General features: G+C 43.5%; 1 protein-coding gene across 1 annotated transcript; it reads left to right on the plus strand.

The window, feature by feature from the left end:
• Positions 1-123,719: 123,719 nt before the first annotated feature.
• On the plus strand, positions 123,720-362,879 carry MMP16 (matrix metallopeptidase 16). Its single transcript, XM_088471395.1, has 10 exons — positions 123,720-124,117; positions 242,860-243,008; positions 257,803-257,922; positions 279,938-280,242; positions 310,551-310,712; positions 321,160-321,377; positions 342,556-342,694; positions 349,534-349,684; positions 357,136-357,251; positions 357,513-362,879. The coding sequence occupies exons 1-10, from the start codon at positions 123,992-123,994 to the stop codon at positions 357,845-357,847; spliced, it is 1,821 nt and encodes a 606-aa protein (XP_088327521.1). The 5' UTR covers positions 123,720-123,991; the 3' UTR covers positions 357,848-362,879.
• Positions 362,880-576,716: the final 213,837 nt, after the last annotated feature.

Consider the following 576,716-nt stretch of genomic DNA (forward strand, 5'->3'; position numbering starts at 1 on the left):
TTGCAAAATGAGGTAAGTAGAGGGTAGACACCAAACACATCATAAAAAGCTTCAGAAGTCAAGGGACATATGTATCCAAAGCTTTTACCCACTAATGTTCTTCAGGACCAAAGCTATTTCAATCAATGTGGAAATAGAGTATTAATTAAAAAAAAACTGAATACAGAATTTTGTTAGGAGAAGGAGAACGTGGGATGAAGAGAAACAGTAGTATACCAGAGATTTCAAAAACAACATACTGTACTGTATGGAAGACATTTGGAATTTGTAAATTGGAAGGTCATGGAATTAACTACTTTTGACATCTATAAACCAAGCAGCAAATTTTCATGCTTGGTTCCTTCAACCATAGAGAGCAAGTAGATAACTATGAAATTGAATATGTGTCCAAGCACTCCAGAGTGGTGGAAATGACAATAATTAATCTCAGTATTTGTTTGCCAATATGACTGTGTTATAACGTTAGATGTGTGATTATTGTGTAATATATCAGAAATTGTTCAAATCATGCCGTAGCCCATTGAATGTCTTAAAAAAAAGTTCAGTCCCAAAGTCTGTAGGATGGGTATTCTTAATTACATATAAATACTGGATGCAATAACTGTAGGATGGATATTCATCCTAATAAGGATTATCTTTATGGTATATCCAAATAATATGTCCACTTATGTGCAAAAGTTTCTTGTTTCCAACCATTAGATGGTGCTGTATATGTCTGCTCCTCCTCTCCACCTTAAAATTACAGATAGCACAGCATCAGGGACACTAGGACACTATGAGCCATATTCAATTTGAGCCGAGCCGCGATACTTTTTCGCGGCCCGGACTCTTCGCCTACTTCACCTGTTTTGTAGGCGGAAAAGTATCACGCGCGTGCCCACTTTACCCCGTATTCAATTTGAAAGTGCGCAAAAACGGGACCCGGCGAAACTTGAACAGGCGAAAAGTCCTGTCAGATTTGGGGAAATCAGCCTGACACCCCCCAAAAGATGCTCTGACATGGGGGTTAGCTATGGTACCCCCGGATTTGGCTTGCTGAAGGTATTTGGTGTTTTTAAACGGGCTCAATAGCTGCTAAATAGCGTTTTTCTATATGTGATGCAGAATAGTATCCAGGAGTTTATTTTGTCCAGAAAATAAGTTATCCCAGCAAATTTGGGGTACTTGTAAATGGGGGTCAGCATATTTAAAAGTTGCTAAAGTGAATTTGAAAAAATTGTGAAAAATCCACTTTCCGCAAGCACCTGCAATAAAAAAAACACTTGGGGCATACTTGGGGACCCCCCCAGAGTCAAGTTCGCTAGTTTTTAACTTTGTACCCAAACTTTATTATTTTTCGCCCCCTTTTTCAAAGTAATTTTTTGGGTGTCCTTAAGTGTTTTTTTTTTTTTTAACACAGTTTACCTTTGGGGGACTGTCTGAAGGCTGCAGGGGGGTTCCTGCAACGTTGCACCCCAAAACCTCAATTCTGCACTTTTTTCTGCCTGACATTCATAGGCGAAACTTTTTCGCCTAGTAGATTGCATTGAGCGGAAAGTCTTTCAAATTGAATACGGGGTAAAAGCAAAACATGCGAAAATGATGTAAAAAAAGTGTTGCGGATCCGGACTTTTCGCCTCAAATTGAATACGGGCCAATGGTGCAATATGCAGTGTAAGTTCTGTGTAAGTTCTGTGTACGCACCAAATCTTGCTGCTGTATTGCTGATCCACCGGTATCCTGTGTTGCATTCAATCTGCTGGATGCATGTGTGTGAGGGGAGTTGGGTTAGTAAGTAGAATAGGATATTTGTATAAATGCAGATAAACTTGCTTATTAGTCTTACAGTCTGCCCATACAAAACAGCATTTGTGTATGATGCAGGATAAAAATGCCCAATTAGTATAATCAGCAAATGGCAGTAAATCAGTTACAGAGTATAATACAGGTAAAGGTAAAAAATCTCAGTATAGGCATCTTGGTCTGTGTGTGCCCACCAATGCGTTTCATCCCTTAAGGGGACTTTTCAAGGGTGTGTAATCCATTTGTTGCTTTAAGGGCTTAAATACCTTCTGTTAGCACCCTTTGTGTCCTTTACTCCAGGCATTTCTGGGATTCGCGGTCCACGCATGCACGCTTCGGTCGCCGCTAGAGGTCCAAACTGCTCCCGGTTGTACAAGTAATTCTACGCATGTTCCGTGTAGTGAGTGCAGACTAATGTCTTGTGCCACCTTATGGCTGTTCTCAGATTGCGTGTATGATCGGCTTATGTCAGTAAGTCAGTCTGTTGTTGTTATTATGTCTCTATCATGGTGGCAGCCATTTTGTGGGGGATCTTTTTAATGGGTAATGATCATTGTAATGTCCCTTGTATAGGTTTCATTTGTAACTTTACAGTAATTATCCCTAAATTCAATAAATGTTTTGAATATGCTTCAGCTTGGTGCCTCGTGATTCTAATATATAGTTGGTTCTTATGTACAATTTTTATTATGCCTGTATGTGATGGTGTGGATATTTTATATATATTGGCTATTTTCTTCATCTGAGTGTGTAAATGGGTTCAACGGTATTGCTTATGCTATCTTCTCGCTACTGGATAGGAAACATAGTCCATTCTTCCATATAATGAATTATGGAACTATCTCAGTCATGGCTCTAAAGCATATGACCCAGTATCTGTGCATATGTGTATTGTACTTACTGTATATCAGGGCAGAAAGCAACCACCACCGTAATTGGATCAAAAGCATCCCATTAAATCAGTTTACACGTGTGAGGAGAAACTGCTCAAATATGAAGGAATACATCAAGCAGGGTACTAACTTAAAAGAACAATTTAAAGAGAAAAAATATGATATGAGTATAGTTGAGGAAGCATATATAATAAGACCATGAACAGACCTATAGAGAGCCTGCTTAAATACAAAGAGAAAGTTCCCACAGTGAACAATAAAGTCTATTTTAAAACAAACTACACAGGGTCAGCATATAAAATCAAAAACATATTAATAAAACACTGGGCCCTGCTACTCATGGATAGTAAACTCAACACCATTCTTCCAAAACAACCTCATATAGTCTTCCGCAAAGCACCAGACCAAGGGAGAAAATGAGTCAAAAATCACAAAAATAAAATACTGTCCAATCAACAAACCTTAGATGGACAACCCGTAAATAAAGTTTTCTACCATTGCGGGTGCTGTCAGACTTCTCAACTACAAGAGCACCAGACCCACTAATGAAATAATCTCATCAAGAACAAATAAACAGTACACCATCAAGAACATCATTACGTGTGACAGCAAAAATGTGATATATGTCCTTGAATATCCATGTGGGACACAGTACATGCACAGAACGGTGAGGAGTTTGAGAGTAAGGATTGGCAAGCATACTAGGAACATTAAAAGGGGTTATGATCAACACAGTGTGTTGGACCACTTTAGGGTCATACACAACTGCAACCAAAACGGTCTAAAGTTCTTGGGGATAGAAAAAGTTGAACCTAACTGGAGGGGAGGGAACCACTCACATTACCTAAACAAAATAGAGAGTAGATAGAGCCATAACCTAAAACCCCTGAACCCAGATGGCCTAAACATTGAACCATAGCCAAAAAATGTATCCATAAATCATGTCATCAAACCATCAAATCAAGCATGATGATTTAGCTACCTCCATAAAAAATTGGGATTATCGGTAATGGGATCTCCTACTGGCTACCCAGATGAGACATATAATTTAAACTAATAACACACCATTTAATCACCTCAACATACCCCCCATAGTGACAGCTATGAGGTTGTAGTGAAATCTATGTCAACCTAAACATGTACCCACATGCCATCTGAGGACAACATAGAGTACCCTATACTAGACATAGATACTGTAAACTATACCAACACAGGCCAATAACAATAATATATTGGCATTTAATTAAAGGGAGGGTTTAAGAGAGACATGAGGCTGCGGCACTACAAGGAATGGGATTGGGACACATACAGTAGCTGTTTACATCAACTTTTTTATAGCATGTCCTTGTGTGTATTTCCTGGATGTTTATGTAAATGTATAGGTCAAGAAATTGTACTTGCTCTTTGCTGTATTGGGTTGTGAAAACAAAATTCTGATTATTGCTATTGATGTGTATCAAGAATGCCTGTAGGGAAACTTTGCTACCCTGCCAGATGAAAAGTACATCATCAATGTACCTCCTGCTTAGAACCAAGTTTGCCCCAAGTTCACTGGGTGACCAGATGTTATAGTCTTCCCAGTGACTCATAAAGAGATTTGCGTAGCTTGGGGCAAACTTGGTCCCCATTGCAGTGCTGCATCACTGCACATAGAAGTACTCCTCAAACCACATGTAGTTGTGGCTGAGGATGAATTCTATACCTTTCAAGATAATGTCTGTCTGGTTTAAGTTCCATGTCTTGGTCCAGAAAGTACTTGATACTTTCCAGTCCTTGGGTGTTGTTAATCATGGTATAGTAAGATTTTACATCACACGTGGCTAACCAAAAATATTTATTTCACTCTAAATTTTGCAGGACATTCAGAATTTGTGTGGTGTCTCTCAAAACTTGATTTTTGTTGCTTCACATAAACCTGAAAAAAATAATTGATGTAGTTGGATAAGGGTGATGTGAGTGAATTGAATCCTGATGTAATGGGTCTTCCTGGTGGGTGGTGTTTTTATGAATTTTGGGGAGGTAGTAAAATACCGGGATGACTGGATGGAATGTATTGAGGAAATCTTGCTTGTTTAAAATGCCTTGCTCATGTCCTTCCCTGAGTACTATCTCAAGTTCATTTTGGCATTGTTTCATGGGGTCCTCTTTAAGTTTCAGGTATGTGGTGTTGTCTCCTAAAATCCAACCAGCTTCTTTAATGTAATTGTTCTTGTTCAAAACCACAATCCCCCCCCCTTTATCTGCTGGTTTTATGACTAAATATTATCAGTTTTTAACTCATGTCATTAAGTACTGATTGTATCGAATGTCTGTACAAAGGGCATGATTCAGAGGCGCTCGAAAAAAGCGCTCGCTCTGAATCAGGGCGGGCGCTGGGTTTTTAAGTTGCGGCCTCTTGCATAGCTGTGGGTCACCACCCACAGCTTATGCGAGTGGCCATGACGATGGTCAAGACCATCACGACCATCAGACTTGCGACGAGACCCTTGTGGTAGGGTTTCGTGGCCGCAAGCCCCAGAGAGCTTTTGGCTGAAACAGAGCCAGAATCTCTCTCACTGACATCACTGGTGATGTCAGTGAGGCCGCCAACAAACGGCAGGTGTTCGCTTGGGAACACCTCCGTTTGTGAAGCCACCCCCCGGCCACGCCTACAAAAGGGGTTGAGCTGTCGATCAACATCAACAGCCGCCCCTTTTGCAGTGAGTCCCGGAACAAGCGCTTTTTGCTTTCGCTCCAGGGCTCGCGCACGCGCAGTGCGCACGACGCATGTGCGCACTGGCCCACCATCAACCCGGTTGCGAGTGCACAGCACTTGCGACCGGGTCTGAATCAGGCCCAAAGTTCCCTTTGAGGTGACTGAATTGGGATTGTGGTCTGAATTGATCTGTATGCTGGCCTTTGATTACAGATAACTTCTTCTTCTTTTGAACTAATCACCTCTTCTTATCAGGAGAACATTTGTAACAGCAAAATGACTTGACAAGGTCATGTTTTACTTGGCTCCAAGTAGCAGAAAAGTCTTAAAAAGAGAATTGTCAGTATGGACTTCCCAAAAAAATTAAATAAAGAGGAAATATGTTGTGGCTGAGTGGAATAAAAAATGAATACGGTGTGTGTGTCTTTGTGGGGGGGGGGAGTCATTAGAGAAAGAATGTGACAATTAATTTTACAAGTGCATTCCATCTAAGATAAGAAATGGACACAATCATATTGACACAGTATACTTTTCCAATTCTTAGTTGACCCTCTCAGTCTGTCCTTTGATCTGAGGGTGACATGCTGTGGAATAATTGAGTTTGATAACAATTTTTTTCTCAGGGCTCTCCAGTATTTAGAAGTGAACTAAGTGGCCTGATCAGACACAATATTTTAAGGACAACCATGAAGGTGGAAAATATCTATGATAAACAGTGAGACCGATGTAGTGGTAGATAGCAACCCTTTGAGGTGTATGAAGTGAGCAACTTTAGAGAAGCGATCAACCACAACTAGTCCACTGTTGAGGAGAGATCAATAATAAAATCTATGTATAATTCTGTTCATGGTTTATCTGGTATAGGAATTTATTAGAAACGGGCCAATGGGTCTTTGAGGAGCAGTCTTATGTTTGGCACAGGCCGTGTAGTCCAAAACAAAATCTTTAAAGTTATGAGAGTTATAAGCCTTTCTTATACTATCTAGGCTTGTAAGTTTTCTTACATTTTTGGGACACTGAACTACTATGTGACCTGGTTCCTCAAGGGATGCTGCTGAATAAGGGAGGATGGCAAAAATGAGTCTGGAAATGAGGTTCCAGCTTGCATCCAGAATATTGTTCTGAATCCATTTCCTGAGCACTCTCATAGGAGGAGTTCAATGTGTAGTGAGCTCAGCTTTAGGAGCCTGCTACACTACTTAAAATCCCCATCAAACATGGTGGGGTTTGGGATATGTAGGTGAGATACCACTGGCATTTCAGGAATTGGTGAGGATTGGCTCAAGATCTTGTCCCTTCAGAAGTCTGGAAAAAGCCTAGACTTAGTTCAGAATCCATTACTTTCCGGCTAGAGTATACTGTCACATGATGAAAAGACTGGAAAGCTTCTCTTTGTGTAGGGTTGGCTTAGACAGTGTCAAGGCTTGGAATTTAGCAAATGCCCCAATCTTTACCAGAACCCACAGAGAGCCAGCAGGTTGTGGCACTATAACTGCCAATTAACATTACTAGCTAGGAGGGTAGTTGGTAAAATGAGTGGTACATAATCAGATACTAGAGAATGGTCAAACAAAGCATAGGTCAGTGTCACAAGCTCAGACTCGCAAATGGAACACAGGTAGATGTCAGGGTCATTGGCTCAGATTTGTAAGTCATTAACAGATTGAGCACAGGATCAGAGGCTTGGTTTTGTAAATGGTCTGGTAGATAAAAAAGAGCAAGGCAGAACTTTGAGCAATGTATGGCACCTACTTAAATAGGCAGGGTAGTTTGAAAAAAATTACCAAATTGGCTTTAGTGGTCAAATTACAGTCACTTTTAGACCTCAGCCAAATGAAGCTGACAGGCTTTGATGGATCCTTTCAGACTGCAGAGAAGATGACACACGATGGCCAGGAGAAGAGAGGTAGGGAGGCACTGGCGCAAACAAGTAAATAGGCACACGGCGCCAGTTGGCCCTGAATCTCCAACATCCAGATTAGTCCTATTTAGCCACATATGTGTGTTGCCACTCTAGACTTAGATCCACAAGTGACTGCTATGATTTGTAATAAGATCTAAAATGTGTCTACCTAGTGTCATACTAGTTCTGTGAGCTTAGTAGAGGGACATAGGAGAAGGAGCCTTAATTTAAACTTAAATTAGGTGTGTCAAGCTTGCCAGAAAGTAACTATGAGTGTAGTACCAAGGAAATCATATATAAAGTGTAACCAAATATGACGAATATGATCCCTGATAGGGTGCCCAGGTTCAGACTGGAGTCCCCCACACAAACTGGATGCTTTAGAGACTATACAGATCCCGGAAATAAGCCCCCAATTTCTGGAAATAAGTGACTGAATGAATTAAAAATGTTATAGGAAAAGTGAAATCAGCTCTTTCATACCTTCAAAAATATGTACATTTGTTCTACATGCTTTATCAGCAATGAAATGGACCATAGCCTCTTCCTGGCTTAAGCAGACATTGCCGGTCTCTACAGTCCACAATAACTTGGACAGTATAATGATTAATGAAAAGCTGAATGACTTCTTGGCAGACACTCTGTCCAGGGTTCTTTTGATGAAGAATCCTTAGCTTTCCGCTGGGGGGAGGGGCATAAGTCTGAACATTGCACTCAGTTTATATTATGTTTCTGGTGAATGCGTTTTCCTTTTGTGAAAAAGACAGCTATAACATTTATTGTTTAGAGAGTAGGATTTCCCAGCAAATTAGCTTTTTGTGTTCATATTTTTCATTGTTCATTTCCCGTACATTGTTATTTAAATCATTATATTCTGTATTTCCTCATGTACAGCATTTCTTTCTTTTTAGGAATAAGATTATATTGGCTAATTCCACCTATGTGCATAGTAATCTATGCATGTAGTTATAAAATACAATATATCATACCAGAAGAGCACCATACATGTTACAATTATCACAGCATTCCTTGAAAACTTGAATAAAATAGAAAAATAATCTAATTGTAAAAAGTTTGTATTTTCTAAAGAACAGCAGTAAAATGAATCACTTTTTTTTTGTTAGAAATTGTCGGTGTGGGAAGAGGGGAATTGGTGTAAATATTTAGGACATTTCTCGGGCACTGTCCCATCATCCCAGCTGTGGGCAGCAGTTTCTCACAGGTGGGAAAGGTTGGGAGTGCACGCTGGGTGAATAGATGCCATGCGAATGCGCACAACGTCTACACAGTGCTGGAGAGAGCCTGGGAAATCCCCACATCTCACCCCCCCAGTGTGATGGATATGGGGGTACACCTTGAGGCCATGTCCCTTTTCGAGGATTGTCCCTCTTTTCAGCCCCCATAGGTTGCAAGGTATGCTCATGGCATGTTCCTGCCCCTTAGCCTGATCACTATGCAACACAATCCATTTCCGCCATGACCCTACATGTATGATATTGGACAGATACATCAATTCAGCACTTGGTTCAATGTTCTTGGTTATGTAATCCCCAGATTACTTGTAGAGATCATAGAGATCATACCCAGTGAAGTGGGATAGAACGCAGTGGTGATGGAACATGTGACTGGGACTTCATTAAGAAAAACAGTTCAGCCAATGACATAGTTGACAATTGAAATTCAGGTATCTTTAATTTGCTGATTGAATACACTGAGAAAACACAGGAAGTGTTGCCATTGGCTCTTCCTTAATGAAGTCCTGCAGCCGGAAATTAGTCCTTTACAAGTCCACACATTTGTTTCCTGAACATACTTAGGAATAGACCCGTAGTAAAGAGGTGTCTTTACATGAATACATTCAGTCTAATTCATCTCAAGATGAATTCAACTCAAAACAGTTGCATTTAGCTTATGACAGGTGTGAGTATATTTACATACGCCCAACGAAAGCATAGAGAAAGCCTAATATTTGCTAATACCCTATCGGGACATATTATAATAAGGTAATGAAGTGTCATATATAAGAGAAGATTGTCTGTACAGTTTTTAACAAATGTGAAAGTCACAATTTCAATTAAAAAAACAAACAAATACAAATTAATTAAATACAAATTCCAAATATTTTTTTCCTTTAACAAAGTAAAATGTGAATTTCGCAATGCAAAAAATTGCCTTTGACTCGATATACTAAAACCACACTGCTTGTGATTTAAGTATTATCAGCTGGAGAGGTCAATATGCAAACAGTAAGAAGCGACTGACAGTCATCATCATCATTTGCAGCATCAGTCCCAGTGGCGACACATGGGGGTGTGCGGGCCGCACTCGGGTGTCACCCGCCGAGGGGTGACACCAAGTTGCTGGCTCCCCCTCAGTGACAGGAGCCGGGTGCTGCACTCCGCACCTCTGGCACCCCCCTTCCACCCCACCCCAGTGATGATAATGATAACAGTGAGGCCACGCCCCCTGCCTATGAGGCCACGGCCCATTTTGGCAGCGCCACGCGCATGGCATCCCTCACCGCACCTGGTGCCACCGCAGGGAGGGACGCTACTGATCAGCCCTCAATCCTGCAAGGAGTCAGAATCCTTACAACCATATCTGTTATTGTGTGCAGGTCTAAGCGTGTTGCAGTTTTACGAAAATACCCTTTTTGTGCCAACTACATTTGCATGGCCCCTGTCCACTCCCACTTCCCCATTTCCCACCTCTCTGTACAATTCCTGTTGTCTCTGGTTCTTCTTCGCTGTGTGGATATCACAGTTGTAAATCGTATAATGTCATGCCTGAGGGTTGGTTTGGTTCGGAACAGGCGTGGGAGGCTGAAGGATAGATCAGAGATGCATGAAGTAACTTTGGTGGCTTGAGCCAGGACCTCCTCGTGTAATGATGTGAGGAGATAGAGATACGGCAGTGGATGATGGGCCCGAAGGCTAGGACAGATATAGAAAGTCTTTATTAAACAGCTGGTTAGGATGAGAACTGGAGGTGATAATGCTGAATGAATGAGCAGCATTAGATTGGGATTGATGATGCTGGATTTAGATGTTGATGATTTGAAGAACTTAATTGATAAGAGTCCGATGTTGATGAATTGATGAACTTGATCGGTTGGAACTGATGTTGATGAATTGAGAAACTTGACTGATAAGAGTCCAATGTTGGAAGCATCGGTGATATTGATGGTTGGAGTTATTGTCTGGAACCGATGGTGGCTGTAAAAACAAGTCTCACTGGTGAAAACCAGACTGGTGTGCAAGAAGGGATAGAATACTTGTTTCCCAGATCTAGGAACTGGATATAATGGACTGGGGGCCTGACTCAGAAAGGATCGCAGTGGCTTATACGCATGCAATCGGCCAATTGTTGCATACTGTGCAGAGGAGAATGGCCAGACTGTTCAAGCTGACAGTTAACTGACAGTAACTGAAATAACCATGTGTTACAACTACAAAGAGAATATAATATATGAATGCACAGCACATCTAACCTTGAAATGGATGGACTCCAGCAGCAGAAGACCATACCGAGTTCCACCTCTGGGCCTGATTCAGACCCGGTCGCAAGCGCTGAGCGCTCGCAACCGGGTCAATGGTGGCCCAGAGCGCATGCGCATGACGGAGCCGGCTCCGTCGTGCGCATGCGCGAGACTTGGATAGCGGTGGGCAAACCGTCGCTCTGGGTCTCGCACCAAAGGGGGCGTGCTGTCGATGTTGAGTGACGGGTGGGCGGGCCGGGGGGGGTGGCTGCCCAGACGGAGGCGTTCCAATGAGAATGCCTACCGTTTGGGGGCGGCCCCACTGACATCACAAGTGATGGTGGTGGGAGAGCTTTCGACTCTGTTTGAGCCGAAAGCTCTCTGGGGCTTGCGGCCACGAGATTGTACGACAAGGGTCTCGTCGCAAGCCTGATGGTCGCGATGGACTTGACCATCGCGACCATCATCCTGGCCGCTCGCATTAGCTGTGGGTGGCCGCTCCATTAAAAAAAAAAGACGCCCTGATTCAGAGCGAGCGCTCTGTCAGAGCGTCCGGCTCTGAATCAGGGCCTCTGGGCCTGATTCAGAGCCGCTCGTAAGCAGCCGCTCGTTCGCTCCGAGCGATGTTTGCCCAACTGCGCATGCGTACGGATCGTAATACGCATGCGCGAACCAGTCAGTGCGGCCGAAAATCGTTTGTTCGCTAAATAGCGAATGCCTGCTATTTTGAGTGACAGAATGAGGCGTATGTGGGTGGTAACAGGGGAAAGTGCTTGAAAACGGGGAGTCGAGATCAGGCGTGCTTAAAGGTCAAAACGGGCGTTTTATGGGTGTGCATAATTAATACAGCAGCGTCATTGACCACGTCACTGGGTTATTTTATAGTCAGAACTGCTCGCAAATTTGTGGTAGGAAAAACCAACCACAAGAATAGCGAGCAGTTCATACGCTGGTCGATGTACTCGATTAATCTAATAAATAGCGGACATGACGTAGGATGCGAGCGGCCAGGGGGTGTATTTTTCCAAAAAACGACTGCAAGTTTTGTTCGCTCGTTCAGACCTAGAGGCGTGAACAGACCGCAAAGAGCGAACGGTTCATTTGAATAAACACCCCTATTTTCTGGACGAGCGAGCGCTAATTGCGTCCGGCTCTGAATCAGGCCCTCTGTCCACTAAGAATGGGAAACTGAGGAGAACCACAACACATCTGATCTGATGAACTTCCATTTCTGCTGCAACATGCAAATGCTAAGGGAAGATTTTATTCTAAACAGCATAAACTCATCCTGCTTTCAGGGCCAGGATGATGGTGGTGGCGTAATGGTGTGGCTAATGTTTCTTGGCACATATTAGGCCTCTTAGTAACAATTATGTGTAAATTTGTATTTCATTTCTGTTCATTTCATTTAATTAAATATTTGTGGCAGAGCTCAATATTATATTGTTTCATTTGGTAATTACGGGTTTTATATAGTACTGTATATACTATATAGTATAGCAATGATTATGTTCAGATTGAATGCATGTATTCATTTACAGTAGTGTATGAAAGGGAAGATTTGGGCATAAATTTGTCAGCTTAATATATATGGCAATGTGTGGAGCATTCTCTGTGTTTAATAGTGTTATAGAGTATACTGTACATCTTGCAATACAGAACACAGCTTGAATTACTGTAGCTATGATGGCATTAATAATGTATTTGGTGATAGTAGAGTAATAGTCTTTAATAGTGGCAGCTCCTACCTGGGAGGTCTGGGCTCTCTGCAGGTCTGTGCAGCTGGCTTGTGTGCATGCGCAGGATTTCAGGGCCTGATTCAGGATCTCAATCCCGCACAAATTTTCAAGCAGCCCAGGCTTCTAGGGACTGCATGGGCTGCAGTTCCTAGAAGCCAAATAGGTCTGCCATTTTAGCAGGGGAGTGACTTTCCATTGGAAGCTCTCTCTCTCTGCTAATTGCAGTCTAGACTGGCAGTCCCAGGGGGAGAAAACACCTCCTTATGGGACTGCCTGTCCAGCTGTGATTAGCAAGGAGTGCTTCCAATGGGAAACCACTGCCACTCCCTGCAGGTGGTGGATTATACTGGGGAGGGGCTGCAACTAACTTAACTGAGGGCCTGATTCACATCAATCGCAACTGCGAATGCAATAGTGATTATGTAATACACACGCAGAGGCTGTGTATTCAGTACAGTTAGTGAAGAGGGGGTGGCTGTGTACTGATCTTGACCTGGGCAACACTGGGCATTACATGCTATTTTACTAAATTTAGGCATGGTGCTCAAAGAAAGTAAACCACAAAGGCCAGACTGCTCAGATAGAATACATATGCAGCTAAAATGCACTAATCGTGTCACAGAACAACAACCACCATTTAGCTTTGTGTACAGACCACACACCTGCAGAGTAGTAAGAGATGGCTGACACTGGGGGTGCAGGACTGGTGCAAGGTTTTTTGCAATTTTTACCATGGGATTAAAAGTGTAATTTTTTGCCCTGTCTCAGTAAGTAACTGGGCACTAGCGGCCTGATCAGATTAGTACGTTAATGCATACTGTACGCAGCGGAGATTTTTAAGCCTATGGACTTGCTAAGCATTGTAAGTGAAGCAGATGCCCAGAGTAAAACAGAGACGCCCAACCGAACCATCACAAAGTCAACAGTAACTACGTACACATACGCAGCACCTACGCAGAAACCAGGTACAGCGACTCCCCAAGTGAGCCTATGGTCACACAGTCTGGTCGCGACTGTAGCAACGCTGACTCCTTGCTTCTCTAAGTACATGATCTCAGCTGAAGGCAGATACACGCCCCGAAAACGGCCATTACACACATCCCTACCCTAATCTTGACCGCAACTCAACCCTAACCCCAAACCTCACCCAAACTATAACCTCTAACCCAAATCCCCTATCCCAAACCGCTAAACCAATGCTAATACCCTATCCCTAATACCCTAACCCCTAAACTAACCCTAATACCCTAACCCAAATCGTAGTGGTTCCCAATTACTGTCCTCTAGGCACCCTAACAGGTTTTAAGGATATTCATGGCCGAGAACATACGATTAAATCAAAATAACCAAGGTTCTAATTAATTCAACTGTGCTAAATCATGTATTTTATTAATACCTGGACCATTAGGATGCTTTGAGGACCAAGTTTGGGAACTACTGCCCTAACCCTTAAACTGTACTAATGTCATTACGGTACTAATGTCAGTTTATCAGAGCCGTGGCTCGCCGGTGGCTTTGATCGTTAGATTTACAGCAGAGACAGAAATATATGATAAAGCAGACAATGACTGGATAGTAAATATACCCCATGGTCTCCTATTTTATGACTAAATATAGGTACGCTCACTGTTTAAGGTTAGGACCATCGTATTAGAAACTTCAAGCTTGTGTAACTAATATAGGTATTTTATATGGATATGTATAGTTTAGAAACATACTGTATCTCTGTGTTTGTGAAATGGAAAGAAAATTTTTTTGAAGGCCATTTAGCTTTTTCTCTGCATGCAATAATAAAATAACATCATATCAGTTCTATTACATTACTCTTAGAAATGAAACAGGCTTCCCAGTAAGTAAGAATTTCTTTATCACGCTGTAAACACGTCGTCATTTCCACCTTATTTTCTGTGTCACTTAACCTTCATGCTTGTAATTCCTGGTACTGTGAGAGCTATTGTATACAGCAATAATTGTAGCACATGATTCCATCACTTATCTAAGTTGTCATGCTGTATTGATGTTGTATGATGTTCTTACTAGTATGCGTCGTAACCCAATCAATACTCCAATATAATGAGCTCATAAAATTGTGCTGCTAGAAAGGGTTTTGATGTCATGGTATCACATTTTCACAGTTTCTGTTTAAGTCTAGATGACTGACACTTATTAACTTATGACACTTCGAAAAAAATCTATAATGTGTAAATTCTACTTCTGTTTTCTTGCATGTATTTATGTCTTGTGAGAAATGATCATGACAACTGGGTTGAAAATTAGGGATAATGCTTCCAAAATATTAGAATCTGGGAAGTATGTTTGTGTTACTGTAAATGTCAATATTAATTAAAATTATCCCAGAAGATATCAACAAACTGACATACAAAACACACACAGACACACACATGGGTGTCAGAATGATTTAATGTTGGGGGGAAGGGGGCGCCCCTCCCCCCCTCCTCCCTCTAACTTACCTGTTGCTGGGCGCGCAGGGACTGGAGCGGTGGTAGCGGATGATCTGGGGCTGTGCTTTATAGTAATAGGCTGCACAGACCCTGCACTGCATGGAGGAGGAGGTGTAATGTGTGGTCTTTTAACTTAAAGACCACACATTACTCCTCCTCCGTGCAGTGTAAGGGCTGTGCAGCCTATTGCTATAAAGCACAGCTGCTGACCGTCTTCGGCCGCCTCTCCACAGTGGCGCCTTTAAAATGTTTGGGGTTGCGAGCCGCCCCCTTTTCTCCCCCCCATTCCAACGCCTATGCACACACACACACACATCTATATACTGTACACAGTGCATTTTTTACTGTGAATAAAGGTGTCGGTACTTAGGAAAAGGATATTCACCTAAAGTAACAAGTTGGGGTAAAGATACAAGATTTAGGGGTAAATTTCCCAAAGGTCGAGTTTGTTTCTTTGGTAGTTTTTCTGTCGATTTTGCAATCCGGCCATTTACTAAAAGCAAAATCAAAGCAAAAATGACCAATTGACCGACTATAGAACATCACACTATCGATTATTTTACATAGACAAGTATATAAACTGCAGATTTACTAAGAATAATTTTGTGTGGGTAAAAGCCGGAAACATAGTAAAGGTATTGAAAAAGCCAGAAACCATGTAAAGTGTATTGAAAAATCCAGAAACCATACAGCAGTAAAGGTATTGAAAAAGCCGGAAACTATGTAAAGCGTATTGAAAAATCCGGAAACCATAGTAATTGTATTGAAAAAGCCGGAAATCATATTGAATGCATTGACAACGCCGGAAACACATTTTAATACATTTACTATGATTTCCAGCTTTTTCAATTCACTTTACATGGTTTCCGGCTTTTACCCTCTTCCCCAAAAACAACCAGACTAAACAATAGACCTCCCTGTGGCAGGCGAGTTTATGTGAAGCACTGCACAGATCACTATGATATGTGCAGATTTTGTTAGGTTAAAAATATTTGAAAAAATGCTTGGGGTCCCTCTCAATTACATAACCAGCCCCGGGCTAATGAGTCTAGATTGGTGTTAGAAAATAGGGGGAAATGGTGTGGGGTCCCCCCTGTTTTTCAATAACCAGCACCAGGCTGAACACTATAGTTAAGGGACACACATCGTCAGCAACCTGCCCCAAATTGGTCGGCCCAGGGCTGAAATATCTAGGAAAGTGCCCCCCAATCAAAAAATAAAATGGGGTCCACCTCCTCAGGGAAATCTTCTCTGCATCCCCTGGGCTTTGGGTATGAAGGTAATAGTAATAAGTTAAATAATGTTGTTTTTTACAGGTGTAAAACCACAAGTGCCAGCATGCCTGGACAATAAGAGGCTGCTGGCACTTGTAAAAAATTTTTACCAAAACACAGGACACGGACACGGCCCTTGTTCACCAATTTGATACCGACAATATGAAGGGGCCTCATCCTCTTTGTTCCATGTAGCATCCTTATCAGATTCTGTATTGGTTGTGAGCACAGAACTGGGACCTCTGGGGCAAGTTGGTGAAAACTGTAGTGGGTAACACTAGGTGCATGGATGTGGTCAGTATTATTATTAATACCGACTGCGGGGATTCCAGAATGTCGGCGCCGGATACCCGACACCTGTCAGAATCCCGGCGCCAGCATCCTGACCCCTGGCATCTCAAAGGTAATTAGTGGGGTTAGGGGGAGGGTTAGCATTAGGGTTAGGCACTAGGGGGAGGATTAGGGTTGGGCACTAGGGAGGTGGGTTAGGTTTAGGCACTAGGGGGGGGAGGTTAGGTTTAGGCACTAGGAGGGGAGGTTAGGTTTAGGCATCGGGCAGGGAGGGTTAGGAGTAGGGAGAGGGGGAGAGTTAGGGTAACGACCGACAATTGTCGGTATCCTAACCCTAAATGGATGCCGGTATCGGGATTGTGACCACCGGGATCCCGAGCGATGGCATCCCGTACCCAACCATGAATGGATGATGCCTTTATTCATTGGTTGGAGCTCACAGGAATAATGGCAGGACAGATTAAACATAGGTAGAAACACTGATGGACAGACTGACTGTGGCTGAACACTGCCCAGACCTTCAACACTTGAGGGTGAGTGGTGCTTTAAGAACTGTATGATGGTTCAGGAAAAACAGGCTACTACACACTATTACATGCGCCCTCTGCAGGTAGGATCTGTAATGAAAGCTGGCTGTAGGTATATAGCACAGTTGCTGAGATGACTCAGCCAGGTGGAATTTAGCTGAAGTAATCAATATGCTGAAATTATATTTGGAAGTTGCACTGGATAGCAGATGAAGGTAAATATTTGCAGGAATATACTTAGGAGACATCGCACAGAGAACCAATAAATCTGCAAGTAAGATAGGTGCAAGATGTTTCCAAGATGTAGATATAGGCTGTAATGAATATGGCTTCCAGCATGTCTTTAAAAGAATTCAGGCAGGAGCACACTGGTGTATAGAAGGCTGCGCACCACAGGAGAGCACAGTGCAGTGACATATAAGGAACGCTGGTTGCACTCAGCGAATGACAGGCAGAATTAAGTCAGCAGGCGGAACTGCCGACCCAGAACCATACTTGCCAACTTTTGAAAATGCATTTCAGGGACATTGTGGAAACAACACCTACAGTATGGGTCATTCCGTGTCAAATTAACCCACTGATTTTACGTCACCAGCTCAGATTTTGTTAAAATGTGGTATATGGAGAGCATATATGTAGTCTAAGAAAAATACAAAATATTATTTAAATATATCATGCGGTTTCCAAAATGTAAAGTTTTCAAAAATCTGTCGAAAACTCACAACCAGCATATTTTCAAATCGCCATAGCAGCTCTCCAAATTAAGCTAGAGAGGTGGAGTGGTGTCATTTTACTGTGTTTTTCATGCCCTTTGACATACAACACAATAGGCTTTGTGAGGAAAAACTGTTTCCAAATTCAAACTGAAATTTTTGATCATGATTATCTCAAAAAGTGCGTTGACAAAATAGTTCAAAAAAGTTCTGGAAATAGTCTATACCAGAGGTTCCCAAACCTTTTTGAATCGCGGCGCCCTAGAGTATCAGCATTGTTTTCAAGGCACCCCTAAAGTTTGTTATTAAGAAATTCAGAAAAAAATTAAGTAAAATAGTAAAGTGAAGTAAATTGTGCTGACCTGTCATCCTTAGGATCAGTTATGTGATGGTGGACAGGTCTGCACTTCTGTTTGCCCTCATATTTACATTACATTGACCATAAATAATTTGATTTGGTGCTATACCACCAACCTGAGGCGTCCCTACAAGTGTCCCAAGGCACCCCAGGGTGCCACGGCACACAGTTTGGGAAACACTGGTCTATACTAATGTTAAATGTTTTCCAAAATGTAAAAGTGGGAGGATAATGGGTTCATAGTTTAAAAATAATTTGAAACAGGAGTAGGCACTAATAATTCTAAACAGGAGTAGGCACTACGTTTGAAAAAATCAGGGCCTACTTTTGCATCCAATTACATGATGGAACAACTAAAATTAGCCCAAAACTCAATATTTGATTTAAATGTAAATTATCTTAATTACTTTTGGTCAATATCTACATTTGAGAATATATAATATAGATAGAGCATAACACTGTCGCTGTTTACACCTTCCAAAAGAAACTCATTGACTTCTTAAAAGCAAAATTCAAAAAGGATTTTTTTAATTCTCTGATGGGTCTGCTGCATACATATTTTGGAAACGGCAAGAGATATTTAAATAAAATGTTGTATTTTTCTTAGACTACATATATACTCTCCATATACCAAATTTGAACAAAATCTGAGCTGGTGAGGTAATATTTTAATAAAAAGTGTGCTGATTTGACACGGAATGGCCCCTATGAGCGTGCGTTAAAGTGGACGTGTACTTCTACATCTGAGGGGTGTCATAAAATTGACTTACATTCAAATGCAAACGAGCCCAAAAGCAGTAAGTAAGATCTATTTGTTGATGAAAACACACTGATACTTTCCAAAAAATGCATGTAGCCAAAGGGATTATTGGGCCCGATTCAGACCCACTCGCTAGACGCATTCACACGCAGCCAAAGTATGCAAATCCCACGATCGCACGGCTAGACATTAGCACCCCCCACTATGTCTTGGCGTGTGATCGCAGTGTGCATTTGGGCGCCCACCAGTCTGCCTTAGAACCCCTTTCCCTTAGTGATGCAGGTCATCTCCAGGAAGTGTATGCAACAATCAGTAACATCGAGTATCGTACGCAGCACTTGTGGGTGAGCTTACCCTACCGCAAGCACTGTGAGTGCTTCAGTGTGTAATTCAGCCATGTGACGTGTATAATGACGCTGTGTCTTAATTATGCACGCCTCTGAAATGGCGTTAAGACGCTCAGACATGCCTGCATTCGCACCACCACTCCCCCGTTTCCATCAACCAACCTGTCACCACCCACAAACGGCTCATCCTGTCACTCAATCTAGCAAGGCGCCTGTGCTTAAGGGGGGATTGCTTCGCAATCGCATGGACTGGTTTGCGCGCGCACTGCGATGCATACGCATGTGCATATTGCAAGCATTGGCAGTATACATGCGAACCTAGCCTAGCGAACGAGTCTGAATCAGGCCCATTGTGCCTTATAACCAATGCAGGGAAATTATACTAATGATCCCATTTGAATGTAGATATCTCTGGGTTTTTTTATATAACAGCTTCATAATGGGAGTAAGGTGCAATCAGGGACATTACTAGACTCTTCAGGGAGACAGGGAGATTGCTATTATTTTAGGTAGTCTCCCTAACAATGAGGGGTCGGGATGTACTAAATGGAAAATGCGATGAAAACCCCTTTTTCAGGTTTTTACCACATTTTCCATATGTACCATTGTGTGGCCGCCTGGTCTCCGATGAATAGGGTAACGCCAACTTTTGTTGGCGTTACCCTATAGAAGACTATGCATATATTCGGACCCTGATTTGCCAAAAAATTACTTTCTTCTCTGTGTTTGTTACCCTCAATTTAATGTGTAGTAGTATGTTTTTTAAATGGGTAAACTAGCATTGATACCTTTTTTTTGTATGGAAATGTGTGTACATATATATATGTTTAACCCAGGTTTGTTTTTTGTTTGAAAATTGAAGCCATAATTTTTTAGGGACATTTTTTACTAAGCCATAACTACATTGTGCAGCAAACCCTGCCACACTTTACAACATTTAATGTGGCCAAACTTTTGCTATGCATGTACGGATGTGTACTTATCTTTCAGCTAGAGGTCAGCTTAGTGCCCACCCCTGTTGTTTTTTTATTTTATTTAGAATACTTTTGTTTAAAGCCCAAATTTTTGGATACAAAAGAATAATTTGTAACATTACCAACAGTTCCCTGGATGTTGTCCCAATGGATGATAGAGGAGCTTGAAGAGGCCCGCTATCATTTAGCCCAGCTGGATGGCTGCTTCCTCAACATACTTTCATTGTTGCGGATGGATTGACGGGCAAATTTTATTTTGTTTTTAGTAAATGTCCCTTGGTTTGTAATAAAAATTTGTTTAAGTTAAACCACAGACTCCTTACTCACTGATAATCACATTCTGAACCAAGACAAGGTGTACAAATGATTTAGTATGTTTTGCAGGGTAATCAATATGTTTCTTTTATATTAAAGTTATGGACCTCCATTGTCATTTCAATGGGTAACTGTAACACCACATTTCTATTGGCCTGGTTTTAATAATTAAAATTTTGTTTAGAATTGTGCAGATTTTTTAGGCAAAACTATAACAAACACAAAAGCACTAAAAAAGCAGGTTAGCCCTACTACCCATATCTAGCATATGTTCTCAATGCATTTTGTAAACATTTGGGCTAAGAGTAAATTTAAAAAATCCAAACAATAAAAGATGTATACGTTTTGATGCAGAATTCTAAAAGTGCAATCCTGATTACCTCAAACACACATTCACTCACACAATAATGAAATGGATCTATATGTTGTTTTGGTTTTAAAAATATGTGATCTAGGAATGTGCACTGGCTTAAATGTTTTAACAAAATTCTACAAAAAAAATTACAGATATAAAAATTACAAATATAATTTATTTCCAACAACGGAAAATACAAAACAAATGTTTTTTAAAAAAAACATCAAGAACTGGGAGAAGAAGGAGCAACATGTTGGCCAAATCCTTCTAAAGTGTGGTATTTCCAAATGCAACATACAATGTTATCGATAATGTGGCAATGTTGGTTTTTGGTTGGGAATAAAGGTGTTTGAGACAAAACAAAGAAAAAACAATTAGCATACATGGCATCTGTTATGTTCTGGGTTATTTGTGGACCCGGGGTGGTAGCAGGAGCGATCACATAAGCAGGTTTGAATAAAAAACTAGGGGCCTGATTCAGACCCACTCGCGACCGGCTGTCCGCTCGCAAGTGGGTCGATGTTCTGGACTGAGCATGGCAGTAAATAAAAGTCCAGGAATATATAAATGTGCACAAGAGTTCTGTGGTGGGAGTAATGGGTTAATGTCCAAGTAGAAACAATTAGAGCTGTCCAGGTGTGCAGGTAGTGAGACTGAAAATAATCAAGCAGGTCTGCAGGTAGTGATGCAGGAAATAATAAGCCAGGTATGCAGGTAGTGAACTAAGGCAAATGAGCAGGATGTCAGCAGGCTCAGGCACTCAGGTATGGGCAAGGGTGATGGAGGAAGCGGGGTAGTCCAGCGGAAGCTAGGAGCTGACAGGCAGACAGCAAACAGGATAAGCACAGAGAACTCCCTCTCAGCTAGGCTGAGATACACGTTGCACTGGCAAAGAAGGAAGGCACTGACCCTTCCTAAATACCCCATGCTGTGCTGTTACTGGCCAGAGGAAACATGTGACTCACCAGGATTGGCCAGCCGCATCACATGGCCAGAAGGCAAGATGGCAGCACCCATGCCAAATGGAATGGAGATGCCACCAGGCCTTACCAGCGCAGAGTGACAACAGGCCCGCACAACAACGCACGCAGCCAAAGCCCCTCGCCAGACACCAGCTCCGCCACCAGACAGCCCGCGCCACAACGACCTCACAGGTAACACTCGCCTAGCGCCATGCTGAAATACCCTGGCCGTGACAGCATCATTTCAAAAGTTGGCCAAATCCATCCAAAGTGTGATATTTCCAAATGCAACATACAATGTTATCGATAATGTGGCGATGTTGCTTTTTGGGTTGGGAATAAAGGTATTTGTTTGAGACAAAACAAAGAAAAAAAATTAGCATACATGGCATCATTTCAAAAGTAAAAAATTGGTAAACATCTAAACCTAAATGGCCTGAATATGTCCCACAAAACAGAACAGATATGCCAAAAATAAATACAAATTACCTGAAAAATCTAGCAACCACAGCATTGTGGATGGCCCCACTAGACACTCCCACACCACCTACTGTACCCCAGGGAGGCCATCCTCCAGCAAGGCATCCTCTAGCTGCATTGGGACTTGACTCCTTATGGCGATGTTATGAAATATCCCACACAGGACCACAATCTTAGAAACAATAAACCGGCGAATACATTTGTTCGCCACCAAACCGGTGGAGGCATCTTAATCGGCCCTTTAACAGGCCGATACAGTGCTCCACCATCTGCATGGTGGCAGTAAACGTGGCATTATATTATGTTCCTTGGTGTGGGGGCCAAATAAGGAGTCAGCAGCCAGGGCATGCAAGGATATCCACTGTCTCCTGCACAAAATTAGAAAAATACATATCAGAAAAAAGTGACATCAAGGTCATTTGAGCAACACATCAGCATATTTTACTTACACAGAAGACATGCGTCACCAGCTTGCAGGGTGGATAATTTGTGCCAAAGCCCTGATTGCTGAATGACGAATGCATCATGAGCACTCCCTGGAAACTTTGCATTCAGGGACAGGATCTGGATTGAGGCATCACATACCACCGTTACATTAAATGAATGAAAGTGCTTATGGTTCCTATATATTGCCTCCTGCAATGCAGGAGGCTGAAGTGGTATGTGAGTGCCATCCACTAACTCTATGATGTGTGGAAAGCCAGCAATTTCTAGAAACTACTGCTTTACCACACCAGGGGCTACCATATCCAATGGCATACTAATAAAATTATGAATGTGCTTAAAATAAGCATCCATGATGCACCTCGGGATCCTTGAAAAAGATGGCTGGGATATTCCACCTACCACACCCACTGTGGTCTGGAAGGACCCTGAGGCACAGAAATGTAAGAACTGCGTTAGTGGTGGGATTGCTGTAGGAATGTGAATTTTACTTTCAAGATCACTCTCTATTAATGAGAGAGTGTCTACAATAATGCTGGGTGGGAGCCAGTACGTTTTTAACACAACATCATCTGGCATTCCAAAAAGGGTGACACGTGTTCTATATATCTGGGGCCGAGCACACCTCCTCTGCCTATGCCTAGGAGGATGATCAGGTAGGTAGGGGTGTGAGAGCATCACCACTATCAAATCTTCAACCGCTCTCTGAAATTTTAATAAACATTTTTAATGTTGGATATGTTTATAAAATGTTGATAAAAACTTAACTACTACAGAATGTAGAATCATCTTACAGAGTTGGGAAGGGACATCTTGGCTTGCTCCTACATGTGTTTTAAAAAAGTAAAAAAAAAAACATTTAGGGCGGGATGTACTAACTTTGCGAAGTACATCCCGCCATGCTTCGCATTCCTACTGATCGCATATGCACTATGCACTAACATATGCGATCAGTGACGCAAAGGACAGCTCTTCCGATAAGAGCTGTCCTTTGCGATGTGCTCTGTGCCGTGGACTTCAGGGTTTGTGACCCGGGAGTCCATTTGCGCATGCGCAGAGTGACGAGGCGGCCGTGGAGCATGCTGGGAGGGATCCTATCAGATCCCTCATAGCAGCGCAATGCGGTAGAAGCCCATAGACTTCTGTAGGGTAACGCCAGCAAAAGCTGGCATTACCCTCCACATCGAAGCCATGGTGGCCAGGCATTGATACATATGGAAAATGCGGTAAAACTCAGAAAACTAGGGTTTTACCGCATTTTCCTTTTAGTACATCCCGCCCTTAGAATCAAAAACCGGGAAAAGCAAAGTAAACCATGCCCTCCTAACAACTAAGAATACTAGACATGTTAGTTGTATAAAACATGGCCTGTGAATAAAGGCGATTCACCCAAATTACAATAGTGTCAAACATGGCCTGCTATGGCAACCTCAACACAAGAGCAACATGCAGTACTCATCTGTACTTACCTAGCTAAAAGGAAAATCAAAAACAAAATAAGGGGAAGTCCTCAGAAGTTTAAAAGTAAACAAAGGCACTCCTATAATTTTTACAAAAAAAAATCAAAACAAAAAAATACACTGGAAAACATGGCCTGCTAATAAAGAAGATTAATAGACAGTTCAATATTGACAAACATGGCCTGCTAATAGAGAAGAATACTAGACATTTTTGACATCCAAAACATGGCCTACTAATAGAGAAGAATACTAGACATTGGAATAGTGTCAAACATGGCCTGCTAAGGCAACATCAACTCAACAGCAGCATGCAGTACTCATATGTACTTACCTGGCCCAAACTAAAAAACTTTATGAAAGGGAAACTCCAGCCTAGGCAAAAACAAAGAAAATGCACTACTAGAATATAAAAAAAATTAAAAAGTACATAAAATCACTGGTAAACATGGCCTGCTAATAAAGAAGAATACTAGACATTGGAATAGTGACAAACATGGCCTGCTAAGGCAACATCAACTCAACAGGAGCATGCAGTACTCATATGTACTTACCTGGCCCAAACTACAAAACTTTATGAAAGGGAAACTCCAGCCTAGGCAAAAACAAAGAAAAGGCACTACTAGAATATAAAAAAATACATAAAATCACTGGTAAACATGGCCTGCAAATAAAGAATACTAGACATTGGAATAGTGACAAACATGGCCTGCTAAGGCAACATCAACTCAACAGCAGCATGCAGTACTCATATGTACTTACCTGGCCCAAACTAAAAAACTTTATGAAAGGGAAACTCCAGCCTAGGCAAAAACAAAGAAAATGCACTACTAGAATATAAAAAAAATACATAAAATCACTAGTAAACATGGCCTGCTAATAAAGAAGAATACTAGACATTGGAATAGTGACAAACATGGCCTGCTAAGGTAACATCAACTCAACAGCAGCATGCAGTACTCATATGTACTTACCTGGCCCAAACTAAAAAACTTTATGAAAGGGAAACTCCAGCCTAGGCAAAAAACAAAGAAAAGGCACTACTAGAATATAAAAAAAATAAAAAAATACATAAAATCACTGGTAAACATGGCCTGCTAATAAAGAAGAATACTAGACATTGGAATAGTGACAAACATGGCCTGCTAAGGCAACATCAACTCAACAGCAGCATGCAGTACTCATATGTACTTACCTGGGAAAAATACCAATGAGATATTGTGCAGACACTCAACCTAACAACCACCAGCCACTAACCAACAATAAAGCACATCTAATGGCTGAAACACCTCAACCTTAAATAGGGTGTAAACTCCCCCCCCATAAAAAAGATATGCGTATGCACAATGCACAGCGCACAACCTATGATGCGTAGGCATCTATAAATACTGTGCAAACACCACTATTACTCATGCTTGGATCAGTAGTGAGACCATGGACTCTGAGGAGCATTCAAACCAAAGAACAGCCCAATTAAGTAAGTTTAAATGTTGTTTGCATTTGCCCCAAAAATCAATGACAGTATGAATTATGCATGCTTCACAAAGTAATCACAAATTTTAAATTTCAATGTGTAGACCCTCAAGATGCAGAAGCGACTGATGAGGAGGCTGGGCCAAGCTAAGAGAGGCGCAGGCTGAGGCAGCCAGCATTCATGAGGAAGGAGATGGAGGTTTTGGTTGCCATGTGCATGGACAATATTGTCCATGCACTCAGAAATATGGGGGCTGCCCAGAAGGCCAGGATTTGGGACGAGATAGCCAGTGCTGTGAATGTGGAGTGAGACATCCTCAGAACCCGTAATGATGTTAAAAGACGGTACGTTATTGAGAATCCAATTTTTTTACTTTTTAGTTTAAAAAAAGAAAGAAATTTAAGTAAATAAACTAAAGAAAACAATTCCATGACAGATGGACCGACTTCAAGTACCGGCTGAAGAAGCTCGCAAATAGGGCTTGCCATGCCATGGGGATAGGTGATGGCTCAGAGTGTGTACTGGAAGAGGAGGTGGTCGGCGTGTCGAATATGGACACAGACATGCCTGACTTTGCAGCTCCACATGGTGTAGTAGAAGGTAAGTTACCAAATTTAAGTAAAAAAAAACAAAACACACCCAACTTGCCATACACAATATGATTATTTGTTATTTGCTTCTTTACAGAACCAGAGGAGGAAGAGCCTACTCCTGAGGTGAGGTCTGGGCCCAGCAGATCTGGAGGGTCTGCAGGGAATGAACCAATTAATACATCTGGAGACCCTGTGGAGCCCACTCCTGGGGCACCACCCTCGCACCCCGTGGCCCTCCTCGCCGAGTGGGTCGATCAGACTCAGCAGGATACAAATGTTCTGCTGAGGATGGAGGCCACTCTGGTGAGCATGGATGTCACTCTGCTGAGGGTGGCAGAGGCCCTAGAGACATCTGCTGTGGCCCATAATCAGATGGCTGCTGCCCAGGAACAGGCCAACTGACTTGCCATGTTGGAGCCAGCCTCCCTTCCTGCTATTCCATTGAGGACCACCACCTCTGGCAGCCCAGCAGCCAGCCCCCAACCTATGGCGAGCCCTATGCCTAGCCCAGAGCCAATACCATCCAGCTCTGGCCAGGCCAGTCAGCATGTTACACGCCAGTCGACTGTTGCGGAGCTTCAGCTGAGGCTGAGGCGTGAAAAACACAAAAAATAGAACTGGCTATCTCGTCCTTCATCCATTCCTGTGCAGTCCCCATATTTCTTGCAACCCAAACCTCCATCTCCTCATGAATTTTGAGTTTGTTTGTATTTTAATTATCTTGCATTTTCTTAGAATGTTTGCTTTATTTTTTAAACCATGAATTTAAATGGTCCAAAAAAAAAAAAAATAATAACATTCAACAGCATACGTGTTTGTCTACATTTCATTTTTTACATTTTATTTATCCTCAAAAAATAGGCAGGGTTAATCATCCTAGGGAAAAGGTAATTGCTTCCCCAACAAATTTGCTCCAAAATAAAAAAAACTAGTTTCTGTATAAAAAAAAAATTACATTTAGAAATCCAGCAGCAGTAAATTGGTTAATTAAGCCAATTCGCACATGCAAACGCACCTGAGAAATTGGCTAGACAAAGATCCCTGTTATTACCAACAAGTTTACCGATTATTAGGTGTTTGCATTGTGGACTTTGAAATAGCAGCATCACTAGTAACATCGGTTACCTTAGGTAGTAACGAAAATACTGTCAGGCTTGTGGGAGCCCATACCCTACCACAAGGTGGACAAGCATCCCGACCTGAAACCTGCTCGCAGAGTGACATATTACTACTTCCGCTCTTCAATCTCTCTCGCAGCAGATAATTTATGTACGCTCCTAAAACACCGTGCCAATGCTGTGGCACGCCTGCGTTTTTACACCACCCTCCTGTAAACACCCACAAACGGCCCTTCCTGTCAATCAACTATCGGGAGTCACTTCCTGCTCGCAGTCCATACAAGCGAAGGAATATGTGATTGCAAGGACTCTTCCGCATGGGCGCAAAACTAAGCATGTGCATGCACGGTCGAAGAACATCAGCCGCGTACGAGCAAGCGGCCGCTTGCGAGAGGGTCTGAATCAAGTTCAGAGTTTGGAAACTGCCATAGTGAATGCTTAGAACCCACCATCACTTTGCAGCAGGTCCCATCAGTTTCTAAACCCCAGCAATCCAGCCGCTTAACAAATCTTGCCCAATATTACAGACATAACATATAGGGCCTGAGGTGGACGCTGTTGCATCCGCTCTTGCGTCTGTTGCTGGAGTCATGGCTGCGATAATGCGCAAATGCTAGTTTCAGCATAACCCTGTGTAGTAGCCTGTGTCTGAGTGTGTAAGCACTGGGACGCCCACTTTCGGCATCTTTCCATGTTATAATTCCACCAGTGAATATTTGAAACATCACAATCTGCACACCATCGCCACTTGCACCAGGCCTATGGCAGGTGCAGTTTCTCCATCCATCTCCGCCTTCATTGATACACCCGCAGCAGTCCCATAAAATGCCCATGAGACAGCCTTTTTTTGCGTTAATTTCAGGACACCTCCCAGTCGAGCAATCTCCCGCTGCATCCCAGCACACGCTGTGAGCTAGGCTGCTGCGAAGGAGGAAGGGAGGAGGGGGCGGTGCCGGGCCCCTCTGGAAGCCCGGGCCTGGGTAAGTTGTACCCACTCCCCCCCTTCTTGGCGCCCCTAACAGGGAAGCCCGCACTGCACACCCTGCACCCATATTATTTAATCTTACCTCTCCAAAGTCCCGTGCTGGGTGTCAGCGTTGTACAAAAAGCCAGAAAAATGGCCACCGCGGCCATTTTTCTGGCATTTTGCACATGTGCAGTAGACTCCGGGTACACACTAGTGCCCAGAGTCTACTAATGCTCCGGTGGCCGGCCAGCCGCGTCAGTCGGCTGCCGGTCACCGGGAAGAAGAGGTGGCCCCGGACAGGTAATGCACACGGGCCCCTTCCTCTCTAAAGATGCCCCTGCTCTTAGACCTTTATCAAGACTGAGCCATATGCTTTAGAGATATGCCCTGTTGATTTATACTTCTGGTAGGCACAATAGAACAACTAGAAGCTATTTGTAATATGCCTCATTTTATTGTTTGTTTGTAAGTGCAACTATATGAAAGCAATTAACTATGCAATACAATGCCGCACTAGATTTTCTATATGTTCTCTTTTTATGATATCCATCGGCTTTACTGTTGCTATTCTGGGAAATTTATGAAAAGATCTTTTTGAAAAAAAAGTATATTTAAATTGGCTGCATAAGCACGGAAGGGGTCACTTCAATATTAATCAGAAAAATTTTGTGGTGAAGGATCCTTGGACTCACTGTAATTCCCTCTTCACATAGGGTGTGTGAACATTTGCTGTATTACTCTATTGTCATTTTCTAATTTAGTGATTTTAGGTAAAGACATACAAGCGAGCCGCACCGGGTGTCACCTTCCAAAGGGGTGACACCAAAAGCCACACACTCCTGCCTGCACTCCTGCCCGCATGCTGGATTACCAATGGAGCGGGTCTGCAGCCCACGGGGCCACTAATTGCTGTACTGCTGTAGACAGGAATTTTCTTTTCCTGCTACAGCAGCTTGCCAATGTTCATATTTATTCTTTAACCTTCACTTTTAGTCTCACACTAGTGTGATGCCATGGGGCGGTTCTGCTGGGTTGGCCTGGGGGGTCCCGTGCCCTGTATTTGTTCCGTAGGAGTGTTAGGGACCTGCCTGATAGAGGTCACCTGGACGCGGTGGGCAGGCCCATAATTATGGCCATTATTATGCTAAGAACCTCTTGGATGCAATTTAGTAATATTATTATTAGGTTCAGCATAGTTAGAGTGTGCACTTGCATCTGTCCTTTTTTTTGCTTCCAGCACTACAAGTCTCAGCAAGTAGCACCTCACATTGTGCTTTGGGTGTGCAATCTAGGCCCCCCCCCCTATGTACAATGTTCATATGAAGCCATGCCCCCTAGTAGCAGGCTCCGCCCCCCGTGAACGCTGGCCGCGACCCCACCCCCCTCCGGATCTTGGATCATCGGCACCTGCCCCATGAGGAAGTTTGAAGAATTGGACCCCCTCTCACATGCAGTTCCCCCCTAGTTTACTTTGTCTGCCGCCCTGTACAGCTTCCCCGCCCTCAGCTCTCCTCTCCTGCTCCCATTGGCTGGGCATAGTGTGCATGCAGTGCACTGCACAAAAGAAGATACTTATGTGAGAGAAAGTGACAGTGCTGTCGTGCACACAGTGCAGAGGTACCTCAGCTCTTCTCTCCTGTAAAGTCTGTCCCACTGTCCTCCTCTTTGCCATTCCAGCCTCTGCCACCTCCCCATATATGTGCCTCTGCCCCCTTCCTATATGTTGCTCTGCTCTTTACTCTGCCCCTTCCCCATATATGTGCTTTTTGCTCCTCCCCCATATCTGTGCCTCTGCCCATCCCCATATCTGTGCCTCTGCCCATCCCCATATCTGTGCCTCTGCCCCTCCTCCCCATCTATGCCTCTGCCGCCTACCTATCTATGTCCCTGTCCCTTTTTTCCTCTGTGTGCTGCCTATCTACGTTGTGCCTCTGCCCACATTATCTACATTGTGCCTATGTAGCCTCACCCATTGGCTGCTGACTGGCGAGCAAAAGAGGCACGACTGAACAGAGGATCAAGTTCATTCAACACCACATAAATGAACGTAAGGATGCCAAGTAAGCACAATTTTCAATTATTAAGGGCCCATATATATTATTAACACTGATGCGGTCTCTTTACTCCTTGCACATCAGGGATGTCTCCATTCAAATCCCGTCCCTGCGGGTGCTATTTCATACATCACCGGAGCTATCATTGCATACTGCAATGCGATCATGGGCACTAATATTGCGCCTACAGTAGATCTCATTGAGTATGCTATTATTGATACATTGGCCCTCAAGACTTTACAGGGTTTTCTCCAGTTTCAAAAATGCTTTTTTGTGTGTGTGTGTGTGTGTTAGCATATATACTGTGTGTGTATGTATGTATATATATATATATATATATATATATAGTGTGTGTGTATCTTGGTCCGTATATTTTTTTTTTGTGGAGGGGGGGGTGACACCGTGGATTACAGCACCGGGTGACACTAACCCTAGTGACGCCTCTGCACACAAGTCATGTACAGAGCACTGTAAAGCCGGCTACACATCAGAATAATGTGTATCCGGTCGATTCGATGGGCGACGGGACGCTGCATCAGCAAGTTCGTACACACTTGCACGATGCACGGCGCGATGTAGGATGCCTGACTGAATTCGGCAGCATGGCATTGTACACAATGGACCTCATTCAAAGGCGGTCGCAAGAAGCGATCGCTCTCTCTGAATGAGGGCGGGTGTGACCTGCTCCTCCTGTAGCTGCTGTGTTCCCTGGTGCGCTGATATTTTTTTCACTTGTTCACCTGTTATTATTGAAAAGCTTCAGGTGTGTGTTAAGAGTGGGACCCAAGTGTTTAAAAAGCTGGGTACACACTGAGAAGATGTCGGCACAATATGTCATTTCCGGCCGAATCAAAACAACATATCGGCCACATCACTCAGTGCGTATGGCCAATAGGCGCAGTCCCGCGGCCGCTTGCAACATCGTCCGGTCAATGCTACACGTCCAACCGGGCGTTATCGCAAGCGGCCCCATTGCAGGTAATGAAGGACAGAACGAGGTATCGTTGCGTCGTTCATTATCTCGTTCTGATGTGTACCCAGGATCCACATCGCTTAGTGTGTACCCAACTTTAGGATTTCAAGTCTTCTTGACCTATTGAGGAGAAGTTACGGAGTGTAATTGGACTTAACATTAAAAATGCCAGTTAGAGTCTAAGCTCTTACCTAAAAAGTGATGGCAACCATTGCTGAGTTTGGGCTGTGGTGAGGCTCCGTGCTTGAGTAAATACTGCTGATACTCAGGAGTGTCTAAGGGCCTGATTCAGGGATGGGCGCAAGTAGTGTCGGTGCTGCATCTTCGGTAGCAGCGGATCTGAGAAGTTATGTTAATGCAGAAGGAGGCATCTTTTGTCAAAAGACGCCAACCACCGGCTTCTGCGATCCACTGCATGCATTCGAAGACACAGCATCAGAACACCATTGCGGCAAACATCAACCCTAAGGTTGCTCAGAATAGCCACTTCAACTAAGCTGCAAAGGCCAATGAATCTGCATCTCAAGATGCAGTCGCTGGCTTCGGCATGTCCCAGAACACGCCTATGTTTTCTGAAACATGCCCCATTGCCACCCCCAAATGCCTGCAGTCTGTCAATCAGGCTGCAGCTTCCGCCACACTGTGGGCCTGATTCAGACCCGCTCGTGAGCGCTCGCAAGCGAGTCGATGTTGGCCCAGTGCACATGTGTCCGATGGAGGCAGCTCCATCGTGCGCATGCGCGAGACCCGGATAGCGATGGGAAAGCCATCGCTCCGGGTCTCGCTACAAAGGGGGCATGCTGTCGATGTTGAGTGGGCGGGCCGGGGGCGTGGCTGCCCAGACGGAGGCGTTCCCATGGGAACGCCTACCGTCTAGGGCCGGCCCCACTGACATCACAAGTGATGTCAGTGAATGGACTTCTTGCTCTTGCTCTGGACTTCTTGTGCTGGGACTCGTGGCAACGAGACCCTACCACAAGGGTCTCGTCACAAGTCACCCACAGCTACGTGAGCGGCCAGGAGGCCGCTCTAAAAATACAATAGGCGGGCACTGATTCAGAGCGAGCAATCTGAAAGAGCGTCCGGCTCTGAATCAGGCCCTGTGTCCGGAGCCATGGCACATGTGCACTGGGGCTCCAGCACATCGGACAGCTGTGATCGAATCTATCAAGCATCTGAGTATGAATCAGGCCCTAAGTTCCAAGTGGGAAGAATGCAGAGACATAATCTAGATGCTGCAGAGAGCTGGGAAAGATCATTTATTCATCCAGTGTGTTGCTGTTCCATGTGAGTCAAGCAGTGTGAGCGAGTGTGCTCACGCTGGGCCTGATTCTGATTTGTATATGGCCATGAGTAGTGATTTTTAGCAAACTGCCCATGCGTAAAACTGAATTTATGCATTTTTGTGTATCTCCGGGCGATTCTGAGTTGTACGGATGTTGGCTGGATCTCTCCTTGAGGGAAACGGGTGTTTCTGAGTGGTAACATTGTGATTGAACACAAGAGTTCTGCCTCCTGGGAGTGTCATACGAGTGCAATCCTGAGTCATGCGTACAGCGAAGGGAAGTCTGGGCCTGATTCAGACCCGCTTACGAGCGCTGAGCGCTCGCAAGCGGGTCGATGTTGCCCAAGCGCGAATGTGTACGACGGAGGCGGCTCCGTCGTGCGCATGCGCGAGACCCGAATAACGACGGCCAAGCCGTCATTATGGGTCTTGCACCAAAGGTGACGTGCTGTCGATGGTGATTGACAGCACGCCCCCTTTGGAGGACGTGCCGGGGGCGTGGCTGCCCAGACGGAGGCGCTACCATGGGAACGCCTACTGTCTGGGGTCGGCCCCACTGACATCACTAGTGATGTCAGTGGGAGTGTTTTTGGCTCTGAAAAAGCCAAAAGCACTCCAGGGCTTGCGCAGCGAGACCCTACCGCAGGGTCTCGTCGCAAGCCCAATGGTCACGATGGTCTTGACCATCATGACCATCATTTTGGCCACTCGATATAGCTGTGGGTGGGTACCAACAGCTATGCGAGCGGCCAGGAGGCCGCTCCAAAAAGGTGGAGGGACGGCCCTGATTCAGAGCGAGCGCACTGAATCAGGGCCTCTGTTTCTGGCTGGTCCTCTTGCACCCAGCATGGGTCATGTTCAAGTACTGATACTAATGATGACGGTAGTGGCTATAATAACGGTGGGGGTGTGGCTTTCCGCTTGAAGCTGCACGGATATTCGCATTAACATAAGGTAGCAAATCTGGTTTACGCTGCTTCCCGTAATTACAGCCACTTTGCGGCAGACTCAGAATCAGACCCTCTGTGATGCCATCGGAAGGTTTGAGAACGCACTTGCTAATATCTCAAACATGGACAAGGATATTACAAACCCAACAATGGGAAGGCCACCAAGTGCTGTCCTTAAATGTACTGTAGATTTCTTGTATGCAGTATATGCAAAAGAAAAATAATCCAAACACAGTTTAATATTGTGTGACTATAGACTGTATCCTATGTGATGACTGATGTGCTCACCTTAAACAGGTGAGTAAAGGGCCTTAAAAGGTTTCTTCTGTTCTCTTTTCACCCTAGGAACAGCCTCAAAAAGATCATAGAAAACGGCTCCTCATAATGTGAAAATGTTTCATAATTTATTCATCATACATGAATCCCCACTGGATAGGGTTACTGCGTACCACATAGGGCCTTAGAGAAGACATAGGTTAAAGCATGAAGGGATAGATGAAAATCAGGGCTGGCTCTAGGGGTGTTCGACCAGTGCGGTCGAACAGGTGTGCCACCCATAGAGGGCGCACCCCTCCCCAACATCCTGATTTCAGCGGGAAATGTTTCAGTTCATTTCGCTATCTCCAGATGGCGAAATTAAATTGTGAAGCAAATTAGAAACATGAAGTTTCCATTCTTCTCTGAATCGCTCTCTCCATACTTTAGAAACCTTAGATTTCTCCACACCGGTATACCCCTACTTAAATATAGGGAGCAGTGAAAAGCCCTGTTAGCTGAAGTGCTTCATGAAACAGGGTTTTTCACTGCTACGTGAATAGACCCCTAAATGCATTGCTGCAATGAGGGGGACATGCTTTGCCTTGCACAGCTGACCTGGGAACCTGCTGGGCTCCTTAAATAAGCCCAGACCCAAAGCATTGGTAGCCACGCCTCCTCTCTGTGCCCCTGCCCTTAGGCTAAGGAAGCAATGTGGTCCAAGCTAAAATTACTTACCTCACAAGGAGGGAGATATATAAAAACCTTCTAATAATTCAGGTGAAAAAGTTTCCCAAAGCAACCAATCAGCTTATAGCTTTCATTTTATAGAATGTACTAGATAAATGGTTGCTATGGGCAATTTTTCTGCTTTCCAATGTTTGATACACCCCCTCCAAAATGTTACATTCCGTAGATATAATGTTCTGTTATAGGGTAGAAAATATTTCACATATATTTATAATTGCTGCAAAGAGCATATTTATATAAGACAACATTGTATAAAGTCTAATCTATAAAAGGGGATACGGTCAGAATGCCAACTGCTGGGATTCCGGTGGCCAGAATGCTGATGCCAGAATCCCGACATTTGTCAGAATACTGGCGCCAGCATTCTGACTGCCGGAATACCGAAGGTAAGTACTGGGTTTAGGTGGAGGGTTAGGGAAAGGGGTTAGGGTTAGGCCGTGGAGGGGGAGGGTTAAGTTTAAGCTGTGGGGAGGGAGAGTTAGGTTTAGGCACCAGGGAGGGAGGGTTAGAAGTAGGGTTAAGGGTTATGTGACAAGGTCACTGGGCTCATAGTGGAAGGCAGGTATATTTGCCCTAGATTGAGCTATGTCTTTTGAAACCTCAGGAAGGAGTTTGTGTTAGGAGCTTTTGGGGTTATTAGCTTCATAGGAAGCTAATTAAGGTTTTCAGCTGTGTGACTGTTTTCAGTGCTATGAGGCTGAGCATTAGAGAGAGACACTGCCTGGGGAAAGGACAGACTTTCGTGTCTCTGTGTGAGAATCAGGTTGATGAAGCAGGTAAATTAAATCTCAAAAACCCTTGTAATACTTTGTTTATTAGTGAACTAGGATCACTTCTGTATAGTTAGTACCAGACAACAAGGTGTTTATTTCTGTTTGTTTTGTTAGTTTGCCTAATAAAACTGGAGGAGACCAGTTGCATCAGACCAGTGGACTTTGTGTGTTTTTTTATTTTTTTTATTTACTATTATTTTTTTATTTATATGAAAGGGACTGCTTTCTCCCCTTCAGTTTTTTTATTGTTGACATTTTCTGGACATTGTAACCCTCATTGGATCCTTAGTGATCTTTTTTTGTGTGTGGATATCCCGTATTGTTTGGGATTTTTGTAATAATTATTGTGAGTGCGGTATGTTACACCTACCTTTGGGGTACTTGATACACAGATCACTTGTGGCAGGTATTTCCTTGGTGATAAAGATACCTTGATACGCAGTGCACTATATTAGAAAGTGTGAGTTATGGTACGCTGATTATCACTCACAGATATACAGGGTGGTTAAAGAGGATCTCTTTGAACTCTCTTTCTATAGAAGATAAAATGGTGTACACATGTATATACATACTTAACTTAAGCACGGCGGATGCTTTGAACTATGAAAAGCTAAAAGCAGAAATTCTGACTCGTCTGCGAGTTACCTTGTCGGTCCGAGTGCATCGCTGGGTGTACTACTTGGATAAACCTCCCCGCTCACAAATGCACAACCGAAATCACCCGACCAAAGAATGGTTACAACCGGAGACATTAACTGGACCTCAGATGATTGAAAGAGTGATCATGGACCGTTATTTGAGGTCCCTGCCCACGGCTTTACCCAAGTGGGTGAGCCACGGGGATCCTAAGAGAGCTGACCAGATAGTGGAGATGGTGGAAAGGTATCTGGTGGCAGAGGAATTGTTGGCTACACCTCAGCAGCCCAGAGATCTACGACAGCGCACTTCAGTAAAACCTGGTAAGACTGTTCTGTGGGAAAAGGGTCCTGGGTGGTTAAGAGAACTTAAAACTGAAGACACTGTGAGTGCTCAGTTTAAAGATGGGTCAGTGGGGCCAGAAAGGTCTCACATTACTAAAAGACTTGACAGTTATGTGATTAAATGTTTTAGGTGTGGTATGCCAGGACATGTTGTTGCTAATTTTCCAGTTGTTCAAGAACCTATGCAATGTGATGCTGTCTTTGAACATCGCAGAATGTCTTTCTTTGCCAGGTAGCCTGTACTGTTACACCTTCAACTGAGTCAGAAAAACAAATGTGTGAGGTTGTTATAGGAGGTAACCGGGTAAAGGCATTGTTGGACTCATGAAGTGTAAACACCCTTGTGAAAGATGGGTTGGTAAATGCTTTAAAGGGCCAGCGAACAACTGTTGGTGTATCATATACACCAAAAAATTGATCTTACAGGTCCGCGCTATGAGATGTTCCAAATAGTAAATATTTTCACAGACTCCAATCGTTTTTCTATTAGTCCATATGAAAAAAACACATTTAAAGAGAAACTCTTTGTCATAAAGTTCACACTGTAGAATTTCCACACCCCAGGTGTCAGGAATGGATGGAAGAGTGATGACAGTCCCAATCCAAAGTAAGGGGAATCTTGAAAGAATATCCAAAGTTTCCGTTAAGGTACACCCACAATGTGATATTTACAAAATGGTGCTTACATGTTTGCTTACATGAGTAAAGTGTGGTAAAGGTACATAGCAGTTTCTTTTATGGTCTCTCTTCACAAAAAAGATCCACAAATTCTCAGATGGATAAGGTCCACAGCACCCCAAAAATGAAGGGATCACAAGGAATCACAAAAAAATGGCTAATTCTTCATAAGTTTATTAAAAACACATATAAAAAAAACATGCATACCCTATGTGTATACCAGTAAATCCTACTGCGGAAGATGGATCCCGGGAGTACCGCTAGGTAGGTAACGTGGATCACACAGGGTAAGTGAACTTCACAACAAGACACTAGGACGCGTTTCAACGCTCTGCGACGTCTTTATCAACATAAGTGTCTTCAGAAAAACAAGGAAACGTGGACACATATCAAGATCCATAAAAGTATTACATGAAAAACCGTTTACATTAAGGAGAATATAGTGTTACTCACCACAAAAACGGAGCATACAATATCACTAATTAAGGAGCAAACTATCTTGCTCCTTGTAAGGGCACGGAAATCACCCATAAGGAATAAATACAAGCAGTGCCTTATGGGATTTGTAGTCCTGAAAAACAAGATGGCGGCTGCATGATACTGTATGCTCCGTCTTTGTGGTGAGTAACACTATATTCTCCTTAATGTAAACGGTTTTTCATGTAATACTTTTATGGATCTTGATATGTGTCCACATTTCCTTGTTTTTATGAAGACACTTATGTTGATAAAGACACCGCAGAACGTTGAAACACGTCCTGGTGTCTTGTTGTGAACTTCACTTACCCTGTGTGATCCACGTTACCTACCTAGCGGTATTCCCGGGATCCATCTTCCGCAGTAGGATTTACTGGTATACACATAGGGTATGCATATGTTTTTTTATATGTGTTTTTAATAAACTTATGAAGAATTAGCCATTTTTTGTAATTCCTTGTGATCCCTTCATTTTTGGGGTGCTGTGGACCTTATCCATCTGAGAATTTGTGGATCTTTTTTGTGAAGGGAGACCATAAAAGAAACTGCTATGTACCTTTACCACACTTTACTCATGTAAGCAAACATGTAAGCACCATTTTGTGAATATCACGTTGTGGGTGTACCTTTACGGAAACTTTGGATATTCTTTCAAGATTTCCCCTTACTTTGGATTGGGACTGTCATCACTCTTCCATCCATTCCTGACACCTGGAGTGTGGAAATTCTACAGCGTGAACTTTATGACAAAAGAGTTTCTCTTTAAATGTGCTTTTTTTCATATGGACTAATTGAAAAAACGATTGGAGTCTGTGAAAAGATTTACAATTGGGAACATCCCATAGCGCGGACCTGTATATGATTGTATCTATAATTTGGTGACTTATATTTTGATCTGTTTCTGTAGCTATATGAGGCAGCGCCAAAGGTTGTGAAAACGTTTTGTTTATAACTGTTGGTGTAACTTGCATACATGGTGACACTCGTATTTATAATACTGCTGAAGTGAATATTAAGACCCCTTGTGGTTCAGCTGTGGTTAATGTGGGAATAGTCCCTTCCTTGGTACATGATGTTATAATAGGGAGAGACTTTCCCCATTTTTGGAAATTGTGGAAGTCCCGTGTGGTCACAGAGGTGAACAGTAAAGAGCCAGTAGACCATCCTGGTGATATGCTGGCCGCAGGTGGGACCCCGGAACCCTCAGACCCTTGCCCTGTTGCTAGTATGGCTGGGGAAGTGGGAGATGATGTGGAACAGAGTGAGGTACCTCCTCAAGAGGAGGCAGAGGTGATAGACAGGGCGGAAAGCATACCTCCCCTTGAAGTGAGAAAAGATTTGTTTGCTTCTGAACAGTTAAAGAACTCCACCTTGATAAGAGCCAGAGAAAATGTGAAAGTTGTTAATGGGAACCCATTAGACCCAGATAGCAGGCTTACGTTTCCACACATGGCCCTTAACAATGAGCTCTTGTATCAAGTGACAAAGAGGTGTGAGGTTAACTATAAAGTATACCAACCAGGCAAGAGGAAGCCTGAACAAATTTGCCATGTTAACCATATCAAACCCTGGAAAGATAGGTTAGCTCTGTTAGCTGAACCAAGCCCACCAGTAGCGTCAGTCCCTTTGGTTCCAGAAGTAAAAGTGTCCGAAACCCTGTCCGTCGCTCAAAAGAATGAGGCAAATGAGTTGCTTATTAAGAACAGAGATTTGTTTTTAGCGCTGCCCGGCAACACGGCCATAATACAGCATGATATCATTACAGAGCCAGGGGTTAAGGTCAATCTAAAGTCCTATAGAATTCCTGAAGCACAGCGTGATGCTTTCTCTAAAGAGGTTAAGAATATGACAGAACTTGGTGTCATCGAAGAGTCTAATAGTGAGTGGTCCAGTCACACAGTTCTGATTCTGAAGACTGATGGCAGCCTACACTTCTGTAACGATTTTCGTAAGTTAAATGCAGTTTCCAAATTTGATGCGTATCCCATGACACGTGTGGATGAGTTGATAGAGAGGCTAGGGACAGCCAGATATCTCACCACACTGGACCTGACAAAGGGTTATTGGCAAATAGTATTAACTGATGGGCGAAAGAAAAAACAGCTTTTTCTGTTCCAGAAGGGCTAATACAGTATAGGATGTTGCCTTTTGGGTTGCATGGGGCCCCAGCAACCTTTCAACGTACAATGGATAGAATTTTGAAACCCCACAGACAGTATGCAGCGGCCTATCTGGATGATGTGGTAATCCACAGTACAGACTGGGAATCTCACCTAGTCAGAGTACAGGAGGTACTGGATTCAAGTAGGAAGGCCGGCCTGACAGCCAGCCCTAAGAAATGTTGCCTTGCAATGGAAGAGGTTCAATACTTGTGGTACACCATAGGGAGATGCTTGATTTAAGCCCCAGTCAAACAAAATTGAAGCCATACAAAACTGGCCCCGTCCCGCAAACAAAAAACAAGTTAGAGCTTTTTTTAGGGATTGCTGGGTACTACAGACGGTTTATCCCAAATTTTGCCACCACAGCAGTGCCACTAACAGACCTTACAAAAGGGAAACAGTCTAACTTGGTGAAATGGGGCCCTGAGGCTGAAGAAGCATTTCAGGCATTGAAAGTGTCTTTGTATTCACAACCGGTGTTGATAACATCAGACTTTTCTCAAGAGTTTGTGATTCAGATGGATGCCTCAGAGGTAGGCGTAGGAGCAGTGTTGTCCCAAAGTAGGGATGGGGAGGAGCACCCTATTGTTTATTTGAGCAGAAAACTTAATGACCATGAAAAAAGGTACGCTGTTGTTGAAAAAGAGGCGTTGGCCATCAAGGACACTTTGAGGTATTACCTGTTGCGCAGATGGTTTAAGCTCGTAACGGATTATGCCCCATTAAAATGGATGTCAGTAAAGCGAGGCCAAAATGCCAGGGTAACAAGATGGTTTTTAGCTTTGCAGGAATTTACATTTACTGTGGAACATAGGTATTGATTCCTACCTATATGTACACTCTAAAATGACGCTATTTAGCATAATAAGTCGCACAAGAAATAATTACTCTTCAGACTTTGATTGTGTTTCCAAAGCACAAAAAGATAATATTCACCAAAAGCAGATAGTTACATGCTGTGATCTAAATACAATTAGCGCAAACAAATTATACAATCACAAGGTACAGTCAATATATTACCCAGGCGCTCTGGATCCAGATTTCCGGCATCAAAGATGAAGCCTCCGTCAACAGAGAGAATATGATGACTGGCATCTAGTTTCAGAGAGTCTGCATATATACCCTTACAGAGATAGGCAATACAATAGAACAGGTTGGCATGATTCCATTGGTTTGACTTCCTGGTTCTTCTGTTACAGTACAGATCATAGGTCAGTTCGTATGGTCACAGTCCAGCTTCCAACTGCTCTTTGTGTCCATTTTCCTGCTGAATAACAAATCTAAACTGGCTGCATTACATAGTACATTTTAATGCCTAACTCTCTATGATCCATAATTCCCAGACACATGTTGCGATTTCTTGCCGATGGAACCGGAAGCCTGCAAATACACAGTAGTTTAGAATGACACCAAACACTGTCTGCTTATCATGTACTAAACCTCAGATATCAAATAACATGTATTCCACAACATTGCTAATAATTAATAAAACCCTAAATATAAACCTTTATGCTAGGGAACCTTTTTATGTAAATGTGCAAGTGTAAGGATATTGCGTATAATCGCTAATCAACGTTGTGCGTTTATGTGTTTTGTGCTTTGATATATTTATGTTTTAGTTAATGTGTGTATGCATGTAAGTCTATGAGGGGTATTCAATATGAAACGTTAACTTCACTGTCGAAGTTAACGTTTCATATCGGAGTTTTTACCTGCGTTAAATTATCAGGCACGCTCCCGCTTATTTCCCTGTATTCAATATAAAATTAACTAAAACGGGAAACTCCGAAGTTGGATTTGCGTAAAGTTACGAATTTTTCCTTAAAAAAATTGTAAGACCCCCTAAAGTAGTAAAAACATGGGGGATCACTATGGGTACCCCCGTTTTAGCCTTTAATTGAAAGACGGGGATTTAAATAGCCGCAGCAGGTGGTTTTTTTCCGACATTGAAGAAGTGATACAGAAGAGCACTTAGGTTATTTTTTTCGTTTTTTTTAAGTGGTCCCATCAAATTTGGGGTACATGAAAATGGGTACTAGCATATTTTTATGTCCCTAAAGTAAGTTTTTAAAAATTCTGCATTTGTGCACCTGCCGCTATAATTCTATTCTAGAAAACATCTGCCGCATACTTGCAGAATAGCCCTGAACCTATTTCCCTATCGTTAAACAATTTTTTCCCATTTTTTTGTTTTCACCCCAATTTTTTTATAAATTTTTTGGGGTGTCAATATTTTTTAAAAAAAACTTTTTTTGACACAGTTCTTTTTTAAATGTCAGTCCCAGGGGTGCAGGCTATTTTTTTTAAGCCTGCACCCCTAAACTCCAATTCTGCACTTTTTTTCGACACCTATTCAATGTTGAAAACTTATCCCCGTTTTTTATCAAAGACTTTTCAAAACTGCGGTAAGTCTTTGAAATTGAATACGGTGTAAAACTAAAACCAGCGATAATGACGTCATACCTCCGATATTAACGCAAAAACGATGTTATCGCACCCATATTGAATACCCCTGTACGTGTGTTATGCTTGTAAGGCTATGTGTGTGTGTTATGCAATTCAGTCTATTTATGATGGATTTAATATCTATCTATCTATCTATCTATCTATCTATCTATATATATATATATATATATATATATACATACAGTCAGGTCCATAAATATTGGGACATTGACAGAATTTTCGGATTTTGGCCTCTATTCACCACCACAACGGTTTTGAAATGAAACAAATAAGATGTGCTTTAACTGCAGACTTTCAGATTTAATTTGAGGGTAATTACATCCAAATCGGGTGAACGGTGTAGGAATTACAACAGTTTCAATATGTGCCTCCCACTTTTTAAGGGACCAAAAGTAATGGGACTATCAACTCAAAAGCTATTTCATGGACAGGTGTGAGCTATTCCCTCATTATTTCATTATCAATTAAGCAGGTAAAAGGTCTGGAGTTGATTCTAGGTGTGACATTTGCATTTGGAATCAGTTGCTATCAACTATCAATATGAGATCCAAAGAGCTGTCACTATCAGTGAAGCAAGCCATCATTAGGCTGAAAAATCAAAACAAACCCATCAGAGAGATAGCAAAAACATTAGGTGTGGCCAAATCAACTGCTTGGAACATTCTTAAAAAGAAAGAACGCACCGGAGAGCTCAGCAACACCAAAAGACCCGGAAGACCACGGAAAACAACTGTGGTGGATGACAAAAGAATTATTTCCCTGGTGAAGAAAAACCCCTTCACAACAGTTGGCCAAATCAAGAACACTCTCCAGGAGGTAGATGTATATGTGTCAAAGTCAACAATCAAGAGAAGACTTCACAAGAGTGAATATAGAGGGTTCACCACAAGATGCAAACCATTGGTGAGCCACAAAAACAGGAAGACCAGATTAGAGTTTGCCAAACAACATCTAAAAAAGCCATTACAGTTCTGGAACAACATCCTATGGACAGATGAGACAAAGATCAACTTGTACCAGAGTGATGGGAAGAGAAGAGAAGGAAAGGAACTGCTCATGATCCAAAACATACCACCTCATCAGTGAAGCATGGTGGTGGTAGTGTCATGGCGTGGGCATGTATGGCTGCCAATGGAACTGGTTCCCTTGTATTTATTGATGATGTGACTGCTGACAAAAGCAGCAGAATTAATTCTGAAGTGTTTCGGGCAATATTATATGCTCATATTCAGTCAAATACTTCAGAACTCATTGAACGGCGCTTCACAGTGCAGATGGACAATGACCCGAAGCATACTGCATAAGCAACCAAGGAGTTTTTTAAGGTTAAAAAGTGGAATGTTATGCAATGGCCAAGTCAATCCCCTGACCTGAATCCGATTGAGCATGCATTTCACTTAATGAAGACAAAACTGAAGGGAAAATGCCCCAAGAACAAGCAGGAACTGAAGACATTTGCAGTAGAGGCCTGGCAGAGCATCACCAGGGATAAAACCCAACTTCTGGTGATGTCTATGCGTTCCAGACTTCAGGCTGTAATTGCCTGCAAAGGATTTGCAACAAAGTATTAAAAAGTGAAAGTTAGATTTAGGATTGTTTAGTTTGTCCCATTACTTTTGACCCCTTAAAAAGTGGGAGGCACATATAGAAACCGTTGTAATTTCTACACCGTTCACCTGATTTGGATGTAATTACCCTCAAATTAAATCTGAAAGTCTGCAGTTAAATCACATCTTGTTTGTTTCATTTCAAAGTCATTGTAGTGGTGAATAGAGGCCAAAATATGAAAATTCTGTCAATGTCCCAATATTTATGGACCTGACTGTGTGTGTATATATATATATATATATATATATATATTAGGGATGTGCAGGCTCGGATAGGTTCGAGTTTGCACGTGGAGTTCGGATTTTTCCCTCCAAAAAAACGGAACTCACAACGAGGCAAAACGTCATCTTACATGGACGAACATCATCATTCCTGGTCTTTTGTCCAGGAATGATGATGTTCGTCCATGCAAGATGACGTTTTGTCCAGGAATGATGATGTTCGTCCATGTAAGATGACGTTTTGCCTCGTTCTGAGTTCCGTTTTTTTGGAGGGAAAAATCCGAACTCCACGTGCAAACTCGAACCTATCCGAGCCTGCACATCCCTAATATATATATATATATATCCCTCGCTTTATCTATTTACATTGCTTGAACCAAATTCTAAGTTGCTTGAAGAGCAGGTTTATTTCTAAGTGGGGGGAGAGAGAGACCCACAGCTGCTTGTAGGTGCCACATCGTCTGATAGCTAATTTGAGAAGTTTTCCTCTGCCTATTTAGCATACACTTGTCAGTACTTCTTAAGCAAACCTCCGACCACTGTTCCTAACTTCTCATTCAGACAAATTCAATTGTGCATATCAATGTCTGGGTTATATTTCAATTGCCACAGCCATACTTGTCTGTATGCGGGGCTTCTCAGTTTATATGTAAAACACTCACAGTATCCTGGTGTATATATTTCTTTTCTCAGACATGTATACAGAAGCTGTTTCTCATTACTAGCTAAACCCTGCATGAATATTGTGTTTGTCATTGTGAGAGTGTAGTATATTATTTGCTATTTATTGTTGTACGAATGTGTGGGTGCGTGCGCACGCAATGGTGCGACATGGATTGTACCAACATAAATCGGACAGCGGACGACCAAATCGTCCGATAACAGTTGAATTGCGGTCGCATGCAATTATTCGACTTCGACATAAGCCTGGGTCCGAACTGGCTAATGCAGATACATTGTCCCGCATCTTTTGTTTGGGGGCTGCAAGTGTTCCACCCCCTGGGTCGAAACAGGGCAGGGGGATATGTGACAAGGTCACTGGCATCCTAGTGGAAGGCAGGTACGGTATATTTGCCCTAGATTCCTGACCTATGTTTCTTGAAACCTCAGGAAGGTGTTTGTGTTAGGAGATTTGGGTTAATAGATTCAGAGGAGGCTAATTAGGGTTTTCAGCTGTATGGCTGTTTTTAGTGCTATGAGGCTGAGCATTAGAGAGAGACACTGCCTGGGGAAAGGACAGACTTTTGTGTCTCTGTGTGAGAATCAGGTTGATGAAAGCAGGTAAATTAAACCTGAAAAACCCTTCTAATACTTTGTTTATTATACCCCTTTTACACCGGAGCTAAAACCCGGGTTTTTGAAGGGTTAACCCGGGCAGCTCCCTGGTGTAAAAGGGCAGAGGGTTGGATCGCCGGGTCGAGTGACCCGGCAATCCAACCCAGATAACTAGCAGGGTTTAACACGGGCGTAGCCCGTGAAACCCTGCTATGGGAACAGCGCACTCCGGGTCACGAACACCTGGAGTGCACTGCTAGCCGGCCGATTGGTCCGGCTTCACTCTATGCAGGTCTATGCGGGTCTATGCAGACCCGACTGCGGTGTGAGCGGCGCTGACTCGGGAGTTTGTTCCAACTCCGGGTCAGACCCGGAATTTAGGTGGAAAAGGGGTATTAGTGAGCTAGGATCACTTCTGTATAGTTAGTGCCAGACGGCAAGGTGTTGATTTCTGTTTGTTTGCCTAATAAAACAGGCAGAGACCAGTTGCACCAGACGAGTGTGCTTTGTGTGATTTCTCTGCTGCTGCGCAGTGCCATCTACCCCGGGAGATGGTACCAGTTCCCCGACCTTGCTACAGTTAGTTTAGGCTTACATACCTGGGGGCATTGGCATTTTAACCTGGTCGGGATGCCGGCGTCAGGATTCTGAAAAACTGAGGTTAATTACAAAAACCATAAACTTATATGTACTTGTAAAAATTGTATTCTACCTTTCACTGTTGCCTGAAGCAATGCAGTTTGATGAGGGAGTGAATAGCCACCAAGGAGGAAATGTCATTTCTAGTAAAGACATGAGAGATGAGGCTGTTTCTTATTTAGTTCTCACACATAACTTTCTAAGCAATGCTGCACACAACAGTGTTTATCTTATGCCTGTACAGATTAGAATTACTGATTCCTTCAATAAGTCATCAATCAATGTCTGTGGGCAAAAACTGGAAAATCAATGAAATAAGAGAAACTACCTTAGTTTATGTGATGCGTAAGCTTGTACCGTGTCATCATATTGTTATGTATAAGTATTGTATTAGGAATGTGTCATCCTGCATCATATTCAAATGACATCACTGACAGGATTTCTGCTTTGAACTGTGTGTATCTGGCAGGAAACTAATCTCACTGGGTGAAGTTTTTATACTGTATTTATTGGAGGATGAAAACAGCCCTATTTCTTGTAAAAAAAGAATATTTTACTTTGGAGTAAAGTGCACGAAAAGAGTGTTTCAGCGAAACTTTCAGAATAATAAAACATCTAACCCTGGTGTGTCAGTGTAATGTACAGTGGGCCTGATTCAGACCCGCTCGCGAGCACATATAACGCTCGCAAGCGGGTCGATGGTGGGGTACTGCGCATGCTCCGGGGCTCACTCGCTCCGGGGCTCACTACAGAAGGGGCGGTTGTCGATGTTGATCGACAGCTCGCCCCGTTTTGTAGGCAGGGAGGGGGGGTTGCTACACAAACGGAGGCGTTCCCGAAGGTGATGGCAGTGGAGAGCTTCCTGCTCTGCTCACCAGTGATGGCAGTGGAGAGCTTCCTGCTCTGTTAGAGCAGGAAGCTCTCTGGGGCTTGTGACGGACGAGACCCTACCACAAGGGTCTCGTTGCAAGCCCTGATGGTCGCGATAGTCGCGACCATCACCTGGCCGCTCGCAAAAGCTGTGGATGGTCACCCACAGCTTAGCGAACAGCCAGGAGGCCGCAACAAAAAAAATAAATGCCCTGATTCAGAGCGAGCGCTCATCAAGAGCTTCCGGCTCTGAATCAGGTCGAGCAGGGTATGTGTCATGGGCACCATCGGACAGTTAGCGCGAGGGGGGCATCGCCGACCTCGGTCCAGAACACTTGTTTCAAGCCAGTGTAGTGTGGACTGCACGGACTGCGGTCTGCACTACACAGTAACAAACACCACCGCCAGTGCTGGGTACTACACTCGTACTACCCGGCGGTGGTGTGCTTGTTTTGGCAGCCAATGAGAGTCAGACAGACTCTCATTGGCTGCTGCTCCCACTGCTGGAGACAGGCTGGAGCTCACTTATGAGCTCCACCTTCCAGCTCCTGCAGTGGGTGATGGGAGAGACGTCATGATGTCACTCCCATAGTGCAGAGTGCAGAGCGGGCCAGGAGGAGAGGGGATTCAGGTAAGTGTTGTGGGGTTTTTTGTGTGTGTCTTTGTCCAATATATGTAAGGGGTACTGGCACTGCATAGGGGGTGCCAATACGGGGGGCACTGCATAGGGGGGACTACTACTGGGGGCACTATATAAGGAGCACTAAAGGGGGCACTGCATAGTGGGAACTACTACTGGGGGTACTATATAAGGGGCGCTACTGGGGGCACTGCATAGGGGGACTCACTCGCGCACGCAGGGGGGGTTTCCGAGTACCCAGAAACCCCCCCCCGACCAATCAAATTCTTTTTTCAGAGGCCGTAACCAGGGTGGCCACACTGAGCGGAGAATGCTCTTGGGCGGACACGGCCTCTGGAGCAATTTCTATTTGCCGGGTGCCCGCTGCTATGTATATCAGCGGCGCACCCGGCTGTCCTGGCTGCTGTGAGGGTTTTGTATAGATCCCCTTCTGTTGATACATCTACAGAAGGGGATCTATCCATGACCCTGCTTTGAGCCTTTGAGCTCCGCCTCCTCCGGCTCCCGCATGGTGCGCTGGCTCTATGGAGAGACGACATGTCTTCTCTCCAGTGACAACTGCCACAGCGCATACAAGGGAGGGATCGAGGAGCTGGTCGGCGCAGTGCGACGAGGGAGGGCGGCACGGCACTGAGAGGCTAACTGCAGAATCATGTCAGGTCAGTTTCTTTGTTTTAGTGTTGGCTGGGTAGGTGGTGTGTGTGTGATGTACAGTATGTGTGATATATGTATGTGTTGCTCTGTGTGTGTGAGTGTGATGAATGTGTGTGACATTGATGTCCCAGGGAAGAAGGGGGGTGGGGGGAGGGTGTTTGTGATGTGTGTGTGTGTGTGTGTGTGATATATAGGAGTCCCAGGGAAGGTGGGTGGGGGGGCTGTTTGGTGCCACCAAGCTATATCTACACAGACATTGCTGGTGCCAGTGTGGTCCAATTGACCAGGTGGGTGCTGTGCATCTAAAGTCCCAGGAGGGGAGGAGGAGGGGAATATAGTAGCATGAAATACTAACAGCTCTGGAGTCTTTTTTTTCTCCTTTGTAAATAAACTGTATAACTATTCCATTTTCCTTTTTATTTGTTCAATGTGAATATTTAATTGGTATAAATGACAAGGGAACATGTATGTACACTGTGTGTGTGTTTGTAAGTATGTTGTGTGTGTATGTATACTGTGTGTATGTCTCACACACACACACACACACACACACACACAACAATCTCTCTATATAAAATAATCTCTCTCTCTCTAAAATATGGAAACCCCCCCTTAAAAATCCTGCGTTTGCCCCTGGGACTACTACTGAGGGCACTAGATAAGGGCACTACTGGGGGCACTGCATAGGGGGGCAACTACTGGAGGCACTGTATAAGGGGGATCACTACTGGGAGCACTGTATAAGGGGCACTGCATAGGTAGGACCACTACCAGGGGCAATGTATAAGGGACACTACTGTGAGCACTGCATAGGGGGGACCACTACTGGGGGCACTGTATAAGGGGCACTACTACTAAAGTCACTGTATAAGGGGCATTACTGGAGGTACTGTATAAGGGGCACTGCTACTGGGGACATTGCATAAGGGATACTACAACAGTGGGCATTGTAAGAGGGGCATTACTACAAGGGGCATAAAGGTGCATATGGAATGGAAAGGAATGTTCCCAAAGTGACGAGAAATGGTGAAGTGTCATGTAACACGTCCCATTTTTCAGTGACCATGCCCCTTGTGGTAGAATCGGATGTAGACCTCATGGGGCCCTAGGCAAGATGCCAGTTGGGGGACCCATTCCCACAAACAATCCAACACACTATATTTTTGTACCTGATTCATGCCAGTAACATTATTTGTAAATTTTCCTTCTTATATTCAAAGCTTTACATTATGTAATGGTTAGCATTACTGACTCACTGCTCATTACACTGCCAGCACCCCAGGCTTGCCTACCCTCCCGATTTGGCCGGGAGCCCCCCGATTTTCGGGTGCCACTCCCGGCCCCCCGGAAAGGCAGGCAAGCCTGCCGGCAACCCTCCCGACCACCCCCAAGAATAAACGAAAAACACTGCAGCGGGGGGGGCGGTGACGCGATTCGCGTTGAATCGCGTCATCGTGGCCCCGCCCCCTGGTTCACAATGCCAAAAATAACGGCATTGTGAAGAGGGGGCGGGGCTACGATGACACTGACATTATACTGCCAGCACCCACTGCATTACACTGCCAGCACCCACTGCACCACCACATTACACTGCCAGCACCTACTGCACCACCACATTACACTGCCAGCACCCACTGCACCACCAGCACTGACATTATACTGCCAGCACCCACTGCACCACCAGCACTGACATTATACTGCCAGCACCCACTGCACCACCAGCACTGACATTATACTGTCAGCACCCACTGCATCACCACATTATACTGCCAGCACCCACTGCACCACCACATTACACTGCCAGCACCTACTGCACCACCACATTAGACTGCCAGTACCCACTGCACCACCAGCACTGACATTATACTGCCAGCACCCACTGCATTACACTGCCAGCACCCACTGCACCACCAAATTACACTGCCAGCACCTACTGCACCACCACATTACACTGCCAGTACCCACTGCACCACCAGCACTGACATTATACTGCCAGCACCCACTGCACCACCACATTATACTGCCAGCACCCACTGCACCACCACATTACACTGCCAGCACCTACTGCACCACCACATTACACTGCCAGCACCCACTGCACCACCAGCACTGACATTACACTGCCAACGAAAAAAAGGGAGAGAGAGTCCGCACAAGTGATACAAATTTTGAAAGAAATTTTTTGTTTTTTTATAATAAGATAATATGTACCAACATTTTGGTCTATCACATAGAATAATTTCTGGATGACACTAGGTTGGTGGTGCACCCACAAAAATTTGTGCAATACACATATGACAAAGTTTAGGTAAAGAACAAAAACTAAGGAAAGACAAATATGTCTATGTGGGCGCACTCTTGTAACAAAATATATGAAAATAAATAGGAATTAATTAAAACCTAACTTTTAATGAAATTAATTAATTAGTCAGAACAAAAGAAAAGAAGATCTCTTCACTACAAAGTATCACACTTATTTATAAATCGACGTATAGATACAATGGTCAGAAATTTAAACAAACAAATATTAAGTCGAGGTGATACACAATAATTATTATGTTTCCTGCAAAAGAGGCCTAAGATATGGAGAGCAAAGACTGGTATACAATATATAGGATATACCTATTATAATTAGCCCATGCTTGAAGGCATAATGCAGGATATTCATAAATCGACGTATAGATTCAATGGTTAGAAGGACTAATCTCACTTAAAAAATTTTTACAAAAACAAACACGAATCAACTGGGACATTATCAGTTTAGAGAACTACTGCAAACAAAAAATAACTCCAAGAGGACTACGCTCCAAACTGTTTTCTACATTTGAATTATGTACTGAGAATCTGCGCAAAGAATGGGAAAACAGCCTACTTAAGTGTTCCCATGAGCTAATGGGAATTTTGATCAAACATGATCATCTGATCCTTGATGAGTGTACAAGGGAGATAGACAAACTTGGTCAAACCTTAGAACAGTGGGAACAAAATTCGACATTTCAAGACTCCTTCAATAAAATTAAGAAAGAACTGGAAGAATACGATAAGACCATAATTGAACGGAAATGCACTAAGTTCTCTAGAGATAAGCGTGACTTTACCACGGGCAACATCTTCCGCTGGAATATATCTCAAAGGAAAAGGAACTTTGGTCCTCTAGATCATACACTTTCTTCATCTGAAACTGATATTTCTGATACTGAGGACCGCTGTGACCTCAGTTTACACATTATAAATTCATTTAACTCACAGAGGTGATAACACTTCTCATTTCCCCAGTTTTTTAGAAGAAACCAGGGGTATCCGTGGACGCCCCGTAAATCCAAAACGAGGCGGGGGGCCAAGAGGAAAAACAAGATGGGAGCCCCATTCACCAAGCAGATACTCAACAAGGACCAGCAAGAGATAGAAATTCCATCTTCTTCATTTAAAATTATTAATTTATCTGATCACATCCTCAACGATTCTCAAACCCAGGTCCTAAGTAAAGGTTTGTCTTTTTCCCCCACTAATCAGTTTAATCGATTTCAATGGGAAACTAATCTCAGATTATTTGGTAGGAAACTTCTCCTAACCAAATTCTTTAATTCTAAATGTATCGATTCAGCAGAGACCAACACGAGTTCAATAAATGACAATATTTCTCAATTAGAACAAGAGGCCCTTGCAGCCTCTTGTTTTTGTTCTTTACCTAAACTTTGTCATAATTATACTGCCAGCACCCACTGCATTACACTGCCAGCACCCACTGCACAACCACATTACACTGCCAGCACCCACTGCATCACCAGCACTGACATTAAACTGCCAGCACCCACTGCATCACCACATTCCACTGCCAGCACCCACTGCACCACCACATTATACTGCCAGCACCCACTGCATCACCACATTACACTGCCAGCACCCATTGCACCACCACATTATACTGCCAGCACCCACTGCATCACCAGCTCTGACATTCCACTGCCAGCACCCACTGCACCACCACATTACACTGCCAGCACACACTGTACCTCCAGCACTGACATTACACTGCCAGCACCCACTACACCACCACATATCACTCATACCTCCCAACTTTTCAACAGCTGAAGGAGTCCGAAAAGGGGTGTGGCTTCTAAAAAAAGGGGGTGGAGCCAACTGAAAACTGGGCGGAGCCTTGCGGCTTCCCCCCATTTTCGTCACTATAGGGGGCGTGCCCAGCACTCTCCGAGATGCTGGGCAGCCCCCCAGGCTCTCCCTACGCTAGTGAACAGATGCCGTGCGATGCACACCTGTTCTGCACACCAGCTGCTCTGTTAGGCAGAGCAGCGGGTGTGCTCTCCCCAACTTCCCCCCCACCGCGGGACACTGCGGCCCGCGGGCGGGACAGCGGGACAGTCCCAGGAAAACGGGACTGTCCCGCTGGAAGCGGGACAGTTGGGAGGTATGTTACACTGCCAGCACCCACTGCTCCACCACATTACACTGCCAGCACCCACTGCACCACCAGCACTGACATTACACTGCCAGCACCCACTACACCACCACATTATACTGCCAGCACCCACTGCATTATACTGCCAGCACCCACTGCACCACCACATTACACTGCCAGCACCCACTGCACCACCACATTACACTGCCAGCACACACTGTACCTCCAGCACTGATATCACTCACTCAGCAGAGCTCATCTCTTGGCAGTTTGCACAGTAACCCTCCTCCCCTCCATACAAAACTCATGTGACTCACCTATCTCCATGTCACAGGTCAATGAGGCAGAGAGACACACAGTATGCCCCCTCGCTGCCTGTATTATTAGAGCTGCCCAGTAGTCACGATTACACTAATAAGGAAGCTGGTAATCCTTTCAGCAGCTCCCCCTGCTGGCACCTGAAGGCAAATGCTTCACAGTGAGAAGTAAAGGAAGACGCTGGTCTTCCTGCTTCACATCGGGAACTTGATGTTGTGACTGCAGCTGCTTCACAGGGCCAGATTTTGGGGGGCCCCGACCACGGGCTCCTTGGGGCCCGCTGGGCCCTAGGCGGGTGCCTAGGTTACAGAGCAGTAAATCAGGCCTTGCCTTATGGTCACACATGGGCTTGTTACCCCTGAGGCGTCACTAGAGTTGGTTTCACCCGATGTGGTGGCTCATGGTGTCACCACCCCCCTCTCACTTTCCATAGATGTTAGATTACTGTGACCATGGTATCCAGGGGTGACACAGATGGGCTGGATACAAGGGTCACAGTAATCTAACATCTATGGAAGATGAGATATCGAGTGGTTTCCAGAATCTAAAACTTGAGGACTCCCTTGGTTGTTCATACTGATCTATAAGTGGTGTATTCCACTTAATAAGGTACACCCCCATTCACACAGAGGGTGACCACATCTGGTGAAGGTTACCGATACGTAATGCACTAGGAGGCGCTCTTTCTCCACCTTTTGTTTTGTAATATGTATATGCAGCTACAAAAGAACGTTTCGAGACCACCAAGTGTTACCTTGACAAAGGGACATTGTGGTCCTGAAATGTTGGTGTCTTACATGCTTATTTGAATACATACATTTTTGTGGAAGCCTCTGAGTGCCTTCGTCTTTTGTAGCTGCTTGTGGATTGTATTTATGTGGAGGGCACCGGAGCTGCTGAATGCTGCTTAGAGTGAGTGCCGATCCAAACAGGTTACACAATGCCCACAGTAGTGCCCATTATACAATTAAGACTGTAGTAGTGCCCCTTATGCAATGCCCACTGTAATAGTGCCCCTTATACACAATGCCCACAGTAGTGCCCCTTATACAATGACGACTGTAGTAGTGCCCCTTATTCAATGCCCCCTGTAGTAGTGCCCCTTATGCAATGCCTCCAGTAGTAGTGCCCATTATGCAGTTCCCCCTGTAGTAGTGCTCTTTTATGCAATATCCCCTGTAGATGTGCCCATTATGCAATGCCCCTGAATTAGAGCCACTTATGCTGAACCCCCAGTAGTGCCCCTTACAGTACCCTCATTAGCACCCCTTATACTGTACCACCAGTAGCTCCCCTTATGCAGTGCACCCAGTAAAGTCCCCTTATGCAGTGCCCCCAGTAATGCCCCTTATTCAGTGGCCACAGTAATGCCCCTTATTCAGTGGCCCCAGTAATGCCCCTTATTCAGTGGCCCCAGTAATGCCCCTTATTCAGTGGCCCAGTAATGCCCCTTATTCAGTGGCCAGTAATGCCCCTTATTCAGTGGTCCCAGTAAAGCCCCTTATGCTGTCCCTGTGCACTGTGCATTACTTTCCCTCTCTTCTCGACTTGGCCTGCACTCGGGGTGTCTGGGTGGTGGGGTGCACACTTGCAAAATAAATGGTCCTCTCTCTGGCAGCACTCACAGTCGTAGTCCCTCTGGCTCCTTCTTCTTCTCCCTCAGGCTCCCAGATGCACAAGTGGAGCCAGCGTGCAGCGCGCAATGACGTCATCGCGGCCAGCGGCCAGCACCACACACAAACACAGAGATTCTCTGTGCCTGTGTGTGTATCTGGATGCCGGGCGCGATGACAGAATTAGCTGAGCCCTGGTGGCGGCGTGAAGGACCAGCGGCATCCAGCTCATGGAGTCAGCGGGGACCATGCGCGGTGGGGGGGGAGAGGGAGGTGTGCGGTGGGGATGTGTCTGAGAAGGGTGCAGCCCGCGGGTGTGAGTGCTGCTCTTCTTGGTGTCACCCCTTTGAAGGATGACACCCGGTGCAGGCCGCACCCCCCGCACCTACCTAGTGACGCCACTGCCGCTGGGTCACTTACCGCTTCTGTAGCCATCCAACTTGCTCTCTAAACACAGTACATGCATCCACTATTATCATTAAGGGATGCCGGCTTCATTGTTACCGGCCTACTAGGCCGCAGTTCAGAGCCAGTCAGACTCGGAGTACTGCTGTCCCGATCACCTGACCGCGATGTGGCCAATCACTAGCCAGCCTGACACTGCTCAACCAATCCCGGCTAACCCTGGGGTATATATTCTAGTTTCTGGTTCTCAGACATCGCCAGTACAATGTCTAGCTCAGTCCCTACTGAGTGAAACTAACTGTGCTCTTGCTACATTTGTTTGTTACCCTGCTGGTGCAGTCCTGATTATTATTGCTGCACAAACTCCTTATGCCGTTCTACATCTGTGCATACTTCAGCTCTAGTTGCACAGGTAATTTCAGCCTGCTCCTGTTTGCTGATCCAGCTCCACACCTGTGCAAAGCTTTCCTCTGACTGCTCAGGTAAAACTATCCGTTCCTGCTTTCCTGGTTCCGTTCCTGTTTATCCACCTCTCACACATCCATTCCAATGTCTGTATCCAGTCCTGTCGGCATCTGAGTGCTCCCAGATCCTGGGCTGCAGCGATAACCTAGTTCAAGCCTGGTTAATACATCTGCCAAGTTCTGCAACTCAAGCGTCCTGGATTTCAGTTACCAAGTAAGAAGAGTGCTAATTTATTTCATCAAGTAATAACCCAGTATCAGCCTGGTTAATATACTGCTACACTCTTTACTGCTACATACATCATTCCGTCACCCACACCGAAGTCCCTGGTGGTCTAGTGGGTACTATCCGGCATCTCTCTGCCGAGTTCCAGGTTTAATTCCCAGTCAGGGAAGCATCTGATTACATGCCAGGAAGTCTCCCCTGCCTGCCAGCTTCACCTCCACATCTCCAATTAGTAATTCAGACTTTACCCTAGGGGTGTGCACCGGCCACTTTTCGTGTTTTGTGTTTTGGATCTGGATCTTTCTTCGTGTTTTGGATCTGGATTGGTTTTGCCAAAACCACCCTTCCGTGTTTTGGGTTCTGGGTTTTGTGTTTTGGATCTGTATTTTTTTTTAAAAAAAGCATAAAAACAGCTAAAATCACAGAATTTGTGTGTTTTTCTGCTCCTATGCTATTATTAACCTCAATAACCTTATTTTCCACTCATTTCCAGTCTATTCTGAACACCTCACACCTCACAATAGTGTTTTTATGTCCAAAAGGTTGCACCGAGGTAGCTGGATGACTATGCTAAGCGACACGAGTGGGCGGCACAAACACGTGGCCCATCTAGGAGTGACACTGCAGTGGCAGACAGGATGGTAGTTTGAAAAACTAGGCCCCAAACAGTACATAATGCAAAGAAAAAAAAGAGGTGCAAGATGGAATTGTCCTCCCACCCACCCTTATGTTGTATAAACAGGACATGCACACTTTAACAAACCAAACATTTCAGCGCCAGGGTCTGCCACACGACTGTGGCTGAAATGATTGGTTCGTTGGAGCCCCCACAAAACAAGCTGGCAATTAATCTGTCCCTGCACAAACTGGCTTTACGGAGGCAAGATGTCGTCCTCATCCTCCGATTCCTCACCCTCTTCAGTGTTGTGTACATCCTCATCCTCAGAGTATTAATTCGTCCCCGTTGGAATCCACAACCACAGGTCCCTCTGTACGTTCTGGAGGCTGGTCTCCCTGGAAGAGTTGATAATTCATTTTATGAACATCATCTTCTCCACATTTTGTGGAAGCAACCTCCTACGCCTTTTGCTGACAAGGTTCCCGGCTGCACTAAACACTCTTTCGGAGTACACACTGGAGAGGGGGCAACTCAGGTAAAATAGAGCCAGTTTGTACAGGGACCTCCAAATTGCTTCTTTTGCCTGCCAGTACAGTTACGGACTGTCTGACATGCCTACTTGGATGCTGTCACCGATGTAATCCTTTAACAGACAGACGCACACTTGTCGCTGCTGCTTTAAGGATGCAGGTGCGGCTACAGCCCATACATTTCACAAAGACAGAAAAAAAAAGAAGAATATTTTTATTGTTTGTGGAGCGCACTTTGAGGGTGTCACCACCCTTTAACAGACAGACGCACGCTTGTCGCTGCTGCTTTAAGGATGCAGGTGTGGCTACAGCCCACACATTTCATAAAGACAGAAAAAAAAATAAGAATTTTTTAATTGTTTGTGGAGCGCACTTTGAGGGTTACACCACCCTTTAACAGACAGACGCACGCTTGTCGCTGCTGCTTTGAGGACAGTATCATATGCAGTGACAGTAGACTTGTCAGAAATTGTTGGCATGTCCTTCAGTCCGGACCAGATGTCCAAACCGGCCCTTGACTTATGACACAGGCGCACGCTTGGCACTGTTACTGTGTTGCTGCACGTGCGGCTACATCGCACACAAGTCACAAACACATAAAAAAAATATTTTTTATTTTTTGGAGCACTTTGAGGGTTACACCACCCTTTAACAGACAGACGCACGCTTGTCGCTGCTGCTTTGAGGATGCAAGTGCGGCTACAGCCCACACAATTCACAAAGACAGAAAAAAAAGAATTGTTTTATTGTTTGTGGAGCGCACTTTGAGGGTTACACCACCCTTTAACAGACAGACGCACGCTTGTCGCTGCTGCTTTGAGGATGCAGGTGGAATCTAGACGGGATTTGGAACCGGGGACACACTACCTCCATCAATTGTCTAAATCCCACTGCACTAATGGCGGATACAGGACCCACGTCTAACACCAACATAGCAGTCAAGGCCTCAGTTATAGGTTTTGCTTCAGGATGACTGCTGTCGTACTTCATCCTCATCGCTAGGGACTGTTGGAGGGTCAATTGTTTAGTGAAAGTGGTGGTGTTCCTACTTCCTCTCTGGGATGATGAACAACTCCCAGCAGCAGCAACAGCACTAGGAGGAAGTGGTTCTTGATCTTTCCCTATTTTATTTTTATCGGAGAAAGTTTGGTTCTCCATTTATGTTATATTGATATATACGTGCGGCTAAAGCGCACACAAACACAGAAAATATTTTTTTATTTTTGCTGGAGAGTAGTGCACTTTGTGGGTTACACCACCCTTTAAGAAATGAGCCAGCCGGCTCTTTACTTATGGGACACAGGCGCACGCTTGGCGCTGCTCCTTTGTTGATGCACGTGCAGCCACAGTGCACACAATTCACAAACACAGAAAATATTTTTTTTTTTGGTTTGGACTGGAGTGTACTTTGGGGGTTACAGCACCCTTTAACGGTCAAGCCAGCCGGCCCTTTACTTATGACACAGGCGCACGCTTGGCACTACTTTGTTGATGCACGTGCGGCTACTGCGCACACAATTCACAAACACAGAAAATATTTTTTTTTTTGGCTTGTACTGGAGTGTACTTTGGGGGTTACAGCACCCTTTAACGGTCAAGCCAGCCGGCCCTTTACTTATGACACAGGCGCACGCTTGGCACTACTTTGTTGATGCACGTTCGGCTACTGCGCATACAATTCACAAACACAGAATATATTTTTTTTTTTGGTTTGGACTGGAGTGTACTTTGGGGGTTACAGCACCCTTTAATGGTCAAGCCAGCCGGCCCTTTACTTATGACACAGGCGCACGCTTGGCACTACTTTGTTGATGCACGTGCGGCTACTGCGCACACAATTCACAAACACAGAAAAAATATTTTGTTATTTGGTTTGGACTGGAGTGTACTTTGGGGGTTACAGCACCCTTTAATGGTCAAGCCAGCCGGCCCTTTACTTATGACACAGGCGCACGCTTGGCACTACTTTGTTGATGCACGTTCGGCTACTGCGCACACAATTCACAAACACAGAAAATATATTTTTTTTGGTTTGGACTGGAGTGTACTTTGGGGGTTACAGCACTCTTTAACGGTCAAGCCAGCTGGCCCTTTACTTATGACACAGGCGCACTGTTGATGCACGTTCGGCTACTGCGCATACAATTCACAAACACAGAAAATATATATTTTTTTGGTTTGGACTGGAGTGTACTTTGGGGGTTACAGCACCCTTTAATGGTCAAGCCAGCCGGCCCTTTACTTATGACACAGGCGCACGCTTGGCACTACTTTGTTGATGCACGTGCGGCTACTGCGCACACAATTCACAAACACAGAAAAAATATTTTGTTATTTGGTTTGGACTGGAGTGTACTTTGGGGGTTACAGCACCCTTTAACGGTCAAGCCAGCCGGCCCTTTACTTATGACACAGGCGCACGCTTGGCACTACTTTTTTGATGCACGTGCGGCTACTGCGCATACAATTCACAAACACAGAAAAAATATTTTGTTATTTGGTTTGGAGTGTACTTTGGGGGTTACAGCACCCTTTAACGGTCAAGCCAGCTGGCCCTTTACTTATGACACAGGCGCACGCTTGGCACTACTTTGTTGATGCACGTTCGGCTACTGCGCACACAATTCACAAACACAGAAAATATATATTTTTTTGGTTTGGACTGGAGTGTACTTTGGGGGTTACAGCACACTTTAACGGTCAAGCCAGCCGGCCCTTTACTTATGACACAGGCGCATGCTTGGCACTGCTTTGTTGATGCACGTGCGGCTACTGCGCACACAATTCACAAACACAGAAAAAATATTTTGTTATTTGGTTTGGAGTGTACTTTGGGGGTTACAGCACCCTTTAACGGTCAAGCCAGCCGGCCCTTTACTTATGACACAGGCGCACGCTTGGCACTACTTTGTTGATGCACGTGCGGCTACTGCGCACACAATTCACAAACACAGAAAAAATATTATTTTTTTAGCACTTGGGGGAAGCACCCCTGATGGACAGAGCACCCCCTGGACAACACTACAGCACCCCTTTAGGACTGGGACACTGCACAGGACTTTGGAATGGACACAGCCCCTATGGAGAACTGACTGCACAACACAGTCCAGCCAGCCCCTATGGACTTTGAAGTAGTGGACACAGCCCCTATTAACAACAGCAGCACAGCACAACACAGCCAGCCCCTATGGACTTTGAAGTAGTGGACACAGCCCCTATGGACAACAGCAGCACAGCGCAGCACAGCACAGCACAGCACAACACTACTCTGCACTACACTACATTACACTACACAGCCCAGCCAGCCCTAACTCCCACCCTCCCTCTTCACTGTCCACAGCCGAGTGAGAAAATGGCGCTGACGCGGGTACCTTATATAGGATCCAAAACCCGCGAGACCCGGAAGGCGGGATGATGACGTTTTGCCTCAATTTCAGATCCGAGTCAGGCGGGAAAAGTCGATCCTGACTCGGATCTGCCTCGGATCGGGGTGGCTCGGGGGGGTTCGGATTTCAGAAATCCGAACCCGCTCACCCCTACTTTACCCTGAGATTGGTTCCACAAATAAACACAAGCGTGACAACCGAGAGGTGGTGAGATCTCCGATGGTGACACCCAGGTGCGGCTCGCACCCTCAGCACCCCCTTCATGATGCCACTGGGTAAGTGTAAGAGATAGTGATGACTGCCGCATTTGCAGATGGAGCAGCGTTGTGTTCACAAAGATGAGCGTATGAAATTGAGGGGTCTATTTACTAAGCAGTGTTAGGAGACAAAGTAAAATGAGATAAGGTAACAGCCAATCAGCTCCTAACTGCCATCTCACAGGCTGTGTTTGAAAAATTACAGTTGGGAGCTGATTGGCTGGTACATTATCTCCTTTCACTTTGTCTCCTAACACTGCTTAGTAAATAGACCCCTTAGTCGCATTAGCAAACAGTTTGCAATCCATTTACAGCGGACATCGGGAGTTGCATACGCATAATATATAACTCAGTTCCAAAGTATGCAGACATAGTTTTAGTTACATCTACAATCTTGGGACATCAGTATATACAACGATAAGGGCAGGGGTGTAGCGAGGGTGGTTCCAGTGGAGCACTAGCGCCAGGCGCCAGAATGGACAGGGCGCACTATGACGGTACTGGAATTCATTAGGCGCTGCGCAGTTTAATCTCAGTTGTTTGCTCTATATCCTACATAACTTAAGGATCTGAGATCCGTTTCTACATTTCATGTTCCCTCAAACTGCCCAGATTACCTCCCCTCTGTAAACATCTTCTGTCACCTCTTTACTGTCAGATTGATTACATTCACTTGTTTAATTCATTCCCCCTGTCTAACCTGTACCCTGTAATCAGCTCTTTATTGGCTTCTGTCACCTCTCCTCTCCTCTATTATCTTATTGGCTTCTGTCACCACCCCTCTCCTCTCCTTTTCCTATTGGCTTCTGTCACCACCCCTCTCCTCTCCTTTTCTTATTGGCTTCTGTCACCACCCCCTCTCCTCTCCTTTTCTTATTGGCTTCTGTCACCTCTCCTCTCCTTTTCTTATTGGCTTCTGTCACCACCCCTCTCCTCTCCTTTTCTTATTGGCTTCTGTCACCTCTCCTCTCTAATGGCACTTTCCTCTCGGTTAGGTTTAGAATGAAGTGTTATACTGGACCTCTGATGTAACACCACGTGCTCGCCATGCTTTGGGCCCGGTGGCTCGCTTTACTCGCCACAGGTTTATATTCCCCCTCTATGCCCATGTGTATAGTAACACTGGTAGCGGTCCAGCCCTTTTGCAGCAGTCACATGGTTGTGACATCAGAGATCCTTTCTCCAGCTTGAATCTAGCAACAGCCATGACCACAAAGTGTTATTTGAAAGGTCTTTTAAAAAATATTAGGAGACCTAAAATAATAATAATGGTGGTAGAAAGAACATGACATGGTTAGTAGTACTCACTTTAATATACTTTAGGTGCAATGTATATTTCCTAAGTAGGAGCATAGCTGAGAGGGGAGCTTCCCATAGGTGTCCTCACTCCAGGGAAAGGTGATTGGGGCAGTAATCGCAGTCATAAGCTGTGCACCCTGAGGAATTTCACTCTTGCACATTTATTCTGTTAATTTAAGTAAAATGATCAGACTATATATAATACAATCTCTTCTATTGACTAATAGTTGATTGAAATGATTCAAAGGAGCTAAAGTCAGATCCTAGGTGCTATACATAAATAAGGCAGTGCCAAAGGAGATACCCCTTAATGTCAGTGCATCACCGAAGCATTATATTCCCCCAATGGGAACTCCATACCCCAGTGTGATACTGCCACTGTTTGCTGTTTTCTTTTCCCTTCAATATTCCCCTAGCAGTCTGGCCATACCCCACTGGCACAGTTCAGTACAGGGAGAGGGGGAGGGGGAGAGCTATGACATGCAGTTTCTCCGGGGCGCCATGGTTCCACACTACTCCCCTGGATAAGGGCAAAATGTATTAATGAACACATTTATAATGAGATCATTATTGGTTATCATCACCTACTGCGGGAATGTCCACCAGATTGCACAATCTTATTCTTGCCGGGACAGCTACACGATACTCAGCTGTCCCTGCGCTGTTATCACATCCGGGTTAATCACTTGGGTTGATATAATGCACATTTGCTGCCATTGGCCAGCACATGCGCTAGTGACCACTATAGGGGAGGGATCTCTGGGATCCCTCTCTGGGCCAATTTGCATATTTGTAGCTAATAGCTACAATGATAGCTATCGGGCACAAGCTCTGGGAAGTTACATTTTTCATAGCTTGATGTATGCAGCCCCATAGAAACCTGTGTGGAGACCCTTGTCATACGCATAGAGAAAGAAGTGTCATAAAATTGATTTACATCCAAATGTAAATGAGCCCCAAAGCAGTTACTAAGATCTACTTATTGATGAAAACACACTGATACTCAGCGATATTTTTCTACAAACATTGGTTTAGGAACACCTGGATGGTGGGGGGGCAGTGTGTGTGTGCGGGGGTAGGGGTGCAAGGTGGGCAGAGCTGTGGCCTGAGCCTATGGGTACTGTGGAGCATGCAATAACACTCTCTTGCTACCCCTTGTAGCGTTGGTCCCCTGTGCCGCCATAGCAATAATGCTAAGCTTTACCCCGCGGTGGCTGAGGAGACAGGGAGGATGAAGCCTGTGTATTTGACCGCAAGTGCCGAAGCTGGTTAGTTCATTTTGACTAGTGGAGCGGGGGCAGCAGAACGGTCAGCTGCGGATTTTTGGACTCTCTGAAGCCGCAGGGAAGGTGGAGCTGAACGTCTGAGAAGAGAGCAACTTCTCAGACGTTCAGCTCAGACTCTTGTGCCCTTATATGATTAGATCACTTACATTATTTAAAGTAGGGTGTCCATAATCATATATGTATATTATACGTAGGTGTAATTGCTTTTGTCAGAATTTTTTAGTTTTGTTTAAACTTTTTTATTCTTTTTTTTAAATCTGTTAAGTCAGACATTTGTGGAATCAAAGTTGAAGTTTTAAGGCATAAATTTATTATACTTACAGCCAGTGCTCAAAGTGGGCATTTAGAGGTGGGGGGCATTTTCAGTTCTTTTGTCACAATATGCTGAACCGGTTTGATGCCAAGTGAAGCTGAAAGTTCATGTAAAGTTACCCTTCTGTCATTCTGCAACAACTTTGCACCTTTGGCAATGGTGACATCTGTAACTGCGGCGGATGATCTCCCTGAACGCGCTTCATCAGTTACTCGCGTATTGCCCTCTTTGAAGTGCTTCCAGCACCGAAATACTGCAGCACGGCTAATTGTTCCTCCACCGTGTGCTTGCCGTAACATTTCATGAGTTTCATTTCCGCTTTTTTTAAGTTTAACTCAAAATTCAATCACACATCTCTGACATAATCTCGCAGACAGGTCTTCCTCAACCGCCATGACGAAATGTACGAAATCTTCCACTCGCTGTGACCAAACCAAAAAGACTAAAGCAGTCCAACCGCAGTTTCAGACGCTACAATGTATGAACTTCACAATGACAAACCAGCATAGCGTTACCACGTCTACTATAAAATATAAACTTATATTTCAAATAAATTCTATTTTGTCCTCTTCTGTACTACATTACCACTAATAGCTATTTAGAGTGTGAGAGAACAACATTTACCCTAGATATACTATTACTCTTTTGGTGACTATCGTGATGTAGCAATGTTTTGTAATTCCCTTGAACTGATGTCAAGGCAGACCAGTGTGAATAATGAATCCCTCAGATTGTACACTCGTTTAATGATAAAAATCTTCATTGTTTAAATATATTGGGGGAATACTATAGCAACAAAACACCTGAGTATGGAAGCTGGATCTTTGCAAAGGGGAAAAAGAGCCGGAAACAGACTTTTGGGATAAAATTGCTCGTTACATCCTGTTCCCTTGCAAGTCCTAAATAAACATGCAAAGTTACACATTCTTACCGTGAAATCAGACTGTTTCAATTTGGATTCATCACAATTCTTGAGAAGTATGTGGAATGTAGTTCCATCTAGTAGAAAAATATATTTAGCTTACTTACCCCACATTAATTGGTCATCATTAAATTATCATTAGTCTGTCATTAATCACTTATAAACAAACTGTCAAAGGCAGGAAACAGCAAAGTATCTTATTAGCGTTTTTATAATCTAGCTGATATTTCCCAAATGTGCACTTTCTTCACTGAGGCTGATATACTACTCTTTGGGGTAAACCGAATTCTAAGTGATGGCCGCAAAGTGCCCGAGTAAAGGTCAGGTGAAGGCACTTCGTGGTCAGTAACATTGCCAATTCTCCCTTACACCACTCAGAGAAAAATTGGCAATGCTAGCATACCGTACTCTACCATAGTGTGCACAGTCAAACACCGTGCCGGCAGATGGTGGAGAATCTAATCTACTCCTTTGTGTGAAATATTACTTACAAACATTACAATAGGACTTTTAAATTTTGGTAAGGTTCTCTGAGGCTTGAGGGAAGGGACTCCCTCTACTCCAGAGAGGTCTCCTCGTCACCACTATGCTGTGCAGTATTTAAATTTGGAGTCCTAGAATTTCAACTTGTATGGCTGGTGGTGTGGCAGTCACACAGCAGAATGGCTATTCTCCTCTTAGATGGCAGAGAGGAGCAGGCCCCAGAGCAGCAGAGACCCTGGTACACCAATACTCCCACCAATATATATATACGAGTAAATGCCCTTCTCTTCTATTTTAACAAACAAGTGTTATTGGTAATACTATAAGAATACTCTAAAATTACAATATCAATTGGCTACATTATTTACGATTAGCAAGTGTACACAACAGGCCAAACTACTACACCAAAGGGACCAAATATTTCTAAAAATACCAGAGGGATCTATATTAATCAGTAGAACTTTTGCAGCCTAGATGGTATGCATCATAATGTCGGCATTCAGAATATTGGCAGTCAATTCTAGGGTCAGCATTACATTTGAGTTAGGAATAAGTTTACATTCAAAGGAAATGTAAAATCCCACATTCGACATTCACAATGTCAACATTCTGTCATTGTCAACAACACAGTAACAGGGTGCCACTGTGGCCTGTGCTGCCCCTGTCCCATGAGCAGCGTTTAAGCCATCATAACTGAGTGCCCCAAGGGCTGGATGGGCGGGAGCGCCTATGCTGGAGCACTACTCTGCTGCTCGGAGTGTCTTACACAGTGCAGTGCAGTCACAGTGCAGCCAGAGCAGGGCACTGGTTGCAGCATGGGTTGAATACATCTGGTCCTGTCCCAAAGGCCTCCCGCCTTGCGCGGCGGCACGGCCTTGATTGTCAACATTTTGAATGTCGACATTCAGCCCATATCACAATTCACATCTGTGCCTGCCCCAGTGGAGCTTACAATCCTATCATGCACACATACTGTATACACTAGGGTTACTTTTTGTAAGAAACCAATTAACCTACAGTACCAGTGTTTTGTTTGGGGGGGGGTGTGGATTTCAATCCAAGACCTCAGACCTGTGAGAGAGTAATGCTAACCATTACACCATCCGTGCTGCCCAATGTCTAGTTGATATTAGTTTACTACAGTTTAGTAGATTCATTTGCTACATTTGCCATTTTCCACCTACTCCTTTAGAATTTTTGAAATACCAAATTCACTTAAGCTTCAATGTTATTCAGTAGTTCCAGGAGCCAGGCTAGATGTCTTGAAATTTCCTCCTCACAGCGTAAAATTTATTGAAGCTATAATAACAATGTAAAGGTTAAAAAAGCATACATGTAACTAAAAAATGGCTGTGAGGCTTATCAGGATAGACATAGTGAAATAATAATAATAATAATAATAATAATAATAACAAGAAGAAGAACTAATTTAATATATTTATTTATATCCCAATGAGGTAGTATACAATCACTTAATACTAAATAGCCATCTAAAAGAGTAACAGAATACAGAAAAGAGAGCATAGCATTGGGTATTATGTATAATTGGAACAGGATGGGTAGACTGTTATATAGTGGAGTTTATATATGCTCCACATTTCAATGTGTATGCTCTAACTTACTATCACTTAATGCTTCTTTTAGAATTAATTTGATTTAATCTAGTCTGAGGTAAATTATATATCTAACAAATTTACAGTATCTGACTACTGTTGGCGAAAATGGGCAAAATATAATAGATCCCGATTTGATCCACTAGATTTAAAGCAGCAATTAGTTTTAAGGCAAAAACCACCTTGATTTTACCTTAAAACTAATTGCTAGATTTAGGGGTCTATTTACTAAGCCTTGTTAGGAGATAAAGTGAACGGTGATAAGGTACCAGCCAATCAGCTCCTAACTACCATGTCACAGGCTGTGTTTGAAAAATGGCAGTTAGTAGCTGATTGTCTGGTACCTTATGAACGTTCACTTTATCTACTAACAAAGCTTAGTAAATAGACCCCTCAATCTAGCAGCTATATTGCTAGACTCTAACCAGGACCAGAAAATCGGAGCCTATTACAATATCCAGCTTTGATAAAGATTCTGCTTTGGATGAAACGCATTAAAGGTATAACTGTATGGAGAGACGCTGTGACCTGGACAAATGAGGAAATGTGAACAGCAGAGGCTCCATCACCACTTACGTCTGCAGCCATTTTGTCCACAGCTATGGGCCTGATTCAGAGTAGTTCGCTAATGCCGCCACTGCTGTGTCTTTGTATGCAGGTACGACGTGAAAATATGCAAATCTCGCAGTCGTAGGGAGATGTATTGAGATGCCCACCTGCGACTTTTCATATCCAAGCATCTGTGTAACTTGTCACAGAATCTGCGTACAAAAACGGTTGCAAATCATTAGATTATCGCAGTCCTGAGTGAATCTATGGTCTCCCAGAATGGGGGGGGGGGGGACTGAGACTCTGCAGCAATTTTGCAATTGTGACATGTCCCTGAAATGGGCGCGACATGCCTTCGTTCTTTGACTCCATTACTTATTACCTCCCCCAAACACCCCCTGACTGTCAATCACACTGTGAGTAAATGGTCGCTGCAAGCAACTATGGTAATGTACCTTGACACAAGCGCTGTGCGGCTTAGTAGAATGCGCGGTTTACAGATAATCACTCAACTCCATAAACATCGGAATGGCGTAGAGCTCTAAATCAGGCCCTGTGTCCGGATGAGCACTGATGGTAGATCACTATGGGTGGCCTCCTATTCACCATCTTTACAGAAATACTTACCAGGAACACAATTTACCAAGCATCACTGTTTGCAGCTTGGCCCCAATAGCTCATGCCATCTTTACAGCCAATGACTACAGTGTTGCAAATGTTTCAGTTGAATGTCAATGTCCATTGGGAAGCTGTGTCCGAACCCAGCAGTAAAGTGATAGTGTAAACTATTGCTAAACTTTTTTATACTGCGCAGGGACAATCTCTTATGATGCATGATAAATCGGCCATAAGTGTGGCTGCTCTAGGTCAGATAGGTACAATGTGTAAGGGGAACACTGTGGTATAATGTGTTATAAGAGACATTACTGTGTGGCATAATATGGTATAAGGGGCATTACTGTGTTGCATAATGTATAAGGAGCATTACTGTCTGGCGTTAAATTACTGCCTTGCCCTGGGTGACAAAAATCCTAGTTTCGGCCCTGTGTTAGGAAGGTGTTTTGTTTTATCATAAAAAATAAAGTCATACCATGGTGAATGTATAGTCTCTTATAAGGCTGTTTATACACTGTAGGCTATGAGGGTGAGCAGCTGGCCAGACTTGTTGAAGATTAACGATAGTGTGGGATATAAAACAAGAACTCACAGCTGTTATTGATTGATGGATTCTCCAATGCAGGTAAATATCCAGTATAAGAAATAGAGCTAAACCACGTCAAATGATAAAGTTATTCAGGTATACTGTATCTTTCGGGCTCTTGGATTCATACGTGGGCGTCCTTTCCATATTCATCGGTATCTGTGGTACGCCACAAACATTAGGGACTAGGGGGATGTATCAAACCTTCTAAAGAGGACTAGTGATGGTGTTACCCATAGCAACCAACCATATTGTAGTAATCAGTTTATAGACTGTACAAGATAAATGATAGTTCTGTCATGTATTGCCCCAATTCCCTAATCTACCGATGCCAGGGTTGTGGAATCAGGGAAATTCAACAATTTGTTAATCCTCGATTCACCGATCCTGACCAAAAAAAAAAACATCCGGATCGGCGAGTCAGGGATTTATTTAACATGCAATTTTTCCCATATCCACTGATCGCCGATCATCGATTTCTGCGGATCTGCATTTTTGATCAACAAAATCGGGCTCGCAGATGTATGGCGCACATTAGAAGCTGATTGATTGCTATGGACAACTTGTCCTGATTAGAAGGTTTGATAAATCTTTCACTAGGTCTCTATCCGCATCACCCTGAACAGTAAAAGTATTAGCAGACAGAACTGCGTATTATACTTCTGGTTAACTATGCAGACTGTAGATTAATCATTAAAGTTTGTGGCACTAGCGTCGACTGGTTATCACATTGCTTTTTTCATATTTCTGCTGGGTTACTGTTGGGTGTGACCTTTTATAACTGATCAGCTGCTGTTATAGTGTCCAGGCGCCCAAGGTCACACTATATTATATATAATACCTAACTATGCAGACTGTATGTTAATCATTAATGCTTTTGGATATTTATTTCTAATAAAAATCAGGATGCCACACAACTATGTCTCCCTTTTTTTAAACTGGTGCACCAGGAGAGAACCCATGGAAACACAGGGAGAGTATACCGACCCCACACAGAAATAGCCATGGTAGGAATCAAACCCATGAACCCCAACACTGTGAGGCAGCAATGCTAATCACTGTGCTGCCCATGATGACTCCAAATCTTCTGTGCTTCACTAAGCAGGTGCATTGCGTCCACACCATATTCCTGGAGACATGTCTATTGTGCGTGTGCAAGCTCACAGGAATATTACCACCACCATTTTCCCTGTGATTCTTACTGCTCTGCATACTGAAGAGCAGCACTCTGGAGACTGCGGAGAGGTAAGTATGACTATATATGGGTGCAGGGTGTGCGTTGTGGGCCCCCCTGGACACAGGGGCCCGCGTGCACCACACACTCTGCACCATACTTGCCGATATCCTGGCTACCTTTTCCGGGAGGGAGGCAGCCAGGTAGGCTTAGCAGAGGGGCGGGACCGGCAAAAGGGGGCATGACTGGGACGGCACATGCAGTTTGTGGGCGGGGCTACGGGCGGAGCCACATACTTGCATCATTTTGGAACCGCCACCGCTACACAATGCCGAGATTTCCGGCATTGTGGAGCAGGGGGCAGCAGTTTCATGATGACGCAATTCAGCAACAATCGTGTCATCAGCCCCCCCGCTGTGGGTGTTTGGGGTGGTATTGCAGGGGGGACTGGAGAGGCCGGGAGGCATGCTCACTTTTCTGGGAGGTCGGGAGCGGCACCCCGATTTTCGTGAGGCTCTAGATCAAATCGGGAGAGTAGACATGTACTGTATTCTCTGCACCCATTGTAAATACACCATTGGCCGAACACTATCATCTCCCAAATCTTCATGCGATTTATATGTAACTGTAAGTTCATTATTTTACCTTTCAAAATGTTTGAGTTCATGTAAAAATATAGGAGTACTTTAATTTTTATTGAATAAGAAATATTGCTGACTTTAATGTTAAATTTAATGCTTTTCATTTTCACATCCTACCAAACCCAAAAAATTCATGGGCAGATGGAAGATGTCTTTCAATGCCAGCTGTAGCTTAGAGAACATATTGCCAACTGCCAAGCTCCTCTAATGCTAGTCCTGAAATATGAATTACTAATGTGCATTACATTATAATCTAATAATAAATGTAGGATATTAACATTTCTCCATCCATATCACTGCCTTCAATTTCAGGATACAGGTTTTCATCTTTTATCTCCTGAAATCCTCAGTTTCGTCAGTGACTGACCAGGAATAAGGGCTCATACACATGGAAAGAGAAGAGAAGCTGTTCGCATTAGTACATACTCTAAGATTAATGTAATAATTACACACAGTATTGCGCAGACTCTGTTTAATATTTCCCATTTCAGGGCTTTTGAATGACTTTTCTATAAAATTCTATGAAAAAAATCCAAAATAATAAAATGAATGAATTAAAAATACAGTAAAACTATTTGACCAATATCGCAATAATTTGGTGAATGTACGGTAATCTAATAGGTCTTTGCTTCCAGTGTCGCATTTGCTTTGGATCGATTGATTCCTGAGCTCCAATGGGTTCTTCTGCATATATGGTTGTTTATGAACAATGGGCCTGATTTAGAGTTGTACGCTAATGCTGCCATTGCTGCGTCTTTGTACATAGCTGCTGTGCGAAAATATATATACAGATGTCCTAGACGCCGGTAGATGTAATGAGACGTCCACCTGCGGCTTTGAAAATCCAAGCATCTGCGTAGAGAGCGGTGGCGGTTCCAGGGGGGAGGGCAATTGGAGCCATCACCCCCCCCCCAGCATCCTTGCCTGTCTGCTTTGGCTCGGGGACTCGGGAGTAACTGAAAACTCCCCCAGACACGGCGCATCGTCATCCAGGTACGACCAGAACTATGGCAGTGCTGAGGACTGATGGGCTCCACTCCTCCCCCTCCTGCTCCTGTGTCCTGGCACAATACACAGCACTCCTAATGCCAGAGGAGCAGCAATGTCAGAGGAGCAGCGGCATGACAGAAGCTCCTCCTTCCGCCCTGCCCCTTGTATCAGTACCCCAGGTGCCGCTAGTAGCACACCCGCGAGTACTCAGGATTCCCCTCTGAGAAACCAAATGTTGTTTTTTTTTTAACCCACATCGTAGCCATGCCCCCCCTTGGAGCATTATGCAGCGATTTGCGGGTCTATGGAGATGCAAACTGCTTGGCCCCGCCCCATCAACAACCTGTTGCAGCATGTCAGGATGACAATGTAAGTGAAAGTGTGTATGTGCATGCGTGTTTGTTCCTAACTAATATATGTGTGTGCTATATAACATGTATATGTGTGTGTATCTGCATGTGTGTTAGTTCCTATGTAATATGTCTGTGATATATAATATTTATATTTGTGTGTATACAGTATGTGGTTTGTTCCTATGCAATATATGTGTGTGCTATATAATATTCATATATAAATATATATGTATGTGCATGTGTGTGTGTCCTATGTAATATGTGTGTATAAAATATATATATATATATATTAGTGGCAGTATCACCAGAGGTGGCACTGGTGAGCAGCAGATTATGTGTGGGGCAGGGGAGATCCGCCCAGACTAAAAAAGCATTGTGGGAAGATGCCTAATTGCTCCCTTGTGGATAGAGCTCACATGTGGGCTGATGAGGCAGACCAGTCAGAGAGCCCAGTGAAGCTAAGCGAGCCATTGGGGGCCAGGAGGCCTGTGTCTAGACCTTGCAGGAGGCAAGGGGGACCACAAACTCTCAGACTGTGTAACATTAAAGCAATGAAGCTGCAGGCTGAGGAAGCCAGGGCCTATATCTGTATGATACAGGGAAGGCCACCAGGACTGACTGTATTTGTGTATCTGTGGCAGCCAAGCCAAGCCAGGCTGGTGCCAGTGATAGACCTGCAAGCAGCAGGCAGAGACTATGTTGGCAGACTAGCCGCACCACGATAGAGAGGGCTCAAGAAGTGAGTTAGATGCCCTAGGTTGTTTATTGTTTTCTGTTCCTTTGTGTTGTACCTGTTTTCCGTGCTGGAAGGAAAGCACCATCTCATTTATTTTACTTGAAAGCTGGGTGTGGACCCTCATTAAGCCCCTAAACACTGCACCAATCCACCCTCTGCTGAGCTAATTACCCCCAAGATATCACAATATATATATATATATATATATATATATGGCTGGACAAATTTTTCTAAAACCTAGGAGCCAGGTTGAAAGTGTAGGAGCCAGACCACCGTTCCCCCCAAAAATTACAGGAGTGAGTGAGTAGCACAGCTCTGTGTGTTATGCACACTACACTAGTCCACAAAATGGTCACAGTTGAGTGGCTACAGTAAAATGGAGACCTCCTCATTGGTCTGCACAGCTCCCTTGCTCCACCCACCACCCTCCAGTAATAAAGGACCACATTTCACATTAAACAATGTTGCCAGAAAGTACAACAAAACCCCCCTCCCCTCATGGTCACACCACTATCCCTCCGATGCTGCTCCGCAATCCCTGGCAATGCATAGACCCTACTACCTAGAGAGAGAGAGAGCTCTATGCAGCCAGAGACAGGAGACAGTAGACAGCCGGGATGTACAGGAGGATCAGCGTAGACTGGGACAGACAGCAGGGATCAGAGCAGGCCAGGATGGAGAGGAGTCATCAGCACAGGCTGGGATGGACACAGGCACAGCAGTCACCGCAGGCGACACTCGGCACATGCACTCCTGTGCATGATATGAACACCGCAATACTATGGGCACGAATCTCCGCCAGAGCTGATGAGGATCTGCTTCCTCCCTCACTGCAAAATCTGGTAGCCAGGCACCAAAATCTGGTAGCCATGGCGACCTGGCCCCCTGGATTTGTCGAGCCCTGTATATATTATGTATGTATGTATATATAAAGTATATAATATACACTTCCGCCCTGGTCTATGGGATACCCAGAGCTCCATACGTGTGGTTGTTATGCGTGACCCCTGCTGTTTGACTTAAATGTTTGTGTTTATGTCTAAGTTTAGGCTCTGATGTTATCAACGGTCTGTGACTTTTACTATATATGTCATCTGCATATTGGGCATATCTATGGAGCTTGAAACTGAATTGCATCGAGCTGTTTTATACAACATATAGATATCCTATTTTGCTATTGTTTAATTTTTTATATTTTGGCTACCAGTCTTGAGAATGGTCTATGAACAGAAACATTGACTAAATCACGTGTAATCTAATATATGCTATGTACTATCTTCTCTAAATAAATTTATGATATTGTTCATGAAGAGTGCCTTCATCTGGAAATCAAAGTATACTACTATGTGTGTGTGTGTATATATAATATATTATATATATATGTATATATATATATATATATATATATGTCCTATGTAATATATGAATGTGCTATACTATAACAGTATATGTGTGTGTGTGTGTGTGTGTGTATGCCGGCACTCGGTCACACGATCAGCAACTTCCTCTGGTGCCCGTCCTAGGCATGTCATACATCTCAGCAAAAACGAGACGGCACTCAGAGATTGATATATAAACAAAAGTGCATGTATTCAAAAAGACATCAAGGTGACGTTTCAAGGTGTAACCCTCTTTCTCAAGCCACCAGAATTACAATACAAACTAAACAACACATAGACATCACTTACCCCCATAGGTAGCTGTGTCCACTCTCCATCAAGTCCACACTGCTCCCGCAGGGTCCATTCGCCGGAAGCTCCACCTGGCACACTTCCGGATCCTTCCTTCCGGAAGTTGACGAGGAGGATTCTGATGGTGATGTGGTTTGTTTAAATCAGGCACCGGAGGAGACAGTTGTTGTCCGTGGGATGAAAAAGCCCATCACAGTCATGCCTGGGCAGAAGACCAAACATTCCACCTCTTTGGTCTGGAAATATTTCTATCAAAATCATTATCTGCCTATTGTCGCCACAGATAAAGATCTACCGGTGTTTAAAACCAGCAGACCCATAGCGGCATTCAGACATGGCCGCAATTTACGGGATCTTTTAGTTCACATGGATATCACTGGGAGAAATATACTGCGGGAGCCTAATATCTTTGTGAAATCACCTGGTTGTTAAAGATGTGCCAATTGCACAACGTGTAAATACCTGATCAACGGTAACCAATTTCAACATCCCCATAGGGAGAAGAGTTATAAGATCATTAAACAGCCCCCCCCAAATGAAATGTCTAGGTCCGCCACAGGTAGAGAGACGCAGCATCGGTGGCAGATACTTTGAAAATCAGCATCCTATGGTCCCACAGAATGCCCACGTGTACTGAGAAGGTGGATCGATTTTTCTTGGGTACGGGATCGCAGATGCAGGATGTGATATGCCCCCCAAAAGTTTGCGACATGGCTGCGTTCATTTCCACCACACCCCGTTACCTCTCCCAAATGCCCCTTGACTGACAATGACACTGAGAGTAAATAGTCACTGCTAGTGACTACAGCAAACTTGCTACCCTCCCGATTCGGCCGGAAGCCTCCCGAAAATTGGGTGCAGCACCCGGCCCCCTGCAAAGGCAGGCAATCCTCCTGGCAGCTGCCGACCCCTCCGGCCCCCACCCCTCCCCGCGATTATAAGAGAATCCCCTACAGCAGGGGAGATTGTCGCCTGCTGTAGGGGATACTGGCATTGTGTAGCAGGGGGTTATACTGGCATTGTGTAGCAGGGGTTGGGCCAAAATGACGCTATCACATGGTCACACCCCTTGCTCCGCCCACAAATTTCAGTCACACCCCCTTGATTTGCCGATCTGGCTGCTTCCTCCCAGAAAGTCGGCAACCCTGGACTACAGAGATGTACTGTGGCCCTGATTCAGAGCCGGACGCTCTGACAGAGCGCTCGCTCTGAATCAGGGCCGGCCTTCTTGTTTTTTAGAGCGGCCTCCTGGCCGCTTGCATAGCTGTGGGTGACCACCCACAGCTATAGCGAGCGGCCATGATGATGGTCGCGATGGTCAAGTCCATCGCGACCATCAGGCTTGCGACGGTCAAGTCCATCGTGACCATCGGGCTTGCGACGAGACCCTTGTGGTGAGGGCTCGTTGCCGCAGGCCCCAGAGAGCTTTCGGCTCAAACAGAGCCGAAAGCTCTCCCACTGACATCAGCCCCACCAAAGCCCGCCCACCAAAGGTGGCGTGCCGTCACTCAACATCGTAGTGGGCATGGCCTAATCATTTTGACATGGACACATCACACGACCCCTACAAATATATGGAACAAAAACCAGTATTGGTGCTGCATGGGTAGGGGAAGTGGGGGGGAGCCATGTGCTCCTCAGCTAGGGGCTGATCTGGGAGGTGAGGTTGGGGTAATCATTGCGTTCGATTCCCCTGCCCCCCCCCTGCACATCATGCAGCAGCATCCCTGGGCCCACCACAGCTGGGGAGAGAAGCTGATTCCACTCACAAGTAATAAGGATGGGGATGGATCCAGGGCCCGCTACCCCCAACTCTGCCCCTCTTGGCACCCTTGAGCTCCACTGACTTAGCTCTTGTTCTAGCTCTTGTTCTAGGCAGATTGACAGTTCTTTCATATTTTCTCCATTTTATTATGAAGAACACAACTGCGCTTTGGGGTAAATTCAATGCCTTGGAAATATTTTACCCTTTTCTTGTGTGGTACACAGTGACCTTATCCTAGATATGCCTGCAGTGTTCCATTACAGAGGTTCCAAAATGCCATCCTCAAAGCACACCAACAGTTCAGGTTTTAGAGATATCCATGGGTAAGCACAGGTGGTTAAATCATATTGACCAAAGTACTAATTAACTCACCTGTGGTCAAACATGGATACTCTTATAATCTGGACTGTGCTAGGGTGCCTTGAGTACTGTGTTTGGGAACCTCTATTCTATTGTCTTAATTTTATAGTCTTTGCTTAGAAATGCTCTAACTCAGTGTTTCTCAAACTCAGAGCCGGTCGCTATTAGCGCTCGCTCGTTCAGAAAAAGGGGGTGGCTATTCAAATGAACCGTTCACTCTTTGCGGTCTGTTGCCGCCTTTATGTCTGAACGAGCGAACAAAACATGCTGTCGTTTTTTTGATAAAAACGCCCCCTGGCCGCTCGCATCATACGTCATGTCCGCTATTTATTAGATTAATCGAGTACATCGACCAGCGTATGAACTGCTCACTATTCTTGTGGTTGGTTTTTCCTACCACAAATTTGCGAGCAGTTCTGACTATAAAATAACCCAGTGACGTGGTCAATGACGCTGCTGTATTAATTATGCACACCCATAAAATGCCCGTTTTGACCTTTAAGCACTCCTGCATTCTGATCTCCACTCCCCGTTTTCAAGCACCTTCCCCTGTTACCACCCACATACGCCTCCTCCTGTCACTCATATTAGCAGGCATTCGCTATTTAGCGAACAAACGATTTTCGGCCGCACTGACTGGTTCGCGCATGCGTATTATGATCCGTACGCATGCGCAGTTGGGCAAACAATCGCTCAGAACGAACGAGCGGCCGCTTACGAGTGGCTCTGAATCAGGCCCTCAGTCCTCATAAAACACTGTGCATGTTTTCAAGGCATATACTCAGGAATAATTACTACCACCTGTAAATTTGTTGTTCGTTAATTAACACACCAGTGCTCCAGCTAGATGATCTGAAATACATGTATTGTAAATGGGCCCATAAATCAGCAATCACAAAAGAACAATTCACAGATCCTGTGATTTTTTTCCCACCAATCTAAAGATTCCCCATTTCACCTATATGTACCCATATATTCTAGACAATATTGAAGGCTCATAATTTTTCCTTGTAACGGTCGGCAAATCGGCTGATCGTTATCATACACTAGCAATCTACAGCCCCCATTTGGTCGGTGAAATCCAGCATGCTGGACAACCTGATTTACAGATTCCAATCACTCTTTTTGTGGTAATCAGCGATTGGTGTATTCCAATCATCTGCAAAACAGAACATTGTCTCAGTCCATCGAGGACTGGGTTTGAGAAACACAGCACTAACTAGCTGGGGGAGCTCGCAAAGCATATTTACCTATTCTCCTGGAAGTTCCTCAATTTTCGGGTAGCCCCCCGCACTCCAAGAAGAGTGTCCGTGTTCTAGTGAAGTGGGGGGGTGGTACTAAATGATGCAAAACCTGTTTGCAGCAGTTTGCCGTGATGGGTGGGGCTTAATGACATAGGAGCCCGGCCCCACCCCATGATGTGGCCGGCTTCTCCCAGAGAGGAGATTAAAGAAGTCGGCAAGTATGTCATAGAGACAGGTTTATTCATGCTGCAGTCATGTGACCATACTTGCCTACCCTCCCAATTTGGCCAGGAGCCTTCCAAAAATCGTGTGCCACTCCCGGCCCCCCGGAAAGGCAGGCAAGCCTCCCGGTGGCTGCAAGACCCCTCCAGCCCCCCCTTCCCCTTGCAGTTATAAGACAACCCCCCGCAGTGGGGTTGGCCACAATTCACATCACTTTGCCCCGCCCCCTGCTTCACAATGCCGGTAATCTCGGAATTGTGTGGTGGGGCGATGCCAAAATGATGTGAATGCATGGTCACGCCTCCCGCTCCACCCGCAAAGCTATCCGGCCTCGTCCCCTGCAATGCCAATCTGGCTGCTCCCTCCTGGATAAGGCAGCCAGAATGTCGGCAACCCTTCATGTGACACACCTTACCTGCATACAGGTGGCCGCCAATAAACTATTTCTGAGACGTGAGAATATGTGGTTACTATGGAGGAAATCTAGTATGCATATAACAAGGTGTTACATACTAATACAATCACTTATTTTCAGTTTTTTGTTCCTAATTCATTTTGAAATTCGGTAGGATTACATTTTGTTTTGGCACATTAGAGTGTACTTTGTGTAGATTAGTGAAAATAAATTTCAATTAAATCCATCATGGTTCCATATTGTAATACGGCAAAATGTGAAAGAGCAAATATTATACATAGTAAGAGGTGCTCTTATGCTGAGACTTGTAGTGCCATGCAGAAAAAGGATATGCAGGTGCACACTCTAAGCACTAAGGGGTCTATTTACTAACAGGAGTTAAGGGTGCAAAAAGCTCATTAGACCTGAACATCCAAGTACATAACGCTTCTCGATATGTACTAATTGATGTTCTGGTCTAATCTGCTGCTAGCGTTAAATCTGTTAAATCTTATCGCGCTGCCATAGCCTCCTACGGCAGCGCTAAGTGCCTCAGAAGTTGTCCTGCTTACCGTGTCCTGTCATCTTCCGTGCGCATCGTGTCCCCTGGCTGCTAGTAACTCCTGTCTTGTCTATACTTAAGCATCCCAGAAGTCTCTGATGTATGTATTGTTTATGTGTGAATAAAGTTTACTTTAAAAAAAAACTGTTGCTGAGCTCCACAGACCACTCGCAGGATGCCGGAGTTCACGCGCCAGCACCACAGTCAACACGTCAGCCGCCGGGGTACACACACCCACATGATAACATGGACGCACATGTGCAGAAACTATGCTGCAGGCAATAAGGAGGGGGGCAGAAACCGCTGAGGGGTGAACTTAACGTTCACCCTTTTCGTCAGCTGGCTTCTTAGTAAAAGGTGCGGTAGCCGACTCCTGCTTCACAGCGCTAGCAGGCGAAGCAGGAGCGGCATTTACTCCACGTTATGTGGAATGTTAGTAAATTGACCACTAAGAACTGATAGTCAAAACAGATAAACTCTATAATTTACATGAAGTACAAATGAGGCTGTTAGCGCATATTTGTCCATCCATTACGTCAAGGTGAACCCCATTAAATGGGTCCCTAACATTGCTAATACTGGGCCTGATTCAGAGATGGATGCCAATGCATCTTTTACGATAATGCCGCAGCCAAGGGAATTCATAAAGATATACTCACCGGCTGCATCGCTAGTCAGCCGCATTGCGTATTACGAGATACCATGAGTCACACATTAGTCGCATCATCAAACATTGCACCAGCCCTATGGAGGCGCAGAATGTCAATATGAACAAGGCCGCCAAAATCAGCGCAACTGCAGAAAAAGGCGCAGTCACCGACTGCGACACTCCAGCAAAACGCCCATATCTGGCTAACCAATCCCCCTGTTACCACTAGGAACGCCCACTGATATTGCCTCACTCTGCATCCAAATTCGTTCTGCATCCCCCGACGCTAACCATCGAGATACACGCACAGTGCTGCTCGGACTACACTGCGTCCAACGTAAATATATTTTATAGTCACCTCAAATTGTTTTTCTCCTTGAAGTTACCATTAAGATTTGTGATTCATTTTTAACATAGAATGTGAATTCAAATAGAATCGGACAGTGCAAAGCTTTTACCAGACATAACACTATTGTATTGCTTTGTTTTGTTTTTATACTGATACCTCTATAATAATGTGACTAACGACTTTATAAAATTACTTTTACGAAGAAGTTTAGACTGAAGTAAGGTTTCTATTTCCCATCTTCATTGTTATTGTGACAATGGAAAAAAAATGATGGCTGTCGTTTTCCTAAATTTCATTGACGTGGTAATATGTAAAGCTTATAAGACTACTTTACGACTTGTATATATTCTCAAAATGGTAACTCACAATGCTTGCTTTTTAGAGGAAATGGAATAAATAAGATGACCTCTTATATAAATGTTTCCAATGTCAAAAGCCAGTAGTGAAGAACTATTACAATGAACAGCTTTTCTGTCTGGCATCAATGTTGTCCTAAAGTTTCTCAAAAGCTAAGGAAAGTGGGTGGAAGAAATCACAGACATTTTCTTCAACAAGATGTACAAAAAAAAGTTGCTTGTCATTTTTTCACTCCTATATTTGTTGGGATGGCCATCAATGAGTTAACTATTGATGGTTCAGGTCTGCACATGTGGAAATGAACAGGGTCTGTGGCTGTGCAAGTACCAAAAATGTTTATATATTTCCATCGGAACTCCCCCATCAAAAGTAAAACTATTTACCATTGTGAGGAATGGTGAGGGATGGTTTAGAGGTATAATATAAATGGATTTATTATTTCACAGTGTGTGACCAACAAAGACATAGGCGTCTATTCACTAAGCAGTGTTAGGAGAAGTGAAAAGTGAAGAGTGAAAAGTGACAAGGTGCCAGCCTATCAGCTTCTAACTGGCATCTCACAGGCTGTGTTTGAAAAATGACAGTTGGGAGCTGATTGGCTGGCACCTTATCACTTTTCACTCTTCACTTCTCCTAACACTGCTTAGTAAATAGACCCCATAATTACATCAGCATGGATAAAAATTCACTCGTATGTGGAGCTGTACACTTCTATGTGACCTCATAGCCCCTAACCATAAGCTTGGTTTCAAATACATCATCATCAGCGCGCACTTGTATAATTGGTGCGTTTCTGGGCACAACCTTGAAATAAATCATCAGCCATGATTTTAATACTTAGGGGACCAATTGACCAACGATCCTTAATACCAACGCATATTTTGTTTGGTATCGTAGTAATACCAATGAATATGCCTTTGGTAGTCAACATTACTTACCCCTGCGGCGAGGTCCAGCAACGTCTCCCTCCTTTGGCGGCATCCTTCATCCTGTTCACTGCCAGCAAGGGGCTGCTGTATTATGCGCATATGCAATGGCCAGTGTCGAAGCTGGATTATTGGCTGAGACAAGATCAGTTTAAAATTGAATCGCAGCGACACCATCTTGCAACTGGCCGCAAGACGCCATTTTGCGAAGTGGCCGCCTAGGCGCCATTTTGGATGGACTCACATTTTAGTACATTTGGCGATGGTGCCATTAGCGTCATGCGAATGCATCTGTGACCATCATCATATGTTGCGGCGATTCACTAAAAGCCTATTTCATTACTTTACGTATTATAAGGGATATATTCCAGAAATGGCTTTACAGTATTGCATTAAGCAAGTGGCCACAACTGGCTTGTGTAGATAAGCTTCCTGCATAGTGTTTGCCCACTACGGGTGGTCTGGCTAGAATAAATAAGCAGGCTTCCTGCAATGACATGATTTCGGGGGCTGGAGTGTCACCTTGGGTCTGTCTCTTGTAGTTGGGATATTTTGCATTTTCACACGAGACCGACAGAGGTATCTTTCCTTTGAACACAGGAAAGGTGGGAGGGCCTGTTGACAGGACATGTCGAACTATCTAGAAAATGTTAGAGACAAATGCACTCATCTTCATACACACATTAAATATGTCTTTATATCAAACCCTGAATACCCACACATTTCATATTCACTCATAAGGTTCAATAAGCATCAAAATGTATGATTTAAGTTGGTTTAGGTAGTTTAAATGCTGATAAATAAAGGTATTTGATAATTAAGGTATTATACATGATAAGCAAGTTGTGTTTGGTTTTGTTCTGATGCGTATGCTTTTTACAGCATCCCGGTGTTATTGGTGGAGAGATCGCATCATGCAAACTCAAGTTATGGATCGCAGAACTTACAAGCAACAAAAATGTTTAAATGTTAGAATGTTACAGAGGGCGTTACTAGAAAGATTCCCCTGCTGTTAGAGGCAGGGAGAGTCTATTTGAACCAGCCTGTTAAATGTGCTGTAACATATGCTTCTCCTCTGGGAACCAATGACATCAACAAGAAACTTCCCCATTGTCCTGTTTTAGTCTGTGGGGGATAAATATGTGTGCCCGGATACTGGTTTTTTAGTCCATGCTGAATGCTGTATGAACTGAAGGTCTCTTACTGATGCCTATCTCCGTACCAGAGGCACAGCGTATGAATACTGTACTTGGGGTCTGTATAATTTCCTTTTGTGCTCTGTGCGTGTGCCTCTCTCTCTGTGCGTGTGCCTCTCTCTCTCTGTGTGTGCCTCTCTCTCTGTGTGAGTGCCTCTCTCTCTGTGCATGTGCCTCTCTCTCTGTGCGTGTGCCTCTCTCTCTGTGCGTGTGCCTCTCTCTCTCTGTGTGAGTGCCTCTCTCTCTCTCTGTGTGCCTCTCTCTCTCTGTGTGTGTGCCTCTCTCTCTCTGTGTGTGCCTCTCTCTGCGTGTGTGTCTCTCTCTCTGTGTGTGTGCCTCTCTCTCTCTCTGTGTGCCTCTCTCTCTGTGCGTGTGCCTCTCTCTGTGCATGTGCCTCTCTCTGTGCGTGTGCCTCTCTCTCTCTGTGTGTGCCTCTCTCTCTCTCTCTGTGTGAGTGCCTCTCTCTCTGTGTGTGTGCCTCTCTCTCTCTCTGTGCCTCTCTCTCTGTGTGTGTGCCTCTCTCTCTGTGTGTGTGCCTCTCTCTCTCTCTGTGCCTCTCTCTCTGTGTGTGTGCCTCTCTCTGTGTGTGTGCCTCTCTCTCTGTGTGTGTGCCTCTCTCTCTCTCTGTGTGCCTCTCTCTGTGTGCGTGTGCCTCTCTCTGTGCATGTGCCTCTCTCTCTGTGCGTGTGCCTCTCTCTCTCTGTGTGTGCCTCTCTCTCTGTGTGCCTCTCTCTCTCTGTGTGTGTGCCTCTCTCTCTCTCTGTGTGCCTCTCTCTCTCTCTGTGTGCCTCTCTCTCTGTGTGTGTGCCTCTCTCTCTCTGCGTGTGTCTCTCTCTCTGTGCGTGTGCGTCTCTCTCTGTGCGTGTGCCTCTCTCCCTGTGCGTGTGCCTCTCTCTGTGCGTGTGCATCTCTCTCTGTGCGTGTGCCTCTCTCTCTCTGTGTGAGTGCCTCTCTCTCTGTGTGAGTGCCTCTCTCTCTGTGTGAGTGCCTCTCTCTCTGTGTGCCTCTCTCTCTCTCTGTGTGCCTCTCTCTCTCTGCGTGTGTGCCTCTCTCTCTCTGCGTGTGTGTCTCTCTCTCTCTGTGTGTGCCTCTCTCTCTCATTGTATTTATTTGCGCTTATTATACGCAGATCATAGCGTGTAACTGACTGTACTTTTACTTGAATAATACTTTGTGCTTCGGAACCACATGTTCTGAGTCTGGAGTCTCTATTTATTGTATGACTGCGTACGCAAATTAGCGTCATCCTTAGAGGTTTATAGGAAGGATATTAGAAGGTATAGGCAGGGGTATATAGAGGTTCAAAGGCAGTATCATTAATACTGTGGGCATTGCATAATGGACACGAATACTGTGGACATTGCATAAGGGACAATACTACTGTGGGCATTGTATAAGGGTCAGTACTTTGGGCATTGCATAAGGGGCACGAATACTGTGGACATTGCATAAGGGGCACTACTACTGTGGGCATTCTATAAAGGGCACTACTACTGTGGGCATTATGGACCTCATTCAGAGTTATATATTTTGAGTGGAAAAAACATAAATAATAGCTAATGATAGACAAGTATGGCTAAGGCCTCAATGATGTCACAAGTTCCAAGAGAGCTTCTTTGCCACGTGTATCACAATTTATAATCATACTTGTCTACTGTCCTGGAACGGCCTGGAGGCTCCCAAATCTCAGATGCTGCTCCCGTCCGCCAAAAAGAGCATCCAAGTTTTTCATAGTTGCACTTTTTCAGCTCAGTGCCGCCCATTTCCCAAGTAATGTGTCCGGTCTTGGCGACCGATGATGTATTCACACCGAATCGTGTCATCAAAGCCATGCCCCCGCTTTACAATGCCGGTAAACTCGTCATTGTATAGTGGGGGGTTGGACCACCATGATGCGATCATGCGGTAACACCCACCGCACCGCCTACCTATTCTGCACCACAGCCCCCGGGCGGGGCTTCAAGTAAGTACAGTGTTGTGTGTTAATATGTGTAAGGGACACTACTAATGTGGGAATTGTGTAAGGGGCACTGCTACTACTACTGTGGGCATTGCATAAGGGGCACTAATATTGTGGGCATGGCATAAGGGGCACGAATACTGTGGACATTGCATAAGGTGCACTACTACTGTGGGCATTGTATAAGTAGAACTATTTCTGTGGGCATAGCATATGGGGCACTAATACTGTCGAAGCTGGATTATTGGCAAGATCAGTTTAAATTAAATTGAATCGCAGCGACACCATCTTGCGACTGGCCGCCTAAGCGCCATTTTAGATGAACTCACACTTTAGTACATGTGGCAATATTACTATTAGCATCATGCGATTGCATCTGTGACCATCGCCATAAGTTACGGCGATTCACCAAAAGCCCATTTCATGACTTTACGTAGTTTGGATGCTCTGGATAAAGTGTATATTATTATAATTCCCCTAAAGAATATATTTCAGAAATGGCTGTACAGTATGTCAAAATTGGATTGCATTAGCTAAACAGAGCAAATGGCCACGTGACAACTAGCCTGTGTAGACAAGCTTCATGGACATAACGTCTGCTCTCACTCCAGGTGGCCCTGCTCGAATACAGCAAGAGGGTCGTTTGTAGCACCTTACATTAGCAGGCTTCCTACAATAAAATACCTTCAAAGCCAAGAGTGTTATCTGAGGTTTGGGTCTTGTAACTGTGCTAATTTGCATTTACACAAGAACCTGGGAGAACAAAGGACTGTACTTTTGAGCCTGGGAAGGGTGGGGGCTGCTGAGAGAGGGGGGCGTGTGGAACTATAAGGCTCAGCATTCCACACTGCTAGGTGTTCACTTAGTTTAAGTGAGATTTAAGTGCACCATTTCTCATACACACATTAATATGCACAATTGCGCTGTTAACTAATCGCATATTAGTGAATGAATAAGATCCTGTATGAAAACGCTGTTTATTAGCTTCATGCACATGCATCTGCCCCAAGTTAACTAGCGTCTTTACATCACACCCTGCATACTTACACATTACATATTCACATAAAAGGTTTAATAAGCTTTAAAGTATAAGATTTAAGTTTGTTCATTTAGCATAAATGCTGTGAAATAAAGATTATTTGGTAACTAAGGTTTTATACATGATATTAAAAACTAAGGTTTTATACAAGATAGCCGTGATTGGTATTGTAATGATGCGTACTCTTTCAACAGTATTCCGGTACCATCGGTGTGGAAATCGCATCATGCATTCTCAACTTATGGACCGCAGAGACTTCAAGCAACAAAATGTACATAATATGAACAACTGTTAGGATGTTGCATGAGGCAGGAAACCAGAGACCCCCAGTTGTTAGAGGCTGGGTTGTGTCTATTTGAATCAACCTGTTAAATGCCTTGTAACATATGACCTCTCCTTTAGGACCAATGGTATTAGCAACAAATGTCTCTATTGTGTTGTTTATTTCTGGGGGGTATAAATATGTGTGCTCTGACCCTGGGTTCCTAGTCTTTGTGCTGAATGCTGATTGACGAGGGGTTTCTTGCTGATGCCTAACATCTGGACCAGAGAGCGCTGCGTATGTATAATTGTACTTGGGTCTGTATAATCTCTTTGCGCTAAGATTATATGAGGATCATAGCATGTAACTGCTGTACTTTTACTTGAATAATACTTTGTGCTTTGGAACCACATGTTCTAGGTCTGGAGTCTTTATTTACTGGATGACTGCGTACACAAATTAGCGTCATCCTTAGAGGTTTATAGGAAGGATATTAGAAGGTATAGGCAGGGGTATATAGAGGTTCAAAGGCAGTATCATTAATACTGTGGGCATTGCATAATGGACACGAATACTGTGGACATTGCATAAGGGACAATACTACTGTGGGCATTGTATAAGGGTCAGTACTTTGGGCATTGCATAAGGGGCACGAATACTGTGGACATTGCATAAGGGGCACTACTACTGTGGGCATTGTATAAAGGGCACTACTACTGTGGGCATTATGGACCTCATTCAGAGGCGGTCGTTAGTTGCAAGCAGTCGCACTGAATCAGGGTGGCCGCTTGCATCCTGAATGGCCGCCTCCTTGTTGATCGCTAAGCTGTGGGTTACCACCCACAGCTTAATGACCGACCAGGTTGATGGTCGCGATGGTGATCACCATCGCGGCTTACGACCAGACCCTAAGGTTGGGTCTGGGCACTCGTAAGCCCCAGGGAGCTTTCTGCTCTGATGGAGAAGGAAGCTCCCCACTGACATCACTGATGATGTCAGTGCGGCCACCCACAAAATGGTAGGCGTTCGTTAAGGAATGCCTCCGTTTTGGAAAACACCCCCCGGCCCGCCTACCAAATGGGGCGAGCTGTCGATCAACATCGACAGCCGCCCCTTTGGTAGGAGCTCCGGAGCGACAGAGTTTGCGCTGGACTAACCATCGAGTCGGTTAGGAGCACATCGGCGCTTGCGACCGACTCTGAATAAGGTCCTATGTGTATAAGGGATAGTACTGTGGGCATTGTGTATAAGGGGCAGTACTGTGGCCATTATGTGTATTAGGGGCGCTACTGTCAACATTGTGTATAAGGGGCACTTCTGTGTGTCGTAACGTGAATAAGGGACACTACTATGTGGTGTAATGTGAATCAGGGGCACTATGTGCGGTGTAATATTAATAAGATTGTGCTACTGTGTGGTGTAAATTGAATTGGGCGTACTATTGTGTAGCTATGCCCCTTGCTTGTGAGACCACGTTCCTTTTTTGCGGCACACACTGAATAAAATTGGGAAAGAGGGCGCAAATTTATAGTTTTTAAGGGGACGCAGAACACCCTAACACTGGCCCTGATTTATACCTTATCATATTGACTGTTGTTTATCTTCTATCACCTGTATTCTGTTATCTTCAATATAACCTACTCTGGTTTGGTATCAACATGTGGGCTAACCTCCTTATGCACCTACCAACTTGTAGGCAACTGCCAATATGATAATAGATCAGACCACATAATGGCTGCCTCCTCTCAGGGTGCACGTGACAGGTACAGTGATGCCTCAATGATGTCTCTAGTTCCTAGTAAATTGATGGGCTGCATTCGCATATATACAATTTCATCCCACAAGATGTCTGCTTGCACCTTGGCAAAGGCATGTTGCACTGCAGACAGGGCCTGATTATCGTCTGTGGGGGCCCCTGGGCAACAAACATGTGGGGCCCCTATTAAATGTGACGAACTGGGGGTATGCGCATGGGGACCCCAGTATTGTCAGTGCCCACAGTGGTAGTGCCCTGTATGCAGAGCCCACAGTAGTGGTGCCCTTTATGCACTGCACCCAGTAGTAGTGCACCCAGGAGTGGTGCCCCCTACAGGGTTGTCTTAACAGCAGTGTGGGCCCTGGGCAAAGCAATGTACTGGGGCCCCTACCCCCCCATTCAAGGGAAAAAATTTACAATAAATTGTCACTAAAATTAAACCCTCCTGAATGCCCATCAGACCTCCCACACATGCAGAGAGACTCTGACTGGTCTGAAGCTGGTGGATAAAGAGAAACAGGGACTGTGGTGAGTACTCATCACCGGGGGAGGGATGTGGTGGGGGAGGTGAGGTCAGAATACAGTGCACCGGCGGCCGGCTTATAAAAATATCACAAATTTACCAACTGGCCGCAGCTGCAGGGGGGCGGGTTGGCGGGCCTCTACAAGCTTCGGGCCCTTGGGCAGCTGCCCAACAAGCCCAATGGAAGAGATGGCCCTGGCCCCCTATGCAATACTCCCATTAGTAGTGCCCCCAGTAGCCATGCCCCCTGTAGTTGTGCCCCCAGTAGTAATGCCCCCAGTAGTAGTGTCCCCAAAAGTAATGCCCCTGTATAAATACCCCCAGTAGTAATACACCTGTAGTTGTGACCCCAATAGTATTGACCTCCAGTAGTCATGCCCCCTGTGTGTGCCCAATAGTAATGCCCTAGTAGTAATGCCCCCTGTATAAATGCCCTCAGTAGTAATACCCCTGTAGTTGTGCCCTCAGTAGTCATACCCCCTGTGGTAGTGGTCACAGTAGTAATGCCCCCTGTAGTAGTACCCTCTGTATAAATGCCCACAGTAGTAATACCCCTGTAGTTGTGCCCCCAGTAGTCCTGCCCCCTGTGGTAGTGGCCCCAATAGTAATGCCCTCTGTATAAATGCCCCCAGTAGTAATGCTCCTGTATTAGTGCCCCTAATAGTAATGCTCCCTCTGCAGTAGTGCCCAAGTAATGTCCCACCTTCAAGTAGTAGAGCCCCCAATAGTAATTCCCCCAGTAGTGGTGCCCCCCCCTGAGCAATGCCCCCAGTAGAAAAGCCGCTTGCGCTAATAAGAAAAAAAAGCTAATACTTACCTTAAGCCCCACTCCCACGTCCGCTGCGGTCCACGTCCAGTCCGCTCTGCTGCTCCTCTGCACCATGGGAGAGACAAGTGCACTGCGTGAGCCGGAAGCCGGAGCTCACGAATGAGCTCCAGTCTCCGGCTCCAGCTGCCGCTGCGGGGAGGGAGCCTGGCAAATGGAGCCTCCCTGCGGCGCCGGGGTTAGGTTGGACGGAGGAGGCGGAACTGGTTCCGTCTCTTCCGGTTCACTTTAACCCCGATGGCTGTGGGGGCCCTTCAGGTGTGGAGGCCCAGGGACGACCACCCCTGTCGCCCCCCTGTTAATCCTGACGTGACTGCAGTAGGGACAGATTTCAAATGTGCAGAGATTTATAGTTAGGAAGGGCGTTTCCTAGTTTAATTCTACATTTCAGTCTAAAATGAAAGCTGCAGAGTATTTGTTTGCTACATGCAAAATCATGCTACATGCAAAATCATGTCAGATTCACACAGGATATTCAAGTGTCCTTCTTATGTCCTTAGAAGATAGGAAGTACTGTACTACCCAAATAAGTTAAAGAAACCAACTATGTGGAATTGTAGCCACTAATGGGAAATTGTGTGTGTTGGAGGTGGTGCGCCCCTGAGTCCCCCCCAAACAAGAGTCTTGTTTTTCTTTAATTTCTACTACATGCAATAGCAGCCAGTACAGTTTGAGTCTCCCATATCCAAAATGCTCGGGACCAGGGGTATTTTGGATAACGGAATATTCCGTATTTTGGAATATTTGCATATCATAATGAAATATCTTGGGAATGGGACCCCAATATACACACAGAATGTATGTATGGGTTTATATACACCTTATACACACAGGCTGCAGGTCATTTTATACAGTATTTTCAATAATTTTGTGGCTCAAGCAAAGTTTGTGTACATACATGAAATTCATTTATATTTCATATACACCTTATACACACTGCCTGTAGGTAATTTTATACAATATTTTTAATAATTTGTTCCTTAGACAAAGTTTGTGTACATTGAACCATCAAAAATCAAAGGTTTCATTATCTCAGTCACGCCAAAATAATTCTGTATTTCGGAATATTCCGTATTTCGGAATATTTGGATATGGGAGACTCAACCTGTATTTTCCCTGCATGCAAAAAAAAAAACACATTTGCACCCCTTGCATTGCAACATTGTTTGCTCCAGGTGCAAATTGCTTCTTGTTTGCTGCTTTTTTTTAAAATATTTGCTCATAACTCTGAATCAGGCCCTGTGTGTACATGCCAGGCACACTTGAAGATATAACCTGAGCCTTGCATTTGTATTAGCATCACTAGCATTAGAGTTGCATTATAAGTCGAGTACAAGTAAGGAGGTGATTTATAAAAATGGTAGAGCTATAAAAGTCTGCATTTCGGGAACAAAAATTCGTTACGGGTAGTTTTTACTATTCTATTGAATCATAAAAATGCTAGTCGGTGTTGACAGATTCACTTTTAATGTCTCAAGACGTTAAATTGATCCTGGCATATGTGGATAGTCTAAAAGCAAAGTGGTAAAAAACAGAGAGACTACACAGATCTTTAATGGGATCTCTGGATAAATTGTGCAAAGCAAACAGTTAAAAAATGACTCAGAGAAGCAGAGCAATGTCCCCATTTGTCATTTATACAATCTCACTGAGAGAGGGGACATAGGAAACAGTGAGACTGAGTAATGGTTCCACACTGCTGACAAACAATGGCAAGCGAGATACTGTACAGTATGTGGTGAAGTTGTTACAAAAAGTTTGCCACTGAACAAACAGCAGATGTTGGCAATAGAACAGACAGCAGGTCGCCTGCGATAAACAATTCACACAAAGTTTGACAGAGAGGTTACCTACAAATCCCCTCACACTTCATAGACATGTACTTTTCTCAAAACATTTCCCACAAAGTGCACCTGTTGCCCACATGCTGGAGCCACTTAATGGATGAGGTCTATCGATATGTTAGGAACAAGGGACATCTAAGAGGAATACGTTTTAATTGGCTCACAGTGAATTACTAGGATGCACTCTGATATATATTGGCTTGTCCCACAAAATGGCAGCCCCCAGGCTATGTAGGAGACTAGTGCAGTGTAAGAAAATTGTCATCATCAACAGGGAAAAGTTTACCATGTCTATGGGAATTGTAATTATATGTATCCTAAAAGCCTTATCTTAAGGATATGAGTGATTTAAAATTATACACCTCCCTAAGGAGTATGAGTGAAATGTTTGACTCGTGTCTCCATACCTTTACTATTACTCAACTTACATATAATTACACCCAGTACTCCACTCTAAATATACGTGATCTAAGATGTTCTCAACTAAATGTACGGCTGCATATTTGTATGCATGCACAGTATGGAAATGCATATTGTTATTCACCGCAAATGGACATTCGTAGATGCACCCCCTAATGTGCACACAGTGGTCTTTGTGAAATTACCCTGGATAGGGCAAGATACAAATAGTTGTGGTTTAACAAAGAGAAAAAGAAATAGAGAAGAAAATGGAAAAATAGTATAAGCTCATAAAGATAGGGGTCTATTTACTAAGCCTTAGATAGAGATAAAGTGAACAGAGATAATGTACCAGCCAATCAGCTCCTGTCATGCATACGTGCCGACTATCTGGCTGCCCCTTCCGGGAGGGAGCAGCCAGATCGGCATACCTGGGGGGCGAGGCCAGCAAACGGGGGTGGGGCCGGCCAGATGGCAAGGGTTTGTGGGCGGGGAGGGGCAGGGGCGGAGCCATTCAGAATCACATCATTTTGGTCCCGCCCCCACTACACTGATATTACAGGCAGTGTGAAGGAGGGGGCAGGGCCAAAATGACGCGATTCCGCATGAATCATGTCACCGCCCCCCCTCGCTGTGGGGGTTTTACATGGAATTGCGGGGGGACACGAGGGGTGTGCCGCAGCCGGGAGGATTGCCTGCCTTCCCGGGAGGTCGGGAGCGGTACCCGATTTTCGTTAGGAGCTGGTTAGTTGGCACTTTATCTCCATTTCACTTTCAAGGCTTAGTAAGTTGACCCCTAAGTTCATTTGCTGTGAATAGGTCCCAGTTCAAGCAGCACAAATGCACTAGGTGAGATTTAATTTACAGACCTGACAGTATATCCAGGAAATTAGTTCATATGAAAAGTTTTGATGAGTAAACTATGTCTGGAACAAGGTTTTCTTGGAAAAAAAGAAAAAAAAAAGTAAAAGCTTAGTGAAATGTACAATGTCTGTGCTGTAGGAAAGATGTGGGCCGTGAGTAGTCTCAAATCACAAGTGTTTTTATCTTAGTTTCCTACAGTACGTTCTGAAAGCTTCATTACCATGTACAGCTAACTTATGTGCCAGAGGCAGCGGTAAAATCAGAGTACTCTCAGCGGTGATTTCACCTTTGCCTTTCAGCAAAAGAATATAAATATTCTATGTACTTGACATATATAAAATGTACAAGTGTTCTGCTCTGGAAGTTGTTATAGAATAATACTAGTGAAAGATCTTGTGCAATGCCAGAAATAAGAGAGGAACTTTTTTTTTTTTTTTTTAAAGTATGTACTTATTAAATGCTGGAAATACAATTTTGTGATGATTATATTAGAATGTTGATGAGATAATTATGAAAACACAACTACTGTACATGGGAACATGATCATTATCGGTGATAGCGTTACGTCAGTGGGTGCACTATTTGGAGTCTCTCAAGTGTGCGCAGCCCAAAGCATGCTGTGATTCACTTGCGTGCAAGCTAAGAGCCCATGAAAACATCCAGGGACAGTTTGCCGGGGATCGGTATGAACGGTTGAAATCCCGACGCCGAAAGACCGGCAGCAGTGAAGATCCCGACAGCTAAAAAAGGTAAGTATTACTAACCCTCTCCCCCCCTAACCCTCACTTAGGGGTGCCTAACCCTAACCTCCCCTCTAGTGCCTAACTCTAGCCCTCCCCGTAAGTGCCTAAACCTAACCCCCCTGTCCCCGCAGCTTAAACCGGAGAGGGGAGTGCCTAACCCTAACATCCCCCCAGGGGTGCCTTACCCTAACCCCCCCTTTCCCTAGCCTAACCTTAACCTTCCCAGGGGAGTGCCTAACCCTAAGTCCCCCTCGGGAGCCCCTAAGCTAACCCTCCCCCCCCACAGCTGCCTGCGCCCGCCGCCTGGCTTACCTTCGTTCGGTATGCCAGGCGTCGGGCTCCCGGTAGTAGGGATAATGATAGGCGTCGGGATGTCGACGCCTATTATTAGACCCTTGCCGGGATTTGATACTCAGGAAGCCGTCATTCAGCATTTAGACCGTCGGCTTCCTGACTGCATCCCATTTGCCGGTAGCAAGCGAATCTGTATGCGGTTCGGCTTTATTTCTCAAACTGAACTAACGTAGATATAAGTGTAGCATCTTTTAATTGTCATTTTTCTCTGGGCCTTATTTTGAGGTGGATGCTAAGGTTTGAGCGGCTGCGATTTGTTTCAGATTCGCAGCTGCCATAAAATGCAAAAGCTAGTTTCAGCCTGCCCCATCAGCAATTGCGAGCACTGGAGATTGCAAGCCATGTGACGCCCCATGTCCGTGGACAGTGGAAATGTGCCACTGTACTCAAGCACTCCACCATCGGTACACCGTTACAATGACCATGGACACTTACGAGGCCCTATGGCTGGTGAAGGGTCTAATCATGGCCTCTTAAACTGCGGCTCTGCGTTTGAGAACACAGTAACGTTCACTGACACGTCCTGGACGCTCCCATAACACGCCCATGAGACTGTATTTTTTTGCATTCACTACAGGCCAGCTCGCAGTCACCTCCCAGGAATGACCCTGCCTTTTGCGTATGTAACAGCGATCTCTGTGGACACTCAGTGGTACGCACGCGCCATAGTGGTTGCCATAGTTTTTGCGCATGCACAGTAGCAAGAAAATCTCTCGGGTCGATGGTGGCCCAGTGCGCACGCGCAAAAAGTGCTCGCTCCGGGACAGCTCGGCATGGCGGGGGTGGTGGCTGAGCAAACAGAGGCGTTCCTGCAGGAACGCCAGCCGTTTGTGGGTGGCCCTACTGACATCACTATTGATGTCAGTAGGTGGACTTCCTGCTCTAATAGTGCAGGAAGTCCACTGGGGCTTGCAGCAACGAGACCCTTGCGGTCTCGTCGCAAGGGTCTCGTTGCAAACCCGATGGTCGCGATGGTCTTGACCATCGCAACCATCATCATGGCCGCTCGCATAAGCTGTGGGTGGTAACCCACAGCTATGCGAGCGGCCAAGAGGCCGCAACAAATAAAAACGCACATGCCTTGATTCAGAGCGAGCGCACGTTTTTTGCGAGCGGCTCTGAATCAGGCCCAGAGGCTGCTACAATTACCCAACACAACTAGATCATTGGAAAAAAAGATCATGATAATATTCTATTTACACTCCAGACAGTGATAATACACCTATGCAATATGCCCTAACTACTAGATATCACATCATATCACCACTAGAGATCCTAATACACTTCTGTTGTCTGCTATTCAGAAACACAACACTACAGTAGACTTACCCATCATGACTTACATAATTGAAGTTACTATATAAAACAGTTCAATTCTACTGTATACAGACATGGCATGATTACTGCAAATTGTAAAAATATAATCCTTTTAAGTCTCTACAGACAGAGAAAAATACACATATACAACATGAGATGGAAGGCAGATTGCAGCCAGGTTCTGGGTAGGGGTGTGCACCGGCCACTTTTCGTGTTTTGTGTTTTGGTATTGGATCTGGATCTTTCTTCGTGTTTTGGATCTGGATTGGTTTTGCCAAAACCACCCTTCCGTGTTTTGGGATCTGGGTTTTGTGTTTTGGATCTGTATTTTTTTGAAAAAAAGCATAAAAACAGCTTAAATCACAGAATTTGTAGGTTTTTCTGCTCCTATGCTATTATTAACCTCAATAACCTTAATTTCCACTCATTTCCAGTCTATTCTGAACACCTCACAATAGTGTTTTTATGTCCAAAAGGTTGCACCGAGGTAGCTGGATGACTATGCTAAGCGACACGAGTGGGCGGCACAAACACGTGACCCATCTAGGCGTGAAACTGCAGTGGCAGACAGGATGGCAGTTTGAAAAACTAGGCCCCAAACTGTACATAATGCAAAGAAAAAAAAGAGGTGCAAGATGGAATTGTCCTTGGGCCCTCCCACCCACCCTTATGTTGTATAAACAGGACATGCACACTTTAACAAACCAATCATTTCAGCGCCAGGGTCTGCCACACAACTGTGGCTGAAATGATTGGTTCGTTTGGGCCCCCACAAAACAAGCTGGCAATTAATCTGTCCCTGCACAAACTGGCTCTACGGAGGCAAGATGTCATCCTCATCCTCCTCATCCACCGATTCCTCACCCTCTTCAGTGTGTACATCCTCATCCTCACAGAGTATTAATTCATCCCTGCTGGAACCACAGGTCCCTCTGTACGTTCTGGAGGCTGGTCTCCCTGGAAGAGTTGATAATTCATTTTATGAACATCATCTTCTCCACATTTTGTGGAAGCAACCTCCTACGCCTTTCGCTGACAAGGTTCCCGGCTGCACTAAACACTCTTTCGGAGTACACACTGGAGGGGGGGCAACTCAGGTAAAATAGAGCCAGTTTGTACAGGGACCTCCAAATTGCTTCTTTTTCCTGCCAGTACAGGTACGGACTGTCTGACATGCCTACTTGGATGCTGTCACCGATGTAATCCTTTAACAGACAGACGCACGCTTGTCGCTGCTGCTTTGAGGATGCAAGTGCGGCTACAGCCCACACAATTCACAAAGACAGAAAAAAAAAGAACAATATTTTAATTGTTTGTGTAGCACACTTTGAGGGTGTCACCACCCTTTAACAGACAGACGCACGCTTGTCGCTGCTGCTTTAAGGATGCAGGTGGAATCTAGATGGGATTTGGAAACGAGGACACACTACCTCCATCAATTGTCTAAATCCCACTGCACTAATGGCGGATACCGGATGCACGTCTAACACCAACATAGCAGTCAAGGCCTCAGTTATACGTTTTGCTTCAGGATGACTGCTGTCGTACTTCATCCTCATCGCTAGGGACTGTTGGAGGGTCAATTGTTTAGTAAAAGTAGTGATGTTCCTACTTCCACTCTGGGATGATGAACAACTCCCAGCAGCAGCAACAGCACTAGGAGGAAGTGGTTCTTGATCTTTCCCTATTTTATTTTTATCGGAGAAAGTTTGGTCCTCCATTTATGTTATATTGATATATACGTGCGGCTAAAGCGCACACAAACACAGAAAATATTTTTTTATTTTTGCTGGAGAGTAGTGCACTTTGTGGGTTACACCACCCTTTAAGAAATGAGCCAGCCGGCTCTTTACTTATGGGACACAGGCGCACGCTTGGCGCTGCTCCTTTGTTGATGCACGTGCAGCCACAGTGCACACAAGTCACAAACACAGAAAATATATATTTTTATGGTTTGGAGTGTACTTTGGGGGTTACAGAACCCTTTAACGGTCAAGCCAGCCGGCCCTTTACTTATGACACAGGCGCACGCTTGGCACTACTTTGTTGATGCACGTGCGGCTACTGCGCACACAATTCACAAACACAGAAAAAATATTTTGTTATTTGGTTTGGAGTGTACTTTGGGGGTTACAGCACCCTTTAACGGTCAAGCCAGCTGGCCCTTTACTTATGACACAGGCACACGCTTTGCAGTACTTTGTTGATGCACGTGCGGCTACTGCACACACAATTCACAAACACAGAAAATAATTTTTTTTTTGGTTTGGACTGGAGTGTACTTTCGGGGGTTACAGCACCCTTTAACGGTCAAGCCAGCCGGCTCTTTACTTATGACACAGGCGCACGCTTGGCAGTACTTTGTTGATGCACGTGCGGCTACTGCGCACACAATTCACAAACACAGAAAATTATTTTTTTTTGGGTTTGGACTGGAGTGTACTTTCGGGGGTTACAGCACCCTTTAACGGTCAAGCCAGCCGGCCCTTTACTTATGACACAGGCGCACGCTTGGCACTACTTTGTTGATGCACGTGCGGCTACTGCGCACACAATTCACAAACACAGAAAATAAATATTTTTTTGGTTTGGACTGGAGTGTACTTTCGGGGTTACAGCACCCTTTAACGGTCAAGCCAGCCGGCTCTTTACTTATGACACAGGCGCACGCTTGGCAGTACTTTGTTGATGCACGTGCGGCTACTGCGCACACAATTCACAAACACAGAAAATAATTTTTTTTTTGGTTTGGACTGGAGTGTACTTTCGGGGGTTACAGCACCCTTTAACGGTCAAGCCAGCCGGCCCTTTACTTATGACACAGGCGCACGCTTGGCACTACTTTGTTGATGCACGTGCGGCTACTGCGCACACAATTCACAAACACAGAAAATATTTTTTTTTTTGGTTTGGACTTTGGGGGTTACAGCACCCTTTAACGGTCAAGCCAGCCGGCCCTTTACTTATGACACAGGCGCACGCTTGGCAGTACTTTGTTGATGCACGTGCAGCTACTGCGCACACAATTCACAAACACAGAAAATAATTTTTTTTTTGGTTTGGACTGGAGTGTACTTTCGGGGGTTACAGCACCCTTTAACGGTCAAGCCAGCCGGCCCTTTACTTATGACACAGGCGCACGCTTGGCACTACTTTGTTGATGCACGTGCGGCTACTGCGCACACAATTCACAAACACAGAAAATAAATATTTTTTTGGTTTGGACTGGAGTGCACTTTCGGGGTTACAGCACCCTTTAACGGTCAAGCCAGCCGCCTCTTTACTTATGACACAGGCGCACGCTTGGCAGTACTTTGTTGATGCACGTGCGGCTACTGCGCACACAATTCACAAACACAGAAAATAATTTTTTTTTTGGTTTGGACTGGAGTGTACTTTGGGGGTTACAGCACCCTTTAATGGTCAAGCTAGCCGGCCCTTTACTTATGACACAGGCGCACGCTTGGCAGTACTTTGTTGATGCACGTGCGGCTACTGCGCACACAATTCACAAACACAGAAAATAATTTTTTTTTTGGTTTGGACTGGAGTGTACTTTCGGGGGTTACAGCACCCTTTAACGGTCAAGCCAGCTGGCCCTTTACTTATGACACAGGCGCACGCTTGGCACTACTTTGTTGATGCACGTGCGGCTACTGCGCACACAATTCACAAACACAGAAAATATTTTTTTTTTTGGTTTGGACTTTGGGGGTTACAGCACCCTTTAACGGTCAAGCCAGCCGGCCCTTTACTTATGACACAGGCGCACGCTTGGCAGTACTTTGTTGATGCACGTGCAGCTACTGCGCACACAATTCACAAACACAGAAAATAATTTTTTTTTTGGTTTGGACTGGAGTGTACTTTCGGGGGTTACAGCACTCTTTAACGGTCAAGCCAGCCGGCCCTTTACTTATGACACAGGCGCACGCTTGGCACTACTTTGTTGATGCACGTGCGGCTACTGCGCACACAATTCACTAACACAGAAAATATATAATTTTTTAGCACTTGGGGGGAGCACCCCTGATGGACAGAGCACCCCCTGGACAACACTACAGCACCCCTTTAGGACTGGGACACTGCACAGGACTTTGGAGTGGACACAGCCCCTATGGAGAACTGACTGCACAACACAGTCCAGCCAGCCCCTATGGACTTTGAAGTAGTGGACACAGCCCCTATTAACAACAGCAGCACAGCACAACACAGCCAGCCCCTATGGACTTTGAAGTAGTGGACAACAGCAGCACTACACTACACTACACTACACAGCCCTAACTCCCACCCTCCCTCTTCACTGTCCACAGCCGAGTGAGAAAATGGCGCCGATGCGGGTACCTTATATAGGATCCAAAACCTGCGAGACTCGGAAGGCGGGATGATGACGTTTTGCCTCGATTTCAGATCCGAGTCAGGCGGGAAAAGTCGAGCCTGATTCGGATCGGACTCGGATCGGGGGGGCTCGGGGGGGTTCGGATTTCACCTCTAGTTCTGGGTTTATACTTTATAGAACCGTCCTATGAAATGCACAACAAAACTCTACCGTGATGGACAGGAAAAGTACCAACAAGGGTAACAAAGGAGGTGCAGAAAAGAGACAGCTGGCAGAGAGTTTCCTGCTTGCGAGAACATAAAGTGTAATACAGTACTGTATGCAGTCACACTAGAGCAGTGGTTCCCAAACTGTGCACCGTGGCACCCAGGGGTGCCTCTGGACACTTGCGGGAGGGCCTCAGGTTGATGGTCCAGCACCAAATCAAATTATTTATGGTCAATGTAATGTAAATATGTGCACAAACAGAAGCGCAAACCTGTCCAAAACTATATAACTGATCCAAAGGATGACATTACTTTACTACATTTTTTGGGGATTTTCTCAATAACAAACATTTGGATTAGGGCTGCCGTGAAAACAATGCTGTTACTTTAGGGCGCTGTGATTCAAAAAAGTTTGGGAACCTCTGCACTAGAGACTTAGGACCAGTGGCGACACTAGGGTATTTGGAGCCCAGGGCAAGTTGAAAAATGGAGCCCACCCCCCCTGTATGTGCGTACCCCGAAAAATGAGTGTGGTCACATGCCACAAGGGGCGTAGTCACTGAAAAATGGGGCTTGTCAACATGACACACACCCCTTTCTTGTCACTCTCTGAACATTCCTTTGCATTCCATATGCACCTTAATGCCCCCAGTAATAGTGCCCCTCTTAATATGCCACTGTAGTAATGCCCCTTATGCAATGTCCCCAGTAGCAGTGCCCCATGTAGTAGTGCCCATGCAGTGCCACCAGTAGTGCCCTTTATACAGTGCCTCCTGTTGTGCATCCTATTACAGTGCCCCCAGTAGTGCACCCTTATACTGTGCCCCCCTATGCAGTGCCCACAGTAGGGTCCCACCTTATGCAGGCCCCCAGTAGTGCCCCTTATACAGTGCTCCCAGTATGCAATGCCCCCAGTAGTAGTCCCCCTTATGCAGGTCCCCAGTAATGTCCCTTACACAGTACCCCCAGTAGTGATCCCCCATATGCAGTGCCCTTTATACAGTGCCCCCAGTAGTGGTCCACCTTATGCAGGCCCCCAGTAGTGCCCCTTATACAGTGCCCCCTGTAGTGGGCCCCCTTATGAAGGCCCCCAGTAGTGATCCCCCCTATGCAGTGCCCTTATACAGTCCCTCCCCCCATTGTGGTCCTCCCTATTCAGTGCCCCCAGTAGTGATACAGTGCCAGTAGTACCCATAACATAACACACACAGACATACATTCAAACACAAAACACTGACTTACCTTACCTGAATCCCCGCTCCTGCCGCTGTCTGCTCCTCCATCCTCCCACTCGGTACTATGGGAGAGACGTCATGACGTCTTTCCCATTACCCACTGCAGGAGCAGGAAGGCGGAGCTCATGAGTGAGCTCCAGCCCGGCTCTGGCGGTGGGCGCAGCAGTCAATGAGAGTCTGTCTGACTCTCATTGGCGGCTGAAACATACACAAGTGTACTACCCAGCACCAGCGGCGATGTGTGTGTTACTGTGTAGTGTGGACCGCACTCACTGTGGTCTGCACTACACTGACTGACCTGTAACGTGGCCCGGCGGCACACACCCCCCACACACACACACACACCAGCCGGTCCCAAGGCGCCCAGGGCACAAGCCCCGGTGGACCCTGCCCTAGTTACGTAACTGCTTAGGACAAAGGACATGTGTTGGTTTTGTTGACTTTGTGGTGGGGCCGTGGTTACTCATGACAAGACTGTGGGGAGCAGCCAATTATTTACACTGTAGCAGCCATTCTAGGCACCCTGCTATCCAGATGAGGCTAGCAGAAAAAAGCTTTGAGGGCCAGACCGAATGATTCCGAGGGCCTTATATGGTGTCACGGCCAGGGTATTTCAGCATGGCGCTAGGCGAGTGTTACCAGTGAGGTCATTGTGGCGCGGGCTGTCTGGTGGCGGAGCTGGTGTCTGGCGGGGGGCTTTGGCTGCGCGCGTTGTTGTGCGGGCCTGTTGTCACTCTGCGCTGGTAAGGCCTGGCGGCGTCTCCATTCCGTTTGGCATGGGCGCCGCCATCTTGCCTTCTGGCCATGTGATGCGGCTGGCCAATCCTGGTGAGTCACATGTTCCCTCCGGCCAGTACAGCACGGCATGGGGTATTTAGGAAGGGTCAGTGCCTTCCTTCTTTGCCAGTGCAACGTGTATCTCAGCCTAGCTGAGAGGGAGTTCTCTGTGCTTACCTGTTCCTGTGAATTCGCTGTCTGCCAGTCTGCCTGTCAGCTCCTAGCTCCCACTGGACTACCCCGCTTCCTCCATCACCCTTGCCCATACCTGAGTGCCTGAGCCTGCTGACATCCTGCGCTTCAGTTCACTACTTGTATACCTGGCTTGTTTATTTTCAGCTCACTACAAACCTGGCTTGATTATTTTCAGTTTCACTACCTGCACACCTGGACAGCTTTAATTGTATCTACTTGGACATTAACCCTTTTACTCCCACCACAGAACTCTTGTGCACATTATATATTCCTGGACTTTTATTTATTGCCATTATCTGTCTACTCAAGCACTTATTAAAAATTCTAGTTTTATTTTTAAATCTGCTTCTGTGATCACTCCTGCTACCACCCCGGGTCCACAAACAACCCAGAACATCACAGTTTGCACTGGCCCCATGGAGCCGGCCATGGATCAGGAGTCAGGAGTGGATTTGTTCAGGTGCATTTCTGGTCGTTTAGAAAATCTGGAAAACATGCAGCATCAGATGGCTCAATTTCTGCAAGAGATGTCCAAGCGACAGGATAGTTTGCAAACTTCCTTTTCTACCCCTGGAGTACCAGCATCTACATCCGCTTTAGCGTCTGGGAATACAGGAGGCAGATCATCTCCCCGCTTACATCTTCCTTTACCAAGTAAATTTGATGGCAACCCTAAACTCTGCCGAGGATTCCTAAATCAGTGTGACATACATTTTACTCTGCAGCCTGACAACTTTCTAACTGCAAGAACTAAAGTGGCTTATATAGTCTCTCTGTTATCCGGCCAGGCCTTGGAATGGGCTTCCCCACTCTGGGAGCGCTCAGATCCGCTGCTGGATAATTACGCAGGCTTTGTCTCATCCTTCAGGAGGATTTTCGATGAACCTGGGCGTACTGTATCAGCATCATCAAACATCATGACACTGAGACAAGGGGTCCATCCTGTCAGTCAATATGCCGTGCAATTCCAAATTTTAGCATCAGAGCTCAAATGGAATGAGGAAGCCCTCACCTCGACCTTCTGGCATGGGTTGTCAGACCGACTAAAGGATGATCTAGTAACTCGAGAGCTTCCTACTAATCTGAACGACATGATTTCTTTGTGTATCAAAGTTGACCTACGCTTCAGGGAACGTCAGGCTGAAAAAAACAGAACTGACCGGCAAAGGTCATTTACCCCCTCCATTTCTACCCGTCCCATTCCTTCCCCTACTGAAGAGGAGCCTATGCAGGTGAATCATACACACCTCTCTAAAGAAGAACGTCAGAGAAGAATGCAAAAGAACCTCTGTCTGTACTGCGGAGAGTCCGGTCACCTGCTGATCTCCTGCCCCCGTAAACCTGGAAATGCCAAATCCTAACTGACCCTGGAGACATCAAGTTAGGAGTTATGAACCCGTCTCCAAAAATTAAAGATTTCACAATTACCCTAGCCTTGGATCTTAAACCCAAACCTGTCTTTGCTACTGCTCTAATCGACTCAGGAGCAGCCGGAAATTTCATAACGTCTAGTTTCATTGATAAATTTCAGATACCTTGTTTGTCTCTCAACCATGCTATCTCTCTGACCTCGATAGACGGACGCCCTCTGACTAACGGGATAGTCACCAAAGAGACTCAACCTGTATTGGTCCGAATTGGGGCACTTCATTCTGAGTCCTTAAAATTCCTGGTGATATCAGAGGCCTCTCAAGAAATTGTTCTTGGTCTACCCTGGTTACGTAAACATAATCCCAGGATTGATTGGAGTTCTATGCAGATTCTGTCATGGGGTATGGACTGTCAGAAATCCTGTCTTCCAAAAATTCGACCTGTGAGAAAGACAGTTTCATTACTTTCTTCTGCCATTCTCAAGGAATATCAGATGTTTGCCGACGTTTTCTCTGAACAACAAGCAAATATCTTACCCCCTCATAGGGAATGGGACTGTCCAATTGAATTGATACCTGATAAAATGCCACCTCGTGGTCGTACCTATCCGCTGTCCTTGCCTGAGACTCAAGCCATGACCGAGTACATCCGGGACAACCTGGCAAAGGGGTTCATCCGCCCCTCTACTTCACCTGTCGGAGCTGGGTTTTTCTTCGTTGGCAAGAAGGACGGTGGTCTAAGACCATGTATCGATTATCGAGGCCTTAATGACATTACTGTAAAAAATCAATACCCTCTTCCCCTGATTACTGAGTTTTTTGATAGGGTCAAGGGCTCTGTCATTTTTTCTAAATTAGATCTAAGAGGGGCTTACAACCTCATTCGTATCCGAGCTGGCGATGAATGGAAGACCGCTTTTAATACCAGAGATGGACATTTATAGTATTTAGTAATGCCTTTTGGATTGTGTAACGCCCCTGCTGTCTTTCAAAGTTTCGTTAATGAGATTTTCCGGGAACTGTTATATGTTTCGGTTGTTGTCTATCTGGATGACATACTGATTTTTTCACCCTCTGTGGCTAAACATCAAGAACATGTTAAGGAAGTCCTGACCCATTTGAGAGAAAACCACCTTTACTGCAAACTGGAGAAGTGCGTCTTTGGAGTGCCCAGTGTACCTTTTCTCGGCTATGTAATATCTGGCTCCAGTTTAGAAATGGACCCCAAGAAGGTACAAGCAATTCTGGATTGGACCCGACCTCAGACACTGAAGGCCATCCAGAGATTGTTGGGCTTCGCCAATTATTATAGACGCTTCATTAAGGGATTTTCTACACTGCTGGCTCCCATTACAGCCTTGACCCGCAAAGGTGCTAATCCTGCCCAATGGTCACCTGAGGCAGAGTCTGCCTTTCATCTTCTAAAACAGGCCTTCATCTCAGCACCAGTTCTTCGACAACCAGATCTGGACAGGCCTTTTTTGTTGGAAGTAGATGCATCATCTGAAGCTGTGGGGGCAGTCTTGTCTCAACGTTATGAGGACAACCGAGTCCATCCGTGTGGGTTCTTTTCTAAAAAATTCTCACCTGCTGAAAGGAACTACGCCATAGGTGAGCAAGAACTACTAGCTGCAAAGTTGGCGTTGAAAGAATGGAGATATTTGCTAGAAGGCGCCAAGTTTCCATTTACTGTATTTATGGACCATAGAAATCTCCTATTTCTCAAAAATCTCCAATGTGTGAGTCCTCGTTTGACCCGCTGGGCAATATTTTTTGCCAGGTTTCAGTTCACCCTGACCTTTCGGTCTGGAGCACTTAATCAGAAGGCTGATGCCCTATCGAGATCTCTCCTCTGTGATGATCAATCTGAAAATCAAAGCAATACCCCTGTCTTGGAATCAAGAGTTTTCGCCGCATTACAACTTCAGCCTCCTACGGGAGAATCATTTGTGGCCCCGGAATTAAGGAAGCAGCTTCTCACTTGGGCACACTCCTCTCGCTTCGCAGGGCACTCAGAAGACCTTGGAGTTCCTGAAAAGACACTATTGGTGGCCTTCTATGAAGGCAGACATAATGGAGTTTATCTCTTCCTGCTCCTCCTGTGCCCAGCATAAATCATCACGACAAGCTCCAGCTGGGGAATTGTTTCCATTACCTACTCCATCACGTCCATGGACGCATCTCTCCATGGATTTCGTCACAGACCTGCCAGTCTCTCAAGGTTTCAACACTATCTGGGTTGTAATAGACCGATTTTCTAAGATGGTCCACTATATACCATTGAAGAAGTTACCTTCTGCCCCTGACCTGGCACAGTTGTTTGTCCAACACATATTTCGTCTACACGGCCTTCCTACTGAAATTGTCTCTGACCGTGGTGTGCAGTTTACTGCAAAATTCTGGAGGGCTTTGTGTTCTGTTCTTCAAGTGAAGTTAAACTTTTCCACGGCCTACCATCCGCAAAGCAACGGCTCCACCGAGAGAGTTAATCAAGATCTAGAGACTTTCTTAAGAATTTTTATGTCATCTTCCCAGAATAATTGGGCTGCCTTGCTGCCGTGGGCTGAGTTTGCACATAATGCTTCCTACCACTCGTCAACTAACCAAACGCCAGTTCAGGTTGTATATGGCCTTCATCCTCGTGTTCCCGAATTCCGAAGCCTGCCTGTTTTCGATGTTCCGGCCGTGGAGGACACGGTGCGAAATTTTGCTGCCATCTGGACTCAAGTACGGTCTGATTTGTTGAAGGCATCCTCTCGCTATAAGACCCAGGCCGATAAGAAGCGTAGAATAGTTCCACGCATGCAAGTTGGAAGCCAGGTCTGGTTATCCACCCGGAATCTTCGTCTGAGGGTTCCTTCTATGAAATTTGCACCACGCTTCATCGGTCCCTTCTCCATAACAGAAGTCATTAATCCAGTGGCCTATCGTCTACAGTTACCCCCATACCTAAAAATCCCTAATTCCTTCCATATTTCCTTATTGAAGCCCCTTGTCCTGAATAAATTCCATAGTGCTCTACCTGCTTCTCCTCGAGTCCAGACGGAGAGAGTTGAGTTTGAGGTCGCCCAGATCTTGGACTCTCGTCTATGCAGAGGTCATCTACAGTATTTGCTGGACTGGAAAGGTTTCGGTCCAGGGGAACGTTGCTGGACCGATGCTCGTGATGTCCACGCTCCCACGCTCATCAGGAGATTCCATTCTGCCCATCCGGAGAAGCCTGGTGAGTGTCCTGAGGCCACCCCAAAAGGGGGGGTACTGTCACGGCCAGGGTATTTCAGCATGGCGTTAGGCGAGTGTTACCTGTGAGGTCATTGTGGCGCGGGCTGTCTGGTGGCGGAGCTGGTGTCTGGCGGGGGGCTTTGGCTGCGCGCGTTGTTGTGCGGGCCTGTTGTCACTCTGCGCTGGTAAGGCCTGGCGGCGTCTCCATTCCGTTTGGCATGGGCGCCGCCATCTTGCCTTCTGGCCATGTGATGCGGCTGGCCAATCCTGGTGAGTCACATGTTCCCTCCGGCCAGTACAGCACGGCATGGGGTATTTAGGAAGGGTCAGTGCCTTCCTTCTTTGCCAGTGCAACGTGTATCTCAGCCTAGCTGAGAGGGAGTTCTCTGTGCTTTCCTGTTCCTGTGAATTCGCTGTCTGCCAGTCTGCCTGTCAGCTCCTAGCTCCCACTGGACTACCCCGCTTCCTCCATCACCCTTGCCCATACCTGAGTGCCTGAGCCTGCTGACATCATGCGCTTCAGTTCACTACTTGTATACCTGGCTTGTTTATTTTCAGCTCACTACAAACCTGGCTTGATTATTTTCAGTTTCACTACCTGCACACCTGGACAGCTTTAATTGTATCTACTTGGACATTAACCCTTTTACTCCCACCACAGAACTCTTGTGCACATTATATATTCCTGGACTTTTATTTATTGCCATTATCTGTCTACTCAAGCACTTATTAAAAATTCTAGTTTTATTTTTAAATCTGCTTCTGTGATCGCTCCTGCTACCACCCCGGGTCCACAAACAACCCAGAACATCACATATGGCCCCCTGGCCTGAGGTTCCCCATCCCTTTGTACTGCTGAGGAGCTCATTGTACATGTGGCCAAGGGAGTAGGAACTGGGGGGCAGAGGGAGCTATTGCCCCCCTATGATTTCTGTTCGGTGGGCAAAGACTCTGTTTTGACCTTCTACACAAAAGTGAAAGGGGATGAATGAAATAAAAAATGGGGGTGAAGCGATAATAGCTTTTTTTGAACTCACCAACTGTTGTCATTTCTGTTTACCAAAAATTAAGTGATCTTAATGTTTGCTCTGCGTACATTTTCGTCTTGCAAACACCTCTTTTTTTTCTTTCTTGGAAGCCCCTCTCATTTTGCTATCACAATTTGAAGTAAGCATAAGCAGATACACGGGACCGGGAAGCTGCACTTCCCATTGACTGTTCTTGTAAGTTGTACGACAATGGAACAGAGAGAGCGAATTATTGCGGATGGTTTAAAATGTTAGCAGCAGTCTCACTGTCACCAGATCGTAGCACATGCCAGATATTATAGCACATACTATAGGGCAGTGACTATAGATTTAAAAATACTCCCAATCAAAAGAGATTAGGCTGTCAACAAAGTCTGCATAAAAAGTAGGTTAATGACTATGAAAAATGTAAATTTTTAAGACGAACAATTGAATTTATCTATATTTCAAACAGCTATTGTACTAATTAGTCGTTTATATTAATAATATTTATTTAATAATATATACATTTTTATAGTAAAATAAACAATGAAACTAGGGTTAACCAACCCCAGAAACACTGCCGAAAATTAACATAGGATCGGGAGTCTTTGTATATCTACAGTCACTGTTACAACTGTCATAAAACGAGATACTAAATGTATTATTACTGTGTTGGCCTGGTCTATCCCAACCTCAAAGGTACAGGTTCTCTCACATAGTTTGGTCTACCACTTACACATAAATTAATATTTTTTAACCAAATAGACTTGTATACACACCTCTGTCCAGCTCTGTGCATAGGTGCTGCTTATTAAAGTTTATCAGCAGATGGAAGAGTCGCTCCCTCTAACCCTCCACTGGCTACACCACTGCTTTCAGACAACCGAAGATTTGAAACAGGCTATCTGACAATGGTTTGGATATCGGGGCAAATAGCACACATCTCTTTTGTTGCTCCTGTGCTAACCATGTACTTACACACTTGCTGAGGCATTCAAAGTATGCGGCCAATGTTAATATTTAAATTGGCACCACCCAGAACTAATAAACCTGAACCAGTGTCTACCTGCTGCTTACTCCAGACCCTGGAGAAGTTCAGTTGGAAAAGCAGCAGTGAAAACCACTCAACAGTGATGGTCAGTGGTTGTAGAGAAAAGAGGTATAAACAGGAGAATAAAACAGCAGTAAACACTCTGGTCATGGACGTCCAACATATTATAATCGCTGTTCAACCTCAGGTTGAGCGTGAGCACTGAGTTGTGTCCTGCATGTTCAGTAGTGTGTTCTTCTCCCACTTCCTTTCATAATAGAGACAACAGGGATCTGATGCTATATCCCATCGCACTAGAAATGGACTGGAACACACAATGTGGCTGATAATTTGCCCTTCCCTACACTTGTATGCTGCTGGCCAGGTGTTAGTTAAACCTGCAACAGGTAACAGGTAGATGGTTAGTAGGTGTTAGAGACTCCCCTCTGGGATGAAGGACTGGGCTTAGACCACTCCATGGTGGTTGTACTCGTCCTATCCGATCATGAAGAGGCCCTTATCTCACATCCCTTATCTCTTGCTTGTATTAGGTTACTGACATCACACACATAACGACTCCTCCACCCAGCACGTCACCTTTTTGTCTGCAGTGCTGTGACATTCTCCTAGTTCAGGTGAACCCTCATTGCTGTAACTCCCCCTCCTCTCACCGACTCTAGGGTACACCCCCACTCTATATATTCTATGTGACCCCTCATTGCTGTGACACCTCCACTCTACCTAAACTAGTTGTAAGTATAAAATTACCCAAAAAGAAGCTGTAAATAACACAGTGCGAAAATTAGCAATTGAGGGGCTGCTAGATGTCCCAATCACCAATGAACGTATTCCAGACCCCTCCACCAACAGTTAAACCTAAAAGATGCACAAATTTTAGCTTACCTTGAGAAAGACCCCGGGAGGGTCGGAACGCGTGGGTGCCGAGATAACCCCTAGACGGAGGTGACAGAACGGTGCTGTACTTTGGTGGAGCTGGAAGGTTGTTTCCATCTGGAAGGGATTTCCTGAACTGCAGCAGGTCTCACCTTTATTACTTACATGCTCTGAAAGAACTGTCCGTTGTCAGTTCTGGCACACAGCCGGTAATTACCCTGTCATTGACTACATTGGGATATCCAAGTGTGAATGGCGAGTTATGTACTTATGCTTTACTTTATGATTGTGTAATAGATGTGTTTATGTGTTATTACAAGCTGTCGTATATGCTGCTTAGTAAAAGGGCGTTATGCTATATATATCCTTTTTTTCCCCTCTTATCATTGAGTGATCTAAAGGATTACACACCTGATTTGCAGCTAAAGGATTAGTCATCATACATAAAAACCATCAAGGACTTTATATGTATTTGCAAAGGAGCGCTGGTAATATCAATTCCTTTTTTTTGCCAATCTAGTTGTTCCTGTAGTGCTTTGACACTCCCGCTCTACACCCTTTAGGTGCACCCATAGTGCTGTGACCCATCCATTCATGGTGTAGCAGTGACATCATCTACCCATCATAAGTGCACTAGTACTGATGTTATACCCCACTCTAGGTGTACCATAATTTTGTGACATTATGATAGGTGTACCCATAGTGCTTTGGCACTCCTACGCTAAGTGTACCTTCAGGGAAGTGACACCCCCATACCAGGTGTACCCTCAGCAAGACCTCCCCCAACAAGGCTGATTTCACTCTGTGAGCTCTTCTTCACGGCTCTCCTCAGGGACTATCTCTCTGCCACCTCCCCTCAGACCTTACATACCAATTCGATCCCGTACAGTGTCCCCCGCGGCTCGCGCATGCACTTTCCGATGTCTGCGCATGCGCAAAAGGACGCCCGGGTCATAAACCTGAAAGTCTGTATTTCCCAAAAGACAGCTTTTATTGGAAGAGCTGTCCTTTGTGATTTCAGCCACAACTGTACAAGATATGATGTTCCTAAACGTCGCTATGCTTGTGCTCAGTGGTGGGATGCATCACGTGTAAAATGCTTGATACATCCCGCCCTTTGTGATCAATATGAGTGAAGTACGGCAGTGTGGGAATGCTTCAATTAATCCATTATAAAAATTAAGGAAACCAATGGTCAGCGGGATCACAATGATGATGGAGAAGAACCTCTTGCTTGTAATTTTTTGGACTCTATCATTCCTGTATCCCTTTAGGAACCCTTATTTCTAGCCTGTAAGCTGTAAGAAATAACTGAATATCGTAATTCAATCATCTCCTATTAAGCAAAAATGTACTTTATATCCATAGTGACAACATAACATTTGATAGGCCTGGATTGACCTGCCATTTATGCTATGTTCCTTAATATTTTATCATGTATTTATCATTTTGATATTATGATCCTTATATTTTCTGTGTCACCTTGTATGTATTGTATTATTGTAATAAAGTTCTTTAACCACAAAAGAAGACCCATGGGCAAAAGAAAAAAAAAAGGAAAAACAAAATGGAAATCCCAGATGACGTCTCATTGATCGGCATTCTGAAAAATAGGTACAATTGTACACTGAGAAATATGCTGGCTGCAGCAGCTCAAAAAATTGCTCTGTACCTGCCAAAAATGTACCATCAGAGAGTTTGTTATATGGTGGTTTTATGCTATTGTCATACAGTATTTACAATGTCATAAGTTACAACATTTAATTTTATTTAGGTTGATTTCAACTCCTTATTCTTTAGGAGTAAATCAAATTTGTCCATTGTTCCATATGACCAACACATTTTTTGCCCTACAAAGGCTAAGGGGGTTTCTTGCTAACCTTATAACATAGCTGCAATTTGTACACACATTAATCTACAATTATTTTCATAAGTATTCCTTATTCCCGATCATTATTAAATATGTCATTCATAACTATACATGTTATAAAAGCAACAATCCCATCTAGAAGATGTATTTGGTTTGAATTTAAATAGCAAGTAAAGTACAAGTAGTGTTTTTTTATTTGTGTGCTTCTACAAACCATTATTTCCCTTTTGAAATCTCTATAGAACAGTGGATCCCAAACTTTCTTGAATCACGGTGCCCTCGAGTATCACCATTTTTTTCAAGGCACTCCTGGACCTAAAGTTTCTAATTAAGAAATTCTGCAAAAAATATTAAATTAAGTAAATTGTGTTATATACAATCCTTAGGTTCAGTTATGTGGCCATAAATTCATTTGTCATGTGGTGGTGGACAGGTTTGCAATTCTGTTTGTGCACATATTTTATGATTAGCAGCTTTGGTTTTCCTTTTCACATGGACCATAAATAATTTGATCTGGTCCTGGACCCCCCCAACCCGTGGCACCCCTGCATGTGCCCCGAGGCACCCCAGGGTACCACGGCACACAATTTGGAAACCACTGCTCTAGAGGGAAGTCAAGTATGATGAATGCCAGACAAAGGGGCCTATTTATCAATAGATTGATTACACATATGGAAACAGGAGTTTATGCATGTTTTAGTATTCAGTATTGCTGCAGTGCAGGAGATATCACTGATATCTTCTGTGCATGGCATAGTCCAGTTGTGCCTTGCGCCATTTGTGTCTTGCATTCTGTACAATAGTATGGGGACATACATTTATCAAGCTCCAAAAGCAGCAGGAACCTACACCATCTTCAGGTGGCATTTTACTAAAATATTGTTATATTATATAAAGTGGGGTAAAAAACAGAGGTGGGGCCACTTTTGAGTATATGCGTAGTGTCATGTACAATGGCCCTGATTCAGGGCCGTTCCTCTGAATTTTAGAGCGGCCTTCTGGCCGCTGGCATAGCTGTGGGTGACCACCCACAGCTATAGCAAGCGACCAAAATGATGGTCACGATGGTCAAGACCATCGGGCTTGCGACGAGACCCTCATCTGCCACAAGCCCTGGAGTGCTTTTGGCTCTATCAGAACCAAAAGCACTCCCACTGACATCACTAGTGATGTCAGTGGGGCTGGCCCCAGACGTTAGGTGTTCCCATGGGAACGCCTCCGTCTGGGCAGCCACGCCCCCGGCACGCCCACCAAAGGGGGTGTGCTGTCAATCACCATCGACAGCACGCCCCCTTTGGTGCGAGACCCATAATGATGGCTTGGCCGTCGTTATTCGGGTCTCGCGCATGTGCACGACGGAGCCGCATGCGCACTTGGCCAACACCGCTCACCGATCGCGAGCGGGTCTGAATCAGGCCCAGTATTCCAACTTTGTAGTATCTTTAGTGAGATTTTAGTTTATTTGTCATTTTTAGAGGTGTTCTTTACTCAATTTTGTGTGGGTTTGGATACTTGGACCAAAGAAAAGAGAACTAAAAGTTATTCCACAGTTAGTACAGTTTTTGGTGGTGGTGTATTTTTTAGATCAATGCTATTCGAGGGTACTGCTTTAAATCAATGAAATATATGTATACAAGTAAATAAAAGATAAATAACCAAGTCTAGCTATAGCTATATTGAGCACAAAATCTCCTTCTTATGTATATGTTGACATTGTCACGACCAGGGTTTCCCGATATAGGGAACAACGGTTATTACCTGTGAGAGTGCTGTGGAGTGGTCCTTCTGGCGGAGGGGCTGGTGTCTGGTGGCGGGCATTGGCTGTGCAAAGTGTTCTGCGGGCACTGTGTCATTCTGGCCGGGGTAGGCCTGGTGGTGTTTCCATTCAATTCTGGAATGGGCGCCGCCATCTTTCCTCTGGTCATGTGACTTAGCTACTCCAGTCCTGTCGTGTCACTTGCTCTCTCTGACCTATCACAATTCTGCACTGGGTACTTAAGGGAGTTCAGAGCTTCCCATAGTTGCCAGTGCAATGTGTTTCACAGCGTATGCTGTGAGAGAATTCCTGTGCTCCAGTAAACCTGTCTGTTTGAATACTCACCTGTGCTCCTGCTGGATCCCAGCTTCCAAGTAGCCTGCACCACTCTGCCTGCTCCCAGTCTCCTGCTGGGACCATCCTGCACCTTCTACTTACCCTTTCCCTGCCAAAGGACCTGTGTGTACAATTAAACCTGAACCTACACTGCCTCCATTTACCTTGCTCTCTGTTTTCTACACTGAGGCATCTCAGGGCCTGATTCAGAGCCGGACGCTATTTGCGGTCGTTCGTTCTGAAAAAAGGGGTGGCTATTCAAATGAACCGTTCGCTCTTTGCGGTCTGTTCACGCCTCTAGGTCTGAACGAGCGAACAAAACTTGCGGTCGTTTTTTTGAAAACTACGCCCCCTGGCCGCTCGCATCCTACGTCATGTCCGCTATTTATTAGATTAATCGAGTACATCGACCAGCGTATGAACTGCTCGCTATTCTTGTGGTTGGTTTTTCCTACCGCAATCATGCGAGCAGTTCTGACTATAAAATAACCCAGGGACGTGGTCAATGACGCTGCTGTATTAATTATGCACACCCATAAAACGCCCGTTTTGACCTTTAAGCACGCCTGTTTTCGGATCTCCACTCCCCGTTTTCAAGCACCTTCCCCTGTTACCACCCACATACGCCTCCTCCTGTCACTCAAAATAGCAGGCATTCGCTATTTAGCGAACCAACGATTTTTGGCCGCACTAACTGGTTCGCACATGCGTATTACGATCCATACGCATGCGCAGTTGGGCAAACATTGCTCGGAACGAACGAGCGGCCGCTTACGAGCGGCTCTGAATCAGGCCCTCAGTTCAATTCATCAGATGCTGCTAAGCCAATTACTCTATACCTCTCTGGATATCACCTCACCAGTATCAATCAAGTAACTGTTTACCTGTCTGCAGCCTTGCAGTGAACCTTTTGGGTTACAAAGACTTTTTATTAGCTCTGCCACTAACCGGACATTGTTTATTATTACTTCACTACAGTTTCTAATCATCACCATCTTCTTAATATTCTGGACATTATTTTACCCATGTACATTTCTGCAAATTCACCCATTTAAAAACCCACTTTTCAATTTAAATCTGTTCAGGTGTCTGCTCCTATTACCACCCCGGGTCCACAACAAACTCAGGGCCTGATTCAGAGCCGCTCGTAAGCGGCCGCTCGTTCGCTCCGAGCGATGTTCGCACAACTGCGCATGCGTATGGGTTGTAATTAGGCATGTGCAGGCTCGGATAGGTTCGAGTTTGCACGTGGAGTTCGGATTTTTCCCTCCAAAAAAACGGAACTCAGAAAGAGGCAAAACGTCATCTTACATGGACGAACATCATCATTCCTGGACTTTTAATGATGATGTTCGTCCATGTAAGATGACGTTTTGCCTCTTTCTGAGTTCCGTTTTTTTGGAGGGAAAAATCCGAACTCCACGTGCAAACTCGAGCCTATCCGAGCCTGCACATCCCTAGTTGTAATACGCATGCGCGAACCAGTCATTGCGGTCGGAAATTGTGTGCTCGCAAAATAGCGAATGCCTGCTAATTTGAGTGACAGGATGAGGCATTTGTGGGTGGTAACAGGGGAAGGTGCTTGAAAATGGGGAGTGGAGAACCGAACGCAGGCGTGCCAAACGGTCAAAACGGGCGTTTTAAGGGTGTGCATAATTAACAAAGCAGCGTCATCAACCACGTCACTTGGTTGTCTTTTAGCCTGAACTGCTCGCATGATTGCGGTAGGAAAATCCAACCACAAGCACTGCGAGCAGTTCATACGCCTTTCGATGTACCTGATTAATCTAATAAATAGGGGAGATGACGTAGGATGCGAGCAGCCAGGGGGCGTTTAACAAAAAATAGCGAGCACATGTTTCGTTCGCTCGTTCAGACATAGAGGCGTCAACAGACCGCAAAGAGCGAGCGCTCTATTTAAATATCCGGCCCCTTTTTCTGAACGAGCGAGCGCAAATAGCGTCCGGCTCTGAATCAGGCCCTTAGATCCTAACAGACACATAGTTATTTATTGGGGTGTGGTATAAGATCCACAAAGTAAAGGTCGACAGTCAATGGGTCAACTCGACACCAAATGGTCGACATACAATATGCTGACAGTGAGAAAAGGTCGACAGACAAAATGTAGACAGTGAAGGTCAACAGGCTTAAAAGGTCACCACGTTCAAATGGTCAACACATTTTTTTTGTAATTTAACCCTAATCCTAACCCTCGCTCAAAGGGCTTTACCCTAACACTTCCCCTGGTGCCTAACTCTAACCTTCCTCCTAGTGCAGTGGCGTAAATTCATCCCAGACGCCTGGAGGCAAGTTATAATTTGGTGCCCCCCATCACAGCCGCTGACACTGTAATGTAGCATTTTGCAAGCAGATACACCCACAGTTGCACACAGAATATAAGCATGCCATGGAGGAGTGAGACAGAGAGTTGTGGGTGAGGGGGCGCCGGATGCGCCACACTGATAAAAGAAGCTGCTGAGGAGCAGCAACACCAATTAGTATAGATTTAGGCTATAGATATTCGGAGGCGGCAGCTGATGGTCTGACACAGAGCTCTCCACTAGTGTATGGTGGCTTCTCAGGTGCCAGGAAGAGGTTCCATGTATTAGGCAGCCATAACGGTACACTTCCAGTACATAGTTGAAGCCCTAAGTGGGGTGAATATATTGGGGGTAATGGAGGAGGTGCCCCTTCAGTGCTGGTGCCCGGCGGTAGGCACCTCCCTTGTCTCCCATAGTTCTGCTACTGTCCTAGTGCCTAATCCTAACCATCCCCTCTGGCAGTCTAACCCTAACCCTCCCCCAAGTGCCTAACCCTCCTCCTAGTGCCTAATCCTAACCATTCCCTCCAGCAGCCTAATCCTAGCCTCCCCCAAGTGCCTAACTCTAACCCTCCTCCTAGTGCCTAATATTAACTATCCCTTCCGACAGCCTAACCCTAACCCTCCCAAGTGCCTAACTTTAACCATCCCCTCCAACAGCCTAACCCTAACCCTCCCCCAAGTGCCTAACCCTAACCCTCCTCCTAGAGCCTAATCCTAACCCTCCTTCCGGCATCTTAACCCTCCCCCAAGTGAATAACCCTAACCCTCCTCCTAGTGCCTAACCCTAACATCCCCTCTGGCAGCCTAACCCTAACCCTCCCCCAAGTGCCTAACCCTCATGCTAATCCTAACCTTAAAAATTTTGAAAAGTGTCGACCATTTCAACCTGTCAACCCTTGAACCCTGTCAACCTTTTGCATGGACGACATCTTGTACCAGTCAACATTTTGTCCCCATTGACCTATTGCATGTCGGCCATTTGGTGACGACCCACTGACTGTCAACCTTTACATTGTTGATCTTCTATCTGGATAGCATTTATTTGTTTTTTATTTGTTTCAGAGCACTGGACTTTCTGTTGTTTTCAGATATACAGTTGTATTTGTAAGAGTTTAAGGATATGATTAGTAAAAATTAGTATTCTCAGACAACACAGACTTTGTTAGTGCCACAGAGGCTCCTTTTCAGCAGCCACACATACCCACGGTGGATTGTCCCGGTGGAGATTAACAAAGCCTTGCCAGATTTATAGGTTCTTATTGCTGGGTATAAGGTATAACACTATCCCAAGTTAAATAAGTGAGTACCAGGTGTTAACATTTTGATAAATTGAGACAGTTGAGAAACATCCTTTCTCTGGTTATGCTGGATGCACTGGAGAAAGGGCGTTTCTGAACTTAATAAATAGATTCCTTGACGCTTTACAGTAAGTATTATGAGATACTATACTGTAAATGTTATCGGTATTAGGAGTCATAATGGAGTTATGTGATCATATAAAAGCAGCAGGCTGAAGGTCACAGAAATCTTCTAATGTGCATGTCATTTACAACAATGATTGCTGCTGCGGGGACATCAGAACTCCACAATTATAAGTGATGATGTCATAACTCCTTGTTTAAATATAAATTAGTTATAGGAGTTTCTAATCCCTATCACTTGTACATTATTGTTGTATATACTGTTGTAGAGGTACCTGACTGCTTCCCTTAAAAGAAATTAACTCAAGCTGTATGTACGTGTTCAGGCACTGATGTCATTTTGAAGAGTTTGGAATGTTGGGTGTTGAGTTTGGATCACATATGAAACACAAAATATATGGGTGAGCAAGACACCCATATATTGTCTGACTTGCACATAGGATGAATCAGGACCAGATGGAAATACATATGGGGAAACAGCAACAATGACATAAAAGGCACCTACTGATAAACCACTCCTTCATTCATTTCAACTATTCCATTTTTTCCCGAAATTATTATTAGTATCATTTTCTGAAGGTTAAATAGACCCATCACTAATCTGAGGACAGTCTCCTGATAGTTCCATAATTTCATATCAGCAGACACACATAGATCAACAGACATTACACAACTGTACGTGCAAGTCACAGATGTCAACATAAGACTCAGTTGCGTAACTATAAATGTTGCTCCCCCCTGCCAAAGGGTTGTTTCTAGGCAATCTGGCTCCCAGTGCGAACAGTTAAAAATGCGCCACACCCCTCATAGAAAGTTTACATTATTTGTAACTTTTCCTCCTTATAGTAATGCCCCTAACACATTATGCCACACACCATAATGCCCATTACAAATTATGCCACACACCATAATGCCCATTACACATTATGCCACACACCGTAATGCCCATTACACAGTATGCCACACACTGTAATGCCCATTACACATTATGCCACACTGTAAAGCCCATTACACAATATGCCACACACTGTAATGCCCATTACACAATATTCCACACACTGTAATGCCCACTACACACTATGCCACACACCATAATGTCCATTACAGATTATGCTACACACCGTAATGCCCATTACACAATATGCCACACTGTAATGCCCATTACATAATATGCCACACACTATAATGCCCATTACACATTATGCCACTCAACATAATTCCAATTACACAATATTCCACACACCATAATGCCCATTACACAATATGCCACACACTGTAATGCCCACTACACATTAGGCCACACACTGTAATGTCATTACAGATTATGCCACACACCGTAATGCCCCTTACACAATATGCCACACACCATAATGCCCATTACGCCACACAATGTAATGCCCATTACCCAATAATACACACTGTAATGCCCATTACACAATATGCCATACACCGTAATGCCATTACACATTATGCCACACATTGTAATGCCCATTACACTATGCCAAACACTGTAATGCCCATTACACATTATTCCACATACAGTTATGCCCCGACACCATTTTATGCCCCACAGCAAGGCTTCTAATTACTTTTAAATTACCTGCTCATTGTCAGGGGTTTTATGCTCTGGGTTCCATGCTCATTGCCAGGGATTTCATGCTATGGGTTTCCATGCTAGTTGTCAGGGATTCCATGCTATGGATTTCCCCTGCTCGTTGCCAGGGGTTCCATGCTCATTGCCTGGGGTTTCATGCTCGTTGTTAGGGGTCTCATGCTTGTTGTCAGTGGTTTCATGACAGAAGATGCAGCTTTCTGCATCTTCTCCCAGCGGCGCCGGAGTTCTCGCCACTTTCGGGTAACGCTATGCGTGCTGTGCTTCCCTGACAGATGCTAGAGGTCAAGTAGGACCTCAAGCATCTGTCTCCTTCTGGGCGGCGGCCATTTTTGGAGGGACATTTTTAGCAGATTCCATACAGATTGCTAGACCACATGGAATCTGCATAAACACTGCCCCTCAAGCCACTGCACCCCCAAGCCACCTCTGGGTCTGTGGGGGGCTATTGTTACGACCCTGATAAGACCTAATTCTACATCGCACGCAACTTCGTATGTGGCCGTATCTAGCCACTTCTTGTATACAGTGCATGTGTGACACCCTTCCCCGCTATAGGGTGACACTCACCAACGATATCCGGTGGATTGGGTATGTTCTGAGAATCAGGTACACTGCAACAGGGATGTTTTCTCTTTCTTCCTTGGCAGAGAGGTGAAGACAAACCAACCCCAGACCCAAGAATCATACAGGGTTAGAAAATCTCAGTTTATTTAACAGCCCACGGTTCTGACTTTAGATGATAGAAAAGTTAGTCCATTTTAAACAGTAAAATGAGTAACATCCATGGGGGTAGATGTACGAAGCCCAGAAGCGATATCAGCGCACGTTATGTGCGCTGATACCGCTTCTCCCCGATGTATGAACGGGGGTCTGGGCATTAAATGACAGGGGCGCTATGCGCCCCTGTCATTATCGGCGCTGCTATCTACAAGATAGCAGCGCCGATAGCTATGAGCTATGTACGCCGATAGCTATGGGCTATGTACGAACGGTCAGATCGTCTGACCGTTCGGCCGGCTGTAGCTGTCGTTATCGACAGCTACAGCCTGGCGCTAGCCTATCCCCACAGCAGGGACAACGCTGTCCCTGCTGCGGCGGCTACCGGCTCCAGGGCTCCACGCGGGGATGTCGCAATACTTGCGAGATCCCGCGCATGCTCAGTGGAGCCGGCCGGGAGAGAGACACAGCGCATCAGCACTAGGCTGATGCGCTGCTGTCTCTAGCGGGTAGCGCCGGAGGGGGGAGTTAACGCTCTCCCTCTCCGGCCGATGAGATGTTTATACATCTCATCGGTAGTGCTTCCTGCTTCGCCTCGGTAAAGAGGCGAAGCGGGAAGCGTTATAGCGGCACGGTAAGTGCCGCTATAATACATCTACCCCATGGTACTATAGCATTTCCATAGGTAGTTAAGATAATTTACATATAACACAACCATGTAATTGCGAATCCTTAAATAAGCATTCCTTTTATACTAATTACACTTAAGCAAATCAATATATATTAATTTCACTCTGCCTTAGATACTGTAGGACTCACATGTCCTGACATAAACCTAGTTGTTTCAATATTGGTGGCACTCATGAATTGTTCCTGTGAATCTGCCCCCGGATCCATAACAGATTATGGGCCTGATTCAGACCCACTCGCGAGCGGCAGTCCGCTCGCAAGTGGGTCGATGTTCTGGACTGAGCATGCGCACGACGGAGGGAGCTCCGTCGTGCGCATGCGCCAGACGCGACGAGCGAAGGAAAGTCCTTCGCTCGTTGTGTCTGATCAAAGGGGGCGTGCTGTCGATGTTGATTGACAGCACGCCCCCTTTGGTGGGCGTTCTGCGGGCGTGCCTCCCTGACGGGGGCGTTCCCACGGGAACGCCTCCCGTCAGAAGCCGGCCCACTGACATCACTAGTGATGTCAGTGGGAGTGATTTTGGCTCTGATAGAGCCAAAATCACTCCGGAGCTTGCGGTTGAAAACCTCAACCGCAGGCTCCAGCTCGCAATTTCGATGGTCGCGATGGTCACGACCATCGCGGCCATCAAAATGCACGCTCGTATAGCCTGTGGGTGGTGACCCACAGGCTATACGAGCGTCCAGGAGGACGCTCCATTTTCATGGAGCCCGGCCCTCATTCAGAGCGTGCGCTCTGCTCAGAGCGTACGGCTCTGAATGAGGGCCTATACTCCTGTTTTGAGCTCACTTGTAAATAACAGTCTTAAAAGGTAGTCCTTGGTGCATTGCAAATTTACAAATATATATGCATATATATATAGACATTTCCATGCAGATAATAACTTTCTGGGCCAGATGTAATCCTCAACTATAGCTGCTAATTAGGTTTGTAGCTGTAATACTGTATTTGGTATCATCCCCACAGAATACTAATCTGTTGGCAAAGCTGGCACTGTAGTTTATGCAGGCAGAGTTCTCTGCTAAGTTTAGGGTGCAGGTGCCATTTACAGTCAGTGGAGCAGAACGCAATTACCTCTCCTGAGGTAAATTACTAAGACATAGTCACCATACTCCCAAAGATACTGAGGGGGATTATTAGTTGGTAGTCAGTATTGGCTGTAGCAGTGGTAAAATTCTATTTTTCCTGTCTGATTTGTGTCTGACTATTCACTGTTACACGTACAGACCTCTCTAGATGGCTTCACAGCAGCATCAGATCAAAGTGGAGAGTCTCAGGTGCTCTTGTTTGTCTCTTCTCTTTGTGCTGTCACATCCCAGTCTCTCAGCACTGGTTTCCCTGCACAGCCTACTACCCCTAGCTGCTGCACTGCACTCTCCTCAGAGGCATGGCTCTCCCACTCAGACACTGCTCTCCTTCACACAGCAAGGACAGTCACAGCACCCCTTCTTCATGTGTCTCACCCTGCTCCTCTTTTTTTGACTGGGCATATCACCCAGATCTGTATCACTCCGCCTCCACATTGGAAATCACAAGAGTTATCCAAAATAGTTTCACAATATATATTCCCATGTTATATAGCGACATGTGCTCCTTCTGAGCCTCCTTGGGTCAAGTGATGCCCCTCTTTGGGGGTGTCACACATGAGCTGTGGGCTGGATACGCATCTCTGCGGATGCTAAGTGGGCGTTTCTGGGTGGAAACTGGGCTACAATGTGAACACATGCAAGAGAAGTGTTTTGTGGCTGTGTCGTGGTTGTGAAGCCAGAGATAAATCCTGTGCATGCATTGTGACCCCCAAATTCAAACGGATCTTCTGCACCTAGTATTGGGCAGCGGTAAGTGCCGATGACAGTGATGACGGCTGCTGTTGCGGGCAGAGCAGTGGGTTGGTACAACAACAAAGGTGGCGTGTGACTCAGAATACGGGCGTATGATCACATTAGCATTACATTCACAGTGCCAGAGTTGCATTTGCATTATGTGTGTCTCAGAATGAGGCTCGTAGTCAGTATTTTTCTTTATTATGATCATTGCAGTTGCAAATCTGGCCATTCTCTCAGACTAAGTTAAAGCATAATTAAAGTATATTTTACATAGATAACTTCTTCCTCCTTCCATTTCCCTTTTAGAATGTAATCTCCCGCGATTAGGGCAGTCTCTCCTAATGTTTCTTCCCTCCCTCCAGGTCCGCTCTCTCAATAATTGGCATGTGTCAGTATCATTTACTATGTAGAGGTATTTTCCCCACATTTGTCATGTGTCAGCAGTATGCCCAGATTTGTGACATAAATGCTAGCTGGACGCCGATTGGTTGCTTCTCTTCTCTACTACTTAGGTGGAGTATAAGTAAGGAGAAGCCGAGGAGGGTAGAGGGGCCTGCTTATGATAGATTACATTCTAATGGGGAGTGGCAGACAAACATGTGTGACACAGATGGGGTAGACAGAGATGGAGGAGCATGTAGTTAGGATGACAGCTAGAAGGCTTTGATGAAGTAGCGGGTCTTGAGAGCTTGTTTGAAGAGTTGTAGAAAGGTAGAGAGTTTGATGGAGAGAGGGAGAGAGTTCCAGAGGTAAGGAGCAGTATGGGCAAAATCTTGGAGATGGGAGTGGGAGGATGTAATCAGTTGGCAGAAGAGGGATCGTTTCAGATCCCTTCACCGGCTCTGTCCTCCCCTGTCCACTTCCCCTGCTCTCCCCAGTTGTCTGCAATATAACAGCTACTTACCTCTCCACACATTCCACCGCTGTACACAGAGCTCTGGATTTTCTGCAGTATACACTGTGCGTGCCCAAACTGTAATCGCCACATGCACTGTGACCCCCCTGACGAGGAGGGCTACTTTCACAGTTGCGGTCAGGGGCATATCTACCCATTGGCCAGGATGGCACTCGCCAGGGGCGCTGGCCGAGGGGGGGCGCCATCCGGTGGTGCCACCCGTGGACAAGGGGTAGATGTTTAGGGCCCCTTCTTCTCCCCCCTACCACCCTGCCCACGCAGCCCACACAGATACTTACCATGTGGCTGCGGCAGGCTCAGTAAGAGCAACAATGCGGCGCTCGTGACGTCATGACGTCATGCTCGCCTTGTGTAAAAAAAACAACCTATGAATTATTTGCTCATACCACTGGCAGCCGCCGGCAATCACCAGCAGCTGCCAGTGGTACGAGCAAATGATTCATAAAGTTTTTTTTTACACAAGGCACGCGCGACATCCTGATATCACATGCGCCGCATTGCTGCTCTTTCTGAGGAGCCTGCCACAGCTTCACAACAGCTGGAAGATACAGCGGCACAGCGGGAGCCAGCCAGAGAGGGAGCCAGCATGGTGATGGGGTAAGTACTGGGCGCGGGGGGGCACTGCATAACGGGCACTACATTAAGGGGCCATGCGTATGAGGCACAGCGTGAGGGGCACTACTACTTTAGGGGACCTGCATATGGGTCAAAACGACAGGGGGCGCTGTATATTGGGCAAAACTACTGGGGGCACTACTTTAGGGGCACTGTATAAGGGGCACTACTTTAGGGGACCTACATATGGGTCAAAACGACAGGGGGCACTGCATAAGGGGTGCTGTATATGGGGCAAAACTACTGGAGGAACTACTTTAGGGGCACTGTGTAAGGGGCACTACTTTAGAGGGACCTGCTTATGGGTCAAAACTACAGGGGGCACTGCATAAGGGGCGCTGCATATGGGGCAAAACTACTGGGGGCACTACTTCAGGGGCCCTGCATATGGGGCACTGCATAAGGAGCACTACTTTAGGGGGACCTGCATATGGGGCAAAAAACTACTGGGAGCACTGCAGGAGAGGCACTATTTTAGGGACACTGCATATGGGGCACAAATATAGGGGGCACTGCATAAGGGTCACAATACAGATACGCATAACTAAAAATGGGGGTGTATCTCACATATATATATATATATATATATATATATATATATACACACACACACACATATATATATGTGTATATAGAGGGGGAGAGAGATATTTGGAACCCCCCCTAAAAATCCTGCGTTTGCCCCGCCTTGGGACAAAGAAGGGGGATGGCAGGGGACACAGGAAAAAGTTGGCTGGGGACACAGAAAGGGAAAGGCTAATGACTGGGGATGCAGAAGGGGGATGGCTGGGGAGACAGAATGTAATTATTCAGAAAATATGGAGGGAGGGGGGCGCCAGTCCATTACTTTGCCAGGGGCGCACAGACCCCTAGATACACCCCTGGTTGCGGTAAAGCATAAATACATACTGCTGATAACTAATTTCTTATCGTCACGCTTTCCGTTGATATGAAATGTTACTGTACGGACTAAAAGCCCAATAAATTGGCCCCTTTACCTGGTTTGGTATCTTTGCTCTGTGCGCCGCTAAGGAAATATTTGGAGCCTTATAAATAAAAGCAGAGGTGTACAGTTCAGTTTTCCTGAAATAGGAACACACGAACTTAGGGGTTATGACTCGAATTGAGTCCTAGTTCGAAATCACTTAGTGGTTCTGAGTCGAAGCGATTACCAGTTCGGTTCTGCAGTTAGTTTGGAACTCGGATATAAAAACCGGACTCGGGTTTTGGATTGCATGTAAACAGGTCAAAAATAGCTGTTTTAGCCATTGTTTTGTATCAAATTTTATAGTTTTTTTTTTTTAAATTTCATAGATTTTTAAGGGATCCAAAACTGAATAAAAACGAATCTGAACCAAAACACTTAAAGGGTGGTGTTGCCCAAACCAAAACACAATGATGAAATAGAACCAAAACCAAAACACAGGGTCTGCGCACATCTCTAAATGAATGACGATAATAATAATAATAATAATAATTATTATTATTATTATTATTATTATAGTAATAATAATAACAATAATAATAATAGTAGATGATTTTTATTGTGTATTTATTTTTTTCCTTAAAATAAAAAGATTTTAATATAATAATTGTGAATCAATTGTAAATCTGCATTACCTTTTAGGCATTTCCACCACATGAGTGGTACTAAGATAACTCCGTGCATATGAATGATAAATGAAGTGCTTCCAGCAGTTATTAAGGAGGATGTGCCAACACCCAGATACACATAAGCTGAGATAAATGCATTTTCAATAGGGGAAGAGGTCTGATTTCCTTCCTTGCTGGATGGTTACGGTCTGTCTCCTTTAAGAAAGACGAGGCTGCTTGCAAGGAGGAGTTATGTTGATGAAGGATGGACATTCCAGCAGGGGAGACTGAGCACAGAGGGAAGGGAGGAGAGGCAGGCTGGGCACACAGGCCTCTCTCCACACTGGGAGAAGGGGACAGGATCCTAGGGGCTCTTTAAACTTGTGCACTGGGACGCCTGGCCACTGGTTATGCATAAGATCCAATCCCTCTGGGCGCTTCTGGAGCGAAATATTGTGCACCCATCGCAGCAGAGCATCCCTTATGCTTGGTTAATTCTGCCAGGGACACTGGGGACTTTCTGAAGGAACAGAATAAAGACTCCTGTACCAGAAAGCACAGCTCACCATGGTCTTGATCACATCAGGCAATAGGAGACCGCTAGATTTCTTGCATTCATTGGTGCTTTTTTGGCAAACCTTCCTTTGGATTGTATGTGCTGTCTGTGCAGAGGAGCAGTATTTCAATGTAGAGGTAAGGCAATATAGGTATATAATGTATAATTATATACTCTTGATTTCTGCATCAGCACTAGCCAGTGTGAGAACCCTGCTGAATATAACATTACAATGCTGAAAGCATCCCCTGTGTGATGGGTGGGTGCTGTTAACCTCTTTTGCGCCGTGCGCAATGGTTTACGCATCTGGTGCGCCATGTAGGTTACATGGGGCGCAGAGCTCACGCTACAACAGCTGCTGACTTGTGAATGACTGAGCCCTATTCCTGCCTCTGTGTAACATCTGGCGGAGGTGACTTTTTTTTTTTTTTTCTATTTAATTAAAATGGCCAAAAGCCATTTGTGCATCCGATCCTCCATGTAATTCTACCCGGGCATCCCTCATATTAGGGAATTCATTATCCCCCTCCTCCAGTCACTCTTGTTCCTCCAGCTCGCTTTGTTCTGAGCGGGTGTTTAGTTTTAGCAGCACAAACAAGGAAACTTGAGCTATTTGGATGGTTTTTCTGCAGGCTACACACACGGTTGCAAGGGATGTCTACAGCCCATGTCTCCCTAAGGTTGCACTGAAGGGATATGCTCTGTATAGTGTATCTCCTACAGCTCCTGTCTCCCTAAGGTTGCACTGAAGGGATATGCTCTGTATAGTGTATCTCCTATAGCTCCTGTCTCCCTAAGGTTGCACTGAAGGGATATGCTCTGTATAGTGTATCTCCTGCAGCTCCTGTCTCCCTAAGGTTGCACTGAAGGGATATGCTCTGTATAGTGTATCTCCTGCAGCTCCTGTCTCCCTAAGGTTGCACTGAAGGGATATGCTCTGTATAGTGTATCTCTTACCAAAATATCCTGTTATGCTTTCATTTTAATTCAGTGTAACTACAGTAAAGTACAGTAGCCTCTATTTAATTCAGATACTTTAGAGGGCAGTCTACCACAATGGTTATAGAGAGCTGTGCCACATGGCTCTTTGTGTCTTGCAAACTAGTGTTGTGGCTTCAGGTTTTCATTTATTGCCAGCACATTGTGATCTTCTGGCAATGTGGCAATTATGGTAAAGTGTGGTATTGTGGAGGTAACCATTTTATATTATTCACATAATGGATTACCGGTACTGCCTATCCTATATATAACTGTGATCTGTTGCTGCCTTTCTTGAACTTGGCTAGTGTGATTGCTGCATAATCTCTATAAATGATGCTATGCAAGAACTGGGTTATACAGCGGTCTTGTATCTTTTCAGCACTGAGGTACTTACCGTATGAGAGACTGTTTTGCAATGGGATCTGGGATACAGTAAAGTAAAACATCTGCTTGTGTCACTTAATATATTGCTGCCTGAAGTTATATCACTACTTATGTATCATCACTGGGGATGGCTAGTTTTGTAAAAAAGGGAAAACTATGACAGGAAACAGACACAATATAACTTTTTTTTCTCATGAAAGCTTCAATCCACAAGGTGCTTCTGTCATCCACATAACACAACGGTAATGTCTTTAAAATATCAAATAATGATAATTGTTTAATTGTCAGATCTTAAAACAGAAGGACACTTAGGGGCCCATTTATCATTAAATATGTGCGGTGTATTCCCCGAAAACACCAGTTTTCAGGGAGATACCCGCAAATATTAAGTGTCCCCCAAATATATTGTGGAAGGATCGGAGAAAATATCTCTGATATCTGCTGCTGCCTCTCCGTTCCGCCAGCACCACAACCTCCATAGATTTCTATGGGGGATGTGATGCTGTCAGATTTATACCAAGGGGTCTATTCACTAAGGGGCCCATTTATCAAAGTATATTTCAGGTATAATCCCCGAAACACCAGTTTTCGGGGGTTTACTTCAAATATTAAGTATCCCCCGTATGTATTAAGGAGGGACCGCAGCAGGTATCTCCAATACCTGCTGTGATCCCTCCATTACCGCTGGCAGGTCCATAGGTTTCTATGTGGTATGCAATGTTGCCAAATTTACCAATATCCGGAAAGCACTGAATTCTCGAAATTGGCCGCCGAGGTTAATGCCATCTGAAGATGGCATGAGCCGCTGTAGCCTATGGGCTACACCGCACATAATTAGCCGGTGGAGGGATCCGCCTGAACACTCCCCGGCTATGGCGGCTGTGCATGCGCAGCAGCCCCTGCACTGGCCGGCAGCTCTCTGGGCACATCGCTGGGACGGAGCCCGTGTCCCTGCATGTCCCGGATGATAGATCCGGCCGCTTTGATTGCATTTTGCAATGCGATCATGGGCGGTACTGTCACGACCTGATCGCGTTGCAAAAGCAATCATTAATAAATGGGGACCTAAGCCTTGGAGAGAGATAAAGTGGAGAAACGATAAGTACCAACCAATCAGCTCCTTACTGTCATGTTACAGGCTGTGTTTGAAAAATGACAGGAGCTGATTCGTTGGTATTTATCTTTCTTCACTTTGGGGGCTATTCAGTTATCGGGGATTACCCTGTGCGCGAGTCCCCGCAGTCAGACTGAACCTCGCAGCCCATGGTAAAATTGGGCTCGCGCACAGGGAAAAAACTAATCGATTCTGCAGTTTACGCGGAATCAGTGTGTTTCCGCGTGTGAATACCGATTTTGGCCGCCAATTAGTCGTGGGGTAAACCCCGGCACATGAGTGAAGAGACCTCTGACGCGGTCACTTGAGTCCCAGCACATTTCGGAGCCCATGTCCCTGTGGGTGCTTTTTGTTGCACCCGGACGGTATGATTGCATCCTGCCATGCGATCATGGGTGCAAATATCGCGCCCAGATCACATTGTAAATGCAATCATTAATGAATTCTCCTAAAAGCCTATTGGTAAGTGTTTACTCGGTTGGCCGGGTTCTGGGTCGTCAAGTGTGTACCCAGCATAAGCCTGTTATGGTTTGATGTTAATTAACAACCATAATGGCATAAACCTACTCAACAATACAAGATTGACTATGAAATAAATAAATATATTGACAACAGGATTGGCGTGAAATGGAGACAGCCTAAGCCACACCCTCAGTTCATCCATTGGCTCAACCACCATTAGGCCTCCTTTCAATTATCTAACAAAAAAAACCTCCCTATCCACAAAACCAGGAGCTTAAAGGCACTTGCTCCTAACTGGTCCTAGCTATCTCAAAACATAATTTTCACTTATAACTTTGCAGTGTGTATTCACTATAGTCGTTGGTTAAACCTTTCCTGTTACGTTTAATTTTACTGTTTGATGACCCAGCACTGTCTCCATTGAGAAGTAATGTGGGATAGGAGACACTTTATTTTAATCCATTAACTAGAATTATGATGTTCGACATCTGGGATAAACTTAGTAACTTAGTCGTCAAAACAGTTTTACTCACGTGTCTCAGAAATGAGAATTAGTGACAAATAACAATAAATATTTAGCGTACATATGTCCCGTATTAATAATAAGAATAATAATTATTATTATTAATATTATTATCCTTTATTTATATGGCTCCACAGTAGTTCCGCAGAGCCTTACAAAGTACATAAACAAATGAGCAAACAAGAAAACAATGACTTACAGTACAAAATAATGCAGGACAAGGACATAGGCCCTCATTCAGACCCGGTCGCATGCGCTGAGCGCTCGCAACCGGGTCGATGTTTAGGCCCTGCGCATGAGCAGCGGCCGCACTGCGTGTGCGCAAGCCCCGGAGCGAGAGAGAAATTCTCTCGCTCCGGAGCTCACTACAGAAGGGCCGGCTGTCGATGTTGCTCAACAGCTCGGCCCGTTTTATAGGCATGGCGGTGGGGGTGGTTTCACAAATGGAGGCGTTCCTTAAGGAACGCCTGCCGTTTTGTGGGCGGCCGCACTGACATCAGCAGTGATGTCAGTGGGGAGCTTCCTGCTCGATCAGAGCAGGAAGCTCCCTGGGGCTTGCGGGTGCCGAGACCCAACCTTAGGGTTTCGTTGCAAGTTCCGATGGTCGCGATGGTCTTGACCAGGGGTCTTCAAACTTGGCCCTCCAGATGCTGTGGAACTACACATCCCAGCATGCACTGCACATAGTTTTAGCATGCTGTTATATCAAAAAGGTGGCAGTGCATGCTGGGATGTGTAGTTCCACAGCAGCTGGAGGGCCAAGTTTGAAGACCCCTGGTCTTGACCATCGCGACCATCAACCTGGTCGGTCGCTTAAGCTGTGGGTGGTAACCCACAGCTTAGTTTGCAACCAGGTGGCTGCACTAGAAAATTCAAGCGGCCGCCCTCATTCAGAGCGAGCGCTCGCTTCTTGCGACCGCCCCTGAATGAGGGCCATAGTTTATAGACATTACTGCTATAGCAATAATAACACTCAAATAAGCAGCATGGAGTCAGCAACCACATGTTTGGTGTCCTTGTGGGGAGTTAGGAGTAGATGATCATCTAAGTGAGGGAAGGAGAATCACATGAGGGAAGTGGGCCATGCTCGTGAGAGCTTACATTCTAAAGGAGAGGGGCAGACAGACAGGGGTGACACAGATGGGGTAGACAGTGAAGGAGCATGGAGCAGCGGGTAAGGATGAGAGCTGGAAGGCTTTGACGAAGTAATGGGTCTTGAGAGCTCGTTTGAAGATTTGTAGAGAGATGGAGAGTCTGATGGGGAGAGGGAAAGAGTTCCAGAGGTAGGGAGCAGCACAGGCAAAATCTTGGAGGCGGGAGTGGGAGGAAGTTGGCAAGGGTGGCATGCATTTATTGTGTGAAGTGGGCGGGCAGGAATGTGAAGCGAGATGAGATCCGAAATGTAAATGGGAGAGGATTGGGTGAGGGAAGTTTTGTAAGTGAGTTTAAGAATCTTGAATTGGGTTCTGAAGGGGAAGGGGAGCCAGTGGAGGGCATGTAGTGGAGGGGAGGCAGATGTAGAATGTTTGGAGAGGAAGACGAGCCGAGCAGCAGCATTGAGGACAGAATTGCCAAATTTTAAGTAAAAAAGCATGTTGAAAGCTATATGTCATGTGATCCACATGTTTCTATCTATTGGTCTGTTTCCATTCCCTCCCAATTGTGAGGGTACTCAAGTCCAATTTTAGATTGTATACTCTCCAAGGCCCTGTATAGTGTGTAACCCCCTCCTCAAGTATTCCTTGGCCCAACTCCAATACAAAACAGAGGTCATTTGAATAAACAAAGAAATACATTCTATACTAATTTACATTTTTGGCCATTTTCCAGTGATACATTGCCATGAAGTTCCTTTACAACGGTTTCAGACACATCACCGAAAATTGAATTGCCCCCTAATAATGTAAAATGGAAAATCTCTGTTGCCACTGTAGTTTAGTTTAGTTAGGCGACGGTAAAAGTAAATACAGAAGTTTTTTGCCCATCAAACACATGCTTATTTGAAAATGCAAAGCTACCAATATGATCTAAGAAAATGTGTTCATTTTGAAGGAGTTGTCTGCTAAGATGTACATGTTTTATTTTTAATTAACTGTGCACCACCTCTCTGATGCATGTTGGCACACATGTATCTCAACGACTAACAACCTGGAGGCGTTTGAAAATAATCAGTGAGTATTGAGGGGTTGTTAATGCATCGGATTGGAGACATTGTTAACCAATGGTAGCAACAACTTACTACTGCTCATCGTTTATATGCAAGCTTCTCCAGGGGTTGGTCCAAGAGAAGCATCAGATGCAGGCGCTGGCACCAGGACCCCCTGCACAATTTCTAGTTGTGTTGAAGTAGGGATGGTAAAAAATACATGTGACTACAGATTTCCTTTAAATATTTTATTTAATGTTCTGGCGTGTACAGACAAGCCATGCAATTCTAAGATGTATATTTTTTGTTGCTAAGGGCCTATTTCAGTATGCATCGCAATTGCATTCGCAGCTGCGTAATCGCACACAATGAAGCTGCGAAAATATGTTAATGCCTGCCGCAGCTCAGCCAGCATAGAGACGCCCACTGTTGCTTTCTCACATCCGTAATACCTCGCAGTCCTGCGTATACATCTGTAACATCAGCCGCAGCTCAGCCAGCATAGAGACGCCCACTGTTGCTTTCTCACATCCGTAATACCTCGCAGTCCTGCGTATACATCTGTAACATCAGCCACAGCTCAGCCAGCATAGAGACGCCCACTGCTGCTTTCTCACATCCGTAATACCTCGCAGTCCTGTGTATACATCTGTAACATCAGCCACAGCTCAGCCAGCATAGAGACGCCCACTACTGCTTTCTCACATCCTGTAATACCCCACAGTCCTGTGTATACATCTGTAACATCAGCCACAGCTCAGCCAGCATAGACACCCACTGTTGCTATCTCACATCCGTAATACCTCACAGTCCTGTGTATACATCAGTAACATCAGCCACAGCTCAGCCAGCATAGAGACGCCCACTGCTGCTTTCTCACATCCGTAATACCTTGCAGTTTTGCATATACATCTGTGACATCAGCCACAGCTCAGCCAGCACAGAGACGCCCACTGCTGCTTTCTCACATCCGTAATACCTCGCAGTCCTGCGTATACATCGGTAACATCAGCCACAGCTCAGCCAGCATAGAGACGCCCACTGCTGCTTTCTCACATCCGTAATACCTCGCAGTCCTGTGTATACATCTGTAACATCAGCCACAGCTCAGCCAGCCTAGAGACGCCCACTGCTGCCTTCTCACTTCCTGTAATAACCCACAGTCCTGTGTATACATCTGTAACATCAGCCACAGCTCAGCCAGCATAGAGACGCCCACTGCTGCTTTCTCATATCCGTAATACCTCGCAGTCCTGCGTATACATCGGTAACATCAGCCACAGCTCAGCCAGCATAGAGACGCCCACTGCTGCTTTCTCACATCCGTAATACCTCGTAGTCCTGCGTATACATCAGTAACATCGAAGCACATCGGCCCGTCACGCACAATTACAGCAGGTCCGACCCGTTGCAGAAATTGCAAGTCTCGTTGCACGCAGTGAGCTCTCAAGCTGCGTAGGCAATCGCAGTAGCTAATTTATGCATGCCAGTGCAACGGCGTTCAAACGGACAGACACCTGCGTTTCTGCAACAGCTCTCCCGTCACCACCCCCAAACGCTCACGGCCTGTCACTCACTCTGCGATGGATCCCCATCTGCGTGTGTAATCGCAGTGCCATCGCAGAGCACGATGCATACGCATCCGCAGTACTGAACAATTGACGATCTGCGGACGTAGTTGCAATTGTGTACGCTGCTGAGTCAGGCCCTAAATTCCCCACAAACAGACATACATTATTTTTACGCGGCAGTAACGCTTAATACTCTTTAAAACGACTGCCCATTCATCAGACACATAAAGTGCAGCCGGCTAATGCGGTAAATGAAAATTAGGCTTTTGAGTAATGCGCTATGGTAGCAGTAACTCATTAAAAAACTAAGAGATTGCTATACGCCTGAATGCCTTTACATTCTTACATTCCCAATATAGGCTGTCATTCTATATGGACCTATTCTCTGCTTGTTCAATGTTTTCTCTGCTGTAAATTTTCCTCTTGTCATGCTTCAGCCTACTCGGTGCAATAATTATATTTTTTGATGTATTGCAAATGTCATTGCATTTAACACTTTGGCTACTAAATGAATCTGAAGCTATTTGTACGTCATTGTGCCAACAACTTTTTCTCAGACTCATCTGAAAGCAGTTCACGTCTTTTCTGATTTTCAGCCTCCATTATAGTCTATTTAAGATGCAATCATGGAAAAGTGTCAAAAAACGTGCGCTCTAGAAAGACCGAAATGACACCATCGGAGTACGGCGTTTAGCGGATTGAAAGTGCAGTGATTTTTTTTTTTTCTATTTTAAGGTGTCATAAGGATTATAATAGACTACCCTGCGGTAACTGCTTATCCCATGCCTGGCCAGTTCATGGCCACAGGAATATGGAAACCTGTATGCCATCCATTATTTAACAGATGTCAGAAAGCACGAGCAGGAGAATTGTGATAGCTGTCCATTGGCTTCAAGGATATTCTTAGTTTTTCACAGCTGTCAATCATACGCTTAGTTATTTGGATAGAGACCCAGGTGCAAGATCTGTGGTGTCATTAGAAACTACACGGGCGCTGTCTGACACACCTGCAGTATAACAGCTAGCTAAGGACTTTGTAGAATTAAATACAAGAATCATGTATATAATATTCATAGTTCATGGGAACTTAAATCAGAAGTCATCTGTCGACCCTGTTAAATAATGTGGATCTTTTCCTGAACATGAATACATCTCTGATATTGTGCAGCATACAGAAGCTTGTTAGCTGCTAGAGGGTACATAATCAATGCTGTCTGGAGCATGTGTTGTACATGTATTTTTGCTGCATATAAATGGATCTGACACTAGAAACCAGTGTCCCTGTAGATACCGTATTTATTATCATTATTACTTTGTTGCATTTTTCAAGCACAAGTTGTTTTCTGTTTGTGCACTTGTCGCATATGAATGCACTGTAAAACATACAGTAATGTCTGAGACACCATTTGAAATGCAAGGCAAAGTTGTTTTTAATTAATCTCAAATGCCTGTATGTACCCTTAAATTGGCGGCTCACAAATTGTTAATGACCCTGTTAATAATAATGTAAGGGGTGGAGTGTTACCCAAGTGTGGGCATTTCCTGGTGGATTGGGGTGGGGCTTGGCAAATGAGGGCAGGGCTTATTTTGGCCTAGTTTTGCATGTCTATCTGTTGGGAGGTATAAATTATGGTGGTAAAATGTAGAGGCAGTGACATAACAGTTATACATATTTAACATATACAAAATGTATGGAGCAGCATTATGCAATCTATAAGTTAAATTGCAATATGTAATCTTTATTCTACCTTTTCCTATAGTTAATTACTATTACTGTGATTAGAGATGGATGTTATCTATTATATGTTGTAGATAGGAGCGTTTTATAGACTAGCGGGGAGCAGCCCCCTGCTCCCCGCTGTGTAGTGACTGTGTACTCTCAGTGCCGGTATATGGTAGGACTCGACTGTCAATGACATTGAGATCAGAAAATCCCAGATCATCCAGGATAAGACAGGAGTCAGCTGTAGCATGGATAGAGGGGAGGAGGAGCCAAAAGCCTTTCTGACGCGGTAACGGTAGACACTCATTCAACTTTAACTGTCACAGTCTCCCCTCCATTTTATATTACTCCTCCTGGCCAGTGTCAAATGATAGGTGCAGGGTGGGCAGCACAGGGCTCCTCCCCTGGCTCAAGGGCTCATTTGCACTGTAAACATTGTTAATATGCCACTGATTACAGGTAAAGGGGTATAATGCAATGTCGGCGATCATGAATGTAGATCGAAAGCCACAATAATTTAAAAGGCAAAACCTGGTTTTATTGCAGCTACAGTATATTAATATCAATATTTTAGATAATTTGCACTTATTTCCAATTTATTTAATGACAGCAGTAATATCATTGGAGGAAAATCTTACTTATACCCAATGAGGCGTAGTTTCTTTATTTTTTTACAGAAATCACTATGCAAGAAATCTTGGTAATTCCCATTTTCCTTTGTTTCTTTAGGCTGCTGTTAATGAGATGCGTTCTGAAAAGGAACTTCACGTTCTACTTAAAGGGAATAAGTGTATATGAGATGGATGCATTAAATGGGTGGTCAGTGAAAAAGAGCTTGGTCTGACCTTTACTTGCATTGACCTGGTGTTTCTTTTCCCTTTGCCTATATAACAGTACTGTATGTATTTCTGCAGCTGGGGGATGGCACTGGACGCATATGCAACATGTACTGCAGGAGCAGCAGCCCAGCCATATACTGTAGGCAGTAAAATGTCAGCTTCCAATAACAATATACAGTAGATCTTATAGACTGTACTTAATGAATGCTACCTCGCAGCTGATTGGTTGCTGTGGGCACTTTATCTCTCTCAAAGGTTTGATGCATGTCCACTGTAGAATGGGAAACCCCCTTTCAAGTCTTTTATTAAGGTGCTGTCATTTTGTTAATATACAGTAACTTTGATATTGTATGAGATTCTAAAGGACTCAATGCAGATTTGGTAAGGCTCCGTATCTCATTTATTATTTTGGCAACTACACCATCCTGCACATTACCTGATTCCTTAGCCTTGCAGTTCTCCCTGCCTGCAGTGTGTGGCTGGCCGTCAGCCAGCGCAGAGGTGAAACAGTTGCCGTTTCCTGACAGCGAAACAACAGGAAAGAAACATATTTCATGGGATGTATATTTTTGTATTTCCGAAGGAGAATTTGGAGAAAGCGGAAAACACATTTTATGTCATGGTTTGTGACCTTTTGCACATTTGAGGAAAAATACTAATGTTCCTGGATTGCAGTGATTTAAGCAATTTGCTCTATCAGTCTCTGATGAGAATGGGACTTTCATAGCTAGCTTGCAGTAATAGGGAGAAATGTCTCAATAATTTAGCAATATCCCTGAAGTGATTTATCATAGAAGTTTGGACAGTGATACTGACACGGTAACTTATGTATTTGTCACTAGTGAATCCTCCACTGACCAAAAATGGATTTATACTCTGATAAATGGAACTGAGGAACTCATTCAGACCCGCTCGCTAGATGCGTTCACTCGCACCCTGCGTATGCAAATCCAGCGTACGCCGAGCAAGGCAGGCGATCGCACAGCAAGGCCTTAGCACGCCCACTATGTCTTGGCGTGCGATCACTATGTGTATGCAGACGCCCACCAGCCATGCCTAAGACGCCCACTTGTGCACGTCATCTCCTGGAAATGCATGAAAACATTGGTACATCGAGCACCATCGAATGCGATCGCAGTGCTTGAGGTTGACTATACCCTGCCGCAAGCACTGCGATCACTTCAGTGTGAAATCCCACCAAGTGACGTGTACTATTACGCTGCCTTTTAATTATGCACGCCTCTAAAACGGTGTTGAAACACTCAGGCACGCCTGCGTTCGCAACTCCACTCCCCCGTTTCTAGTGGCCTGCCCCTGTAACCACCCACAACGGCCTCTCCTGTCAATCATTCAGCCGGGCTGGCTATACTTGGCGAGCGTATGCTTCCCGATCTCTTGCACTGGTTCACGCACACACTCTGCAATGCATGCGCACAATGCGAACCATCAGCAGCTACGAGCGAACGCATCCTAGCGAGAGGGTCTCAATCAGCTCCTGAGTGTACGGAGTTACAGGTGCTGCAGAATTCTTCGCATTTACGACGCACTTCCACTTGCAGCTAAAGGGGCGTAACTGGGATTCAGTTAGTTATGTTAACCATAGCCCCAGGAGTATATTTACTAAGGACCGATTTTAATCGATGTTGTGTTTCTGGGGCAGTATCACACATTTGCTTACAATTTTTTTTATTAGTATTAGTAAATGTGTGATTTAGCCCCAAAAATACAACATCGATGTCGATCAATTTTGATCGATTTTAAATAGATGAAAATAGATTAAAATCGACCTTTAATAAATATGCCACCTAGCATTTTCAAAATGTTAAGTTGGCTGTTGTATGATTCTCTGCTGTTTATATGACACTTACTTATTGATATGCCTTCCCTCCATGGTCCACGTGGTAAGTTTATGGTGAGTGTTAACGCAGTTCGCACTATTAAGCCCTACCCCCACCCCCAAGTGCAATGCCATGGATTGTCAATTAGTGCAGTGCAAGGGTTCTCTGCCCTCCTGGGAGTCTGGGAGAAGTCCACAACATTTAGGAGAGTAGCAAGTTTGGCTATATCCCAGGAGCCCGAATGATCCCTACACTCCATTCACCTCTGTCTCCCAAAGTAATCTCTACTCCACGCTATAGCAACCCTGACAATCTCATTCACATTTCTCCTATCAACTCTGTCAATCTATCCTGTGCCCTCTGGAATGCCAGATCAGTCTGTAACAAACTGGCCCCCACCCATGACCTTTTCATCACCAACTTCCTGAATCTCCATGCCATTACTGAAACCTGGATTTTACCCTCTGACACCACTTCTCCTGCAGCTCTCTGCTATGGGGGCCTCACTTTCTTCCAGACGCCCAGGCCTGGGGGTCGCCATGGGGGTGGTGTTGGGTCCTTATATCCCCTGGTTACTCATACCAACTTATACCCTCAGAAAAATCCCTTACATTCTCCACATTTGAAGTTCATGCTTTACGCCTCTTCCAACCAGTACACCTCAGAGTAGCTGTCATCTACCATCCCCTCGGCCCTCCCTCCAAGTTCCTTGACAACTTTGCTTCCTGGCTGACTCACTTTCTCTTCTCAGACCTTCCCTCTATTATCCTAGGTGACTTCAATATTCCAATTGATATCCCCACAGAATCCGCTGCCTCCAAACTAATCACCCTCACTTCCTCATTTGGCCTCTCCCAATGGACCTCCTCACCCTCCCATGCAAGTGGGCATTTGCTCGATCTGGTATTCATTCACCGTTGTGATATTTCTGTCTACTCCAATTCCCCATTCCCCCTCTCTGACCATCACCTTCTCTCTTTTAACCTATCCCTCTCTCCTTCCCCTCCTCTACCTCCCAGAGCCACCATCACTAAGCGTAACATTGAAGCTATCGACACTGCTTTCTTATCTTCCCTACTTGACTCACTTCTCTCCCCTATCCTCTCTTTCTCCTGCTCCTATACAATGCCTCCCTTACTTCTGCTCTTGACTCTGTTGCTCCGGCGATCACTACTCACCCTCGCAAATCCACACCTCAACCCTGGCATTACAAATGCACCAGGTACCTGCAAAAATGTTCACGAACCGCCGAGCGACAGTGGAGAAGATCACGCTCTCAGGCAGATTTTCTCCATTTTAAATTCATGCTGTCATTCTACAGTGCTGCCCTTTCCCTCTCTAAACAGTCATATTTCAAGAATCTCATCTCCTCCCAGTCCTCAAATCCCCAGGGTCTCTTTTCCACCTTCAACTCCCTCCTCTGCCCACCCCCTCCTCGTCTCCCCTCCTTGCTCTCTGCCACTGACTTTGCTACCTATTTTGCATCTAAACTTGATTCCATACGTCAGGACATCATATCCAACCAGCCCCGAGCTCTCCACATCCTCCTTTCCTGGATCTCCCCTCTCCATCCATTTTACTGACTCTGACATCCTTCTCCCCTGTGACTGGAGAGGAAGTTAAGGCCCTTATCCAGTCCTTCCCCCCTTCCACCTCTCCCCTCGACCCCCTCCCCTCCTGCCTCTGCTACCTCTCTTCTTCTGCCTGCTCCCATCTTGCCTACCTAGTTAATCTCTCCCTCTCTTCTGGCACTGTTCCTTCTGCATTCAAGCATGCCCTTGTCTCCCCCATTCTTAAAAAACCTAACTTTGATCCTAACATTCTCTCTAGCTACCGACCAATCTCTCTCCTCCCTTTTGCCTCCAAACTCCTTGAACGTATTGTTTACAAACGCCTCACCACATTTCATTCTTCCCACTCCCTCCTTGACCCTTTTCAGTCCGGCTTCCGTTCGCTCCACTCCACTGAAACTGCCCTCACAAAAGTCAGCAACGACCTCCTTGCTGCCATATCCAAGGGCCACTACTCCCTGCTCATTCTCCTTGACCTCTCTGCTGCTTTTGAAACTGTGGACCACCCTCTGCTGCTGCATATCCTTCACTCCCTTGGTCTATGTGACACTGCTCTCTCCTCTCTGACCACTCCTTCTGTTTTCTCTCATGACAACTCATCCCCACCACAGCCTCTTACATTAGGTGTTCCCCAAGGTACTGTTCTTGGACCTCTCCAATTCTCTATACGTCTTCTCTAGGTAAACTCACCCGCTCTTTTGACCTCCATTATCATCTCTATGCTGATGATACTCAGATCTACCTTTCCTCACCTGATCTTTCCCCCTCTCTACTGACTCATATCTCTAACTGTCTCTCTGCTATCTTTTCCTGGATGTCCCAGTGATTTCTCAAATTTAATATGTCTAAGACTGAGCTGATCGTTTTCCCACCCTCCCACATAACATCATGTCCCACTATTTCTTTATCAGTATATGGCATAACTATCTCATCTAGTCCCAAAGTGCGTTGTCTTGGAGTCATCCTGGATTCTTCCCTCTCCTTCAAACCACATATTCAGAACCTCTCGCAGTCCTGTAATTTCCATCTCAAGAATATTTCTAATATCAGACCCTTTCTCACCCAGGATGGCACTAAAACCCTCATACATTCACTGGTCATCTCCAGATTGGACTACTGTAACCTGCTCCAATCTGGCCTCCCCAAATCCCATCTCTCTCCTCTCCAGTCTGTGCTCAACGCTGCTTCTCGGCTCATATTCCTCTCCAAGCGCTCTATATCTGCCTCCCCTCTCTTACAAGCCCTGCACTGGCTCCCCTTCCCTTTCAGATCCCAATTCAAGGTTCTCATACTCACTTACAAAGCCCTCACCCATTCCTCTCCCACTTACATCTCTGATCTCCTCTCCCTTCACTCTTCTGTCCGCCCTCTTTGTTCACTTAATACACGCCGCCTTTCATGCCAGTTGATTACTTCCTCCCACTCCCCACCAATCCTCCAAGATTTTGCCCGCGCTGCTTCCCACCTTTGGAACTCCCTCCCTCTCCCCATCAGACTCTGCACCTCTCTACAGTCTTACAAACAAGCTCTTAAGACCCACTACTTTATTAAAGTCTTCCAGCTCTCATCCTAACTTGCTGCTGCATCTTCCTTCCTCCCCGCCTACCCCATCTGTGTCACTCCTGTTCTTCTTTCTCCCCACTAGGGCAACCAACACTCGGCTGCTTATATGGGCGTAAAGGTCGCTAATATAGCAATGTTTATTATACATGTCCATGTCCTGCTTTGTATTGTAAGTCACTGGTTACTTATTTGTTCATGTACTTTGTAAGGCGCTGTGGAACACTTGTGGCGCAATATAAATAAATAATAATAATAATGATAGTGGCATAGCTCCCAGGCTACTGTTGTAGTCAGGATACAGGTACTGTCATTGTCGGACTGGGGCATAAAGGGCCCACCAGGAAATGCAGTGGTAGAGCTCAAGCTTAAGGGGTGTGGGCAGCCACCTGAGGGGGTGTGGTCAGCCAAAACAGATGGACTTGGCCAACTATTAAGCACCACCCACTTTGATTGGCAGGAGGGCTAATGGTGGTGTAGTTTTCGTGGAAACAAATAAAGCAACCAAGTTCATCCATGATCCTGCTCCACTCCTAGAGGAGGAGGTGGGGCTGTCATTCAGTGGGGCCCCCCAGGAATTTCAGCTGTACCCCTGCGGGCCAGTCCAACCCTGGGTACTTTTTTTTCTTTGTTGGTCATATCACAAGGAAGCTGAGAGCTAATTAATTTAGCTGTTTAGTGTGGTTGTGGTAGGACTGTGAAAACGTATGGGCAAATTCCGTAGGCGGAAAGTGCTATAGTTTATGGAGAATTAGGGTATATATTGCAGGACAGTTTTTTACAAATGTGATGAGAGAGATGGCCGGCTGCAGAGGAGGAGAGAACTCTATGGAGACTCAGCGCCTAATTCAGAGCCGGACGCTATTTGCGCTCGCTCGTTCAGAAAAAGGGGTTGGCTATTTAAATTGAGCGCTCGCTCTTTGCGGTCTGTTGACGCCTCTATGTCTGAGCGAGCGAACGAAACATGCGCTCGCTATTTTGTAAAGACGCCCCCTGGCCGCTCGCATCATACGTCATCTCCGCTATTTATTTGATTAATCGAGTACATCGAAAGGCATCTGAACTGCTCGCGGCGCTTGTGGTAGGTTTGTCCTACCGCAATCATGCGAACAGTTCAGGCTAAGAGACAGCCAAGTGACGTGGTCGATGACGCTGCGTTGTTAATTATGCACACCCTTAAAATGCCCGTTTTTGACCGTTTGGCACGCCTGCGTTCGGATCTCCACTCCCTGTTTTCAAGCACCTTACCCTGTTACCACCCACAAAACCCTCATTCTGTCACTCAAATTAGCAGGCACTCGCTATTTTGCGAGTGCTCGATTTCCGACCGCAATGACTGGTTGGCGCATGCGCATTACAACCCATACGCATGCGCAGTTGTGCGAACATCGCTCGGAGCGAACGAGCGGCCGCTTACGAGCGGCTCTGTATCAGGCCCTCAATTCCCAGCAGCAGCTGCAAGATATGCAATGCCCCTTCTCTATTATGGGGGCTTTCCCATCTAACATGAGACACCTGCATTCATACATTCATACATAACAAAGCATAGATAAGAGAAACTGCAATGTTATAAGAATTCAGTGGCAATTAAAGTATAGGGTCTAAGGGGGCTGTTCCTGCATCCCTCTGTGTCACATCTTCTATGAGCAATGATTGTGCAATGTAAAGTTGTGACAATTCCACTCACGTGGCCTATTATATATGATCACTAAACTTATACCTATGTTATATTATATATCAGTGACTGTTCACAAGAGTTATGGACAGTAGTAGTGTTAGATCAGATCAGACCAGGGTAAAGACTTTGTACATTTTTAGCTTTTAGGTCAAGAATTGCATTTTATTTTGAGTAACACTGATCTTGAAATATGTTTGCCCTGAGCCGTGTTTTCTGTTGATCACATCTATAGGCTAGATTTAATGTTACATACATCTCATGAGGCGTACAGCTGAAAATGCAGACTTGGAAATACAAGTTGCTCAGATGCAAACAGGGATTCCCAGAAGTGACTACTTCTGTAATGGATTATTTGCATATTCGCAGCAGAAAGTTACATAACGATTTCCCTAAATCCTGAAACATTGTGTCATTGACACTTTCTGTCATTTCAAATGTGTAGGGCAGAGGTTCCCAAACGCGATCCTCAAGGCACCCCAACAGGTCAGGTTTTAGAGATATCCATGGTTGAGCACAGGTGGTTAAAGCAAATTGACTGTCAACATGGATATCCTTGAAACCTGGACTGTTTGGGAGCCTTGAGGACAGAGCTTGGGAACCTCTGGCTTAGTGGTGTAGAGAAATTAGAAAAATGGATTAGAGCGTACTTACATTTAATACATTAAAATGCTAAATAAACCATGGGGGACTATCTGAAACCAGAAATCAGAATGATGTGATATGAAAACAACAGAGGAGCGGAACTTTGGAGTTCCAATAGAGTTTCAGATGCTTTGAAGGTAGTCGGTGTAATGCGTCACATGCTAAACAGAGCCCTCTTATCCTATACTGATGGGCTCAGACGGAGCGCACAGCTTGTCTGTAGGTGGGATTCTGTCAGCACTCACCTTTGTTGTGATCGGAATACCCATTTGGTAAAACACTGAGTCAGGGGACAGCCGTGTAGATCTCGTGTTCTCAGACGTGACTGCTTATCACATAAACTCAGACAAACAATATGGTAGCACTAAGTCATGTCTATAACTGATGCAAATGTGCAGGGAAATACAGTTTTATGTGCAAAATGGCATATTCCTACAAGCTTCACTGAACAATGTGAGTACATCTTTCTTTTGTAGATTGTTTTCTCAATTCTTCACAGAATTTTTACACCATTTATTGTTTTGCAATGTGAGGCCAACTTTCTAACTTTTCCTTGCTGATGTGTCCTAAGGTGGCACTATTGTATTGTTGCTATTTTATAGCTGTAACACAACATGAAAATTAGCATGCCCTATAACACAGCACTGAGGTCATGAGTTAAATTAAATTCCTGGCAATATGTGTGGAGTTTGCATGTTCTCCCCGTGTTTGCGCATATTTGTTCGGGGTGCTCTGTAAATGATAATAGATAAATGTAAACTAATGAAGGCAATGTCATTTCGTCCCCATTGTCGGACTGGGGCATGAAGGGCCCACTGCGGGACGGCAGTGGTATACGTCCGGGCTTAAAGGGTATGGCCAGTCATAGAAGGGGTGTGGTCAGCCAACACAGAGGCTTGGCTAACCATCCGAGAAGACATAAATAGCCTGCAGAGAACATGGCTACTACAGAGCATCACCTGGTTCGTTCTCTCTCTCTCTCTCTCTCTCTCTCTCTCTCTCTCTCTCTCTCTATATATATATATACATACACACTACAGTGCATTGCTGTCATCAATCTGGTCCATAATACTGCAGTATATATAATTTAGCGGACCTGTATTTTCTCAACAACATCACCAACTATGTAACATTTTATTGCAGTATGGGTATTTTACAGATTAAAGCTACACATTGACTACTGTTCTCCTTGCTCCTAAGTAGCTGACAGTCTGGCTATTTAATGGAGATGTAAATGCTCTTTTGTTAGAGATTACAGGCCCTTAGTGGTTTCTAGCTGACGTCTGAATGAGGCTGATTCTCTCTCCATCCTGCTGTTATCCCCAAGGGGTGTTCATGATACGTTGGCTTGGAGACATCGGAGTTCGGACTCTCTCAGACTATATTTATTTTTGATTGGATGTTTATTTAAGCAGGAAAACATACGAAAGATGTTGGTTGGAGAGTGGCCAAAAATTTGTGACAGTTTTTCTAGTCAGAAATGATAAGGTTACTTGTGTATGGTAAGGAATCCTTGTTGTTTACAGTAATAAAGAGGACTACGCAGTTAAAATTGATTACAAAACTGCAATTTCATGACAGGGTTATGTACTAATTATTTACTAATACAGGTTGAGTCTCCTATATCCAAATATTCCGAAATACGGAATATTCAGAATTACGGAATATTTTTTGTATGACTGATAATGTGAAACCTTTGCTTTCTGATGGTTCAATGTACACAAGCTTTTTTTAAAGCACAAAATCATTAAAATACAGTATACAATAACCTTCAGGCTATGTGTATAAGGTGTATATGAAACATAAATGAATTTCATGTATGTACACAAACTTTTTTTGATGCTCAAAATTATTAAAAATATTGTATAAAATGACCTGCAGGCTGTGTGTATAAGGTGTATATAGAACATAAATGCATTCTGTGTTTAGTTTTGGGTCCTATATCCAAGAAATGTCTTTATAGTGTGCAAATATTCCAAAATACGGAATATTCCATTATCCAAAATAACCCTGGTCCCAAGCATTTTGGATATGGGAGACTCAACCTGTAGGTGCAAATCTGAACTAAAACCACAGTAAATAATCAATTAGCTTGCATCTCTCATCTGCGAGTTACAGGATAAAAGCAAGTGTCTTATTGGTTGGTATGGTTATAGATTAGCACCTATGAACATTGTTGATAAATAAGCCTCAATAACACAATAACCTTCACATTCATAGATTGCTCAGTGAGCATGGCAGATGCTGATGTAATTGTAGGTGTTGGGTACAGAAGGTCTACAGTGATGATGTCACTAATCATTTTGTTGACCTCACTTTGCCAATGCTGGTGAAATGCTACTTAGAGCATTTGACGTCTAGGGCCTACATTCATTTTGGAGCGAAAAGCCGTATTCACGTGTTTTTGGCTAAACTTTTTTGCGGGTGACGTCATTTTCGCCTGTTTTGGTTTTACCCCGTATTCAATTTGAAGGACTTTCCACCTAGGCGGAAAGTCAGTGCAATGTACCAGGCGAAAAAGTTTCGCCTATGAATAGCAGGTGGAAAAAAGTGCAGAATTGGGGTTTTGGGGTGCAACGTTGCGGGTACTCCCGTGCAGCCTTCATACAGTCCCCCAAAGGTAACTGTGAAAATTTAAAAGAAAAAAACACTTAAGGTTGACAATCTGTCTAAGCCTAGGTTGTAGGAGCAGGGTGCCTGAGAGTTACTCAGCCTGGTCAAAGGGAACTGGACAGCCAGGTCCATGAAGTCTGCGTCCGACGACGCAGACCCTGGGCTCTGCATGCCTCCAAAAAGGCTGCCACTGCTCCCCCCCAATCATGCTGCAACTGGGGGTCTGCAAGCAGTCCCAGAACCATTGGGGATGTACGCAAGCAGGCGTGCCTTTTCAGGAAAGTTGAACACCGAGTGTCTGTTGTATGCATGTCATTGTTGTAGTAGTTCTTTGTTGTCCGCCACCATACTAATTAAATATATTGTATTAATTTATGTGATCATTCAGTGAATATGAATTAAATTGGTTAATGTCAAAATAAAGTTGAACAAAAATAATTCCAAATCCTGTTGTCCATGTATTTATTTTCTGATAGGATTTTAGAGTTGTGATAAGTCTTAGAGGTCAACTGTAGATATCAACCGCTAGGTAGTTAAAGGGATGTATTATTTCTTCAAGTAGCGCCTGTATGACCTCACACTTACCTGCTTTTATTGCAGGCTTGCCTACCCTTCCGATTTGGTCGGGTGCCGCTCTCGCCCCCCCGGAAAGGCAGGCAAACCTCTCGGCTTCCGCCTACCCCCCGGACTACTACTAAAAACCCCCGCATCGTGGCTCCGCCCCCTGCTTCACAATGCCTTTTTTCTGGCATTGTGAAGAGGGGGCGGGGCCATGATCACGCCCCTGGCCCCGCCCCTAAAACGGCATCATAGCCTGGCCACGCCCCCCGCAAAATGCAGGCATTCAGCTCCCTCCCGGAAGGAGGGAGCTGAATGTCGGCAAGTATGTTTTATTGTTACTGTTGGTTTCAGGTTACAGCATTCAGCGGGTCGGTGTGGAGGTTGCGGAGCTAAACGATGTGATTCACATAATTTTAGCCCCACCCCCTGCATACGAACCTGCGGAATCCCCGCATACTCTCCCCATCCTGTCACTTCACTAGGAAGTGGGCGGTATGCGGGAGATCTGCCGACTCTTCCTTGGCTGCAGGGGCTACCCGAAAATTCAGGAGCCTCCCACAACTTCTAAGAGAGTAGATAAGTATGACTTACAGTAGATATGATTGCTAAAACATGGTTTGAGTGTTGCTTGTGTCACATATGTGACAGTGGGGTCTATGTACTAAGCCTTGGAGAGAGAAGTGGACAGAAATAAAGTGCCAACCATTCAGCACCTAAATGTCAGTTTCCAAACAGCCTGTAAAGTGACAGAAGATGAGTGGTTGGTACTTCATCTCCGTTCATTTTATCTCATTCCAAGGTTTAGTATATAGACCTAAGTGTCCCTGTAGCAGCCCTGCTCCTATTACAGTAATGTGCTTGTCTTCATTGTGGTTTGGGTTGTGTGGATAGAATAAAGAATATTATTATTACTATCGTTATTTATATGGCGCCACAAGTGTTCCGCAGCACCTTACAAAGTAATATATTTGTTTTCAAAGGTTTGCGGCACCTTAGAAGTGAAATAAGGAAAATAAAATAAACTGAATAGTAATTACTCATTAGGAAATGAAAGTGATGGCAATTTCACATTATTGACAATTATATTTCGCCAATTTGAACCCAGAACATACGTACGGAAAATGGAAGAGCTCACATGTTGTGCCGCCCGCGCACCCTCCCTCCCTTATGTAATAGCTACGTCACGCAGCCAGACAGCCAATCAGGAACCGAACTGGGCAGAACATAAACAGTGTCCGCTCATGGCTAGGGCACCAGGTCCATGTGAGAGAACAGACCACCAGTAGTGCTTGAAAAAAGCAGCCGGCAGCGGTCACCCCTATCCGGCTTCCACTGGGTCTCTGGGCCTGATTCAGAGCCGATCGTAAGCGGCCGCTCGATGTTCGCACATCTGCGCATGCGTATGGGTCGTAATGCGCATGCACCAACAAATCAGTGCGGTCGGAAATCGAGCGCTCACAAAATTGCGAGTGCCTGCTAATTTGAGTGACAGGATGAGGCGTTTGTGGGTGGTAACAGGGGAAGGTGCTTGAAAACGGGGAGTGGAGATCCGAACGCAGGCGTGCCAAAAGGTCAAAACGGGCGTTTTAAGGGTGTGCATAATTAACAAAGCAGCGTCATCGACCACGTCACTTGGTTGTTTCTTAGCCTGAACTGTTCGCATGATTGCGGTAGGAAAATCCAACCACAAGCACTGCGAGCAGTTCAGACGCCTTTCGATGTACTCGATTAATCAAATAAATAGCGGAGATGACGTATGATGCGAGCGGCCAGGGGGCGTCTTTACAAAATAGCGAGCGCATGTTTCGTTCGCTTGCTCAGACATAGAGGCGTCAACAGACCGCAAAGAGCGAGCGCTCTATTTAAATAGCCGGACCCTTTTTCTGAACGAGCGAGCGCAAATAGCGTCCGGCTCTGAATCAGGCCCTCTGTGTTCTGGTAGTTTTCTTGACATTTTAAGGTTATCTATATTTATTATGGTTTTTGATGATTTTTTTTTTCCATCAAATTTTATACAGTTTTATTCCAAATTCAGTAATTTACTCTGATTGAAATCCGTCGCAAAAGAATCACATTAATATCTTAATTAGTCTTTGAGATATTCAAATTCAAAGAGCGTTCTGGACAAAGGGACTAAGCAAATCAGAGGCGTTGCTTTCGTGGTTCAAACCTGGTGCTGATTGGCTGGGAGTTGCAACCCTGAAATCGATGTGTTGGAGAAAGTAGGTGAGGGAAGAGCGCCCCTTGCTGCAGCAGCCTCACGTGTTGTGCCACCCGCGCGCCTCCCTTCATTATGTAATAGCTACGTCACGCAGCCAGGCGGCCAATCAGGAGCCGAACTGGGCAGAACGTAAACAGTGTCCGCTCATGGCTAGGGCGCCGGGTCCATGTAAGAGCACAGAGCACCAGTAGTGCTTGAAAAAAGCAGCTGGCGGCGGTCACCCCTATCCTGCTTCCACTGGGTCGCTGTGCCGGCTCTGTGTTCTGGTAGTTTACTTGACATTTTAAGGTTAGCTATACCAAAGCTTTTATTATGGTTTTTGTCTAATTTTTTTTTTCCATCAAATTTTATAGAGTTTTATTCCAAATTGAAATCAGTTGAAAGAGAAACACATTAATATCTTAATTAGTCTTTGAGATACTCAAATGATATATATATAAGATGTAAGAAAGAAAGGAAAATTTGGGGCTTAAATGATGCAATTTCCAATCTGCCGTATTGTAGCTTTGAAGAACACAGCCCAGTGATTTTATATCTGCAGCACATTTTAAAAGAATATCTTGACAGGATCAGTGCTGCCAAGGTGCCAGTCTAATTTTCCTCGCACCTTGCTGTGCCTGGCACTCCATTGGCTCTCACAGTATGCTGTTTCTCAGATACACTGGCAGCACGCAGGTGACAGAGCAGTGAAGCACGGTGAATGTGGTCTAAAATGAGTTTGTATTCATCCTGAATGTAGATAACAGGAGAGATCGGGGTGAAGGTTAGGATGAGTTGCACAAGTCTTTGGGGCCTATTCATCATCAGGGGCTGTCTGGCCACCGATAATTAAGTATCCAACTCGTAGCAAGTTGCGGCAGTGGATACGTAATTACCGGAGCAATTCAGTATTGATCCGGTGTGTGGACACCTGCGAAAATGCGTCATTTAGTCCCACCCTCTCCTTGCAGTCCTACAATTCGCAGCAGTTTCACTCGCAATTGATTGACAGGAAGAGACTGTTTTTAGGGTGGTTACGGGGAATTCCGGCCAAAATGCGGGCGTGTTGGGGCCATTTCCTGGACGTGCACTAGCCAACGACTGTGATCGCGCACGCAGAGAACAAAGCTCCAGCGTCTCAGTAACCGCGGCCATTATAATTAACCATAGACTCACTTGAGGAGACAATGTTTTCAGGATCTGCGTCCTATGCTGCGTTTGTATACGCAGTTGCGGGCAGCTACGAGGGCTCCGGTGGGCGCTTCCATACATATTCCGCTGGCTGATGCCTTAGCATATTTTAGCAATTGCTAAGCGGAAAAATTCACAAATGCATTTGCATTAGCGTACAACTCTAAGTCAGGTCCATTGCCAGTCTGTGGAAAGTACAGAGGCCCTGATTCAGAGCCGCTCGCAAAAAGCGAGCGCTCGCTCTGAATCAGGGCGGCCGCTTTTTAAAAAAAAAAACAGCCTCCTGGCTGCTCGCTAAGTTGTGGGTGACCACCCGCAGCTTTTGCGAGAGGCCAGGTGGGCATGTGACGAGACCCTTGTGGTAGGGTCTCGTCTGACGCAAGTCCCAGTGAGCTTCCGGCTCTCATAGAGCCGGAAGCTCACTACTGACATCACTCGTCATGTCAGTAGGGCCGCCCTCAAACGGCAGGCCTTCGTTCGGTCAGCCACCCCCCTCCCCGCCTACAAAACGGGGCGAGTGAATTTTGTCTCTCGCTCCAGGGCTTGCGCACGCGCAGTGCGCACTGCCCGGCCATCGACCTGCTTGTGACCACATAGCGCTTGCGAGCGGGTCTGAATCAGGCCCACTGTACAATTTTCTGCAGGTAAGCTTGGAGTCTCCGTAATGAATGTGCTTCTAACGCTCTGTTGAACCGAAGAACAAGTACAAAGTTTTGTCTACAATGTTAGCTACCGTTGTTTATCAACTCTCTTTTGTACAAGCCCTGATAGTTTATTACAAAGGTGAATTGTTTGCTGCGATGATTCCAAGCCTTTAAGCATTTAATCTTTACTGGATACCTGATGAGATTAATATTTTGCTGCTCAGAATCTGTTTCAAAAGGATCCCTGTCTGCCATATGGCTAAAATCAATACTTTTAATAAATTTTCAGGTTCTTATTCCTAACAGGAAATGTAGCAGTTCTTGTGACTGAATACTAAGGATGCACAGCCTTCTGCTCTTGTACATTATTATAATTATGCTTATTGTTACTATCATAATAATTGTGTTTGTTGTATATTCAGAATGTGTTACCACATGTTAGAAAGTTAAGACAATGTATCTGTATAATAGTCGATGGTGGCATGTCCGGAGATCGGCATGTGCAGCAGGAGCGGCATACAGGCTACAGGTGTCACCCCCTCTAGCAGCCCCAACTCTTTTGACGATTGTATCGCGGACATGTTCAGGGCCTTCCAATCAAATTTGTAACTGATTCTATATTTTAAAGCAGGGATGGGGAACCTCAGGCTCCGGGCATTGCTGTAATCACCTGCGATTATGGCCCCACCCCTGTGTGATGGGGCGTGGCCTGCACCATGCCCGGGAATAATGTTATATTTATCAAAATGGCCCTCGTCAGAAGAAAGGTTCCCCGCCCCTGTTCTACAGCATCTTTCATGCTGGGTCTTCTTTTCCATTAAAACCACTTGATGAATTAGTAGTTTATATTGCGTCAGCCTCATGTAAAGTTGGCCAGTTTTGCATTTTTCCGTATGTAATCTATCATGTAAAACTTCTAACGAGCGATGTCAATAAACAGGTGTTCAGAAGTTTCTGACTTAAACAAAGGATTTAGGGATCTGTGTACTAAGCCTTGGAAGGAGATAAAGTGGATGGAGACAAAGTACCAATTAATCGGCTCCTAACTTTCAGTTTACAGGCTGTTGGGTCGATGTACTAAGCCTTGGAGGAGGATAAAGTCGATGGAGATAAAGGGGTCTTTGTACTAAGCCTTGAATAGAGACAGTGAGCAGACATAAAGTACCAGCCAACCAGCTCCTGTCATTTTTCAAACACAGCCTGTGACATGGCATTTAGGAGCTGATTGGTTGGTACTTTATCTTCATCCACCTTATTATCTCTATCCAAGGCTTAGTGCATAGACCCCTAAATTAGCTAAGGGACATCTCCTTGTGTATCAGCATCTCTTATGGTATATGATATAGCCATGATTTCCCATTAAACTGAGTACTGTAGTTTTAGCTCCAGACTAGATAAGGAGGTTCATTATGTCACATTCCTTCACCCTTCCAGATTCACAAAATGACTTAGAGGGAGTTGGCGACATACAGATGTATCCATATAATCGATGCTCCGTGCGCTACAAATCACGTTACACATAACATATGAGTGCCGCGTGACTCGTTAGCGGCGAGCGTCTGTTAGTGCATTTTTTACCTCCAGATGTGTCTTATTTGCACAGCAGTGCAAACAGAACGCACAAGCAGCTCCTGCTGATTAAAATGATATGCGGCAAGCCTATGTTCTGTGTGCGACTGCACAGCGGCTGTGACACTGTAACATAGCGCTTTGCATGCAGATATAACCACAGGCGCACACAGAACTTAGCCATGCCGCATATAATTTTAAACAGCAGACACTGCCTGTATGTTCTATTCACAACATTGTGCAAATAAGACGCATCTGAAGGCAAAAAGTTGCACGTAAAGATGTCCGGCGCTACTAAGTCAAGCCACGGCATGGTGCGACCAGAAGTGCTGTTTAACGTGTTAAGAGGCTAGATCAGTGATTCACAACCACAGTCCTCAAGGCACACTAACAGTCCTGGTTTTAGTGATAGCCATGGTTGAGTACAGATGGTTAAATCAAAATAACAGAGGTACTAATTAAGTCACCTGTGCTCAAGTATGGCTAAACCTGGACTGTTAGTGTGCCTTGAGGACCGTGGTTGGGAACCCCTGGGCTAGATGTTTGTGGTCTTCAGTCTTCATCTGTAAATTCATGCTTTCAAATCCCAGGATGTGAGTTCTGGAGGATGGTGAGGCTGCCCGAGCCGAAGGCTTGTGTTTGTCCCAAAATGCAGAGATGAGGCACTGCTTCTAGTCGGAGGGATGGGGCTCACATCCAAATGCAAATCTTTTCATTGGATTTTTCTTTAATTGCTGCTGGCGGAATTGTTGACATAGTCAATATATTAGTGCCGCCTGGTATTATCTACAATGTCCTGCTTCATTCCAGAACACGTATGTATATGCACGCACATAGAGCTGTTTAAATGTGTAAACTGATTTATAAACTAATGGAAATCGTGCTTGTTAATCAGGCCGTCAATTATCCCTCCGAGCAGATGACTTGAGGAATGTATTTATGTTTAGCGCGTTTTTCAGAAATTAAATTTCAGATAATCTACACTTATGTAATAAACGTGGATAGAGATGATGGAAAAATACAGAATATATATTATTCCTCAGAACATTATAATTATTAGAAATAATTAGAAGGATTTTTCAAAGTAATAAAAGTTTACGTATTCTGTGTGTGCATATTAATTGGATAGTAAGTAATGTGCACCAAAAAACAGTTATACGTCTATCAAGAGCAATACAATCACCTGAGTCAAGTTATCAGAGAATACCTGATAGTACCTGCTACCTGCGTGGTTGGTGCACTGTCTACATTCCAGGCTAATGTTAGATAGTAACACATCAAAGTTACTGGTTCCTGTAGCAATTACAGAAATTAACGGTATATGGTCACATTGTTGACAATCAGAATGTCAACATTACAATAATTACACTAGAATGTCAATATGGTTCAACATGTCGACAGGTACCATGACGACATCCTCAGAATTTTGACATGTTCACAATGTTGACATATGAAATCCCACCACGTCAAACGTCAACATTCTCAGGATGCCGATGGTTAGGTTTAGGCTCCATCGGGAGGGTTTGAGTTAGGCAGCAGGGGGGAGGATAGGGTTAGGCTGCAGGGGGGAGGTTAGGGTTAAGCTGGCCACACACTAGACCAACTTACATCCAACCAGCCAACTTGTTGATTGGTTGGAATGAAAATCTGGTAACGTATGGGAGTAAATGATGATCAGCAATTTGCTCCTAAATGCCAGAAAACAGATGAAAATGGTCGTCAGACAAGTTTGTTAAATGTTTGATCTAAACTATTTGTTCAAAAAACAGTTTTGGTCCATTTTCCAACGTTTGGGAGCAAATTGCTGATTGTATACCTTATCAGATTTTCATTCCAACCAATCAACTGGCTGGTTGGACAGATAATCTTTAGATGTGTGGCCAGCTTTAGGCTGCAGGGGGGAGGTTAGGGTTAGGCTGTTGGGGGAAGATAGGGTTAGGCTGCAGGGGGGAGGTTAGGGTTAGGCTGCAGGGCGGAGGTTAGGGTTAGGCTGCATGGGGAAGATAGGGTTAGACTGCAGGGGGGAGGTTAGGGTTAGGCTGCTGGGGGAGGATAGCATTAGGCTGCAGGGGGGAGGTTAGGGTTAGTCTGCATGGGGGAAGATAGAGTTAGGCTGCGGGAGGGGAGTTTAGGGTTAGGCTGCAGGGGGAGGATAGCGTTAGGCTGCAGGGGGGAGGTTAGGGTTAGGCTGCATGGGGGAAGATAGAGTTAGGCTACGGGAGGGGAGTTTAGTGTTAGGCTGCAGGGGGAGGATAGGGTTAGGCTGCAGGGGGGAAGTTAGGGTTAGGCTGCAGGGGGGAGGATAGGGCTAGGCTGCAGGGGGAGGTTAGAATTAGGCTACGGGAGGGGAGTTTAGGGTTAGGCTGCAGGGGGGAGGATAGCGTTAGGCTGCAGGGGGGAGGTTACAGTTAGGTTGCTGGGGGAGGATAGGGTTAGGCTGCAAGGGGAGGTTAGGGTTAGGCTATGGAAGGGGGGTTTAGGGTTATATTAGACAGGAACTGCGCTATATTCATTACCATTTTCCATTAAGGAATGATATGTTCTCATAGGTTGTTTTATCACATTAATTCTGTTTTTATTATTCTTTTATGCAACATATTATTGTTATTGTGATTATGCATATACAGATTGAATAAATATTTTTATTTGTGATTTAGCGCAGTTGCTGTCTAATATATTTTTGGTTGTTATTTTTCTATTGCGAAACTACAGAGTTCCTCTGAAACAACTGCTTAATCAAACCCAATATATTCATTCTGCAACTCCCTCTGGGTATACTAGTGCCGACTGACTGGTTCTCTATTGGGTTTAGGGTTAGGCTGCAGGGCAGAGGTTAAGGTTAGGCTGCTGGGAGAGGACAGGGTTAGGCTGCAGGGGGGAGGTTAGGGTTAGGCTGCTGGGGGAAGATAGGGTTAGGCTGCATGGGGGAGGTTAGGGTTAGGCTGCAGGTGGAGGATAGGGTTAGGCTGCAGGGGGGGAGGTTAGGGTTAGGCTGCCGGGGGAGGATAGCGTTAGGCTGCAGGGGTGAGGATAGCGTTAGGCTGCAGAGGGGAGGTTAGGGTTAGACTGCTGGAGGATAGGGTTAGACTGCAGGGAGGAGGCTAGGGTTAGGCTGTTGGGGGAGCATAGGGTTAGGCTGCAGGGGGGAGGTTAGGGTTAGGCTGCGGGAGGGGGCTGTAGGGTTAGGCTGCTGTTAGAGGATAGGGTTAGACTGCAGGGGAGAGATTAGGGTTAGGCTGCGGGAGGGAGTTTAGGGTTAGGCTGCAGGAGGGAGGTTAGGTTTAGGCTGCTGAGGGAGGATAGGGTTAGGCTGCTGGGGGAGGATAGGATTAGGCTGCAGGTGGAGGAGTTTAGGCTTAGGTTGCAGGGGGAGAGGCTTAGGTTGCCTGGTGGGGGAATTAGGGTTAGACACTAGGGGGAGGGTTAGGAGTAGGGATTAGAATTAGGGATAGGGAAGCTGTACTCACCAAAATGACTGCTGGGACCTGGAAGACTACGCTGGACATGTTGCTGCCACCAGGGATGTTATGTCGACATTCTATCATGTCGACATGTCATCTGTGTAGACATGATGAATGTCAATATGGTCACTGTCGACATGCTAAGTATGTCGACAAGCTGCATGTCAACATTTCAATCATGTCAGCATTCTCATGTTGACCTAATGCATGTAAACATGATAACTGTCGACATTACATGTTGAAATAAAGGATATTAAAGATCCTGTCACTGGAAAAGTGGTTATGGTGAGAATATGATTCACTGTGAGGACATGATTTGCCAAGCCATATCCCCGCCCTCTCCATTGAAAAGTAGGTAAATATGGATCACACAAATGGAATTATTAAGAATTTGACGGAAGGCAAACTGTTTGTGTGCAACTAGAGAAATGTGGCTGTGACGAGGAATTGTATCCCTATGACAAGACTCTTCCAAACATAACCACGGCTAAAATAGATAGCTTATAATACAGATATGTCCTCATACATCTAGCCACAATACGCCACGCAGCGTGAATTGCCTGGCATGAGTGAGCCGCCAAGTCGCAATGCGATGCGACTTAGACACATAAACTACCAACCAATCATCTCCTAACTATCATTTTTCAAACACAGCCTGTAACATGAGGAGCTGGTTGGCTGGTAGTTTATCACTCTCTAGTTTATCACTATTCAGAGCTTAGTACATAAGGAGAGCAGTCTGCAGACTGTGTACACCGCTCAATTCATGCTGGCCAGAGGCATATCAGTATTTTTTGTATTTTTGTTTTAATACACAGTTGTATTTCTGTACAATCATATCAATATAAAAGTATTGTTAGGGATCACATGGGGGCTTATTCTAAGCAGAAGCAAATGTACACATTTTAGCGTATCTCCGTCTGACGGATTCTTATCACGTCTCACTTCGTGTGAAATGGGTGTTTCAGGGCGGTCACAGGGCGGTGACAATGCAGTGTTTTGTTTTATGGGAGTGTCCTGGTAGTGACCATTAAGAATCGTGCGCATGGAGAAGAGAAGCCAGCTTGAGACGGATCTCAAACACCTAGCATTGGGCTGGTGCAGGTGCTGATACTGATGATGTTTGCAGCTGTAGACAGAAAATCAGTGGGTGTAGCGGTGTCCAGCTAGCGGCACTGATCCATGCAGTAGCCCTATGGTAACTTGTATTAATATTAGGTAGCATGCAAACACTCTGCGCCTGAAACAGGATCAGCCCATGCTGTGATAGGGTTGGGTATGAAATCCCGGCTGTCGGGACCCCGCTGGTCAGAATATCGACAGCGGCACCCCGACAGCCAGAACCCCGACACCCATAGGAACATAAGTATTTTCCTAATCCCTAACCCTCCCTCCCCGGTGCCTAACCCTAACCCCCCCCCCCACTAGTGCCTAAGCCTAACCTCCCCCTCCCAGTACCCTAAACCTAAGACCCTCTCCCTGATGCCTAAACCTAACCTCCCCCCTAGTGCCTAAACCTAACCTCCCCCTCCCTGCACCCTAATCCTAACACTCCCTCCCCGGTGCCTAACCCTAACCCTTCCCCTAACGCCTAACCCTGCTACTTAACTCTAACCTCCCCCTAACACCCCGATACTTACCTTCAGGATGCCATTGGTCGGGATACTGATGCCGGGATCCCAACCTGTCGGGATTTCGGCGCCGGTATACAGACCGTACATCCCGCTGTGATCACCTTGCAGCATACCAATGGTTTCTTATTAGAAAATGCATTGTGTACCAGGACAGTAGTGCATGCAGGAATACAATACACACACTGCAAACTGTTCCACCCCATTCATTGTGGGAAAGAGACTTCCGTGAAAACGAGTCTCATTTTATTCTGACCATCTCTATAATGGATCATATTGACTCATTTATTTATGTATTTTTTTTTTTCCAATTATAGTATAAAATGCGGAATACAGTGATGGGGTTGGTTCATGACCAATATATGAATTATCTCCATTCATAGCACTGAAATTACCCTTTTTAATCTCCCAGCACCATGCAGAAGTCTGCACTGGAGATTTTAACTACGTACAGTATTACATTACTAAAAAAAAAAAAAATAGTCCATGTTTTGGGTATTCCACAGTCGCTGTGCCAGGAAAATCCTCATAATGGGCAGGATTGTGGTGGCAAGATGGTGGTATGTACAGTAATTGAACAGGTGCTGAAACAACCAATCAAGTGCTTCCTTATATAACTGTCTAGGACCTTCTGTAAATGCTCCAGTCTATGTGAGTTTCATATAGAATAAGGTTGTCAAGGGGAGAACCCCTGCTGTTCTGCCAGCTGTTAATAAATACAGCTCTGAGAATGTCTACCTGAGCATTCCTTCTATCATTTTGTATTACTTTGAGTTACAATAGATTCTAAGCATGAAGCAGAAATAAATAATTTACCAACAGAAACTCAATCCCGTAGGTTTACTTTTAAAGCCCTTTGTGTTACAGCTATCAGTTACAGCTGGCTTGCAGTATCAGGATGGGTGTTGACTCAGGTAAAATGGCAGCAGACAGGAGTGCATGAAATATAGTGCTGATAAGCTCTGTGGCTGCTGTATAGGATGGATGTGCATAGGTGATGTGTCAGCTGCAGCTGTTTGTCTTGTGTTCTAGGCAAACTAGATTAAAGAACTAACAAATCTAAAATACAAATTGTTATCTGTGAAACTAGCCAATGTCTCCAGTGTTCTATGACACAGCGGCTACTATCGCATTGCACAGCACTGGGGCCATGACTGAGGGTCTGCCCAGGGCCAAATACGTTCCCTTGTGTTTGTGTGGGTTTAATCCTGGTGCTTTGATTTCCTCCCACACTCCAAACACAACGCCTGATTCACTACGGATCCCTATTGCGATCGCAGCTGCGATTACGCAAGCAGTTCTGCTAGGAAAATATGCAAATGTTTGCAACTGCTCACCCGGCATAGCGACGCCCACTACCGCTATCTCACATCCGTAAGACCTCGCAGTCCTGCGTATACATCGGTAACATCGAGTAACATGGGACCCTCCTGCACAATTACTGCAGAGAAAGAAAAACTAGTGCGCTGTTCACGCAGGTGTTGTCTAATATAGAGACTTGCTGCTGACACCAGAGCGATACCTGCAAATCACCCTCAAAAGGAAAAAGGAACAAGAATACAAATAAGGTGTCTGCGCTAATCACTATTTATAAAACACATAAGCTGTGAAAATTATAAATATATTGTTTTATTAAACATATGAAAAAATGAACTGCAGTTCAACTCTAAAAACATATACGGACATTGCACATTAAATGAAGAAAGAAATTAAGTGTTGCATTAATAATCTAAACACATACTGTTTCCAATATATCATAGGAAAAAAAATATTTCAAACTCTATATAGAGCCTTGATGGTGATCAGCATATATTGCTATCAGCAACTAAAATTATATCAATCTGTATAGGTATAGTCACTCTGTTAGAGCCTGATATGGAGTGCAATGACTCCCTGGAATATGGAGCCGTGGAGCTAACAAAAATCTTGATAAGTTGAATATAGTAGCGGAGGGTCTCCAGACCAAACCCGCAGTCCAGCATTGAGTCACCTGTCCCGGTGGACTCAATGCTCTAGAGACTCCCTGGGAACCAGCCGCTCCTGCGACTCCCAGACCAATTAAACAAGTGAGTAGGATGTTTGTCCCTGTGACCAGCGCCGCTCCGGTGGCTAACTGTGGGACTATGGGCCTCATTCAGAGGCGGTCGGAGGATGCAAGCGGTCGCTCAGAAACTGGGCGGCCACTTGCATCCTGACCGCCCGCCTCTGTTGCGGTCGTTAGGCTGTGGGTTAACACCCACAGCTCTAACGACCGCTCGGGTGATGGTCGCAATGGTCAGACCATCGCGACCATCGGGGCTTACGACGAGACCCTAGGGTAGGGTCTCACTTGTTGTATGCCCCGGAGAGATTCTGGCTCTGTCAGAGCCGGAAGCTCTCCACTGACATTACTAGTGATGTCAGTGGGGCCTCGCCCAAACGGCAGGCGTTCCCATGGGAACGCCTCCGTTTGGGCTGCCACCCCCCTGGCCCGCCTTCCAAACGGGGCGAGCTGTCAATCAACATCGACAGCTCGCCCCCTTTGGAAAGAGACCCGCTACGACCAGCGCTGTCGGTCGTAGCGGGTCTCACGCATGCGCACGAGGGAGCCGGCTCCCTCGTGCGCATGCGCACTGGCAAAACATTGAGGTGGCCGTGCGGTCGTAGACCGTACGGCCGCCTCTGAATAAGTTCCTATGTGTGGCTCCAATGACTCACAAGCAGGGGAGTCGTGCAGGATGGTGAGCCGTTCATCAGCAACTCCTGAGACCCTCCGCTACTATATTCACCTTATCAAGATTTTTGTTAGCTCCACGGCTCCATATTCCAGGGAGTCATTGCACTCCATATCAGGCTCTAACAGAGTGACTATACCTATACAGATTGATATTATTTTAGTTGCTGATAGCAATATATGCTGATCACCATCAAGGCTCTATATAGAGTTTTAAATATTTACCTTTCTTCCTATGATATATTGGAAACAGTATGTGTTTAGATTATTAATGTAACACTTAATTTCTTTCTTCATTTAATGTGCAATGTCCATATATGTTTTTAGAGTTGAACTGCAGTTCATTTTTTCATATGTTTAATTAAACAGTATACAGTATTTACAATTTTCACAGCGTATGTTTTTTATATATAGTGATTAGTGCAGACACCTTATTTTATTCACAATTACAGCAGCCCTGACCTGTTGTAGAAATTGCAACTGTTGTCGCATGCAGTGAGTACTCAAGCTGCGTATGCCGGCGCAGTGGCTAATTCATGCACGCCCAGGAAACGCTGTTCAAACGGACAGGCACGCCTTCGTTTCTCCGACCACTCCCTTGTCACCACTCCCAAACGCTGACGTCCCGTCACTCCATCTGCGATGGCTTTGTTTCTGCGTACGTGATCACAGTGCGATTGCAATCTTGGCCGGCGCACTGCGATGCATACGCATGCGCAGTACTCACCATCGGCTATTCTGCATACGTTGTTGCAGTTGCGATTCGTGATGAATCAGGCCTAACAGACTAGTAAGTTAATTGGCTTCTAACAAAATGAACCCCAGTGTGTGGGTGTATACTGTGGTAGGGAATATAGATTGTAAGCTCCAATGGGGCAGGGACTGATGAATAAATAAACATTCTCTGTAAAGTGCTGCATAATATACAGGCGCTGTAAAAAAAACTATTTGATATTACGTGGGGCTGTAAAAATATGAAAAAGTATAAATGTCACACCAGTTCCTCACATATATTTCTGTGTTTTTCCTAAATTACTACTTCTTTTGGCCTCGATTATGGCTTAAATGAATGAGCAGGAGGGAACATTGGCACTGTCTATGTAACATGAGTCACATTGTGCTACAGATGTTCTACTTCGCAGGAGAGCAACAGTGGATGAAACCCACAGTCTATTCGCTCAGAGCTGGCGCAGAAATGGAGTTAGGCGTGCTCCCCTCGCACGCAACCAACACCTTTTAGATATACACCCCTTTTAATATTCCAATAATTTATCACCACAAAACACCTTGCTACGCAAACATATGCGCTGAGACTGAACTAGTACACATCGAGGCGAACAGCACCACCAGAGAATATACTGCTCCACACCCCGCTTCACCTAAAAAATGAACCCTTGTTTTTCAGCTCAGCTGTTTTGCTATGACATTGGTCCAAATCTGTGAAGTTATCCTCCTATAATCCATATTTGCCTACTCTCCCAGGAAGTCTGGGAGACTCACAAATTTAATAATGAAGTATGGCATGACCCCTGTGAAACACTCTGTAGCATAATAGCTGTGTCATCACTGCAAAGTCATGCAAATCATGGCATTGCATAGCAGACACGGAGGGAGGGGGGCTTGTGTGTCTGTATATGAGACTGAAGGTTTGCCATCGAACATGAAGGAGAATAAACTACGAGGTGTTTTCGGTGCATTGCCCTTTTTAATGTGCTGGTGTTGTTTCCCCTTTAAGATTTCATACTTTAGTTATAGATGTTGCTGTCCTATAGGATTGGTTAGGGGGAGGAGTTTCTTGAATTTAGTTGCTGCTAGGCAGTTCAACTGCCTCTTTGTTCCGGTTCCTCTCCCACCCACCCTATTTTGTTGATTGCTTTGTGTGTGTGGCGGTAAAGAACGGTTTGTGGCTGGTTAAAGTTTAGTTTAGGTTAGTGGGTGCACTCTCATTCTCCGGATGGGAAAGATAGTAGGCCAATTGTCCTGACCGGGAAGTAGCTAAACCCCGGGTGAGGTTCTATTATTGTTGAACACCAATGGTTGATTGTGTTTGTCATGTCCGTTCTTTAATGCTGCCACCAATTTCATTATGAATTGGTCAATCAATTGGACATTATTTTAAAATGCCAGCACTGTTGTCTGTGTCGTTATTTATTATTGTTATGGTATTTTGGTTAATATGTTTAGTATAAGGAAAATGGGGGACAATGCACAGAATACACTGCTAGTGAGTTTAGTGTTTGGAGGGTGGCATAATGGCAAACATTGCTCCATCACGACCCCCACACTTGATTCTTGAACCACCGGGAGGGGAGGTCCAAAATATTGTCATTTATACTTTTACCTATTGGACATTAGTTCCATTGAGTGTTTGGGGTGGTGGGGGCAGTACATTGTGATATGGAATTTGCAGAGGCCAAAAAAGTCACCCCATACTTCCTTTTGGATGCCAGGAATAATACCATGTTAATTCTACAGCACCAGGCATTTCATTTCTGGTACAGCAGGTACTGCAGGTTAAAGATCTGTGGCCACGTGGAGGGAGATATTAAGATATTTTAGATGGAGGAGGTGTAAAATCAAGAAGTGGGACAGAAGGGTTTGTACCCAGAGACGGTCCAAAATGTGGGAATATTGAATGGATGTACAGTAGCCAGGGGACATTATTATATATTGTTTTACTTGATATGTTTCTAATTTGTTTTAATGTAAAAAGGTTTATGTTGATATTTTGTGATAGTTTGATTGGCATCGGTAACTATGATGGTATGAAGCCCTCCTCCTCTTTCAGGCTTGCCAGGCATGGCAAAGCACTGCATAAGCAATAAAGCTGAAAGTGGCGCTGAATTAATATTTGCTGGAAGGAAATTGCCTCTCTGCAATGTCCCTGTGCTACTCTAAATGTGCGAGCCGGCATCACTGCGTTAATGTGAGTACGCACGTATTTTTAAAGCAGCAATCATGTTATAGGCTAAACCAGCCTGGTTTAGGCTTTAACTTGCTTGCTGCTTACAAATATGGGCATACTCGCATGTTTTCCCGCAGCTGCAGCGGCTTGCAGTCTATTACATTTAGCCCATGGCATCATTTTGTCATGCCCTATAGTCATCAGTTTACATTCCTTACTCAATGGGGCAGATTCAATTAGCCATGGGTTGAGTAACACAGTCTGTTCTCCTGGGTCAAGTGCCCGAATTTAGTGAAATACAGACGTGCGAGCAGAGCGTGGTAACAGGGCTGACATGCGGAAGGAGCAGGACCGCCAGCACCAGTATTAACAGCATTGCCCGTAGCATCCTTAGGATGCTCTGGGAGGCTGTGAATGCTGCAGTCTCCATAGGACGTTCCGTGTGGCACTGCAGCAGCGATTATGGCTGCAGGGTAACGTTTCTGGCACCCTGCTAGCCAGATGCAGGTGTCCTGGGAACGCAACGGTGCCGCCCACAGGGCTCTGCGCTTTGTGCAGCGGCACCGCTCACACATCTTTAGTTATGGCCCTGTGCCAGCAGCCCGGAGGCAGAAGCAGAAGCTTCGGAGGTTTAAGTAGAAATAAGCATTTGCTGCAACCTCAGGGCTGCTCATTGGTCGATCACGGCCACTTTGCCCAGGAGTACAGACCACGCCACTCAACCTGCAGCTAATTGATCCTGACCCACTGACTCTCATGTAGGAGTCAGGATATATTCACTGCAGCAGTTGAAAGGGCCAAAATAATGTTTCAAGAGTTGCCAGCTGTTCTGGGTAGTGCCCTAAAGAGCTGACACTCTGGGCCTAATTTTGAGTCGCATGCAATCCCAATGATTACGGAGTTGAGTGATTTTTTGCTACTACACATGCTTCTAGGATGCTAAAGAGTCGCACGGCGCATGTGTCCCATGGTGTGTGCGCTCAAAGACGCGGTTGTGATTGAGATGCACTGGGCCTGATTTAGAGGCGTGCGCTAATGTCGCGGTTGCGTCTTTTTCTGCAGCACGACTGCCTCTTTATGCTGATGCCGCAGCCTTTGAGATTCGTACAGAGAAGTCTACTGGCTGCGGCACCTATCTGCACTTTGACGCATCATTGGCCGCACCATCAAACATTTCACCAGCGACTATGGATGTGCAGAATGTCAATGCAGAAGCGTCTGACTAGTCTCCCCCCTGTTACCACTCAGGAGCGCCCACTGAAATTGCCTCTGTACAAAGTCCTTCTGCAGCCTTCGGGTGTCACCATATGCGCAGTGCGGCTCGGACGTATGCACAGACTGAAAACATTGACCGCTTGCATCTAACATTGACACATATGAATCAGTCCCACTGTATCAGAAATGTATCGGAAATGTGCCGGGCATTCCTGGGCAGTGACTGGGAGGCGGCTATTCAGGCGCACGAAGATGGTCCGTTTTATGGGCGTATGATGGGAGTGTCAGGGTGGCGTTGCTGAAGTGGTGGCGAACTCAGGCGCTCAATCACTCACGTTGGAGGCCATGCTCTGACTGATAATCTGCACCTGGCATGGGGCTGATGCAAGTTGCAATGGTTGGTTCTAAAGACGCACAAGTGATATTTGGGCATCTGAAGACGCTAACAGTGGGTGTCTCACTCAATTCAAATCTAGTTATTTAAAAAGCCCAGCTGATGATACTGTAATTGAAGCAGTTGGGAGGTCAACATGGAAACCTCTTTCTCCAGTTAGTAAGAAAGCACATCTGATAGCTCTTTCTTTAGGTAGAAGACAAAGATAGCCAGTGATGAGTGAGAACGGTGGAAGTGAGAGGTGCTGAGAGAATAAGAATGCAACACAGTTTCTTTAAAAGCAAATAAAACAACAACGTATTTACATTCATTTTCCAAATATTTTCTGCTTTATTTTTCAAGTGGAAGATTCTAGTTGAATTACAGACTGCCTGCTGCTTGATAGATTCTGCAATTCTGGAAACTCAGCAAACTCCCACCGAAAAATCCCCTATCACTCAAAATTACAAAGGCAGGAGGAATACCCAGATTTGCAATGTTTGCAGAATGCAAATTTGGTCTAAAATGTCTCTTCTGGGACCATAACATATTTCTAATCATTCCTAGTAACAGTTATTTCTGCAGTTCGTCATTTATGGAAGGAATGACTATTCCTCTAGATCGGAGGGGGTGCCAAATTACTGTCTTGCCCCGGGTGCCAAAAATCCTAGTTTTGGCCCCGACAGGTGTATTCATTACTCACTGATAAGCCGCCCATACACAGTGTTATGCGACAAGGGATCCGACGGCTGACATATCGGGCGGTCCCCACACACGGTGCGATCAGCTGGCCGACCGCCCGATATGCCAGCACCCCTCTCCCTAACCAGCATAGCGATGTATGGGATCGTCCATCGCATCTCCAGATCAAATGAACCTGCAGTAAAATCTGGAGGTGCGATGTATGACCCCACAGGAGCGCGCACTGTCCAATATCATGCCCATACACGGTACGATATAGCAGCGATATCGTACCAATCCATCGGATCGGCTGTTCTATCGCACCATGTATAGGCACCTATACTGTAAATTTAAAAAAATCCACAGGTGGAACTAATTATTTCACTTGTGATTCTGTGAGGAGACCTGGAAAACATGCACTGTTGGTAGCTCTCGAGGCTACCCCTGCTCTAGATTGCAGGGTCCTGTCTACCCTATGGGCCTGATTGTGAGTCAGACACACTGCCGATGTCGGACGCAGTTGAGTGTTTATTCTATTGCACATGCCTCAAAGTCGCACCACAAATACATCCCGGGTCCGTGCTCACAGACGCAGTTGTGATTTAGACACTCAGGGGTATATTTACTAAAGTGAGACTTTTTAGAAATGGAAATGTTCCCCATAGTAACAAATCAGATTCTACTTAACATTTAACTAGCACCTTCTAGAAGATAATAGCTAGAATCTGATTGGTTGCTATTGGCAACATCTCCACTTTTAAAATCTCACTTTAGTAAATATACCCCATGGTCTCAGAAATAGCTGTAAAATGTATTTGTTGGTGACTGGGAGGTGGATTTGGAGACGCAGTGAGATGTTGCATCTTATGGGAGCATTACGGGAGTGTCGCAGACATGTCACTGAAGTTGTTGCGCACTTTGATACGTAATAGTTTACTTTTATAGGCCATACTGTTACGGACAATCTGCTCCTAGCATGGTGCTGGTGCATCCTTCCGTGGTGCTACCGATGGTTGCATGTAAACACGCGCCAAGCATGATTTCAGCTTCTGAAGATGCTCAAAGTGGGTGACGCATAAATAGACGCCGTTGCGTATGACTCAGAATCTATGTCTCATGTCTCATGTCTATGTCTCATGTCTGTCCACCTTGTAAAAAGAAGAAAAAGTTGAAAGAAAAAACAATGTTCTTAGCTAAAGCCGCAGGGTTTCAAGTGCATGAAAAGTTTGTTAATCATACAATATGCGAAAACCTTTTAAAGGCTTAAACAAATTTAATTTGGCGACACTTAGCAAAAGGGAAATTTTTTATAATATCACTTTATAAAAAAATAAAACTTTATTTGCCAATGGGACCTATTCTCCAGGGTCGGTAATACAGTAGGTTTTAAAGCAGTACCACCATTAATAATATTAATCACTTTGGTAGGCTTAGTAATTAGTTTTTTCCTTTTTATGTTTTATCGGACTGCTTTTAATGATTGATAATTCTGCAGACTTTCTTCAGAGTTATTTGATTGCCATGGCAGCCACAGTCACATGACACATGATGTGGGGAGCAGAGAGGCTTTGGAACCCCTCTTCCCCCCATGAAATCTGTTTTTAACAATTACATTCTCCTCCTCATTCTCCCTTTTTCTTTACTTTTTTTTTTCTTTTTATTTTGGAGCTGTGAGACTGTCTGGCATCCATACTTGTTTTTCTTCTAGAGAGAATTTGTAAAGGCAATAATGATTTCTAGGAGGATAATAACCAGCAGGTGCATGCTTAAACAGTAAGTAAATAGCTATTTAATTAGAAATAAAAAAAAATATTGTGGGACTTCTATTTTAAGAATGTGCATGGAAAGGTTCCTATTTTTTAAAACTGCCCAACTGCACAATACAATTCCTCATTTTCTGCATGTTAATTCGTATCACCTGTATTTATATTCTTGACTCTACAAGCTTATTTTAAAATGCGACAGTGATTCTGTAAATATGTTGTAGTTCTCCAAGATCCTGCTATACAAGTCCTTATACAGTATATACCTGCTCAGCAAAGTTACTGACACTATTTTAAATAATTATGCAAACTAAATATAAAACTTCAAGATGTAAGATTACAATAACATACAATAACAATATAATTACAATAACATCAATGTTTTTGTTTTGTTTTGTTTAGTTACTAAAATAAACTTGAGAACTATTATGTAAGTGTTTATTAAACATCCATGTCCGTGGTGGATCCTTCCTCTTGTACAGTGTTTATATAATATTTTAGTTTGGTTATATTTATATTTCAGCTTTTGCAAACACAATGAGTGACTTAATTTGTTTTGCACTCTGCCATTGTACACAAGATCATCACGTAGCCCCTTTTACAGACAAAGGTCACAGATACAGGTTGTAACATTAGAAGGTGAGATTTCCATATGTATACAGAAGCTCGGAACATCTGAAGAGTTTTTGTAATACAGTATCCAGAACCCCCTCCTCCCCCCAAAGAGACAATTTATTTATAATGGCCGTGAGAGCCATTAGGACCCGCCCCCTTGACACGATTCACAGGTTAACTGGGAGGGGGTGAATTCAATATGACACAATTCCATTAGAATCAGAACATTTTGTCCTCGACCCCTGCCAATATACCTGCGAATCACAGCATTTTACCATGAGAGGGAGGGGCCTAATGATGTGTATGCTCTGTGAATGAGTGTCTGTGTATCATATACATGTGTTCTCTCTATCTATCTATGTATCTATGTATCTATCTATCTATCTATCTATCTATCTATCTATCTATCTATATGCATTTACCCCTGTAATATTAATTAGATTGAAGGCTGATTAAGACTTGACTGCACATTTATTAGAGGGATTGATACTTGGGGGAAGATTTATTAATATGCGGTTTGCTAAAGCCTCTGAGTGGTTGTGACCGAGTTTTAAAACGGCAATAGGAATAAATGGTTAACAAGCCTGCACAAAAATATATCAGGTGTCCCACCTTAGCGCCTGCTCCAAAGAATGATCAATTGATACTTAACTTATATGTATCACGAATGTCTTTGGACTTCTTATCTCCAAATCAATATATGTCGTAATATGTGAAGAAAGACAAAAGAAGAAAAAAATCTAGTGCAGATTGTCTCACCATAAATTCATAAACTACAAATAGAATATTTTCAAAAATGATCCCGATGCTATATGCAGAATAAATGCTTGTGTGAAAAAAATCCTTAATGTATAACACACATTTATTCAAAGCACAAATTAATATAGGCACATACAATACAATATACAAAAGGAGCTTCTAGATGAATAATGAGCCTCCTTTGAAACATCAATTCACCAAAGTTACAGGTGAAGTTGGCCTCCTACCAGAATCCAGGTAAGTAGATGCATATAATAACTGGGAAGATGTAAAAAACCCGGGTTCAGCCTCAGCTATTTGTCCTCATCTATCCCACACCGGTTCTGGATGGATCCTATGGTCCCTCTTTGCTGCCAACGCGTTTCTACCATTAAGGTCTTTGTCAAGGCAATGAGGGTCTAGTAATGTGGGCCACCTTAAATACCCTTATCAATCAGGAACTGGATTACTGGGAGGAGCCACCTTCTTTACAATATATAATTCGAAACATCAATTCATATATCACAATATATATAATCATTAAAATCCCCTATACTTATATATTTAAGATTCATAAATTATCCATATTGCACCAACCCCGAATTTTTCTTTTTATTACTTAAAAAACGGCATCCATATCACTTCCGGTAAGCGGGTCCACGTGTGTCCCCACGCGTCTCCTTCCGGTGTTTCACGTAAGACACAGCACTTTGGGATAACTAATTCCTTCCCCAGGTGTCCAATACCAATACAGGTGATGTCCTAACGTTATGTCCTTACGACGGACACAAAGTTCCGTTGCTCTGAGCGTAATGGCCGGAAGTACGCGTCACGCGGCCTTAAGGATTCTGGGATTTGTAGTCAAAAAGTCCCGCCGATCCCGGAAGTCCACGTAACACTGTGTGAGGATGCTTGGGGCTTGTAGTAGAGATGCCTCACTAGTTCTTAGAGTGACATATCGATAACCATGCCTTCCATGTAAATCGATACATTGTCAGTGCTTTAATAACAGCTGAAGTTTATGGTTTAGAAAGTCCATTTATCCCATATTAGCCTATCGGTAAAATATATCTGTGAAATGACACGTACAAAATATATTATATAAAGCAGCCTTATATTATTAAAATGACCACATGTACATAATAAATAGATAATAAAAACTACATATAAATAATGAACTTATAAATAAAACAATTTAATTTAAGAACCATTTAATTTCAAAATCCTTATTGATCCCTCCCGGATGTAGAGTCTTAAGGGAATAGATATAATACATCTCTGCTTTAGCCAACTCATAAGGTAGATTATTGTTTCTCCAATTTACTTTTACTTGTTTTAAAACCCCAAATTCTTTGATATCCCTGATATTCTTGTTATGGATATCTTTAAAATGGGATGATAATGCATGGGTCTCTAGACCCTTTTTAATGTTACGGATATGTTCCGCAAGTCTTATCTTTAGGGGTCTGGATGTTCTACCAATGTAATATTTATTGCAATTACATCCTATATAATATACAACATTTTTTGAGTTGCATGTAGAGAAATCTTCTATTTTTTTCTCTATGCCATTAATCTTTATATTCAAACACTTCCTAACCCCCTTAACTATTTGACACATTATACATGTACCACATCTCTGAAAGCCCTTAGTGGTAATTCTACCACTAGTCCTAGGGGGTGAAAGTGCACTTTTGGTAACCTTATCCTTAATATTTTTTGCTCTTCTATAAATGAATCTTGGTTTATCCGGAAGTAAAGGTTTAAGAACTTGATCTGCTTTCAGGATAGGCCAATGAGTTTTCACGATTCGTTCGATTTGCTTATATTGTGAATTGTAATCTGTGATAAACGCCAACTTAAAACCCTCATTAGAATTTTGGATTTGTGTCCTTTTCTCAGTTAGTAATGTATCTCTTTCGAGATTTATGCATTTTGCCATAGCTGCCCGTACCTTCTCTTTTTTGTACCCACTATGTTCAAATTTTATTATCATATTGTTCGCTTGTTCTTCAAAAATATTATTCTCTGAACAATTCCTCTTTAATCTTCGTAATTGGCTATTAGGAATTGAATCCAGCCAATTTTCATGGTGGCAGCTCTGAGCATCTAAAAAAGTTCCTGAGTCCGTGGGTTTTGTATAGTTGCGTGTCAAGATTTTGCCCTCCTGTATATAAATTGTCAAATCTAAAAAATTAATTGTACAATCACTAATGTTAAAAGTTAATTTTATGTTAAAAGTATTCTCATTTAGATAATTACAAAATTCCTCTAATTTTTCTCGACCTCCACTCCAGATAAAAATAATATCATCTATATACCTCGCCCATGACACCAGATTCGCCCCATATTTACAATTATTCCACACATATTGTGATTCCCACATGCCCATAAAAATATTGGCGTAACTTGGGGCGAATCTGGTGCCCATGGCTGTCCCAACTTTTTGTAGGTAAAAACTATCCTTAAAGTGAAAGTAGTTATTTTCCAAAATAAAAGCTATCCCTTTTAATAAAAATTCTTTTAAAACTATAGCATATTCACTTTCTTCTAAATATAAGGATACTGCTTCTAAGCCCAATTGATGTTGAATAATGGTGTAAAGTGAACATACATCAGCGGTAATAAGTAAAAAATGTTCCTCCCATTTAATCGTTTTCAATAACTTCAAAATGTCCAGGGTATCTTTAAGATGAGACCTATTTTTTAAAACAAGACTTTGTAAAAAATAATCAATATACTCTGATAGGTTAGCTGTGACCGAATTAACTCCTGACACGATGGGGCGGCCAGGTGGATTATTTAGGTCCTTGTGGATTTTTGGTAGAATGTACAATACCGGTATTACTGGTTCCTCATTAATTATAAACTTTGATTCTATATCTGTTATGGCCAATTTTTCCACATATTCCTTAATTAAATTGGTCAGGTTCGTTAGAATCTTATTTGTAGGGTTTCCTTTTAGTTTTTTATAAGTAGTATTATCCGATAATTGTCTCAACACTTCATTTTCATACTTTATTCGGTCCATCAATACCACCCCTCCCCCCTTATCTGCCGGTTTTACAATTATATTTTTATTTTCCTTCAATTGTTTCAATGCTTCGTTTTCTTTTCTAGTCAGATTATATTTTATTTTGCTTCTAGGTAGTTCTTCTAAATCCTTTTGAACTAATTGGTTAAAAGTTTCAACAAAATTGCCCCTCATATATGTAGGGCAAAATACCGAACGTGGTCTAAACGTAGTGGAACTCGTAGGTTCCTCAACTATAGTGGGATCCTCATCGGTTTTAAGAGCGAAGAACCTTTTTAATGAAAGTTTACGTATATATTTTTGTAAGTCAACATATACATTAAATTTATTCATATGGCACGTGGGGGCAAATTTTAATCCTTTCTCCAAAAGTGAAACTTCATAAGGATTTAGTACATGTTGGCTGAGATTAAAAATCTTTACTTTACTAATTTTTTCTTCTACCTGTGTGTTACTATTCGAAACGTTATCATCACGTTTTCTTTTTTTCTTTGGATTATGTTTTCTATTGAGGTTAATACCTGCCCTTTTACCTCTATGTGTTTTATTAGTTATCTTTTTCTGAAGTCTTGCCTCTCTCTCTCTAAAAAATGATCACTTCTCATTTTTTTTAAAGGTTGAAATCTGTTTGATATCTGAGGGAAGAGCCTTTGATCTAATCTATCAGTTTCCCATCTTTTTCCAGTCCTATAATTGTCTCCTCTGTGTGTTGGTGGACTGTCGTATTTCAATTTTCTATCATCATAATCCCAATGTTCTATTACTGGTTCATTATTATATTGGTTAAAAGTATACTGTCTCTGATTACTACTATAAGTTTTTTTAAATTGGGAGCTTCTATTACTAAGATTTTTTCTCCTTCTTACATCTCTCCATCTGTCCAAATCTCCTGTCTCCTCTGATTGGCTTACTGACAGATTACCTCTTATCTTTCTTGTTCCTCCCTCCATTTCCTCTGGGGTATTGATTTCTAAAACTTCCTGTTTATCTCTATTAAATTTTTTTATCTTTCTATTAATCAATTCTCTTTCATTTTTCCTTAATCTAAACTCTATATCTTTTTCCATCTCTTTAAAATTTGTTGATTTGGAAAAAGGTGCAATCAGAGTTTTTAATACACAAATTTCTTCCTCTAGAGTTAATAATTCCAAACGACGTTCCTTAATTATTAAATTCATTAATTGGAATGAACACCCTTCTATAATTCCGGTCCATTCTTTTTTAAAGGACTCTGATGCTGTATGGAATGAGGAAACTTTATTAATTTGAAGTCCGCTAGGAATTAATTGATGGGCCACATATCTCTCCAGGGTGCTCACTTCCCACCAGATGCGACTTTCTTTCATTAATTTATATTCTAATTTTTTCATTATTCCCTCTACGTCATCATCTTCCAGGATGATCTTTTCCTGGTTTTCATTAAATGCATTCTCAAAAACCACTTTTCTATTTTCTCTTATAGAGAACATGTTTTGGCTGCAAACAAATCAACACCTAGATACTGCACAACAAAATACACAAATAGAATGGTATTTGTATGTTTGCGCCAAGCTGGCTGCTTAGGTGAGATCTCCTAAGGGGGAGGTATCTAACTCCTCCAATAATAAAGCTTACACAAAAATATATCAGGTGTCCCACCTTACGCCTGCTCCAAAGAATGATCAATTGATACTTAACTTATATGTATCACGAATGTCTTTGGACTTCTTATCTCCAAATCAAAATGAGGTGTAACCAATATATGTCGTAATATGTGAAGAAAGACAAAAGAAGAAAAAAATCTAGTGCAGATTGTCTCACCATAAATTCATAAACTACAAATAAACTATGGGCATGTGGGAATCACAATATGTGTGGAATAATTGTAAATATGGGGCGAATCTGGTGTCATGGGCGAGGTATATAGATGATATTATTTTTATCTGGAGTGGAGGTCGAGAAAAATTAGAGGAATTTTGTAATTATCTAAATGAGAATACTTTTAACATAAAATTAACTTTTAACATTAGTGATTGTACAATTAATTTTTTAGATTTGACAATTTATATACAGGAGGGCAAAATCTTGACACGCAACTATACAAAACCCACGGACTCAGGAACTTTTTTAGATGCTCAGAGCTGCCACCATGAAAATTGGCTGGATTCAATTCCTAATAGCCAATTACGAAGATTAAAGAGGAATTGTTCAGAGAATAATATTTTTGAAGAACAAGCGAACAATATGATAATAAAATTTGAACATAGTGGGTACAAAAAAGAGAAGGTACGGGCAGCTATGGCAAAATGCATAAATCTCGAAAGAGATACATTACTAACTGAGAAAAGGACACAAATCCAAAATTCTAATGAGGGTTTTAAGTTGGCGTTTATCACAGATTACAATTCACAATATAAGCAAATCGAACGAATCGTGAAAACTCATTGGCCTATCCTGAAAGCAGATCAAGTTCTTAAACCTTTACTTCCGGATAAACCAAGATTCATTTATAGAAGAGCAAAAAATATTAAGGATAAGGTTACCAAAAGTGCACTTTCACCCCCTAGGACTAGTGGTAGAATTACCACTAAGGGCTTTCAGAGATGTGGTACATGTATAATGTGTCAAATAGTTAAGGGGGTTAGGAAGTGTTTGAATATAAAGATTAATGGCATAGAGAAAAAAATAGAAGATTTCTCTACATGCAACTCAAAAAATGTTGTATATTATATAGGATGTAATTGCAATAAATATTACATTGGTAGAACATCCAGACCCCTAAAGATAAGACTTGCGGAACATATCCGTAACATTAAAAAGGGTCTAGAGACCCATGCATTATCATCCCATTTTAAAGATATCCATAACAAGAATATCAGGGATATCAAAGAATTTGGGGTTTTAAAACAAGTAAAAGTAAATTGGAGAAACAATAATCTACCTTATGAGTTGGCTAAAGCAGAGATGTATTATATCTATTCCCTTAAGACTCTACATCCGGGAGGGATCAATAAGGATTTTGAAATTAAATGGTTCTTAAATTAAATTGTTTTATTTATAAGTTCATTATTTATATGTAGTTTTTATTATCTATTTATTATGTACATGTGGTCATTTTAATAATATAAGGCTGCTTTATATAATATATTTTGTACGTGTCATTTCACAGATATATTTTACCGATAGGCTAATATGGGATAAATGGACTTTCTAAACCATAAACTTCAGCTGTTATTAAAGCACTGACAATGTATCGATTTACATGGAAGGCATGGTTATCGATATGTCACTCTAAGAACTAGTGAGGCATCTCTACTACAAGCCCCAAGCATCCTCACACAGTGTTACGTGGACTTCCGGGATCGGCGGGACTTTTTGACTACAAATCCCAGAATCCTTAAGGCCGCGTGACGCGTACTTCCGGCCATTACGCTCAGAGCAACGGAACTTTGTGTCCGTCGTAAGGACATAACGTTAGGACATCACCTGTATTGGTATTGGACACCTGGGGAAGGAATTAGTTATCCCAAAGTGCTGTGTGTCTTACGTGAAACACCGGAAGGAGACGCGTGGGGACACACGTGGACCCGCTTACCGGAAGTGATATGGATGCCATTTTTTAAGTAATAAAAAGAAAAATTCGGGGTTGGTGCAATATGGATAATTTATGAATCTTAAATATATAAGTATAGGGGATTTTAATGATTATATATATTGTGATATATGAATTGATGTTTCGAATTATATATTGTAAAGAAGGTGGCTCCTCCCAGTAATCCAGTTCCTGATTGATAAGGGTATTTAAGGTGGCCCACATTACTAGACCCTCATTGCCTTGACAAAGACCTTAATGGTAGAAACGCGTTGGCAGCAAAGAGGGACCATAGGATCCATCCAGAACCGGTGTGGGATAGATGAGGACAAATAGCTGAGGCTGAACCCGGGTTTTTTACATCTTCCCAGTTATTATATGCATCTACTTACCTGGATTCTGGTAGGAGGCCAACTTCACCTGTAACTTTGGTGAATTGATGTTTCAAAGGAGGCTCATTATTCATCTAGAAGCTCCTTTTGTATATTGTATTGTATGTGCCTATATTAATTTGTGCTTTGAATAAATGTGTGTTATACATTAAGGATTTTTTTCACACAAGCATTTATTCTGCATATAGCATCGGGATCATTTTTGAAAATATTCTATTTGTAGTTTATGAATTTATGGTGAGACAATCTGCACTAGATTTTTTTCTTCTTTTGTCTTTCTTCACATATTACGACATATATTGGTTACACCTCATTTTGATTTGGAGATAAGAAGTCCAAAGACATTCGTGATACATATAAGTTAAGTATCAATTGATCATTCTTTGGAGCAGGCGCTAAGGTGGGACACCTGATATATTTTTGTGTAAGCTTTATTATTGGAGGAGTTAGATACCTCCCCCTTAGGAGATCTCACCTAAGCAGCCAGCTTGGCGCAAACATACAAATACCATTCTATTTGTGTATTTTGTTGTGCAGTATCTAGGTGTTGATTTGTTTGCAGCCAAAACATGTTCTCTATAAGAGAAAATAGAAAAGTGGTTTTTGAGAATGCATTTAATGAAAACCAGGAAAAGATCATCCTGGAAGATGATGACGTAGAGGGAATAATGAAAAAATTAGAATATAAATTAATGAAAGAAAGTCGCATCTGGTGGGAAGTGAGCACCCTGGAGAGATATGTGGCCCATCAATTAATTCCTAGAGGACTTCAAATTAATAAAGTTTCCTCATTCCATACAGCATCAGAGTCCTTTAAAAAAGAATGGACCGGAATTATAGAAGGGTGTTCATTCCAATTAATGAATTTAATAATTAAGGAACGTCGTTTGGAATTATTAACTCTAGAGGAAGAAATTTGTGTATTAAAAACTCTGATTGCACCTTTTTCCAAATCAACAAATTTTAAAGAGATGGAAAAAGATATAGAGTTTAGATTAAGAAAAAATGAAAGAGAATTGATTAATAGAAAGATAAAAAAATTTAATAGAGATAAACAGGAAGTTTTAGAAATCAATACCCCAGAGGAAATGGAGGGAGGAACAAGAAAGATAAGAGGTAATCTGTCAGTAAGCCAATCAGAGGAGACAGGAGATTTGGACAGATGGAGAGATGTAAGAAGGAGAAAAAATCTTAGTAATAGAAGCTCCCAATTTAAAAAAACTTATAGTAGTAATCAGAGACAGTATACTTTTAACCAATATAATAATGAACCAGTAATAGAACATTGGGATTATGATGATAGAAAATTGAAATACGACAGTCCACCAACACACAGAGGAGACAATTATAGGACTGGAAAAAGATGGGAAACTGATAGATTAGATCAAAGGCTCTTCCCTCAGATATCAAACAGATTTCAACCTTTAAAAAAAATGAGAAGTGATCATTTTTTAGAGAGAGAGAGGCAAGACTTCAGAAAAAGATAACTAATAAAACACATAGAGGTAAAAGGGCAGGTATTAACCTCAATAGAAAACATAATCCAAAGAAAAAAAGAAAACGTGATGATAACGTTTCGAATAGTAACACACAGGTAGAAGAAAAAATTAGTAAAGTAAAGATTTTTAATCTCAGCCAACATGTACTAAATCCTTATGAAGTTTCACTTTTGGAGAAAGGATTAAAATTTGCCCCCACGTGCCATATGAATAAATTTAATGTATATGTTGACTTACAAAAATATATACGTAAACTTTCATTAAAAAGGTTCTTCGCTCTTAAAACCGATGAGGATCCCACTATAGTTGAGGAACCTACGAGTTCCACTACGTTTAGACCACGTTCGGTATTTTGCCCTACATATATGAGGGGCAATTTTGTTGAAACTTTTAACCAATTAGTTCAAAAGGATTTCGAAGAACTACCTAGAAGCAAAATAAAATATAATCTGACTAGAAAAGAAAACGAAGCATTGAAACAATTGAAGGAAAATAAAAATATAATTGTAAAACCGGCAGATAAGGGGGGAGGGGTGGTATTGATGGACCGAATAAAGTATGAAAATGAAGTGTTGAGACAATTATCGGATAATACTACTTATAAAAAACTAAAAGGAAACCCTACAAATAAGATTCTAACGAACCTGACCAATTTAATTAAGGAATATGTGGAAAAATTGGCCATAACAGATATAGAATCAAAGTTTATAATTAATGAGGAACCAGTAATACCGGTATTGTACATTCTACCAAAAATCCACAAGGACCTAAATAATCCACCTGGCCGCCCCATCGTGTCAGGAGTTAATTCGGTCACAGCTAACCTATCAGAGTATATTGATTATTTTTTACAAAGTCTTGTTTTAAAAAATAGGTCTCATCTTAAAGATACCCTGGACATTTTGAAGTTATTGAAAACGATTAAATGGGAGGAACATTTTTTACTTATTACCGCTGATGTATGTTCACTTTACACCATTATTCAACATCAATTGGGCTTAGAAGCAGTATCCTTATATTTAGAAGAAAGTGAATATGCTATAGTTTTAAAAGAATTTTTATTAAAAGGGATAGCTTTTATTTTGGAAAATAACTACTTTCACTTTAAGGATAGTTTTTACCTACAAAAAGTTGGGACAGCCATGGGCACCAGATTCGCCCCAAGTTACGCCAATATTTTTATGGGCATGTGGGAATCACAATATGTGTGGAATAATTGTAAATATGGGGCGAATCTGGTGTCATGGGCGAGGTATATAGATGATATTATTTTTATCTGGAGTGGAGGTCGAGAAAAATTAGAGGAATTTTGTAATTATCTAAATGAGAATACTTTTAACATAAAATTAACTTTTAACATTAGTGATTGTACAATTAATTTTTTAGATTTGACAATTTATATACAGGAGGGCAAAATCTTGACACGCAACTATACAAAACCCACGGACTCAGGAACTTTTTTAGATGCTCAGAGCTGCCACCATGAAAATTGGCTGGATTCAATTCCTAATAGCCAATTACGAAGATTAAAGAGGAATTGTTCAGAGAATAATATTTTTGAAGAACAAGCGAACAATATGATAATAAAATTTGAACATAGTGGGTACAAAAAAGAGAAGGTACGGGCAGCTATGGCAAAATGCATAAATCTCGAAAGAGATACATTACTAACTGAGAAAAGGACACAAATCCAAAATTCTAATGAGGGTTTTAAGTTGGCGTTTATCACAGATTACAATTCACAATATAAGCAAATCGAACGAATCGTGAAAACTCATTGGCCTATCCTGAAAGCAGATCAAGTTCTTAAACCTTTACTTCCGGATAAACCAAGATTCATTTATAGAAGAGCAAAAAATATTAAGGATAAGGTTACCAAAAGTGCACTTTCACCCCCTAGGACTAGTGGTAGAATTACCACTAAGGGCTTTCAGAGATGTGGTACATGTATAATGTGTCAAATAGTTAAGGGGGTTAGGAAGTGTTTGAATATAAAGATTAATGGCATAGAGAAAAAAATAGAAGATTTCTCTACATGCAACTCAAAAAATGTTGTATATTATATAGGATGTAATTGCAATAAATATTACATTGGTAGAACTTCCAGACCCCTAAAGATAAGACTTGCGGAACATATCCGTAACATTAAAAAGGGTCTAGAGACCCATGCATTATCATCCCATTTTAAAGATATCCATAACAAGAATATCAGGGATATCAAAGAATTTGGGGTTTTAAAACAAGTAAAAGTAAATTGGAGAAACAATAATCTACCTTATGAGTTGGCTAAAGCAGAGATGTATTATATCTATTCCCTTAAGACTCTACATCCGGGAGGGATCAATAAGGATTTTGAAATTAAATGGTTCTTAAATTAAATTGTTTTATTTATAAGTTCATTATTTATATGTAGTTTTTATTATCTATTTATTATGTACATGTGGTCATTTTAATAATATAAGGCTGCTTTATATAATATATTTTGTACGTGTCATTTCACAGATATATTTTACCGATAGGCTAATATGGGATAAATGGACTTTCTAAACCATAAACTTCAGCTGTTATTAAAGCACTGACAATGTATCGATTTACATGGAAGGCATGGTTATCGATATGTCACTCTAAGAACTAGTGAGGCATCTCTACTACAAGCCCCAAGCATCCTCACACAGTGTTACGTGGACTTCCGGGATCGGCGGGACTTTTTGACTACAAATCCCAGAATCCTTAAGGCCGCGTGACGCGTACTTCCGGCCATTACGCTCAGAGCAACGGAACTTTGTGTCCGTCGTAAGGACATAACGTTAGGACATCACCTGTATTGGTATTGGACACCTGGGGAAGGAATTAGTTATCCCAAAGTGCTGTGTGTCTTACGTGAAACACCGGAAGGAGACGCGTGGGGACACACGTGGACCCGCTTACCGGAAGTGATATGGATGCCGTTTTTTAAGTAATAAAAAGAAAAATTCGGGGTTGGTGCAATATGGATAATTTATGAATCTTAAATATATAAGTATAGGGGATTTTAATGATTATATATATTGTGATATATGAATTGATGTTTCGAATTATATATTGTAAAGAAGGTGGCTCCTCCCAGTAATCCAGTTCCTGATTGATAAGGGTATTTAAGGTGGCCCACATTACTAGACCCTCATTGCCTTGACAAAGACCTTAATGGTAGAAACGCGTTGGCAGCAAAGAGGGACCATAGGATCCATCCAGAACCGGTGTGGGATAGATGAGGACAAATAGCTGAGGCTGAACCCGGGTTTTTTACATCTTCCCAGTTATTATATGCATCTACTTACCTGGATTCTGGTAGGAGGCCAACTTCACCTGTAACTTTGGTGAATTGATGTTTCAAAGGAGGCTCATTATTCATCTAGAAGCTCCTTTTGTATATTGTATTGTATGTGCCTATATTAATTTGTGCTTTGAATAAATGTGTGTTATACATTAAGGATTTTTTTCACACAAGCATTTATTCTGCATATAGCATCGGGATCATTTTTGAAAATATTCTATTTGTAGTTTATGAATTTATGGTGAGACAATCTGCACTAGATTTTTTTCTTCTTTTGTCTTTCTTCACATATTACGACATATATTGGTTACACCTCATTTTGATTTGGAGATAAGAAGTCCAAAGACATTCGTGATACATATAAGTTAAGTATCAATTGATCATTCTTTGGAGCAGGCGCTAAGGTGGGACACCTGATATATTTTTGTGTAAGCTTTATTATTGGAGGAGTTAGATACCTCCCCCTTAGGAGATCTCACCTAAGCAGCCAGCTTGGCGCAAACATACAAATACCATTCTATTTGTGTATTTGGTTAACAAGCCTGGTTTAGCATTTATTCCAGTTAGCGTTTTAAAACCGATGGTTCTTGTCTTTGATGTAAACCCAGGTGCGCTGAGATGGGGAAAGGAGGCTTTCTACTAATTACTTGGACTTGTTGGGGTGCCTGGGGGATGGCCCAGGTCCACTGCCACCCCCACTCCCTCCCTCTTACCTGAGCAGCAGCAGCAGTCTCCTCCCGCCCCCCGCCCTTAGCCCACACCGCTAAAAAATTACCTGGGCCCAGAACGGCTCTTTACGGGCCTGCGTAAACCAACCCCTTGGCTTCTTACTGGGCGAAAAGGGACTTACCAGCTCATATAACAAATTATGGATTTAGCAGAAGACACCATAGAACCTATGTGTGCAACAAGTCTTTTTTACTCCATCTCTCTAATTACAATGTGTCATTGTAAAGCGGCCAAAAATCAGAAAACAGCACTTTGGCGACATCTTCCTTGCTATGCGGAGTTTTGTTTCATTACTGATATGTGTAACAAGCTTGCCTTGTTAGTGGTTTGCTTGGTCTGTTGAGGAGTAGTGTTGATGGGACAACTGGGGCCTGAAGATCTTGATAAATGAAACTGACGAAACTGAACCAGTACTGAGCCCCATCAGGTGTGTAGAAGGGTCCCAGTGTTCCTGCAGTTTCTCCAGCAAAAGTCAGAAGTATTATGTAATCTACAGGAGATGGTGCTAGTCACCATATGGAATATACATATATATATATGCTTTTTAATTTAATGGCACATTGATTAAGACTTTAGTTGCGCTTTGTCTAATCTGTACACAGTCCCTGGTCATCTAACGTGATATTTAAACCTCAGTCCCTGAGGGGTTCATGTGGCTCAGATGACAGATGAACAGGGCATAATACTGTGTTGTAGATTATGGAGATATATAATATAAATGTCCTGTAGGGTCTTTATCATATTAAACCTTCTACCTATCTGCAATCATTCCTGGAATACTGGGGTAGTCAATCGGTCGACAGTAACAATGTCGACAATTATGACATCGACATTGCTAAACTGTCGACATGCAACTGATCCGACATGGTTAGAATGTCGACATGTGAAATGTCGACATTGGCGGAATGTCAACATTAAGGTTAGGGAGAGTTAGGCTGTGGGGTGGAGGATAGGGTTAGGTTGTGGGGGGGGGAATAGGGTTAGGCAGTAGAGTAGTTTACGAGAAGGCCAAGACGCAATGATACAAATAGCCTCATCGTACATATTTGTTACTTGACAACATGTATTGGCACCATTGAGTCACGGCCACCTCTTGTATGCCTGCCCTCTCCACGTCACCCTGGGGAAGTATGAAACGTGGCCATTCACAATATAAGGTGGCGGGAAATCGATTTTTAACACAACTTTTTAGAAAATAGAATTAGGGCCTCATTTATCAAAGAGTTTTATCATTCACAACGAGTGATAAACCTCATTGTGTATGATAATGGTGCTCCAGCCAATCAGCTCCCAACTGTCATCTGTTTGAAAAATGACAGTTGGGAGCTGATTGGCTGGAGCACCATTTATCATGCGCAACAAGTTTTATCACTTGTTGTGAATGATACAACTCGTTGATAAATGAGGCAGTTAGGGCCCCATTTATTAACGAAGCTTAACTCCTTTAGTGCTCGCTAAAGGGCTTATGCCATTCTTTCTGGTTTTAACAAACAGCGGTAATCTAAGATTATCGCTGTTTGTTGCAGCATCGTTCTTGCCATCTTTACATGGCAAGAGCGATGTGGTGTCCATTGATGGCAATGGAGACCCGGCGCTGCCTTTCCAGCTTCAGCGAAGCCTTCCAGGTACTGCCAGGTAATGCACATGCGCAGACAGACCGCCGTGCATACGCTTTACACAGGATCCCGTCGCTGGCAGCGTTAGGCTGTCAGCAGCCGAGCGGATGACCTCACAGATGAGGAGAACTTCGCTGGACCTCGTAGGAGGGGTAAGTATTGGTAAATACCAGTGGCTTTCTCATTTGTATCACAGTAATACTAAACGAAAAATGCGGCTGGTGTTTACCTTTGATAATGATGGAGCCCTTTACTGACGAGTGTTATCAGTTATCACTCATTTTGACTGAGTGCTATTTAGCTGAAAACTATTTATCAATGGGGCTTTGATACCTTTTCAGAGTAGCACCGAGAGCACTATGCAGTTACCGTTACTACTGCAAATCAATGGACTGTTGTATGTAACAACAAGCGCTGTTTTACAGTTAGCGTTCGTTATGATACATTGTTACCTATACATTCTTGCCGCCGTTGTTTAGCATAGATGAGCCTCCACGGGTTTTCCTGTGTTCTCGGCAGGCTGTATAATATCCCATAACCCCCACAGCTGTCCCGTCACCTAGGCAACTAGCTATGAGCCGGAAATAGCCTGTGTGATGAGATTTATGAGCGGAATCTCATACCTCACAGTGTTTCCTAAACACACCCCCTTCTCTCAGCCACACCTTCCATGAAGCCGCCCCGGCTTCCCTTGTCGGCGCTGTAGTCAGCGCTGCAGGCTTCTTTTTCATTACCACTCGCCGACAGTAGGGAGCTTGATGAATCAAGGTGAAATAATGGAAAACACCACTGCGATCATTAGTTTTATCATTCGCAACGAATGATAAAACTCGTTGCATTTGATAAATGGTGCTAAAGCCAATCAGCTCCCAACTGTCATTTTTCAAACAGATGACAGTTAGGAGCTGATTGGCTGGAGCGTATGATAAAACTTGATGATAAATAAGGCCAGTTTTTGTTTTTTTTTGATCCACAGTAACTAAGACAAAATCGCCCTGTTTCACCAATGTGTGAATTGCATTTATTTTTGCAATTTAAAATAAAGAGAATCTGTGAAATTTTTCCCACTGAGAGATTTCACCTCCACAGCTAATAATGACGAAAGAGACGCATCTGTTCTGCTATATGATTTCCACTTGATAGCTGAGTGACGAGAGGGAGACGATGGAAGTTCAGCAACTATGATCCCAGCAGTTAGGATAAAGAAACAGCCATTTGGCCTCAAGTCAGTGTGATGTTCCTTTCAAGAGAGATCTGAGTCTCAGATGCCAAGCTAGGAGAAGGGTCAGTAGCTTGTCAATGCTATTACTCACCACACAGTACTACACCAGTGATGTTATATTTTCTGCGTTACATTGGCTGCACACAAAGAGAACTAAAAGACGCCTCTTAAGTTATTATGTTATACTATTAATATACTACTTATTATATAAGTGATAAAAACATTGCACTATGGGTTGGACGTGGCATGAGTATTTTGTCGCAGTTGCGATGGCATCTTTATGGTAATGCTGCGGCCGATTTTAATCATAGTGAGCCGTCCACTTGCATCGGTGCAAATGCATCTGCGTGCATCCAGCTGCCCGGTGCTGCAGGGGAAGTGCCGGCAGCAATGTTGGGCGGTGCAGGGATCTGGTGGCACAATCGCGTCATCGTGGCCCAGACTCCCCCTGTACAATGCAGAGATTACCGGCATTGCAAAGCAGGAGTGGGGCTACGATGATGCAAGTCAGTGCGATTTGCTTCATCAACCCTCCTCCACTCGGACCTCCCACTTTCACGACGGCTGCGAGTAGGGTGAGACTTTTTTTCGCGAGTGGCGGCAGACCAGGAGACTTGCCATCTCTTGCTGCTGGCCGGGAGCACCACCTGATTTTCAGGAGCCTCCCAGCCATTGTGGGAGGGTCGGCAAGTATGACTTCAGACCACTATCGGACGCACCATCGACACTAGCACCAGCCCTATGGCAGGAGCAATTTCTCCGTCACGCCCGTATTCGTCATGCGAAACGCCCGCATCTACCTAGTCCCTCCCCTATTACCTCACAGGAATGCCCACTAAAATCCACAACCCCTGCGTCCAAATTTGTTCTGCATCTCCATGCAATCGCATCTGACTCGGGCCCTTAGTGTTTGTTTTCTTAGAAAAAAAGTTCCCCAGCTTTACCTACTAATAATGTGTGAATAATAACAACGCTCTCCTGTTCATTTATTTTTATTTAATCATACAAAAAAAACTTATGACGCTTATCGAGGAGCATTAAACCCAAAGTAACCTAAAATAAATGTTGGTTTATGTAAAAGATCTACTAATAGGAGAAATATATAAGTGAAAGTGGGAATTGCCTATCAGGACTGAAGATTTTTGCATTGATGTTGTGGTTGGGAGGGGCAGCATTTTGCTGCACACAACAGACTTCCTGTCGTTAATGTCACTGAAGGACAATGCATGCTGGTTCCTTCACCTTCTTGATAAGAGTGAATAATATCCTGCACTTTCCTGTGATGCAGCTACAAGTAAAATTTTAAATATCTCAAGTTCTGGGAAGGTGAGTGCCTATGAATGTGATAGGTAGGGGTTTTATTTATTTAAGGCAACTATAAATGTATATAATAATTCTGCCTGTGATATTGCAGATAATATTGGGCTGCACGTTTGGCCTGAAAACAACCACAATGAATTTCATGCTGTTATATGCTGTTATAAATGTGTCAGTATGAAATGCTCTTTCAATGGGATGCGGTTAAGATGCCTCCCGACGGAATCCCGAAGCTGGAAACTCGACGAGGGACTAAAGAAAGGCGTCTAAATCCCGACTACTTTCTTTAGCCCGACGCCGAAATCACGACGTCCGGCATCCCGAAGAAAGGTAAACCGGCGCTTTGTAGCTGTTAGCCGCGGGAGGGAGGGTTAGGTTTAGGCACCCCCGGGGGGTCTTAGGTTTAGGCACCCCCCGAAGAGGGTTAAGGTTAGGCTAGGGGAAAGGGGGGTTAGGCACCCCCTAGGAGGATTAGGTTTAGGGTGTGTGTAGGGGGGTTAGGTTTAGGCACAATCGGGGGGGACGGGGACTTAGGGTTAGGCGCCACTAGGTGGAGGTTAGGGTTAGGCACCCGTAAAGGAGGGTTAGGGTTAGTATGGCGAAAGGTGAGGGTTGGGGTACTTAGGAGCCCTAGTCGGGATCTTCATTGTTCGGCCTTCCACTGTCGGTATTTTAGTCCACCGGCATTAGATCCGACTGCATTACATATCGATTCCCTTTCAATAAATATGTATACAACTGTCAGTAAAAAAAAAAAAATTATAACAATATTATGTACAAAGGCTGTAAACTCTTGTGTTTGCTTTGTATGCCAGGCACCCCCAATTAGATTGCAAACCCAAATTGACAGTGTGTCTGAGATAAAAAATCTGTGTATAGCATTGAGCAGAACCATATACACTAAAGTATCATGTTTTATTGCTATTCATAAAAAAAAAAAGAAATCATTATGTATGGTATGCCTGCCAACACAAATGGCTAGCAAGTCAGTACAATTTAGACCATCATGGGCCAAATGTAATAGGGTGAGAGTTTACGTTTAGCAGTAAACTCTCACATTGGTTGAGTTTTATCTTCAAAATGGGAAAACATCTGGATGAGAGTTTAAATCGTGAGAGTTTATTGAGTCTAAAAACATTGAGTTTGCTTGTTCTCTGACTCTATTACGTTGGCCGAGTTTAAAAAGTGTGAGAGTCTACAGCTAAACTCTCCCATTTTCTAACCTCTCACCCTGTTACATTCGGCCTCATGTCTCCAATTAAACCATACCTGGATCAAAGTCTAGTACACTCATCTAAAACGATGGACTTCAAAAATTAGGACTTTGCACAGGAATTGGGACTTGTGGACAGGGACGTGAATGTGATGGAACACGTACTTTTCCTCTTTTGAAATCTAAGAACATTTCATGATGCACCTGTTCAGTTTTAACATTAAAAGGGAAAAAAATGGTCTTTAAGGTTTGGACGTTCATGCATCATCCATTCAGTATTCTGTCCAAGTACCTCTGGGCAGTAAAGTGTGTTGTGAAATAGACCCGGTTGTCACCAAGCTATAATAAAATTGACATATACACCCTTTCTCCACTCTAGTGAATCAACACAATGGGATAAATATTGGCTCCAGTGAATGAAAATTAAACATACCCTTCAAAAGAGTAGAGGTCATTCTAGAAAATATTCCATTTCATAAAGTGGATTACATTGTTTTCAGGGAGACGGCTAAGCATTTATTTTATGTACTTAAGGTTTACTCGTGTATTTTGGAGTCCGACGTTTAACAACAATGCATTAGAAAAATATATTATATTTATATATATATATATATGTATATATATATATATATATATATATATATATACGGTGTGTTTTTAAATCTTCTTTGTGCTATTCAGTGCAGTAATGTTTTACATTGTACAACATGGTTATGGAAAGAAATACAAACAAGTACATTGGCTATTTACATTTTAATGCTGCTAGTATCTTATTTAGTCAACACAGTTAAAGTTTTTTGTTTTTTTTCGTACAAGAACCTTGTACCCTTTGTCACTGGCCAGTTGCTATACAGTACATTATGACAGAAATAGGTTGTTTTAGATACTAGGGGGTATATTTACTAAAGTGCAGGTTTTTAGAAGTGGAGATGTGACGATTTTGCCCATAGTGAAAGATTCTACTTAACTTTTATCTAGCACCTTCTAGAAAATAATAGCTAGAATCTGATTGGTTGCTATGGGCAACATCTCCACTTCTAAAAATCTGCACTTTAGTAAATATACCCCTAGGTAATCGGATATCTTGTTCTCACTTTCTAGCACACCAGCTAAGTTGGTTTCATATATAGTAGCAACTGCTGTCAACAATGTGTCCTTCACCTATTTCTTTATGTCTCATTCCTATTGGAAAATACCTACAAGTTGGTAGGTGCGTAGCGGATGTGAGCAAGGAGATTAGTCCACACGTTGATTCCAAACCAGAATAGGTTTTATTGAAGATAACAGGATACAGGTGATAGAAGAAAAACAGCAGTCAGTATGATAAGGTATAAATCCTCTCGGGCTATGTACTGTACAGCCGTACAGCACTGTGATGCTTCAATAAAACATTGATAGGCTTGGTCACATGCAGACCCTTTTATAGAGCCAGGTAAACAAGTCTTGGACCTGCAGTCTAGACAGCCTGACCTTTAAGTCTAGCGTATAACATTTATTCAGACATGTGAAGTTTATTCAGACTGATGAGTCATGCACACACAGTTAACAGAGAGCCATACCTGCCTGTGGCTAATAACCTTATCCTTTGACGGAGTTCATAATTTCTTTTTTTACATACGGTAGGTTTCATTGCATTTTGGTCTGCAGGAAAATGGCTGCCATTGATATGACTCAGTCAGCACTAGGGACACATTGTAAGGTGGAAGTTAATTCACTTGAAACTGATGTTCTGGCAAACCTTTATTCAGCAACTTCAGCAGAGTGAACCTGGCAATCTACTAGTATACCACAGTCAGAGCAGATGGATCTCATCGATTTCCAAATTGGAAAGTGATCTGGTCACTCCCTTGAGATGCAAAATTGTGTTGCCAGTTTAATCCTCTAGTTTCTTAGGCTGCCCTTTTCATTTATTAATTAGGTAAAAAAATAACTCTCAGTACGCTTATGTTCCTTCCTCCTAATGGAGACCCATCAAACAACGGTGCAGGCAATACTATCATCAAAGTTGTATCATTTAAATATTTAATTACATATTCCCTTTAGATCTCATTAACAGGTTGGTTGAGGCTGAATTCTTATTGCTTGAGTTCCTCAGTATCAGCTGGTTGTCACTTTTCACTATGATACAAACAATAATTATTTAGTACATACTTACCGACATTCTGGCAGCCCTCTCTGGGAATGGGCCGCCAGGTCCGTGCAGCAGGGGGTTATGGGGGCGGCTTAAGTGGCGGTGCGGGGGCATGCCATCGCGATTACATCATGGCGGCCCCGCCCCCCGATCTATAATGCCCATATTACCTGCATTGTAAAGCAGGGGGCAGGGCTACGATAGCGCAACTCTTTGCGAATCGCGTCATCACCCTCCTGAACCGCCTACTTTTGCTTGCGGGTGCAGGGAGGCAAGGGGGATGGCGGCCATTCCAGGAGACTTGCCGACTCTTGCGGGGGTCTGGAAGCGGCACACGATTTTTTGAGTGAATGGAGCTAAAGATATTATGTTACTGTCTCTTAGCAGCCAAGATTGATATACATTAAGCACAAAACATCTGCTGGACAGTGCAAAAGCACAAATGCAACTAAATTCTTGCTGACGTTACTTGTTCTGCCGAGCAATTTAGGGGCATTTGCGGAGGAGCAGAATTTTTGCACAGGATACAGGAGGAGTTAGGCTAGGTTGTTTTAGAAGGTGCCCCGCTAAAACAGCCTGCAGGTGCCATTCCCACCCCTGGGCCGCAGTGTCCCGCAGGTGGGGAAAACTGCGGTGTAGTGATCACTGCCGATCCGTCCGGCATCTATTCACAGAGAAAGGAGAGTTAGGGGGCAGCCCGGCATGTCTGTAAGTGCCAGCCAAGCCCCCAAGAGTGATGAAAAGGGGGCGTGTCTTAAAGACATGCCCCCTTTTCTCGTGGCCATGCCCCCTTTGGCGCGCTCCTGAGTGCCCTTTCTCTAGGTACCTAGAGTGAACACTGGAACATGTCACAAACCACTGGTGTGATAGAATGACCACACTCCATGTCACTAGGACTCCCCTCCTTTGTCTCATTCTCCCCTTGTCCCTGTTATCTGTCTTACCCAGTGGGGTGTGATATTAATGTTTGGTTCTTAATGCTCATAGTTGCCAACAACTGTCAGCAGCCAGGTCAGCAGGGCGGGGGGCCGTGGCGAGGGACGTGATGTAAATTTTGGGGCGGAGCGGGAGCATGACTGTGTGATCGCGACCCTGTCCCCGTTACAGAATGCCAAGATTACCTGAATTGTGCGTCAAAGGATGGGGCCACGATGATGCAATTCAGTGTAATTGGCTCCAAAGTGGGCGGCTGCAGGGGGAAAGGGAACGCTAGCGGGGTGCCAGGAGGTGGTGGCCGGCCGGGGGAGACTTGTCCATCTTTTCGGGTGACTGGGAGTGCTACCCGATTTTTGGGAGCCTCCCGGCCGTTCGGGGATGGCAGGCAAGTATGCTTCTGCTGTTAGTGAGATACTGTATATTTTCTGCCTTCCGCTAGCACCATGGCAGCGAGGTTTCCAGGCACACTTCCATATAATTGAAATAAAAAGAGGGTTTCTATAGGAGATTAGACTTTTGATGTAGTGTTTATACTTTCGCACAATGGGTAAAGTTTTTCAACTGTACCGCACACTGAGGTGCACTTTGCGTGTGCACACTGGTCTGCCAATGACACCTTACATACAGAATGCTGATGGGTGATTCACTGGTGATCATTGGCGGCTCCAGAGGTGGGGCAGCAGCATAGCCAAAAATTCAAATAGGGGAGCTACTCCAACTGCCACTCCAAATGCTGCCAAACATCACTGGCTGGGACTCACTGGCAGTTGGTGTGGCTCCCCTATTTGAATTCTGCACTGCGCTGCAGACCCACCTCTGGAGCCGCCACTGCTGGTGATCAGATTTTACATCCTGCCCTATTGACCTGGAACCAGGAGATTGATTAGACAGTATACAGTTGTCAAACTAATTTAGCTGTTACCGGCCATACAGCCTGCTAACCTCTGTGTTTATATGCCCAGTTATATATATTTATAATCTGCGCTAAAATGTAGATTCTGCACTTTCTGTGTAATCAATGGGTTAGCGCACATTAACCTCTGGTTACCCCTGGACTGAGTTTATGGACTGAGAACCTGATTCACTATAGATTGCTATTGCGATCACAGCTGCAATTTACGCACACAGTTCTTCTGTAAAAATATAGTCATGACTACAATTGCAAAGTCATCGCACTGCCGCTATCTCACATCCGTAATACCCTGCAGTTCGAGTAACATCGGCCCCTCAAGCACAATTACAGCAGCCCTGACCATACTCAGAAATTGCTAATCTCGTTGCTGTAAGTACTTAATCTGCGTATGCCGCTGCAGTGGCTAATTTATGCACACCCAAGTAACGGCGTTCACACGGACAGGCACGCCTGCGTTTCTCCTACCACTCTCCCGTCCCCACCCCCAAACGCTGACGTCCCGTCTCTTGATCTGTGATGGCTTTGTATCTGCGTAGATGATTGCAGCGAGATCGCAATGCCAACTCACACACGCTCACTGCAGTTGCGATCCGTGATGAATCAGGCCCTGAATCCTTTTGGAAGTGCAATTAGTAAGCCGTTCACCTGTCATTAACGTCCCATGTCTCTATATTTATAAGATGCTCTACAGTAAGCCCATTGTTTCCCTCTGTGCCTCTCTCTTCTGGCTTTGTCACAGGTTAGGAAAAGGTAAGAGCCATTATACGTAACATTAAATGTTCAGTAAATGAGTCTGTCTAACAGCTCTTTAACCTTTCACATTTTGTAATTGTCTTTTATGGAAATACAGTAACATTTATGGCCTGATTCAGTCAATTCATGTTCCCTCTGCAGTGGAATATAATAATCCCCACAAGCTGGGTACACACTAGGTCGACAGGACCCACGACCTATCTGGTGATCCACAATTACCAATCGTCTGCCCGATGTGCCGGGCTTGACAGGTCAATTGGGCTGCCATTTAATCGCCCGTCCTGTTTAGCTGTCAATCACCGCTGGGTCCCCGCAGCATGTGTACGGGCTTTCGGCAGGTCGTCCATACGCACCAGCAGATGAACGATATATCTGTCAGACATGTCGGCCATCTGCTTTGCTGCACACCAGATCGGATGTGTCTGTGAACGACGCCATATCTGCTGTACCATAGATATATTGCGCTTTCAATGGATATATATATAATACTGAAAGAAATGGGCACAATTTAACCCTGCATCAGGCGCACCTCTGGGACTCCCAGGTTCAGGCGCAGTGCGCCTGACAGGCGCCTGTTGTAAAATCGTCATTAGCACCTAATTATCTCAACTATAACGCTCTTAAAGTGATCAGTGACCTTCATTAGGATGTACGAAGAGAGAATATATGGAAATCTGATTCACAAAACCACATTTATTAACCTTAAAGCAAGTAAAACAAAAAATACTCCATTTTAAGAGGCGCAGTGTGCCTAAGAGGCCACCCTGGACAAACCTACATATTTCCACAAAATACCCACAACCTTTGTAATTTTCATTCATAAAATGAGCAATATACACAAAATTGTGAGAAAATAAAAAGTCGGACGAGTTTGGGCGCAATGAGCCTGAGAGGCCAGGAAGGTCACTACTGCACTCCACGCAGGCGGCGGGAAAACTGACTAGGGGGGTATCAAACAGCACCTAGAGATAAGAAGGTACTAGGAGGTGCAGGCCCCTGCGCCCCCTTGTGGCGGAGAGGTGAGCGAGAACAGCTTTGTGGCGCGTGTCAGGCTAGCTGCGCCGGACACAGGGTTTAATTAGGGTGCCAGGATACAAAAATATATATGCAGAAAAACGTCACTCCTGAATAGATTCAAACACCAGCGTACAGCGACGTTTTGGGCAGCTGTGCGCCCTTTCTCAAGCTTTCTGCGTATATATATATATATATATATATATAATTATATATATATATATATAATTCCAAATAAAGTGGCACTCTCAGTCCGTTTTTAATGAAAACAGTTCATACTTTACTGTATCAGTGCATCAACGTTTCGGGGTCCTGAAGACGGGGGTTGGACCCCCGAAACGTTGATGCACTGATACAGTAAAGTGTGAACTTTTTTCACTAAAAACGGACTGAGAGTGCCACTTTGTTATTTGGAATTATGTGCTCATAGCCCCAGGGTGAGCACCTCAGCAGGATATATTTAGCTCGTCTATTTATGAGTGCCAGTATTTTTGAAAGATATATATATATATGTGTGTGTGTACCTAGCTTTAGACTTTTTTTTGTGGATAATGACCCACCGACCGATCTAACGATTAGGCAAGGTTATAGTATGTATAAACTGCCTCGTGCTTACACACTTACTATTTGGCCGCCCGATGTGTCTGTCCAGAAGAACCAGCTGCGGTCATTATTGCTGGCTCCTGTGGCCAGCAGGTGGTCAGTCAGTCGGTCGTGTGTACACACAAGCTGATGTGAAAGATATATCTCTCAGATATATCAAATCTACTGTGCAGCATGGCCAATGGAATATATCTGTGAAAGACGTCCTCATTGATGTATTGTGTGTACACACTGCCAGATGGACTGAATGATATATAGTTTGTCGGCTATAGGAACGATATATCCACCCAGCAAAAGTATGGGAAACAACAGAAGCATTTGGAGACTAGATGAGTGTTATGCTGCAAATCTCTGGGAGTAACATGAATGATTATATATATATATATATATAATATATATATATATATATATATATATATATAGTGTGTATATACAGCGCCATGGCCAAAAGTTTTGAGAATGACACAAGTATTGGTTTTCACAAAGTTTGCTGCTTCAGTGCTTTTAGACCTTTTTGTCAGATGTTACTATGGACAAGCATTTAATAAGTGTCACAGGCTTTTATTGACAATTACATTAAGTTTATGCAAAGAGTCAATATTTGCAGTGTTGACTCTTCTTTTTCAAGACCTCTGCAATTTGCCCTGGTTAAAAGCCTTTGACACTTGTAATTTTACTTCAGTATACCATAGTAACATCTGACAGTATACCATAGTAACATCTGACAGTATACCATAGTAACATCCGACAGTATACCATAGTAACATCCGACAGTATACCATAGTAACATCCGACAGTATACCATAGTAACATCTGACAGTATACCATAGTAACATCTGACAGTATACCATAGTAACATCTGACAGTATACCATAGTAACATCCGACAGTATACCATAGTAACATCTGACAGTATACCATAGTAACATCTGACAGTATACCATAGTAACATCCGACAGTATACCATAGTAACATCTGACAGTATACCATAGTAACATCTGACAGTATACCATAGTAACATCCGACAGTATACCATAGTAACATCTGACAGTATACCATAGTAACATCTGACAGTATACCATAGTAACATCTGACAGTATACCATAGTAACATCTGACAGTATACCATAGTAACATCTGACAGTATACCATAGTAACATCTGACAGTATACCATAGTAACATCTGACAGTATACCATAGTAACATCCGACAGTATACCATAGTAACATCTGACAGTATACCATAGTAACATCTGACAGTATACCATAGTAACATCCGACAGTATACCATAGTAACATCTGACAGTATACCATAGTAACATCTGACAGTATACCATAGTAACATCTGACAGTATACCATAGTAACATCCGACAGTATACCATAGTAACATCTGACAGTATACCATAGTAACATCTGACAAAAAGGTCTAAAAACACTGAAGCAGCAAACTTTGTGAAAACCAATACTTGTGTCATTCTCAAAACTTTTAGCCATGGCTGTAAGTATATGAGTGTGTGCATATATATATATATATATATATATATATATATATATATATATATATATATATATTACACCTATTAGGTTAGGTGTAATTTATATTTATGTACCACATTAATGACACTTTTTCTTAACATCAGTGTAACTCGTATGCTGCTAAATCGTTATTCACAGAGCAACTAGAATATCTGAAAGACTCAATAATTAGCTACTGAATTGTTTGCCAGGGCTCATTATTTCTGTTTGTCTCTCTACAAAGATAGTGTTGTTCAACTTTATAGGGCTTATACGGCTTTGTCTATAACGTTTGTCATTGTCACAATGAACTTTTTTTTAGATCCATGCCCAAATATATCTGTTTTTATGTCATCTCAGACCAATTGCTTCATTTTGTTTACCCAAGACAGGAGGATGGAGTCTCAAGGTGCACGTAAATCTCCATAGCGACCTTGGCTTTGGACCATTGCCTGCTGCTTGGGCTGTTCACTAAACACGGTGCCCTCATGAATTATTTAAGTGCAGTTAAGAGGAATATAGCAACAGGCTCCAGGAGGGGAACTGAGCAGAGCGCAGGATGACGTCCGTGACCTGGCACTCGTTTTTTCATTTGCAAAAAACCCGTCATTAAGTTCTTCTCTGTGTTTTTTTTTAATTGCTGATTTCTAGTTAGAAATGATATCTCTGTTATAGCTTAATATAACTATACACCTCTGTGGAGCTTTCATATAAATCTTACAGATAACTTTATTACCCGTACACGCCTTATAATACAAGAGTTCTTTGCTCTAGATGAATAATTAATTAAACAGGATTATTATAAATGAGCATTCTAAATTGTGTTCAGATCGAGAGTGGAATACATAAAATTATTTCTTATTAAATGGAACAAGGGTAGAAGTCTAAGAACTCTACTTATAGAGAGAATAGACGTTCTTATAAAATGACACATTAAAAAACAAGTAGGGACCCGTGGTGCCTGAACATTATAAATTGTCATCTTCATCTAATAGCTAGACAATGCTGTTTTCATATTTTAAACATGATATTCACAGCCCCAAGATTAGATTTTTAACGTTCTTTATGTCAGTGAATATGTTAAGTGATGAATGAAATGAGTTGCAATGAATAATATTTGTACTCTGCAGAAGTCTGTGCCTGATTACCTTTCTGTAAGTGCAAAAGATTACAAAGTGCCCCCTAGTGGCTGGAATATCAATTTCTTTGCTCTGTAATTGTTTGATAAATATCACATTTCTTTTTATATCCAGTGGCAAATGCAGGATTTCCAGAGGAGGGTTTCTAAATGCTTGATTTTAGAACAATTGTGGCCTGTCTATGAAGAGGACTTTTTGTAGCACTTAACCAGCCATAATATATGTCATACGAAGTACAGTATAGTGTATCTAATAATTCTGACATGAACAGGGTCAGCGATCACAGTATGCAATTATATGTAGGGCCATCCTGCCTGAGCTGAATGTTTGTATTTTAGATGTGGGCTCCATTCCAGATCATTTGAGAATGTTCAGGAGTCTGGGGGAGCAGCAAAAGAACCTAGCAGTGCTCTGGAAATATATGTACACATTGGTCTCCTTATGCACAGCAAAGTGTATTATTATACAGATTAATAATTGACCCTATAGATGGTCTATATCAGTGCACCCCTAACAGTGCATGTTTTGCAGATCTCCTAGTCAGTGCACAAGTGTATTCATTACACGCTCACACATTTTAAAAGATCGACAGGTGGTACTAATTATTTTATTTGTGTGGTGTGGGCTGGGGAGGGGGGTTCCAGGCAACCGGACCCCCCCCGCGCGTTTGCCTATGATATCTGCGTTTTTTATATTTATTGATGCGCTATATTGTTATCTTCAGTTAAGAGAAACGTTTAAGATCCCTGTTGTCAGTCAGATGGCACTGCTGTAGTCAGTCAGATGGCACTGCTGTAGTCAGTCAGATGGCACTGCTGTAGGCACTCGATGGCACTGCTGTAGTCAGTCAGATGGCACTGCTGTAGGGACTCGTGAGGATCACACCATAAAGGGAGCAACTTGTAACTTTTGTAATAATTAAGTCATACCAGAGCGTAGTTGTCAATTCACCAAATTTCCAAGAACAGTCCTAGGTTTAATGTTGTATCCATGGATGTCTCTTAATCTTCTTATATTGATCAACTTTGCAATAAACTCCCTCTTATCTTGCATCCTAGTTAAAATTCGTAACACCTATTCGTATTCATTAGCCTTTATAAGCTAATAAGTATTGACGAGTACTTAAAATGCAAAAGCATACATTATCAGTTAGACTCCCAGGTCTGCTGAGAGAGAGTAGTGCATGTTCTGCTTAGATACACCTGCTCAGAAGCAAATTGGAAAATATTTAAACATGTTGGCAACCACACTATACAGTATGGGGAGTGGCTCTAGACTGCACTCCCTAATAGCAATGAAAGGTGTTATCATGGTGTTATCATGGTGTTATCATGGTGTTATCATGCTGAGATTTATGCACAGGAAAAGAAATTGCAGATGCACTATGCGATCATTACTGTTCAAATTTAAATGTACATTGTAATTATATATCATATCAGAGGTAGTTAGCATATCATTGGCCAATGTTACGGGCCTGCCCACCAATGTCAAGGTCACCTCATCGAGCAGTGAACCCCTAATGGGGTTCACATCTGGGGAACAGGGCACTCCAAAAAACAGCCCAGCCGAAGACTGGGCTGTTTTTTGGAGTGTCCCCAGGGCTTGTTTTTTGGAGTGCCCCCAGGGCTTCACACAAAAGAAAGGTTACAGTGAGGTGTTATAAATTATCAGGTGTGTGAAGGCAGCTAATGAGTGTTGAAATACTTACAAAAGTATAGAATGTGTGAAAAAATACATGAATAATAAACAAACGTAATGAGTGATATAAAATGTGAAGTGACTATGGCCTCCATTTACTAACGAGTTTTATCACCAAAACGAGTGATAAATGTCACTGTGGGGTCTATTTCCTAACTAGCGAGGCACCTTATCACTTTTCACTCTGTCACAGCTTAGTAAATAGATCCCTGTGTATGATAAATGGTGCTCCAGCCAATCAGCTCCCAACTGTCATTTTTCTAACAGTTGACAGTTGGGAGCTGATTGGCTGGAGCACCATTTATCATACACAGTGACATTTATCACTCGTTTTGGTGATAAAACTCGTTAGTAAATGAGGCCCTATTAGGGGAATTCAATATGGAGCGAAAACTCAGTTTTGCGTTAATATCGCACCTATGACGTCATTATCGCAGGTTTTAGTTTTACACTGTATTCAATTTCAAAGACTTTTCGCAGGTTCGAAAACTCTTTGAAAATAAACGGGGATAACTTTTCACCACTGAAAAGGTGGCAAAAAAAAGTGCAGAATTGGGGTTTAGGGGTGCAGGCTTAAAAAAAAATAGCATGCACCCCTGGGAATGACATTTTAAAAAGAACTGTGTCAAAAAAAAAAAAAAAAATAGGGACACCCCAAAAAATGAATTTAAAAATTGGGGTGAAAAAGTGTTTAAAAATAGGGAAATAGGTTCAGGGCTATTCTGCAAGTATGCGGCAGGTGTATTCTAGAATAGGCTATTAGCGGCAGGTGCATAGTTGCAGAATTTTTAAAAACTTATTTTAGGGACATAAAAATATGCTAGTACCCATTTTCATGTACCCCAAATTTGATGGGACCACTTAAAAAAACGAAAAAAAATAACCTAAGTGCTCTTCTGCAACACTTCTTCAATGTCGGGAAAAAAACACCTGCTGCGGCTATTTAAATCCCCGACTTTCATTTGCAGGCTAAAACGGGGGTACCCATAGTGATCCCCCATGTGTTTACAACTTTAGGGGGGTCCTCCAATTTTTTCAAGGAAAATTTCGTAGTTTATTGCAAATCCCACTTCGCCAGGTCCAGTTTTCGTAGACTTTATATTGAATACGGGGATAAAGCGGGCACGCGCCCGATACTTTATCCCTGAAAAATCTCCGATGTGGAGCGAAAAGTCCACCACGGACTTTTCGCTCCCATATTGAATACCCCTCTATGTGTATTAAGTGTCGATGCCCAGAAGAGGCCCAGCCAGAACAGCTCAGGGGCACCCACCTTGGGATACAAAGCATTAGTGTTTTTTTTGCAGCTAATTTTATTGTCTACCTTTCTTTTTCTGTCTATGTAGAATGGCAAAACACTCAGGTAAGAGCAGAGAATCTGCATCATGCTTACCTATTCTCCCAGGAGTGTGGGAGACATCAGCTTTTGCCAGTGATTCCCCTGCACCCCCTGAAGAGTGGGGGGACCTCCTGCATCCCACCCACTTCCTAGTGAAATAGGCTGGATGCGGAGATAATAACCGAATCACCGTCCAATAGAGAGGGTACGGGGCTAAAATAATGCAAATTCAGTCATTTTAACCCTGTGCTGGCCCCGCTTGACATCATGACATCACGCGCATGATGTCATTAGGTCATACAGAAGGGGGTGTGACCGGCAGCTCCGGTAAGTGCAGAACTGCCTGATCGGCAGGGTGCCTGTCTGGAGCGTCCACAATCTTGAAGCAGTGTGCCAATCTAGGCACCTTGCTAGCAAGGAGCAATGTCCGTGACGCTGCGACAGTGCCGCCCACAGAGCACAGCACTCTGTGTGATAGCACCAGTCGCCCATAACTAGTTACGGCCCTGGTTATAGGGAGTTCTCATGAAGTTCTAGGTACACATTAAAACATTAAAAGGCAGTTTGGACTGCTGACTGCAAAGTAAATTGATAACTGTCCATCTGATAATGAACAAAAAGCTTGGGTTTGTCATTTTATTAAAATTATTTTTATTTCTTTTTTAGTTACTAGTATGTCAGCAAGGCTGTAACTAGGGGCGTGCGAGCAGTTCACCGCACAGAGCACAGGGCCCTGTGGGAGTCACCATCACTGTCCCATGGCACCTGCATGGGGCTTGCAGGGTGCCCAGAATGCCACATAGGGCCACTAGCGCTACTGCAGAGCCTCCAGGAAGCATCCAAAGGATGCTTTGGACAGGCACCCTGCAGCCTGTGGTGCTGCCCGGATAAACCTAGTGCTCTACTTACCGGAGCCCGCCATGGTGTGGCTTTATGACGTTACGTGTTTAGAGGGGGGACACAGTATGGCAGAATGCTCTGTTATGGCGCTGCATGTTATGTCAAACAGTAAAACAAAGTAGCGATTTAGGAAAATAAGTAGAATAATAACAGTAATAGACAAGAACACATTTGTGGTTAGAGTTCATCACTAGTTATGCACATGAAACTGACTGGTAAATATACTATTACATAGTTTCTATGATAAAGCTGTGGATGGGAAGGAGGGTGGACAGCGGGATGTGGCGGGTGTAGGGGGTATGAAACTGGGACCTCTGGTGGTTGAAGTAAAGCTAGAGTAGATAAAGATTATTTTCAATTACATTGACTCAGACATGATACAAGTTTGCATAAGGCATCATCCTGTGAAGCTGGTCTGTTGTGAATACACCACAGAATGTTATTCTTCAAGGTGAACTGTACAAACCATTTGTGCAACTGAACCACTGTGGACCTGGGCACCTGGTCTGGCATAATCTGCAGTAGGTAGGGAGGCTTGGCAGTTTTATGAAGTATACAAAAAGAATTTGGTTAAGATTTTAAACGTCAAAGATAAGCTATGTCCTGGAATTTAGCCCTAGTAGGACATCCATATTTGGCATCAGTCATCCATTTTTGCAGGACAATCCCATTTTTCAAAGAACATTAGCAATACAGAGCTTGCCAACATTGCACTATGTTTGTTTCAGGGGTGTGGCTTAATTTGTACTGGTTTTACATATAAGTGCTCAATTCTGATGAATAACCAGAAACAGGTACGTGACCATGGGTTATAAGTTTTGAGGGTCTTCTTTCACATTCCCCCCCTCATATTGGCTCTGATGGTGCTATAGCACACTGATACACACCAGTGTTTATTGGCTCTTATGAATGCTCTTGTAGAATGCTTGACAGCTATACAGTTTGACGGCTGTAGTATAGAAGATGTATTACTAAAGCAGCTGGAAAAGTGTAATTATTCTCTACTCATGGATTTGTGGTTAGCCGATGGAGACTTTATGATGTAGTCAATATCTGATTACAGTATGCCATACATTTATTTCGATTGACCGTTCCAATTTCTTCTTAAATATTTATCTATAATAAAGCTAATATGAGTCCAGATGTGTTTGTATTTTGGTTTATTAATGTGGCCCCAGAAAAGCCTTTAGTTCTGGCCTCTGTATAATCTCAGCATTACAGCACTGTGCAGTGTGCATTAAACTACAGTTTATATAGTTCTTTCCAAATAGTCATCCAGAAGCAGCTCTATACATTATGGACCATATTGACGGGGTGCATCATAGTGCATACTTTTTTCATCATTGGAAACTCAGCCTCTTGATATGCAAAATGCATTAGGTTTTCACTGGTGTGCCTACATAACCTATTGTACATTTAAAGGTGCAGGTCTACCCCTAGCTCTCGGGAGACACCTCCGCAAACTGTAAGTGTGGAAGCATATAAACGTCACACCAAAGTCTTACCTATTCCATTATATCAAACATTTGTTTTCTAAAATACGAAAATACCACTGGGTTTAGTCTCATGTCTGTCTTAAAGTAATCATAGTAGTGAGTTAATAGCATTGCTGCATATTCTATGTAAATACCTCCTAATGCCAGCCATATAATTTTATACATTAATGCTGTCAATCATGTGTTTTCCAGATACCTACATACTTTATAGCTCACCCCTACCTTTCTCCTGACCTATTCATGCCCTAGCACATGAATTAGGCAACTACTTACTGCTGTGTAACTGCACATCCCAGCAACTACTGTCACAAATTTTCTGTTATGGCATACTGAAACTGTGGCTGGGCATGCTGGGATGTGTAGTTCCCCAGCAGCTGCAGCAGTGCCACAAGTTGCCTTCCCCTGCCCTAGCAAAGTAACAGTTAGTAGGTCTTCGGATTCTCTTATCTCTTCAACATTCTGTTGATGTTCTTCTGGTTGGTAAATGATCCTAGAAGCGATGTGAAGGTGCTGGGTGGAAGTGCTACTGTTGTGGTCATAATGGCCAATATTTGGGGGCCCTAATCCTTTAAGAGGTTGCCTAAACGGTGTCCACTTCTTTTATGCATTGTAGCTGTAGATCAATGTTTCCAAAGTTCATTCCTTAGGGACCTCTAACAGTGCAATGTTTACAGACCTCCTCAGTATCACAAGTGAAATAATTAGAATCATGGGTGGATCCATTAGATAGTGTTAACCACTAATGAACACACCCCTGCACCAACTAGGAGACTGAAAACATGCACTGGTAGGGGGTCCCTTAGGACTGGAGTTGGGACACACTCCTGTCAATGACCTAGGGTTGACCATTGATGGCTCCGCCATCGATGGTCAATGGTTTATTATTGCACATGAGCAGTCAGCAGTTGGGCATGCGCAAAATGCAGCTGTGATTCACCATCGGGTTCAGCCATCAATATTATACCATTGGTGACTGGCCATCTATGGTGAAAACGCTTACCATCGGCATCTGATCGTCAGTTGTTGTTAAAACATCAATGGTTGATGGCCAGGCGCCCTAAGTTGATCTATTCTAGTAGTTCATCTGTTGTTATTTTTGTCATATATCCACAGAAAGAGTAATTTTATACTTTTTTAATGTTCCATCTTAGCACTGTTCTCTGTTGTTTTTAGCTCAATTTGCACATCCCTGGTGGAGAAAATAGGAGGTATAACACACCTCCATACAGCCGCTGGTTTAGCTAATATTTTTAGTGCCTGTGAGGTTATCTTTGTTTATTGTTATTCATAATGTGACTGGTTTATCTGTAGAAAACATGTTGCCATCTTCCTATCTCCTCTCTTGGCTGATAGTCTGATTTAACGAAGTTAAAATCTTGCTCTGTTTCTTTTCCTTCGGATAGTATAATGCTCTTTTTATTATAGATGTCTATGTGCTACATCGTATAATTTAGTACAAAATATTCATTCCTGCATAAGCAATCTTTAACGACAAATAGCATTTGTGTCCCTGCTGAAGACTTTATACTTCCTCAATTAAACTTGGCTCTTTATATATGAACACTCCTTGGTCAATATTTCTCATTGAGGTCTTAAATCATTCAGTTGGGTAAACTATAGTATAGTATTTGCACTGTCAAGTTGACTTTTGCTCTAGTTAAATATAATGATTTTATCTTTTATAAACCTTGTCTCTTTCCAGGGTATCATTACTGAACGTTGCACAATGATTTTTTATCGTAGGGGGGGGTCAATCCAATTAACCGCGAGTAAGTGTGGCTGTATGCCGCGTTTACGGTCCCTCTGAATTCGTGGATTTTTGTTTGCAGTTCCATAGCGCTGCATACATAAATGTGTGAATCCGGGGTGGGAACTGGCCGTGATGGGGGGCATGTTGCGGTGCTGTTGCCAGTGTTCCTACACTGTTGCGGCAACTCGACCCCTTTACGTCTAATTGGATTAATCCCTTAGTCTGATCAAGAAAACTTTCTTACTGGAGCAATTTTTTTTAAAAATAACCTATATCGGAACAGTATAGAAATAGACATTGCAATGTAAAATTACAAAAATTGTCAGAAATATGGAAAAACATAGTAACATGCATAACAATATATTTCTGACAAAAAAAACATATATACAATACTAAAAATAAAAAGAATAAACTTAATAACTAACAGCGAGAATAGTGGAGCATTTATAGAGGAGCAGCCGTATAATCTTTCAGTGTTAACATTTATATATAACGGTGATCAGTGACTTCACTCTCCATCTCCCTTTGACCCTTTAAGCCCCCACAGTGGTCATTGCATCTTCAGTAACTATGGAAAAGCTTAACAAACTTGATCACTCACCTGTCTCAAAACACAATGTATGGAACTTCAAACATAATAATGATGTACAAACATTGGATGATTATGGTCTTATGGGTCCTCCAGTAAAGATGACAGATGGCATTTCATATGCCTGGAGAAATTGAAACTATTTGCCTATGTCAGAATCCATTTAGTAGTAAGGGTTTAAAAGTATAAGGTGTGCCCACTTTTTATGTCCTGATTTGTGTAATCCTACATTTAAAGGGTGGAGTTTTGGGAGCTTGGTTGCTGGTTTAGAAAAATTATTTCCTGGTTGGGAGGTCTCTTACCTCTTTGGAAGTCCCCATTGTACCTTGTTATTGAGATTGTTAGCTTTATTGTTCTGCGAGCACAAACAGTAACAGCAACTGTCTTCTGTAGGTCTTGAAGTACTCTCCCCGACAGTACACGGGTTTAGGTTGATTCTATCATACTGGGGTCAGCGACAACATGGTATGGCTTTTTGCGTGTCATTAGCAGGGGATTTCGGATACCTTCAGCTGTTGCTTAGTATTGAGTTGTTGGAAATGGGCTGGCAGTTGGACCCATCAAAGCCTTGAGTTGTTGGTGATGACTTGACAGTTGGCCCTTTCATGAAACTATTTAGACAAGATGGCGAGACTATGTATAGGGCCTTTCTTTCTTCGCCACCCTCCTTTCAATAAATAATTAAATATAGCTGACCCTTTCCCCCCCAATATGTCTCTGTATTCTTATTGTAGATATGTTTTTTCCTCTATTTACCTGGTGTAGAAATGTAGGCTGACGTCAGCCGATCAGAAGTCTATATCTCTCTGCTGGGTTTGATTGAGGAGCCTCCATCTTCACAAGGTCATTCTGTATTTGTGGCTGTAAAATCGATATATCCCACAGAGCTACAGCCACTAGGTCAAACACCTATGCATGCTCTGGAACTGCCATCTTGATGGACTGAATATAAGCATCGGCATTCAGGTTTCCAATAGTAACCTGGGGAGACACACCAACAGCTAAATTAGCTATTTACGTTGTATCATGTATGCGTACTAGAAAACAAGAGCTGATGGCTAATAAATAAATCATACTTAGAAGAAATGTATTTGCAGGAAGTAATTTTCAATGAAATTACAGCAGGACACAGAATTTTCAGTATAGTAGGGGCTTAGGCTGGAGTTATTTGAGGGCCCCATAGCAAAATTTGTAAGGACCCCTATGTACTACCCAATAGTGACAAATGTATATAACACATGTAACTTTGACAAAAAAGACCTAAGCTCTGGGCTCCATAGCAGCTGCAACCCTTGCACCTATGGTAGTTATGCCTATGCAGTTAACGATAGTTTGGTTAATCAATTGGTTCAGATAATTGTATATGTATTAAACTATATATATATATATATATATATATATATATATATATATTTATTTATTTTTATTTTTTTGTTTTTGTTTTTTTTGCAATACAATTTTGTTTTTTGGACTAATATACCATCAAATATTATTTTTTGTGTCTTTAGATCGTGTATGGATAATTGTCACTTTGGATACTACCTTTTGGATAGATAATCAGTGTTGTACTTAAAGTTGATTAGCTATTCCTTTTACATGAATGTAAAACAGCCTCAATGTATATGCCATCCAAAAATATTTGCCCAATGGCGAAAACTGGGATAAGTTCCACTAGTAATAGGGATAGGAAAATGTGAGTTTGTATAATTTCTTCCTCTGTCTCTCACAATATCGGGCTCGTCCTTTCCATCCTTGCTAAATCCCGTCTGTGTATTAACTCTTGCCAAATGCAATATTGTTTATATTGAAAGTAGTATATCATTTTATATACACTATAATATTCCCATGACTGAGTTTCTTATATTGCTTTGTTTAATATTGCAATAAATAGAGTCCTTGTTCACTCGGGTACTTTGTGACCTCTGCTCCTTTGTGCTTGGAATTGAGGTCATGCATAACCCGCATGTACACTAATAATCTGTTATCTATTCATCAGCGCTGGTTCTCTGCCTTTTCTGTTATGAGCAAGTAAGTATTTCTGCACATATAAGTGAGGATTTGAGTGTACTGTAAAAGACAAGCTCTACTTGTTCCTAGTCAAGTGGTTTGAAGTGCTTTATCCAAACCTCCTGAACCCTCCTTTGAAACCAAAATTGCTTAGTTTTTTTTTTATTCAGTTGCCAAATACATAATAAATCACTTTGTTAGACCTCTTTAATAAAAACGCAGCAAATGAAATTGTTCTCATTGCAAATATAAAATTTACAGCAGGAATATATTTATACTTAATAAAGTATATCTTTGAAGCTTTCAGTATGTTCTGAAGACTGTAACAATATCTGAAAGGATCAAGTTAAAAGAATAAATCCACTATTTGGAAAGTACATTTTAGATTATAAATCTTAGATCCTTATGGATATTCCTGTAAAACAGAACCACTCTTGCCCCTTTTCTAGATATACTGTCCGGTATAGTGTGTATCATGTCTCTTCTTTCTTCACTGTCTACACAGTTTCCATATTAAGAACAGGTGTATGTGACCGTTCCCCCCATCGCCCCACCAATGACTTTGGATTTCTTACAGCCAGCGCTAGTAGCTTTTCAATCGGATGCTTTTAGCATCTAGGGTCAAATGTAATATTGTGCGATTTGCGGGAGATAATCACTAGATTTAAATCTGCAATTAGTTTAAAGACAAAACCAATCCGATTTTGCCTTTAAAGTAATTGGCGCTTTTAAATCTAGTGACTATCTAGCCGGAATCTCGCGAGCTCGCCCAAAAAACACCGGCTGTTACATTTGATTCCTAAATTATTTTTTTTTAAATGACGTATAGCCGTAACCAAATGGGTTCTTACTGGAACCGTTTGTAAACACTGGAGGAAGGGAAGCCACGAGTTATGTTACATTACAGATTATGTAGCATTGGATGCATTTTGTACCAAAAACACAGGCATAAGTTATGTCCCCATTTTTTGAACCTTCTAGAGCAGACGGATCCAGCTTGGCAGCAGTAGTATATGTGCCAGTTTTATGCCATGAAATGTGGCTTAGCAGTGGTATTAGTTAATGGTAAAATTATCATATACAATATAGGTCCAGATTTACCAACGAGTGATATTCTTGTTATCACTCGTTACTAATCTTAAATGGTGCTCCAACCAATCAGCTCCTAACTGTCATTTTTGCAAACACATGGAACTTAGGAGCTGATTGGTTGGAGCACTATTGAAAGCCGCACATCCACATGCTGACTAGGAAAATACAATACAATTACAACATTGTAATTACACCGTCGTTCCCCATCTCCTGCAGTGCCTACACTGAAAGATTAGTCGTTCAGTGTAGGCACCCTCCATCATCCCCGAACATGGCCAATCTGTCGTTATCGGCAAATTGCCCGGCTTGTTCAGGCGATAATTGATGTCGAAAACGACCAGCGGGAGCGCGCATCGATGGTCGTTTCCAACATTATAGTGCACTACGGGCCTAATTCAGACTCGCGAGCGAGCGCTGAGCGCTCGCAAGCGGGTCGATGGTGCCCTAATGCGCATGTGCACGACGGAGGGAGCTCCATCGTGCGCATGCGCGAGACCCGCATAGCGACAGCCAAGCTGTCGCTATGGGTCTCGTACTAAAGGGGGCGTTCTGTCGATGGTGAGGACATCACGAACCCCTTTGGTGGGCGTGCCGGGGGCGTGGTTGCCCAGACGGATGGGAACGCCTACCATCTGGGTCCAGCCCCACTGACATCACTAGTGATGTCAGTGGGAGTGCTTTTGGCTCTGATAGAGCCAAAAGCACTCCTGAGCTTGCGGCAGCGAGACCCTACCGCAGAGTCTCGTCGTAAGCCCGATGGTCGCGATGGTCATGACCATCGCGACCATCTTTTGGCCGCTCGCATAAGCTGTGGGTGGTCACCCACAGCTATGCGAACGGCCAGAAGGCCGCTCCATTTTTAGGTAGGAGGGCCCTGATTCAGAGCGAGCGCTCTGGTCAGAGTGTCCGGCTTTGAATCAGGCCCTATTTCCGTTCAATTAAAAACAGATAATCAATCTCCCAAATGGGTATAGGCTTACCTGTTTCAATTTTCACACAAAAAAAAGAGTGTGCTCACACCCAACTGTGTCAAGCAACTACACATAGTTTAATGATCCCTTGCTGGCAAAATGCCGACCGCTGGGATTCCGGTGGTCAGAATGCTGACGCCAGGAATCCGACACTTGTCAGAATCCCGGCGCCGGCAAGAATTTTATCCAAATTCACTACCATACAATTTTTAGCATGCAAAACATGAAATACTAACTTATTTAGGGGTTTGTCTGTCATGTGGATGTTGTTATTCATACTAATTTCAAACACTGAACTTTAATTTAGGTTCTTAAGAAAATGTATGGGGGTCAATCCAATTAGGTGCGAGTTTACAACTGTGAGTGTGTTTCATGAAACTTGCACACTTCGCACAAATGATCACTCCCGAGATACACTCAATCCAATAGAAATGCCAACTCGCGCTACTCACGGGGACGGTGTGCTAATTTTCTATATCATGTGACATGGGAGAAGGGTATACGAAAGTGGGGAAACCATCCTGGACCCCCAAAAAGTGACAATTTTGTTAGCAGAATCATACAGAAGGCTGTTAGTGGGCATAAGGAAAATACTGGAGGTTTTTAAATTGTGTTAAATTACTGATTTGTGCTTTTTAAAAAAAAATGCTAAACACCAAACATTTTTTGTTTAATTTCAAATGAATTAAACCAAAAATGCCAAAAAAGTAGAAAAAAAGGGTAGTTTTTTTTTTGTTTTGTAATTTGAGGCCACTAAATTTAAAAAAATGAAATAAAAAAGAATGATAAAAAGTAAATATTTTTAACTTTAAAAAAAAATTGGGAGTAATTTGAGGCCATTTTTTTAAAAACCCAAATATGACATGTAATTATTGGGCCAATTAAGATCATTGAAAACTTCTAAATGTCTAATTAGTTATTAGGGGGGCTGTCTAACAGGTTCTGCATTGTGTCCCGACATTTTTAGATAGAAATCAAGATTTCCCTATGATCTTACGCCCTCAGGGAGGTGCGCACAAAAAAAGCAGTGAGTTTCCTCTGAAGAACAAAATGCAAGTTTGGAATTAGATTGCAGCTGCACTTCGCAATGCGAGTCTGCCGTGAAAACTGAATTGACCCTTTATTCATTATATCACTGCATATAGGGCCTGATTCAGAAATGGACGCTGATGCTGACGCAGCTGTGAGTTTGTACGCAGCGGCTGTTTGAAAATATACACATATTGTAGCCACCTAGATTTGCATTGAGTTCCCCCGGCGACTTCACAATTCAAAGCGACTGCGTACAAAGACACAACATTGGTCACAGATCAGTCGATCAACGGCCTTCTGAGTAACCCTATGGTCCTGCAGAATTACCGCGGTAACTGAGACACTGGAGCAATTTTTACAGCGTACGGGATCGCAGTTGCAGGCGGTGACACACATCGAAAATGGTCGTCAGACTTGGGTGCCCCCACAAATGGTCTCTGCCTGTCAATCACTTTGCGAACTGATCCTTACTGCGAGTGACAACTAAAATTAAACTTGGCCGCATGCGCAGTGCGACTCAAACTCAAGCACAGGTTACCGATAATCGCTCAACAGTATAAACATCTGCAGTACGTCCATCTCTGAATCAGGTCTATAGTTGTTTTCTTTTATTTTGTTTTTGTTTGCATTACTGGACATTCCAGCAAGGATTGGGATTAGACTGGGGCAGACATTTGTAATGACATGGCTCATCCTAGATGGGACACACATTCATTATTTGCTTTCACATTAGCGTGTTTTAAAGCAGGTTAGACAGCATCAATAACCTTTGCAGTATACTAGCAACTCTCAAAAACGTACTAAAGTGTTTATCTCAAGCAAATGTGGAAGACTATAGGCAAAATTGGCTATGTGGCGAGTTCTAAACCCCTGCAGTTTGGTGGTGAGTTCTAAACCCCGGTGGTTTGATGGTGGTTTCTAAATGACAGTAAAATCTCCGCCTAGTAATTCTACCCCTAGCCCTGTTCTATTCTATTCTAAAATTTGCTTTGACAGCGGTTTTCGCCTTAGAATATCTGCGGATTGCAAAACCGCTGCCAAACCGGACGCAAACAGCCTCTAAACCGACAGGTTTTTCAAGTTAAAGAATAACATATTGATTAATACATTGAAGTTAATCTAAGTAGAATTTGTTCTAGCCAGAAATGCAAGAAAAATATTTAATCAACTATATGTAACATGTATACAGTGGTATATTTATCTGAAGCTGTTGAGAGGGCCATAACTAGAGTTGTGCAAGCCATGCTGCCGCCCAGTGTGCAGGGTATAAGGCATACTTACTGACATTCTGGCTGCCCCCTCCTGGAGTGGGCGTAGCGGGGGCATGTCGTAGCGGTCCTGTCATCGCGGTCCCACTCCCGCTTTATAATACCCTTATTACCAGCATTATAAAGCAGGGGGCGGGGTTGTAATGACGCGATTCAGCGCGAATCGCGTCATCACACCCCCGGTCCGCCCACTTTCATAAGCGGGCGCGGGGGCTGGGCGGCTATTCCGGAGGACTTTGTCTACTCTTGTGGGGTGCTGGGAGCGGCACACGATTTTCAGGAGGCTCCTGGCAGTCCCAAGAGAGTAGACAAGTGTGGTATAAGGGGCAGCACCACCGCTGCAACATGGCACCTGCATTTGGTTTGTAGGGTGCGCAGCCTGTAGAAACGCTGCACAGAGCATTCTTAGGACGGGTGTAGCAGGTATTATTGCATGGCCGGCGGTTCAAATTCCGACAGCGGCAGCCCGGCAAGGGTGAAGATCCCCATCATCCCTAACCTAATTCTACCCACTAACCCTCCCTTAGGGATGCCTAACCCTAACCTCCCCCTAAGTGCCTAACCCTAATCCCCCCTCTAAGTGACTGAACCTAACCCCCCCTTCCCCTGTGCCTAACCCTAACCACCCCTCGGGTGTGCCTAACCCTAGCCCCCCCCTTCCCCTAGCCTAAACTTAACCCTTCGGGGGTGCCTACCCCTATATCCCCCCGGGAGCCCTAAACCTAATCCCCCCCCCTAGCGGCTGTCCGCGCCCGGCTTGCCTTCATTCGGTATGCCGGGCGTCGGTCTTCCAGCGTATGGTTAATGACAGGCGTCAAGTTTTCGACGCCTGTCATTAGTACCACGCTGGGATTAGAAAGTCTGGAAGCCGGCGGCCGGCATTTAGACCGTCGGCTTCCAGACCACATCCGCTTAGGACACCCGAGCATTCCTCTTCTTCCGGGTCCCGGTGGCCCCTCCCCCCTCAATGTGACATGATGACATCACATATTTAGGTGGCAGCGCTGGTACATCCCTGGGTGTTGTGCATGGATATCAGTGGATTTGTAAGGCAAAAATTTGTCACGATAAGCTCTATATATGAGATGCTGTTAATTACCATGGGGCCTGATTCAGAGGTGGGCGCAGTGTCGATGTCGAATGCAGCGGAGTGATATTTGGCTACTGCGCCAAAGCCGGGTGGTGGCTCCAAAAACGCAGGAGTGTAGGGACCGTTTTCTGGACTTGCCCTAGTGAGCCTCTGCGAATTCCTACACTACTGCAGAAACCTCATCATCTTGCGAGATGAACATTCTGAGACAGAATAGGATTGGTCATATATTCAATGTGTGACCTATGCTCCTGATGTTTCACCTTTTGTGCATGAGCGGGGGAGGTGAGCCGGTGGAGGTGGGCGTCTTTGTGCACAAGACATCAGCTAAGTCCTTAGCATATTTTTGCAGAACCGCTGCGTACGAAATCGCAATTGCAAAGGGATCTCCGTATCAGGCCCTGATACTGTTCGGCAAGTGCTACACACTGCCTAATAGTCATTTCCACCTACAGTATGAGCATCAATGCATAGCATACCTCCCAATATGACCCTCTCCAGGAGGGCCACAATGCTCTGGTCCTGGACTTCCCTGGTAATGTATGATTGGTGGCGGCTCCAGAGGTGGGGCTGCAGCACAGTCCAAAATTCAAATAGGGGAGTCACACCAACTGCCAGTGAGTCCCAGCCAGTGATGTTTGGCAGCGTGTGAAATGACAGTTGGTGTGACTCCCCTATTGGAGAGGGTCATGTTGGGAGGTATGGCATAGTGAATTCTAATATACCATGGGGGAGACGTATCAAGCCTCCCAACGGGTGGAGAAGTTGCCAATAGCAACCAGCTACAAGCTATCATTCATCTTGTACATCCTATAAAATGATAGGTAGAAGCTGATTGGTTGCTATGGTCACCCTTTCCATTTATCCATTCTTTAGAAGGTTTAACACATCTCATACTGTACCATGGGCCTGATTCAGATCTGGAAGCAATGCCGATATTTACGCAGAACAAGGGATTCTTTAGCCAATGGGCACGTGTGTAAGCCGCACTGTGCACGCGCAGCGATGGAATCACACAGAGGATTCACTTGCAAAGTGAGAGACAGGTAGCCATGTTTTGGGGAGGTAACAGGGGGGGGGTGGCAAGAGAAACGCAGGCTTCTATGCTGTATATTAGCCACTGCGTTCTTGCTGGCAGCAGGAGAGCCCCCTCTGTGCCTGGAGACCCGCTATGTCTGCGAAAGCTTAGACTTCCTCAGAAGGCTGATGGCCGACCAATCTGCGTTCAATGTTTGCGGCATTGTGCGTGAGCGGCAGATGTGAGATGCTGTCAGTGTGCGTCTCTAAGCACTGGGCGGAGAATGAGTCATTAGCATATTCTCGCAATTGCGATCCGTGAGAGATGGCAGCTGCGATGGCATTTGCGCCTACATCTGTATAAGGACCCATGTCAGAAGTGACTTCTGTTAATTTCCACCACTACATTAATGGATTACTAAACTTAATATAATACAAACAGACAGTCTTCTTTGCATAAACTTTGTACATTGACTGACTTTATAAAATGCCTTTTTTTCCCCTCCATTTTCCGATAACCAATTCACTCCGATAGAATTCTAACCAGTAATAATAGAGATCATTTTGTAACTAAATTGAGTAGGCAGCAAATCAATATTTGTATTGTGATCAATGGACAACTGACTGCCATTAAGCTGTTAAGATGTTCAGACAGCGTTCAAAATATGTGCGTGCCTTGTTGGACCAGATCTTCCTAGTTTAGCCAGCCCTCATGTACAAAACACCATGTTGTGTGGTTCAGTTGACAAGTAGAGAGCAGGAGACACCGATATGGGATGGTGAGTACCCAAAATAATAAAAGGATTTATTTTTGCTCTTTACTTAGACTTCTCCCATTTTGAAATGTGAATGATTAAAGTTTATTGTTAAAAATTATTAAGTTTAATTATATATTTGTGCCTGTGATTAAGTAGTACCTGTCCGAGTTCTCCATAGAGGCTGCCATGTCGCCCCATTGTATGGTTAACACTCTGGTAAAGGTTTATGTTACAAAAGAGCTGGAGACTTCTGTGCAGGATTCACATTCCAAACATGATCTATCTTTCACATAACGCTGTCGTGTTTCAGTGTTTATAAATTCTGCCGCCTACACTCAATAGAAATGAAAATCTGCTTAGTTAGAAAAATCTACTTATATATCTCATGACGACAAGACCTCCATTATTGAATGTCTGAAAAAATACTTAGCAATAATAATTCAGATCATTGCATATGATCGATTTCATTCGCACCTTGTACTTGGGTGTGGTACAAAATGTCGACATTTACAATGACGACATGGCCTGGATCTCATCCGTCTCTTCTCCAGCGTCGCAGACAGCTTCCATGGATTGGCCGGGCACAGGACGGGTGCTACTCCTCCAGAGCAGGTCTAATTTTTCCTAAAAATCCATATTTTAAGGAAAAGTTGTCTACAACTGCTCTGGACTCCTTTGGACAGTCCCCCTAATGACTAATTATGCAATTAGAAGTTTCTAATTACTGTATCTTAATTAGTCTTTAACTACTCACCTAATGTAGCACTGTCCTCCTCATCTGCCTCTTCTCTAGAGTTACAGACAGCTTCCATGGAACAGCCGGCCATAGTACAGGTATTACCTAATACCCTGCACCTTCTCCCTGCACACTCCATCTACACTACACTAACCCCTTACCCTGCACCCTCTCCCTGCACACACAGGCCCTGATTCAGAGCCGGACGCTCTGACAGAGCGCTCGTTCTGAATCAGGGCCGGCCTTCTTGTTTTTTAGAGCGGCCTCCTGGCCGCTCGCATAGCTGTGGGTGACCACCCACAGCTATACCGAGCGGCCAGGAAGATGGTCGCAATGGTCAAGACCATCGTGACCATCGGGCTTGCGACGAGACTCTTGTGGTAGGGTCTCGTTGCCGCAAGCCCCAGAGAGATTTCGGCTCTGACAAAGACGAAATCTCTCCCACTGACATCACTCGTGATGTCAGTGGGGTCGTCCCCAAACGGAGGCGTTCACATGGGAACGCCTCCGTTTGGGCAGCCACTCCCCCGGCCCGCCCACAAAAGGGGGCGTGCTGTCACTCAACATCGACAGCACGCCCCCTTTGGTACGAGACCCGGAGCGATGGTTTGCCCGTCGCTATCCGGGGCTTGCGCATGCGCACGACGGAGCCAGCTCCGTCGTGTGCATGCGCACTGGGCCACCATCGACCCGCTTGCGAGCACATAGCGCTCGTGAGCGGGTCTGAATCAGGTTCACTACCTACACTACTCAACCCCTAACCCAGGCAGGAACTACTGTACATCTCCCGTAAGCCCCTTCCTCCTCCCAGCATCCTCCTCTGCAACTTGACCGACAAGAGGTGGGCTGACAGGGAGGGTGAGCGACCAGGGAGCAGCCGGAACACATCGGTGAGTGCCTGGAGGTCCGCGGCGCATCTTTTTTTTCTCCTCTGTGTGATTTTGCATCCCAAAAGATTTGCGACCGTTTTTTTATTGGATACTGTGGATATCAGGAGCGTGCATACCTGCGGTAATCCACACTGGAGCACGGGGTGCGCAAAGTTTTTTTGGACATAAAAAGTGTACCTCATGCAACAAAAGTAACACAATCAGACATTAAAATGGACTGTCAACATGTCCATGTTGACATTCTGTAAGCCGACATTCAGACCAGGTTAACATTCTGGTGTTGGCATTCTGAATGACTGTAGTCCTTGTATTTGTTAGGTGTGCTATAGTATTTATCCTTTCTAATTACCCAGTACGCAATAAATAATACCTGAAGCATCTTATCTACGCAGCTGGTACAAAACGTAACATTGATTATATGTCACCCCCATCCAACAAAAGTAAAATACTATAATGTACTGTATATGTTTGAATGCATTGACTATAGTAATAATATAATATATACAGTTTGTTTGATAAAGCTCAATATTGATCCTCTTTCTGTGCAGTGTTTTAAGCTTCTCTATCTTTGCCAACATCTTGAAAAACAATAACCTGCAGCCTCCTCCATTCTACGCAGTGACTGGTTAAACCTTTTGTGTATGTCTTTTTTTTACAGTAATATTTGCAATTAAATTCAGATGCTGGGTTGTATTATTAGGAGGGTAGTAGAAGAAATAGAACGTGCAGGGCGCCAACACCAATCTCCACCACACCATGTTATGTTTTTGCAGAGACACTTTTGGTCTGTTATACAGTGACATCTGCAAGATACCAGAACACTGCAGCCTGAACCCATATTACATACTCTGGGAGATTTATTATATAACCCTTGTATGATCTAACATCTAAAAAGAACATGTGAAGAATTCGCCCATAGTAACCAGTCAGCTTCTAGCAGGCCCAGACACATGCAATTGTACATAGGTCCAGGCCTGCACATTTTTTCCTTCTGTTCCATCAAGTAACCCACCCTAACATTTCAGGCTTGCCTACCCTCCCGATGTGGCCGGGAGCCTCCCGAATATCAGGTGCCGCTCCAGGCCCCCCGGAAAGGCAGGCAAGCCTCCTGACATTCCCGAACCCTCCCGACCTCCCCCCAGAATACACTAGAAATCTCCGCAGCAGGGGGGTCCTGCGTCATCATGGCCCCGCCCCCTCGTGGCCCCACCATTGTGAAGAGGGGGCGGGGCCACGATGAAATGATCATGCAGCTCCACCCCCAATGTGTCACAGCTGTCCGGACACGCCCCCCCCTGTTAGCCGACAATCAGCTCCCTCCCGGAAGGAGGGAGCTGATTGTCGGCAAGTATGGTTCAATGACATTCACTCATGTGAAATCCAAATAAAATAGACCCCACCCACAACCCATCCAACCCCTCACCCAAATGACCATTTTTTAGAAGAACTTCACGTAGTTAACATTTTTACCACCCATTTTAAAGTCCACAATTCATGACTGTCCTGCCAAAAATGGGACAGTTGGGGGGTAAGCAGTGACATGCTTTATTTTCTGATACCTGATTGAAACTGCAAAATGCTACAAACCTGCAACCAGGCACAAACAATTTAGCGTAATAAAACATTGATGTGATTTACTGGCATTGTTTGCATGAGATATTAGAATACTGCAATAGTTCTTTTCTTTTTGTACGGGCAGTAGAGGATGTACTGCTGCTGCAAAGGGTTCTGCCATAACAACATCCAAAAATGAGGGGTTGCTTGGACCAGCTTATTCTCAGGGAGGGCAGAGTAGAATCGCTGGTCACACCCCACCCCTAGTACCGTTCTGATCTTTATAAATAGTCGCTGCAGTCTGCCTGGATATAGTGCCCTCATAGAGCACAGCTGATGAATTTTGACCAGTCAGAGCCTGGTTCAGTTATGAATTAAAGGAATCAAAGACTGATTTCATGAAGTTTCTCTTCCTTTTTTTTTATATATAATATTTTGTTTGTTTTGCATTAAAAATGTGGCACTGCATCTATTAAGCACTGTAGGTGATATTAAAAGCATTTCTCAATTAAGAATTGCTTTTAGCAGTACCAGAGTGCACTTTAAATGAAATATTGATTTCTTTCATTGACCACGGTCACTACAAATTAATGATCTAGCTTTAATTACTCTACTGCTTAGTAAAACAACATTGCATTCAGACAGGAATTTCATGATCACAGTGAAATGTCTCAAACAAGTTACATCAAATCAACAAAACATTTCCGCAAACAATGGCTAATAAAAGACAAACAAACACAGACAGACAGACAGGGGGCGATTCAAATGTTCTGCCGGCTGCTTTTTTTTTTAAAACGCCCGACAGAGCAATTCATTTGTTGCTCTGTCAGGGCGCGATAGCCGCCGGCGTCGGCATTTCTGCACGCACTCAGGAGGGTACAACCAGAAATGTGTCTGAAACACCCTGGCTAGGGCGCGCTAACCGCAGATAGCGTGCCCTAACCAGAGATGAAGACGGGTTTAGGCATTTTACATGGCTAAACCTCGTCTCATAGTCGACGAAGAGGGCGATAATTAATGAGCGCCCAGAACAATTGAATAGCAAACCGGGCGCTCATTAATTATCACGGCCAAAAAAACATTTGAACCGCCCACACAGAGCGGGAGTACGGAAGATTGGGGAGTGACGGGGGAGGGGAAAAGGGTGGAGTACAACCATAGCAGACAGTAGGTGGACAATAAGAAAAATGGGACCATGACTGTGGGAGCCACCATGTGGAGACTCAAACACCCAAATTAACCCAGTACAGCATCCACAGTGATCTATAGTTATTTGAGTCTTTAAACTCCAACCACTAGAACCAAATGAAACAGTTTTCCTGAAACCCATCATCCATTAGGAGATCAGCAATGGACATATAATGGTCCAGTCTCGAACACCACTCAGAAATAGAGGGGGGCTGTGTGAACTGCCAATGAACAGGATTATTACTGCATTAGAAGCCTTTGGTGAAGTTATATTATTTGGGTGCACTCACCTACATGTTTATGAACCACCCTACTGTGGGGAGCAACAACATTCTATAAAGGGGGGAGGGGGTTCTTTATGATTGATGGGGTCATTGGATGCCCTATGCTACTGATAAAGACAACTATGGGGTGTATTTACTAAAGTGAGAGTTTTTAGAAATGGAGATGTTGCCCATAGCAACCAATCAGATTCTACTTAACATTTAACTAGCACCTTTTACAAGATAAAAGCTAGAATCTGATTGGTTTCTATGGGCAACATCTCCACTTCTAAAACCCCTCTCTTTAGTAAATATACCCCCTACGGCAGTCCACTATCCTCAATGCTTTTGGTGGTAGTCAAGGATTGCATTGTTTAGGCTTACTCTGATATATGCCCCTCCTTTCTTTGCCACCGTACAGGGTCACTATTGAATATGAATAAATGACCTGCAGACTTTTACAGTCAATATAAGCCTACGTGTCATTATCTATTCATTTGTGGTTTAGGTGACACACATACACACACACGGCAGTCATCAGCCATTAGGGGGTTTAAGACTAAAAAATTGGGTAAGGAGAAAAACAGAAATTGGGAAAGAGGGGGGTAGGGACAGAGAACACTTTCCAAACAGAGAAAATAAAACTAAGGGGTCTATTTACTAAGCCTTGTTAGGAGATAAAGTGAACGGAGGTAATGTGCCAGCCAATCAGCTCCCAACTGTCATTTTTCAAACACAGCCTGTGAGATGACAGTTGGGAGCTGATTGGTTGGCACCTTATCACTTTCTTAACATTTTTCATTCTGTCTCCTAGCACTGCTTAGTAAATAGACCCATTTGTCTTCATTAGAGCATTCTCTGTTTCAGCACCTCTCCTGCTGCACCGGCTCACAGGAGGTGAACCAATCAGCTTCTAACTGTTATTTATCTAGCACAGTCTTTGAAAGGACAGGTTGCATTGGGCAACTACTCAATTTTATTTCTCTCCAAGAGCGGGATGTACTAAGCATCGCATCCGCGATGCCGTACATACCACCCATTATCTGGTACATACCGGCGATAATAGCCCCGGTATGTACCCAGAAAATCACACGGTGCCGCGGGGGGAGCTGAGAAGGATCTGATTGGATCCCTTTCAGGGGGTGTCCCGAAAAGAAACCCATAGGCTTCTAAGCGGGACGAAGCTGCTTAGTACATATGAGAAATGCAGTAAGACCCTGAAAACAGCATTTTTGGGGGGTTTACCGCATTTCTGCCCTTAGTACATCCCACCTCAAGACTTGATAAATATCCCCCATGGTGTCACTTGGAGTAAGGAAAGAGCTGGGTAACAAGGTATTATTGTGGATTATCCTCATTTTAAAACAAATACAATAATTGTCTTCAACATGTATTTAGGAACATAGAGCTCCATTTATCAACGAGTTTATAGAGAATTTTCATTTGTTTCATGTGTATATGAAGCTCCTGCTATCTCACATGCCTTACAGCGCCGCTTTTCTGCTGCGTGGAGGCGATGCTGTTTCATTTACTGTCTCCCATTAGAGATCTATTGGATACCGTATTTAACAACACACAGTATTCTGAACTTACCGCTCGTTGTCTTATTTGTATTTCTCCCTGGTGCAGCTTCTTTTATATAGCGCTGACTGGCGCTAAGGTCCCTGCTGGAGTATGCGGCATCCGGCCCTTTTCCCAGATTGCACCTCGGCAACTGCCTCTCCTGGCGACTGTCTTTAGCCAGCGCATGCGCAGGAATACTGAACCCTCTGCTTGTGCGCCAGAATACTGGCCTCTCTGCTCGTGTGCCGGTAAATGGGTCCGCCGTCCAGCCGCCTTCATTCCTCCGCACAGACAGGTGCTGACAAACACAGCCAGAAGGTTCAATATCAGTAACGGCTCGCCGGCGAGCAGGTGGCTGGTAAAGAGCCCTAAGATGGAGATTTATTAAATTTTGGAGGGATATAAAGTGGAGAAGTTGCTCATAGCAACCGATGAACTTCTAACTGTGATTTATCTAGCACAGTCTGTAAAAAGACAGAAGCTGATTGGTTGGCAATTTATCTCTCTCCATTTTATCTGTCTCCAATATTTGATAACTCTCCTCCTAAGCATTGCGAGATAATTCATCACTCTGACGTAGTTAGTAATTACATCAAGCAGAAACATTTCAGTTTAGAGGAATGGGAGAGGAGGTGTGGCCGCATTGTGATGGGAGCATATCCGAATTAATGTGGGTTTATGGCCACTCCCCGTACAGTTCAAGTCTGCTGTTTATACCCCTCCACCTCCCCCCCCTACAACCACATATTCATCACTGGTATGCATAGACAAAATACCATCCAGAGGTCCTGCAGGGGGAGATGTATCAAACCTTAGAGAGAGATACAATGGAGAAGTTGCCCATAGCAACCAATAAGCTTCGTCATTTTATAGACTGTGCTAGATGAATGATAGCTAGAAGGTGGTTGGTTGCTATGGGCAACTTTACCATTTTACCTCCCTCCCCTAAGGTTTGATACATCTCCTCCACAGTATTGTTTCTCCCCACATATTCTCATAACAAATCAGGACAAATATGATTCCAGCACGCTGGACAAATCCAACTATCCCACTTCCTTCCCTTTTAATGCTGCACACACCATGCAAGGCATGCACAGCTCCCACTTACTGCTGCTACACTATGCAGAGCACTGGTGAATGAGACGCCCCACCCAACTGTTGCCCCATGGAAATGTCCTGCTGGGGCAGTTAGGAGCTATGAACACATTGAGGATCCGGGTAATGGCCCCCACACATCTGTGACTGATTGACAAAATTCCCTGATCCCCAGACGCCTGGGTTTGGGCATCGGGGAAATCCAACATGTTGTATTTTCCTGATTTATCGATCCCAACTACAAAATTATGGGGATCCGCAAATCTGTAATTTTTAACATGCAGCATTTCATTGAATCAGTGACGGATCGCCGATCATCGATGCCCGTCCGATCGGCATCGGGCGACTGAAGAATTGCGCTGCTGACGTTTGTCTGCCATTAGTCCAATAAGTAAGATGAGCATACGAATCGTACATCAGACATCAAGAACAATCCTCAGACTTAAGAGACTCTTTCATAAGCACTATAATTTATTAGACCCATTGGAAAATGCGCACCTGACTGTTCCATTTGTCCCTCCACATCATTAAAATGTGCAAGTGCTGTATTAATTCTGCTGCTTAATTAGCTTAAGCAACACATGCTTTGCTGGGGCTGCCTAGGCTTGCCGGAGATAGATGGCCTTTGTGAGCTGTAATCAGGGGAAATGCTTCACGTATAATCTTCATTAAATTAGACCATTCGAAAGCTTCAGCAGTTCATGTTTTTGCCCTATAATCAACTGTTAGTTCATGTCAACTAGCAACTTGGCGTGTCATCAGTGAGTTATAACAGACAATTTTTACACTACTCACTGGTAATAACTGTTAAAAATAATTAAAATGAAAGCCACTATAAGTATTGCTATTGCAGTATTAAAGACATGATTTATTTAATAGTCTGGAAACGTGTACGCCATTTGTCTACTTCCAGCCATAGAGGTAGTAGTGAGGTATATTAGTTGTATATTAGGAAACTTGTTGCATTGTTGGAATTTTGTTTCCATGAGTTTCTGAATATGTTTTTTTTCTGCTTGCTTCACTAAACATGTATTTTTCTTCATTGTGTTATGTTTTTGCTTAATGCCTGTAAAGTGGTCATTCTTCACAATAATGCTCCGCCTGCTTTTGGGAGCAATACAATACAATTCAGATACACCCGCACTCGCTCAGAAAACATAGGCATGCTGCTTATCATTTTAATCAGCAGAAGCTGCTATCTCTATGCATTGTTGTGTGAATAAGACGCACGAAAAGACGGTCGGTGCTGCCGAGTCACACTGAGCTCCCGCGTTATGCGTGGCGCGACTTGTAGCGCGCATGGGATAGATGTATGTGGGCACATCTGTACTTTCTTTTTCACATAGCTGTGTATGCTGCAAATAAGGTGTAACAAGGGTGATTACTGCTAGCTAATGTTTGCGTTCTGCTTGGTGTGCCACTAATGTAGGAACATGCCCAATGAGCTGTAGCCACTTCACTGCAGAGTTTGCTGAAGACATAATAGGATATTCATTAATTAGTGACAAAATCAACTAATGCACTACTTGCTCAAATAGACTATGGGACTTTCTGTTTGATTAATATATTAAATATTGTAGAACTTTTAATGTGCAATAAAATATCTTCAGTGGCATATAATAAGTGTGAAAATTCTTTTTTTTTTGCTGTTGTTTGTATGGGTGCAGATCATGTGGTCATGTAGTGTTGATACATAACGTTTTCATTTTTTTAAAAATATTAATTTGTGTTCAAAAACACGTTTTAAAGTATTGTTTGAAGGTTTTTTGTCATTGCATTTTAATAACCTAAACAAATAAACAAACACAAAAAAAGCACTTGAGGATGAAAGTGAAAAGCTGATTCTCAAATTCTCAAAGTTACATGAAATATAGAGAGACAATTTTGTAATCCTGAAATGACAAAAGAATACCCCTACTTAATGTAATCAATGGTTGCCAATAGAGATTCTCGAACCAGTCGTGTTTCGATTCTCAAACCTGTTCAATTAGTTCTAAATGTCTAAAATTCACTGGACTTTTTAAATTGTTAGAACCATCAAAATATTTTTATCAATTCGACCATGCTCTAGCCTCTTTTATAGTGTTCAAGTAATTTTTCCCAGATGCAAGCCGACTTGAATGGGTTTGTTTTTCGAACTTCAAACACAGATATGTTTACACTTTTAAAAAAGTAACTGTTTTTATCAATTAAAAATATTGTCTAGCAAATTTTATAAATATATTTAAAATATTACTTTATAATGTGACTGAACATTGATTGAAAAAATCAAGACTGTTTGTGAATTTTGAACAGCGGTCTCATTTAAATAAAAGTTGAAATACTATTTTATTAATAAAAAATATAGTTTCAAAAGTTTATTTTATTTTATGAAATACTACATTTTAATGTGATGAGCAAGCCTCAAATCCAAATGGCGAACCACGATGGTGAACTGTGAATGGCTGATGTTATTGCAAAATGGGAAGGGCAGCTATGGTAAACAGATGTAAATATATAAATGTATGTTTAGAGACACAAGCACACATATTGGCAGACATATTTTGTCAGACTTCTGGTGACAGATTAATATTACACATTATTTTCTGAGGTATATCGTACATCTCGTAGGCTTGTGCAAGTTTGCAGGCTGATGATGTTAATGACAGCTGCATTTTTGTGATGAACATAAATACAACCGAGCTTTCTATTTGTGCCTATCATCAGAAATGCATATTTGGGGTAAATTTACTAAAGTGAGAGTTTTTTGAAGTGAGTTTTAGAAGAGATGTTGCCCACAGCAACCAATCAGATTCTAGCTATTATCTTCTAGAACATTGTTGGCTAACCTTGACACTCCAGCTGTTGTGGAACTATATATCCCAGCATGCCCTGCCACAGTTTTAGCATGCCCTAATGGCAAAACTGTAGCAGTGCATGCTGGGTTATGTAGTTCCATAACAGCTGGAGTGTCAAGGTTAGCCAACACTGTTCTAGAAGATGCTAGTTAAATGTTAAGTAGAATCTGATTTGTTTCTATGGGAAACATCTCTTCTAAAACTTACTTCTAAAAACTCTCACTTTAGTAAATTTACCCCTTAGCTTATATACACTCATAGGTATATATACAAGCATAAATATATATATACTGAAAACTAAGTAAGGTAGAGATTGCTTCAAAAGTAAAGAAGGGTACAATGTAACCAGAAATTTAGGAGCCACTAAAATTACGACATCCATCCCCAACTATATCCCACATTAAAAATGTTTGGATGCAGTTGATAGGGACATATTCATGTTAGGTTAGTCAGGTGTTTCCATATAGTGTTTAGACCACACAGAAAGATACATCATTGACCAATGAACAGTGCTGATGCTAGCAATAGGTGGTCATCAAGGGTACCAGGGAGCACCGAAACTACTGAATGAGTAATATAATGTCATCATTCTGGGTCTTCATTTCCCGTCGGCAACCCCACAGAGAACGCCAGCTGCCATGAAGAAGAGGTGAGTTTCTTACCTGCAAAGCTGCTGTGTGCTGTTCTGCCATGTTAGTAGTGGTCTGGTGTGTGGCAGCACTCTCCTAAGAACAGAAGCTGGCACTCCACTCTAGGTAAAGAGTGGATGGTTGGGGCAGTGCGGCTATACTGGGGAAGATTACTGGACATACTTTTTAATTTTTTTATTTATTATTAAGCTGTGAAGTACTGCCATACTGCAGTTTAGTCATTTACGTTTTAAAAATTATTAGCATCTAATTAACATTACACTGTAGCTGCAAGATGTAATCAGCCAGTAGATTCCACTGTATGTCAATCAGCATACACCGTGTTTTATTTAATATATACTAATTATAGTAGCAAGTCTTTCAATTTGAGTTGGTTAGAAGCTAATATATTACCTATTTAACATCCTGTAAATGCCACTTTTAATTATTTACATTTCATTTGTCCCTTATTACCAAACACATTTATTTTTTTCAAGATAACAGTAGTTAATTATTCATACTTAGTGCAGATTACTGTTAGGTTGCCAGGGTTGTGACCTATCTCTACATCAACAAGTTTCTTAAGTCTGGTAATTACTGTATATGATGCAAAATCCAGACATTTTATAATTAGGCTCACAAGTCCTGTCTGTTGGCTCTGGGAATCATCATCAATACTGGTGTTGTCTGATTATGTAGAGGGTCAGACTGGGCAAAATGGATGTTATAACCACTAAGCACTCATTGGCTGAACCGGTTTAGGAAGAGTGTGTAATACAACAGAATCTATGGGACACATAAGTATTGACTACTACCTGAAGTACCCAGCGTTGCCCAGGTTTAAATCTTCAAGTTATTACGTTTTATTTTGTGATGTTGTCCAACTCCATCCTGTGGAAGGCCCAGGACAGGCTCACTGGGTCAAAGCTCTGTCCGGCGCACTCGGCCGTGAGGTCTGACCGGGACCCCAACTATTCCATTAGGCATCCCAGACCAATTGCTGCCCCTCTGTGAAGTTTTCATGCAAATCCAACCAGTGGAAGGCCCAGAACAGGCTCCCCAGGTCAAAGTTCAGCCCAGTGTACACCAACGGGAGGTCCGACCAGGACCTCAACCCCCTAGTACAGTGGTTCCCAAACTCTCTGCCGGGGCACCCTGGGGTACCTCGGGACATTTGCAGGGGTGCCTCAGGTTGGATGTCCAGCACAAAATCAAATTATTTATGGTCAATGCTGTGTGCTGCTCTGCCATGTTAGTAGTGGTCTGGAAGTGTGTAAATGTAATGTAGATATGTGGACAAACAGAAGTGCAAATCTGTCCAAGACCACATAGCTGATCTAAGGATAACAGGTAAGAACAATTTACTTAATAATTTTTTTCTCAATAACAAACTTTTGGCTTAGGGGTGCAATGAAAACAATGCTTAAACTCTAGGGCGCCGTGATTCAAAAAAGTTTGGGAACCACTGCCCTAGTATGTCTTCTGGGATCCAATGTTACCACTCTGTGAAGTTTCTGTTTCAGTGAAGTCGTCCAAATCCATCCTGTGGAAGGCCCTGAACAGGCTCCCTGGGTCAAAGTTCTGCCCGGTGCACTCCTCTATGAGATCCAATCGGGACCCCAACCACTCCATTATGCATCCCAGACCAATTTCCACCCCTCTGTGATATTTTCATCCAAATCCATCCAGTGGAAGGCCCAGAACAGGCTCCCCATTTCAAAGTTCTGCCCTGCGTCCTCGGGTCAAAGTTTTGCCCAGTGTACACCAACAGGAGGTCCGACCAGGACCTCAACCCCCTAGTATGTCTTATGGGATCCAAGGTTACCACTCCGTGAAGTTTCCATCCAAATTATGTGATGACTGAATCCATCCTGTGGAAGACCCAGAACAAGCTTCCTGGGTCAAAGTTCTTCCCAATGTACTCTGCAGTGAGGTGCGACCTAGACCACAACCACTCCATTAGGCATCCCAGACCAATTGCCACCCCTCTGTGAAATTTTCATCAAAATCCATCCAGTGGAATGCCCAGAACAGGCTCCCCGGGTAAAAGTTCTGCCCAGCGTACACCAATGGGAGGTCTGACTGGGACCCTAACCCCCCTAAAACATGGCCAGGATCCAACTGGACCACCTTGCATTGGTTTCATTCCAACTGGTGCAGGGTTGTCCTAATGCATAAACAGACAGGAAGACAAATAAACAAACAAACAGACCAATGAATTTTATATATAAGATACTTTGGTGCATTCAATTATATATTATGGATGGATGATGTCAAAGTTGCTTTTCCTGCTCAAATATTTTGAATAAACCTAGGACATAGTAAGGCCGTACAGTATTTCTGGGTTGATTGTGACATTTCATTGTGAGGTGCTGTGGACCAGGGCAGTAGAACTGGGATTCTTTCAGGTTGCAAATATGTCCCTCCAAGTCTTTTTGCTATTTTGCAGGTTACCTAAAAATTTTAATAGATAATGTTGGCTGACAGAAGGGCATTTGCCTTGGTTAAACCCATAGAAATGTAGGGCTGTGTATAAGTCAGACAGTGGGCACTACTAGATTATGTTAGCCAATGGTGTAGCAGGGTGTGCGTTTGTGTGTGTGGGGGGGTTAATTCGAGTTAGATATTCTAAATTAAAGACTGTCCCTGTCACTTCAGCCTCTTCTTCAAGACATCCCCTCCTTCTCTCCCTATTTCTCTTTTGTTTGTGCTGTTGTTGGCGGGAGAGAGCATCACATCAAAAATGATGCCATGCTAACAGTTATATAGTCTCCTTTGCAGACTGACTTAGGCCATACACGGAGGTCAGCATCACCATTTTGCTGAATGGGTCATCCCATACTTGCCTACTCTTTGTTGCTCCTCTCCAGAATAAGCCAGGAGAGGAGATGCAGCTAGCCACTTCGGGGGACAGGCCCGGCTCTCATGTCTTTATGCCACACCCCCCTTGCGAATTGCGGATAAATGAGGAAGGAGCTAGTCTCATCCCATGCATACGCACACAGGATTCCTGGTATTATCTACCCATTCGGCTAGAGAGTGGACGTGATGCAGGAGATCCACCCACTCTTCCGGGGGTGCAGGGGACTATCCCAAAAATTGTGAGTCTCCCGCTCCTAATTATAGAATAGGTCATTTTAGGTCATCCATTAGGCATAATAATAGGGAGTAGGCGGAAACCATTTGTCGGCACTGTTTCGGCGTATGGGTGGTCCCTGCTGGATTACATGGCCTCAGAGTGGTAGTCTGATCTGCTCGCTTTCTCCTTGCCACCATACTAGTTATAGTTACATTATTATCAATAAATTGATTACCAAATTTAACGCGGACTCCCCTTGTCCACGTATTTGTTTATTTATTAGACTTTAAGTTTGTATTACACTGTCTATCAGTGCATAGCCAGCATATGCCAATGTAATATTACACTAGCTATCAGGTGACCATTAGAACGAAAGCCACAGAATTGTATCACCTTGTAGCCAATCTGAGCATTTGGACAATTACAGGGCTTGCAAAAGGAAAATTAATGAATAGAGGAATATTAACAGCTCACTTGCTTGGTTATGTTTAAACTTCATTTGTATAATATCATATGTGTGTACATTATGTAGCACGCAGAAGTGACAGCAACTAAATCAATGAAATCCTCGCTAAAACCAGAAGCCATAGTATTTATTTTTCGGCTCTTGTTCTGGTGTCAGGCATTTGTAGACAAGATCTGGTAGTTCAGTGCAGCATTCTGATTGCATGACGTGTGTGTTACTCATTGTTTATGTTATGTCTTCACATTTTTCCAACCCGCGCCGAGGAACTCTCGCTTTGTCTTGACATTTGCCAGACCCCATTGGCTATTGTCTTATTTCGTTAACTCCACAGGGATTCATCGGGGGACTTTGTTGCCCGGCATGGGTTTTCGTAGGAACGGAAAGCGTTAACAGCCCTGTGTATAAATTGTCCACTATCAGATCGATTTCTTAAAAAATAAAATAAAAAATGATGAATTTAATAAAGACAGTTACTAATATAATATTGCTTACTAATATTAATGCTAATTTAGTTGTTCTTTCAATTCTACATATATATGTAACCTAAGCACACTAAACCATACATATCCATATATTGTGTGCATTTTTTCTTATCCTACAAATATTAACATATATCTAAGTATATTTTCCATAACAATCTACAAAAAAGAGAATCATTAATTTATCCACCTGTTCTCAATTGAAGAGGATCTTCACCACCTGCGGCAGGTTTGCACTTCACTGCTCCAGCACAGCTAAAGCTGATTATTATTTTCCCATCTCAGAATTGTTGACTAGTTGGCCACACAGGCAGAGGTTCCCAAACTCGGCCATCAAGGCACCCCAACAGTTCAGGTTCTAGAGATATCCATGCTTAACTACAGACCCTTAATTAGTACTTCAGTCAATTTGATGTAACCACCTGTTCTCAACCATGGATATCTCTGTCTAAGCAGAATTTGTTGGGGGAGCCTTGAGGACCACATTTGGGAACCTCTGCACACAAGGATCTGAGGACTGAGTTAAAGGTTTGATGGCCATTCCGACAACACACACATGAATCGTGGCTGTGTGCTCATTGGGCCACGTGTCTTGGTTACTTCCTGGTACACAGGGGAAGATGTATCATTTAGTGTAAAGAGTGGAAAAGTGGACAAATGGGGAAGTTGTCTATAGCAACCAATCAGCTTCTACTTACCATTTTATAGAATGTACTTGTCACAAGCGTGGAATTTAGGAGCTGTGTTCCCGGACTGGGCCTTGGATCTGTATTACTTGGCACAGACGCTCGCTGGAGGAGACTTGGCTTAATGAAGTTTCTCCGCATGAGAGGGTGCAGCGAACTGACAGGAGTTTGAGGAATGCGGCAGTAACGAGGTAGCTAGGAAGCTACGTAGAGCGGCTGGATAGCCGAGGGTAGACGTTGGTAGCTGAGTGGCTACGTGGAGCGGCTGGATAGCCGAGGGTAGACGTTGGTAGCTGAGTGGCTACGTGGAGCGGCTGGATAGCCGTGGTAGACGTTGGTAGCTGAGCGGCTACGTGGAGCGGCTGGTTTAGCCGTGGGTAGACGTTGGTAGCTGAGAGGCTACGTGGAGCGGCTGGTTAGCCGTGGGCAGACGTTGGTAGCTGAGTGGCTACGTGGAGCGGCTGGATAGCCGTGGGTAGACGTTGGTAGCTGAGTGGCTACGTGGAGCGGCTGGATAGCCGTGGGTAGACGTTGGTAGCTGAGCGGCTACGTGGAGCGGCTGGTTAGCCGTGGGTAGACGTTGGTAGCTGAGTGGCTACATGGAGCGGCTGGAGTGCAGTGGGAAGGCTTGCTTAGCTAAACTAAGAAACTAGTTGCACTGGCAACTTGTGTGAGCATTGGGGATCCTTTTATAGTGGACACTGGGAGCTGACAGGCTGAGAGAGAAGGAGAAGGCTCCTCATTGGTGGTAGTGGGGTCACATGGGCAATCCAAGATGGCCGCGCCCATGGACCGGAGGACAGCGCTTCCTGGAGGTAGTCAGCGGGGACCAGCGGTCAGCAGGAGCCGGCGTGGGAGCAGCACAGCAGCGGGACCCTCCAGAGGACAACAGCGGAGACTGCCTTGGGAGAAGAGGAAGGAGCGTACAGCGCGGGAGCCGGAAGACAGCGTGGGTCAGCGCCCGCACAGGTAAACGACGGGGTCTGATTCTGGGGTCTCCAGGCCGGCGTGTGACAGTACCCCCTTCTTCAAGAGTGGCCACCGGACACTTCCTTGGTTTATGAGGAAATTTCACATGGAACGCTTTGACCAGACGGGGTGCATGGACATCGGAGGCATTTATCCAGATTCGTTCCTCCGGACCATAATTCTTCCAGTCGATGAGGTATTGAAGACGGTTGTATCGACAACGGGAATCTAAGATTCTGTCAACTTCGAACTCCTCTCCCTGCTGTGTTTGAACACTAGAAGCTTTAGGCAGGACCTTCTGAAATCGGTTTAAGACTAGTGGTTTTAAAAGAGAAATATGGAAAGAACTTGGAATGCGAAGAAATGGAGGAAGCTTTAACTTGTAAGCCACAGGATTCAAGACTTTGATGATTGGGAATGGACCAATGAATCGCGGAGCAAATTTCATCGAGGGTACTCGGAGTCTTCGGTTTCGGGTAGAGAGCCAGACCATATCCCCAGGTCGGAAATTTGGAACCGCTCGTCTTTGGCGGTCAGCAAATCTCTTGTACCGGGCTGACGTTTTAGTCAGAGAGGAACGAACCTTTTCCCAGATGTTGGAGAACCGTTGAAGGACATTTTGGCCGCAGGCACATCTAATGTGGAAGAAGAGGGAAATCTGGCACTCGAGGATGTTGACCAAAAACTGTAAAAAAAGGAGTTGAGCTGGTGGACGTGTGATAATGATTATTGTGGGCAAATTCGGCCCAAGGAAGAAGTTCAATCCAGTCATCTTGGGAGGAGGAGACAAAAGTGCGCAGGAACTGTTCCAGGTCTTGATTGACCCTTTCGGTCTGACCGTTGGTCTGGGGATGATAAGCGGTAGAAAATTTGAGTTTTACCTGAAGGGCTGAGCAGAGTGACCTCCAGAACTTCGCTACGAACTGTACTCCCCTGTCGGAGATGATCTCTTGAGGAAGGCCGTGGAGCTTGAAGATCTCTTTTATAAAGCTCTGGGCGAGTAGAGGTGCAGACGGAAGCCCAGTAAGTGGTACGAAATGAGCCATTTTAGAAAAACGATCCACGATAACCCAAATTGTGTTGTGGCCCCGAGATGGAGGAAGATCAGAGATGAAATCCATAGATAGGTGAGTCCATGGCTTAGATGGAATTGCAAGAGGTTGGAGTTGACCGTGTGGAACCCGCCGAGGTATCTTGTGTTGGGCACATTTGATGCATAAAGACACATAAGACCTGACGTCCTTTTTCATCGAAGACCACCAATAGGACCGCTGGATAAATTCTAGGGTTTTATCCATACCCAGGTGACCAGAGAACCGGGAAGCATGAGCCCAATGCAGTAACCTCTTGCGGAGTTCCGGAGCGACGAAAGTCTTCCCAACCGGGGGTATAGAAGATAATTGGGTAGAGGCGAAGAAAGCTGAATTCAAGATTGGTTGGGGCTGTTCCATGGGTAGATCAGGGTTGCTCGTCATGGAACGGGAGAGTGCGTCGGCTTAGAGGTTTTGTGAACCGGGGCGATAGGAGACTTTGAAGTTAAATCTGGAGAAAAACATTGCCCACCGGGCTTGACGAGGGTTCAAGCAATTTGCAGATTTAAGATAAAGGAGGTTCTTATGGTCAGTAAAAATGGTAATGGGGTAATGAGCTCCTTCTAGAAGATATCGCCATTCTTCGAGGGCTAGTTTCATAGCGAGTAACTCTTGATCTCCAATGGTGTAGTTCTTCTCTGCGGGCAAAAACTTCTGGGAAAAGAAACCACAGGGATGAAGTTTTTCATCTTTAAATCGCTGGGAGAGCACTGCACCGACACCTTCAGAGGATGCGTCCACCTCCAGGATAAAGGGCCAGGTGGAGTCTGGTTGCTTTACGATGGGAGCGGAGATGAAGGCTTGCTTAAGAAGTTGAAATGCAGAGGTAGCTTCGACGGGCCATATAGTTGGATCTGCTCCCTTGCGGGTGAGGGCTGTAATCGGAGCTACCAGAGTCGAGAAACCTTTTACAAACTTGCGATAGTAGTTGGCAAATCCTAGGAATCTTTGTATGGATTTTAAGGAAGAAGGAAGAGACCAATCAAGAATGGCTTGTAGTTTTGACGAATCCATTTGAAGGCCTGTTCCGGAGATAATGTATCCCAGGAATGGTACACTTGAGACCTCAAACAGACACTTCTCTAATTTGCAAAACAGTTGATTGGACCGCAACCTCAGAAGGACTTGTTTGACCTGGTCTCGATGAGTTTGGAGGTCTTGAGAAAAAATCAAAATGTCGTCTAAGTAAGCGACCACACACTTGTACAAGAGGTCCCGGAAGATTTAATTGACGAAAAACTGGAAGACGGCTGGAGCATTACAGAGGCCGAAGGGCATAACGAGATACTCGTAGTGCCCATCCCTGGTGTTGAAGGCCGTTTTCCATTCATCGCCTGGACGGATACGAATTAAATTATAGGCTCCTCTTAGGTCGAGTTTAGAAAAAACTGTGGCTCCCTTGACTCTATCAAATAACTCTGTAATGAGAGGAAGAGGGTAGCGATTCTTAATAGTTATTTCATTAAGACCCCGGTAGTCAATACACGGGCGCAAGCCACTATCTTTCTTTTTTACGAAGAAAAATCCAGCCCCTGCTGGAGACGTGGAAGGTCGAATGAAGCCTTTATTTAAGTTTTCTGTAATGTATTCCGACATGGCCTGAGTCTCAGGGAGAGATAAAGGGTAGGTTCGGCCTCTAGGAGGATTCTTCCCGGGAATCAGATCTATGGGACAGTCCCAATCACGATGGGGAGGTAACAGGTCTGCGCTCTGTTTGCTAAAGACGTCCTGAAACCCATCGTAGGCTTTGGGCAGGTCTGTAGAATCCCGTACAACGGAAGATCTGATAGGTATTACCCGCTGAAGGCAACCTTTGAAGCAATTGGAACCCCAGGAGATTATTTGCATGGTGGTCCAATCGATTTGAGGTGAATGTCTCTGTAGCCAGGGTAATCCGAGGACTAAAGAATGACAGGCTTTGGGAATCACTAGGAAGGATAGCTGTTCGGAGTGGAGCACCCCAATGGTAAGTTTAAGTGGTGTTGTACGATGGGTGATGGTTCCACTAGAAATGTGACTACCATCGATGGCGGTTAAAGTGATGACTCGAGGCAACGCTTCCATGGGGATTTGATGCTTCTGGACAAATTCAGTAGTGACAAAGTTCTCTGCCGCTCCGGAATCCAGGAGAGCTAATACAGCTTTGGAACCTCGAGGACACTTTAAATGAGCCTGGATGGTGGAATCAGACTTCCTTTGTGATTCAATGGCAACTCCTAACTTAACCTCTCTTTCATAAGTTAGGAGGAGGCGTTTCCCGGACGAATGGGACAAGTTTTAACTAAATGTTGAGGAGATCCGCAGTACATACAGAGGTTCTGCCTCTGCCTTTTCTGCCGCTCCTCAGCCGATAAATGAGAGCGGTTGACCTGCATGGGTTCTTCGCCCAGAGGAGGAGAGGGTAAGCGGGAAACTGGACGTGGCCTTCCACGATCAAATCTGCCTCTTTCCAAGGCACGCTCCCTGTGACGGAGATCCACCTTGTTGCAGAGAGAGATTAACCCATCCAAACTGGTTGGAAGGTCACGGGAAGCTAGGTCGTCTTTGAGCCTTTCAGAAAGGCCACTCCAGAAGGCAGCGATGAGGGCATCCTCGTTCCAATTGAGTTCTGAAGCCAGAGTCTGGAACTGGACTACGTATTGGCCAACGGTCCTGCTGCCCTGACGGAGGCGTAGAATATCAGCTGATGTGGAAGTGGTTCTTCCGGGTTCATCAAAGATTTTGCGAAATGTAGCAACAAATTCGGGGTAGTTGGAGAGCAGGGGATCCGACTTCTCCCAAAGGGGCGAGACCCAATCGAGTGCTTGGCCAGAGAGTAGAGAGATGATATATGCCACCCTGGTTCTGGCCGTCGGAAAGTTGGCGGATTGTAGCTCGAATTGGATTTCGCATTGGTTTAAAAAACCCCTGCATAATTTGGGGTTGCCATCGAACTTGCTCGGAGGGGAAAGCTGAAGACGAGCAGGAGGTAGAACCGGAGGAGCAGGTGACACCACAGGAGGAGAGACGGCTTGGGAGCCAGCGGGAGCGGGATGAGCCAGTAAGGACTGAATGTTGTCCAGGCGTGACGACATATCTTGGATAAATTGGATCAGCTGAGCCTGAGAGGTCTCCTGTCTTTCCAGACGGGATAGTACAACCTGCGAGGCTTCTATCCCAGATCCTTGACCACTTGCCGAGTCCATCTGGCCAGTGCAAACTGTCACAAGCGTGGAATTTAGGAGCTGTGTTCCCGGACTGGGCCTTGGATCTGTATTACTTGGCGCAGACGCTCGCTGGAGGAGACTTGGCTTAATGAAGTTTCTCCGCATGAGAGGGTGCAGCGAACTGACAGGAGTTTGAGGAATGCGGCAGTAACAAGGTAGCTAGGAAGCTACGTGGAGCGGCTGGATAGCCGAGGGTAGACGTTGGTAGCTGAGTGGCTACGTGGAGCGGCTGGATAGCCGAGGGTAGATGTTGGTAGCTGAGTGGCTATGTGGAGCGGCTGGATAGCCGTGGGTAGACGTTGGTAGCTGAGCGGCTACGTGGAGCGGCTGGTTTAGCCGTGGGTAGACATTGGTAGCTGAGCGGCTACGTGGAGCGGCTGGTTAGCCGTGGGTAGACGTTGGTAGCTGAGTGGCTACGTGGAGCGGCTGGATAGCCGTGGGTAGACGTTGGTAGCTGAGTGGCTACGTGGAGCGGCTGGATAGCCGTGGGTAGACGTTGGTAGCTGAGCGGCTACGTGGAGCGGCTGGTTAGCCGTGGGTAGACGTTGGTAGCTGAGTGGCTACGTGGAGTGGCTGGAGCGCAGTGGGAAGGCTTGCTTAGCTAAACTAAGAAACTAGTTGCACTGGCAACTTGTGTGAGCATTGGGGATCCTTTTATAGTGGACACTGGGAGCTGACAGGCTGAGAGAGAAGGAGAAGGCTCCTCATTGGTGGTAGTGGGGTCACATGGACAATCCAAGATGGCCACGCCCATGGACCGGAGGACAGCGCTTCCTGGAGGTAGTCAGCGGGGACCAGCGGTCAGCAGGAGCCGGCGTGGGAGCAGCACAGCAGCGGGACCCTCCAGAGGACAACAGCGGAGACTGCCTTGGGAGAAGAGGAAGGAGCGTACAGCGCGGGAGCCGGAAGACAGCGCGGGTCAGCGCCCACACAGGTAAACGACGGGGTCTGATTCTGGGGTCTCCAGGCCGGCGTGTGACAGTACTTGACAAATGCGAGAGAGAAGCTGTTTGACTGTTTGACCCACCTCCCCCACACTGTGGTTTGTTAGTGTGGGTGGAAAATGAACATGCCCACGGGGTGATAGTCTTCATTTCCCAACCGGGCATGTCAGCGACCTCCATTATTCATACTGAAACACCCTAGTGACTGATTGCAACTATGGTTTAAAGGCCATCAGCTTGTCCACATGCAACTTGGTTTTGAGTACTTATTAATACTCATAAGTGTTACTATATCATTTAGCTTTGTCTACGTATAAACATCAACATTTTACATACACTGTACTCTAAAGGGGGAATTCAATTATTCAAATGATCGTTCTGCGCAGAGAATGGATATTAAATTAATTAACCTTTTTCCCCATGCAGTCAACCACAGGGGTAACATGCGCTAACCCATTGATTCTGCATAAATTGGAAACCAGAAGGGCTGTTTAACGCGCAAGGAGGCTAAATGAATGTGGACACATCTGTATGTTATTTATTTTACAGGATCCGGCAATTATTATCAGAAATTTGTATACATTTTCTTTCAGAAAATGTAATTAGTTAGTAAGACTTGTTTTTGGTTATGTAGGAAGGGTCTGTTTTTCCATTTTGGAAATGGAATCTGATTTCTACTTATAGCTTTTCCACTGGTTTTGCAGAGACACCTCTTTGCCTAGACAACTTTGACATAGATTACACTAAGTAGTGGGATTCGTAACCAGTGCTGACCCTGGTGACATCACAGTTATTACAGCTGCCACCAGTAATCAGAGTTTACTATGAACACAGCTGTTAGATTACAGAAACATTGCTGACAGCTGACAAGTCCTAGTATGCAGGATACATTTCAACAGGGCAATGTGTAATAGAAAAAATAATGTAAAATTGTTATTGTGCAGAAGACCAGCAGGGCTGTGATTCTAAAGAAGTAGATCAGCATCCAATACTTTGTTTATGGATTTGTATAACTTATTGAAGAAGTCTGTTATAGGTGGCAAAGTGGAGAGCATTGCTGTCTCACAGCAGCGGGTCATGACTTCTATTCTGTGCGAGGTACTATCTGTATTGAGTTTTCATGTTCTTAAAATCAAAACAAGGCAGAGATTGGCGTGTATGGTTTAATATTCTATGAACATAGCTCTGTAATATAATTGGTGCTATAAGCGATAATAATGTCATCACAAACTGCGTGTGATAACGCTGGACCTGTTCTGCCCATGCCCACTGCCGCCTCGGCGCATGCCCAGCCCACCCACCATCGGACTTGTACAGTGATGTTTCTCCAACTTTTTTAAGCTTGATTGGACAGGATAAGCCAGACTTTCTGATGATTGTCATTTTATGTTATTTGTTTGTCATCAATACCCGGAAAGTGATAAGTAATATGTTGGCGTTTTATAAGTAGTAAAACTATTGTACACCCTAAATTAGTTTTCTATAAACAAATTCATTTGATCAAAAACTGTGAACGATGATCTGTAAAAGGCGATGAACATGGAAATTAAAAAGTTTGCAATTAATTTAAAGTGATGCAAAGGAAAAAAAAGTCATAGCTCAGTAAATTCATGGCAGGTGTGATGCTGAGGAATAATTGTTGTGATGCAGATTACATTATACATATACTTTTTTTTATGGAGAGAGAGAGAGCAACCTATCAGGTTCTAGGTATTATCTTCTAGAAGGTGCTAGATAAATGTTAAATAGAATCTGATTGGTTGCAATATGGGCAATATCTCCACTTAGTAAATCATACTTGCCGACATTCAGCTCCCTCCTTCCGGGAGGGGGCTGAATGTCAGCTTACAGCGGGGGGCGTGGCCGCACGTTAATGTTGTTGCGGGGGCGTGGCCGCAAGATCGCGTCATCGCGGCTCCGCCCCCTCTTCACAATGCCATAGAAAACGGCATTGTAAAGTGGGGGGCGGGTCCACGATGATGCGATTCAGCGCGAATCGCGTCACCGGGCCCCCCTCTGCAGGGGTTTTGCTAGTAACTCTGCGGGGGGGTAGGGAGAGATGGCGGCTTGTGGGAGGCTTGCCTGCCTTCCCGGGTGGCCGGGAGCGGCACCCGATAATCGGGAGGCTCCCAGCCAAATCGGGAGGGTAGGCAAGCTTGTAGTAAATACACCCACACTATAGTAAATACACCCATACTGTATGTCTCTCTCTCTCTCTCTCTCTCTCTCTCTCCGTTCTACTGTCTCATTCTTCCTCTTTCTATAACGCTCCCTCCTCCCTCAGGAGTGTCTGCATTAGTATGTGATGGGAAAGTATGGGAAGGGGACCAGGGGAGGTGTCATTCGGGATGCTGTCTGTGACAGCTGTCAGGTGTTTGGAGACTGTAGATGTGTGTTATTCCATACTCAGGGATGTAGAAAGCCTTGCTGGACCCTGAACATTTTGGGGGCGTGACCCAACGTAAGTAGGTGTGACCACGCCTCCTTTAAAAAAAATATTTGGTGTGCCAAGGGGGGGCACAATTAGTATCAGAGGAGACTGTTGCTGATCTGCGGCAGTAGCGTGTGCTGGGCTGAGGAGATACAGGCTGTTTCTAGTGACAGGTAAGGGAGGAGGAGGGGGCAGACAGACCCGGGCCTCTACCAGGCCCCTCCATCAAGCATGGGCCCAGGTAATTAATTCCCCTCCCCTGGCAGTGGCCATACTGTAACTCTCATTGACAGCGGTGGGGGTGGTCAGTCCAGTTCTACTTACATATAGTCCCCGAGTGCCATCCTTTTTATATCTTTTCTTTTTTCTTTGTGTTTCTCTAATGTTACAGTGCTAATGCTTAGTTCAGTAAAACAGCAGGCTTGATCTTGTCTACAACTCTTTACAGAATTGAATAAAGTGTCTTCCAGGCTGGGTAGACTGTCTCTGAGGATGTTATGCTTTTACCAACTGTGTTTTGTCTGTGTTGCTTCTCGCTGAGTTAGCATTTACTGTCGGTTCACAATTTATTTTTGTAAAGGTTTTAAACCGAGCTGGTCTAGGAAGAGGAAAAGTCAGTAATATATCCATATATTCTATCTTATTAAAATATAATAATTATATATATTTATACAAATGTGTCCTCATACATCTAGCCTAAATACGCCGTGCACCAGATTGTCCAGTGTGTATGGATCGCCCAATATGTCGGCCCGTCGGCGCTGGGGCCGTGGGTCGCATCGATTTGTACCCAGATTAAATGCACACAGATATACAAGTGTCATATATCAAATTAATCAGCACATCCTGCTGGTGATCATAGTCACATTGCATTGTGTTCTAGTCTCATTGCAGGCTGATTTCACACACTCCTCACAAATAGCACAACATGAAGGTAACAGCAGATGCCCAAAAGTTTTAGTTACTTATTATTATGTATTAGTTACATACACTTGCAAATATATGGCAGTATGTGTATGGTAGTGTTTATCCAAGACTTCTACTTGTTGACAGCAGTTGGTATTTATCTGTTTATTTTTATTTTTTTAGATAATGCATCTCTTCTGGCACCTGTTGTTACTTATATAAGTAATTTTTTTGTATAATTATATCTTGTCAGTGGCATAACCATCAATCATGTGCAGAGGCGTAACTAGGGTTTTTGGAGCCAAGGGCAAATTGAAAAATGGGTAATGTGCCTGGGATTCATATATCATTTTTATATACTACCGTTATGTGCTTTTGTGGGTATGCCCGGAGGCCAGCCAGCTTTGCTCACTATCCCAGGAATGTCTGAGAGACTCAAAAATTTCAGGGAGTTCTACTTGACTTCCAGGAACCCTGCTGGATTATACCCACTGGAGCTTGATGATGGGAATCACACTGTATCATGTAATCATGGCCCGTCCCCACTGAATCACCACATAATGCCATTGGGGTGGAGCCCAGAGGGAAGATTCCCCAAAAAATCGTCAAGTATGGAGCCTGTACATGCACAGCGATGCACTTTTTAGGATTTTAGTTCCACTGTGATAATTGTTTTAATTCTTAACAGTTATCACAGGGAAATTGAAAGTCTAAATACCGATGTGTCTCCTTACACAGTGGCTCAAGTCACGCCGAACAGAGGCGGAAGTTCCAGAGGCAGTAGAGTTACTGGCCTCCAGACGCCTGCTGTCTGAGGGGCACCAGGAGCACACAGATAAATCCATCTATTACCGTTGCCAGTTATGGTAGGATCTATTTGTGGGTTCCGGCAAGCTGCTGTTTCCTCTTAAGGCAACACCGGTGCCAGTGGTTATTTATTTAATTTTTTTTGCAAGTATTAATACACAAAAAAATCTGTTGCACCAATCACCAGCGGTGCCTGAAGATATGCGACGTGGCAGTCAGAGGACCGCATCATATAGAGGAGCAGGCAGGCGCAGCCAGAAGACCCAGAAGAAGGTAAGTGGATCTGGAGGGATGCAGAGGCAGGAGCTGGAGAGACACTGCAAGGCTGGCAGAAGAAACAGTGGTTGCTGACTGGAGAGACAGCGGGGCTGGCTGGGGAGACACTGGGGGCTGACTGGAGGGACATAGGGGGCTGGCTGAAGAGACAGTGGGGGCTGACTGGAAAGACAGAAGTGCTGGCTGGAGAGACCAAAGGGGGCTGGCTGGAGAGACAGAAGGAGACTGGCTGGAGAGACAGTGGAGTGCTGGCTGGATATACAGTGGGGTTGTGGCTGGAAAGATAGAGGGAAGCTGGCTGGAGAGACGTGGGGCTGTCTAGAGAGGCAGAAGGAGCCTGACTGGAGGGTCATTCCATGGTAGCTCACATTACAAAGTGACATAGCAAGTTATTTGCATGGATATCAACAGCAAAAGGAATTTATGTGAAATTAATTTCATTTACTGAGAAAATAATAAGACAGATCATGCTTTAAAAAACTGTATACAGGAATTTCTAATTGTTTGCTAACGACAAAACTACAAGCTACACAGACCACTAGGGCTTGTGGCACTTGTACATCTGTGTGCAACTGACTCTGAATCTGCGTAAATAGATTTTCGATGCAAGCAACCGCGCCTTTTCATCACACCACTTTCTGTTGTATTTTATCTACTTTTTTGTATGTGTGTTGTACCAATTCCTGTGCAATTAAAGTAGCAGCCTAGCGTCTCCAGTACACTGTGAGAGGCTTTTCACTGCTCCTGCGATGCGACTAAGATGTAAAATTTAGAGAAAAGTATAGCACGCTGCTTGTCTTGGCTGTCTCGCTCCATATATTGTAAAGATGCTCAGTTTATAAGGACACCTCTGTAGGCTTCACTGCGCATATAGGAGAACGGGCACTTTAGGAGTAGATGGGCCGTACATAACCGAGTAAAACCAAACCGCTCATCTCTACAGTTTATTGCAGTAAGGCCCCCATTTACTAACGAGTTTTATCACCAAAATGAGTATGATAAATGGTGCTCCAGCCAATCAGCTCCCATCTGTCATTTTTCTAACAGTTGACAGTTGGGAGCTGATTGGCTGGAGCACCATTTATCATACACAGTGACATTTACCACTCGTTTTGTTGATAAAACTCGTTAGTAAATGAGGCCCTAAATCTTTATTGGAGAACGCATAAGGGCTCTAATAAAAATTACAGGACAACCAACAGCAAAATACCTTAAACAAAGAGAATAATAATATATTATTGGTAAAATTGTCTGTAACTTATGTCCTGCTATGAAAGCCAAGCTATTTACAGTATAAATGGGCTGCCGGGCTGGTAATTACACCCCTATATTTTATTCTCTGCTAGAAAATAGATTTCATTCCCTTTCTACTGTATAATGAGATTTTTTGGAGACAAAAAGAGTCTGAGCAGCAATGCCGCCTGTAATTAGCTTACTGTATGCTTTCGAGCACTGAATGAGTTGTTAATACTCTTGTACTGAACCTATTTCCTATGATGCTGGTATTTCCATAAATAAACAGACAAAACACGCCAGGACTGCAAATGAGGCGCTTCATTAAAGTAATAAAAAGGATGACCTTTGTGATTTTATTTTACCAGCGTGCACTGTGAGATGCGTTTTCTAAGGATGTCAACGTGTAAACCTGTCTATTGTAGATTCTCATACTAACTTGTCCATTATGAACCTGGTCACAGATTGACGCACCGGCTTTACATTTAAATCTGCAATTTTCGGATGTGTCCCATGATCAGGATGATTCGCTGGGGGTTGGGAGTTGTTTTCACAGTGTGCACTACAAACCCATTTCACAATGGCCAGGCCCCTTTCCCAACGATAAGACCTCCGTTGTTGAGATTTACGGCACATGGCCACAAAGACAGTAGCACACTTTTGCACATACGGAGATTCCAATGCACTTGCATGTGCTTGTTAGTGCATAAGCGGGGGAGGGAGGGAATGGGCATGCTTAGCGACATTCTAAATCCCCTGTTGAGAAATAAAGGATTGTACACTTAGGCGCTGAGGCTGATAGAGACATGCATAAAAAACCAGGATGGTGGATCAAAGGTTTACATAAAGTGATATCCCACTTCCTTAGCGTATTGAGCTCAGATTCTTACTCAAAAATAATAATGTCCCATAGAGTTCCACATTAGGGAAAACACGATATCCTTCCGTTTTCCAAATATCTGAAGCTGTCCAGGTGGTCAATAACTTTCAAAGGAGTAACTGCATGGGCTCACAAACAGAAAGAAAAGACCATAGTGCAGACAAACCTCCAGATAAAAAAGGTTTAATTATAACATTGCACTCACATTTAATAAAAACAAATACTATAGGTATATCACCATATGATGGTCTCTCTGGTAGATCAATGGATGGGCTTGAACATGTCCTTAATCCTCCTTTGGAAAGGGAGATTAATCATAGGTACGAAGTGGTTCCGGTTACCATAAGTCCTATGAAAAGGCTTCAACAAGTTCCAGCTGGTTCCAAAACGACTACCATGTCCAAAAAGGTGTAATAGACTAAGTCCAGTAACTTGCTTAATGCATTTCGAACCTCCTGGGTTCTTCATTGGAAAAAGGCCACAATTCGCAGGTCCAAGAGCAGGGGGCGGAGCTAAATGACGCAATTCACGTCATTTTAGCTCCTCCCACTACTCGCGGACCCGAAAATTCCCCTTAAAATCTCCCCATCTTGCCCATTTCACTAGGAAGTGGGCAGAATGCGGGAGATATGCCTACTCTTACGGGGATGCAGGGGGTTACCCGAAAAATCGTGAGCCTCCCGTGGCTTATTTTTTTGCATAACTATTTTTATTCCTATGTCAGAAGTTTTATATCTACTGTAGAAGTTTTGTTTTTATTCAAGTCAAACTGAATAGTGAATACATTTCTCGCTGTCAAAGCAAATGGTAACAAATGTTTCTTGTGTTTATGACCCAGTTGGTTGTTAATGTATCTTGGTATACAGGACCGGCCTGGCCATCTGGCATTACTGGCAAATGCCAGAAAGGTTGATGGCCCGGTCCAGCCCCAGCTTGGTCTCATTCGTGCTTTGTTTATTATTAAAACTCTTATATTATAAAAAGTAATGTTTTTATTAGAAATTTCCTGTCTACCTTTATGAAGGCATTCAGCCTTTTGACTCCTCAATGACTTCAGTTATCCTTATGTTTTGCAGTAGGGACACATTGTGCAGGATGCACTCTTGTGTTTTTTGCTGTCAAACCTCTGAAAATTAAGTTTTCGGAGGTTTGGCCACTCACTGCATACACACCAATCCCCGGAATGCGATACATGGTGTTGCCCAATAGATGTCTATGGATCCCTCCCAGCACCCCCTGTGTGGCGTACGTCACTCAAAGCATGCACAGAAGGATTTCTGTTTCATAGACACGGAAGTCTTTCTATTGCAAAGAACAGCTCTTACCAGGAGAGCTGTCCTTTATGATATTATTCATGCATACTGCCATTCAGGGGCATTTTAAGAGAGGAGGGGGCCCGTGTGCAGCCTCCGTTTGGGCCCCCTCCTCTCTGTCGGCGGATCAGCGCGGCACTGAGCACTGTAGATTCTGGCTTCATGCCCGAATCTACAACGCATGCGCGGGTCTCCGGGAAAATGGCGCCCGTTCATTCTTTCCCGGGGGACATCTTTTCTACGCATGCGCAGATCACTGGGAAAATGGTCGCTGCCATTTTCCCAGTGAGTGTGCGGCCATTTTCCCAGTGAGTGTTTGCTGCTCTGCAGCGCCGGTCTGGCTCTGCGGAGCAGCACTTCGGGAATCGGCGGAGAGGTAAGTATGATTACCTGTGGGTGCAGTGGGTGCGGTGTGAGCCCTCCAGGACCCAGGGGCCCGTGTGCACCACACACCTTGCACCCATTGTAAAGACGCCTATGCTGCCATTATTTGCGCCGGTATGTATGCAATGAGTGGTGGAATACATCACATGCAAATTGTGATGCTTGATTCCCATTATCCCTTGTGGAATACAGAATTGATGGTAGAATATGTTGCTGTAAACTCCTGTCATTATGTAATATCTTAAATCCGTGCGTTCTGAGGTCATCACTTCAGTGTTCATTAGAAAAACGTGTGTATTACTTTATAGTGAAAAATGCTCCCTCTATTCTAACGTGTCCTAGTTTTCCTAGGACAGTCCCCAAAAATCTTTAAACCATAATAATAATAATTTGTAATTAAATAAATCTCCCAATGCTCCAAATTTGCAGGACATGTGGAGTTACGCTATTATGGCTTTACATTTTTGTCTTCATTTTTTCATTAGAATGATCTAGCTCTGTCCTTATAATGTTACTGCCTCACAGCACTGAGGTCATGGGTTCGATTCCCACCATGGCCCTACCTGTGTGGAGTTTGTATATTCTCCCTGTGCTTGCGTGGGTTTCCTCCGGGTACTCCGGTTTCCTCCCACACTCCAAAAATATACTGGTAGGTTAATTGGCTCCCAACACAAATTACCCCTAGTGTGTATGTGTGTGCGTGTACATTTGGTAGGGAATATAGATTGTAAGCTCCACTGGGGCACTGATGTGAATGTCCAGATCTTCTCTGTAAAGCGCTGCGGAATATGTGTGCGCTATATAAATAACTGGTAATAAAAAAAATAATAATAAATATTACAGAGTTTACAAGTAAGCTCAGATTTCTGTGACCTGAGAGTAGCAATCTGCCCGCAGACTTGTGCCTTTATATGGTCACTGATCCCCCTAGTGACTTCTAATGTTCTTATAATTTATAACAGTGAGAACATTATTCCATATATAATTGCTGCTGTTATAAATCTGTATTTGAACCTGCTTTGGCACTGGCTTCTATATCATTAGCCAACATCAGTTCAATCTCTGACACTCACTGGGTTTCCCATATGAATTTCATCACTTTTTTTCTACCAAACATTGTCCTGGAATAACCCATGAAAATAGTCTATCTGGCATAAATAAAGAACAGGCAAAAGTTATTCATCTTTATAAATATGTTGTGCACTTGATTGTATAAATTTGATATCTTCATGAGATAGTTTATCATTATACACCTAAGAATGTACTGCAAGAAAAATGTGCATAGTATTATTTTAAAGTTGAACTAACTGTGTGTTGAGTCAGGGAATAATTTACATTGGCACACAATGCATTTCCTAGTTGGATATAAATCGCGGTGCGCACGTCAAAGCGCTGGAGTTTTATTTTTAACTGTGACATCTGGCGGCTCTTTTTGTTTTCTTTTGTGTGTGTGTTATTTTTTTGTTAGTTCTGATGTTTGTAGTAAAGTTTGGTCATATTTCACCTAATGACTTGTCTGTGTTTTCCATCTACACTTGGTTTTGTGGCGTTTCAGCTTGATTTCATTCTATCGGAGGTACTAAACCGGCAGCAGAGGATACATTTAATGGGAATACTAGAGGACCTATTTATCATCGGCCCCTGATGATTAAGTATCCACCTCTCCGCAGGGGATTCTTATCACCAGAGCAATTCAGCATTGCTACGGTGCTCCGAAAAGCAGCTGACCCCGTGATAAGTAACAGTGCTACTTCAAACCCTAGCGAGGCAGTGAGGACACGGCAGAGGGATCCAAGACCTTTTCGAAAACCTGGACTTCCTTCCCATAAGAAGGAGCGGAACTCTCGAGAACCAGCGCCATATTCTCCCAAGCAAACTCCGCAAACTTTACATTTTCGACGTTTGCTGAATATTAGGCAAATTTGCAGAAACTAGCATTTCCGCATGGGCAACGGGCCAATAAGTAATGATGAATAGGTCTCTAAGCCAGTTGAATTTGTGGGGGCCAGGTTCTTTATTGAAAAGTACAAACATAATGCAGCAGAATAAATACAGAAATGAATGCACTGGTTTGTTGAGGTGAGGGATGTTCCCTGTAAATGAAGGTATTGCAGACTGGACTCTTGTATGGTCATTATGTTTGCTTAGTTCCGATTTTTACAGTATATTTCAGATTTTTGTCACTCTAAAGCAGGGTAAGCTGCCTCCAGATGCTGTGAAACTGCTGTAGCTGGAGGGCCATTTATTGCCCACCACTGTTCTAATGGATAATTGTATTAGTAAGTGGAGAAGAAACACACTGGAGAAGGAACCATTGGTCCCTATGAAAAACAATAATTCTATCCACATACATCTATCCTCTGTGCACTACAAGTCGTGCTACACATAATGCGGGAGCGCCAAGCATATTTTCATGCGACTTTTTACCTTCAAATGGGTTTTATTCACACATGGATATTTAGCACAAGCAGCTTCTGCTGATTAAAATGATATGCGGCATGCCTGTGTTCTGTGTGCGACTGCGGGTGTATCTGCATACGAAACTCTACGTTATAGTGTTACAGCCGCCGACAAAGTATTTATTGTGAAGTATTTTAAACTTCGCACGCGGTCGGAGCAGGCGGGTTTTTATGGAATTTAAAATTGTGTTTGTACGACACGAATTTACGTGTCCTGGAAAAAAAATTGCTTCCTATCATTTTCAACGGTTTTTATTTTTTTTCACCAAAAATTGTGCATTTGTTTTTTGCCAAAGTGTGCAACTTACAGTTTTTTTGGGGGGTAATTTATCATTAGGGGAGGGGTGTCCAAATGGTTCTGAAAGAAATCCCCAAATTTTTAGCAAAAAATAGGGATTTTGCCAATTTTTTTCACCTGGTCTGGGATGGAGATAACTTATCTCCAGTTTTTTTTCGCCAATTGCGTTTTCGCCTGTTTTTTTGCGAAAATATTGCCCTTTTTTTGCGAAAAATGGCCGTTTTCGCCACTGATTGAATACGGCCCTTTGAGCGAGAAAACAATGATGCTAGTGGGGATTATGTACTGGCTATAAATGTATTTTTATACAGTTTTTTTGTTTTTTTTGATGTGCCTGTTTTTTTTACTGCAAATCTCGCTAACTCTAAATTAATATCCTTGTTTTATACATTTGCAGGTGTGGTTGCAAAAATACGGCTACCTTCCACCAACAGACCCCAGAATGTCAGTTCTGCGCACTGCAGAAACCATGCAATCAGCTATAGCTGCTATGCAGCAATTTTACGGCATTAACATTACAAGAAAAGTGGATGAATACACAATTGAGTAAGTAAACTTTATTAAATGCTTTTAGTATATCTAATAATAAGCGAGAAAGTGTGTGCGTGTGTCTCCTTTAAGCACGGCCAGAGTTTTGTACCTAGCTCCACCAAATATGGCATGTTGGTGTAGTTTGACCAGGATTAGGGTTTTGGTTATGTTTGAAGTTTGTCAGGGCCATGGAGGTCTATATGGTGCCCACCAAGTAGACCGTGGAATTTCTGATTTGAAATTTTTGTTTAAGCAAGTTTGCTCAGAATGTCTTCCAGTGCCTAAAACTACACTGATCTGAAGGCACAGGCTGATATGGGTTCAAGTGAATAGATAGTAAAAAGGTTGACAATGTCTAGATAGACAACAGATCTTAGAGACAATTGGTTGACAAGAACAAGAGGTCGACAGGGAGACAAGGTCGACATGTATGAAGGTTGACAGGTAGAAAAGGTCGAAACAAACATGGTCGACACCTTTTTTTTTTTTTAAGGTTAGGCACAGTTAGGGTTAGACACCAGGAGGGAGCGTTCGGGTTAGGCACCAAGGGGAGGCTTAGGGTGAAGGTTAGGGTTAGAAAAATAAAACAAAAATGTGTCGACCATTTTTGTATCGACCATTTTTGTTTGTTCTTTTGACCATGTCGACATTTTGTACCAGCAACCTTCATACATGTAGACCTTTACTGTGTCGACCTTTGTCCCCATCGACCTTTTGCCTGTCTAACAATTGTTATCTATCTAAAAATTGTCTATCTAATTCCTGGCTATCTTTTATACCAAACCCGACTGATATGTACCAGTGGGGGGCAGGCAGAGCTCCAACAGAAGAGCAGTGAGTCAGTGGATCAACTGTCACACTGCACCAGCACTGACAGTTTGTAATTTCATATACCATGATCTCCAATGTTGGTTTGCAATCTAAAAATTAAGGCTGCAGATGTACTTCAAGGTCCATTCTTCAACCCGAGCAATGCCGGGTTTCCCAGCTACTGTAGTTGTAAAATAGACATTTGCTAATTTTCATTAGTATTATGCTGGGCTGCTGGAGGCAGTTAGAGATAGCTGCACATTAGCTTAGATCTATGCCCAACCACCCACATTTTCCTATTCTCACAAATATAAAGCATTGATAATCTGTGAAGACCGTTGGTAGATTACTATTAGTGCCAACTGCCATCTCTAATCAGCTACTCAACCCACTGAATCACCTTCCCTTCAGTGTCACCATATCTTATGCTCTCCCCTGCACCAAAACCCATACTCACACAATGACACCTGAATACTATCGACCAGGTTTACCCTTCCTCTTTACCATACCTACTCTCTCTTATAAATACGCTATCCCAGCCTGATCTGGCTGTCTCTTTCTACAGATGTGACCTATCTTACTGTTGCATCAGTGGCGCCAAATATCACGTCTCGGCACGCCAGGTTTGGTGCTTATTGGCAGCGTCGAGCGTCTTTCTTGCTCAAAATGTGCATCTTACTCGCATAAATAAAACAACTGTGAGCGACAAAACTACTGTGCTAGCATACACTGATCAATGTGATGTGCGACTTTTGTAGATCTGTGTGCGACAGTCTGAATCTGTGTAAATAGGGTTTTAAAGCAATGCCTGCAGGTATTCTCCACATGTACCAACCAAATCCTTTCCCATTACATTTTGAAGGCCTAGCATGTCTAGTACATTGTAAGTAGCTTTTCACTCTATCTGCATTGTGACTATGATGCAAATTTAAAGACAGATGTAGTACGTTGCTCATCTCGGAGCGTCTTACACCATTTGGCGTGTGGACTACCAGTAAATGAGGACACATCTGTACTATACTTGACAAACTTTTCACTGCCTCCTCCGGGTGGTGGCAACCAGGTTGGCACTTTTGCGGGACGGGGCTCGGTGGGCGTGCCTGGGGGCATAGCGGTGTGATCATCTCTTCGTAGCCCCGCTTTCAGCTATGCAATGCCATGATTATCTGGATTGTGGAGCTGTAGAGGAGCCACGATGACGCGATTCAACGTGAACTGCGTCATCGACTGTCTGTGCCATACACTTCACTGGGGAAGTGGGCGGCCGGGTGGCCCAGGTCTCCGGGAGACTTGTCCACCTTTCCTGGTGGTCAGGAGTGCCACCAGATTTTAGAGACCTTCCCTGCCATTCTGGGTGGGTAGACAAGTATGATCTAAACAACACACTCACATCAGCCCTAGACAATGGAACTCTATCCTCACATACAGTCTCCTGTTATCCAATTCAAAACCATAGCACACCAAATAGACAACCTGTCTCCTTTTTCCTTGCCTGTTCAACCTTTCTCTCTCTCTACTAACACATCCTATTTTAAATATGTGCTCATCTCGCTAATTCTAAATAATTAATCTGTTGACCTAGATTCTGTCTCCAACTGCCACCCTATTCCTTTCCTTCCCTTTGACTCTAAATTACTTGAGCGATGAATGATTCGTCTACAGTCAACTATCTCACTTTCCCTCTTCTTATTTCTCAACATTCCATTGAGAATGCCCTCAAAAAGTTATCAGTGATCTACTCACAACAAATTCTAAGGCTCACATCTCTATACTCAACCTCCATTAGCACCTTACGATGACAACATTCAAATCGTCCTCTCGTCCTCTGACCTCTCACCTTCTGTATAATAAGCATGTAAAATACGAGTACTAATATAATAAAAGTGCCACCTGCTTCCAGATCCTATGTAATCCGTCCTCCCTGAGATTTGTCCGTGCACACACAACTTGCTGTCCAGCTTCTCAGCCATGCGCAGCACATGACGGGCTACTCTGTCAGGTGCATACACGACAGTCAGTCTGAGCATGTGCATGACTGATTAACATGGCAGGGACCTGGCTGTGTCTGGTAGGCTTCGGCAAAGCCGGAAAGGCTACTGCTGGGTCTCCATTGTCGGCAAAGATGGTAAGAGAGATGCACTGACAAACAGCGGTAATCCTAGATTACCGCTGTTTATTAAATACAGAAAGGATGACTTAACCCCTTTAGGGAGTGCTAATGAGGTTATGCATTGTTGTTAAATGGGTCCTTAAATACAAAATGCACCAAATCATTCAATCCACAGTAAGATAGAGTGAGAGATGACCACAAGTCAGGAAGAGGATGTTACCCAACAGAGTGTGGGAGCACTGGAGAAGCTCATAAATAAGTGGCTGGAGAGTAAAGTTAAGTTATTTGAATATTATAATTTATTGGCCCATCCCACCAAAGTAAGGCAGTTCGGACTACACAAGCTCACGATAGTTGCTTACTATCCTAGAATGCAGGGCCGCCATCAGGAGGTGATTGCCGGCACAATAGTCCCGGGCCCGGACACTTGGCATAAAGGAGGGGGCCCATCCGCTCCTACAGCCCGCTACTATCCCCTTAAGTGAAAGGGGGACCCGCTTTGACCGCACACCGTGTTGTTTACCTGCGCAACACCTGATTGATTTACAGGGGACAAGGAAGCCCACCGCTCCTTCCGCCCACTCACTTGTCCAATAAAGTTTTTTTATTTTTTGAGTCACCGTGTGTGATGTCATACGCACCAGCCAGCCAACCAGCCCGGGAGAATAAGGAGCCTCCTTCAATGAGGTAAGTCATAAGACTTGCAGCAGCAGCCAGCATGTCATGCGGATGCGGGGAGTGGGGTCTGCCTGGCTAGGCCTGGAGAAGGAGAGTGTACAGGTAGGAGAGTAAGATAGTGAGCTGGGCCATCTGTGAGAGAAAGTGGGTACATAGTAGAAAAAGGAAGAGAAAGTGTGGTGGTGCTTGGGTGGCCCTGCCTATTTGGGGCCCCAAAATTTCTGATGGCAGCCCTGCCAGAATGCCTGGGAGACTCCTAGATTATTGGAGACCTAACACTCATGTGGGTACAGATATCTTCCTCTGCATGTGGAGTTGGTGGAGATGTGTCTTAATGACGTTAACTACATCAGCCAAACCCACCCACCCCAGTGATCACTGAGGACCTAATTCAGAGATGTACACAAGAGATGTGTACGACTCTGAATCGCATGTAGCTGCTCATATTTACGTATGCTGGGACGCATTCTCAGTGTGAAACATTTGCAAGATCTGTTCGCAAAACGGACGTGTGTGCGCATGTTTACTTAAATATAAAAGTTCAGTTATTTCAATATATTATTCAGCTCAGTAATAAAACAGCATTTGATATATAGTAATTCCAAATACTGTAGTGGCCTTTATTAAACCCAGTTTCTTACCTCTTCTATTTTGACAGGAGGTTCAGCCTCATTTATCAAATCTGACAAGTTTCTTAAAATTGGCAAAATGTTATTTGTCAACGGTAAAACCCAACATGTGAATTTAACACCAAGCAGTGCAATTCTACGGAAGCAAGGAGATCAGCCACCAAATGAACATATTATAGAAACATGATTTACAAACAGTCCAGGAAGCCAGAGATAATAAGGCAATTCCTAGTCAGGTGATAAACTATCTAATTATGGGTTTTTAAATCATCAGCACAAGTTATTGTATATAATACAATGTGGGTATCAGATACTTGATAAATACTTTTGTTTATTTTATATTGAAAAGATTTTTCTACTTGTGATCTAATTATCCGCATCCCTCTTTCCTTCAATATGTCACTAATTAGCATTTTGTTATCATTAACCCTTTACTGCTTGGGACATGTCTGTCTAATTCCAAAATGAATATGTACTGGTTGCCATTTCTTTATTAGACCATCTATTAATACTGTTATATTTGTTTGCCCATCTTGCGGGCTTGGTTCTAAATTGCACGCCAAGCGGCTGCAAGGGGGCGGCCGCGCCAGCCAGATTTAATTCCTTTGCTAATGCTGGCATCTATACAGCTATGTGCATACTGTATATTCGCACTGCTCACTATTTATCTGTCTGCCACCACAACCTCATCATTAGGACCAGCACTTACACCTACCCCATGCTTGGTGCCAAGGTTCCATCATACACAGGTGTCCCTACGTAATAAGCACACCTCATAATAGCACGGAAATCTGTCTATATGTCCACAACATTCCCGTGGCACTCCCACAAGACTAATGTCATGATGAGTTCGCAAGGTAGCCATCCAGTTATCACCCCGAATCGCTGATTTCATGGACAGGGAGAACCGATGACGTGTGTGCGCGTGTGGTGCAGTGCATGCGTAGTTTGTTAATAAACGCTAGATGTCTCTGCTTTTGTACTCGCCTGTGTGAATATACTTCCTTTTTTTCCTGGTTCAGTGGAATTATTCCTATATTTAGGTCTTTAGGATAGTGCTGGCTAGATCCTCCCCATCAAACACACACAGTGGGGCATCCATTTTGTGCGCTAGGCCAGTACGCAGCCTTATCAGTTCATTGAGAACCAGAAACATCAGTGACCATGAGACCTGACTTCAACTGACAGGCTACATTCTTGTGGAAATTAGCTCGGCACATACAGTAAATGGATGTCTCCACAGACATGACAGGTCCACTTTCACAGATTCCGTTCTAGCTTTAATCTGTTAACCTTTATCACTTATGCCTGTATATATGGCAATCCCAGTGTAAAGTGCTACTTACAAACATTTCCACAGGGGATTCAGCCTTTGCTCTCTATCCTCAGATCCAGACTGCGGTCTAGCACCTCTCTCACATTTTCACTTTCATTTTACCTTAATATATCCACTCTGCCATAAAGTCTTCTGAATCCCTTAATGTTTGAAAATCCACTTCTAAGCCTTAATCTATTCAATTCAGCATACATACAAGTGCAATATTATGCATTTATTCTAGGAAATGTTCTAATAGCATATAATAATAATTTCCAGATCCACAGTATTCATTTGTGCAATCAACTTATAATTACACTCTAACGTCCTGTACTGTAGTCATGAGCATATTGTTGTATTTGGAGTGCTCTGCGCTGCCTTATATCCATATAGCAGCAGAGCCGATGGTCTCTAGGACCCGCCACGGCTCAGCAGGAGGCCTGACCTCCAACATGCTTAGACTGGACCTGTGCTCCAAGACTCCCAGCCATAAGAGCCACATACAGCTCCACGAGTACCGCATGTTCCCTATACCACCACCGCTACTAAGAAACATAGCGCCACTAACCACCGGGGCATACACCATCCTGCCACACGGCGCACTACAGCGCCCAGCAAATACCCTTACGCTTCAGGCTGCTCCAGCATTGTTCATATACCTGTTCAGCCCTATGTCTCAATGCCACTCTCTGTTTCTACCTGGATAAATAAACCTGAATCCTGGTTTAAGTGTACCATGTGTGGACTAACCACCACCAATACCTCTGCTGCGCAACTCACTTAAAATCCTATAGACCCAGGGCCCAGTGTACTCCCAGTGTACTGTCTGTGGTTGTATTATATGTTATATTTAAATCACACCATCTATCAAGTTATGGACCCCAGTGTCCTTCCCTGGTCATTGTGTCAGTGGGTAGCGTGCCCGGGCACACTCCGTTATCCATCCTCTGCTAATAAATATAATTAAGCTTGAATATAACACAGGCTCCCTGAGTTTTTGTATCTTAATATAAGGGGCAGACCAGATGGGCCAAGTGGATCTTATCTGCCGTCAAAATCTATTTTTCTGTGTTAATATGGACAATGACCTGACCACATGTGATGTAATATCCAAATTTAAATATTTTGCATTCATTAGATTAATATTATGTTGACTTATATTTTAGCTGTGACTCCCTCTCTGCACCTATAGTCTACAACTCCTTGCTAAATTCAAAATTGAATTTATCAGTTTAAGGGTTTGATGTATTAAGCAATGAAACGAGTATAGAAGTGGACCAGTGCAGAAGTTTCCCACAGCAACCAATCAGCTTCAAGTTAGCATTTATCAAGAACATGCTATAAAATAGGTAGAAGCTGGTTGCTGTGGGAAACTTCTCCACTGGTCCATTCGTCAATATTTTCAATTCTTGATACATCGACTCCTAAATGTTTATTATTTTTAAACAACCCTAGTGCCAGTATGATGAGGATATGCAGCAAGAACATATTCATTGCAATGTGCCAGTATCCCATCAACCCAAAGTCACTTTATATTGTCCCTGTCTAACGTTCCTACGAATGTATACTAGTAAGAAGGGGTGGCTCTAGACTTCTCCATCCTTGATCAGGAGTGTCCAACCGTAAACTCTATTATAATCCACTCAAGGTGAAATACCGTGCATTGGTGCTTTTCTTACCGGTTACTACGTCATAAACTCTCTATCGTCAGATGACAGATGTAATCATAAACTTCTTAACTAATACTTAACTAAAATAAAGACATGAGACCAAGATATGCCGTTCAGTTTTATTTATTACAGTAGAAGTATGCTGGCAGAAGATAGAACCGCAAGCAATCCGCGACCAGTTTTCTTAGGCAAAAGGACGTCACAACCTACAAGGCTCAGCTACCCCAATATCAGGGGCAAATGTGATATTAAAACTTGTAAGGGCTATCTATCCCTTTCTAAGCAAGTGAGACGGTATAAAACACCCATACAAATGCACTATTCAGGCCCGCTTGTTTAAGAGATGCCTCTGATCCCAGTAGGGTTAAATCAGCCTAACCAGTGCATTGAAGGGGAGTGCACCGCCCATACTGCTTCAAGATGGACGCCATATTGCTGGTCTGAAATAAAGCTGACACAAGAGGGAACGGAGGGTAGGAGATCAGCAGCAAAGGGACAGAATCCTACAACCAGCATCCACACACCCCCTTAACCACTTGCCTGGCATGGTCGCATCATTTTCGACCACACCAGGCTGGGCTTTCCCTACATGTTCGCATCTGGTGCGACCAGTCAGAAAAGCTCAGTGGGTGGCTGCTGGAAGATGATCTTCTAGCAGCCGCCTATATCAGAGAGACCTCTGCACTCTTCATTAATTCCCATGTGCCCACTCGATCAGGCAAACCAATAGCGTGCTGGTGGCGCTGTCATCCTCTCCCACCCCCCGCCCCTGTAAGCGGCAGCCCGGTGACGGCCCACCTTTGGCTGCAAAGTGGAAGGAGCAGCCGCCAGGCACACAAGCAAACAGGATGGTCCTCCTCTCCCTCCTCCAACCCTGCAAGAGTCAGTCTGGGAAAATGGGAGCAAGCTCCACCCCTCAATGTATACCCTGCCATCAGCAGGACCTATAAGCAGTAGAGCCCTGGCCTCATTATAAATATACTGTATATATTTATGCTTATGTGTATATGTCTGTGCATATATATACATGTATATATATATGCATATATAGATGGCAGCCCCCCAACTTATGTTAAGGAAACATCGGCAGCTGTGGTCTCAACCAATCAATGTTTCTTTCAATGGTTGAACCCATCGGCCATTGATGGTACAGTCAATTGCCACCACTACAATATACCATAAAAATTTATATTTTTATGGTATACAGTATCTAAAAAATCGTTTTAGATAAGTTTTATAAAAATGTTCTTGACCCTATCTAAGCATTTTTTTAAACAAATATTAGCCAGTTAAGTGGTTAAAACACGCCCTTCAAACTAAGCAAACTTATCCCCTCCATCCCTAAACCCCCTGTCACTCAAGAACAAACACACCCATAACTTTAAAAACCCCATCTATCCCTGACTAGAGATTTATATGCCCTTGATTCTATGTAAACCTCCATTATCTTTGCTACACCAGGTCAGTGGCTATTTCAGTGCTAGCCCCAAACAAAGCAGTCTAGATATATGGACAACTATGTGATATAACCAGGATGAACTATCACAAAGGCAGCCGCAGCATTTACTATTTATCTACCTAGCTATGGCTTGTCCTACTTGCTTCACCATTCGTCCATGTTTCTCTGAGACTGGAAATCAGAGTCAGTATGCTTCAAGGCTGGAGATTTCCAGAATTTTGCTTCTATTCCTAACATAAAGCAGAGAGGGCTCCCTCTGTACTGCAAATGTAGGACTCCAGGATCAACAGGACGAGGATGCTGAATAGTATTGTTTGCTTTATTTCCTTCATTAGCAAGCCCAGATTTTCACACAGGGGTTTAAACAGCATTTAATACAGATACAGATGACAGAGGACTATCCCTATCAATCATACCTGCCTGCGCATAAATAAGTCCTGTGGGTGGAGTCATCATTATTAACCCATTACAAACCTCTTTTATGGAGACATTGGGTCGATGCGGAGTTGGACTCAAATTGGTTTTGCGGATGTATATTTTCACACTGCACATGCTCCAGAACTAAAGCGTATACAAGCTACAGTAGGGAGGTGCAGAGTTCTCCGCAGCTCAGACGCCCTTCCCTAAGCAACTGAAGGGGCGTAACTGGGTGGTAATTGAGCATTTGCACATAGCCTAAGTACAAGTGTGGGCTACGCTGTGCATATGCTTAACTATGCGGTCATGTTCCCCCACCACCACACTTCTGTGGACTTATATCGATCCGCCCAGTGGTGTAACTATAAATTTTGCTCCTCCCTGCCAAAATGTTTCTGTCGCGCCCCCTCCCCCACGGCATTTTGGTAAAATAATTACAGGGTCATTATACGCAATTTGGCTCCCAAGTGCAGAAGTTAAAAATTTTCTCCCACCTTCCCTAGACAGTTTACAATATTTTTCCTACTTGTAGTAATGCCCCTTACACATTATGCCACACACCGTAATGCCCCTTACACATTATTCCACACACCGTAATGCCCATTACACATTATGCCACACACTGTAATGCTTATTACCAAAGTGCCACTTACATATTTGCCCCCTGACACCATTTTATGCCCCACAGTAAGGCTTCTAATTACTTTTATATTACCTGCTCGTCAGAGGTCTCATGCTCGTTGTCAGGGGTTTTATGCTCATTACCAGGGGTTTCATGCTAGATGCCCGGGGTCTCTGGGTGTCATGCTGGTTGCCAGGGGTTTCATGCTTGTTGTCAGGTGTTTCATACCAGTTGCCAGGGGCTCCATGCTCATTGCCAGGGGTTTTACGTTCGTTGCCAGGGGTATAATATATATATATATATATATATATATATATATATTTGGGAGTGTATGTAAATGGGGGCGCCAGTGCTACTTTGAAATCACAGAGCGTCCCTGCTAGTCACAGAGCACCGCTCCTAGTCACAGGGTATCCCTTCTAATTCACAGCACATCCCTGCTAGCCACAGGGCATCCCTCCCAGTCTATAAAGCATCCTATACCGCCAGCATCCCTCACACTGCATTTATATGTATAGTACACCATGTATCACAGAGCACCAATCATCATCACCATAACGGGCATCCTGCACAGATCATCCCTCCCGTACACAGACAGAGCACAAAAGCAGAGCATTGCTCCAGTACACAGAGATAGAATATTGCAGCCTGCACACAGCAGCATCTGGTACACAGCCAGTATCCTGAGTGGCCTGGGAGAGAGAGAGAACCAGTATGAGTACCTGTCAGACAGCAGGAAGTGGCTGTACTTCTCCATCTCCTCGGCACAGTGCAGCACACGCCGGGGCCCCTGGGTGCAGGGCCGGTGCAAGGTTTCTTGGTACTCTAGACATTTCTTCAACCTTGCACCCCCCTTCCTCTTGGATAGCTACACAAGCCCTTATGCAGTGCCCCTTATACAGTGCCCCCAGTATTGGTCCCCCTATGCAGTGCCCCAGGTAGTGGTCCCCCTATGCAGTGCCCCTTATATAATGCCCCCAGTAGTAGTCCCCCTTATATAGTGACCCCAGTACTAACCCCCCAGCAGTGCCTCCAGTAGTATTCCTCCCCCAGCAAAGCCCTCAGTAGTAGTCTCCTCCCAGCAATGCCCCCAGTAGTACTCCCCCACATATGCAGTTCCCCCAGCAGTAATCCCCACCTATGCAATGCCCTCAGTAGTGGTCCCACCAGTGCCTCCAGTAGTAGTCCGCCCAGCAGTGCCCTCAGTAGTAGTCCGCCCAGCAGTGCGCTCAGTAGTCCCCTCAGCAGTGCCCCCAGTAGTAGTCCCCCCCCAAAGGTGCCTCCATTAGTAGTCCTCCCCCAGCAATGCCCGCAGTAGTCCCCCACCTATGCAGTGCCCCCAGCAGTAATCTCCACCTATGCAGTGCCCCCAGCAGTAAGCCCCACCTATGCAGTGCCCTCAGTAGTGGTCCCACCAGTGTAGTGCCTCCAGTAGTTGACCCACCAGTGCAGTGCCTCCAGTAGTAGTCCCCCCAGCAGTGCCCCCAGTAGTAGTCCCCCCTAGCAATCCCCCTTGTAGTAGTCCCCCCCCAGCAATGCCCCCAGTAGTAGTCCCCGCAGCAGTGGTAGTCCCACCCCAGCAGTGCCCCCAGTAGTAATCCCCCTCTATACAGTCCCTGTAGTAGTAGTAGTAAACGCCCCGCCCCCCCCCACCCACCAGACAGACACACAAAAAAATCCACTTACCTTGATCCACGCTCCGGCATCTGCTACTCTGTCCGGCCCGCTCTGCATGATAGGAGCGACGTCTCTCCCATCACCCACTGTGGAAACCGGAGGAGCCCGGCTCTGGCAGTGGGCGCAAGGCACTCTGTGTGACTCTCTTCAGCTGCTAAAACAAACACACAGCTGCCGGCGCCGGCGACTGTGTGTTTGTTATACCAGCGGTGTAGTGCGGACTGCAGTATGACCTCTAGCATATGTCTCCTCCTAGGCGGCGGCCATTTTTGGAGGGCCGTTTTCAGCAGATTTCTTGCGGACGGCTAGTCCGCATGGAATCTGCAGCCACCACGCCCCACAAGCCTCCGCACCCCCAAGCCACTGCGGGGTTTGTGGGGGCGGTAGTTACGCCACTGGATCCGCCCCATCTGGATTCTCTCAATATTCTGAGCTATGCCAGACCCTCCAACATGACCCCTCCCATCAGGTACAAAATGCTCTGCTCCTGGATTTCCCACCTAATTTATTATTGCAGACACCTGTGCTGAAACACCTTTCTCATCAGTTAATTAGTTCAACACAGGTGTCTGCAATCATAAATAGGTGGGAAATCCAGGAGCAGAGCATTTTGTACCTGATGGGAGGGGTGTAATGTTGGAGGGTAGGCTATGCTACTGTTTCTAGTGTCAGGTAATACAGACCTTATTCATTTGACTAGCGAACATTTTCATGCTCCATATATATATATATATATATATATATATTTACTGCAATTTACATAATTATACTAAGCTTACTCAGTAATTTAAATTTTAACAATTCCTAACAATTAATCTGCGTGTGATTAAAGTGTCATCTGTCTAAAATATTCTAATTTATTGTAATGAGCTATTGTAATGAAATGTAATAGTGCTTTGTTTTATTTTTTCCTTCTGCTTCCATCGTTTGATGTAGTAAAATCACAATGAGGTGAGGACTCCTCTATATTGTATCTTCATCATGCATGTCAGTAGCTTGGATTGTTGTCTTGTTACAATCGGACTACTTTTAAGATCATCCCACCAGACAGTAGAGCTCATTTAGTTGCACATTGCGCCTGGGTACAAAATTTGCAGGAAATCGGAACAACCAATCAGACACTAGCTTACATTCTTGAACTTGCACCAGACATGTGAAAGCTAATTGCTGATTTCCTTAAATTTAGTTGGAAGATATGCACAGTATTACTTCTGTATATGAGTATATTTTATATTTTATCCAAACGTCCGCAGAAATTCTACACCCATCTGTGAAACAGAAAGAACAATGGGCCTGATTCAGACCCGTTCGCGAGCGCTGAGCGCTAGCAAGCGGGTCGATGTTGCCCAAGTGCGCATGCGCACGACGGAGGAGGCTCCGTCGTGCGCATGCGCGAGTCCCGAATAACGACGGCCAAGCCGTCGTTATGGGTCTCGCACCAAAGGGGGCGTGCTGTCGATGGTGATTGACAGCACGGCCCCTTTGGTGGGCGTGCCGGGGGCGTGGCTGCCCTGACGGAGGCCTTCACATGGGAACGCCTACCGTCTGGGGCCGGCCCCACTGACATCTCTAGTGATGTCAGTGGGAGTGCTTTTGGCTCTGATAGAGCCAAAAGCACTCCAGGGCTTGCGACAGTGAGACATTACCGCAGGGTCTCATCGCAAGCCCGATGGTCTTGACCATCGCGACCATCATTTTGGCTGCTCGCTATAGCTGTGGGTGGTCACCCACAGCTATGCGAGCGGCCAGGAGGCCGCTCCAAAAAGGAGGAGGGACGGCCCTGATTCTGGCTCTGAATCAGGGCCAATGTTCCTTATTTACAGATGTGTTCTTGCTCATCTATCCCTAATATGCCATGCAGCACGATATGCCTGGCGTGAGTGAGCCTTCATGTCCTATTCAGCTCTGCTAGCGTTGGCCGTTTTTTTGTGCCGAAAATGCGTGAGCACACATCTGTATTGTCAAAATTAACTCCCCTGATCTTTGCTATACAATATAAATGTAAAATGATGCATTAATACACAAATAGTAAGTGATGAATTATAATGACATACTGTAACAGACAATTCTGAACATTCACGATTGGAAAATCTAGATAAAATAATCCAGATCCCTGCTCCACCTATGCCCATTTCCAGTGACATTGGTAGATCAGGGCAGATGCGCATCTTTTGACATCATGAAAAATCAAAACTATTGTAGATACTGTAATATGCAAGCAACATTAATATATAAAGTCTATGTATTATATGCCATATAGGATTATTTAACTTTTTGTAAATTCTAATATCATCAAACTTATTAGACTTTGCAGTATGGATAGTTTTTTCACTAGGTTTTGTCTTTATGAAATGTTTTATTTACAAGCAAGATTCCACCCTATATCTCAGTCTACTTTTTTGTTCTACTCTGTCTCAAATTTTACTTAATAGTCAAAGGTATTAAATATACAAAAAAAATAAAAAAAATCAGGACAATGGGCCTGTTTCATTGTTGATCACGATTCTGCTTATACGCACGTACCGCAGTTGCTAATATCCAGGGCCGGCTCTAGGGGTGTTCAACCAGTGCGGTCGAACAGGGGCGCCACCCATAGAGGGCGCACCGCTCACCAACATCCCGATTTCGAAGTGCCCACGGTTGGTCAAATCGGGAGGTTGGGGACCCCCACCGCCGTAGCTGTGCGGCGGTACCGGAGTTTGAATGGATGCTGCACACATGTGCGCAGCATCCATTCAGTAACGGGAGAGGGCTGGGGGAAGCCCAGCTAGTGAGGCTCCCCCCAGCCTGACATTATTTGGAGGCGTGCCATGCGGGCACGCCTCAAAATAAAGTCATGTAGGGGGCGTGGCCTATGGTAATTAGATCACGCCCCCATTTTCAGTCGCACGCGGGTTCGCCACGAGCGCGATGTTTGAGCGCACTGTAAAGAGCCGACACAGGGTGCTCCAACCCCTGGAGCCGGCCCTGCAAATATCATCAGACCCATATGCACACTTGCACAAGCCCTGACCTTACGTTATCACTGCTTTGGCTGCTTATAGACCCTGCAACGGCATTGAAATGCATTGGCACACCTGTGTTCGCCCAACCACTTCCTGTCAATCACTCTGCTCTGGGTCTGCGTAGCCTCTGCAATCGCAATTCCGAACGCAATTGCTAGTTCGCGCACTGCTATGCATACGCATGCGCAAGACGCAAAAAATCATACCGATTGCGTGCGTATTTGCATCTGTGTTCCTGGCTGAATCAGGCCCAATGTACAATGTTAAGCCACAGTCTACTTGTATTATTTAAGGTCTCACCCTAAAAATGATTTTTAAGAACAATTTTGCCCCCTAAATGTCCCTGACCACCTCCTATGAGGCCTACCTATGCCGCCCCATGATTGCACAGTTAACTGTTGTATTTATATTTTTCAGCTGGATGAAGAAGCCACGATGTGGTGTGCCTGACCAAGCCGGTAGATCCAGATTTAACATTCGCCGAAAACGTTACGCCTTAACAGGGCAGAGGTGGCATCACAAGCATATCACATATAGGTAAAAAGAATGTTTGGTTTTTTTTACAATATGTTATTTCTTCTTGAGTACAAAAGGCTTTAATTGAACAATGAAATGTACGTTCTACTCTATATTTTATGCTGCACTTCACGTTTTTTATGTTGAAGCAAAAGTGATTCAATCCAGATTACTGAGCTGCAAACTGACTTGTTTGTTTGTGCTCAAATAGAAAACTAAATAAAAAATGTGAACATAGACACATGCGCTCAAGCAGCCAAGAGATCCTCAAAGGTGTCGAAGTGTCACCTCACACTCCCCAACTTATGAACACAGAAAAAATATCACCAAAAAAATCCGGCGGCGCTAAATATTAAACAGATGACAATGGTCTCTTCTTTCTCTGGATATTTTTCAACCTTCTCCTTTTACCCAAGTCTCTCCATAAAGAAAAAAGAAACAGAAAACAATAGTGTAATATTGTCTGATGATTTTAAATAAAAACTTGGATTAAGGATCTCCTACCAGAGAGAGTGGTCTACATTCAAGTAGTCATTCGGGCATATAAGGTTTGGGCAGCTTATGTCATATCCTGTCCCGTTTATGCAACTTTTTATCCTTTTCACCGTCACTCAAAAGGTCATCCATCCAGAAAATATGTAAATAAATATAATAATCGATAGTATAATACCGTTTTATTTACATAAGACAACACTAAAAAACATATAAAATGAAGAGGTGGACACTCACCAGATAGTGTTGGCTACCAGATGGAGTAGTAGACAAAGAACGTAAGTATTATCAAGCACCAGGCGTCCCTAGGCAACAAAACTGGTCCCACCTTTGGATAGAGTCCTAAGGTCACCTTCACCTCCATCCTCCTTTTCTGCCAATGCGTTTCGATATATATGAATGTATATCTTCCTCAAGGCATGTTAGGAGGTGAACTGCATACTGTTTATTTATACCCCTATCAATCAAGTACAAATCATCCCTAATACCAGACATAGATAAACTAATCTTTCCTATCTCTATACAAAAAACAAATGTCCAGTCCCTTTGTGCCGTTTCATTGTTTATCGTTCACCACGTCTTCCCGCTTTCTTCCTCCTTTCCGTCAGACATACGCACGTGACTTGGAAGGAGGTTCCTCCTTCCGAGTGTCCAATCATCAGATGGTCACGTGCTACTTCCGTCGGAAGTGGCGTATGTGTCTCACAAGGTTTTTCCGAGCGTGTCATGGTCCGTACCGGAAGTAGGTAAACACGTGTGTCCGGCGGAATGGAGAGGTCCGACCTTTAAACAGTCCCTCCGTGTATCATCTTAGTGAATACGCCTAGCACATCCACTCTCAGATAACTTCCCAGCACTAGTGTCATATTCTTTTTTTCTGAAAGCGGGGATATTCCATTTCACCATTTAAAAGATCTTTCATGACAAACGGCAGCCATTTTGTTGTAGACTGCACTGTGTAGTAGCACTAGCAAATGGATATAAAAATACAAATCAATATTCATAATAGAAATACAATTAAAAACTCATAACAAATCAACAATAAATAATGTATAAGGTGAAAGAGAGATAAAACCATAAAAGATCATCATAAAAAAGAATATAAAATCATAAAAACCACTTCACCTCAAAATCTTTATTGAGGCCCGACAGTATAAGTGTCTTAAAACTATATATAAAATGTATTTCTTTTCTGGCCAGTGTTTTAAATGGTGAAATTGAATATCCCCATGCTATGGGCAACATCTCCACTTAACCCATTAACCTTATATCGGATGAGGTGTGTCAGATGAGGTGTGTCATGTGTGCAAACCACTTACCCTAAACTAAAAGTAAATAAAGACACTGAGACTTAGATTTGGCAGAAACTGATGGCTATTTAGTAAAGCAATAATTATTTATTTAATTATTATTATTTATTTAATTTAAGGAGAGGCTTTGGCCCACACTTCTACCCCTTTATATAAACATCCCTATAAAACACGCCCCCGCCCAGCTATAGGCTACCTAACCAAGTGATCTGCATACAGTACATGCCATCTCCCATCCTAGAGGTTTAAACCACCTCTTCTCTTATACTAATCATTAAGTTTCTCTACAAATAACCTCCACACAGCAAGTGCCCTGGTCTGGGTTCAGTATTTTTTGGTTCACATTCTCATACAAAGTTTGTTGCTCATATTCAACATGTGCATTAGAGGTTTGTGTACGTGGTTCGTTATTTGTGTTAAATTTGCGTGTAAAAAAAATGAACCGTTAGAAACACTATTTAAAGTGTATGTTTCATTTATATTAGAAAAGTATTTCAGCAGTTTCCTAACTGTGTTCATAGTTCACAGGTCATGGTTTCCAGGCAGGTTCGAAGTATTAAAGTGCGCAATGACACTTAATTTGGCTTGAATGTGCGCCAACTGGTTTCCTCCATGTGCAAGCCGCCTTGACTCTGTTAAACTCAAACTGGAACATGGTTGAACCACATTTTTTAATACGGTCAAATCTGTTCAACTTTAAAAAAAAATAAATTTAAAATTCAATACATTTCAGCATATTTCAAAATTTTAGAACCAAGCATAGCTCCCAGCATAGGGTAACAGTGATCAAGAGTATCCCAGGGCAGCAGTCACAGGGATGGGCAGACAGAAATTGGCAGGACAAAGTGGATAATAATATATGTAAAATATGATTATGATATAACGTCGATAACAGAAGACATACTAGTTTTAGTGTTCAAAAGTCTTTGCTATGAACAAGCTTCTATCTCCTGTCTCTTTACTACATCAACCCCGCAGCTTAATGTCAGCAAATTGGCTAATAAATATGCTGTGATGATAAAACTTTAAGCAGAATGGCTGAAAGACTGTCTGTTCTTATATAAATCTTTATACAGTGAACTCTAAACTGTGTAATAATCATGTGTATGGATGTAGAGATAATTTTTTTCATCTGAATTTAATGATTTGAAACCTCAATAACAGAATTCAAACTGTTACTTAAATATTTTTTAAGCAACAGTTCCGATCCATTTGTCAATTTCTATTGAAATATGCCCGAAGCCCCAATAAAAATGTTTGTAAATTTGTCCGTTTTTGAAGGAATGATTATATCTCGGTGGTGAAGACTCCGGGGTGTGTGGTGGGACGACAAGTCAACCAATCAGCTTCTACCATTCATTTCATAGACAGTACTTGATAAATACTATCTAGAAGTTGATCAGCTGCTATAAGTTCCAGTTCATATGATGATACCCTAATACTCTAACTGTGCCCAAGATCTAATTACTGATTGGCTAGTGACTGTACATTGCTATGGGGACATTCTTATAATGCTGGAATAATTGTATTTTTCTGCTGCATAAATAATCTTTTGAAACAGCAACATTTGGACAAGTACAAATTATGTAAATGTAACTGTAATGGAGCATACACACGGTCAGATCTGTCAGATGAACGATTTGAACGATATTTACCAAAGATTAGAACGATTGAACGATTTTTGACTGCATTAAAATGAATGGAAATCATCCAAGTCTGACTGCAAACACATCAGATGTCAGATATCGTTATCTGACCATCGGGAATGCGCATCTTTCAGATCGTTCATCTGACAGATCTTTTAAATCTTTTAAACAACGATTTTTTAAATCGTTATCGTTCAGATCTGAAGGAAAAATCTGACCATGTGTATGCACCTTAACAGTCCCTACTTATCTCTACAGGCTTAAAGGAAATATATTTTTTTTTGGGGGGGAGGGGGGAATAATCTGTATAACAGGTTGTCAAAAGGAAATTACAAATTCCATTATTGTCTCAATGGAAAGTCTCAAAACATATTGGGTGTGAATTACTATTTTGGTGTTTGCCTTCAAGGCCAAAACGGGTGCTTTTACTGTAATGAGATTTTTATAGCTTGGATGTGGATTTTAAGACAGTGCCTTTAAAAAAAATTGATTGACGCTTTTAAGGTAATTGCATTGAATAAAAGTTAGGCATTTCAAGGGAAGTGTTACTGTACTGGCAATTTATATTGCTGTTCTTAAATGATCAGATTGTGGTTCGGAAGCTTGATTACTTGATCTTTGTGGAAAATCCGGGACGGGGTGAATATTTAGGAGAAAAATACCCAAATTGTACTTGTAAATGACCTACCGTATTAAAGATAATTGGTAATGGCTTAATGGACAATTTTGTAGAAAGGTGACCATGATGAGTCAGCAACTCTAAAGACTTTCAGGATAATTAGGGATCCGCCCTATTATCTGTCTTAAAGCCTTGCCCAAAAGATCTAGTTGGTTGCAGCTTATAAAGGCTGAGTGAGTATGTTAATGAACACATAGAAATGTTAGATAGTGATGGTAGACTAACAGGAATAATCCCATGTCTAGACGTTCTTCCAAAATAAAAGGGGCCATCGACTATTTCTACCAAACCTTTAGCCTCTGTTTATTGACCACAAGACCTCTCAGAACTTGCTATTCTACAGCTGCGGCCATTGCTGTTCATTGTGACACAGCTAAATAAACTTTTACTTTTATTAAAGCGCTTACTTTCGGGTTGGGTATGATATGCCCCCCCCGGTGGTGCCTAACTTTAAACCCCCTTCCCGCACCCTAAACCTAACCCTCCCCGGGGCGGGTGCCGAACCCTAACCTCCCCCCGATGGTGCCTAACCCTAACCTCCCCCCTCACCGTAGCCTATACTTACCCGTCTTCTTACCTTCAGGATGGTGGGTGTCGGGTTGCCAACATTGGTATCCTGATCCCCTTCATGATATCGTCGGCGGCATTATTCCAGGCGGATCCCATCCAGTGGGATATTCAACGTATCCCCTTCCCCTTTCATCTCTTCATATTTCTATGTCATTTTCAGATATTTTGTGTTAAGGCTCTCAATTTGTGGGTTGGCCCAATACTAATGATCCTGCTTTGCCAAAAGAGACTCCAGAAAATCTGCATTTTCTCTTGGATTCCCAGGAGTGTAAACCAACCTCCAGGATCCCCTCCAAGGATCTCCTGGTGGCAAGTATGAGCCAGTGACATCACTGACTTGTCAGCTAGTATCAGCTAGTGACATCACTGAGTTGTCAGCAAGTAACAACTAGTGACTTTGTCTTGAGAATTCTATAATTGTGAATTGTGAAGAGTAGATAAAATCAGTTTTAAATTGTACTGTTTATATTCTGTATGCCTGTGACCCTCCTGAAAATATGTAGCATGTTTTCCAAGGAGATTCTATATAAACAAATAACCTTCACTCCTAAAAAATATATATATATATATATATATATATATCTATCTATCTATATATATATATATATATATATATATATATATATATGACGCATTTCTCCGGAAGGATTCAAGGTGCTTTACAGAAATCATAAACATAAAAAACAGGGGTAGATTTGCAGAAAATGCTAAGTAATAACACATTATACAGAGGTTTAGATTTGCAAGAAACACCGAAAACAGTGAACATACAGGATTGAAGCAGCCATTTTGGATCAAAGATTATTTATCCTACCCACGAAAGTACAAGGTGAGGCAGCCATCTTGGGTGCACTACATAGGTTACACTGGGCAGAATAGGCAATGTATGGAAGAGATGACACGTAATGGATAAGCTACAGAGTACTAAAGTATGATACAGTAATTTAAAAAAAAATTACCAGATCCATGCATTGTTTATTCTACCCACGAGTGTAACAGGTGAGGCAGCCATCTTGGGCGCTCTATGTAGGTTACTATGTTTGAGATATGCAATAAATAGAAGTAAGAAATATACGGGTACATAAAAATGTCTAACATGTCACGCACAGCATGAACATGTGTTACAGCTGATGCAGTGATTACAATTGTATCTGCAACATCATCCCACAGAGGAATAAGCACATTTAGTAAATCTAGTAATAACGCTTGCTGTGTGTGGCATTTTACTAAACAGAAGACTAAATTCTTTGACTTGCAATTTACCACACTGATTCATATCTACATATTTATGATATTGGATCATTTCATTTAAAAAAAAAAGTTGCCAAACTTTGTAGATCAGCATCTGTAATAATATTTAAAATCCACCACTAGGGCTTGTTCACACCTATCAGCATTTATTGCACTTTTCACATGTTAATAAAAGCATGAGAATAAAGAAGAGTCAATTTGCCATTGCTATGATGGCGTTCTCATGTGTTAACCAGTGCGGCAAGTACAATGAAATGTATTGGAAAAAGTGCAACACATCAAAAGATCATAGAGGACATGTTACCAAATCCATCACTAAAATCTATCTAAAGTGCACGTTAGTTTACACATGTGTTTATTTTCTCAGTGCATATGTGTAAATAAGACCTAGCATCTGTATGCACTGTCAAAGGCCTGGCTGTCGTATACAACACTTTGACTCGATGTCTACACAAATTGTTAACATAAATGACTATTGTATACAGGGTGGCATCTTTGTATAATTTCCAAAAACTATGGACCTCATTCAGACCCGGTCGCAAGCGCTGAGCGCTCGCACCCGGGTCGACGTTTAGGCCCTGCGCACGCACGCTCCGGAGCTCACTACAAAAGGGCCGGCTGTCGATGTTGATCGACAGCTCGGCCCGTTTTCTAGGCGTGGCGGGGGGTTGGTTTCACAAACGGAGGCGATCCTTAAGGAACGCCTGCCTTTTGTGGGCGGCTGCACTGACATCAGCAGTGATGTCAGTGGGGAGCTTCCTGCTCGATCAGAGCAGGAAGCTCCCTGGGGCTTGCGGTTGCCGAGACCCAACCTTAGGGTCTCGTCGCAAGCCCCGTTGGTCGCGATGGTCTATGTGTCATATTAAGTACATCCAGGTGGCATACAGTCAGCAGACATAAATGGTGGATTTATTGTTTCTGTGTACAAACATTTGTATTTTATGGTGCTGTCCATTTGGTGTTCTTGATACTCACTGATTGCTGTATCCTTTCAAAGTTCTCCAAAGTGTCTCTGTCGAAAAGTTGATTAATGGCAAGATTACTTGCTATAGTCCTGTAGATAGACATTAAAGTGGTAAAAGTGACTTCAGGAACCTTCAATTGGATTATTGATGGGACGGCTACTGGGGAATATCTCCCTTCCTCCACAATTACAATTTAAAACTGTTAGGTGCCTGTTAACAATATACAGTATAGACACCACTCAATCGGTGAACCTTCTGACCGATGCTGCTGAAGGGGGAGAAGAGAGCAATGACCCTGATTCCGATTTGTACGCAAACCCGATGGTTGTGGGTCTGCGCAGGCGCAGGACCTGTTCTGCACATGTGCAGAATGGGTCCTTCATGATCGCTTGCAGTCCCCCCTTAGCCACAGCGTGACTGATATGCTGCAGCGTTTGGGGAGCAGATAGTTGGTGGCGACCAAGACTATTCTACAAAACGAGGGCGAGTAGCTCCCATTTTGTAGGCGTGCTGAGCCCAGGGTCTGCGCCGGCGGAGGATTTCCGATGGCCAGGCTGAGTAAGCTTCAGCTTATGCAGAATGGCTGATGGCATCAACGGTCACAAGGGTAATCCAAAGCAGTCTCTACGGACGCTGCACTTGGATCACACAAGCATGCAAGCTTTGCATTTTACTGGTACCGTATTGTACAGTATAGCGGTTTCCCTGCAGATGTGCAATACCGTAGAAATCGGAATCAGGCCCAATATGTGGTGGGGGCCAGTAGGGTTTTACAAATGTAAGGGTTTCAGAGAGGAGGATCAACAAGTACGGCATACTGAGAAATGGGGGGCACCAGCCATTTTAGGATTTCAGTTATCTCTCAAAGGGGTCTATTTACTTAGCAGTGTTAGGAGACAGAGTGAAAAGTGATAAGAAAGTGATAAGGTGCCAGCCAATCAGCTCCCAACTGTCATCTCACAGGCTGTGTTTCAAAAATGACTGTTGGGAGCTGATTGGTATCACTTTTCACTCTGTCTCCTAATACTGCTTAGTAAATAGACCCCAAAATCTCTGTGCTCGCTCAGATTAAAATCCCTGGATTAACTATTGCATGGAATCTAATCTTTTCATTTACATGCCGCCTATATCAGTATCAAGTACCCAATATCATCTGATATATTATCAGTTTCATGAGTAATGTTAGTCTCTTTTTTCTAGTAATAAACATATTTGAGATATACAGCACTGGTCACTTATGAATGTGTTCAGTCACTTATGTAAACCACAACAATATATTATGAGCATTTAATATGAACGCCGGTAAGTGGCCTGATGCACTTGTTCGCAGTTTGGCAGAAGTTGCTCCCAAATTGTGTGACGCATCAAAATGCTTATATTTGCCCTTGTACGCTTCTTGCAGTGTACCTGCCCCCTGTGCATATGCTTGGTCTGATGCTCATCAACACCATAATCCCTATAAAAGGTATACATTTGCATGCAAACATATTTACGCTTCCGGACAATTGCGGCCTCTCGTAACTATGCCTACATGAGAACCTCCCGTTATAGTCCACTAGCTACGTCTCTGCAATCCCAAGTGGTGATATGACTGAACATAAAACTCTGCGTCGCACGTGCTTATGTACACTTGGTTCTGAAGGATGTGCAGTGTGAAAACACCTAAATTATGCTCCGCAAACAGGTGTGAGTTTAGCTCTGCATTTCCTAAATGTGTAGGAAATATAAGAAATGACTGAGTGGGGGTTCAGTCAATAGAAGCGTCATACTGTCAGTGCCTTCTAGTTTATGCACAGTCAGTACTGAGGTATCTACAATTCACAGACTCAGGCGGTGATTCTTTCTGTGGTTACAAATGAACAAACCACGTCTAGAAAGCAGACAAACTGCAAAGAGATTAATGAAATAACCCAAAGGGAAACTTCTGGGGAAAAAGAGAAGCAGACAATGAAATCTATATTTGACTAGAAGCGATTCATTTATTTCAATAAGCCATACTGTGAGCTGCAGAAAGACCTTATTTCAGCGAAGCTTTGATTGATGCCAGCTGGAATGAAAAGATTCAGGTGTAACAAATCATAGAGGATTGTAAGCTTTCTATTTTTATGAGACCCTGACAAATTATGTAGTATACCTTAATTAACTGATTAGGATGGCTTGTGTGTTTGGGAACCCGCATCTCTCTGAATGGATTTTGGAATGCAGTCTTTTGTTCTGTATCATCTGTGTGGCCTTTAATCTCTTGTTTGCGTTCCTTTCCGCTGGGAAAGCATTGCATGTACATTTTGTTACAGACTTACAGACCTCTTTATTAAAATTATTTCCTATAGTGACAATGGTATGCGGTCAGGAAGCCGGTGGTCGAAATGCTGACCGCCGGCTTCCCGACTGTCAAATCCCGGCATGTGGCTAATGATAGGCCTACCATTATCCACCTGCCGAAATCCTGACGCCCGGCATACCGAACGAAGGTAAGCCGGATGTCGGGGGAGGGTTAGGGTTAAGCACCCCCGGGGGGAGGTAAGAATCAGTCCCCCCTCCTCCCGGGACGGTTAGGTTTAGGGTGCGGGGAGGGGGAGGTTAGGGTTAGGCCCCCCTAAGGGAGGGTTAGGGTTAGGTGGGGGGAGGTTAGGGATATTATAGTTACTTACCTTCTCGGGATCTTCACACTTCTGCTTTCCGATGTCGGTATTACATCCGCCGGGCTCACGTCTGGCGCTATGTCATACCGATTCCAGTGACAATAACTGATACAATGGGCCTGATTCAGAGACACTAATGTGTCTTTTTCCGCAGTGTCTTTATGCTAATCCGCCGCTGTGTGCATTGAGACTTACCATCAGCTGCACATTGGTCGCACCATGGAACATTGCACCGGTCCTGTGGAGGAGAGGATTATAGGTCTAAACATGGATGCTGAAATCACTGCAACTGCGGCAAAAGTCGCAGTCGTTGGCCACGACATGCCCGCGCTGTTACCACCTAGAAACGCCCACTGAAATTGTCTCTCTCTTTATCTGAATTCGTTCTGATGCTTTCTGCTGTAACCATCTGGATGCATGCGCAGTGCGGCATAGATTTAGTGCGTACCGTTGAATCCGGCCCAATGTCTTATGACGCTGTAGTAAAAATTAAAACTGTCATCCATGTTTCTTTGGAAAAAAATTAATTGTTATTGCAATATGACTGATGCATTATTTTAAGGAAGTTCAGTAGATATTTATATCCCATAGATTAGAGCAGAGTTTTCCTAACCCCGTCTTTACAGTCCAGGTTTTAAGGATATACATGCTTGAGTCCATATGGTTAAATCAGGGGTGGCCAAACTCGGTCCTCGAGATCTACCAACAGTTCACGGTTTCCAGGTCTCCTCACAGAATCGCAAGTGAAATAATTAGTTCCCATCTGTGGATCTTTCAAAATGTGTCAGTGAGTAATGACTACACCTGTGCTCCTGCTGGGTGACCTGCAAAAACGTGAGCTGTTGGTAGATCTCGAGGACCGAGTTTGGCCACCCCTGGGTTAAATCAAATTGACTGAAATAATAATTAAGTCACCTGTGCTTAAACAAAGATATCTTTAAGATGTGGGCTGTAATGGCGGAGTTTGGGTACCTCTGGATTAGAGAGTTTAATTGGTGTATACAGCTCTAACCACAAGATGGGATTTCCAATTGCCTAGCAACCCCCTTCCCCTTACACAGGATTTACATATTACATTGTTGCACTCCCATTGCTAGTACAGTACCAGCGCTTCCATTGCTTCCTTTTTGGAGGGCAGTGTAGTTTGTAGGCTGTTACAGGTTAGGATGTATATATAATGTTTGTTATATATACTGTATAAAGACTATAAATATTTTAATTAAATGTAAAGTTGTAATCCTCCATATCAGAAACCAACACTTGCCTTTTAAATACCATTGGAGCTCACTGGTAAAGAAATCAAGGGGTTTAACCCCACCAAAAAAATATCTTTACAGGTACCTTAGGGTGAAACACTTAAGCCGGCCATACACGGTTCGATATGCACTAGTCGACGCGATGGGGGATCCGACACTGGTCGACGGTGCAATCGGTTGGTTGACTGCACGATATGCCGGCTCCCCACTCCCCCACCCGCATAGCGCTGCATGGGATCACACATCGCATCCCTAGATCGACTGAACCTGCAGTAAGATCTGGGGGTGCGGTGTACGACCCCACAGGTGTGCTCTCTGGACCTGATTCAGACCCGCTCGCTAGATGTGGCTGCTCGCTCCCAGCGTATGGTAATTCAGTGACGTCAAGGCAGCTGCTCGCACACAAGGCATAAGCACTCCCACTATGTCTTGGAGAGCGATCACTTTGTGTTTATAGATGCCCACCAGCCTGCCTTTAGCCGCCCACTAGCGTACGTCATCTCCAGGAAGTTATACAACCATCGGTACATCGGGAACCATCGGAACAGACCGCAGCGCTTGCGGTTGACTGTACCCTACCGCAAGCACTGCGAGCAGTTCAGTGGAAAAAATCAACCAAGTGACATGTACTATGACGCTGCCTACTAATTAGGCACGCCTCTGAAACGGCGTTGAAACACTGGCACGCCTGCGTCTGCAACTCCACTCCCCCGTTACTACTGCCCTGCCCCTGTAACCACCCACAAACGGCCTCTCCTGTCACTCATTCCACTGAGCTGTCATGGTAGGGTGAGCAAGCACATTCCGATAGCTTGTACTAGTTTGCATACGCGCACTGCGAACTACACGCATGCGTACATTAGCGAACATTATCTGCAACGAGCGGCCGCTTGCTTGCGTGCCGGTCTGAATCAGGTCCTCTGTCTGATATCATGCCCATACACGGTGCGATATAGCAGCCAAATCGTACCAATCCACCAGATCGGCTGATTTATCGCACCGTGTATGGGCCGCTATAGAGAGAGAAAAATTCTAAACAACACAATTTAACTATGCAAATTGGCAATACAAAAAGACACAAGCCATGATGGAAAAAACACTGGCACATAAGGATTCTATTTATCAAATTGGCCTGGAAAGACGAATTTTCTATCATCACATTTGCAGCAATAGAAAATATTTTTTAAACGATTTATAAAAAACCTTTGCCGTCGCAGCTAAGTGATGTGCAAATCCTTAGCGGGGAATCGGTATGTAATTATGCCAAATCTATGCCCGGCGGATGAAATACCGATACCGGAAGGCCAAAGCATGAAGACCCGACTGGGGCAGCTATGTGCCCTAACGCTCCCCTCTCCTCCTCCTAACCCTCCCTTAGTGGTGCCTAACCCTAAAACTCCTGGGGTGGTGTTTAACCCTAAGACCCTCCGGGGGTGCCTAAACCTAACCCCTCCTCCCCGCACCCTAAACCTAACCCTTCCAGGGTGGTGCCTAACCCTAACCTACCCCCGGTATTGCCTAACCCCCCTCCCCCTAGTCTAACCCTTCCTGGAGGGTGTCTAACCCTAAGTCCCCATGGGGGTGCCTAAACCTAACCCCCCCACCTCCCGCGGCTACATGCTACGATTCCCCGCCTACCTTCGTTCGGAATGCCGGCCGACGGGATTTTCGGCGTCTAGCTAAAGATAGGATTTAGACACCTACTGTACCAGGTTGGGCTTCCAGTATCGGGATTCCGTCAGCCGGCATTCCGGACACCGGTAATTGAACTGCATCCCCTTAGGGGCACTAGCTGGCCATGGTAAGCAGTTACTTACAGTATCGTTGGGCAGTCGGGGTCCATTCTATGCATGTGTGACCCAACATTACTGCATAACACATGCGCACTGCATTGACACTTGGGCTTTGTTCACTCCTTACTATAAGAGGGGTATTTGTTCATCTGCCAATAATGGGATTTTGGTACCTACCGGTAAATCCTTTTCTCTGATTCCACAGGAGACACTGGAGGTGCTTATGCTGGGGTATAGAGGCGTGGATAACTGGAGCCGGCACTTTAAATAATTTAGAAGTGTGAAGCTCCTCCCCCTCTATGCCCCATCAGCCCTTTAGAAAATGAAGACCGAGAGGAGATGGAGAACAAGCGGAGTAAGAAAAGGAGAGAAGAACACACAATAACTGTATCATACAACATACGGAATAAGCCGAACAGGCAGGCAAAGAGCGCAGAGGTGGGCGCCCAGTGTCCCCTGTGGAATCAGAGAAAAGGATTTACCGGTACGTACCAAAATCCCATTTTCTCTTTCATCCACTAGGGGACACTGGAGGTGCTTACACTGGGGACGTCCCAAAGTTTTCCCCCACGGGCGGGAGCGCTCTGAGGCACCTGCAGAACTAGGCGGCCAAACCGGGATGCCGAAGAAAAACATATCAAATTTGTAAAACTTGACAAACGTGTGAACTGAAGACCAAATGGCCGCACAGCACAATTGTGACGTGGAGGCTCCTCTACCGGCCGCCCATGACGCACCCACAGGACGAAGGAGGCAGACGATCGGCACTAACATAAGCCAGATGAATAGTCAGCTGAATCCCACGTGCCAAAGTCTGCTTATACGACGGACAACCCCTCCAAACAGCATCATAGAGGACAAAAAGCGACTCAAACTTAAGGAGGGACGCTGTCCTGGCAACATAGGTGCAGAGAGCCGTAACCACATCCAAGGCAGAAGAACCACCAGAGTCCTCCACCAACGACGGTACCAGGAAGGAAAGCGGCTACAGTCCGGAGTTCCGTCCTATCAGCATGAAACACAAGGTAAGGTGCTTATCAGACATAGCCCCCATTCTGAAACTCTACAAGTCGAAGCAAAAGCCAGAAGGAGGACCGTCTTTCAAGACAGGTACTTAAGATCAACATCCTCCAAAGGTTCAAACATGGGCGACTTAAGAAACAGAAGCACTAAGTTTAGATCCCAGGGAGCTATTGGAGGTACGAAAGGGTGCTGCGCGCACAAGACCCCTTAAAGAATGTCAGCATCTCAGGAAAGAAGGCCAATTTCCTTTGAAAGGAAAATGGAAAGGTCAGAGACTTGCACCTTTAAGGTTCCTAGACGAAGGTCAGAATCCAGACCTGTCTAAAGGAAAAGCAGAAACCGTGGATAAACGAAAAGTCCTAGACAGAAGACCCCGACTGGAACACCATGATATAAGCACGCCAGAAGCGATGATCATGCGCAGCCGAAACTGGCTTCCTGGCACGTATCATGGTGGGAATAACCGCGTCTGGGATGCCACTGCGTCTTAGGATATCGGTTTAAAGAGCCACCCCGTTAAACGCAGTTGCGCTAAGTTGGGGTGTATGAAAAAACCCCGCTGTAGAAGATCCGGGCGCATAGGAAAGGACCACGGATCTTCTGTCAATAGAGACCGAAGGTCCGAGAACCAAATTTTTCGAGGCCAGTTCTGAGCCACGAGAATTACAGAGGCTGTCTCTTGTTTATCCCTTTTTAGAAGACAAGGAAGACGCGGAATCGGAGAAAAAAGTAAACAAAGTCGTAGATCCACTGACTTGTAAGAGCGGCTACTGCTTCCGCCTGCGGATCTCGAGTTCTTGACACGTATACTGGGAACAATTCAGTCGTGACACCATGAGGTTCACCTGAGGACATCCCCATCGACGTATCAGCGCGCTGAACACGTCTGGATGAAGCTTCCATTCTGGATATCCTGTCGACTTAGGTAATCTGCTTCCCAGTTGTCCACACCCGGGATGAATACCGCCGACAGGATTACTTACTGGTTCTCGGCCCACCGGAGGATCTGAGTTACTTCTCGCATAGCCATGCGACTCCGAGTTCCTCGTTGGCCGTTGATGAAAACGACTGCCGTCGCGCTGTCAGACTGAACTCTTCCCGGATGAGCCCTTTAGAAACTCTGTTGCCTCTATCAGAGCATTGTTCGCTCTGAGTTCCAACGCATTTATGGCCCACTTCTGTTCTAGAGGGGACCCTTGAACCTGAAAGTGGTAATCGAGGACTACTGCTCTCCATCCTCGGAGGCTGGCATCCGTAGTTACGGTGATCCAGTTCCACACTCCGAATCTCCGGCCCGCTAAAAGATTGGTGAATTGCGTCCACCAGAGAAGGCCACTCTGGTAACTGGCTCAGACGGATCTGTCGCTGTAGAAGCAGATGAGACCCTGACCCCTGGAGTGAAACCAGCCGAACTGTAGTGCTTCGAAAGCAGCTACCATCTTTCCTAAGAGACGCAGACAAAGAAGCATTGACACCTTCTTTGGTCTGAGGACCAGCTGGACTAACCACCGGATATCCCTGGCCTTGTCTGTTGGAAGAAAATAAATAAATAAAAATCCTCTGTGACTGATCTGATAGAAGAGATACTGATGGAGCCTTGAGCAACAGATCGTCCAAATAATGGATTATGTTCCCTCCTGATGACCGAAGGAGAGCGATCATGACTGCTATGAGTTTGGTGAATATGCGGGGAGCCGAGGATAATCCGAACGGCAATGCCCGAAACTGGTAATGATCTTTCAATATGGCAAAATGCAGAAAAGCTTGGTGTGGTTCCCATGGGAACATGGCGATAAGCATCCTTGATATCCAGGGATAATAGGAACTCCCCTGGTTCCAAGCTCGCAACAACGGACTGCAGAAATTCCATTTTGAAACGATGCATCTTTAGATACAGGTTGAAGAACTTCAGGTTCAAGATGGGCATGACCGCACCCTCCGGTCTGGGCACTGCAAAACAGGCTTGAGTAAAACCCCATACCTCGCTGATGCTCCGGAACCGGAACTTTGCGTCCGCCTGCAACCACAGAGCTCTGCATCCTGAAATAGCAGATGCAGATATGCAATCACTAATCTGACTAATATCCTTTGAAGCTTCTCCCAAGTAAACTACAGACTCACGGATGTGTTCTACTAATAGACGTAATTCTGGTCTGGAATTACCCGAGTCCAAACCTGAAATCAGCTGGTCAGCCCAGCAAACCACAGCCTTGTTAACACCGGCGGTAACAAGGGTAGGACTAAGTTGAGCTCCCGTTGCAGTATATATATAGATCTTAGTGTTGTCTCCAACTTACGATCCGAAGTGTCCTTTAAAACAGTAGCTCCCGCCACCGGAAGTGCTGTTTTCTTAGTGAGACGGGAAACAGACGCAGCTACAGGGGGAGGTGTTTCCCACTTCTCCATCATGGATGATGGAAAAGGGAAGCTAGACGGAAAACTACGCCTAGATGCAGAACAGGTGCTTTACCCTCTGCACCATCTCTGGATACACATTAAATAGTCAGTGGATGTGGGATCTGAACCCAGGTCTTGAAATTTTGAATTGTTTCCAGGCCACTGATAATTTCTTGTAAAACTTCCTCCAATTCACCCTCTACGGTATCCTCTGTGGCGAGGAATTCTTCGTCCGACTTCTCTGACTGGAAAACAGTCATTAGAATACGCTTTTGAGACGGGCTTTGGTAGGAAGTGGAGTGTGTAGGCACCGCTGTACCCATCACCTGAACCAGGGTGTCTAGAGACTTGGTAAAGTCAGCTACCCAGGGAGGTTGAGACCTGCGCGCCTCAGCCAACTCCGATGTTAAATTTGACATAACTCCTACCATGTCAGTGGCCCATGGCGGAGCAGGATAGCTAGTAATTGCCATCTGTGAATCCGTTGTTATATAAGCATCACATAACGTGGACCCAGTGGCATGTGGCTTGGTCTGTTTGTTGTTACACTTGGAACAGACAAACAGCCTTTGAGAAGCCTTGGTTCTGTTGGACATGGTACACACAGTCACCCAGAGAAAACACAGCATAACACAGAAAAGACACAGACATATAAAAACAAGAAGGATGTGGGACACAGAGGAGGAGAAACCCCCCTCCCACAGATCAGATTCCCCTGCACCTACACCCCAGTTACTTACAGCCTTTTTATCATGGATGTAATCAGGGGGTGTACTTGTCCTGCAGCACAGGAATGGCAGCAGAGGAATCCAGCCTTCTGTGTCTCTTACACTGCAATCTCCTGTTAGAGATGCAGTATGAGCTGTTGTGTAATGAAGAACGGCAGCCCCGCTGTTATACAGCCGCTTGCCGTGTAGGGGAGAGAGACCCGCGCTGCCTTTAAGCTCCGCCCCCCTTCTTTATGCCCTAAAGGGCGAACAACCTCCTTACAATATGGCTTCTGAGGCCATTAACCTTCCCCCCCCCGTGCGCACAGCGGGCCGCTTACCGCCTCTCTGCCCCGCGTGTAACAGCGGGGAGAGGGAGAGCCAGGCGGGAGGAGGGAGAGCAGGCGCCTGGCTGCACTTGTAGAGCACTAAACAGTGGGGAGAGGATGAGCTCGCAGAGAGGAAGGAGAGCAGGTGGCCGCGCTTGTAGCGCACTTATCACCTGCCCCGCGCTACTGTTACAGCAGGGAGAGGGTGAGCCCGGCGGGAGGAAGGAGAGCAGGTGGCCGCGCTTGTAGCGCATTTATCACCTGCCCCGCGCTACTGTTAATGTCCTCCCCCTCATAATGAGCTGCCCCGCACCAGGGTGAGCCAGGTGCCGCGCTTACCAGCGGGAGGAGGGAGAGCAGTGGAGCCGCGTGTAGCGCTCTGCATTAGCTGCCCAGCATACTATGTAAAACCGCTGGGCAACGGTGGGGCTGGGAGCCGGGGGATGCGCAGGTGGTTACTCACTGCGTTGTCCCCGATAGAAGTCTCTCTGCAGCTTCAGCACTTCTCTCTTCCTTGTTGAGAATGTGCTGTGGCGGTAAGGAGCTGTCAGTGCTTTTCATATAAGCGCTGTGCACTCCTTCCTGCCTCCTATAAGGCAGGGCACCAGGTACCCGGACCCCACCTTTAAAGAGGTGGCAAAGGGTACCTAAAAGTGTCAAAAGATGTAAAAATAAAGAAACCTAAATAAATAAAATATATGTATTGCTGGAGCACAGCAGATTGTGACCAGCTCCATAGGCACATTTTCTAAACTGGGGGCTGATGGGGCATAGAGGGGGAGGAGCTTCACACTTCTAAATTATTTAAAGTGCCGGCTCCAGTTATCCACGCCTCTATACCCCAGCGTAAGCACCTCCAGTGTCCCCTAGTGGATGAAAGAGAAATCTAGTTTTGACCCCAATGCTATACTTGACAAACGCAGCCACCTCTGGTTGCCCATAATAAATAGTGAAAAGATGTTTTCTCCAGAGGTTTTTTGCACAGTTTAATAAATAGACTCCTTAGTCCTTGTAAAATATAGCAATATAGCGATGGAAAGAGATTGACAGACTTCAGAGCCGCACACTAGCCGCTTTGCAAATCCATCTATCTAAAATGCTAATGCAGCAGGACGTGCCTGTAGGAAACACACACCTCCTTGCTGCATCTGCGAGCCCAGCGCTGCAACCAACGTCACAGCCTGGGATCACCATTGCTTCTTTGGCCAGGCTGCATAAGCTGAAGTTTACCAAAGCCTGGTCACCGACGCAGACCCTGGCCTCATCCCTCCTGGAAACCGGGGAACGGTGGCCAGCTGCAATCATGTCAGTCACGCGAGCGAGGTCTCATGACCCATTCTGCACACGCCCAGATCCCAAAATATAGGGTTAGAGAACATCTCTGAATCAGGCCCCGACTCTGATGAGCCCCAATAAAGGCTTCTTTACTTTTAGAAGAACTTTTGTTCTAGTGCTATTCTTTGCTCTTTCTAGCTAATTTGTGTCATGCATCAGTGTGGTGGATATTATGGGCCTGATTCAGTAAGGATCACTATTGCGATCGCAGCTGCGTAATCGCACGCAGATCCCCTGCGAAAATATGCCAATGATTGCAATCACAATGCCATCGCAGCCTAACATAAGGATGCCCAACATCCCCTTACGCACATCTGTAATACTTAGCTAAATAGCTAAACCATCTGTATCATCGGTCCCTCTTGCAGAATTACAGGAGCCCTGACCTTACTTAGAGTTGCTAACTTCATTGCATGCAGTGAGAGCACAGGCTGCGGATGGCATCGCAATGGCTAATTTATGCGCGCCCATGCAACCACATGCACTGACAAACATGTGTTTCTCCGACCACCCCGTCACCACCCCAAGCGGTGCTTCCTGTCAATCACTGTGCGATGGGTCTGCGTAGTCACTGCGATTGCTGTCCAGATCGCAGTGGAGTCTTTGTGCACTGCGATGCATACGCATGTGCCGACTGCTTGCATATTCGCAATAGCGATCCTTACTGAATTAGGCCCTATATCAGTAATTGTAGATGGGATATCATGATTTAATTCTTCTAACTAAAATGTTCAACTGGCTTTCCGCACGTTCTTTTAGTCCCTATTCTCAGATTAACTCTCTGCTGTCTAACTTCGATTTTAGGGCCGGACACTAAGATGCGAACGCACGCTATGGCCGATAATCGCACGTTTCTGCATGCGTATGCGGCAATATGCACTTACACGAGTCACTCATTGCGCACGGGAATTGTGCGCTCGTAGTACACAGACTGGACGCTAATTTGAGTGACAGATAGCGCCGTTTGTGGGTGGTAACAGGGGAAGGTGCTTGTGAATGGGGGAGTGGATGTGCGAACGCAGGCGTGTCTGGGCATCTACACAGCATTTAAGGGGTGTGCATAGTTAGCAAAGAAGCGTCATTGTACACATCACTTGGTTGTATTTTAGACAGCACTGATAGCAGTGCTTGCGGTGGAGTAGGGTCTACCTCAAGCGCTGCATGCAGCTCCGATGGCTCTCGATGTTACCGATTAATCACACACTTCCTAGAGATGACGTGTGTTAAGAAAGAAAGGTGGGCGTCTTTATACCGACGTGCGTTTGCTCTACCGTCGCTCTCTAAGACATAGAGGGCATCCTTCCACCAGACAGTGCGATCGCGGCATTTGCATACCCGGCCCCTTTTAGCTGCGTGAGAGCGCAGCTTAGCGTCCGGGTCTGAATGAGCTCCTTAGATTATAAACTCAATTGGAGTATTTCCAATACTGTAATACTTAGGAATGCTTTCATTTACTTTTTCTCTATGTCCCTGAGTGGAAAAATACTCTGTTCGGCTCTCTCTTTGGGCTTTAGAATATCTTCCACAACTCGCCGACATAAAAAAAAAAGTGTTTGAAAGATTTAGGTAGAACATTACGCTGGGGATAGATCCTCATCACCCTCATTGGGACTGACAGACAAAGGATATGAGATATGCTGAGATCAATAAGCTGAATAAACCACAGATAGACAGACTATCCATTGATTCTGGTAGCCTGATGAGATTGATCATGCCGGCTAACTAGATATTTTTATTTTTGTGTGTGTGTAGAATAATAAAAACACCAGGACTGTCCACCTAGAAATTAAAGTATTACTATATTTTTTATTTAACCATTGGGTTTGAATAATGGAGTCGTTTTCTGGCAGTTGTGTGTGATTTACTATGACAAACTGCTAAAAATAAAAAATACTGACCTAAAGTACTATATGAATCTCAAACTCAAGGACACATGACAGTTTTGCCTTATGGAAAGGACAGGGGAGTATCAATGTACAGTTTGTCAACTATTTGTAGTAGAGATGAGTGGTTTGGTTTTGGATCGGATCTTCCTGCCATGTTCGGACCTCAGAACTAGGCAAAACGACATATTTCATGGACAAAGTCATTTTGCCTTGTTCTGACCTCCGAACTTGGCTGAAAGATCGAGCCAAAACAGAACCGCTCATCTCTACTTTTTTGGCTAGAGACACGTGGACCAGCCTAGAAAAGTGTTGGCATTGGAGGCAAGAACACCACTTGAACATACTAATTTTTTATACCCAGGAGAAAATATAAACTGTTTCTTTGATTGAGCCTTACTTAGGGTGTGCTGTATAAATCTTATTGCCCTTTTCTTCTGGAATTTCGAGTAGATTACGCCACCCTCCTGGATCCTGCCTGTCAGTCTAGTAAAGAGGACAAGATGGGTTATTGATGACATAATAAGTGTCATCAGGTCCCACCGGTGTGTGGGACCTGATGATGGTGATGGTGTGATTTGAGACATTGCGCCCGCATGTTGCCCTTTTGTACACAAAATAGTGCCTTAATGAAGTGTCTGGCCAGTGTTATTGACAATACTTTAAATACAGAAGGAAATACAACGTTAAAGGTCTACTTAATTTAATTAAATAAAAACATCTGTTGTCTTCCCCCTTTACCTGCACTGATAATAGTAATAGCATTTGTGGGAGGGGTGGGAGGGGTCAAGATGCACTCAGCCAATCAGAAGCGGCAGCCGAGTGTCGTCATCATGAGTGTATATTTTGTACCAGGGGTTACCACTTGCAAGAAATAAGCTTCCTGTATATGTATATTTCTTGTGGTCTACATGGGACACATTATATACGCCCCTTACTGTACTTGGCTGATTGCTCGCCCACTCCATTGTGTGTTCTGCCTCCCGAGGAGGCATATGCACAGAATGCATCTAGAATCTACACACTGTTGGCACAGAAGCAGAAGCTTGTATAACATGTATTACTGTAGTGTATGCAACATTTCCAGTAGTATGCTGCAATGGAAAAACCCAATGTATTTACTATGCCAGTATACAATATAGTATATAGGTACAAGTTTGTGCAGGAAATTGTAATCTAGGTTCAGGAAAATTGGCCCATTTAAATTCATTAGTTATTGAGTGGTTGAAAAATTCCATGAGAGTTTAAAAATAGTGAATGTAAAATAGAGCTTTTACTATATAAATATGAGATAAGGCTCTCCAGACTTTCTTGGGGGGATGTATCAAACCTTTCACAGAGATAAAGTGGAGAAGTTGCCCATAGCAACCAATCAGCTTCTAACTGTCATTTCATAGACTGTGCTCTTTATCTCTCTCCAAAGCTTGATACATCTCACCTTCTGTGTGAAATGCTATTGAGAAGAACTGTAGCGAAACACATGGTTTATTCCTCATCTTTTTATATATTGTACTTTATAAATCATAGTTAGAATCTAATTGGTTTCTATGGCAACACCACTTGTTCTCTTTAGAAGTTTTGATACATCTCCATCTCAATAAAATAGCGTCAATCTACATTATGCGATTGCCTACAATTATAAATATCTTCAAGGTATGACATCCTGTACCCAGGTCTGTAATTACTATAAAATTATTTTATCACAGTTCCATGGTTTAACTATAATGCAACAATGTGGTCATGTGTTTTGTTTCCTAGTATAAAGAACGTCACTCCAAAAGTGGGAGAAACGGAAACACGTAAAGCCATTCGCCGTGCCTTTGATGTTTGGCAGAATGTAACGCCATTGACATTCGAAGAAGTCCCCTACAATGAATTAGAAAATGGCAAACGGGAAGTGGACATTACCATTATCTTTGCATCTGGTTTCCATGGAGATAGCTCACCGTTTGATGGTGAGGGTGGTTTTCTGGCACATGCCTATTTCCCAGGACCTGGAATTGGAGGAGATACACATTTTGATTCTGATGAACCATGGACCTTAGGAAATCCCAACCATGATGGTAAGTTCTACCTGTTGCCCATAATTTCAGGTGGTTAAAATGTTAAAAGTTTAACAGCTTCACAATCTATAGAATTAAACTCAACCAAAAGGTCCTTATGTATGTCCAGGAGAGGATAATTCAACTGAGAAAATACCCTGTGGGGGTCACCAGGAATTTGTGGTCACATCTCTTGTACCCCAAGGCACTATACAATCTGAGATTGTTTTAATCTTGTCTTCAAATTTAACGAGGATCAAGGCGTTGTTTATTTTTCAACTTCTCCTTGCTACAATGCATACTTGCTGACTTTCTGGTTGCCCCCTCCGAGTTGGGCAACCACGCCTGGGCGTCGTGGCGCAGCATAGTTGTTGGTATGGAGAGCGTGCAAAAGGATGATCGCAGTTTTTTTGGTGGGGCCCTGACCCCCACTATACAATGCCAAGATTACCGGCATTGTAAAGCTGTGGGGGCGGGGCTATGATGATGTGATTTAGCGTGAATCTCATCATTGTCCACTCGGACCGCTTACATGGGAAGTGGACAGCGCCGGCCGACACGGATCAGCTTCTGGGAGACTTGAATGCTCTTCCGGCGGCCTGGAGCAGTACCCGAGATTCGGGAGCCTCCCGACCATTCTGGGAGAGTAGAGTAGGCAAGTACTCTATGCTATAATGCCTGGATAATAATGTGAATTTGCTACAGTTGGTCTTACTGTATCTCTCATTGCAACAATCGTCTCTAAGGCATGAAACCTAAAAGGAAGGAAAAAAAACAAAACAAAAAAGTTGCCACAAATTAAAATTTTTGCTAATGGTGGACCAAAATGTGTATACAAATTAAGCTAGATGTATGTAAAAATAATGCTGGCTATTTTTATTGGATTTTTATTCTATACCATAAGCCTTTCTCTTATTGAACCTGTAGGTTATCATTATTCACACTTACATATATTAGATAAGTAGAAGTCATTAATGTCTGTGGGCCTAATTCAGCAGCAAACGCAATAGCGATTACGCATGCAGTCGATCGATTGTTTGCCATCGCGCATGCGTACAAGCCACACTGCACCTGCGCAGCGATCACATTGCGATTACGGACACACAAAGGAATCCATCACAATTTAAGTGACAGGCTGTCAATGTTTGGGTGTGGTGACAGGGTAGTGGTTGGAGAAACACAGGCGTGCCTGTCCGTTTGAACGCCATTTCATGGGCGTGTATAAATTAGCCACTGCGATTGCAGCCTGAGAGTCCTCTGCTTGCGAGGAGACTTGCAGTTCCTGCGGCTGGTCAGAACTGCTGTAATTGTGCGTGGCGGGCCGATGTGCGTTGTATACACAGAAGTGCGAGGTTGAACGTATATGAGAAAGCAGCAGTGGGCGGCTCTATGCTGGCTGAGCTGTGGCAGGCATTAGCATATTTTTTTTCGCAGCTACGTTGCGTGTGCTTTCGCAGCTGCGATCGCAATTGCGATCTGTACTGAATGAGGCCCTGTGTATGTTAATTCTGTTACACTGTCCTGAGTACACAAACATGAAGAGGTCTATCTGTAATGGTAAAGTTTGTATTGCTAGATAAATACATAAATACACTATGTCACTGCATATGTAAGTATTGGATTGTAAACTGGTTACAAAAATGTATCAAGAATGTCAGATAAGACTGACATTTAATTTTCTGAATTGTAAGGAGTAAAAAAAGGAACACTTCATAATATCGTTTTACATTTTTCCCAAGCATCTGTCATGCAGCATATTAAAATTAAATTACATGTTTGATAGTTCCTGTTCAATAAATCATCCACCAACTGAATAATTTGAGATAATATAAAGAGTATAACCATTAGTAGATGTAACTTTATACTATTTTGTATTCTTTTGTGTTGTTGTTATTCAAATCTATGTTGCAGGATTCAGTGATGGAGCTTTCAGCAGGAATCCCATTAAAAATGTATTTTGGAGTTTGTTTGTTCTTTAAGATAAATCAGTGTTGCAGGCTGTAAGAAGGTTGTTGGTGTTTACCATTTTTTTCTTTTATCTTGCTATTTTCGTTATCTTGCTATTCAGTATTTATTTTGTACAGTGTCATGGATTACTAGGTAATCAGTCACATGGCACATTGTGCAGTGAGCAGAGAGGCTTTGGAATAGATTTATGATATATGACCTCCGTCTGCACTGTAACATTCTTTGCAACCTTCCCCCCGGCGCTGATAATGCTGGCGGTTAAAATGCCAACGGTGGAAATCCCGATGCACGCAGGTAAGTATTCTAGCCCTACACCTAACCCACCTTTCCAGCAGCCTATCTCTAACTCTCCTTTCCTGCAGCCGTACCCAATCCGTCCTCTCCCCCCCCGCCGCAGCCTAACCCTCCCCTCCCGCAGCTTAACCCTCCCCATAGTGCCTAACCCTAATACTCACCGTCAGGATCGCGGTCATCAGAATTCTGACTGCTGTCGGAATTCCGTCGCCGGGATTTTGTTTGCTGACATTGTCTGCGCCGGGATGGTGACTACATCCCGTCTGATCCTACAGTAGTTATTACTGGTCAGGAGCAGACCCGCCGAGAGCCGCGGCGGGCTCGGGTAAAGGGGGCGTGGCCTAATCGAGGGAGGCGTGACCACGCCCCCTTTGAGGAAAGTGCCCCAAAGCGGCGCTGCGCACTGGCGAGGGCGGAGCTCTGAGCCCCACTCAGCCCAGCGCATAACCAGTGGGGAGCGCGATCAGCTTGATCGCTCCCCCACCCCACAGGCATAGGAGACTGCTGTGGCTGCTTCTTAGGAGCCGCGAGCTGTCTCCTAGTGCAGCCCAGCACACAGCAGCGTGTGCTGGGCTGCTGTGATGAAAGAGGGGGGGAGCGGTACCGGACCGCTCCTCCAGCAAGCCCGGGCCCGGGTAATTTGTACCCACTCCCCCCCTCTCGGCACCCCTGGTCGGGAGAGGAGGGCAGATAGCGCTGGCCAGATAGGCTACTTAGTTACTGGAAGGAAAAATGAGGGAACCTATTTAGTTTTAGAAAATTCGCAAAAAATAAGTGTTAACAATAATGTAATAACACCATGGGCCAAATGTAATAGGGTGAGAATTTAGAAAATATGAGAGAAAACTCTCACATTTTTAAACACAGCCAATGATATAAAGTCACAGAACATGGAAACTTGCATGTTTTTCAGACTCAAAAAACTCTCATGATTTAAACTCTCATCCAGGTGTTTCCTGTTTTGAAAATAAAACTTGATCAATGTATTAGTGTGAGAGTTTTACTGCTAAACATTTTCTAAACTCTCACCATAGGCGAAACTAGAGATCTGGTAATGGGTGGTCCCAGTTTTAGCACCATGTCAGATATTGGGAAAAAACCACCAGTGGCGCCCTTACCCATGGTGTGACCTGGAGTAAGAAGGTATGTTGTGTGCGCGGCGTAGCCGCGCGCCACAAAAAAAATGGGCGTGGCCTCTTGATCAGGGGGCATGGTCACTTGAGAAGGGGGAATGGCCTCGCAGCCCGAACCCCAGTGGTCTGGTGTGTGTCTAAGAAGTACGGGTGAGCACTATGCAGTGACGGCTCCCTCACACTGTCAGGAGCCGAGTGCTGCATTTGATGCTACAGTGCAGCACCCGGCTCCTGTCACCTTGTTGTCACCCCTAGGCGGGTTTTTGGGACCCCAGTAATTTTGAAAGTCTTTTCTTACCTATATGGTGGTTTCTCTGCAACGGGGAACCTCTGAGGAATTTGAGCCTCACTGGGCAGCGTCTTCACCCGGTATTCACTATTCATGTAGGAAATAACATTGACTGGAAGATGCCTGTTTATGTAGAAATATAACCCATGTCATCATCATAACCAGATAATGTATACTGTAGTAACAGAAGCTTTTGTGCATGAAAAATGTGAATTTCCCTGATCAAACTTCTGTGTCTCTCCAGGCTCTCCTTAGTTACTCCAGACCTCCCAATGTCTCCATCCCTAGGCCCCCCTGTGGTTCTCCAGGCTCTCTGTGTCTCTTTATCTCCAGGCCTCCATGTCTGTCTATCTCCTGGCCCCCTGGTCTCTTTCCATCCCCGGGACCCCCTGCGTCTCTCCATCCTCAGGCCCACCTGTGGCTCTCAGCCTTATTCCACCAGCCCCAGTGTGCATCTCTCAGCCCCATTCCCCCAGGCCCAGTGTGCGCCTCTCAGCCCCAGTGTGCATCTCTCTGCCCCAGTGTGTCTCTAAGCCCCATTTCCCCGACCCCAGTGTGCGTCTCTCTGCCCCAGTGTGTCTCTCAGCCCCATTCCCCTGGCCCCAGTGTGTCTCTAAGCCCCATTTCTATGGCCCCAGTGTGCATCTCTCAGCCCCATTCCCCTGGCCCCAGTGTGCATCTCTCAGCCCCATTGACCCAACCCCAGTGTGCGTCTCTCAGCCCCATTTCCCCGACCCCAGTGTGCGTCTCTCAGCCCCATTTCCCCGACCCCAGTGTGCGTCTCTCAGCCCCAGTGTGCGTCTCTCAGCCCCAGTGTGTGTATCTCTGCCCCATTCCCCCAGCCACAGTGTGCGTCAGCGTCATTACCCAGCCCGTATCACCCCAGCCCTGTGTTAACTCCAACCCCCCCAGCCCTTTGCAGTTCAGCTCCAAACCCCCACAGCCCTGTGCAGTCAGCTCCAACCATACCCCCCAGCCCACTGTGCAGTCAGCTCCAATCCCCCACTCCCACTCAGACCTGTGCAGTCAGCTCCAATCCCCCCAGCCCTGTGCAGTCAGCTCCAATCCCCCCCAGCCCTGTGCAGTTAACTCCAACCTTCCTCCCCAGCTCCCCTGTGCAGTCAGCTCCAATCCCCCATCAGCACTGTGCACAGCTCCAATCCCCCCTCCCCCCTCAGCACTGTGCACAGCTCAAAACCCCCTTTCCCCCCTCAGCACTGTCCACAGGTACAATCCCCCCCCCTTCCTCCCTGCAGTCGCCGCCAGCACTTACCCCCTGTTCCTCTGTTTTGCTGCTTGTTGCGGGAAGAGCTGTTGCCGAGCATGTGCAGCAGCTCCCCCGGTGCCCATCTTTTTTTTTTTTTTAAGTGAACTGGACTAATGGGTGGTCCTGTGCACCCCCGGACCACCCCCCAGTTTCGCCTATGACTCTCACCCTTTTACATTTGGCCCCATATGTTTTTAACAGTGACAGGTCCACTTTAAAGCTACATTATAATTAAACATTATTGAAAATTATGGCAGAATATCTTGGTGCATCAATACAAAACTAACACGTTTTGCACTGCAGATTCAGTTCTACCTCTTTACAGACGACCATCCCGTTTGGAGTCTTATTTATCTGTGTATACTAACTATTAACTTGTAACTTGTTTATAGCAACTGTCACACTTAGGGCTTTATTTATCAGAATCTGTATCTAATGGTGCATTCACAAGGTCAGATTTGTCAGTTCAACGATGAACGATTAAACGATTTTTACAACGATTTGAACAATTTCTTCAGCGATGAACAATTGAACGATTTCTGACAGTATTAAAATGAATTAAATCGTCCAAACCTGTCTGCAAACACAGTCGATGTCAGATATCGTTATCTGACATGCGGGCATGCGTATCGTTGGTCGATGCATGCCCTACATGTCAAAGATATGAACGTTTGAACGATTTTTACAATCGTTATCGTTCATATCTGATAAGAAATCTGACCGTGTGTGTGCACCATAAGATGCGGATGTGATCTGAAAAAATAACCAGGATTCGCAATACGATATTTGAATGCAGTGCAAGAATGTATCAAATATTTCATAAAGGATCACAGCTTGCGAGAAAGCTTTGTCCATGAGAATCCACTTTTCAGGGTGTTATTTGCAAAAAAATACCCTGACAGTGTGACCACACATGCCAGGGCATGGAAGGCTGAGTTAGTGTAGGTTAGACGCCATACCAGGTGGCGTTGTTATTGCAGGGCTCCCTTCCGGTATTTTGTAACAGTTTCAAGTATGGGAAATGCAATTTGCTTACTAAATAAATGCGATAATTAGGGCTTGGAGTAGAATTTAGCGAATTCTCCTCCAATTGCCCTTTTGTACATTTAGGTGATACTACTAATAATAATGTTCACATTATTTTAGTAAAAAAAAAAAAAGATTGATAAATAAGGCCCTTAATATTCACTCTGAGCAGTGCCCAGGCGTTATTCTTTTCCATTTGTGGTCACCACGACCCTAGCAGCCCGTGGCCGTCCTGTTACCTTGTTTGGGTTTTTGGTCTCCACCTATAAGCTACCTCTCACAGTACAATATAAGCTATCTTCCTTTAGTAAGACACTGGTGTTCTCACTGGTAACTCAGCAGCTCAGTAAATAATTGGTGGAAAGCAAACGCTGGCAACTTATGTACCAGCTTGGTGTTTCCTAGCTGTACATTCTCAATGTTAACCTAAGTGGGTAGTGTGTCAGGTCCAAGTGGCTATTATATTACAGAATACGGTAAGGACTGTTTCCTTGCATTACCAAACAAGAACTGCTGAACAAGAAATCTCTCCGACCTACCATCATCACCATATTTTGCACCGTGTTTTGCTTTGGAAGTTCAGGAAATCTGACCCTTCCCTTCTTTCCCTTTAACGCAATATATTCTAAACATTGTATCTGACTGATGTAATATATAGGGACAACAATCCTGCGTAAATATAAGCTGCAATAAAGGTTTCAAAATATTTATTTTCTGCTTCTATTTTTAAGTCTTGATGGCTGAAAAGTGACATTCTATTTTGCACATGGATAAATGGTTCTTTGTCTACTTTCTAAATGCAAAACTACTTGGCATTGTTTTTCAGATGTTTACTTCAATGAACCTTTTGATAGATAGTAACAAATGTGCAGGAAATGATACCACAATTAGCGCTTTGTGCTAGAAACTCTTCTCAGCTTGTTTTTGCAATAACAAATACAAGTGGTTGTTCTATATGCTGAAAATAGAAGTGCTGTAGGGTGAATGCAATTTTGTACTCTTCAGGCTAATACTTTAATGTGGGTCTCTGAACTGGAGCATTCACAGAGGGGTAACCATCCTAAGTACTCTATATGTATAAGTAATGTTCTAGAACAGGGGTGGGGAACCTTTTTCTTTCCGAGGGCCATTTTGATATATATAACATTATTTGCAGGCCCGGTGCAGGCCACGCCCCTCCATGTGATGTCACACAGGGGCGGGGAAACAATCGCCGGTGATTACAGCAATGCCTGGAGCATCCTGAGGATGCTTCGGGGAGCTGTAAGGGCAGCGGTGTGACCGTCTGAAGCATCCTAAGGATGCTCCAGGCGGCATTGCTGCATAGATTCTGGCCGCAGGGTACCATTCTAGGCACCCTGCTATCCAGATGAGACTACCATAAAAAAAGCTCAGTGGGCCAGACCAAATGATTCCGCGGGCCTTCCGCGGTTCCCCATCCCTGTTCTAGAATAAGGACAGGATGGCTGTGACATGGGCAATGTAGAGGTTGGGATCTGCATGGAATGTTGTGTGTTCTGTGCTATGCAGCTCTCATAGGGTTGGTTTACGGGATCCCGGCGGTCGGAATGGCGACGGCCAGTATATCAACAGCGGCATCCCGATAGAATCCCCTATCACTCCCCCCCACTCTCACAGCCTAACCCTAACACTCACCTAGTGCCTAATCCTAACCCTAATACTTACCGTTGGGATTCCGACCACTGTCAGGATTTCAGTGCCGGTATTATGAGCTCCAGCAACCCGACCGCCAGCATCCCGACCGCCGGGATGTCAACTACATTCCCCAGTGCATATTACAGCCTCACACTGGCTGATGAAGAGTTACCCTGGTAACACACTACACCGTCGGACTCATCGATCAACGGACCCACAGACAGAGTGGCCGATTTTGGTAAGCACCAATTGGTACACACAGGCAGATGTACCAGAATATCTGCTTTAAGCTGGGTACACACTATGTGAAATATCGTTCGTACAGCCAACGAACGATATATCACTAAGGGCATCTGTCCGTGTGTACAGCCGATATGTCTGTGAACGATGTCCTTCACAGACATCTCGCATCGGCCCTGCACGATGGCAGATGCCAATATATCTTGTAGATATATCAGTAAATCTGCCTGTATGTACGGCCGACCCACCAACCGGCCCACACCCTGGCCGGCCACAGTACCTGCCGACACTGACATCACAACTGTCTGCGTATAAGTCCCTGTCTGGATGTATGGCCTGTCGTTACACCTATACAGGCATTGGCTGACATAAGTATCAGATGCATGCAAATCTGCATAAGTACATACTGCAGTAGGACTCTTCATTAGGCCCTAAGATTGCATTATATACTGGGCAAATGAGCTGGTGCTGGTAGGTTTGAGAAGCCCCATTGCAGCTATTGTCCCGAAGCCAAGGAATCTGTATGACTACACACTGGTGCAGAGTAAGCACTATGGGTCTGATTCACTACGGAACGCAACTGCGAATGCAATAGCGATTAGATCAACTGCGATAGTATTCTAATCCATTGTGATCGCAATGCCGCTGCAGCACTACACAAGGACACCCACTTTACCTTACACACATCCGTAATGTTTAACAAGACTGCGAGACCATCGGTACAATCGAGTACCAACACAGCCTCACGCACACTGGCACAAGCCCTGACCTTACTCAGAAATTGCTAACTACTACGCATGCTATCGGGCCTCAGGGATAATTTATGCATGCCCCTGCAATGGCGTTTTAAACACACTGGCACGCTTGCGTTCGGCCGACCACCCCCCGTCACCACCCACAAGCGGCACTTCCAGTCAATCACTCTGTGATGAGTCTGCGTAGCTGCTGCGATCGCAGTCCCGATCGCAGTGGCTGGTTCGCGTTATGTGCTATAATGTAGGCCTAGTACAGTAAAGGCGTGCTTATGTAAATGCAGACCTGCAGAAACACGCATGTACGCCTGCTAGGTGGCTCTTCTTGTGCTGCAAGGAAGGTGCAAATACACATTACCGATGCCATCATAAACTAGGCACATATGCCGCTGATGTGGGGCGTGCGCCTCTTGACCCATGTTCATCTTGTGAAAATAACAGTGGCCAAGCTAATGTCACACTCTCTTGACTGGTTACAGTCTAATGCATTTTAATTGCTTTACTTCCATTATGTGCTATTTTGCTCCCAGTAGAATGAAGACTCAAAATCATTTTTCCCTTAACAACGAACACATTTTATGTTGATGAAACATAGCAAGTACAGTTTAATTACTTGATTGCCAATCATCTGAAAACTTGTAATTACCCTGAGGTTTTAAGGACCGTTTTCTTTCTATTACAAGCACTCCAGTTCATTCACCTGGGCATATGTGTCTATCTCTGTACTTCAACTGCCAATTTCATCTTCAGCTTATTTTCCCAGTACGTTAAAGTTCATTTTCATATTGAGGACAATAAAAAAAAATATATATATACTCACAGCATTTTAAATGGCCAGTGAAGACGTAAAGGGACATAGCGCCTGATTCAGCAGCGCATGCAATTGCAATTACGTATGCAGATCGATCGATAGTACTGCGGTTATGGATGGACTGAGGAATCCATTGCAAAATGAGTGACCGGCTGTGAGCGTTTGGGGGTGGTTACGGGGGAGTGGTTGGAAAAACGCAGGCGTGCCTGTCTACTTGAACACTGTTTCATGGGCGTGCATAAATTAGCCACAGCGATTGCATACACAGCTTGAAAGCCCACTGCGAGCGGAGACTTGCAGTGTATGCGGCAGGTTGGACCTGCTGTAAATATTGCGTGACTTGCCGATGTGCCTCGATGGTACCGATGTTGACGCAGGTAAGCGACTTTGTACGCATGTGAGAAGGCAGCAAGGAGCGTCTTCATGCCGGATGTGCTTTGGCAGGCATTAGCATATTTTTTCCTTCATCCACAGGGGACTCTGGAGTCAAGACTGTGGAGTATAGATGGGCGCAGAGTGGAGCCGGCTGGTTCTCTAAAATACGTGGCTGTAGGTTGAGCAGAGGTCCCGTCGCGGCTGGCTCCGGGTCCCCCACAGTGTCCCCGCTACAAGTCGAAGAGTACAGGCACTGCATCTAATACCTGTCATTGGAATACAGCGGGACAGATATGGTAGGAGCTGCCTCCGTAACGGTCATCTCAGTAGAGGCGGCCATTTGATTAGGGGGCTGAGCTACTACCTGACATTGAGAATAGAGCGCGTTACAGCTCCTGTGTTTTCACAGCTACTGGCCGCCATTATAGGACAGCTACAGACACCCTGCAGCAGCTCCTTCTGAAACATCTATATCAACCTCTCCTGCCTATTCAGGGGACAGTGAGTTGTTGGGGGTATTGCCTGGGTGCCATTATTGAGGGTTGGTGACACTCCTCCCTCTCTATTGCTGTGCATTTTCCTCTCTATATATCTTCCCTCTCTCTTTCACTGTGTGTCTGAGTGTAAGGAAATACTGCTATCTGTATGTGTACAAGTATGACAGGCAGAAGTAATGCTTCTAAGGCTTCTCAGAAGTTGTTCGCCTGTAGAAAGTGTAATTTTAAATTCACACAGGCTCAGGAAGGGGCTCTTTTATATGAGTCATGCAACTCTGGGGAACCCACTCCAAGGGGTCTATCTAGGTCCAGGTACCCTCCCCTCCTTGGTCCATGCTAGCATGGGTCATCTGAAATCTAACTGCAGAACTAGCTGAGTCCCGCACTGAACGGGAGGCTTCTTGAGAAATTGCTGAGCCGTACTGGGCTCAGGCCTTAGCGTGTTCTATGGAAAGTTTAGTTCAGGTGGTGGGTTCTGGTTCACAGGTCCAGGCGGCGCTACTACAACCTCCGACCAGGAAGAGAGCTGTACTGGTGATACTGCAGTCTGATGAGTCGGAGGACGACCGAGTTTCTGATAGAGGAAGGTGATCTCCTTCAGGATTCAGAGGAAGAGATGCTTCCAGAGGAGGATCCTCAGGAGTTGGAGTGTCCTCAGGGGCTAGATGCTGTCATTCTGGCTGTACTTAAAATTTTGGATGAAGAGTCTCCGTCTCTGACATCTCTTTTTGCTAAACAGCAAAGATCTGCTTTAACATTTCCTATCTCAAAGGAACTTGATGATCAGTTGGCTGTGGCGTGGAAACATCCAGACAAGAAGTTCCAGATGTCTAAGCGTCTTCTTTCATCCTACCCTTTTCCTATAGATAATAGGACTCGATGGGAATCTTCTCCTTCAGTGGACTCCTCTGTGTCCCGTCTCTCCAAAAAGACTACCCTTCCAGTAGTCATATCATTAAAAGAGCCTGCTGACCGTAAGTTGGAACCAACTTTAAAATCCATTTACACCGTAGCTGAGATTCTCCTTTGTCCAACCTTGGTAGGATCCTGGGTCAATAAGGCCATTGAACGATGGGCTGAAGAGTTAGCTAGAGGTTTGCATTCCGGAACGTCAAGATCAGAACTCCTTACTCTAGCGGAACATATTAGAGAATCATCCATCTATCTTGGTGAGGCTTCCAGGGATGTCGCCTTACTTGGGTCCGGATTTCAAGAGGGCGGTGGAAGCATTACCTTTCGCCAGGGATATTCTTTTCGGATCCGAGTTGGATAAGTGGATCTCTCAGGCCACAAGAGACAAATCCACTTTTCTACCGTCCTTTTCCTCGGCAGCCCCATTGCCACGAAGGACTTATTCTGCAACTTCCTTTCACTCCTTTCAGGTTCCCACTAAGTTCCGAGGTCGTGCAAGAGGCTCCTCTGTAGCTTCACAAGGAACAAGAGGTAGTGGAGGTGCAGCTGTCCCCCCTCGCCATCAGAACACAAAACCGGTTGACAAGCCAGTGGCATGACAGGCTACCAGCCCACCTGGGGGCTCCCATGGTGGGAGATCATCTTTCTCTCTTCAAGGAAATGTGGCTTCAAACTTGTTTCGATGCCTGGGTGTCACAAGGTTACTGTATAGATTTCTCGATCCATCCTCCTCATCGTTTCTTCACTACCGGACTTCCAACCTCGGAAATGAAGAGAAGGGTGTTACAGCAGGCTATCACAAGGCTCCTAGAGTCAGAAGTGGTGATTCCGGTTCCAAGACACCAGAGGAATCACGGCTTCTATTCAAATCTTTTTGTGGTCCCGAAGACGGATGGCTCGGTTCACCCTATTCTGAATTTGAAGTCGTTAAAACCTCACTTGACGTTCTTCAGGTTCAAGATGGAATCTCTGCACTCGGTAATAGCAAGTCTGGAGCCAGGGGAATACCTGGTGTCTTTGGATATCAAAGACGCTTATTTACACATTCCCATCTGGGAGCCACATCAAGCGTTTCTCAGATTTGCCATTCAGGATGCACACTGTCAGTTTCAGGCTCTACCGTTCGGACTATCCTCGGCCCCCAGAGTATTCACAAAGGTCATGGCCACCATGGCGGCTCTTCTTCGTCTTCAAGGGGTAACTTTAATCCCGTATCTGGGTGATCTTCTGCTCAAGGCTCCGTCACCAGACCACCTTCTTCTGGATGTATCTACCACTTATCACCTTCTGCTTCAGCACGGCTGGATTATAAACTTTCCAAAGTTGCAGTTGGTTCCTTCATAGTGTCTCTTATTCCTGGGGATGATTCTAGACACCGCCCTTTGGAAGGTGTTTCTTCCAAAAGATAAAGCTGTGGCAATCAAGGAATTAGTCACACTTGTCCTTCAACCCCGGAGAGTCTCTGTGCATTTTTGTATCAGACTACTTGGCAAGATGGTAGCAGCCTTCGAGGCCTTAGATTTCGGTCGTTTTTACTCTAGGACCTTCCGACTAGACCTACTGTACTAATGGTTGGGATCTCATGTCCACATGCACCACTTGGTGTGCATGTCTACAGAGATGCGAATTTCCCTGCTTTGGTGGCTACACTCAAACCACCTCCTAGCCGGAAGGTGTTTCAGTCTGTGGGACTGGGTTATTCTGACGATGGACGCCAGTCTCAAAGGCTGGAGAGCAGTGGTTTTGGACCATCATTACCAGGGCCTTTGGACGGTTCAGGAGGCTCTCCTTCCGATAAATGTTCTGGATCTCAGGGCAGTTTATAACACCCTTCGAGACTCCTTTCCTCTTCTACGAGGGCTGGCAATTCGAGTACAATCAGACAACGCAACCGTGGTGGCTTACATCAATCGACAGAGAGGAACTCGCAGCCGGGGAGCCATGAGAGAAGTATCCCGCATTCTCTGTTGGGCAGAAAGGCACGCCGCGGCGCTGTCAGCCATATTCATTCCGGGTGTTGACAACAGGGAAGTGGATTACCTAAGTCGCCTGGTTCTTCATCCAGGAGAATGGGCTCTTCATCCTCAGGTTTTCCAGGAACTGATTCAGCGATGGGGCAGGCCCCAGATCGATCTCATGGCGTACAGACAGAACCATCATCTTCCTTTTTATTGCTCCCATACTCGGGATCCACAGGCGTTGGTGGTGGACGCGCTGACGGCTCCGTGGCCATTCCAGTTTGTTTATCTGTTTGCACCTTTTCCTCTTCTGCCTCGAGTTCTCAAGCGCATCAAGCGGGAGAAGGTCAGGGTCATTCTAGTCACCCCAAATTGGCTCACAGGGCCTGGTTCTCAGACATACAAATGCTTCTCGCAGCAGATCCTTGGCCGCTGCCTCTTCATCCGGACCTTCTTAAAACAGGGTCCTTTTATCTATCCCACCTTGCACAGACTGCATTTGACGGCGTGACTTTTGAAACCACAATCTTGAAACGGAAGGGTATTCCACGAGCGGTTATCCCTACTATGATCCGGGCTCGGAAACCTGTGACTGTCCCATTATTACCAAATTTGGAAGGTCTATGTGGCATGGTGTGAAAGTCAGGGGTTTCATACCCCTTCTTTTCGTTCGGACCGTCTTTTGGGTTTCCTGCAGACAGGTCTGGATGCGGACCTTCGCTTGGGATCATTGAAAGTTCAGGTTTCGGCTCTTTCTGTTTTCTTCCAATGCAAATCTGCATTGTTTTCCCGAGGTTCAGACCTTTTTACAAGGAGTCCTTTGCATTCAACCACCCTTTGTTCCTCCGATGGCCCCTTGGGATCTTAACTTAGTTCTTTCTTTCCTTCAGTCTATTGAACCTTTGGAGACTGTTGATTTAAAATTTCTTTCTTGGAAGCAGGTTCTGTTGCTTGCCTTGACATCAGCTAGGGGAGTCTCAAAGCTTGGAGTGCTGTCATGCTGCTCTCATTATTTTCCATGAGGATCGGGCAGTCCTTCGTACTCGCCCTGCCTTCTTGCCTAAGGTGGTTTCTTCTTTTCATATGAACCAGCCTATTGTGGTCCCTGTGTTGCACGAGGACCTTCCATCCTCTCGTTCCTTGGATGTAGTGCGTGCCTTACGTATCTGTGTAGACCGAACTGCTTCATTGCGCAAGTCTGATTCCTTGTTTGTTCTGTATGAGGCGGCTAAACGAGGATGGCCTTTTTCTAAGCTTCTAAACAGGTTCTGGCACGTTGGATAAGATTGACTATTTTTCAAGCTTATTTAGCAGCATCCCGGTCCCCTCCTGCTCCTATTTCAGCGCATTCTACGCGTTCTGTTGGGCCTTCTTGGGCGGCTGCCCGAGGAGTTTCTGTCTCTCAGCTCTGCCGAGTGGCCACTTGGTCAGGGACTCATACCTTTCTTCGGTTCTACCGGCTTGACCTCAGTTTGGCCGTTCAGTTTTGCAGGTGTCACAGCGCTCTCCCTCATGTCTGGGTGGCTTTGGGACGTCCCAACAGTCTTGACTCCAGTGTCCCCTGTGGATGAAGGAGAAAACAGGATTTTAGTACTCTCCGTTAAATCTGTTTCTCTGATTTCACAGGGGACACTGGACCCCCCCCCCTGCGCTGCTGTTCTGTTATTTTTGTTGTAGATGTGACTGCTGTGTTCTTGCAGATTGTTACTGTTACTATCTTTTCTTCTGCTTGTTATGTTCTTCCTCCTTCTCTAGAGGTTCTTCCTCTCCGTCTCCTCTCGGCTCTTCTATACTAAGGAGATGAGGGGCATAGAGGGGGAGGAGCCAGTCACATTTATAAATTCTTAAAGTGCCGGCTCCACTCTGCACCCGTCTAAACCCCACAGCCTTGACTCCAGTGTCCCTTGTGGAATCAGATAAACAGATTTAACGGTGAGTACCAAAATCCTGTTTTAGCAGCTGCGTTCCTTGCGACATCGCATTAGCGATCCTTACTGAATCAGGCCCATAGTATTGAAAACATAGTATTGTTTATTCTAAAAACATGTTTGGGATAACTTTACATACTGAGGTCCAGTGCACCAAAGAACAAGAACTGTTTTTTTTTTGTTTTTTTTCAAATTTAACTCTTTTAATCTATCCTATTGTGGAATCAGAGATACTGTAGCCTGTACATTGGTGTTGGTAATGTAAATACACATAGCGGGAGATTTACTGAGAATCGTGTTGGGCTGCGATTACAAATTGGAGCTTATCACCGGAACGTTTCCTGCAGCAAATCTCAAATTAACACTTGGTCGTGTTGTAGCGTGCCAGAGTTCACTCGTATTGGCCCTAAACCGCACATGAATTCCCAAATACCTGTAGCATTTTGAGCAGAAGCATGCACAGATCAGTGACATCCGTGTATGCTTCTGCTTTTAAATAAGAAGCCATTTAACAGTTAATTTTAAATTAAAATTGACGTGGGGTCCCCCCCTCCCAAGCATAACCAGCCATGGACTCTTTGAGCCGGTGTTGGTTCAAGAAATACAGGAAAAAAACTTGGTATGTAATAAACCAGCATCGGACTCTTATAATGAATGGCCCTGATACTTAATTTCCACAAAAGTAGCTGCAAATCTTCATTTTTTTCACCTACTTTTGTAGATAATGAATAGACCCTCACACCTTTGTATTTTACTAAATGATGGTAAAAATCTAAATGTGAACTTAGGGCTTTGTTTCACCCCATCTTTCCCATGTCACAAAGGTAGATGGGGCAGACATACAAACAATTGGTACATAAGACTGGTAGATACATACAGACACAAACTTGAGACACACAGACAGACATGCATGCGACAGGATGTAGTCCCAGCGGTTGGGATGCCGACGCTCAAAATGCCAACGTCGGAATCCCGACCGCTGACATCCTGACGGCAAGTATTGGGGTTTGAGTTAGGCACTATGGGGAGGATACTGTGGGGAGGGCTAGGCTGCAGGGGAGGAGGGAGCTAGGTTTAGGGGTAGAGTTAGGGTACTTACCGGCAGGTGCCAGTATCCTAACCCTGTCGGAATGCCGGCGTTGGGATTCGCACCACTGGGATCCTGAGCGCTGGCATCCCGTACCCAACCCCATGGGACACATGGGCCTAAAGACACATTGCTCACACAGACACATGGAACATAGTATAGTAGAAGATCTTTTTCCGTCAAAGATCTTCCACTCTGATAAAAAGATAATCTACTCCTTAAGAACTCCTCTGTTTCTACTCCTCTCTCAGGTAAGTTTATACCGAAAAAAGAAAAGACCAAAACAAAAGCTCATGGTCCAATATCAAAATTTGAAGCATAAATTCAATTCAATTTTCATTCACAACGTCTATGGGATCTCACGAGATGGCGTACCAAAACTCACAAAAATCGTTTTTTTGCTGTATACATAAAGGTATCTTTTCCCAACAATCCTCCACCACGTGGGATAGTGAACCCTTCACCTCCACCGTACGTAATTGAATTGAATTTATGCTTCAAATGTTGATATTGGACCATGAGCTTTTGTTTTGGTCTTTTCTTTTTTCGGTATAAACTTACCTGAGAGAGGAGTAGAAACAGAGGAGTTCTTAAGGAGAAGATTATCTTTTTATCAGAGTGGAAGATCTTTGACAGAAAAATCTCCATTGTATCTGGATATATGAACAATAAGTATATGTGATATTTTCAGAGAAGATTCCGTGATCATTAGGTTTATGAAGTGATCTTTATTTATATGTCTAGCTCCTTGTCTTCTGCTATATCCAATTGTATATATATTATTGTGACCTTAAGAACTGGGTGGGTCCTGTGTGATACTGTGGGGAAGGGCTGCTTGTGTGCGCACTGTGGGTTTCCGTACAATATTTTTTTAAATTGAGAAGCCAGGTCACATAAATTAACTACCCCCATCCCCCCATCCCGGCATTCCCATACTTACCCCATTTCAGTTGGACGCCTATGTGCTCCCTATAGGGTAGGTCTGTCCAGTCTCCCTAGCAGTGGGAGCCATTGGGGCATGTGTTCCTGCTCCCACTGTGCATACATGTTGGAGACGGGACAGACCTTACAGAATTATTCTGACTTTCAAATTTGTGGCCGCTTCAAATCTATGTGCTAGCTCGCCGATATTTCTACTTCAGGGTCCATAGGGTATCCACAGGATACCTTGGGGTATAGGTGTGACGTCAGTCGCAGGGCACCAAAGAGTTAAGCTTTCAGCCTCCCAGGATGCACTAGGTCCCCCTCCTATACCCCGGGCCAAGGCACCTCAGTTTAGTTTGGTGCCCGGCCGGAGTCGGGTGCACCTGTTGGAGTGGGGGCTAGAAGAGCCCCTGAAGCTTTTTCTTCATGCAGCTGTGGCTGCACATCTGGATGAACAGCATGGACAGTCAGTCCTGACGTCCATGCTGTCTTCCCTACACCCCGCCGGTACCAGAACGCCGGTACTGATCCGGGGATGCTGGTGGGCGTCTGGGGTCACAGCTAGCGGTGACCCCAGATGCTCCGGACCATGGCCGGATTCAAGGGGGACAGAGGTAAGCAGCGGGGTCCCGCGGTGGGTCCCCGCTGATCACATGGTCCTAAGTCCCCAGGCAGGGGGCTCCCTGGGGACTGGCTGCAGCGTGGAGCCAGGCGACCAACCTGCGCTTCCACCACCCCCTGGGACAGCGGACCTCAGCAGAGCGGTAGCGCTGCGGCGTCCCAGGGGTTAAATGCATGCCAGGGGAGCGCGCCTTCCCTGTCTCACAGCCGGCGCCTCCCCCGCTGCACACAGCCCTCTCTGCACTGTGCTGACTGGTCCTGTGTCAGCGCTCCTCCCCCAGGCCAGCTTCTCTCTGCTCCTCGGCGGCCATCTTCTCTGCAACGCATGGTGAACGCTGCTGGAAGTCTGGAAGGAAGCATCGTGGTCTGGGTCCCCCCGCATACCTCTCCTCCGCTGTGGCTCAGGTCTGTGTATGCAGCGCTGTGTCCTACCAGGCCCTGTGTCTGTGTAGTTGAGTGATCAGCGCTGTTAGTGCAGGAATTGTTATTTCTCTGCATTGTATGTGACTGTGCTAGCGCTGCCTGTAACTTTTCTTCTCTAAACTGTCAGCTTTATTACTGTCCCTGATCTTTCTGCTAAAGCTCTTGCGGTGCGGTGCTGCAGGGTGGTCTCTCGCCTATTTAATACTTAATTGGTGAGAGAGGTCACATACGTGGTGCCATCATGTCTGAAAGTGATTTTCCCCTCCGGCTACAGTGTACCACGTGCAAAGTACCGTTAGCGGAGGGGGAGGGTAGCGCGGAGGGCCTTTGCCGGCAGTGTTTGTCCATGGCGCGGCCTATTACGGTTACAGCACCGGTACAGGAGCCGCCCTGGGCTTGTTTCGCTCAGGCGTTAACAGCTTTAGTGGGCCAGTTAGCTCCGCAGCCCGCGTTTACTCCGATGGGTTTGTCCCAGCAGTCTGTGGTGTCGTCACCCATGCAGGGGTTCCCACGACAATTGGTGGTACCCCACAGTCTCCCTATTTCCCCACTCCCGGGTTCTCAGGAGCCAGCGTGGGTTAACTCCCTGACGAGTTCTGTACAGCACTTGTCGGATGTGTTGCAAGGGGAGTCTGTGATGCGGCCTCATAAAAGGCCGGTGGTGTCTCTGTCCGCTCCTTATGAGGATGACGAAGGGACGTCTGATGATGGGGAGATTCTGGATCCTTACGATCAGGAACCTCTCCATACTAAGGACGCTGATGCTAAGTCCAAAGTATATATTCCTGGACTTATTCGGGCGGTCCGCACAGCCTTGGTGATTGAGGACGAAGTTCCCCCAGCGGCTAAATCTAAGTATGCCTTTTTCAAAGATGTGAAGGGCGATGCCACAGTCTTTCCTCTTTCGGGTCAGTTGGTGGACCATTTAGAGGAGGCGTGGAAACAACCTGGCAAAAGATACCAGCCGCAGAGACGCCTGGTGGTGGCTTATCCGTTCGCGGATAATTATTTTGCTAAGTGGGAATCCCCTCCACAGGTGGATTCTCACGTGACCCGTCTTGTCCGTAGTGCCACATTGCCGATGCCATCCATGTCCTCCCTTAAGGATGCTACGGACCGCAAGGTAGAAATCTGCCTGAAGTCCGCTTATTCCCTTGCAGGGGGGGCAGCACGGCCGGCTATGGCAATTTGCTGGGTTGCCAGAGCGATGGAGCGCTGGGCGGATTCATTAGAGGCTTCTTTTGAATCCGACTGTCCGGCCGAACAGGCGGAGTTGATTGGCAATCTCCGTGATTCGGCCACCTACATCAACGAGGCGGCTCTAGACATTAGTACTCTGGTGTCTAGAATTTCTTCAGCAGCGGTAGCTGCTCATCGCACCTTGTGGCTGCGATCCTGGAAGGCGGATGCAGATTCCAAGAAAGGTCTGGAAGCGTTGCCGTTTACCGGAGAAGTTCTCTTCGGTCCGGATCTGGATAAGATTGTGGCCACGCTGGCGGCAGCCAAATCTGCTTGTCTCCCGTCGGCCGCTGCTCCTTCTGGTTCTGGACCATCGTCCTTTCGGTCATCTAGGGCCCAGGGCAGGCCCAAACCACAGTCGTTTCCTCGACAGGCTGGCCCTAAGAAATCGGTCAAGCCCCGGAAACAGGCATGGAGTACCAGACGTCCGGCCCCCAAGCCAGATGACAAGCCTGCGGCCTGACGGTCCGGGTCTCCCCTTGGGGGATCCCAGGGTGGGAGGCCGCCTGCTGCAGTTCTCCCGGTGTTGGTCGTTCACTACGACAGACACTTGGGTTCTGGAGGTGGTCTCCCACGGGTATGCCCTCTCCTTCCGGCACAGACCCCCGGCTCTCTTCTTCACCACGGGTCTACCATCAGACCGGAACAAGGCTACGGAGCTGCGGAAGGTATTGCACACTATGCTCCAGGCTGGAGTTGTAGTGCCTGTTCCATTCTCCCAGAGGGGCCAGGGTTTCTATTCAAATCTATTTTTGGTACAGAAACCCAATGGGTCATATCGTCCGATTCTCAACCTCAAAGCACTCAACAAGTCTTTGCGGGTCCCGAAGTTTCGGATGGAGACCCTACGGTCCATCATTCTGGCGCTGGAACCTGGGGACTACATGGTGTCTTTGGACATACAGGACGCTTACCTGCATGTCCCTATTCTTTTGCGCCATCAAGAGTTCCTTCGGTTTGCAATCCGCAGCGACCACTTCCAGTTTCGGGCGTTACCTTTTTGCCTGGCGACAGCACCACGTGTTTTCACCAAGGTGATGGCGGTCATGGCGGCTTCTCTGCGACTGCAAGGAGTCCGCATGTTGCCGTACTTGGACGACCTGTTATTGGTGGCAGGATCTCCAGAGCTCCTGTTACACCACTTGGACCTGACCATTGCACTGCTGCAACGGCACGGCTGGCTAATCAACTGGCAGAAGTCCACTCTAATCCCGTCTCGGAGGATTCTGCATCTTGGAGCCTTATTGGACTCGGGACAGCAAAGGATCTTCGTGACGGAGGACAAGATCTCTGCTTTACAGTCAAGGGTGCGCAGTTGTCTGCACAGCCGCCGGGTGTCCTTACACTCGGCGATGAGGTTACTGGGCTCCATGGTGTCGGTGTTCGACATGGTGGAATACGCCCAGTTTCACTCCAGACCTCTGCAGCACCTGATCCTGTCCAAGTGGAACGGGCTGCCTCAGTCTCTGAAGTTCCAGACGATTGTGCTCACCCCGGAGGTTCACCTGTCCCTTGCGTGGTGGTTAAAGACGACCCACCTCAACAAGGGACGTCCGTTCTGGGTTCCAAATTGGGTCCTGTTGACAACGGACGCCAGTCTTCGGGGCTGGGGAGCAGTTTCGGGTCCACACTTGTTCCAGGGCAGGTGGACGCCGACAGAAGCGGAGCTTCCAATAAATATCTTGGAACTCCGTGCGGTCTTCAATGCTCTCCTGCAGGCACAGCGGTTTCTCCAGGGTCACCCGGTGCAGGTCCAGTCGGACAATGCTACCACCGTGGCCTACATAAACAGGCAAGGAGGAACTCGCAGTCGGGCGGCTCTCGTAGAGGTCTCTCGGATCCTGGTTTGGGCGGAGCGCAATCTTCCGGCCATATCAGCGGTCTTCATCCCGGGAGTGCTAAATTGGGAGGCGGACTTTCTAAGTCGCCAGGACGTTCATCCAGGGGAATGGTCCCTGCACCCGGACGTTTTTCAACTACTGGTGGACAGGTGGGGTCTTCCAGAAATCGACCTCATGGCGTCCCGGCACAACAACAAGTTGCCGGTGTACGGGTCTCGCACAAGAGACGAAGGGGCGTCTCTGGTGGATGCTCTGTCCGTCCGGTGGACGTTCAGGTTCGCATACCTGTTCCCTCCGGTCTCCCTTCTTCCACGGGTAATCCGGAAATTCAAACAGGAAGGAGGGACGCTCCTGTTGATAGCTCCCGCGTGGCCCAGACGGCACTGGTTCTCAGACCTTCAGGGTCTGTCCGTGGACAGTCCTCTGCGGTTGCCGCTACGACCGGACCTTCTGTCTCAGGGTCCTTGTCTTCACCCGGACCTGACTCGGCTGTCTTTGGCGGCGTGGCTGTTGAGACGGCCATGCTGAGGTCCCGGGGGTTTTCCAGCTCTGTGGTGCGTACCATGTTACGAGCTCAGAAACCGTCTTCCGCGAGGATATACCATCGCGTGTGGCATACGTTCTTCCAGTGGTGTCGACCGAGAGGTTATGCACCGCGGGAGTTTCGTCTGTCTCGGATTCTCGCCTTCCTGCAAGCGGGACTAGATTATGGGCTTCGCCTTGCTTCTTTGAAGGTACAGGTTTCGGCCCTATCTGTCTGGTTTCACCGTAGGATTGCTACAATCCCGGATGTGAGCACCTTTATGCAAGGTGTTCTCCGTATTCAGTCGCCCTTTGTTCCACCTGTGGCGCCTTGGGATTTGGCTGTGGTCCTGAGGGCTCTCCAAGGACCGCCGTTTGAACCACTGGGCTCAGTGGATATTAAATGGCTAACAGCTAAGACTGTTTTCCTTCTGGCCGTTGCTTCGGCCAGACGTGTTTCTGAGTTAGGGGCTCTTTCTTGTAGACCCCCTTTCTTGGTTTTTCATGGGAACAGGGCAGTGCTCCGCACTCGGCCCGAGTTTCTTCCCAAAGTTGTTTCCCAGTTTCATGTTAACGAGGAAATAGTTGTTCCGGCCTTTAACTCACCGGGTCTTTCCGTGGGTGAGGCCTCTTTGGATGTTGTGCGGGCCTTAAGGACTTATGTTGACCGCACTTCTTCGTTTAGGAAGTCGGACGCTTTGTTGTCCTCTATGGCTTCTGTAAAAAGGGTTGGCCTGCTTCAAAGCAAACTTTGGCAGCCTGGATCCGTATGGCTATTTCTGAAGCTTATCTTCATGAAGGCCTACCGGTCCCTCCTTCTCTGAAGGCTCATTCCACTAGGTCTGTGGGTCCTTCGTGGGCAGCTCGACGTGGTGCCTCGGCAGTTCAGATCTGCAAGGCTGCTACGTGGTCTTCTGTCCATACCTTCGTGAGGTATTACAGGTTTGACACCTTCGCCTCTCAGGATGCTTCCTTCGGGCGGCGGATTCTCCTTTCTGCACAGGAGCGTCCCCACCCTTAAAGGATACTGCTTTGGGACATCCCCAAGGTATCCTGTGGATACCCTATGGACCCTGAAGTAGAAAATATGAGATATGGTAAGAACTTACCCTTGTTATCTCTATTTCTACGAAGTCCATAGGGTTCCACAGGACTCCCGCCCTGTCGCACCTGTGCTGCAGATGGGCTTTGCTCTGGTCACGGGTTTTCCGTCTCCCTCTGGTGAGAATGTGATTCTTGTATGTGTCCAGATCTTTGTTCTCTCTCTTCCTTCTCCTCCTCCGGCCTATGGCTTGGTAACTAACTGAGGTGCCTTGGCCCGGGGGCGGGGTATAGGAGGGGGACCTAGTGCATCCTGGGAGGCTGAAAGCTTAACTCTTTGGTGCCCTGCGACTGACGTCACACCTATACCCCAAGGTATCCTGTGGAACCCTATGGACTTCGTAGAAATAGAGATAACAAGGGTAAGTTCTTACCATATCTCATATTTTTACGGCTTGCAGACTATTGTATATATCATATTGTATTAAAAACTATATAATAATGTGAAAAATGCCAAGATTAAGATATCTGCCTACCACAAAATTGTGAAAACAGTACTCAGTGACCATGGTTTCTCAGTGATACCGTACTTGAAGAACTATTCCTTAGAAAAAATTAGAGCATGTATGTAGTGCAGTATTTTTATGCAATCATTATATTAGCAATGGTAACATAAGAGTACATAACAAGCGCTTTTGATTGTGTTCGCAGAGGTAACTCCATTAATCTCATCATCTTCAATTAATGGAGCACAAAAATAGCAGACAATTCAAAAAAATCCACACTGAGATCACGACGCTCCTGAACGCAAGTACGAATGCGAGAGGGTACTGTGACACTGGAATCGAGTTCCAATATCACCCTGTTTACTGGCCGCGTAATGCCACTAGTAAACACGCGTATTTTGATTCTAGTAGATGTCTAACCATTTATTTTCTACATTACAAGGTACAGAATTAAATGCTATAGTTTACAAGTTACTATTCTGAACCAGTTATATTTGAAAGTGTTAGTAGCTTTGTACAAAAATTCCCTGTGTATACGTTTTCTTGTATTTGACAACAGAGCCCATTGAAATTCATATAAAAACTAAAGTTGCACGTTTTTGGGGACATAGCAGTGAGACAAGCCCAGCATCTGCCTGGTAAGCAGTGGTTTCCCACTGACATGATACAGCTACGGGATAATAACCAGCAGCTGCACTGAAGTCTCAGAAATAATAATAACACACTTGCATCGCCTGGCCTTGAAATAGCTTTTGTTATGATTTGTTTAAAACAATGCCAAGCACTATAACTCTGAGGAGTCTGGGCAAGAACTTCCTTTTTTCCACAATCTTTGTTTGCAAGATGCACAGTACATGCACGACATCACCTGGAGGAAACGACGGCCATTCCCATAATTACTGACGGTAGTATACAGGCTGAATGCAATTAACTTTGTTGCCAATTTGTTATCTGAGAAGTGGACATAGGGCAATGCACCTGGCTGTATTTAAGTAACATAATAGCTGCTTTCTTCTGAATATTGACTTAACTCATACAGTAGACAATTTTACTTTGCGCTTTGCTTTTAACCGACAACAGGAATCCTTGCTAAGTCAGTCTTGTTTAGCATCGACTCCTATTGCCGTTTTAAAATTTTAAACTAACAGTCAAAGCCGCAGATGATCAGCAGCTTTGGCAATCCACCCATATTTGCTGCATTATGCAGACATTAGCAGCAGAAATATCTTATTTTATAGCGTGCAACTTCAGAGGTAGTTAATGATACAGTACTGCGTCTGTTTTTGAAGCAGAAAACCTGAATGACTTGATCAATTTTTCATCTTTAAGAAATATAGGGGTCTATTTACTAAGCAGTGTTAGGAGATAGAGTGAAAAGTGATAAGGTGCCAGCCAAACAGCTCCTAACTGTCATTTTTCAAACACAGCATGTGAGATTACAGTTGGGAGATGATTGGCTGGCACCTTATCACTTTCTTATCACTTTTCACTCTGTCCTAACACTGCTTAGTAAATAGACCCCATTGAGAGAGTTTTTTTCATGGCTGAAGGCGGGATGTACTAAGCATGCGGTGCATCCCGCCGGTCTTCGGGTACATACCGCAGTTGATTACCGTGGTATGTAGGACGGAGTACATTTCATATGCAAGGAGTTAATTAAACACCCAAGCCCTGTCGGTGTCGGCCTCTGGACAAGAAGGGGCTAGTTGGTTAGTGAGTTAGTGTTGTGGGGCGGGGTTAGGTTTGGTTAGCCTATAGGATTGACAGAGGGTGGGTCAGTGCTATTTCAGAGTTGCTGCTTGGCAGCCATTTTATAGAAATTTCTCTGGTCGGCTGTTTCCCGCCCTCCCTCCCTTATTCATTGAGTTGTTTGGTGTCGACTTTTCTTGTGGCGGGAAAGAACGGTAGCAGTCGCCATCTGTCTTTGGAGCTTGAGGTGCTCTCCCTTCCAATACATGGCTTAGGCTGATTTTACCCTACTGGGGTCAGCGGCAACCACCTAACCAGGTGGGCCTCACGTCGTGTCATTTGGGTGGGAGGTGGATACCTTGGGCATGGTAATGGGCTGGCTGCTCGCCTTCCATTTAGAAGATCGGTGTGAGTATGCAGTTGGTGATCTTGCATTTTGGGGCCGTTCTTTCTGTGCCACCATACTTTGTCTGTCTTTCTTTCTTATTCTATTAGTTAGTTCAGTTATACATTAAATAGTTTAATTAGTTTAAAATTAAATAAAGCTGACCTTCCTTTCCCCTTATACAAGTCTCTGTGTTGTTATTTCATTATGATTGATGATTTACCCTGCACTGTTAGGAGAGAACACTCATCAGGCGATGGGGAGTTTAGTACCTAGAATATCGCAAAGGACAGCTCTCCCGATAAGAGCTGTCCTTTGCGATGGCTCCGGAGAGAGGGACTTCCGGGTTTAACACCCAGAAGTCCTTCTTGCCTCCTTCTGTGCATGGGGGTGATGGTAGGGGAGCATCCTGATAAGAAGCCCATAGGTTTCTACTGGGTAATGCCGCCAGAAGGTGGCGTTATCCACCGGGACAAAGCTGCTTGTACTTATGGGGAATGCGGTAACCCCCCTGAAAACAGCAAAAGTCTCAGCTTCAAAGACGGTTTAAGAGAGGAGAGGGCCCATGTGGAGGCTCTGGAGCTCATTCAGAGCCGCTCGCAAAATGCGAGCGCTCGATCTGACTGAGGGCGGCCGTTTCTAAGTTTAGAGCCGGCCTCCTGGCCGCTCGCTAGGCTGTGGGTGACCACCCACAGCTTTAGCAAGCGGCCAGGTTGATGGTCGCGATGGTCTTGACCATCGCGACCATCGGGGCTTGCGACTAGACCCTTGTGGTAGGGTCTCATCTGCCGCAAGACCTAGTGAGCTTTCAGCTATATTACAGCCGGAAGCTCACCACTGACATCACGAGTGATGTCAGTGGGGCCGTCCCCAAATGGCAGGAGTTCCATCAGGAAGCCTCTTTGTGTAGCCACCCCCGCCCCGCCTACAAAACGGGGCGAGCTGTCGATCACCATCGACAGCCGCCCCTATTGTAGTGAGTCCCAGAGTGAGAGAATTTCTCTCTCGCTCCGGGGCTTGTGCACGCGTAGTGCGGCCGCTGCGCATGCGCAGGGCCTCAATATCGACAAGCTTGTGAGCGCATAGGCACTTGCGAGCGGGTCTGAATGAGACCCTCTGTGTAGGCCCCATCTTGTGCCAGAGTCTACTTGCGCATGCGCGGGTCTCTGGAAACATGGTGTCCATTCCACATTCCTGGAGACATTTCTTTTGAGCATGCACAAAACAACGCCAATGCTCATCTTACACTTGCATCTGACTCTAAATAAGGGCCACAGATTAAATATGGGCCTGATCCAGGAAGGATCGCTATTGCACAGCTGCACGCAGGCAATGGCGATCCTTGCTATTATGCAAATGCAGCAGGAGTTGTATGACACCCCGTGCTTCATTTGCGATCTTAGCACTGCGACGGAGGTCGTAGGCTGTGGTCACCATTGCGACCTCAGCTTACTCAGGCTGGCCAGCTTGCGTGCCCAGGACACTCCGTTGATCAACGCAGATCCTGGGTTGGACACTCCCGGAAAATGGGACGGACACGCCCCCATTTCCAGGAACGCCAGCCGCCCCCCCACACCTTCCCATAAATGCCTCTCCCTGTCAATCAGGCAAAGGCATTCAAGGATCTGCGTGCGACTACGCAGGACCCATTCTGCACACTCGCAGAATGGGTCCTGTGCACGCGCAGATTCCCGATAGTCGAGAATCTGCGATTACTTGCGTGCACTGCTGAATCAAGCCCTATGTTTACAGTCTTAAAATATATTATAAATTATTAATCGCGTTCCCTATTTGTCCATTAGCCTTTAGCCACAATTATGGTCACTACATGCAGTAATAGGCTACTAAATGGTAGTAAAAACAAAAGAACAAATTGCTTGTATAATATAACTATTTTATGTTTTATCACCATTGATTACTAGACATTCCATCATGGGACATTTTGACCATGTGACACAAGTGGGTGGGTCTTTTATAGTAAGTAGAGACATACAGAATAGGAAGAGCAAAAAAACATAGGCCCTCATTCAGAGCCACTCGCTAGCGGCAGTACGCTCGTTCCGAGCGATGTTCGCACATCTGCGCATGCGTACGGTTTTTAGTACGCATGCGCGAACCAGTCAGTGCGGCCGAAAATCGTTGGTACTCAATATAGCGAGGGCCTGCTATTTTGAGTGACAGAATGAGGCGTATGTGGGTGTTAACAGGGGAAGGTGCTTGAAAACGGGGAGTGGAGATCCGAATGCAGGCGTGCTTAAAGGTCAAAACGGGCGTTTTAAGGGAGTGCATAATTAATACAGCAGCGTCATTGACCACGTCACTTGGTTTTTTTTAACTCAGAACTGCTCGCAAAATAGCGGTTGAAAACACCAACCACAAGAATAGCGAGCAGTTCATACGCTGTACGATGTACTCGATTAATCTAATAAATAGCGGACATGACGTATGGTGCGTGCGGCCAGGGGGCGTTTTTATCAAAAAAACGAGCGTATGTTTTGCTCGCTCGTTCAGACTTAGAGGTGGGGACAGACTGCAATTTGCGAACGGATCATTTGAATTGCCACCCCTTGTTTTTGAACGAACGACCACAAATAGCGAACGGCTCTGAATCAGGCCCATAATGCCTCTACAGTCAGGAAAAATGCACCTCATAATAAATTCATTTAAATTAACATAATTTATCTTCTGCCACGAATGGCAGCAATACTGCATCAGGTATGGGTGGCAGACCTTACAGATGTAGTTACAAAGATGGAAAGCCTATGTTTTTTAGCTTAATTAATACTCTTCCAGAACGGTCCGCTTTTGCAAATTGTGGCATTTTAGTTCAGGGGAAGCAAGGCCATCATAACATGATTCACAGTGTCATGAATCCCCCTCTACGTATTTGCCTCTGGTACCTTCCCTCCAAGATCTCAGAGAAGGGATTCCTATGACCTATTTACTTAATTATTGTTTAGATTATGGGCTACAAAAGACTTATAATCTATATAATAAAGCTGTGGAGAGTGCCTGCACAATGCTCTGAGTGCACTCGCCAATATTACTGAATAGCAGCCCAGAGACTGACTGACGGATGATTCCAAATATAGCAACCTCTGCAGCAGGGGTGGGCAATAAGAGGCCCTCCAGCTGCTGTTGAACTACACATCCCAGCATGCCCTGTAAAAGTTTTTGCATGGCCAAACTGCAAAACTCTGCCAGAGCATGCTGGGATGTGTGGTTCTACAGCAGCTTAAGTGCCTCTTTTTGCCTACACGAGACATACGGGGAGGGGGAATGAGAGACAGAAAGAGCTGGAGAGAAAGGGGGAAGAAAGAGACATTGAGACAGGGGAGAAGAAAAAGAGACTCCAGCAAGTGGGAAAAATAAAGTGAAGACAAAAAAACCATAAAAAACCCCAGTCAACATCTGTGCCCAAAACTAGTCATTAACATAATGTCTAAAGTCACTATTACAGCTCTCTAAACCTCTGTCAGAGATGGGAGACGTAGTGCATTTAATATGCACGGAGGTAAATTAAACATCCGAACCTGGGTGACCTCTTTTCCTGATAGAAAAGGGTTTATTGTGGTGAGCTGAGATTGTGGGTGGGGTCAGGGGGCAGCCTTAGTATAGGGGGTGGTGTTTAGGAGCCATTTTAGTTTGTGTGGGTAGAAGGCATTTTAGACAGCTTTCCTGGAGTTGTTCCCACCCTTCCCTCCCTAATTTCACTGTGATGTCAGCTTTCCAGTGGCGGGAAAGAACGGTGGCAGTCGCCATCTTCCTAAGCAGCCTAGGTGCTCTCCCGTCCAATACATGATTTAGGCTGATTATACCCTAATGGGGTCAGCGGCTTCACCGATCTCGGTGGGTTTCACGTGGTGTCATTGGGCGGGAGGTGGATACCTTAGGCAGGATTATGGGCTGGTGGATAAGCGCCCCCCCCAATTGTAAGATTGTCGTGGTGTAGATGGTGATATTGCATTTTGGGGCCGTTCTCTCTGAGCCACCATACTGTGTCTGTCTCTTTACTTTCTCTAATTAGCTAGTTCATTTACAATTATTATAGTTCAGTTACAGTTAAGTTACTTATTAGCTTAAGAAATTTTGAATACAATTTTAAATACATTAAAATAAATTTAATATAAAATATAAATAAAGCTGACCTTTCCCCTATACAAGTCTCAGTGTCGTTATTTCAGGTTTTACATTGTGGTTTACCCCTTTGCTGTATCGGGAAAGGTACCCATCAGGTGATGGGAAGTTTAAGAACTTGAATTGATTGATTGTCAACTACATACAGTATATCGACCTGCTCATTTTATAAACATGTGCTACCGGTCTGTTTATGCTTGCAAACTTCATAAGGAAGACATTTTAGTTTACACTGGAAAACTTAATTTTTGTATTTGAGGCCTGTGAAAATCAATGTAATCTAAATTGTTCATTGTGTATTCATTCTTCTTCTCACTTTGTTGGCCTCTCTGAGGGTAAATTGCCAGGTACATAAACGGAACTGTAAATGTGCGCTGACCTTTGCTCTCATGAACTGCAGGTTCCTCTAAATATTTGAATATCAGTTTAATTGGTATAACTTGCAGCCATATTGTATTGAACTTTACACTGAGAAATTAATGAAGTGTTATGGTATTTCTACTTGTGTTGTGTTAACAGCAATGTATGCATGAGTTGTAGTTACTATACAAAATCAAATAACGTCATAAATTAAAGAGTATAAGGATGGCTTCTTGTTAGCTGATCCCGATAATGTAAACAATTAGTGACAATAAAATGAAATGATTTTACACACCTGCTACCCTTTTAGGCAATTACAAGATAAATCGTTTCTTTCTCTTCCAACTATTTCCTGAATTAATTAAGTAGTATTTGAATTGCTTGTGTGTGTAATTACATTATTGATTATATTCTTTGACAAAGTGTTCCAATTAATTTTGTTCTGCAGGAAATGACCTATTTCTGGTGGCAGTACATGAATTGGGTCATGCGTTAGGACTAGAACACTCCAATGACCCAACGGCAATCATGGCGCCATTTTACCAGTACATGGAAACTGAAAACTTCAAGCTACCTACCGATGACTTACAGGGAATTCAGAAAATATATGGTAAGATCATATTTAGTGTTTTTTCATATGTTAGGTGTGACTATTAAATAACAAGTGTGATGTTATAAGTTATGTTTAAATATATTAAGTACATTTTAACTCTGTTCCCCCTCTATGTACACCCCTTCAGCATCCACACACCGCTGCATTCTTATTTTCCGTTGGTGAAAACCGTGCTGTATTATCTGTCAGGTGTTTCAACAGCTCCATTGTTTTCTTCTTTACCTCAGTAACTGCTGCAAAACGGGTTCCCTTGAGTACAGATTTGACTTTAGGGAAAAGAAAGAAGTCACACGGTGCTAGGTCTGGCGAGTATGGAGGGTGTTCTAGCACTGGAATCTTTTTCTCGGCCAAAAACAGCTTCACAGAGAGAGCTGTGTGAGCTGATGCCTTGTCCCGTTGGTGGATGAAACCATTTTTCCACAACTCAACTCAGCGGCTGTGACACTGTAACGTAGCATTTCGCATGCAGATACAGTCGCACACAGAATATAGGAATGCCGCATATCATTTTAATCAGCAGAAGCTTGTGCGCCCTGTTCACATCGCTGTGCAATTAAGACGCATTTGAAAGGAAAAAGTTGCACGAAAAGAAAAGTCACAGCATGGCACGTCTAGAAGGGCTGTTTAACGCGCGAGGAGGCTAGATGTATGTGGAGACATCTGTATATATATACAGTCAGGTGCATAAATATTGGGACATTGACAGAATTGTCATATTTTGGCCTCTTTTCACCAACACAATGGCTTTGAAATGAAACAAACAAGATATGCATTAACTGCAGACTTTCAGATTTAATTTGAGGGTAATTACATCCAAATCAGGTGAACGGTGTAGGAATTACAACGGTTTCTATATGTGCCTCCCACTTTTTATGGGGCCAAAAGTAATGGGACTATCAACTCAAAAGCTATTTCATGGACAGGTGTGGGCTATTCTCTTGTTATTTCATTATCAATTAAGCAGGTAAAAGGTCTGGAGTTGATTCTAGGTGTGACATTTTCATTTGGAATCAGTTGTTGTCGACTCTCAATATGAGATCCAAAGAGCTGTCACTATCAGTGAAGCAAGCCATCATTAGGCTGAAAAATCAAAACAAACCCATCAGAGAGATAGCAAAAACATTAGGTGTAGCCAAATCAACTGTTTGGAACATTCTTAAAAAGAAAGAACGCACCGGAGAGCTCAGCAACACCAAAAGACCCGGAAGACCACGGAAAACAACTGTGGTGGATGACAGAAGAATTATTTCCCTGGTGAAGAAAAACCCCTTCACAACAGTTGGCCAAATCAAGAACACTCTCCAGGAGGTAGATGTATATGTATCAAAGTCAACAATCAAGAGAAGACTTCACAAGAGTGAATATAGAGGGTTCACCACAAGATGTAAACCATTGGTGAGCCACAAAAACAGGAAGACCAGATTACAGTTTGCCAAACAACATCTAAAAAAGCCATTACAGTTCTGGAACAACAACCTATGGACAGATGAGACAAATATAAACTTGTACCAGAGTGATGGGAAGAGAAGAGTATGGAGAAGGAAAGGAAATGCTCATGATCCAAAACATACCACCTCATCAGTGAAGCATGGTGGTGGTAGTGTCATGGCGTGGGCATGTATGGCTGCCAATGGAACTGGTTCACTTGTATTTATTGATGATGTGACTGCTGACAAAAGCAACAGAATGAATTCTGAAGTGTTTCGGGCAATATTATATGCTCATATTCAGTCAAATGCTTCAGAACTCATTGGATGGCGCTTCACAGTGCAGATGGACAATGACCTGAAGCATACTGCAAAAGCAACCAAAGAGTTTTTTAAGGCTAAAAAGTGGAATGTTATGCAATGACCAAGTCAATCCCCTGACCTGAATCCGATTGAGCATTAATTTCACTTGATGAAGACAAAACTGAAGGGAAAATGCCCCAAGTACTAGCAGGAACTGAAGACATTTGCAGTAGATGCCTGGCAGAGCATCACCAGGGGTGAAACCCAGCGTCTGGTGATGTCTATGCGTTCCAGACTTCAGGCCATAGTTGCCTACCTTTAATACTCTCTTCCCGGGAGAAGCCCGGGTAAGAGAAGCAGCAGGGGGCCGACGGGGGCGGGGCTTGACAATTTGCTTCATTAAGCCCCGCCCCCTCGCTGTAAAATTGCAGCGACTGGGTACAATTTACATAGGGGGCGGGGCCAAATGCTGTGATTCATGCAGAATCACGGTTTAAGCCCCGTCCACTTCACGGAGACCCGCGATTGCCGTGGGTATTCTCCTCATTCTGCCCACTTCACTAGAAAGTGGGCAGAATGCGGGAGAAATGCCTACCCTTCCGAGGGTGCGGGGGGTTACCCGAAAGATCGGGAGCCTCCCGCGAAAACCGGGAGGATAGGCATGTATGCTTCAGGCTGTAATTGCCTGCAAAGGATTTGCAACAAAGTATTAAAAATTAAAGTTAGATTTAGGATTGTTTAGTTTGTCCCATTACTTTTGGCCCCTTAAAAAGTGGGAGGCACATATAGAAACCGTTGTAATTCCTACACCGTTCACCTGATTTGGATGTAATTACCTTCAAATTAAATCTGAAAGTCTGAAGGTAGAGCACATCTTGTTTGTTTCATTTCAAAGCCATTGTGGTGGTGAATAGAGGCCAAAATATGAAAATTCTGTCAATGTCCCAATATTTATGCACCTGACTGTATATATATATATATTTGTGTTCACAAGAACATTCTGCTATAGCACCTTGCCTTTATTTCCCAGTAAAATATTCATAGCTTCGGTGAGCCTATTTGTGCATATCTTGTGTATAAATATTCAGGTGGCACTGTCAGGCTGTATATAAGTGTTGATGAAATACATAAAATAATAGTGTTAGTGTAGTGTACAGTACACAGCAGCATTTATAACACAGTTCGCTTCTGTACATTACAAGTGTTACAGTGTAACTTCGCACTCGCTCGCAGAAGACCACTGGGAGTCATTGATAAGAGTCGTCTGACCGTTCTCCAGGTGAAATACGACACTTGTTTCACAGTTGAACTATGGTCTTTTGGGAACCGACTAAAAATTTGTTTACATTGGCAATGACTAAGGGCTTGTGGGAAAATAAAATTTACTTTGCTTAGTAGAAGAACGATTGCGAGTAGCTGAAAACACACACATGCTTTAAATTAATATGTTCCATTATCATAACTTAACTTGCATTTTATTCCTAATTGTATAAAACCCAGCATTACTTTCATGATCATTTTCTTTCCCAGTATTGATGAGCAAGCGTTTTACTGTGGATTTGCATGCTTCAGAATATTTTTTTTATATATGTCTGGCATCTGTATACTTGGAGAAAAAATGGCTACTGTCATCTTTTTCTGCTGACAGGTCGCTTATTACTTACAATACACTTTGATTCCAAGTCCAGGATGGCGCAGTCATTTTACAATCAATGATTGGATCATTGGCAAGGATAGAGCTGACCCATATATTTAGAATGGGCATGAAATATTATATGTTTCCTGCAATCTTGAGGAAAACCAAAGATACTGTACTTTGAAAAGTACACTGTTGATTTTACGTTTCAATGATTCTTATTTAATATGTAGTGGTCACTGGGGTGCAGAAAAAATAAAAGCAAGTACGTTGTATTGGTACACAAGGTGGTATGCCCAGTCGTGAAAATGTTAAAAGCATTCTTTTTGAGCAGTCCATGTTATAGTTCTACAAGCGCTAACATGCCCAATCAGTCTATGACTACCAAGGTTACTGATACTTAGAGCCGTAACTAGACTTTTTGGTGCCCTGGGCTAGAAAGAACATTGGAGCCCGCCCTCCCCCTTAATTTTCAAATAGGTTCATAAGATGAGCATCTGAAAAAGGGGCATGGCCTCACGGGGAAGGGGCATGACAAATCTGATTTGTCCCATACGATGCTGAAGGGGTACCGATCCTCTGTACCACTGTTATCCAGGGGTCACTGGCAAATACAGTGTGAATCCAATGGCTGCAGTGATGATACACAATAATTATGCAGAGGTGATGGGTTTGAGCACTTAGTATGGCAGTATTTTGAAATGTGTGTGTTAAATAAAGGAGGATGTGACTGGAGGTGCTTGGGGAGGTGTCCAGATGGAGGAGTCCGGCCAGGGAGGAGATGGAGCAGTCAGGAGATGCCTGAATAAAATAAGAGAAAGGTACACGTGAGAATGATTGTAAACAGAAAACTAATTGGCCCGAACAGTGCCCCCTGCCCTGCGGTGCCCTCTGCCGTGGCACATGTGGTATCACCCTAGTTACGGCCCTACTGATACTTCTTCCAAAAGAGTCTTTAATAATTTTTGTAACTATACACTATTGCCTTGTCACCCACCACCACAGTGCTATTCAGCATGGGTCCGGTTTGTTCTTGCGGGAGTCATACTTTTCTTCTTCAGAGTCCATAGGGGGTCTACAGGGTTGACCTTCGGGTATAGGTTGGGAACCAAATCCGGGCTCCACGCAGTTAAAGCTTTTAGCTCCCAGGATGCACTGGGTCCACTCTCCCTATAACCCCGCCCCAAAGCCAGAGGCACCTCAGTTTTAAGTTGGTGCCTGGCAGGAGTTGGGTCACCGTTATCGCAGGGGGGCTGATTAGCAGCCCCTAAGCTTTATTTTATGTTTTCAAAGTTTATTTATTTACTTTTTGATTCTTCAGAGCGGCAGTGTCGGACTGTCCATAGGACGTCCAAGCTGTCGCTCCGTCACCCCGCCGGCACTGAAACGAAAGTACAGATCTGGGGATCTGAGTGGGACCCCAGAGTCTGTACTAGCCGGACTCTGCGGGCGCCCAGGACTGCTGCTGGGTCGACGGGGAGCAGGTAAGGTCGCGGGTCACCGCTTGCGGTGATCCGCGCATTGACAATACAGACCGATGGCTCTGGGGACAGACCGGAGGCGCTGGCAGTGGCGGCGGGCCCCCCATACCCCGCGTGTACACTAGACCACCAGGAACTTCAAGTTCGGTGCAGGGAGCCGGCGTCCCGGGGGATAATAGCCGGCCAGGGGAGGCAGCCTTCCCTGTTGTAGCGGCTCCTCAGCTCAGCGCGCCTTTCAGTGGTATAGTCTGGCGTCGCTGAGCTGCTTTCTCCGCGGGTCACGCTTCCTCTGAGGTCTCCAGAAGGCCATTTTAATGCTATGGTGCAGAGAACTCCTAGGATGGCAGCTGGTCCAGTCCCCCTGCGTACCGCACCATTTGGGTATGTGTACACAGCGCTATAGCCTTCCCACACACTGAATCTGGGCAGTTGATTGTAGTGCCATTTGCAGTATATTATATGTAATGTTTATGTATATATATTTCTGCATTGTATGTGACTTATGCTAGTGCGGACTGTCTGTGCTTTTTCTCTCACCTGTCAGTGTATATCTATCCCTTTTCTTTACAATCTGCCCTATTACAGGTGTACTTAGGGTGGTTCTGAGACCTCACTTGTCAATATTTGTGAGGTTTGTCACATACTGTTGCGTGCTGCACGTTGCCATATTTTAGGTGGAACTGTGTGTTGCATACGCTGAAAATGGGTCCTGCAGCTAATCGTAGCGTCAGTCAGGACCAATATAGCACTGCTTAATATTTCCGTGAAGATGGTTAGTCAGATAGGTCTAACCAGGAGATAGAGCACAATACTGCACCCATTTTTGCTATCCTGCAAGTCATGCACTGCAGGTAGTAGTGCGGAGGATTTGACTCAGAAAGGGTTATGTAAGCGGCGCCATCTGGTGCCGGTCCCCTTACACAACCCCCTTGAGCGTTTTTTTTCTCAGGATCCTGCCCTCCATTGCGGATCTCCAGGCAGCCCACATTGTTGTAACTCCCTTGGAGTTATTTCAACATACTGCCTTTTCGTTTCAGGGTATCTCGGAGTTTATTACGGTTTACTCCTGTGACACAGACTATCACTCCCTACCGGGGTTTTTCACAGTATATGAAATTCCCTCTGGTACCGCAACAGTCTGTCATTTCCCTTGCAGGGATTACCACCCTAGGTGGATGTCGTTTCTACGAAATGGCGTAAGAAATGCCCTGTGGTTATTTCCCAGGTTCCTCTGCCATCTAACATAGGGTTAACTGGATGATGTATCTCATATGAGGGGGAGCCTACGTCATGTATTGTTCTTATCCCTGCTTTGGTGCTGCCAGTCAGGTCCTTCCTAGGTAGAGAGAATGTCGAACCTGCACCAGATCAAACACCCTCAGTTTAAGCATTAACATGTCGTCGGCTGTGTTCCCCGTCTCTGACCAGCGAGTGGATATCATGGTGGGAGTCTGGCTATCGCCAGATAAGAGGTATCGCGAAAGCGTTTGGCCTCATGTTTCCCATTTCCTGAGGGTCATCAAATCACCTCCTGGGGTGGATCTTCATGTTACTCATTTGATTATGAGCGTTACTACATCTCCCATTCCTGGCCGGACGGATTCTACGGATCCGTAGATGGTACCTTTGCCTGAAATCAATATACTCGCTTTCAGGGGCTGTTGCCCGTCCTACCATGGCTATCGCCTGGTTGGCTAATGCTATTACATACTGGGCTGATGTGTTTGTGAAGCTTTTACCCTCCAACACTTCTAGGGATTAAATGTCGCTCACATGAGATATGCAGTTTTCATATGTGGGAGTAACTATGTTGGATGCCAGTCTCCTAACCTTCAAGGTTTCGGCTGCGACTGCATCCGCCGCCATACCCTATGGCTGCGCTTTTGGAAAGCAGAGCTGTAGATACCATATATTGGGAAGATCTTGTTTGGTCCTGACCTTGACAAGATTGTAGTAACATTGGCAGTAACACTAACGGCAAAATTTCCGTCTTCAGCTATATAAGGCCTCGGACTAAATCTGTTCAGTATTTTTGTCCTCGGGGTCATCCTAAAGGCATGTTTTTTCCCTAGGCTGTAGGCCTCCTCAAGGGCCGCCATATCTTTTACCGAGCAGACCTTTACATCCAGATGCCCTGCTTCTTAACATACGGATAAACCTTCAGCCTGATGGGACAGGCCTTCATCTGGGGGATTCCAGAGTGAGATACCGACTTTTTCAGTTCGCCCAGTGCTGGTGTGAAGTCACCATGGATGCTTGGGTAGGAGTGGTAGCCTCTCACGGGTACGCCCTCTCATTGCTCGGATGACCTCCTCACATGTTTTGTTACACAGGCTCTTCTTCGGACCCGAACAGAGCCTTACAAATCCAGCAAGCTATACAGTCCTTGCGGTAAGCAGAGCTCTTTATGCCAGCCTCACTATTTCAGCGAGGGACTGGTTATTCTACTTTCCTTCTGGTGCAGTGGCCGAATGGTCCTCATTGGCCTATCCTCTGTCTCAAATTCTTGAACCAGTTCCTAAAGGTGCCTGGGCTCAGGAGGAAACCCCTACACTCCATCATCCGAGGTTTTGAACCTGGGATCTTTATGGTATCGCTGAATATTCAGGACACGTACCTACGGGTACCTATAGAGTCCTCTCATCAGAGTTAGCTCAGGTTTGCTGTGCCACAGCAACACTTACAATTTTTGGGCTCTGCCCTTTGGATTGTCCACAGCCCCACCGGGGTTTACCATATTTATGGATTTTATGACAGCCCACCTGTTCAGTGTATCCGACTGCTCCAGTATCTGAGCGGTCTCCTGCTCTTAGCAGGATCACCAAAGTACTTTGAAGCGATTTCAAGTTGACCATTACTTTCTTTCACATGTGCAAATGGTTAACCAGCTGGGAAAAAGTCCTCCCTGAATCCCTCACAGGGTATGATTCATCTGGGAACCCTGCTGGATTCTCAGAATCGGAAAATCCTTCTGACGTCAGACGAGATCTCCACTCTTCATCTACGAGTGCGCAAATGTCTCCGCAATCGACAAGTGTCATTACACTCTGTAATGCGGATTCTGGATTCCAGGGTGTCTATCTTCGGAAGGGTGGAATATGCTCAGTTCCCTTTCCAGGCCTTTGCACAAACTAATCATCTCCAGTTGGAACGGGTTTCTCCATCGGATCACGGTTCAGACTATGATGCTCTCTCCGGAGGTGTGTCTGTCTCTGGGGTCATCTAGGGTAATCCTTACAACGGACGCCAGTCTCTGGGGCGCAGTGACCGGTCCGCACTCCTTACGGGGCAGTTGGTAGTCTGTCGATGCCGCCCTGCCAATGAATTTATTGGAATGTTAAGCTGTCTTTGGCCCTTGTTCTAGCTGAACACATACTTCACCTGTAAAGGTTAAGTCCGATAATGTCACAATGGTAGATTACATCTAGTAGACACTCATAGTTGGGTAGCATTGACAGGAATGTCACTGGTACTTAGATTTTCAGAGTCTCCCCATCGACACTCCATTTCTGCTGCTTCAATATCCGGACCTGTTGTTTACGGTTCTTTGCCTGTCCCTGGACCTGGATCGTTTGTCTTTGACTGCGTCCCTACTGTGGTCCTAAGGCTTCGCTGGCTATGCCTTCTTTTGATGTTTAGAGCGTATAGGCCAGCTTTTGCTGGGCTCTACCACAGAATGTGGCATACCTAATTCTTATGGTATTGTACCTGCAGTTACTATCCTCAGCTGTTTAGGATTTCCAGAAGTTCTAACATTCCTTCCAGCTGGCTAGGGTCTCGCCCTCCACCTGGCCTTCCTGTAAGTGCGGGTCTCTGCACTGTCAATCTGGTTCGCATGTGGAATTGCTCCACTCTCGGCTATCCATAGCCTCCTTCCAGGTGTCTTCTAAATTCTACCTCCCTTTATCCCCCCTAGGGGCTCCTTGGGATTTGGCAGTGGTTCTTCGTGTCGTCCTCTGGCTTCCATTTGAACCACTAGTTTTAATAGCCCTTATGTGGTTTATGGCTTAGACTCTCTGTCTTATGGTGTTTACATCTGCCAGGAGAGTGGCGGAATTGCGAGAGTTCTCATCTGGCTCCCTCTTCTGGATATTTCACCAAGACAGGGTTGTGAGTCGCACTTGCCCTGTGTTTCTTTCTAAAGTGTTTTTTTACGTTCCATATTATTCAGGAACTTATTGTACCTACATTTCAGTCTCCAGTCCACTTGGCAGGGGTGGCCTCATTGACTGTGGTCCGGCCTCTCCGAATTTTCCTGGTCTGTTCAAGTTTCTTCAGGAAATCAGACTCCTTATTTGTAGTCTGAATTTCACAGGAAAGGAGGGCCGGTCGCTAAACAGACATTGGCTAGATGGCTTCGTATGTCTCAAGGTCCTACACATAGAAAGACCTTTCTGTTGATGCTTCTTCTACTCGGGCTGTGTGCCCCTCGTGGGCGGCTCGCTGTGGCGCTTCAGCTGTTCTGCCTTGCAAGGTGGCCACATGATCTTCTGTCCACACCTTTCTAAGGTTCTATGCATTTGATTCCTTTGCCTCTCAGGATGCCTTCTTTGGGCAACGGATTCTCTCATCACAGGAGCGTCCCCGCCCTTACAAGGACTGCTTTGGGACATCCCCAAGGTCAACCCTGTGGACCCCCTATGGACTCTGAAGAAGAAAATTAGAGATATGGTAAGAACTTACCCTTGTTATCTCTCTTTCTTCGAAGTCCATAGGGTCCACAGGGCACACGCCCTGACGCACCTGGCTTCATATGGGCTGTGTTACTGGTCACCGGTTTCCCTTCTCCTTCTCTGTGAGTATGGTTCTCGAGTGTTCCAGTCTTCTCTATCTTTCTTTCCTCCTCCGGCCTTTGGCTACTTACAAACTGAGGTGCCTCTGCCTTGGGGGTGGGGTTATAGGGAGAGTGGACCCAGTGCATCCTGGGAGCTAAAAGCTTTAACTGCGTGGTGCCCGGATTTGGTTACCAACCTATACCCCAAGGATAACCCTGTGGACCCTATGGACTTCGAAGAAAGAGAGATAACAAGGGTAAGTTTGTACCATATCTCTAATTTTTTTCTGTAAAATTACTTATGGAATTTAGCCCCTTGCTGTTTGGGATGGGACTGGTTACACATTATGACATAGGGCTTCATGCTTTGTGCTAAGTGCCACTTTTGCAGGATCAGCCCAGGCTTTAAAAAAAATCCTTTAGATCATCATATGATGACGATGACAGACGTATTGTTACTCCAGCCACATCTAGATCTGCTGAGAGCCCATCTTGACCAAGCCAGATATTTACACAAAATTTGGAGTTGCGCAAATTACAATATTTATGCAGCTCGAAAGACAACCATAAGGCCAACATTTTGTGACCATTGCTTTACTCCAACATTTGGGTTACAAAATGGTAATGCTCTAAATCAGGCCACATGTGTTAAATAACTTCTCTCACAGCTGGATGATGTAGCACCAACCTCAGCTCCTGATAACTGACCAGCCAGGAGTACAGAGAGCATTGGTGTAATTATGGAACCAGTGTTGACGACTATGCCCATGATAAGTACCGATATGTATTTAATAGTCATGTTTTATCTTATCTTTCTGCTTAGGTCCACCAGAAAAAATCCCAACACCAACAAAACCTCTTCCAACAGTGCCACCGCATCGACCTAATCCACCAGCAGATCCTCGCAAGAATGACCGGCAACCCAGACCTCCCAAACCTCCTACTGGAGACAGGCCATCTTATCCAGGGATCAAGCCTAACATCTGTGATGGGAATTTCAATACACTGGCTATCTTACGCAGGGAGATGTTTGTTTTTAAGGTAAGATTAAGAAATATTAGCCTGCAGTCTTCCAAAAAATAAGACAAAAATAAAATTTTACTGGTATGTAATCAGTGGCAGGTTATCAGCATTGACAGACTTTAGCAGGGACCCCCACCTGGTGACCCAATGTTACACTCAGTGGGTAAAACTTATATAAAAAACAACCTGTCAATGTGAATCTTATAGTCAACTCATTCATATGGTTGCAGATTATACTGGGCTGAACCCTCTGCAGATTTTCTCCAGCGGGGACAATGAGCTGATTCAGACCCGCTCGCTAGGAAGCGATCGCTCGTAGCTGGCCGACTTTTGCAATCTGCACATTCGTATGCATCGTAATGCGCGTGCGCGAACCACTGCGAAAGATCGGGACGTGCTCGCTCGCCCAGCATAGACAGCCCAGTTGAATGAGTGACAGGAGAGGCCGTTTGTGGGTGGTAACAGGGGCAATCCACTAGAAACAGGGGAGTGGAGGTGCGAACGCAGGCGTGCCTGAGTGTTTCAACGCCGTTTCAGAAGCGTGCATTAGCAACAGGTAGCGTCATAGTACACGTCACCTTGTTGTATTTCACACTGAAGTGATCGCAGTGCTTGCTGCAAGGTATAGTCAACCTCAAGCGCTGCAAGCACATCTGATGGTGCTCGATGTACCAGTGTTTTCATGTACTTCCAGGAGATGACGTGTGCAAGTGGGCGTCTTATGAATGGTTGGTGGGCGTCTACATACACAAAGTGATCGCATGCCAAGACATAGTGGGCGTGCTAATGCCTTGCCGTACGATTGCCTGCCTTGTTGGGCATGTGCTGGATTTGCAAACGCTGGGAGCAAGCGAATGCATCTAGCGAGCGGGTCTGAATGAGCTCCTATGTTCCTGTCACTTCCTCCAAAAAGCCCAAGTAATGAGCAATCAAAATGAAAAACCCACCACTGGATATTACAATTCAAAGGAAATTTTAAAGACAAAATTGGGGGTATTCAATAAGTGCTGATGTCCGTTTGCTGTGTGGGGATGCTGACATCACCACTAATAACAGTAGTGGGTGGCGAGTGGCCATTTCTTTCCATTATATATATATATATATATACAGGTATACATATCGTTTGACTCCTACAGCGTGCACGCTCGCCTCTGCTGCACTGACCATACATACGAAGGCTTGGAAAGGGAGATACATTTAATAGGACAATTGGTGGTGCCGGTACAGGGCGTAGCTGGGGCAGCTGAGGTGACCGGGAGATGCTGAGTCCATTTTATTGTATATACTAAAAAACAAATGAGTTTAGAATTTCCTAGACTTTACTTTCCATTTGTATAGTACCGACACTTCTCTCAGAAGAGTAAATAGTCTTATGGGTATTTTACTGGAAAATTTGTTTTGCGATTTGATGTTCTCAGTAATGAGCGTCTTCCCTTTTGGCACCTTCCTCAGATACTCTAAATGAAATTCCAGATTTTGTGAGGCACATCCCTCAAGGAAGTAAATTAAAGCTCAAATGAATCTGAATGAAAATATATAATAGTGCCAGATGGAATAGCATAGAGCATAAACCCGTGCTAGCAAAGCTTTCCTTATGGACTACTATGAGCAGAGACCAGTGGGATGTGAGACTGCTAATGCTATAGGAATATAAATGTCCTCAGAAATACAGTAAGTCACTGTCCATGCTGCGCTGACTTTCTAAAATTAAATAGTGACTTTAAGATTTTGCAAACACTATAAATAAAAGACATTATTTGCCTGTCCTAAAAGACTCAGACTTATTCAGTATTTTAATGCATTTCTCACAGGGATCCATGAACCCTATTTTATGCTTCCAACAAAATGCATTTACCAAATGCGGAACATGATACATAGAACTAAATCACAAATGAATTTCGAAATGCTTGTGAAAACATCTCTTCCTGGCACTTCACTCCATTCCTTTCTGCAACTGTCCAGGTCCTGCTATTTTGTTGCTTCTGGTCTACACTTATTGTTATGAAGATCGGAATATTTAGAAACCATGATATATACAGTAGATGTACTGTATCAAGCATTAACCCCTTCACAGCTTAGGGGTTTTCTTTTCCCTGTGCTGAGCCTATTTTGGCGATTTTACATATTGAGCTGATGATGTTCCAAACAGTATTCATATTCGTTCATTCTCTCTCTCTCTCTCTCTCTCTCTCTCTCTCTCTCTCTCTCTCTCTCTCTCTGCAATCTTGCAAATGTAATATGGTGCGAGTATTAGGGTTCCATCTTGACTTGCATGCTAGTTAAAATGGCGGGAAAACTTGCACCTTGTAATGCGACTTTCATTACAAGGTGCGAGTGACACAGAAATATGCATAGATCAGTGAGATCTGTGCATGCCTCTGTATTAAAAAAAACTATTAAAAGTGTAAAATAGAAAAAAAAAATTAAAATTACCGTACGTGGGGACGTTTGATTTGATAAATACTTTGACTACTGTCTTTAGCAAGAGTGCTTATTAAAGTTATACTATCACAGTGTGTGTGTCTTGTGGTTTTTGGACCATTTAACAGGAGGACTACAGGTAACAGCGGGCCCATAATTCCCAGGCTTGCTGGTACTTGTGGTTCTACAAGTACCAGCAAGCGGGACTGCTCTGTTGGGATTTGTAATCCCTTTGTTAAAGACAATAGTCAAACTATTTATCAAATCATTTATTAACCCCAAACCCACCACCACCAGGGGTGGGGGGGTATAGCCCCAGGCTAGCAGCCTGGGTCTGGGGTACCCTGGAGAGGAGAACCCCTATACTGGGGGTCACCAACTCCCCAGGGATCCCCGGCCTAGGCTGACTAAGGGGTGATGAATGCTTTGGCCAGGGGACTTGTTGAAAGGGTCCCACAGCTGCAGCATTACTGGTGCCGGTTGATGAAAATACAGGGGACCTCTATTTTTTTTTTCCCCACATGTTTTTTTCTTTATTTTTACACTTCTATAGGTTTTTACACACAGAGGCATGCACGGATCTCACTCATTTGTGCATGTTTCTGTGTAAACGCACCTGTTTATGCTATACTCACTAGCCTGAAGCAGGGTTATTATTTTGCGAGTTTTAGATAATTAATTGTCTGTGAGTTAAATCCTCACAATGGCAAAACAACTGGAGATGGGTTTTGCCATTGTGAGTGTCGGGAGTGTGAGAAACTTGCAAGTTTGCATGTTCTTGCACCCTATTACATAGGGTGAGGTCTAAAAATGTGCAGGTATAGCTCTATACATTATCAAAACTCAGGGCCTGATTCACTACGGAATGCAACTGCGAATGCAATAGCGATTACGCATGCAGTTCAACAGCGATAGTATGCTAATCCATTGCAATCGCAATGCCCTCGCAGCACTGCACAAGGACGCCCACTTTGCTGAGCACACACCTGTAATGTTTAGGAAGACGGCAAAACCATTGGTACAATCGAGTACCATCGCAGCCTCACACACACTTGCACAAGCCCTGACCTTACTCAGAAATTGCTAACTTCCACGCATGCTATCAAGCCTCAGGCTGCGTAGGCCATAGCAGTGGATAATTTATGCACGCCCCTACAATGGCGTTAAAATGCACTGGCACACCAGCGTTTGCCCAACAACCCCCCCATCACCACTCACAAACAGCACCTCCTGTTAATCACTCTGCGATGGGTCTGTGTAGGGTAATAGGATCGGGGTAGGAGGTCCCTCTCCTAGGGTAGATGGACATCTACAAACACAGCAGCCAGGAATCAGCACACCAGTCCAAGTTTTCATGCAAGCTATCCGCAGCTAGTTTTATTGTGCAGTATAAAAACAGAGATAATAAAAATAAATCCTAGCCTGTCTGGGCACTAACTAAACAACAGATTCCCTCTCTCCAAAATGGCAGGACTTATTGCCCTCCTCGCCACAAGCATAGGTATATGCACAGTACTTACAATAAGTATAACACAGTGTCTCTGATCAAGCCTGCCTGCTTGCTCTCCCCAGGTGTAAGAAACTGAGCCATACCCTGACACAGCTTATATGAGCCTCTTCCAGGTGCAATCGCTAATCAGCCTGCTCTCAGGCTGAAAGGACCAAACTCCTGAAATGGCCCCTTGGATTGAGCTCTCCCTTCTCTTCTCACATCCACACCCCCAGGACCCTTTATCCGGCTTTTACTAAAAACCCAAGTGTCCAACAAACACAAGCACAAACATTTCCTGGGGGGTTTCAAAACACATATGTCAAGAATCTGGGACATACATATATGCTATCCAGCACTTTTCCAGTACTTCTATAGTAGTCATTGTGATTGCAGTCCCAATCGCAATGGCCTGTTCGCGCACGCGCACTGCAATGCATACGTAATGCGCAATACGCAACAATCGTCCGATTGCGTGCGTTTCTTGCTGAATCAAGACCTTAGACCCTATTACATTTGGCCCCTAGTATGTATATATATATAAATATATATATATATATATATAAACTGAGACAGTTGATTCATTTGCAGTACATTCCACCACAAACCCGCATGGAATGGCATTTTCCGTATTATATAAGTATTTAATAGGCTGATATCTCTGCAATCCGTTTTAAGCAGCTTTGAATGAGGCTTGATAGTAAAGTGCCAGAAAAATGGGTCACTCCTTTTTCAAAATCAACACAAAATTTGGATTTTCACGTGCAACAATTTCAAGGGGGTACTGTGGCCAACAACACTTCTGGATGATAGTGGACGTCGCCTGGTAACATCCTAACGAAGTGCGACATTGCAGCAGATAGAAGCAAAATTTAATGATGGGGCTACAAGTAATATCATCATTCAAACATTGCAACGCTCTCTTTTTTTCTATGGGGTACAGGAGCCGATGGCCCACTTGAGTCCCATTGCTGACACCAAGGCACAAGGTTCTGTGCATTACCTCGGCTCATGAACACTGTTATGTTACGTTATGCTTACTTGTGTCACCTTAAATCTAATTCTGTCTGTGGATGTTAAAGACCACTACTGGTTGCTATATTTCCATGAAAATAAAACTCATCTACATGGATCCATTAGAAGCAGCTGCATTGCCCCAGTGCCTCCCTGTAACACATCTAATATGTTGGTTCCACATTCCTTCAGCCTGATCTGTAACTGGAGATACTCCATTGCACTGATACTGTCAACAGTAACAGATTAGCTGCACCTTGTGACACTAAGGGGATAATCCAATTAGGTGCAATTTACCGTTGCCACGGTGTAAAAATGCCGGCAACGGCTCGTCTCACACCCCTCGCGTCCCGCTCCAAGCCCGAAGTCGCACAATTTTGCTAGGAGGCCTAGCTTTTGTGCGAGTTCAGGCTACCGTCAAGTATGGTTATTGTCACGATGACTCGCACCCGCAAGATCATTGCAGACAATTGCATTGAGCCCTCAACCTGTTGCTATCATGGATGCTGTGTCCTCTGCACTACAGAGCTGAGTGTGAGTCAGTGTGTGAGACTGCCCGGCCCTGCAGCAGCAGCCCATTGCCTCTCACCACACAGCAGACACCATCTTGATATTACTCTTGATGACAGTGAACACAGATTGCATTAGTTTAAATATATTTTGTGCAGACGTTACTTCACAGACTGATATCATCCTGCTCGATGCTCAGTATAATCCGGTCGGATTGTCAGACAGGACTTGGCACCTCTATGGCACCATTTTATGATGTAATTGGTGGCCACTCTAGTGGTTCTAGTACTGCTGGAGGCATGTAGAGACTGAGAGCAGAGAATGGGTGTTAAGTGCTAGCTAGAGACCATTGGAGGCCCCCAAGGGCAGTGTATAGCGACGTGGATAGAGACCGGTAGCGGGGATAAGGCAGATACTGGAGCTAAACTTATACAATGACATATAGGAGGTGAGACTGTTACCACTGTAACTGCTGGGGGGGGGGGGGGAGTGAGGTTGTGTCTGTGTGTCAGTCAGCCAGTGAGAGCTGTGAGGATTGGGGCCTCCCTCCTGCTCTAACTGCGCTTGTGCTAGTTGGACATATATCAGGATTATATTATAGATTGGTGAGGATTCAAACACCAATCTTCTATATTTTTAATTTTTAAATAAAGTAGTATAACATCATTTAAATGTGAACAGTGAACACTGTTGTTTTCTTTTTATTTCATCAATCTAAATTTCAAGATATTCTGGCAAATTTTTGTTTTGATTCAACACACTGGTTAAAAAACAAAACAAAACATTTTTACACCTAGTTCAGACACCTCCGCAATGATTACTACTGAATGTGATTTGTTACTGAGGTAACCAATGTTGTGAATAAAGCAGATGGATTGCTGTGAGAACAGTTGTGGGTGCCATTATTGCAGTGCCATCTTATAGTTGCTTGACTGTAAATTTGTCTCCTGCCCTTATTGTCTGGCTGGTAGGTAATTAGGAATGTTTTATGCAGTTGGCATGGATTCTGAAATCTCCAAGGTTATTGCCATTCATTTAAATACTTACATGACATTGCAACTGTCTAATCACAGTTTAGAATATCAAGTTGCTGCAGGTGCATATAGCTCATTTATAATACAGCCTTATAATAAAAAACACAATTCTCGGACTGAAATGCCAAGTTCATTTTCTTTAGTGGATATCCCAATTGTAAAGTGTAACAGAAGTAAATGATAATAAATATTCAGTATTGATTCAGAGTTGTGCGCAAGTCTCTTTGGTGGACGGATCATGGAATTTTTAACTTGGGCATTTCTGTGTCATACAAACATCAGCCACCTCACCACTCGCTGCTCTCTGGGTGTAACTCGGTGGCACCAATCCAGTGGTGACAAATGTGTGCTGCATTACAGGAGATCTGTGGCAAATTAATTGAACCTGGTGAAAGGGAGAGAGGTCATTTAAAGTGCTACAACATAGAATGCAGCATATTTTTAATGCACAATTATGCACATGATAAAACATCTCACATTAATGGGATTATGAGCTAAAGAGCAGATTTATTGGCTGTCTGTGCAGCTCTAAACGCCCTAACGGCCCAAGTCTTTGAATGTGAAACTGGTACTCAAAACCTGTAACTTACCATTACCTAAAGGTATAACCACTTAACCTTATACACTCAAAATACCTTAAATAAATAGCATAAAGCAATAAAGGTATGGGATCCCGTCGGTCAGAATACCGACAGCGGCATCCCGACAGTCAGAATGCCAACACTACAAAGTAAGCTTCCTTACCCCTATCCCTCCCTCCACGATGCCTAACCCTAACTTCCCCCCTAATACCTAAACCTATTCAGTTCATTCACTGATCTCCTGTATTCAAGTATTCAGTTCATACCCTGATCTTCTGTGTTCAAGTATTCAGTTCATATGCTGATCTCCTGTGTTCAAGTATTCAGTCCTAGCTGATCCTTTGTGTCCTAGCTATTTAGTTTTCACGCTGGCCTCTAGTCTATTTCATTCTTACGGTCCCCAGTGCTAATTCATTCTAATATAGTTCCAGTCTTCCTGCCACTCCCAGGTACCAGTCCAGAGGGCCGCGACCTGCTCACTTGGGGCAGCGAAACCCATATCCCAACTGGAGGGGTCACTGGTGGAAAACCACCAAGTGAAATAGACTCCGCGCGTCTGGGCGGGTTTAGCCAAACCTGGGTTTTGCCGCAATAGGGAGACCTAGTACTGTCACTCACCTGGTCATTCCCTAGCCGCCCTAACCCCCTGGCTTTTGTCTTCTCCCGATGAACTTCCCATACAGTTCCAGACAAACATATGGTGACAACCAGTGAGGAACGCCACTAAAACACAAAACACCCAGTCACCCAACATTCATTTGGTGAACCACCCCCCCTCAGAAGCATCTTTCTTATGGTGCACCATCCAGTAGGACAGTATTGCTGCGCCCGTCCAGGGCCTTCAGCATCACCAAAAAGGAAGGGCGCACCCAACAATCTTATAAAACTACTAAAACTAACATGAGCGTTCCACACCACCCAAACCACACCGGGGCACACAACCACCAAACCAGACAAAACTAAGCACTAGGGACGGCAGGAGGGAAGGACTGTACCATATAAAGCATAAACCCAAACTCCTCCCCCAAACATCACATAACCAATCAAACTTGTGTTAATAAAATCAACATGAAACCATTAACAAGACAAATATATTTGAACCCCTTGTGTTCCCCAGGTAAACACACAAAAATCCGCCTTGGGGTTTAATCTGCCTCATTGTTAATTAATCATTCAGCTGTTCTTTCTGAGACCGTTGCAGATTTTTCTTTTTTACTACGGTAGCTGTTCATGGTTTGTAAAACTTAAATAGATAGTTCAAAGCACGGTCTATGCTCACAATTTGCTCCTTACCCTGATTATCTAGCTATTATGTAACTTGAAGAGTAAAGAAACATCAGAGCTGACTTTTTTTCATATATGTGCCAAACTATGTGACCGCTTTGGGCTCATTTACAGTTGGACATAAGTCAGTTGTGTGATGTGCCCCTTGGGAGGAGCAGGTCATGCTTCCGTCAGTGGCGCGTGGAGCGCATAGCTGGTGCTATCACAATCTCCCTAAAAAGCTTTTTCAAAGTAGGCAATTATTATATTAAATTATGTCAAAGTCCGTGCATTACCAAGAGAAAACGAGCCTTCTTATGAATTATTATAAGTTGCATATATTATATAAATTGTTTGCACTTACATCTTTCCAGCATGCACTCTATCCAATCTGTTTAATGAAAGCTGAAATTTTCAAACAGGGGCTCTTGGGCCTGATTCGGAGATGTATGTTCTTCCGATATTTATGCAGGTAAGCATTTTAGCGATTATCGGTTGCACTGTGCACATGCCAAGGTACCTCTGTGATGCCGCTCGCAGTGAGGTTTCCTTCGCACAGTGATTGACGGTCAGTAACCATTTGGGGGAGGTAACGGGGAGTGGCTGCAAAAATATGGAGGTTTGTCACAGCCGTTTCAGGACCGCGTAGCCGTCGCCTGAGATCCATTACGCAGATAAAGTGACTCCAACGGCTCAGTTCAGACAGCCATTCTGCGTGACCATAGGACTACTTAGATGGACGATGAGCGAATGATCTACGAGGCCGGCTACGTATTTGTACGCGCTTGCTTGGGTTTGCGATGGACCTTCGAGGCGTCTTAATACATTTCCTGCCGGCTACAGCATTAGCATATATTCACAGCTGCGATCGCATTAGCGAACATACGCTGACTCAGGGCCTTTATTTCAAGGTGCATTAATCTAAAATAGGCTGAGAGCTGGGTAGTTATGAAGGTATAGCCTGGATGATGTTCTTGCAGTCTCCTACCTAACATAAATAACTTGTACAGGTTAGTAGATTCACACACAGGATTGTGATAACCAGTAAAAAAGTAATAACCTGCTTGCTATTTTACTATTTTAGTAAAATTTAACCAAGGATATATGTATTTTGGCTATTTCTTAGGGAATACGCCATCACATTGTTTTTATGAAGTTGCAGTAGTAATGCCGGGCATACACTATACAATTACCGAGAGTAAAATATTGATCAGTTGGGCATGTCGGATCGTCCAGCACGCCCGACCAATGCGTTATTTTGTAAGTGAAATGTCGGCCGCATCGGGCAGTTAGTTCCCAGCCGCAGCCGACAGACAGACATTTCCCCTGTTCCTTTTCAGGGAAGCAATGGGGAAATGTCTCCTCCCCAGGGAAAGAGTGCAGATATCGGGCCAATACACTGAGATATCTCACAGTGCAGTGTATGCCCACGATATCTGCAGGGTGACAGGCTGCCAGATAAAATGTCTGTCTGTCTAGCATTTTATCTGGCAGTGTATGCCCAGCATAAGACAGGATGGAATCGGTATGATATACCGCCGGACTTGTCCGGCGGTTGGAATCCCGACAGTGGTTGCTCGACATGGGTGAAAATCCTGATCGTCCAAAGGTAAGTATTGACTAACCTAACCTCCCCCCCTAACCCTAACGCTCCTTAGGGGAGCCTAACCGTAACCTTCCCCCGAGTACCTAACCCTAATCCCCCCTCTAAGTGCCTAAACCTAACCCCCCCTTCCCCGCCGCCTACACCTAAGTCCCCCGGGGGGGTGCCTAACCCTAACCTCCCCTCGGGGGTGCCTAACCCCCCCTTCCCCTAGCCTAACCCTAACCTCCCGGGGGGGGTGCCTAACTCTAAGTCCCCCCCGGGAGCCCTAAACCTAACCCTCCCCCCCGCGCGGCTGTCCGTGCTCAGCGCTCGGCATCACTCCAATCTCCTGGCGTCGGTAAAATGACAGGCGTCTAGATTTAGACGCCTGTCATTTAACCCTCGCCGAGATAAAGCAGTCGGGAAGCCGGCTGTCGGGATTACGGACGCCAGCTTCCCGACTGCATACCAACAGGATATTAGTATAATTAGTATACCTCGTGGTAGGGTCTCGTTGCCGCAAGCCCTAGAGTGCTTTCGGCTCAAACAGAGCCGAAAGCACTCCCACTGACATCACTTCCCATAGGAACGCCTCCGTTTGGGCAGCCACTCCCCCGGCCCGCCCACCAAAGGGGGCGTGCTGTCACTCAACATCGACAGCACGCCCCCTTTGGTTCGAGACCCGGAGTGACGATTTGCCCATCACTATCCGGGTCTCGCGCATGCGCACAACGAGGCCGGCTCCGTCGTGCGCATGCGCACTGGGCCACCATCGACCTGACTGCGAGCGCTCGCGAGCGGGTCTGAATCAGGCCCAGAGATCCAAATACTCCTTCCACCTCATAGTAAATACTTCTAAACTTCCCCTTAATTCATTAAGGCAATTATTTGAAGTTTGGGATAATAATCTGCCACTGTATTTCCTTTTATTTAACTGATAACAAATAGTACATTTAACTCCACTTTATTCATTGCTGACATGTAAGAAATGGTGTGCAGATATGTCATATCTAAAGAGGGGCTCACAAAATTATCAGTCCCTCTGTATAGCCATCACTGGGCTCTCTCCTTGGTCCATAGTAATCCACAGATTTTATTTAAAGCTCTGTTTCAGTTTTTTTTATGTTTGACAGTAACACACAAATGGTATGGAAAATAAAAAGGTATCATCATTTGCCAATAAGAGTGATTGCTGTATCTAGGTCCCCTAAATTGGATAGAAAACAATTCATCAGACAGCCACATCATGCAGCAAAAGTTTTAATAACTCCTATAATATTTCATAGCCAGGCGTAATGTTAAGCAAGATTTCTGTCTTATTTATAGCCGTACACAGAGGCATCATGATTTTTCACTATGTAGGTAAAGCATGCTTCATTTTACAAATCAATATTTAATTACTTATGGTTGCAATATTTTAGATTAATTAAGGATATTGATGTGTTGCTGTGGATCTATGCATTAAAATTTCGCTACTAAATTTGCAGTGTAGTAAAAGCTTAACTTCTAACAGCATTTCATTTTGATAGTGGCTTTTTATATTCCTGGATGCTGAATGTGCCCCATTTTATCAGTAATAAAATGTAGACATATTTAAATTATTTCTTGCGATTTAAAATGAGCTCTTCTAACATATACATTAAATCCATGTCTGCTTTATGGGCTGTTTGCCACTTGTTTCAGTTTAAAAATACAGATATTTATTTAAGGTATGGAAGTACATATATATATATATATATATAATATATATATGGTTTGGGCCTTGTTAGGATTAAGAATGTGCAATAAATGTCACTGTTGCAAAAATCACCATGAATGTAATTATTATTTTATTTCACTTGTTTTAATAAATTTTTTGTACATTGATTTGCAATTACATTTTTTTGTTACCCACACACAAAACATGCAGTCTCTACACATTGCCGAAAACCATTCGCAAGACAGCTTTGTATTTCACAGTACTAATGGAATAGTATTAATGATACACAAGAGCCAAGGACAGATGGGTAGACTTTACCCAACCAAGGTTTTCCCTGTTAAATTATTATTATTAGCATTTGCTTATATAGCGGCAGAATATTCTGCTGCGCTTTACACACGAGCCTCTACTTTTACACTGCGGTGGAGAAATGTTAGGGGTATATTTACTAAAGGTTGATTTTTCTCGATTTAATATCGAATCAACATCAATGTTGTAATTCTGGGGCTCAATTTGAAATCGATCAAAATCGGTTCAAATCGATCTTTAGTAAATATACCCCTTAATCTTGCAGATGTGTTTATTTAAACTATATGAATGGGTGGAGTGTTTTTTTTTAACGGGGCCTACCCTTATTAGCTGGCATATGGCCTTTCCTGGGGACATAGAATAATTAATAATTCATTCTCTGCCCAATGTAATAAATGTTGATATGTGTGTACTATTTGTGATATACACAAGTGAATAATAGTAGACACCAGTGGAATCAGTGACAGAGAAGCCGTGACACGGCCTAGCAGCCTCCCATGTATTTGCAAATGCATGCAACTAATATCTCTGAATTTCTATTACAATATAGTCTTCATATATTGTTGCAAGTATAATTCAGTGTGCTGAGGAACATTAGGGGGCTAAAACCCCCTCCTTTTTCTACCAGTGGAATCAGTATAGGAGGCAGTGAGACTTATCCAGGAGTTTAGGTTTATTGCAGTGCACATATTGTACAGCTGTACTCACAGCATCACCAGCAGACAGCGGAGATGGAGTGGAGCATACAGCAGACCGTCCGGTCATGTATGTGCAGAGGCAGTATGGGATAACCAGTGTTGTCTCCCCTGAGCTGAGCACTACACGTCCGTGTAATACTGCGGTGCTCAAACACTGTGACAAGATGGTGCTGCGCATGCAACTTCTTCTTTGGGATTTTTTTTTATGGGGTGGGGGGCTGCGGCGCCAGAAACTTTTTTGGCAGAGTGGAGCAAAATTTATAGTTACTCCACTGCATTGGCACTGAGAAGGGAACTTTACAGATCAAAACTTAATTGTGACGCTTCTGCTATTCAAAACTAGTCATTTACTCTCCATAAATGGGAGCTGTTAAAGGCAGTGTCAGCACTTAAGATATAGGGACCTATCCATCATCACTTAGTTTTTACAAAAGCAGGTGAAAATGAACATTGTCACCTGCAATTGTAAACATTAAGTGTTTGGGCCATTCATCAATAAGGTAAAGCAGGAGATATCACCTACTTACCTTCCTCTTGCGGAATGGCCCGCTGTCCCCATACACTAGTAAGGGGACAAAATTCATCAACCTCTGAAAATATAATTTTTTCGGAGCTTGATTGTGGTAGCTTTCGCCATCTTTAGCTGGCGTTTGCTACCGCTACCCGCTCCTTCCCTATGAGATTGAGTCACGAAGAGGGATCCTTTAGGAACCCTCCGCCCCTGTCCGACTCCTTCTGCCGGACGTCTGGGCTTTTGTGCGCATGCGTGATCTGTAGGTCACGTATGTGCACTGCTCTCGCAAGAAGTGAAAAGATTCTCGAATCAGCTGTCTCAGCGCCGGAGCAATGACGAATTGCTCTGGCGTCCGCGGCAAGTCAGTGTGTTAATTATCGGGGTCCGTTCAGACCTCGATAATTAACATCATGAATAGGCCCCATGGTGGTCAAACCCCCTCTTACCCAAGTATGAAATATAGAATGCAATTGTCAAATAAGGGATGATCCAACAAAAGAAAAAAATAGATAAACAATAATCAAATGATTTATTAGTTAGATTAATGGTGTCATACAACAATTATTGCCATGGATAAACAAAATAAAAAAAATAACTTGATCTTTAACTAATAATCCAAGGCACTCCTGAACCTAGAGAGTTTTGACCAATAGTGGATAAATAGGGTTAGGTTTGGGTGATTCGGGGCAGAGTTTTGGAAGTTCGGGCCTGGGGTTGATTGTGTCCCAATTTTGAATGATGGGAGGTGCGAGTAAGGTAATCTGTAATAAAAATGGTAGTCCTAGGTAACGGAGCCTTGCTTGATACTAGTCATGGATGGGCTTTGTACAAATCTGCACCTTATCACATATCAGATGAATATCTGCTCTAAGCAGCGGTGCGGAAATATGCAAATGTCACTTGGATTGGGGAAGCCGCTGGTGTGTATCTCAATATGAATCCCGGTGTACAAAGATGAAGCTCAGCCGCAGATCAGTAGATTATCAGACTTCTGAGTAACCCTATGGTCGGGCAGAATGGGCGCCAGAATTGAGAGGCCGCAGCCATTTTCACTGCGTACAGGATGGCAGGCACAGGCAGCGACACTCCCCAAAAATGATCGTGATGCGCCTGCGGTTGTGTCCCCACCTCCCCATTGCCGCTCACAAACGGTTCCTGCCAATCAATCAGTTTGTGAGTAAATCCTCACTGCGAACGACATTGGTAATTAAACGTGATGCATGCATATTGTGGCTCAGATGCATTCGCAGACCACTATAATCGGGATCAGTATGAGTTACCGCCAGCCACCCTAACCCTCCCTTAGGGCTGCCTACCCCTAACCTCCCACCCAAGAGCCTAATCCTAACCCCCCTCTAAGTGCCTAAACCTAACCCCCCCACCCCGCAGCCGAACGCTGAGACTTCCGGGGGGGTGCCTAACCCTAACCTCCCCCCGGGGGTGCCTAACAACCCCCCCCCCGTCCCCTAGCCTAACCCTAACCTCCAGGGGGCGTGCCTAACCCTAAGTCCCCCCGGGAGCCCCTAACCTAGCCCCGCAGCTGTCCGATCGAAGGTTAGCCGGGTGTCGGGGGCCCGCCGTAGGTCTAATGACAGGCGTCAGGATTTCTACGCCGGTCATTAGACACTTGTCGGGATTAAACAGTCGGGATGCCGACGGTCGGCATTTAGGCCGTCGGCATCCCGACTGCTTCCCCTATAATCACTCAATCAGGCCCAAAGTCAGGTCTAGTTAAGTCCAGGGCCGGATTAAGGGGGGGGCTCTGGGGGCAAGTACACCCGGGCCCCCCTCTCTGAGAGGGCCCCCTGCCACAGATCGGATCTTTTTTACCGATCCCATCTGAAGCGCTGCCTGTAGCAGAGTGTACACCAGTAGCGGCAGCTGTACTGATAGCCGTCATACAGACGGCGCGGCGACGCAGAGCACTGCTGCTGGGATGCCGGTAGCCGCGTTCAATGAAAAGGGCTGTGCAGGCAGCAGGCTTTCAGGGACTGGCTGGCCGGCGTGCAGGCTGCAGGGAAGGAGGGGGCATCACAGGCACAGCTGCACATGGAGGATCACCCGAGGAGGAGAAAGAAGAACGCGCTGTGCAGTTCTTCTGTGTCACTGTCTGCCAGCAAAAGGGATCATCATCTCAAGAGAGCAGATACAGTAAGACAGAGAGTAGTGACTTTTTTTAGTTATCAATTAAAATTTAATAAATTAAGGCTCCAGGTAGCATTACTTTGAATGTGTGGTTGTGTGTGTTTATATGTGTGTATATACATATATATATATATATATATATATATACTGTATATACACATATGTATAGTATAGTATATATATACACACACACACAGCAAGGAATGTTTGGCGGTACTCACGGCATATATAAAAAAAACAACCTATTTAGTTTAACATTTCAGTTCCAGAAAAAAAGTCTATAAAGACTGAAATGTTTAACTATATAGGTCGGTTGGACCTTATTTTTATATATGTTGTAAGTGCCACCAACCATTCCCTGCTGTGTATTGCTTAATACTATGGACGGAACCTGGGGTATTATATATATATATATATATATATATATAATCAATATACAGTGTATATATATATATATATATATATACACTGTATATACATACGTATAGAGGTAATGGGCACTTCAGTGTCCAAAGTTTTGTCAAGGGTGCCAGGTACAGTAGATGCAGCGTAAGGGATGGAAAACGGCACTCGGTGTTTATTTACAGAATTTGAAATATACAACTTGCTATACGACCCCGGCTCGCTGTATATTTCAAATTCTGTAAATAAACACCGAGTGCCGTTTTCCATCCCTTAGGAATTTAATTTTAGACTTTAGGGCCCCCCTGGCTTAAGTGCCCCGGGCCCCCCAAAGCCTTAATCCAGCTCTGGTTAAGTCTATTTAAGTCAGATGACATCAGTGCAATAGTACAGTGCAGCCACTAGGTGGCGCTTGTATGGGTGACTCTCCCCCTAGCCTCCATTTCCCATTCTTTTTCCATTGCCTCCTTGTATCTACCATTAACTTGTCTGCTACAGAAAGCCATGCTACACCTCTGCACACCTGAGGAAAAGCTTGTGCTGGACAACAGCATAGAGAAAAACGGCTCCAACCAATATATCTCCGGTTAATGGCCCCACTCCTACATAAAATATTAGATTATGTGAGTTTTCTTAATTTTATTGTGTCCTGCATCTTATATCCTGCTAATGTTTCATTCATAAACTAAGTGCATCATATTGTCCTGTTCAAGCAAACACTATTACTTTGTATCATACTATGCAAACACAGTACATTGTACATGTAGAAAGGTGAGATATAAATAAGTGTCTCTTTTATACTGACCATGGTGTAGGAATACTGTGGTGCCCCTACAGTAGAATAACACCCTTCTTAATGTGCTACTTGCTTCAGTGGCGGCATTTGCTTCACTGACTGTTTAACCAGTTACCGTAAAACATGTTGCCCAGACCTGAGGAAATGACTGTGAACGCTGCTTATCCAATGGATGTCTGATTGCTAAATGGGAAAAATCCATCATTATGGAATTACATAGTGGGATGCTATAACATTTTATGCCACCCATAAATGACTTGTTCTATCTTGAAATGTCGCTGGAATTGCAATGACGTATTTGCTTATTTACTGCCTATGTTATTTATAGCGTTTCATTCTGGCCAATGAGCTGTGCAGATTAGTTTATGTAGTAACGCGAAACACACAGATGCACTAAGCTGCCAAGGCGACCACATTTGAAATATTTAACAAAGCAACGCTCCCTTGCAAAACTGCCAAACCAAACTGGGAATATATAACAAGTCTAATGGGCGATAAACCATAGGACAGTGTCAGATGGGCATGTCATCTGTATTAAGGCCAGATAATCACAGAGTACACTACGTTGTAGAGACATTGCATACAGTACAGCTGGTAAAGTGCTTAAAATTTTCTTGCTGCATCTAAACAATTGTAACACTCTTCAGATTACACTCTGGGCTTGATTCTGAGGGGGTATATTTACTGCAGTGCAGGGTTTTTAGAAGTGGAGATGTTGCCCATAGCAACATATCAGATTCTAGCTATTATCGTCTAGAACAGTGATTCCCAACCTCGGTCCTCAAGGCACACTAACAGTTCAGATTTTGGTGATATCCAGGCTTGAGCACAGATGGTTAAATCAAAATAACTGAGGTACTAATTAAGTCACCTGTGCTCCAGTATGGCTATCCTCAAAATCTGGACTGTTAGTGTGCTTTGAGGGACGTGGTTGGGAACCCCTGGTCTAGAAGGTGCTAGAGAACTGGTAAGTAGAATCTGATTGGTTGCTATGGGCAACATCTCCACTTCTAAAAACCTGCACTTTAGTAAATAAACCCCATAGTCGAATGCTATGTCAGTGTCGGATGCAGCTGAGTGCTTATTTGCCTTCTGCGCATGCATCTAAGTCGCACTGCAATTGCGTCTAGAGACTGTGCGCAAGGCGCATACTTGATGCTAATGAGGCCTAGTGATCGGTCCAGCCCCAGCCCTCTCTGCAAAATGCCAGGAATCACTTGTATATGAATTGGGGGTGGGGCCAAAATTATGCGATATCAGGCGGATCGCCCCGATAACTGTAGCGTGTATGGCCAGCATAAGCAGTCATAAAAAAACTGTAAAATACTGTACAAAATAAAATAACCAGCCAGTTAAACCGTTGTTGCAAGAAAAAAAAACTGCAACCTGTTACACAAATATTCCGTTTCTGAACCAAGGATGTCATTAGTTTTGTGTCTCTCCCTTCCACAGAACACTTCCTTTTATTGTTGAATCCATGACCTTTTCATTCCCATCAGTTATAAAACAGGAACAATGACCTTCTGCTCTTTCCTCTGGGCTAGAGATTTTAATCAAGAGGCTATAAAATCAGGGGAAATGTATACCGTGCTAATATGTTTTCAGTAGCATTTGACCTGACATCCATGAAAGTAGTAGTGGACCACATAATTTCCACAAGCTGTAGACACTTACGCAAAAAAGCTAATTAAGAACAAAGTTGAAGAGGCATATTTATGTAAGGTAGAGAAGCATTATGCCTGGCGAAAACTGATGTATACCTCAAGGCATTACACAGTAAGGGGTATATTTACTAAAGTGCAGGTTTTTAGAGGTGGAGATGTTGCCCATAGCAGCCAATCATATTATAGCTATTATCTTTTAGAAGGTGCTAGATAAATGGTAAGTAGAATCTGGTTGCTATGGGCAACATCTCCACTTCTAAAAACCCGCTCTTTTGTAAATATACCCCAAAGAGTTGCCACCATGAGGAATCCAATGTAACAAGCATTGCCAAAATAAATGGAGTAGAGGAAATGGTTTCAGCGCTGTCTTTAGTCTATGGGTAGTGAATTACTCAGATTAATTCTTCCAATAGTGTTTGTTGTCCTACGGTGGTTGCGTAAGCTACATAGATGTTGTCTGGGCTGCCGTTGGTTTTTCTTATGCCTCAATAGGATGAAGGAATGCTCTGGACATTCATTTAAAAACCTGATGTCCTTTGGAATTGTGAGTAATTGGATCCAATAGTCCAAAGATCCAATGCCAATAAGTTAAATTGAGTAAAACTAATTTAATGATATATGACAATATACAATAAAATATCTTATGCTGGGCATACACTATACAATTATATGTCAGATATCTGTCCAATCTGGCTGGTTGGAATGAAAACCTGGTAATGTATGGGAGCAAATGACAATCGACCATTTGCCACAAACACTGGAAAACAGACAAAAATGGTTGTTCAGACAAATTGGATTAAACACACAAATTTTACCAATTTGAACAATTGTTTTTTCTCCGTTTGCCAGTGTTTTAAACCATATAATCGACTGTCATTTGTTCCCATACATTACCAGGTTTTCATTCCAACCAGCCAGATTGAACAGATATCTGACAGATAATTGTATGGTGTATGCCCAGCATTAAAACAAGTAAATAAAATAACGGATAAAAACAAAGGAAAGTATCAAATAGAAATAGGTAGGTTATGCCAGTTGTTGTAGCAACGCATTCCACAGAGCCTATGTCTTCTTCCTCAGGCTGAAATAAATGCACCCCTGCAATATCTGTTAAGCTGTCTCTACATCAGGATAATACTAGTAGTTGATTAATGGAGAAAAAATAATTGTTTGTTTTATTTTTATTTTTTGTTTTTTTGTTTTTTTAAAAAACATTTCTTTAATAGTTTTTAAATGTATTTAGATTTTTTTTTAATATTTTAAATCTATTTTAACTATATTTTTTCGTTCCAAGTGGAACTGAAATCCACAAGTCTGAAATTTCAGTTCCACCGAGCATGCACAAGCCAGCTGGACAGCTTATGCATGTGCAGCAGTAGAGACTGACCCCCGAATATCACTCAGCTGCTTCACCATTTATTGATAAATTGTGGTTATGATAATAAATAGGTCCACAAATAAGGCCACGTGCACATCACTGTATTTCTTTTTTGCTTTTTTTCAATCCACTTCTGTTTTTGCAATTGTTTTGCAGTGGAGAACTGAAGATAAATTGATACTCGCATAAAGATCATTGTCAATGGCTGTTCTGGCTGAGAATACTTAGGCCCGTATTCAATTTGAGGCGAAAAGTCCAGACTTTTCGCCTGCTTGACTTTTCACCTCCTTCGCCTGTTTTCCAGCTGGAAAAATATTGCACGCGTGCCCGATATTCCCCATATTCAATTTCAAAGGACATGAAAACGGGACCCGTCAAAATTGGGACCGGCAAAATAAAATGGGAATTTTCGGGATAACATCAATGGACCCCCCTAAAGATGTCCAGACATAGGGGTTCACTATGGGTGCCCCCGTTTTTGCTTGCTGAAGAGAAGCCAGGTTTTTAAATAGCCGGTGCAGGTGCATAAATGCGGCTTTCAAGAAGGTGATGCAGAATAGCATTTAGCAATGTTTTTTGGGAAAAATAACTATGCCCATCATGAAAATAGGTGCAAGCATACTTTTAAGTCACTAAAATGTTTTTTAAAAATTCTTCAAAAATGCACCTGCCGCTACTCCCCACAATGAAGAAAACTCCTGCCGCATACTTGGGAACCCCTCTGGATTTATTATCGCTATTTTAGAAGTGTGTTCCCTAATTATTTTTTTTACCCCCAAAATGAAAGTTAATTTTTTGAGGTGTCCCTATTTTTTTTTTTACTTTTTTTTACATACATTTGAGGGGCCATTCCCAGGGGTGCAGGCTTTTTTTTTTTTTTTTTTAAGCCTGCACTCCTAAACCCCAATTCTGCACTTTTTTTCGCCAGCTAAAGGTTGGAGAAAACTTAACGCTGTTTTTTTACAAAGACTTTATGCATTGGCGAAAAGTCTTTGAAACTGAATTCGGGGATAATGCAAACAGGCGAAAATGATGATAACGAGTTTTTGCCTCAAATTGAATATGGCCTTTAGTTGGATGTTTGAAGCTTTTCACACGGAACAATGAGATGCAAGCCCGTGTAATTGGAATGGGGTATAGAGTGTGATTATGCAGATGCAGCACACCTAACGTCACCCGAAAACCGTAGATATTTGCATCGTCTACACGTAGTGGTGGTAGCCATTTTGTGATCTGAATCAATATCAAGTCAGTCATGAGGTCACTAAATTCAAGCAATTTGATAGGCTAAATATTCAGCCCACAAAATGACCGTGTCTGATGTGTGTAACTGATAATACATTTGTGGTATCTTTATATCGTTAGTTACTGCTTCAAAATACTGTATGTTTTTTTTATGTACATCAAAATATTTTGTGTGACTTCTGATTACTGTATACTGCACCTACTTATGTCATCTGTTTGCAGGGTAAAAATACCTCCTGTCTCCCACCCCCACGGGGTTCAGCTAATTGATGGATGTTTCGAAGAACACACTACTAAGATATGTAATTTGCCGCTGGTTTAGAACACGTTCTGCAGAGAGATAGTGTGTTGTCGTAGACCAGTAACTAGAAATTGTGTATTTTTTTTATTAGAGCAGTTTCAGTGTTGATTCATTGTGTAACCTATACCGTCTACATCTTATTATACAGGATCAATGGTTCTGGCGGGTTAGGAATAATAAAGTGATGGATGGGTACCCTATGCAGATTACTTACTTCTGGAGGGGATTGCCTCCAAGTATCGATGCCGTTTACGAAAACAGCGAGGGAAATTTTGTTTTCTTTAAAGGTAAGATGCATTGTTCTCATTATCTGTTTTATGTGGCTTTGATGAGTTACAACTGATGGGGCTCTCAACACGCAGGATAGAGATAGGGTCACCCCAAAATCATTTAAAAATTTTGCAACGTTCTCGTATGCGCTGAAGCCTGCAGGTGGGATCTATGTTACTGAAATAACCTGCCATCAGAGTGTAATATATCAGCAATAGGATAGTGTGTATCCAGATAGTGGTTTCATTAGGCCGAATAACATCTAAGTAGGGAAATGGATAGCTCTATTTATTAAACCAAAAATGGAGCAGCTTTTTTCCTCCTGAGCGCTGTGCACACCTATGGTAGGGACGTGGCACACTGACCAGCATGATCAATTTGTCCAGACAAGGAAAAGGTTACGAGATATGCATCATATATACTGAACTACAGAAGTTGCCTTGTATTTAATGCCTGATACAGTAACAAGAATGTAACAGTGCAAATATCTGCTTCTGCACAGATGTGCCTATTTTCAGTGATGATTGTTTTTGTTTTTACACTGAAAAATGGTGGAATCTGGAGTGAAGGGAGAATACAGAACTTATGAAGGGAGGTGTTAATTAATTTTCACCATGGTCTAATAATCCAATGTTTTAATTCAGTCAGTCAAAGCAATTTTTGGTGTGAGCACACCGCAATTTTACCGCCATTTGTTTTAGTGCTATGTACAATGGCTCGCTGAAAGCGTTGGTACATAAGAGAAGCTGCAGGCAGTAGCGATCAGCTTTAGCAAATACAGTATGTTAAGAAAGTAGTGTCATTAGAACTTCCACATTTGTCGTGCTGGGTGATATCATTGATCTCTTGCCTTACGGTGCCAATTACTTTTAAAATCGGACGATCTAGGTGCATTTACAGTAGCTTCCATCATTGATTGGTTTCAGAATTAATCATGTGACACAAGTGTGCGAGGTCCGTCTACGTAGGACATGCAAGAGAAGTCGACGATTATGACGGGTGAATGTTGTCATTGGCAATACAACCTGAAAGGTATTATAAGGTCAGTTTAGGAAGAGCCTGAAGCCCTGGAAACATTGCCTGTGTAACATAACAAGGTTAAGCATTAAATGACAGCGGGAAACTATTGTAGAAATTTGTTTGGGAGGAACTCAGATCTTGGAGAGAGCCGGATAACTGTAAATCCTGCAGCTCTTTATATTCTCAGCCGTTGTCTCCCCGCAGCTGGTGTGTAGAAGTCAGCTTAACTAGCTTCAGGTTATACTGCAATTTAAAGCCCTACCACTGTGTACTTGGCTTGAATAATACAGTTAAAGCTGTGTACAGATGGGCAGTACGTCCAATCGTAGTTTGACCTGCAGCTACTTTCCACACACCAGCTGCGTTGAGAGATAACAGCCGGGGATGAAAATCTCCTTTGAAATGTCACCGATTGCATTGGCCAAAGGCAGTATATTGCTGACTTTTCTTTAGGTAAAGAACCCCTATAATAAATGTATAATAAATGTATTACAATGTGAGAATGGAAATGTTCTTGCATTCCTGCCAGCCTGTCCGAGAAAGTACATCTATCTGTACTGACATGTTCTCTATAATAGCAGGAGCTGCCATTATAATTGGAACCAAATAGGCAAAGCAGCAGATTACACACAATTTGCCGGAAAACATGTATATATATATCGATAGATTCAGTTTTTCATAAGATAGAGAATAGTTTTTAGTTTGGAGTAAGCCAAAACTGAACATCTCATTTTGCACAACTGAAACATAGATATATTATTATTATTATTTTATTACCAGTTATTTATATAGTGCAGCGCTTTACTGAGAGAATATTTGGCCATTCACATCAGTCCCTGTCCCAGTGGAGCTTACAATCTATATTCCCTACTACATGTACACGCACACAGTAGGGTTACTTTTTTATCAGGAGACAATTAACCTACCAGTATATTTTTGGATTATGGGAGGACACCGGAGCACCCGAAGGAAACCCACGCAAGCACGGGGAGGATGTACAAACTCCACACAATGACATTATCTTCAGATTTCTATCTACCACCCAACTTTTTACACTTAAGATAGTGGTGGATTATAATTAAATTTGCTTGGTGGAAATATTAAAGACATAAATAAAAAGGCCAAATTACTTCCACTTACCCACACGGGGATTCAACTGAGATCAGCATGAATCTGAATGATGTAATTGTCCCAAGTTGCAGGCTCGGATGTTTGGGGTGCCCGCACTGAACGGTGTTCACTGAACGTCATACAGTGCAGGAGACCGACCTCCCTATCTGCTAACATTTGGAACCTGATGAGCGTCGTCAGGTTGACCAGCATGTTCGGCAGATAGTTGGGGTCGGCAAGGACCCAGCATGAACGCGCATCGCTGGTCCTTGCCAGCCATCCATAACTCGACTTTGTGAACAATGCAACCAAAACCTCCTTCAAAAATTTAGCCAGAGGACCACTCTGCACCACTAAGGGTACAGTAAGTATATACAGCGGAGAGGGGATGGGGCAGGGAGAAGGGAGGAGTGGGTGGCAGAGAGAGAAGCGAATGTGCAGCGCTCCAGTAAATAAAGATAAACAACCATGTGTTTATTATGGGATGAAGTCATAATACCGGCTGTCAGGACACCGACGCCAAAACCCAACACCTGGTCAAAATCCCTGCGCCGGCATCTTGACGGTAAGTAGTGGGGTTAGGGGGAGGGGTAGGGATAGGGTTAGGCACTATGGGTAGGGTTAAGTACTAGGGGGGAAGGTTAGGCACTAGGGGGGAGGGTTAGGGTTAGGCACTAGAGGTGAGGGTTAGGCACTAGGGGGGAGGGTACTAGGAGGGAGGGTTAGGCACTATGGAGGAGGGTTAGGCACTAGGGGGAGGGTTAGGCACTAGGAGGGAGGGTTAGGGTTAAGCACTAGGGGGGAGGGTTAGGCACTAGGGGGGAGGGTTAGTATTAGGCACTGGGGGAGAGGATACTTATCGACAGGTGTCAGTGTCCTAACCCTGTCGGGATGCCGGTGTCAGGATTCTGACTGCCGGGATCCCAAGCTCCGGCATCCCGTACCCATGATTTATTCTTTTTTACTTGCGCTAAATACTTTTTGTGTTTCTGACCATTTGGGAAAATCTACCTCTCCATGTGTCACTGCATGTTACTGATTAGTAGTAATGAATATACCAGGGATATTGGTCTGGTGCTCAGCACAGTGCAATTCAGTGGCAGAGCTCCCTCCCAAACCTTCAGCGCGAGACTCCTTCCTTTCATCCCGTCAGACCTAACAGTAAATGTGTATCACAAAACATCAGCCGTCATATAATGGAGCTCTAATCTAAGGAGAACATGAGGCTGCTAGTGATATCTGTATCGGATAACTGAATTGAGTTAAATTGGAAAATGTTGAGGCTGCCGTGCGTAAGTCCGTTCTTTAACCATGTTAGCAAAATGGAAAAGCACTATGAAAGCTGCAATTTAAAGCAACTCTCTCTCTCTTCTGTCTAAATAAAATATGGTAAAATCATATAACATGTTATCATACTCATACATAGACTATAGTCCATAGTGTATCAGTATTAAGCTTTTTTTTTTCGTACTGTATATATGTAAATTAGGGATGTGCAGGCTCGGATAGGTTCGAGTTTGCACGTGGAGTTCGGATTTTTCCCTCCAAAAAAACGGAACTCAGAACGAGGCAAAACGTCATCTTACATGGACGAACATCATCATTCCTGGTCTTTTGTCCAGGAATGATGATGTTCGTCCATGTAAGATGACGTTTTGCCTCGTTCTGAGTTCCGTTTTTTTGGAGGGAAAAATCCGAACTCCACGTGCAAACTCGAACCTATCCGAGCCTGCACATCCCTAATGTAAATACTTGTAATTGCTAAGGCAGATACTTCTAGTTGTTACACATTAGGGTCTTTATAGATTACTTTTCTTTAGATATGGTTCTGATTACTAATTATACTGTATGTTTCTTCAAAATCCACAATTATAATTGTCTTACATGTTGTCAATATGTTTGAATCTTTGCTACATAAATATGGCTATTACTTGTGGCTAAAAAGCTTAGGATGGACAGCTCTTAAGGGCATTCAGAAGGTCATTTACAAAGCTGCAAAGACACGCACACAGATACAGACAGCACACAGACACAGACAGCACACAGACACATGCACACAGACAAAGGCAGCACAAAGACACATGCACACAGATACAGGCAGCACAAAGACACATGTACACAGACACAGTCAGCACACAGATACACGCACACAGATACAGACAGCACACAGACACAGACAGCACACAGACACATGCACACAGACAAAGGCAGCACAAAGACACATGCACACAGATACAGGCAGCACAAAGACACATGTACACAGACACAGTCAGCACACAGATACATGCACACAGATACAGACAGCACACAGACACAGGCACCACAAAGACACATGCACACAGACACAGGCAGCACACAGATACAGACAGCACACAGACACATGCACACAGATACAGGCAGCACAAAGACACATGCACACAGACACAGGCAGCACACAGATACATGCACACAGATACAGACACAGGCAGCACACAGACACAGGCAGCACAGATACACATGCACACAGACACAGGCAGCACAAAGACACATGCACACAGACACAGGCAGCACACAGATACATGCACACAGATACAGACAGCACACAGACACATGCACACAGATACAGGCAGCAGATAGACACAGGCAGCACAAAAACACATGCACACAGACACAGGCAGCACAAAGGCACATGCACAGAGACACAGGCAGCACACAGTTACAGACAGCACACAGACACAGGCAGCACACAGACACATGCACACAGATACAGGCAGCACACAGACACATGCACACAGATACAGGCAGCACAAAGACACGCACACAGACAGCACACAGACAAATGCACACAGATACAGACACACGCACACAGACACAGGCAGCAGAAAGACACGCACACAGACACAGGCAGCACACAGAAACATGCACAAATATACAGGCAGCACACAGACATAGGCAGCACAAAGACACACGCACACAGACAGCACACAGACACATGCACAAAGACACACCACATAGATACAAGCAGCAAAGACACACACAGACACAGGCAGCACAAAACACACCACACAGACACAGGCAGCACACAGACACACGCACACAGATACAGGCAGCACACAGACACAGGCACACAGATACAGACACATGCACACAGCAACAGGCAGCACAAAGACACACGCACACAGACACAGGCAGCACAAAGACACACGCACACAGACATAGGCAGCACACAGAAACATGCACACAGATACAGGCAGCACACAGACACATGCACACAGACACAGGCAGCACAAAGACACACACAGACACAGGCAGCACACAGACAGCACACAGACAGGCAGCACACAGACACATGCACAAAGACACACCACATAGATACAAGCAGCAAAGACACACACAGACACAGGCAGCACAAAGACACACGCACACAGACACAGGCAGCACACAGACACACCACACAGATACAGGCAGCACAAAGACACACACAGACACATACACACAGGCAGCACACGGACACGCTCACAGATACAGGCAGCACATAGACATGCATACAGACACAGGTAACACAGAGACACACCACACAGATACAGGCAGCACACAGAAACATGCACACAGTCACAGGCAACACAAAGATACACTACACAGATATAGGTAGCACAAAGACACATGCACACAGACACAGGCAGCACAAAGACAAACGCACACAAGCACAGAGACACAGGCAGCACACATACACAGGCACACAAACACACACGCAAAATGCATTTTTTTCTCTCAAAATGTACTGTAATGTACTATTGTTCAGCTTTTGGGAAAGTCTTCCCACCATTTGTGTGATAGAAGGGTGATTTTTGAGTCCACATATAAAAACGTAAATTTGAATGTCCTGCCTATTATGTGTAGACCACACCCATCATTTATTCCAAATTACACATTTCTAATAAAACACTGCTCATTAGAGCCTCCTTTATGTCGTAATGAAGTCATTAGTGTAAGAGGAACTTTACATTGTCTTTATTATGTACAGATGTGTCCTCATTGCTGCAGCAGCTCCAAACAGATCATCATGTTAATAAACCTGCAACCTTGGTAAAGCCTGCAGGGCACACTTCATATGCTGATTCCGCTGGTGTCTATTATTGCCCGTCTTGTGTATTATTATTATTTATTATTATCCTTTATATGGCGCCACAAGTGTTCCGCAGCGCCTTACATAGTACATAGAACTAATAAGTGAACAAGAAACAAGTAACTTACAGTACATTACAGTGCAGGACAAGGGCACGATTTATATACATTGCTGCAATAGCGATTAAAACACTCACAATAAGCAGCCGGGAGTTGCCAGTCACGTGTTAGGTGCCCTTATGGGGAGTAAAGAGTAGAAGCACATGAGGGAAGAGGTCCCTGCTTGTGAGAGCTTACATTCTAAAGGGGAGGGGCAGACAGACAGGCGTGACACAGAAGGGGAAGATAGGGAGGAAAGAGCATGAAGTGGGTTAGGATCAAATAGTGCGCATACAGTATATCAATTCAGTAACATACTGTCCTGGATCCATGTGGCAGTTCTCCATGAGTTTTAGAGATTGACCAGAGTTAATGCTGCTTATACCTCCCAGGAAAACGTAGAAGAAACTAATTCACAGTCATATGGTACTGTAGGTAACCCAAAGGTAAATAGTCTTAATAAATCCTCTTTAGAACAAATGATTGTTATAATTAGTTATTATGTTCTCTTTTTATTCCCCAGGTAACAAATATTGGGTGTTCAAAGATACAACATTGCAACCTGGTTATCCTCACGACTTGATCCATCTAGGGCACGGCATCCCATCTCATGGTATAGACACTGCTGTTTGGTGGGAAGATGTTGGGAAGACGTATTTTTTCAAAGGTGACCGGTGAGTAGAAAATGAGGTTTCATCTAATCCTCCGCTAACAGTGTTTTATATTATAGACTGCAATGTTCAAGAGTAATCAAGCCTACAAATTACTGCTGTTTGAAACGTTTGGAGCGCATTTGCCGTTTTTTATGTGTCATATGTGTTAAGATTGGATTTTCATCTATTACTTTTTACAGTGAGGTTTCACTGATGGATACTGAATTTACCATTTACTTTGCCCTCGGTGGTAGAGCTTATGGGGATCAGGGCAGGTGCTGACAAGGAGTCATTTGATTTGCCGAATTGCATTTTAAGACAATTTGACAGGCAGCAGTGAATTATTACTTTATTTTCCCTAAAATTGTACATTTAATGCATTAACTTTATCACAGAAAATATTGGATATTTTTTATAGTTACAACGTATTCGACTACTGTAGATCTGCTTGTCCACTGCATAAGAAGCAGAATTTAAACTTGTGGACTTTTGAGGAATTCACATGACAGCGCCACCTAAAATGATAGAACTGTATATTATTTCACTCCCCAATTCCTTCTTTCCAATAGCTCCCTTGATTGCTGTAAAGGTCTTAGGAGGAGATCTTTCCTTCTGCTCTAGGCCGGAGTTTTGTCATTTCCTATCAATAAAGTCAAAATGCCCTTCCCTTACAGCTAGCTACTGTAGCTCTTCACCCCAATGGGAAGCTGAGGGACTAGGGAACCCGAAAACACTGCAAGGAATTTTAAAACCATTTGCCTCGAGCAACAGGGTGGCTTAAACCATTACAGTCATTGTTGAGCAAGGACAATTGGTAGAGTAGAGGTTAGTAATTAATATACAGTTTGCTGGTATTGGGAAAGTTTTAATAGTATTCATCTATCACTCTGATTATGTTGGACATGTTTTCATTTAGCTCCAAAAGTAAGTAAGGAGAAACCCAATTGTTTATCGGGAGGCTTGCCAGGTAGAACAGCTGCTAGGTGGTGAGCAAGCCTCTCAGTTACCGCTGGAAAAAGGGAAAGTAAAAAGATTTCACTGAACTGGTTATTGCTGTACCATCCAGTCAGCTTCTGTCATTTTTCAAACATGATTGGTTGGTACTTTGGGCCTGATTCAGACACACTCGCGAGCGGCTGTCCGCTCGCAAGTGGGTCGATGTTATGGACTGAGCATGCGCACGACGGAGGGAGCTCCGTCGTGCGCATGCGCCAGACGCGACGAGCGAAGGAAAGTCATTCGCTCGTTGTGTCCGATCAAAGGGGGCGTGCTGTCAATGTTGATTGACAGCACGCCCCCTTTGGTGGGCGTGCCGGGGGCGTGCCTCCCTGACGGGGGCGTTCCCACGGGAACGCCTCCCGTCAGAAGCCGGCCCACTGACATCACTAGTGATGTCAGTGGGAGTGATTTTGGCTCTGATAGAGCCAAAATCACTCCGGAGCTTGCGGTTGAAAACCTCAACCGCAGGCTCCGGCTCGCAAATTCGATGGTCGCGATGGTCTCGACCATCGCGACCATCACAATGCACGCTCGTATAGCCTGTGGGTGGTGACCCACAGCTATACGAGCGTCCAGGAGGACGCTCCATGAAAATGGAGCCCGGCCCTCATTCAGAGCGTGCGCTCTGAGCAGAGCCAAAATCACTCCCACTGACATCACTAGTGATGTCAGTGGGCCGGCTTCTGACGGGAGGCGTTCCCGTGGGAACGCCCCCGTCAGGGAGGCACGCCCCCGGCACGCCCACCAAAGGGGGCGTGCTGTCAATCAACATTGACAGCACGCCCCCTTTGATCGGACACAACGAGCGAAGGACTTTCCTTCGCTCGTCGCGTCTGGCGCATGCGCACGACGGAGCTCCCTCCGTCGTGCGCATGCTCAGTCCATAACATCGACCCACTTGCGAGCGGACAGCCGCTCGCGAGTTGGTCTGAATCAGGCCCTTTGTCTCTCTACAATGTTTGATACATCTCCCCCTCTATAAGCTGAAAGTCATGCGACCGCTTAAGCCTGTCCCTCAGGCATATTTTTTCTGGATGACCCAGTATCTGCTGTCCACTTCTGACAGGAGAATGGTCAGGAAAAGGCTTGTGTCATTGTCTCCTGACACATCTTTCTCAGAGGTGTTAATATTAAAAAGGAGAAAAAATTAAAAATACAGTAATTTCTGATGAACATAGCAATACCTCACAGTCTGAAGTACATTCTACGGGGAAACACTTCTCCTCATCCTCCAGAGACCATTCTGAGCAAATATGAAAAAATAGCTAGCACTGTATGTCTGCTCAAAGTATGCACCATTAGAAAACCTGTTAAAGTGGTCCTAACACTAGGCTCCAATATTTAACACTCCTGGGTATGTATGTCCTGGGTATGTGTCCTCAGTCTCTTCAAAAGGAGGTGAGTATAGAGACATACATATGGCCAGGGTGGTACTAGCAGGTAAGACTCCCCAGTAAAATTATATTCTTCACTGAGGTATACAACTTTGCCCAGCTAGCCTTTAGAGCAGCCCTAGTCAAAGAGGACAAATGGGTTTAAAGAGCCACTGGCTTGCCAGACATTCCTGAACTTTTTGCCCATGAAGTTGACCCTTCTATATATTGAATTGAGGAGTATAAAGCTCAGAATGACCCCACAGGAATATTCAATTTAAAATTAGATGTTTCTGTCCTCTACCTTTTTTTTATAATAAAGCAGAGAAAGAGGGCGAATCAGTCTCCTTCATTAAAGCTTCTAGTAGCCTCCAATATGCCAGAGTCATCCTTACCCTCAGAGTCTGACATTTAATTTTATTACTAGTCCCCATTTGTTTGCTGGCAAGCCAGAGATTAAATAACTGGCTTTGCCCCGAGAAGCCACTTGACATGCTCAGTCCACTAGATGTAGCCCTCTTGGGCCCAGATTTCATACAATAGATGAGAAGAGCCAGTACAAGGCTCACAGGTCTTCTCAGATCTCAAGAGGAACCTGTAATCTAAGAATCCATTTCTACAAGGGCGTGGGTCCAATATTACAATGATGCATCCCATAGAGGAGGAATCTCTTATAAGCCACAAGATTCCAGAGGTGCCGGGTCCTCAATCGGGAACTCCAAAAAAGAAAGAAATGCTGGTAAGCATTGCTATGTCTGTTCAGACTCATGCCACTTTAAAGGATGCACTGTCCTCCTCATGGAGGCAAAGCACCATAGACAGGTGGATCCTAAAAATAAGCCCAATAAACTGTGAGTTGTCAAAGGCTGGATAAGTCATTTATTGTCAATACAAATGTCAGACAGGTCACTCAGACAGTGCTAAATGTGAAGGCACTGATTACTTGGATAAAAAGAATAAGGTTCCGGAAGTAAGGACTAGAATACATCTCTTGGCTGGAAATTGGTTTTGACTTAAAATAGACCTAACGTGGTCTTTCCATTTGGTCTTGGTCCATTGCAAGAACAGACATCTTATGAGTTTCTATTGGCGAGACTACCTTTTGAGTAGTCTGTAATGGTGTCCTTCCTCTTAATAGCACCCTACACCTTCACACATTTAAAGAAAGCAGTGGTGTCTCAACTTTGTCAAGAGGAAGTCTTCTGCATAAGTTATTTGGACGATATGCTGCAACATCTTCAGAGAGGGACATATTAATCAGTCACCTTTACCCTGGTCAATCTTGGATTATCCTTAAACAAGTATATAATCTTTCTTTCTTCCTAGTGAAGAGAAGTGGTCAGATGTTCATAGTTATTATTTCTCTAACAGTCCAACATCTGAATGTTCTCTTGAGGGACTTGAAAAGCTTATTAACAGTGTTTCTTCTTCTCCTTGTGTTTGAAATAAAGTGCATTCCTTCATTATCCAAGCAAATACTTAGAATTGCTATCAGTAGGCTTCCAGAAAAATCTGCCTGATGGGTGGACTGGTAGGAACAAGTTAAGCGAATTGTTTTTACTATACCTTATTCTGGCGGTAATTGGGAGACTTGCTCATCATCCACCAGCTGTTGCCATGTAGCAAACATATTTCCTAGAACAGAGGTTCAGAAACTCCACCATTACAGTCTACATTTCAAGGATATCCATGCCTGAGCACAGGTGACTTAACTGGATTTAAGTATGGATATCCTTAAAACCTGGGCTGTAATGGCGGAGTTTGGGAACCTCTGCCCTAGAACAGAAAATGTTTGCAAATCATAGATACCTGAAAACTAGAGTTTTTACTAAATCCAGCATGGTAGATTAAAGACTGAGCAAGACTGGCTGTGGGAAGGGAAGAAGGGAAGGGAAGAAGGGAGGCAAGGAAGGTTTTCCGTCTATGATTGTGAACAAGTGCAGTAACACCCAAGGCATCTATTCACAAACTACAGGTATATTAGCCTATCACAGCTCCCACTCTGTAAGCAGATGAAGGAAGATGACAGTGGTGCTTACTGAAGAGTCCTCCTGACTAGGCTTAGAGTTTACTGCTACACTTCTTTTCTCACACATTATTTACTTACACCACCCGACTGGTGAGCAGATCATCCACCATTTCTCCTCCATCTGCTGACAGATGGGACATGATAATTTAAAGATGGTGAAAAAAGCATAAAGTCATAATAGAGAACACAGAACTATGACTGCATTATAGCATAATATTCCTGTACACTCACACACACTAGCGGCATAGCTATGATGTGATTGTGTATAAGGCAGTCTAAGGCACCTTTGTTGGACACCGTAATGACTGTAGAACTAATTTCAATAATGCATCCAAATAGTAACCATGAAAGCATGTTGTATGGGCTCATTCTATTCTGTCATGTTAGCAAATATTTTATTTTGGTTCCTCCCATTGAGTGATATCAGGAGAAGATATCAGCCCAGGAAGCAATCTGAGCCTCCTAAATTGCAATAGTTCCACCACTTGTGAATGGCAATCACACTGAGCCATGACCAGGTAGCAGAATGCTTCTGGGAAAATGTATTTAAAGATATTGTGGTGTGTGGTTTCTAGAGCCTAGATTTTCAATCAATTACACATGTACCTCATGGGGTAAATAAGACAGATTTAAGGAATCTTTTTGATATAACTCAAAATAACATGAATATTATTAGTAACTGATAAAACATAAAAGTAAGTATTGTTTAAACATATAAATTCATGGAAGTAGTAGCTTGATGTAATGTTTACAGTAGCTTGGGGATACTTAATGTGGGGGTACATTGGTAAAGATTTTAAAATAAGGCAAGAGAAACCTTAGTGTAGATGGAACGTTTATTTCCAAAAGTTTCATATTGAGAAATTCACCAAAGATGATTAAATGAAGTACATTTTACTTATCCAGTTATAGGGTGGTAGACGGGGTTGCGCTTCTGTTTGTCCACATATTTTCTGACAGGTAAAACCAGTGCTGTTGGCTGCCAATCACATTGACGATCAATTTGATTTGGTCAACGCGTAACATCCCTTCAAGTGCCCCACGGCACCCAGTTTGGGAACCACTAGTCTAATGTATAGAATAAATAAAATGAATAATTATAGAGCCTGATGTAATAACAAGTGATAGGCTTGTTATCACTTGTTACTAATCTTAAATGATGCTCCAACCAATCAACTCCTAACTGTCACTTTACAGCCTGTGTTTGAAAAATGACAGTTAGGAGCTTATTGAGTGAAGCACCATTTAAGATTAGTAATGAGTTATAACAAGAATATAACTTGTTATTAAATCAGCCCCATAGTATATTTCCAATGACAAAAATGTAAAAGCTGGTAATGCCAATGGCAATTAGGACAGTTGTCAACCATGGCTTAGCCAATATTCATGTAAATGCAGCATACTGTACTAATTCACCTCCTCCTCCCTCCCAGCTGCCCCAATATAGGCAGATTATAATGCTGGCTTTTATATAGCAAAACCTGCTCTGCACATCTCTGCTGCTCATAGACAACTGTGTATGTGGCATGATATTTTTATAGCGCAATCCAAGACAGACATATGGGACAGGATAATATTAAATCTCTTCATTAAATCAAGTTGTTCCATGCATCACCCAGATGTCTTGATTTACTTCCCATCAAAAGTAATAAGCATTTATTGGCATAGGAAGTAGCTATCTATGTAGTTGTTGATTCATTTTGAAGAGTCATTATGATGAAGATAATCATTCTCTAGTTCTAATTATCATGCTCAGCAATCACGCACTTTCCATAAATAGCCTGCAGCAGCAAGGGAGGCTGTAAGGAATAATTCAACTCATCAGAGTCCCCGCTTGTAGGATTGATGGATCCCCTTCAGACCATGTGATAACCTGTTCCCAGGAGACATACAGTACATCTTTAAGCTGCGATAATATCAATGCACTGATTTGGTTATATACAATCTGTAGATAAGCTGTTGTAGCTCATGTATAATGTGTTTTATTAAAATGCACCTATCACATCCCCACAGCGGGTGCAGTCATATAATAGGCTGACCCTGTTTCCATAAGAATGCTGATTATTGATTGATTTGGAACTAATGACCTAACTTGGCATTTAAGGCAGTGGGTCTTATTGAATTTCACACAATGGCAGTCTCTGCAGTGTACACACAAGGGGGTAGATTTAATAGAGCTTGTAAAATAGACAAATGGTGATGTTGTCCATAGCAACCAATGAGATTCTGTCTTTAATTTTTTAGAATGCAATAGAGAAATGATAGCTACAATCTGATTGGATGCTATGGGCAACATCACAGCTTTTCTTTTTTAGAAGTTTTAGTAAATCTATCCCAAGATGTCATTTCGATGGGGAAAACACGTTTGCAAGAGACTACATATTGTACGTTGCTTTCTGTTTATTAAAAGAATGGTATTATGCGTTTTTTTTTTCATTTCGATATGTTTTATAGGCTTCATTTGCTACTTGTGATCTTGCTAGCTATATTTAGGTATATATTTTTTGTTTGAGGACTGCTGTCTATGGACAGCAGCAGTGACATCTGCAGAATATATAAGGCCTTGAAACATATTGGTCTCCATGTTCTGTGAACACTCAGAAAATTAGGGTTCACTGAATACTTTAGTATTCATATATATGTAGACAGGGGTGGTCTTTGGATGCATGGGTGTACTACAAGTCCAATGATGACCATGCATTCAGCGCAAATACCTGTATATACAGAGGTATTGTTTGCCAAAGAAATCGATGAACCCTAATTTTCTGGAAGTGAGTATACAAAACAGGATGAATATCCCTTCTAAATAATAATTAAAACTATAATTGTTTGTCTAATTAAATAAATGGCAATGTTCAGTTATATTCTGTTTTAACTGTACATTAGACAGGGCCAATTGCCAGCTGTAATCAAGATACTATGGACGTTTCTAATATGGTGTTTGTTCCCATATAGTTCTTTAAGTGTTGTGAAACTTTAACAACACCTGGAAAGCCGTGGAGTGCCTATAGGTTGTTCTAGAATCTAGGGTATTTATTTGTATTAAAGCATGGTATGTCATTGTATTCTAGGTACTGGAGATATAATGAAGAAATGAGATTTATGGATCCTGGTTACCCAAAGTTAATTACAATATGGAAAGGAATACCAGAATCACCTCAAGGCGCCTTTGTTGACAGAGAAAATGGTAGGCATGAGCCTATAATTTTGTTGATTATGACTTTCTTTCCCTCACTCACTTATATTAAGAACCTGTATTAAATAACATTACGAGTTTAATAGAATGCAGTCTGTGAACTAAATTATATGCGCCTAAAGCCTTGAGGAACTTGGCTGGTGGACTCTATGTAGCATATACCCATATAACGGTAAATTATGTTAAAATCAAAAGAAAATGCATTTATGTGAGTATTGCATTCTTTAATGCTCTGTTAATTCCCGATTTCAGGTTTCACCTACTTTTACAAAGGAAAAGAATACTGGAAGTTTCACAACCAGAAACTCAGAGTGGAACCTGGATACCCACGGTCCATCCTTAAAGATTTCATGGGATGTGACAGTCCAGTTGACCGAGACAAAGATCGAACCAGTACCCAAGATGACGTAGATATTGTCATGAAGCTGGACAACACAGCCAGCACTGTGAAAGCCATAGCCATTGTAATCCCCTGTATCCTGGCCCTGTGCCTCCTCGTTTTGGTTTACACTGTGTTTCAATTCAAAAGGAAAGGCACACCCCGACACATACTGTACTGTAAACGCTCTATGCAAGAGTGGGTGTGATGTAGGGATTCTTCTCGTAAAAATTTGAGGTTACTTGAGATTCAACATCAGAGCTATTATTCAGTTGCCTTAGCTACACACAGGCATCTGTGAGGCAGGGTCATATGGCTGATCTTTAAAACCCAGGAGGTTTTGTGTCCTGCACTAGAGTGGGGATTCAATCATCTGGGGGAGCTTCCATGAGATACAGTTTCTGCCGTTCCTCCAGTTTTCTTTTTGTATTTCTTTGTCATTCAGTTTTAGGCCTTCCCTCTGCTCTCTGGAGGTGGATTTTGCTTCCGGGAGCAACAACGAAGAGGGTGAATAAAAATAATTTTCCTGAAATAGTGAAGATTTATTTTTTTTTCCTTATTTCTGAAAACATTTTTCTTGTGGAAAATACCAGATCGTCTCTGAAAAGATAAGTGCTGCACGGTGCAAGCAACAAATTTAACATGAGAATCACCCATCATGATTCGCCAGGAGTGTGTGAAGACCCAAAACAGCTTTGTTTCCAAAGAGGATTGATGCTCTGCCTGCTACCGATAGATGTCCCACAATGAAACTTGTGGAAGAACAAGTCGCGTGGGAACCTTGAAGACTGTATGGACAGCCTTTTTCTCCAACACTTAAGGGGCCAAAATATCTGCAATATAGTAACAGCCTTAATGATACATTCATTTTGTGTTTTATACAACTTTTTCTGAGCTTTGTCCAAAATATTTTAACACATTTATAGTCATTAATATACTGAACAAAAACTTTTTTTTTTTTTCTTGTTTTATTTTGTGTTTTTTTTTCCATCATTATATTAGATCAAGCTGTATTCAGCTGCCTGGGACGTTTAGCAGGTCTGACAGGAACACTCATTTGAAAGCCTGGCAGGAACCAGAATGTCTCCGAAGCGGATAGCAATGAGCTGCGGCAAGATGGCCGTCATGTTGTGAAGAAAATTGCTTCAAGTATTATGTTTCTGTAACCCTTTGAGGACTATTGTATCAGTTTTCAGATTCTGAAGGACTTTTGCTTGCTTGTCATTAAATAATAGGAATGTGCAGACAAATTGAAATATACAGGACACAGTATTTTGATAAAATAATTACTCAACATCTTCTAAATATGTTTTTTTTTCTGGAACAGAGAGGGGAATATGTAACGTGAGTTAAGGTTCATTATAACCAAAAAAAAGGCAAAATAAGATAGAAATTGATACAGCGGGCAATATATTGACATTTCTTCTATAGAGGGGTCTACTGTATGTCGCAACGATATTGCGCGAAAACATAAATTGCCTTATATGAGTACATCCAGGTACTTATGCTTTCGACACTAGAGGAGAATCTGAATACTGCATGTACCGCAATATAATGTGCTAAAACTGCATGTTCACTATAGTTCTCAAAGGGTGAGGAAGTGGCCTGACCCCATTAGGGCAAGTATCAGGGTGGGATGAGCACCAAAGTGTTTTCTTGGAAAGTGTATTACATACTGAGGGCGCACTCGTCATTTCCATCGAACTTGCAAAGGCGGGTCTTTGGCTTTCTCTTCAGTTTGTTTTTACCCAGAGAAAATTGACTACTCTGGAATTAAAAAAATAAATAAATAAAAAATGTTTTTTTGCAGTGTTATACATTTACCAGCACTTTGCTATGACCATGTCATGAAGGTAACATTGAAAGCAGTCGCAGTGCAGTCACCTGGCTTCTTCTGAAAGCCAGCGTGTAAGGGAATAACTGTTTTATGGTAACAGTATGCCTTTAACCTATATTGTGTCCTGTTGACTGTCATTACCGAGTTAAACAATGTCTTTTTATACAAAGCTTGCCGTGTTAAGCAGAACGTTGTTTTTGCTGTTTGTGCCCTCTGACCTTAAGCTGAAATTATCAAGAGAAACTGCTATATAAGATGTATGGAGAATGCAAGTTGTAACTGAATTATTATTTTTTTTCAAAATTAAGTTTCTGTAGTAAAGTTGAAACAAATGTGCATACTCACATTTCCCTATAACATTTACTATCAGTCCAATAGAGCACTGTATTAATTTTTTAAGTATGTACATTGCTACCTAGAATGATTTGTAGACATGGGTGTAACTACCATAGGTGCAAGGGGTGCAGCTGCTATGGGGCCAGAGCTGGGGCCCCTTTTTCTTGTCAAAGTTACATGTGTTATATACATTTTTCACCATTGGGTGGTACATAGGTGCCCTTACAAACTTTAGCAATGGGGCTTTCAAATACCTAGTTACACATGCAAGCCCCATTGCTAGTGTCGGACTGGAGCATGAAGGGCCCACCAGGGATATGCAGTGGTAGGGGCCCATGTTTTGGGGAGTGGTCAGTTACCACAGGGGATGAGGCCAGCCCCCACAGAGGCTTAAACAGACATTAAAGACCAAGTACTAATAGAGTAACAATGTGTAATTTGAGTATACAGTCTGGAACCTGATATTCAAGCAAGTTGTGGGACCCCCAGGCAGTGGGGCCCACCGGGGATTTCCCCTGTACCCCTGTGGGCCAGTCCAACCCTGTACACATGAACAATCAAAAAGTAAGGTGCCCCACCTTAGCGCCAGTTATTAACTGCATCAATGGGTACTTATCTTAGATATAACAACAGTGAACCCCATTTTGTTTAATTTTACCTAGTTACACATTTTTGTAGACAAAAATCTATGTATTGCACATAATATCTCTGCCTCAACATTGGTATAAAAAAGGGAAGATTTTACAATAGAGACAATGATAGTACTTGTTCCCCATTTAGTTTCCAAATTCTGAGAGATTTGACAACCGTCAGCATTCCAGCTGTTGCAGAACTACTTACCCATGGTTCTTGGTGGACAGTGTAGCTTCAAGAGAATGCTAGGACTTGTACTCCCAGGAATTGTTCAGTAAGAACTTAAGAGCTGTAGGAGGCCCGCACCCTGTCTTACACTGTGTTTTTAAAAATGCAAATAGTTGCATCAGTTGTGTGCAGTAATATGTCAATAAAGTTTTAGAATTAAAAATGGTGTTTCCTATTATTTTGGTTTAAAAAAGTTTGACAAAGTCACTGCAGAATCCACAATTGTCTCAAAATACCCAAGCATTTATAGATGACCTGAAAATAGGGCACCCTTATAGTTTATGTATGCTAAGAATAGTGGCTCTTTTAGGTATGTTTTTTTTTTTTTTAATTGGAGCAATGTACTGTTACTTTAAACATAGCACTGTCTACTCGCCTCACCAAGCCCCCATTGAATTATCGCATATTTAAATACAGAACCTTACAAAGTATTTTTGAATATTGTCACAATAAGGGATAATTATACACAGAATTAAGGTATTTAGCTATGTATAATGTATTAAGCAAGTGGAGCTCACGGTAAAGCAAGCATTGTTGACATCACTAGGGCATCTTTGCTTTACTACAATCGATATCACATGTGCAAAATTGTTATAAATCTGTCCCACTTTTTTCTACTGGAAACTATCTTGGAATGTTCACTTGCTTAGGATCCAGTCTTTTGATGTACCAAAACAGTGGTAACATTTGAGTATAAATGCTAGGCTATGTGCACACTGGCGTTAAAACGCTACATCTAAGATGGTTTGCTAATGCAAGTTAAGCCTATGTTAACAGATGTGAAGATAAAAATTGTTGTACCATATAACATGCGTTTAACTTGCGTTGTGCTGCAGTGCTTTTTAAAAAAAAAAAAAGTGTCTTGTTCCATTTTGTTAAGAGAACGCATTTGAAATCTTACATTTATCTTGTGTTGCAATCTCCAGTGTGTAGGTACTGCAACCTTATTTTAAACACGCACAAAGAAGCATGCAGTGACTTGTATGACGTGTGCAATCTTCCCATTGATATTCTTGTATTTTATTTGATAAAAAAGGGAGCCTTGATACATAGCGTGTATCTTACGTGCCTATGTATAGACCCTTAGGGAGAGATACAGTGAATAGGTGCTTAATAAAAGTGATATGGATTTTCAGAGTGAATACACCAATTTTACTCTATTAACAAAAATAACCCACAGACTGAGGCTTATGTATAAATAAATAATTTAAAAAAAAAACCATAATATTTTGTAGTCTTTAACATTAAATAATAGTCAAAGTTACGGAGATCTAAGTCACAAGAGATAAATATATAATGGGCAGAAATAGTTACATTCTATGCAATATAGAATATGGAAGGAAAATGTTTCACTGTTATTTACATTATACTAAAATGTTGTTCACACTAGTTTTCCTGTATCAGATATGTTTTATTTTTGTGTCACGTAGGCTCCGGTAGATATGATAATCTATTTTGCTTTTATTGACAAACACAATACTTGTTTGTGTGCAAATGCAAAGCTGAATAATTGGTGCTAACATGTATCAAGACTGTGAGATATAACCGGGCAAACGTTTGTAGTGCTTAGACTAACTATATACATTGGTTATTTGTAATCAATGCTTAATTAATATGTTATTTACACAAGTTGTATTTTAATACCTGAAGTCATTGCACAGGAACTTAAAGAGGTTAAATTTATTTTACGAAAAATAAATAAATGACAGGAAGCTAAACCCCATAACAAATAATCAAAGTAAAGGGGGCATAATTTTTTTTAATTAATAATATTATTATTATAATTATTTTAACGTATTGTATATCATAAAAGATTACTTTTTTTTTTCCAATGAAAAACACGTGTTTACAATACTTTATCTCTTTGACTGCATCTATCCTAAAATACTTTAAAAAAAAAATCAATAAAACTTAGCATGTGTTTCGGCAGCTGGAACTGTTATTCACTACAATTTTTGATTGCAAGCCCCTATGCTACAGGAGAATTTTTATTTTCCATTCCAGCAGTCAAAGTGGTAAAGTCTGTGCAGTGATCCATTTCTATTTATTAATATTTATTTGTGTTTCTCTTGAGGAGGGCTGGTTGGGGTTGGGCAGTTGTTGTCTGCTGTAAGTGTCTTATGGGAAGGGTCAATGGCTTTTTATACTATTGCATCTTCTGTAATTACCATTGTTTTATTGTGTTGTAATTAAAAATACAAATAAAGCTGCAAATAAATAGCAGATGAGATCCTTGTATTTGTCCTTTAAAAATATCTATCCTAACCAGATGTTACTGCATTGTAAATTAAATGAGTTATGTTGAGAGGTTATAAAATTAATTGGATTGTTTGTTTGTCTGTCCGGTTATGCATTCGGACACCCCTGCACCGATTAGGACGAAACCAATGCAAGGTGGCCTAGTTGAATCCTGGTCAGGGTATAGGGGGGATAGGTTCCCGTTCGGACTTCCCGTTGGTGCACGCTGGGCAGAACTTTGACCCGGGGAGCCTGTTCTGAGCCTTCAGCTGGATAGATTTGGATGAAAACTTCACAGAGGAGTGGCAATTAGTCTGGGTTGCCTAACAGAGTGGTTGGGGTCCCAGTTGGACCTCACAGCAGAGTGCACCGGGCAGAACTTTCCTCATGGAAGAGCTGCTAAGCTGCTAATTATTTTTAAATTGTTGACAGTTACAACTCATTGAAAACATAATCACTTTAAGATTTAAAACCAGGTACTTCAGCTAGTAGCCCATATATTAAACTCCATGTCTAAGGCATCCATCGTTATTATTTTAATCTTAGGTGTCGCAAAGTGTCTGCAGCGCTGTATAAGATAGATAGATATATATATATATATATATATATGTGTGTAGCAACATTGTAAACTGACATGTAAGTACAATACTGTACATTGTAAATTTCCATATCTAGGAACAACATACAGCAATAAAATTATATCATTATTATTATCCTTTATATATATATGGCGCCACATGGGTTCTGTAGCCCCTTACAAAGAACATAAACAAATGAGCACACAAGAAAACAGTTATTAACAGTACAAAACAATACAGGACAAGGACATGTTTTAAACATTGCTGTATTAGTGTTCATAACGCTTAAATAAGCAGCAGGGTGTCAGTAACCAATTGTTAAGTGCTGTTGTGGGGAGTTAGGAGTAAATGATAGTGTAAGTAAGGGAAGGAGAAGCAGATGAGGGAAGAGGATCCTGCTTGGTACTATGCTTATGTACTAAGAGGAAGATTGAATAGTTGGAGTGGGTGCTGACAAAAGGCCAAGTCAAGTACAGAGAGGTAAGAGGAGATTTTAGAGGAGGGCTGAAAGGCTTTAATGATGAGGTGTATATTCAGTGCACTCATGAAGTTGGTGAGACAGGTAGATAGTCTAACTTGGTGAGGGAGTGAGTTCCAGGAGAGAGGTGTAGATCAAGAGAAGTCCTGGAGGCAGGCATGAGTGAAGGTAGTGAGGCAGCAATCATTGGAAGAGCGGAGGGGTCGGGTGGGGTGTGGAAATACATGAGATTGGAGATGTAGGAGGACAAGTGATTAAGATCTTTATATGTGAGGTTAGGGAGATTGAACTGGATTATAATGGGAATTTTCATACATGTGTTATAGTACAATAGGGCAGATTTGCAATCTAAGCTTTGTTGAGTGTGAGCTGACACAGTGATGTATCTTAAAGTGATTGGTACAGTTCGATATATATAAAGTGAATAGAATACTGGAAATCCTGTACTCCCATTGTGCCTATGCTGAACTGACATTAATAGGGTTGAGATGTAAAAAAAAAAAAAGCCTAATGCAGCCAGCATTATAGATCATACCTGTGGGGTTTCACCAAAAATTGCACCATGCATGAAGTATAAAATTTTGTTTTTCAGTTAATAAAAGTTAGAGTTGGAAAATACAGATTAACTTTTCAAAATGTACATCATATTTAATTCAACTTTAAAGCGCTGCTATCAGCCACACACTCAAGAAAAAAAAAATTCATGCCAACCAAGCAGATATTTTGAACAACTACAAAAAATAATCTAATAAGCAATGGAGGATCATAAAATAGATATTTTTTTAGCCAGGATCAAGCTTATTACTTAAGGTAGAAACATGGAATTTTACGGCATATAGGAACCACTCGGCCCATCTAGTCGGCCCTTTAATGACAGCTTGATTTATGAAGCTGCAAATTTGTGGATCCACAGTGAATATGTTTTTGTGCAAATGTCCCTATTTCTCCACTGTGAGGATACATAGGTACTGTCTTACACAAAAGTGCAGTGCCATAGCAGGGCAGTAATTTTCCATTGGCTGATCTGTCACCCCCCCCACTCATATAATGTCATGGAAGAAGGGACCAGGCCAAGTATACGTCAAGTGGCTCTCAGAGAGTGATAAAGTGAAGAGATAAAGTGCCAGCCAATCAGCTCCTAGCTGTCATGTTACAGGCTGTGTTTGAAAAATGACGGGAGCAGATTGGTTGCTACTTTATCTTTCTCTATGGGCTGGTCTGTTACCCCCCACTCATATGATGTCATGGAGGAAGGGAACACGCCAAGGAAGCTGAGAGTTGGGTGCTGAGCATCCTAAGTACACGTCGAGTGGCTCTCCAGGGTGCTACTCCAGGCACTATAGGTGCCACTGATTTATTATGCACCGCACCATAAAGTGGGAAATACAGACTCTGGAAATAGGTCAAAAGTAAGCCCCAATGAGCATAGTTTGGGGGAAATTAACTAAGCCTTGAAGAGTGATAAAGTGAAGACAGATAAAGTACAAGCCAATTAGCTCCTAACTGCCATTTTATAGGCTGTGTTTGAAAAATGACAGGCGCTGATTGGTACTTTATCTCTCTCCACTGTATATTTCTCCAAGGCTTAGTACATCTGCCCCTTTATGCCTTAAATAAGTGATGACATTAAAGGAACTTTTGGACTTACTTTATTTTATGTATTCAATTTTCCATTTCATTACACTGGTAGAACTGCCCATCTATCTTTACTCTTCATTTTAAATTTTACCTGGTTGGTACAAAGGGCATTTAACGAAACATATAAGCGACCGCCCAATCTTTGCGCCTCAGAGGAAATGTACTGTAGAAATTAGTTGTTTTGCAGGATTAGAATGACTGTTTGGTCACCTTCTAAATTGTGATCAAACCCCAAAATACCCACCTACTGAAACTCATTGAAATATTTCTCCCAGCAGCACAGTCTAGTTTTTCCATTGGACATAATAATACAAGGTGCATTCCTCACAGACATTTGTCAAGAAATGCCCCAATCTAGTTCAGAGGGAGCTCATTTTATCACCCCATTAGGGGTGTACTTTACTGTCCAAACAGGTAAAAAGGTTAGAACTCGGCATAGACATATAATTTCACAAAATGTCCTTTTGAGAAACATATATGACTATTTATCAAACATTATAAATTTAATTTAATTTTTAAATGAAAAAAAATTAGCTGAACCTGTAGTGAAAATATGACTTTGTACATATATGATGGCACAACCCAAGTGCATATAGGTTTAGTGATCCTACATCTCAAAAAGTCTCAAGAAATCTCTTGCACCGTTTTGTTGGGTTTGCTCTTAACTTTTTTGTAAGAGAGGAAACAGCATATTTTGTTAATGAATATACAACAACTGATAAGATTAGATTTATTATTATTAATATTTTCATTATTATTATTATTATTATTTTGATTATTATTTTGCCTCCTAAGCATTTATTAAAGTTTAGGGAGCGAGGAGGGGGGAGGTTAGGCTTAGGCACTGGGGAGGAGGTTAGGGTTAGGCACCTGGGAGGGAGGGTTAGGGTAGGGGTTAGAAAAACGCCTTTCTTCCCATGGGTGTTAGGATTCTGGCTGTCGCAATGCAGCTTGTCACTTTGTTGAGATAACATTGGTACACATTGGTGTAAAAGCTCTTTTTTTTGCAAAGAAGATAATACATGTAAAAGTTACTTGTAACTATGAGACCACAAAGTAAAAATAATAACAATGTTTGGCAATTACTTTATTATCAGTCAATGGATATGAATTTAAAAAGAGTGCAAAAAAAAAATAATAATATTGCAATGGCTTACGTACATATCCATCCTGCGCATGTGCAGAACGGGCTTCGCTCATCAATCACTATCCCCTCTTAGCCGCAGCAGAAATGACATGCTGCAGCATTTGGGTGGGCGGCGTCCAGTACCGTTGTGCAAAATGGGAGGTTGCCCTCATTTTGTAGGCGTGCCAAGCCCAGGGTATGCATCATCGGATGCAGACTTCCTGGATCTGGAGCGGTTCCGATGGCCAGGCTGACTAAGCTCCAGCTTACGCAGACTGGCCAAGAGCAGCAACCATCACAACCGATGGTCGCCACGGTGATCCAGAGCTCCGTATACTGCACTCGGATAGCAGATGCATGCAAGAGGCGCCTATTTCCTTCAGACATCTCATGCTACATTTGCATTTTAGTTGGATGATACTGGACAGCCGCTTCCCAGCAGTTGTGCAATACTGTCCACATCGGAATCCGGCCCAGCAACAGGGTGTAAGCAACCAAGTATTAGGCACATAAGTGGGGAGTGAGGAATAGATGAAGGTATAGGTAAGGTGAAGCACAAGAGGATAGAGGGCCTTGCTCGTGAGAGCTTACAATCAAATGGGGAGTGGCAGACAAACCGGTGTGACACGAGGTAGACAGGAAGGAAGGAGCAGGTAGCAAGAGGTTAGGATGATGGGTGCAGATGGGTCCCTGGTCATGGGGGTCCCACACCGCACACCCTGCACCCATATAGTTTTTATACTTACCTGTCCGTTGTCTCCAGAGTGCTGCTCTGCAGCTCCAGGCAAAAATCACTGGGAAAATGGCAGCAGCCTTTTTCACGGTGACTCGCACATGCACAGTACTGCTGTCCCAGGGAAAACAGCGCAGGCGCCATTTTTCCAGAGACCTACGCCTGCACAGTAGATTCTAGCACTAAACCAGAATCTACTTTAGTAGTGGAACCGCTAGAGAGAAGAGGGGGCCCACACTGGGTCTGCACACGGGCCCCCTCCTCTCTTAAAACGCCCCTGACAAGTAGGTCTGCAGTATGGGGTCCCCCTGTCACTATGTGCTCCAGTACCAATCTGTTGAGCACAGCATGTACTGGAAAGATATTTTAATTATCTGGGGGGGTCATTACATGCTCATAAACGCCTCAGCTCAGTGATACACAGTCATTCCATATATCAAAATTTACTAAAGTCATACTGGCTTTACTTTCTTTTTATACGTGACTTAAAACTGTATATTCAGAAAAGACTCTTAATGCCAGTCAGATATAGCATACAGGTAAAGCCTCATATTGGTGGGTGCTAGCAGGCACATGGGTTGCTCTCGGTATGCCACCAAGCTTATTGTACAGAAACACAAGAGTGTCTTAGAGGTGGAACTCAGATACTTGGTTCACTTCTTGTACATTGGTGCATGAAAGAGAGGTCAGTGCAAGCATGGTGCTGAATAAAAATCTGAACACCAGTAATAAGTCATTTTGTGTGCGGTCATTTATCAACTGCTCCTTTTAACATGCATGCACATTATCTGACTGACTTAGGTTAGTCTTATATTGGGTAGCATGTTTCTCTTCGTGGTCACACACGCTGAAATGTTGTGTCAATCGCCTGTAATATAAGCATGCGCGGCCGGAGTCAGATTATAAATCTAGTACCAACTAATGCAATCACTAATCTAATCATTTTGGACTGTTATTCTCCATATGTTCTGCACCTAATGTTAAGTGTAGATTGTTATCATTTCATGGCATATTGTTCATCTACAACAACACATTTTCCAAGCACATTCTGAATCATTTACTTACTGCACTTTCACGGTAATGCGTACAGTGGAGTGATAAGTAAACCACATATTAATATTTAATGTCTCATTGTTGTTGTTCTACAATCCCTGGCTAGACACATAAGAAAAATATGGATCACTTAAAATGTTGCCGTTTGGAATAAACCATATATTGACATTGGGTGGTTGCAGATATGTAAGTGCTCATTGTCTTATCGAAGTTTCAAAGACTATTAATAACACTTTTATACCAAAGTTCCGGGTCTGACCCGGGGGTTGGAAAAGGGTTCCAATCCGGATCAGACCCGGAACTTACCCCTTTCATACTGCGGCGCTGACCAACAGTGATGTCATCTCCAAACGCCACTGAAGCCGGCCAATTGGACGGCATGAGGCATGATCCAGGTCATCGTGACCCTGATTGCACCGTTTACACTGCAGGGTGCCGCGGGAGCGACTTGTGGCCAACCCTACAAATTACCCGAGTTGGATCCCCGGGTCCCTGGACCCTGGTGGATCCATTTACACAGACAAAAATCCCGGGTTAATGCGCAGCAACCAGGGATTTTTAAGTCGGTGTAAAAGGGGTACAGTATAACTTAAGACAATTCTGCTGAAGCCCTTGTTTGCTTCTTGCGCTCTGTATTACTGACGTATTAGCAGAATTACTGTAGGAAGAATAAGTTTGCTTTCTTTAATTGAAGTATAGCCATGTGCCCATTATCTTCACACCCCCCCATTCTTTTTATTTCATTCACAATGTGATTAAATCACAAACCCATAGTGTGTGTACTTCACTACCCACATAGGTGCCCGGTACCTCAGATAATACATTCTTCATATGACAACAGGAGAATGTTTTGCGCCCCATTTGCTGGCACATGAAGAAAACATTTTCCATAAGCTATAGACCATATTGTTATCTCAATGGGTGTATTTTTCACAACATCTTGGAGCTCATTAATGAAGAGTATAAGATGCTCTCTCCATTGGTGTTACAGCATAACATCTCGATAGTTCACAGAATCCCCTCTCAAGGGGCACCGCACCAGACCCCCCCCCCTGCTCCAGCAGCCTCATTTATTTCTTAAATAAATTATGTGTGAGAGCTATTGGGGCTGTTTTTAATAAGTGTCACTGTAGTTGGTGCCTATGAAGTAGGGATGGTCCACAGAAACTGATTTTTCACAACCATTGGTGTTTCCGACCTGATTGAGATGCTTTTTGTATCCTGTTAAGTTATTTATATAGCTCACACATTCTGCAGCGCATTACAGAGACTATTTAGGCATTCACATCAGTCCTTGCCACAGTGGAGTTCCCTACCACATACAGTATACACACACAGACACAAACACTAGGGCTATTTTGTTTTTCAGAAGCCAAGTAACCTACCTGTATGCTTTTGGATTGTGGGTGGGAGCTGGGGCACGACGAAACCCACGCAAATACAAGGGGAACATACAAACTCCACACAGAAAGGGCCTTGGTGGGAATCTAACCCAGGAGCACTTATTCACTGCTCCACCATTCTGCCCCAGTGCAATGGTTGCCACTATCACATGCTTATTTTCGATGCCACCATCTTTTTCACAGGGAGAAATACTGACAAATCAGTAGTGTTGCTTTGTGAATGCGCAAACCAACTTTGCCATTTGCGCGTACGCACAACTGCACTGTCGATGGTTTAAACCATCAAATGTTTATTAAATGATGGTCACATGCCATTGGAAGATATGATGCTACGACGAACTGCAACAATTCGATGGTGACCTTTCCATGGCCATCCCTAGTGTAAAGCTTTCTATTGCAATGCTCGTTGTGCATCTAGAAATGTGCTTCTCCACTGAATATTCTGTTCAGGGAAGAAGCACTTTTGCTGGTGCTCTCACCAGATGTAGCAAAAAATATACTGTGGCCACTGGGAAAAGGGAAAACTAATTTAAACAATAGCAATAGTTAATTAATAATTAATGAAAAATATATACATTGCTATAGTTGCATACCCTGGAAACTCTGGCAAAAGTCTTCCCCCTTTAATATCTTTTCTCAATGCTGTGTGTCAGCCACCTAACCATTGATGTTATAGAGACTGTTCTACACAGTAACATCTTTTTTTTTTCAATATTCAATTTTTATTAGTTTCCGTCACAAAATATATATAACAAGACATACAATAAAATAAAATAAACAATACAATAATAATAATATAAATAACAGAATAGGGACAGGGGAAAAATTGGCCCTAGGGCCAGAGTACATCAAACTAAATCACAAAAATACACAGTAACATCTTGATGCTGTAAATAAAATTGATTTGATATTGCTAAATCCTTCCATACTATACAGGGGAATTAGCGAATGACTTTGGCTACTACATTCATCCAGGGAATGTAGGCACTAATCTGGCGGTCGGGATGCTGGTGCCAGAATCCCAACCACTGGCATCCTGATGGTAAGTATTAGGGTTAGGTTTAGGGTCAGGAGTTAGGATTAGGCACTAGGGGGAGGATTAAGGGTAGGATGCGGGGGGGGAGGGTTAGGTTTAGGCTGCAGGGGGGAGGGTTAGGCTGTGGGAAAGTTAGGTTAAGGGGAGGGTTAGGCTACTTACCTTCAGGCATTGGTATTTTGACCACCGGCATACAGACCACTGGGATTCCATACCCAACCCTCATCCAGTTGTTTTTGATTGGTCAGTGAGGCATTGTTTCTCAGTGTGAGGTGACATTGGTGACCGCCTCGCTGAGTTTTTTGCCTTCCTGTTGATCAACACAGCTAAAATGTAGAAAACCTTTGTATTTCTCTCGGCATCACAAAAGTTAACAAAGCATAGTCTTATACTTTAGTAAATGTTATATAAATGACTACTACTTACTTTGCTGACCTACACAACACAAATGCACCAACATCAAAATTGCACTGCACAAATTCTATAGGCAACCAGAATAAACCTGCCAAGATTCTGCATTCAAATAAGATGATTTTCCAAAATATAGTTATAGGGTAAAAAAATATGGAAAATGCTTTATAATAGAAACTTCTGGGTACAGACAGGTCACATTCTCTGATTCACCCCCTTAGGGCTAATTGTAATAGACTGCGAGCCAGAGCTGCTGCAGCAATACATGCGATTATGCCCGTATTTTTAAAGCAGGAAGCTTTCGCCCTAAGTTTTCATTGGTTTTAATAACTTCTTTAAATATATATTTACTGAATTTCCTCACTTGAGTGTAGTTGTTTATATTTAAAAGAATATAATGCTTAGAAGAAGCGCATTTTTTACGCAAAATGTATCCAAGGTTCTTAAATCTTAGAATTTGCTTTACATTAAAAAAAAAGCTGTTGATAGAATCAAAAATGCATATAGCTGAAGCAGGTTTTACTGAAATAAATGGTAAAACTGTGAAAATGTTTGTCGTAGCCCTGCACCAGCAAAGGAAGTTATATGAGGGAAAGACAATATGCATAAAATATAAAAATAGAAGGAAAAAATGCCTTGCGCCAATCCTTTTCCAATTGTGTAGTCTGGCTTTTTTTTTTCTCCTACATGTAGTGACTTTATGTATGGTGACAACTTCAATGGTGTCACAATTCCTCAATATGGGATGTATGGAATAAAATCACATCAGAAATGCACCAATTACAGGAATAAAAAAACAATCATGAACACACCCTGGTTAAAATACTGTAATCACAAATTATTTACAGAAGTAAGAAAAATATAAATTAAATCATTCAGAAAAAGTAAAAAAATTCCAGAGAGAAAAATATTTTATTAATCCCATTTACCCTCACATTCACTTCTTTCAGGTTAAAGGAAATAATAAGAAATGGTACCCAAAAGTGAGAGACCTATAAGTACAAAAATATAAAATAAAGAGTAAAGAAAATAATTAAATAGAAATTTTTCGGACTATTGGGATAATTCTAATTGGCATAACTATGATCATAAAAGAAATTTAAAAAATCAATTTTTTTGGATGATCCTACAAAGGTTCATAATCCTTGGAACCAGAACTGGTCCAAAAGAAATGCAAATAGAATTTCCGATTTTAACATAAATTCACATCAATCTCCAATAATATCTAGTAATCGATGGAGGGCTATAGAATCTCCTAGGAAATTAAAAATCCCTACCCAAAATCGATACAATATTTTGGAACACCAGGATAGTGGTTTTTTTAGAGTGGGAGGTTCCAGAGGAGTCCTGTATAACATCCAATGATTTAAAGAGACTGACAAAAGAGTAAAAAAGCAGGAAGGAAACATATCCGTAAAAGAAACAAATAAAAACACAAAAAGAGAGTTCAAGCTTCGAATATATAGAAACTAATAATAATGCGACCACAGATTAGAGTGGATCCATTAAGATTTTTAATCTCAGCAGTTATGTTCTCAATGATATTGAGAAGTCAGTTCTCTCCAGGGGTCTCAGATTTCCTCCATCAAATAACATCAACTCTTTTGATCTTCTTGTAGACATTAAAAAATTATCCTTAAAGAAATTTTTTGATTTAATGATGAGGGAGAAAATTCAGGTAGTTTATCTAATCCTTTCAGAAAAAGATCCTCATTTAATACTTCTCATGTTAAAGGATGTTTTGTTGAAGCATTTCATAAAAGTGACACACTAACTTAAACAACAGGTGCGCTGAAAAAAGCAAATAGATATACACTTGAAGGAACCAAGCAGCTCTCAAAGCAGGTTCCGCACCTGCTAAAGTAAACAATATTAAAAAAATAAAATGAGAGCGCTAGTAATATCAAGGTGATATAGAAGATATAAAAGGACATTTATTAAAAATACAAAAAAAGGAAAATAACCACAACTATGTTGCATGGATATCAATAACAATGTGACATTGCACCAATAGACAACCTTTTCTTTTACAGATATATGGTCTTTGATCTTTAATATAGGCACACTATTCCTTAGTAAAGAGTGCAGCTATTATGGTAACCACAGTTTGATGAGAAGCCCGCAAAATAGGGGTTAGAAAGTCACCTTATGGTATGTAAAAATCAAAGAGGGACTCATACTCGAGTAGGAAGTATTTCAAAATTGTTAACATAATTGGGCCCCATTAGAAGAAGGTGTCCTCATTCTGTCCTCGGGCTGGCCTCTCTCTTTATGGTCTGCCCCCACCAATGTGTTTCAATCCACACAGGGATCTTTGCTAAGGTATTGTGTATTCTTCAGGTATAGACAACATCCTGTTTATATGGAGAGGAGAGAGATCCATACTGGAACAATTTTGTGAATATTTAAATTCTAATTCCCTTAATATACATCTAACTTATAATGTTAGTCCATCTATGGTTAATTTTTTAGATCTCACTATAGAAGCAATTAATAACAGAGTTGTTACATATAACTATACTAAGCCCACTGATTCCAATACATAAATTAAAATGAATAGCAACCATCTCTACCACAGTGGCTGCCTAAGGGACAACTTATGTGACTTGGAGCAACTGTACAGAGATGAATACTTTCAGGGATCAAGCAGATGGGATGGTAGATAAATTTGTCCAAAAGGGGTATGATAGATGATCATTAAATAAGATAGTTGTAGAAGTGGATTTAATGGATAGGGTCATATTATTAGAGGATAAGTTGAAAAATTCTTCACAGAATAATTACAATATGGCTTTTTTTAACTAGGTTTAATAAACAATATAAAAGGGTAGAAAGCATTATAAAGAATAATTGGAAGATGCTATATTATTGAAGGTTGAGACACTGTGTACAATCTCACACCTAAGCCGAAGCTTATATACAGACGGGCCCCAACCATTAAAGTTACCTTAGTGTCCAGTGCATTACCCATATATAGAAAAGAGTTCTACTAAGAAATAAAGGGTTCTATCATTGTGGAGACTGTAGGCTATGTAAAGCATGCCCAGGTGATTCCACTAAGATCACAGAATTCCAGACACAAGACAGACATTTCAGGATCACAGACTTCATTACTTGTAATACCAGATATTCCATATATGCCATTGAATGCACCTGCAATATGGTATATGTCGGTAAAACAAAAAGACAGCTAAAAATTAGATGGGCGGAACACGCTGTAAATATTTTAAAGGTCGTGGAGACACATCCTTTTTCTGCCCATTTTAGAGACAAACATGAAAAATCCCATATACTGTATGTTCCTTAATATGACATACAATTGGGGGCTCAAGACCAGATTTCCAAATTATTTGTAACTTTTCTATTACGTTTACATTATGTCTAAAATATTTTTGTAAAACCCTTAAAACAGTAAATTACAAGGTTAGAAGATAAACTATGAAGAAGGGCTGAAATTCTATTTAGGAGCCTGTCAAGCTTGAAATTACTTGAACTGATAATTCACACGTGTATTAATATTACACCTATGCAAAGAGCAGATCATTTTGGCAAGGTTCTAAAATAACCTGATCTTAATCATTTTGTGTCACCTCAAATGAAATCGCAGAAACTGCATGTGTGATCATTAGTAGAGTGCAATTGATTTTTAAATGCTTGTTTTAATGCACAAATTACTATAAAAGATAGGAGTAAATGTAGAGCCGGCCCTAGCCAATTTGATGCCCTAGGCAAAATTTTGACTGGTGCCCCCTAGCAGATAATCACACCACCGGAATGGTTTACCTGCATACTCACCTGGCGTCCGGACGTTCTGGCTTCCGGTGGTCGGGATGCCAACGCCGGTATCCTGATGGCATTCTGACTAAGGGGCAGGGGCAAACGCATAATTTTTAAAGGGGGGTTTCCAAATGGTTGATTTAAAAAAAAAAATAGATATACACATACAAGTATATATGTAGTTGCTATCTATACACATACATATGTACATATGTATATGCGTATATACATATACATATGTATATGCGTATATACACCATACATAGAAAAAAATGGCAGCAGTTCTGGACTATATATATATATATATATATATATAGTAAAAAATGCAAGGATCGCACACTCACAGATAGTGATGAATGAAGGGTGCTAGGTTATAAAAGTAATATAGCAGTATATCCAAAGCAGGACAACCAGCACACCTTAGTTTGAAAAAAATTGTATTGTGCATATAAATAACGTCTTCCAGAGTTTCAATACCTTCAGTCACATATTAAATGTTATAAGTGCATGAGAGCAATACATTACAGACTGCATGGAGACACACGGAGCCATGATGGTGTGGGTGTAGCAAAAGGACATAACATACTGGATTTCAAAGTTATCCCTATCGATCATATTGCCCCTCTTAAACGTGGAGGCAATCGTGAAAAATTACTACTTCAAAAAGAAGCACGCTGGATTTATGATCTCAACTGTCTGGCACCATCAGGGTTGAATGAAGAACTTAATTTGACGTGTTTTCTGTAATGTACCACTTGTTACTTTTGCTTTTCATTTGATTTATTTTTTTACTTTTTATTATTTTTATTATTTCTAAGTACTCAGAACCACCCCCCCCTACCGCGTGCGCTACTGAGGGCGGATGCAAGTCAGTCACATGACCAGCCTGGCCGTCCACTGCGTTGCCCGATCAGAGAGCTCCGATCGTGGCAGCGCATTGGGAGATAGGGAGGGTAGCAGGGCGGGGTTGGCAGCACGGTAGGTGGGGGCAGCGGCAGAGCCCTGAAATGCCCCTAGGGCATTCCAGTCACCCCTAGGCATTTGCTTATAATGACTATGCCTAGAGCTGGCTCTGAGTAAATGTGTACAACAAACACCTGTTTAAAATCTTAAAATATATTTAAAAAAAAAGTTTTGTCCTGTTTAAAGCAGGAAAAAATATTTGGGAATAATTGGGCAAGAACAGAACCACCCATTAAATAATTCAGCAAACCACATCAGGAAGCATCCACTTATACCTGAGCCACCTTATACCACTGTAGATGACCTAATGTACAGTATCTAGCATACACCTTAATACATTAAGCAGAGAGCAGAGTTATTTATTGTAGCTTGAACATTTGCTATATGACTTTAATTGGAAAGAGACCCCATGTTTAATATTGTTTTATTGAACATATATAAAGTACTATTCTGAAATGTATAGAGAGCCTGTGAAGCAAGATAAAAAAAATAACTTGTAGGAAGGGATATATCCTAAATAGCTAACTTAATTGCCCAGATGTTTGTGCAAAACCAACCCCATTAATCACTGTATTGATTATGTTTCTATTTTTTACTAGGACATTCTCATCTATTTTTAAACAGTACCCTGAAGGGAAATGCTTAGGTTCCTTCATTAGACTTCTTACTGTCTAATTGATACATTTGTGATTCATGCTGACATATTTTCATCTTGTTACACAGAAGCATTGAAGCCATGTCTGATTATTCTTACTGAAACTTGCTACATTCTCATAGTAGATTAAGGCAATTTTCCTTCTAAATCCGGCTTCTAAAAAAAATATATTTTGGACTAATTTCAATGAGCATATATACACAGTACTGTTAATGGGGAGATATAAGGACGTGTTTAGATATACATGATAATATCCATACTGATATAATAAGAATATGGTGCCTGCCTGTTTGTTCTAGGTTGACACAAAAACTACTGAACATTCCTAGAAATAACCTGCACTTTTCAAGTCAAGTTACAGATGAGCAATAGCAAAAAACAAAATGTATTAACATTTATACCGCAAGAGATACATGTGCGCGACCAGTAATGGGTGGGGGGTGGGGGAGCTGCTTTGGGCGCATTGACTTGCATAGGATAGGTTAAATTGGAGCAGGGGCATTTCTAGATAGGAGGGGGTCCGTGTGCAGTTTCCAGGACGGGCCCCCTCCTCTCTGTCCGGAGTTATAGACTCTGCGCCGGAGTTATAGACTCTGGGCACTAGAGTGCACCCACAGTCCATAGAGTATGCGCAGGTCACCGGGAAAATGGCTACGGCGGCCATTTTCCCTGTACTGCGCATACGATGGGAAAATGGGTGCGGCAGCCATTTTCCAGTCAATTTTACAGTGCCGTACCCCTGCATTGACGTGGGACTCCAGAGAGGTAAGTAATACAATGGGTGCAGGGTGTGCGGTGTGGGGCCCCCCTGGACCCAGGGGCCCATGTGCCCCCACACCCTGCACCCATTATAGATACGCCCCTGAATTGGAGTCTGTGCACAGGGCACATAGTAACATTGGTGTGAGTGGTGGGTGAAGGCGCTGCTGCCACTAGTCTGTATTGAGCTGCTGGTGATGTGGGCCACTCCCATGACAGGGTCCCTATGCCCAGGACCGCAGAGAAGGGGGACAGCGGGTACTAATTACCTGGGCATGGGCTTGCCTGGGTCTAATGCCACCCCATCTACCTCTTACCTGTCAGCAGCCCAGCACATGCTACTGTGTGCAGGGTTGTAGTCTCCTCTTCCTGTGGGGGGAGGAGCGATCACACTGATCATGCGCCTCCCTTGGATTGGCATCGGGATGAGGGGCTTACAGCGCGCTGCAAATAGGGTTGTTTCTAAAGGGGCATGGCCACACTGCTACGAATAGGCCACACCTCCTCGATAGTAATGGGCCTGGGCCAGCTCTCTATGACCCTGGCTATGCAATACAATACAACTATAATGTCTCAAATAAAACAAGTTGTTAAAAGCAATTTAATTGTGGGCGAAGCCGCAGGCAACAGCTAGTACATAATACCACTGGACATCATTACATTGGTAGCCCTCCATCTGACCACTGTTGCTTTTAATTCCATTCAGCATATGTAACCCCCCAGGAATATCCCCAAGCCTGGGAAAATTCCTCCTGTCTCTAGTGCATACCCCAAGACTGAAATGGGGATAACAAAGCCTTTTTACTCTCTCAGGATTACCAAGGGTTAACATGGCTTCCAGACAATACAATGTTGCCAATTGCCTTGCTTGTTGCCTGCAGCTCATTGGGTGCCCTAAGGGTGGGAAGCCCAGATATAGAATGTTACCCTGGATCTGCAGACGGGATATATACAGCTGCTGCACAGGATGGGAGGTGTTCAGATTCAGCATGGAGTGTATCAGTGAGGAGTGCTGGGAAGGAGAGTTTGTGTGAAGAATTGGCCAGTGTGTGCAGCCAAGGCAGCTGCTTAGCGTGAAGCCTGTACTTTCTGCATCAGCAGTAAGTGACGTGTAAGCAGCCGAACCAAGGACTCGGGAGACAGAGCATCAGCCGCTTGCACCCGGAACAGCAGCACGGCAGCACTATCCATGCAGCAAGAAACCTGCGGAAGTGGCCGAAGCAGCCCTGAGACACGCTGGGTAGAGGTGGTCCAGGCAACTGCTGGGAAGACCGGCATCGGCCCGTCCCATGAAGCTGCAAACAGGAGCCATACAGCGACTGTCTGTGGACTCGGGTAAGACAATCACCCCTCTGCTTGTGATCACCCCTGTTGCCAAGGGACATCCCCCATAGTTGTAAAACACTGGGCTGTGAGAAGCAGCAGTGACATTACATTACAGCCTGATAATTACCAAGTAACCTTACCCAGGATTAAAGGCTAGTATTCCATTACCGCAGTAGTGACTCTGATTAAATATTACAGCAAGGTACCTAGTTCTATTTGTAATACTACAGTAGTGACTGACCAAATACAAGAATAATATATATATATATATATATATATATATATAGTCAGGTGCATGAATATTGGGACCATCCAAATCAGGTGAACGGTGTAGGACTTACAACGGTTTCTATATGTGCCTCCCACTTTTTAAGGGGCCAAAAGTAATGGGACTATCAACTCAAAAGCTATTTCATGGACAGGTGTGGGCTGTTCCCTCGTTATCTTATTATCAATTAAGCAGGTAAAAGGTCTGGAGTTGATTCTAGGTGTGACATTCGCATTTGGAATCAGTTGCTGTCGACTCTCAATATGAGATCCAAAGAGCTGTCACTATTAGTGAAGCAAGCCATCATTAAGCTGAAAAATCAAAACAAACCCATCAGAGAGATAGCAAAAACATTAGGTGTGGCCAAATCAACTGTTTGGAACATTCTTAAAAAGAAAGAATGCACCGGAGAGCTCAGCAACACCAAAAGATCCGGAAGACCACGGAAAACAACTGTGGTGGATGACAGAACAATTATTTCCCTGGTGAAGAAAAACCCCTTCACAACAGTTGGCCAAATCAAGAACACTCTCCAGGAGGTAGGTGTATAGGTGTCAAAGTCAACAATCAAGAGAAGACTTCACAAGAGTGAATATAGAAGGTTCACCACAAGATATAAACCATTGGTGAGCCACAAAAACAGGAAGACCAGATTAGAGTTTGCCAAACAACTTCTAAAAAAGCCATTACAGTTCTGGAACAACATCCTATGGACCAATGAGACAAAGATCAACTTGTACCAGAGTGATGGGAAGAGAAGAGTATGGAGAAGGAAAGGAACTGCTTATGATCCAAAACATCCAAAACAAAACATAACATCAGTGAAGCATGGTGGTGGTAGTGTCATAGCGTGGGCATGTATGGCTGCCAATGGAACTGGTTCCCTTGTATTTATTGATGATGTGACTGCTGACAAAAGCAGCAGAATGAATTCTGAAGTGCTTCGGGCAATATTATATGCTCATATTCAGTCAAATGTTTCAGAACTCATTGGACGGCGCTTCACAGTGCAGATGGACAATGACCTGAAGCATACTGCAAAAGCAACCAAAGAGTTTTTTAAGGCTAAAAAGTGGAATTTTATGCAATGGCCAAGTCAATCCCCTGACCTGAATCCGATTGAGCATGCATTTCCCTTGATGAAGACAAAACTGAAGGGAAAATGCCCCAAGAACAAGCAGGAACTGAAGACATTTGCAGTAGAGGCCTGGCAGAGCATCACCAGGGATGAAACCCAGCGTCTGGTGATGTCTATGCATTCCAGACTTCAGGCTGTAATTGCCTGCAAAGGATTTGCAACAAAGTATTAAAAAGTGAAAGTTAGATTTAGGATTGTTTAGGTTGTCCCATTACTTTTGGCCCCTTAAAAAGTGGGAGACACATATAGAAACCGTTGTAATTCCTACACCGTTCACCTGATTTGGATGTAATTATCCTCAAATTAAATCTGAAAGTCTGCAGTTAAAGCACATCTTGTTTGTTTCATTTCAAAGCCATTGTGGTGGTGAATATATATTGGAATCCATAGTGTTCTGGAAAGTGCAATTGACTTTTATTATAAACGCTTATTAATGGATCCTCAACTTCCTTTGTTTTTGTGTGCTGATCAGTGAAGATTCAAGAGACATCTTATTACTACTGGACTCAATTTATGGGAACATTCAGCTTCTTGATAAATGTTTCTTTGAGTTATGCAAGGTTGGTTATAAATGCATTTATACTATAAGGTATACTGTAATCGTTTAATGTGTTGTGATTATTGTAGGAAATATTTAACTGAGGTTATTTGCTTCACTTATTAAGTATTGTTGAGCTCTTTTATGTATATTTTCTAATGTCTGAAAAGTGATTGCTACTGTGATTTACTAAAGTGCCTTATTCTTGAATGAGAAGATATTTCGGGATGTAGTCTGGAACCCGACGGTCTAAATGACGACTGCTTTATCCCGACTAGGGCCGAATGACAAGAGGCTAAATGTAGACGCTTGTAATTTGCCCAACGTCGGGAGACCGGCACCCGGCATCCCGATCGAGCGGATGCTGGGCACCGCAGCGGACAGCCACGAGGAGGGAGGTTAGGTTTAGGGCTCCCAAGGGGGACTTAGGGTTAGGCAACGCCATGGGAGGTTAGGGTTAGGCAAGTGGGAGGGAGGGTTAGGTTAGGCACCCCCGGGGAGAGGTTAGGGTTAGGTAACCCCCCAGGGGACTTAGGTTTAGGCAGCAGGGAAGGGGGGGTTAGGTTTAGGCACTTAGAGGGGGGGTTAGGGTTAGGCACATGGGGGGAGGTTAGGGTTAGGTACCCCTAAGGAGGGTTAAGGGGTTTAGGTTAGGTTAGTAAATACCTTTAGGACGATCGGGATTTCCTCCTTTGTTGGGCAGCCGCTGTCGGGAATTGAACCACCGGCCATATCACACCCGATATTTGTATACACCTGAATCTGTTTTGCTCTATTTGATCTTGGATGCAAAAATGTATGTATGTATATGTTTGGTTTTGAAACTGACAGTGTACTTGAATAATGTTGAAATCTGCATATTAACAAAATAGAGTACAGTTACTGATTCTTACAGACCAACATATTATTCAAATAAACTAGCTTTCAATGAAGGCATCTGTTAAAAATAATTTTCGTGTAATCCCATCTTCCTCACCTCTCTGAACCGCACCTTAGAATCTGTGCTGGGTGGAAAAATTCAAGTACCAGGTAAAGTGAGAAGATTACTGTTTGAAATTACTCTGACACCCTTTACCTGGGTATCACACATACTCCTGGTAAGGCTGCACTCCACAGTTATACCCATAGGTACAGGGTCTGCCAAGGCCATGAAGGACACTTTACCTATCCCTACATTTTTTATTATCTTATTCAATTAAAACAATTGATGTTTGATTTGCAGTTGCGGCTCCACAGGTGTGGCTACAGTTCAGTCCAATATTCAAATAGGGGTACTACACCAACTGCCACCACAAATGCTGTCAAACATCGCTGGCCAGGACTTAAGGCCCCCATACATCAGAGATTGATTGCAGCAATCGTGCAATTTGCAATCGATTGTGTATAAAAATCTTTCCCTTTTTCAATCGATTGTGGCAATTCTGCCTTCAATTGCAGTTGGTGTGGCTCCCCTATTTGAATTTTGGACTGTGCTGCAGCCCCAACTCTGGAGCCGCCACTGATGAATTGTGTCAATATAATATAATAAGATGAACATATCATGAATGGTTAAATACAATAGTATGGGGAAAAAGGCATTTATATAATAGTTTTTAAATAAGCTTTATAGATAAATAAATGTTGCAAACATTATATGAAGGTGGAGAGCAGTGCCGTCATGTATGTGACAAAAGTCAAGAGTGTATTATAACCCAAGTGACTCTATCTTGTGTACTGTCTTTTACATGCCTCTATTAGATCAGTGTTTCCCAAATTTATTCCTCAGGGAGCACTAACAGTGCATATTTTATTTTTCCTAGTTGGTGCACAGGTGTATTCATTACTGGCTGACACATTTTAAAAGATCCACAGGTTGAACTAATTATTTCACTTGTGAATCTGTGAGTAGACCTGGAAAACATGCATAGTTGAATGTGACTTTTGCCCCACATTCTTGCCATCTGTGTAAATTTGTGTATGTCTTTGTTTCACTCTAGCCAACGGCCTTGGAAGATAGTGTATGAACATACAGCATTGTTTAAAAACTAGAACAGATAAACAGAACAGAATGATGGGTGAATTATAGTGTTACAATGCCAGGTGTTTATTCTTGACATTTCAGCTTATACAGAATCAACTATCTTTGTTATGTAAATAGTTGTGGTCAGCTAGAAGAATACTAATAAAGGGAAATTGGTACCAAGCCAAAGATAGTCAAGGAGTTGGCAAATCCAGAGGCAGTAAAGACCAATGCCAGGATGAACATTACAGATGGTTAGAAAGAATATGTGGCATTTGTATGAATAGATCATCTCTATACTGCATATATAAAATAAAGTCCCCCAGTTTAGGGGTCTGCCTGTTCATTCAGATTAATCTCTTGAACCAATGGACAAGTTTTGATGGGGTTTTAACTATTCTGTACAGTATAAGCCGTTTAGGTGTATGAACCATTCATTTGTGACAAAAGGGAGCCAAGCAGCGACAATCAAAGTGAAGCAAGTCACAGAAAATGTTTTGCACCAACCTGCTGTATAGGAGCTGGCCAGGGTGCTCAAATAGTAGACAAGTAAGAGCCAATCAGAGATAGCAATGTGCCCTGTTACTTAGCAGCAGCCTAGAGAAAGAAGGGAGTTAGGGACTGAGCAGGGTCACGTTTGAGTGGGAGACAGCCTCCAACGAACTCAAGAAGATGCCATGATGCAGACACAGTAACCAGGAAGGAGCCAGGGGAGGAATAGCTATCAGGAATTTAAAAAAAATATCAAAACACCACCGAATGATTTCCATTTGATGGTGGTAAACATCAGACTGCCACCATCAAATGGTGAAAATATTACCAATGGAATAAACATTGATGGTTCGTAAACATTGGAATCCGATGTCCATCCCTACGCTGAACCTGCAGGGGGACTCTAGCCATTACTCATTCACTGTGAAGTCTCCTCTCTCCGGCGTGATGTTCCCGCTCTGCCACACACCCTCATTGAACAGGAGGCAAAACGGCACATTCTGTCACTCAAAGTAGCGTCCAGTCTGTGTACTATGAGCGCATGATTCTCAGACGCAGTAACTGGTTCACGCATGCGTATTTTGATGCATATGCATGCGCAGATGGGCAATAATCACCCATAGCGTGCATCCGCGGCTTAGCGACCAGGTCTGAATTGGGCCCTGTGTTCTCAAACAGGGTAACCATGGCTAGGAAGCTCAACAGGAAGCCAAGGAAATACAGGGTACATTGTGCAACGAGGACATTGCTCATCACCATGCTCAGCAGCTGGGGAGCGGTGCGCATGTAGGCTATGAAAATATGCACAGGTGCCCCGGGGACATGCTACTGATAATGTTTACAGTAGTTGCAATACAAATCTCTCATCCATGATCCTCCTGCTCATCCCAGTGGCCGGGCACCAGCCAGCTGAAGGGCAGCATCAGTGGGGGTTGTGGCGACACTGGTAAGATGCAGGGGGTGGGAGTGAGAAGCAGGGGGTTGTGGTGAGATGCATGGCACTTTGGCAAGATGAAATTGTTCTCATGCAAATCCAAGGGAGGTTGCCAGTAAGGGAATAAAATAAGTATTTAGAAATATGATTTGAATTACAAAGACAGGCATACTGTACTGTGAACTTCTTATTCAGTATATAGAAAGTGCATCACACACCACCAATGCATATTTCACTGACGTTTCAGTGGGACTCCGCGCTCTTTCCTCAGGGTGTATGAGAGCAAAAAGACAGACCTCTACAGAAAAATGTTCTGTCCAGGATGAAATGCATCACTGCGCTTCTTTCACGGTGAACCTGGGGGTTCCAGCTGCTACTGATTTTGGTACACCTCATCGTGGCAGGAGGATGAACCGATCGTTACACCAACTTACCTGGCTTCCACTGTCTTTTGTGTGAGATATGCATTTTAGCCAAGTTTTTTTTATTTACTTTTAATAAATCTACAAACAGTATTATGCTATGCTATATATATACATTTTGCTTGAGATCTCTTATTATAAAGTCGTACCCTGATCAAAGTTAAGTCATCACGTTTGTTTGTGTGATAACTCAATCATGGCTGCGGCACGCTCATGTCCCACCTAACAAGTATGGCACGTGCCCCAGCTCCCACTGCGTGTGACGTGCACATTAGCTGTGACATTAACGCACATGCCACAGCAACAGCACAGAAGAGGACCCGGTTACCGGGGGCAATTACAATCAACCAACTAGTGTAATTGCTGATTTGGTAGAAATGGCTCCTTAGTTGTTTGAATCCTGGGAAAAAGGCACACCTTTACCTTGACCCTTCCGTGTAAGGTAAATCCCAGGGGGGTCTCACTCCTGTAGAGGATACAGGGACTTATATGCAGGTATTGCTGATCTCCGTCAGCTATAGCTCTCCAGTGGAGTGTCCTGCAAGTTGGTACATTTGTCCAGACTGGCACATACTGCGCGCACAACCAAAGAGATGTAATACACACCAAAATGTGACAGGACCACACTGTAGATGTATGCAGTATGTGGATGGCAGACGCTGCATCACGGCCATACCCTTGTTATACAGGTAGTGTTTGTTACAGGAGGTGCTTCTGCAGCCAGTGATCAGCATGACTCGCAGTGAGTAAAGATGCACTTCTGCTGCTCCCAGGCTCTTTTGGTGATTTGCACACAGACCACATGACACAAGCGTCTTTGTATGCCACGTTTTTATTGAATATGCTCAACTATAGTATTGTAGACACTTTATATCACATTTGTGAGCCTGGAAATTCTCTCCTTACTAAACAGCTTTATTCCTCTCCTGACACCCAGTCATTCACCCTTCTCCTGGCAGCACCCGCTAAGTCATGGGTATGGGTCAGACTGGAGCCGAGGACCTACAATCACTGGGGAGAACCATAACTTGAGGATATTGTTAAGCTCAAGAAAGAAATAAGAACCTTCATGTTCATGCAAATATCTAACAGTGCAGAAACAGAAACAATTTTTGTTATCCATGTTGCTTTAGGAATCAATAGGTCATTGGATTGCAGGCTGCGGCTGTCGTGTTCTTTCCTCACCTAGCCCGAATATTAATGATAAACTCCGGATTCAGTAGCGAGCACACCTGTGTAACATAAAACATTAATCATCAAACATTATGTGCAAAGATGATAACACTGCTTCATTCACATTTTGCGTAAGATGCTTCCACTACTTGGCGGCCTATTCATTAAGGTGTACGGCCCCGTTACACATGCGGAAACAGCAACCTACATAAACGGGCTCCCACCAAACCAGAAATGCTGCTCTCATCCAGGGCCACAATGAGGGGTGTGTAGTGCCGGATTACCAAATAGGCAGAGCAGGCACTGGCCCTATGGACCCTGCGCCTTTTAGGGGCCCCACGACCGTGGATCTTAATAATATTGATTTGATCTTGAAAGAAAAATGCAATCAAGTTTTTTTTTAAATTGTCTCCAAAAGATAGAAAAAAATGAATCAACTCAAAGAAACGAAAACTTTACATTAAAGACTCTATAGAGAAAATATTGTATAAATGTAACCAATAACCCATTAATAACTTACAGTACATAAACCATAGACATCAGAGTTACTGTACATTATGGTTTGCTCATCTTCTGTCAGCTGTCAGTGTGTAAAAAGATTTCGGTGGAAACTACGCACGGTTTATTAAGATTGTTGGTTGGTGAAATAAAAACGTATTAGGAGATAATTGGTGAGGGGGCCCCGAGATTTCGGTTGACTAGGGGCCTCCACAGGGTTTACTCCAGCATTGGAAGTGTGCAACCGATACCACCACCCAGGGAGTAAGGCAGGGGGGACAGCATGGTTGCAACCAGGATGGCACACTGGAGAGACCCCATGCAGTTCTTCCACCTTACAGGGGATTAGGACGTGCTCGGCATCCATCATCCTGTTCCCAGTGCTCCCTGTGTGACCTCATGATGTTACGTGCTCAGGGGTGCCGACTCAGGGCACACAGGTCTAAGGTGTAAGGATGTATGTCTCTCAGGCCTAGAGTGTATGTCTCTCAGGCCAAGGCTATATGTCTCTCAGGCCTAGGGTGTATATCCCTCAGGCCTAGGGTGTATGTCTCTCAGGCCTAGGGTGTATGTCTCTCAGACCTAGGGTGTATGTCTCTCAGGCCAAGGGTGCATTTTTCTCAGACCTAAGGTGTATGTCTCTCAGACCTAGGGTGTATGTCTCTCAGGCCTAGTTTGTATGTCTCTCCGGTCTAGGGTGCATGTCTCTCAGTCCAAGGGTGCTTTTCTCTCAGACCTAAGGTGTATGTCTCTCAGGCCTAGGGTGTATGTCTCTCAGACCTAAGGTGTATGTCTCTCAGACCTAGGGTGTATGTCTCTCAGGCCTAGGGTGTATATCTCTCAGGCCTAGGGTGTATGTCTCTCCGGTCTAGGGTGCATGTCTCTCAGTCCAAGGGTGCTCTTCTCCCAGACCTAGGGTGTATGTCTCTCAGACCTAGGGTGTATGTCTCTCAGGCCTAGGGTGCTCTTCTCCCAGACCTAAGGTGTATGTCTCTCAGACCTAGGGTGTATGTCTCTCAGGCCTAGGGTGCATGTCTCTCAGGCCTAGGGTGTATGTCTCTCAGGCCTAGGGTGTATATCTCTCAGGCCTAGGGTGTATGTCTCTCCGGTCTAGGGTGCATGTCTCTCAGTCCAAGGGTGCTCTTCTCCCAGACCTAGGGTGTATGTCTCTCAGGCCTAGGGTGTATGTCTCTCAGACCTAAGGTGTATGTCTCTCAGACCTAGGGTGCATGCCTCTCAGGCCTAGGGTGTATGTTTTTCAGGCCTAGGGTGTATATCTCTCAGGCCTAGGTTGTCTGTCTCTCAGGCCTAAGGTGTATGTCTCTCAGGCCTAGGGTGTATGTTTCTCTCCTTGTCCCAATCACCTGCCGTGTAAAGTGGGTTAGGGGAGGTGGGGGTAGCACTACACAGCAGAGCAGCACGTACGAGGGGAGTGAGTCTGGGGGCATCCCAGCTGCCCGAAGAGCATTGGGCACACCCCAAGAGTGATGGAAATGGGGGCATGATGTGAGGCTACACCTCTTTCCTGTTATGGTGCATACACACTGGGCGATTTTCACCCTGAACGATATCGCTGTACGATTTGGATGATCTTTGATCAATGATCGTTGATCGTTCAACGACTTTATGCAAACGATTTTCAAACGATTTTGTAAACAATTTTCAAACGATTTTACAAACGATCAGCGATCAGCGATATCGTTCAGATTAATAATATTATAGAGGCTTTATTATTTTTAATTAAAAAAAATGTGGGCAGGGCTATCATGAGGTGATAAAATTGTGTCGGCCATTTTAAATCACTGCATTTATGCTCTGTGGCTAGTTTGGTTTGGTGTATTCCTTGCTGAACGCTGTTGCTTAGCTATTTGCTGTGGTTTGTTATTGCTTTGGCTTTAAACAAACTGTCTGTACTATCTGTCGTAATGGATACGTACCGTTATCGATTGATGGTTGCTTATGCAGGAGTGGTGGTGATAAGTGACCGGGAGAGGAATGAGAAGAGGAGAAGGCTTCGTTCATGCTGGACGAAGGAGTGGTTGCAGCAGAGGGATTCGTTCTCTCATATGCCGCTGCTCATGCAGATTCGCGAGAACAACACGGATGACTTCCGGAACTTCTTGCGAATGGACGATTCAACATTTCAAGAATTACTGGCCTTGGTGACTCCATACATACAAAGGCAGGACACCAGGTTGCGTAGAGCCATTCCTGCAGAGGAGAGGCTCATTGCGACCCTGCGTTTCCTGGCTACAGGGTGATCTTTGGCCGACTTGAAATTCGGGACTCTCATCTCACCGCAGGCTTTGGGTCTTATTATTCCGGAGACCTGTAAAGCCATCTTTTACGTCCTCAAGCCGGAGTACTTTAAGGTATTTAAATTTTAATAACCCTGTCACAAATCTCCTAAATCTGTCACTTCTTTCTATATGTCTTCAAAAATGTGTTTATATAGGTGCATGCCAGTTGTATGTCCCTGCTACTGCTCCCAACTATATGTACTCCCAAATCTATATAAATAGCTGTTTATCCATCCTCTGCCTTTGCTGCTCCTGCTCCCAAATTATATCCCGATTATATACCCCCCAAAAAAGGGTCTCCCCTCTCTCCCGAGCACCACAGGCTTACACTGAAGCCGGAGCTTATCCCCATACCCCTGGAGTGGTTGGTATGGCAGTAGTAGGGGGGCCAAAATAATGTCAAACTATTGTACTTTACAGTGGAGCTACAAGTGCCAGCATGCCTGCCATTTTGCACTTGTGGAACTACAAGTGCCAGCAGACATGCGGCACCTGTAACTTCACTTTAAAGTACAAAAGTTAAAAAAAGTCAAAACACACACACCGTGTCAAGTTAAATTTTATTACACACACCTACCCATTCACACATACTTACCTATACCAGATGTTTGGTCCCCTTGTCCACGTAGTATTTCCCAAAACCATGGCATTACACGACCCACGGAACACAGCTATCTGTATGTATGTTCAATCGAAAAATCTATTGATTTGAGTGTCTCATTCAGACCCTCTTGCAAGTGCAGGACGCTCGCGAGCAGGTCGATGGTACCCAAATGCGTATGCGCACGATGAAGGGAGCTCCGTCGTACGCATACGCGAGACCCGGATAGCGACAGCCAAGCTGTCGCTCCTGGTCTCGCACCAAAGGGGGCGTGCTGTCGATGTTGAGTGACAGCACGCCCCCTTTGGTGGGCATGCCGGGGGCGTTGCTGCAGAGACGGAGGCGTTCCCATGGGAACGCCTTCCGTCTGGATCAGACCCCACTGATAGAGCCAAAGTCACTCCAGGACTTACGGCAACGAGACCCTACCACAAGGGTCTCGTTCGCAAGCCCGATGGTCGTGATGGTCTTGACCATCGCGACCATCATCATGGACGCTCACATAAGCTGTGGGTGGTAACCCACAGCTATGCGAGCGTCCAAGAGGCCTCTCCAAGTTGAGGTAGGAGGGCCCTGATTCAGAGCGAGTGCTCTGGTCAGAGCGTCCGGCTCTGAATCAGGGCCTGAATATGGTGTTATAGCAAAACTAACGAAAAAAATACTTTAGAATCACAAAGAACGAGAAACCAGGGGCACACGAGGTGGAGTAGCCATCGCTATTGTACTACGACCATGCTACAGTCCACCATGAAACAAAGAGCCAAATCAATACAAGGAGTGATACGTTTTTAAAAAATGAAAAAAAACAACTGCCAATTTTATAATAATTTACATATTTAAAAATTCATCTTCGCCAAATACAGTGGTGCGAGCACTGCCCAGTGCTGCGTGAACACCACTGGATGAAGTACTGGGAAAATCAGAAGGGGGCGAGGGGGTACGTGACAAAGAAAAGGGGTGGGACTGTAACGGAGAAGGGTTTTCATGTTGTGGATCCGCGTAAGTTTCTTCTGGGACGGTGAGGTTGCCTGATGTGGCCGTTGGGGTGGGCTGCTGTCTGTTATTTAAGACAATGGTACTTGCCATACTCAAGTCCCCCTCAATAGCATGTACCAATGCCTTATAAACCAGACGCTTGATAGGCTGGACCTGTTCCGGAGGAATGGTCCGCATTTCATTGGCGAGATTTTGGCCAAATATTTGATTTTCATCTCGGGGTTTGGAAAGAACCTCCTCCGCATGTTTCAGAAACGTATCACTCCTTGACGTTCCCGAAGTGGATGCTTGCGTTGTCCCTTTCCGCTTCTTAGCGGGCGCCTTGGATGGCGTCTCGGCCACACGCACAGGGACTTCCACTTGTTGGGGCTCGCAGGACACCGGGTCAGGATCCTCTACTGCCAGCAGTAACTTAAGAGAAATGAAAAAAAACAAAATTATATCAACAATATAAACATTTTTTTTTACCAATAATAACTCACAAACCTGCAAAATATAAAACTCTCTAGGTCCAAAAAAAATCGAATAAATGACAATAAAAAAATATTACATTATTAATGTTATGGTTAACACATGCTTAAATTATATTCAACATAAATGACCCACTCCCGCATTTCTGGTGCCATAAATAATAAAAAATCCAAAACAACAGGGATTAAAAAGTCAGAATGTTTATAGTTGTAAGAAACCCTTTACATTTACCCGACCTTACCATTCCTTTAGGGTGCCTAACCTGAAGCTCCCCCTTTCCCCAGCCTTACCCTATACCTCCCAACCCCCCTCCCCCAAGGAACCCTTAACCAATCATTCCCCCCCCACAACTATCCCTGCCCGGCTTAGCAGTGACCGGGATACCATGCGTCTCGACTCATGCGTAGTTAAGGCAATGGGATTACGACGCCTGGCTTTTATCCACTGCAGGGTTTAAACATTTGGAAAGGCGATGGTTGGCATTCCAACCATCGGCTTCCCGACTGATTACTATTTAAAAAACGTGACTAAATTTAGATTTATTAAAAAATGTGACATTTTAAAAAAAAACCTTAAAAAAAAAAAAAACTTACAGCATCCTGACTCACGGTGTCCTGTGGTACCACATCTGGTGACTGTGGCACCAGCGAGCTCCAGGAACTTTGACTTGGCTCTTTATCCAAGGTAAACAGCAGCAGGTCGTAGTACCATAGCGATGGCTTTCGCACCTCAGTTGCCCCTGCTCCTGATCTTTGCGATTCCAAGTATTTTTTGTGTTCCTTCAAAAACACGGTTCGCAGACCCTGGATTCTGTTCTTGACCCATTCAATGGTCACACCAGGCTTATATTCTATACTGTATTGGCGTAGTTTCTCAAACGCCTCATTTTTCATCACTCTATTCATGTAGTCTTTACTCTTCAGTCTCCAGAGGCACTCATTAGCTTGATATAGCTCAATGAATCCTGTCCAGAAAACGGTGTCTTTGGATGAAGGCATTTTCTGAAAATTTTATAATAAAAAAAATATTAATTATTTTTTTTAACGCAAAATAAAGATATGCCCCCAGTATAATTGCAGCCCCCCCTGTGCAATGGACCCATTAGTAATGCTGCCCCCCCTCCCCCCTTCCATGCTGTGCAATGCCCCCAGTATAATGCCCCCAGTATAAATGCAGCCCCCCCAGCACATGCTGTGCAATGGCCCCATTAGTAATGCTGCCCCCCCTCCCCCCTTCCATGCTGTGCAATGCCCCCAGTATAAATGCCCCCAGTATAAATGCAGCGCCCCCCCTAGCACATGCTGTGCAATGGCCCCATAATGCTGCCCCCCCCTCCCCTCTCCCATGCTGTGCAATGCCCCCAGTATAATGCCCCCAGTATAAATGCAGCCCCCCCCAGCACATGCTGTGCAATGGCCCCATTAGTAATGCTGCCCCCCCTCCCCCCTTCCATGCTGTGCAATGCCCCCAGTATAAATGCCCCCTGTATAAATGCAGCACCCCCCAGCACATGCTGTGCAATGGCCCCATAATGCTGCCCCCCCTCCCCTCTCCCATGCTGTGCAATGCCCCCAGTATAATCCCCCAGTATAAATGCAGCGCCCCCCCCAGAGCACATGCTGTGCAATGGCCCCATAATGCTGCCCCCCCTCCCCACTCCCATGCTGTGCAATGCCCCCTGTATAATCCCCCTGTATAAATGCGGCGCCCCCCCCCACAGCACATGCTGTGCAATGGCCCCATAATGCTGCCCCCCTCTCCCCCCCTCCCATGCTGTACAATGCCCCCAGTATAATCCCCCAGTATAAATGCAGCGCCCCCCCCCACAGCACATGCTGTGCAATGGCCGCATAATGCTGCCCCCCCCTCCCCCCTCCCATGCTGTGCAATGCACCCAGTACTTATGCTGCCCCTTATGCCTAATAATGACCCCAAAAACATTGGTGGACAGTGGGGGACTTTACTTACCTTTTTTTTTAGACAGGACCACGCGCAGCAAACTTCCTTCTTCTTGAATACCAGTAATGGCTGTGTCTGGCTCTCCGCGCGGCGCCAAATCGTTATCTTTATCGTTATCGTTTGGCAAAAAACATGTACTACATGCCGAGCGATTAAACGATAACGATAACGATATCGTCCTAATCGTGCTGCAAGTAGCCGCGATGAACAATGTCGAAAACGACAAGCGGGAGCGCGCATCGCTGGTCGTTTTTGACATTGTGTTGAATGATATTTGAACGATTTATGAACGATCAAGCGATTACTATATCGTAATCGCTTGATCTTTCATTAAAATCGCCCAGTGTGTATGCACCATTAGGCTATGACCCCAAAGTCCCTCTATCACATTACCATATGTTGGGAGGTAGTGTATGCATTTCTGTACATACGGGGCAAATCAGGACCATGCAGCTCACACTATTAAATCAATGCAGTGAATTACCTTTTCCATCAGTGCAGCAATTGCTTCATTCTCTGTTAATGAGCTTTTCACTGTAGGTTCCTGTGAAAGAAATATTAAAAAAGTACTAAAAAAAATAGTTTTATTTAGAGTGTCTCAGACAAAAACTGTATATTTATTCTGCACATATGTATCGGTTCTCTTCTCTTCCGTATCCTGGAGCTTGTGCACCTGGCCATAATGTAGATCGGTGACCTTCGCACTTTTACAAACAGCTGACGCAACGTGAAGTGTGGACAATGGATAATTGCCGGCAGCTTCTCTTCTTGTTACGGATATTGGCTGATGCTGAAAGCAGCTTGTCCTGTATTTATCAGCGTGAGGTGCTCATGAAGCCCCAGCCAAATCCCTGCTCCTAATTCTGGGTACACACTGGTGGCCTGATTCAGACCTGGCCACTAAGCTGCACTCTCTCGCTGCCAAAAGGGGCCGGGAATGCAATCCCACGATCGCACTGTCTGGCTTAAGGACCCCTCTATGTCTTAGAGAGCGACGTCAGTGAGCGTACGCAGGAGTATAAAGCCACCCACCTTTCTCTCTTAGCCCACGTCATCTCAAGGAAGTGTGTGATTAATTGGGACCCATCGGAGCTGCACGCAGCACTTGAGGTAGCCCCTACCCCACCGCAAGCATTGCGATCAGTTCAGGCTAAAATACAACCAAGTGGCGTGTTCAATGACGCTACTTTGCTAATTATGCACACCCATTAAACTCCGTTTTGACGCTCAGAAACGCCCGTTCACAAGCACCCTCCCCTGTCACCACCCACAAACAGCGCTGTCACTCAAAGTAGCGTCCAGTCTGTGTACTACGAGCGCACGATTCTCGGCCGCAGTGACTGGTTCTCGCATGTGTACTTTGACGCATATACAGGCGCAGATGTGCGATAATTGCCCATAGCATGCGTTTGCAGCTTAGCGACTGGATCTGAATCAGGGCCACTGAGCGCTGGCCGACATAATGGATCCTGGGTAAACTTCAGAACTATGTAATGAGAGACAGAACTGCATGCGATATCATCACGTTTGATTTGCAGCACATCAAACCTGACGACGTCACATGCGACCCAGGAGCAGGGCCGTCAACAGCCACGCCAGGCCCAGGTGACATGGGGCGTAGGCTACTCACGGGAGGGGGTGCTGTGTGCCCCTCAGCCTGGCGCACAGCCAATGGGGGGCGTGATCAGCATGATTGCTCCCCCCATAGGCATAGGAGACTGCTCCTTTAGCAGCCATGAGCAGTCTCCCAGTGCAGCCCAGCACACAGCAGCGTGTACTGGGCTGCTGTGATGTAAGAGGGAGGGGGAGTGTTGCCGGGCCCTTCCAGTAAGCCCAGGCCCTGGCAATTAGTACCCACTCCCACCACTCTCGGCGCCCCTGCCCAGGAGTACGCATATCGTGCGTACACTGGGCCTGATTCAGCAAGGATCGTAATTCTGCTCATACGCACGCAATGGAGTTGCGGGGATATGCAAAAGTTTGCATTCACAATGCGATCTCAGCCTAACACTCACTTCCTCTTACTCACATTTATATACTTGGGCAAAATAGCAAAACAATCGGTAACATCGGACCCATACGCACAGTGAAGGCAGGTCAGACTTCACACAGGAATTGCTAACTTCAACGCACTCTATGAGACCCCAGGCTGTGTATGGTATTGCAGTGGATAATTTATGCATGCCCCTGCAATGACACGCACTGGCACGCCTGCGTTCGACGGACCCCCCCCCCCCTTCACCACCCACAAATGGCACTTCCTGTCAATCACTCTGCTCTGGGTCTGCGTAGCCTCTGCAGTTTCCATCGCAATTGCTGGTTCGCGCACGCGCACTGCAATGGATATGCATGCGCAGAACGCAACATTCGACCGATTGCCTGCGTCTTTGCAACTGCGACCCTTGCTAAATCAGGCCCACACAGCGCAATATGCACAATTTGTCGTTCCGGTTTGGTCAAAGTGGCCATATCGGCACAACATCACTCCAGGGTGTACCCAGCTTAGGCTGTAGTTCTCTCCCCCTCAGCAACAGTGCAGAGTTCAGGCAATATACACATGGACACTATGGGGCTAATTCTGAATATGACGCAGCTGCATCCATGTCATCGGTCGCACCATCTAAGCTTGCACCATCCCTATGACAGCTGCAGTTTCCCGGCCTCCTGTGTGAGCATCTGAGTGTCAGCGGGCCTGGTTCAGTAAGGAATGCAGTTGCTTATACGCCTGAAATTGGCTTATTACATATGCATCGCAGTGCCCGTGTGCGAACTAGCCACTGCGATCGCAGTGTGTACGCAGACCCATGGCAGAGTGATTGATAGGAAGTGCCGTTTGTCGGTGGTGACTGGGGGGTGGTCGGGTGAACGCAGGCGTGTCATTGCAGGGACGTACATAGATTAGTCACGGCGATACCAGACGCAGCCTGAGGCCTCATAGCGTGCGCAGAAGTTAGCAATTCCTGAGTGAGGTCTGACCTGCCTTACCTGTGCTTATTAGTCCGATGTTACTCGATGTTACCGATTGTTTCTCTATGTTGTCCAAGTATACGGATGTGAGTAAGGGGAAGTGGGCGTCCTTATGTCAGGCTGCGATCGCAAAGCGAATGCTAAAATTTACATATCCACGCTGATATTAGCAATTGCATTGCGTACTGTATAAGCAGAATAGCGCTCCTGGCTGAATCAGGCCCTGTGTATGCAACCACTGTCACCGACACGTCCGCAACACTCCCATAACACTCCCATAACACTCCCATAGCATGCCCATAACATGCCCATAACATGTCCATAACACGCCCATAACACTCCCATAACACTCCCATAACACCACCATAACACTCCCATAACACCACCATAACACTCCCATAGCATGCCCATAACACGCCCATAACACGTCCATAACACGCCCATAACACTCCCATAACACCCCCATAACACGTCCATGACACTACCATAACACTCCCATAACACGCCCATAAGATCTTCCTGTCACCGCCCAGGAACGCCCGCTACAATTCTCACACCCCACGATTGCAACTCCGATTCGCAACTTCCTCCTCAGCGCCAGTTACACCAGTATCCTCATCCTGTTGTACTTCAACAGTGACATCTTCAATTTGAATATCAGCAAGTGGACTGTGGGTGCTCCTTCCAGCACTTGCAGAGGGTGTGCAAATGGTGGAAAGAGCCACCTCTTCCCGTCCAGTGCTGGGAAGGTCAGGCATCGCAACCGCCGCCACACTTGAACTCTCCTTGGGGTTTTGTGATACCTTCTTAGACCGCACAGTTCTTTGCTGTGCTTTTGCCAGCTTAGCTCGTTTGATTTTTGTAGCGGGAGGAGGGCTTCCATTGTCATGTGAAGCTGAACCATTAGTCATGAACATAGCCTTAGCCGTTCCTTGCCACTCCGTGTCGTAAATGGCATATTGGCAAGTTTACGTTTCTCCTCAGATGATTTAAGTGTTTTTTTTAAGGCCATTTTCCTGAACTGGGGCCCTGATTCAGAGCGGGACGCTCTGACAGAGCGCTCGCTCTGAATCAGGGCCGGGCTATTTTTTTTTTAGAACGGCCTCCTGGCCACTCGCATAGCTGTGTGTGACCACCCACAGCTATAGCGAGCGGCCAGGAAGATGGTTGCGATGGTCAAGACCATCGCGACCATTGGGCTTGTGACGAGACCCTTGTGGTAGGGTCTCGTTGCCGCAAGCCCCAGAGAGCTTTCGGCTCAAACAGAGCCGACAGCTCTCCCACTGACATCACTCGTGATGTCAGTGGGGCCGCCCCCAAATGGAGGCGTTCCCAAAGGGGGCGAGCTGTCACTCAACATTGGCATTTTATCCGTCGTGTGCATGTGCACTGGCCCACCATTGACCCGGTTGCGAGCGCACAGCGCTTGCGACCGGGTCTAAATCAGGCCCTTTGTCATTTGGGATTTTATATGCCCTCTACTATGACATTGGGCATCGGCCTTGGCAGACGACGTTGTGTCACGACCAGAGTTTCTCGGCGTGGTGGTCGACGGGTATTACCTGTGAGGTCACTATGGCGGGGAGTGTCTGGCAGTGGCGCTGGTGTTTGGCGAGGGTCGTTGGCTGTGCGTGGTTCTGTGCGGGCATGTTGTCACTTTGGGCTGGTGAGGCTTGGTGGTGCTTCTGTTCCGCTCTGGCATGGGCGCCTCCATCTTGCCTCCGGTCACGTGACCTAATCGCCCCAATCCTGGTTCGTCACGAGCACTCTCTGGCCAGTCACGGCACAGCACTTGGTATTTAGGGAGGTTCAGAGCCTCACTTCATTGCCAGTGCAATGTGTTTCTCAGCATAGCTGAAAGAGAGTTCCCTGTGCTCACCACCTGTTTTCCTGTGATACACTACCTGCCTGCCTGCTTGTCTGCTCCAACCCCGCTGGACTACTCTGCATCCTCCATTACCTTCCCCTTGCCTAAGTACCTGAGTCTGCTATTCACCCTGCACCTTGCCTCCACTGACACTCTGCTGGATAATCCTTCCTCAGCTTGAATTCTTCATTTCAGCCACCACACCTGATTTCTCCAGCCTGTCATCAACTGGACATTTCCCTATTAACCAGTCACTACCTGGACATTTTTCATTGTCTGTCACTAACTGGACTTTTTCCCATTACTTCACCACAGCTCCCAAGTGCACTTAGTGCTATATCTGGACTTGAGATTTGTCATATTCATGTCTATCAAACCACTCATTAAAAGTTCCACCTTTTCATTTAAACCTGCTTCAGTGTGTGCTCCTATCACCACCCCGGGCCCACAACAAAACCAGAACCTCACACGTTGATGGCATTTTATCGTCTATGTCATGACTAGTGGCAGCAGCTAGCTCTCGCTCCAGGGCGTGCGTACGCGCAGTGCTGCCGCTGTGCGTGTGCAGGGCTACCCATCGACTCGGTTGCGAGCACATCGGTGCTTGTGACCGGGTCTGAATGACCCCCATATCTCTACAGCAATCGATGACTTGTAACAATCACTTAATGGTACAGAAATGGATCAATACTATCGATGGTCTTAATGATTGTTCCCTGCTTAATTATACTGTCACTCCCAGCCTGAAGGAAATCCCGTTTATGCATTTTGTTATATAGCATTCATATTGAATGTTACGTAAGAGTAATCGCTGGCTCGGGGTCCAAATTAAACAGTTCCCATCCAGACAACAGTCATGAAAAGGGAGAATTTCACTTTCCAATCCTAAAACTCCAGATATCATTGTCATATGATGGCGCTCTGGCTTCATTGTATCAGTTATTGTAAAAAATTATATATATTATATTTTATATATATATATATATATATACATAGTCAAAAATCCACTGCACTCGCCACTCCTAGATTTGGGGTGCAGACCTGCACTCGCCATTCCCAGGACTGGGGTGCAAGTGGCCTGTGACCACATTGCTTAAATAAATAAAATCAGAAAAACCCAGCACTCACCATGTTCAAACACTCACAATGATGTATAAATAAATAATGGGGATTTGGTTCATGGATTGATCAATGCATTTAAGCCCGCAGCCCACATCACGGGACCCCACTTTCTGCAGGTCCTACACTATCCGTCACACTTTATTTATACATCATTGTGAGTGTTTGAACACGGTGAGTGCTGGGTTTTTCTGATTTTATATATATATATATATATATATACATAAATTACATATACACACACACCCATATACACACACACCCACACATGTATGGGTCAAGAAACCCAAAGTTTTTAGAATGTTCCTTAAAAGAATTAGACATTTTATTTTCCTCGGAACAAGAAACTATCAAATACTAGTTTGGGCAACCGACCTTTAAAAGTGAAGTGGACATTTAAATCTCTTTAACATTTTCCTTAAAGCCAATGACAAACTATAGTAAAAGGAAAAGTCAGGAAACTGAGCATTTTTAAAGGTTAAAGGATTCTTGTTAGGTTGCTAGGCATTAGGCAATTTATGTGAGTCACTTTTAGCTCCACTGGCTGAGGCAATTTTCTTTCTTTTTTTTTATATTAGTTGATCTATAAAATAGAAACCTTTAGCAGATTACCCCAACAGCATATTAATCTTTGTAGAAATAGTGATAAAATCACGGTACAGGTGCGTACACACTAAGCTATTCTCAAATAGCGCCAAATAGCCCAGTTTTGCACGCCATAGATCATGCGAATAAGACATGCCATGCATCTAGCCTCACAGTTTTATACTGAATAGGTGTCTTATTCATATCACTAATGCAACAAATGTACAATGAACAAGTTCCCTGGACACTGTCGCAGCCATAGTATGAAGCAGCAAAGTACAACTTGGCTGCTAACCTGAGAAAAACAGCATATAAAGGACCGATACTAGTAAGCCATGCAGCATTGTGCTGAAACTGGGACTTCATATCAACTCCATTGTTACAATTTTCTTTTCTTAGACACCACAAGATATACACATTGCCCTTACAAGAGGCAACATAACACCAAATTCAGCATAACAGTAAACTATCACAAGATTGCAAAGCATGAACAACATACAAACATTGCAATAAACTACAGAGTGTAACAGTACAGGGGAAAGGGTCGGGCAGCTCACTGTAGCTAGAGTTAGCAGGCAGCGGTGAGTCGCGGCTTGCAAGGGGGTGGCACAACAATGATCCTGTACCCATTGCATCAGCGTGCAGATGGTGTCATAGTAATTGATGGGAAAAAGGAGACAGAGGACAAAGAGCACTGATGGTATGGATAGTGGGGAAGGGTGGGGCAGGACAAGATGGAAGATAGCCCTGCCCAGGAGCTCATATTCTATAGGGGGAGGATAAAAAGTTGGAGGGTGAACAGTTAAAGTGCTTAAAGTTAAACTGCTTAGCTTGATAATGAGGTAAGTTGATTGCAAGATGTGTTTTTTTTATAGATATTTTAATTAAAACTATGGATTTGAGCTTAAATACCATGTTTAGCATCCATAACTTCCATCTAGTGAGTTTGTTGACTTCCACAGAAGGTTTTAGCAGCAGAGCTCTACAGTGATTTGTTTCATATCAATAGCTCTCTCTGTGACAGTATTTGAAAACATCCTTGTGTCGTTGGTGACTGAGCATGTGAGCCCTTGGCTTACTCATACGGAGAACAAAGTACTTCATTTATCGCGCAGAGAAACTAATTCCTTCTCTTTCCCTTACCAATCAGCCAAAACGTATCAAACGAAGGATTATGTCTTTCCTTTCACTTCCGATACACGATAAACAAATTTAACCGACAAATTATTCATATTGGAATGTTTAGCTATGATCGCTGTTTTCATAGCTATACCGGTGACAGTGACTGATTCTTATGGCTGGATGGAGACATTAACTGCGGAAAAACTCTTCTGTTTTAGGTATTTCCAATATGTTCAGCTCACATAACTAAAATTGCTTCTAAAATGATTTCCTTCACAATGCTGTGCAGATGGAGAGTTGTCAGGCTATTGATTTCAGCTACCTGTATTATTATGACACAGGTAAATAAGACAGTATGAAATACTGCTATTATTCTTCAGTTGTAGTCTTCTAAGCAATGATGCAGAAACAATAGAAGGTAGAAGAGATAGCCCTGGGCGCCTCAACATGACCACAATATGCTAAATAGGGGTATATGTACTAAGCCTTGGAGAGAGATAAAGTGGAGAGAGATAAAGTACCAGCCAATCAGCTCCTGTCATTTTTCAAACACAGCTTGTAATGTGACAGTTCGGAGCTGATTTTTTGGTACTTTATCTCCACTTTATCTCTCTCCAAGGCTGAGTAAATAAACCCCATAGGCTGAGCTACAGTGTGCTTAATTCTTTAGCTATTTGAACCATGAAACCACCAACATGGCCTGTTTGGGTGTGACATATTTTGTCAACTTTCAAGATTCTGACGTTCATTAACCATATTGACACTGATGTATTGTCGACATTGTTGACACTGTGACACTGTGCTTTTAGTCTAGTTCTATCCCTAACGGTAACCCGAACCCTAATGCTAACACTAATCCTAATGTTATTGTAGACATTATGACATTTCCTATGTCGACATTCTGTCAACTTCGGCAATTTGCAGGTGTCAACTAGTTAACCTTGCCAATGTCATTAATGTATACCTCCTGCTACATTGTAACCAGAGACATTCTGCCAGCATACGGCCTGTTTTGCAGTGATACATAGTTTTGTGGATCACTGTGCAATGTTATTGCTCCAATAATTCAGAACAATAAAAAGTCTCTAGTATCTAGTAAACAGATCATACTGGTATTTACCCATTTACTGCTCAGATTTTTTTTGGGGCCCATTGGTGCTCAGTTATTTTTAAATTTTAGAAGGTACATTACTTCTTTTTAAGCCAAATTTTCCTACCTCTCTTTAGTTTAGGCTATGCAATGTTTAGCTTATAATGCAGTGTCAGTAATCCTCGGCACATGGAACAGTATTAAGTGACATGGCGAAGGTTACGAAGATTTATCAGCTAGACCCAGTGGCGGCTCCTACCTGTTGTCCCCAGGGGGGCCTAACGCTGCGGTAGGACCAATAACCAGACTTAAATTTAGGACTCAGAATTTTACAATTAGAAGAACAACTTGTTTATTTCTTCAACACCAATAAGCCTAAACCGACCAGTTTCCTGTAAGCTCGGTTGGTGTATTAGTCTTGCCGGCCACAACCAACTCCTTGATACTCTCATTACTTCCGCCACTTTAGTGTTGCGTGGCTTGAAAGTTTTGAATATTTTTTATTAGAAATTTGCATTAAGTTTATTTATTGGTCCCATTATTATTAACTGATAATTGCTGCATTAAATAAAGAAATTTTATATTCCCTTTATTCTGTATCTTATATAGGGGATGTTGTATCATACACTGTAGATTATAAGGATATTACAATTCACAGGGAAGGTCAGTAACCACCATCAAAGCAAGGATTTTTTTTTTAATCGTTTTTAAGCCACAGCTCAAATTTTGGCGGTGATAAAATTTTGATAGAGATGAGCGATTTGGTTTTTCTGAAAACCTAACACACTTGAACTTTGGGGTTCCGAGTAGAACAGAGTCCCAGCTCGGGTCTTCCCGCAAGTTGGATCTCACATCTAAAAAACAAATCTTGTGTGCTTTTGATTTCGGGTGCCAAAATTGTTCAAAATTGATTGGAAATTACTGGAAATGAATGTTAGTGAATGTTAATGATGTTAATAATACTATAGGAACAAAAACAGGTCCAAGTTACATGATTATTTCATTGTATTGTCATTTGTGGCTAGACCATATTATCATTCATTCACAATGTGACATTAATGAAACATGATTACTCTAATTACATTATATAATGCTTCTGAGAAAGAGTTATTGTTAATCAACAAAATGTTGACCTTTTGTTGCCTAGGTTCTTATTGCCTGCAAGCATAATTAATCATATATAGAACAATATTGCAAGTAAATTATTCTCTACTGTATGGGAATGCTATTTTTTATGACCTAACTAATTAGCTGAAATAAAAAGTACACAGTCCAGACAGTCATGTCCTTTGGATCCAAAATGAACTTCCCTTTCCATTGCACATGTAAATAATAAATCAAACTTCAGTATTATTTAGGTTAAATCTCTTTCCAAAAAAAATCAAGTGCTTAAAAGGTGCCAAAACAAACAGGATAGGGGGGTTTTCCAATAGATGGAAGAAAATGTAGAAACAGATGCAGAGTAGCTCGTAGAATATCAGTTTGCAGATGGATGTTGAAAAATAGAATAATATAAAAGATTTTTAAATCGAGGAAATTCTCACTTTTACAGAGAGAACAATTGTCATAAATGGTGGACAATTATCTGCATTTTTCACTGCAGAATTTAAAAAGAAATATTATTAAGAGAGCAGAACACAGCTAGTTGTGCAATTAATAGTATTGCAAAAATGCAGTTAATCGACGGCTTTAAAATGCTGCCATTTATTAAATAAACCCCATAGGGGCTGCTTTAGAGTTAATAGCAAATTAAGCAGAATTTACGCCTTCATATTGGCATCATATGCACCTGGTGTGCATTTTATATGCATGCACAGACCAAGTTATACAAGATGCATTATGGAAACTGGTGTAGCCCTCACTCTGCATTAGCTTCTTTGTTGCTCCGAAACGCGGGATATAGAGATGAGAGGTTCAGTTTTAGTTCAGATCCTCCTGTCAAGTTTGGATCTCAGAACAAGGCAAAACGTCATCTTTCGCAGAAAATAGTCACCTGTGACCGTAAGAGATGATGTTTGCCTCATTCTGGCTGAAAGATCCAAGACAAAACTGAACCGATCATCTCTAATATGGAGTTGTGGTTTTCTGGGAGCGGTATGTTGATAAAATGTGGAGAAAGTGAGGTGGGAGTATAGCTCACATTTATTGGTGTTTCTTATTCCAAGAGCAATTTGTATACCAGGATTAGGTACATTATATAGTATTTTGATCAGTTATTTAATGAACTGCAGACTTCAGTCGTCAAACTCAAACTATAAAATGTAACCTCTTAAACTCAAATAGGAAACATTTTATAAATTCTATTTAGTGTCATAAAGAACTACTAACTCACAAAATGAAATCTATATAAAAAAAATCAACTGCTGATAAAAATTATGTCATCATGTTGAAATGCAATAACAGTTGGCATGAACTCTGACCCTTCCCACCTGTGTCAGAGATGCACAGGAGAGAGTGCGGTGATAGAGACAGTGGAGGAGGGTGAAGGAGCAGTGGGGAGAAAGTTTTGGGGTAGGGATTTGAGAGAAAAAAGGGCGAGATAGAAGGTTTGGGAGCAATTGTTGGGGAGAAATAGAGAGATGGGGAGAAAGAGAAGGGTGTGGTGGAGACAGAGATAAAAAAAATAATAATATTGAGGCAATGCCAGGCATCACAGCTAGTATAAAATAAAACCTTATAAAATTCATGACAATCCAGCCTTCTAACTTTTCAAGCAGCTAACTTGTTCTTTGCTCAGTTTAAATTACTGGTTCAGTTATTCCACATAAATCATTTTATTGTTATTAATTCAATTTATTTATTTATGTATTATTTGTATATAAAGTTGTATATATTTGAATTTGTAAGCAACATTATGGGTTCTTTCAGTAAGGAACTTAAAGAAAATTGTCAGGTATTAGGAAATGAGCCAGTCCTAAACAATGAATTAAATACAACACTAACAAATCTCATAAAGTATATAATAGCAATATTAATAAAATGTAAAATAAATAAAACAGATGGATACTCACTACTTTCAAAACTAACCCCAACCACAGATTAAAAAGCAGTGCACTTATCAATATAATAAACTTTAATTAAAAAAATGTTTTTTTCAAAATTATATAATCTTGAACCTGAATACATGTACATTAAAAATATCAAATTGAAAGTTAATTAAAAAAGAGGCCCAAATGTAAATGCTAAACACATAATTTATTATAAAACTATCTTTATCATTCTAACTTGGTACTGTAGGTTGATATATTTATCTAATGATAAATAATTTCTGAAGATTTTAAAATTGGTTCAATCATGTAAGTTGTCCTCTTTACAGAAGAATGGAATAAAAGTTTGAACCATTATTTGTTTGCTCTGATGAGACCAATTAAACAGAATAAATGTTGAGGCAATTCAGAAAGAAATCAATGTAGTTCAAGCTTCATAAGTAAAATATGCCGACATTATGATAGAAATAACAAACTGATGGAATTTGAAAGGGAATTTTCGGAAACTAAGTAAAAGTAACCTGTGTCATGCCAACAGTAAAGCATCCTGAGACCATTCATGTGTGGGGTTGCTTCTCAGCTAAGGGAGTGGACTCACGCACAAGTTTGCCTGAGAACACAACCATGAATAAAGAATGGTACCAAAATATCCTCCAAGAGCAACTTCTCCCAACCATCCAAGAACGGTTTGGTGACAAATAATTACTTTTCCAGCATGATGGAGCACCTTGCCATAAGGCAAAAGTAATAACTAAGTGGTTCGAGGAACAAAACATTGAAATTTTGGGTCCATGACTCTCCAGACCTTAATTCCATTAAGAACCGGTGGTCAGTCCTCAAGAGGCGGGTGGACAAACAAAAACTCACAAATTCTGACAAACTTCAAGCATTGATTAGGCAAGAATGGGTGGCCATCAGTCAGTATGTGGACCAGTAGTTGATTGACAGCATGACAGGGCGAATTGCAGAGGTCTTGAAAAAGAATGGTCAACACTGCAAATATTGGCTCATTGCATAAACTTAGTGTAATTGTCAATAAAAGCCTTTGACACTTATGAAATGCTTGTCATTTTACTTCAGTATACCATAGTAACATCTGACAAAAAGGATCTAAAAACACTGAAGCAGCAAACTTTGTGAAAACCAATACTTGCGTCATTCTCAAAACTTTTGCCCATGGTGTAGAGGAGACTATAGATTATTCAGCCCAAAACACAAGACTAAAATAGATCAGAAGGGAGAATTCAACTTATCCTCAGGAGAAATGTTCACAGTTGAATTTTCTCATCTTGGTAAAAGTTTAAAATGAGCTTTATCTTCCGTTGCAAAACATTTTGACCTTTTCATTGAACTGTACAGATTTACTCGGATTGTATGGCAAGAATGACAAAGAGCAACGGGTACTCTCATGTTTAGGAGCATTCTAGCTATGTCTGAGTGTTAGTTAAACGTAACTTTTATTAATAATGTCCGTATCTGGACTCAACACATACATATATCACAAGCAAAACTGTAATATGAAAATGTTGGCTAGCATAAAACTTCCGTAAATACTCGAGTATAAGTCGACCCGAATATAAGCCGAGGTACCTAATTTTACCACGAAAAACTGGGAAAACTTATTGACTCGAGTATAAGCCTAGGGTGGGAAATGCAGCAGCTACTGGTAGTAATCCCCCCCTGGTACTGTCCCCAGTAGTAATCCCCCCCTGGTAGTGCCCCCAGTAGTAATCCCCCCCTGGTAGTGCCCCCAGTAGTAATATCCCCCCCTGGTAGTGCCCCCAGTAGTAATACCCCCCCTGGTAGTGCCCCAGTAGCAATATCCCCCCCTGGTAGTGCCCCCAGTATTAATCCCCCCCCTGGTAGTGCCCCCAGTAGCAATATACCCCCCTGGTAGAGCCCCCAGTATTAACCCCCCCTGGTAGTGCCCCCAGTAGCAACATCCCCCCTTGTAGTGCTCCCAGTATTAATCCCCCCCCCTGGTAGTGCCCCCAGTAGCAATATCCCCTCCTGGTAGTGCCCCCAGTATTAACCCCTCCTGGTAGTGCTCCCAGTAGCAACATCCCCCCTGGTAGTGCCCCCAGTATTCCCCCCTCCCTGGTAGTGCCCCCAGTAGCAACATCCACCCCCTGGTAGTTCCCCCATTATTAATCCCCCCCCTCTGGTAGTGCCCCCAGTAGCGGTATCCCCCCCCCTGGTAGTACCCCCCGGTAGTAGCCCCCCCCCCAGTAGAAAGAAATGTAAAAAAAAAAACACTTACCTGTAACCCCGCTCCTGGTCCCGACGCTGCTACAGGCTCCTCCGCCGCTTTGCATAATGGGAGAGACGTCGTCATGATGACGTCTCTCCCATTACCCACTGCGGGAGCCGGAAGATGGCTCCCGCAGTGGGAGCAGCAGTAGCCGCTGAGAGTCTGACGGACTCTCAGCAGCTGCTGATTACACTAAACACATAGCTGCCGGCTCCGGCGGCTGTGTGTTTAGCAGTGTGTAGTGCTGACCGAACTCCGTCCGGTCAGCGCTACACACGTGGTGCAGCTGTGTCACAGTGACACAGTCTGCACCGCGGCCCGCATGGTACGCTACTCAGCAGTGTACCATGCGGGCATGACTCGAGTATAAGCCGAGGGGGTGCTTTTTCAGCACAAAAAATGTGCTGAAAAACTCGGCTTATACTCGAGTATATACGGTAATTATTTGGAAAATAGTCCCAATATAAAAAGTTGCCTGAATATGGAAAAGCAAAACGTGTCCTCAAAATATTCATGAAAAGTTCAGGCAGATTTGACAGCTATTGGGTCTCTTATTATAACACAATGGTCTTGAATATATTCAATCAAAGTAACTAGAACTGAAAAATTATAGGGCTTCACTATTCTATTGGATGACACTGAAAAAAATTATCTTGGGGAATCTACAGTGTATTTTAGATGAATGTAATATGAGATTGTTTATATTAATAGTATACTTGTCACCAGTTGTAATAAAATGAAATCTCAGATTTACCCGCTTCAGTGTAAAGGGGCTCTCATTGATAGTTTCTAAAAAAAAACCTCTTTATGAGCTTAGAGATGTGTGTTATCTCACTGAGAAGAATCTTTAGTTTATAATAAGCACTCTTTGGAGAAAATGCCCATAAAGCAACTTTCTCTCTATGCTACAGCAATAGATTTTAGTTCAGCACAATAGTGACTCTCTAAAAGTAAGTAATAAGGAATTGTATAGCAGATTTATATACAAATCCACCTTTCAAACAGATGGATTTGTATGGCAAACTGTTAAAATAACTCTGTACTTTGCACTACTCATAGAAGCAATATCTTGGGAATAATATATTTTTTTTATACCTTATCCCTGAGGTTCCTAAATGTGGCCCTCAAGGCACCCCAACAGCTCAGGTTTTAGAGATATCTATGGTTAAGCACAGGTGTTTTAATAAAATGGACTAAGGTACTAATAAAGTCACCTGTGGTCAAGCATGGATAGCCTTGAAACCTGGACTGTTAGGGTGCCTTGAGGACTGAGGACCTCATTCAGAGTCGGTCGTTGCGGCCGCACGGTCGTATGCCACCGATGTTCGCTAAACTGCGCATGCGTAAAGTTCGCAATGCGCGTGTGCAAACTAGCTGCTACGATCAGAAATTTCTTTCTCCTTGAACACAGCCAGGTCGGTAGTTTGAGTGACAGAATGAGGCGTTTGTGGGTGGTAACAGGGAAAGGTGCTTGAAAACGGGGGAGTGGAGATCCGAACGCAGGCGTGCCTAATTATGCTAACGGGTATGGTCAACCTTAAGCTCTACGACCAGTTCCGATGGTTACCGATGGTCTCGATTAATCCTTATATGGCCGGAGATGACGTGTAATGCGTACAAGAAGGGGGCGTATTTTTTGTCTTACGGCCTCATCCTCCCCTTGGTCGGCCAGCTAACGATCCGATCTTAAGGACGCAACTTGCGAGTGCATCATTTGCATATCCGGCCCCGTTTCCCTTACGACCGTGCGGCCGCAACGACCGACTCTGATTGAGGTCCTGAGTTTGGGAACCTTTGCTTTAAAATATTATTAACTGCTAAATTTCACTTTTGTCCAATTATTTCTATTGTGAGTTCTCTCTCTACCAATCTATAATATTTTGTTGAATCCTTTCTTCAAACTCATGTTGAGTCTCTCCCTACATATATCAATGCTGCCCGACATATATTGAAACTTAATCAACCATCACATGAGATGTTGATCGCTTAACACAAACTTTCCCTTGAGGATGAGTTAGCGGCTGCTGACAACTTTACACAATACAACTTGATGTGGCTGTGCCACTGGCCACTATTGAGAGGGGAGCAGATTGTGGACCCAATCAGTAGCATTGCTAATCAGATAGGGGCAGAGGCGGAGCTGAGCCATGCTGACTTGGGACAGCCACAACGTGCATCACTGTAGCTCTGTCCCTAAGCTACTGCTATGTCATGCTGCTTACACTACTAATACTAATACACTCGGCACGGGCCATGTTAAAGGTTTGCTTTGATAAGGAAGGCAGTGATAAAGAAGGTATATGTTCACTACTGTACATGAGATTTGTCTACTAAAATAATGTACAGGGAGATATACAGTATGCATCCATTGACATCCCCTAAGAGGCTTTGTATCTATTCCATACCCCTTATTCTATCCCTGAGGAACCATGTCATCTGTGGCAGATTTAACAAAGCTTGGAGGCAGATCAAGTTGAGAGAGGTAAAAGTACCAACCAATCAGCTTCTGTCATTTTACTGGCTGTGTTTGAAAAATTTCAGATAGGAACTGATTGGTTGGTACTTTATCTCTCTCCACTTTATCTCTCTCCAAGCTTTGATAAATCTTCCCCAGAGAGGGTATATACTATTTTATTGTTCAATATCCCTGAAGAAATGTCTGATGTTGACATGAAAAGTTAGATTTAACCTCACAGGGTATACTTACTAAAGTCCAGGTTTTGGAAGTGGAGATGTTGCCCATAGCAACCAATCAGATTCTACTTATCATTTATCTAGCACCTTCTAGAAGATAATAGCTGTAATCTGACTGGTTGCTGTGGGCAACATCTCCACTTCTAAAAACTTGCACTTTAATAAATATACCCCTAGTGTTTGAGTGTTTTTGTTATGCTATAAGATAATGTTATTTGTAAAATAACAAGGAGCGCAGATAAACCACACAATCAGTTTAATAAAAATGTACATCAATACATAATTATTTAAAAATACTTTACAATGTTTAATAACACAGAATACACTCTCATATAATCAATTTTCAATTCTCCAATAATAGAGGTAGATAAAAGAAGTAATAAATATACTTTCATTTAAAATGCAATAATTTAAGAAACGAGTCCGCCTTGTATAAGCCCAAATTAGGGCAACTATTTAGTGTCCTTGTTAAATAATAATCAACAACTGATACTCTATAAGATCCCCTGTCTCTAAAAATGCCAGTCAAGCACTTAAAATTTTCTCCCTTTAGACTAATATCAAAGCAAAATACAAAATTGAGCGCTCCTCTTCTGAGGTAAATAAAATAGTCACTTAAAATACACTGTACAACAAATTAATACTTTTAATTTGTTTCCTTTCTAAAAATAGTCATATATTATTAATTTGAGGTCAAGAAAAACTAAAATGATTTCAGAATGTTTTTACTAGCTCTTATTTTTTGAGCTACACTACTTGCACTATACTGTATGTACTTTAGTAATATAGTCATAGTAAAAAGCTATTTTAAAATCTGAAATTTTCTTGATAGAAAATAAATAACTATCTAATATAGTGCCCTATTCATGGGGGTGCTTTATCTTTGCTTGTCGCTTGTACTCCTCTTCTGGGGCATCTCTTGTCACTGTCCAACAGTAGTGATCACCTACCCTGGTATCTTTGTTCCATTGCTGAAATGTCTTGGTGGAATCGCTCCCTATGCTTGTCATTACGCACACAGTTAGCTTGTGTGCGTAATGCCATGAATCGCATATATTTGAAAAGGGGAGGGGACAAATAACTGATTCATTTAATTGCGTCATTTGGTTGCGCCCCCTCTGCGCGGAATGCAGATTGCTGGTAAGGTTCTCTCCATTCTGCCCACTTCACTAGGAACCCCTACATCGTCATAAATGGGCTATATCTCGGAACTCAGGCCCTGATTCAGATCTGTATGCTCTGACAGAGCGCTCGCTCTGAATCAGGGCCGTCCTTCTTGATTTTTAGAGCTGCCTCCTGGCCGCTCGTATAGCTATGGGTGACCACCCACAGCTATAGCAAGCGGCCAGGAAGATGGTCGCAATGGTCAAGACCATCGCGACCATCGGGCTTGCGACGAGACCCTTGTGGTAGGGTCTCGTTGCCGCAAGCCCTAGAGTGCTTTCGGCTCAAACAGAGCCGAAAGCACTCCTACTGACATCACGTGATGTCAGTGGGGCTGGCCCCAGACCGTAGGCGTTCCCATGGAAATGCCTCCGTCTGGGCAGCCATGCCCCTGGCACGCCCACCAAAGGGGGCGTGCTGTCACTCAACATCGACAGCACGCCCCCTTTGGTACGAGACCCGGAGCGACAGTTTGCCCGTCGCTATCCAGGTCTCGAGCATGCGCACGATGGAGCGCGTGCGCACGTCGTGCGCATGTGCACTGGGCCAACATCGACCTGCTTGCGAGCGCTCATTGCTCGCGAGCGGGTCTGAATCAGGCCCTCGGAGCTAACTGAGAGTTTTAAATGTCATATTCATTCTTTGCATGCTGAAATCAATTAGAAGTAACTATTTTCACATCAGAAACATTTTCATTGTTGTGCAGTAATATAGTCCACAGTTCTTGATAATATTCGTGCTTTACTTTGATGGAATATTTTCTCCTTTTTCAACACACTAGTGCATACCCCTTCAGTGTCAGACAGCACCTCATAATATCACAGCAAGGGATCTCCCATAGTGAAGCAGGGGCGGATTGGGCCACCGGGACAGCGGGAAAGTTCCCGCTGGGCCGGTCCCATCCCCTCCTCTGCCGGGCCGGAAGGCCTGACACTGTGTGACAGCCAGGCCGCTTATAAAATGTGCCATTGCCAGTGCCGGCAGCCCAGCAGATTTGAAGCCACGTCCATTATTACAGGACGGCAGAGTCTAGCCAAGGTAACCAACGGCACAATTTACTATATCCGGCTGCAGCTGCTACCTAAAGCAGCAGGTTCCGTCTAAAGTGGGCGGTAACATGGGTGTAATTGACTACGTCTCCCATAAGTCCCTGCTGATGCAAAGGTAGCCGGGTGTTGTCACCGGCGGGAGCAGGGACCAGCGGCATATATCATTCTCGGGGAGCATAGGGCTAAGCATACACTACTCTCAGGCTCCTCCCATCTAGCCTCCTCCAGTCCATCCCCTGCACTCAGAGAGATGCGACAGTACTGGAAGAAGAGCTGCTGCAGCCAGACCACAATAATTGCTAAGTAAGGGTGGTTTGACACAAAGCTGCTGCCCATTGTTAACATCCTTCTTTACTATAATGTGTGTATGCATCTTCTGAGGCTGAAAATGTATGCTTAGACTACATCTTGTCTATGTATATGAGCTGACTCTACATGTGTGTCTATGTATGTGTCCTGAGCCTACATGTGTGTGTGTCATGTGTGTCTATGTATGTGTGCTGAGACTGCATGTTGTGTGCTAAGACTGCATGTGTGTATATGTACTGAGACTGCATGTGTGTCTGTATGTGTTTGCTGAGACTGCATGTGTGTCTGCTGAGACTGCATGTGTGTATATGTGCTAAGACTGCATGTGTGTATATGTACTGAGACTGCATGGTGTCTGTATGTGTTTGCTGAGACTGCATGTGTGTCTGCTGAGACTGCATGTGTGTATATGTGCTGAGACTGCATGGTGTCTGTATGTGTTTGCTGAGACTGCATGGTGTCTGTATGTGTTTGCTGAGACTGCATGTGTGTCTGTGTTTGCTGAGACTGCACGTGTGTTTGCTGAGACTGCATGTGTGTGTGTTTGCTGAGACTGCATGTGTGTCTGTGTTTGCTGAGACTGCACGTGTGTTTGCTGAGACTGCATGTGTGTGTGTTTGCTGAGACTGCATGTGTTTCTATGTATGTTTACTGAAACTGCATGTGTGTCTATGTATGTTTGCTGAGACTGCATATTATGTGTATGCGTGCTGAGATTCTGGGTGCGCGTGTGTTCTCGGTTTACCTTGATTATCACACTAGAATGGGGAGTTGGCTGTGGCGCTTGGGGTTTTATCAGCTTCCTGTACAGTAGTGTGTTGTGTTTACTTGTGCAGTATGCTTGTGCAAATGTGCGCATGACGTTACCTGTGCCCCTGTCTATGGGCATGGGCTTTTCTGTGTTACTATCTGTATGGGCTTGCCTATACCCCTGTCTGTGCGATATGGTTCTCAAACTAGGTCCTCAGGACCCCACACAGGTCATATTTTCCAGGTCACCCAGCAGGTGCACAGGTGTAGTCATTACTCACTGACACATTTTAAAAAGATCCACAGGTGGAGGTAATTCTTTCACTTTTGATTCTGTGAAGAGACCTGGAAAACATGCACTGTATGGGGTCCTGAGGACCGAGTTTGAGAACCTGTGCTCCATACCTTCCCTTTTCTTCCAACTTCTTCTAACCAACTTATTTCCCACTAGCCTCTACCTTAATCCCCTCCGGTACTCCATTTCTTATGATACATCCTACTACACTTGTGTGCGTGTATGTGCACTACCAGGTATGTGTGAAGGGGGGGTGAATGCAGAAGATGGCCACCACCAGGAGGGAGAGAGTGTGAGTGTGTGTGTAGGGGGGTGGGTATGGGCAGTACCAGGTGTAGGTGGGTGGGTGTGTGTGGGGTGGTGTATGCAGAAGATGGACACCACCAGGAGAGAGAGAGTGTGAGTGTAGTGGGGGAGATATGCAGAATGTAGGCACTACCAGTTCAGGGTGTGTATGTGTGTGTAGGGGGGTTAATCAGAATATGGGCACTACTATGTGTATGTGTGGGGGAGGGGGGAGTGGTATGTAAAAGATGGGCACTACCAGGAGTGTGTGTGGATGGGTATGTAGAAGATAGGCATCACCAGGAGTGTGCATGGGGAGATGCAGTACATGGGCACTAATAGGTATGTGGGTGAGGTGAGGGTTACAGGAATGGACACTATCAGGAGTGTGAGGTGGATATACTGTAGGATATGGGCATTACCAGGAGTTTAAGGGGAATACAGGAGATGGGCATTAGAAGGAGTGTAGTGGGGGGAGTGTAGGAGTTGAGCACAACCAGGAATGTGTGGAGCACTGAGGTCCAGTGGCGTATATATAGTTGGTGCAGTGTGTGTGGGGCACACGGGGCCCCGGGTTGAGGGGGGCCCCGCACCACACACCCTGCACCCATATTTATTTTAAACTTACCAGTCCGGACATTTTTCCGGTGTTCTGCGCATGTGCAGTAGACTCCGGGCACACTCTAGTGCCCGGAGTCTACTAATGCTCCGGTGGCTGGCCAGCCGCATCAGTCGGCTGCCGGCCATCAGGAAGAGAGGAGGGGGCCCCGCACGGGGAGTGAACATGGACCCCCTCCTCTCTTAAGACGCCCCTGCTGAGGTCACGGGTACAATTTCCACCATGGCCCTAAACGGTGTGGTATATTCTCCCTGTACTTGCATGGATTTCCTCTGGGTACTCCGATTTCCTCCCACAATCCAAAAATATACTGGTTTCTAATTAAAAAAAAAATTAATCCTAGTGTGTGCGTGTGCTTAGGGCAGACTAGATGGGCCAACTGGTTCTTATTTGCCGTCAAATTCTATGTTTCTATTACATCACCCTCCATGTTTGTCTCATCCTCTGTCATTCTGGGGGTAAATGTATTAATATGTTTTATTTTTTCCTGTAGGGGGCAAATGTATTTGTTTTTTTTTACCTTGAGGGGCTAATGTGTGTGTTGTTTTTTCCTGTTGGGCTTTTCTTATTGGGGCCAATGTGTTTGTTTTTTGCATCATGCATCCTGATAATGTTCGTACAGAGTCACAGTACACATACGGACGCATGCACGAAGTAGTGTATTAGAAATGTGCTTTGTGTACTGTACTTGGGTGGTTACAAGGGGTTAGGTAATCACATGCAGATGTAACAGAGTGAGACTGTTATTAGAGTGACACAGGAATGTTGTTGATAGTGGTTGAGACATGAATGACGCTGTAACTTACGTCAACAGTGCAACTGATGGGGGGGTTTAAAAATGCACAAAGCATGATTGCAGCATCTGTAGACATTAAAAGTGGTTGTCTCAGACCTGCACATTCAGATGCACGGATGTACAGCAGAGAAGGGCTCTGTAGCAGCATAAGCATTAAGTCGCCTATGCAACTGCAGCAAAAGTTGCAAGGAAAGCCACCACTGCATCCAACTCAGAAAATTTCCTTCTCTCCCTCCGCCACCTCCCTCTTGACAAACCCCCCCCCCCTCAACAGACCCCTCCTCCATTAGGGCTGCTTCCAGAAATTTCCCAGGCTAGTTTTCCATCCCAATCCACCCCTGTAGTGAAGTATTGTAAAATGTATTTCTCATTCAGCATATAAAGTGCATATCATAAAAGTATCACAAGTAAAAATGGCAGCGTATAAAATTGAACCTGTTAAGAAAGGCACAGTGTAAAGCACTAGGGGTGATATTGCTACCCCAAAAGCAGTTCACCTTCCCTGTTAAATGACAGGTCCCTTCAGAGATTCCAGATTGTGTATCTAGCACAGTCTAGAGAGGAACACTTTCATCTCTCTCATAAAGATCTTACTGCTCCCTTGTATAGGATCAGTGTGGGTTAGTATCTTCCTCACTGGCTCTTTGCTATCGTTTTCCTTAAGGAATAAGGGAAATTCCGCCTCTCAACCAGTGCCTGTAAGAAACCTCTACAGATGTTTATGCAATCCCCTGATCTACCAGCTGGATAAGTGTGACTGCTTGCACATTCCCTCCCAGAGACTGACACGGTCAAATACCACTAGCCTGCTTGATAGCAACGAACCAAGAGGGAAGATACTAACCCACACTGATCTATGCAAGGGAGCGGTAAGATCTTTATAAGAGAGATGAAAGTATTCCTCTCTAGACTGTGTTAGATCCATCAACACTGCAATACCCTGTGGGCATATTAGTCTGAATATTGTTCTTCTAAAGGGAGATGATTTTCTGTGCTTGACTGGCATTTTTGGAGACAAGGAATCTTATAGACTATCAGTTGTTGACTTATTATTATTTAGCAGACACTAAATAGTTGCCCTAATTTGAGCTTATACAAGGCGGACTCGTTTCTTACATTATTGCATTCTAAATGAAAGTATATGTATTACAGGTTGAGTCTCCCATATCCAAAATGCTTGGGACCAGGGGAATTTTGGATAACGGAATATTCCGTATTTTGGAATATTTGCATACCATAATGAAATATCTTGGCAATGGGACCCCAATATACACAGATAATGCATTTATATGTTATATACACCTTATACACACAGCCTGCAGGTAATGTTATACAATATTTTCAATAATTTTGTGGCTTAAGCAAAGTTTGTGTACAGAAATAAAATTAATTTATGTTTCAAATACACCTTATACACATAGCTTGAAGGTAATTTTATACATTATTTTTAATAATTTGTGCCTTAGACAAAGTTTGTGTACATTGAACCTTCAAAAATCAAAGATTTCATTATCTCAGTCATGCCAAAATAATTCCGTATTTCGGAATATTTGGATATGGGAGACTCAACCTGTACTTCTTTTATCTACTGTACCTCTATTATTGGAGAATTGAAAATTGATTATATGAGAGTGTATTCTGTGTTATTAAACATTGTAAAATATTTTTAAATATTTATTTATTGATGTACATTTTTATTAAACTGATTGTGTGGTTTATCTGCGCTCCTTGTTATTTTAGAAATAACATTATCTCTTAGCTATATTAGGAGTGTTACAGAAATACTCCGAAGGAACACCAATTAGTTTATATATTAGGAATTCATTTTAGAGTAAATATATTATTTTTTAAGCGCCCAATATTTATTTGGTGTTTTTGTTATGCTGTTAAGTCTGAGAGCGCCATCCACATCTCCTCATTATCATTTATCTATTGTTTCTTTGTAATACTTGTGGTAACAATTTGACTGCTACAAATAAGCGGGATTTTAGTGTCATATTTTCTGAAGTTTATATTATTCCCTACTTATTGTTCCCCAAAGTGAAAGAAATACAACCAAAAAGAGTCTTACAGAAAAAACTCACTCCTTAGCTGCAAAGAAATGAAAAGCCAATGAAGCAACATGAGATATCGGCAAGGCAGCCTGAATTCTGTTGAAATTTATTTCCAGTAAAAATTAAGATATGTGATAATGGATTTGAAGGTGCCTAATGTCTGAAGCCTTTCAGTGGTATCTGTCATTTCCTTACAATTTACTTGACTGGCCTCATTCTCGGATTATTTAGCTTAGATAATGTACACATATTCTCCGGAAATTGCAGCAGGTGATAAATTGGAATGGAAATTTTTACCACTCAAAAGATATAAATGTATTGCTAAGGTGTAATGAGCACAAAATAGCTTCAGTATGAATGGAGAGTGGATGTAACATTTCCCTGTGCAGTAAGCCACTAACTTCTGCCTAATACGATTTCTATTTTCGGAGTTCATTTAATCCTCTGACTACATCTTGATAACTGCCTTATACAGTTGATTTGCTTATCCCTAGCAGAGGAGGCAGCTGGCAGACTTTGGCCTGAAGAACTGTAATTAAGAGACAAGGCAGAAAGAAGATTTGAGCACAAAATTAACACATTAGATTTTTCAGCTGTTATAGGGAATATTTAAGCAACTTTACAGTCATTTTATTGATATAACTTGGTGGTGACTGCATATAGCTAGAAATATAAACAAGAGTTAAATATCATGAGAAAAATGTGGAGGTTGTCAACCTACTCTAAACAGCTGAGGAATGACATACATTTAACCTCACCAGCAAACTACTAGAACACTCAGTGAAATATCTCTCTCATATATATATATATATATATATATATATATACACACTTCGAGATTCCGCACTCACATCCATAAAACGGCAGTATCGCAAGGTGCTCCACTAAGGAGAGGACATATAGTTATCCAAATGTATATCCAACATACTGGCTATTTGAGCCAGAGAGAGGGCACTCACCGCTTATCAGTAGAAAAAAAATCATCCATATTTATTGATATATTTCAACATTACCAAATATAATCCAATCGACGTTTCGACCCCAAGAGGTCATTCTCAAGACAAGTCAGCATCACAGCAAGGCAACCATCCAGTACACTGTCAACATTGTCAGTGTACTGGCTAGATCCAGCTAGATCCCTGACTTTAGTTGAACTTGATGTGTTGAATAGGGGTCTTAGCTTTGCACCCACTAACAAGCATGGTGACTTTGATTGGAAACTTAATCTACACAAATTCTCTAGGAAATTAAGATTAAAGGAACACTTCCGTGAGGATCACCTGATTGTAGGTTCAACTGCGCAGGATGTATTCTTAAGAAAGGCCTCTAGATCGAACTATGATCCAATATCTTCTAATGTGTCAATTAAAACATTTAGTAGATTGCTTGATGATTCTGTGAATCGCTTTGTGTCGACCCCGTGTAAATTCATCCCAACCTATCTAAGCAAGAACTACAGGCACTAAAGGATTTAGAATCCTATAAGTATATTATCATTGGGCCCACCGATAAAGGCGGGGCCATAGTGATAAAGGGTTGGATGCATATAGGTCTGAGATATATCGCCAATTATCAGACCATGAGGTCTACTCTGAACTCTCTGGTGACCCTACTTCTAAATATCAACAGGAATTGACATCTATTTTGTTAACAGCTAGGAATGACGAATTGATTACTGCTAAAGTTCATAATACCCTTTGTACTCAATTTCCTTTTAGCTCCGGTTTTATATACCTTGCCGAAACTGCATAAGGACCCTGTTAGACCCCTGGGCAGACCTATTATCTCTGTCTGGGGTTCCATATTACAACCAATTTCCCAGCTATTGGATTGTATGTTGCAGCCATTATTGTATAAAGAGGATACTTTCCTGAAAGATACTACTAAAATTGATTGCCATTGATAACTTACCTGAGGGAGCCTTGCTATGTTGTTTAGATGTATGTAGTCTATATACTTCTATACCACATGAAGGGGGGATGCGCGCGATGAAGAATTTCTTGCACAAACATTTGCCTGTTTCTGAGTTCAATCATGATTTATTTCTAACTTTATTGGAGTTAACATTGCGTCGAAATTATTTCTTATTTGATGGTCATTTTTATTTACAGCTATGAGGGTGTGCCATGGGTTCTGCCGTGGTCCCCTCGTATGCTAATGTTTTTATGTTTGACCAAGAGGTACACATGTTCTTCAATAATCCTGACATCAAAAAGTATATCTTTTTGTTTACAAGATACATTGATGATATATTCCTAATTTGGCTTGGAGGCATTGAACATTGAACAGTTTGTAGCTTTAATGGATGAGATCAATGGGTTAAATTCACCTATCAAATTCACATATTGGTACAGTTTCCATAGTACCAATTTCTTGGATGTACAGGTGACTGTGAAAGAGGGCAAAATACATACTGGCCTATTTTATAAAACTACTGATTGTAATACTTTTTTGATGGCTTCCAGTCACCACCCTCCAACCTTAAAGAGGGGATTGCCTCGATCTCAAATGACGCGGGTAGCACGCATTGTTAGTGATCCAAATGAGATTGAAACACAGTTAGATATACTTATAGATAAATATGTATCAAGAGGGTATGACATTAATGTGATGGAACAACAGAAACAGGAAATTCTTATGAAGCAGAGATCGGAACTACTGGATCCTGTGAAATGAGATGATAAAGATGTCATCCCATGCACCAGTGATTTCACAGTGGCAAGCCCTATAAGTAGGAGAGCGACTAAGGCTCTCTGGCCCATTGTAAGTACTGACAAAGATCTGCCGATGTTCCACAATAAGAGACCCCTTGCAGCATTTAAGAGGGGTCGTAATTTGCGGGACAGGTTAGTTTGTTCTGATATTTCTAATTTTAATAACATACCACCCCCTAATGTGTATTTTAAGCCATCGGGCTGCTACAAATGTAGTGGATGCACTACGTGTAAATTGTTGATTTCTTGCAAATCATTTAAACATCCCCACAATGACAAAGTGTACGACATCAGATTTGTGTTGACATGTACTACCTCCTTTGTAGTTTACATTATCGTGTGCCCTTGTGGGCTTCATTATGTTGGTCAAACAACAAGGAAGTTTAGAGAACAGATGGCTGCACATCGGTCTGCCATCCGTATGTTGCTGGGTGGTAGAGACGTTGAACAGCCAGTAGCCAGGCATTTTGGTGAAGCTGGTCATTCGCTAGATTCACTCAGGTACTTCATTATTGACCACGCTACAGCTACATAGAGGTGGCAATAGAGCTAAGACCCTGTTATTTAAGGAATCAAGATGGATAACTAGATTGGGCACCACCAAACCGTGTGGGCTCAATGATAAAATAAATTGGAATAGCCTTTTGTGAAGATTATATATTTGTTGGAAGTGATACTGTGTTAGGTGGTATATTTACGTCCACATTCAATTATCTTTTAATGATAGTGTATCATTAGTACCCACGTGAATATGGTGGGTAAGTTGTACGTTATTTGTTTGTATGTATATATATGTTTTTGTATATGTTGTATATTATGTACACTGTATTGATTATTGTAATGTGGTTATATTTATGTTTCAATTTGTATAGGTATGTGGAATTGCTGTCAGTCACCGCTGCCGGTGCTGGAGTGGCCGCGCAGAGTATGGGCATGACGTCAACACCCTTGGAACACGCGGAAGTAACCTGTGGAACGCAAGTGGGCGGTTCCTATGGTGATGGCTGCAGTGGTTTCCGGAAGTGTGACGGCGTCCGGTTTCGGCTGACGGTCCTCGTACTCGAGACAGCATGGTAGCTGACGGTAAGTAGAGGGGTTTATATGGAGGGGTAAGTGTGGTGTTTGTCCTGTATGTGTTGTCCTGATGACGGGGCAGATGCCCTCAAAATACTTGACTTTTAATACACATGGATTGATATACTTGCCATCCTTCTTCTTTACTGAGACTATGGATTTTGCTTGATAGTGCACCAGGGCAAGTTGTTTCTATTAGTGGAGTGCCGGCAAATTACATTGATATATATATATATATATACATATATACATGCACACACATTTTAGAGATGTGCACGGACCCCTGTGTTTTGGTTTTGGATCTGGAATCATCTTCCTGTTTTGGTTTTGTATATTTTTTTTTAAAATAGCTAATATCATATAATTTGGGCCACAAAGGCACAGCAATTTAACCACTTAACTGACAAATTAGTTTTCCAAAAATCGCTCCAAAATTGTCATTTTTTTAAGGTTGAATTAGACATGTTTTTAAAACGTTTCCAGCACGATTTTATAAAAGAAAATATTTTTTAAACACTATATACCATCAAAATAGCAATTTTTATGATATACTATGGTACCATCGGTGGCCAATGTGCTCAACCATTGAAATAAACGATCAATGGTTTGAGATATATACATTTTATACAGATATATATATATATATATATATATATATACACACATTTATATACAGAATATACAGTCAGGTGCATAAATATTGGGACATTGACAGAATTTTCATATTTTGGCCTCTATTCACCACCACAATGGCTTTAAAATGAAACAAACAAGATGTGCTTTAACTGCAGACTTTCAGATTTAATTTGAGGGTAATTACATCCAAATCAGGTGAACAGTGTAGGAATTACAATGGTTTCTATATGTGCCTCCCACTTTTAAGGGGCCAAAAGTAATGGGACAAACTAAACAATCCTAAATTTAACTTCCACTTTTTAATACTTTGTTGCAAGTCCTTTGCAGGCAATTACAGCCTGAAGTCTGGAACGCATAGACATCACCAGACGTTGGGTTTCATCCCTGATGATGCTCTGCCAGACCTCTACTGCAAATGTCTTCAGTTCCTGCTTGTTCTTGGGGCATTTTCCCTTCAGTTTTGTCTTCATCAAGTGAAATGCATGCTCAATCGGATTCAGGTCAGGGGATTGACTTGGCCATTGCATAACATTCCACTTTTTAGCCTTAAAAAACTCTTTGGTTGCTTTTGCAGTATGCTTCAGGTCATTGTCCATCTGCACTGTGAAGCGCTGTCCAATGAGTTCTGAAGCATTTGACTGAATATGAGCATATAATATTGCCCAAAACACTTCAGAATTCATTCTGCTGCTTTTGTCAGCAGGCACATCATCAATAAATACAAGGGAACCAGTTCCATTGGCAGCCATACATGCCCATGCCATGACACTACCACCACCATGCTTCACTGATGAGGTGGTATGTTTTGGGTCATGAGCAGTTCCTTTCCTTCTCCATACTCTTCTCTTCCCATTACTCTGGTACAAGTTGATCTTTCTCTCATCTGTCCATAGGATGTTGATCCAGAACTGTAATGGCTTTTATAGATGTTGTTTGGCAAACTCTAATCTGGTCTTCCTGTTTTTGTGGCTCACCAATGGTTTACATCTTGTGGTGAACCCTCTATATTCACTCTTGTGAAGTCTTCTGTTGATTGTTGACTTTGACACATATACACCTACCTCCTGGAGAGTGTTCTTGATTTGGCCAACTGTTGTGAAGAGGTTTTTATTCACCAGGGAAATAATTCTTCTGTCATCCCCAGTTGTTTTCCGTGGTCTTCCGGGTTTTTTGGTGTTGCTGAGCTCTCCGATGCGTTCTTTCTTTTTAAGAATGTTCCAAACAGTTGATTTGGCCACGCCTAATGTTTTTGCTATCTCTCTGATGGGTTTGTTTTGATTTTTCAGCCTGATGGCTTGCTTCACTGATAGTGACAGCTCTTTGGATCTCATATTGAAAGTCGACAGCAACTGATTCCAAATGCAAATGTCACACCTAGAATCAACTCCAGACCGTTTACTTGCTTAATTGATAATGAAATAACGAAGGGATAGCCCACACCTGTCCATGAAATAGCTTTTGAGTTGATAGTCCCATTACTTTTGGCCCCTTAAAAAGTGGGAGGCACATATAGAAACCATTGTAATTCCTACACCGTTCACCTGATTTGGATGTAATTACCCTCAAATGAAATCTGAAAGTTTGCAGTTAAAGCACATCTTGATTGTTTCATTTCAAAGCCATTGTGGTGGTGAATAGAGGGCAAAATATGAAAATTCTTTCAATGTCCCAATATTTATGCACCTGACTGTATATATATATATATATATATATATATATATACACACACACATTTATATATACAGTGGTGGCCAAAATTGCGGACATTTTTTGAAATTTTAATGTTTTTCAACTTTGAATGCTTATAAAAACTGTTACACTTCACGCAGTGCAATGATTCATATATCAAATGAAATTTAATGCTGAATTCAACACAATAAACAGAGGTCAAATATTTGCATTACAAGGGAAGTTATACAGTGAAAACAACACAGGAAGAAGGGGGTTGGGGGAAGAGCCGGGGACACAGGTGCAGCCACCTGCAGGACAGGGGGGACAAGGACGAAGAAGCGGCTGCCACAGCGCTGGATGTTGGGGGAGGGTCCGTGGACACGAGCAGGCACCTTGAGGAGAGGGGATCTGAGGACAAAGCAGTACGGCCGCCACAGAACCGGGAGGAGGGGGTGCGGAGGACGGCCAGGGACACAGGATCAGCCACCCAGATGAGAGGGGTGGCTGAGACACCGAGAGCAGGGACCAAAGCAGGTGCCTTTAGGAGAGGGGGGATTGGGGACAAAGCAGCATGGCCGCCAGAATGCTACACGGGGGGACAGCAGCAGCCGCGGCTAGCAGGAGCTGCGGCTACTGCAGTGAGGATGGTCATGCAGGCTGCCTGATCACTGCTGGGACACAGCATATGGAACACACGGCTGCAGCCGCACCAGGAGGGGGGTGCCATGGAGTGCCCAATCACTGTGGCCAGCAGTGATCGGGACAAGCTGTAGAGGCAGCCACAATTGCAGAGGGACCGGCAGGTCCCTGTGATGTAGGCGGCTGCTGGAAGATTAGCTTTCCACAGATTAGCTAACCCTTGTCTGGAATTCTTGGCTATTAACATTGTATTATTATTATTTTTTTAATGTGTAGTAATATATTAGAGCAATAACCAAAAAAAAGTTTGTCTATGCAAAAATGACCATCCTTAATGCCCCCCCAAAAAGCACAGGCCATTATGAAAAGAAAAGTGGTGCAATATGTAATTCTTCTTGTGCCCTCCAACCCACCCTTATGTTGGTTAATAAAAAGGACATACACAATTTAACAAACCTAGCACTTAATCGACAGGGACTGCCACTTTGGTGGCTGAAGTCCTTGGTCTGTTTGCTCCCCCACAAAACCCACATTTTTTGGAAGGACTACTACCAATCATTAATAAGGAGGTTGATGATGAGGGTGTTGGTGATGGAGATTGCACGCACTGGTCCAAACTGCTGGAAGCAGATATTGGACATGCTTGTTATTATTTTTCAAATTATTTTAATTTTGTTAAATAAGTTTCATGAACTCACTGCAAATTATGTAACAGGGAGGAGGTGATTAGATGGTTAACATCCTTACCTCTACTAACTTTCGCCTCACAAATAGTATAGATGCCTTCACAAATGTTGTCAGGATTTGGGTAAAAATAATTTCACACCCAAGAGGTCATTCTACTGATCATATTCCCAGCCATGTCAATGGCTTTCTTTTTATCATCATTTATCAGCAAGAACTGCTGCCACTGGTGGCTGACTTACACAAACAACATCCTCCTTATTAACACCCTCATTATCGTCAGATAGTACACAAATATCCCCCTCATCCTTCTGTTGAACTTCCACAGTAATATGCTCAATATTTATAATGTCACCATCTTGTACTGCTTATCCCCACATTTGCAGAGGGTGCAGAAATGGTGGAAGGAGGCTTCTCTATGAGTACAGTATCAAAAATGTTAGACTCAGAAACCCTTAAGCTTGCTACACACTGGCCAATTTATCAGCCAATATATCTGGTACCCATCGGCCAGTGTGTACCAGCGATACGTCGTTCATAGACATATTGTGTCGGCTATGCTGCACAGCTGATGGACAGATATATCTGCTGACATATCTGTCCATCAGCAAATGTGTACGGGCGATCTGCTGACTGCCTGTGCACATGCAGCGGCAGCCGCAGGGAGGGGGGTGGACCCACCCCCGACCAGCGGGACCCGTGGCTGCCTGGAAGATGATGGCCATTCAGTATATCTGCAGAGCACTCAATTTGCAGATATATCTGTTCAGTGTGTACCCAGCATAAGACTCTCTTCACGGATTTGTGACATTTCTGAACATACTGTTTGTTCTTCAGCCTTAGTGGGGGGGTTTTGCACTGATTTGCCTGTTTTACATTTGACACCTCTTCTAGACTCTGAGGGCCTGATTCAGCTTGGATTGCAGTAGCTAATATGCACGCAATCGGCTGATTGTTGCGTTCTGCGCATACGTATTCATCACAGTGCGCATGCGCGAACTTGCTATTGGGATCGGAACTGCAATCGCAGAGGCTACACAGATCCGTTGCAGAGTGCTTGACAGGAAGCACCATTTGTGGGTAGTGATTGGGGTTGGGTGAGGAAATGCAGACATGCTAGTGCATTTACACGCCGTTGCAGGGGTGTGCATAAATTAGCCACTGTGTTGCCATATGCAGAGTGAGGTCTCATAGATTGCGTGGTTGTTAGCAATTTCTGAGTAAGGTCAGGGCTTGTGCAAGTGTATGCAATGCTGCAATTGTACTCAGTTGTACCAATGATTTTGCTATTCTGCTAATCATTACAGATGTGTGTAAGGTAAAGTGGGTGTCTTTATGTTGTGCCGAGTTTGCATTGCGATCGCAATGGATTAGCATGCTATCGCAGTTGTACTGCGTACATACGCAATATTGCCATCCGTAGTGAATCAGGCCCTGAGTGAAAAGGTCATGTGAGGTTACAGAAGAAGATGTGTGACTGACAGCAGTTCTAGAACCACCACTCGCAAACAAAGGCCAAGGTCTGAGCCTTTCCTTGTCACTGCGTGTTGTATGGCATATTGCCAATTTTACGTTTTTCAACAGTAACACAGTACACAGGGACTGATTCATAGCGCTCACAAGCGGGTCGATGGCCGGGCTCTAATAGAGCAGGAAGTTCACTACTGACATCACGTGTGATGTCAGTAGGGCTGCCCACAAACGACAGGCGTTCCTAATGGAACGCCTCCGTTTGTCAAGCCACTCCCCCTACCCGCCCACAAAAACGGGGCGAGCTGTCACTCACCATCGACAGCCACCCTGTCTTGTTGCGAACCCCGTAGCGACTGAACTTCATTCATTTGGCGGGGTTCGCGTACGCGCACGCTGAACGCTGTGCATGCACAGTGCAGAAGCATCGGGCCGCTTGCAAGTGGCTCTAAATCAGGGCCATAGTTTCAAAGGAACCTTAGAAGCCTCCTGTGATTTGGTTGGGCCTGAGTTGTATGAAAGGCCTCTTTCTAGTCTATCTTAATGCAAAAATCATTCTGGAGAAGCAGGAAAGGCACATTTGCAAGACTCTCCGTGTGGAATGAACGAAGCTTTATATATTGGTTGAGGGATTGACATTCAAATGGGTCATTAAGAACCATCCTGTTTCTTTACTTGAATAAGATGACAGACCTAACCTGTCTTGGAGGTGTTAGCAGACACCATCTTGCCCAGAGACAGAGCTAGGGAGGGAACACTGTCAAGCAGAGGGCTGGGATGTCTGGAATGCTGGTATGGATATGGATAACCATTTCATCTTCCTTAATGAGGGCTGTTCTAAACACTAACTGGGCAAAATGATATACCTGAGAGTGCTCGTTCAGAGCTCAGTGAGCTGTATTAACCTTAGAAGGAGACATTGTGCCCTACCGGGCCACATGGGCCATTTGCAGTTCACTATACTCGCTTTTGCGAGAGGACACACTGGTTCTAGTAACCTCCTCTGACTCCCAGTCCACAGAGGGGTAATTAATGTCCTCATATGACTGACATGGATGCATGGAATGCTGCTGGCCTTACCCCCTATGGATGTATGGTAGCTCATAATGGCAGTCAGTGGCAGGGAATACATGCTGGCCATAGGCAGGCCTGCTGTGGAATGTGGAGTTATCCCAGCTATACCTGGGAAAGATATGTTTTGTCCTGAACAGGCATCTCTTGCAGAAACACCACATTCGTGTTTATTTTTAGTAATGCCCTTCTGCTCAGCCTAAATAACTTCTCCCTCAGAGGAATCCCTGCTGTCTTTCTTTTTAAACAATATTTCCTCTTCTGAAGAGGATTTAGTTGTGTCAGAAAGCCCATGTTTAGCAGGCTGTCTAATAATAACCCTCTTGCTGTGAGATGGGGAATGCCCTCTTGCTATGAGATGGGAAATGTCCTCTTGCTGTGAGATGGGGAATGCCTGTGAGGTGGGTTGCTGTTGCTGCTGCTTTCTCCCCTGCCATTTTTTCTTGCTTTGGGGAGGTGTGGAAGATGTTGGGGGTTCAATGTTTGGTGGGCAAGGGGATGAGGTAATCATCCTCACTGTCCCCAATCAGACTGATGTCCAGAGTTGTTGACAAACCAGGTTCTTGGGTGGGAGTCTGTATAGGACAAAAATGGAGAAAAAATATTATGGTCATGTTTTAACCCATGTTTTACTATTTTTCTAGTTTCCAAACACTGTGGATGAGTGGAAGGCCATCGCTGAAGAGTTTGAACAACGTTGGAGTTTCCCTAACTGTGGAGGAGCCATCGATGGAAAACATACACACATCAACCCACCTGCCAACACCGGATCATATTACTACAACTATAAAAGCTTCTTCAGCATCGTTCTCATGGCAGTGGTGAATGCCAACTATGATTTTTTGTTTGTGGATGTTGAATGGGCATGCTTCAGATGGTGGGTCCTTCAAACAGATGACATTCTACCAGAGACTTACTTGCCATCACTAGACGAGACAAAGCATGTCTTAAATTAAATTTTTGTCGCAGACAAGGCTTTTGCTTTACATGAACATGTGATGAAGCCATTTGCACAGAGGGGCCTGACCAGAGAGATGAGGATCTACAACTATCGTCTTTCCTGGGCACGGCGCATTGTGGAAAATGCATTTGGAATACTGAGTAACCGGTTCCGCATTTTCCACACCACCATAAACCTATGTGTGGACAAGATAGAGTGGGTTGTGATGGCGTGCTGTGTGCTGCATAACTTTTTGCAAATAAAAACTACACAACTGGGACCAGTCACAGCTAGGCCAGAAGATGCAGGACTTCCAGAGGAGATTGCCCAGTTTACATCAGTGTCTGCACCACCAATTCAAACAACATCGACAGCACGTACCAAAAAAGTGAGGTAGGAGTATATGGCCTATTTCAATGGACCAGGTGCGGTGCCATGGCAGGAGGACTGTCTATGATAACTGACTAAAGTAGACATTTCAGATTTTTCTAAAATGTTTTGTTTTAAAAAAAAGATTTTGGTGTATGAACTGTGGCCCTGATTCAGAGCCAGACGCTCTGACAGAGCGCTCGCTCTGAATCAGGGCCGTCCCTGCCACTTTTTGGAGTGGCCTCCTGGCCGCTCGCATAGCTGTGGGTGACCACCCACAGCTATAGCGAGCGGCCAAAATGATGGTCGCGCTGGTCAAGACCATAGCGACCATCGGGCTTGCGACGAGACCCTGTGGTAGGGTCTCGCTGCCGCAAGTCCAGGAGTGCTTTTGGCTCTATCAGAGCCAAAAGCACTCCCACTGACATCACTAGTGATGTCGGTGGGGCCGGACCCAGACGGGAGGCGTTCCCATGGGAACGCCTCTGTCTGGGCAGCCACGCCCCCGGCACGCCCAACCAAAGGGGGCGTGCTCTCAATCACCATCGACAGCACGCCCCCTTTGGTGCGAGACCCTTAACGACGGCTTGGCTGTCGTTATTCGTTTCTCGCGCATGCGCACGATGGAGCCGCCTCCGTTGTGCGCATGCGCACTTGGGCACCATTGACCCGCTTGCGAGCGCTCAGCGCTCACGAGCGGGTCTGAATCAGGCCCCGTGTCTCTACTTACCAAAACATCCTCAGATGGTCCACTCACTTCTGCCACCTCCTCTTCCTCTCGCTCGGCCATCAACACCAGTGACCGACGTGGCTCCTGCTCGTTGATGAAGGACATCAGGTGGTAGTACCACAGCATGGGCTGATGGATATCATCGGTGCCCGCTCCGGAATGCTTGGAGTCCTCCACTTTCTTCCTTTCCTTCACGTATACCATGGGCACATTTTTTATTTTGGCGCGGACCGTTTTTAAGGTAGCTTCAGAGTAAAACTTCTTGCTGTACTTGAGCAATTTCTCCAATGCTGCCATTTTTTTTTACTTATTAGAGTAGTCTCTGCAGCTTATCTGCCATAGACATTCTTTGGACTCAAAGATCTCCAGGATCTCCAGGAATCCAGTGACGTATTCTCTATCCTTATCCATAGACATTCCTAGGAAAAAGAAAAATATGGACATATACAGTTTTAGCAATAATTCTAAATTATTTTGTGATTTTTTTTTAAGTTGATACGTTTGATTGTGTTGTAATGTGTATCTTTTAATTTGTAGGTACATTTCAGTGTGTTTGTTCATGTTATGGTGTTGTAATATGTTTGTTATGGTGTTTTAATATGTTTGTTGTGGTGTTTTAATATTTTTGTTGTGGTGTTTCAATATTTTCTAGGTATTTAATAGGTGGCCCGTGATGGACAGTGGGTAGCTTACATTGGTGGACAGGGTGTATAATGCATTACCCAGCCACTGACTGCCTCATATAGGCGGGCGGTGGTTGGGTCATGCTTTATACTTTTAGGAGGAGAGAGGGTGGGTGACATTGGTGGACAGTGGGTAGGTGAGTTGCTTACATTGGACAGGGTGTATAATGCATGACCCAGCCACCGACCACCTCATATGGGCGGGCATTGGCTGGGTCATGCTTTATACTTTTAAGAGGAGAGAGGGTGGGTGACATTGGTGGACAGTGGGTAGCTTACATTGGTGGACAGGGTGTATAATGCATGACCCAGCCACCGACTACCTCATATAGGCGGGTGGTGGCTGGGTCATGCATGTATACTTTTAGGAGGAGAGAGGGTGGGTGACATTGGTGGACAGTGGGTAGGTGGGTTGCTTACATTGGTGGACAGGGTGTATAATGCATGACCCAGCCACTGACCACCTGATATAGGTGGGCAGTGGCTGGGTCATGCATTTATAGGTGGACAGAGGGTGGCTCACATTGGTGGACACACGATTTGGGCATATTTTACACAATTTGTCGTCATGATGCATAGGAATCGGGCAAATCATGAAAAATATTGCCAAGTGTGTAGGCACCTTAACTCACAGCCAATGGAATCCCAATCTGCCATCACCTGACTCCACTATCCAATCCCTGGCTAGGGTATTTAAGGAAGTTCCCAGACCTATGCAAATTACCAGTGCAATGTTGTCTTCAGCCTAGCTGTAAGATACCATTTGAGCTCCTGCAGACTTCTCTGTCACTCAGTGCAGATTCCCATCTTGCTGCACCGCTGGCTCCAGTTGTTTTCCGGTCCCATTCTTGTGTATCCTATCTAGTCCCATTCTGGTCCAGACATATATATATATTCCTATCCAGAGTGTTCCTCATTGTTTCAGTCTCAACCCAGTATAGGGAAACCCAAGCAGAGGACTATAATGGCTATTATAGAAATGTACAGTCTCTGGGATCTTTGTACTAATCCTTGGAGAGAGATACATTGGACGGTGATAAAGTACAAACCAATCAGCTCCTGTCACTTTACATGCTGTGTTTGAAATATGACAGTTAGGAGCTGATTGGTTGGTACTTAATCTCCATCCAATTCATCTCTCTCCAAGGCTTAGTACATAGCCCTGATTCAGAGCTGTACGCTAACCCAATGGCTAGGGCACACCTTCGATGGTAAGTGGTTTCTGCTTGTGTAGGACATGTTCTGCGCATGTGATTGGCAGGCAGAAGCATCTTGGAGGTGGTGCATGGGCGGGGATGCAGACTTCCTGGCCTCGCAAGCCACCAGGAGCAGGAACCGGTAGCTTCAGCTACTGCAGCCTGGCTAAAGGAATAACATTGCAACCGATGGTCGCGATTGTTCCGATGGTGATCCCAGGCTGCGACAATGGTCGCAACACTGGGATCGGAGATGCAGCAAGGAGGTGTCTGTTTCTTAAAGACACCGTCTGCTGCATTTGCATTTGAGATAGACAGAATTGCACAGCTGCTTGCGTGCGCTATGCAATTCTGTCCATCTCTGAATCGGGCCAAAGACCCCTCTGTGTTTTTAAAAAATAAATCAATTTTGCTTCTAGTTGTGTCTCGTAAGATAATTTCTGCCACAGCGTAACTAGTGTCATAGTAGGCTGGGATCATGTCTATGATATTCTAGACTATGGTATTGCATGTTCACACATACAATGGCAGGTATATGTTTATACAAATACAAATAAAAAAACAAAAAAGTAAAAGAAAAAAAAAGGGTTTTAAGAAGAAAATTGGCGTTTAATTATTTAGTCTTCTGCATCAATAGGATTCCTATGTGTCCTAGTTTTCCAAAGATGTCCAATTTATATAAAGACAAAACAAAAGTTCAAATTTGCAGAGTACATTTTCTTTTTAAAATGTGGTGACATGTTATTAAGCTGTTCTGTTTCTTCCCATTCTAGACAGTAAAATCCTTTGAGAATACAAAAACTAAATTCTAGTCACAGTGTACAGTATGCTGAAATATTATTTTTAGTGAAACATATTTATTAGTTTTCAGTAAATGGTCACAGAAGGAAAACATAATATAGATAATATATCACTGCTGCCATATTTTGAGCAGATGGACCTTAAGATAAAAAGGAAAAAAACCCTTGGCAACGACTGCCACAAAAGCGAATATGCAGAGCGTTTTGGAAAGAAAGAAAGTGGTTTACATTTGCTGTTTCTACAATGATACAGTATAAATGAAGTAATAAAACATAATTTAGTTTGAATATGTGCTCACCTTTTGTGGACTTAGGGCCGTACTTGCCAACTTTTTTTTAATCTCATCTCTGGGAGAAGCCCATAAAGTAGATACAGCTAGCTACTTCGTAGAACAGGGCTGAGCTTTTATGTCATTAGGCCCCACCACCACGGCAAAGGGCCATGATTCGCAGGTGGTATTATCTGTCCATCCTGCCTCAGTGGAAGAACTAGAGGGTGGTGGGCCCAGGTGCAAAAATATTCCTGTCGCCTCTGCCCCTCCCCAAGTCCATAATATGGCACTGGCACTAATGCAGTGGGTGAGAGGGGGAGAGGTAGAGGGTGACAGGGATCATCAAGAGTTAGACAAAGAGAGGCAAGAGGGTTACAGGCACTGGGTGACAGGGAGAAGCAGTGGGTGGCAGGGAGAGGTGACAGGCAGTGGGTGACAGGAAGAAGCAGTGGTTGACAGGGAGAGGTTACAGGTAGTGGGTGACAGGGAGTGAAGTGAGGCAGTTGGTGACAGGGAGAGGGTGATAGGGAGAAGCAGTGGGTGACAGGGAGAGGTGACAGGCAGTGGGTGACAGGCAGTGGGTGACGGAGTTTTGGAGAGGCAGTGGGTGATAGGGAGAGGTTACAGGCACTGGGGGACAATGGGTGACATGGAGAAGGGAGAGGTGGTGGTTGACGGGGAGAGGGTGATAGGCAGAGGTGACAGGGAGAGGTGGTGGGTGAAAATGAGAGGAGACAGACAGTGGGTTGCAGGGAGATGAAGAGGGTGACTGGGAGAGGTGGCAGGCAGTGTGTGACAGGGAGAGGGTGACAAATGTATAACATATATTACTATTTACTTACATGATCCTAGAACTGCAGCGATGGAGGGCATCTCCTCCTCTGTCATTTGGGTATTGTGACGTTAGATCTCCAGGACCAGCTGCAAAGACTACCTCAAAACTTGTTTTTGCCTTTAAATGATTGTCAGTTTAAAAAAACAGGAAGACTTGCAGGAGTTCCCATAGTGGCTGCAAGTAACAAGCTATTACATAGGCCCCTAAGACTGAAGAACAAACTGTGTGCTCATAAATCCCTGAGGAAAGTCTAAAAGTGTCCCCGAGTGCTATGTGTAAGGCTGACATTCCTGACACTGTAATCCTAGAGAAACTTCCTTCCATTATTTCTGCACTCTCTGCAAATGTGAGTAGCGGTAAAAGTAAAGATGGTGACATAGAAATTGAGGATGCTACTATGGAAGTGCAAAAGAATGAGGGGGATATTTGTGTACAGTATCTGATGCTACTGAAGATGTTGATGATAAATGTGTTGGACAGTGGCAGCACTCTTTTGTGTGGAATTATTTTTACCAAAATCCTGACGACATTTGTCAAGCCATCTATACTGTTTGTGAGGCCAAAGTAAGTAGAGGTAGGGATGTTAAACATATAGGAACCTCCTCCCTGTTATATCATTTGCAACAAGTTCATTATTATTTGGGAAAATCTCAAAAATCCTGTAAAAAAATAATAACAAGCAGTCCAGCATCAGCTGCTAGCAACATTGATAGATCCCAGCACATGCAATCTCCACTGCCAACACATTCATCATAAACTTCCTCATTAATGATTGGAGGTAGTCCTCGTGCATTTAATTTGCAAAGTTTATCTGACTCCTCCCCTATCCAGATTTCCCCAGGAGAACCCTTGCATGCTAGGGCTACTGCTGCTGGGGGTGAATCTTCATCACAGTAGGGGACAAAAAGACAGTAGTTTCAAACATCAATTGACTGTAAAACAATTCTTTGTAAGAGGAAGCAAGCATGAAAACTGCCATCCCATTTCACAGCGGATCACTGAAGCCATGATGGCTATGCTAGCATTAGATCTGTGTCTAATATCCACCATCAATATATCTGGTTTTGGACAGTTAGTTGATGTCTTGTGTCCCCGCTACCAAATTCCATCTCAATTCCATTTTACCAGAACAGCAGTTCCTCACCTCTACTGGGATGTTAAAAAAAACCCTAATTTTTGGCCTTGAAAATGCCATTGTGCTGAGTATCCACTTATCTTCAGATATGTGGACAAACAGTACTGGTCAAATGAAAGATTACATGACTGTGATAGCTCACTGGGTGGGTGTATTGCCTTAAACAGCAGTAGTATCTAACACACAATGCCAGCTCATTCACAGACAGGCTGCTCTCTGTATGATCGGCTTCACTATGAGGCAAGCTGGTGTCAACCTGTTGAAGAAACTCAGGGATGTGATAGCAAAATGAATTACCCCACTAAGGATATCCAATTAGCCCAGAACATTGTTCGTGCACTAATGGATCCCCAAAATCAGCGAAAAATGGGGATTTTTCACTGATTATCTCTGTTTTTCACCATTTTTTTTGGAGGGTGAAAAAATGTCACTTATCGTGGATTAGAAGAATATCCACGATAAGTGCCAACGTCAGATGGCACTTTGAGGCAAATAAGATAGCCCTCCTGCGATCAATTAGCAGCGCTACTTTAGCGCTTCTACTTGTATACCCCCCTAAGATTCTCTGTGGCCCATCATATTTCTGCCCATTTTTAGCATTCAGCATCCATATGTTGAAGAATGCAGCAGCTGAAAGAACAGTTCCATTTTCCATTCCAATTGAAACAAGAGGTAGAAACAAGGTGAAATTCCACCCTTTATATGCTTCAGTGACTAGAGGAACAGCAACAAGCCATCCAAATGTATACAACAAGCCATGACATTGGGACTGGGAGAGGAAGGAAGAGCATCGTACCTTATTCTAGCACAGTGGAGAATACTCTCTGTATTATGCAAGCTAGTAAAACAATTTGAAATTGTAACCAATGAAATTAGTTCAGACACTGACAGCCTCAGTGAAGTGATTCCCTTAATTAAAACACTGGAAAAGCAGCTAGAGAAACTGAAAGAGGAGATCAAACTAAGCAATTTTGCTAAGTATGTTGGACTTGTAGATCAAGTTCTTTATTTGCTTCACCAGTACCAAAGGGCTTGCAACATCTTGCAATGGGATCACTAAATTTTAGCAACCATGCTTGATCATAGGTTAAGTTGTATGTTATATCTTTCTTTCCAACAGACACAGATCTTAAGTGATGCAAAGAGGTCCTTGAGTGTAAGTTATAAAGTGGCACAACACACAACAACATCTGTTGCTTCAGTTTCTCATGCAAATGCTGCTAGGTAAACTTTGACCTTTTCCAAGAGACCCACCTTTGATCAGAATGAGTGAACACCATTATGTGCACCAGAGTTAAACATCATTATGACATCTGGTCAAGCTTACAACATTGCACAAAATTATTAATACCATTACCGTGACTGAATCTAACATAGTAAGCATCAATAAAATGGTGAATAATTATTTTATTGACAATATTCAAATTAGCATGTCACACAGTCCATTTGAGTACTGGGATAAAAAGGGGAATTTGGAGCTTCTTGTACAAACTACAGTAGCTTTGCTTTACTTAAGCTGCCTTCCCTCCAGTGTTTACTTGGAAAGAGTGTTTAGCACACCTGTGAGCGATAGTCGTGGAAGGTGTAGAGAGGATACTTCCTAAAAATGTGGAAAAATGATCATAAAAACAAACCACATAAGACCTTTGCTGCCAATTACAACAAAAGTACAGAGACTTCTGTAACAGTGGATTCCAGTGTGTATAAGCTAATATTGTGTGGTGATGATGATATTAACACTGACGTGGGTTCCATCCATCACTAGCTTATCATCCAGGTGTATAGGCCTTATTTCCTGATGCTTCTTAGCAGATACAGAGTAGTATCAACAAATCATATAATCTTATATTTATTAATTATTCACTTTGACTAGGCTTTTCATCTCCCTTGAATCCTGAGGCCTCTGTTTTGCACTTTGGATTCAGTTTCCACTTTAATAATATCATTGGGCTTTTGGATGCTTGTTTTTTAATAGCTTGTTCCAAGTCTCAGATTTGTTTGTTTTTATAGTTACTGTATATTAGTAGTGTAATCAATCAAGCAAGCAATCACTCAATAAATGAATCAATCTCATTTGAATTTTGGATGCTTGTTTTTTAATAGTTTTGTTCCATTTTTCACATTTTGTTTTTATAGCTATAATAGGACTGTAATCAATTAATCAATCAATCTGACTGGGATTTTGGATGCTTGTTTTGTAATAGTTTTCCATTTTTTTTGTTATATTAATACTGTAAGCAAACAATCAATCAAACAATGATTTACCTGGCTTCCACTAAATACCCCACATTTACCTGTGCTGGCCTCAGGCCTCTGATCTAGTTGATTAGTGATTAGTGAAAACATTCTATAGCATCACATAGTTTATATTAAACAGCCATCCTGTAGTGCCACTATGTTTCCTAGATGTGCTATCCTCTTTTTAAACTAATGTGCTTGTGCCACTGCTCTGTTGCTTAGATTAGCTAGTCTGCTTGCTACAGCCTTTGGCTAAGACTGCGAGGTGGTCAAAATTGCCTGGAAATTAATGTTATTGAGGTTAATAATACTGTAGGAACAAAAACAGTTATAGTATATATTTATGCAATTGTGTTTTCACTATTGAACGGTGTTGCGGACACCTTGTGGTGCCCTAGAAATAAAAGTTAGTAATAATAATAATTATCTAGCTATGGCTTTAATTACGAAAAAGTGATAAAGATAAGGGAAGTGGGGAACAAGTAATTGGCTGTGAACCAGGGCTCAGCTATCTCAAATCAGTCTGGGACTCTCAAAATACAATCATACTGTATGTAAGGCTACTGTCATTGACTTATAACCAGTGGCAAATTTTACCTAGGGGCTGCAGAGTTGCAGTTGTAAAATTCGCTACTTACAGGAACTGCCTAGCAGCGACTTTCCATCACGGCCTTGGTCTGCAAGTCAGGACTGCAGTTAGCAGAGAGCACTTCCAATGGGAAGCCACTCCCCTGCTATAACGGCAGTCCAATCTGACTTCTGCTTGTTGATTTGTGCGCATGCGTTGGATCACAATCCAGCACATGTGCAAATTGACCAGTCCATCAGTGGGCTCCATATCCCCTGGAGGTAAGAGCCACTGCTGCTTAGAACTAAAAATGGCTACTTCAGATCCCAAAAGGAGGCAAAACGTCATCTTCCTGGTGTTGGTTTTTGCGTGCTTTGGATTGCGTCATCTTCCCAGCATCAGATCTCTTGTTTTTTGGATTGAATATAAAAGTTCCTCCCTTTTGATTGGGTGCCATTTCACACAGGAGATTGGAGGGAGAGGGTGTGGACTGTGGGCTGCAGCACTGTGAAGGCACTGTCACTCACTTTCAGGGACTAAAAACACCATTAGGAGCACTGTATTAAAGGGGCAATGTTATTAAATAAGAATCCCATTAGGAGCATTGTGTTAAAGGGGCACTGTGTTATTTAAAAAAATGCCATATGAGCACTGCGAGGCACTGTGATGTGTGTTCAAGGCTTCAGGCACTGTGTTAAAAAAATACTGTGATGATATGTTAACAGGCTGGGACTGTGTAAAGAAAAAGGAGCACTGTGTTAAAGGGGCACTGTGTTATTAAAAACAAAACCTTCATAGAGTGCCACTGCCATAGGAGTATTGTGAGGCACTGTGCTGTGTGTTCTGAGCTAGTTCCTGTCATACTCAGACTCTCTGGTACACCTAATAAATGTACTATGGCAGTGTGCTACCCAATTAAAAAGGAGGGAGGGTGATAGTATGGCCAGCTTCTCTTGTAACCCTTGTCAAAAATCCTTGGCTATTAACATTGTATTCTTTTATGACCTTTTATCTTCTCAGTTGCTGCAAAACAGCTCTTGCATGTCTCAATTTAAATTTTTTCAATTAATCAAGCGATCACTCAATCGATCATTCTCTATTTACCTGCCGTCCACTACATACTCCACCTCCATTTCCCTGCACTGTCTGATTTAGTTCTTGATTAATGAAAACTTTCTTTCTATGGGGTCATATAGTTTATTAAACCATCCTGTCTGCCACTGCTGTGTTGCAATGTTTCATAGATATGCTAGATATGCTATATTCTTTTAAACTGTTGTGTGTTTGTGTCACTGCTCTGTTGCTTAGTTTAGCCAACCAGCTTTTGCCCAATATTGGTGAACAATATTGTAAGCTGTGAGGTGGTCAAATTTGACTGGAAATGACAGTACATTAATGCTATTGAGGTTCATAATACTGTAGGAACACAAACAGTACCACATTATATGATTTTAGCTGTTTTTATTAATAAAAAAAACATCCAGATACAAAACCAAACCACATTAGGGTGGTTTTGGCAAAACTAAAACCAAATCATGACAATGAATTAGAACCAAAGCCAAAACCAAAACACGGGGGTCCATGCACATCACTATTACTAATACTAATGTGCTCTATTGTCCAATTTTTTCTGGGATTTTTCTCTTATGTCAGTGGTTCTCAAACATGGTCCTCAAGCTACCCTAAAGATAGCCACACAATTAAAGATTTACTATGTAAGATATTTTTGTCATACAAGTGCTGTTTCTTAATTGCTTATGTCTCAAAAGAAAATTATATTTATTCCCCTCAAACATTGGCCCTCATTCAGAGCCGCACGTTAACAACAGTACGCTCGTTGCGTTCCGATGTTGACTAACCGCGCATGCGTCGGTGTTACACTGCGCATGTGCGTACGGCAGATTGCGAGCTTTTTTTCTCTCGTTCCTAAAATAGCGTACAGGAAGTGACATGTCAAATGTGATTGACAGAACAGGGCGTTTTTGGGTGTTGACGGGGGTGGAGATGAAAAAACGCAGGCGTGGCGAGGCGTTTTTGGGGCGTACATACATTAGCAGATGCGAACGTCAAATGTGTTCGGACCGTCTCATACGTCACTGAAACATCCGCTTTCCCTTCAAAATGCTCGCACAGCTTAGGGTCAGGATTACTCGACCACATTGGCGATGGCCTTCTCCTCCGTCCCGGGACTCCACGATGGTGCAGCAATTAATCGCGGCTGGTCAGTAAAGTAATTAGTGTTGGATTGAAATCCGGCTTGGTATGTGTTTGGAAAGCAGTTTATTGGGATAGCACAAAAGCGTACGCAGGTGGAAATCAGAGCTGCTAATGTCATGATTACACAATCAATTAGCGTACATTTTTGGGGTTTTATTTTGGCCACAATTTGGTGGTTATGGCCTATTGTAACAATAATGTCATCATCTTTTAATTAGCTCCCCTTTTTTTTGGTTTACTGTGGAATTTGCATCGCTATGTGATTTTTTAAACGTTCCTTAAAGAGGCCTTTTTTTTTTTTAAAGAGGGTCAGTTTTTGCCTTTAAGGCCAGGATTAAATGTAACCCATTTGTACAATAATGTCACAATACAATGTCAGTGTTTTGTTTTTAATTTATTGTTTACACACAAACAAATTGGCCTAATATTTTGTTGCCTTTTTTTGTGGCCAAGATATTTGATCCAAAAAAAAAAAAAACATAACTACTAACATAAGCGTAAATACAAAATTTAAAAACATTTCACAAGAAAGGAGAGGGAAGTTTTGACCAGAAAGGAATATGAGCCAAGCACAGAAGGAGTGTGGGAAAAGTCGCCATTGCTGTCACCGTTTTCTCGCCCGTTTGGCTGGGTGAGGGTGGGCGCCAGACCGGGTCCGGGATGCCATCGGGCTGGCCTGTCCAGAGGCAGATGTTGTGGCCTCTGGACTAGGCACAGGGCTAGGCACATTTGGAGGATTGGCTGATGTTGTGCCAGAGGTGGAGGATCCGGATGTTCCGGCAGGAAGGGAGGTCGGCTCCACCATGTGCTGGCGAACGAGCTGCTCCAGGGCATCGGCGATGCGGATGTTGGCCCTGGTATTTTCCGCCAGGGCCTGACCAATGGTCAGCCACCCGTATCAGACTGGCGTCCATCCTCTGCAGAATCTCCGTATGGCAATCCGATTTAAAATTGAGTTCTGTGAGGAGGCCCACTGCCTGCGAGGGGGCACGCCCTGGACTGGCTTCTGCAGGGTCCTCAGCCGGATGTACTGGTTCCTCCCCTGCAGAGCCAGCAGAAATTCTGCGGCCAAGGCTCCCCTCTGGAGCAGACTCATCCGCCTCTGTCTCTGTTAGGAAATTGGAGAAAAGACTCACATTAGAATCTACATATTGGCACAATAGCATTTCTGAGTTGGTGACATCACAAGACTTACCTTGGCCAACATGAGGAGCCGCAAAGTCTGGCATGTCCGTATCCATGTTGGACACGCCAAACACCTCCACAGCCTGCACACACCCCTGTGCCATCTCTTCTAAGTCTGTCAACTCCAATGACACAGGGGTGGGACCCCCACCTGTCCCCCTTGCATGCCTAGCCCTGTCGGCAAGTTTTTGTTTGAGACGATATTTGAAGTCTGCCCATCTGTGGAATGAATTTGGAACCATTATCCTTTTTTTTACAATGGGGTTTGTTTATAGGATGGGAAAGTGTTTACTTACCGCCGTTTGACATCCCGGGCTAGACGGACATAATCACCCACCCTATTGACAGCAACGGCGACCTCCTCCCACATTCTCCACTTCTGGCTTTGGCTCATATTCCTGGCTGCCTGGGGCAGGATGTCAACGCACTTCTGGATCAAAACCTCCATCTCCTTGCTTGTGAAATGTGGCTGCCTTTTTTTTGCCAGCTTTGGCGGGTTGACTGGGGCCAGCAGTCTCTTCCATGTCATCCTCCTCACCTATTTGGGTAAATATGCAGATTTAGCCACTTCACAACTTGCACAATATTATGTTTTAAAAGAATCATTGACACAAAATGCATGAAGGCCTTACCGCCGCAATTTTGACCATTGTTTCCCTGGTTTGAAGCCATGTCTCTGCTTCCAGCATGAAATCATCCAGAAATTCTATGTGATTTCGTGACGTATTTATACATGCGTCCTTAGTTTGCGGCCGCATCATTGATTGTGCGTCCCTATGATTCATCCTTAATTTGTGCGGGAAAATAAACACTATTTATGGCTTGGTGTGTGTGGAGTCGAGGTGGGGTTGTTGGAGTGTTGTCGGTTAAGTGGTTTGGATTTTGTTGTTTGCGGTTGGAGGATTTGGCAGAGTTGGTTTTTTGTTTGTTTTTGCTACATTTCTTTGGTTTTTCCGTTCGCATTTTTTTCATTTTTACCACATCCTTTCCTGATTTGGTAAGTTTTGTGCAGTCAAATTTGTGGCCAATTGGTGTATTCTTCTGTTTTGTGGTTCGTTAATTTGTTTAACACTCATTTCATCTTTTTTAGTTTTTTTTGGTTTTCGGACCCAAAGAAGTTTTTTTGGGAAATCTTATATATTCGAGTTGGGTAAGTCCATTTTTTGTCTTGCATTTGCGAATTAATTACCGCATTTTTGACTGTTGGTGTAGTGACTTGCATTTGCGAATTAATTACCGCATTTTTGACTGTTGGTGTAGCGACTTGCATTTGCGAATTAATTACCGCATTTTTGACTGTTGGTGTAGTGACTTGCATTTGCGAATTAATTACCGCATTTTTGACTGTTGGTGTAGCGACTTGCATTTGCGAATTAATTACCGCATTTTTGACTGTTGGTGTAGCGACTTGCATTTGCGAATTAATTACCGCATTTTTGACTGTTGGTGTAGTGACTTGCATTTGCGAATTAATTACCGCATTTTTGACTGTTGGTGTAGTGACTTGCATTTGCGAATTAATTACCGCATTTTTGACGGCTTATTCATCATATAATCCAGTTTTGCTTTTCCCTTTTCCATTTTTTGGGTCCATTTGAACCCTATTTGACGTACGGTGTGCAATGTCGTTTTCATCGATGGCCAAATGTGTGTTCCCACTATTTTCTGTGTTGGCTTGCAACAATTTAAAAAAAAAAAAAACACCCTCTAAATTTTTGAAGTCTCATTGTTGGCTTTTTTACAGTTTATACGTATCATGACAATACCCCGGCATGTAAGCAGCTATGGATGGTATCAGAAAGCTAAGTTGTTTTTTGTTACTTTTGGGGTGGGTCAAAAGCCTTACATTGTAAACTTTGAATTTCAGGTAGATCTGGGGCGAATTGTTCTGGCCCTGCTCCCGGAAGACGACCAACCTCAAACTCGTCCCAGGCGTAGGCATCGTAGGCATGCAAGGCCCCAGATATTTCGAACACGTGTCACCCTTTTTGGAATGCCCGATGATGAGGTTTTAAGACGCTACCGTCTACCTCCCAAAATCATCATAGACACTCTCTCATTAATAGAAAGTGATCTTGAGCGGCAAATTGACAGTCCAACAGCAATACCACCACTGACGCAATTTATGGCGGTGTTACATTTCTGTGCCTCAGGATCGTTTCAAACAACGGTGGGAATAGTGGCGGGCATCTCACAATCCTCCTTTTCCCGGATCCTGAGGGCAGTGATGGAGGCACTTTTCAAGCACCTCCATCATTTTATTAAAATGCCTTTGGATATGGGTGCCCTTAGTGTGGCCAAGGCCAATTTTTACCAAATAGCTGGCTTCCCACACATCATAGGGGTTGTGGATGGTACTCACATACCACTTCAGCCTCCAGCACGGCTGGAGGCAATATTTAGAAACAGGAAACACTATCACTCCCTGAATGTAATGGTGGTATGTGATGCCTCCCTCCAGATCCTGTCCCTGAATGCTAAATTACCCGGAAGTGCTCATGACTCCTTCGTCATCCGGCAATCAGGGATATGGCAGAAATTAACCAACCTACAAGCTGGTGATGCGTGGCTTCTGGGTAAGTGGAGACCTTTAGTACATAACAATGTTAAGCTTGATACACAGTGTTCCTGATGTGGTCTATTTTTGTTCACAGGAGACAGTGGATACCCTTGCATGTCCTGGCTGCTCACTCCTTATTTGGCTCCCACACCAGGGCCACAAAGTGCGTATAATTCCGCACTTACAGCCACCAGGCAAGTGGTGGAGCGCTGTATCGGCCTTTTAAAAGGCCGATTCAGATGCCTCCACCGCTCTGGTGGCGAGCTCATGTATGTGCCGGATATGGTGTCGAAAATTGTGGTCCTGTGTGGGATATTTCACAACATTGCCATAAGGAGTGGTGTCCCAATGCAGCCAGAGGATGCCTTACCTGAGGATGGCCCCCCCGAGGTTGGTCGAAGGTCAGTATGTGGGGGGGCCATACGCGATGATGTGGTGGCCAGATTTTTTAGGTAAGTTTGAACAAAACTCCAGTGTTTATACCTAATGTGTTTGTGTTTTTTGGCGAACATCTAATTTATTTTTATTTTTCTCACCATCTTCTGTTTGTTCACATAATCTTTGGCACTCCAACGCTCACTACTTCCTGCTACCCTTACCAAACCTGGATCTGGTCCTTTTGGGCATATATTCTGGAACCCATATCGCAACGCCATGTTTGTGGAATCATGTTGGCATGGTCCTTCGTCAACCAGTTCTTGATTTTGTGTTTTTATTTAATTATTTCTTGGTATGTGTTGTATTTGAATTTATCACTGTGTATTTTTTTTGGGAGTGACCACTTTGTTTTCTCTGTTATGTTGTGAATAAATGTTTGAAGAGTGAAATGGTCTTCCTTTTTTGGGACGTTAACAGCAAGTGTAACCAGGTTAACACAAGTTACATTTGACTAAGGGGTAAACCAGTACTGACGCCAGTTGAGCAAAACTGAAATATGTTTTCAGCTTCCCAATCCACACCAAAAGGAAGCCTGGCCCAACCTTGGGATTTGTAAGATTGGCCTAAGCAGCTTGCGCACCAAGTAGGAACCTGGAAAATGTAGAAATCTGTAATTGACACTACACCCAAAAAGGGAAATGACATTGTTACTGTTATGTGTTTCTGGTGTCTGTTTGACATACAAAGACAAAACACAATCTAACTTTTAAAAAAGGGAAATCCTTGCAGGAACAGTCTACTTATGTCAGGCTAAACTATCTTGGTTTTGGTTTTTAAAAATGAGCCACAACGTATATTTTTCTTAATAAATTTAATTGGAAAATAGAACCAAAAAAAAAAAACTAATGCCCAAGGAGGCCAGACAGCCGGTCGAGGGCCACCAGAAGGCCGATTACATGTTGGCGCATCTGCCCCACAACATCCGCCACCTCTTGCCGACGCCTCTGTTCCTCTGTGGGTGAGAAAAGTGTGTGGGTTAATACAACAATAGGGAATCCACAGAAAAATTAAAAAAAAAAACCAAATCACTCCTAAACCCAAAAACAAAAATAAAAAGGGTGGGCTGGCAAAAATACAAGGCCTAGGTACAAATTCCCACAGGTATGATATGTGTATGCTTAAATCACCAGGAAGAGGTAAAGGCAAACCTTCACAATCAACAAAAGTCAAGCCACAAAAACACGAAGAAAGGCACGACACATGATTACATACAAACAGTTTGTGCTTTAAAAAAAAAAAAAAAAAAACATACCGGGAGACAAAACGGGAGCTCCGGCCAAACCTCCATGATCCTCCTCGGAGGATCCGTCATTCCCCAAAGAATGGGGCGGAGTTATGCTGGACTCCGGGGAGGGGGTAATTGGAAGAGGGGTGGGTGGAGGAGAGGGGGAAGTGGGACGGAGGGGAAGGAGGCCCGACATTTCCGGGAGAGGGTCTGGGAAGGATGGGGAGGAGTGGGGAATAGGGGAAAGATTTGGGGTGGAGTGTTGGCTGGGGGTTGGGGAGAGTGGGCGGGAACGCCGTCTGGACGGACGGTGACGGCGGAGTCTTGGCTGTCCCCCTAAAATATGTCAAAGAAATAGCGTTTAGTTTATGGACAAATCCGGGCAACCAAACTAAAAAAAAAAAAAAAAAAAAAAAAAAATAGCAGTAGAATTAAAAAAACAGAAATAGAGGGGAAACATGCAGACGCAGATATGAGTACAAATAATAAATAGAACAGACAGGAAAACATGCACACGCAGATATGAGTACAAATAATAAATAGAACAGACAGGAAAACATGCAGACGCAGATATGAGTACAAATAATAAATAGAACAGACAGGAAAACATGCAGACGCAGATATGAGTACAAATAATAAATAGAACAGACAGGAAAACATGCACACGCAGATATGAGTACAAATAATAAATAGAACAGACAAGAAAACATGCACACGCAGATATGAGTACAAATAATAAATAGAACAGACAGGAAAACATGCACACGCAGTTTGCCCCACAAACACAAACATTAAAACCACAATACATAACACTTACTTGCCAGGATCTGCATGCGAAAGCATGCCAGCAAGCGGGGCGTTCGCCGTTGCAGGTCGGACCACCTGCGCTCCAGCTGCCCATGTTGCGGCGTGAGCCGAAGGACCGCAGGCGGGACCGTACCTCCGCATACGCGGAGCGCTTCTGCCGGTTGGTCATGGCTTGAGGCTGGCTGGTGATCCGGCGATCCATGACCTCCGTAAGCACCAGCAGCTCACGCCTGGTGAATGCGGAGGCTCTCATGATGGCAATGGTGTTTTTCTTAAAAATCATTTTTGATAAAGTGTGTAAAAATTTTCTGATTGGCTAATGTATTTTGGAAATTAACAGGAGCAATTTTATTGGTTAGTGTATGAGTCATGTGTTCGACAGGGCCAGAAATCTCTGGAGAGTTATGATAGGCTTGATGCAGTGACATGCGTAAGCAAATTTAAATAAAGAAATCAACCCAGGGAAATATGCGGGGATCCACAGCAATAGTACAATTGTTTAATTGTGGTTCACATGTTTTTTGAACAATAAAAGCGAATGTTTCATCCGTACGTATTCTGCGGGTAAACACAAACACGGACAAGAGTAAAGTTTCTTGCATTGTGTTGAAAAAAAACAAACAATTAAGCTAATTGATACATTGATTGGCATGATACGATTGATGGAGGTAGGCAGAATAAAGGAGCAGGTAATCGACATCTGACAAGGCCACTTCCTGTTTATACGTGTGCGTGCGTTCCTTTCAAGCCATTTCGGGGATGTACGCTCGCTATTTCGTACGCTCGTTAGTTAGAGGAGTGGTCGTCAGAGTTTAGGGAGGAATTTTAGATGCGAACGAAAATACGAGCGAGCCATTGAATTTAAATATTTTTGTACGTACGCCTAACGTACGTGCGCCCGCTTGCGAGTGGGTCTGAATCAGGGCCATTGTTTTTGTGACCAGGACATTTTATACTTTGAAATTTACCTATTTTAGATGAGAAAAGAGTGAATTTGCATTTTATTTTAAACAATGTGAGAAAAAAAATCGACGTATGTATGATAATGAACATACAGTATACAGTTGTGCAAACATGACCACAAAAGAATTAGAAGTGAGTAGATTTTTGAGATTTACAATTATACAGTACATCACTTTCACGAATCAGCCCCCAGATGTAGCCTCCTATCGTGTTCTCATCATACTGTCCTTGGAAGCAGCATTCAAACACCAGTATATCCTGGTGGAAGCACTCACCTTGCTCCCATGTTTTCCTTAAATTTCTCTAGATGAGCATCAAGAATATTGATTTTGAGGGACATTCTGCACCCCATTATGCCAAAGTTCTTCACCAAAGTCTCAACCAACTTCTCATAATTTTTGGTCTTGTGATTGCCCATGAAGCCCTGAACCACTGCGATAAAACCGGTCCAAGCAGCCTCCTCCTTCTGAGCGAGCATCTTTGGGAATTCCTTAACACTGCAGAATCTTCCTAATCTGTGGACCCACAAAAACACTGGCTTTGACCTTTGCCTCAGACAGTTTAGGGAAGAAGGTACTTGAAGGCTGCCAAATTCTTATCTAGAGCTCTAACAAATTGTTTCATAATGCCCAACTTGATATGTAGTGGAGGCATCAGCACCTTCCTGGATCCATTAGAGGCTCCCACTTGACGTTATTCATCTCCACACAGTACTCTGTTCGCTGTGGCCGGTGTCATCAGTTGCAGTGCACCTTTTTTCTCCCTACTGTCCCAAAGGCAAAGAAAGCAGGGAAACTTGGTAGGTATGCAGCTGAATGCTCTGTCCTGGAGGCGGCAGTGATAGACACCTAGCTGATCCCCGGTGAGCTTACCATTCCCCCAGACTTCCGGCAATATGAAGCAGCATTTGGAGGTACAGTCAGTGTTATTGGGCACCCCTCTGGCAGATTTGGACTGCTGTGCAGCCCCCGCATTGTAATTGCACTGAAGTATCAGAAATGTCCTGGAAAATTAGAACATTTCTGCCAGGTCACAAGACCATAGATTGTGGGGAATAATTAGCATTTTCTATACTCTTGTGGCATAGGTAATTAGGAAATAACACTTCAAACACAAGGACAAACAAATGTTACATAGTGTTATCTTTCCAACCAGCCTGATTGGTCCGAAACGCGTTGGATGGTCTGAGGGAGTGCCCAGAGAACAACACTACAACCACTGCTAACAGTCCATTTGTCCTACGTCATCAAGTGGTGCCAAACCTGGCGTGTCATGTGGACGCGGCTCGGACTGGAGTTGGTAGCTGAAGCCTACAGCAACACCAAGGCAGTTAGGGTGAGTTAGGTGGAACGAGAATCGCATCACAGCGGACCCAATTGGGCTACTTACAGAACTGGCACACCTCCAATTAGTCTATTAAGACTATAAACATTATCGCCATTACTCTTTATGCCAATTTCTTCTCTTTCTCTTTTTTTCAACCCCTCTCTTATGCTCGGTTTCCTTCCTTCACTATCCTAACTCACATTGATTTATTCCTTTATTTATTTATTATAATTATTATTTATTCCATTCCAAGTTTATCACTAATTGCATTATCACTTACTTATATATTTAGATTCACATATATCAGGTAATATTTATATTGATTTTAACACCAGCGCTCATATACCCATTTACTTCAACTTTTACTATTAATGAGTCGCGGAAAACCAAGCACAAACAGCAACCACTATATTCCAATTCCAGCCTGATTGGCTGGTTGGAACAAAATTCTTGTAATGTATGTGAGCAAACGAGAGTGGACTTTTTGCCCCCAAACATGGTCGTGGATTTAACCAGCTTGTATGAATTACTGTTGCCATCTGTTTTCCAGGATTTGGGAGCAAACGGTTGATTGTCATTTTCACCCATACATTACTTGATTTTCGCTCCAACCAGCCAACTAATTGGTTGGTTAGAAAGATAATCTTTAGTTGTGTGCCCATTTTAACAGCCCAGGTTTGAGCACAGATGGTTAAATCAAATTGTCAGATGTTCTAATTAGGTCACCTGTGCTCAAGTATGGATATCCTAAAAACTTGGACTGCTAGGTTGCCTTTAGGACCGAGTATATATGTCATGTATATATGTTGAATACTTTAAAGCATTGCATTGTTTTTTGCAGTTATATTCTACTTGACTATTTAGAAAACATTTTGGGTAAGTAGATAAAATGCTTTAGATATCTAAAATAAATCCTTTTGTACATGGGGATATAAATTAAACTACTGTAATTGTTGTATTATAAATTGCCGCATGACACCTGGGGCAGAATCAGTGAGATGTGATACCTTATAACTAGATGTGCGGGTCTGGCTCTCAGAGAACCGACAACAACCGAATTTAGGGTTTCCGAGATGAGATGAACTGAGTCCAAGTTCGGAACACTTTGGGCAGGGCCGGCTCCAGGGCTAATAGAGCCCCGTGCCAGGCGAGTGCTCTGCGTTCCTTACCAAAATTGGGGGCGTGGCCTAATTAGCATAGGCCATGCCTCCAAATAACGTCAGGCTGGGGGGGAGCCTCACTAGCTGGGCTTACCCCAACCCTCTCACATCACTGAATGAATGCCGCGTGCATGCGCGCAGCATCCATTCAAACTACATGGTCCTGACACCGCCGCACAGCTGTTGCAGTGGGGGTCCCCAACCCCCCGATTTGACCACCCGCGGGCCACTTCTAAAAATATGGATGCTGGGGAAGGGTGCGCCCTCTATGGGTGGCGCCCCTGTTCGACCGTTCAGGTCGAACACCCCTAGAGCCGGCCCTGACTTTGGGGTACCGAGTTGAACCGAGGTCCAGTTCGGATTTAAAAACCGAACCTGGATTGACCTGGATTGCAGGCTAACAGGTCAAAATGGCATCATTTTAGCTGTTTTTTGTTGTTGTTTTTTTAAATACAGATAAAAACCCAAAACACGTGAGGGTGATATTGCAAAATCAAAACGTGAAGATGAATCCGGATCCAAATCCAAAATACAGGGGTCGGCGCACATCTTTGCTTATAACACATACTCCGAACAGATTGCATCATTTAAGACATCACCAGTTTCTTAAAAGAACAGCAGGCTTGCCTTTTTGTATGATTTGATGTTGTGCTCTTGTATCCATTGAGTGTTTATGGACTGTTATGTGTCTATTTATTTGTCTCTGAGTAGTATAAAATTGTTTTTGCAGCATTAAAAATAATTTACCAAATGATTCACAGAGATGGAAGTGCGTTCAATTTCTCAGCGTGACAGATGTTTAAAAAGAGCAGGAGAAATGCAAGTGCCATCTGGATGACTTGTCATTACTGCAGATGGGAAATTGCCAGTTGATTTGATCTATAAATTGAAGAGTGTAAATCTGGTGTAAGCTCTAAACAACATAATGCTAAATATCAAGTGCCATTGGTGACGAGGAAAAACTTTCCATCTACTGATGTGATTTTTATTCTAATTATTTGACTCATTTAAAAAAAACAACAACATACTTATAGTGTTAATGGTCAAATTACAGTGAAGTGGGAATATTAGGTCCTGCACAAATTACTTAGCCCCTCTCACAATGGTTGAGACCAGACACTGACATTTATAATGTACGTGTTGAGGACACACAGTGGTGATTGTCACTTTGTAAGCTCCATGAATATTCTTGAGAGCAGATTTTAGCTTTGATTATTCCATTGCGTGCTGGGCTAAAGAAAGATTTGGGCTCAGTTATATGATTTAGATAAAAATGGATTACAGCAACTGTGTGCTATTTTTAGCTGGTTCTTTCTGAACATTTCATAACTATTGAGTATTAGTCACATTTATAAGGCTGTATTTGTGACAGAAGCTCCTGTAGCAATGCACCGACATCTCAGAATATTTTGGAAGTGTGGAGGATATTGATACAGTATTATGTGTGTCTGCAGGAGATTTTTTCAGAGGGGTTGGTTGAATGAGCTCATGCGCCCATTGCCTGTGGGGCATGCTAAGCCATGTAGGAGTTGTGCCTAAACTAGGGATGACCATAGTCCATCGATGGTGTGCCACTGATTCTTAATGGTTTAGCCCAACCACCAGGTCACACCTCTAAGCTCCACCCTCTTCAGTAATTGGCTCGCTACCTGCCAATTCCCACAGCAAGTATGACCATCGATGGGTGCAAACTATTGATTGTTCCCCATCAATGCTTACATGCTATTGATGTTAATCACCACTAGCACCATAGATGGTCAGCACACTGATGGCTACTCCTAGCCTAAACAGCTGGGGTCATACCTAGTGCCCATATTTATTTGGAGGGGGGTCAGCACAGGAAGTAGAACATCCTGGAAATTTTAGTTATTTTGTACTTGGAAGGGAGAATTAGCAAACCTTCTAAAGAGAAAAAGTGGAGATGTTGCCCATTGGAAAACAATCAATTCTAGCTATCATTTATCTAGTACATTCTATAAAATGATAGCTAGAGGCTTATTGATTGCTATGTTCTTTAGATAAATGGCCCCAATTGTACTACTATCTATCCGTCTTAATAATCTACAGATGAATGGGCTTTATGCAGACAGAAGATATGAGCTTGTCATTGCTGTTCATAATCTATCTACTGATCTACAACAAAATGGCCATTCACATGACAGAGATTACAGTTTAATTGTATCCTGTGTTCAGTTCCACCTAGTGGCAGAGGGTGGGTATAGTAAAATAAGCCTGGTTGGTAACAAGAATGACACACAACAGTTGCTAATGACAGCTGAGAAATACTACATGCTGTGGAACAATCACAGGGGGTATCTCCATATGTATGTCCACGGACAGTATTCGTTTGATGCATAATGTAGAAAGCTGTACTAAAACTTTTTAAATATTTATAAATACAAATTAAAAATGTGTGCCAGATCACCGCCTAGAAATCACAATAAAAATGTAAGTACTAGTAGTAGATGAGTGTGAAACCAATCACTGAATGAAGTAAAACTAATTACTGAAATTGTATTCTTTTTGGCACACTGTTGGTAATTGAATATTTCAGTAATTGATGCTGTTGTACAAGAGTCATGCAAAGCTAAGCCAGCCACTATTCTCTGGTTGCTAATGATTTCCTACACTAGCTTTTTGACCATTACGAAGCAAAATGGATATGCACCATCACAATACACCTTGATTTTGGCCTGGTGTGCCTACATCCGAGTAGCTTAATTTCTGGTCTCTGGACACTCAGCTACTGATGAGGTTTGCAGGGGGATGTGGAAAGTATGAGGATCCTATCCTGAAGATCTTCACGACAAAGGAATCAAGCACTGCTACACTGATACCTCTTTCACACCAAGCCTCTGACCCGGAACATTGCCGGTGCACTGACTTGGTGTGAAAGAGTCAACCCGGGTTGTATGTCCATAGATCTCAACCCTTGTCAATATCAAGGTTATACCCAGGACCGATCTGGATAAGCTGCAGTCTTATAAGGGGTACCAGGGACTAGGCCAAGCTGCAGTAGGCTTCAGCTGCTGCAGCTGGGCCATAGGGGCGACCGTTGTGACGATGGTCACAGTGGTTGCAATGGTGATGCCAGGCTTCCACCTTGGTCACAGTGCTGGGATCACAGATGCAGCAAGGAGGTCTCTGTTTCCTACAGACACCTCATGGCGCATTAGCATTTTAGAAGGACAGAAATGCACAGCCATTTGTGTGCGGCTCTGCAATTCTGTCTCTCTCTGAATCAGGCCATTGGTCTGAAAGTGGTATTAAAAAGAACTGTTCCCAAATAGGAAAGACCCTTCCTCCTGCTTGTAGTGAAATTAGTGGCTACAATTTGCTATGTTCCTATACTGTGCATTCTTTTTTGCAACAATTATCTGTTGAATAATGGAGTGTGTTTACTGCTTTACTTACCTCCATCACTGCTCTTTACTAGACAAACCTTCTAAAGAGAAACAGTGGATATGTTGCCCAGCAGGATTACTTTAGGGATAACACCTCATCAATAGGGTAAAATTAACCTATGTCACAATGTTCTACACCCGCTCACATTTCCTATTAGTCACTGAACAATACAATGCTCGGTGAAGTCTGCTGCACAATGATAGGAAGAGCCGACATTGAAGGAGCAAAAGCTTGAAGCATTCCACCATACCAAGATATCCTCCGTTTGGTCCTCTGTGCATGCACAGCACCATCTTGTCACAATGGGACATGGACACTGCCACATTATTCCCTATATGGTCTGAGTATCCTGGGTATACCTGCATCGCTGCCTTTATACATCCCTGGCTGGTGCTCTGTATGTCTGCTATTATTGTAGGTATTAAAAATACCTACAATAATATTTGGGTATAAATATCCCAAATAATGAGTCAAATTTGGCAGAGATTAATTACAATCCTATTCTTGCTCATGTTACTGGTCTCTTAAAAAGCTGACTGGGCTTTCAGGTCTCATGGCTGAGTAGATTGGTGACGTTTAAGATGATGATCCTACCAAAACTAATGTACCTGTTCCGCTTGATACCCATTTTCGTCCCCATAATTTTATTGGCCAGATACATATATTAATTTTGAAATATATTTGGAAAGGTAAAACTCCACGGATTGCTTAACCGCAGTCTAGACATCTGGGAGGTCTGGACGTCCCTAATATATTAGCATAACAATACCCATTCTTGGTGGCACAGATTAGTAACTGGGCCTTACCCCTCAACTAGAAACATTGGGTTAACTTGGAAAGAGCCTTGATAGCACACTTTCCTTTCTCAAAGTTTATTTGGACTCCTAAACAATTACACCGACTATTGCCTGATTCCCAAGAGCTATATCTGATTTGCTTAGAGCGTGAGATGCCAACTTGGACTTCTCTGTTCTACATACCTACCCAAAACCTCACCCTTGTTGCTCTTTCCCATTTTCTTCCAGACCTGAGAATCACTGTATGGCATACACGTGGTATTATCACAATTGTTGATGTTGTATGTAACAATTCTGTGCTTCCTTTTTCTCTCCTCCTGGCTCAGTATAACCTTCCTACTGGGGAATTATTTACCTACAGTATATGCACATTAGCAATTGGGTTTCTAGTATACTTAGAATATCTGGCTCTTTGAGCTTTCCCCCATCCGCAATTTTATCCAAACTGTTGACTGGTAACTCTAGGGGTGCTATACGATTCTGGTACTCCCTATATATGGAAGATGAGGCTATAAATAAGTTCAAAGTGCAATTACAATGGGAATAGGATTTACAAGTGACATTCACAACCCAGCAATGGGAATACATTTGCTTAACTGCACGTTGCTTTTCTAAATGATATAATAACTTAGAGATGAAATTTTAAGCTGCAACATAGGCTGTGCTTTACCCCGACTAAGCTTCATAGGATATGGCCCTCCCAGTTGGCGGAATCATTCAGAGCCAGGAGATATTTTTCATGTCTTCTAGAGTTGGCCCATTATACAAACGCTGTGGTGAAAGGTCTTAGCTTTGGCCTATAAAATTCTTACTGTTCATTTCCATGAGTCACCTTCCATAATTCTTTTACATGTACAGTATACCCCCAGAGTTGTTTAATTCTGATAGATACCTTTAGGTCATATCTTCATCGCCACTAGGGCCAGCATTGCACAAAATTAGAAATGCTCATCTCACTTGTCTTTGCATAAAATCTTATGGTGATCTTAGGCATTCTGTACTCATTTGTGGCTTACTCCCCTTTGGTAAAATGGTTTAAATGGCACAAATTTGTTAGTGATGGGGAAGGCATAATGATGCTCCTTGGAACACCATGGCTCCCTTTTGGGTACTCTTATTCTCAAAACCTGCTCTTATTGATGGTTTTGTGTTTAGTTGTTTTCTATTTACTATTGTAAACAGGGTAGGTTTTTGATGTTGAATATACTGACTAAGTGATATACGATTCCTTTCCCCCTCCCTTTATTTATTTTTCTGTATACTATCCCTTCGATGTTTATTGGAACAACATTCTAAAAAAATATATTGATGCTAAAAATACCTACAATGTTGTGACTTTTACCCTTAGATCTATGTATGTGTCAGTCACCATCGACAGCACGCCCCCTTTGGTGCGAGACCAATAATGACGGCTTGGCCGTTGTTATTCGGGTCTCACGCATGCGCACGACGGAGCTCCCTCCGTCGTGCACATGCGCAATTCGGCACCATCGACCCGCTTGTGAGCATCCTGCGCTCTCGAGCGGGTCTGAATCAGCCCCTGAGATCATTACTGCAAATGGATTGACCACAATTTATGTGAACTGGGCGCTTGTGGTCTTATGGAGTACCTTTAATGGTTTCGGGAGGACATGTACTGTTGGGGATGCAGTCACCATGTTGACATTTACATTGTCAACAATCATAATATCAACAGAGATCGACATTGTTGAAATTTTAACACGGAACATGTTAACATCTGCAAAATGTCGACATGCTCACAAAGTTGACATGTGAAATGTCAACATTCTGCATGGTCTGGAGAGTTAGACTGTGGCAGGAGAGGATGTGGGTTAGGCTATGGAATGTGAGGAATAGGGTTAGGCTATGGTAGAGAAGAGGTATCCTATGGGATGGGAGGGTTCGGGTTAGGCTATGGTAGAGGAGGGTTAGGCTATGGGAGGGTTTGGGCTAGGTTACAGAAGGGGAGGGTTAGTATTGAGCACTAGAGGGAGTGTTGGGGTTAGGCTGCATGAAGGGTTGCTAGTGTTAGACATGTAATTTTTACAATGCAACCACTGTTCTCAATTGTGTTTAATATATATGAGGATGTTGTCAGTGTTTAGCTACTGATAAAAATATATAATAAAAGAAGGTAGCTAGGGAGTGTGTTTTTATTAAGACTATGATTTTTAAAAAAGTGGTCCTTCCATTCTTTCCTCCATGTTGAAATGAGCATGTTAAGTTTGCAGTGTGTTTTTGATCCTGTTTGTAAAGAGTTACTGTTTGATTATACTTTCTGCTGCTCCAATATACAGTAGCATATCTATTAACACGTTATGGGACCAGAACTGTAGAAAGAACAGAAATAAAAGTTATAATAGTCAGAATGTCAGTGAAAGAAAACAGAGCCATTGGGAAATGGTTGCTGCTACCAGTGCTTCAACCAAATACCAAATTCACAATGATGAGTCTGACTAACCAGAACTATCAGACATGGAAATTCAAAGTAAAAATGCTCATAAGAGAAGGCATGTAGAAATGCATACAAGAGGATAAGTCTGACAAAGTCACAGAGGAATGGACTAAAAAAAGACTAGAAAGACCTCGGTACAATATCTCTTAGGTGATGATCAGATTGTGCATCTATATATAACTGTGACACTGCAAGAGAAAGAAAGCAGAATGAATCAGCTAAAGAAACAAAATGCAAAGCAAAAAGCAAAGCGTGCTATAAATGTGCTGGAAAATACTTCTAATGCTGAATGTGCTTTTAACACAAACACAGGCACATTGATAAAAGCATTGTGTATTGACTCTGGAGCTACAAGTCATATGACAAATTGTAAAAATGTCTTTACTCAGTTAGACCAAAGTACTTCAGAAGAAAATAGCCACAGCTAATGGTCATTGTATGGTCTCAGAAGAAATAGAAGAATGTAATATTTACTGTCCAGTCTCTCCGGCATTTGCCAGAAAGGTACTTATGAATAATGTGTTATATGTGCCTAATCTTGACACCAATCTGTTCCGCTAAGCAGGGGCATTTTAACTGTATTCATGTATGGTACCTTCATTTAGGGCACAGAAATCCAGAAGCAGAAGATGAATACTAGCCCAAGGACAGCATGCATATGGTATAAATATTGATCCCTGCACCCTAATGACATGTGTAAGCTGTTTAAAAGGAAAAATTATATGAAAAGTTTTCCAAAAACCAGTAACAGCAGAGCTTAGAAGTGTCTAAACCTAATTCACACAGATGTATGTGGACCAATTAAAAATATTTTGTCACATTCATTGATTATTACTCACTTTGCTGCACAGTAAGGATAACATCTCAGAAAAACTTGAAGGATATTTTGCTGAAGTAAAGAACAGGCTTGGACATTTCCAAAAATACTACAGTACAGGGCAGAATATATAAGTGGCAAGACCCAAGCCATTCTGAAAATATATGTGCAATCCAGAGCAAAGTGGTTTAACTGAGAGGATGAATTGGACACACTGTGAAAATGGGCAGAGCATTCTCTTTGATGTAGATATGCCAGCAAATTACTGGGAAGAAGCTATCATTTATTGGGAAGAACAATTGAAAGAACTCCATATGAACTATGAAATGTAAAGAAACCTGGCAATACAACATATAAAAATATTTGAAAGTAAAACATGTGTACATGTTCCAATGGAGAAACACTCAAACTGGGATGCTCATGAAAAGGAAGAGTGCAGAATTCTGCATAAAGAAACCAACTAGGTGACAATAATCAGAAGTATAATTAATGATGAAAACTCAGTGTATCAATCATTTCATGTAACAACACAAGCAGAACAGCTTGAGAAAGAAGTTGAAAAACCACCACCACCAGGGGAAGAGGAAATTGAAATTTAAGTTACTATGGATGATCCAGTTACTGTTAAAGAGGGAAGATCACCTCTGCTTTTGGTCAGGAGATCTACTAGGTGGAACAAGAGTAGACCACCAAAGTAGTTATCTTATCTTGTTCGTGCAACACCACAACCTAAACCAGGATTCTGTAAAGAGATGCAGAAACTGCTGATGATTAAGAGATGGAATCTCTCAAACAGCTCCAGACATGGACTCTCACAGACTTACCTCTATTAAACATGTAATTGAATGTACATGGGTTTTAAGACCAGAACTATGATTCTGAATGAAAAGTTTACAGATTCAAAGCAATATCAGTGGCAAAGGGCTATTCTGAAAAATATGGTGAAGATGATGATGCCACTTTTGCACGAGTTGCTAAACAGAGTACTTTCAGACCCTTGATTACCATCGCTGCCTTAGGAAATATGCAAGTGAGACATTATGACAACAAAATTGCTTTACTTGATGGTGATATAGAAAAATTATACATGACACAGCCTGAAGATTATGTCAAAAAGGGCCAAGAACATCATGTTTGTAAATTACAAAATTGCTCAATGGTCTTAAGCAATTGGCAAGAGCATGGAATTGTAGGATTAACAAAGTGAAATAAGAGTCCACAAGAAGTCAAGCAGATCCATACCTATACTCACATTTTGAAAAAGGGGAATGGATGTATCTGCTTGGGATAGTTTAAACACCAAAATGCTGACTGTTATAATGTAGACATGGTCAAAAGTTAGACAACCAAAAGGTCATCATGGACATAAGATCGACAATTAAAATGTAGACAGTCAACATGTCGACAGCCAAAATGAAGAGACAAAGCAAAAGGTCAACAACTAAAATGTAGACACAGCCAACAGTAATAACAATAAAACACAGCCATCGCTAAAAGCCAGCGTCTGAGATGCCTGAGAGACCTATCAGGTTAAATGCTGCTAAGAGCAACAAAATAGTTAAATGTAAAAAATATTGTGAGTCCCCCCAAATCTATAACCAGCTCAGGACCTCTGGGCTGATATGGAAAAATCTGGGAAAGAAATGGCGTGGGGAATCTCCTGATTTTCGAGCTGAACCAGATGGGCAGCTGATGCTATTTATATATATATATATTTAGCGGGGAGACACACAGCGGACTGAGGATCTTATTCAGTATGGATCGCAATTGCGATCACAGCTGCATAATCGCACGCAATGAAGCTGCAAAAATATGCTAATGCCTAGAGACGCCCACTGCTGCTTTCTCACATCCGTAAGTCCTGTGTATACATCAGTACCATCGAAGCACATCGGCCTGTCACAATTACAACAGGTCTGACCAGTTGCAGAAACTGCAAGTCTCATCTCACACAGTGAATACTCAAGCTGCATATGCAATTACAGTGGCTAATTTATGCACGCCCATGTAATGGCGTTCAAATGGACAGGCACGCCTGCGTTTCTCCAACCACTCCACCGTCACCACACTCAAACACTCATGGCCTGTCACTCACTCTGCGATGAATTCCTATGTGCGTGTGTAATCGCAGTGCGGTGCATATGCATGCACAGTGCTGCACAAACGGCCTATCTGCGTATGTAGTTGAAATTGCATACGCTGCTGAATCAGGCCCTGAGAGCGGCACTTCCACGCTCTCAGCCAATCAGCACTTCACCACATAGTTATAAATGTGAATTATGCCTGTAAACAAGGGGGCATATGCTGTTGATTAACAAGGGTGGAAATATGCAGATTTTGTCTTCTACCAAAAATAACACCTGTTTTTGTGACCTACTCTGCATAATCTTAATCGACAAAATGAATATTGATGACTGTATTAATATATTGGAAACAATAAACACATCATTCATCTTACAAAGTTAATTTTAGTTTTCTGTATGTAACAATTTAGTATATGAGTTATGTACAATGCTCGAATATCACAATTCTTGGCTATACTGCCATTGGTTATATATCTCACTCTTTTAGGAAGTCAAATTAATTTATACAGTATGTTACATTTGCGCTATGAAAAATTATTTTCAGGTCAAAAAGAGGTGACTTCATCTTGACACTTGTTGATAATTTAACCAATGAGATCACCTATCAGACCGCTTTCCAATTATCACCTTGTAATTGCTCCCTGAATCGGTTGAATCTGTTTCATAACTAATCATCTGTTAAATTGCTCGTGATTCACTCATCTTCATGAGAGACACATGAAATTTCAGTTCAACTATTATGGTCAATGAAACTCATAAAAAATGCTCTTGTTTAATCACCTTGAAGATATTAGTCATGCATCATGTAAGATAGCCATAATCAAGACTGACTGATCTTATCCAGGTCTTTTACATTAGACTCAATATACCCTCTGGCGTAATTAATATGTGTGCCTTTTTGCATAGTAGCCTATGTGATAGCATTCCTGTGACTGAAGGCATCCACTGATGAATATTTTACAACATATATTGTTCTATGTATTGTACGTAGCCAGATTATAGGGGGGTGGGGTGTAAGGGGTAGTCACCCAGGGGCCCACCACACCTTGGGGTTTCCACACTGCTGAAAATATTGTCTCTACCTGTACGGCTCCCGGCAGAATCAGTGTCACAAAGCCCCTGTTGCTTGGGTGACGTAACCCCAGACGCATTGGTGATGCCGCTGAATCACATCAGCTGTGGATCTGTAGCGCCAATCTTATGCAAAGGGCATCTGCTTAACAGAGGGGTATCGCACTGACCGGCAGCAGCTGCGATTCTGCTTCATTGGCCAGGTACAATCGCTTATCAACGTTGCCAAGACCAGAAAACATAATCACTGCCAGCTACTGCAGAACTGGATGGGTAGCAATACCCAGCACTGCAGCACCTGTTTCAGCACTACTACCACAGTAAGGGGCACAGCAGTGGGAACGGTGGGTCACGGGCATTCAGGCAGGGGGGGCTGTCAATTTTATTGGTGGGTGCCTCCACAACTCAGTTGCCCTGGGGCCCTCACAAGCCTTAATCTGGCCCTGTCTATGTACAATCTAGCCCCCATGTTCTTTCCTATGGGATGGGATGTATCAAACTAAAAAATGCTGTCAAACCTCTGAAACTGCAGGTCTTGGAGGTTTACCACAATACATATAGTTCCCCATACGTATTCAAATGCTCAGAGATATTTGCTGTGGACCACCAGGACAGCAAGCCCCATAGTATGCTATGGGTCTGTGATGTGAACATATGCAGCAGGTTCTGGAAAAAGCTTCTGCCCAATAGGCAACACCATCCATAGATGCCCCCTGTTGCTTGCTTGCTGTGTTGGCAGATTGTTGGGGTTTCATTACGGGTGCTATCATGTACTTGCAGGAGTTTTTGTTGCTATAATACATAGATGATTGCAAAAACCACACACCATGGTACACTGTATGGTAAGACTTGTCCAATTTTAACATTTTAGTTGAAGATATACATGGAGGAAAGAGCACCTGGACTAAACAGGACCTAGTCCAGTTGCTCAAGCCACTTTTGTAAAATATTTCATACAGTATATATCATAAAATCTCCTATGCACATATGTTAAGGTTATAAGTTATCATTTCAGATGTAGTTACAAAGGGTTTATATGCAGGTGTCACAATTTATTTATTTATTATTTATTTATTAACAGTTTCTCATATAGCGCAGCATATTCCGTTGTGCTTTACAAATGGAAACAACATTAATAGAACAAAACTGGGTAGTAACAGACAGACATAAAGGTAAGAGGGCCCTGCTAGCAAGCTTACAATCTATACGTTATATGTTGATACACAAGGATAGGTGCTACATACTGCAAATTGTTCCAGCCAGATTGCAGATGTTATTGGTGAGCTGTATGATCCAGTCACACAGGAAAATTGATCTAGGGTTAGGAGGATGTGAAATTGATGAAAGAAAATATGTGATGATATGTGTATACTATAAGAAGAGAGTTAGATAAGGAAGCTATGAAGGTTATGTGGGCGGTTCTGAAATCTGATAAGCTTGTCTGAAGAGGTGAGTTTTCAGGGAACGATTGAATGTCACAAGCCTGGGAGAGTCCCAAATGGCTATCCCAGACAGGGGCGTAGATAGCACCGCCGGGCCCTGGTAAAGAGGGGGTGTGGCCTAATCGTGGGAGATGTGGCCACAGTCCCTTGAGAAAACAAAAACATACTTTTGCAGCGCCGCTACGCACCGGGGAGGGGCCGCTATGAGTCCATCAGCCTTGCGCAAAGCTAGGGGGGAGCGTGATCAGTCTGATCGCCCCCCCCTCAGGCATAGGAGATTGCTGTGGGTGCTGTTAGCAGCCGCGAGCAATCTCCCACTGCATCCCAGCACATGCTGTGTGCTGGGCTGCTGCAGAGGGAGGAAGGAAGGGGGGGTGGCCGGCCATGAGTGACAGGCCATGAGGGCCCCTCTGGAAGGCCGGGCTCAGGTCAATTGCACCCGCTTCCCTCCCCCCTCTCGGCGCCCCTGATCCCAGACTTCGAGAGTCTTTTGTATGCCTCTCACTGCCGCTTCATTCCACCTACTTTTCGAGGTTTGGGTGGGGCCGAAAGGCTTGATGATGCTTTACAATGCCGGAAATTGTGGTTTTGTATTGCTTGACCTGGAATTTACTCAACATAATGTAGAATAATAAGATTTTTGTAATATAATATAAACAAGTTTATCATATGAGCACTTAGTGTAAAGTGTTCACAAACATAAGTAACTGGTTGGCCAATAAGGTCATTTTTGTCCATATCCATAAATCATTTTAAGGCCAATCAAAATCTAATCTGAAAGGATTTGATTGAGCAGAGAAGAAAAATAGTTTGGCTCTTCATCCACATCATTATGTGTGTTGGGAGACTGAAGAACCAGGATAAGTAATGCCCAGTTATTTGGTAATGTGATCATTTGGATGGATTTCCAAAAAAATACAACATCTGTGCAGTGATTATGTGGGCAGAAGAATTATTTATCCTGCTGGAAGCACTCACCTGTTGGTGCTATTGACATACAATTTACACTGCTCTCTACATGATCCGGCTGCTTGCAGCTTTTCCAGAGAGCTTTACTTTCGGGCCCTGGAACTAAGATTATGGGCAAACATCTAGCAGAATAGCCAGAACTTTCCTTACAAGCCAAATTGCCACTTTGATAGCTTGACCCCCTCATCTTGGGTTGCGTGTCTTCCAGGACCCCAGGCAGGACTGGACACGGGCACTCTGTAGCTCCCTCACCCCACACCCCTCTAAAAACATGGGATAATGGTCTGCATGAGTTCATAAGGTCACATTTATGGAGTATGCAATATTAAATATACTGTATAACACTTTTACATCTTAATTTTGTTTTGGAGGGGGGGTTGGTTGAAAATAGGGTATTGGAGTAAATATGTACAGTTTAGGGGTGTGCACCGGCCACTTTTCGTGTTTTGTGTTTTGGTTTTGGATCTGGATCTTTCTTCGTGTTTTGGATCTGGATTGGTTTTGCCAAAACCACCCTTGCGTGTTTTGGGTTCTGGGTTTTATGTTTTGGATCTGTATTTTTTTGAAAAAAAGCATAAAAACAGCTAAAATCACAGAATTTTAGGTTTTTCTGCTCCTATGCTATTATTAACCTCAATAACCTTAATTTCCACTCATTTCCAGTCTATTCTGAATACCTCACACCTCACAATAGTGTTTTTATGTCCAAAAGGTTGCACCGAGGTAGCTGGATGACTATGCTAAGCAACACAAGTGGGCGGCACAAACACGTGACCCATCTAGGCGTGAAACTGCAGTGGCAGACAGGATGGCATTGAAAAACTAGGCCCCAAACTGTACATAATGCAAAGAAAAAAAAGAGGTGCAAGATGGAATTGTCCTTGGGCCCTCCCACCCACCCTTATGTTGTATAAACAGGACATGCACACTTTAACAAACCAATCATTTCAGCGCCAGGGTCTGCCACACAACTGTGGCTGAAATGATTGGTTCGTTTGGGCCCCCACAAAACAAGCTGGCAATTTATCTGTCCCTGCACAAACTGGCTCTACGGAGGCAAGATGTCATCCTCATCCTCCTCATCCACCGATTCCTCACCCTCTTCAGTGTGTACATCCTCATCCTCACAGAGTATTAATTCGTCCCTGCTGGAACCACAGGTCCCTCTGTACGTTCTGGAGGCTGGTCTCCCTGGAAGAGTTGATAATTCATTTTATGAACATCATCTTCTCCACATTTTGTGGAAGCAACCTCCTACGCCTTTCGCTGACAAGGTTCCCGGCTGCACTAAACACTCTTTCGGAGTACACACTGGAGGGGGGGCAACTCAGGTAAAATAGAGCCAGTTTGTACAGGGACCTCCAAATTGCTTCTTTTTCCTGCCAGTACAGGTACGGACTGTCTGACATGCCTACTTGGATGCTGTCACCGATGTAATCCTTTAACAGACAGACGCACGCTTGTCGCTGCTGCTTTGAGGATGCAAGTGCGGCTACAGCCCACACAATTCACAGAGACAGAAAAAAAAATGAATATTTTTATTGTTTGTGGAGCGCACTTTGAGGGTTACACCACCCTTTAACAGACAGACGCATGCTTGTCGCTGCTGCTTTGAGGATGCAAGTGCGGCTACAGCCCACACAATTCACAAAGACAGAAAAAAGAAGAAGAATATTTTAATTGTTTGTGTAGAATACTTTGAGGTGTCACCACCCTTTAACAGACAGACGCACGCTTGTCGCTGCTGCTTTAAGGATGCAGGTGCGGCTACAGCCCACACATTTCACAAAGACCAAAAAAAAAGAACAATATTTTAATTGTTTGTGTAGAACACTTTGAGGTGTCACCATCCTTTAACAGACAGACGCACGCTTGTCGCTGCTGCTTTAAGGATGCAGGTGCGGCTACAGCCCACACAATTCACATAGACAGAAAAAAAAAGAACAATATTTTAATTGTTTGTGTAGCACACTTTGAGGGTGTCACCACCCTTTAACAGACAGACGCACGCTTGTCGCTGCTGCTTTGAGGATGCAAGTGTGGCTACATCGCACACAAGTCACAAACACATTAAAAAAATAGTTTTTTATTTTTTGGAACACTTTGAGAGTTACACCACCCTTTAACAGACAGACGCACGCTTGTCGCTGCTGCTTTAAGGATGCAGGTGCGGCTACAGCCCACACATTTCACAAAGACCGAAAAAAAAAGAACAATATTTTAATTGTTTGTGTAGAACACTTTGAGGTGTCACCACCCTTTAACAGACAGACGCACGCTTGTCGCTGCTGCTTTAAGGATGCAGGTGCGGCTACAGCCCACACAATTCACATAGACAGAAAAAAAAGAACAATATTTTAATTGTTTGTGTAGCACACTTTGAGGGTGTCACCACCCTTTAACAGACAGACGCACGCTTGTCGCTGCTGCTTTGAGGATGCAAGTGTGGCTACATCGCACACAAGTCACAAACACATTAAAAAAATAGTTTTTTATTTTTTGGAACACTTTGAGAGTTACACCACCCTTTAACAGACAGACGCACGCTTGTCGCTGCTGCTTTAAGGATGCAGGTGCGGCTACAGCCCACACATTTCACAAAGACCGAAAAAAAAAGAACAATATTTTAATTGTTTGTGTAGAACACTTTGAGGGTGTCACCACCCTTTAACAGACAGACGCACGCTTGTCGCTGCTGCTTTAAGGATGCAGGTGCGGCTACAGCCCACACATTTCACAAAGACCAAAAAAAAAAGAACAATATTTTAATTGTTTGTGTAGCACACTTTGAGGGTGTCACCACCCTTTAACAGACAGATGCACGCTTGTCGCTGCTGCTTTGAGGATGCAAGTGTGGCTACATCGCACACAAGTCACAAACACATTAAAAAAATAGTTTTTTATTTTTTGGAACACTTTGAGAGTTACACCACCCTTTAACAGACAGACGCACGCTTGTCGCTGCTGCTTTAAGGATGCAGGTGCGGCTACAGCCCACACATTTCACAAAGACCAAAAAAAAAGAACAATATTTTAATTGTTTGTGTAGCACACTTTGAGGGTGTCACCACCCTTTAACAGACAGACGCACGCTTGTCGCTGCTGCTTTGAGGATGCAGGTGGAATCTAGACGGGATTTGGAACCGGGGACACACTACCTCCATCAATTGTCTAAATCCCACTGCACTAATGTCGGATACCGGACGCACGTCTAACACCAACATAGCAGTCAAGGCCTCAGTTATACGTTTTGCTTCAGGATGACTGCTGTCGTACTTCATCCTCATCGCTAGGGACTGTTGGAGGGTCAATTGTTTAGTAAAAGTAGTGATGTTCCTACTTCCTCTCTGGGATGATGAACAACTCCCAGCAGCAGCAACAGCACTAGGAGGAAGTGGTTCTTGATCTTTCCCTATTTTATTTTTATCGGAGAAAGTTTGGTCCTCCATTTATGTTATATTGATATATATACGTGCGGCTAAAGCGCACACAAACACAGAAAATATTATTTTATTTTTGCTGGAGAGTAGTGCACTTTGTGGGTTACACCACCCTTTAAGAAATGAGCCAGCCGGCTCTTTACTTATGGGACACAGGCGCACGCTTGGCGCTGCTCCTTTGTTGATGCACGTGCAGCCACAGTGCACACAATTCACAAACACAGAAAATAATTTTTTTTTTGGTTTGGTCTGGAGTGTACTTTCGGGGGTTACAGCACCCTTAACGGTCAAGCCAGCCGGCCCTTTACTTATGACACAGGCGCACGCTTGGCACTACTTTGTTGATGCACGTGCGGCTACTGCGCACACAATTCACAAACACAGAAAATAATTTTTTTTTTGGTTTGGACTGGAGTGTACTTTCGGGGGTTACAGCACCCTTAACGGTCAAGCCAGCCGGCCCTTTACTTATGACACAGGCGCACGCTTGGCACTACTTTGTTGATGCACGTGCGGCTACTGCGCACACAATTCACAAACACAGAAAATAATTTTTTTTTTGGTTTGGACTGGAGTGTACTTTCGGGGGTTACAGCACCCTTAACGGTCAAGCCAGCCGGCCCTTTACTTATGACACAGGCGCACGCTTGGCACTACTTTGTTGATGCACGTGCGGCTACTGCGCACACAATTCACAAACACAGAAAATAATTTTTTTTTTGGTTTGGACTGGAGTGTACTTTCGGGGGTTACAGCACCCTTAACGGTCAAGCCAGCCGGCCCTTTACTTATGACACAGGCGCACGCTTGGCACTACTTTGTTGATGCACGTGCGGCTACCGCGCACACAATTCACAAACACAGAAAATAATTTTTTTTTGGTTTGGACTGGAGTGTACTTTCGGGGGTTACAGCACCCTTTAACGGTCAAGCCAGCCGGCCCTTTACTTATGACACAGGCGCACGCTTGGCACTACTTTGTTGATGCACGTGCGGCTACTGCGCACACAATTCACAAACACAGAAAATATATTATTTTTTTAGCACTTGGGGGGAGCACCCCTGATGGACAGAGCACCCCCTGGACAACACTGCAGCACTCCTTTAGGACTGGGACACTGCACAGGACTTTGGAGTGGACACAGCCCCTATGGAGAACTGACTGCACAACACAGTCCAGCCAGCCCCTATGGACTTTGAAGTAGTGGACAACAGCAGCACTACACTACACTACACAGCCCTAACTCCCACCCTCCCTCTTCACTGTCCACAGCCGAGTGAGAAAATGGCGCCGACGCGGGTACCTTATATAGGATCCAAAACCCGCGAGACTCGGAAGGCGGGATGATGACGTTTTGCCTCGATTTCAGATCCGAGTCAGGCGGGAAAAGTCGAGTCTGATTCGGATCGGACTCGGATCGGGGGGGCTCGGGGGGGTTCGGATTTCAGAAATCCGAACCCGCTCACCCCTAGTACAGTTTAAGATGGTAGTTCCTGTAATTACACAAAATTTGTAAAATGTTACAATTTTAGTTGTGTAATAACAGGAAAAGGCATTCTCAGAAATAACACTGATAGTCCAATTATAGCCACTGCTTCCTAAAGGCAACACACATGATGCTTGTTCTTTTACAAGCAGCAAAGTGCAAGCTGTTTAATACCATTTTATCATTAGTTTAAAATAAATGTTGATAGTTTAATAATTTGGTTTTAAATATGCATTTTAAGCATAGCGAACTTGTATATACATACTGATTTGTAGAGATGTGCGCGGACAACCCCTCTTTGGTTTTGGTTCTAATTCATCATCGTTTTGGCAAAACCACTCTCAAGTATTTTTGTTTGGTTCTGGATTCCTTAAATATCAATAGAGATGGAATAAAAATCGATGTAAAATCGATAAAGCAGGTATTTTGGAGCCTTTACATGCAATCCAAAACCGAAGTTCGGTTTTTAAATCCGAGTTTCAAACTGACTGCAGAACCAACCCGGGACTCGATTAGACTCGGAGCTCCTAAGTTCAGGTGTGTTTGTATTTCAGGAAAACCGAACCGCACATCTCTACTGATTTGTATTAGCATAATTAGATTTCAATACAAAATATATTATTATTGTAGATGTTGGAAATCATCAAAAAAGTATCTGCAAACATTGGGTCCAATTCATAAGTGCACGATAATGCAGCTGCGACAACGTCTTTATGTTAATGTCGCAGCCAATGGGATACGTACAGAGATGCCCATTGGCTGCTACACTAATCAGCTGCTTTGCATATTAAGATTCACCATTGGCCACACATTGCTCACACCATCATATATAACACCAACCTTATGGAAGGGCAGAATGTTTGTCTCCGGAAATCAGTGCAACTATGGCAAAAGATGCAGTCGCTGACTGCACCACACCCAGGGGCTTGCTTGAGGGGCCCGGGTCCGGCACTGCTCCCCCCCTCTTACATCACAGCAGCCCAGCACACACTGTTGTGTGCTGGGCTGCATTGGGAGACTGCTCGTGGCTGCTAAGAACCAGCCACAGCAGTCTCCTATGCCTGTGGGGGGAGCAATCAAGCTGATCGCGCCCCCCCACTGGTTATGCGCCTGGCTGAGGTGGCTCACACTGCCCCCCTTGCCAGCATGCGGCGCTGCAAAACTTTTTTTAACCTAAGGGGGCATGGTCACGCCTCCCATGATTAGGTCATGCCCCCTTTTTTACCGGGGCCCGGCGCGGCTTTTGATGGGCCTGACCACACCCGCCTCTGGCTAGCCACCCCCATTACCACTTGGGAATGCCCACTGAAATTGCCTCTCTCTGCATCCAAATTCATTCTGCAGCTTTTGGCAGTTGCCATCGGGACATATGCACAGACTGAAACATTGGCCGTTTGCGTGCATCATCGAAATAGTGTGTATCTGAATCAGGCCCATTGAAATGCTTTCTTGCACCTTTTCATTTGCTCCTGCAGTGACATAGTTATTTCCTTTCCCTAGTAAGCCGTGGAGCTCCAACTTCTCCCACAAATATTGCTCTGAGGTGTGGCCATGCTGTGTCTTTTATTTGTGGGAGGAGATGGAGCTTTATTGTACATTAGGGATGGCTATTGACAGGTTAACCATTGATGGTTCATGGATTTTAACCATCGGGGGAATACCATTGCCATCAGACCGCCTTCATTAATGATAAAACTATTTACCATTGGGTGGAAACCAGTGAAGGTTACAAACCATCAATGGCCAACTAGGCTGCACATTCTCCATCCCTATTCCATTTTCAGAAAATCAGAATGGGGACAAGGGGGAGTGGGCTGGTATTGCTGGGGACCTGTACCCTTCGGGTATTAGTGGACAAGAGTACAGACAAGGCAGAGTCATATGCATTTTAAGTGCTTCTCCACTTGCGATGTCAGAGGTGTAACATGGCTGTAACAGAGCATTCACACATGGGCAGAGTTCAGCAAGGACTTGTCATTGGAATTGCAGGCTTGAAGGATCTGCACGCCTGAGTTCCCTCCAAAATCAGAGATTGGTGCAGCTATGTTGCTTCCAATCAGGTGACTAACTCACAGCCAATGGAATCCCAATCTGCCGTCACCTGACTCCACTATCCAATCCCTGGCTAGCCATTTGAGAATTCTCTGTTAGTGCAAATTCCCATTTCACTGCACTGCTGACTCCAGTTGCTATCCGGTTCCATCCCTGTGTATCCAGTCCAGTCTCATTCTGGTCTATCCAGTCTGGTTCTATCCCTGTGTATCCAGTCCGGTCCTATTATGGTGTTTCCGGTCCGGTCCCATTCCGGAGTATCCAGTCCAGTCCTATTCTGGTCCAGACATATACATCCCTATCCAGAGTGATCCTCTCAGTCTCCATTCAGTATTGGGAAACCCAAGCAGGGGACCGCGATCTGCACGTTGGACGCAGCTAAGCCCAAATCCTTTGCAGGGGTCTCTGGTGAAAACCACCGGCATGTTAGATTCTGCACCTCTGATTTGGGTCTCAGCCAACTTTCCAGATACTAGTCTACCGTCAACCAATCAGTAATCATTCCATGAGCCGATACTACATCAAACCTCCCAGTATCACTGTCCACACTTCTGAATCCTCACCTACCAGTGACTACAGCTCGGGTCCACAAACAAATCACACAAGTGTGACACCCATCAGACACAGGCTTCCCTTCCCCATACGCAGGATTCTGAATTGCATGGAGCTATAGATACACGCCCACAACACTCCCACAAGACTGGGAAGTTCCGTGCTCTGGCATTGCCGCCGCCCGGTTCCTGCCCTGAAATGCCCCATTTCACAGAAAGGCAGATACGGACAAGAGTAGGAAGAACATATCTAAAAAAGTGTAAGGTCGAATCTGCAAAAGCGCTGTATGCAACAACTTGTTGCTTTGCGCCTGTGCACAGAGAACTGTCCGACTCAATGTGGAAGCCTCTATGGGCGAAAAGTTGGCTGGGTGATGTTTATCACCAGAGAAAGAGGGCTCACAGCTTGGAAATAGCTTCTAGCCATAACATCTACATCACACATTACATATTGGAGCGTTAGGATAAAATTGCACTTTGGAAACTGTTACCCATTGTGTCAGAAAACATTGCCCCAGAAATATATGTCCATACTTAACCAAATGTCACCTCAGCATAAACATTTTTAATGAGATGTTCCCAGTTTTTGTGATTTTGTTGCATCATCTAGCTGGGTCCATTGCACCTAGGGGTATATTTACTAAAGTGCACATTTATAGAGGTGGAGTTGTTGCCCATAGTAACCAATCAGATTCTAGCTATTATCTTCTAGAAGGCCTTAGAAAAATGATAAGACGATCCTGATTGGTTGTTATGGGCAACAACTCCACTTTTATAAACCCGCACTTCAGTAAGTATACCCCTTACATTCCATAATGTGGTGAGATTGTCTTTCCCACTACATCTTAAAGTTGTGCTATAGCAGGATGAGGAACCATGGCCCTCATTCAGTGCCGCTCGTTAGCGGCAGTACGCTCGTTCCGAGCGATGTTCGCACATCTGCGCATGCGTACGGTTTTTAGTACGCATGCGCGAACCAGTCAGTGCGGCCGAAAATCGTTTGTACGCTATATAGCGAGTGCCTGCTATTTTGAGTGACAGAATGAGGCGTATGTGGGTGGTAACAGGGGAAGGTGCTTGAAAACGGGGTAGTGGAATTCGAACACAGGCGTGCTTAAAGGTCAAAACGGGCGTTTTAAGGGTGTGCATAATTAATCCAGCAGCATCATTGACCACGTCACTTGGTTTTTTTAAACTCAGAACTGCTCGCAAAATAGCGGTTGAAAAAACCAACCACAAGAATAGCGAGCAGTTCATACGCTGTACGATGTACTCGATTAATCTAATAAATAGCGGACATGACGTATGGTGCGAGCGGCCAGGGGGCGTTTTTATCAAATAAACGAGCGTATGTTTTGCTCGCTCGTTCAGACTTAGAGGTGTGAACAGACTGCAATGTGCGAACGGATCATTTGAATAGCCACCCCTTGTTTTTGAACGAACGACCGCAAATAGCGAACGGCTCTGAATGAGGGCCTATGTCTTTTAAACTGGATTTAGTATTCAGTAATATTTATTGCAAAAAAGTATTTTAATACAAATGCTTAGAAAAAAAAAGTGTTAATGATTAGATGATTATTGTTGAGGGTGAAAATTCTTTATGTTCATGCACATTACATAGAATCTAAATTATTCTAAATTGCTTTCATTAAAGGGAAATAGACATTGATTGTCTCTTAATAATGTATTATTAAAAAAATATAATTGTGCAAGTTTAATTGCATATGATGACGGTAACTCATCAAAACATATGAAAACCAAAAATAAAAAATATTATTATGCTTTTGATTGTTTGTGAGCGGGCACAGATAAAGACAGATGGCCGCATAACAGTTGGGTTTCATTAAATAGCATTTGTTACATTTCTCAACTCCCATATGGTTGGTCTGTGCATAAAAAATAGTTTTAAGATAAATAATATTATCTGGAAGTTCATGGTGTGATAAAGAGAGACAGTATGCATCTTAGTAAATAAAGATTACCAGGGGTCTGATTCAGCAAGTGTTTTTGCACTGCGCGTGCGTGAACTAGCCAGGTTATGATACGCACAGAAAAAAGAAAATTGCCCCCCAGCACACTGCAGAAAAATCAAAAATACTTGAATCCTACATGATAATAGAAATTCAGAGGTATTGGTTTACATACATTTGCAAATATATGAATAAGCGCTGGGCCGACGTCAAGGCTCCTCTATACCAGCGTCCCTAACATTAAGGGGTTCACATCCGACAAGCAAGGCACCCCAAGTAAATTCCAGCCAAGGACCATCCCCAGGGCATCACACGAAAAGGGGAAAAAAGGTGATAGTGAAGTGTAAAAAGGATAGATGTGTAAAGATAAATCAATAAGTGTAAATTAAATGTAAAAGAATTAAAATTACATAAATAATACACAAACGAATAGAGAAGTGAAAAAATATTCTATGTTAATTAAGTGGTGATGCCATGAGCAAGGTCCAGCCAGAACAGCCCCGGGGGCCCCACTCCCAAACGCTCACCCCAAAATAATTATTGCTACATAATAGTAGCACCCACTCTGGGTCATATAATTACAAATTGATGTACTGCATGATAACAGTACATGTATGAGCTGAGAGCTAACTTACCTTGGAGGTACCCCAAAAAACCTCCACATGGCACTATAAGGATCAGCACCTCCTCCTAATGCTGCCTCCATTCATGCCTCCAAACTGCAAGCAAAAAATATGGTAGTTGCTCAATCAGCTTAATAATATACTACAGGAGCTTGTAAAGGGTGGGGTTTACACTGAACACAGAAAAAAGAAAATTGCCCCCAGCAGCAGCATTCCCACACTACCAGTCATTTAGGGAGCGCTACTATTCTTCAGTCTTTTTCCTGTTTGATTTTCAAGTGCCGTTTGTGGGTGGTGACATGGGGGTGGTCAGGCAAACGCAGGAGTTATAACGCAGTTATAGGGATGTGCATAATTAAGGCAGTGCGGCGGCATACGCAGCCATACCGTAAGCTGCACACAGGAAGCGGCCCAAATCCTGCAGCAGGTCAGGTCAACCACTACTGTGCATATGGGTCCGATGGTTCTTGATATTACCGATGTTTACGCTATCTTGCGTACTGATCAGGCTGTGAGTAAAGGGAGATGGGTGGCTTAACATTGGGCTGGGCGTCTGCAACTTGTGCTGCGGTCTCTGGGGCTGATTGCAAACGGGTCAATGTTTTCCTCCTGCGCATGCCACGCCGCCGGCGGGCGCATGCGTGAGACCTGGCCAGCGACTTGTGCTCCGTCGCTACTGGTCTCGCACCAAAATGGGGCGGCTGTCGATTGTGATTGACAGCTCGCCCCATTTTGGAGGCGGGCAGCGGGGTGTAGCTAAACAAATGGAGGTGTTCCCGAAGGAACGCCTGCCATTTGTGGGAGGCACCACTGACATCACCAGTGATGTCAGTGATGAGCTTCCGGCTCTATTTAGAGCTGGAAGCTCACTGGGGCTTGAGGAAACGAGACCCTACCACAAGAGTCTTGCCGCAAATCCCGAAGGTCACGATGGTTGCGACCATCACGACCATCACCTGGCCGCTCGCAAAAGCTGTGGGTGGTCACCCACAGCTATGCGAGCGGCCAGGAGGCCTAAACAAACAAACAAAAAAAACGCCCTGATTCAGAGCGAGCGCTCTGAAAGAGCGTCCGGCTCTGAATCAGGGCCTCTGTGCAAATGCATTGATTAGCATATTCTTGCAGCGGACAGGTGCATGCGTCTGCTAGCGTGCGTTCCTTACTGAATCAGGCCCCAAGTGCAGAGTTTTAACTTCTAAATTAAATACACATTAAGGGTCATTTAAAGAATCTGCAAAATGAGTGCCCACGGTGCAAATGTTTTTTTACTGATTTTTTTAAACGTTCCACCCATCTTTGCAGGAAACATGGATAAGTTTCAAGAAGTCAATGACTGTGGAGAGGGATGGGGGTGACAAAGTTTTGATAGAACACGGTGTTCTTTGATAAATATAGGGTTCATGCAGGGAATGGGATTGAACAGATCCCGACAGTGAAAACCCAACGGTAGGAGATCCTGACGGGTGGTGGTAAGTATCCAAACCCTCCCCTCTCCTCCCCTTAACCCTTACCCTCCTTTAGGGCTGTTTAACCCTAACCTCTCCCACTAGTGCCTAACCCTAACCTCCTCCCAGGGGTGGTTAAACCTGAACCCCCCCTCCCTGCACCCTAAACCTAACTCTCCTGGGGGGGTGTCTAACCCTAGCCTCTCCCTAGTGGCGCCTAACCCTAACCCCCCTCCCTCTAGCCTAACCCTAACCTTTCCCGGGGGGTGCCTAACCCTAAAACCCCCCTGGGGGTCCCTAAATCTAACCCCCTTATCCCCGAGCTAAGTTTTATACTTACCCGTCAGACGATGATCTGGATGGCGGGGGTCGGTCTTCCGGGGTCGGGATTAACATAGGCATCGGCATTTTTACTCCTTTTTTAAGTCCCATGTCGGACAGAGAGTGTTGGTATTTAGACCGGCGTCCGCTGGTCTAATAACTACATCCCGGCTTGCAGATATGCTTCTTGTCTGTTATAGAAAGTTATGATAACACACAGGAGCTCTGCAGAAGTGTGTCTTTACTGAGAGCCAGGGTCGTAACTAGGGTAGTGCGACCAGTGCCATGGCACCGCAGGGCAAGGTGCGCTGTTTGGGCCTGTCAATTTTCCTTTTTATGATCATTCTCATTTGTAGCTTCCTCTTGTTTTGTCCCCAGCATAAAAGAAGCCTCCCTGATCTTTGCCCTGGCCATTCCCCATGATGGTGATGTGTGCAGTAGAGGGGGTCTCATTCAGACCCGGTCGCAAGCGCCGATGCGCTCACAACCGGGTCGATGGTTAGCCCTGCGCACGCACAGCGGCTGCACTGCTCGTGCGCAAGCCCCGGAGCAAGAGAGAAACTCTCTCGCTCCGGAGCTCTCTACAAAAGGGACGGCTGTCGATGTTGATCAACAGCTCGCCGAGTTTTGTAGGTGGGGAGGGGGGGTGGTTTCACAAACAGAGGCGTTCCTTAAGGAACGCCTGCCGTTTTGAGGGCGGCCACACTGACATCAGTGATGTCAGTGGGGAGCTTCCTGCTCGATCAGAGCAGGAAGGTCCCTGGGGCTTGCCGGTGCCGAGACCCAACCTTAGGGTCTCGTCGCAAGCTCCGATGGTCGCAATGGTGTTCACCATCACGACCATCAACCTGGTTGGTCGCTAAGCTGTGGGTGGTAACCCTCAGCTTAGCTAGTGACCAGGAGGCCGCACTAAAAAAAAGGAAGCGGCCGCCCTCGTGCAGAGAGAGCGATCGCTTCTTGCGACCGCCTCTGAATGAGGGCCAGTGTGTGCAAAGACAGCCATGGAATATATGGAACCTAGAAGAGTGAATGTCACTAAGTCACATAGGACCTCATTCAGAGGCAGTCATTAGTTGCGAGCGGTCGCTCTGAATCAGGGCAGCCGCTTGCATCCTGAACGGCCACCTCCTTGTCGAACGTTAAGCTGTGGGTTACTACCCACAGCTTAACGACCGACCAGGTTGATGGTCGCAGTGGTGATCACCATCGTGACCATCGGGGCTTATGACCAGACCCTAAGGTTCGGTCTGGGCACTCGTAAGCCCCAGGGAACTTTCTGCTCTGACGGAGCAGGAAGCTCCCAACCGACATCACTAAGGATGTCAGTGCGGCCACCCACAAAACCATAGGCATTCGTAAAGGAATGCCTCCATTTTGGAAGCCACCCCCCCAGCCCACCTACCAAATGGGGGCAGCTGTCGATCAACATTGGCAGCCGCCCCTTTGGTAGCGCGCTCCGGAGCAACAGAGTGGGCTTGAACACGCACAGTGCGGCCACTGCGCATGCGCAGGCCTAACCATCGAGTCGGTTACGAGCGCATCGGCGCTCGCGACCAACTCTGAATAAGGTCCATAGTCCTTGAATCTGGAATTGGGTCTGGATGTTCTGCCAGTCCTGGTAATGATGGAAGGGTCAAATCTCTCTTGTTATGTATCACTACAGTATATGACATGGATGCTCGGGTATTCTTAGCCACTTTAGGTGAATCTTCACCATAGTCCCTATCCTCCACCTGCATCTTCAATTGATGGTGAACTGGATGGGCTAGTTGATTCAAACACAACCAACAGGTGGCACTATAAATAGGTCAGAACCATCTCTGGAGCATTTCTCAAACAAATGTTTAGCAGAGCATACTGCTCTCTCAACCAACCCTTTTGACTAATTATCAGGAGCTGCTAGTGATGTGGGTAATATCCCATTGTTTGGTGAAAATCTGAAATTTTGTGCTCATAAACTGCATAGCATTGTTTGTGTTATGCTTCGGCCCTTAAAAACCACTTTCTTAAATCTCCGGTGTCTGTCCAGGCTAGCGCTGAGGTCCAGTCGTGCCGTGCATCACTCCCAGATAGCAAATAGGTACGCTCTTGCTACACATCGCACCCGGCTGGAGCTGAGATCTGTCTGTGCTGTTCTTGCCCTGTTTGCCCAGTTTTTTGTCACTGAGCATGGAGATGGCTCTCCACAGCCCCTTGCTCACTGCATGTCTTCCCAGCATGATGGTACACAAGCTGCATGCCAGAGTTTCCTCCTAAACCACAGTATGGGCACAGCCATGTTGGACTCTTCCTCCACTCAGAGTGCTTCTCTAAGACCAGCTGATCGCAGCATCAAATCCCTGGGGATCCTCCCCTATAAATTCAATTTCCTGACTGGCCTCTGTTCAGTACAATGTCGCTTCTGCTGAAGTTACAGCTCTGTGCTGAGCTCCCAGTTACTCTGTATCTGAATGGTTCCAGTCCGTGTGATTCCAGTTCAAAGTCTGGTTACAAGTCTCCCTTCCATCTAACACTCCAGTCTGGTTTACCACAGAGACTTGTTTCTATCTACTCCATAGGTACCAACTGATATCTCCAAACATTGTTTCCATCCTGTGTGTCCAAACGTCGGTCCTATCCAATATTTTAAAACATCGGCCCCATCCAATATCTCCAAATACTGGTTCCATCCAATATCCTCTAACATTGGACAAAAACAGATCAACCTCTTCATCAACATCATTCTCAAATTTATCACGTTCTTCAATTCATCAACATCAGTCTCAAACTGATCAAGTTCTTCAATTCATCAACATCGGTCTCAAACCGATCCAGCATCATTGGTCCCAAACCGATTCTGTCCATCTTTTCAATATTGTACATCCAGTTCCCATTCCAACCTGCTGTTCAATAAAGACATTTATTTTACTGTCCTTGCCTTTGGGCCCATCGTCCTCTAGAGTTCATATACCTCCTCACACCATACATGAGGAAGTCCTGGCTCAAGCAACCCAGTTTCATCCACACCTCCCAAGTCTCCTCTTCAGCATCCCACGCATGTTCTGGCCAAATCCAAACCTTAGGCGTGACAGTCTGTGTGAATCAGAATCAGCTTTATTGGCCAAGTATAAAAACATATACATGGAATTTGACTCCGGTAACCACTGGCCAATTACTCAATTTACACAACAGTTACATATCCCATACATACTCAATATGTCTAAGCCTAGAGAAATTAAAATACAAATAAAATACATATAGGTCTTCCTTAACAAGCAGTTGTTAATTACTGATTTAGCTACATAACTACCTGTGGGAAAAAACTATAAGGATGTCTTGAGTTCCTAACCGGACAAGATCTATATCGTCTACTGGACAGGAGTAATTGGAACAAATCATGGCCGGGATGCGCCACATCCACCACAATATTCTTTGACTGTTTCCCAACCCTAGCCAAATAGAGGTCCTGAATCAAAGGTAGGGCAACTCCAATAATCTTTTCTGCAGACCTGACTACTCTCTGTAGCCTGGCTCTGTCACATACACTAGCCGCACCATACCGCACAATAATCGAGGAACATAAAACAGACTCGATTATCGTGGAGTAAAAGCTGCATCAATTCCCTCAGGAGATCAAATTTCCTGAGCTGCCGAAGGAAATGGAACCTTTAATGAGCACTCTTAACAATAGCACAGGTGTTCTTGTCCCACTTCAGGTCTCGGGAGATTGTAGCACCCAAGAATTTGAATTAATCCACCACCGAAACAGCAACATCAGCTAAGATCAAAGGAGAAGCACTAGCAGGGTGTTTCCTAAAATCAATAATCATCTCCACCGTCTTAGACGAATATAATTCTAAGTGAGCAGTTGCTGCCTTATGCCATGCACTGAGAAGTGTCTCTTGAGCTTACTAATTACCATGTTGCTGGAGATGTTGGGTGGACAGTTCATTTCAAACCAGCCAGAGTATGAATCTACTACTGCCAGGGGCATCTTCCCTTACCAATAGAAGATGTCTGCTGCAACAATGGACCAGGGAAAGTTGGGTACCACATTCAGAGAGACAGATGTTCTTTGGTGTGATGTGCATGGAGCACAAGCAGCCATAACATGTCCTTAGCCCTGTGCTAAATAGCTTCATGCCAGGGGTGCCCTTGGCAGTAGTAGATTCTGGGTGGCGTAGTAATTCTGTAGTGCATGATGAATTATAAACACTCTGGAAAGTGAAGAAGTGCCCAACAAATGGAACTTTGGCACTTTTTTACAGAGTTTTCATGTTGAGAGACCGGATTTGTTGTAGTACTGAAAAGAGGTGTTAGTTATGCTCTTCTAGAGTGCAGCCTCAAACTAGGATATATCTCACAATGATTTTACAAGAGTTTTCTATTAAAAGATGCTTCATACACCACTGGAAAATCTCACTACCAGTGCATATGCCCTAGGGCATCCTGAGGAAGGGTGTCATATATGTTAGCATGGATGACTCCTTTTCAAAAATGATTTGCCATTAACCACACTTGGCACCCAAGGTTACGAAGATCTTTAAATTTGGCATCATAAAAGTAACTTGACCCATAGTTTTCAGGGGGTGATTTAATCACATGAGAGTTTTGTTTACATGTACAGGGTCAATACAAATATGCACAGGACCATGTTTTTTTTTACAGAAGCTACAATGGTTGACACCCATGAAGTATCTTTCTCCACAGGAGCGATGACTGAGTGCTATCATATGTTAATGCTCTGCCACTACTTTGTCCTTCATTGCAAGTGGAATTTGTCTTGGAGCACAAACTGTGGCTACAACAGACTCATTGAATTGCATTGGGTTCATGACAGGTAGTTGGACAATGGTGGAAATGCCAAACAAATCTGCATAGTCTCTGAGTTCAGGAACTTCTTGCTGGATGACATGAACCTGATGTAATCAGTCCCAATTTGACACTGTCCTGCAAACCGAGGAGTGGTTTAACTTCACTGACCACTACATGATATTGCAGAGGATGATTTGTGGAGTTGAGAGTAGCCACTTCCATGGTTTTGATCACGTGACCACCATAAGCAATGAAATGTACCATTCTTGTTGTGCTTGTTCCATGTGTTATTCTTCCCTGCATCTGAGAAACATGCTCAGTAACTGCTTTATAAGGACTGGGTTGCCACTCTCATGCCTCTTTTGCAATATCCAGAAATCCCCTTGAGTGTATCCCATACAGCAATCAAAAGACAAGAACCCTGTGGAAGATTGTGGAACCTCTATAATGGCCAGCAATAAATGGGGTAACAAATAATCCCAATCTTCCCATCTTTAACCACCACTTACTGTAGCATATATTTTAGGGTTTTGTTAAACCTCTCCACTAAATCATCAGTCTGATGATACATGAGTCCAGAGAAGAATAACCTTAAACATTCCACACAATTTTTAATGATTCTTGACATAAGTAGAGTACCCTGATCAGTAGTATTCCCACACAGTATTCAGATACATCTTTATGGACCACTGATCTAAAAAAAACTGCTGCACAATTCTTTCAAATGTTTTTCTACCCCTAGATGTCCTGCAGTTATGTGACTATGAGCCAGGTCTACACAGTTGTTCTATATTCCTTAGGAACTATCAATTGTTTCACAATATCTTCTCCTTTTTTTGGACATTTGATACAGCAAATCTTGACATATTGTCATGTTAGGGTATGACAACCTGTAATCAGGGTCTACTGGGTTTATATCTACAACTTTTACATTCTCTCTAGCCTTTAACAAAGTAGAGTCTTTTAACTGTTCTAAAGCAAAGATATATTTTCTGAATTCAAAATCAGGCATACTGTCAACTGGTTCAACAACCAGGGGCATATCTACCCGTTGGCCAGAATAGTACTTACCATGGGTGCCGGTCGAATGGGGAGTGACCATTTTCTTTAACTTTTAATTTTATCAAAGAGGTCATTGTATTTCTGGATCTTACCATTTCTGGATCTGACCATAATTATGGTCAGATAGAAAACATTCCAGAAAATCCACGAATCCATCTCATACATTGAGAGAACCAGTTAACACCACAAATGATATTTAGAGGGCATCCCTTTTTTCCCCAAAAAAATACAGATCCAAAACACAAAACATGGAAGGGTGGTTTTGGGACAATTCAAAAGAAAAGATGGGAGATCTCAAAAGAAAGATATATTGAAAGAAAAGGAACAGATTAAGCCAACAATTCTAAATATGAGTGGGCATTTATAACACAGTATGGTGCATGCTACAAACTAAAAAAAAGTCATCAAACAAAATTGGAGGCTTCTTCAGGAGACAACATATTGATAGGACAGCTACTAATAAAACACAGTTGTTAGCTACAAAAAAAGCCCCCACCCACCCAACGAAAAACTTGTGAGGGGCTCAATGCTAGAAAAGAGAATTACTGTATGGTCAAGTTAAAGGGTTCCATTGATGTGGGCTGTGTATTATGTGTAGGGGTGTGCACTGGCCACTTCTTGTGTTTTGGTTTTGGTTCTGGATTGATTTTGCCAAAACCACCCTTCCATGTTTTGTGTTTTGTGTTTTGGATCTGTATTTTTTTGGAAAAAAAGCATAAAAACAGCTAAAATCACAGAATTTGTTTTTTTTTTGTTCCTACGCTATTATTAACCTCAATAACATTAATTTCCACTCATTTCCAGTCTATTCTGAAGGTAGCTGGATGACTATGCTAAGCGGCACTGTAGTGGCAGACAGGATGGCAGTTTGAAAAACTAGGCCCCAAAGAGTACATAATGCCAAAATAAAAACAGAAGATGTGCAAGATGGAATTGTCCTTGGGCCCTCCTACCCACCCTTATGTTGTATAAACAGGACATGCACACTTTAACAAACCAATCATTTCAGTGACAGGGTCTGATTGGTTCGTTTGGGCCCCCAAAAAACAAGCTGGCAATTAATCTGTCCCTGTACAAACTGGCTCTACAGAGGCAAGATGTCATCCTCATCCTCCTCATCCACTGATTCCTCAACTTCTTCAGTGTTGTGTACATCCTCATCCTCACAGAGTATTACTTTGTCCCCACTGGAACCCAACACTACAGGTCCCTCTGGTCTTCCCGGAAGAATTGAAAATTAATTTTGATGAACATCGTCTTCTCCCCATTTTGTGGAAGCAACCTCCTGTGCCCTTCGCTGACAAGGTTCCTGGCTGCACTTAAAACTCTTTTGGAGTACACACTGGAGGGGGGGGCAACTTTTGTAAAATAGAGCCAGTTTGTACAGGGGCCTCCAAATTGCCTCTTTTTCCTGCTAGTACAGGTACGGACTGTCTGACATGCCTACTTGGATGCTGTCACCGATGTAATCCTCCACCATTCTGTCAATGCCTGATTTAAACAAACCACCTCACCATCAGAATCCTCCTCGTCAACTTCCTCCTCAGCGCCAGCTACACCAATATCCTCATCCTGTTGTACTTCAACAGTGACATCTTCAATTTCAATATCAGCAAGTGGACTGTGTGTGCTCCTTCCAGCACTTTCAGAAGGCGTGCAAATGGTGGAAGGAGCCACCTCTTCCAGTCCAGTGTTGGGAAGGTCAGGCATCGCAACCGCCGCCACACTTGGACTCTCCTTGGGGATTTGTGATATCTTCTTAGAACACACAGGGCCTGATTCAGAGCCGGACGCTATTAGCGCTCGCTCGTTCAGAAAAAGGGGCCGGATATTTTAATAGAGCGCTCGCTCTTTTTTGGTCTGTTGACGCCTCTATGTCTGAGTGAGCGAACGTAATATGCGCTCGCTATTTTGTAAAGACGCCCCCTGGCCGTTCGGATCATACGTTATCTCCGCTATTTATTAGATTAATTGAGTACATCGAAAGGCGTCTGAACTGCTCGCAGTGCTTGTGGTTGGATTTTCCTACCGCAATCATGCGAACAGTTCAGGACAACCAAGTGACGTGGCCGATGACGCTGCTTTGTTAATTATGCACACCCTTAAAAAACGCCCGTTTTGACCGTTTGGCACGCCTGCATTCGGATCTCCACTCCCCGTTATCAAGCACCTTCCCCTGTTACCACCCACAAATGCCTCATCCTGTCACTCAAATTAGCAGGCACTCGCTATTTTGCGAACACACGATTTCCGACCGCACTGACTGGTTGACGCATGCGCATTACGACCCATACGCATGCGCAGATGTGCGAACATCGCTCAGAGCGAACGAGCGGCCGCTTACGAGCGGCTCGGAATCAGGCACACAGTTCTTTGCTGTGCTTTTGCCAGCTTAACTTGTTTCATTTTTCTAGCGGGAGGAGGAGGGCTTCCATCGTCATGTGAAGCTGAGCCACTATTCATGAACATAGGGAAGGACCTTAGCCATTCCTTGCCACTCCGTGTCGTAAATGGCATATTGGCAAGTTTACGTATTTCCTCAGACGATTTCAATTTATTTTTTAAGGTAATTTTACTGAACTTTGGCTTCTTGGATTTTACATGCCCTCTATTATTACATTGGGCATTGGCCTTGGCAGACGACGTTGATGGCATTTCATCGTCTATGCCATGACTAGTGGCAGCAGCTTCAGCACTAGGAGGAAGTGAATCTTGATCTTTCCATATTTTATCCTCCATTATTTTTATGGAGTGACTAACACCTGTAAAAAAATTTTTATTTTATTGAAGGGCAGCGGCCTACACCACATCACAGAGGACTGCACCTGTAATGTAAGAATAAGAAGGGGAGCGGCCTACACCACAACACAGAGGACAGCACCTGTAATGTAAGAATAAGAAGGGCAGCAGCCTACACCACAACACACAGGACAGCACCTGTAATGTAAGAATAAGAAGGGCAGCGGCCTACACCACAACACACAGGACAGCACCTGTAATGTAAGAATAAGTAGGGCAGCGGCCTACACCACAACACACAGGACAGCACCTGTAATGTAAGAATAAGAAGGGGAGCGGCCTACACCACAACACACAGGACAGCACCTGTAATGTAAGAATAAGAAGGGCAGCGGCCTACACCACAACACACAGGACAGCACCTGTAATGTAAGAATAAGAAGGGCAGCGGCCTACATCACAACACACAGGACAGCACCTGTAATGTAAGAATAAGAAGGGCAGGGCCTACACCACAACACACAGGACAGCACCTGTAATGTAAGAATAAGAAGGGCAGCGGCCTACACCACAACACACAGGACAGCACCTGTAATGTAGGAATAAGAAGGGCAGCGGCCTACACCACAACACACAGGACAGCACCTGTAAAAATTTAAGATAGGCAGCGGTCTACACCAAAGTGCACAGGACAGCACCTGTAACGTAAGAATAAGAAGGGCAGCGGCCTACACCACAACACACAGGACAGCACCTGTAATGTAAGAATAAGAAGGGCAGAGGCCTACACCACAACACACAGGACAGCACCTGTAATGTAAGAATAAGAAGGGCAGCGGCCTACACCACAACTCACAGGACAGCACCTGTAATGTAAGAATAAGAAGGGCAGCGGCCTACACCACAACTCACAGGACAGCACCTGTAATGTAAGAAGGGCAGCGGCCTACACCACAACACACAGGACAGCACCTACAGTAATGTAAGAATAAGAAGGGCAGCGGCCTACACCACAACACACAGGACAACACCTGTAATGTAAGAATAAGAAGGGCAGCAGCCTACACCACAACACACAGGACAGCACCTGTAATGTAAGAATAAGAAGGGCAGTGGCCTACACACAACACACAGGACAGCACCTGTAATGTAAGAATAAGAAGGGCAGTGGCCTACACCACAACACACAGGACAGCACCTGTAATGTAAGAATAAGAAGGGGAGCGGCCTACACCACAACACACAGGACAGCACCTGTAATGTAAGAATAAGAAGGGCAGCAGCCTACACCACAACACACAGGACAGCACCTGTAATGTAAGAATAAGAAGGGCAGCGGCCTACACCACAACACACAGGACAGCACCTGTAATGTAAGAATAAGAAGGGCAGCGGCCTACACCACAACACACAGGACAGCACCTGTAATGTAAGAATAAGAAGGGGAGCGGCCTACACCACAACACACAGGACAGCACCTGTAATGTAAGAATAAGAAGGGCAGAGGCCTACACCACAACACACAGGACAGCACCTGTAATGTAAGAATAAGAAGGGGAGCGGCCTACACCACAACACACATGACAGCACCTGTAATGTAAGAATAAGAAGGGGAGCGGCCTACACCACAACACACAGGACAGCACCTGTAATGTAAGAAGGGCAGTGGCCTACACCACAACTCACAGGACAGCACCTATAAAAAAATATTTTTGGGGGGCAGCAGCCCCTACACTGATGATGGGTGCGGCTAACACGCACACAATTTATTTTTCATTTTTTGGGAACACGGGGGGTGAACCCCTGAAAGAGGCAGCAGCACAGCACCCCTTCGCACCTACACTAATGACAGGTGTGGGTAACAGGCACACAGAATGTTTTTTTTTTTCACCCTGGGGGTGGGTGAAGAGCACCCCTGAAGGACAGAGCACCCCTTGGACAACACAGCACTACAGCCAGCATCAGGAACAGCTCCCTGCTCCCTCCCTCTTCACAGTAGCCAGCCCCTATGTATTGTATATGGACTTGAGTGGACTTGGATTAGACCAGTGGTTCTCAAACTCAGTCCTCAGGACCCCACACAGTTTATGTTTTCCTGGTCACCCAGCAGGTGCACAGGTGTACTCATTATTCCCTAATACATGTTAAAGGATCCACATGTGGAGCTGATTATTTCACTTGTGATTCTGTGAGGAGACCTGGAAAACATGCACTGTTTGGAGTCCTGAGGACAGAGTTTGAGAACCTGTGGATTAGACAACTGTAGCCAGCCAGCCAGCTCCTATGGTCAGCGTTAGCAACAGCTCCCAGCTCCCCCTCTTAACAGTAGCCAGCCAGCCAACCAGTCCAGTATGTAATGTAATGTAATGTATATATTATACAGTAACACAACGTTGAAGTACTAAACAACAGATCATAGCTCCCTCCCTCTGCACGCTCCACAGTCGGAATGAAAAATGGCGGCGATCGCAGGACCTTTTATAGAATCCAAAACCTGCGAGAATCTGACAGCGGGATGATGACGTTTTGCCTCGATTTCTGTACCGAGCCAGGCGGGAAAACCCGAGCCTGACTCCGTTCCCGACTCGGATCGGGGGGGTTTGGATTTCGGAAATCCGAACCCGCTCATCTCTAATTATGTGTAGATCTGCAATGTCTTCAATTAAAAAACGTACAGAGTTTACGATAAAAAAATATGTGATCCATGACTTTAATTAATACATACCATTCAAGAAAGGTCAATTATTTATTAGAATGTGATGTGCAGTTTCGTTTATATAGGGAAACTACTAGATTTAAAAACCAGGTTAACAGAACACAAGTATAATATTAGGAAGTACTTAATGACCCACTCTGTCTCAGAGCACTTTAGGATACATAATAATTGATTATTGGTGTCCAGCAAGTGACAGAACATTGGAGTACAAAAGATAGTGGGCCTTATTCAGACCCGGTCGCAAGCGATGAGCGCTCGCAACCGGGTTGATGTTTGTTTGCCCACTGGGCATGCGCACGTCGGAGCCGGCTCAGACGTGTGCATGCGTGAAACCCGGCTAGCAACGGGCGCTCCGTCGCTACGGGTCTCGCACCGAAAGGGGGCGAGCTGTCGATGGTGATTGACAGCTCGCCCCGTTTGGGAGGTGGGCAGGGGGGGTGGCCGGCCAAACGGAGGCGTTCTCAACGGAATGCTTGCCATTTGGGGGCAGCCCCACTGACATCAGCAATGATGTCAGTGGGAAGCTTCCTGCTCGATCAGAGCAGGAAGCTCCCTGGGGCTTGCGCTTGCAGAGACCCAACCTTAGGGTCTCGTTGCAAGCCCCGATGGTCGCGATGGTCTTGACCATTGCGACCATCACCCTGGTTGGTCGCTAAGCTGTGGGTGGTAACCCACAGCTTAGCTAGCCACCAGGAGCCCGCACTAAACAAAAGAAGCGGCCGCCCTCATTCAGAGAGAGCGATCGCGTCTTGCGACCACCTCTGAATGAGGGCCAGTGACAGTAGATAACCCCGGTGTGAAATGAAGTGGATCTAAGATATATGACACCAAAGGGGCTTAAGGCCTATAATTAATTTGTATTTCCTACTTTTGCTGCTATATTTATATACTTATATTTACATTCATTTTTATTATTTATTCATTCCCTGTAACCTGTTGTTTTCAGCCCATTTGAAAAGAATATCCATACGGACATAACTTCCTTTGGAAAGCATTATAAAACACAAACACTTTGTGGATTTCTTTAGCCTCCTGTAACGTCACTTCAGCTAATCAGTGCTAGAGGATATAAAGGGAGGGACTAATTTAGGACAGTGCACAGGGGCGTATTTATAATGGGTGCATGGTATGCACGGCACACGGGCCCATGGGTCCAGGGGGGCCCACAATGCACACTCTGCACCCATATTATATTTACCTCTCCAGTGACTCACGTCGGTGCCAGTGTCTGCGCTGAAAAAACATGGCCGCCACTGCCAATTTCCCGTCATTTGCGCAGTACAGGGAAAATGGCCACTGCGGTCATTTTCTTGGTGACCTGCGAATGCGCTATTCACTCTGGGCACACTCTAGTGCCCAGGGTCTATAAGTGCGGCGCTGGCCGTGCACCGCTCAGTGCGTTGCCGGCCGCTGGACAGAGAGAAGGGGGCCCATGATGGAGACTGCACATGGGCCCCCTCCTCTCTAGAAATGCCTCTGACAGTGCATCTGTACTTGAAAAAGAGAACTCATCTCGAAATGCATCGCATTGATGCACAAGTGGAACCCGAGACTGCAGCCAACACCGGACAATCTAAGACCTCAGAGGGGAAACTTTTCACTAGAGATGAGCGGTTTCGATTGCTTGGAATCCGAACCTACCCAAGAATCTGAGCGGCGGCTTGGGTCTTTCCGTCTGACTCAGATTTCACTTTGAGCCAAAACATGTGTATAGGGGGTACATGCTGCTGTATGCTGTGCTGTACTCTGCTGTATATAAGCTGTGTTGTGTCCAGACTCACAAGTGGCTGTGCTGCTCTTAGTCAGTGTGTATAGGGGGTGCATGCTGCTGTATGCTGTGCTGTACTCTCCTGTATATAGGCTGTGCTGTGTTCAGACTCACAAGTGGCTGTGCTGCTCTTAGTCAATGTGTATAGGGGGGCACGCTGCTGTATGCTGCACTGTATTCTGCTGTAAATTGGCTTTGATGTGTCCATCTATAAAGAAGTTCAAGTGCATAGATAAGCCCTGTGACTCCATGCAGTTTGATTTGAGCTGCGACATCAAAAAAATATATAGTTAAATTCTATTGTTAGTACTGGTTTAGTGTGCTTTACCCCAGTGCGCTTTGTGCACGTGTATATATAAGCCACGCAGTGATCTGCGAATTGAAAAATGGATAGTGTTCAGTTTAGAGGAGAACAACAAAATACTATTGCTGCCACCAGTCATGATAACTGCGCTAGTCCTTCAATTTAATCTACTAAAGCCAATACTCAAGGGCATAGAAGGTCCAAGTCAGTGCTTCTAAAATCAAAAAAGCAATATACAGTGCTAAAGAAAAAAAACACATCTAATAAAGGGAAAGTGTTTTGCAGAAAAACATAAAATTGCCAACATGCTATTCACCACACGCAGTGGCAAGGAAAGACTCAGGCCTTGGCCTTTATTTATCAGTGGTGGTTCTGCAAGTGCCAGAGAGGCATCTTCCTCTGCCTCTCATGACAATGCAAGACCTTATCACTCAGAGTCTAGAAGAGGTGTAAAAAAAAATTAAAACCACTAAGACAGTAGAACAAACTGAGGCCCTGAATCAGGGCGTTTTTTTTTTTTTTTAATGGAGCAGCCTCCTGGCCGCTCGCATTGCTGTGGATTGCCACCCACAGCTAATGCAAGCGGCCAGGATGCATCGGGCTTGCGACGAGACCCTTGTGGTAGGGTCTCGGGGCCGCAAGCCCCAGAGAGCTCTCGGCTCAAACAGAGCCGAAAGCTCTCCCACTGACATCACTTGTCTGGGCAGCCACCCCCCGGCCCGCCCCCCAAAGGGGGCATGCTGTCGCTCAACATCGACAGCACGCCCCCTTTGGTGCGAGACCTGGAGCGACAGATTGCCCATCGCTATCCGGGTCTCGCACATGCACACGACGGAGCTGGCTCCGTCGTGCGCATGTACTCTGGGCCACCATCGACTCGGTTGCTAGCGCTCAGCTCTTGCAACCGGGTCTGAATCAGGCCCAGAGTTCAGAAACAGAAAAGTGACAAATCCCTTGGGAAAGTCTAGGGGCATATTCAATTGGGTGCTAGAATAGCAAAAAACCTGTACCTACAAGGTTTTTCCTGAAGGTGCAGGTTTTTTCTATCCAATTAGGTGTGTTTTTTTTTTCTGCGCCGAGAGGTTTTCTTCACGCACCTCCAGAACAAGCGTGATTTTTCCTAAAAACTTTAATTGTAGGAAAAATCAGTGGGACTTGCTTTGGCACCCCCCCTTAGGACTAATTAAGCAATTGGAAGTTTCCAATTAGCTTAATTAGTCCATAATTACTTACCTTTACTCGCTAAACCTCGTGCCCAATTGAATATGACCCTATGTGTGTCCACGAGTGCTATGTGTGAACCCGACCTTTCTGATACTGTTGTACTCACAGAGAAGTCACCTTCCACCATTTCTGCTCCCTCTGCAAATGTGGGGATGAACAGCACAAATATAGCTGATGACATAGAAATTGAGGATGCAACAGAGGAAGTGCAAGAGGATGAGAGGGATATTTGTGTAGCTGACGCCGGTGCTAATGAGGATGTTAAGGATGAGGATTGTGTTTGTGTAAGTCAGACACCAGTGGAAGCAGCTCTTGGCCATGATAAGAGGAAAGCCATTGTCATGCCTGGGCATAGGACCAACAAATGCACCTCAAATGTGTAGAATTATTTTTACCCAAATCCTGACAACAATTGTCAAGCCATCTGTAGCATTTGTAAAACCATGGTAAGTAGAGGTAGGGATGTTAGCCATCTAGGAACTTCCTCCCTGTTGCATCATTTGCAGCAAATTCTTGAACATCAGAAACATAACAAGCAGTCCAGCATCAGCTTGCTCTTTTCTCTCAAGTTCAACTAGATCCCAGTACCTGCAATCTCTACTGCCAACAGCTTCATCCTCAATATCCACAGTAATGATCATAGGTAGTCCTGCATGCAATTAATTAAGGCTAGGTGACTCCTTCCCTATCCAGGAGAAGTATTTTTCAGCGCCAGGCCTGCTGTTCTTGGGGATGGATCTTCATCCCAGAAGGGAACAAAAAGGCTACTATTTTAAAAAAACAACTGACTATGAAACATTCCTTTTCAAGGGAAAGCAAGTATGACAGCTCTCACCCAGTCACACAGCGGATCACTGATGCCATCACGGCTATACTAGTATTATAGTGTTCACTCTAGCTCCGGCGGTAGGCAGGGCAACCTTATGCCGAAGGCACGCATGCCCGAAAAGGGGACGTGGTCATGAAAAGGGGGCGTGTCTATAAGATGCGTCCCCTTTTTTGTCATACTTGGGGGCGTGCCCGGCGCTTACGGACAAGATGGGCAGCCCCCAAGTGCTGCAGAAAGGGAGAATAGATGCTGGGTGCATGTGCCCGGTGTCTATTCTCCGGCGGTGACCGGGACACCGCATGTTTCTCCACCCGCGGGACGCTGCATCCAGCGGGTGAGAACGGCACCCACAGGCTGTGAGGGCAAGGCACTTTTTGCCCTCCTCCTAGAGGGCAGGGTGCTTTTTGCCCTCCAGAAGGAGGGCAGCACGCCGTGCCCCGCTAAAATAACCTAGCGGGAACACTAGTATTAGATCTACATCCCATATCCGGCATTAATGCAGTGGGTTTCACTCAGTTAATTGAGGTCCTATATCTCTGGTACCAAATTTCATCTCAGTTTCATTTTACCTGGCAAGCCATTCCTTGGCTGTACCAGGACGTGATAAAAAAAACTAATTACTGGCCTACAAAATGAAAATGTACCCACTGTCCACCTAACCACAGATATGTGGACAAGAGGTACTGGTCAAACTAAAGATTACATGACTGTGACCGTCCACTGGGTGGGTGATTCTTCTTTAGCAGCAGCATCAGCAGTATCTAACAAACAACACCAGCTCATTCAGAGGCAGGCTACTCTGTGTTTTGCCGGCTTCACTAAGAGGCATATCACTGACAACCTCATAAAAAAACTAAGGTATGTCATAGAAAAATGGCTAACTCCACTTGGACTCTCCACAGGATTTGTGACTTCTGACAATGTCACAAATATTGTGAGAACATAGCAGCTGGGTGAATTCCAACACGTCCCATGAACTCAAAATTCCGAGGAAGACCTTTACCATGAATTACATTTTAAAAAAATACAGAGGTACCTGTAATGGTGGATTCCAGGGGGGATGGATTAATATTGTGTGAGGATGATGTACACACTGATGAGGGTGAGGAATCAGATGAGGAGAATTACCTCTTCCAACTCTTGTATTAACAATACTGTCAGCAGCCTTATGCCCATTGGTAGCTTGTTTTGTGGGGGCCCAAACAAACCAATAACTTCAGCCACAAGTGGCAGTCTCTGTCACTAAAGTGATTGGTTTGTTAAACTGTGCATGTCCTGTTTAATATACACAACAGAAGAGTCGGTGGGAGGGCCCAAGGACAAATCCATCTTGCACCTCTTTTCTTTGCATTATGCGCTGATTGGGGCATTGCTGACTGTCTTTTTGTGTAGACAAACATTTGTATATAGTTTAATCCTCTCCGCCACTGCAGTGCACTCTTGTTTCCTAGATGTGCCATTTTGGAAGTTGAACTTCCACAGCCGCTGATATCTTTTACATGTTGTTTTATTAGGCCAAAACTAAGCACTGTGTGTTTCTTTTTTCTTTGTATTTATGTGGTTGATGAATGCCAAAAATGTCCAGAAATTTTTATGTCCACAGACAGCATCTTCTGCATGGCCCTTTCATTTAAAAATAATTCTGATCCAAATGGCGCCCGAACCACCATGAGAGGGACTTATATGAAATCCAAAACCCGTGAAATCCAATACCGGGATGATGACATTTTGCCCCAATTTTGAATCCGAGCCTGGTGGGAAAACCCCATCCGCGCTTGGATCCAGTCAGATCGCCCTCCCTTATAAATTTTCTTCGGAATCAAAAAATTTAATCAAGTTTACCAACAAATCAGTCCTTTTCCCTGCCTTGCACTACATACATACTCTACCTCCCTCTGGCCACTGATCTAGTTCTTCATTAATGAAAAGTTACTGCCACTCTGTTTCCTAGATGTGCCGTGTTGGAAGTTAAACTGCCACATGTTGTTTCGCCCACTGCTGTCGCTTAGCTTAGTCAGCCAGCTAGGTCAGTGCAACCTTTTGACCTAAACTGGATGAAAATATTGTGCACTGAGAGGTGGTCAAATTTACTGGAAATTAGTGAAAATTAATGCTATTGAGGTTAGCAATACTCTAGGAACGACAAAAGGCTCAAATTATGTGAACTTAGCTTTTTTTGCATATTTTTAGAAAAAAAATCCAAAACCAAAACCAGTCCCGGCAGTTTGGCAAAAGCAAAACCGGCCAACGAATTAGAATCAAAACCAGCAAAAATAGTCCGGGACACATCTTTACTTTTCACTGGGACTTGTTTCTTTTATTCTACCTGCTTTGTGTTATTTTAATTTGATATACAGTAATAATAGATTTAAACAGAGACAGACTGTGTCCATCTTTTTCTCCCTATATACTACCATGATGACAACACTTGAATGATATATGAGAAATTGGAGACACCATATATACCCTTCTTAGAGCCAGCTTCCATCAACTAAGCATACCACCTATAGGGGATTGCCAGTGGTGGAATTTTATCTATGAATAAAAGGGATCTAATACGATCACCCTAAAAGTGGACTTAATCACAGGGACAACCAAGTTTTATTGTATTACATTATGCATACGTTATTATATTTATTGCATGTGGCATGAGCCGAAATAATTATTGAAAACATTGTCTGTGATCTAAGCGCCAGATGATCCTACAAATCTCTTTTTACTATACTGCAGGCTTTCCCATCCACGGTCCTCAAGACATACTAACAGACTAGGGGCCTGATTCAGACCCACTCGCAAGCGGCTGTCCGCTCGCAAGTGGGTCGATGTTGTGCACTGCGCATGCGCACGACGGCGGGAGCTTCGTCGTGCGCATGCGCCAGATGCGACGAGCGAAGGAAAGTCCTTCGCTCGTTGTGTCTGATCAAAGGGGGCGTGCTGTCGATGTTGATTGACAGCACACCCCCTTTGGTGGGCGTGCCGGGGGCGTGCCTCCCTGACGGGGGCGTTCCTAAGGGAACGCCTTCCGTCAGAAGCCGGCCCACTGACATCACTAGTGTTGTCAGTGGGAGTGATTTTGGCTTTGATAGAGCCAAAATCACTCCGGGCCTTGCGGTTGAAAACCTCAACCGCAGGCTCCGGCTCGCAGTTTCGATGGTCAAGACCATCGCGGCCATCAAACTGTACGCTCGTATAGGCTGTGGGTGGTGACCCACGGCTATACGAGCATCCAGGGGGACGCTCCATAGTTATGGAGGACGGCACTCATTCAGAGCGTGCGCTCTGCTCAGAGCGTACGGCTCTGAATGAGGGCCTAGGTTTTAAGGATAGCCATGCTTAAGCACAGCTGTCTTAATTAGTGCCTCGGTTATTTAATTTAACAATCTGTGCTCAAGCATGGATATCACTAAAACCTGGACTGTTAGTGTGCCTTGAGGACAGAGGTTGGGAAACACTGTTATATTACTTTTACAAAGTAAGGCGACTCTTCTATTTTGTAGGATTTATGTAGGAAAAATTATAATTTGCGAGGAAGTAGATGGGCAAATCCTCTGGGAACAGCCCTTCCATTTGCTGAATCCCCTTTATTTACTCTGGTCTACAAAACCAAATTGTGCTTTAGCATGTGCACTCAGCAAGCAATGACCAAATCTTTGCTTGTTGCTTGGAAACCCATTCACTCTGTTGAGAAAAGGGTTCCATCCAGTGGCGGCTCCAGAGGTGGGGCTGCAACAGAGGAACCACACTAACTGCCATTTCAAATGCTGCCAAACATACTGTAGATGGCTGGGACTCACTGGCAGTTGGTGTGGCTCCCCTATTTGAATTTTGGACTGCTCTGAAGCCCCACCCCTGGAGCCGCCATTGGTCCCATCTTATATATATCTGGAACCTCTGGTGATTACCATTGGTTTAGCTTAGCTCTCTCAGTGGCAGCAATGATCCAGTTGCTGTGTTAGATCTCCCTGCTACATACTTGCCGACTTTTATATGTCGTCTCCAAGAGAAGCTTGGAGAGAAGACACATTTGGCCACTTCAGGGGGCATTGGCCAAGCTCCTATGTCATTAGGCCCTGCCCCCATCATGGCAAACTTCAATCATATGACTGTGAGAAGGAGGGTAAGTCTAAATGACGTGGTGTTGAATCATTTAGCCCTGTCCCCTCCATATGGAGCCAATATTCTTTGCAATTATCTCCCCATCCTGCCCACTTCACTAAGAAATGGGTGGGATGCAGGAAATCGGGACACTCTTCCAGGTGTGCGGGGGGCTACTCAAAAATGCAGGAACCTCCTGCTTATTATTTAAGTTTTCCCTGCTATTGAGAGAGTTGAGTAGCAGAGGTCTCATCTTATGTGAGTGCCAAGACCCTGCTAAATAGAGCAAATTATCAGCCACCACCAATGTATTATTATTGAAAAGGGTGGGGATTTAATCATTTTATAAATTATAATAGTAAAGTGTTGTTCATTTATCTTTTTATACACATTAAATAGCAAACTGTTAGTATACAAACTCAGTATATTTTTATGTATTAAATCATAATCCCTCAGTAGAGTCTAACAGTGAATCTCATCTGCGTCATCACTTGTGTTTTAGTACAATGATGTGTGTCTCTGCCGCAGTGGACAGTGCTGTTTATTAGGATGCTTATTCAGTAATTGGCTTACCCATGCACCTAAGTGGAAAGCACTAGTGATGCATGCATTGATAGATTATCTGATTAGGGAAAAACAACAAAAATGTTGACTTCTGCTTTATTCATTATTCATAAAATCAATAAATAAAAAGTCATTACATGCCATTATATTCCACTAAGAACTTCTCATGCATTGAGTGACATAATTACACATCTCAAAGACAATAATGGAAGCATGTGAAGCATGGTAGATGCTGGCCACCCTACCGACTGAGATGCTACAGCACTTCTACAAGATGAATGGATTTGGTTTTTTTTAGGTAGAGATATCCAAGCATTCATGAAGGACATATATATATATATATATATATATATATACATATACATACATACATACATAAATAGAAATTATGGATGGCACTCCCACGTAAATATAAACAGACCTGGGTGCCCTCCGTGGAAAGCTAGAGACTTCCCCAATATGCCCAGTGTGTCGGCGGCACTCCAGAATAAAACACCACTTACCTGGACTGTGGTGTTTTATACTTAAGTAAGTACGGTATACTTAAGTAAGTATACTTACCTGCACTGTGGTGTTTTATTCTGGAGGGCCGCCGATACACTGGGTATATATATATATATATATATATATACACATACACACACACACACACACACATACATACATATATATATATATATATATATATATATATCTTGACTGAATAAACTGAACTCTGGAAATTATTAAATGTCAGCCTGGATCACAGTTACTAATTGTTTCTACGTTCTGGATGTTCATATTGCAGACAATGCAATCATACCAGTGTTGGCTTTTTTATAGCCTGTAAACGTGGTGATCTAAAAGATGAAGTGACTGCATGTAAGTAAAGTTATACTTCATACTGTATAAATTTCCTAAATGCATTACAGCTGGTATTCACAGAGGGTATGAGGATAGTGTCCTAGAGTGTAATCTTACTGGATGCTGCTGTTGCTTGTGAATGTCATCCAGGGCCGGTGCTAGACTTCTAGGCACCCTAGGCAAAACTTCTGTATGCGCCCCCCCCTGTAATAATTTAGCCCCTCAGGTGAAAGTGACTTTGCACAGGTGGAGTGGCGGATAAGTTTTGTGTTAAAAATAAAATATATATTTATTGTGATGTCTTGGGGTTAATTAGCTCGGCAGAGGTTGAATGGGTACAGTGTTTAGGTGCTTAATGAGGTTCCACACACAGCTTTCAGGTGAAATAAACAGGGTGATGCTTTACTGCCACATATGAAATCAGGAAACAGAAAATAACAAACAAACCTAGCCCCTGTTTGGGGCGACTAACTCACTTCTTCAACCCTCTCTATAAGTGAGCAGCTAGTCTGCAAACAAAAGTCCCAAGTCAGCTTAGCCCTGCTTCCTGCAGGTTACCACAGGCTCTGGCCTGGTCTTTAGTTGGCTGACACAACTACACACACATAGTCTGTCTCTATGCCTTCCCTGTATCCTCCAGGTTAGGCCTTGGCTTCCTCAGCCTGCAGCTATGCCTTCTCGTCATAGTCTGAGAGTTTGTGGTCCCCACCCTTGCCTCCTACAAGATTCGGACACTGGCCTCCTGGCCTCCCAATGGCTTGCTCAGCTTCACTGGGCTCTCTGACTGGTCTGCCTCATCAGCCCACACCTGAGCTCTCTCCACCAGGCAGCACTTACACAACGTCCCAGACTCCTTTTCTTCTCTGTGTGGGTGGATCTCTACTGCCCCACACAGAATCTGCTGCTCACCAGTGCCACCTCTGGTGATACTGCCACAATATATATATATATATATATATATAAATAAATAAAACACAAAACTTATCCGCTATTCCACCTGTGCAAAGTCATTTTCACCTGAGGGGCTACACACACACACACACAGTATCAGGGGCATAACTAGAACTGTTTGGGCCCCATAGCAACATTTTTAAGGGGCCCCTCCTAACTTAGGTCTTACACAATGCCCACAGTAGTAGTTCCCCTAAAACACTAAATGCCCACTTGTAATGGTGCCCCTTATGCAATGCCCACTGTAATGGTGCCCCTTACGCAGTGCCTCCAGCAGTAATGATGCCCCCTGTAGTAATTCCCCTAAAAGTAATGCCCCTTGTAGTAGTACCCCCAGTAGTAATTCCCCCTGCAGTGCCCCCAGTAGTGAAGGCCCCTCTACATCCCCCAGTTGTAATGCCCTTGTAGTGCCTCCAGTAGCAATGCTCCCTGTAGTGCCCCAGTAATAACGCCCCTTGAAGTGCCCCCAGTAGTAAGGACCCCTGCAATGCCCCCAGTTGGAGTGATCCCAATAGAGCCCCTAGTAGTAAGGCCCCTGTTGTGTCCTCAGTCAGTAGTAAGGCCCCTGTAGAGCCCCCAATAGTAAGACCCCCTGTAGTGCCTCCAATGGCAAATGGGGCCCTGATGTCATCATTGACATTTAAGACAATATTCCTTGCACAGCGTGCATGCCCTGGAATTTGCAAAGAGTGTGTTTCTCATCTAGACAGAGAAAACCACCATGGATATCAAAAGAACAGTTATATGAAGCTATCGGCTATATTTTGCCTTATGACCAACTCACAGTTGCTGGTTATTTTCATAACATATTTTGTCTCCTCTAATACATTCAAATAATGGATAAAACTAAGGGATAAATTAAGTGCCAAAGGACCTGAATCTGAGTTGTATGCGCTGCCGATGTCGGACGGAGTGGACATTTTTCTTCTTCTACTTATGTGTGTCTATTGCTGGGTACACACTGGCCTACATATCAGCTTTTCAATAGAACGGATGATATATTGTGTGCACGTCGGCCAGTTCACAGACATCTGACGTCAGCTGTGCAGTACAGCCCATGGCAGATATATCTGCACATTGTTCTGTGTGTACAGAGAGTCAGACGACCACCCGTACGCTTGCTGCAGAGGCCGCTGGGAGCGGGGCATGACACTACATTATATAAATTGTACTTTCCAGGGGTTTGGGGTTCCTATGTTCTTTGGGTTTATTCAATGTTGTGAGCACATCCAGTTGATCTCTGGTGGCTGCTGCTTACTCCTGGTGGCTGCTGCTTACTCCTGCTGACTGCTACTCACTCCTGCTGTCTGCTGCTTACTCCTGCTGGCTGCTGCTTACTGGCTGCTGCATATTCCTGCTGGCTGCTGCAGCATACTCCTATTGGCTGCTGCTTATTCTTACTAGTTGCTGCTTATTCCTGCTGGCTGCTGCTAACTCCTACTGGTTGCTGCTTATTCCTGCTGGACTGCTGCTTACTCCTGCTGCCAGGGGACAGTGACACAAGAGTTGTGAAATGCTAGTTAGTAGCTATCTCTTAGAAATATTGGGAGTGCCCATCTACTAACACCCATACCTGTATGACTTAAAAATGTCATGCATAGGCAAGAATAGCGGCAGCACAAATATTGGTGTACTCAAACACTCACAGAGCTGTCTCCTATGCTCAGGGCCATGTGTAACTGGTTCCACTGCACAGAGAGCAGGATCAAGGGGGTGGCACAGTCTCTACCCCAACAGCACCCCATATATACAGTAAGATGCACCTGGCACCCACCTTCCTGCTCCCTGCACTTGTTCTGCAATGGTGTCACATGTGCCTAATTTGGTGGTGGCAGGGGTGCCGGCCCAGGATACATACAGTATGTATATATATTGGCACACATCAATAGAATTTTCTTACTCTTGCTGACCCAAACTTTTGCAGGCACACAGCATATTTTGCACTGACAGCACACTGGGGCATTGAGAGCAGGATGATGCCTGGGGACCAGCCCATGTAGGACTATACCCATGTAAGGAACTTTTTGGGATGGGGTATAACTTTGGATAGTCTACCCACAATTTTTTTTCAGGTTTAGGTAGAAATATCCATTTAATGTAAAATGTAGTTTATGGTCCAGTATATTTTACAGTATGAAATGTTGCAGTGTACAGCTCTACTGGAAACTACTAAGCATTTTTGTGTTTGTCAAGCAATAGTGACAAATGTAAATTTGCATGTTCGACATCACTGCCATCTGGAACTCTATGTTTCAGCCAAAGATATTATTGAGCAAAATGTCATGATGCATGAAAGACGCCAGATGCCAATTCAAATCATAATAACAGAAATAATAATCTTTATAAGGTGCACAAATGTTAATACATTTTTATATAGTCTCAGAAATACAGATGACTTTTGTGAATCTGTAAATTGTAAAATTAGACGCATATGGCCACTTCAGCAGTAACACCAACGATTTAATTTAAAATGTATTTGAGTGTATTAAAAAAAGGCAGATATGGTAAATAATGAAATGGTTACCTGACCTCTGTGACAGGTCCCATTAAAAGCCTGTTAGAAGCCTCTCTCATCTGCTTCACCTACTAATGTGACATATAGACAGTACATTGTATATGCTAGTTGCATGCTGAGCAAATTTTTGTCATCCCCTTTTGGAGTGCAGAAAGCATCCACTGAAGCACCAATGATAATTAGGCCCCTGACAGGTGACACAAAGTTCACTAAAGTTTCTTTCATTGTTTTACAACAAAATTGACCAACTTACAATTTATCCTTCTTATCCACATGAGTTTTGTATTCGAGTTACAACAAACAGATTCTGCAGGAACATTTCAAAGACTAGAATTTGTATACTGTGGTGCACAGAGAGCGAAATTAATAAAATATAACTTTTACAACATATATATTAAAATACCGTTATTTAAAATAAATGCGAAATAATACTAAAAAGTGTGAATAAAGATAGAAATTGTGATAAAAAATTACTGTGTGCAGGAATGCCGCTATAAGTGTCTCTTTCATATATTTTATATTTTATTTAGGAGTTTATATTTTATTATCAGATGAGGGTGGCAGTAACAGACATCCCCAGGGATTTACACAGTGTGATGTAACATCCACGTGACAATGTTATCAAAATGAATGATAATAATATAGTCACCAACCTAAAAATCTTTTGATTATATATTGGGTAATGTCCTTAATGGTTTAGGCAGGGTATTGTGTGTCCACGAATATCATTGTTAGTCTTGTAGAGAGTAATTAGGACAGCAGGCCAGGGAAGGGGCCGGGTCATCAATATAGGAGCAACAGCTCTTCCATCTTAAAGACATCCTCCCAGGGATTGGGATGACATTTGCACCATCATTCTCTTGAAGACAGGAAGGAAAAATCCATAAACCTGTAGCCCCTGAAACGGCATAGACATGCTTTCTGGATTTCTCATGAGATCATAGGAGTATTCTTCTGACAGTCGTTCCTACAGCTATTATAGCTCTGGCAGGTCTTCACCCAGATGGCACATATAAAGAAGGTAACAGTCATCCACTATACTGGTTCTGGGCCTCCAGGTGTGCATATGCCTCCACCCATACCCATCTGTGCTTCACCAGCTGTTGTGCCTGGACAACAAGGAGTAGTGAGTATGGCTATGCAAGAGTGGGGTGAGCTGAATTTATATAGTTATTATGGTCTATGATAGGTTAGCTGGATTTTCTCTGCTCCTACTTTTCTTCTGCCACTGATTCTCCAGGGGATTTAAGTGTCTCCATCTGCTGCCCTTGTAAGAGCTTACATGGATGCTTTTCAACTGTTAAGTACTCATTGGTGTAAGGCAGGGATGCGGAACTTCAGGCCCGGGGGCCATATAAGGCCTGCAAAATTATTTGTTCTGGCCCTCTGATATGTTCTCTGCTAGCCTCATCTGGCTAGCAGGGTGCCTAGAATGGCACCCTGCAGCCAGAATCCTTGCAGAAGTGCCACATTTAACTAGCACCTTCTAGAAAATAATAGCTACAATCTGATTGGTTGCTATGGGCAACATCTCCACTTCTAAAAATTCTCACTTTAGTAAATTTACCTCCTAGTCTGAATTTCACAGAGAATTACATCAGGCCATCTCAGACTAGTAAGCAAAGAGATTGGCAATCATATGAGACTTTAGAATCTAAGATGGATAACATCTGACACTTTCAAACTGAAGCTTATACTGAGATCCCCTCTCTTCATGAGAATATGTCCTGTATGTCTGAAAAATGGGAGACCTGGAAAACTGGGCCAGGCATAAATATTCACCTCAAGGGGAATACCAAGTCCACCTGCTCAGGCTCTTCCTGGCCTTCTCACTGGTCTCTTCAAAACCATTGTTCCAGACTCTGACCACCTCACTGACAGGGTTCACCATTCCTACAAACATAAGTCAGCTCCTGGTCAACCACCCCAAGATGGAATTCTATGGATGCACTTCTATCACATCAAAAGTCCAGGAATGATGATGTTCGTCCGTGCAAGATGACGTTTTGCCTCTTTCTGAGTTCCGTTTTTTTGGAGGGAAAAATCCGAACTCCACGTGTAAACTCGAACCTATCCGAGCCTGCACATCCCTAATATATATATATATATATATATATACACATATATATATTATATAAGGGCACATTCGTGCTCTTATATTAAGGCTGCATCTAGAAAAACGGATTTCTCCATAGAGAATTCTGAAGGGGGGGGCAGGGTGTTCAAGGGGCTAAACCTCAAAAGATTTAGGAGGTACGGAAATGAAATTTGGCATGGCCAGGTAGATCTGTCACTGGGTGCTGCATGCCAAATTTCAGGGCAAAAACATAAAAAATTAGGATTCGGGAGTAATCTAAATGCTCCAACTATCAGTTTTTCTGACATTGTGAATTAGGAACCCTTTTGTGCACTAGTCTATGGGGGATTTTTGGGAAGGCAAAACTCAAGTTGGTTCCACAGCAAAAGCAATATTGAAAAAAATACACACACATTGTAGAAAAGTATACATTTATTAAAACATACATGCACACACACATGTACTCACACATGCATACACACTATCTCACATACTTACCTATGTATCCCTGAAGCCAATCTGTCCTCTTCTCCAGAAGACAATCCAAAGGATTACTTGTGAAAAAAAATTCCATACTCACCTCCTCCTATGCGTGGATCAGGTCTTCTTCACACAATCCAGGGTCTTGATAACCTGGGAGCTGCCTGATTGACAGCTCCGCCCAGGATTTCAGTACAGAAATCCCGATGCGGAGCACTCATTGGCTGAGAGAGGCGAGCCTTCCGCTTCTCAGCCAAAGAGAGGTTCTCACCATTGAATTCAATGGTGAGCACTGAGCATGCCCTTTTCACAAATGGCGCTCCAGCGCCATTTTTGAAATTCAAAGATGGCCGCCGCCACGAGCCATCGCCTCGCCCCCTCGGCTGGCTTAAATACAGCCAGCAGCGCGAGCTCCGTCTATTCAGTCGTCGGCCAGGAAGCTGGAGAGACCAGCTGAAGAATGAAGACGACGGGAATCCCTGGATGTGCGGCGGCCGCGCAAAAGAGCTTACTGGCTGCCGCGCTCCAGGTGAAGATACCGATGGGACGCCCTGGATGGGCGACGGCCATGTAAAAGAGCTTAAAGGCTGTCGTCCTCCAGGTGAAGGTGCGGCATAATAAAATACTTTTAAAAACGGTGTTTGTTTTATTTTAATATTTCTTTTGCAGGGGTACTATAGGTGCCAGCAGGCCCTTAATACCCTGCCTGCTGGTACTTGTGGTTCTCCAAGTACCAGCATGTGAGGGATGCCTGCTGGGACCTGTAGTACTATTGCAAAAGACAATATTTATATTTTCTTATGCACCACACTATACATAATCAACCCGGCACTCACCGCCCATGGGTGCCGGGGATAGCCCCGGGCTATAAGCCTGGGCTCGGGGTGCCCTGAGGAGGGGAACCCCTTTATTGGGGGGGTCCCCAACTACCCAGGGATCCCCAGCCTGGGCTGACTAGCGGTCAGGGGTGAAGCTGCGGCTGGGGGCCCGGTGAAAGGGCTCCCCTGGCCGTGGCATCACCCCCTTGCTAGACGGAGTCCGGTGCTGGTTTCGGGAAATACAGGGGGAGCCCTATGCATTTTTCCCCCCTGTATTTCCAGAACCAGGACCGGCTTGGAGCCCTGTGCTGGTTGCACCAAATACGGGGGACCCCTATGTCATTTGTCCTCCGTATTTTGGCAACCAGGACAGGATCTCAAAAGCCTGGTGCTGGTTGTGCTTAATACAGGGACCCCTACATCGTTTGTCCCCTGTATTTAGCACAACCAGTGCTGGGGCTCCAAAGCCCTTCTCTGGTTGTTTTCTGTGGGGGGTGGCTATGCTTTTTTTTTTTACACATTCAATTTTTAACATACATTTTTAACATAAATGCGTAGATCTCACTGCTGCATTTATCCATCTGTGATCTTAACCTTCTCTCCTCTACACGCCTTTGTGTCTCACCTATCCACGCTGCTTTGTCTCCTCCCCCAATCCACACCACTTTTATCCCATCTGCACAGCTCTATTCTTTGCTTTGACCTCAGTTGCATAGACTGCATGTGTATTCCAATGAGCACACAATTCTGTGAATTAGCAGCTCCACCATTTTGTGAGTGACAGCAATCTCATTCTGTGAGAGTTCTGAATCTGCCGTTAACCACAGGGTGTGATGTCATACCATATCTGTATTGCGCAAGGAACACGTCTATTAAGGCGTCAGCCTTAATGATCGTAATTTCATTGCTTTTTGGAGTTTGAGTGGCAGAAAATCAATAGGTTTTGTGAATTTTCAGATCATGTCTAAGCAGCCTTAATGGGACATATGAAACCGTAAGGTTTTTTGTCTATGGAATATATATAAACAATAGGTTCGGCACTCCTGTATAGATAAAGTATATATCCTGCGTGCCCTTTGAAAGAATCAGGTAGGGAATACTAGTTACGCCAACTCCGGGAACACAACACACGGCACTGCAGTTTTTAAAGATGACTTTATGCTTCAACGTTTCGAGGCACTTAAGCCTCGTCCTCAGGAAGAAATGCAATACAGAAACGTTAAAAAACTTACCTTATATCCCCACCGAAAGAGTGATGAAAGGCTTTGCAGCAGGAGCGGGTGCACGCGACCGGGGAGTCTGGCGCGCTCGAGTGACATCATCATCACGTTCCCCGGCGGTTGTCATAGGAACCTTTCATGCTACCCCGATCACTGACTGCATAGGAGTGGAGAGAAGAAAGCCAATCAGAAAAAATTGTGAAAAAAAACAATGATTACATAAAATGCAAATCATGAATAACAAAAGAATATAAATAAAAACAATGCAAGATAGGTACTGGAAACAATGCATACACAGAACACATACATATAGCCACCTAAACGAGGATCTGTACCTGGCAACCAATATAAAAAAATATGTAATTAAAGGAATTAATTAATCAAAGGAATTTCATAAAATGGAATGTATACCGTTTGGAGTTCTTATTTGCTTTTATTCTCACTGGAGTGAGCACCAGCACTGATTAGTGCAGGAATAACATGGAACCAAGCACACAAACATCCATATCTTTAAATAACATGGACTTTACTACCCTGTCATTACCAAAGGGGAAAACTCTTACGTTCACGGAAGACCAAGCAAATTAGATTCTGTTTGCAGAAGAATTAATTATGGAACATCAAATGAGTAATGACGATTTATATCATTCTTTATTTAAACTACAAAAACATGAAATTGACTATTTTCTCCATGGTACATCTTTGTCAGACTACTTTAGACAAAAAAATCATTCCTAGGGTGCGCAACTCACCTACAATAGGCAGAATGAACCCAGAATTCTGCCGTAGGTGGGTTGCTGTACTCAATAAATACAGTCTAGATCACATGCTACTAGTCATAGAGGAAGCCGGCAGGGAACAGTCGGTTACTAAATCTAAAATTGAATTAATTAAAACTGAGCATGCTGCTACCTTGAATGATACAAACTATGACAAATGGCTAAATAAATTAAAAACACAGTGTGAATCTTACAAAAGGGATCTAGTTCATTTAAAAAAAAACAAGTTACAAGTGGTCCAGCAGGACTACGAGGAAAATAGAGTGTACCGGTGGTTATCAGGAACAGAACCTGCATGACGACTTGGACGTTTTTCAAACAGAACCAACTGGAAAGATAGACCTAAGCACCAATATAACTCTTCTCAGAGTGACAGCGACTTTGCTATTAATGAATCAGATGATAACCTTACGATTCAAAGACCCCCTTTAGGGACCGTTACCCGCAGCAATATGGATGGAAAAACAAAAGAACTAGGCGCGGTGGCCAAACAAAGAGGGAATTCAAGAGCCATAGGCAAGAAGAAAAATTAGTATATAACTTGTCCTCCAGAGTATTGACCACCTATGAAGAGTATATATTGAACAAAGGCCTTTCATTTGTACCGACAAATTCTCATGATGAATTCCAGTGGCAAATCGATCTCCATAAAATGAATAGGAAACTTAGACTTTATGAATATTTCCAAAATATCCCCCCTTCAATTAATAGCGATCCCTTCTTTGAATTTCACAAAACAAGAATTAAATCTAAGTTTGATCCACCATCCACCAATGCCTCCATTAAAACTTTCACAAGGCTGTTTGATGACTCTATGTTGAAATACTCAAGCGCAAGAGTCAATACTCATTTCAATCTGTCACATGCAGAACAACAGGCACCTAAACATCTAAGTAATGATCAAAGCCTGATCATACGGCCAGTGGACAAAGGAGGGGGCATAGTACTTCAAGACCTTCGGGACTATAGGAATGAAATCATGCACCAACTTTGGGATTTATTGATATATGAGAAATTACAATCTAACCCTACAGCTAATTTTTAGACAGAATTAACCTTAATTCTTAAAGCAGCATTTAACAACACAATGTTAGATCAAAAGACTCATGATGTCTTAAAACAACCTTACCCCATCACTCCAATCCTGTACATGGTGCCCAAAGTTCACAAAAGCATTACCAACCCTCCGGGGTGGCCAATAATCTCCGCCGGTGGATCACTGTATCAACCAATTTCCCAATTTCTAGATGGTCTCATTTAACCTTTTGTCACCAAAATGCCTATGTATCTCAAACATACAACAACTTTTTTGACAATTATAGGAAGTATCACTAATATCACAAAGAATACAACATTGTTTGCATTAGATGTTAAAGACATGTATACATGCATTCCCCATAATTTGGGGTTGATTGCTATGAGAGAGTTTTTGGACCATCTAGGTGACCAGTTTGGGTTCAATCATGACCTCTTTATTTTATTATTGGAAAAGATTTTAACACACAATTACTTTTTGTTTGATGGGACACATTATATTCAAAAAGCAGGATGTGCAATGGGGTCAGCTGTATCACCATCCTATGCAAACGTATTTATGTTTCAGCAAGAACGACGTTTGTTTTTTGAGTTTGACTTGTGGTTCATAATATCAAATTATATACCCGATATATAGATGATATATTTATATTGTGGGAAGGAGATGTATCCATATTGACCAGTTACTTACAACAAATCAATGATTTCTAATTCTCCAGTTAAATTTACTTCCAGGTGGAGCAAAAGCAGTATTGACTTTTTAGATGTTGTAGTTACAATTGATGAAGATCATATCTCTACGTCTGTTTTTCACAAACCAACAGACCGCAATACATTATTGAAATCTAACAGTCACCACCCACCTCCTCTTAAGCGAGGCCTACCGTACTCTCAGATGCACAGCAAGAATAACAAGCGATGGCAATCTATTACCAAGTGAATTAGACAAGGTGATTGCCAAGTTTAGAGAGAGAGGCTACAAAAACAAAGAACTTATTACCATCAAACAAAAGGTGTTAGCTATGGATAGAATGACCTTACTAACCCCAAAGAGTCTAGACAAGTCTGAAATGTTTGCGTTCTTGTGGAGTACTACTTATGACACTAGCAGTGCCGTCATCCCTCAAGCCAGTCGAGCACTGTGGCCCATCATAACAAGCGACAAAGATCTTTCAGGTCTATATAGAAGCAGACCCATGGCTTGCTTCAAATGGGGTAGGAACTTACGGGACATTTTAGTCTGCACCGACATTACCAATTTGAACCCGCGTAAATCCATTCTAACAAAAGAGAAACAGCCAGGCTGCTATCGTTGCCTGTCTTGTGTAACATGTTGTTACTTACAGATGGGAACAAACTTTCAACATCCGCATACTGGTAGGACTTTTTACATAAAACATGTCCTTACGTGTAATTCATCTTTTGTCATCTATATGATTACCTGTCCATGCGGCCTGGGCTATGTAGGGATGACTTTCCGAAAATTTAAAGAAAGAATGGATTTACATAGATTGGCGATAAGAGCATCACTTAACAACAAGCCCATGGACCAACCAGTTGGAGTTCATTTTAAAAATCACCAACATCAATTGGCCTAACTTAGGTATAAAATAGTTGACCACATTCCTGCTAAATTATGTGGCGGGGATCATCTCAAAGAACTGACAAAATTGGAAGCTTCATGGATCTTCAAATTGGATACTGTGGCCCCCCGAGGGTTAAATTCATCTATGACAACCACCGGGGAAAGAGATTATGACATCACTCGGGCGTGCCAGACTCCCCGGTCGCGTGCACCCGCTCCTGCTGCAACGCCTTTCATCACTTTCGGTGGAGACGCAAGGTAAGTTTTTTAACGTGTCTGTATTGCACTTCTTCCTGAGGACGAGGCATAAGTGCCTCGAAACGTTGAAGCACAAAGTCATCTTTAAAAACTGCAGTGCCGTGTGTTGTGTTGCCGGAGTTGGCGTCGCAAATATTCCATATATATATATATATATATATATATATATATATATATATATATATATATATATGGATTGGGAGTCTTAACGTGAATGTCTTTCAGTGATCTTTTAGTTGCTGAAGATAGAGGATTACGTTGTTCTTATTGTTTCTATAATGAGACCCTCACACCAGAGTTCAACTAAATATACAATCATCAGTTTCTGTGTACTTGATTCATAATTGGTTTTATTATAAAAAGTTAAAAGCTAAAATTCTTACATAGCACATGCAGAGTGGCTGATATGGGCTAGATGATAATAAATTGATGTCCCTCCCCTTCAGCAGTATGAGCTATTTGACAGCAAGTAAACCCACTTTTGGTCACTTTTGCAAATATCGACTTCTTCAAGGGTGTCTTAAAGTAAAAAGGTTGTCTCATAAGTCTCAGTATACCACTCAATACAATTATAATAATAAAATATAAAACCATTAAATACATATAGTATTTGTTTTTCTCAGATAATTGTCATACAATTGATGGCACTAATAATATCAATTTCGTTACTGTGATTATATATTAGTAGATTAGCTTTCAATATAATTGTAAACAATTTTTAAACAATTGCAAGACTCTAATTAAGCAGGACTTACTTAATATCCAAACAAATATTCTCAATTGGTATTTCAATACTTTACCAGGCAACTGCTGGCTTAAACACGTTTCTCATTTTGGATATACTTATCATTATCAATATCAGCCTTTTAGATAGTATTAGTTGATTACAAAACTCTAAACAAACTCCTAACAAACTTACTTAATTTCCAATGAGTACTTCATTCCTTCCTGAGACACTAATTGGTTTTGAAATGATAATTCACAGATATACCTATTATTAACAATGTTGGCCTTAATATAAACAATTATTAATCACCCATATTCGCAATATTAGTTGGTATGGTACTTTTTCAGGCATGTGTGCTCAGTTCCCTTTAGGCAGTGAATGATCTATATTGCCAGGGTTTTTCTTTTTTACCTATACTCCATTACATCACTTTCTGCTTGTATCAAATGACCCTTTATGCTTTTTTTTTAAGATCCCACATAGTTCCTCTACTTATTTTACTATCTCTGTTGGCCCTTTCCAGCTCTTTCAAAAATATGCATTTGTGTTGTAAAACAACCCTTTTTAACATCTATTTTAGCAAGTAAAACCGATTTGTATTCCAGGAGTGGTTAATATCACTTTCTGAATGCATTCCAAGCCTCTCATCCAACTTGCGCCATTTTGTTGTTAGGACCGAGCGGCTATTGAAGGCACCACTGTGATGACATCATCACATCTGCTTTCCACCGTGCTTTCCATTGCGTGGTTTGGCTTCCTTTCATACATTAAGCGGCTGACTTGGTGCATATCGTGATTACATCATACACGGTGCGTTTCATTGCATGGTCAGGATTTCTTCTTGTCATTTACAATGTTGCTTCTATTGGTAGCCGTATATAATATGCTTTACACCTATTTATCAATTCATAATAAATCTTGTGTAATTTTTCTCTACACTTACTGTATATTTATTTATTCTATTTATTCTCATACATGATGTCTGGGGACTTAAACTTAGTGTCTGGAGATATAAATCTAGAAATGGTGAGTGCCATGGATTAGTGCTTATTGTTTATTTTATAAATTTTTTAATTAATCATTTTGTGATCACATTTTCTCATACACCCCTTTTAACCTGTTTAATCTAGCTTGTGCCAGCTGTTTTCCTAAGTGCTTTGTTACAGGTGTGCTAGGTGACTGTCTCACCTTTAAAAACAAAGTTGCTGCGAGCTTTAAACCAGATAGCATTAGAGATGAGCGGGCTCGGTTCTTAGAGAACCGAACCCACCCAAATTTTGCAAATCCGAGTCGGATCCAAGACTGGCTTGGGTTTTCCTGCCTTACTCGGATCTCAAAGCGAGGCAAAATGTCATTATCCCACTGTCGGATTCTCATGGGTTTTGAATTGTATAAAGGTTCCCCGCGCTCGCCGCCATTTTAATTCTGGCTGTGGAGAGTGAAGAAGACGCTGGGGCTGTGCTGTTGCTGTGTATAGGGGCTGGCGGCTGTTGTCATAGGGGCTGGCTGCTGTTGTCTATAGGGGCTGGCTGTTGTCCATAGGGGCTGGCTGTTGTCCAAAGGGGCTGGCTGCTGTTGTCTATAGGGGCTGGCAGAGCTGTGCTGTACTGTTATCCAGCTCTATAGGAGCTGTGCTGCAGACAGAAGAGGGGGGCTACAGTGGCTCCTGTGTCACTGCAGTCCATAAAAGGGTGCTGCTGGGTTGTCCAGGGAGTGCTGTGTCCACCAGGGATGCTCTTCACCCCCAGTGTGAAAAAAACAAACAAAAGACGTTTTTTTTCTGTGTGCACATTAGCCACTCTTATCAGCAATATAGCTGCAGGGGGTGCTGCCTGTGTTGTTTATAAAGGGGCTGCTGCCTCGTTCAGGGGTGCTCTCCCCCAAGTGCCCAAAAAAATAATAATTTTATTTTCTGTGTGTGTGCATTAGCCACACTTATCAGCAACGTAGCTGCGCAGGGGTGCTGTCTGTGTCATTTATCAAGGGGCTGCTGCCTCATTCAGGAGTGCTCTCACCCCAAGAGCCAGAATTTTTTTAATAAATTAATAAAAGTCTTTTTTTTTCTGTGTGTGTGTGTGTGCGCGTTAGCCACTCTTATCAGCAATGTAGCTGCGCAGGGGTGCTGCCTGTGTCATTTATGAAGGGGCTGCTGCCTTGTTCAGGGGTGCTCTCCCCACCAAGTGCCAAAAAAAATTAATACAATTTTGTTTTCTGTGTATGTGTGTACGCATTAGCCACACTTATCAGCAACATAGCTGTACTGGGGTGCTGCCTGTGTTGTTTATCAAGGGGCTGCTGCCTTCTTCAGGGGTGCTCTCCCACCCAAGTGCCAAAAAAAAATTAATGAATTAATAAAAGTGTTTTTTTTGTGTGTGTGTGCACGTTAGATGCAGTTATCGGCAACGTAGATGTGCAGGGGTGCTGCCTGTGTTGTTTGTCAAAGGTTTGCTGTGTTCACCCAGGGGCAGTGGCTGCTGTGTCCATCCAGGGGCTGCTGTGTACATCCAGGGGTTGTTGTGTTCATCTAGGGCAGGGGCTGCTGTGTCCATCCAGGGCAAGGGCTGCTGTGTTTATCTAGAGGCAAGGGCTGCAGGGCTGTATTCGTAAAAAATATTGTCACACTGTAAGTGGAAAATACTGTCTATTCGTAAAAAAAATTGTCATACTGTAAGTAGTAGCGCAGTGTGTTATTCTTTTCTTATTCATAAAAAAATCTTGTGACACTAAGTGGAAATTTCACAATTTTACAATTTAAGAACACACAGTTAGCAATAAAAAAATGCAACTTTTCACTTTTTTCCTCAATCATGCATAAATGATTAGTCTACTCTACACTCCAAATACAAGACCTCAACAAAGTGCTAAGTAATGTGCATTATATATTAAACATAATGACATCACAAACGCCTCAGCTGAGATTCACATAAACATTTTCAAAAGGTGAAAATAGAGGATATGGTTTAAAAAACAGAATAAAGCAGCTAAAACTGCATTCTTTGATTATAGTGTCCATACTCACAATCCATGGCCCCACTATCTGAATTTCAGAGGGGAAAATCCATGCAACTGTATTCCTGAGTGCAGCTGCTCCTCTGGTAGGTCAGAAGATGTGTAGGGGGTGTGGTGATATGGACTAAAATGGAGCTCACATCCACTAAAGTGGACAATGAATCCCCAATCTAACAGGGAGCGCAGCAGTAATTTATACACAACACAGGATGGGATGACGATATAGGCTTGGGTGATGTTATAATCTGGGATGATGTATACATCATCTACTTTACACAATATTAATTTGTCCCCGCTGGCATCCACCATTATAGGTGCCTCTGTAATTATTGCACATAATTGACTGTAAAGGTCTTTCTCGTAGAATTTGTAGTTCATTTTGATGGACATCATCTTTTCCACATTTTTGGGATGTAGTCTCAGGCCGATCACTGACAAGGTTCCCGGCTGTGCTGAAAACTGTTTCTGAGTACACACTGGAGGGTGGGCAGCTCAAGTAAAGCAAAGGCAGCTTTGTGTAAGGGCCTCCAAATTGCCTCTTTTTTCTGTCAGTAGTTCTTTACATCTCTTCAGCTCTGAGTCTGTTGCGAAGACAAAGCATTGTCTTCATCCCTTCTGGGATGAAAATCCACTCCCAGCAGCAGGCATGGTGCTCAAGAATACTCAAAAATACACAATGTAAGGCTTAAATCTTAAATCTGAAATATTACAATTGATCTGTTCTGCTTGTCCACATATCTGTCACAGATTCTGTGCTGTTTAAGTGGACAGTGGGTACAACGGCAGTTTGAATTCACTAGCTATGTTTTTCTAATGTGCCTGTACAGGTTAAAAATGTTTCAAGTGGAATCTTTGCAAAGGATTATTTAACAGTCAATTGTTTTGGAAAACACTCTTCCTGGTCCCCTTCTGGAATGAAAATCCACTCCTAGTAGCAGAAGCAGGCATAGGATTTTCAAGAAAAACACAACATAAGACCTTAAATCTGAAATCTTGCATTTGCTGTGTTCCGCTTGTCCACATATCTGTGCTGGTTTAGTGGACAGTGGGTACAACAGCAGTATGGAGGCCATTTACTATGTTTTTTGTAATGTCCCTGTACAGGTTGGAAAATGCTTTTCATGTGGAAGCTTTGCAAAGGATTATTTAACAGTCAATTGTTTTGGAAAGCACTACTAGAAGGGGACTAGGAAGAAGTCTTCCTAGTCCCCTTCTAGGATGAAAAAATCCACTCCCAGCAGCAGGCATGGTGCTCAAGGATTCTTCTGGGGCAAAGACTGATTGAATGAGTAAATTTTTTTTTTGTAAATGCCTCCCCCCTTCCCCTTCTCCCTCACAAATTTACTTCGGAATCAAAAAATTTAATTCAATTTGCTACCAATCAACCCTTCCTGTCCCTGCCTTCAAATACATACATACTCCAACTTCCTCAGGCCTCTCTTGAATAATAAAAACATTTGTTTCCTGATTAGTCAGCCAGCTAGCTTGGTGCAAATTTTGGGTCTAAACTGGATTAAAACAATATTGTGAGCTGTGAGGTGGCCAAAATTTACTGGAAACAAGTGGAAATAAATTTTTATTGAGGTTAATAATATTGTATGAACAAAAACAAGCCCAAATGATGTGATTTTAGCTGTTTTTATGATTTTTTTAGAAAAAAATCTAGATCCAAAACCAAAAACAAAACACGCAAGGGTTGTTTTGGCAAAACCAATCCAGATCCAAAACCAGAGGAGATAGAGATCCAAAACCAAAACAAAAACACAGGGGTCGGCACACATCTCTAGATAGCATAAAGTACCTTGAGTTTAAAACTAATGTGATAGCTATTTTCATGTTATAATTCTGAGCAATAGAGTAGGGACTTGCAGTAATGTGGGGTCTCTTGACAGGGGCTGCAAGCTTAAATACATTGCTCTATTCATGAACCAAAACCCCACTGTTTACTATTATTGTTAGTTATTATGGTGAGTGCAGAGCCCCTGTGATTTCTATTTAAACAATGTGGTCACATTCCATGTTGCACCCAAAATCTAGGAATGGTGAGTGCCGTTGATTAGAGATATTTTTTTATTTGATTCATTTTTTTAATTAATCATTTTGTGATCACATTTTCTCATGCACCCCTTTTAACCTGTTTAATCTAGCTTGTGTCAGCCTTTTTCCTAGTTGCTTTGCAACAGGTATGCTAGGTGACTATCTCACCTTAAAAAGCAAAGTTGCTGTGAGCTTTAAAACAGATAGCATACCTTGAGTTTAACACGAATGTGATAGCTACAGTATTTCTATGTTATAATTCTGAGCACTAGAGTAGAGACTTGCAGTAAAGTGAGATCCCTTGACGGGGGCTCCAAGCCTAAATTCATTGATCACTTCAAGTACCAAAACCCCACTGTTTATTATTATTGTTAGTTATTATGGTGAGTGCAGAGCTCCTGTGATTTATATACAGTAGTTGTCAAAAGTCTGAGCGCACCAGTATATTTTAAGGAAATTTCAATTTAACTGCACAGTAACAAAATAAAACCTGTTTTATTGGCTTTGTTTACAAAATAAACAACTGTTTGAACAATAAGGAAACAAAAAAAATACTTGTTTTGGCTTTTAGGCAAGTTTATTTAGGAAGTTTTAGACAGTCTGTTTTCATTGAAGTGACAATCCTTAGCTTTGATAAGTGCTTTGCATATCCTTGGCATCCTATTTACTAATTTTTCCAGCTTTTGGTGATCCATTTGACTCCAGCAGCTTTGAAGAGCCTCCCAGAGGCCCTCAGTGTTGGTAGGCATTTGCTTTAGGACTTCCCTGTCTAGTTCTTCCCACAAAAGCTCGATTGTTGAATCATCTGGTGATTGAGGTTGCCAATCCATTTTTGTTACGACTTGAGCATCTTGTTTCTTTAGCAAATAATTAGTACACAACTTGGACATATGTTTTGGATTGTTAACTTGTTTAAAAAAGAAGTTCTGACCCACAAGTCGCCTTCTGGAGGGAATCTCATGAAGCACTAATATGTTGTGGCACACCTTTTGATCCATTATTTTTTCGATTCATGGTTGCCAGCGAAACATCCCCAAACCATCACATTGCCTCCTCCATGCTTAACTGTTGGCGCTACACAGTCTGGGAGAAAGCACTCACCTGGACGACGATGCACAAAAGCCCAGTGATGCAAGCCAAAAATTACAAATTTCGATTTGTCGGTCCAAAGCACCCTCTTCCACTGTTCCTCAGTCCAATCCTTATGCTTCTTAGCCCATGCGTACGTTTTTTCCACGTAGAAGTGGTTTTCTTACCGCAACCCTACCACTTAGGCCATATTCCGGCAAGCATCTGGCCACCGTCCTATCGGACACAGGGCCTGATTCAGAGCCGCTCGTAAGCGGCCGCTCGTTCGCTCCGAGCGATGTTCGCACAACTGCGCATGCATATGGGTCGTAATGCGCATGCTCCAACCGGTCAGTGCGGTCGGAAATCGAGCGTTCGCAAAATAGCGAGTGCCTGCTAATTTGAGTGACAGAATGAGGCGTTTGTGGGTAACGGGAAGGTGCTTGAAATCGGGGAGTGGATATCCGGACGCAGGCATGCCAAACAGTCAAAACAGGCATTTTAAGGGTGTGCATAATTAACAAAGCAGCGTCATCGGCCACGTCACTTGGTTGTCTCTTAGCCTGAACTGTTCGCATGATTGCGGTAGGAAAATCCTACCACAAGCACTGCGAGCAGTTCAGACGCCTTTCGATGTACTCGATTAATCTAATAAATAGCGGAGATGACGTAGGATGCGAGCGGCCAGGGGGCGTCTTTACAAAATAGCGAGCACATGTTTCGTTCGCTCGCTCAGACATAGAGGCGTCAACAGACCGCAAAGAGCGAGTGCTCAATTTACATAGCCGGCCCCTTTTTCTGAACGAGCGAGCGCAAATAGCGTCTGGCTCTGAATCAGGCCCACAGGCTGGGAACGACTTTTCCGCAACTCCCTTCTTATTTCCGGAGCGGTCAAATGTCTATTAGGCTTGCTAGTAATCACAATGAAGTTGTCCTCACGAACAATTGTTGTTTCTGGACGACCAGTTCATTTTCTTATAACATTTTGACCGGTTTTTGACTTTCATTCAATAGCCCGATGCACGGCCCCAATGGATACCTTCAACCGTTTGTAGATTTGCCGCAAAGAATAACCTCCTTCCCTCAAAACAATGATTTGAGCACGTGTTTCCGGACTTAACTCACAGTTCCTTTTGCCCATTTTTGACTAACTGGAGCTTTCAGGAAACTTGTTGACAATTTGAAATGTAAGAAAGCTTCTTTTAGATGTCATGAGGTGTGCTCAGAATTTTGACAAGTATATATATATATATATATATATATATATATATCTGCAATGAAAAGAGAGGACGCTTCATAGTGCAAAAAGTTTATTTAAAAGTTAGGTGCACATACAACAATGGTGCCCGTACCTATAATAAAACTTTGTGGGCTAAATACCACATGGTTTGATATATACACATCCACCAGCAATCAGCTCCTACCGCAACCTTCTGCGAGTGCCGGATACCGTCGACGCCTGCTGGATACAGGTCCCGCCTGATGACTTCACTGCGTCTCAGAAGCTGGGAGCCGTGCTTGGAAGGTACACAGATCGTCACAGAGCTCCTCTCTAATGTGTTTCGTCACAGACTTCGTCAGAGGGTGGGCTTTGTGACGTACAACAACCTTTTTAAGCCGTAAAACAGCCTCATCAGGAAAATTAATTCCTCTCATATGAGCGTTCTATTCCTCTCATGCTCACACACCGTAATCTCATTAGTCTCCACTATGGATGCAGCACATTCATTTTAACCATTTGTTAAATGGATGATATTTCCATAAAGCATAAAACATAAAATATTAAAATCTTATACCTAAAGGATCCCAATATATAGAGACCAAATTGCATACTAATTATAATAAATAGAATAAACTAAAATATCCACAGGACGTATCCTCGGATTTACATTTACATATCTACAGATACATATATCTATTTCTCTAAAGTTCGTTTAAACCTCAGTTTAAAAAATGTCAATTTCAAAGCATAAAACAATACTTAAAACAATAAAAATTACCAAAACAAATATCAGCGACTAGACTAAATTAAAAAGACCATGAAAACATATTGGGGAAGTGGTGATATAAAGAATTAAAGGAGAAATGTCTTCTTATTTTTCCTGTAATCCACTCGCAGAAGGTTGCGGTAGGAGCTGATTGCTGGTGGATGTGTATATATCAAACCATGTGGTATTAAGCCCACACAGTTTTATTATAGGTACGGGCACTGTTGTTGCATGTGCACCTAACTTTTAAATAAACTTTTTGCACTATGAAGCGCCCCCTCTTTTCATTGCAGATAAAAAGTTTTTTCCTTGAGCGATATTAAGGATTGAAGGGAGGAGTAGCAGTTTCAAAGATTGGAGACCTAGTGCACTAATACGTTTGGACATTGGTCTGTGGACATTGCTGTGTGGATGCTCTATTACTGTATAATAGATATAAGGCACACCTGATTGTCACTATTGTATATATATATATATATATATATATATATGCTCCTTATTTGATATACTTATACTTAGTGATAAATTATGTATAGTGTTCGCATTATTCAACTTATATTACTAATAATTGTATGTGTTCTCTTTTATGTGATACACTTAGAGATCTAGTATGTCATATCTGTGGGCGTAAATTACACTCATAGCTAGTATTGGGAATGTATACTTGGATATAATCAACGCTCATACCTTGGAGCCTGTCAATGGTCCCTTGTGCTCCCCTTTATCCAGTTCTGACTGGCGCAACATTTCTCTATCTTGCACTTCAAATTAATGCATGGATTTCACTATCCTGGAAAATGCATTTCTATTCGCTGGTGCCCTTTGCTGATGATGTGTCTCAATCAGAGTTGACATCAGCTTAGACACCATTGCTCATGAGAAATTAGCAAGCTGAGCTGTCTTTGTCACCGAAATTCCTTCCAAATGTGTCCCAGCAATTATGCCTTGTTCAAATTCACTTAGAAATCCTTGTACAGCCAAATTTATATGACCATGGTGGTTCAGTATTGTTTTACATGACCCAAACAATTCTGGGATGTTAGTGCCTAACTAGTATTTTAGGCCCATCATTCGCAAGGTCACTAGCTAGTGTTGCAAGAGTCGCCAACCCCTTTGTTCTTTGTCTTCCCCCATCCCTCAGTTCTGCCATTATTAACCACCCCGTTCTCTGTCCCCCCCTTACATCTCTCTGACTCTTCTAACCTACAATTCTCTTGCTCTCCCTCTTCTATCCTCCACCCATTCTCGCTATCTCTCTTATCCCAACCCATTCTCTCCCTCTATTCTCTCTCTCTATCTCCCCACCTCCATTCTCTCTCTTCCCTCTCTTTCCCCACCACCTGTTCTCTAGCTCCTTCCTTCTTGCCTTATATATTACATGAGGGTATATGTAAAGAAATATGTATATAATTTACTAGAACACAGCGATGCCTTTTGTTTTTTCTTTTTTGGTACCCCCCACTCAAAGTATGTCCCCCTTTTCTACCATTTCTCTCCTCCTGTCCTAGGTCTTATCTGTCTCTCCCCCTTTCCCTTCCTACCTCTCACCCTCTTGCCCCATAACTTTCTTCACCCACCATGTTACTTTTTTTTTCATCTTCTCTGTTGTCTATTTTTCATAGTAAACTGATATATTGGCTCTGACTGATAGATCGCACCCAACTGATGAACACTGCTGATACTGTATATAGTAATGTGCACCGAGGAAGGGAGAGTTCTGCCCAGAGTCAATGTCGGACAGCCTTGAACAGTGGTTGGATGCTGGTTAGCCTTGGGCGAGGAGAAGGTGTGGTGTCCGGGCAGCTGCCAGTGAGAGCCGTGAAGGAATGGGAGGGGATGGGGCCTCCCTCCAGCTCTCTATGCACAGCATCTGGATTCATCTTTGTGTTTTGGTTTTGGCTTTGCAAAACCACCCTCAAGTGTTCTGGTTTTGTTTTTGGATCTGGGGTTTATTAAAAAAAATTCTAAAAAGTTTTTAAAATAGTTAAATCATGTAATTTTTGCAATCCAAGACCCGAAATTCAGATTTAAAATCCGAAATCCAAATTGCGGGGAGATTAGATCCACTACTCAGGAGATCAATCAGAACTGCGACTCAGATCTGTCCTGAAATACACAATTTGGTTTTATCCAGATTTTTGGAGAACTGAACAGCACATCTCTAATTATTATATAGTAGATAAGCTTGATGTCCCTCATTTACCCAGGTGTTTCCATTTTTTTGTCCACCATCTGTACTTATGCAGAATTGTAAAACAGACTGTTTTGCCCTTGTTTAAAAAGCATGTTCTAATTTATAAAAGCCAATAAACTTAACAACAAATGGTATTTATTATTTATCATGCTTTATTCTGTGCCAGGATTATATCAGATACATATCATTTGCAGATATTAGTTATAACCATAGTCTTCCTCCTATAAAAAAATTTAAATTGTTGTTGATTTCTGCAAATAGATAGTAAACAGAGTTCCTGAGGGAATTAAAATTTCCATCTACCCTGGGTCAATCGATCCATCAGCTTTGAACACATTCCAAGAGAATTTGAAAAGTGCAGTTAGTGGACTGGAAAATTTAAAGATTAAGTTGATTTGAAGCATGGAGAATGGGCTATAGTTTCAACCTGATATTTACCATGGCAAACATAGAAAACAACTCTATTAAAAGCAGCTTGAATAAAAATGTGACATGAAACGCCAGGAATATTTTGTAATTGTTCTGATTTATTATTATGCCCTTATTTTCCAGTTAATTGCATTATGATCACTATAGGGGATAAGAGTGTTGAATAAGATGAAGTCATATATGAATGAGTAAACATACAATTTGTCTGTACTCAGCTGGATCTACTTGCAACAATCCTCACAAGAAATTAAATAAAAAGCTATAAAATAGACATACATAATTAATCCACGTAATATGAGCAACTGATAACACAAGATATATTTTATCTATTTTATATAAATATACTCAGAAGTACTTATTTAAACAGAAAAAAAATACCAACTGTGCAAAAATTGATCTCTAGCTGGCAATTAAAACCTGTAAAGCTTATAATGATAAAATAGTTATTGCAATGGTATTAGAATTTACAAGGCAGATGAGACTACATCTGCTCAGCATCTGCGTTATTGTCTGAGTGGATTCTAAGGAGTAAACCCCATTGTGAGTTCTATTCCTGCTGCCTCCGCGCTCGCCTAAAGACAAAAAAAATAATAATATAAAATGTATTATTCATTATTACAGTTTGCTTTTGCCATACAAATGAAATGATAGATTCTTCTGGTTTTCTTAACCTACTTTTACGACATTATGTTGATATTTCCTCCTGCATTTTATTCTTCAAACTAACTTTTAATTAAGTTATCCCTTTATCCCCTGGGGTTTATGATTATCATTCCATGAGATGGCGCCCAAATGGCCCATGACATGACAGTACTCTCGTGTTTATTTTAACGGACCAACATTTCATTATTTTTTTTTTTTCAAAATTCAAATATTAGTATTTTTCTAGATTGTGGGAGAAAACTGGAGCACACTCACACAAACACGGCCTCAGTGCTGTGAGGTAATATTAGTCACAGATATAAAGCTTGTTAAACTGTTATAAATCAACCAATCACTTATTTCGTTAAACATAAAGCTGGTGGAAGAAGTCACCACTTTGCCACACTAACAAATTTAAGAAAATAAAAACCATTTAGGTCATCTACATGTGGTGACAAATGTGTCATTGATTCAGTCGTTTGTCATGTTTATATTGAAAAGTATGTTACTTAGGGCCCCATTTAACAACGAAACATAACCCCTTTAGCACTCGCTAAAGGGCTTATGTCCTTCCTTCAGTATTCAACAAACAGCTGTAAATTAAGTATTGCTTATGCCATCAATAGTTGGAAAGAGTGATATGGTCCCAATAGCCAGCAATTGGGCCTAAGAGCCTTTCCCATCTTCAGCGGAGCCTTCTAGTGAACTGCCGTGCTTTTATTGACAATTACATTGTTTATGCAAAGAGTCAATATTTGCAGTGTTGACCCTTCTTTTTTCGCCCTGGCATGCTGTCAATCAAATTCTAGGTCACATACTGACTGATGGCAACCCATTCTTGCCTAATCAATGCTTGGAGTTTGTCAGGATTTGTGGATTTTTGTTTGTCCACCCACCTATTGAGGACTGACCACAAGTCCTCAATGGAATTAAGGTCTGAGGAGTTTCCTGGCCATGTACCCAAAATTTCGATGTTTTGTTCCCCGAGCCATTTAGTTATCACTTTTGCCTTATGGCAAGGTGCTCCATCATGCTGGAAAAGGCATTGTTTGTCACCAAACTGTTCTTGGATGGTTGGGAGAAGTTGCTTTTGGAGGATGTTTTTCTTTATTCATGGCTATATTGTAAGTGAGCACATCCCTTGTCTGTGAACCAACCCCACACAAGAATGGTCTCAGGATGCTTTACTGTTGGCATGACACAGGACTGATAGTTTTTCCAGATGCTCCAAACAATCTGACAGGGGATTTATCAGAGAAAATAATTTTACCCCAGTCCTCAGCAGTCCAATCCCTGTACCTTTTGCAGAATATCACTCCGTCCATGATGTTTTTCCGGGAGAGAAGTGGCGTCTTTGCTGCCCTTCTTGACACCAGGCCATCCTCCAAAAGTCTTTGCCTCACTGTGCATGAAGATGCACTCGCACCTGCCTGCTGCCATTCCTGAGTAAGCTCTGCACTGGTGGTGCCCCAAGCCCACAGCTGAATCAACTTTACGAGACAGTCCTGGCACTTGCAGGACGTTCTTGGGCACCCTGAAGCCTTCTTCACAACTATTGAACCTCTCTCCTTGAAGTTCTTGATGATCCGATAAATGGTTGATTTAGGTTCAATCTTACTAGCAGCAATATCCTTTGCCTGTGAAGCCCTTTTTGTGCAAAGCAATGTGCAAAGCAATGATAACTGCACATGTTTCCTTGCAGGTAACCATGGTTAACAGAGGAAGAACAATGATATCAAGCTCCACCCTTCCAGTCTGTTATTCTAACTCAATCAGCATGAAAGAGTGATCTTCAGCCTTCTCCTCATCAACACTCTCACCTGTGTTAATGAGAGAATAACTGACATGATGTCAACTGGTCCTTTTGTGACAGGGCTGAAATGCAGTGGAAATGTTATTTTTGGGATTAAGGGCCTGATTCAGAGCCACTCGTAAGCTGCAGCTCGTTCGCTCCGAGTGATGTTTGGCCAACTGCGCATGCGTATGGATCGTTATACGCATGCGCGAACCAGTCAGTGCGGTCGAAATTCATGTGCTCACAAAATTGCGAGTGCCTGCTAATTTGAGTGACAGAATGAGGCATATGTGGGTGGTAACAGGGGAAGGTGCTTGAAAACGGGGAGTGGAAATCAGAACGCAGGCATGCTTAAAGGTCAAAACGGGCGTTTTATGGGTGTGCATAATTAAAACAGCAGCGTCATTGACCACGTCACTGGGTTATTTTATAGCCAGAACTGCTCGCAAAATTGTGGTAGCAAAAACTGACCACAAGAATAGCGAGCAGTTCATACCCTGGTCGATGTACTCGATTAATCTAATAAATAGCGGACATGATGTAGGATGCGTGCGGCCAGGGGGCGCAGTTTCCCAAAAAACGACCGCAAGTTTTGTTCGCTCGTTCAGACCTAGAGGCGTGAACAGACCGCAAACAGCGAACGGTTCATTTGAATAGCCACCCCTATTTTCAGGACGAGCGAGCGCTAATTGCGTCCGGCTCTGAATGAGGGCCTAAGTTCATTGTCATGGCAAAGAGGGACTTTGCAATTAATTGCAATTCATCTGATCACTCTTCATGACATTCTGGAGTATATGCAAATTCATCATAAAAACTGAAGCAGCAGACTTTGTGAAAACCAATACTTGTGTCATTCACAAAACTTTTGGCCATGGCTGTACTTGTTTACACAGTGGGCTACGGCTCAAGTCGTCACAGTGCTTGTATACACAGTAGGGTACAGCCAACAGAGTCACAATGCTTGTATACACAGTGGGGTACGACTAACAGAGTCACAGTACTTGTATACACAGTGGGGTATGGCCCAAGGAGTCACAGTGCTTGTATACATAGTGGGGTACGGCCAGCAGAGTCACGGTACTTGTATACAGTGCACAGTGGGGTACAGCACAAAATATATATTTTTTCTCTTTTAAACTTTTATTGCGTTAACTGATCACAGTACTTGTGTGCTATGAACATGCAGTGGGCAACGGCCCAAGGAGTCACAGTGTGGGGTACAGCCAGCTGAGTCAAAGTACTTGTATACACAGTGGGGTACTCTGGACACAGCACAGTTATTATATTAATATATATAGCAGAGTCAGCACAGGGAGGATGTATGATATATGATATATGAAATAAGGTCATAAATCCCTGTGGGAGATATACAACCATATTAAAAGCTGTGGGATGCTTAAGATGCTGAAATGCTCATGATTTAAGCATAAGATTTTATCACTGTAAGAGTGATCATTAGAGAGAGGAGCCACACATTGGATGTGGTAGGACAACAGTGGGTTCAATAATAGAAATAAAAGAACTCTATAATTGTCTCTAAAGAATCCTACTAGTCACGTGTAGTGATACAGAGTGAACTGTTCATTTATATTGTATGAGGAATACGGTGAAAACCGATTAATAATAATATCAATAGGAGAATTATTCTCCAATATATATCTTCTTGAACAGTGAAATGATACTCTCTACACACTGTTATATATGATATAATCTAGGCAGTGTGTGATACATAATATCAGAGGAAGCAATTATTCACCTTGTGGCAGTGGATATTGTCAAGCGTCTGTTTTGATATAAGAAATGACCAGAAATCAATGTCTATATAGTTATAAAGGGGCGATGTCCCTCATATTATCTAAATAAAATCTACACTTGATATAGATCATACATCAATCTCACGTGTGGATTATACCATTTAGGGGACATTATTTCCACCTATTTGAGTGTATATGTTAACCAGTGATTGATACTTACATCTGGACATCCAGTGGATCAGGAGCGCACGCATTTTATTAACACATTCATTTATATTACACACACTACCCCCCTTTTTAATATTTCGCTTTTTAGTCTTTAGATATTATATATCAAACCATTAAAAGTTATATTTTATGTATCATTTTTTGTTGAGTGCACTGCAATGGGCATTTCTTTCTTTTTCTATCAGTCCTTGATACTATACATTGTCCGCGGTAGCACCCCCACTTTTCCAAATGAGAGAAAGTGATTTTTGTGGGGTATATGATAATTAAAAATATAAGGGCATATTTGGTGTCTGGTGCAACTGGTTATTCTATTTGAAGTCAGCACAATATTCAGCATCGTATTCCCTATACACACTGGCTACAGAACAGCCCTTTGGACACAGCACAGTTGTTAAATTAATATATTAAATATAATAATATATAGTAGAGTCAGCACAGCAAACAGCAGTGTGCCTCCTATACACACTGGCTCAGCATAGCCCCATGTAAGACTCTGGACACAGCAGCACAGTAAATTAATTATATATTATTAAATAATAATATATGCAGAGTCAGCGCAGCAAACAGCAGCGTGCCCCCTATACACACTGGCTATAGCACAGCCCCTTGTGAGACTCTGGATACAGCAGAACAGTTGTTAAATGTTATATGCAGAGTCAGCGCAGCAAACAGTAGCGTGCCTCCTATACACAGCCCGCCTGAAGTTTAATACAGCCCTGAACACAGCATAGTACGCGCAGCATACAGCAGCGTGCAGTGAAAAGGCGCCGAGCTGCGGACGTGCCGCCTTATATAGAGTCCAAGTCCCGCAAGAATCCATCCCGGGAAGTTGACGTTCAGCCTCGGCTGGGGATCTGAGTCTGGCGGGAACACCTGAGTCTAGGCTCGGGTAAGCTCGGATTCCCTCTGTTCGGAGCTCATCTCTGCTTGGATGTACTAATGTTCGCATGCAGGGATAGAGCTTGCGATAAAGCTCTGTCCCAAGGAACCCTCTTCACACACTGCTTAGTGTTTTTTTTCCCAAAAAAAATACAGTGACAAGATGTATGTGCATGCACCATCACCACCGACTACCACTACCAAGTTACAGAGCCCTAGGCTAGATACTAGTACCCCACCCCACCCATCTTCCTTATCCATCAGTTACACACATTTGCAAATATATAATGATAAGTCATCTGCCAAGTCCTGCTAGTAGAGTGGACTGAACTGTACACCATGAGAGTCCCTATATTGGGTCACATAGTTTATGTGTTTTTAATGTGAGACTAATCCTGAGGCACATTAGGAGCCCCCAAAATTGCAATCAAACAACCAGCATTCCCTGCTGGCTACTGATCCCAAACCTTACATGGCTCACGAACAATACAGAAAAGGAAGTTGCTCGTTTAATACATACTGTACTTTCACGGATGGTGCCAGTGAGGTGAGTGTAATATTGAAGAGAGAGACTCAGAGAAATGTCTGAGCTCACTGCTGTGATTTGCAGAAATCTTAGTACAGGGACTCTCATTGGTTTCAGTTAGGAGAAGGGCTGTAAAGTGGTGAGTGGCTTATCATATACAGTATATGCAGTATATTCATCCCTTGCTGAACATGGTACTGAACATGGTGCTGAACATGGTGGCTCTATTATGGTAAAATAAAGTCCTGCTAGTCATCATAAAAAGTCATACCACTTTGCTGCACCATTTGCATAAATAGATTTTAATACATTTCTTAACATTATTACTATCTCTCTCGATGTGTTTTGTTGGGGATGTAGTCAGGATCTCGGCAGACAGGATGCCGACAGTCTAATACTGATGCCAGAATGATCCCCACTCTAGAATCCTGAACGCTGGCATCCCGAAGGTAAGTATCGGGGGTTAGGGTTAGGCACTAGGGGTTAGGGTTAGGCACTAGGGGGAGGGTTAGGTTTAGGGTGTGGGAAGGGGGAAGTTAGGTTTAAGCACTAGGGGGGAGGGTTTAGGGTTAGGGGTAAGGTTTAGGTGTAGGGAACTTACCTTCCAGTGTGGGGATTGTGCCTGTCGGGATGCAGCTGTCAGGATTCTGACACCCGGCATCCCGACAGCCGGGATCTCATACACAGCCCGTTTTGTTGTAGCATAGAGAAACCAAATAATTGCTATAAGATTGAGGTAGTTTAAAAAAAATTGTGTTTTCAACACCGTTAAAAACACCCCAAAAAATATATCATATTGTAATTATATTGTATGCAGAGTCATATCACATTTTACCTAGGAATCTGCAAAAGTTTGGGACACTACGCTGGTATTTTATATTTGTGAATTACAAGGTATCAGTTGCCCCCTTTCCTCTCTCACTGTGTGTAATAATAACTTACATACTGTTTAACTGTTGGAATTTAACTGTAAAATCAAACTTACTTATATTATTCAGTAATAATGGATCAGTCTGTGGGTCAGGATGATCATTCTAGTACTAGCAGCACTGCCACTAGTAGTAATACATACGTCTCAACTTCCCAATTTTAGCAGGATAGTCTCGCTTTCTGGACACTGGCCTGCCATCCCACCTGTGGGCCACAGTGTCCTGCGGTGGAGTGGAGGTTGAGTGCAGAGGTAATTGAAATCCCGACAGCTGGGATGCAGACACTCACAATGCAGGGGCCAAAATCCTGACATAAGTCAGAATCCTGGCGCTGGCATCCTGACGGTAAGTAGTGGGGTTAGGGGGAGTGTTAGGGTTAGTCACTAGGGGGAGGGTTAGTGTTAGGCACTAGGGAGGGAGGGTTAGGTTTAGGCACTAGGGGGAGAGGTTAGATTTAAGGTGCAGGGAGGGAGGGTACGGGTAGGGTTAGGGTTACCAACAGGTGTTGGTATCCCCACCTTGTCGGGTTGTCGTTATCGAAATTGTGACCACTTGGATCTAGGGATGTGCGCCGAACCCTGTGTTTGGTTTTGTGTTTGGATCTGTATCTCCTCTTGTTTTGGATCTGGATTTGGCAAACCCACCCCTTGTGTGTTTTGGTTTTGAATCTGTATTTTTTTTTTTTTAATTTATAAAAACTCATCATTTGTTTTTTTTTTGTTCCTACATTATTATTTACCTCAATAACATTAATTTCCACTCATTTCCAGTCAATTTTGACCACCTCACAGCTCACAATATTGGTTTCATCCAGTTTAAGCTCAAAATTTGCACCAAGCTAGCTGGCTGACTAGGCTAAACGGCAGCAGTGGGTGGCACAAACACGTGGCAGTTCAACTTCCAACATGGCACATAAGAAAACATATGTTTTTCATTAATCAAGAGGCCTGAGGGAGTTGGAGTATGTATGTAGTTGAAGGCAGGGAGAGGAGGGGTTGATTGGTAGTAAATTTAATTACATTTTTAGATTCCGAAGCAAATTTATGAGGGAGGAGGGGAGAGCATGGGTGAACAATATGTACCATGTTTTGCTCACAAAATCAACTTGGTGGTTCAGAATATTTTTTTTAAATTAAAGGCATGCAGGAGATGCTGTCTGTGGCCATAAATATTTCTGGACATTTTTGGCATTCAGCAACTGCATGTCAAAGATTGCAGCAGCAGTTCAACTTCCAACATGGCACATCAGGAAACAAATGTTTTTATTATTCAAGAGGCCTGGGGGAGTGTGTATGTATGTAGTTGAAGGCAGGGAAAGGAATATTTAAATAGTAGTAAATTTAATTTAATTTTTTGAAGCAAATTTATGAGGGAGGTGGGGAGAGGAGGAGGGAAGGCATTTAGAAAAAATAATTAAATCATTCACATCAGTCCTTGCCCCAGAAGACTCCTTGAGCGCTATGCCTGCTGTTACTGCTGGGAGTAGATTTTCATCCCAAAAGGGGACCAGGAAGACTACTAGTAGTACTTTAAAAAACAATTGACTGTTACAATTGACAGGGAATAAATCCCTGCAGCTACGTGCAGTCCTGCTTGGGGATATGTTGTATTCCTTTATTGAAGTGTTTGGTCAGGACACCAGATGGAATGGTGGTAATTGGATTTCAATAGACCAGAGAGAACCAAAATCTGTTGAGGGCGTAAAAGGTCTGCCTACAGATGACTTGACAATTGTTGTCAGGATTAGAGTAGAAATAATTCCACACATAAGAAGTGGATTTTTTTGTCTTGTACCCAGGCATGAAAATGGGCTTTTCCTTATTATGGGCAATACCTGTTTCTTTCACTAGTGTCTGATTTACACAAACAACATCCTCATCCACAACATCCTTATTAGCGTCATCTACCCAAATATCCTGCTCATCCTGGTGCACTTCCATGGAAGCATCCTCAATTTCTATGTCAGCATGTTCACTTTGCTTACATCATCATGAGAGGCTGAACCACCAGTCATAAATAAAGGCCAAGGCCTTAGCCTTTCATTGCCACTTCATGTGAAGAAAGGCATATTGTCAATTTGATGTCTTTCTGCAGCTAACTTTCCCTTTGATGTTTTTTTCTTTTCCACTGTAAAAGATTGGTTCTTGATTTTAGATGCCCTGACTTAAGCCCTGTATGCCCTTGGGCATCAGCTTTAGTAGATGATGTAGACTGACTAGTATTGTCATGACTCATGGCACTGGCAGCAGCTCCAGCACTAGTATGTGGTTCCTGCTCTCCTCTCAACTGATCGTTCTCCATATCAACAAACACGAATGAAGTGGGGTACAGTACAGATGTCAATTTGTAACTATTTTAAATATTACACTGCGATATCAATGACCTACAGTGTCACAAGTTTTTTTTATGAATAAGAAAAGAATAACACACTGTGCTGCCACTTAGTGTCACAAAATTATTTATGAATAAGACTAACACACTGCGATACAACTTATAGTGTCACAAGATTATTTATGAATAAGAATAACACACTGCGATACCACTTACAGTGATGTCATTATGTTTTATATATAACGCATGTTATTTAGCATTTTGTTATGGTCTTGCAGTCGGCATGTAGACTAATCATTTATTCTCGACTGAGGAAAGAAGTGGAAAGTTGAATTTTAGACTGCGCTACCACTTACAGTGTCACAATATTTTTTATGAATATGAATAACACACCACGATATGACTTAGAGTGTCACAATAAGTGGACAATAAACTGCTGTCTGGCCGGCATTGTCACCAAACAATAATAGCGCAGCTAAGTTGCACTTTTTCTTTTACACTGGGGAAGAGCACCCCTGACCTTGATGAACAACACAGACAGCACCCCTTTTTTATGGACAACAAAGCACCCCTGCCGAGTGCGGGCAGACCACCTGCAGAGTCACAAATATGTGGATGATAAACTGCGGCAGTGTCACCGAACAATAATAGCGCAGCTAAGTTGCTAATGCACACTCACAAAAAAAAGCATTTTCATTTTTTTTACACTGGGGAAGAGCGCCCCAGAATGAGGCAGCAGCCCCTTGATGAACAACACAGACAGCACCCCTTACTTATGGACAACAAAGCACCCCTGCCGAGTGCGGACAGACCACCTGCAGTGCAGAGTCACAAATACGTGGATGATAAACTGCGGCAGTGTTACCGAACAATAATAGCGCAGCTAAGTTGCTAACGCACACACACAAAAAAAATATCTTTTTTTTTGTGGATTGATATTAATTTATTTTCACTTTTATTTTTTTTACACTGGGGAAGAGCACCCCTGAATGAGGCAGCAGCCCATTGATGAACAATACAGACAGCACCCCTTCTTTATGGACAACAAAGCACCCTTGCCAAGTGCGGACAGACCACCTGCAGAGTCACAATTATGTGGAGGATAAACTGCGGCAGTGTCACTGAACAATATTAGCGCAGCTAAGTTGTTAACGCACACACACAAATAAAAAAGAAAGAAAGAAAAAAAGTGCTTTTATTTATTTTTACACTGGGGAAGAGCACCCCTAATTGACGAGTATCCCCCCTGGACAACACAGCACCCCTCTATGGACTACAGCCCTAGCCTGATGGATAGGACAACAACACAGCAGCTGCAGCACCCACTGGAGAAAGCCCCCTTTATATATGCAGCCTAAGCCCCATTATGGACAACACAGCAGCAGCCTTCAGCCCAAGACCCTGACTGGACACACACACTGACAGTGATTGACCACATGTCTGCTAGCCTCCTTCTCCACAGCCGGAGTGAAAATGGCGCTGATCGCGGGGACCTTTATATAATGCAAAACCCGCAAGAATCCGACAACTTTAGGATGACCTTTTTCCTCGTTTTGAGATCCGAGTCACGCGGGAAACCTCGAGCCGTGTTCGGATCTCGGTCCAAATCTCAAAGTTCGGGTGGGTCCGGTTCTCGGAGAACCGGACCCGCTCATCTCTACGTAGATCCCAAGTGCCGGTATCCCATACCCAACCAGTTAAGAGGCCTCCTCCACTTAGATAGATGCCCCCAGTGTGGTGAAGATGGGGCGTGGCTGGCAGGTACAAAATTCCCATGAAGCTATTCCCCCTTTTCAGGTGAATGCAGCTATGTTGCCCACCATGGTCCCGATATCAAATTCCAAGAAGTTGAAAGGTATGGTACTACTACCAGTAATTCATTGTCTTCTACAAGTTGAAACAAAGTTCATGAGGGAAAAGAAAGTTTAAGTGAGGCCAGTCACATAAATCTTCTTCAATATCACAGGAAACATCAGTTCGTGGTGATGTGACTGGCAGCGGAAATATTGTTGATGATGAATGTAGTGATTTGGCCAAAAGAAGAAAATTAGCTAACATTCCATACACCACCGTAGTGGCAAAGAAAGGCTCAGACCATTGCCACTTTTTGCTCAACATAGTACTACTACTAGTAGAAACAAGCCCAGGTCAAAAGTGAGTGACCAACACAGTCATGCATCTCCTGCAACATTCTAAGCACTAGCTTCTCACTCTAAGGGGTATATTTACGAAAGGTAAATTTTGATAAATTTAAAATCAATCAAAACCGATCAACATCGATGTTGTATTTCTGGGGCTAAATCACACATTTACAAATACTTAAAAAAATAAATAAAAATTGTCTGTTAGGGTATGTGTAATTTAAAATTGATGTTGATTGATTGTGATTGATTTTAAGTTGTTCAAAATCTATTAAAATCGACCTTTAATAAATATACCCCTAAGTGTAGTAATAGTAGTGCGACTGGTGTCACCTACAAAACAGATATATCCATGAAAATAATAGCACTGAGGACAAAGAACAATATTTATTTATCATGCAGTGAAAAGTGTGGAGAAGTAAACCAGTGGAGAAATTGCCCATAGCAACCAATCAGCTGCTACCTATTATTTTATAGACTGTACTTGATAAATGCTACTTCAAAGCTGATTGGTTGCTATGGGCAACTTCTCCACTGGTTTACTTCTCCACACTTTTCACTGCTTGATAAATAGACCCCAAAATGAGTGTTCACAGAAGAACCCAGAGGAGAATCCAAATATATACGGCCTGGTGACAGGGGGGACAAAGGGGATACCCATACTTGGCCCCATGGATCAGAGGGTCCCCAAGGATTAGGGACAGAAAAAAATGGGGAAGCAGCACCTATTGAAACTTTTCAGTCAGGCAATCATCAGGGCAGCCATCCTACTTCTGGTTCCTCGGGTGCCGGCTTCATCTCCTCTGCTGGGTCTTAAAGTCCTCTTCATTCAGCAGTGCAGCAAGCAGTGGCAGTAATCTCCTTCTGACAGCAGGGTCTTCCTCACAGGCTGACATGGCTCCTGTTCTCAGGGGATAGCAGAGGACGTCCTTTTCAGCAGTTCCGTTGACGACATCCAGAGGTCCCGGACTCTCCTCCTCTCTCCGGCAGGTAGTGCAATGATCCAATGAGGGGTCCTCAGGCTCTCCCAATGGTTCCTGGTGGCATTTCAGTTGGCGGGTCCTCTTCTCTCACCGTGTCCCAGCAGCAGCAGTCACAAGTCAGGAACACTTGATCTAGCCGCAGCAGTAGCCTCCGCATCGGGACCAGGGAGTGACTCTCTGCAATGGGCACTGCAGGGATTTTGACCCACTAATCCTCTCCTCGATGCAGGGCCCAGCGGCACTTCCTACTTCTTATGACAGTACAATAATCCCTTCCGCAGGCACACCACCCTGCAGCCCTTCAGCGGGGCCCTCTTATACTCCTTGTCCCAACTACTGGCCTCTGACTTTCCAGTTCTCCTATATCATTGGTCAGGGGCCCCCAGTATAAACCCACCCCTTGGGCTCTCTTCCCCACAACCCAGGGCAACCAATCAAAAGGGTCAATTTTAAACTAGGGATAAGTGGGTTCGGTTCTCTGAGAACAGAACCCACCGAACTAAGGGGATCTGGGACAGATCTGAGTCGGATCAAGTTTTCCCACCTGACTCGGATCTGAAAACAAGGCAAAACATCATCATCCCGCTGTTGGATTCTCGTGGGTTTTGGTTTCTATAAAGGTCCTGCAATCACTGCCATTTTTCATTCCGGCTGTGGAGAGTGAAGAGGGAGGGAGCTGGGAGCTGTGCTGTGCTGCTGTGCATAGGGCTAGCTACAGTTGTGTTGCTTAATGTCCATAGGAGCTGGCTTTTGTCCATATAGGGGCTGTCTGGCTGTTGTTGTGACTGAGGTTGTCCTGTCCATCCATAGGGGCTGGCTGTCTGTTGTCCATATATAGGGGCTGGCTGCCTGGTGTCCTGTCTATAGGGGCTGGCTGTTGTCCATAGGGGCTGGCTGTTCTGCTATGTTGTCCAGGGGGTGCACTGTCGATAAGGGGTGCTCTTCACCCCAGTGTGAAAAAAAATTGAAATATAAAATTGTGTGCATGCTAGCCACAGCTGTCATCAACATAGGTGCGCTGGGGTGTTGTGCTGCTGTTTGTCAAGGGGCTGCTGCCTCTTTCAGGGGTGCTCTTCACCCACCCCCAGTGTGAAAATAAATAAATAAATAAATTTTGTGTGCATGTTAGCCACACCTGTCATCAACATAGTGTGAAAAAAACAAACTAGTTTTTTGTGTGCATGTTAGCCACACTTGTCATCAATGTAGGTGCACAGGGGTTTTATGCCGCTGTCTGTCAAGGGGCTGCTGCCTCTTTCAGGGGTGCTCCTCACCCACCCCAGTGTGAAAAAAACACAAAAATGTTTTCTGTGTGCATGTTAGCTACACCTGTCATCAATGTAGGTGCGCAGGGGTGCTGTGCTGCCTGTGTCATTTATAAAGAGGCTGCTGCCTCGTTCGGGTGCTCTCCCTCCCAAGTGCCCCCCCAAAATTTTTTAAATCAATCAATCATTTTTTGTGTGTGTCAGGCGTGCTGCCTGTGTCATTTATTAAGAGGCTGCTGCCTCTTTCGGGTGCTCTCCATCCCTGGTGTCCCCAAACACTTAATTCAATCAATCAATCCTTTTTTTGTGTGTGTCAGGGGTGCTGCCTGTGTCATTTATTAAGAGGCTGCTGCCTTGTTCAGGTGCTCTCTCTTCCAAGTGCCCCCCAAAAATTAATTCAGTCAATCAATCTGTTTTGTGTGTGTGTCCATGTGCGTTAGCCATGGCATCACAAAACGCCTCTGCTGAGATTTGCATAAACATTTTCAAAGGTGAAATTAGAGGATATGGTTAAAAAAATGGAATAAAGCAGCTAAAACTGCGTTCTCTGATTATAGTGTCCCTACTCCCAGTCCCTACCCATGGCCCCTCTACCTGAATTTTAGCGAGGCAGAGGGGCGACTCCATGCAACCATATTCCAGAGTGCAGCTGCTCCTCCTGTAGCCCAAGTCAGAAGATGTGTGGGGGGTGTGGTGATGACATGGACTAAGATGGAGCTCACATCCACTAAAGTGGACAATGAATCCCCAATCTAACAGGGAGCACAGCTGTAAATTATACACAACACAGGATGGGATGACGATATAGGCTTGGGTGATGGTATAATCTGGGGTGATCTATACATCATCCTCTTCACACAATATTAATTTGTCCCCGCTGGAATCCACCATTACAAGTGCCTCTGTAATTTTTGCATGTAATTGATGGTAAAGGTATTTTTGTAGAATTTGTAGTTAATTTTGATAGTCATCATCTTTTCCACATTTTGGGGAAATAGTCTCAGGGCAATCACTGACATGGTTCCCGGTTGTGCTGAAAACTGTTGCTGAGCACACACTGGAAGGTGAGCAGCTCAGGTAAAGCAAAGGCAGCTTTGTGTAAGGGCCTCTAAATTGCCTCTTTTTCCTGCCAGTAGTTATTTACATCTCTTCATATCTGTGTCTGTTGGGAAGAATAAACAATGTCTTCATCCCTTCTGGGATGAAAATCCACTCCCAGCAGCAGGCATGGCACTCAAGACACAACATAAGACTTAAACCTTGAATCTTAAATGTTGCATTTGCTACTCTGTTCCATTTGTCCACAATATCTGCTCCAGTTAAGTGGACAGTGGGTACAATGGCAGTTATTGAAGCTTGTACACACTAGCTATTGAGTACTTAAGCTGTCTACCCTCCAGTGGGGGTGATTCAATTTTTTTTAAGGCGTGTTAATTAATGAGAGCCCAGTGTTGCAATTAAATTGTTCTGGGTGCTCATTAATTATCGCCCTCTTCACTCTGGGTTTAGCCATGAAAAACAGCTAAACCCATCTAAAGTTCTGGTTAGGGGCCGCTAACTGCGGTTAGTGTTCCCTAACCAGGGTTTTTTTCACACATTTCTGCTCGCACCCTCCTGAGGGTGTGAGCAGAAATGCTGTCGCCGGCGGCTATCACGCCCTGACGGAGCAACAATTGAATTGCACCATTGACGTCTTAGAAAAAAAGCCACCGGCAAAACAATTGAATTCCCCCCACTGTGTACACTGAACAAGAGTTTAGCACAGCAGGCTACATTGTACTAGAGTGCCACTCCTACATGGAATATTTATGAATTGATATATATTATATTATGCAGATAATTTTTGGTTATTTTTATCAGTCCCAGCCAAAAAAATCATATATTTCATACAGCTAAGTAAGGAAGGCTGCTACTAGCACCAGCCTGGACCACCAATGGGTGATCTTTAGAGAATCACAATGTGTTAATTATGATTACTGGTCATGGTGGCCCGAGAGGTGCAACGGGGTCAGGAGTGGGGCATGTGTTATTTTGCCATGTTGCAGACTGTCAGCCCAAATAAGTCACAGATGTCAGGGTCTAATAGTAGTAATAATTCTACAATAATCAATTGCCTCTGCCTTAATTATTGATTTGTAATAATTTTTTAATCAATTTTTTCCAATACAAAATATATTAGTCAGAACTGTATGGTACACCTCACCTCACCACAACCAGCATCTTAACTAGCATTCCGGCTGCCTGGTCCCAGCCCTGCCTCTTTGCATATGATGTCATGATGTCCCACAAAGGGAGCGGGGCCCCACTGGCACCCAGAACTCCAGCAGCAGTGCACAGCAAAGTGTCTTCAAAACTCTTTGGGCATCAACAGGGCAAAGTGCCTGCCTGTAGCACCCAACTGCACCCTGCAAGCCAGAAGCAAGGGCCATGGGGTGGTGATGGTTCCGCCCACTGAGCCTCTGCACTCTTGCGGTGGTGCCAGTCGAACATAGCTAGTTACGGCTCTGACCTCAACTACCGACATCTACAGAGGCCAGTATACTCTGCAATGAGAGTCTCCTTCAAAATGAAATTAATTATATATATATATATATTTATTTTATAATTAAAATATTTTATCTTAAGTTTTTATTTATCTATTTCAGCAATTTAAAAATTCGGGCTGAAGCTCTACTTCCATCTCCATATTATAAAAATCCATTTTATATATGGCCCCTACATATTTTATTTGTACTCTTTATTCTTATTTCTTCTATTCTACTCATCATCAATAAAATCAACTATTCTTACTCTTAGTTATTATTTTATTCTAACAAGTGCCATCATGCAGGGACAGGCTTGCTGGGATCTGTAGTCTCTATGTAAAGAACAATATTATTAACTATTTAATTACACCCTCATGTCCAGGGGGTGCATGGAAGAGACCAGGGCACAGTTGAGGGAACACTATATTTTGGGAGGGTCTCAACTTACCAAGGGAGTCCTGGACTGACCAGTTTGGGGCTGTTTACCATTATGGTCCAAGCTGTGTGCCTCACTACTATAGTGTTATCCCCCTGGCTGGTTCAGCCTGGTGCTGGCTATTGCAAAATAGGGCGAACTGCACACCATTTTCCCCCCTATTTCCAATATCAGAGCAGCTCCAAGCTCATTACTTATTTTTTATCTGCCTACTTAGTTAATATACAATATATATATATATATATATATATATATATATATATACAGTATATGTATATATACTGTATATATTATATATATATATATTTATATATATAAATATATATATTAGTCTCTCTAATCCTAATGTGTATGATATAACATGATCAGAATCCAATACTGCCCCTACTGTAACACCACCTCCAGCAGCACACTGGCAACAAATGAAAAGCTGCCCACAGGGCGCAGTAAGGGTAATGCCTGCCCAACTCTGAGTAGTGGGGAGATCTGTGGAAATTTTGCTATTGGGCCCCCATATGCTATGCCCTTAGTTGTATACAGTAGTTTATTAAACTGATATCAAGTCTGCCACTGCTGTGTCATACTGTAGATGTGCTACTGTGTATTGTTTTAAACTACCATTTGTTTGCACTACTGCTCTGTCTCTTAGGCTAGCCAGCCAGCTTGTTGCAGGTTTAGGCCAAAGTGGGTGAAAACAATATAGATGGTCAACATTGAATGGAAATTAATTTTATTGATGTTCATAAACCAAAACCAAAATATTTTAGGGTAGTATTACAAAAGCCCAAAACACAATGAATATTTAGAACCAAAACACTGGGGTCTGCGCACATCTCTTTTTTTTGTGATGCGGCTCTATTGCTGAGTTTAGATAGCCAGCTCACTACAGCTTTTGGACAATATTGATGAAAAATGTCAGTATTCGAAAGTTTTGACGTGTTAATTTATAAATTTGACTCTAAATGACTATACATGAGCACTAATGATATTAATAGTAATGTAGGTACTAAAAAAAACAACAAATTACATGATTTTACCTGTTTTGACTATTTTTTATGAAATCCAAAACCAATACCAAAACTAAAACACACAAGGAATTTTGGGCAAAGCCAGTACCAAAGCCAAAACATGAAAATGGTTTTAGAGCCAAAATCAATACCAAAACTCAGGAATACGTGCACATCTTTAGTGCAATTACTCAAAAGTAACAGCACTATACAACAAAGTCACCAACAAGCAGCAATTTGAATCAAGGCATAAAAAATATAAAGTCTAAGAAAAACCAAGTGCCACCATTTTGCAAATAATTTTCTCAATATTGGTATTTTTTTATGTTAGAAAATGTACATTCCATTTCAATTTTACTCAATCCATACAACTAAAAGCTAATATTTTTAAAATCTGTATAACAGGCATTTTAATCTCTGCAGGGATACTGGCAATATGTTTATGTTTACTTTTATTTAAAAATAATGGTTATTTTTGATTGCAAAACTTTTTGGAGTTTGATTATATATTTATAACTATATCGGTCAATATAATCAATATTAAAATCTATTTACAGACAATTCATTTATAATTTATGTGCATTCGATAGGGACACAAATATTCAACAACAATTTACAACAGTAAAGTGGTGAATTTTTTCAATGTAATATAATTAAAAATGTGTGCAATAAAAAACAGGTACCTATGTACTATAGATATGTTTAGGAATTGTGATAACATTCATCTAGCAGATTTTTTGTATTGTGTCTTTTCAATTCAATGTAAATAGTAAACGTCCATTTTTTGTATAACAATAAATTTTAAACCGGATGGATCTTTATTATGTTTTTCTGAAAAATGTTGGGGCACACTATGTGTTTTTAACCCTCTCTTTATGTTATATATATGCTCAGCAATTCTGGTTTTTATATATATATATATATATATATATATATCATAAAGAGAGGGTTGAAAACACATAGTGTGTCCCAACATTTTTCAGAAAAACATTATAAAGATCCATCGGGTTTAAAATTTATTGGTATACAAAAAATCATGTCTCATTGGAGAGGAGGAAACAGTTGACACATTAAAAAGAAATGAAACTAAAAGGATCTACTTTCTGAAAACACTTCATCCGCAAGGGCTTAATGCAGATATAGAACTTAATGTTTTTTCTTTAAAAATTACAATCTATCTGTTTTTGATACCTAATAGTAATCCTGACCTTTAACTATTTTTATTATTATGTGTTTCCTGTTGTCCTGTTGTGTTTTGTGATGTTCTTCCACTGAACCATATGTTTTATACTAATCATGAGGTTACTGACAATTTCGGCCATTTTAGCTATGACCACTTTGGTCTTTTTAGCAATTTTTCAATAAAGTTTTTTCCAATATAAGGAAGTAATGAGTGACCAGATCCTTGAAAAAGTACCACGGCAGGTACGAAACGCGTTGGACCCACTATCTGGGCGGAGGAAGAGGAGCGGAGCTTCTGCTGACTGACTCGCGGACCCGCTGACATCCCTTTGTGCTGCTACGCACATCTGCCGCGGCCACCCCACCAACATATTGCACGCCTTCCGGCTTTGCACCGGCAGGAAAAGCACACGCTGCCAGTGCTCAAGATTGGAGTTACAGGTAGGGACAGTTAGTTCGCTCTGGACTTCGTTATACCATTGTGCACTTGCCTGGACCTGCTTCTAACGTCCCCAAAAAAGTGTAAACATTACTTATGTGTTCAGTGGTGTGTATTGTTCATTTGTTTATATGTTTGTCCGTATATTTGTTTGTCCACCTGTTCTTTTATTAGCGCTCGTTCCATATGTTCTAAATTTCAGGTGCTTTATTTGTATATGAGATATTTTCAGATATGCCAAATATATAATGCTAATCAAGGGAATTACTGTATACTAATCAAAGAAAACACTTGTAAATGAATATCATCAAGATCATGTCAGTAAAGTATCTAGAGTCAGAATTGAGATAGGGTTTATGTAAATGTGCAGATTTAATCTTGTTTCTCAAAATATAACATTATCCAGGGGCAAACGCGGGAATTCTAGAGGGGGGTTTACAAATGCTTAATTTCTGTGCAGAGCAAATAAAATAAATAATAGAAATGTACAAGATATTTAAATTTAATAACATATGTTGAATTAAAAAGAGGCATAAAAAGTTGTAGATTAATGTAAAAAATAAATCCATGTTGTAAAACTCTACTAATCCATACTTATATTCTATGAAAATAATGCTGGGAACGCATTTAGATGACGGTTCGGTCAACAGAGCGATCCACTGTCAGAGCGGCCGATTGGTAAGCTATACACACTCACCAATCGGCTACTGTATATGTCTGTGCTGACATCAATTTGCCTGCCCAGTTGTTATGTCAGTGTCGCAGTCCCTGCAACCAGTGTACAGGAGGACACCAGGTCAGATATATCTACATTGTCTGTGCGGCAGATCTGACCTGATATGTAATTCACAGACATATCAGGTGTACACACCCATGATGCACTCATGATATACAGTATTTGTCATCAATAAAATAATTGATATATTGCCAAGTGTGTACCCAGCATTTACAGTTACTCACCCAGTGCTTCACCTCACTGTCTGCAGCCAAGAAACGACAGAGGAGCACAGACCCTCAGACTCTCAAGACCCGGCACAAGTGTCCCCTTTGTACGCCACTGTTGCGGGGCCTAACAGTCCCTCTCTGTTAGTCCCACATTGGTGCTGCAGAACAACTCTCCGGTAAAATGGTGAAGCAGCCATTTTCCCAGAGATTTGTAAATGTGCAATAGAGAAGTCACTAAGACCAGGGTGTGGGTGCCATTTTCCTGAAGACCTGTGCACAATGCCAGAGTCTACTGCACCAGAGAGAGGAGGAGGAGGCCTGCATGGAGTCTGCACATGGGCAGCATGATGTTTGCAAGAAGGTTTTAAGAAGATTTTAGGGAGCCTGGAACTGATTCAGAGTTGAGGGCAAAGCAGAGAAAATTAGCAACTTTACACCTTGGAACACTGACATTGTTCTACAGTTAGGGCAGATGTACAATAAGCAAAGACATTTAGACATCATACTGTAGCTTAAAATAAAGCAGCCAGTATCCAAAAAATAAAACAAATGTATTTGCACCCCTTGAATTGCAAAATAGTTTGCGCAGGTGCAAAGTTACTCATTTTTTTTTAAATTTGCTCCCAACTCTAAAACAGCCCAAATAATGAGTTTATGAGAAATTTCTGCAGACATGACTTCCTGAGGAGTTGTCTGAGTTATATAGGAGTCTATTTAGTATAAGGTTTTAGATCCGATAATTAGGGAGCCTTTCCATGAAGAAAAGTGACCTCTAATGTGATCACGTCACTTCTTCTTCGGGACCCTGGCGCACTACTGTGCATGCGTGGCATCAGACTGCACATAAGTTAGTGTCCATTATCAGAGGGGTCTTATGGATCCCTCTCTCAGTAAATTGTGCAATCTGTAACCCATAATCTACTTGGTAAATAACACAATATACAGTAGTAGCCCCCATAGAAACCTATGGAGACTGCTATTATGAGCAGTAACAGTGGAACCAAAGGAGATATCTTCAATATCTACTGCGATACACCCTAACTGACATCCTTGGGATGCTTAAATGTTGCAAGTATCCCTCAAAAATGCTCAATTAGTTGAATAAATATTCCCCATAGACATAAAAGAAAAAAAAGTGCACTGAATTGAAAGAGAAGTCGAATCTTGGAAGAAAAAAAGTTCTTTGAAAGATCTCAATGAAGTCCTACATCAAAGATTCAATAATTATAAAATTTCCAACACGTTCCATTGTATTATTTACTTATTTATGACTAATTCTAATTCATGGTTTTAATCTATTGTTTTATCCATTAATAGGTAACACGGTGGCACAATGGTTTGCAATGCAGCTTCATAGTGGCTGGGTCATAGCTCTATTCCATCCAGGGACCTATCTGTTTTGAGCTTATACTGTATGTTCTCTTCATGTTTACATAGATTGATTGCCTCTGGGTTCTCCAGGTTTACTGCCACAGTCCAAAAACATACTGGTAATATAATTGGCTTCTCACAAAAATTGGACCCTGGTGCATGTTTATGTGGTTCAGAATTAGTAATATGGTGGTGCATCTTCAGTTCATTCCCTTCTATCACCAGCTCTGGAATTTTTTTAAAAAACAACATTACAAATTTTTTTATTATTCAATAACCTAAATTTATATTTCAGTTTTCATTTCATTATTTTCTTTAACCAGACACAATATATCTATTTAACATTTTTAACTTAAGCACGTAAAATTAAGTATGCACTGAACTTAAAGATATGCAGATACCGGAAACCATAACATTGATAATTGTTTAAGGTTAGTAAATATAAATTGGAGAGATAGTCCCCTAACCAATCATATAATGCAACGATGACTTTGTGCAATTATATAGACATACATTTATTTGAAAAAGTATAAGACGCTTGTAGGGTGCTGTTATTGGTTCATCAACCAACTTGTTATAATAACATTATGTTGATGTAGTTGCACGCTATATTTGTCAGTTGCTGTAATTTGGAAGAAATAAAGCTTCATGCTAGATTTAATTGACGTTTCAAGTTTATTGCAGTTGCAGTCGCAGCAGTTATACTATATGTATAATTGGGTGTGTCTAATGCTGGGTACACACTAGACGATATGTTGTGTGATCTCACAGATCAGTGCGACATATTGGGTACATTGTCTAGTGTGTACCCATGATATGCACTCTCCCTGGTGTTGTGCACTGTTGCTATTTCATCCTGCAAAATATGTACATATTTCTTGCTGCTATTATACTCTGCAAAACACACACTGATTAATATATTGCTATTCCATTCTGCATTATATGTTATTCTGCAATTCCATACCGTCAACTGTATGCATACCTGAGTTTATTGCTATATCATCTTGCAATATATCTGTTGTTTGGGATTGCCACTATTTTATGTAGTTATGTTTATATTCAATCATATTCTGTTATAGTCTGCAGTGCACGCTACTGTGTGGTAATTACCCTGCAATATTATTATTTAGTATTGCTGATACTGGTTAATATTACCTTTTTACTACTACTGCAGTTTTACCTTGCAAACTCCCACTGTTTGTATAAGCCCCTACTGTGCAAAGGTTAAGACCTGGCGGCATCCCGTGTACCAGTGAGTGCGTCATACTCAATGGGTCAACAACGGGCGGTTGTTATAGGCAGAAGCCCTCCCTAGAGTGACTCTAGGGGACTTATGCAAATACAGAGGAGATTCATTACACACAGATTTAGATATGTTCAGCCAATCAGATGCAGATATTGCAAACTATCATCATCATCTCACAACTTACACCAGTTTTCCAGTAAACACAAGTCTTCCTCCTTTAAGGAGGAACAGTTGCACCTGTTAGATCACAATTCTGGTACACATTTTGCTTCCAGAAACCCTTACTATATTATGGTTGCATCTACACATCCACCCATGCAGCCGAGTTGCAAAAGATGTGCATTTTTACAGAGACGTGCATGTGCAATAATGAAAAAGAGCAAGTTGCGGGGTAAAAAAGAAAGCAGCAAATTCCGTTTACATCCAATGCTAAATGAGGTCAACTATAAAGAAGAAACAATATTCCTATCACTGTTTGAACTAATTAATTATGTGTAGAGAGACCTGCAGACAGTTTGTTAACTGTTCACCAAATTATATAGTATCAGTATGTGCAGCTTGGTTTTTCTGAAATACGAACATACCCGAATTTAGGGGTTTCAAATTGGGTCCCAGTTCAGAATCACTTTGGGGTTCCGAGTCGAACCGTCCCGATTTGGTTCTGTAGTCAGGGCCTGATTCAGACCCGCTCGCAAGCTCATTGCGCTTGCAAGCGGGTCGATGGTGGCCCAGTGCGCATGCACGTGAGCCCCGTAGTGAGTGAGACCTACACTCGCTCTGGAGCTTGCAGCAAAATGGGACGGCTCTCGATGTTGATCGACAGCTCGCCCCATTTTTTTGGTGGGTAGGGGGGTGGCTGAACATACGGAGGTGTTCCCGAAGGAACACCTGCTGTTTGTGGGTGGCCCTACTGACATCACTCGTGATGTCAGTAGTGGATTTCCGGCTCTTCTAGAGCTGGAAGTCCACTTGGCATTGCGAGTGCTGAGACCCTACCACAAGGGTCTCCTCGCAATGCCAATGGTCGCGATAATCGTGACCATCGTCGGGCTGCTCGCACAAGCTGTGGGTGGTCACCCATAGCTGTGCAAGTGGCCTGGAAGCTGGAATAAAAAAAATAGGAACACCCTAATTCAGAGCGAGCGCACGCAAATAGCGTGCGCCTCTGAATCAGGCCCATAGTTTGGAACTCATATTTAAAATCCAAATCTGGGTTTTGAATGCATGTAAACAGGACCAAGTTACATGTAACTTGTTACATTTTGCCGACCACACTACAAACATGCGCATGCATCTCGCCACGTGATTACCCGCAGCAGCATATGCTATGCTATGGCGCGCATTGCAATCACTCCATGTATTCCTATGGTGGCGCGGGTGTGAATGCAGTGCACTGTCCACTCGCGGGCACACACCTCATGCCATGAGTGTCACGATTTGCTGCATACGCAGCAAAAATGTAGCAGGACACATCTGTACATGATTTTAGCTGTTTTATCGTTTTTTTGTCGCTTTCTTAATTGATTGTTGAGGAATAAAAAACCGAATCCAAACCAAAACACTTGAGGGCAGTTTTGCCAAAACCACAATACGATAATAAATTAGAACCAAAACACGGGGGTCAGCGCACATTTCTAGTATCAGTGCTATACCTCACTACGTGACTAATCCAACCTGCAATGTCAAATCTGCCCATGTTATACCCATTTTCTACAAGTTCATCTCCATTTTGGCCTTCAAAGATCTGTATGTGGACAAATTAGGCTTCAACCAGTGACACATGCAATGGGTTTTACTAGCCATTTGGTTCAATTGTGGCTTCTATGGAACCACAACAAGCACGATGCATAAAAACATGGCAATAAAAATTGATCAGATATTTATAAGGCATACACTACGTATCTGTCATCCTCCAACCCCACTTAGGCCCGTATTCAATTAGCTGCGAAAAGCCGTAATCTGCAAAAAAGTATCGCAGATGATGTCAATTCGCCAGGCAGAAACTTTTGATTCAGTTTGTCCAGAATGCATGGAGTCATTTCATACTTAACAACCACCGAAAACCAACATATACATATGTGGCTGGTTCATTTTTCTGGGTTTTCACCCTTTATATAAAACAGTTTTGGTCTTAACTTCAAATGTATTATATTTTAAAATCAAAATGTAAACTGTAGAATTTATTTTTCATTATATATCTTTAAAATTAAAAATGTATCCCTAAAGAGATTAAGAACCATTATTTTATACAGTTAATAGAATTAATTCAATTTTCTATTGAAAAGTTGCGAGGAGTTTAAAACCAGGACTTTGCCCGTTTGTCATTTGATAACAGAGATCTGATTTACAGGAGGTTTGGAGAAAACTGACAACAATATAAAGTAGTGTATTTCAGCATAAATAAATATAGTAAATACATGTAAATTTAGACAATATATTTAAAGATTTTAATTTATGTTTTTTCCTAAACCAACCAAGCCCATGTGAATTTAAATAAAATCAGCATGCACAAACAAGTTGTATTGAAATAATAAAAATATTAAAGAAGGATTTTTATCCACAGTAATATATTGTAGCTAAATCCGTTAATTAATGTATTACAGTAAATCCAAAAGGATTTGGAGAGCTCCTATTAATTTTCTAAAATACATAATTAATTCTAAATTTCAGGTGGTTTATTTGTAGATGAGATATTTTCAGATATGCCAAATATATAACGCTAATCAAGGGAATTACTGTATACTAATCAAAGAAAACACTTGTAAATGAATATCATCAATATCATGTCAGTAAAGTATCTAGAGACAGAATTGAGATAGGGTTTATGTAAATGTGCAGATTTAATCTTGTTTCTCAAAATATAACATTATCCAGGGGCAAACACGGGAATTCTAGAGGGGGGTTTACAAATGCTTAATTTCTGTGCAGAGCAAATAAAATAAATAATAGAAATAGAAATGTACAAGATATTTAAATTTAATAACGTATGTTGAATTAAAAAGAGGCATAAAAAGTTGTAGATTAATGTAAAAAATAAATCCATGTTGTAAAACTCTACTAATCCACCCTTATATTCTATGAAAATAATGCTGGGAACGCCTTTAGACGACGGTTCGGTCGACAGAGCGATCCACTGTCAGAGCTGCCGATTGGTAACCTATACACACTTACCAATTGGCTGCTATACTGTATATGTCTGTGCTAACATCAGAACTGTGCGGGCATTTCAATTTGCCTGCCCAGTTGTCATGTCAGTGTCGGCAGGCCCTGCAGCCAGTGTCCAAGCGGACGGCAGGTCAGATATATCTGCATTGTCTGTGCTGCAGATCTGACCTGATACGTAATTCACAGGCATACCGGTATCAAGTGTACACACCCATGATGCACTCGCGATATATCGCTCATTACTAGAATGAGTGATATATTGCCAAGTGTGTACCCACCATTACAGTTACTCACCCAATGCTTCACCTCACTGTCTGCAGCCAAGAAACGATAGAGGAGCGCAGACCCTCAGACTCTCAAGACCTGGCACAAGTGTCCCCTTTGTACTCCACTGTTGCCAGGCCTGACAGTACCTCTCTGTGAGTCCCACATCAGTGCTGCAGAACAACTCTCTGGTAAAATGATGTAGCAGCCATTTTCCCAGAGATTTGTACATGCGCAATAGAGAAGTCACCAAGACCAGGGTGTGGGTGCCATTTTCCAGGAGACCTGTGCACAATGCCAGAGTCTACTGCACCAGAGAGAGGAGGAGGCCCACATGGAGTCTGCACATGGGCAGCATGATGTTTGCAAGAAGGTTTTAAGAAGATTTTAGGGAGCCTGGAGAGGATTCAGAGTTGAGGGCAAAGCAGAGAAAATTAGCAACTTTACACCTTGGAACACTAACATTGTTACACAAGTAGGACAGATGTACAATGAGCAAAGACATTTAGACATCATACTGTAGCTCAAAATAAAGCAGCCAGTATCCAAAAAATAAAACAAATGTATTTGCACCCCTTGAATTGCAAAAAGGTTTGCCCAGGTGCAAAGTTACTAATTTTCTGTTTTAATTTGTTTCCAACTCTAAAACAGACCAAATAATGTGTTTATGAGAAATTTCTGCAGACAGACTTCCTGAGGAGTTGTCTGAGTGGAATCGGTATGATTTACCACCGGACCCATGCCCGGCGGTTGGAATCCCAGCAGAGGAGGAAATCCCGATCGTCCAAGGTAAGTATTGTCTAACCTAATTCTACCCCCTAACCCTAACCCTCCCTTAGGGGTGCCTAACCCTAACCTTCCCCCCCAGTGCCTAACCCTAATCCCCCCTCTAAGTGACTAAACCTAACCTGCCCTTCCCCGCCGCCTAAACCTGTCCCTCGATGGGGTGCATAACCCTAAATCCCCTCGGGGTGCCTAATGCTTTCCCCCCTTTCCCCTAGACTAAACCTAACCTCCCGGGGGGGTGCCTAGCCCTAAGTCCCCCCGGGAACCCTAAACCTAACCCTCCCCCCGCAGCTATCCAAAGGTGTCTTTTCGAACGGGATGCCAGGCGTCGGTCTCCAGGTGTCGGTAAAATGACAGGCGTCTAGATTTAGATGCCTGTCATTCAACCCTCGCCGGGATTAAGCAGTCGGGAAGCCGGCTGTCGGGGTTTGGTCCGCCAGCTTCCCAACTGCATACCGTCTGAGTTATATAGGAGTCTATTTATTATAAGGTTTTAGATCCGATAATTAGGGAGGCAGTCCCTGAAGAAAAGTGACCTCTAATGCAATCACTTCACTTCTTCTTCGGGACCCTGGCGCAGTACTGTGCATGCGTGGCGTCAGACTGCACATAAGTGAGTGTCCATTATCAGAGGGGTCTTATGGATCCCTCTCTCAGTAAATTGTGCAATCTGTAACCCATAGGCTACTTGGTAAATAACACAATATACAGTAGTAGCCCCCATAGAAACCTGTGGGGACTGCTTTTATGATCAACAGAGGAACCATAGGAGATATGTCCAATATCTATTGCGATACATCCTACATACATCCTGGGGATGCTTAAATGTTGCAAGTATCCCTCGAAAATGCTAAATTAGTTGAATAAATATTCCTCATAGACATACTAGAAAAAAAAGTGCACTGAATTGAAAGAGAAGTCGAATCTTGGAAGAAAAAAGGTTCTTTGAAAGATTTCAATGAAGTCCTAAATCAAAGATTCAATAACTATACAGTTTCCAACACGTTCCATTGTATTATTTATTTATTTATGAATAATTCTAATTCATGCTTTTAATCTATTGTTTTATCCATTAGTAGGTAATACGGTGGCACAATGGTTTGCAATGCAGCTTCATAGTGGTTGGGTCATAGCTCTATTCCAACCAAGGACCTATCTGTTTTGAGCTTATATGTTCTCTTCATGTTTACATAGATTGATTGCCTCTGGGTTCTCCACGTTTACTGCCACAGTCCAAAAACATACTGGTGTAGTATAAATGGCTTCTGACAAAAATTGGACCCTGGTGCATGTTTATGTGGTTTAGACTTAATAATGCTCTGTAATATGGTGGTGCATCTTCAATTCATTCCATTCTATCACCAGCTCTGGAATTTTTTTAAAAACAACAACATTACACATTTTTTGATTATTCAATAACTTAAATTTATATTTCAGTTTTCATTTAATTATTTTCTTTAACCAGACACAATATATTTAAATTGTTTAACTTAAGCACGTAAAATTAAGTATGCACTGAACTTAAAGATATGCAGATACCGGAAACCATAACATTGATAATTGTTTAAGGTTAGTAAATATAAATTGGAGAGATAGTACCCTAACCAATCATATGATGCAACAATGACTTTGTGCAATTACATAGACATACATTTATTTGAAAAAGTATAAGACGCTTGTAGGATGCTATTATTGGTTCATCAACCAACTTGTTATAATAACATTGTGTTGATGTAGTTGCACGCTTTATTTGGCAGTTGCTGTAATTTGGAAGAAATAAAGCTTCATGCTAGATTTAATTGACGTTTCAAGTTAATTCAAGATTTTTGCAGTTGCAGTCGCAGCAGTTATATTATATGTATGATTGGGTGTGTCTAATGCTGGGTACACACTAGACGATATGTTGTGCGATCCCACAGATCAGTGCGACATATTGGGTACATTGTCTAGTGTGTACCCATGACATGCACACTCCCTGGTGTTGTGCACTGTTGCTATTTCATCCTGCAAAATATGTACATATTTCTTGCTGCTATTATACTCTTCAAAACACACGCTGGTTAATATATTGCTATTCCATTCTGCATTATATGTTATTCTGCAATTCCATACTGTCCACTGCATGCATACCTGAGTTTATTGCTATACCATCTTGCAATATATCTGTTGTTTGGGATTGCTACTATTTTATGTAGTTGTGTTTATATGTGTTTATATGCAATCATATTCTGTTATTGTCTGCAGTGCATGCTACTCTGTGGTAATTACCCTGTGATATTATTATTTGGTTTTGCTGATACTGGTTAATATTACCTTTTTACTACTACTCCGGTTTTACCTTGCAAACTCCCACTGTTTGTATAAGCCCCTACTGTCTGGAGGTTAAGACCTGGCGGCATCCCGTGTACTAGTGAATGCATCATACTCTATGAATCAATAAAGGGCAGTTGTTATAGGCAGAAGCCCTCCCTAGAGTGACTCTAGGGGACTTATGCAAATACAGGGGAGATTCATTACACCCAGCTTTAGATATGTTCAGCCAATCAGATGCAGATATTGCAAATAATCATCATCATCATCTCACAACTTATACCAGTTTTCCGGTACACATTTTGCTTCCACAAACCCTTACTATACTATGGTTGCGTCTACACACCCACCCATGCAGCCGAGTTGCAAAAGACGTGCATCGCGCAGAGATGTGCATGTGCAATAATAAAAAAGAGCAAGTTGCGGGGTTAAAAAAAGCAGCAATTTCCGTTTACATCCAATGCTAAATGAGTTCAACTATAAGGAAGAAACAATATTCCTATCACTGTTTGAACTAATTAATTATATGTAAAGAGACCTGCAGTTTGTTAACTGTTAACCAGGTGATATAGTATCAGTATGTGCAGCTCTGAAATACGAACATACCCGAATTTAGGGGGTTTGAATTTGGGTCCCAGTTCAGAATCACTTTGGGGTTCCGAGTTGAACCATCCCGGTTCGGTTCTGTTGTCAGTTAGGAACTCATATTTAAAATCCGAATCTGGGTTTTGGATGCATGTAAGCAGGACCAAATTACAGATGTGTCCTACTACATCTTTGCAGATCATGCTACAAACATGCGCATGCATCTTGCCACGTGATTACTCGCAGCAGCATACGCTACGGTGCGCAGCACAATCACTGCATGCACTCCTATGGCACCGCGGGTGCGAATGCAGTGCATGTATCTGCTCGCGGGCACACACCTCATGCCATGAGTGGCACGATTTGCTGCATATGCAGCAAAGATGTAGCAGGACACATCTGTACATGATTTTAGCTGTTTCATTGATTTTTTTTATCGCTTTTTTAATTGATTATTAAGAAATCCAAAACCGAATCCAAACCAAAACACTTGAGGGCGGTTTTGCCAAAACCAAAATATGATGATAAATTAGAACCAAAACCAAAACACAGGGGTCCGTGCACATTTCTAGTATCAGGGCTATACTTCACTACATGACTAATCCAACCTGTAATGTTAAATCTGCCCATGTTATACCCATTTTCCACAAGTTCGTCTCCATTTTGGCCTTCAAAGATCTGTATGTGGACAAATTAGGCTTCAACCAGTGACATATGCAATGGGTTTTACTAGCCATTTGGTTCAATTGTGGCTTCTGTGGAACCACAACAAGCACGATGCCTAAAAATATGGCAATAAAAATTGATCAGATCTTTATAAGGCATACACTACGTATCCATCATCTTCCAACCCCACTTAGCCTGAATGGTAAATCGCCAAATTCCACACAACTTGGACACACAGATATGTGCTTAGTACTCTAGCAGTGTGGTAAAAGATGCTTAAGTTATGAGAAATATCTAGAAATTGCAGCAACTTTTAAAAGAAAAATAGGGGATATCAAAATGCTATAAATATTAAAATATCCTAAACTAAACATTCTGTCACTGGTGATTTAGAATACTGTAAATCTTTCTCAGTACTGTAACTTTTCTTCAAAGGCATTATAAATCTGATACATTTAATAAAAGATCATGCTGTGCAAAGTATAAAAGCAATTCTATATGTTTGATATCTAAAGGTTTAGAAAGCAAATATACAATGTAAAGTGACAAATGGAAAAGCAAAAATTCAAAAGATAAAAATATACTATTAGATATCTGCTCAGTTTTGGAAACTTTAAATACAGAAAAAACTTTTTTTTTTGCAAACTGATATAATGCTATTCTCCTGAATTAATTTTGTTTCTTCTGGCACCGAAACATTATTTTATGTTTACAAATCATACAGCAAAAAGGAGTAAACTTATCCAGGCACAAAATTAAAAACAATTGGAAGATGTTTAGAAAAAAATAGAGGTTGAAGTGTAATGATGATGTGAGGAAACAAAATAGGCAACAAGAGAAAATGTTTAAGTATTTAAATGTAATAAGCCTATATCAAAGCTAATAGTTAATCCTGCTAAAATGTTTTAAGATGCAATACCGAGACATTGCAAATATAGTAATAAGCATTTTGTAAAAAGTTGAAAAACGGTGATAAAAAAATGTTGCAAATAGCGATTCTATTAACATTAATTGGAAAATAAAAGATACCTGATTTTTTTTCTGTATCCTTTCTCCATTTTCTTAAATAAAATAGTTAACAAATAGTTTTGATGAAACGGCATTTTATTGAAATAATAGTTACAGGAATGAGTCAAATAGGCAAAAAAAGAAACCAACCTGTAGTATTGTTAAATGCCATGACACTATATAAAACATACGCATACTGTACAGAGCACACATTACATAGGTGACAGCAAATACATGGATAAAATAATACAATTTATCTGTTTACTCATATTAATGTCACTTTACACATGTCACCACTGACCTGTGACGGGCGGTGGTTCTAGTACGTATTTCTTCCCTATCCCTAATTTAATGCTCCCCCTTGTACCTAACCATAACACCCACCCCCACAGCCTAACCCTAACCTCCCCATGCAGTCTAACCATAACCCTCCCTCTTGGTGGCGCCTAACCCTATCCATCGGCATTCTGAGAAGGTCGATGTTTCAGGTATCGACATTTTAAACATGTCTACGGCCTGACAATTAGCTGCTGTTCTAGTTCTTTCTTTGTTGAATGTTCATTTATTAATTATCAAAAACTATTTTTTAAAGCATTTGGAGAAAACTCCATAACTCGTATCATACAAATGAATAGCCGGATTATTTCTAGCAACCTGTTTTCATATACAGTTAATATTCTATTATATACACTTTGAAAAAAAGAAAGTTTAATACTGTTATAGTGAAGGATGTATTTGTGCAGTCACATTTTCTACCAAGTACAACAGTGCAGTGAGTGCGGCTTACTCCCATCCTGCTTTGCAGTTTCCCTTTCTTACTTTAAAGCCCTTTGTTCCCACAACTGCCTCTGTTCCTGGCTTGTTTGAAAGGGGATGTAGTCAATTTACTGGCAGCTGGGATTCCAGCCGTTGGAATCCCGACCTGGGACTAAGGATTGGCGTAGAAATACCGACACCTATCTTTAGCCTGACGACTAAATCCCTGGCAGCCGGCATCTCGACTGAAGGTAAGCAGGGCTTTGTAGTTGTTAGCCATGGCAGGGGGGGTAGGGTTAGTTTTTGGCACCCCCGGGGGGACTTACAGTTAGGCACCCCTCAGGAGGGTTAGGGGTAAGTTAGGGCACCCCTGGGGGGAGGTTAGTGTTAGGAACCCCACCTGGAAGGGTTAAGTTTAGGGTGCAGTAAGGGGGGGTTAGGCACCCCCAGGGGGACTTAGGGTTAGGTACTATAGTGGGAGGTTAAGGTTAGGCACCACTAAGGGAGGGTTAGGGGGGGGAGAGGTAGAAATAGGGTACTTACCTGCCCTGTTGGGATCTCCAGCCTTTGGGCTTCCGGCATTGGGATATGAATCGGTAGCTATTCAGATGCTGGGACTTCATACCCATTCTGTTTGAAAGGTCTCATGGTTCCAAAGAGCAGTCCCTTGATCCATTTGTTTTTAGGCCTTTTAACAAATGCAGGGGTCTACGTACTAAGCCTTGAAGAGAGATAAAGTGGACAGAGATAAAGTACTAACCAATCAGCTCCTAACTGTCAGTTTACAGGCTGAGTTTGAAAAATGACAGTTAGGAGCTGATTGGTTGGTACTTAATCTCCATCCACTTTATCTCTCGCCAAGGCTTAGTACATAAACCCCGTAGTGCTGAAGTGTAGCCTTCTGATTTAGAGCCTCCAGTAACCATTTATGGTAAGGTATGGACTCTTCATTCCAGACTAAAGAGATGCTACTCAGATTCTCTATCTTTTGGCCAGACATCACCATCAAATTGCTGCCTAAAAATAAAGTATTTACTAAGCATCAGATTTGAATGTCAATAAAACTCTGACGGCTATGTCCAGCATATGTTTTCTGTCTAAAACCCCGTTGGATAGAACCCCTTTACAATAGAGTCCGCTGTCAATCTGCGGCGGACTCTGATTGCGGCGGTCAATCAGCACTGCACAGATTGAAATAAATCGAGAAGTGCTGATTGGCTGAGAGAGGCACTCCCACCCTTTCAACCAATCAGCATGTCCTGTTCATTCAATGGAGAGTGTCCGAGAGTGAAACCAGTCACATGTGTCGCTGCTCTCTATGGGGCCAGTCCATCGGTTTTGTTTTCTTGCCAAGATTCATGGATGCCTACCTGATTCCTGGATTTTGTATTGCAGTATTAAATTGGAGAATGAGGGATGTCTGGTAAAGTGTTTTTAAAGAGCCATCTGCAAACAGGCTCCCTCCAGTCCTAACACAACCCTGCTTCACCCCACTCTGGATTCACTTGACATGCTGAGAATCTTGCTTAGTATATGTGTGCCTGGCAGCCATGCTTGTATGCCCTCTAGAAAGATTTTAAAAACCATAACATCTAAAGAAAAGTTCAGGCTTTAAAGGTTCTTCTATGAGTTACTCTTTTAATTCTTTGCAATCCTTAACTGCCCATGATCCATGAGCTGTAGCTACTATGTCATGTGTAGGCACCCTACTGTACATGTGTCCTTATGATGTTTTCAATCAATGAGAGTCACCTATGTAAGTTTTATCTTTTAGCATTTTTTTTAATTTCTCAATGTAATTAAAAGGACATATTTATCAAAAGAAATTTTCAGGATATTCCTCAGAACCAGCCATTTTTGGGTAATAGCCACAAATTTTAAGCATCTCCAGAATGTATCTAGTGAAGACCAAGACAGATACTGGAGATACTGCATCTGCTGCAGTCCCCCATTTTCTATCCCCAAATAAGCCCCAAAAGAACAGAAACCTATATTATGAGATTTACCAAGCCCCAGAATGCAAGCATTCCAGAGCTTGGCCTCTGTAACTACAGTAACTCCATCTCCAGATGGTGTTAGCTCATAGGAACCTATGGTTTACTGTAGCATATATTTTTCCCCACCAGCCCCCACTAATGCATGTGTGATATGGTGATACCCGACATTTGCGATGTATCACTTCCCAATATCCCTATTGCTGTGGCAGATGTCTGGAATTACAGCCCCCAGGATGCAGAGAAAATAAGTTAAACCTCGGGAGTTTCAGATTTCAGGATAGGTGTGAAGCCATGAGAGGAGATGTTTCAGAGTTGGGGGGAGGTGACTGAAGTATAGGGAGGAAAAAAGGAGCAGACCAACATGGGAATATGTGCAAGCAGCCAGGAGTGCTGAACTAAGTTGACAGAAAGAGAAAGATACATAAAAGTGTGGAAGCAACAAATAAAGAAACAAGTGAGAAAGAAGCTGAAAGTGTGGTCAGAGAGACCAGCTGCATTAAAGAGAATGCTGAGACTTGTGGTGCCACAGCCAGACCAAGTGTTCCAGTGGGGATCGGTATGTCATACGGACAGTTGGGATCCTGGCGGTCAGAATCCCGATGCCGGGATTATGATAGGGTTAACATACCGACATTTGTTGGTCAGTATGCTAACCCTCCACATCTCCCTACCCTAACCCTAGTGCCCAACCTTAACCACTAAACCTAACCCTAACTTACCCCCAACCCTGCTACTTACCTTCAGCATCCCGGCGGTCTGGATGCTGGCGCTGGGATTCTGATCGGTGCCGGTAATGCAAGCATCGGCATCCCGACCATCGGGTTGCCGAACACATGCCATTCCAGTGTATGTTGTGCTATCTTTGGAAGGGTAAGCTGTATCCTGCTATTAGGTGAAAGAAAACCATTACTGCCTCACAGCACTGAGGTCATGGGTTCGATTCCCACCACGGTCATAACTGTGCAGAGTTGTATATTTTCCCTGTGCTTGCGTGGGTTTCCTCCGGGTACTCTGGTTTTCTTTCGAAGGGTAAGCTGTATCCTGCTATTAGGTGAAAGATAACCATTACTGCCTCACAGCACTGAGGTCGTGGGTTCAATTCCCACCGTGGCCCTAACTGTGCAGAGTTTGTATATTCTCCCTGTGCTTGCGTGGGTTTCCTCCGGGTACTCTGGTTTCCTCCCACACTCCAAAAATATACTGGTAAGTTAATTGGCTCCCAACAAAAAAAATTAACCCTAGTATGTATGTGTGTGCATGTACATGTGGTAGGGAATATAGATTGTAAGCTACACTGTGGCAGGGACTGATGTGAATGGCCAGATCTTCTCTGTAAAGCGCTGCAGAATATGTGTGCGCTATATAAATAACTGATAATAAATAAATAAGCAAATAAATAACCATTATTTCATGTGAGGTGCATTGCTGCATATAAAGTATATATACCAGTGCTACAACAATAGACTGTTTCTGGGTATTTAAAGGCCCTAGCTGTGCACACAATGATCCGCAAATACAACCAAGTTAGTAATAGTTAAAACTGCTTTATTAGCTGTTACATTGCATTGTGCTCTGGACAAACCCACCAGGAACCGTTCATCTGCTTAAGGAGAGCTTTTATTGAACCAAACTACTGAGAACATATACAAATTAGGGGTGTGCACCGGCCACTTTTCGTGTTTTGTGTTTTGGTTTTGGATCTGGATCTTTCTTCGTGTTTTGGATCTGGATTGGTTTTGCCAAAACCACCCTTCCGAGTTTTGGGTTCTGGGTTTTGTGTTTTGGATCTGTATTTTTTTTTAAAAAAAGCATAAAAACAGCTAAAATCACAGAATTTGTGGGTTTTTCTGCTCCTATGCTATTATTAACCTCAATAACCTTAATTTCCACTCATTTCCAGTCTATTCTGAACACCTCACACCTCACACCTCACAATAGTGTTTTTATGTCCAAAAGGTTGCACCGAGGTAGCTGGATGACTATGCTAAGCGACACGAGTGGGCGGCACAAACACGTGGCCCATCTAGGAGTGACACTGCAGTGGCAGACAGGATGGCAGTTTGAAAAACTAGGCCCCAAACACTACATAATGCAAAGAAAAAAAAGAGGTGCAAGATGGAATTGTCCTTGGGCCCTCCCACCCACCCTTATGTTGTATAAACAGGACATGCACACTTTAACAAACCAATCATTTCAGCGCCAGGGTCTGCCACACGACTGTGGCTGAAATGATTGGTTCGTTTGGGCCCCCACAAAGCAAGCTGGCAATTAATCTGTCCCTGCACAAACTGGCTCTACGGAGGCAAGATGTCATCCTCATCCTCCTCATCCACCGATTCCTCACCCTCTTCAGTGTTGTGTACATCCTCATCCTCACAGAGTATTAATTCATCCCCGCTGGAATCCACAACCACAGGTCCCTCTGTACGTTCTGGAGGCTGGTCTCCCTGGAAGAGTTGATAATTCATTTTTATGAACATCATCTTCTCCACATTCTGTAGAAGCAACCTCCTACGCCTTTCGCTGACAAGGTTCCCGGCTGCACTAACCACTCTTTCGGAGTACACACTGGAGGGGGGGCAACTCAGGCAAAATAGAGCCAGTTTGTACAGGGGCCTCCAAATTGCCTCTTTTTCCTGCCAGTACAGGTACGGACTGTCTGACATACCTACTTGGATGCTGTCACCGATGTAATCCTTTAACAGACAGATGCATGCTTGTCGCTGCTGCTTTGAGGATGCAGGTGCGGCTACAGTCCACACAATTCACAAAGACAGAAAAAAAAAAGAATTTTTTATTGTTTGTGGAGCGCACTTTGAGGGTTACACCACCCTTTAACAGACAGACGCACGCTTGTCGCTGCTGCTTTGAGGATGCAGGTGCGGCTACTGCGCATACATTTCACACACAAACACAGAAAAAAAGAAGATTATTTTATTTTGTTGGAGCGAACTTTGGGGGTAACACCACCCTTTAACAGACAGACGCACGCTTGTCACTGCTGCTTTGAGCACAGTATCATATGCAGTGACAGTAGACTTGTCAGAAATTGTTGGCACGTCCTTCAGTCTGGCCAGATGTCCAAACTGGCCCTTGACTTATGACACAGGCACACGCTTGGCGCTGCTACTGTGTTGATGCACGTGTGGCTACATCACACACAAGTCACAAAGACAGAAAAAATTTTTTTTTTCTTGGAGCACTTTGGGGTTACACCACCCTTTAACAGACTTATGGAACACAGGCGCACGATTGGCGCTGCTCCTTTGTTGATGCACGTGCAGCTACAGTGCACACAATTCACAAAGACAGAAAAAAAAGAATTTTTTATTTTTTGTGGAGTGCACTTTGAGGGTTACACCACCCTTTAACAGACAGATGCACACTTGTCGCTGCTGCTTTGAGGACGCAGGTGCGGCTACAGCCCACACAATTCACAAAGACAGAAAAAAAAAGAAGAATGTTTTTATTGTTTGTGGAGCGCACTTTGAGGGTTAAACCACCCTTTAACAGACAGACGAACGCTTGTCGCTGCTGCTTTAAGGATGCAGGTGTGGCTACAGCCCACACATTTCACAAAGACAGAAAAAAAAGAAGAATTTTTTTATTGTTTGTGGAGCGCACTTTGAGGGTTACCCCACCCTTTAACAGACAGACGCATGCTTGTTGCTGCTGCTTTGAGGATGCAGGTGGAATCTAGACGGGATTTGGAACCGGGGACACACTACCTCCATCAATTGTCTAAATCCCACTGCACTAATGGCAGATACCGGACGCACGTCTAACACCAACATAGCAGTCAAGGCCTCAGTTATACATTTTGCTTCAGGATGACTGCTGTCGTACTTCATCCTCCTCGCTAAGGACTGTTGGAGGGTCAATTGTTTAGTAAAAGTAGTGGTGTTCCTACTTCCTCTCTGGGATGATGAACGACTCCCAGCAGCAGCAACAGCAGCAGCGGCAGCAGTAGGAATAGCAATGCAGGATCCTCCGGAGGAATCTCGGATAGGAGAGTCAGTCATGCCAGTGACATGGCCTGCAGGACTACTTCCGATCCTGACTAAGGTGGAAATTGATGAGGAGGGAGTTGACGGTGAGGTTTGCAGGCGCTTGGATACAACAGGACAACGGGATTTAGGTGTCCCTGGACTGCTTACGGTCTTAGCCAAAGTTTCTGAACTTGACAGTAACTTATTATGAACGCGCTGCAGGTGCCGTATAAGGGAGGATGTTCCTAGGTGGTTAACGTCCCTACCCCTACTTATTCCACCTTTACATATGGTACATATGGCAAGACAGTTGTTGTCCGGATTTGGATAGAAATATTGCCAGACCAAAGAGGTGGAATGTTTGGTCTTCTGCCCAGGCATGACCGTGATGGGCTTTTTCATCCCACGGACAACAACTGTCTCCCCCGGAGCCTGATTTAAACAAACCACATCACCATCAGAATCCTCCTCGCCAACTTCCTCCTCAGCGCCAGCTACACCAGTATCCTCATCCTGTTGTACTTCAACAGTGACATCTTCAATTTGCATATCAGCAAGTGGACTGTGGGTGCTCCTTTCAGCACTTGCAGGGGGCGTGCAAATGGTGGAAAGAGCCACCTCCTCCCGTCCAGTGCTGGGAAGGTCAGGCATCGCAACCGCCACCACACTTGGACTCTCCTTGGAGATTTGTGATATCTTCTTAGAACGCACAGTTCTTCGCTGTGCTTTTGCCAGCTTAACTCGTTTGATTTTTTTCGTGGGAGGAGGGCTTCCATCGTCATGTGAAGCTGAACCACTAGTCATGAACATAGGGAAAGACCTTAGCCGTGCCTTGCCACTCCGTGTCATAAATGGCATATTGGCAAGTTTATGTTTCTCTTCAGATGATTTAAATGTTTTTTTTAAGGTCATTTTCCTGAACTTTGTCATTTGGGATTGTATGTGGCTTCTACTATGACATTGGGCATCGGCCCTGGCAGACGACGTTGTTGGCATGTTATCGTCTATGTCATGACTAGTGGCAGCAGCTTCAGCACTAGGAGGAAGTGGTTCTTGATCTTGCTCTATTTTATTTTTATCAGAGAAAGTTTGGTCCTCCATTTATGTTATATCGATTTGATATATACGTGCGGCTAAAGCGCACACAAACACAGAAAATATTTTTTTATTTTTGCTGGAGAGTAGTGCACTTTGTGGGTTACACCACCCTTTAAGAAATGAGCCAGCCGGCTCTTTACTTATGGGACACAGGCGCACGCTTGGCGCTGCTCCTTTGTTGATGCACGTGCGGCTACTGTGCACACAATTCACAAACACAGAAAATATTTTTTTATTTGGTTTGGAGTGTACTTTGGGGGTTACAGCACCCTTTAATGGTCAAGCCAGCCGGCCCTTTACTTATGACACAGGCGCACGCTTGGCACTACTTTGTTGATGCACGTGCGGCTACTGCACACACAATTCACAAACACAGAAAATATTTTTTTTTTGGTTTGGAGTGTACTTTGGGGGTTATAGCACCCTTTAATGGTCAAGCCAGCCGGCCCTTTACTTATGACACAGGCGCACGCTTGGCACTACTTTGTTGATGCACGTGCGGCTACTGCGCACACAATTCACAAACACAGAAAATATTTTTTATTTGGTTTGGAGTGTACTTTGGGGGTTACAGCACCCTTTAACAGTCAAGCCAGCCGGCCCTTTACTTATGACACAGGCGCACGCTTGGGACTACTTTGTTGATGCACATGCGGCTACTGCGCACACAGTTCACAAACACAGAAAATATTTTTTTATTTGGTTTGGAGTGTACTTTGGGGGTTACAGCACCCTTTAACGGTCAAGCCAGCCGGCCCTTAACTTATGACACAGGCGCACGCTTGGCACTACTTTGTTGATGCACGTGCGGCTACTGCTCACACAATACACAAACACAGAAAAAATATATTTTTTTTAGCACTTGGAGGGAGCACCCCTGACGGACAGAGCACCCCCTGGACAACACTACAGCACCCCTTTAGGACTGGGACACTGCACAGGACTTTGGAGTGGACACAGCCCCTATGGACAACTGACTGCACAACACAGTCCAGCCAGCCCCTATGGACTTTGAAGTAGTGGACACAGCCCCTATGGACGACAGCAGCATAGCGCAGCACAGCACAGCACAGCACAGCACAGCAAAACACTACTCTGCACTACACTACACTACACAGCCCAGCCAGCCCTAACTCCCACCCTCCCTCTTCACTGTCCACAGCCGAGTGAGAAAATGGCACAGACGCTGGTACTTTATATAGGATCCAAAACCTGCGAGACCCGGAAGGCGGGATGATGACGTTTTACCTCGATTTCAGATCCGAGTAAGGCGGGAAAAGTCGAGCCTGACTCGGATCGGCCTCGGATTGGGGGGCTCGGGGGGGTTCGGATTTCAGAAATCCGAACCCGCTCACCCCTAATAAAAATCTATGTGTCAGTATTAGTGCATGCTTAAGTAATGAAGTTTTATTGTGAAGCGTTAAGTAGGTACTATTGTGAGATATTAAATGGGACTGTAGAATTATTGGTGCATGATATGCATATGTGAAGTTCTAGTTACTTTGTATTTGCCATACAATCAGTGAGGGAATGTTTAGTAGGAAGCATCACCTAGGTGTTTGTGATATGGCAATAGTGAATCCTGTTTTTAATGTGATTTAGGAAATGTTTGTCATATGTTCCTTTAATTGAAGTGACCATTCTAGCCTTTATTTGGGGTCACTGCAAATAAATACAAAAATCATTTTGTATGTATTCTATCTGTTATTTTGTCTGTGTCTGGAAAATGTTAAGTTTTCCTTACCTCTCTCTTCTGCGGTGTGAGGGAAGAAGCAACAGTGCGGCCAAGGACAGAGTGCCAAAGCAAGAGCGGATTCCTGCTAACACAACACATCCTGGTAACGTCATCATTCATGTGGAGATCACAAGGTCTGGAAGATGCCTGTTTGTGTAGGAATATAACCACTGTCATCATAATACAACAGAGGTTCAACCAGACTCGTGTGCTCTGTGTCCCCTTCAGCCTACAGCCCTATGCACCACCTGCTCCCTGTGTATCTCCAGCCTCCTGCTCCCTGTGTATCTCCAGCCTCCTGCTCCCTGTGTTGTTCCTGTCTCATGCCCCATCAAACTAGCCTCCAGCCCCCTATATCTCTTCAGAATCCTAGTCTGTTTTTCCAGCTTCTTTCCCCATCCTCTTTCCAGCATCATGTCCCACTACTCCAGCCTACTGCCCCCTGTGTCTTTCTAGCCTCATGCCCAAAGTTTCTCTCCAGCCTCCTGACCCTTGTATCTCTTCAGCCTCCTGGCCCATCACTATAGTCTCCTGCCCCTGTATCCCTCCAGCCTCCTGCACCATGTCTTTCAGCCTCCAACACCCTGTATTACCAGCCTCCTGCCCCCTGTGACTCTCCAGCCTCCTACCCTATCTTTCCAGCCTCCTGCCCCCTGTGTCTCTCCAGCCTCCTGCCCCCTGTGTCTCTTCAGTCTCCTGCCCCTGTGTCTCATCCGTACACACATTGCGTGCACAGAACTAAATGCATATATTCACTCATAAGCCGAGCAGAATGCATCTATGCAAATGCACTGCCAAATTCTTGGTGTCATAGGGGGTCATCATTATCAGTGCGCACTTATATCCTTGGTGTTAGAGATTTGTTTGAAAACAGAAAGTTAGGTGTGGAAAGTGCACAGCGGGGTTTGAAGTAGGAGTGGGAGAGCAGTGAATCCTTCCAAGGCACAGTTCCTAGGGGGTGGCACTGCTGCTGCCCTGTGGCAACTATATTTGGCATGTAGGGTGTCTGAAATGGCATGCTGCAATCTAGAAAATTGCCAAATGGTGTGTTTCAAGATGTTCTTGAAAATGCCCTGTGCACTGTCAACTTCTTCTTGGACCACGGGCCCCAGGCCTCATTGTGATATCATGATGGCACATGTTCAGTGGGTGGTGTCAGTATAGGACATATTACAGCCCTGCTATGACCCTGGTGCAGTGGCAAATATTTTACAGAACAGTTTTGAAAATTGTACCTTGTCTCTATTGTACTATACCTTTGTGCATTAATACTGTATGTAGTTAAAGATTTGCTTTTATATTGCTAACCTACAGTTTTTTGTCAGATATAATTCCTAAATATACAGTATTTAAGTGGTGCTAATTATGCTAAGTCTACACTGCACCTACTGTATTTACCCACATTTTTAACCAAAAGCTTTTAGTTTATTATGTGATGTTTGTTATAACAGAATATTCTTTTTGGAAGTTGTTTTTTTTCTAGTGCATTCAAGACTCCATTGCTTTTAATAATGTACAGAAAGAAATCATAAGCCCATAACTGCAAAAAATGACAATACAGCTGCTATTGTGTATTGGTCTGTAAAAGTCATTTAATTTCACACTGTTTTCAGTACTTCCAATCTAATTACATAGAAGCACCACAAAGCATTTCTAGGTATAATTCTCAGTCCTTTCCAGCAATAAATTAATAATAAATCTGTTATGTTTCACTGACCATAACGCTTTAATAGGACCAGTTCAGAACAATGGTCAATAAAAATTTGGCAGCTTGTCGAAAATAAATCCTGCACTATTTTAAAACATTGTTCTTTTTTTATTTACTGTACTTAAAAAATATCTAGATGAAAAGCAGTAAAATTAATCAAATGTTCATTCATTGTTATCAAAAGCCTAAAAATCTATGTTCATTCATTGTTATCAAAAGCCTAAAAATCTATCAGTTTAAAAAAAAATCATTGTAAAAAAATATATTTTAGATTTCTTTGATTGCAAATAACAAAACTTAAAGTGGTATCTTTTTCTTGTAGTTATAAAAAATTGGAGAAGCATCTCCCATATCTGTTAATGGTTGATGGGGAGTCGTTTCAATGATTGCTTTGAGCAAATGAAAGAATAATTATCTGAAACATGAATGGTTTTATTGCAAATTACAAATATTAAGATAATATAAAAACTCCAGCTGTGCTGATATGAAATTTCAATTATGTTACTATCCAATCTCCCACAACTTAATAGCATTGTTTTTATGGCAAAATACCTTCACACCACTTCACTGTGTAGGACTAGTCTGGCCAATGACTGCAATCATAAATAATACTTACTGTAACTTTTGAGATATTGCAAAAGGGATTATAAGTGTGTCCCAAGTTTATATATAACTCTTGATAGTATGTTTTCTGGATTTTTTTTTTTAGATTTCTACTGTTTCGTTAGAGCTGCACCTTTTAGTTTTCTTTCATATTGGTGCTTCTATCCCTCAATATTATTATCAGGATATTTATTTATTTATTATTAATTTATTACCAGTTATTTATATAGCGCCCACATATTCTGCAGCGCTTTACAGAGAATATTTGGCCATTCACATCAGTCCCTGCCCCAGTGGAGCTTACAATCTATATTCCCTATCACATGCTCACACACATACACACAAGGGTTAATTTTGTTGGGAGCCAATTAACCTACCAGTATATTTGTGTGGGAGTAAAACTGGAGTAACTAGTGGAAACCCACTCAAGCACAGGGAGAATATACAAATTCCACACAGTTAGGGCCGTGGTGGGAGTCAAGCCCACAACCTCAGTGCTGTGAGGCAGTAATGCTAACCATTACACCATCTGTGCTGCCCGATATCATAAAGTAAGACCTATGTTGTCTTAAGGGGCTGACTTCTCACTTTAAAAATTCTATACAATCTATACAGTTAACTCTTTATTATTTAATATTGTGTACGAGTAAGGTAATTTATTACTAACTGTAGAAAACACTAGGATTGTTCTGCAGATGCTTATGAGAGGCACATAGTCCCTCTGCACCACCTTCAGAGTTACCAGGAGGAAATAAGGTGTAGTGAGAAGGAGTGTTTCATCTCTGTGTCATGCAATTCTTTGAAGCTTAAGCATAGTTCATGAATGCACTCACTGCACCTACAGTAGGTTTGTGTTTTGGCCATCACTACTGCTGCAACCCCACCTAACCAAAAACAACACACCAATGGGCCCGCTAATACAAGAAACAACGACTTCTGGAATTTTTATTTTATATGCGTTAGAAAGTGCAGGTGTATGACAAGAGATGGGCATTTAAAATATTCTTGCTTGACACCCCTTCTGATTCTCCACCCCATGGGCAGCCATGCTTACCAATACAATGCATCTTCCATGTGTGATCCGTTCAGTAGACCAGCCAGAAATGATCATTGCTTCTACAATGTTATCAAGTGTATATTATCCAATCAGATGACTGAATTATCTGTCCAATCAAGTGCTAGCTAGATATAATTTTGTACTCAGCAACATGTGAATCATCTATTGCTGGAGAGTTGATTAATGGAAATCAACTACATGAAATGGAGTGTTCTGCGCCTTTGGTGAGTGCATGCTCAAGGTGACAAGTTCTCATTGAGTGGAGATCTATCGTCATAGATGAGTATTAATTTACCTCAATAAATAAGGAACAATGGCCCTCATTCAGAGCCGCACGTTAACAACAGTACGCTCGTTGCGTTCCGATGTTGACTAACCCCGCATGCGTCGGTGTTACACTGCTCATGTGCGTACGGCAGATTGCGAGCTTTTTTTCTCTTGTTCCTAAAATAGCGTACAGGAAGTGACATGTCAAATGTGATTGACAGAACAGGCCATTTTTGGGTGTTGACGGGGGTGGAGATGGAAAAACGCAGGCGTGGCGAGGCGTTTTTGGGGCGTACATACATTAGCAGAAGCGAACGTCAAATGTGTTCGGACCGTCTCATACGTCACTGGAACATCCTCTTTCCCTTCAAAATGCTCGCACAGCTTAGGGTCTGGATTACTCGACCACATTGGCGATGGCCTTCTCCTCCGTCCCGGGACTCCACGATGTTGCAGCGATTAATCGCGGGTGGTCAGAAAAGCAATTAGTGTTGTATTGAAAACCAGCTTGGTATGTGTTTGGAAAGCAGTTTATTGGGATAGCACAAAAGCGTACGCAGGTGGAAATCATAGCTGCTAATGTCAGGATTACACAATCAATTTGCGTACATTTTTGGGGTTTTATTTTGGCCTCAATTTGTTGTTTATGGCCTATTGTAACAATAATGTCATCATGTTTTAATTAGCTCCCCTTTTTTTTTTTACTGTGGAATTTGCATCGTTATGTGAATTTTTAAACGTTCCTTCAAGAAGCCTTTTTTTAAAAAAAATGTAATTGTTTTTTTTGTCAGTTTTTGCCTTTAGGGCCAGGATTAAATGTAACCCATTTGTACAATAATGTCACAATACAATGTCAGATTTTTTTCTGAAATTTATTGTTTAAACACAAACAAATTGGCCTAATATTTTGTTGCCTTTTTTTGTGGCAAAGATACTTTTTCACAAAAATAAATAATCAATAACTGCTAACATAAACGTACAAAAATAAATTAAAAACATTTCACAAGAAAGGAGAGGGAAGTTTTGACCAGAAAGGAATATGAGCCAAGCACAGAAGGAGTGTGGGAAAAGTCGCCATTGCTGTCACCGTTTTTTCGCCCGTTTGGATGGGGGAGGGTGGGCGCCAGACCGGGTCCGGGATGCCATCGGGCTGGCCTGTCCAGAGGCAGATGTTGTGGCCTCTGGACTAGGCACAGGGCTAGGCACATTTGGAGGATTGGCTGATGTTGTGCCAGAGGTGGAGGATCCTGATGTTCCGGCAGGAAGGGAGGTCGGCTCCACCATGTGCTGGCGAACGAGCTGCTCCAGGGCATCGGCGATGCGGATGTTGGCCCTGGTATTTTCCGCCAGGGCCTGACCAATGGTCACGTTGGCCGCAGCATTTTGCTCCAGGGCCTCAGCCACCCGTATCAGACTGGCGTCCATCCTCTGCAGAATCTCCGTATGGAAATCCGATTTTAAATTGAGTTCTGTGAGGAGGCCCACTGCCTGCGAGGGGGCACGCCCTGGACTGGCTTCTGCAGGGTCCTCAGCCGGATGTACTGGTTCCTCCCCTGCAGAGCCAGCAGAAATTCTGCGGCCAAGGCTCCCCTCTGGAGCAGACTCATCCGCCTGTGTCTCTGTTAGGAAAAATGAGAAAAGACTCACATTAGAATCTACATATTGGCACAATAGCATTTCAGAGTTGGTGACATCACAAGACTTACCTGGGCCAACATGAGGAGCCGCAAAGTCTGGCATGTCCGTATCCATGTTGGACACGCCAAACACCTCCACAGGCTGCACACACCCCTGTGCCAGCTCTTCTAAGTCTGTCAACTCCAATGACACAGGGGTGGGACCCCCACCTGTCCCCCTTGCATGCCTAGCCCTGTCGGCAAGTTTTTGCTTGAGACGATATTTGAAGTCGCCCCATCTGTGGAATGAAATTGGAACCATTATCCTTTTGTTGTGTTTACTTACCGCCTTTTGACATCCCGGGCTAGACGGACATAATCACCCACCCTATTGACAGCAACGGCGACCTCCTCCCACATTCTCCACTTCTGGCTTTGGCTCATATTCCTGTCTGCCTGGGGCAGGATGTCAACACACTTCTGGATCAAAACCTCCATCTCATTTCTTGTGAATTGTGGCTGCCTTTTCTTTTTGGCAGCTTTGGCGGGTTGACTGGGGCCAGCAGTCTCTTCCATGTCATCCTCGTCACCTATTTGGGTAAATATGCAGATTTAGCCACTTCACAACTTGAACAATATTATGTTTGAAAATAATCATTGAGACAAAATGCATGAAGGCCTTACCGCCGGAATTTTGGCCATTGTTTCCCTGGTCTGAAGCCATGTCTCTGCTTCCAGCATGAAATCATCCAGAAATTCAATGTGATTTTGTGACGTATTTATACATGCGTCCTTAGTTTGCGGCCGCATCATTGATTGTGCGTCCCTAGGATTCATCCTTAATTTGTGCGGGAAAATAAACACTATTTATGGCTTGGTGTGTGTGGATTCGAGGTTGCGTTGTTGGATTATTGGCGGTTAAGTTGGTTGGAGTTTGTGGTTTACGGTTGGAGGATTTGGCGGATTTTGGCTTTTTTTGGTTTTGCTACAGTTTATTTTTTGATCCGTTCGCATTTTTGTTGTTTTTTTTGGGCCTCGTTTCCTGATTTGGTAAGTTTGGTGAAGTCTAACTTGTGGCCAATTGGTGTCTACTTCTTGTTTTTAATTTAATATTTTCAGCTTAACACTAATTTCATCTCTTTTAGTTTTTTTTGTCTTGCGGACCCAAAGACCTTTTTGAGGGAAATCTTATATATTAGCTCTTGGTAAGTCCATTATTTTTCTTGCATTTGCGAACTATTTAGCGCATTTTTCGATGCTTATTCATCATGTAAACCAGTTTTTGTTTTCCCTTTTCCATTTTTAGCTTACATTTGACCCCTATTTGACGTACGGTGTGCAATGTCGTTTTGATCGATGCCCAAATGTGTGTTTCGCCTATTTTATATTTTGGCTTGCACCAATTTGACAAACATAAATTCACCCTGTAAATTTTTGATGTATCATTTTTGGCTTGTTTACAGTTTTGAAGTATCATGACAATATCCCGGCATGTAAGCAGCTATGGATGGTATCATAAAGCTAAGTTGTTTTATGTTACTTTTGGGGTGGCTCAAAAGCCTTACATTGTAAACTTTGAATTTCAGGTAGATCTGGGTCGAATTGTTCTGGCCCTGCTCCCGGAAGCCGACCAACCTCAATCTCGTCCCAGGCGTAGGCATCGTAGGCATGCAAGGCCCCAGATATTTCAAACACGTGTCACCCTTTTTGGAATGCCCGATGATGAGGTTTTAAGATGCTACCGTCTACCTCCCAAAATCATCATAGACACTCTCTCATTAATAGAAAGTGATCTTGAGCGGCAAATTGACAGTCCAACAGCAATACCACCACTGACGCAATTTATGGCGGTGTTACATTTCTGTGCCTCAGGATCGTTTCAAACAACGGTGGGAATAGTGGCGGGCATCTCCCAATCCTCTTTTTCCCGGATCCTGAGGGCAGTGATGGAGGCACTTTTCAAGCACCTCCATCATTTTATTAAAATGCCTTTGGATATGGGTGCCCTTAGTGTGGCCAAGGCCAATTTTTACCAAATAGCTGGCTTCCCACACATCATAGGGGTTGTGGATGGTACTCACATACCACTTCAGCCTCCAGCACGGCTGGAGGCAATATTTAGAAACAGGAAACACTATCACTCCCTGAATGTAATGGTGGTATGTGATGCCTCCCTCCAGATCCTGTCCCTGAATGCTAAATTACCAGGAAGTGCACATGACTCCTTCGTCATCCGGCAATCAGGGATATGGCAGAAATTAACCAACCTACAAGCTGGTGATGCGTGGCTTCTGGGTAAGTGGAGACCTTTAGTACATAACAATGTTAAGCTTGATACACAGTGTTCCTGATGTTGTCTATTATTATTCACAGGAGACAGTGGATACCCTTGCATGTCCTGGCTGCTCACTCCTTATTTGGCTCCCACACCAGGCCCACAAAGTGAGTATAATTCCGCACTTACAGCCACCAGGCAAGTGGTGGAGCGCTGTATCGGCCTTTTAAAAGGCCGATTCAGATGCCTCCACCGCTCTGGTGGCGAGCTCATGTATTTGCCGGATATGGTGTCGAAAATTGTGGTCCTGTGTGGGATATTTCACAACATCGCCATAAGGAGTGGTGTCTCAATGCAGCCAGAGGATGCCTTACCTGAGGATGGCCCCCCCGAGGTTGGTCGGAGGTCAGTATGTGGGGGGGCCATACGCGATGATGTGGTGGCCAGATTTTTTAGGTAAGTTTAACCAAAACTTCAGTGTTTATACCTAATGTGTTTGTGTTTGTTTGCGAACATCTAATTTATTTTTAATTTTTTCACCATCTTCTGTTTGTTCACATAATCTTTGGCACTCCAACGCTCACTACTTCCTGCTACCCTTACCAAACCTGGATCTGGTCATTTTGGGCATATATTCTGGAACCCATATCGCAATGCCATGTATGTGGAATCATGTTGGCATGGTCCTTCGTCAACCAGTTCTTGATTGTTTTTTTTATTTAAATATTTTATTGGTATGTGTTGTATTTGAGATTATCACTGTGTTTTTTTTTTGGGAGTGACCACTTTGATTTCTCATTTATGTTGTGAATAAATGTTTGGAGAGTGGAATGGTCTTCCTTTTTTTGGACGTTAACAGCAAGTGTAACCAGGTTAACACACCTTACATTTGACTAAGGGGTAATCCAGTACTGACACCAGTTGAGGTAAACTGAAATATGTTTTCAGGTTCACAACCCACACCAAAAGGAAGCCTGTCCTAACCTTTGGATTTGTAAGATTGGCCTAAGCAGCTTGCACACCAACTAGGAACCTGTAAAATGTAGAAATATCTAATTGACACTAAACCCAAAAAGGGAAATGAAATTGTTACTGTTATGTGTTTCTTGTGGCTGTTTTACATACAAATACACAACACAATCTAACTTTTAAAAAAGGGAAATCCTTGCAGGAACAGTCTACTTATGTCAGGGTAAACTATCTGTGTTTTGGAAAAAAAGAATGAGCCAGAACATATATTAGAAATAAAACATTTATTTAGAAAACGAAAATAAACAAAAAAAACTACTGGCGAAGGATGCCAGACAGCCGGTCAAGGCCCACAAGAACGCCAATGACATGAATCTGGGCAACACATTCGTCCACCTCTTGCCGACGCCTCTGTTCCTCTGTGGGTGAGAAAAGTGTGTGGATTAATAAAACAATAGGGAATCCACATTAAAAAAACAAAAACACAACGAAATCACTCCTAAATCTAAAAAAAGCAAACCAAAACAAAAAGGGGGTGCTGCCAAAAATACAAGGCCTATGTACAAATTCCCACAGGTGTGATATGTGTATGTTGAAATCAGCAGGAAGAGGTAAAGGCAAACTGCTAAATCACCAAAAGTAAACCAAAAAAGCACGAATAAAGGCACGACTCATGATTACATACAAACAGTTTGTGCTTAAAAAAAATGCGAAAGAAAAACATACCGGGAGCCAAAACGGGAGCTCCGGAAGTCCCTCCATGTTCTTCCTCGGAGGAGCCTTCATTCCCCAAAGAACGGGGAGGGGTAATGACGGACTCCGGGGAGGGGGTAATTGGAAGAGGGGTGGGTGGAGGAGAGGGGGAAGTGGGACGGAGGGGAAGTAGGCCCGACAGTTCCGGGAGAAGGTCTTGGAAGGCTGGGGAGGAGTGGGGAATAGGGGAAATATTTGGGGTGGAGTGTTGGCTGGGGGTTGGGGATAGTGGGCGGGAACGCCGTCTGGCCGGACGGTGACGGCGTAGTCTTGGCTGTCCACCTAAAATATGTCAAACAAATTGAGGTTAGTTTCTGGCCAAATCCGGGGCCCAAAAAAAAAAAAAAAGCCCACCAACAAAAAACATGCAAATAGGAGTAGAATGAATAAATCAGAAATAGAGGGAAAACATGGCCATGCAGATATGAGGACAAATAATAAATAGGACAGACAGGAAAACATGCACATGCAGATATGAGGACAAATAATAAATAGGACAGACAGGAAAACATGCACACGCAGTTTGCCCCACAAACACAAACATGAAAACCACAATACATAACACTTACTTTCCTGTATCTGCATGCGAAAGCATGACAGCAAGCGGGGTGTTCGCCGTTGCAGGTCTGACCACCTGCGCTCCAGCTGCCCGATGTTGCGGCGTGAACCGAAGGACCGCAGGCGGGACCGTGCCTCCGCATACGCGGAGCGCTTCTGCCGGTTGGTGATGGGTGGAGGCTGGCTGGTGATACGGCGATCCATCACCTCCGTAAGCACCAGCAGCTCGCGCCTGGTGAATGCGGAGGCTCTCATGATGGCAATGGCGTTTTTCATACAAATCATTTTTGATAAAGTGTGCAAAAAATTTCTGATTGGCTAATGTATTTTGGAAATTAACAGGAGCAATTTTATTGGTTAGTGTATGAGTCATGTGTTCGACAGGGCCAGAAATCTCTGAAGAGTTATGATAGGCTTGATGCAGTGACATGCGTAAGCAAATTTAAATAAAGAAATGAACCCCGGGAAATATGCGGGGATCCACAGCAATAGAACAATTGTTTAATTGTGGTTCACATGTTTTTGGAACAATAAAAGCGAATGTTTCATCCGTACGTATTCTGCGGGTAAACACAAACACGGACAAGAGTAAAGTTTCTTGCATTGTGTTGAAAAAAACAAACCAATTAAGCTAATTGATACATTGATTGGCATGATACGATTGATGGAGGTAGGCAGAATAAAGGAGCAGGTAATCGACATCTGACAAGGCCACTTCCGGTTTATACTTGTGCATGCGTTCCCTTCAAGCCATTTCGGGGATGTACGCTCGCTATTTTGCACGCTCGTTAATTAGAGGAGGGGTCGCCTGAGTTTAGGGAGGAATTTTAGATGCGAACGAAAATAAGAGCGAGCCATTGAATTTAAATAATTTTGTACGTACGCCTAACGTACGTGCGCCCGCTTGCGAGTGGGTCTGAATCAGGGCCAATGTCTATGTTTTCCAAATACTCTGTATCCCTCATTAAATTGTGTCTCTTATTTTGATAGCTAGCATTTAAAGCATATGGCATTCCCATTTTGCTGTTGATTTAGAAAAAACAAACATAAGAAATGTAAAACCATAAAACAAACACCATTTGTCATTTTTGATCGCCTTCAGTGGTTGATGTTAACATTGTTTGCAGAAAAGTTTATTCTTTTTTTGTTTTGTATCATTCTGTGAGACACAACAATCATAAACAACTTAAAAATATTTAAACTTGACACCATCAATTCCAATAATGGAATGAGACAGATTGTAAGAGATTGTAAGCTAGGACTGATAAAACACTCCAAACCTTGCATCTGTTGAGATTCCGCAGAGCTTCCACTACTTATTAACTTTTTACTGTAACACAAACTTTAAAGAGACCACATTATCTTTTTTTTATAGAAAACTGCATAAACAACATATTTAGGGCATATTTACTAAGCTGAGGCTTTTGAAATGCCGCTGCTTGTAGGCAGGTCTGGACGCAGAATTTAAGAGGGCAAACATATTTAATGCAAAACCGGGAATATTTTGCATTTAGTATCACTGTCATTTTAATTACCACATCCAAAGCAGGTGCCAAATATAAATATACCTCTTATATGTTAAAATCCTTATAAAAAATATAGCAGGTAAAATACAAGTATTGCATTTTTCATCTTCATACAATATGTGTCATTTGCTGTTTAAACAGTGACTCTATTTTTATAATAAAAAAAATTAAATGGAAATGTACTCTGACTGTGTTATCAATTTATTTTTGTCTGGCCTGGTTAAAGAGAAAAAAAAAGTGATTTATTTACGTAGATCGGATGCTGAGCACATATTGTGCCTTTTTGAAATGTCACTAATTTAATGGTTCCTTAAATCTCAGCCACTGTAGAAACCCCCAGGATGTGCAACCTTTTGCCGTATCATTTCACTGCTACAAATATGTAAACGTTATGATAGATAACGAATCACCTTAATCTATACAGATATTGTTAATACATTCCTCAAACTCTTCAATTTATCAAAAATCTATTTATTTTCAAATGATGTGTTTTGGAGTGATATATATTTGCTGAGCATATCAACCACTTTTTCACATTTATTTGAATAAACAAGGCATTTCAATAGAAGTGATAACCATCAAAATAAGCTAGTCATTTGCATGTATTGTAAAAATTATTTAGCATTTCTATTTATTACCACATTTTATATTTATTTATTATTTTTTTTGACTATGTATTGGTTTCCAGTGCAGTTCTCATGTTTTATTCTCTACTGCTGATCCTAAATGTGTTGGTTACTTAGCCCATTTTTCATTGCACCACGTGTAACTGTATGCTAGCTACAAATACTCAATACAATAGTTTTATACCATTGTTAAAGGATCAGCACTTGTATGGGTTGCAACTAGAGATGTGTGCAGACCCCCATGGTTTGGTTTTGGTTCTAAATCTTCATCGTGTTTTGATTTTGATAAAACCACCCAAATGTTTTGGTTTTATATTTAAAAAAAAAATGATAAAAAGTTAAAACAGCTAACATCATCAGTATTTAACAGTGCAAATCCCCAAAATGCAGGTCAGCAAACAAGTGGTGAATGGCCATTCACTACTTGTTTGCTGACCTGCATACTGGGGATTTGCACTCTGTTAAAAACTGATTATACCACATGATGTATATTTTGATACTCTGTTAAAAAAGAGCTGGAAGTAGTCTCACACTTTAATCACCAGAGCACCACCCCTGATGAAGTTGACAATGATGAAATGAGTTGGGTGTTTGAAACCTGTGTCCACAATACTGTAAAGCCACATTTTTTTTACGAGTTCGCATTCTATCTAGGATGGAACAAAAAGTGGCAACATTCCATAGAGCAGAAAAAGTGGTATTAGATCTCTAGCTATTTGGTGCATATATAATAATTGTGACTTGTGTTGTAAAAAGTTTTTATATGGAAACATTGTTTTATTAAATATTTTAATATTTTATGTCAAAATGTGTCACTATTGGGTGCATTTGTATTGATAATATATATACATTCATTAGACTAAAGGTTAGACCCCATACTGTATGTGAAATATTAAGAGTTAGCCATTACTCTTAATTTGAAATCAAAGTGCCCTTTTGATTCAAGTTAGGTTTTTACAATGTTAGATAGAACTCCTGCTGATGGGTTCTTTTCAAGAGGTACAGCTAAGATTCAAGTTTTAAAAATACTGTTGGCTGATATTTTAATATTATAATTGAAGTGCATACATCTTGTGTATATATATATATATATATATGTGTATATTTACATATTATATATATATATATATATATATAGGAGGAGAGGAGCCGTACCACTTCCAGGACTTGTTGCATCAAAAAAAACGCTGGTGACATACCACCTAAGCCTCTTATATGTCAACATTTCAGTTTTATTCAACTTTTCATCCTGACGAAAGTTGAATAAAACTGAAACATTGACATATAAGAGACTTAGGTGATATATCACCGGTGTTTTTTTGATGCAACAAGTCCTGTGAGTGACACGGCTTCTCTCTTCCGGTATTTTCTATATCTGAGAGCACCCAGGCACTTTGTTTTATAGTAGAGGAGTGCCAGCCAACTCGCAGTATATATGCCCAATTTCAAAAGGGCAGAATGCACCCTGCTTTCCTTGGCAGTGTCCTGCTAAAACAGTCTGTGGGTGGCATCCATACCCGTGGGTTGCAATGTCCACCAAGATGAGTTGTTAGGCTCTTGCAATACTTTATCATTTGGATTTTTAAACTCGTCAATCTTGGAGCGAACCATTTTGAGCTCTCTACCTGCCTCTTTTATGACGAGTAACATCAGATCGAAACTACATTTATTAAGTACTGCTACAAAAAAATGGATAAAATCACAATTACAATTAAACATCTTTAGAAAGAGCTTATCTGCAGTCACTCAGTTGGAAGGAGTGTCTGTGTTGCTATGTTCTCTACGTAATTTGTCAGTTACGCTAGGCTAGCTGGACTTCATCAGGAGGATGCAATTGTGATTTTATCCATTTTTTGTGCGTGATATCTGTAATAAATATCCTGTGATACTGCACCATAAGTGTTCCTGTTCTCTCTTTACATATACTGATTATGCACTATTGAGCGGCACTTTAAACAGTCAGTAAAGTTATGTTGGTGTTAACATTCTCATCACAAAGGGAAAATGCCCATTGCAGTGATGGAGGACTAAATGGTTATATGTTTATTTACATATATGCCTATAGTGTGCGCATATAAATTTACATTATATTATTTTATGAAATTCTAACAATATTGCACAATGAGGCGCTGCATTCTTACCTTTTGTTTTTCATATATATATATATATATATATATATATATATATATATATATATATATATATATTAGAGATGTGCAGGCTTGGATTGGTTTGGATTTTATCGCCAAGTTCAGATTTTCCTGCCAAATGTTGGGTCTCAGAAAGAGGCAAAAGTTCCTCTTTTATGGACAAACATCATCTTACAAGGACAAAAGTCCTTGAAAGATGATGGTGTGTAATAAGATGCTAAGAATAAGATAGTAAGATACTAAGATATGTAAGAAATATGTAAAAATATATTGCAAGGAAGAAAAATAATGTACATAGCCCAATGTTTAGATATCATTTAGCTTGATGGTTTCATTGAAGCCAAATGTGCTTAAACTCTTATCTGAAGATCCAGTATGCTTCTCTTCTACATAATGTGTTAAAACAATCCTCACCTCTGTCCATGACTCTAACATGTTCAATTACCTTTACTCTGATCTTCTTATGTTACCTTTATCACATCAAACTGCATGTCTTGGAAGAATAGTTTTGTCATCATTTTTATTCAAGATGTTTTATTCAGAGTGCATATAATGTGACCAATATACGGTTTTCCATAACCAAAATCTATTAAATATGTAACATAGGTGGATGGACAGGTCAGAAAGCAATCAATTTAAAAAGTTTGTCTGTTGACAAAAAGCTAGTACTTTTGTATTATGCATGTTTACAGATGAGGCATCTGTCTCTTCCACACTTAAAAAACTTTGTTTTTCAGAAATCCAATTTAAATTTTCCATATGTTTTTCAACTCTATTGATATTTTTCTTTCTATACATTCTAGGTGCAAGTTTTTGTTTAGAATTTTCTGATTTCCTATAAGTGACTTTCACATTTTTTCCATATTAGGGGACCTACAGTATTATGGAGTCTGCTTGTTAAGATGGGGGAAATTTTATTCAAAATCTTTCTAATAACATAGGCTTGTGCATTGTACTGAGTTACAAAAGACAAGTTTCTTTTAGTGTTTTTATGGGCTAATCTCTGGGAGGCCCTAGCACCCGTAGGACATAGCAAGCTCTCTATATTCTTATCACTAGTTTCTTTATATAATATGTGTTTAGGATATCGTTGTATGACGAAATCTGTATATAACATCAGTAGCTGGTTTTATTAGCTCTCGGCATCATAACAAATCCATTTAATGAAAAAAGATGGCTTTTTTGGAAGTAATTATGCCTCGCCTTCAGACAACTGTCATAAGAAAGCCATTAGTATCTACCTTTTTAATAAAGGTTTCTGTACAAATGCAGTAATTTTTTACCAGCAGTGCAATGTCCAAAAACTGAATATGTATAGTACAATAAGTGTTCATGAAATTGAACCTAAATAAATAACCATATAGTTAATTAACAAAAAACATTAGATGTGTGATCTCCATCCCAAATAAAAAATAAATCATCAATATACAGTACTTGCCATAGAGAACCAGCTTCATCCAGAATTCACCACCCCAAATAAGCTATTCTTCCAGCTTGCCCATGTAGAGGTTTGCAAAACTCATGGTGAACCTGATTCCCATAGCGGTCCCCCGTGTTTGTACATAAAATCATTCAAAAAATAATTGTGTTCCAAAATAAATTTAATAGCCAAAACAATAATAAAGTTACACAATTCCTCATTCATATTTGGATCTGTATCTAAATAATATTTAACAGCCTTGAGTCCCTGCATATGAGGAATGTTTGAGTACAGACTCAACATCACAAGTTAAAAATGTATATCATACTCACAAAAAATGTGCTGTGTCTAATATAGAACTTTAGGGAAGTTACGTGACTTTGTAAAGGTGCTTCAACAAAATAAGATAAGTTAGAAGTTATAGACTCCATCCCAGAAATAATAAAGTACCCAGGGGGTGATGTGAAAAAATAAAAAATGCCAAACACCTTTGGATATTGCACTGCTGGCCAAAGCCATGTACAGAAGACTCATGAGTTTCCCTTGAATATGACCGTAGGTTTTGAGGGGAGTTTGTCATAAACAGTGTTGTCCAGCCGTTTATTTGTTTCCCTATGATAGCCACATGCATCCTGAAGAATAACACCCCCTCCCCTTTACCTGACATTTTTATAACACTATTATATGTTAACACTTTCAGCACCTGTCTTTCATCAAATGTAAGGTTATATTTTAAAGGAGCTTTATCTGCCTATTCATACATTTTCTTAAAATTTTCCATTGTTGTTTTATAGAACCCTTCAATACAGGGGTCTTTATATTGTAATGGAATGAATTCTGATTCAACAATAGTGTAGAGGAAAACATGAAAAATATGTGTTGATTCAGAAGTGACTGTCAAAAGATTTCTCTAGTATTGTTGTCTAATGCCAAGCTCTCTAGTATGTTTAGTATATCTTTATCATTGAGGTCTAGAATTATTGGTAGACTTTTTTCCTTATTCTTGTTTTACTGTTTAAGTACAAAATATCTTTTTTTGTTTTTTTTTTCTCAAATTTCTTGTGTATCTGTTTAGGAGTTAAAATAATGTGAATAAATTAGGTTGCTTTCCAGGAACATATTTCCATCCCGTACTGAGAACTGTAGGTTTAATTCTAGTGTGTTCAACTTCCTTGAGGACAGATGGAACACACCATTATTCCTTATGGTTTTCAAAAGCATTTTACACATTCTAGCTCTTCCTCTACAGCATCCCCTGTATCTTTTCCCCTGTATCTTTTGGATAGTGTTTTTTTTCCTCAAATAAAGAATGAGAAAGAAAACCTGTCAGCAGGGACAGACTGGGAGCAGTAATTAGCCCTGGCTTTTGTAATTGTGTTGCATGGTGAAAAATGGGTGTGACCATGCATCACATGGGTGTGGCCACACATCACAGGACATGGCCTAAAGGCACAGCCCCATCTCAGCATGCTGATCGACCTGATAGCTGGGAAGCTTAGCCAGGTTATTAGGTGGCTGGACTGGTCCAGCAGACCATTGGCCCTTCTGCCATTTGCCAGAAGTGCCAGATGGCAAGTCCTCACTGCCTATCAGAGTAATTTTGGACAGGAAATCTCCATGAAAATGAAGTAAAGGATGCACTAATACAGTAGTGTCCTCTTTCTCTTAGCTATATTAAACTCGATACAGCAGGACATTGCATTAACTGATGGCCCAGACTTGTCAAAGAGGAATAACTGCATCCACCCCATGGCCACACTGTACTGGGCCCAATATTTCGAATAGATCTATCAATATGTAGCATCTCTTGATTGGTAGAGTTTGGCACTTGTACTTCCCATTTTATATATGCATGCAAAAACAAGATTTAAGTTTAGAGAATAATATGGATAATTGAGAGTCACGGGGTGTTGAGGGTACTGCTATGGGTGCAGTACCTGTTTTTAGAGTTGCTTCAGTACCTTTACCTCCCGAAAATACTAATTTTATTTTTTACATGTTTTTTGAAGTCTCCTGTTAGGACCCAGTGGACTTGGCACAGGGATGAGATATCATTTAAAACTATAACAAAAAACTGATACTAAAACTAAAACAAATTTCAAAACTTTCTATAAATTAAAAAAATTCAGTTTGGTAAATTGCAATAACCTAGTAGATACTGGGTAATGTTGTGCAATTGTCATATTATGTATCCAATTTTGGTTCATTCCACTAAATCTTTCACCAAAGTAGAAACATATTACACTTAGCACTTGACTAAGTATTGCACAAATTAATTCCTAAAGGTATAATAGCTGTATATTCTTTAGGGATGAGCACTTATTATAAATTAATCTAAACTGGTAAGAGGCCATATTATATCTTATCAGATTTCTCCTTATACTGAAGATTTGTAGCACAATGTATAATTTTTCAGACAATTACTCATATAAGGCAACTTATCCTAATAAGGTATTTTATAAGCAGATTTTCCCAGACAAGAACATATCAGCAAGTTAATGATGCATTGAGTTATTTGTCATCTAATTCATGACATTCAACATTATATAGTACATATTCAGCATGATGGATCTGTTCTTGATGGTATAGGTCTGAAAACACTTTTATTTTTTAATTGTTTATTTTAATTGTAAACTGTGGGAGAGATGAGAAAAGTTGAGTTTCACATTGGAACAGGTCATGTCACGGAGGTGAAATACTGTAGCTCCGGGAATACAATCACCAAGATTCGCTGAGGGGGAGACTGTTGTATCTGACACTAATGAGGATGTTGTGTTGCACAAGAACAAATTGATAAACTTCAGGAGGAGGATGTTGTTTGTGTCAAAGTAAGTCAGTCACCAGTGGCAGCACTTTATGCCAGTGATAAGAAAGACTTTGTCATGCCTGAACAAAAGTCCAAAAACGCCACCTCTTCTAT

Source organism: Taudactylus pleione, unplaced genomic scaffold (assembly GCF_031769625.1).
Source record: "Taudactylus pleione unplaced genomic scaffold, aTauple2 ptg000114l, whole genome shotgun sequence".
NCBI lineage: Eukaryota > Metazoa > Chordata > Amphibia > Anura > Myobatrachidae > Taudactylus > Taudactylus pleione.

Bases quoted from the DNA above. Each gene is read 5' to 3' on its own strand.
- MMP16 (XM_088471395.1), top strand. From the start codon at position 123,992: ATGGTCTTGATCACATCAGGCAATAGGAGACCGCTAGATTTCTTGCAT. The intron at 243,009-257,802 runs GTAAGTAAACTT...TATATTTTTCAG, and splicing joins GTGGATGAATACACAATTGA to CTGGATGAAGAAGCCACGAT. The intron at 280,243-310,550 runs GTAAGTTCTACC...TTTGTTCTGCAG, and splicing joins AGGAAATCCCAACCATGATG to GAAATGACCTATTTCTGGTG.